The sequence below is a fragment of the Lonchura striata genome, chromosome 1, assembly GCF_046129695.1.
Source record: "Lonchura striata isolate bLonStr1 chromosome 1, bLonStr1.mat, whole genome shotgun sequence".
In the NCBI taxonomy this organism is placed as follows: Eukaryota; Metazoa; Chordata; class Aves; order Passeriformes; family Estrildidae; genus Lonchura; species Lonchura striata.
In genome coordinates this window covers 36367825-36823362 of record NC_134603.1, presented here as the reverse complement: position 1 = coordinate 36823362, position 455538 = coordinate 36367825, and the positions used below count along the sequence as shown (strand labels likewise).

The 455538-nt window shown below is 37.4% G+C and overlaps 3 protein-coding genes across 5 annotated transcripts; 1 reads left to right on the top strand and 2 right to left on the bottom strand.

Annotated features, from left to right (window-relative positions):
* Positions 1-58188: 58188 nt before the first annotated feature.
* NKAIN3 (sodium/potassium transporting ATPase interacting 3) lies at positions 58189-392629 on the top strand. Of its 3 annotated transcripts, XM_021555630.3 has the most exons (7): positions 58189-58479; positions 215880-216017; positions 224704-224784; positions 302198-302395; positions 365268-365328; positions 387935-388018; positions 391621-392629. In XM_021555630.3, the coding sequence occupies exons 1-7, from the start codon at positions 58426-58428 to the stop codon at positions 391632-391634; spliced, it is 630 nt and encodes a 209-aa protein (XP_021411305.1). In that variant the 5' UTR covers positions 58189-58425; the 3' UTR covers positions 391635-392629. The 3 variants fall into 3 exon arrangements, with proteins under 3 accessions (XP_021411305.1, XP_021411307.1, XP_021411306.1); XM_021555632.2 differs by lacking the exon at positions 387935-388018 and having other exon boundaries at positions 58192-58479; positions 365268-365367; XM_021555631.2 differs by lacking the exon at positions 387935-388018 and having other exon boundaries at positions 58194-58479.
* An 18100-nt stretch (positions 392630-410729) lies between these two features.
* On the bottom strand, positions 410730-425495 carry GGH (gamma-glutamyl hydrolase). The gene is made up of 9 exons (XM_021555629.3): positions 425296-425495; positions 424125-424239; positions 422719-422769; positions 419482-419566; positions 417058-417196; positions 416144-416250; positions 415946-416036; positions 414590-414727; positions 410730-412490 (listed from the first exon to the last, which is right to left on the bottom strand). The coding sequence occupies exons 1-9, from the start codon at positions 425423-425425 to the stop codon at positions 412369-412371; spliced, it is 978 nt and encodes a 325-aa protein (XP_021411304.1). The 5' UTR covers positions 425426-425495; the 3' UTR covers positions 410730-412368.
* A 136-nt stretch (positions 425496-425631) lies between these two features.
* TTPA (alpha tocopherol transfer protein) lies at positions 425632-441967 on the bottom strand. The gene is made up of 5 exons (XM_021555627.2): positions 441741-441967; positions 434342-434495; positions 432965-433158; positions 429778-429888; positions 425632-428127 (listed from the first exon to the last, which is right to left on the bottom strand). The coding sequence occupies exons 1-5, from the start codon at positions 441933-441935 to the stop codon at positions 427948-427950; spliced, it is 834 nt and encodes a 277-aa protein (XP_021411302.2). The 5' UTR covers positions 441936-441967; the 3' UTR covers positions 425632-427947.
* Positions 441968-455538: the final 13571 nt, after the last annotated feature.

Here is a 455538-nt window from a genome sequence, read left to right as displayed (position 1 = left end):
GGCAGAAAGTGATGCACAGGAAGTTCCACCTGAACTTCTTTGTTGTGTGGGTGACAAGCGCTGGAGCAGATGACCCAGAGAGGCTGTGGGGCTCTGTCGCTGGAGCTGCTCCAGAACAGTCCGGACACAATCCCCGCCGTGTTCTCTGGGCTGACCCTGCTTGACAGGAGGTTGGACCAGATAACCCCTCTGGTCCCTTCCAGCCCGACCCATTCTGTGACAGATTCCACGGGACGGCGTGTCAAACCTTCAGAGAGCGCCTTTGCAACCAACAGAGTGAAAGGATATGAAGTTCGTCGCGTCAGACTGATGACTTCCCCATCAAGGCGTTTTGAGGCTTTAAAAATACTTTTAATTTACTCTGATAAAACAAACCTGGGGTTTTGCAGGAGTTCTGGATGCCTCTTGGTAGTGATATTCAGTTTGAGATTGGGTTAAATACCAGTTTGGCATGACACTAAAAGTCTAAAAAAAAAAAAAAAAAAAGCCAAATCCAGCTTTGAGTCCTGACCATAAATACAGTGTTTTGAGTCAAAACAAACAATTCTGCAAAATCGAGAGCTTTGCAAGTGGACATGTGGAGAAGGAAACCTTTCTCAAATCAAAGATTAGCACTGTGTTTTGAATGGTAATGCCACGAAGCTAACCAAAAACAGTAATTTCCTGGAGAGCATTAATCAGTATTTTTAAATGGGATTTACAGTTAAATGCTGAGTCAAGTAACAGGATATCAGTACAGACAGTAGAAGTAAAAGCAACTAGTCTGGGGAACATCAAAAATAGTGATGCCTACTTCTTGGTATATCTCCTGTGAGTTAATTTGTTTCTAGTGTAGTGAATATCTGAGCTTTTCACTTGGTTATGGCACTCTACCAGAGTCTTATTTTCACATGATATGTTAGTAATTAATATATTTTGAGATGCTTCCCTTTTGTTTGGTAAGACTAAAACTGCTGGACAAGTTTAAAAGCTGCTAGGGAGGAGTAGGTGTACTCATGACTATGTAGAATTTATCACAGAAAAGCTAACAGGATGAATTATTAGCATTTCAGCAAATTGGAAAGTACAATGCAAGGAATAAATTGTCCTAAGAAAAGCACAAAAAAAGTTGTAATCTGGTCCTGAGATTACTGAAAATACAGTATGTGACTGTACATATAAAAAATGTACAGTATAAAATACAGGATGTGTGACTATATTCTTGGAAGTAGCACTTACTGTCAATTGAGACAACAGCTGTATGTGGTTAATGTGGGACACAGTTTCCTGAAGATACACTACGGGAAATGGCACTCTGGTAAAAATAGAGATGCTGAGAACATTGATGCTACTGGACAGTCAGGGACATCTAGAAGGATACTGTTATTGGTTTACTGTTGATGCCTTGTGAAGTCTGACCTAGAACACAGACTAGACAGAGCTAAAGAATAAAGTAGGTATTTATGAAGAGGCCTCAAACAGATCCACCAGCAGAACCCAAAATGGCCACAAAACTGGGCAGCAGGTTGTGGGGGTCTCACACTTTTATAAGTTCTGGTCCATTAGCATATTGGAGCTAATTGTCAAATTACAGCTTTAGCCCAGGAAGTCCCATCCTTGTTTTCTCTCTTCAGTCCACTGTTGTTTATGCTCTTGAGCCTGAGGTCTGGATTGGCTGTCCTTGGGTCCCCAGCTAGAGAAGATATTGTTTTGTCTTCCTGTTCTGTGGAGAGAGCTTACTATCCCCTAATATGAAGCCTAGACTTACACACTAAAGCAGAATAGAATCTGAAAAATATAAAAGCTAATACCTGAGGCATCACTGTGAATGAATCATTTGGCTTTAAATGGAATGTGAAATTCCTTACTTCTGTTTACTTAGGCACACACCTGCCAGCACTTTGTAATTGGTGTATTTTAGTACCTGCTTGTACACTCTTCTGCCCAAGAAGTCTCCCTTGCAAGATTAAAATATACTCCCAGAGGTACAAATACTCATACAATATTGTATGTTTATACTAATCACCATCCGTTTGCATGATCTTGTCATTTGGAAGTTTCTGTTGATCTCTTACAGCATCAGAACTTTCCTCCCAGTCACAGGCATCTGTAAACTGAAGAGGAATGTTAGATAAGAGGGACGGTTGTCTTCTACTGATCAGAGAACATTTTTCTTTTATTTCTGCCTGATATCTCTGATCATACATTTAAATCTGATCATGACATGGTTTTGGATGAAGCAGACATTCAGCTTAATTTGCAAAAAGCAGCAGGCCGGATTTTCCTACTGGGATCACCTGAGCACAATGTACAGGCTATGGGATCTGTTTTGTGCTATTGAAGAAGCTTAGGACAGCTTGATATCAGTTCTTTTAGAGAAAGGAACACCTAATTTGAATTACATTTGCCAGGGTGACTGTTGCTACGAATGGTATGACAGTGCCTTCTGATCTGAAATGTAATGTAAATTGAAACGAATATTTAGATTGTCATTTCTGGGAAAGATGACAAAGAGAAAAGCTGACAGTATGGTTAGGTGTAAGTGCATGTGAATGGCTCACTTTTTAACCATATTAGTTAACTAGTTGTTTTAGAGCTACATGTTTGGTACATTGTAAGGGTGTGCAGGAAACCACAAAGGGATAAAGATCAGCTTTGTAGGAGGAAAAGAAGCAGGGCAGAAAAAGAATGTAACAACTGGTTGGTAAGGCAACCAGAAATTAAAGCCATATAAACAGAAGTTATAAATAAAGGCAAGGGCTATAAAACAGACCACAAAGTGATCAGTTGGAGCTTTTCTGCTTGTATCAGGCTTTTAAAAAAAGAAAATAAAAAATCCTTTCTATTGTCAAGAATCATATTTACCCTCACTCCAAACTGTCCTAATTGACTCCTTGTTGAGACTACAGGTAAACTAAATTTAAAGTATATGGCATATCATAAATCATTGTATTAAAAGAATGCCACCAATTAATGAGTCCTGCTTGGAAAAAAATGCATGTTTTTACTGTGCATGTTGTTTCCATAAATACCTTTGCATTAGTGCAGTCACAGCTAGTTTGCTGTCCTGATTCATTCAAGCACAGTGACTCCACTGTTTGACAGAAAGAAACATATCCAAGGTGATAAGCAGAAGCAGCAATGAAATAATTACAGAAGAGAATTCAGTGTCCAACCTTCTAATTTCTAAAAGAACTGCAAATATATGATCTGCATATAACAGTTAAATGGGATTCTGAGTGAAAGTATTATTCCAAAAGAATGAGTGACATCTCCTTAAAGGAACCATTAAATTAGGCCGATACTTTTCACTTCCTGTATCATAGCTGAATAAGACATTTTAAATTCCCCTTCACCTGTGCCAAAATCAGAGCTATAGTTTTCTCAGTTTATTTCCATTCACAGTTTTTCTCTGAATTTGTCATGAAGACATCTGTTATACTGCTAATATGTTGTGACATTTCTTGTATTAAAAAGTATAATAATTGAAGGCTTAAAGGGTTTATCCTCATTCTGTTGGTGTCCCTGTTATTCATGTTGATCATTGTGACATAGAGCTTTTCATTTAGTTATATATTTCTCATTAATAAATGAGTTTCAATTGATTATTAAGCAAAAATCCATTCTCCAACAAGAGAGGAAAAAAAATTTTATGTCTTAATACACTTAATTGAAAAGACATAGAGAATTCTCAGGATGGCAATAAAAATATCATGTTAAAAACTCCAAGAAAATGTAAGATTTTTGATTGAAAACTTAGGCATTTAGGATTTTAAAATTTTTGTTGCTTAGATAATATTTTTTTTTGTGCATGGTGAGTGAACTATGCACCTTGCTAGCTAGTTTGAAAAGATGCTTCCCCAAGAAGACTGTGTTTGAAAAGGTGCCTTTGGTAAATATAGGGCAAAGAGGGTAATGAACAGGTTTTACTGTTTGTTTTCTGGATTATCAAGTTGACACTTGAACTTCTGATCATTTTTCTGGTTACAGGCAGTTCAGAGAATCAGCCTCCAGACATTTGCATTTATCAGCCAGATTTCATTAATCACTTGTGGAGAAACAGATCAGATGTTTTTGGAAGAGGAGGAGAGAAGAGAAAGTGAAGAGTGTCTCACTTATCCAAACATAAACAACTGCATTGTCTGTGTTGGTGTTCCACTTTTAACTAGTTGAATCTGCAGTAAAGTAAGGTGTAGTTGAGATGTTTATTATTAATGAGGAAATTTCTCTTTTATTTATTTTTTAATTTATTTGTTCTAACAGTGCTTCTGTGGCATCGAATACTTGTTATTATAATTGTGTATTCTTATATAATCTTAGAACAATTTCTAAATAGTTGGTGTTACTGATAAATAGAAGGCAGCCATTTGTTTGAGAGGCATTCAGAAGGATGTAATTATCCAGAATATCCAGACACAAAGAGCTTGACCTAGGTGCAGCTGGTTCAGGCATAGCTAAAGCTGAAGTAAAGCTTGGTTTTAAATTGCAGAGGTAAAAAGTAGGTCAAAAACTTGTTCTCGTTGCTCTCAGCTGATTTGATCAACCTCACTGAGGAGTAACTCAAATAGCATATGGCCTTTGGATCAGTGGTGTGGCCTAGTAGTCTGGGATTTCTTACAGCATTGCTTGGATTCTGGAGGTCTTAGTGCAGATTTTGCCAGGTCTGATTCAGGTAAATTGATCCCTGTGAGTGTAATCAAAGCTGAGAATGCAGCAAACTTCTCAGAGCAAGATTTTTCATCTGGTGATTAGATTTTGCATAAACTGTGAAGATATTTAGAATTTAAGTGATGCCTTTTGTCATGTTCCTATGCACCAACACAGTAAAGTGTGGATTTGTTTCCTACAGCATGAGATGCCCAGAATAAAAGAGAAAAAATTTATTTGTATACCTGTAACAGTTATAATGTGTATTCTTAGAAGACCATGAGAAATAAGCCTTGAAAGGTAATTAAATTGGAAGTCATACCTTCCAGGAGAGCTCAAATAGTACTACACTACAGATAAAGACTACAACAAACCAGGATCAGTATTACTTCAATTATCTTAGATACAAATTCCTCGTTAGAGTGGCAACAAGAGAATGAGGCTTAGTCAGCCATTTCCAGCATGTGCCATCATACATGCCACTGAAATTAGCAGGAAAAATAAGAAGGAGAAGGTTCTTTGCTGCCAATGTGCTGCCTGCTCTTTTCAACATATCTGAATTGTTTAGCAAAAGCAGGAAAGAATCAAAAAGCCTGTAGCCTACAATTGCATTTGGTAAAACCACTGGAGCAAAAGTAGTGATATTTAAAGATTCTATTTCTGCTATTCTGAATAGCAGAAATTTCTAGTCAGAAGCTCCTGAGTTTTGTTTAAAAAAAAAAAAACAAAAACAAAAAACAACAAACTATTTGCCATAAATTAGAATACTTAAGCTTGAAGAATAGATGAATAGAAATAGAATGGATTTTATACATTGTCCTGATGGGTAGATTTCCTGTGGGTGACTTGGCAGCTTTCCAAAATCAACCTGGAAAATTCTTATGAAATCAGTCATCACCAATAGCTACTTACCCCAGATGCCATGTCTGAACTAGTCTTGTTTGTTCACACTGTCTAATAAAGTATTTTTGTGAATTTTCCACATTATCTACAAATTGTCCAAAGAGCAGCAGGATATACTGTGCCTAAATTCCTGGAGATTTGCTTCCTTTATCTCCCTAAACTCTCTCCCTCTGCTTGAGTAGCTTCTCATCTTCCACTGTGAATTGTGGTCATCCCTGAGGATTCAGATGGTGTGTACTGTCTGGTTAGTGCATAGCTGAATGGCTGCCATGCTCTGGCCAGCACATACTTGCTGATTAGTCATTCTGTCGGCAAATTAAAGAACTGAGTCCTCTCTAGTGAACTTTGTATCTTCAGTTATAAATAAATAACACTCAAGTGTATTTAACGTATGAGATTCTGTGGCCTTGAGAGGCTTTTACATAGTCTGTCATTCCAGAAAAAAGAACGGAGAGACTTCACTTAGCTATATTTAGAAGAATTTAAAAACTGAAAGCACGTGCAAAAAATAGGTAAACAATAGCTAGTGTTGGTTTTTTTATTTGTTTTTTTTATTGTATTTTTAAAATAACTGTAATTGATAGAGCTTACCCTGTAGGAAGCTTTTGCAGTCTGGGCCTCTTGCTTAGGGATCCCCCCAGCTAGTGTCAGTCTGGCTGTAGTAAAGGGACAAGGCAGCAAATAAGATGATAGTGTTCACTTCAGAATTACACATTTCAGTAAACTAGAACTGATCAAATGCTAGAACTCTGTCATGTTCTTTCTTTACAAGTAATTCTGAGGGGAATAACCTGTAGCATGAGACCTCACACCTGAGAGTTATTCCCAGCCTCTGGAAACTATTTCTGCCTAGGGTAAGCACACCCACGTGCCCAAAACCCACAAGAAATGGGAGTTATTAGTCTAGAGACAAATCTTAGTTACTAGTTAGTTCTAGCATTTCTAAACCCTCACCTGGTCCTTCATTTTACAAGGTGAAAGAATAAAGTTTAAGGTTGCTGTTTTCATGAAGCAAACTATTTCTATTTCTCTCTAAGGCTATTTCACTTTTCAGTGAAGAAATGTAACTTAATCATAGAATCTTGGCACATTCAAGATCCTGCATTCATTAGGCAAGTGACTTTTAGTAATAAAATGTTCTGTGTTTTATTTATTAATCTTTGGAGCTTGATGATGTGAGTAGGATGTGGACAGATCTGAGAGGAGTTGGTCTAAAATTCACTGTATTTCTTGATCTGAGAGGAGTTGGTCTAAAATTCACTGTATTTCTTAACTCTCTTGAGATAATGAAATTTCTTCATGAAATTTCTTCATATTTTTATCTGGTTTACTGCATATTGTAAATAATGTGAATACTTCTTTTTTTTTTTTTTTAATTGTGCATTTTTAAAGCATTCTGCAGTAAGCATTTTCTGCCAGCTGTAATGCCTCCATTAGATCTGCTTCGTTGTCCACAGGTATGTCTTTCCCTCCTACTGGGGCAGAACTCTTTCAAGAGTGATTCATTTTGCCATTTGTTTACATAGCTCCTGGGGGGGGGGGGGGGGGAAGGTATTTGTTTTTTGTTATTTTTTTTTCCTTGTGTCTTTCACTGTAATAGTTTCAGAAATTTCTATTAAAAATTACTAGACTAGTAAGGTTTATTCATGATTTCACTTAATGACAAGTAAAAGCCAATTTTTTACTAAACTTTTCAAACTGAAAGAGCAATTACTTCATTTATTTGAAGTAGTTAGGCATGCTAACTCTTGTTTAGGTGTAGCCTAACTTAAGAAAATATTTGGCAGTACTGAACATTTAGGGCAGCAGTATATGTACTTGTTGTGCTATTGAACTTCTCCTCCTCCAGTGAGAGGATGGGGATATGTATTTAGTAATCAAAAGAATAAAGTCTGTGACTTCTTTTGTTTGACATGACACAGCCAAATTGGAAGAAATGTATTTGATTAAATACAGGTAATTAATATTTACTGCGATAAAATATGTAAAGAATAAAAAGTGTGTGTGTGTGTCTCTGTGTGTGTGTGTATGAAGCAGTCTGAACCAGGCAAGAACAAAGATGAAATCCAAGGTGGGGAGTGGGAGTCAGTGGTGCTAGTTTTAAATGGATTTAAACAGGAAGTCAGAATACTAATTTGTTAAGAGCCTGTTTACATAAAGTCTCTTTGATGCATTGAATTCCCAGCTGCCAGTTCCATCTGTCCGGCATAAGCTAGTGTTTTCCTCTGGGGAGCAGGTAATAGTAATTCACCTTACAATTTGGGTATCTTGTAGGTGTGGTGGTCATGATCGTGTATCCTGTACGTTATGGGGAGAGACTACTTTTCCATGGAAGTGCAGTCATTCCAATGGAAAGTTTTCTGGTTTGTGGCTATGGAAGATCAGTTACACTGAAGGGTTATCATTCATTCTTAATAATTCAGATGACTGTGAACTTTGAAACTGCTCCTATTTTTATCTGATTAATCAAGCTAGTTGAATTTAAGGCTAAGTCCAGGAAAGCTAACATTCAAAATAGCAACTTTAAAAAAAGCTAAAAGGATCTTCAAGCAGAATCCTTTAACATTACACATGCAAAAGTTCCTGCATTTTTGAGGGCCTTCACCTTTCATTCCCTTGCTTTGTGTGGAATGGAGGCAGGGTGCCAAGTTCTGTATATTAGTCACAAATAGCAGACTGGCATTCAGAGCATGAGTGGGTCCCAGCTCCACAAGCTGACAGATGCCTGTCAACATTTGTCTGACATCTGATTTTCCATATCAGGATTAAAATTACTGTTTCTCAGCAGTTAAGATGCTGACTTCATTTGCCCATATGATGCATTTTATAATAAGCACTGGTAAACTTCCTTCTATGTTCTTCTTTCTTCTTCATATACCATCTTAAAACTCTTGGGCACAAAAAAGTAGTAGCCTGTGGCGAGGACTGGTGCACTGTAATCAATAGGATGGTACAATTTCCTAGTACTCCTTGGCTTTCCATTTGTGGTCCTCTATGCTGACTTTCAGGATGTGTTCCTTTGCTGGAAGGAGGAGCCTGTAATTTATTGTGATAGTCAAGTTCTTCTGATCTTAGTTGCAACAGCGGTGTGAGTGAGAAAAAGCTGAATGGAGCAATGCCAGCAAGAGAATCTGCCCTTTGTTGCTTTTTTGTTTCCCATGTGAAATTCATAAGCACAGCTCCTATAGTGGCTCCAGGATAGTATTGAATGGCACGTAGAGCTGGATCATACCAAATGTAATTCTCTTGGTTTCAGTACACTTTACTGATTTACCACTGTAAATTCTCTGGCCATAGGCTTGTAGCCCTCAAATTATATTATCTGGTTGGAAGGTACTTGCCTGTGGAATCTAAGGTCAAAGTACCACTAAATCTTTATCTCGGTTAAAGACTTCAAATTCTGATGCTCTTTTCTCAGACTTCCTGCTATCTATTTTTCTAATGCAAATTCAAATTTATTTTTTAGTGGTAAAATTTCCACTGACTTCCATTTACAAAGTCATTATTTATCTTTCTGAATTTATCAGGCTACTACATTCTTTGTAGTAAGGTGTTTTACAAACTGTGCCATCATCCATTGTCAGTTGGAGGAAGTTGACGTTGTGAAGGTCCAATTACACTGCACTGTGAGACTTCACTGCAGATGTAAAGGAAGATAGTAATATGAACCTACAACACCTATCACAACACATTAACTGAAGTAATGAAGTGTTGAGCCTAATGTTGTAAAGAAGATATCTTATTTCTTCTGTTTGCTTTACTCATGACTGGCTACTAAAATGGCATTATGTTAATTTAGAAAAACAGCCTGTGAACCTTTTGCATGCTGGTACATTTGGAACAATTGTTTTAGTAATGAAAAGCTATTTGGACTTTGGGATGGAGCTGAGAAGGGTGGGGATGCAGGAAAAGGGACAAGTGAGAAGTGGCAAGTACAGTTAAAGAATTTTATGTGCTCAGGTGGGTAAACACAACCCACACAAAATTTTATTTGCTTAAACCCAAATGTACTTTATTAAATTTATTAAACTGTCTTTAATTACATTTTTATAAAATCTAACTTTATGTCTTAATATGGACATCGAGTGGACATTACCAGAAGAATACAAGGTAGCAGAGAGTTCCTGTCACTGAGAGCTTGCTCTACATGGGGAGGTCATGTTATAAGAACTAAGAAACGGAGTAGAACATACCTGACATTAATATAATGCTGGCAAACATGGCATGTTTGCCATGATCTTGGGGAAGAGATGGTTGCTGTTTGAATGGGAAAAATACTGAGACATTAAGGGGAGTGTGGAAGCCAAAGAAATGACATCTGAGAAGTTCATGTGCAGTGCAGCTGAGGAGAAAGGTTGACTGATGGCACTGTGCTTAGTTAATCCAATCAAAATTATTAATAAGCAGCTATTTACTCTAAGGATTTGGACTTTGATGATCCTTGTGGGTCCCTCCCAGTTCAGGATATTTTATGATTCTATGAATTAATATTCCATTAGACAAATAGACCCATGAGTGGCCATCAGTGGGGTGGCTGGAGGATATTGCTATAACAAAAAGGCAAGACAGGTAGTCCCTGCCTACTCCAGAAGTCCATGGTGGTTTTCAGCATAATTTCATATCACAAATGAGAGCAGCCTACTGGTGACTGGTAATCCCCACAGCAGAGCTGAGTGTGTATATTGAATTGTGTAGCTCCTCCGCTTGTAGTACCCAAATATAGACCAGCTAAGTCTGTTTCTCTTCTACATAGTGGGCTGCCACTTCCATTTGCATTAATGAAAAAGAAGAGATTAGAGCTGCCCTACTGTAATGCAGTGACACAGGGATCAAGTGAAAAAAAAACCTCTTTTGTATACTTGGAGTGTCATTCTTAAGGTGGTTCTGCCCACTTTTATCTTTGTTTTATCCTGGGATCCTGTAGAGAAAGAGGTGTACCTCAAGACATAATGAGTAAAGAGAATGTCTTTGCTGTCACCTTCACATCTTCTTTCAATGCGGCCCACTCTAGGCTCCCTTTCTATTCCAAACGCAGGAAATAATTCCAAAGGCTGGATATTTATATCACCTTTTTGTTTGTAAAGGATATAACAACTCAGGTTCAAATCCTTATGTATGAGTTTGTATGTGGTGGTTTTGTGTGTGAGCTTAAATATGTGTGTACATATCTGTTTATTAAAGCCTTACTATAAACAGGCTATTGGTAAAATTTTTCTCATAGCACTTCACAAATTTTAAAAATAATGCTAAAGAGTTTATTTTGACCTACATATGCCAAGGTGTGTCTTGGAATGTTTTTCATCCCATGCTAGCCTATACTGTCAAAGGAGGAACTTGTCTTAAATCATAATTAGAATAAGAAGAGAAAGTGGCAGGTGAAGTATTTCTTACTTTTTCACCCTTTCCTTTCTAATATCTGCAAAATATCTCTGCTTCCTGGACTGGCTGCAGAGCAGACCCTTTGGCTCACCCCTGTGACTGTGAGTAGTTGGATTTTCATTGGGGGTTGCCAGTGGCAATATGGAGGCTCTGCTCTGGGGAGCAGGAGGATCTATTTACTTTATGTTGTTACTGAATTACGTGATTTGGTCTGAGGAGTGTTTATTATCTTGTTTCTGTATTACTGAAGCCTTTAAAATATTATCAGTGATGCCTACAGCATTGAAGGGTAGTTTTAAATGATGTTATCTAGTAAGTATAATTAATTAAATAGTGTAAGAATACATATTGCAAGTTAAAATCAAGGAAGTTTTCCTTAATTTTTATAAATCTGAATAACTTTATGATGCTGAGTTTATATCTTTGCTTGTAAAGCTATGCATTTTTATTTTGTATAACATTCTCATTTGCAGTGCCTAGTGGACCATGAAAATAAATTGGAAGTAAAATATTTAATGTAAATGAAATTACCTTGGAAGTCATCTGCATATTGAAATATATCATATGATAGGACTTTGTTCTTTTTCACCAAAGAATCCTATAACACTAAAAAGATAAGAGAACAAGATTTAGTGTACATAATCAGTTTTGTTGTGCACCTAGTCTAGAAAAAGTAATAAGCTTCTACTCAAGGAAAAAGTTAAAAAACAAGTATCAAGATCTATGCTACAGTGAGCCAGCTACTCAGGACTGCACATGTGAGGAACATTCTTTTCTAATCTTTGTAGGTGATCAGGTTATACCCTGGCATGAGATGCTGGAGTGCTCATATAACCTTCAGCTGGCTCAGCAAGTGACTATTCTTGAGTTGCTGACAAATCATCCAGCCCCTTAAAAAATCTTGCAATCTGTATGTGCTGTGTTCATGTCATAGGGATTGTAATGGTACTAATATAAATCTGTTTTATATTCAATGGCATGTCCTTTAGTTAGAAAGGTAATTAATTACTTATAATTTCACAAAACAGAAATCTGTTTTTATTAAGAATGTCACAATTCTCTGGAAATACAACTTTTCTTTCTCTGGAGAGAAAAGATATTCTTCTATTCATGATTTGTCACTCTAGGACAATCTTGATATTCCACTGTCTTTATTTTTGGTCTTTGCTTCTGTCAAGCATTTACTTATTTTAAACTAACATAACCAAAAGAACACTAAGTGTTTTCAAGACATTTGTAAATCAATATGTTAAATTCTTCTGGGCATTAGAAGCATCAGAGCTGGGGAGGAAGATTAACTGTTTGGCACCAAAGGCAAAGGGGAACAACCTACCATGTCTAACATAATTTACATAAATCATTCTGTTATTTATCATAGTTCCACACAATACTGTTCTCTTCCTGCTTTAGATCTTCTTACTAAGTTAATATTTTGTATTAATGATTGTACAAATATGAATTTTGTAATTTGTTTCAGGGTTAAGAGCCATCCTGACATAATAGGCAGGGAATTGTGAATTGGGAATGGTGTTTATGTTTGTCACTATAACCTCCAAAGCTCCCTTCTGGCCAAAGTTTTTCTGTTATTTTGAGGGAAGCATCAGTAGTTCTGTCCAAGAAACTAGAAAAGGCTTTCTGAATAACAAGAGCAAGTCTAGCATTCTTGTTCCAGATCCTTCATTTTGAGGACATGGGAAAAGATGTGGTTTATGAGAGGCTATAGGCTTGGAGTGGCATGGGGCCAGGCTGAAATAGTGGCAGTTACTGCAGCAGAGAAGGGACTTTCCTTGGCTGGCTCAGGAAGAAGAGTTGTAGTTGCCCAATGGTAGTGCCCAGCTGATTTACAGGAAGAGTCCTCTCAACTGTAGCTGTGCTGCAGTTCAGAGAGTTTATGCTATCTCTTACCCAAACAGGCAGCACAAACATGATCATCACAAACCTGGCAGCAATGGCAGAGTTCGTGTCACAGAAATTAATCATGCCAAAGCCCTCTGAAGTAGAACTGTGTGATACATGTGTTGCTTGACTGAAACAGATGTGAAAAAAGAGCGGATTTGAGCTAATGACTCCATGGACCCCTGGGCACAATTTTTTTGTTGCTAAATTGTATCTCGGTAAACCTGATAGTGTTGGGAATAATGGTATGAACATACTTCTGTTACATGGTAGATTTTGCTCCTTTTATAGACTGTATTGCTCATAAATGTGCACATTTATTAGAAATACAATTGTGTGTCTTCTTTCCTCACTCCTCTTTTTCATATGTACTATCAGATCTCAGTTTTTCAGGGGTTGGATAGGCAGAAACCTAGTAAATGTGATTAATGAACAAGCAAATCCAGCAAACTGCAATGCAAGATACGACTGAAAAAAGGAGAAAGCATTATTGGCCATGGAAACCAGGGAACTCAGGCTGAGCCAAACTGGTAGGTGTGGATACTGAAGGTGTGGTTTTACTGCTTTCAGAACATGGTTGGCCTGCCTGAGGCAGTTCAGATGACTCTGCCTCCAATACTCTGCCCTCAATTCTATTATGTGGTTGAGCCACCTCCTAGATAACATAGATAATGTCACCAGAGATGTTCTGAACAGTCGGCTATCAACCAAATATGTGGCTCCCTGTTCACAAAGCCTCACTGGATCTGAGAATAGAGAGAAGATGAACAGGAGCATGGTTTAGCTTCTCAAATCCAGAAGCATAGGCCTGATCACCAGCTGGCCTGTGTGTGCCTAGAGGTACAAAGCAGATTTGACACAGTAGTGTTACAGACAAGATTCAATCCTAATAGGATTGGAATAGTATAGACCTTCTTAAGTGTTATTTAACCATAGCACCTGTATTAAAGCATAGCTCCAAGAAGACATTTGCAGTGGCATGAAGATTTGGGGCCACTCAGAACTCTGTAAGCAATACTTAGAAGGCTGTCATAAATGAGAACCATCTCTAGCTCACTGTTGGTACAGCTGAGCACCAAAGGGTGAATTCTGCTTTTGTGCCAAAATAAAGCAGATACAGTCAGCTCACTGAAGGGAATGTGAAAGATCTATAAAAGACTGCACATAGGATCTGCACAATAATACCTGCACATATCTCTGTTGACTCACCCTTTGTATTTAAAATGTCTCATCTCTTGTGAGACACTACACTTCAGTTTAGGTCTTTTTTGAGAGACTATTTTGACTAGCCATACTGCCCCAAAAAAAAAAAAGAAAAAGACTAATTGTAGTCACATGTTTTGTATTAGTTGAAAGGTTTTAAGTGGGTCTGTTGTATGCACAAGGATAAAAGGCCAGGGTTTTTTTCTGAGGTATAGCTGCGTATGTGATGTTTAGATTCTAGAGTCAATTTACATTGCCTCAGACTATGGCTGAGGTCAGAGAAGAATCTTCTTGCTGAGAAGTGGCACAAAGTGAAGAGATGCAGTTTGACCTAGTAGGTTCACAAATACAGTTCAGCATTTCACAGACTTAGCAGCTCAGTTTTGAAGGCACTGTGCCGATAAATGAGCTTAACACAGTTCCTGAACTAATGAGTTCTGACTCTTGCTACTGCATGGTAACTGGGGCACAGAGCTGCACTAATGCAGATTTGTTTCTCTGTGGCCTGGAGCTGGCTCATTGTTCTTAGATTCCTGTGAAAATTCTGGGCCCTCACCATGCTCAGCACAGTCAGAGCCTGTTGAGGTCTGTCTGCACCCATCAGTGCAGAGTGATGTGGGAGGTTGTTTCCAGTGTCCTAAGACTCAGATGAGTCTTATTTTTCTGCTCTTCAGAAGTCCTCTAGTTCCAAACTACTTTTCGGACACTAAGCGGAGTGGTTTTTAGGCTTCTGATTCCCCATCATTTGCTGAAGAATCGAATTACTTTATTCTAGATAAATGTGAATTCAAAACACCATAATGGGTTCTGAGACAGTGAGAAAAACTGCTATAAACAGCTGGCAATAATTTGGGGATTTATTTGGGTTTTGGGTGGGGGTTTTTTTCATGGCTTTTTTGTGTTTGTTTGTTTGTTTGGGTGGGTTTGTTTTTGGTGTTGCTTTTTTTTTTTTTTTTTTAATTGGTCTTTCAATTCTATTATCAGATGTATGAATGTGCCATTTTGGCTAGGTGTCATTTTCCAGTTCATTGCTTTGGAATGTCATGTGAGAAATGTAGAAATGTGCAATCGCATTTCAAGCCACTTTAATGGGTAATTGGATAAATGCAATTAAATGACAGAAATTAATTTTTTTAAATCAATGTTTATGTAATTCATCTGTCAAGAAATTATGCTATAACATTAAGAGAGACAAATAAAATAATATTAATAAATTATCACATACTGAACACTTGTGTTCGATATGCTCTTTCTTTCTCTATGCAATTAAATGAGAGAAATTAATTTTTTTAAATCAATGTTTATGTAATTCATCTGTCAAGAAATTATGCTATAACATTAAGAGAGACAAATAAAATAATGATATTAATAAATTATCACATACTGAACACTTGTGTTCGATATGCTCTTTCCTCTTTTCAGTTATGTCTGTTAGTAAGGCTTTTGCAAGAAAAAAAGTCATGATGGGGCAAGTGAAAGTTTAACAGAGATTTCCAGTTTGCTTCAGTCCAAATTTAGACAGTGGCCTTTGTGCTAGAAGTCTCCAGGCTGTATCCTGTCTGAGACTCAGAACTCAGATGCGGATGCCCAAGTCCTGATGTACACAACGTTCCCCACAGCAGAGTGTCCCAAAGACTTCTGTGTTTGCTAAAGATGTTATGCTGATACATTCATTTTTCTGCTTAAGAATGACTTCTATGGTTCTCTTAAGAAACTCCCTTAGGACTACATTCGGTTTAGAAAAAGGAGGAGGTTTGAATTAATTTTACATGATATTGGTGATCTGGGCTGCTTACAGTCAAAGATCAGAAAAAGGTTTGTCAGAATGCAGAAGGTTTTATCTGGGGTGGAGATCACCATGGACTGACAATGGAGATGCTCTGGTAGAGGAAAGTATTTGTCAATCTGTATGATTACTTTTGGCTCTCAAAGTGAAAGAATGCCTTACATTTTGTATCTGAAGAATGTTCTGACACTGCTGTCAATTAAACATTAACTCATCTCTTTACCAGGTTTATTTCTGTTTTGTATAATGACAGTGCCTTTTTGTGATTTTACTAGAGACTACTAAATAGGATTGTAAACGGAAAAGCCAATTTTCATACCTTGGAAATACAAATCTATTTCTATCTTTTACAGGCTGAGAGCAGAGAGGGTTTTGCAACCCTAGCTTCTCTAGGGACTTATATACTATCCCACTATATAGGAGGGCATTGACAGTGCTCAGGTTGTACCCCATAACTCTGTCGTGGGGTAAAATTATTCTTTATATGATTTCTGGTTGCAATTCCCAAAACCAGTATCATGAGTTACAGCAGAAGTAAGCTACAAAGGCTTTAACAGACAATGGGTTTAACAGACAGTGGGTATTCTTCATGGGGCAGACACTGAAATCCCTAAATTGTGTTTGCATTCACAGGTACATTCTATGCTCTCCTTATATAGTATAAGAAAGTGTTTAATTTGTCACCTGGATTTTCTTTTTCCTTCAAGGAAGTTTAACATCTCATCTACTCTCAAGTATCTTACTGAGACCTGAGACACTACCCAGGGAGTAAGTCTTTTGCCTCTATGGCAACAAATAAGTTCTATTTATTCTAGCTGAGCATGTGGTTACTTTTTAGGACACCTAGATAGTGTTGCTTACTCTTTTGTAAGAGTATGATTGAAATTTTATTTATTTTGGAAAAAGAAAAGTATCTTGCTCAAGACTAATAATCAAGAGCTTTCTTGATATATTAATATGAATGCATTTAGAATTCATTAGCATAAAATATTTACCTTTACTGGTGATAAAAATGCTTTGGAGAAATACATAAAAACTTTATAGGACTATTAAACAGTCTCTAAATACAAAAGGAGAATTAACTTTTGTTTTTTTCATGGTCTATTTAGAAAATTGGGAAAACACTAATGCAGGTTTCATATTTCTCATATATAACACAGCTGTTATTTGTAGTATGGGCAGAATTATTTTGTTGTCATTTTCAAAAGTATTTTAGAAGTTATCCTCTTTGTACCCTAATTATAAGATATTTTTCACATAGCCAACACTTCTTTTGTGTTAATTTTTCAGCTTTTGCTGAAGTTTTTGAGATTACAACCATGCTGGTTTTCTGCTGTGACTATGTGTTTTATCTCAAAGGAATTAAAAAATATAATTCAAGTTTTAAGGGTTGTACATTTGTAATTATTATTCCATAAACACGCTCATTTGTTTTCTAGCCAAACTAATCCAGGGCAGGGGTTAGAAAACTTACTGAAGCTTTTCTGTAGGAATTTCTACCCGACAGCAATACTCAATTTGAGGCTGAGGAAAAGTGGAATTCTCTCCTTGCCAGTTTAAGCTCCTGCTAAGTGCAGCAAGGCTGCAGACTTGGTGGCTCCTGAAGCTCCTCCTACTGTGACTCAGATCCTGCCCAGATTCAGTGGATATGTAAGAGCCTACCACCACCCTGGGGTGAAGCAAACACTTGGGTGAAGTGTTGGTGAAGCCTTGCTGTTGAAGCACAGAGGCCATAACACAATTGGCATAGCAGTACTGTACTGCTGCAGTAGTGCAGTGCAATACTGCAGCATTAATTGGAAAGCATTAATTTCAGTGATTGTTCTGAAAAAAAATCTCTGTCCACACCTTTCTATGCTTCCTTAACAGGCAGCACCAAGGGAAAAGAGTGCTCTGAGCTCCTACTGAGTGATTCAGCACTTTTCAGTGCTGTCTGGGTGCTGTGTACACAGAGAGCTCATTAATATGTGTATTTTTGGAGTGTTGTTTGTCCTTTTCCCAGTGGTACAAGTAATGTGCTGCTGTTTCCATGAGTTTTACCAATTCCCAATCTGTGCATAAGTTTAAAAGTGCCTACAGCCTCCTCAGCAGAGGGAAATTATTATGTGGTGACATAGAGAATTTAGAACTCAATAGCACTTCTGGAATAATGCCCTGTTATGACTGCTTACTCCAGAATACAATGGCATGCAGAGCCCCAATGAGGATGTTGCAAAATGGCTTTTAATGCAGCATCTGCTTTTGGTCAAGCTTGTTTGCAGGGCCAAAGGGACTGTGGCTGCAGCCCTCTGGGAGAGAGTGCAACTTTACCCTCATTTCACAATATTTTCTGTGGGAGTTTATAGCACACAACTGACCCTGTCATTCATTTGTGCTGCTATTCCCCTGTCTTTTCTTAAAAAAAGCTTCTTGTTCTAGTAATTATCACCAGACTATTTTAAGTAATATAATGTCCTCCTTTGATTTTTTGATGGCAGTTGAAGCTGTTAAAAATTCCAATTTTTTAGAATTATGACTTTATCTTAAATCCTGTAAATGTTATTATTGTCAGCAATTTAGAAAATACCTTGTAGCAATTTTCAGGCATATTGTATTCTTCCTGGGAGATGAATTGCTCAGTCAGAAGAAATAGAAATTCTGTTTTGGACTAATAACACTACAGCTAGTGTAATGCTACTGGAACTCTAGATAAAAACCTGTGGGAGTCATAGAGAAATTCCCACAATTAGACAATATTGTCAGTCCCTGGATATTTGAAGTTGTTTGGGATGTGGAAACATTTCTACATTATTTTTACCCTTATATGGAGGCTTTTTTAGTATCATGTAAAGATAGTTGTATAGTGCAAAAATATGATAACTTTGATAGACTGTTTGAAGATGGAAGTACTGTAATTACTATAATTGTAAGAGCTGTTAACCTACGCATTCTTACCAGACTGTCAAATTATATAATATCAACTAAGTTGTGAACTAGGATGAGGAAAAACAGTTGACAGGCATTCATATAAATACTAAAATAAAAACACATTAACCATCTGAACTCTATAAAATACTTTCAAAGTTTTACATCATTTTAAATATCATGTGTTTGACACAGTACACAGTATTCCTCAGGAGTAAATCTCCTGACCAGTCAAGCACATACCAAGAGGAATATGTGTGAGACTATTTCAATGGTGTGCTATTTTTACAGTATACAATAAACTGCTTCTCAAAATACTCAGATTTCACTGTATTCACATGGGGTTTGCAAACCTGGTTTAAGAAGCATTCTGGACTTTGAGTATCATGTACCATGTTTGCAGATTTCTTTTAATCTGCTAGTATCTTGGATGTTTTACTAACTTATCATGGTTAAAAATATAATTTCCTCGTTGTATAACATATCTCTCTGGAAAGCAGCTTTTTAGGAAGCATAGTTCAGGAATCCAACCCACTAAGTCTTGTGAGCATTCCTGTTTACTCTGAGTGTATTAGGGAGTACATTTCTTCTCCGTAAAGGACTAAGAATTTCAGACAGTTTCCTTACTGCTCATTAGAGGTCAGTAGTGAAGCACGATGGAAAGAAGAGTTCAGCAAGCATTTAGAGAACTCATTCGGTCTCTTCAGGATTTCAGACAGGAAAAAGAATCTGGTTTCCAGATGTAGAATTCAATGATAGTCTCTTAAAAGACATTTTGTGTTAAAATGAATGAGGATGTAGTTTATGAACACTGGATAAAACACAAAAGTAATTAGGTCCTTGGTAAATTTTGTGTTCTAGTAGAGTATCCAGGAACTGAATGTATGCTAGATGATTTTGTAGGCAAACCCAACAGATTTAAATTACAAACTAAATATGTAATAATTATCTCAGAATGCCTCCCAAAAGAGATACATTACATGAGAGAAAGCCACATTGCTGCCTTAAGGACAGTGACTGTCATCTTCATTTCTGACTAATCAGTGTTATTAGAATATGGTGAGTACCATCTAGTCTCAGGTTTTATGACCTTTTTGATGTGGATGTCAAATAACAAATACATGCAATGTAACTCTCACTTGGTCACTGATGTCCTGAAGGGACATCTGATCTTGCAGTTTCAAAATGTATCATTAAGACCCATCTCCCCTCTCCTCTAAGGCCCATTATGGCTCCAACCCAAGTGTTACCACTGTGAAGACTCGATTGCCTCTTTTGATTGAAAAGTTGATTGCCTCAACTTTTTTGTCAGCACCTTAAAATAGTAGACCCCAAGGGACTAACAGTTCATACAGGTAAAAAGGGTAAAGCAGTTTAACAGTTTAAAACCAATGCTTTTAAACATTCTTGAGTAATTTACATAGTCTGAAAAAAAAATCCTCTACAGTCATCTTATTTCAGAGTGAAGAACCACTGTGATTTTAATTATGGTCTTAGAGACAGAATTATTAGTGTACTAAATCAAGTAAATTGCATCTCATGCAAAGGTAGGTTATTTTCTGGGTTTAATAATGCAAAATCAATAGATGCATTTACTGCATTCTGGTGCATTACTGCTTTTCTGCTCCATTAGGTGTGACCTGTATAGCCAGCTAGACTTAAATTGATTTGAATTGACATTTTGATTCCCCTAGTCCAGGGCTGCTTTGAGGAAGAGAACAGCAGGTATAGCAGAGGAGGTGTTTTGTTCTGCTCATTAGTCTCCTCATATGTTTATTTTACTTATTATTTTTTTTCTTCTTGTGAAGACTTAGAGAAAAGAATGAAAAGACACAAAGGTAGTTTAACATCATTCCACTATCTTTATCATATCATGCTTATATTGCACATGCAAAAGAAGTAACTACAGAGTAGTGTAGGGATTCCCCATATTGCTTTAATGTAGCAAAGGAGAATGGTCCTAGCACTTGGCCATTGCAGCATGGAGCTGCATTTCTTTAAATTGTAGATGATGCATGTTCTCTATTTACTCTTTCCTAGATTGAAGCATGGGGAAAAATATTTTCTATGCTAGATTTCAACTTCCAGAGTATTATAACACATTTTGATCTTTTATCTTTATTTCTCTTTCAGTGAAACAGCAAGGAAGACCTGCTGTACTGACAAAGAATTATAACTTCCAGGTACTGCTAAAGTCACACTAAAAACTGCTCTCATTTCCCAGGCAGCCTGTGCTTGGTTCAGTGCAATTGTACTGGTCTTCTCTCCAGGAAATGTTCCAGAGCAATGGTCTAACACAGCAAGTGTGCTGTGGACCTAACTCATCCTTACCTTCTAATTTGCTGGCACTTTGATCTATGTAATTTGGTGTTATAGGTGCTAAAGTGTTGAAAATCCTGATCTGAGAACACTCTGCCCTAACAAAAGTTATTTTTTTCCCATATGATTTCACAATGTAAGAGCCATCCCAGAGGCAAAACAAATCTCATGCAGAAAAGGATCAGAAGGAAACTAGAAAGGCTATTTCTTTGGGTATCTTCCTATTTACATGACTATGGTACTGTTTATAGCAAGTTAAGATGCCTAAATAAAAGACCATTGAATATGTTTTCTATTTTACTTTTTATATTATTTTTTTTTTCCTGTGTCACTTGTGGGAAAACTGGCAAATGCAACACTTCATGTTTTGTAATAAATTATAGCTTTACCACATATTGTTTCTGTTTCTAGATATATTTCTGAAAACCTGCACAGGTCTATCCTAACTCTGTTGTCACTTTTTCATCTGTGTTCAGGAAGGGAGATAGCATGTAATAGTAATTAATAATTCTGGATAGGCAATAACATGGTCATTGCAAGCACTCTTTTCTTTCAAAACCACTCTAATCATGAACATAGCATTTCCCTTATGTATATAATCAGACTACACTCAGACTTAACAGTAGTTGCATTTTGGAAAATGAGGCACTTTTCCCAAAGTACACTGGAATTTGCTCCACTAACTATTCCAGTAATTAAAAATAAAAATCAGTTATTTTATATCAAAATATACCAACTTCACACCAGTACATGACATTCTTCCATACTGTAGCCCTGCAACATTTTGTTCTGACATCTGTTATGTTGTCTATGAAGCAAAGTATTTATCTTGGTAATCTGTACCATCAGCATATTGCACCATAGGAATTACCAAATTATTGTACCTTAAACTTAGACAAAATTTCATGGTTCCCTAAATCTCTGAGAAGAAGCTCTACCCTTGAAGTATTTACTCAAGCATTTGAGGACAAAGACTTTTTGAAAATGAAACTTTGAGGTATTGAGAACACACACACTGGAAAGAAATATAGGGCAGTGAGAAGTAATAGCCAAATTATTAGGCAAATTTTTAGGTCTAGTAATAGGCAAATTAGATAATTTTGTTCAAAATACTTTGTTAAAAATAATCAAGGGTGCATTAGAAACACAATATAATGACTTGGAAATTTAATTGCCTTGCCGGTTTTATTTGTAACTTTTACGTAGCTGAGTAACAGCCAAGGGGTTTGAGACATAGTTGTTTTGTGTAAAAAGTCCATAATACAACTCTTTTGTTACAATAGCCTTTTTTACTGAATGAGGATTGCGATATCAGCCATGGTTTCAGGTAACTACAATGCTGAATCTAAGTCCTGAGAAGTTGCTAAGTGATCATTTGAATTTCAAGTAGCCAAGGAGATGCTAAGTGTCCTTTAATGCCTTACAGAAATAGTAATAACCCCCCACCCCACAGTTTCAGAACTGCTCATAATTTTAATTTGTTATTTCAGTTAAAAGAGATTAATTGGAGAAAGACCAGAAACCTTATTCTCAGTCATCTGACTAGTTTCTGCACAGCCAAAGCAGCTGGAGCACTATTACCACGTAACTCATCCTGAGGGGCCATTACCATTAGTCACATTAATGTCTGATCGCACCATTAGCTTAGGTGAACTCTCAATCAACAGCCATTTAATTTTTCTTTCATGAATAATTGTTTCTGTGAAGGACAGGTGGCTGGCTCTAGCCTTGACAGGAATCAGTGGGGGATGCGCCTTCCCCATTTAAGTTTCTGGTACAGGATTAAAGACATTTTGCATATTCTGGTCTGTGGTAAAGAGAGATTGTACAAAAGTGAGCAAAAATTAAATAATATCTCAACAACCTCAAATAACCAATAGTAAGTCATTGTGGGCTAAACTCTGGATCATGTAGAGAGTCTTCTTTTATGGCTGCTGTGTGACCTTCTCTGGAAACTCAAAAGGTACATCTTCGCCTCTAAGAAAGAGGCTGTAAAAAAGATGTAAAGGACAAAGTACTGTGCAGAATTCATTGACAGGCCATGCTGCAAAAGTCAGATGGCATTTTGGTGAGCAGAGCAAAGGCTACTGCCTATATAGTAATGCACATGCATCAGAAATTTTGTCCTGGGAGTAATTCTGAAGCAGAACAGTTATGACTGAATTCTTCCCCAGATCAAAAATTGACATCTACATCTGTATCTTTAAAAGTATCTTGGATTACACAAAGTGTAAACCAGCAAGTCCTATAGGCTGTTTCTGATTTGTCCTGGATGACTGTAATTGTTGGATGATTTGTTGATGGATTCTGCACTTGGGATGGGGTAACCCTGATTGTGTGAATAGTGTGGGGAACAAGAACTTGGAGAAAAATGCTGTGGAAAGGACCTGGGGTCCTGGTTGATGGCAAACTGAATGTGATTCAGCAGTGCCCTGGCAGCCAGGAGGGCCAAGTGTGTCCTGGGGTGCATCAGGCACAGCATCACAGCCAGGCAAGGGAGGGGATTGTCCTGCTCTGCTCTGCACTGGGGTAGCCTTGCCTCAAGTGCTGTGTGCAGTTTTGAGCACCAGAATATAAAAAAGACATTAGGCTATTAGAGTTTCCAAAGGAGGGCCGTGAGGATGCTGATGAGTCTGAAGGGCAAACCTAATGAAGAGTGGCTGAGGTCATGTGTTCTGTACATCCTGGAGAAGAGAAGACTGAGGGGAGACCTCATTGTGATCTTCAACATCCTCAAGAGGGAAGCAGAGGTGAAGGTGTTGATCTCTTCACTCTTGTGACCAGTGATAGAACTGGAGAAAATGGCAAGAAGCTGGGTCAGGGAAGGTTTAGATTAGATATCAGGAAAAGATTTTTCACCCAGAGGTGGCTGAACACTGGGACAAGCTGCTCAGGGAAGTGGTCACAGCACCAAGCCTGACAGAGTTCAAGAAGTATTTGGACAACACTCTCAGGCACATGGTTTGACTCTTAGGGTGTCCTGAACAGGTCCAGGAATTGGTCTTGATGACCCTGATGGCTTTCTTCCAACTCAACATATTCTATGATGCTATGATTTCATAGTTTCAACAGTGCAAAAAGGAAAGAGCATTTGACTCACCAAGCAGGGATAGGCTAAAACCATATTGCTACTGAACTATGATAAACAGCCTAGATGCACTAGAGCATCCAGCAACAAGGCTCCGTATCTGAAATGCAACAGTTGGAAGTACTTTCAAGTCTTCCTCTTGAACTATTGCTTAATTATATGTAGGGTGGTGGTAGGCTGTATAACTCCATGGGTCTGAGAAAGTGAAAAATCCAAGAATGCTAATATTCTTGTCCATTTCCATTTAAGCTGACCCTTCTAGTCTCAAGGATTCACAGAGTTTCTAGAAAAGAGTTTTTATGGCATTGAAAAACAAGGAAGTAGTGCTCACAGAGGAGTGTTTCACAAATACAAAATTCCTCCCTTCAAAAGGAAAGCGTGTAGGATTGTGAATGGTTACAGTGTCCCAGGATCATAAGTAGGAAGTACGATCATATCACAGCAATATTAAAGTAACTAATACTATCAAGTCAACAAGGTCTTTTTATTAGGATATTAGTCACCCTTATGCCAAATTTCCAGCAGTGTTACAGACAAAGCTGTAGTTCTTAGATCTGCTTTGTAATTTTCTGCTCCTGTGCTTTAAAGTTTTCTGAAATAAATCTCTGTATTTTGAAAAGTCAAATTTGAGCCAATTTAAAATACCAGTAGAAGTGGATAACTCTTTTCATTTGAGCATAAATTAACTGAAAAATGCTGTTTCAGAAGGGACAAAATTGTTCATGATCAATGTAAAATTTGGGGAAGAGGAATATTTGGAAAAATGATGAAAATATTTGAAGAAATTTAAAAGTTTAATTTTGAAAAGTACAGAAGTTTTATACTGTTTCTCAAAACTGTATTTTTGAATAAATTTTTTTCTTAAGTTCCATATGAAAAAGTAAAATATATATTCCATTCTTTCTGGCAATATTTATGCCAGGAAAAATGTCAGGAATATTTATTTATGTTTATATGAGCTGAACACTTTACCCACCCTGTGGATTCTAAAGAACACTTAATTAGATTTAAACACACTCTTAGAGCTTGTCATACATTTTAGGGACATGATGGAGCATCTCTAATCAGTTAGAACTAGAACACTGATTTTAATGAGTGATTCTAAAAAAATTAAGAAAATATTTCAGCCTTCATTCAACTGAAATAGGAGCTTCAATGTGTGTCATACATACTAAGCATGGTAAGTGGTTACTCACTATTAATGCATGTATAATTTATAGAAAACATATTCCTTCACATCTGTCATTCCTGTGACTGAAGCCTTTCCTTTGGAAATTTCTTCTTTTCACTAGAAAGAAGACGTCTCAAAAGAAATGTTGTGTATTGAAGTACTATCTGTCTGCTGAAAAGTAGATTTTGAAATTAAATTTGAGCTGTTTCTTTGGGCTCTACGTTTGCATCCAAACATTTAAAATCTACATAGGCTGTACTTTCTATTAGAAGATACCTATGGAAATATTTAAAAGAGAGAAATATTTCAAGTCAGAATTAATTTACCTTTCACAACTTATACAGAAAATACAAACCCTTTTGTGATCTTATTTTTCTGCTCTCTGCTTTCATTACTAGTCATAGAAATATTTCAAATGCATGAAGATAACAGATGACTGATTGCTCAATGATGCAGCAGAATAAATCTGTTGTAACCATAATTAAAGAGTAAATGTATTCCACACTAACTGTGCAGTGGGCATTATATATGTTACACAGAAGAAGCAGACACCTTATTGACTACCCATGGCCCTGTAATAAATTGAGATAATTAATTTCTGCTGAACATATTGCATACAGATGTAAGTTTAAGCTTACCAAAAAATAATGTTAGAGTTCTGTCTTTTTTGAAGTCATGTCCAATTAAACTAGCTGAGAAAAATAAAATAAAATAAAATAAAATAAAATAAAATAAAATAAAATAAATCAATTTTCTCAACTGAATGTCTGTATTTCTCTTACAGCTATATAAGAGGTTTTGGTTGGCATCAAGGATTCATGAAATAAGATCTATGGGGAGCAACCAGTGAAAATAGATCTCTTTATGCCCTGCTTTATATGTTTCCTAACCTCTTTAACACTTAAGTGATGAGTACATTGAAGGAGACAGAAGTTCTCATACCCCGATTTGTCATAGTGATGGAAAGCTCTGTCAGTACCGGGGGGATCAGCAATATGTGTGAGGATACCCAATACCCCTCCCAGCACTTGGTGGGCCTTCCAGCCCTGGGAAAAAGAAGTCTGCAATATCCTATATCCATGGCTTGCCTAACCCATGTGATTCTTGCAGAAGGAAAGCACAATTTCATGCAAAGGTATGCTGAAAAGACAGATCCTGTGTCTCTTTTGTTGTTTTGGTGGACAAAATGGTAGCAGTGGGTGGTGTGGATATTTTTCATCCTGACTTTGCTTTGCTTTTTGTATCTGTGGAAAACCAGATCCATGAGGAGGATCTTGTATCACACGTGAAAAAAGGACCTTGGTGAGACAGGAACAGTGGCCATGTAGTCTCTGTCTACCTTAGTACAAGAGAAATTAACTCCATGCAATTCAGGATATGAGATTTTATTTTAGTCTCATCATTTTTAATATTGTCATCATAAAATATTTTGCAGATAGATTTTATGTCCACAGGTTCCTTTGCACAAATATATTTAATAACAGCCTTGGTTTCCATGTCTAGAACAGCTGCCTTGAACTTATTCCTTCTTGTCTTTTAAAATCACAATCCCTACAGGAATTTAGTGAGCTAACCTGGAAATAATGGCCTGACATTGAGGCAGTTAAAATAAATTATCCACTTTCATATAAATTTATTTATTTATTTATTTATTTATTTATTTCATGTCTGTAACTTACAAATTTGACATGTTTTACTTCTTTCCTTTTACAGAATGCTTATAGAAATATTGTAGGTGTTGCTGCTTTTGCTGCATTGCAATTACATTTGTTCATTGAATGAAACTGTCAGATCAATATAATCATGACAATGAGCTTCTGTACAGGTGCCTTTATCAACAGAACTTTTTGGAATGGGTATAAGTCTGCTGTTGTAAGAGCTTTCTGTGAAGTTGTTCAGAAATTGAGCTGATATGTGTAAGTACTCTGGGACTTGCCGTTGCAGTCATCTTTTGTGGAAAAGTGTATTCTATAGAAATTAAAACTTTGTTTAGGAAAATGTCTGTTTTGGGAGGAACTTTCGGGTTTGAAAGAGAGCTGCCATTAATTCAGTGATTTGTTTTTGGTTTTAACACATTGCTAAGTCATTGACATTGCTCTGAATGCTTCCTCTCTGAGTACTTCAGAGGCATTTCCAGAAGATGGCAGTGAATGTCATTGTGCCTGCTCAAAACATAATTCCTCTTTGCTAAGTCAAAAAATTCAGCCATCTATCTGTCTTCAGAGTCCTGACTGCCAGATTAGCCTTCAGCTAGCAAAAACTTGGTACCAAATCTGTGTTTCCCTTTGTCTTTAGCCTGCATTTACAAAAATATTGGTCAAAATATACCATCAGTTATGAAGTTCACTTTCCAACAGTGTTATCCTCTGGGTTTAAACACATGTCAGCCTAAAAGTGCCAGATCTTAATCAATTCTAATTACTATTTAGAATTAATCACTGCCCTGAATTGCTGAGTTGAAAATTATGTGGAGACATTTTCCCTCACCTTTCTTGAGGTGCTTTTAACTAATTATTGTATTATCTTTATTTTCTTTATGAATTTGTTTCATGAGGACCTAAAAACAAACAAACTCAACAACAGCTCAAGTCAATTGCTCAAGTTAAGCTCTGAAGTCTGCTTCCCCATAGTTTCCTTTTGCCCTTTTAAGTCAGGTTTACATTCCACAATGGTTTACATCTCACAACGACTTCTCCTTTATGAAATACTTCCATAAAACTGGAATTTGGTAATTGCTGTGGGAAAAGCAGAGTCCAGAGAACAAAATAGACTGAGTTGACCAAAAAAGTAATAAGTCAGAGTTGGGTTTGAGTACAGAGCATGACCAGTATGTATTTTAATGGATTTATTTATCAAAAAAACCCTTTTAGCCTCAGAAATTTCTGTGGTTTAGACGTTAGTTCACATTTATGATATTTTGTTGTAATTTTTGTTGCTTGAGTTTTCAGTTCTGTTGACTTAGCTATTTTCTTGTTCTGTTGCATCTGAGTCTATGAGGTGTTTGTTCCTGACACTAGGTGTCACACTAAGAATGTTTCTGTTTCTGGAGAGAAACTAAGTCCAAGTAAAGGAGAATATATACTTCCCAGAATGTCTGCTCAGTCCGAGCGCTTGAGATCACTAGGAGGTTTTGCACTGATACTGGTGCAGCAGAGTTTGTGACATTGACGCTTATCTTGATTCATTCCTAATAGAACTGCAAGACTTGGACACAAACTGCCAATCTGGCAGTCACTTGGATGTAGTGTCCCCATTCAGTGTCCAAGAACCAGCTAAGTGAAATGTCATTTGCCTTCAAGTGTTACAGTCTTTTCCAAGACTTGGATATAAAGTTAATTTGATTTTCCAATACAGTATTCTAGCATAAATATAAGTTCTCAAAACAAAATTAAGTGGGAGGGAGGGTGACCATATTTGCATGCCCTAAGACCCAAAGTCAATGAACTGGTTCCTGGGCTGTGGCTGGAGAATATGCATTATTCCATACTTCATGCTGAGCCCTCAATTCACATGTGAACCTACAGTGACTCTTTCCTTTGCAATGAGTTTAGTGGGAACACTTCTATGGCCGATGTACACGTTAGGAGGGTAGTGAGAGAGGTGGAAGAAGTATCCTTGTGGTAGCAGAAAGGATCATTGTGCAATAATAGTGCAAAGTTTAGCAAGTCAAAGTTTCCAAATATTTTGCCAGGAGCTTTCCTGCATAAGCTATTGATATATGGCCCAGTCTGAAGCTTGTGGAAGTACAGAAGCTTGTGCATCAGTAGTGGTGCACTTTGGATTAGGCCCTTAGCGCAAATATGAAAAGATGGGTCCACACCTGAAGTGTTTGCAATTATGAACAAAGAGTGTAGGTGGAGAGACAGATGCAACAGAGGACTTTAAAACTCTGTATTCATTTTGCTTTTGTGCTTTTGTACAAAAGGACTTTTCTCATTTGAGTGAGCAATTTGTTCACCAGGTGTCTCATGCCAGCTCATACTGATAGATGCAAGAATTTTGTTTTGGAAGGTTCTGAAAGCTTTTAGAGATAAAGCCCTTAGAGATAAAGCCCTTGCTGTTCCAGCCTTATGTTCTGAGAAAGGGGTTTAAATCCTAAATACTTGCAATTCTTCTGCAGCACAGAATGGAGCCAAGTTGAAAGCACTATAAAACTTGTTTACAAGGACTCAGAGAGTGAAAAATTGTTTCATTTAGAATGTTGCAGGGGAAGTAGTGTCCGACTGCTCAAGAACCTGATTTTTTGCTGCCTCACAGCAGGAGTAATGCATGGACCTTGGAAAGCCCTTAAATCATCTATGCATATGTAGGCCAGATAACAAGAGGGGTACAGTGGACAAAATAATTTTCATTCTATTCACCTGCTTCTTCACAAGTTTTCAATAGCACAAAGGAAGGTCTGCTCTAGTTTCTTGCCCATCACTGTTTTGATGGGAAAAGCAATGGCGCTACACACAGAGCTGGTTCCCATATTTCTCTTTCTAAAGGAAGAGATGTTGCAAAGGATACAGACCTCATAGGCCTGTTAATATTGTGAGGTGCTGAAACCTGTCTCCTTTGTCTTGTACCTCTCCAATACAAAGAAAAAACTAAAAGAGCTGTTGACAGTGAAAATTTTTCAATGTCAGGTTAAAAAGATTTGACATTCTTGGTGCTTGTTTCACCCTACTGTTGTTTAGCATGAATTTGGAGCAAAGCCTTCCCAGAAACGTAGTTTCAGTTCTCATGTTCTGGTATTGCTGTTATGCCCATTAGGCAAAACTCTAGTTTTATGTATAATAAAAAGATAATGTTGTGCAGAAATGATCAAACTGGACCATGGACAGGTTCTGGGCCTGTCTCATGTATCAGTATGTATTAGCTATTCTGTCAGTTTCTTACACCAGCTCACACCTAGACAGAACACTGGTTTACAGTATTCTGCATCCCAAACATTGGAAGATAATACCTAAGGGTGAGAGTCACTGTCTTGCAAATAAGAAAGCAAAAAAAAAAAACTTTCACTGTCCAGTTTTGTCCTTCTCTATGCAAGACACATAATGAATATATGCAGCAGGCTTATCTTCATGCTTGCAGATAATGTAAACTGTAGCATGTTCAACATATTCTGCTTCAGATCATGTAGGAGATATGCAGGAAGCTGCACAAAACATAGAAGCAGGCAGAAGAGAGAAAAGAGGAGGTGGTCCGATGAGAGCCTGAGAGCAGCATTAGTACAGCTTTTACTGGCTGTAAAAAGCTTCTCACTGCCTGTTGGCTGGGGATGAAGATTGCTTTTTCAACCCCCTGGCGCAGAACCATCCTGTAAGATGAAACAGAAAAATCATGTGGGGTTTTTTTCTCCTCAGCAAACTACATTACCCTTGCTAGGTGAAGACAGCAATTCTGCAGGCCATCAGTCTCAGACTAGGGTTCAGCTGGAGGAAATTGTGACAAAATTGCCAGGGCAGAATATGAAGTGGGACATCTGATGCCTGCTAGTTTTCTAACATTATACTGTTTTCTAGACTCAATGAAAAACAAAAAAAAATAAATGTATACAATAGAATTGTGCGTTTAAGTTCTAGCTCTGTACCTTCAATAACTGGACAGACCATAATGTACTTTAAGATATGTCAAATGTGTTCTTATCTCAAAGAATCATAGAATCATCAAGGTTAGAAGAGACCTTCAAGATGATCTAGTCCAACCATCAGTGTGGTGGTGGTGGTGGTGATGACTCCACCACCTCCCTGAGGAAGTTATTCCAATGCCTAACCATTCTTAAAGTGAAGGGTTTTTTCTAATATCTAATCTGAACTTCTCCTGCTGCAATTTAAGACCATTCCCTCTTGTCCTTTCACTTGAGGTTTGGCAGAAGAGACCAACCCCCACCTGACTACAGCCTCCTTTCAGGGAATGGAGAGAGTAGTGAAGTCTTCCTAAGCCTCCTCGTCTCCAAGTTAAACACCCCCAGCTCCCTCATCTGCTTCTCATAAGACTTGTTCTCCAGACCCTTCACCAGATCCACTCCCCTTCTCTGGACACGCTCCAGCCCCTCAATGTTCTTGTAGTGAGGGACTTAAAGCTGAACACAGGATTTGTAGCATAGCCTCACCAGTGCTGATTATAGGGGAACAATCACTGCCCTGGTCCTGCTGGCCACACTATTCTTTATATAGGCCAAGATGCCATTCCAAGATCCCATTCTTGGCCACCTGGTTCATATCCAGTCAAAGGTCAACAAAAGCCCCCAAGTTCCTCTCCACTGAGCTCTCAAATTACTCTTCCCCAAGCCTGTAGAGCTGCTTGGAATTGCTGTGACCCAGGAGCAGGATCTGGACATTCACCTTGTTGAACACCATGTAGTTTACCTCAATTTATTCATTCAGCCTGTCCAGATATCTCTGCAGAGCCTTTCTACCCTCCAGCAGAACCATACTCCCACTCAGCTTGGCATCATCTGTGAACTTACTGAGGGTACACCGCATCTCCTTGTCCAGATAATTGATCAAGATGTTAAACCGGACCATGCCCAATACTGAGCTCTGAAGAACATCATTGCTGACCAGGTACCAAACTCTAATATGCCTGTTGTGCCTACTATGACTTTACTGACCATCAAAATTATTTATATTGTCCCAGGTTTATAATCTTCTGAAATCCACTGAAGTTCTACTATGGGGAGAATCACAATTACACACTTGCCTTTGGAAAAAGAAGAACCTCCTTAAAGAAAACAATTTTTTGCATGTGTCCAAGATCTCGAGATCTTCCTGCCTTGTTCAATCTGTTTCTTTTATATGTATGAGCACCATCTACCCCCAGGCAGCTGCATAAAATTCATCACAGACTAGTTTCTTTTTGATGATTTGGTTTCCTTTTAATAGCTGTCTAGAGGCAAATGCTTCTCAAACCATTGAGTCTGAACAAAAACTCTACAACATTTGGAGCAATTTGGATACAAAATGTTTGGCTTGGATCCATTTCTGTATTTCACTCTAGAGCCCTTCTTCTTCACTACTAGCACACTACATATAATATTTTGTTGTGCTGCTTATGGTACCTACTCTCACCTGTACAAAAGCACTAAAATATTGAATGATACTCAGAGCACCATTGCTGCCCCCAGTGAAAAATGGAGAGACAAACTAAGCCAATCAGCTTGTTTCTGCTGATCCATTCTGACCACTTTTAGACTGTTTTCTGAGGCATTAAATTCTCCTGACATCAAACATGCAGGAAAATTAAATGCTATCTATGGCGCAGTGTCTGGGACCAAATCTGATTTCTGAAAACAATTTTTGCCAACAATTTAAATCATCAGTGCATCACATGAGAGTTAACAAGGTATTGCTCTCATGTGGTTCTCAGCAAAGTTGACTCAACTCTTGTTTCTCTTTGTGTTAATCTACCAATACAACTGTGTTGGTAGATTAAGTGTCAGTGACACAGATAAGCCTGTTGCATGTGTTCATTATGTGTCTTGCATGGAGAAAGACACTGCAGGTCCTTGTTGCATGTTTCAGTTTGCTCATTTTGGAGCTCAACATATGCATTGTGAAAACATTTAAACTCATGAATTAGAGTGTCTCCAAAGAACACTCGGGGCCAAGGCAAATCTACTTACATGGCTCTCATATAGGAGATTGAGTCAATCAAGGTTCTGTCTTCTATCACACTCCCAGGGTATTTCCATGATAAGAAGAAAGGAGAATAATCTGATAATAAAAGCAATCCTATCATGTCTGCTTCCTTGAATGGCTGCATAGGACATATCTGTAAGTATTTTCTATCATAATGCTGTATTATTTCACTACAGGCTGAGCTGCACTAGTAAGTGCAGGATTGTTAGGCAAAGTTAGCACGTGTGAATTGTTCTACCTGTCTCATATCTTATAAAATGTTTGTAAAGTCCTGAAGAGCATGTGGTGGCTTTGCATGCTGGCACCTTATTCCACTATGCGGAGGATTCCAAAAGAACATCTGTGTATACAGGACGCTGGATATCACTGTGGGATTGTAACTTACAGCTTTACAATAGAAATGAAAGTTAGAGAAAGGAGAGCTAAGGGAATCTTCTCATAACCTATGAAATTTTAATTCACTGCCAGCTTTGAAGCTGTTGTCTCCCTAATATATTTGGGTGAAACTTCCCTCAGTGAAGAACATAGCAAGCAGTATGCAAAAGACAAAGCACGGTATTCTGAATACATGACAATTAGATAGCTAGCAGTTTTGCAACCTTGTTTTAAAATAAATGTTCAGATTAATTTGGGCCTCAGTTTTCATTCAAATTAATTTGTGACTTCAATTTTGTAAGGATGAAAAGTGGGACAAACCATCCTAATGTAAACATCTATTTCAGAAGATCAGTTAATTCCATCTGCACATATATTGCAATGCCTTGAGTTTAAAACAACAAAAATTATCTCATACAGCTGGTTATTTAATCCTTCCTAAATATTTTTCTGGGTTTTTTTAGCTCTATAGCTCTGTTTCTTACTATAACTCATCTCTTTCAGCAAGATTACCCTTGTGCTCTTTATAGTACCATTAATTTCCCCAACTGATATTTCCTCCTGCTATCAGCCCTTCAGAGAACACTTTTTACTTCTTATTTAGCTGTAAAGTCAAAGCTTCAGTTTGATCAACCAGTTTTGTGGTCCCTGACCTACTGACTTTTGTATTTCAAGCAGCAGCATCTTAGAAATGCATTTGTTTTGATCACCTGAGATATGTTCAGAACTATGTATGCTCAGTCTTTAGAAACACTTTGATGTGTGGGTGAATACTTCCCCTTCTGGCTTGAAACATTTCCAGGCTGCCAATTTTTAAAATACTCAACAAACCAGTTGGAAGAAACAGATGATCTTTTTTTGTCATTAATTTTCTCATGTGATTTGGCAGAGTCGCCATGAATGAAAAGAAAGTGTAGAAACAGGAGGACAGATTGCATTAATTTTATAATTTGAGGACTGTAGCTTAAGAAGACATAAGCCTTTTTTCTTGGCTTTTTTACTATTTCTTTTAGCTTACTCAAGTGTGCCTGGAACAAGGTGCCCATTTTGGTGTCTTTTGCAGTCTTTTTTAATTAGGCACAGAAGTGCCCATAAAAACCTTGTAGAAAGCCCAGAGCAGCACTTTTATGTAGCCCTACTGCTGAATGGCAAACTGCCACCTCCTGCCCCTCACTCATCCTCTCTGACTGATCATTTTGGCACTGCCTTACTTCTAGATAAGACTTATTTATTTAAAAGATAACATTCTCACTTTTGGATTTAATTTTTCTCTGTTTATAATTTTTCCACAGATGCTTCCATTAACTTTGCTTAGGATGTATACTGATCATGTCTGTACCTGTTACTTATTGGTTGTTTCCTTACTGGCACTCTATATTGTGCATAATTGTTCTCTTGCTTTGACCTTGAAGTCTGGCATTTTAGAGACTTCCAGATGCAATTTCTCCACCTAATCATAGGAATCTGTGGATGACTCCTCCAAATTTTTTGTCCAGTTCCTGCTGTGACAAGACTTTCACAAACCAATTCTACAGCATAGGTAACATAAACACTGGCATTTCAAAGAAATACATGACTTAGTATTATGTGCTGTTGGAATATTGTAATAATTATGTTTCTGAAATAAAGGAGGAGAAAGGTTTGGGAGGTAGCAACACTATAATGTTTATTTAAAACCTAAGATTTTGAATAGTTGCGCCTGCATTGCCCTGTAAGCACATCCACTTTGTCGCCATAAGGCCACCTTTTCTGACCTTTCCACATCTGGAATGCTGTACTGGGATACTGTTGTAAGGTTTTGGTAGTGGTGGGGCTTTAGGAGCAGTTTCTGTGAGAAACTTCCAGAAGATTTCCCCACATCTGACACAGCTAATTCCAGAAGGCTCCAAGACAGACCTCCCACTAAGTAAGGGGAACCCCTCAGCAATTGTGAGAACAGCTCTGGGGTAACATATTTAAGAAAAGAAACTACTGCACAGAAGCAATTGCAGCCAGAGAGAGGAGAGAGAATACATGAGAGAAACAACTCTGCAGACCTGACCTTGCAGGGTCAGTGAGAAAGGAGGAGGTGCTCCAGGCACCGCAGCAGAGATTCACCTGCAGTCCATGGTGCAGCCAGTGGTGAGGCAGCTGTGCCCCTGTAGCCCATGGAGGTCCATGGAGGAGCAGATAGACACCTGCACCTGTGGAGGAGCCACGCACTGGAGCAGGTGGGTGCCCAAAGGAGCTGTGACCACATGGGAAGCCCTTGCTGGAGCAGGCTCCTGGAAAAACCTGTGGAAATAGGAGCTCAGGCTAGTGCGGGTTTGCTGGCAGGACTTGTGACCCCTTGGGGAACACACCCTGGAGTAGTGTGGGTTCCTAAAGGACTGCACCTGTAGAAAGGGTCTATGGTGGAGCAGTTCTGGAAGAGCTGTAGCCTGTGGGAAGGACTCACATTGGAGAGATTTGTGGAGGACTGTGTCCTGTGAGAGGGACACCACACAGGAGCAAGGAAAGGAGTCCTGCACCTGAGGAGGAGTAGCCAGAACCTCCTTGGAAGGAAGCAGGGCAAAGACAGTGCCAGTGCATCTCTTCTTCCATTATATGAGTTAGAGTACATAGCTTCTTTCCATGTTAGATTGACTGAACAGCAACACAGAAACAGTGTGCCAGGAAGCAGAATTTTTCTTTGTCCCTTAGAACAATCCTACCTTAAACTCTTGCTAAAAAGCAAGATTCATTTCATTCATGAACCTGCACCAAATCAGTGCTTTTTCAGAAGTTTGGCTTTCTAAAACAATGTAAGCCTTTGTTCTCATCTGCACTTTCAAAGTCATTCAACAATACTTCATTTTTGAGCCCGAGCATACTTATGTATGAGTTTAGTTATTGGAAGACATAAAGATTGAAATTCAGTATTTATTTGGCAAATGGGGGAAATATGAACTTGTATTCTTACAGTGGATGAAATGTTCTACAGTTGGAGGGACCATCTCTAGTCTTGATAGAGCATTTTATTCACAGTGTCTTTGCAAGTACCTGCCAACAGTTTGGCACAATGCAATTTTCTGCTTTTCCACTGCTTAGTCAGGTGTAATCTGTGTCTGGTACAGAAGCAATGGATGTTGTCACAGGTGAAGCAAAACTGAATGCATGTCCAGCTCTTAGGCAGTTGCCTGTAGGTATGTTTACATGCAATTCACCAATGTCAGCTTAACCTGTTTTTATTTTGAATGATCCTGGATGCTTAAGTTTCCAATGAAAATAATTTTTCCTACTTAGATTGACATTTTGGATCTAGTGCAATTAGAGAATAATTATGACTGATTTTTGTTTTCATACCTTTGAATACCTAAATATGCTCCATTGATTCTTCAATTAGTTTGTTGATTTAAAGCTATAATTTTGCTCTAACACAGAATTGTGTCAGGAGCAACTTCAGAAGTTTTAATTCTGTTAGCAACTGGTGAATTTGTTGTGGATGTGGTCTCCCGGGCTTTGAAATGAATCATGGGGATTTTCTTATTCAGAGGTATATCTTTACTTCATGTATTTGTCTTTCACAAACTAATCTTTTTGAGACCCTGGAAATTGTTGGTATCTATGATATCCTAAAACAAGAATGTTGAATGTACATAATGTTCTGAAGTCTCTTCTCTGGGTTTGGGTAGGTGTTTTGCACCTTCTCTACACCTTTAGTGATTTTACACATCTTTGTCATAGTCCTCTCAGTTATCATCTTTCCAGTTTAAGGCATTTAGTTTGGCTTAATTCCTCCTTGCCTGACAGCCATCTTTATGGTGCCACCATATTATGCATCACTACATCTTTTTGGTTTCTTTCCTATTTATCACCAAATTATTGGTAATTTTTGCTTATCTTTGTTTTTACTATTGTGAGGTACTGAGTTGACATTTTTATATAGCTGTTTACTATAATCTTGAGATTCTGTTTCGGAGTGGTATTAGCCAGATGAGGGGTTCACATTCACTTTATAAAGTTAGAATTGTAATTTTTTTCATGACATTTCTTCACATTTGTCTTTATTGAATTTCATTTGGTATTTTATTGCACAGTATTGTGAAGTACTGCTGCAACTCTTCTTAATCAGTCTTCATTTTTACTTCTGTGAGTGATTTAAACTGTCACTTTGATATTCATGATAATTTATGAATATGAAAAAATGGAGTCCTATACAGAGACTCCATTGGTGACTCCTTTCTTTGTGAAATTTAACCATTTGTTGTTCCCATTAGTCAGCCAGTTTATTCCAAAGCAGCTTTTTTTTTTTTTTTTTTTCCTTTAGGAGGTCCTCAAGAGGTCTTCGTGATGCTTTTTCTAGAGATTTAAGCAGTTATATTCAAAAGATTCACATACCTCTCCTTGAGTCCTTCACAGAACTGGCACAGATATGTGAAATATTACTTTGTATCAGGTCTTCTTAAATGTTTTGTAGTATTGACTCCCAACCATATGCAGTAAACCAGGTCCCAAGCACTCCAAAGAAAATAAAGTAATCATAATATCATGGTACTATATAATTAATGAAATGTTTTTAAACTTAACAGAAGGCAATAAATTGTGATATTAAATTTTTTACATGTTTTAAAATTTTAACAAACCCTGACATGGTAGGTGCTAAATATTATTCAAAAAGCAGAGTTTAAGTTGTGACTTGTGAGGCTGTCACATTTGCAAGTCTCAGTAGAAGTTGGTGCCATAGGGATGTTAACTGGGGCATCTCATCGCCAGTGTAAGAGTTCTTTAATACAAATAAGACAAGCAGATGAAATGTTTTATGATTAGCTTCTCTTTTTGCCCATGTCCATCCCCTTAGATTCTTCTACTTTCTATTTTAGCCTCTGTATGTTAAACACTTAACTTACAAACTCTAATACAAGCATTCAGAAATGCATCTAAAAGGTGTCCAAAGTCAATCTGTGTTACTGCACCTCCTTTATCAGTCTTTGTGTATTTTTTCTGCTTGTTGTTTGGCCTAGAAGCAATCTGCTCTGTGCTTTTGCAGTGTGTGGCATAATGGGGTCATGGCCTTTGAGCCGAGTTTCTAGATACCACTGAAAGTTTAGCAGGGTTTCTCCAGATGTCCACTGATTCTGTTCACTGCTGCAGTGTTTTGTGCAGTTTAGTGTTATTACTCTGATGTTTCCTGGAGACTTCCTGAAAGCAATTTCTGAGGCAATTTTAAGTGAGATGTTGCATCCTACAATGTTTATTTCAGCTGTTACATAGCAAAGTTCCTTTAGCCATGGTCCTTGAGTTTTGTCCATCCATTATGTCAATCTGGCCAAAAATGTTTTCAGCTCACACTACAATTTGAGACAGGACTGTGGTTCATCTGCTGTCATGTTTTAGTGTGGAACTCTGCCTGGATATTGAAAAAAGTCCTGCATGCCAAAGAGGAGTGTGAAATACTAACCTAAATTTTTGCTGTGGCCTTAATTCATGTGCTCCATTATTTCTTCATCTCCTATTATCCCTACAAACAATCTGGTCAGCCTCCTCTTTCTTGTGTGTTTGAACAAGACTTATTTTTATTTTCAAAGCTTTTTGAGAAATGTTTGTGATATTTTTATTGGCCTGCCTTAAGGAATTTTTACATTTAATTTGTCAGATTTTTTTATTTTCTATTTTCCTTGTTTGGAAATAGTGTCAGCTCTTTTCAAGAAAGACATCTCAATCTAATAGATTTCCTTGTTTAATCTTACTAACTTTTCCTGGGCATTTGAGGGGAAAGAAAAGGAGGAAGGAAGGTTTTAGCTGAAGGGGTTTTATACTTCATACTTACTGCTTTAAGAGTGCAGAATTGATTTTGTGGCATCATTTTGGTGGCATCATTAAGCAATATTTAGAATGCATATTATTATCAAAGAGGGAAAAAAAAATATTGGACTTTCTCAGCATGTGCTAGGGTTTTAGCTCTCATCTCCACTAGTGGATATTATGTAAATAATGCCATTTAAAGTTTCCACTTCAGGATTCAATTGATCAGGAGACAGCCTAAAAATTTCCCAGGACTTCTGGGAGTGAAAGTCCTTTTTGGAAGCCAGTGCAATATCTTGCTTTCTCTATGGTGGTTGTGTCCTGTAGTGTTGTGACAATTTTCCAAGCTGTGCCAGATGTCTGAGCTGCTTCTTCAGTTTCCCAGTCAAGCCAGGATCCATGATGCTAATGTGCAGTTATTTATGTGCCTACCTCACACCTGAAAGCTGGCCAAATGAGATGAAAGCCAATTCATCTTTCTAGACACTGCTCAAAATGTGTATCTGCTTTGCAGGAAGCAGCTTGGCAACAAGCTTGTGCTATTTTACCTGAGGTGCAAAGGCACTGGCAGAGGGATTTACTTTTACTGTGTGTGTGTACAGCAGCTAACATAGTAGGTTCCTGATTTATGGCCGATACTGTTAGGCACTGTTGTAGGCTGAATAACGGGATAAATAATTTACTGTAGCAGAAACTATGGCAGGGGGCATTGACAACTGCTTGTATAATTTCCCACACTTGTAACTATGTATAACTACAAAGAACAGTAAGAGTGAAGCCTTGTTTACAAGCTAAGGATAATAAGTGCGAGTACTCTATAGCCTCTCACCCTGACTGTTTTGCCACTGGCTGTAACATTTCTCTCCCTCTCCCATCTCTCTTCACTCACCTTTCAATTCACCTTGAAAGGCCCCAAGGATTATATATGGAAAATGCTAACAGCTCTCTAAACTGGCAGTGGTAATACTAATAGATGAGCACTGTTACAGCTGCTGCCACTGGCAACAAAAATCCATGTTCTGATCTACTAAGTCTTCTGCATTCCCATAACACTACTGTGCACTAAAGTATAGCCTGATTTGATTTTTCTTCTCTGAACCTGCTTATTTTTCTGATAAATAGCAGGGGATAGGAGTGAGAAATGGTCCTCCTTACTGCTGGAGAAGAGAGTCCCCCATCAACACAATTTTTTGCTAGTTAAATGCTGGAACATTTACCTAAATGGAAGGAATGAGCCCATATGTACTGAAATTCTACCATCAAACATGAACAATAACTATCATACATTTACTGCAGCTTGTCATGATTTTCATTGCTCCCATAATCTATAGAAGGGTTTTGTTACCTGCCCATGAGAAAACGGCAAGTCATTACTCAAGATGCTGCATGTGCTAAAGGGAAAGGAAATTGAATAAGTAAATAACTGTCTTTTAAGGAAGTTGCTGAAAACAGAAAACAAAAGAATTTAGAATATTGTATGGGAAATAATATTCCTGAAACTAAAAATAGTTTTCAAGGGGAGAAGGTAAGAAAATAATTATGCAAAGATTGAATTAGTTAATCTGCATATAAATGACATAGACATGATTTTTTCAGAGATCATTCAGAAGTGTTTTGAGTTTTTTAAATTTATGTGACCATAGACTTCTTCTTTTTTCCCTTCCCTTCCCTTCCCTTCCCTTCCCTTCCCTTCCCTTCCCTTCCCTTCCCTTCCCTTCCCTTCCCTTCCCTTCCCTTCCCTTCCCTTCCCTTCCCTTCCCTTCCCTTCCCTTCCCTTCCCTTCCCTTCCCTTCCCTTCCCTTCCCTTCCCTTCCCTTCCCTTCCCTTCCCTTCCCTTCCCTTCCCTTCCCATCTTGAGGAAATTTTTCAATTTAATCTTATTTTTCAATCAGGAAATATTTTTTAGTTCTCAGTTGTATTCTCACACTGACTCGGTTTCTGTCAGAATGTGCCTTGGCAAATTTGAACAGCTGTGAGTGTAAAAATTCCCCCTTGTTTGTCCATACAAGTCTTGACAACTTTTAATTAAATGTGTTTGTATATCAACTTTCATAATGGACCTCTTTACATGATTGGGGCCCCTTGGTACTCCTGTAATAAACTCTGGAATATTTGAAATGGTTTAATGATTTCAGAAAATACAGTGTAACAATTGGTAGAGCGCACCATAGCCTGTTCCTTGCCATACTCCTGCTTTGCGTGTCTAGACTTGAAAATGTAGGCTGTATTTCTGTCTCCTAACAAGTTCTGGAAGCACTATAAAGAGGGGCAACTGTAGAACTAAACATACTTACTTCTGTTTAGGAGGAGGCAGTATGATGAAGCTCACTGAAATATGTCAAGCAGCCAGTTCTTGCAGGTAAATCCAAAGCTACATGGGATGTAAAAAATTCTAATTTCAAGACTCCATTTTCTTAGCTATAAAATCTCATACTCTCATTGTTACTCATCATTACTCAAGATTGTCTTTAAAATAGGACAAATATTGTACCAAATTACAACAGTCCAAAATGATGGACACTTAGGAGACTTGAGAGTGTATGAGTGCTAAGGGGTAAAGATAGAAATATGTAAAAACATATAATTTAAATTAATTTAATAATTTAAACCAGAACCATATTATCAGAACTTATTTAGTTTAAAGCCTTTGATTGCTGCTTCTTTTCTTTTTTTGTGTTACCATTCACTACTTTATTATGCCTCTAGATTATGTTTCTGAATATGATTTTTTTTGTCTTAAGGAGAGAAAACATATGGAGTACCTACAGACCTAATGAATTGCCCTTTGCAATCAAATTATGTATGTGGGCTTTTCTGAATATCCCCCTATCTCATATGATACTCTTCTCTATTCAAAGTAGTTTTAAGAGACATAAACCACCTATTAGTTTTGGGGTATTTTTTAATTTCAAAATGCACTTTGAGAAAATGCTTGTACTTGTGTTACAACCGTAATGTAGCCATTGTCTGGTTGTAGCTAGACAATGTTCAAATCAAAAGCTTGGTGTAATTTATCATCCTTGCATTGAAACAAGTTAATAAACCAGTTGAATCATTACAAGTCCTCTCCCAGACCCCCCCCCGCCTTCTCTATATGCATTCTCTTATATATTGTTTCGTTTTAAAATCAGTCTACTAGTTCTTGTTGCAGCATTATCTTTTGCCTTTTTTACATATAATTCTTTCTTCTGTTTCTTCCATAAATTATTTCTGCATTGCTCTTCTTGACTGTCATCTTCCTTCATTTATCTGCACCAGGTCTCCTCCATGTCTTGGAGGACTTACACATCTTAGATTTTGAGCCATTTAAGGATAGAAACATCTCATGCAGTTTCAAGTCAGTGAAGGTCCCTCTCACAAAATCATATATAAACAAATTTACTGACTGTTTAATAAATGTACAAACACAGTAAAGAGATAAAGCTGATGACCAATACATCTTTTCTATCTCTAACTTTTATTAATGAACCATAAAAAATGCACTACTCATTAAGTATTAATGCTTAATTATGCTAGTGCCATTAAATAGAAAATGTATATGCTCCATCTGGATTATTACAGAATACAAGAGAAAGGCTAAATAAGTTCTACATTTAATTTACTCATTTCTTTAGCACAATAAAGTAAATTAAAATCAATGATTGATTGTCTTTGGAACATTATAATCAGAGCTGAATACATAAACAATGCACCAAATGAATGCTTTTTAATCACATTCTTTCTTATGTGTGTCTGTCAGTATATCATGAGTCAATAGATGCCATTTATTTTATTCCAAAGAGAAAAAGGAATGCCTATATTCAGTTTGATTGTTTTTCCTATTTTGATTTTCTTATAATCTTTTTTAATTTAAAAAAATCTATAAAGATTTAAAAATGTTTAGAAACTCTGGCATTATGTACAACTTTTAGCAATGTATAAGTAGGCTTAGTGCAGTGCAGGACATCTATTTTTATACAATAAAAGGAGTTTAAACAGTCTGAGGGAGTTGGAAAGTCTCTTTCTCAATACTCAAGGGTGTAAAACTTGTTAGTCCTTCTATGTGATGCTCGGGTATGTTTGGTTTGGGTTTTTTTTCAACTGAAATAGGAATTTCTTTTGACTTCTATTTTGAAATAGGCCTTGTTCTCTTTCTAATGCAATACATTAGTCCCTTTCCATTCACTGTGTCATGTGTTTTATGCTGTCTTTCAGTGAACTGTACTCTTGCATAGTTTTACATGCCTGTACCAAACTGCTGGTAAAGCAAAGCTGGGGTGTATGTGTGGATTACTGGTGTGAAAAGCTAATTCCACATGTGGGTTTTAGGAAATGTGATATATTGATTATTGCATTTTATACATTAATTCAAATAAAAAATATATGTGCATTTTCAAAAGTGAACAGAAGAGGCATGATTTATTGCCCTGAAATAAACTGATTTGGAAATAGAGAAGTAAATTTCACAGAAGCAAACTTGGTTGTGTGTAGTTTAACTTATTGATTTAGGAGGAGTACTTTTAATCAAGGAGATATTTATACAGGTCAGAGGTTTGAGGTTTTCTTCTCAGCCAACTAGTACTGAAGTTTGATAGTAGGGGAATGGAGGGTTTTGCCCTGTCAGACAGAAACTTGAAAGAACTAGAAGCTAAATGTATTTCAGAGCAAAGTAATCCTATGGAAAAAAAAATCAGAAAGAGAATACAGAAGTGGGAATGAAGACACTATGAAATGAAAGGTAAATTGAATTTACATTTGATGGTGAGTTTGGGCCTGTATGTAATGAACTGTTGTTTTTTTTTTCCAGCAGTATGAAGTACTTGCTCTGATGTGATTCCTGAGGTTGAGCTGGGCCCACAGCTGACATTGGTGAAGCTGGAGGACCTGTCTGACTATTTTCAGTTGGAATACATTGTGGCAAATGAATACATTGGGGAATAGGTCATATGTAGGGAAAGGAGAGGCAGGAAAGGGGACAGAGTCAGTCACTTAGACTAGTAAAAATTTAGCTAATAGCCAGTGCTTTAGCTAAGTTTCAACTAACTGTTGTATCTTTGAGATATGCTTGTTTTGCAGACATTCAATATCCTATATTGCAGCTTGTTTCAGAATAATGAACCATTTTCCACCATCCTGTCATGTAATGTGCTTCATCTCTGCACTCCCTGCAAACTAGTGCAAAGTCAAGTTACCAGCCTCCTAATAAGAAGGGTAAGGATTTAGAGGCTACAGCTCAACTAGGGCCCCCTTGTGCCACTGCAATCATTAAAATTCAGTGCAAGTGTGAGCAGCCTAAAACACTCCCTTTTGCTCTGCAGTCAGGTTTAGCTTTCTCAGGCTTGTAGCATGAAGAGAGTTGCTCCTCCTTTCCTCTTAACTGTTCATCACACAGCTGACAATACATTTCCCATTTCTGAGTGTGCTGCCTCCTAGTCCTGTGCACATAAAGTTGTGTTCCTGGGATTTCATACCTCCGTAATTATGCACTTAAAATGTATTGTTTCCAGATGGTAATGCAACCAGTTATTTCAAACAATGAAAAATCCAGTGATTTAATTGTTTGTAACAGATGAGTAGAAAAGCTGAAGGGATAGCAAAGTGTAAAAAGAATGCTATATGAGACCATTGGTAGATTTTAAATACAAAGACTTTTGCTAGAAATGTGGGTCCATTGCCATAAAAAAATCCTCTCATGCAATACAGACTTGAGGTAATCAAGAGATAGAAGTTTGTAATAATTTTGTAATATACAGATATGATTAAAATATGCACAAACAAAGGAAACTGCACATTTTTCTTCTTGAGTGCAAGATACAGTTCTAGGGATGGAATGGGGAATGAGCAGAAATTTTTCGGTTTCATTGTTTCCCACAGCATGCAGATTGCAGAAAGAGCACCTTGAACTATGTATTTCATGAACCCAGAATCACCATCAGTATGATGGGATACACAGGGAACATGTCTTCATCAGTTCTTGTCAGTAAATTCTTTTAGCCAGATGTGACAATCCAACAACATGATTTTACAAGTGTAAGGAATGCTGCTCAGGTCCATGGATTGATAACATGCTGCGTCCCTATGATCTACAGTTGCCTCAGAAAAATGTCTTCTTAATATCACACAATGGTAATTAAGACAATAAGGTCATCCTGCATTATGAATTCTTACTTTTCCCTGGTGCTGGTCACTTGCAGAAGCAGTGAGAACAGTTCCCAGTCTCAGGCCTTCTCCCTGTTTTCCACCTTCTTGGAACCACAGTGATGTGAGCAGACTACAGGTCAGTGTGCCCTCCCAGAAGTTCTTTGTTGAATCCTGTAGCAGTCCTGTGCCACCACAGCAGAATTTCTCTCAGCATGGTGGGCTACTCGCCAGACACTGGCTCAAGGTGAGCACAAATCTCATCCCACCACTAATCACACTGGGAACCATTAAACATGGGATTCCTGAACTCTTGAGTGAAAAAGCATCAGTTGCATAATGGAGGTGGCTTTTTGGTCATATGAAAGATACTTCATGTTCATGGAAAATGATGAGGTAATTACATGCTTTAAGAACCTCCTTAACAAGCTATGTGGCTTGCCCAGAGAGCCCTAGGAAGTGAACTTTCTATGCACTGTTACATGATTAGATAGCTATTAAGTGCTTTGTGTATTCCAAGTCACAAGTAATTTCTCATTTCCATCAAATATATGTTTTAAGCTATTAGTTAGCAAGTGTTCCAATATGCATAAACAATAAAGAGAATATTTTTCTCTTACTGGAAGGTATTTACTTTTCCTAGTTTTCTTTGTTAGAGGGCATATTTTTGGAATAAGTAAAGTTGTGCAAGGACCCCACACCTTGCTCAGAGCAGAAGGAGCCTGAAGGTGTAAACATTCACTCCTATGCCATTCTTACAGCAAATTTAGATGAGATATATAGGCTCAGGACTGTACCAACAATTAAAGGTTCCTGGGACAGATAAGAGAGTTTCAGATCATGGATGATCTGCCTACACTCCCTTTTCAGGCAGAGAAGTAACCAGCTGCCAGGAGAGCAATGGTATAAGAAATTCTGTGCCAGTAGCCTGCATTAATTTGCTACCTTGGCTTTAGAGCTGCTTTGTGTCGGCAGCACAGTGCTAACCAGCTGTAGCACAAATCTGAATTTGGTCTCCACATCACACTTCACAAAAGCTACATGACTGATTGCTCCACTGTTGGCTTTTAAACTATTTACTACTTGAGCCCTAATTACCAGTGAACACCCTGGCCACTGTAACAGTGTGGGGTTTGATTGTCTCGTTCAAACCTCCCACCCAGCATAACTTGCTCTTCTTTGGTTCTGTTAGCATAAGCAGAAATAACCTGACAGAGTTAGGATGGGATGCTTCAACATTGCAATTCTGCAAACAGTATAGCACTGGTGCCACAGAGAACAGCCCTGCCCTTGCTCAATTCCCAAATGCTTGCTCTTGTCCTTTTGTTGCTCCCTGCCTGCTGCCAGTATAAGTATTTGCATTGTCAAGCAATGAGCGAAATGGGAGAATGGGTCCACTTCAAAGTTTGTTTGAAAGAAAAAATAGTCATGATTACTTTTAATCCAGATTAATTCAAACTCTTTTGCTGCTCAGTAATGAGAATGCCTTTGTCAGCCTTAAGCATATGGCAACTGAGAGGGCAACAGTTTGTATTTAGAGGCAGATGAAGGGCAGGGCTGCTGTTCTTGGCTTACACTTCTCAGAAATATGGTATAAATGTTCTCAAATGCCCTTAAAATGACACTATTATTCTGTTCTTATTACTCTACTTCTCTCAGTCCTCACTTGAGGTATTTTTAAAAGCATTCATTAAGCTGTTTTTATTGGCCCTTGTTATCTGAAGTTTAATTTGGAGTACAAAATGCTTTTCTTTCTGGTTTGATGTTCAATAACGGAAACATTTTTATTGACAATACATAAGATAGAAAATGTACTTTGCATGGAACTTTCTTTTCAGAGGAACAAACTTAGTGTAAGTTCCTGAATGGACAAATATGAACAGACCATCTCTTGCATGTTCAGAGATATTGGTTTCCTGGTAAGTACCTACTTAACCAAAAAGCAAGGATCATTCCTTTATTTTTACCTTCCAGAGATGTACCTAGTCTAAAAGAGCATGGCATTACTGGAATCAGGAAGAATGCAGATGTGTGGACATAAAAAAGGTTGCACAGTTCTACCACTCAGATTTTAGATACTACCCTTCAAATCCTGTTCCAAAAGAAAGATTAATGAGCATAGTCCCTCACCTAGAGGAGGAGAATCTACTGAATAAAAAAATGCCATCTTTAAGCAGCTGCCTCACTGTTACCACTTTCTTAATAATTCTTTTTCTGCCTGAAAGGAGCTGATCAAAGCTGATAACATCTGTACATGGCAGCAAAACACTTCATTTTAATTTAGAGATTTCTCTTAGATGTCAATATTTAATATTTGGACTACAAGAGTACCCTCACAGCTGGATTCCAATGGAGCTGCATGTGTTGAGTCCCTGTGTGTCTCCAGCCTGGCTCACATTACCCTTGTGTTCCTCAAGGCTACCAGAACCCTTCACAAGTTTGAAGAATGAACCTTGGGTAGGTCAAATTCATATCCAGAAGTTCACTGCAGTTGTATTATGCTATTGTTAAGTTCCATGTTCTTGCTGGAAATATGACATTTTCTATTGAACATTGACATTTGAAAATTTAAAGCTAACAGAGTACATTTCCTCTGAAATATTTGACTCAGTGAACAAACGACAGACACATATTTTAGATTTCATCAGCATTTGCAGAAACATAATGCAAATCCTTATTTGCACCTAAGTTTTAACACCTTTTTACTTACTTAGGTAAGTGGATAAACCAAAGAAGCATGAGCTGTTTAGAGTAACACCACAAAAACTTCTCTGAAGTTTAGTTTTTTATGTTTACCATAGAAACATTCTTTGAGATGTTAATTAAGAGCCAGAGAGATTAGTTTGTGGAACAAAGTCTCTACCTAGAAGTGTTGTATGTGTGTATCACAACATAGCAGAAAATTTTTGAAAGGATAGATAGCAGACTCTGATACTAGACATGCAAATATGGCCCTCAATCCAGATTACCATTTTTAAAATATGATATGAAAATCCACTGCAAAAGGCAGTCTCAGACAGAAACACTGAAACATTCTAACCTCTATAGCAATCACTGCATCTGTATACAGCTTTGTTAACTACAGCATTAAAAATGAACTGGGGCTCCAGTTAACAGTCACAGTTGTAAATTTGTTGTGGTGCATTAGAGAATCTGGCCCAGTGTGTACCACAGTTGTTTAATTCATCTAAAGTTGGCAGGGTTTCTTTTTACTTAAATATATTCACATCCATGCAAGCTGTCAAACTGGAATTACTCTTAAGGGCTTAAGCTGAGCTGCAGCTGCAGTGACAATGGGGGCAGGGAAAGGGGGGCTTGCACCACTCCCTCTCCTGAAGAAGAGGTTGCACTGTTGGCTGACCATGTCTTCCCTGAGTGTTAATTGAAGATCTGCTTGATTTGTTTGGACTTCACATTCCATGTAGTATTAAATGACTTAAGGATGTCCCTTTCAGTTAGCAATGGATAAAAAATCAGGTATGGAAGAGAATATCCTTGCAGCTTTAAATGAGTAGCTGATCATATATCATCACAGCCCTATTCTCTCTTCTGTTAGAACAAACGCTCCTCATTAGAACTGGGAAAAGTATTTGCAGCAAAGCATTTATTCAGAGAATGTAACCTTGTATTTTTTTCTTTTTCCTATTGAAATTTATCCACAAACAGTCTGATTTTTATGTGCTGCCCTATTATTCAGAGTTATTCATTGAGTTCTTTATGCAGCTGTATTAGAGTTTACACGCTGCTCCTGAACTTCTCACTCTGGCCATTTTTCTCAAGTATGAGCCAGCCATAATTTGCTTTGTTCAGGGGATGATTCAAGTAAATATCTAAATGTTGCCTTCATTTACTTTTGAGCAACCTGGAGGACTGCTTAACTTAGGGCAGGATCTGTTGCCTAGGGGCATCCATGTGTCCAGAGTCCTGACAAACTATCCTGGCTCACATGATGGCTCTCTATCTCTGACACATTTCTTTCCCTTTGCTACTCATGCTGTCTTTGTCTTAGAATTTTTGACAGCTTTCTATAATTCAAGGGGACTTCCTGGTATTCTATATGGTCCTGATATTGCAAATATCTATGTGTCCTACACTTCCCTTCATTAATTTGTCAACTCAGTCTAAAAACTTATTGACTTAATTTGTTTCTCCAAATAGTTTTGGAAAAGTTGTTCTAGAATCTCATTCCTTTGTTGGCTGGAGTCCTTCTAATTCCAAGCATAGAGTCATTGTCATAATACTGCCTCCCATATTCTTCTTTGAATCCTGGGACTATGGGTTTCTTTTCCTTAAAAGACCTTTAAAAGCAAGTGCAGAGCTTGATGAAGTCATAAGAAGTTCCAACAATATATTTGGCTTTAAGCATAGGACCGTAACTTTAACAAAAGTCAAATGAATGCAAAACTATAAGACTACATTATGTGTGTTAAAATAATTAACTGGTACCCAGCTTCTCAGACAGTACTGGTCATCCAAGCTAAAAATTCATCAGCATCACCTTCTTGATCAGTGTATAGATACATGATTACATCTAACAGTAAGAGTGTGTGCTATCAAATTCTGGAACTGCTTCAGCTCCCATTTAGCCAATGTGCCATTGTTATCCTCACACAGTTTACAGCTTTGCTTTGTCATGGAGAAGTCTCAGTTTATTTTTCTTTATGCAAACTAAGTTTCCTGTATAATCACTTGACTTCTGGAGGTAGCCTTATACAACTAACAAATATTAATAAAGATGGCAAAATCATCATCTTAAGTGGTAGCATGTACTGCCAGTATGTATGCACATTGAACAGCATGCTTATGTACTGGCAATTCAAAGTCTACAACAGAACTAGTAGGTTACAGAAATATATCTGCAATGTATAGAAATTTGAAAGATAAAATCAAGAAGGAGCACATTTACCTCATTGTTCCTCATAGATCATTATCATACTAATCCATCATTATGAACTCTCTGTGAAGAATTGTTAAAATCTCTAAAAGTAATTTCACAGGCTGGTCTCAGACAAACAGTGAGTCTGAAGAAAAGGTTTGCTTTGAAAGGTAGGTGGATACTTTTGTTGTAGGTTTAAGGTTATTACGAGCATCACATTTCAATGCAATATAGAGAACCAAGTTTAGGAGGCTAAATTCTGCACATTGGAAGCAGTAGAAATCTTGGTAGGATAAAGTCTCTTTAGTTGTTTAACAGACTAGAGTGGAGAGTACCTCTCAGCTTCTCCCTTTCCTCCAGCTACTAGAGGAGGATCAAGCTTTACTCACCCCATAGGTAATCCACTAAGTATAACAAAGGAGACTCTGTCTGTAAATTCTGTGTAAGTACATGTATGACAGGGAATACTGTCATTTTATTATTAATTCAGATATTCAGGGGCTAAATTGTGAACTCAGCTATGGAAATTGAAAACTGAAAATGTATTTATTTCAGAGCTACACATAATTATATACTTCTAGTTTGCCCTGTCTATTTTAAATTACTTTATGCAAATCTAATTTTCAAGGATTATGTACAGAGAAAAATTAGATGAGCCCTTAAAAAGCTAATATAATTGTGGTATTATTGTGTGTGTGCATAGTGTGTACATAAGATCTAGATGTTAATCAGGCTGATTTAACAAACAAAATTTGTTCTGATGAAAAACTGAAAGGAGAAACAATTATATCCTAGAAAGTTATTATTTGTACTGTGAGCTCACTGAAAGGAAAAAAAATAACATATCAGAAAAGACTTCTAGAAAAAAAACACCAATTAAGTCATATACACAGGAATTCATTGTTACCAGTACCTAGTCTGATGGCTTTCCACAAAAAGATGAGTTGTTTACCCTGAGTATTGATTGTATAATGGTAAGGCAGCTTTATGCAGCCATATCTTCCACTTGGGTCTATCACTGCATTTCACTTGGCAGTAATGTAGTCAGAGAAATTTACATCAGATGTGTATGTAGTTCCTTTTTTTGAGGAATACAGCTGGCTCCAGAGGGTTAAAAATTCTGTCAGTGTTACACCCCAGTCATTCAAACCTAGGGCTAAACCAAGGTTATTTTGCTTTGGGTAGATGCAAAGGAGAAAATTCCAACCCAATATTCTTGAGGTAAAAATACATAAAAGCTTATTGGCAAACTATAGACAGTTAAAAAACATGGGCAAGAGAGTAAGTACTACAATAACATCACTTTCCACAGCATAGACTTATCCCATTGAACACAGAAAACCTAATAATCCATTTGATGTTACATTCTGTGAGATGAAAGTGAGATGAAGAAGAAATGGAGAAAACTGGAAAAGATATAGAAGAAGCAGGCATATAGCTACGAATGCCTTGCTTCCAGTGATGTGAAACTCCAAGATGAAGGTAGGGTTAAAGGACAATGTGCTTGCCTTGTAGTGACCCTTCTTAAACCTTCTTGGCCCATCTTGGGCCTTCCTCCCAGGAGGGACTTCAGTCTCTTGGCCACTCATGGACTGGGTTAGGCAAAACTGGGGCTGCCTCCAGTGTGCCATGATTGACACTGTGTGGGTGGGGGAGATGGGGGGCAGGGCAGCACCTCACCAGAGCAAGGTCTGACCCACCCCCTACCATGCATGCCAAGCATCCTAAGATGTTGTGAAACAGATTACCTTTTCCAGTCTCTTTTCCATTGACAGTCAGTCAATGTACAATTTCCTTGAACCAAAATTCCCCGAGTGTATCTCCTCAGTTGGACGCTGTTCAGAGGCTTGATTCAAATAACAGCCTTGCACTTCATGTAAAAAGAAAACTTCAGGCAAAATATTCCTGCTTCATAATCACAACAAAAGAAGGGTTTTTTAACTACAAATATAATAACCGTAATTCAGGTAAATTTTGTTATTTAGAATGTAGTGGGCAAGTCAGCTTTGCCTTTCTTATTGAAAGCTGACATTTAATGCCTGAAAATAGATGGGAAATGAGTGTGAATTACTCAGAGAAAAATGCTGCTGACAACAGAAACTTCAGAACAATTGCATGGAACAACCTCTCAGCCTACCTTCCCAGCCCTATTCAGGCCTTAGCAATGTGTTCATTGCGTCCCAAACCCCCACTGACTTTCATGGGAGTTCTGAACAGACCCAGAACAGGAAGTACTGCCCATATTTCCCACTGTGGCAAAACCTCCGCTGTGACTTGTAATGGTTTATCACTGATCCCCAGATCCAAAATCTCATTCACCAGGTCACAAAAGCTGAGCAGAGCCTGAGTGCAGCAAATGTCACAAGTATTTCAGATTAGCCTACTAATCTAAGATACTTGGTTGTGAATAACACAGCTGGTATCTTTATGGTGCCATCTTTTCAAGTCTAATGCAAAATCCTCAGTAAGCAAAGAAAAACAATCCATTCTATACTCCATTTCAGATTCTATAAATTCAGCTTTGTATTTTGAAGGACTTTTCTATATAAATATGTATGTCAGTTTTCTTGTCAAGTTTTTCCATATCAAAACTGAAGCTTGTACCAATGTTTATGTACAAGGAATGGTTCAAAATTAATACTGATCTGGAGTATCAGGATCCTGAAGTCCAAATCCTGGCCCTGCATAAGACACCCCAAGAGTCACACCTGAGTAATTGTCCAAACAGTTCTTGAACTCTGTAAGGCTTGGTGCTGTGACTACTTCTCTGAGGAGCCTGTTCCACTACTCATCCTCCGTGTGCAAAATCTTTTTACACAGATATCCACCCTAAACCTCCCCTGACTCAGCTTCATGACATTTTCTCAAGTCCTGTCACTGAGAGTGAATAGATCTGAACATTTATATCTTTATATTTATATATAAGATTAATATTTAGATCTGTATCATTTACCATCTTTTTGGTTCCTGCAATTAATATGGGAGACAGTTGCAAAGAACTTGTGCTTTATTCCAGTTCTGCTGTTCCTGGCTATGGAGACATGCATTATGCATTGTACCAAAACTGAAAAAGAATTTTAAAAAGATAAGAAGAGCTAAAGACAGAAAAAATCAAACCAAAGCTGAGCTGGAGTCTACTGTTGACAAACCAGAATGAGTTATAGGGACTTAAACTCATTTTTAAAACTGCTTTCATGCTCTCATGGCCCCAGAGGTACCACCAACCCTGCCTGTTCCTGCCCACCCCCTGGGCTCCCCCAGCCCTCCCCAGGACCCCATCTCAGCCCTAAAAGGGCCATCAGTCCCTGTCCTGTAGATCAGCAGGCTGATCTACAGCTCTCCACAGATTTCCCTTGTGCCTTTCCCCAGGCACAAGCCCAGCCTGGGCTGACGTTTTGTATCTCTGACACTGCCCAGTCCCCATTCCTTTCCCCATGGACCTGCCTAGCCACTGAGAGGCTGTGCCCCACCATGGTTCACCACACTGAGCCTGATCATTTAAAACACTTTAAAATTAAAAAAAAAAAAAAGTAATTCACAATGAACACATATTTTCATCCCATAATGTACTTGCATTTTAATGAAGAATGCAGTTTCCTAGCAGCAGGTGTTAACATTGAAATGAGAAATTAGATCATTATATTGTGTATCTGCTTTCAGAAGGATAAATTGAAAATAGGATTTACTAAAAACACTGATAATATCTTGAAACCCTCATTTGTCTTTAAAGGTATATTACATTTCATGGGGTTTCTAGTTTGCTTGAGGTGTTTCAAGACTGCTTGTGGAATACAGAGTGGAATGTTTATCTAAGCTGTAATAACTGTAAGTCTGCCTGAAGTGTGACTTGTTGATAGCTTTATGGAGGTGTGTTTGGATCCCTCTATCCTCCTTCATTCTGAGAAATCTTGAAAAGTAATTATAAAGCTTCTGATTCTCAATCTTTCTGAAGTAAATGCCAAAATTAAAGGTGAAATCTGAGGCCACAAGAATCTGCTCTTAAGTTCTGATTCTGCAGACCCTAAATGTATTTACCTAATCTCTGCACAGCATAAAGGGCTATGCTTGGTGTTAAAAATTAAGCAAATCTTTCAAGGATTAAGATTATCCTTTGACACTGTTGCTTATTTTCATAACTAATTTCCTCTAATTTATATCCATAATGAAGAATGGAAAAGTCAGACTTTGAAGGAAGTGTTTCTGTGTAATAGTAATAATCTGTGATTACTACTTTAGTCTAATGGGCATAGTTAACAAAATGCACTTCCTTAAGGCCAGGTCCATGACAGGATAATTTGGTGCAGGCTGAGGAAATCTTCAGGAGAGACAGACAAGTAAATGCTTATTAGACAGATAGTATATGCCATTGAAGAGCTGCAAGGACAGTCAAATATTATTAATTTCACTTTGTCCGCTTGATATGAGATCTTTTACTGATGGTTTGAGTACTTCAACCTGAAAATTTTTTTATCTTTGATTCTGAAGATTATAACCTAACAAGGCATAGACCTATAGGAATGAGAAGTCTCTAAGACATACTTGTAATCTGTCTTATTGCTAAGTGTGATGCTGTATTCCTTTAAATTGGTTTTCTGCTTTGAATGCAATCAGACAAGAAGCACAAGTTTTGATGTCCTACGATTAAAACTTTAGCATAGGAAATCATACACTTATGTGAGGGTATGGCCATATGTACATACAGACATATCATAAAGCTCTTTAAGGACATGCTTTCTTTTCAAGAGCACTGAATTTGCATCCATACAGCACATCTTGTTGGGCATTCAGAGAGTTCACAGGGCTCTTTAGAACTCAAACTATTTTTTCACCTACTTGGCATGCATGGTGCTGAATTAGGGCTGTCTTCATTATACAGCTAGAAATTACTTTCTACGGCTACTTGACTATCAGCTTCTATACCAAATTCATGGGTAGAAAAAAATCTGTAAAATGCAGTCCTTCCTATTTGCTTTGCATATGATTTTATTCTTATATTGCATTCTCTGATATGTTCTAGAAATTCTATGCCTTCTTATAACTATACTTCATTTTTAGCCTCCTTCTGATCCAGGTTCTTATGTACTTCTGTCCAGTGCTTCCAGCTGCAGTGCAAGGTTATTCTATTATTTTACTTCCTTGTGCTCCTGTGGATGTCATGTTCTACAGCATTCTGTTTTGTAATATTTTCCATTGTGAAACCTTATACTCAGGGATAATTCTTATTACAACTATCCTTTTTTTTGGGGGGGAGGAATCAATTTTGACTAGCTAGAGGACATAAATGGTGAAATGCTTCAGGAACATGGGAATACAAAGAGAAAAATATTAGAGATTCATAAACCTCTAAGAAACTTACTCTCATTTGTCATGGTTTAACCTCAGCTGAAAACGCAGCCTCATGCAGGTACTCACTCTTCCCCCGCCCTCCCCTGATGTGACAGGGGAGAAATTCAGAGAGTAAAAGTGAGAAAACTCATGGGTTGAAATAGGGAAAGCAAATGGGTTTAATAGGGAAAGCAAAAGTCATGCATACAAGCAAAGCAAGACAAGGAGTTCATTGACTATATCCCATGAGCCATCCCCAGGAAAGCCGAGCCTTGTCATGTGTAACAGTGACTTGGGATAAAGAAAAATTATATCACCCCAAATGTCCTCCTCTTCCTTTTCCCCCTAGCACTATATGCTGAGCATGATGCCATATGGTATGGAACATCACTGTGGTCAGCTGGGGTCAGCTGTCCCAGCTGTGTCCCCTCCCAATGCCTTGTGCACCACCAGCCCCCTTGGTGGTGATGAGGAGTGAGAACAAAAAGGCCCTGAGGGTCTGTGAGCCCTGCTCTGAGGCGACTAAAACATCCCTGAATTATCAACCCTGTATCAGTGCAAATTCAGAACACAGTCACATAGTAGCTACTGTGAAGAAAATCAGCTCTACTGTAGCCAAAATGATCACATTCTCCACTCCTTATTCCATAGGATTTAGCTGCTTCTCAGAAGAGCACTGTTTTTGGGGAGAAATAGAGGAAAGTTATGGACCTCATGCCATTGATGTAAAAGCAGAGCCTGAATATGGTGAGTACAAGTAAAATCTTTTCAGCACTAGCTCTTGGCATTTCATTGATCTAGTTCCTTACCCATCCTGCCATTCTTATTATTAATCTCTGCATTATTTGATTTTACTAAAAAGATTTTGTAGCCTACTAAATACTTCAGTGAAGGCCAGAAAGATGATGCTTCCTCTAAGTCTTCTCTTTAAAAAAAACAATTATCCATAAAATTTACCAGCTCACAGAGCCTGGCACGTTGTATTTTTGGCAACTATCACATTTTCAGTTTACTTTCATATCTTCACCTATTCATCCTTCAAAATATATATGTTCTTAGAGCATGTAACTTTAGTAAACTTTAGCCCCAGGTAGAATTTTGTCTTAAAAGCCATACATAGAAATATACATCTCAGGCAGTTTTATTAAAGTTTTGTACACTGTGCAATGTGGGTTAAATTTTGTATACCGTGCAATGTAGATTATATTTTATGCTCCTCAAATACATACATAGTCAAATACACATCCTGGATGAACAAAATCTGCTTCTTACTTGTCTTCTTTTTGCTCCTTCAGTTTGGTATTTAAAACTGTCTTAATGTTTTCCTACTTTAAACGGTGAAAGAAAAGGATACAAAAAGCAGCTTTCCAAATATATTCTGACACAATACTGTTTTACAGTAGTCTTGTAATTATTTGAATATTGTCACTACTATTTAATATACAAATAAAGAGCTGTATGTATTTGGGGGATACAATACTGTGTTTTTCACAGACACATTAATCAGATAACTCACTAAGATGCCTTGTAGAAGATAGAGTTTTGCTTTTGGGTTTGTGTTTTGTCTTTTTTTTCTCCCCCAAGGCAAGCTTCAGTGTTTTGTGGCAGAAGTCTCTGTATTGTGGAACAGCAGCTGGTAACAGGCTGTAGGAAAGTACTGTCTTTTAAGTGGAACATGCTTTCATGCTTGTAAAAGAATAATCTAATTTATCTATACTTTGTTGGAGAGGGGAAAAAGGAAGATAGCCAACACTTCATCCACACATCATCCCCACGCCATACTTTTAAGAGACGGTGAGTGTATTTGGCTTTATTATCCCGCCCCAGAAGATTACTTGTCTGTGATCAAACTACATATATACCATGTAGGGACCGCAGTATCTCCACCGATCCTGCTTCCTCCAATTGCCCCTGGAGAGGCCCCTGGAGAGCACTGTTTGTTCATCCATCTCTTTGTACGCTATGGACTTGGCAGTGCTGGATTAACGCTTGGACTTGACGATCGTAGATCTTTTCCAACCTAAACCACTCTACGATTTACCATTGCCAGGAGCGGTGACTGCCGGAGCCGAGTCCCTCTCCCCGGAGCCCGTTCCCAGTTCACACCCGTGGGGGACAGCAGGAGCTGGCACAATGGCGCTGCCAGGAAGGGAAACCCCTTCCCCCAGCGCCGCTGGTGCGCGGACAAGGAGGGGGTGGCAGAGCCCGAGCGGCAGCCTCAAGCACCGAGACACTCTCCGCCCGGGCTGGGGTGGCGGGCCGGGAACGGGCTCACGGGGCCCCGCTGGCAGAGGGCACCCGGCCGCTGCCAGCGGGACTCCCTGCGGATCGGTGTCCTGGCTGCTTGCCCTGCCCCCGCAGCCCGCTCCGACCCAGCACAGCGCGGGCGGCGAACAATGCCCGCGCCCGCCCCCGGGCTGCCCCGGCCGGCTGCCGCGGGCCCGCCCCGCCGCTCGGCGGCCGCCGCTCCCCGCCCCTCCCGCCTCGGCCGCCCGCGTCCCTTGAACTTTCCCCGGGCTCTCGCAACAAGCGGCCCACGCCGGGCTGCCGCGGCCGCCGCTGTTCGCACAGCCCCCTGCCCCTTCCGCCAAGTTCTCCTCAAGCACAGCCTGCCCTCGAAGCCTCCAAAATCCCTGCGAACTGCCCGCCCGGGATGCCCGGCACGGCGCCTGAGAAAAGCCCGCCGCCGCCCCCGCTCCCCTCCCGTTCACACCTCGCACAGCTCCCGCCCACCCGCGCCCCCCGCCTCCCCACCCGCGTTCCCTCTGCCCACCCCGCCCTGGTCCGCGAACGCCCACCCCCGGCCGCTGCCCCTTCCCCAGAGCCAGACCCGGGCAGAGCCCTCCGCTGCCGCCGGCTCCCCGCCCCGGGGCCGCGCCGATCTCCCCGCGCTACTTCCCGCCGCCCAAGCGGAGCCCCTCCACAAAGGAGCGAGGCAGCAGGAGGCGGGGGATACACGCACGCCCGGCCGCTCCGTCCGGATGCGGTGAGCCCCCCGCTCGCCTCCGGGGCCGCGCCAGTGCGGGAGGGAAGAAGCGGAGGAGCGGCGGCGTCTCTCCGGCTGCCACCATGGGCTGCTGCACGGGGCGCTGCACGCTGATCTTCCTCTGCTCGCTGCAGCTGGTGAGTGCCGGGGCGCGCTTCGGCTGTGCTGGGGGTGGGCAGGGACGGCCGCTGCCTCCCCGGCCCGGGCCCGGCCGCCGGGGGCGCGGAGCGGCGCTGGCCCGGCCGCGGAGCTGTCCGCGCCCGCCGCCCCGACGGCGCGCCCGCCCCGCGGCCCCGCGCCCCGACCCGCGGGCCGGCCAGCGAGGCGGGTGCCGCGGCGCCCCGGCCCGGGCGGCTGCCAGCGCTCCCTGCCTGCGGGGAGCGGCTCCCTCGCCCTGGTGGCGCTCGGAGAAGGTGTCGCTCCCCGCTGGTTCCGGGCAGGGGCTCTCCCCGTCTGCTCACAGTAGAGGCCGAGGGCAAGAATTAGGTGACGGTGCCCCGGTCAGTGCCCGCGGGGCGGCGGCGGGGCCGGACGCTGCTGGGCGCTGTCCCCGCGTTGGGAAGATGCGGGGACCGGGATTGTCGCATCTTTCTTTTTCTATTTTTCTTAAACCTGTGTAAAAGCGGCGTGTGCCGGTCCTCTCCCTTGACTTTTTTGGGGGCTCTTTTGCTCGGCTTAAGTATTCCTCAGCGTGCAATTGAAACAACAGAGCGGTGCCCCTTCTTCTCTTTGTTCAGTGGACTTAGCATATTTATCTTAGAGAAAAGAGTTGTGAGATAAATCACCGCCAAACAACAATAATCCTTCATCTAGCTCATTAGCAGGATGATAAAATAATGCTCTTCCCTTAACGGTAGTCCCTGGTCCCAAGAGTATTTTAAAAGATTTTTCTCTTTTCTAGTGACTCAGTGTCATCATTTTGCCACATGATCTCTCTTAAAATGAGTGGAGTTCCTCGTGTGTGTGTCTGTAAAGAAGAAAAGTGGGATGCTTTTAGTGTGAGGGGGTTGTTTGTTTATATTTGTAATCCTTTGCGATCTTTCTATTTTTCTCTTACAGCACTTTGAAATCGCTTCTGTTTCAGAGGTAATACTCCAGAAGTAATTGTACATATTGCATTTGTTTGAAAATCCCCTTTCATTTTCAAGGCTTTGTGCCAGGTTCTTAGCCTGTGTAAACTGGTGTGTTTCCATTGTTTCCAGTGTGAGCCTGGACCTTATTCACATGTGAATAGAGCGGTGGACTTAGTGCGGTATAAGTAACTCAGCGTCAGAACCTTGCCCAGAAACAGGCGAGGCATATGATTTGCACATAGTGTAACGAAAGTATTTTGTATACATTGCTTTTATTTTTTGTTTTGTGTCAGTTTTGTGCTAACCACTGCAGCAGAACTGCTCCTGATTTACATCAGGAGCATGTGGGAGGGGAAACAAATCCTATTTCTTCAAATATATCTCTTTGCCAGTTATGAGGGTTATAATAACTGTATTTACTATTCTGTGGGATTACTGGGAGTCTATAAAAATTGAAGTAAAGTGTGAATGGCCACCATCATCTGTAGAGAAATGCATAAAAAGTATTTCAGGAAAAGAGTCATGTTTTATAAAAGACCATCAGAGGATATAACAACTCTCAAAAATTACTTCAATGCATAGTTTTTTCTGCTGTTCTTACATGTTTTACAGTGATGTTCCACTGTCTTATCTATGTCTTTCAGGTGCTGATAAATGTCTGTATGGCAAAATGCTGTAATTTAAATTTATTTTCCTTTAAAAGTAGAAGTCTTTCTTTATATTCAAGAAGTAACCTAGTAGATATTATGTCCTGGTTCCAACCAAGATAGGATTATTTTTTTTTTTTTGCAGTAGCCTGGAGGACATAGCTAGGACCTGGAGGTTATCCTGTACTACCTCACATTGTTGCCAGGGGTGGAGGAAAAGGACTCTCTTCCAGGGAAAATGAGCTCCTTCCATTTGGGGTAGTGTGGCACCAGTCCCAAACTGCAGAGAGAGGTGGGGTGGCCCTGGTTCCAAGCCAGGGGGAGCTTGGATGCATGGCTGTGGGTCTTGTGGGGCTGGATCAAGCATTTTGCATGTGAATCACTCTCTCTTCAGCACGCTTTTAATATCAATATTGTTGATGTTACTGTTCCTTTTCTTATCTCATTGCTGTTTCCAGTAAATTGTTCTTATCTCAACCCATGATCTTTGCTTTTTGTGCCTCTAATTCTCCTCTCCAAGCACCTGTAGGGGGAAGGGAGAGGGGGTGAGGGAGGACAGAGTGGCAGCATGATCTGGGGAGTCTCAGTGGGAGAACTGAGCTGGGGAGTATCATTCCTGAGCCATGACACATGAACTTAAAGCTCAGATGCTGTCCATGATCTCAGTGGTGGTATTGTTCAGTTTATGTACATAGAAGTTAACACCACATCGAGTTTAATATTTTTATTATATCTTAGAGGTGATGAATATAAAACATATGCAGCAAAACAGCATCCCTGGACATTACTCTCATTGAGATTTATTTTACTTTGCATCCACTTATGGAGGGGCGATTGTAGGCAACATTTAGATTAAATCTTGCAAAGTCCAAGCACTTGTAGTGCTAACTTGTAGAATTTCAGAAATACTGATGATTTATATGACTTGAGGAAAAATTTTAAAAAGGAAACATATGGCCACATAATTTTAAAAAAGAAGTTGTTTACATTAGCTGTGTTCTGGTCATGTCTGAGAAGGCAACAGCTCAGGCTTAGCTTTAGGATTAACCTTTAGATATTACCTGAGAAAGAAGTATCTATTTAAATACAGCTGGCAACACCTTTCATAGCATGTGTGTACTATGTAGATCCTCTTCTGTATAAGATGGAAAGTAAAAAAGCCAGATCCCTGGAGACATGTTCATAAACAAGATTAGCTTCTTGTTCTAAAGAAGAGTGCACTGTTCAATGTCCTTAAGGCACAGTTTCTTCATTCTTTAAAACTTTAGTCTTTAACTTTTGCCTTCTTTATCCCAGCAACATATAAACAGTCGAGGCAAAAGTGAAGAGGAAAACCTATTGCATTACTGTGAATAAAACACCATTTCTCGAATGTTAACCCATTATGTGTGTTAACTGCAAGAAGATTTGCTTGTAATTTTCAGTGCTGTTTGTCAGGGGATTTTTGACATAAAATGGCAATAATAGCGATTTTCAATTATGCGTTAATCCACAAAAGTGGAGGTTTTTGGCTGACGCCTTTTACTTTTTTATAATGAACACATTTAAATGTTTCATTCAGTAATCCTAAGAACAGTCTGTAAATAGTCTTCTATCCTTTAATAATAACTATTTGAAAAAGGGAATCCATATAATTATGTGTAATATAGAAAATAATAATGGAAAAAATCATCGAGATAGAAATGTAGATGGCACAAGTTCAGGAAAAGCTATTAGTCACTTTCAGTGTTTTATTGTACCCCTTCAGGTGGATTCTGCTTCTGAAAACCAAGGAAATTTTGTGTAAGGAGGGCTGTATCTTGCCCCACTGCCCCTCCTTAACCTTTCACTGTTTTGCTCTTCCTGACTGAGGCACTGTCATATGCCATTAACAAAGATGTCTGAGCAAAGAACAATGAAGTCTATGTGTATCTTTTTGTGCATAAATATGTAATTAAGATTATTAGGAGCTATGTATACATTGGGAAAATATATCATAAGAATATATGAAACCCTTTTTATGAATCCCTTGGATTACAGCCATAATTCTTACTGATGCCACTAGAAATCTTGAGACATTGGCTTTGTCTGTACTAGAAAATTAAACCAGCTGGCAGAGATTGTGCCTGTGCTATTGCAGACACCAGGCGATAAAACACTGAAAGATGAAAATGTTTGGCTAATAAAACAAATTCCAAAAATATGAAATTCTGGAAGGGGTAAATCGACAATCAATTGTGGCAAGATTTAGCTGTGTGAATCCAATTGGTGTTAATAAATGTCACATAGTGAAAACCTTCATGCTGGTTTGAAAATGTGTTTCTGAGAAACTACCTTTACAGGATAATGTTGTTTCAACACTTACAATAAATGGAAGTTTTTGGAACGTAGAAGTATATAGATAAACAAACACAAAGAACTCTAAATACAGGGATGGTGAATGGGATTTTTAAAGTGGTAAAGGGATGGTTGATGGAAAGTGTGACTAAGTCCCTTCATGACTTTTGACAGTCTCGTTTCATGTGTTTATGCTTGGGCTCCTCTGCATTGTGTTCAGTCTGTAGGTCCTGATTTAGAACTGTATGGTTTATCCAGTTATAGCTAGTGTAAAATAGGCTGTTCCCTACTTAACCTGTTATTTTCCAAAGAATGAAAGTGTCAGCAGGCACACTGAAAAGTTATTCCTGTGGAAACACAACTTCTATGTATTAATGTTTTGACTAGTGTTTGTTTGGGAAGTGCAGTTGGTCATTTTAACAGCCTAATCCCTTTCAATATTTGGTAGATTTATATTTATGATTGCCATTAACATGAATTATATTGATGTATGTAAATCCTTACATTTGGAGATGAGACTGTATCCATTAGAATGAACAATACTGTTTCATCATTTGTTACTGAACATCTTAGAATTTCAGCAGTTATGTGGGGAAGTGATATATATATATATCATGGATAGATTTTCATCTCATTTTTAAATACTTTATAGAGCTGGATACTCTATAACTTTGACTCTTGATGCTTGTATGTTAGAACTGACAGATACCAGTTATTCAGTTAACAGCTCAGGGATTCAAGGGAATTGATAAATTTGAGAAAGTAAAATCTTTGAACCAATAAATTGCTTCACTTTTTGTGTTGATAAAAGGATCACCAGCCCATTGATCTGGAGATGAAGCATCTGTCCACTGATAAAAAAAGAGGAAGTTGAGGGAGTGCCTATTGTACTAGCAAGGATGGAGAAAGCTTGTGGTTTTAGCCCTGAACAATATCCTGGTTGCAGGATGTTGCACTTTCTGTTATAACAGATGAGGTGAGAATGGTGTTTTCCTCTGATAACTCATATGACATTTCCAAAACATGTAACCATTGCTGGTGGCTATACCTAAGATGCTGATACACTTGTAATGTGGGTGCATAGGTGCATTTAACTTTAACATTGGAACTAATATGCTGCATCCAGTAGAACTACTTTAGTTAAATATTTACAATCCAAAAAATATATATGGTATTATATATGTTTTAGGCTCTCTCTCATCAGGAGCAAGAGAGTAAAAACTAACACTGTTTTCTACGTTGTGGTTTTGTTTTATTTTCAAAATTGCTGGAAATTATCTGTTACTAAAACACACACTCTGAGCTCAACACTTTAGGATTTGACCTCTCCATGCACCAGAAATTCAGCTTCAGAAGTGAAATCCCCTCCTGTCAAAGCTTCAAGTAAGACTTCCTCTGTGCAGTGTTCCAAAGTTAGAAACTCAAAACTTGAGGAAACATGAACTTTCAGAGCCTTCTGAAATTTCTGAACTGGTTAAATTTGTGAAAAGAATCATGGAGCTCTTGCTTAGTTTTAGACTCCATCCACCACAGCAGGCTATTTTTCTACAATTCCTGGCTGCTCTATGGCTGAGGGATGGTAAATTGTAATATAAATATTTAATGAATATATTTATAGTGATGAAGTTAAAGAATTAAGATTTCAATGAGAATAATGACAATTAATACGCTGAAAATTGTGAATTATATGCTGTTCTTCTTGTCTATAAGACCAGAAAGTTTTGTACATAGTTATTTTAAGAACATTCAGTTATGCTGCTGATCTGCTTCTATTTCAGGATCTCCTACATTCTACCTAGACCTCATTCTTGGGACTAAGAAACAAATATTGTGGTTTGGAAAGTCATTGGAATTCAGGATAATATTGTTGGATCTAAATGGAATTTGGGTAGGACTTGCAGAACTTGAATACTTCGTAGGTTTATTTTTTGAGATCATATGGGATTGATTGCACTTGCAGTTGTTTAGATGGTATTTAAATATTGCCAATTTTTTGAGGTTTAGATCTGAAATAAAAACTTGTAGGACTAGTTAATCTTAGCTCATTTTTTCAATCTGTATCTTATTTGGAACTTATAGGTACAAAGAGGCCTTTTTAGTTTTAGGACCAATTTGCTAAATTGTCAAATAAGTAATAAAATCACAATACCTTAATTTTTCAGGTAAAATGTTGCATTTTGGCTCCTCTTTGATATGAATTTAATTGAATAGATGACCAAAGAAAAAAAAGTCAAACTAGTCATACCAATCATTGGCCCTGATATTGTACAAGAAAAGTGAATGGAAGTTTTGCACTTCACTTTGTTAGAACTGGAGTAAATGAATGTTTTTCATACTTGCTAAGATGATCACTTATTGGATGTTCTTGGTGAAGCCGAGAGGCAAAGGATTCAGGATGCAACGGGGGAAATTCTGCTTGAATACTAGAAAAAAGTCATAGTGGATTTATTGGATCATATTTTTGAAAGAAGTTTTGGAAATTTCACCCTTGAATAAATTCAAATTGAGCTAATCCCAGCTCTCAAAAACCTGATCTAACTGAAATTTATCTGATGTCAAGATTGGCCCTGCTATGAATAAAGGTTTTACCAGATGACCTCTAAAGACTTCTTGTAACTTAGGTTATCCTGTGATTATATGATCTTACCAGAGCATAAGGAATAATGGTCTTCAATTCTTTGTGAGAGAGTTTAAAATACACAGTAATTTGAGGTATTTTGAAGTAATTACTTTTGTAATTTGTTGTGTTTTTAATGCAATGTAAATAGGCTTGATATGGCAATAACAATTCTAGTATTCTGTTGTATCTCTTGATGTCAAACTTTGTTTAAATAAAACAAAAAGTACCTCTGATTGCCTTGAGATTTATTATTTCATAAGTAACAATGCTGTGATATGAAGTAGTATATCAGATCTTTTGAACTCCTTAATATTGAAGCAAAATAAATTTAATTCAGTCAGTCTTGTAATTAATTGCTAAGCAGTCATTTTGGGGCAAAAAGCCTGTTACTTCTGTCTGTAAAGGGAAATGATCTGCACATTTTTGGTTCTAGATGATTAATGTAAAGGAGCAGAAATAAGTGACTGTGTAGTTCAGGAAACTGATAACATGATACTGAGTTTTTCACCTCTAGGTCACATTTTGAAATTCACTGCAGGTTAGATGAGGGCAAATGTCATTATGAAATGTTTATATTAAATTATACTGGTCTTGCTATAGCCTCAGTATAAAAATGTCATCTTAATATAGAGATTGGTCCTAATTTCCACCTTTTACATTGTACAAGAAGGGTGAAGGTTGTTGGGCATGGTAATGTGAATGACAGTTTTGCCAAAGTTTCCTTCAAATCAGCTTATGAGGGGTGCTAGCATGGTAGTGCAATGGAATTTGCCATACTACCTTAGTTCATACTAGATATGATATCTTTGTAAGCTTTATAACTGATATCTAATTAAAATGAAAAATAATGTTAATTGCATTGTTTTTGCGTCAATTTAATATTTTTTTTATTGGTCAGAAAGCACTTACTGCTTTTTATTTAGTACAATTTGTCTTGAAAACAAAATTTGGGCAGTAGCAAATGGAAAGTGTCTCACTTCAAATCTTGAAGCAGCTCAGTTTTGTCCAAGATGAAATAGTTTTCTTCTCATCTCTCATGAGCAATTAGGCATACCTTCCTGAAGGGTATGCCAGCAGGTTTTGGATCAGACACTCCTATGCTGAGTGAGACTTGCAATTCCATGACACAGCTATGCCAGCAGCATTATGGCAGGTTTTACTGAGCCATGGGTTATCTTTTTTTTTTCTTTGTTTCTGTGTGTGACCAGGGAAATCTTTGTAGTCTTTCTATGGATCTGTGCCTTTGGTAGGTTGCCAAAGGACAGTGGTAGGTGGCATTATCACTGTATTCTGATCTCAGGAACAGACAGAGTGCTTAAGACCCTGGTAATGAAATGGTAGTAAAATATTTTATTTTAGACCTTTTACTTTTTACTATACTTCCTTACCATGTCTTTCTTCAAACACAGCCCTATCTTGCATGTAATCTCAACTTAGATGGATTTTTTAATGCTGTGGTGATTTGGGACTTGTTCTTACAAGTTGCTGAATGCCCTACATCTCTCATTAAAGTTGTTGAAAGTCATTATTTTACATATAGGCTCTTCATAATGGTAGGTTCAAGCAAAGGCGGCAGTGAATCCCTTCCACCTGGTGAATGCCAGTAGTACAGTAAAAGGAAAAGGAAAAAGGAAACTTTTCTACTTAATAGAACAGTCAGTTTTATCCAGAAAATATCCCTTACAGAGATGAATGCTGCAAAGAAATAAAATTGAAAACTTTATGAAATGCAGAAGGAAGATAATTATTTATGTTGAGAGTTAATCTTGAATAATCACATTTGGTTCTTCCACAGGTCTCTTTTTTTTAAGATTTTTTTTTTTTCAGCTTTATCAGTACAGACATTTTGGCTGAGAGTGAGTATAAATACATATAAAGGGTATATGCTTTTCAATGAGCCCAGTGAAATTATCTGAGAAGGGTTTTGACACATGCCAAAGAAACTACAGATATAGCAAAGTAGAATAATACTTAGGAGATGAAGCATGAGCAGGAGGATTCTTGAATGCTTTTATAGTTAAGGAGATTGTGGGAGCATGGGATGAAAAGTATAGAAAGGTGTATTTAGATGAGTGTAAAAAAAGTGGAATGAGGAAGCCCTTTTCATCGGTAAGATAAAAGTTTTCTCTGTGTGTGGGAGGAATTCCTGCCTAAGGTTTCACTGAAAATAAGATCTTAAGGAGGAGATTTTTATTTATCTGTTCCAACATACTGCTGCTGCTGTGCCAGTTTCTCACTATTCTGTTGTGAAGTTACTGTGTTAGTGTCAAACCCTTTGAATAAAAAATGTCAGGGGAGCAAAATCTTATGATGATGATGATGTTTTCCAGGGAGATTGGAATGACTGTCATGTTTCTCATCCAGCTCTAGTTTTTGCCTTTGTTTGAGCCTTGACTACTCTGTGTTGTCCTGGGAATGTTGCAACTTCACTGCCCTGTTGGCAGTTCCTGGAATCTCCTGTGAGCAAAGGGCTCCTGGAACTTAGGTGTGTGCAAGTGAAGCTCAGCTCAAGCCACAGTAGAAATGAGTAGACATGTAAATCTGTATCAGCCTAGAAAATAAACCAAATAAAACCAAAATCCCTCCAAAAACCTCCCAATTAAGTGCAGCTTCTCAGATGGACTGGAAAAAGCTCATATCTAAATGCATTTTGGAAGCAGAATTCTGTTAAAATGCAGTGCATAGAAAAACATTCCTCTGGAAGTTTAGTCTCCACCATCAACAAATAAAAAGCCAAAGAATTCTAAAGCTGGAAACTGTAGTGCATTATAGTACAAGAATAAGATCACAACAATATATAATTTGCCTTAGATGGTCTTCCCATGGAGATCCCTATAGCTGCTGAAGATGCTTTAATCAGTCTATAGTCAGTGAGCTACGGTCAGCGAGTTTACTGCCATTTATAAAATATCTCTTTTAGTGTCCCCACCAACATGGGCATTCAGGAAGCCTAAAAATTGCCCGAATTTGGGAGACATTTTTCTCAACTATCTCTGTTTCCAGGACTTATGTCAGTTAGTTACAGATTTGTGCTCAGCCTCATTCTTTTTCTGATAACCATTTCTGTTCACATCAACAAAAAAATCTTGTCCCCAATGCCTAGCTGTGAAATTATGCACTATTTCCATTTTCACATTCATCGCTTTTTTTTTTTTTTTCTGGAGCCAAATTATTTGCTCCCAATTCTCCTCCCAGTTATTTCAGAACAGCATCCAAATTCTGATCTTCATCTGTTTATCATAGTAAGATTCAGACCCTGTTTCCCAAAGCAGTCAAGACTTAAAATTCTCTTGTGACTGTAAATGTGCCCCGTACAGTGTTCTTATCTGTGTTTTGCAGCTATACAACATAAGTTTTCTTTAGTTGTATAGTTGCCACAGTTATTTGTGTTTCTTCACATGTTGGTTGCACAGCATTATGAAAAGGTCTGGTTAGTTCAGAAAAGAAGTGAATATGAACCAAAATGTGGTGATAACAGATAGATGAACTAGTAGTGCCATCAACTGTAATGCAGTTATTAGAGCACTTGGAATGGGTGTGTTAGGAGGGACTTAAAAAAATGCTTCCAAGCCTGCATTTACAGTGAAAAATTAGACATAAGAATGACAGTATCCTATATCCAAACTTCATTCAACTGTTAGAAGAGAGTTATATATATAATAATAATATCTAATGAAATATATTAGGTTCCATGAATGGCTTTAAGTTATATATTACTAATATATAATTTAGTCATAGTGGTTTGATGAAAACCAAAGCTGACTGAGTTGTGCCAGAAGTAACCACAAGGTGCCAAAGTTTATTTAAATTGGATTAAATTATGAAGCCCTTCCTTTCTCTCATTTCTCTCATAATTTTTTTTTGTGAGTTAGCCATCATGAAGATGTGTGTTTACATTTTAATTGTAACCAGTTACATTTGTTGATCTGTACAACTGTAATCAATTGAATGCACTGATGACTCTTTCAAAGAGTAGCCTGTGCAGCTGAGATGTGGTGTGCTGCCTTGCACAGCGGTAATGCAGGGTGTGAAACAACCTCACCAGGATGATACTGACACCCCATCACATCATTTCATTGCAATTTTGTATCCATGAAAGGTTCCAGGTTTCAGTGTTTTAGTCAGTATGTGATACTTACTTGCACTGAAAGGTGATGAACTCTTTGTGCAATGCCTTGTGGCCAAAAGAGTACCCAGGTTCGCCCAAGATCTCACAGAACTGAGATTCTGGTGTATTCATTGGAGTTGTATTAATTTAATGATCTATTTTTTAGCTTTATTATGTATTTGGTTCTCTTGGCCTATCTGACCCATGAAATTCTTGGCTGTGTGAAATTCTTAGGTTTTGATGAGATTTCTAGGCTGGACTGTAGTTGGTACACATGCCACTCATGCTGGAGGGCTCCAGTACTGCTGGGGTTTCACTGTGTGCATTCATCTCTTGAGAAGCTGAAGTAAATACTGCCCCAAGTTCAGGGCTGGGTTTGCCCTTTAAGAGATCATTTGAAGCACGCTCCAGCTGAGGTTGGTTCTGGAATAGGATGTGTGTCTGCCTCGAGTACTTACAAACAAAAACAAATCATGGAGTCAGAAAAAGAGTCATGCAAATGTTTTTCTTTATGCTCTACAAAAAGTCGCTGGAGTTGTAGTTCAGGCTGATTTTATGCTTGGTGGTTCTTCATGTTTCTACACACTGTTATGATTTTTTTTTTTCTTTTTTTATATTGGCCACATGTGACTATGAGCATATTAACACTTTGATATGCAAGTTTGCTGTATTTGAGTGGGCTCATAATTTGAAGAACGCTTCTCTTTTTATTTGTACTCTTTGCACTGTGGTTTAGAAGTGCTAAAATATATTGCAAAGACAAAATCTCTTTCTGTTTCAGGAGGAACATAGTGAGCATGGATTCTCTTCTGGAAAGATTATTTTCAGAAGGTGACAGATTTGAGTTGATCCCTACACAATTAGCTCTCCTGCAGAATGAGACTTCCAAATACCTCCGTCTGCATTGATGGGATGCTTCTTTGTGGATTCCCCCTTGTGTTGTCACCTCTGGCCACAGGCACTTGGGGAAGAAAAGAGTCAGTCTCTTAATGACATTCTGGATAACAGGAAAATAAACAAGTATCCTCAGAATACTGGAACTGGCCATCTGTATACAGGGAAGGGACAGTTTTAAGACTTCTGCTGATAGAAGCACTGTTCAACTTGTACTGAAAGGACTGTGAGTTCATGGTTTTCTTATTATGGTACTTTGTCAACTCACTTACTCAATCCAGTTTTTGATGACTGGAATTGGTTAAAAAATTACAGGATAGTCACTGCAATAGAAAGAAGAAATCCAAATCTCCTGGGTGGCAAACCTTAATTGTTGCATTTTCTCTGAATGACAAATGCACATCTAATCCCAACTGTCTAGGCCGAAGAGTAATTTCCAAGGCAGCTACATTCAATTCTCTTCCCCTAAAAGTGAAGCAATAAATTATTCTAGTGTTTAAGGGGTAATCTCTGTGACTTTAAAGAACATAAAGTATCAGAGGTACACCAGTCTGACTGTGCTAAATGCTGAGCACCTCCTCTATCTGAGTGAGTAACCTCATCTCCCACAGAGAGCAGCAGGAGCTACAGGTGCTGGCATCCTCACTCAGTGGCATCACTGCTCAGAGGGATTGAGCTGTAACTGAGGCAGCTGTGCTGCTGGCTGGGCTTGGTGAGTGCAAGCACTATTAGAAGGTGCCATTAGATGAAGTCACTGAACCATTAGGAAGCCTGAAAAAATGAGTACCCTCTTCTAACCTGAAAAGTGTTGTGGTTGAGAATATACCCACTGGACATCCTCAAGGGAGGATTTCTTTCACACATAGTGACTCTATCAGGGTTACCAGCTGGCATTTCACCAGCATGAGACTTAGTCGTGTAACATTGCATGGATCCCTACATCGTGCTGAGTAGTGCTGGTCATCTATTATTAATATGCTCACATTTTTTGCTAGACTAAAAGTATATTATTTTCTTATTAAATCTTCCATTACTTTAAGATGCTTTTAAGGTCTGTTCTGCTCTCATTCTATTAGTTGTGAACAAAAGCTTTTCAAATGTCAGAAGTTAATATATGCTGATATCTGAATAAGCAAGAAAATACATCTGATTTGGAGGCCATTTTCTTCATATAATGATGTCTTTAAGCCTCATACACTGTTTTTGTAAAATATTTCCCTTTTTGCAATGTGAGTGCCTATTCATACACAATTCCAATTTTGCATTAGAAATATTGGCTGCATGACAGTGTGAGACTTTCTCTTATAATGGTTATTATACTTGTCATGCATAAAGAATTCAAAGATCTCTTAAGTTAGAGAAGTAGTATTGTGTTTGCTTACACAAGTTGATGGAGGCAGTGACATGTTTATTCTGCTTGGAGATGGCCAAAGGGAAGCCAGTGTGCACCTAGGAACTGTGAAGTTAGTTAGCAGAGAGAGTTAGAGAATTCTCATGGCAGAGAAGTGCACTAACAAAGTCTCAGTGCTGCATTAATAACCTGCTGCTAATGGCCAGGGTCATCTGGAATGGTTTTGCCTTTGTTCCCCCATGACTGAGGCTCAGCACAGGAGCAAATTCTCAGAACTGTGGTGGGAATTGCATCATACTTTCTAGAGTTCCCCTGCAAATCTTGCTATTTTGATTTCTGGAGTTCTGTTTCCTAAAACTGTACACAAGACCTAGTGTAGAATAAAATTTCCCCTAATTATTTAGCTGATGTAGGTGTAATTTTAAGTGCATCATTTTTATTCTGTTAATTTCCAGTTAATTTTTACTTTACCAGTAATAATCCTAATACAGACATTTAATCTTACCAATAACTCCTCCTGCTTAGGTAATCTATTTCTGTCTTTTTTTCATGTTATTTTTAATCTTTAGGGAGCTTTGAACTATTTCTCAGGGCTATGCTTGCAAGTGAGTTTGTAGCATTTTACTGCCATTGAAGCTAGTAGACCTTGCTTGAGGCCATAGAGAAGTTGGGAAAAAGCCAGAGAAAAAACTCAGACTCATGTCTTAAGCACAAGATAACCATTCATCATTTATAAGCTTCTCTTGTTGGATGCTTTCAAATTCTCAGAAAAGATTGCCTGGAAATTGAAGTGTTCATGCTTTTTCATAGCACAAATACAGATTTTTCCTTGGAAATTTTGTTCGTGTCATACTAGTGTGTTTACCAGCAGCAAGGTTTATGGTGATACTACAAATGAGGTCAGTATCCCTTGCTTTTTCTATTATTAGATCACTCAAAACTCAGTGTCTGTGGCTCTCTAGCCTCTGTAAATCTATTAACATCAGTGGAAATTTGGTCATTTTTACTTGTTGAATATGAGTTTTGAAAGATAACAGCTGAATATTTGATCTTAAGTGTTCTTCGCATATTTGAAAGAATTGCTTTGTTATTAAATGTATATTTAAAAATATTTCTTACCTCTATGTTTCAATAAAATGCCTTGTAGAGTTTGTGATTATAATGGTGTCAGTAGTAGTTTCTCATGGCATCACCATGTCTTTAGGGGGTTTGTGTCTCTGTCCGCACTGTCTTCATTCATCTTTGTCCTATTTTGGAAAGTGTAAAAGTTCTCACAGTTTTTAGCAGAAGGCTTTTGTTACAGGGAAGACTCAGTCTGTAACTTCTGACCTTTCCAGAATATATTTTTATATCTCCTTGGAAGTAGCATGGAGGGGTGATGATAAGGAAGTTGAAAAATGGCCAGCATACACACAAGTATGGTCAGGAAATAATATTACCTTCTTTAATATTGAATGAAATAAAACCACAAAAATGATGGGATGCAAAGCCTATTGGAAATCAGACAAGTATGTTCACACTGATTTCAGGTTTTATGTTCAGCCCAGCCATGCACAGTTTTCTTTATTTTTTTTTTTTGTGTTTTCCTCTAGGTTTTTTTTTTTTTTTTTTTTTTTTTTTTTTTTTTTTTGAGATGCTTAACTGTGGTTTATTAGATTTGCTGCAAGAGGCAAAATTTAGGCTACCCTGCTGTGGTTTATTGAAAATCTCAATCATAACATTGCATTAACAGAATTCTTCACATTTAGCACTTTTATTTGACAGGGTAGAAACTTCATTGTGGATGAAATTGTTGTCTAAAGACCTTTTCAGAGGTATGAGGAGAGACACTAGTGCTGTTGTTCACCTTTCAGAAGAAAGGAAGAGTTGTGAGCAAAAGCTGTAACTCAGGGCTGGAACCAATACATTCCACACCATCATGCTAAAATAATGGTAGAAAGTAAGAAAACATAATAAATTGTCACCTTTCTGATAATGGAAGACAAGATTCTTGAAATGCATATAATTTGAATTCTTCTCTCAAGGAGTGTTAAGAAGTGGGGCAGTGGGAATATCACAAAATCACATAATTTTTTGAGTTGGAGGGGACCTCTGGAGAGCATCTCGTCCAACCACCTGCCAAGGCAGGGCCACCTAGGACAGATTACACAGGAACACATTCGGGTGGGTTTTCAATCCCTCCAGAGGGGGAGACTGTGACCTCCCTGGGCAGCCTGTATCAGCAAGAAAGGCAAACCCTTGTTTTAAAGATGTTTTCAGATATAGGTGCACTTTTTCATTTATGCAGGTGAAGAAAGCTTTGGCTTAGTTTTATTCCCTTTGAAAAAAAAAGAAATATTCTCACTGAATTTTGTGGCAAAAGGGTTATGATTCTGGTTTGAATGGTGCATATTTTACCCCATTCTCTCTCACTGAGGAATTATTTTCACATGCAAAGTATATCTACTATGTGGGTTAAACACTTCTCCATCTTTACTTTTCTATGAAAACAACAAATTTCCCAGGGATTAGGGGTCCTTTTACAGGGATGTTTGATTAAGAATGTATTGTTTATACAGTTGATTCTGTCTGGAGGCAGACGATCTCTGGTGGCTGCTTTTGACCCTGATTTCAGAAATAGCTGAAAGGAAAAGTGCACAGGCTGAATTAAAACCTACAAAGGACTTGCAATAGAAGTCAGATCTAAAGATCATGTAACAAAAACTTTGTAGTGTTACATAATGCTTAGTTTTGTTTTTTCTAATTTGTGGGTTGTAGTCTTAGCACTATTGGCATAGCTTCATTACAGGAGCCTTTTGGTTTAGATGTGACATATGTCAACAGGGTTGTCTTTCTTTCTGTAGGCTGTTATGACACCTCTTTAAATGTATAAACTAGGCTAAGACAGCTCGCATCTATCCAGTGATGTAGCCATGTCCCTATCAGGGGCTTTGCCATCCTAGAGCAGATAGCTGTGGTGTTAAAGTTTTCATATGAGCTAAGAGAAGTACAGGGTAATTATAGCACAATTTTATGATATAAAGTGGATAGTACTTGCTTATGCAAAAGTGAGAATAATTTCAACTGCTATTAATTCTAACAACTGAATGGGAAAACTACCTGTGCTACTATTACATGCAGAGTTTTGAGGCAGCTCTTTTGCCTTTAAAAATAGTGAATTAACTGGTATGTTTTGAAGAATGAAAATCTCATTAATGGCAAGCAGAAAATTGTGTACAACATTTGAACACTAATTATCAGAAAGACCTTTTGACAGTTATGAATTAGGCCAAGTGTGTTTGTTTTATGCATGTGTTTTGTTACTTTAAAAAGTAGTTGTCAAGGGTTCTAATAATGACAGAAAATACACAGTTGAAAGGATGGGAAGGAGAGAAATGGCAGGAGGAAAGGAATATGTGTCTGTTTTTGCACGTGAGGATCTTGTTTCTGTTGCTGTATCATTCCAGCCTTACTCTTATCAAGTATCAGCTGACCTCTGATAAACATATTGATCCCCAGGATACTCCTTGTTGCTCAGATTCTAAATAAAACCAGTAAGCCTGCTTACTTCTCATCTTCTTCATAAGCCCAAACTTCTCTGCTTCTTTGTTGTTGATCTGGAGCTCTTGCAGTTTCTCACAAACTTGACAAAATGCCCATGTCCCCTGAATAACAGCTGGTGACTTAGAAATGCAATTTTTCCATCTTGGAATAGTTTCCTTCCCTATACATGTTCTTTGGTAGCTATTTATTGGATGTACAAGGGTTACTGTGCCTTAGACTGCCCAAAGCCATTTACTGAGTGGATATTTTTCATCTTGGATCATATTTAAACACATTTAATATTGGATCATTCCAGTCAACATGAACCTGTGAAAGGCAGATGCTGCTGACCAACTTGATCTTCTGCTATGATAAGGTGACTCACCTAGGGGAAAGGCTGTAGATGATTTTTACCTGGAGTTTATTAAAGCTTTTGACACCATTTCCCACACATTCTTCTAGAGAGATTGACTGCTTGTGCCTTGGACGCGTGCACTTTTTGCTGGGTAAAAACTTTTGTCTGGATGGCTACGTTTGGGGAGTGGTGGTGAATGGACTTAAATCCACCTGGCAGCTGGACACAAGTGGTGTTGTCCAGGGCTCAGTTTTGGTGCCTGACTTGCTAAATATCTTTATCAACTGGGTGAGGCAATCAAGGGCCCCTTCAGTTTGCAGATGACACCAAGTTTGGCAGGAGTGTTGATCTGCTAGAGAGCAAGAAGGCTCTGCAGAGGGATCTGGATGGGCTGGATTGATGGGCCAAGGCAAATTTTAAGAGACTCAACAGGGCAGCAAGGCTCAGTCCTGCCCTTGGGTAGCAACAATCCCATATAGCACTACAGACTGGGGACAGAGTGGCTGGAAAGCTGCTCTGAAGAAAAGCACCTGGAGCTGCTGGTCAACAGCCAGTGGAACATGAGCCAGGGTGTGCCCAGGTGGCCAACAAGCCTATGGCATCCTGGCTTGTATCAGAAACTGTGTGTCCAGCAGGACCAGGGCAGTGATTGTCCCCCTGTACTCAGCACTGTGAGGCCAAATCTCAAATCCTGTGTTCAATTTTGGGCCCCTCACTACAAGAACATTGAGGGGCTGGAGTGTGTCCAGAGAAGGGCAAACAGAGCTGGTGAAGGTTCTGGTGCACAGAGTTCTATGAGGAGCAGCTGAGGGAGCTGAGGCTGTTTAGCCTGGAGAAAAGGAGGCCCAGGGGCAACCTTATTGCTCTCTTATGACTACTCAAAAGAAGGTTGTAGTGAGGTGGGAATCAGTCTCTTCTCCTAACAAGTGATATTTGGAAAAATGTCTTCCCTGAGTGGGGGTTGTCAGGCATTGGAACAGACTGTCCAGGGAAGTGGTTGAGTCACCATACACAAAGGTATTTAAAAGGCATAGAGATGTGGGACTTAGGGACAGGGTTTAGTGGTGGCATTGGCAGTTTTAGGTTGGTGGCTGGACTTGATGATCTTAAAGAACTTTTCCAACATAAACTATTTTATGATTCTGTAAGAACTCAAGTTAGAGGAACCAACAAAACTGAATCAAGCCTGAGGCCTTGGGAAGTGCCAGTCAGTGTACCTTTCTTAATAAAAAACAACTAGTTGTTGAAACCTATCTTTCTGTTGTTTAAGTTTTCTTAAAATAGAAAATATGTTCCAGTGCCATGTGCAGATGTGGATTTACCTGGGAATGATGGGATAAGTATCCCCTTCTCTGATGAAAAGCTTTTGGATGCATGGCATGGAGATGCTGCTCATTAACACCACTGCTAGATCCAGTCCTAGTGCATTTTAATTCTCATTTGCTTCAGTGTAAGACAATTATTTCTAGCTATTTTCCCTTTTAATGTGTATAATTGGTATGTATGGCAGGATTTTGGTAGCAGGGAGGCCACAAGAATGGCTTCAGTGAGAAGCTGCCAGAAGCTTCCCCTATGCCTTACAGAGCCAATTCCAGCTGGCCCCAAGATGGATCTGCCACTGGCCAAGTCAGCAGCAGTTGTAATGCCTCTGTAGTAACACAGTTAAGAAGGGGGAAAACTTATTGGGCAGAAGTAATTGCATCCAGGAGGATATGTGAGAGAAAAAGTTCTGCTTCTCTTTTTCCTACGTGATTTGACTTGTAGTAAATTGAATTAATTTCACCAAGTCAAGTCTGTTTTGCCCAAGACTGTAATTGGTGAGTGACCAATGAAATGGTTAAAGTGAATATTGCTAGTGGAAAAACCCACACGTGTGGAGAAAAAGAGTGGTTTGAGTGGCAGTTTAGACGTTGATTATCTTGAGAATTGTGTATTCTTGTTCTTTGTTCTCACCTTTGACTGCTGAATATTTTTGAAACCATACAATTTATAATTAATGTCTTCTTTTGGTGGCTTCCGAATATCTACTAGTAAATCCTCATAGAACTATGTTCAAAAGGAATTTTCAGGAGAGACATCTTCCTCTTGGCTGGAATTTAGCTGGGAATATTGCTGATAATATACTATATTGTCATCAGGGGCAAGCATGCCAAGACTTACAGATCTGCTGTAAATTCCTAGAGGAAAATCTTGGCACTTAGCATTTTCATAGGTATTTTTTCCACTAATGCCTCGTCCTAAATTTTGAGAAATGGAGTCACACAGTTTATTCTGTTTGAAAATCATATATCCAAAGCTTGGAAATATGCTGGATGATCTAGGATTTTTTTTTCTGCGTGTTGATCAAAACATTTTGATATTGCCTTCTACTTGGTGTTCTTTGAATGCTCAAGGCTTACTGGAGTTTCAAAATATGTAAGGGTGTATTTTCAATTATCATAATTATTTCCTTGTTTTCAGGGTGTGTTCTGTTCTTTAGAAAGAAGTGAAAAGGAACAGCATCTTGTTAATGACTTTCAGGTCAGCCTGTCAGCCAGCATCATGTCACTGCCAGTGGGTTTGCAAAACAAACAGTGATGCTGTTTCAAGGACTGTCACAAGCACCAGGTTAAATATACTTGGAACTATGGGTTTTTTGGGATCCAAGGTTCATACATGATTCTGTTGCTTTCCTGGCTGTGGAAAAAACAACCATGAGGTGGTCAAAGAAATAAATGACTGCATGTGCTCTTTATCATCCCAGTAATTTAGCTCGTTCTGTTCAATCAGTGGATTTCAAAGAGAGCAGTTTCAGATAACTGACAATTTACTACTTCAGTCTTAGTCTCTTAGTTTGAACAACATCTGGCACCAAGAGAAGGGAACACTGAGGCACATCCATACCAAATTCATTATGTTTTCTACCTCCTGTAGATTAGTCTATGAACTATATAAGAATCTAAGGTATGCAAAAGAATGGTAGGTTCTAAATCAGGAAAGGTATGGTGTAAAGATCAAAACTTATTGATTGATTTGTGGCATGCAATCATTAATACATTGGTTTAAAAAGAGACTACACTATTTGTTACCTATTCCTAGCTAGAAAATAAAATGTGTTCTCTGGGAGAGACCTCAGTATTGGCACTGAGTATAAATATAGTAAAAACAAATTCATTGTTCAGCCAGATGTTTTACAGCTAGAAAAGCAGCAGGATTTTTGGGAACTACTGATAACAGATCTCTCAATATTTGTCTTTTTAATCTTCTTTTTAATGTAAGCTAAAACTACTGATGCTGTTGCAATACAGAGTGAAATATTACATATTCCTCTTCTACATAATGGTGTAATCTTACTTGAAAAAATGAGAACTAGTAAAGAAACAAAAGAAAATGTTGAGGTTTTCTCACAGGCAAAACCCCCTTCAGCAGGAAATTTTTCTCAGAACATTATTCAGAAATGCTACTGTGGTACCTCTTTGAGAGCTGACACCTGTTGATGTACTTTCAGTCTTCTCTGTGGATGTCTAGATTAAGGTCACATACTTTTCTTTGTTACCACATGATATGAATCTCTAGTCTTAATGCATAAGACAGATACAGTACAGGTGAAGAGCACCTAGGAGAAGGAAGACAAAGCTGCACAAAAATTTCCAAGAAGCATTAAACAATACTGTCAAATTAATTTGGTTTGAATTTTATGCAGAATATTTGTCAGAACTCAAGGGAAGGGGAATATCCCAGGAAACAACTATTTTAAACTGAGAAGTAGAATTTTCACATAATGTGAAAATTTTAATTTATTCAAAAGTCTGTCTGTGATACAACTATTATTACAGACAAACTTGAGCCATCCCTGTACAAAATACGAGCACATATACATGTGGAACAGGAGAATAGAAGTATTTTAGAAGAATGTCACTAAAACTAAATAAATTAGTGTGTACTGTGCATGCATGTGTGTTTGTGTGCAAACACAGTTTTTGTTACTTCCCGCTACCTACCTCCATGTGTATTTGACTCTCAGGAAGAAATTAATCCTTGAGAAGTTGTCCAGTCAATCCAGAAAAGCAGTGGCATGAGGAATTTGAGGATCTGGACTCGTAGAACACCCACCTATTTTGTTGTTAAATGATTCTAACAGTTAATGGATTTTCATAGAATAGTTTTATTACTGTTGAATCAATGTTTTTGGATAAAAAGTCTTCCTCTGAAAAAAATGTGAGTTTCAGCTGTCACTGGATAGGTTACTTTTAATTATGAGTAGATTCAGAATATGATGTAGGTATATGGGCAAAAGGTTCCCATACTAAAGAACAAACTAGTGTTTTCTTTTGTTTTGTTTAGATTGACAGGCACAAAATTCAAGAGATTCATATAGCTGACATTAAATGTATTCAAGAGTATATTTAAGACTGGGTCCTAGCCTATCAATAATTGTGGTTTACCAATTTTATTTTATTTTTTTTTAAAGTATAAACTCCTATTTTAACTGAAAGGGATTGATAAGTAAATTTTGGATGTGTCATAAAGGGCAAATAGAAAAACCACTTCATACTTAATGTATCAATCGTATCATAAATTGTCTGGAGACTAGTGACTGCAGAAAAATTACAGTAGGCACCAGAATATCTGGCAACTGCATTTTCATATTTATAGATGGAAATAAAAAATAAGTAATTGTGTGTTGTTGATATATGCTTACATAGTCTTCCTCTTCTTTCTGCAAAGGAATTAATCTGTAAGTGTATGAAAAAGCACACTTTCTTTATGTTTGAGCCCATAAACAATTTTTCATGCACCTCTTATTTCTTACTGTTTTTCTTAGAACTTTCAGTATTTCTTTTTAAGAGGTTTCATAGATTATTGTCTCCTATGTGTGGTTCTTATTCTTTCTGTCTCCTATTAAATGTAATGTGAAGGTCAGACTCTCAGGCTCTAGCAACAGCAATGGGATGTATTTGAGTCAGTGTTGGATGTAGTTTCTTTTTGATGTGAATGTGATTTGCTGGGTTTCATACATCCTATAAAATAACTCCTGACAGCTACATGCTTAAACAGATAGCTTGTCTTCCTTCCATAAACCTTTGACTTGACTGTTCTCTCTACTGCTTTTCACTAAATAGAAAATTTGTGCTAACTCTTGCCCAATAGATGTTCAGAAAGCATGTTTAAATGTGGCAGAAACCCATGAAAATATTTTCAGGGATCGGTTGGCTGCAGGTGCTGTCTGTGCTGATATAGAAATGATTTATCTGAAGTTTTGTGCCTTCTGGGGTCAGGACCAATAATTATTTAATCATTGGGGAGATACCTGTACCTACTAGTAAGGTACAGATTTGAGATATGTGATAACAGTAGCTTCCCTCTTCTCATAAAAATCTATCCTGACCAAAACTTCCTGGGCCTTTTTTCCCCTCACCTTGCCAGGTACTCCAGTGTTTCCCTTTTTAAATTTTTTTTTTAAATCAAAGGACTGTATCTTTTCTCTGAAGAGGCTTGAAAATGTAGAGTATTACCACAATTTTCATGTTTTAAAATAACACTAAGTACCCTGTAAAAAGAGAAAACCATTTCCCTAGTTTTGCTTGTTTGTGTACTTATGTGTAAGGATTATGTGTATAAAATTAAGAAAAAAAATAATCCTAATTATTTTAAAAACCATTTTCTTTTGCCTTTTGAACCACCAGCTGTGCAATTGCTAACATGGTTCTAACAGAGCAAAAGTGTTCATGTTGTAAATAATGACGAGGTTTATTAACAACAGAAATGTCACAACAGAGTTAACTTTAGCTATACATTGTATTTTAGTGAAGTTTCCAGAGCAGCCAGGTGTGAGAGAAAAGTAATATTAGAAGACCATAAACTTGGAACTATGAATAAGGTCAAAACAAAAGCTGGAAATAGTATGCTGAGTACATTTATGAAGCTGAAACTACTCATAAAATTGCAGACAAATTGTGTTCTCCTTGCTCTATGTGGAGCAGATTCCCAGCATGAATTATCATTTGTGGAAATTGTGAAAGGATAAGGTGTACAAATGCACCATATATCCTTTTTAGTGAGACAAAATTAGAATGATCTATGTGTGGATTGGTCAAACATAAGGACAGCATAGAGACAAAATACATGGGTTAGCACTGGAGACCCGATTTCTTTGTAACTAGCTGTCTTTAAAGCACCTTACAAAACCTGAGGGCTTATACACTGCTCTTCTGGTTTGGTTAAGGACATGCATACTATTTCTCAAACTGTTTTCTCAGTGCTGTTGTTCAGGAACTATTCTTCAGGAAACATTTCAGATAGTATAAAATGCCAAGGCAGGTTTAGTCATGACTACTCTGTTAGTATAAATAGTGCTTCTTTTGTACCTTCTTGAAGACAAGCACACAAGTCACTTGAGTTGAAGAATGGAGAAAGAAGCATATTGTACTTTGATAATCAGCTTCAAAGTAATAAAGCCAGAAGGATTCAGAAATACAATAATTAAATCTAATTGAAGAGATTCTCTGCAATAGATAAAGAGTGAAACACATGAGAAGAGCTGAAGGCTGTAATCTCATCTTGTAATATTTTTCAGCGTGTGAATTCAGTCGTTGCTGGTGTTACATCTGATCTATAGCTGTGGCAAGGAAGCAGTGCTGCATCTGTGCATGGACATCCAAACATGGCTAAAATTTGCTCACTCGCTAAAGAATTCAAATGTGTAGTCTTTATCTCTTTGTACTAATTACATTAATATGCACTTAATATTTGCATATTAATTATTTCATTCCTGTTCCACAAGTTGCAATCAAGTTGTTTGAAACTATTTCTTGGCAACTGAAAGTTGTGCATACAGTACCAGTAGTGCTAAGAAGGAATTCACGTTCTTGCTTTTGCTGTCAGTTTTTTTGAAAATATTTAAAACACTTTAAATCAAAAGCTGATTTTAATGTTTTTTAATTGAAGTCAAGATAGCAGAGCTAGCAGCTGGCAATCATTTTGATATTGTACTGTATTCTCTTTGAGAAAAAACACTGCATCTAATGAAAATGTCCTGATGTATTATGAATTACTTCATAAAGACATATTTTCATGAATAGTAGCAATGTAGTTGTATTTCTTACCAAAATTGATTTTAGTCAAGTGAATAAGATAAATATGCTCTTTTCGCTTTAGTTCCTTATTCTTTTCTGCCAAATATACACACTGATTAACTTTATGGTTCATACCATTATTTGCTGTCATGTAGGTATTGGCTAGCATGTGCATAATTTTGTGTTCATTTTTTCTTGTTAGTTTGTAGTATATAATGTATAATCACATGGTTACTCTCTGTATGACATGCTTTGCTGACTTGCTGTAGTTTTCACATCCCATGTGTGGGTGGGATATACTTCCTTAGGGGGGGTTAAATTTTGGCATTGGGTACTTGAAGATTTGATGCAGTGGATAGAAGTGTTCATACAACCAGTGTGAATATGGACCTCTTATTCTGCACAGATTTCTGCCTGGAGGAGTGTCTCCACAATTAATCACATCCTGTTGTAGTAATAGCAAACTGGTCTCTTGAGCTGATCACTTCCCTATAACCTAGTAAGGCAGATGGATTTGGATATGGGGATGCAAAGTGAGCATAGGGCATATACATCCTTCACATTGGTCTGCTGGAAAACTTTTGGAAAGACTTTATGCTGAGCGGGTTGTAGACTGGCAGGGCAATGTTTTGACTCTGGAATGTATTGCTAAACTCACAGGCTGCTGAAGTTAGAAATGTTTTGGGGTGAACATCCAATCACTGACTAAATACAAATTCTCATTCAAGAGGATGTGAAAAATACATAAAAGAAGATGCATAATAGGAACATCTTTATGGATGAGAACTGTTATTTTTTTAGGCTGGTGTATGTTTACATGCCCTGAATCTTCTGTAGTTCTCCAGTTGCAGCTTTTTATTGCTTAGCAGCTTAGTGTGACTTTGGCAGAAAGAAGTTGATGATGCATGAGAGAGAGTGGTATCCACTAGGGTGTTTTTTCTTCTTCATTTCAATGCACTGCATATGGGTTTCTTCAGTATCCCATTTTATGTATTTTTACTATCAGTGCAAAGAGGTGGAACAAATGTGGGCAAGAACAGATTTCATTTACTATTCCACTGCCATTATCCTGTTAGTACTTTATTACTTACTGAAAATCTATCTTGGAGTAATGGTGTGGTGCTGCTTACGAGCAAAGATGTGATTAATGGCAAGGTTTTGATCTTTTTTCTTTTGTAATGGGGAAATGCTGACTTAGAGTAGAAGTTATGTAATTTACCTTACTCACTGAGAGTTTAATGTAAGCAGCATGGAAGATGCCTGCTGTTTGCAGTAGAGCTAATAACATTACTCATTAGATATATTTTCTCCCAGTTGGTTGAGGCAAATTCTGCACATACAGATTCGAGTTTCTACACATGTATACATTAGTCAGAGTAAGTGGTAAATCAATTTACGTGGATGTATTTCAGGCTCATGTCTGTTTGGAAACCACTCCTGGTGATTGTTCTAGGTGTCAGAACTACATATCAGTTGCTTAGATCACATGGGATTATCTTTGTGTCCTATCAATGATGACCAAACCTTACTGTGCCTGCAGGAGTGACAAAGCAATGTAACAGAGAACTACAGTGACCTTTCCTTTTCTCATTAACCACTCTTTGACCTTACTGATTTTCTCAGACAGAGAATGACCCTGGCTAGGACAGCACTGCCAGAAGCTCTTTTGGGAGAATCTTACTGCACCTCCTGAAGTGGTCACTTTTCACTGAAGCATTCACTGTGCTGGGGGGATACCAAGAATTGCATAGATACATTATCCTGTCAGCTATGAATGAGTCTGTTAAGACTGAAAAGAGTTCTGGATGTCCTTTCAGGTCTGCTTATATATTTCAGTAATTGCCAAAATACAGCAATCAGTGCCCGAACTCCAGGTGGTCTGATAAGCTCTGAAATATGGTTTTATGTTATTCTCTGTCCCCAGCAAACAGTGAAACAGATACCCCTCCTTCCCTGTCCTCTTCAAATCCTTTTTCTCTTCTCAATTCATACACTCACTTTGGAGTCAGACTAGCTGACAACTTAGTGTTTATGGTAATGGGTTTGACTTTTGGAACACTGAAGGAGGAATTGAACTTGTCTTCCATTACCTAGGCAAGTGCTCTTACTGCTCTGGAGAGGAAGTACTCCACAGGATGCTTTAAAAAAACCTAGTGCTGGATGGTGCTCTAAAAATGTGATGCTAAATAGTGTGAAAACTCTGAAGTATCCAAATTAGGCTATTTCAGAGCCCCTTGGTTTATGGATTCAAATTGATTTAGGCATGATCTAGATATTAAACACTTCCTCCCTCTTAAAAAAAAAAAAATGGCATAAAGCAGAAAATTACATTTTGAAGTGCCAAGGAAGACCTAAGGACATAACTGTGTCTGCAACTGAAGTTGGGAATAGTCATTAATTATTCCCAACAATGCAGAGTTTATCAGGTTCAGAGTTTGACACAGGTTCACAGCACTTTTAGTCTATAATCTTAGAACTGCTGATCTAGTACGTTTCCTATTTTTAAGATGTTTCCTTTGAACACAGTGGATCTTCAGGGGATCATAGGTCTGATATTAGAATTAGCAGTTCATAAAACTAGTTTAGTGAAATCAGTTTTACCCTTGAATATTTCCTCAGAGCTCATGGGACAAAATCAATAGAAATCAATAGAAATGACGTAGCAGCAATGAAAAGGCAGTGCAAACTTGACTGAAATGAAATCTAGTTCAGAATCTGAGAGGACTGTGGGTGGTTTTGCTTCTCTGATTTACCTTGGGATTCTCTCACAAGAAATAAAGACTATGATACGAGAAGATTTGAAGAGAAAATTTTACAGATATGAGGGAGAACTTCTTTCCTGTGTATGTGAACAAGCACTGGCACAGATCACCTATGGAACTTGTGGAGTCTTCCTCACTAGAGATATTCAAGACCCTTCTGGACACAATCCTGTGACATGTACTCTGGGATGACTCCACTTGAGCAGGATGGTTGGACCAGATGACACACTGTGGTTCTTTCCAGCCTGACCCATTCTGTGATTCTGTGATTCTCCATTACTCTGAACTTCTGTCCTGTATTATCTTTGTGCTTTCCTCCCGTGATTCTCCTGGGGTGCTCTTTCATAACACCCCAAATCATCACATCATTCCATCAAAAGCCCACCTTTCATAACACCCCAAATCATCACATCATTCCATCAAAAGCCCACCTTGCCTTAAGAAAATCCAACAAAAACTATAATTTTCTTCCGGTCCACCAGGGTGTAGTGTATATACCCATAAGGTATATAAAGGTGTATCCTTTCCTTTCTTAGCCGTACTTCTACAACACACTCACTGCCTAGTTCTTAATCCTTCAAACACCACATAAACTGCTTTTCTGAAGTTTGTGGTATACTTATGTATGTAATTATATGCTTTATATACAAAAGTAAATTCCATGTCAAGTCACTTGCTTACCAGTGTGAATACAGAGAGCAGAATCCACAATTATTTGCTCCTTTCCAGCTGTGTTTCCTCTTCTAAGCTTAGAAAAATTATGGGTTGCAGAAAATAAGGCCTAAAAATCAAAGCAGATTTACATCCAAGAAGAATTAAATAGTCCAAGAGCTGCAGCACAAAATTTCTTAACATATCACTCATAAGAGCCATGTGGTCCACACATGGGGTCAGGTAAGAATGTGCATCAGGGTATAAGCTGGCTTTTTTTTTCTTGATTGTTACAGAATTTAGTATGTTTACATGTGGATATCCATGTATTTCAGAGCATTTAAGAAAATTTGAAAGAAATTAAGAAATATTTTTTCATGCTTTTTAAATAGTTAGTGGGGGGCCTTGAGCTATCCCAAGTGTGCGTTATTGTCTGGCTTCATGCCTGTGGTTTATCAGAAGTACGCTGCTGATGTTTTTCAAGACAAAGGTTTATTGATTATTATGGTGCTCTCAGGGAATCATTACTGTCTTTCTAGCACAGGTAGCTGTAACCTTTTGAGAACTGACTTCTGTTTAGATAAATTGTCATCTGTTTGATCTCTGAGGAGCCATGAGAGGATTATAGGTGACAGGGGACATCACACTTTTTTGATTAACAAATTTTCATTGAGTTGAAATGCATGTTTCTGTGCTTTTTAATATTCAACATAGACTTAAAAATGCAAAAACAGAGAAGAAGGAAATCTGGAGAAGCTATTAATGACCCCCAAAGAAAATATAAAACCAGAATGTAGGAAGAAGAAACAGTCTGCTGTTAGAAAGTTCTAACAAAGAGAGTACAGTTAAACATGCCCTGTAAATTGTAACTATTTATTTTTTCACTGAGAGATATAGAAGTCAGCAAAACAAGAATCCAAAACATTCACAGTGGCTGCTGAAATATGTTCAAGTGTACTCAAACAATTTAGAAGTCAATTTCTTAATGACATGGATTACAGAAATGATGCTGTTTAGATTTTAGGATAAATTTTAAATCTTTACAGAAGTTTCTAAATATTAGCAAATTAATTTTTGCAGTATGAATCAGATAATTTTCTTTTTAAGCACAGATTGCTATGCATAGATTTGGTCAAATTCACAGGATAGTTTAACATGAAATAAGAAAAAATATAGAAAAAAAAAATGAAGCAGGTCATGTAGCACATGATATATGTGTTTTAAATACTGTACCTCAGTGTTAGTGGCCCATGCATAATGGTAAATTATATAGGAGGGCACCCTTTGAAAAGAATTTTCATGTATGAAAGCTCCATATCTGGCCAAGGAAACTTTTTTATTCAAGTTTTCTTTAGGTTTATATAGTATCCTAATTATTAAGACGGACTACATGAGACATTATTAATTAATATCCTCTGTGAATGGTGTCTAAAGCCACTTAATCCAGCTCTGTGCCCTTAAAATGCCTTTGCTTTTGTTAATACAGATAAAAATTGCTGAACAAGAAACTTATTGGGTTTTTTTTTATTCAATAAAACATTGGAAAAAATAGTTTTTATATTGATCTGCAATAATAATGCATGTATGTATTTATGGGAACCATCCGCAGAAGAAAGCTAAAGAAAGGTTTTTGCCTATTTATCATCACAATTTGTTTCTGAAGTATAAAAGGAATAATTCTTATTTATCATTAGAAAAAGGGTTTGGGGAGAAGTTAATTTTTTAAGGATGGAATTTTTATTACAGATTTGAATTTGTAGAAGTTTGAGAATAATTTTGTGTTAAATTGAGTTAGAGAATACATTGCATAAGGTTTTAGTATTATTTATCTCTACATTCTCTAAAAGTAGCAAAATCAATTAACAGCAGGTGCTTTTTTGGTTTTCCAAAGATAAAACATTTTTGAGTGTTTGTAAACACAGTGGGTATAAAGACTTTAATTTTAAACCCAGGAAATATATAACAAGTTCTTCTGCAGTATGGGGAATACTGTCTCCTTTGAAAGTCCACCATTATCAGAGGTGAAGTTTCTTCTTGAAATATACAGTACGGAGCTCTTTACTGTAATTACCTTGCAAACATGAAAGGTGAGAATATTAACACATTTGCAGCTTTGGGGCACAGATTAAGAGGTTTTTTCCCTATCTTTATGTCTTTTGATCTTTGGATTTGAAATGCATAAAGAATAAATTTAAGTGGTACTGTTAGAGCAAACCCTGTCGCAAGATGTGTTTATCCCTTTGGGAGAAAACAATTAGGTTAAAAAGAGTCCTATTGATTTCCTTAGTTTGCAAAAAATTTACTTGTTCCTGTTACAAGCATAAATTGATTATTTGGAATATGTAAGAAGTCCATAAAGAAAATAGTTTGACTTTTCAAGTTTTCATTCTTTCAGTTTTGAAGCTATTAAATAAGCTCTTTGCATTTTTCTTGCTTTTTAGAAAGTCAGCAGGCATTTTATGTCCTGAAGATTGTCTACGAATAGAAATTTAATCTTAAATTGTCACTAAATAATATGTGTTGGGTTTAAAATGCATGAAGAGAATTGGAAGAATACTTTCTATATATCAGATGTCCATGTAATTGTTAGAAAAGACAGCAGTTTAATTTCCTGAAATACAAAGAAACTATACCTTTATTCTCCATTGCACACACTGGTTGAAAGAAATCAGAAGTTGAAGCTATATTAGGTGTGTAAAAACATAAACATAACAATTATATATTGTTTCAAGTGTATGGAATGCATATTTATATATTTGTCTAAGCACTCCAATTAATAGTTTTAGCTGAGCTGGGGCAGAGGCAAAACCAATGTTACTGAATGGGCATGATTTGTATAATAGGGAGGATATTTTTCAGGGTTATAACTGGCCATCTATTTTTTGCCATACTTATAAAACAAAATCATTCTAACCAGGAAAAGTGTCTTTGGTGTTCACATTGGTCCTGCTGCCATTTTCCAAGCATTGAAAAATAATATGGACAATGTCTTCTGAAAAGAGGTTCATGGGGCGGTGGGCAGAGAGAAGAACCTTCCAAAGTTTAACAAGGGCAAATGCAAGGTCCTGTACTTGGGGAGGAACAACTGCATGCACCAGCACAGGCTGGGCACTGACCTGCTGGAAAGCAGCTCTGCAGAGGAGGACCTGGGGGTCCTGGTGGACAACATCTGTCCATGAGCCAGCAGTGCCCTGGTGGCCAAGAAGACCAGAGGTGTCCTGGGCTGCATTAGGAAGGACATTGCCAGCAGGCTGAAAATGATCCTGCCCCTCTCCTCAGCCCTGGTGACGCCACATCTGGAATGCTGTGTTAGTTCTGGGTTCCTCAGGGCAAAAGAGACATGGAACTCCTGGTGCAGGTCCAGCAGAGATCTACTGAGATGGCCAAAGGTGTGTAAAATTTCTCTTATGAAGAAAAACTGATGGTGCTGTGCCTGTTCAGCCTCAAGAAGAGGTGACTGCAAGGTTGCCTCATTCATGTGTATAAATATCTAACAGGAAGGTGTCAAGAGGACAGACCTGGCTCTTCTTGGTGGTGCCAACCAACAGGACAAGAGGCAACAGGCAGAAGCTGATATGCATGAATTGCCATCTAAACATAAAGAAGAGCTTGTTTACTGTTGTATACTTATATACTGTCTTCAGTATACAAGAGTAGGCATTTCATGTCTAGGTAAAGTTAGACACTAACTGTTTGGAGCTTTGAAGCTGAGAACCGAGATTGTTTCCTAAATGATCTATATGGACAATTATCTTTCACATGTGAAAATGTTGGCAATCGCTGCAGTAAGTGGCTGCTCGGAAGCCCTGTTGTACAAGCGCTGTCAACTACTTTGGAACATTTTAAATTTCTTTCTTTAGACCCAGCAAAGAACTGTAGAAGAAAAATACAATCACATTTTGGTTCCTAGCAGCCGTCTCCCTTAATTGACTGGGTATTTCTGCCAAGCAGAGGTTTTTAGTGTGATAGAGCAATGAGACTGAGGAAGCTGTCAGACTGTTGTTTCACAGCAAATGGATTCATGATGGATTAGCCATGTGCCTCCTACCAGAGGCGACAGGCCCAGATGACATGAAGTTCTCTGCCACCATGCAAACAGACCAGCATCTTAGGGAGATTGATTGGGATGCCATCAATGTACAGTGCTCTTCAAGGCATGAATTCAGAACTGGAATGCCATTTCCAATGTATTTCCACACAAATGAACTTTATCATTACTCCTCGCAAATAAAGTTACCAGAATCTCAGAACTTTGTTTCCTCTGTAGACAGATACTGATATTCCTCTGAACTTGCTTACTTCTGGCAAATTCTACTATCTCAATGATATCACTGTCTTTTGATACATGTGCATTTTTATTCAGCAAAGCTGTTTGGTAATGCTAATTTGTGGTTCATTAACTGTGGACTTTTTTTTCTGTAGTGATAGTGAGAAGAACAATAACCTCACATCATTTTACAGGAGCCCAATACCATGTAATGAAGTGATTTAATTGCAAATCTCGTGTTTTTTTCATATTATTTTGTCATTGTTTGTATTTAAATATGTATAAGTGGTACAATAGATTATAAATGTTATATATTACAAATCAAGTAACAAGCCCACATCATCTCAATATGGGATGATATTCAATGAAGATTAATACATAATTATTACTTTGGGTTTGATGTTACTGTGGTGTATATATAGAAATGCTTTCCTATTCTGTCTCTTTTGTTTTTTGTGGCCTCCTTATCAATGTCTCACAGTGAAGTTTTTCAGTCTCTTGAGCTTCACCCTTTCCTATCACCCATTCCATTTTTATATGGAAGGGGAAGGAGCTTCCTCTCTAAGACAACCTTCCATTAACTCATTTATCCTCCTAAAAAGAAAATATTTTTACTACTTCCAAAATTAGGCTGTCTAGATACAATTCTCCATAAGTTTCACTGCTGAAATTAGAGAGTCTACTTTTAGGGCAGAAGTTATTTTATTAGTCATGGCGCTATGCTAGCCCCTTTCAAGAAGAAGCCTACTCACAGCTGTCAGGTTTTTTGGTATGATATGAAGATCTTCCTTTATGTGAATCCCCAACAATCAAACCCTCCAGGTTTTCAAACATGGTGGTTAAATTTAGCTAATGAAAGTCTGAAGGAAAAGCATTTATGAAGAGTTTCAAGCCAGCGCTAGCCACCCTATGGGAGGAACTAAATGGACTGGTTACAGTCTTGGAAAGAAGAACTCATATCACTTGTGTGAAACACTGCATTCTATCTCGGTGGGGAGAAAAGCCTTGCAGTGCTACCTGTAATACCTTGTCTTCTGTTATACAAAGGAATTAGTTAGACTTTCATCATGGTCCAAATTTAGTGTCCTTCAAAAAACCAACTTCTTTGCAGGATGCTGAAAGATTTGGACTTCATCCTTATCCTGCACATTAAGTATATATGTATGTGAAAATAACTTTTTATTTTCCACTTGTCATATGTTATTCATATATTTCTACAAGATATTTAAATTGACAGGGTTTTTTTTTAGGATTTTTGCCTTCGTCTGGGCTTATTAAAATACCTTGTACTGATTTTGCACTGTTTTTTGTTCAATAGCATTAAAATCAGTTAGGAGGAAATAGTTCCTAGTAATACTTTTTGTCTAATTTGCTTGATTTAAGATAGAAAGAGTTACTGTGTTGCATCTGAAGACCTTTTGATACAGCCATATGATAACATAATTCCTCCTTTGGATGAGGTGCTGCTGGAAGTATTTGTCAGTAGGCTGGTAGAAGGGAGAGGCTAGCAGTCATCTGCAGCACATTTGCAGACAACAAATAATTTGGGCATTTTAATTCAGGCTTGAGAAAGAGTGAATGGAATTCAGTGTCATGAAAGCCTCAGCGATTTGTTATAAATACATGTAAAACAATGTGCACTGGAAGGGATAATTTGAGATGCCTTGGATATAAATTCTTGCTGTCCACACTATTGAGTAGTTCTAACAACCTGGCTTGTTCTTTTTTATTTATTTATTTTTTAGTCTCAGGGAGGCTCTATGATTTTATGTGTCTTTGCAACTAGAAGAGTTGTGGTACTTAGCAGTAATTTTATGGGTTCCAGTACCCTGGTGGTTTCTTACTAATGAGGGGCTTCTCTAGGGCCAGCTTCTTTCTAAGGAGAAACTTTATCCAGCAGTTTTTACCTGCTGCATGAAAACTTCTTGTTTATATCCAGCAGATAAAAATTAGATAAATTATATTATATAGTCACATTCATACAAAGTATCACAGGGTATCTTGTGAGGTCCAGCTTGAGCCATGGCCCTTTGGGAAACATTTTGGAATCCATGATCTTTGCACAGGACACTGGGTGTGCAGTCGATAATGATAGCCAAAGGTGAAAGCATGCTGAGGCTGCTACCAGAGAGTTTGGAGAAATTGTCAACAGGACTCGTTATGTTTAACTCCAGTAGCTCAGTAAGTTACTGCTTTACTGAAATAAATGGGACAGCTGCTGTTCAACACAGTTCTGCCGAATTAGCAGGGAAAATGTAATAGTGAGCTACTACACAAAAGAAGCAAAGGGCCACAGAGAGCATCAGTGAAAGAAGGCTGGAAGCAATGTTTACCCAGGGAGATTTAATCGATATTCAGGTGGTTGGAAACAGGGATGGCCAGTGTTAATTAGTCCTTGGAGATATGAGAAACATGTGGCAAGCTACTTACTGTTTGTTTTGGATAAACAGAAAATGCAGAATGCCTGGCACTACACTTGAGGCTGCAATTAAGGGTTACCATTTTTCATGCTGGTGTTTGCTTTGTCAATAATTGGCACAGCCATGTGTTTTGATCTAAGCAATTTTTGTTTACCTGTTATTAAAGGTTCTGTTTTTCAGTCTAGACAATAATACATCAAAACCACGGAGAAAGTACAAAAAAGACATGAACCTGTCAGAGTGGGTCCAGAGGAGAGTCACAAAAATGGTCCAAGAGATGGAGGCCCTTTCCTATGAGAGAAAAATGAGAGAGCTGAGGAAGTCCAGGCTGGAGAAGGGGAGGCTCCAGGGAGATATGTGGCTTTTCAGTACTTAAAGGAAGCCTTGTAAGGAAGTAGTGAACAGATTTCTTAGAAGGGCCTATTGTGGTAGGGTAAGGGTTATGATTTTAACAAAAATAGGGTAAATTCAGACTAGTTATAAGGAAGAAATTTTTTACAATGAGAGTGGTGAAACACTGACACAGGTTGCCAAGAGAGATTGTAGGTGAGCCATCCCTGGAAAAATCCAAGGCCAGGTTGTATGAGGCTCTGAGCAGCCTGACTTAGTTGATGTTCCTGCTCATTGGAGGAGGGTTGGACTACATGCTACATGGCCTTTAAAGGCCCTTCCAACCTAAACCATTCTATGGTAAAGAAAGTCAGTCAGTTTATCTTTGTCAATCAATTTTTTACAACTGCAATGCAGTTCAGGGCTGATGATCTGATGTTCTCCTTAGTTAAAATCCAGTGTACAAAGTGGAATTTTAAAGCCACACACTAATTTTTTTTTTCTTTCTCCCTCTCACTCATCTGCCATCAAGAAATCCCAGTAATTATTATAAAACTAAGATTATAGTGATGGCTTTCTATTTGATTTACATGTCCAAAACTAACCAGTTGTACTGTGCCTTCCTAACCCTCTCCTATCCAAAATATAATTTTGCTGGATAGGTGTTTTTTTGGTGTTTTTTTGGTGTGGTTTTTTTTTTTTTTTTGTTTTGTTTTGTTTTGTTTTGTTTTTGTTTTGTTTTGTTTTCTTGGAAGATATGTTTACTCAGAACTGAGCTCACACTTGCTATCTGACATAGCCACCAATTTGGTATCATGTCAGCTTAAAGCAGCTTTCCTTACAGTAGCCTACTTTGTTACCTCAGTCTGCTCTAGCAAGGGATAAGCTATAAGTTCATTATTCCTCTGTGAGTTTATTAATGAGAAGATGATAATTGATGAAATGTGGAATAATCTGTTACAGATTTTCTATAGGTTTTATTTTAGAAATCCCTGTATTCTTTTCTCATGAGGCAATATTTAAACTTCAGTTCTACAATTGTATCTTTAATTCTGTATCATTATAATGCATATAGTAACTAAAGTCTGGTCTTGTGTGAGCTAAATGATATTAATGTTAACAGAAGCACAGCTAGATAAACCACAAGTGTGCTCATGTGTGCTGTCTGAGTTAAATGAAGTGGAAATTTACTACTGTGCGAGCTGTGCAGTGTGAGATACCATACGGTCTGATTTGCTTGCAACCAATCTTCAGGCATGTCCACTGGGGGCAAAGAAATCTAGACATCTTTTGTTTGTCCATTGCAACTTTTCATTTGTGACTCTTTCTAGTATGTCCTGAAGGAATCAGTACCTAGTTGGTACAGAAAGGTAGGAAGCACATTACATCCTCTGTGCCAAAATTGTATGGGTGTTGTCCTATACATGAATCAGGTAACCTAAGGAGGGATGGCAGCACTCTGAGGCACAGTTCCTGGTAAGGCACTATCACTATTTCCTGTTTCTTCATGAGACTACTCAAGTTTAATGTGGTGTTATATGTTTGGGGATCCTGAGGCATTTTCTGGTATAATATTTCGCCTGAAAAAGTAGGTTTGCCAGATGCACCTCCACAAGCACACTGTTCACAGAAAGAGTCTGGCTTAGACAAAATTCCTATGGTGGAGTTAAAAAAAAAGTAGTGAAAATTACCTTTTTAATACTTCGAAAATATTTCAAATGAAGAAGTAACAGAACAGTGTTCATGAGCCTCAGTCTGAGCAGCCTGTTCGTTGTCTTGTGCTGTCTCCTGAGAAGCCAGAGGTTCTCTCTGTGTGTTGTCTTGAATGAACACAAACACATGGATCACATGTATGTCGTTGCAGAAACTCTTCCTTCTAGGCTTTCATTGAGTAATTAGAGTAGACAACAAAGGTGTATGTAAGAATACAGAATACCTTTTACACTTTCTCCAACTGAAAGTCTTTTATTAATGATTTAGTCTTCCAATGTTGTCTTAAAATCTTTGTGTCCAGTTTTCCTTTGGGAGAAAGTCCTTTCTGTCCATTCATCCATTCAGTTCATCAGATCTGAGAAGTGTTTTCATCAGCTAGTCAACCTTGTAATAAGCCATTCTTTGTCTAAATTACCTACAAATCACTGAAGAACATTAGGAAGTTTTCTGTCTCTCTTGCATGTCTAGAAGGCTCAGAAGTCACTCACAGCAGGTGTAAACACTTCAAATCCACTCCTGATTCCAGTATTGGCAAAGATTGTGTGAAAAAAAAACCAAAATGAAATGTTGTTTTCTGAAGTACAGCCAGTCATTCTAAAACCACAACATGCAGTGGCTCCACATTAGGGTATTGCTGTTTTTACCTTTATATTCCTATCAGGTGAAGTCTGTATAGTCTGTGGAGAAGACATGACAGTCTGCAAGGGCAGGAAAGACATAGGATTTTGTTTGGTGGTGGGATCAGAGGAGAGATTGTTTGAATGTTTAACAAGCATCTTGGTTGTACAGTGCTATGGTTCTTTTTGCAATTTGCTGCTTATCCTGTGACTATTTTGTTGGTACACTGTCACTGTGGCATATTGTTTTTTAAATTGACAGTAACCGTGATTTGGTACTCCAGCACTGGTATTTCCCTGAAATGTATGTAACATTGTGAGTTAAATAAGGAAGTCAGTTCTTTTCCTCCAAGATTACATAAAATCTGATGTAATTCTTTTAATTTTGGTTGAAATTCTTTTTCCACCCCTACAAATGTACCTATTAGCACATAGTTAAGACAACAGTCACATTTTTGATAGAACCTTTGCTTCTAAAAGAGAGAAAAAATGCTGTAGACTGAGATGCTTTTAAAAAAATTATTTCAAGTTTTCTTATGCATTCTTTTCAAAAAGAATAGGAGATTATAGAAATTAGGAAAAACAAAAACATAATTCTAATGAAGATACAGGTGTCAACTGACAAACTGTACTATCATTCTTTTACAGTTTATGCTTAGCTCATTCTATATTTATTTCCTTTGCCTGCCTAAGTGTGATGTTTTGGAACTCATCATTGTCTGTTTGGCTGGCTATCCCTGAAGAGGTTTTGATTGTGCTTTTGCTTTCTGTATCACAGTTTCAGTTCCAGTCATGTGGCCCACAGCATGTGCCAGGAGAATGACACAAGCACTCATGGCATGACCGAAGCATTTCACTGCTGTACAGAAGACAGTTACCTCCAAGGGCTTGAAATCTCCCAGTGTTTATGCACATATGCCAGCAGAATCTGGGGACAAGGTTTTTGTAATTTGCTCCTTGACAGGAGTCTTCTATGATTTTCTGGTCCAGGGGTGGTTCCATTCAACAAGGAAGCACAGAGGAGTTGACTTTACTTCTTGGGGTTTTTTCAATTTAGTGGAGCTTTTCATTTGTGCATGGACAAGGTCAGAGATTATGGCAGTATTTATGGACTTGATTCACAGGGATGGCATACACAGAGTCTGTTAGAACAGAAACCTATAAAGTAAAAGAGGGTGATAGATATGTCAAGCTGCTTTTGTTCTTCCAATGTGTTTATTATGTGTCTTGCTTGTAATAGTCTTACTTTAGTTTCCGCTCTGGTGCCATGTAGTACTTCAGTTTTAAAGAGTACATTGCAACCTGTCAATCTTACACTGCATTTTACTTTCTCAGAGAACTCTTTGAATTTGAAATAAGGTTATTTACATACGACTGCTATAAAATCTTTGCTACAGTCGTATCTCTGCTTGTTTTCTTCTTGTGGATGCTCACCAGGCATCCACAAGTGTATATGTGGATGTGTGTGGGGCTGCATCTCAAGATGACTGAAGCTGAGGAATATTCAGAACCTGTCCTTACGTCTGTAGAATACTGCACTTCCCCGTGGGGTGCTGCAGTTTCTCTTTGTGGAGGGTATGAATACCCTTCCAGAGTTCTGTCTTTGTGGATGTACTGCATTGCTATTTCATCCTGAAGGGTCTTCTGGCAGTCTAGGCTGTGTGCACTCTATCATGCACACAGCACAAGAGACACTAAAAAATCATAGGTGTCTACCACAAAATCTTCCTCATTTGGCTTCCTGACAGCATGTTTGTGGCTGTCAGTGTCCTCAGCAGACCATGCTCCCCTACCCAGCTCATGGTCAAAGTCAGATCCTGCTGTTCTGTAGCAGTCTGACATTTTCTTCTTGATTTTTTCCTTCCTTCAACCTTCAGTGAGTTAGAGTCACTAGAAAAGCAATTGATAGCCCTAGGCTGGTGGTCTTGGTTGTGCTGCCACCATTGTGCTTGGTACAAGGACATGCTCAGTCAGTTGCTGATGGGTCTTTCAGGGACAGAGGAAGGGAAGGACACAGAAAGCGAGGAAAGCCTCGCAGCAAAGTTATAAACTAGCAATCAGGATTTGAACTAGATTAATTTCTATGTGGTCATAGTTTTGATGCATATTAAGGATGCCACAGGCTAAAACTTGGTAATAAAAGTGAATTAGCATTTGTTGGGAAAATGTATTCAAATAGATTTTTTCCAGTTGTTGATTTAACTTTTCCTTTGAAAGCAGCTGTAATCTTTGATGACTAATTCTGTGACTATTAAAATGAAGTGTGTAGAAGTGCTGAATAATCTCTGTCTCAGCACAATAAAGCTGGCCATATCATGCTTACCAATGTGAGTAGATCTTTTCCCTTCTAATTTGCTAAGGTTATCACAAGAGTCTTGAAATATAGCCTATTTGTGCGGGTCTAATTTCGAGCTTACTCAACCCCTACATCATGTTTTTTTAAATATGGTTTGTACAAAAGAATAAATTAGGTGTTTGGAAGGAAGTCACTATATTTCAAAATACCCAAGTGGGCTTTTTGCAGGGAACTTGCAATTAAATTGCAGATAACATTGCTGCAAAACTGGCTCTTTTTCAGGATTTGCAGTTTAATGTGTTCAGCAGGGATGAGTCTCTAACTGAGTAAAACCAAATGGATGGCTTTTGCTTTCATGTGTTACTAATTCTCTCTACTCTGCTTGGGAACTAAACTAATGCCATGCTGTTTCACATATTCCATAGACACTGTAAAAACAGGCAGTTTGAAACCTACATTATTTTCACTGACTTGTAGCTGTGTTCAAGACTTTAGTACTTCTTTTTACACCTTCCTTTTCTCACCAGTTATGTATACATGTATATATATAGATATTGTACATTATCTTAGTAAAGTTGTAGGAACGAGTATTATGTCATTGCTGATTGTTTCAGTAATAACTTCAGTGCAGGAGCCCCTGTTATTTTAGGTGCTTCTTCTTTAAAATAAATAACTTTATGGCATATAAACTTAACAACTATTTACAAAAAAGAAAAAAATACTGTAAAATGTGTTGATAGTGTAATTTTAATTGGGTTCTGATTGGAATATTTGGTAGAGTGAAAAATCCATAAACTTTATGTCCAGTTTTCAAACCTGAATTCTACTTTGGGCTATGTAGCTATAATCTACCTGTGTACATTATGCTGCTTCAGGCTTGGATATTCACTAGACAGAACAAACAAAAATTAGCACCAAATCATGTAATATAGGCTGTGAATTTAGGTGAGATGTTACTCTTCTAAATTTTGGAAATAATTCTACAGTTAAAGCCCCAGCGATTCTGCATAGGAAATGTTTATTTGTTTGTTTTTTAAAGGTCTAAGTATTGTGTGGTAGAGGAGGTTGCAGCTTTTTTTGAGTGTGGAATTGTTGGCTTAGAGCAGGGATACTGCTCTAGTGCCTTGAAGGGTGGTTTTGGAGCCAATTTTAGTATCCATGTTGATGACCTTGAATAAGAAGTAGCACTTGTGAAATGTGGTGATTGATGAAGCCCGGAGGCATTGTCAAATCAAAGGCAGGGTGGCTGAAAGAAGAGAAATGGACGGAAAGTCAACAGTGCAAAGTGCAAGACCTTGTATTTAGGGACTGGTATTGGGATTTACTGCTCTTAACATAGAGCCACTTAGTTGCAAATAGCTGAGGAAGAAAAAGCCATTATTTTATAATTTGCTAAAAGATGTCTATAAGCCATTAGGGAAAAAGTGCACTAGCAACAGGCTGGACATCATGACCCATAAAGTTCCTTTCATTGTCCCTGTTCAATTGCTGGCTTGACAAAAGTGCATTAGTGTTTGCAAAGAAAAGGTGAATACAGCAACATTTGTTCAATAACTGATGTCTCAGCAATGTATATGTACTTTTACAAGCAGTATTTTGAATAAACCAACATAAAGTACTTGATGAAATATTGACACTTACAGTTCATTTTTTATTTCTTCTTGCTTAATTCAGTAATTCTGAATAAAGAGTTTTGTCAGCTGATGACATTCAAATGAGTAATTTTTTTCTCCTTCATGTACTTGCATGCTACAAATTGTGCATGCAGCTTTATGCCTGACTTGGAGAAGACTGCAACTGGTAATTGAGAGACACTAAGCTTCAGGGAAAGTTACACAAAACAGGAAAAAAGAAAACCCTCTGACTTTGTAATAATAGATGGAATATGATAGTCTACCCTATTGCCTGGAGCTTAGTGTTTGTCTTTTTGTATTGATGGAAATGCTTTAATTTTACATTCTGTCTCAGTTACAACAGTGGATTCAATGCTGCAATTTTGAGGAAGAGAATATTCTAATTAAATGATTTTTTAAGGGAATGTTTAATGATATACATGTTTGCATGATTATTTGCATCTCTTAACTTACTATGGAGCTCCAGAATACAAAAACAAGATAAATTATATTATATAGTGGCATTCATACAAAGTATCACAAAATGTCTCAGAAGGAAGTTATTTTTAAACAAAAGGGACAAAACGGCTTTAAGGTGTGATTTAAGGCAATAAATTGCTTTTGTGTCTGAGAAGGGGGAAGAGAATTGAATTACAGACAAAGAAGGAGGAGAAAACAAAAGCATGACCTTCCCATTTGGGAAAGTATGAGTGACACCAAAAGGGGTGAGTGTGGCACCATGAGAAGAGGGAGTTGGTGAGTGTGAGGTCAAAGTATTCAGAGGAGAAGGTCAGCTAGAAGTTCAACATTACAGGAATATGGTTTTGAAAATAATATAACCTTTTCCCTTTAGATTCAGTGATAGTCTAAAAATGGGAGATAAGTAATTTTGTCTCACAGAGTAAGGTATGTATTTGGCTAAGACATTTCTGGTGTTTTTAGAACTGGGGGTTGAGAGGTGGGAAGAAAATGAAAAAAGAGATGGTAGCAAGCTGGGATGTGTTGAAGAAGATCTATCTCACCTTTGGCTATTGTATGTACTTTTCTTTTTTACCCTACTTGTTGGTTAGCCCAACATGAAGTTTGCAAACATCTCATACATAGAATGGAAGGCACACTTAAGCACAGTTACAGAGGAAACAGTTTAGTGAGACAAGGAAAAGGGGTGATCAAGTGCTGGTCTTGGCACCTTGGTTACACTTGGCTGGGCCCTTTTATCTCCTCTTCTCTCAATTTTTCCCTGCTTATTCCTTTCCCCCACACACTTGTCTCCTTCCCAAATAATAATAAAAAAAACCCAAAACACCTTTCCCTAATTATTTTCCCCTGCTGGTCTCAGTTTTATCACATCCATAACCAAATTTGATGTTACCAACAGTGTTACCTAGGTCTTCTCAGCCTTAAATGGTATCACTATGGCCACATCAGTGCCCTTGGCCTTGTATGACTCTTCACTTCAGAGGTGCTGTTATTTCAAAGTGAGGTGCTTCTTATCAAAGTTTGGCCATTTCCCACATAGCTTCTCCTTAGCTAAGCATGCAATTCAACTATCCTTCCTTGCACCATCTGTAACTTCTGTCATCTTCTCACTCTGTTATGCCTGTGTTACCATAAGACCTTCTATGGAAAGTGGATTTACTGCAGGTTCAGGTGGGACACAGTTTGGGAGCCTTCTTTTATCATGCACCTAGTGAAGATGAATAAACACCCCCACACAGTTCCAAAGGCATTGCAACTTTAAGCTGCTGGCATTTCTTTTTGAATTTTGTGTGTACCTGGGAATAACTCACACAGAGATATCTGTTGATAGAGATGTATTTTCTCTTTCACTGACAATTTGCAGTTAGATTCTTTTTAAGAACTTGGTGATTGGTATAATTTTGTCTTTAATATATACTGGATAAATCTTTTTTTCTTAAGCAGCTACAAAGCAGTATTTTTTAATGTAATGTAGTAAAGCAATGATACTTTTGACAAGTTTTCTTTTCAGTATATTGTGTTCTACTTTGAAGATGAAGTATTTTTGTCATTATCAAAGGGTTATTTTGTCATTATGCACTTTAAATGATGCTGTTGTAGATCACTTTAAATAGTGAGCAGCATATTCTCTAGTATCTGTGAAATTATTTATGCAATAGTCATCTTTGTATTGACAGTTTTAAGCAGTTTGCAACACTCTTGAAACTGTTGGTATTTAATAAAGTAGAAACTTCTACTTCTATCTTCATAATAGATTTTCTTCACACACTTTTGGCATGAAACACCTAGCACATCAGCATATTCTTTTTTTGCTGTCCTGTGGTGTAATTTGTAACTTGCCTAGAAAACATACACTGTTTTCCTTTTAATGGACTTTAAATAGCAACCAAGCATATGCAGATCAAGAAACTCTGACCTTGGTCCATCACGCTGAATAAAAATACAAGTTCTGCTTCACTACTCAGAGAAGTTTAAACAACTTTTACTGTTTTAAGAGCATCCCTTGACTTAACTTCACTACATTTCTGAGCATTGCCTGTTCCATCTGAAAGTACTGAGGAACTTTTTGCATGACTAAAGGCTGCAACTGATGATAAAATGTCTACTGAATGTATTTATTTTGAAACTTAGAGCAGAAACATAAAGAAGTATCCTGAGGTCTTCCAATGTCTGTACAGTTTGCTGATGAGAACTTTTCTTTGTAAAATGGGTCATTAGTAAACTTTTGATTTTTGAACAAAAAATTTTACATTGTGTGAGTGATATAGTAAAACACTCTGACAAGTCACTTTATTGAAGTCAAATTGGAGATTTATAAATGAATAATCCTCATTTAACATGGAACTTTACTTTTCTTGTGAAAATTTAAGAAAAAAAATCTGTTGTTCAGCTGTTTTGTTATTGAAACAGAAATGACACTTAGCTAGCATTGTGGTGGGTTTATTCAGTATTGTAAAACAAGAGTTTCTAGATGCTTAGGAAAGTGAGTGCCCAAGGACTTGTATATCAGAAATTTAATGAGAATGATTATTAATTTTTAACAGCTCAAGGGTGAAAAATTAGATCTCACCAGTGGGAATCTCGTAGATACAAAAAGCTGTATTCACTAAAACAGGAAATGTCTTCCACTTATATTCCTTCAAATAAAAAATTGAAGAACAACAGTTGCTGATAGACTTTCTACAGGGATGTGTGAACTCCAATCTTTCTGTCCAGAATTCTCTATCAAAAGCTTTGGTCACTGTGGACATATTTGGCTGTTTTGAGAAAGTACAAAATAAATACATTCAGACCTGTTAAAAACCTAGGTTTCTAGGTCTTAGTATTTTAAGGTAGAGAAGTGCACCTGGAACCCAAATTTTATATGCTGTATCTGAAGGAAAAAATAAGCTGTGTCTGTTTTGTGTGATTTATGTAAAAAGACTTGCGAGGCATTGTTAGACTTCAGTAGTACAAAAATGTGCATTTCCTAAGACAAATGTAAAAGTCTGGCAGAATTTAACAATGATGAGCTATGAAACTTTGTGAATATTCCCTTTATGCTAAATTAGCCTCTTTCTTATATAATTCCACTTTATTTTATTGCCATTCCTTGTTGTCTCTTGGTGCATGTTCTCACACGCATTTCTAGCACGACCCTCGTGGGTTCTGTAGCATCCTGTGCTTTAGCTGACATTTCCAAGCAGAAAGAGACTTGCTTTATCAGATGATGATTGACTTTTCTGATGTAAATTTTCATCTTTCTGTTAGAAGAGAAGTTTCTGTTAATGGAGAAGTGGAGCAATGTGTTAAATTGTGGGGATGATGCTTCAAGAGTGGGTTAATGGATCACTGTAGATAGTTAAAGAAGGAATATTCCAGTCAGATAGGAGAGATTGAGAAAATTGCAATCACACAACTGAATTAATTTAGATGAATTCTGATAGCTGCTGCTGTGCTGCTTTCTGTAATTTTGCTTAAACCAGAAGATAAATTTTAACAAGGCTCCTGGAAGCAATGTAGCAGAACCAGGATTCAAACCTGGTGTCACAGAACTAGCCAGACCACACATGGAAGAAATGAGAATCAAGTTTGGCTCTATTACTGGGCCACTGGATTTACCTGGTTATGCTTTGAAAATCATTAGGTATTGCATGTGCTGATTTTTACAAGAAGGGGAAGACAGATATCATACATGCCCGCCAGGGGAAATGAGAAGCTGCACCTACTGACACACTTATGTTGGAGCATAGGAGTGAAGCCATCCATCCATATGTGCCTGCTGTTTCCATGCTGTTCCCATGTTTGACTTTCTCTTCCTGTGTTGTAAAGTATAGAGAAACACTCATAAAAATCCCTCAGTGCAAGTAGTGACTGTGTGAATGTCAGAGAGGGGACACTTCATTTACCTCTGCCTCAACAAAAGAAAAATCCAGGGAAACACAACTTCTCAGTTACTTGTCTTTCCCTTATTTTTTTCCAAACTTGCACATGTTCCCTTTCACTGGTTTAAAAAAGCAGTGAAAGGTTGCCTATATTGCAGTTTTAGTAACCCTGAATAGTAAATTCAGATCAAAATCCTCAAAGCAGTTTATAAAATTGCTGCAACAGACCTCCCACTGTATCCTGCTGGGGCTCCTGAGAAAAATAATTAATCTCAAGCCTACTTATTTCAACATTGTTCACATACTGAACAAATATGTGGGGAAAAAAGACTTTCCTGAAATAATTACCTAGTTCACAGATTATAGTTTTGACTCAGAAAAGGACTTAGCCATAACAGAGATGCCAGGCCATTTTTGTTACCATATTCCTTGTGTAGCTTTCCCAAAATGAAGAGTTAATCTCAAAAGGTAATGTCCATGAGAAGCTGTATTATTACTACTGGCATTATTTTAATTTTTGTAGTGATATTTAGCTGTGAAAATCTGGATTACACTTTGCTCAGTGCAAAATAATGGAGAGATTGACTCTCTCTTTACAGAGCATACATCATAAGTCCAGCAAAATAATGAACATCTGTCCTATTTTGAAAAAAAATGAAAAAGAAAAAAAATTAAAAGTTTTAGAATCATGGAATGGCCTGGGCTGGAAGGGACCTTAAAGATCATCTAGTTCTGATCCTCCTGCTGTGGGTAGGGCCACCTTCCACAAGACCAGATTGTTCAAATCCCCATCCCTCCTGGCCTTGAACATTTCCACAACTTCTGGCAGCTTGTTCCAGTGCTTCATCACTGGATAAAGAATTTCTTCCTGGTATCTAAACTCACCCTCTTTCAGTCTGAGGCCATTTCCCCTTGTCCTATCATTACATACTCTTGTAAAATGTCCCTCTCCACCCATTTAGGTACTGAAAGTCTGCAATAAGGTTTCCCTGAAAACCTCTCCTCTCCAGGCTGAACAACGTCCAACTCTCTCAGCCTGGCTTCAGAGCAGACTTCCAACCCTTTGATCATCTTTGTGGCTCTCCTCTGGACTTGCTCCATCACGTCCATGTTCTTATTTTAGGAGCCCCAGGGCTGGATTGAACATTCCAGGTGGGGTCTCTTGAGAGTGGAGAGGGAGAATCCCTCCCCTGACCTGCTGGCCAGGGTGCAGCTGCCTTCTGGACCACAAGTACCAGGTCATGTTTAGATTCTCATCTACTGACACCCCAAGTCCTTTTCCTCAGGGCTGTTCTCAATCCATTCTCTGCCCAGCCTGTATCTGTGCTTGTGGTGCTTTATTTAGGTTGTTTTTCCCTAATTCTGAAATACACAAATTTTCCATAGGTTTTTTTTTTCACTTTTTTTTTTAGCATAATTCAGTTCTCTCTAGCAAATTTACAGCGGAATTGTGTGATTTGTGAAGGGATGAACTTCCTTGTCTTAGTGATTCCTTCAGTGATAATGGAGAAGACAGCATGATCAGAAATAGTAGCATTTCTGTTGTAGCTGGGCAATCTGTGGTCCAGATCATGGCCAGGCCTGTCCGTCTGCAGGGAGGGAAGCAGAGCAGTCTCAGCAGCATGGTTGCATTCCTAGTCTGCACCAGCGAACAAGATCTGCAAAAAAGTGGGAAACAGGCAAATTCTTGGCTTTATGACTGCCACTATAGAAAAAAACAAAGCCCTTGCATAATGATTTTCAGAATAAATAATTTTTGTCCCATTTTGGGAGACATAATAGCAACATCTGGCATCAGCTGCAGAATGAAGGGGCTGCTGCGTGATCCAGTATTCCCCTCCAATCTAAACCTAAGGACTTGGTTCATGGGAACCATTGTTCACTTGAAGTTTCAGTTTCTTATAATTGTCCACTCTCTTCTTGTTGTACTATGTTTCAGAAATAAAATGGAAATAAATGGGCAGGTTTCTCAATATGCCCATGTGCCTGTTTGGTGCCTGCCTTACGAGGTGTGTGATTTGATTTTTGAGTAAGAGCATCTGTCTCACAGAGCAGTGTCTCTGCAGTGAGGAGCTCTGTGCTCTCTGCCATGTTCTGATTAAGGCAGTTGGATTTTTTGGTGACTTTTAATAAATTTCTTTGAGGTTTGATTTTTTCCTCATCTTAAGAGCAGCAGGTAAGTCTAACTTGGCCGGGGAATCTTGTAAGGAGGCTTAAAATCATAGACTAGGCAGTGGTGCAGCAGAGCAGGTTTAAAACCACTGCAGTGCAGTTTAAAACCATGGTGCAGTGTCTGTTCCCTCAGCAGCAGGGGCCATGCAGTGAGCAGTGGGGTGTGTGGCAGTGCCCTGCTGCTGCAGGCTGCACAGGATCCAGCCACAGGCACCTCTGGCTAAAAGTGTGCTAGACAGTATTTGTGTGCTAGGCACTGACAGGCACCATGGCTGAGGGTAACTCTTCTTTTAGCTGTTTTGAAAACAAATTGGACTATACAACAAAAATCATTTACTTTGGAAATATTTATTTGTAGGTAAGTGAGCTGTGAAAACATAAATCTCTTGATAAACTCTCCCTGCTGTATCAACATTGATGGTACACAAGGCACTTTCTTGCTGTGCTCCTTTCTTTTAGCGAAACCGGAAAATCTCAGGAAATACTTTGTTTCTCTTTAAAGCACTTAATGATCTTGTTACAAGTTTATATCTGACAGGAACAACTTTGTGTTTGCAAATATTTCCTTCTTCTTGCTAAGTAAGTTGTAGTTATAACTCATTTGAAACTGACAAGAGACTTGCTGCAGCAGCATACTATAAATTAACTATTAATTCAGAAGATCATTTTTTGAATGCTGAAATTTCAGAACAATTAACTTAATCATGATTTTTATATTGGTTCCATCCTTAATACATAAACTGCTCATTACATCTTTATGTTGTCTATTGATCCATCTTTTATACCAGTTTATTCCATTCTCCTGCTTACCAATTGCACCCATGAGCCTGAATTTATTGGAACAGTTAAATGTCATTTAATGCACTGTAGCTGGGAAACAGATCCAGTAGACAAACCTATTATTATACTAATGGAGTTTTTTCAATTACATTTCACTAAGCTCAGTGTTATCTTCCATGTTATTCTCAAAACCAGTGACAGGTGGGATAATTTAATATCTCTGAGCTGTGTATAGTTTTAGTCTGTTTGCTTAATGAACCCATGGTTTCAGGCATTGTTTTCCATTATTTCTAAAGAAGCTTAAATGTTTAAAACTGTTATAAGCAAAACAAGAAAGCATCAAAATTCTTCTGGACTATAGAGGCAGTTTTTCTTTCAGAAATTTTAGGAAGCAGCAGTGTACTGCCCCAAATTCTGAAAAATAAGCAGAATAAAATAATTTGAAAAAGTCTTTCTAGAAACATAAACTAGTACTAATATAAATAAGGACAACTCACCTAATTTCTGTGGAATTATGCAATTAAAAACCAAATTGTCCATAGATTGAAAGTTACACTATTTTTGAGAAGAAGGAAAAAGCTCATGCCAGAGTGACCTGCTCTGTCTTTGCTGAGAAGCAGCAAATGCCTACTAAATGGAAACATTGAATCTCTGATACTCCTGACTGAAATCACTGATAATTACTTTGATTAGGATTTTACATAAGTTAAAAAGTGCATAAGCAAACCCCAGTCCACCATTTTTTTTTCAATTCAGGGAATTCCTCTTTTGAAATTCATCTGGCAGTCTCATTGGAGAACACTTTACATCCTGGATGGTGCAAGATGCAATTCATGCCTTGCCACCATTCTTTTGTACATAAACAAATGCAGAATGACCAATCTTATTTTATCCAGTTAATAAGCAAGCAGAAGATGCCAGTCAACAGAAAATTAGGAGAACCAGTTTTTCTGCAGATGAGTAATGTTTCTCATGTTTGCTGGGCAAATGAGCAATGAAACAGTTATGTTTGGCTTTTTAGTTATAGGAAGAGATGATGGCTCACCATATTCTTTGTACTAACAAGAAGACAAATTTGCCTGTGAATAAAGGAGTTTTACCTGTAAACATAGTAAATATTGTATTAACAGTATTAGCTTCGTTCTCGCTTTTCTAAGGGAAGCAGTCATACAATCAAGCTCTGTTGCTGAGAGATATTATATATTATTACATATAATATTACATATTATGCAGTTAATAAAATCCATTGCAGAGGTGACAAAACGTCCCCCGAGAGCTGAGCTATCCATGCAATCCTTGTGCTTTTCCTTTGTAACAAAGCTTTTCAATCTTTTGCACTCTGCATTCATGGAAGGGGATTGAATCCCCCTCCCTTGCATAGCATCAGTCTCTTGGCTCCTCACTTATGCTGGAGTAGGGAGGCTGCTGAACAAAGGAATTCCATGAGCTTTTCATTTTCATGATCCAGTGGCACAGTTATTCAGCTACTCTTTCCTTGATGAACTGGGTTTATCAACGAAAGAGGGGTTATCTCATCAGCCAAAGCCTACATGGCACTGTCTGCTTACATCCTTTGTCAAAGAGCCTGAAAAGAATCTATTACCAGAGTCAAGAGTTGTCTTGGATTGCCAGTGAGTCCTTCAGCAGTGTGTTTGGAGAGAGTGAGGCTGGAGAGTCACCTTCCTTCTGTCCCCTGGGCTTTATTCACAAGGAACATTCTGCAGTGATGTCAAGAGAAACCACAAGCTGTATTAGAAAACAGAGCGGAGACCTCACTTAGAATTCATCAGTGAGCTGAGTGAAACAGCAGACCTTGATTTGCACCTTTCTGAAGATCAAATAAACTTAACCCATGGATCATGTGCTGCTGTGAAATAGGATACACCTGTCCAAGAGTATTTAATCTTTTCAAAAATCTCTGTAAGCTTTACTTCTGCAATTGTTTCCTTTCCTGTCACATACTTTTTACTGAAATGACGCAGCTACTCTCCCAGTAATAACTCTTCTGAAGGCATTTCACAAGCTCTTTAATATCTGTGGTCTTAGTATGAATTGTCTTAGACCTTTTAAGGAATTTATTCCTATGGGACACAGAAGTGGCCAAAGGAGATTTACAATCATTCTTTGCATAGCATAGATAAAGCCAGTCTTTGGGTAAGCTAGCTCAAATTAGCATTATTGTGAATTTGGTGGATATTAGTAATGTTATTGCCTTTCCCACAATCACCTGTACTAATTTAGATGTATAAACCTACTTTTTCTCCCATAAAGGAGAGATAATTACCATCTATGTGGATATGTTTTAGGTCTGCACTCCAGATTTACTTACTATTGCTTTTATTTGAGATATCAAAAAACAGCATTACAAGAACATATATCTTTCCTGTGGCCTGTCACAAGCAGTCTTGCTTAATTTTAGGAATACTCAGATGTGGTTCTCTGATTAATTGATTAATCCTTTTTTTTTTTTTTTTCTTTTTTTTTTTTTTTTCTTTTTGTAAGTAAGAAAATCCCTCTTGAACTTACACAAAATTTCATGAAGTCCTGTAATGGAGGTCATCCAAAATCATAAGATAGAGTGGAGACATTAAATAGTTGTCAGTCAAATGGAAAAACAGGTTTAAAAAGGAGGATCCTCTTAGTGTTTTTTTGTTTTGTTTTTCACTCTAAATTGTTGTAAATCTTGGTATCTGGTAAATTTTTTCCAACTTAAATTTCTGTGCTGTTAGTGCCATTGGAAACTATTGGTGACTCAAGAAAATCAAAATGGCTTTTCTGTGACATTTAAAATGACTTTTTAAAAAAAGGAGGTTACTGGCTGTCTAGGAATCACTATAAACCTGTTAGATGAATTATAAAATAGATTTCAGTACCAGGAACTTAACAGGAGTTTGACCCAAATAATTTCAGTGCAACCGTGGCGATGGAAATCAAAAATATATTTACCCAGGAGAGAACCGAATTATGAATGGTTTTGTGTAGAGTTTTTGTTTTTAATAAATGGTTCTCAAGCAGTAAATTTATGTAACTGTAAAAGTACAGACTTCTGCCTTTGATGACAGTACATTTCTTCCACTTGCTGTACAGCACCTGGTGTGATTTCCCTTTCCAGTTTTTAAGAAAAAACTTTCACCAGCTTTGTTATCCACAGTCACTGATTTTTGTTGGTTAAGATGCCTTGCAGGAGGATATGCTTGATACATCTGGGGACTGAGCTATTCTCACAACCCTAGATTTAAAATGCCTCCCTGGGCTGAGGGAGAGCAAGATATAAGATACCTCCTGGCTGTTGGGTGAGTGAATTGTGAGTATGGTAATTTCCCATTGTAATTTGATTCATTGTCTGACTATCAGGGCTATTCCAAGGACTTTTTAGGTAATTCTTGTATATTCCCTGATTGGCATATCTGATAAATTCAGTAATTAAACTGTATGGTGCTATCTGTTCAATCACTTAGCTTTATTTGTCCCATTTTCTTATCTGTGTCTCCCTCAAAGCTGAGTGTGGATGAGAGAACTGCTGAGTGTTCAATAAGGTGACATTTATGTGTCTATCTATGAAGTTTACTAAATTTCCATCCTTTCATTGCCACGCTTACTCGCTCACCTCAGTCACAAACCAGTCCATTGCATTTGAGAAAAAGCAAATGCAATTCACACTCCGAAATGAGGCTCTTTCTACTATAAATATATCCCTTTCTTCAGTTTACATTGTTTTCTTCTCCCCTCTCATGTTGAAATTATATTTAGATGTTACATTTGAGAAAGCTAGTGATTTTGTCAAGTCTTTCTAGCTTTTTTCCAAGTCACTTTCAAACATAGATGGGCCAGTCAGTTTAGGATAGACACAATTTACTTGAATTACAAATATAAGAAAAGTCATGTGACTCATTTTTCATCTTTATTCTGCAGTGCTACTTCCCAAAGCCAAGGGCAGCCTGGAGTGTGTTCTAAAATAACAGATGTCTTCATGTAAGCTCCTCTTCCTCTAGTTGGTTCACTAGAGATGGCGTTCTGTTCCAACTTTATGGCCAGTAAAAAAATCCTAATTTATGAAAAAAAGGAATGGTTTCTTTTTTTTTTTTTTTTTTTTTTGTTTTGTTACTCATTCACATCTGAAAGTGGTATAGGAATATTTTTATAAAGACCTGCCTGCCTTAGGAATAGATACTTAACTGCAAGGCAGGCTAAGTTGCCAAGTAACTGGAAAAATAACTGGAAGTTTCAGGGCAGTTGAATGTGAATTGCTTATTTATATAGTCTTCTTTTATTTGCATTGTAATTTTACACTTCTTGAAACAAATGTTCAAATTTGGAAGAAATTGTTCTGTAAGTTAGATGTAGATACAAACCCACTTCAAAACTGTCTTGCTTTTGAACCAGGCTTGCTTCACTGATTTTATCTCTTCTTTATGGTAACTATTTTTTGCAATTCTAGCTTTGCAAGACCCATGTGCATGACATCATGTTGTACCAATTGCCAAACAGCCATTGTTTGAACTTGTCTTGTGCTGAAGTCCTGTTGTCTTTTATTCCAGCTGCAGAGTCAGTGGGATGCTGAAATGCGTGAACAGCTGTGGCAGCAGCTCCCTGGCCACAGAGAGCAGGCACAGACTTTCCCAGGGAAGGCTCTGAGAAGATCAGAGAAAAGAATGAGAAACAATTTTTATCTCCACTTGTTGCATCTGCTGCTGTGCATATATGGAATGTGTCATGGAGATTTGACACTGGATGGTGTTTGGATTGATTGATTAGGTCAAATCTGTATTGGGTCAAAGCTGTATTGGACTGGCTGAAGGGTTACTGAGTTTCTTAAGAAGTATAGTATAGTATAACATGATGTAATAAAACAATTGATCAGCCTTCTACAATCATAGAGTCAATGCTAATTATTACCCAGATGAGGGGCTGTGGTGACAAACAGCCATCGTTTTGGCATAGCTCTGCTATACAAGAAAGTGAAGGAATTGGATGAGAAAATGCTGGGAACAGCAGTGGAACCACCCTCATGGGCTGCAGTGTCCCCTCTGTGGCCCCTAAGTGAGAGCCTTGTGAAGAACCAAAAGCCACCAGGCTCTGTCACCGTGGAGTTGTGTCATTTGTGTTAAAGTCCATCAGGGATAGAGTGGTCAGTGCATGAACCATACTGCTCAATAGCAGTTTAAAAATTATGGTGACACTGACTTCTGATGGGTAAAGGCATAACATGGGTAAAGGTTGTGTGAATCTGAGGAAAATTTCAAAGGCTGAGAGAAGATACATGAAAAACTACCTCAATAATAATAGAAGCTCCATAATTTGCGGTGGCTGTGCAGAGGTTTGCTGTCAGCACCTCCCCCAAAACAGGTTATATTTACTTGGGAAAATTCGAGATTTGTGTAGGTGCAAAAGAAGAGAAATGCTTGAGACAACTGTAGCAAAACTGTGTGGATGCACAATGTATAGTATAGTCCTTCCCAATTAGTCTAAGTGGAAGATTGCAGTGCAAAATAACTTTCAAACTTAGATAAACTGCAGCAATACTCTGATTTTAATATCATGCTGAACTTTCTGAAGTTCATAAAATAAAATAAAACAGTATATAATTAGTTTAAACTAATTAATATACTGTTTTATTTTAAATATGCCAAAGGCCTCAAGTTAGTAGTTTGATAATTAGTCTGTGTTTTGTATTTAGATACAAATTGCAGATAGTTAGAAATGCTGAGATGCCATGCGGGTTAAATGGGCATCATTATTTGAGCTGTTTAAAGCATTTTAGTGGTAGCTGCTAAAGTGCAAAATAAGTTGGACATAGAGGTTCTTTTCCATGATATATTAAATATGTAGGCATAAATAGAGTTACATTTTTCTACTCCAGTTAAAAGAGACTGAAACTCTTAATAAGTTGCTACAACAAGTAGTCGACTACTGCTGATAGTAGCATCTCCTCATGATGAGGTGTGTTAGGCTTTTCAGGAATGAGCTGTCATTTTCTACTTTGCACTGGAGTGAAAAAGAAAAGCAGTTTTTAACAATGCTACATCATGTCAAATTGCTTTCCAGAAATCCCAGTTTCTTAATTTTTCTAAGTTTAAACTGAACTGCTTTTATGTTTTGCTGCCTTTCTGTTCCATCTTCCTCTGCTGCCAAAAGGTATTCAGCTCTGCCTGAGGTTTGTGTCATGAAGCACTTTAACACAGTCAGATGTCAAATATAGGCTATGGGATGGACAGGCTCTGCAGTAATGGTAGCAAAAAAGTTACAGAAATTTTAAAATGTAGCAACAAAAATTTCAAGAAAATTTCTGTGCTGTCTTTTTCAGACAGGTTTTTGAAATTTGGGACACTCATGCCCTGGAAACGAAACATTTTCAGTATCTCAAGTAAAAGAAACCTTTATAAATGAAAGCAGTAAGTATAACCTGATGTTTTGGAGAATGTTGAGAAAGGATTTTTCTGCCAGCATCTCCCAGCATCTCTGACTACTCTACCTAACAGCAGTTTCTAGCAAATTTTCCTTAGTATTACCTTGTCTCTGGTACTTAGAGCATACACATTTTTCTGAAAGGGCTATGTTGCAAGTCACCATGGGGAGGGGAAAGGATAACAAATTCTCATTTGTTGTGGCTAATGATACTTTTGCCATTTTTGAGGAACAATGAAAACTGTAGCATGCTGAGGAAAGGGAGACCTCCAGCCCTTGGGATATCATGATACAGACAAAAAGAAAAATTATTTCCAGTATCAAATTGCACAATATTTAAAAGCAGATGCCCTTTGGGTAGGTTTTTAATTTAAATTGCTGCATGGGAGCCTTTCCTTGCTAGGGAAATAGATCATGTGTAGATTCCTCCAAGGACCTTTTTGGCTCATGTAATGATGAGAAACTCTTACTGGCTAGAGAAAAATATGAGACAAAGGGAATTAAAAAGTTCTGGTCCATTTTGAGTACCTTTTACACTTGTAGAGAGCACTTAACAGAAGTGTTATTAGTAAAAGACTTCTGTAATTTGTATATTCAGGTCAAGTTTATGGATTGTGCTATCACTGAATGGGTCAGGTTGGAAAGGACCAGAGTGGGTCATCTGCTGCAAGCCTCCCTACTCAAGCAGGGATATCCCAGAGCATATGGCACAGGATTGCATCAAGGCAGTTCTTGAATATCTCCAGGAAGGGAGATTCCACAACCACTCTGGCCAGTGCTTGGTCATTTGCAAGCTAGAGAAATTCTTCCTCATGTTCAGGTGGAGCTTCCTGTGAATCTATTTCTGCCAATTGCCTCCTCTATTGGTTGGCACCACAAAAAGAACCTGGCTCCAACCTCTTGAAACCCACTTTTAGATATTTATTCACATTAATGAAGTCCCCTCTCAGTCATCTCTTCTCAAAGCTGAACAGGCCACAATTCCCTCAGTCTTTCCTCATAAGAGAGATGCTCCAGTCCCTTAATCATCTTTATTCCCCTTATTACCTGCTCCAGGAGCTCCATGTTTCTCTTGTGCTGAGGAGCTCAGAACTGACACAGCACTCCAGATGTGGCCTCACCAGGGCTGAGGAGAGGGGCAGGATCATTCTCAACCTGCTGGCAATGTCCTTCCTGATGCAGCCCAGGACACCTTTGCCCTTCTTGGCCACCAGGGCACTGCTGGCTCATGGACAGATGTTGTCCACCAGGACCCCCAGGTCCTTCTCTGCAGAGCTGCTGCAGAGAGGGACCTGGTGACAGGTTTGTACTGGTTGACATCCCACTTGAAAGATACTGAGAAGAGGAACTGTTAACTTTTTTAACAAGTTTTGTTTTACTGCGAGTACAATACAATCCCTTTTTTTATCCTTGAGAACTTCCAAAGGAAACAAGTTGTTGCCCTCATTTTCTGTGCATAGGAGAGGGTCCCATTCAGGAATTTAAATTAAAAACCTACCCAAAGGGCACCTGCTTCTGAATATTGTAAATTTATACTTGAAACAGTCAGCAGATTTAGAAAAAACATAATATAATTTAGCTTATTTTTATCTCTATCTTATTTTATTTCAGTCCTTCCACAGTATTTTATATCCTCAGTGAAATACACAATTCTCTCAAAGTCTAGTATCATGAAGTGTGTAACTGTATTGCTACAGCAACAAAAATCAGATCTGGTGATGAGAAAATTTTAACTCTTGTTTCTAATTCAAGAACAGAAAACTGACCTATGCAGTTCATTGGACCTTCTGGAGGAGAGTAGTGAGTGACAGGAAAGTTTCCAAATGGTACCTCTGAGAATACTGAGAGCCACCAAGAAGAATATAAACAGCTGGGAGTTTCATTTGTGCCATTCAATTTCCAGTTATTAATATAGTTTAGTGTACAAAAGTGGGACAAATATTCTTATTATGGTTTTTATAGGGGAATATTATCTGTAAAGGCCTGAGCTGATTTTTTTTTTCTAATGGATATAAAAAATTTCCAAACCTAAGATCTCACAGAAGACATGGAGTATTTGTGATGTGGGTCCTTTTTATGCTTTTTTTATGCTTAACTTACAGTTTAATGAACTATAATGGAGCCAGGCATGGAGTAGGGTCCCTACAGAAACAGAAGGAATGTGTCAGAGAAAGAATGCCCTCTGCTTTGGTGCCTCATGGATTTTGTGGATGAGCTGGGGCCATGGAGGGAGCCCCTGTGCTGCATGGGCATGCAGCTCTAACAGTTTTTTCCCACCGTTTCTGGTTTTTTACAAGTCATACACACAAACTAAAGATTCTTCCCCTGTCTGAATAGAAAGAAACACATTCATTGAATCTGCCATTGCTGGTATATTCAGTCATGTGTTTAATCAGTTCTTACTTCTATCTTGCTGTATTTCAGCCCAACTGAAGCAGCAGAAAGCATTCATCATGTACATAAAAATGTGGACTTGATGCCTGATGGATTGGTCTCTCACCATTCTTCTCAAAGGGACAGTTTATTATGTTGCCTTTTGCATTCTGTTCTGCACATACATCCCTCCTCTATTTCTCTCTCCTGTATACATGGGCTTCTTAGCTAATACCAGATGACAAGTGTATATACTGGATATGTAAAGGAGTTTATTTCTATGTATAATGCATTTTTGCCCATCAAGTGAGGGCATTGAAACAAATTAGAACATTGCTTGATGTGGTGTAAAATTATTGCCATATGAGCAGTCAATTAACAAGATAAAATTTGCAATAATGCCTTAAAGGTGAAATGTGAGTGCTTTTAATAAAAAAGAAAATGTGAAAAAAAAATCCCTCCTGGTCCTCAAATCATTATCAAAGTATACAGGCAAACAACCATGACAAGTACATTTTATTATATGTGCCTTAAAGATCTCTTCATTACTGCTTTCTAAAAGCTTGAGTGCCCATCCTCATTAAAGCTGAAGTTTATGCAGCGGAGGGGATTCCAGAAGGGTAGACCCAGAGGAGTACTCCATCACTAGGTGCAAAATTTACCTCTTGCCTTTGGGTACTCAAAACTACATCCTTTTTCTTACCTTGTGCTAGGGACAAAGACATTTCTGGCTCCAGAATGAGACTGCGGGCTCCAAATTCAGAGATGCAGGCAACACAGGTGGCAAGGTGCCAGTCCTCCCAGTAACCACGGCAGTCTGCCTCTTCCCTTCAGTGTTTGTCAGGGAAGTGCAGATGCTCATCATCACTTACTGCTGAGTGTCTCTAAGGTGACAAAGGTCTGGCATGGTCTAGCAAGCCTGAAGTCATGCTTCTAGCAATGCCTTCCTTATGGGTGTGTTGGCATTTTCATATTAAATACAAGTCATACCAAAGTTCCAAAAAATTGTTGCCTGGGATCTTGAATTTAATGTAATCTGAGCAATCTGGCAGGTTGTGTTTAAAAATATGTAACATACGAACCACACTGATATGATTTTAACTATCTTTTGGATATGTATAAAGTCTGTTTTCAGAAATATCAGGTTGGCCTAATGCCTTCTAGAATGGGACTTTAAAGTTTACTATCTTATATTCTTAACTCTTTGTTTGAGCACTGTTTCCTTTGAAAGAAAGAGGCAGTGTTTTGCTTGGGGACATTTACAAAGATGGTCCAAGGGGCAGGCTCAGAGCCTGAGCGTGGCGTGTGCTCATCCCTCACGACAGCGGTACAGCTGAGACTCTGTCTGATTTAGGACAGTATTTACCAAAAGTCCACCAAGGAAAAAGACAAGAGAGAGGATTCATTACTTTGATTTTGGCTCCTGTGGTATTGAATACGATCTCAGGTGAAACTGCACCTGAGTCAGCTGTGTATTTTTCAATCTGAGTTGTCCTCTTGTTTTCCCAAGTACTCAGAATTTTAAATGGTGTGATGTCCTAGCCACAAAATATCCTGCGTACAGAAGACAGGGGATTTCCATGATTCAATTCCATTTTTAAGACCAGTATTTTTTTCTAAATCAAAGCACATTTCTTAAAATGTAATTTAGAATCTGTAAAGAAAAGGGATTTGTTCTGTGGTGGTTTGTTCATGTATATGTACAAAGACCTTTGTTCCTTGTATATGTTCCTCATACCAGTGTGCATGCAAGTTTTTAAAATTCTGCATTGGTGCTGTTTGAATGCAGGCTTTTGGTGTTCAGTGAAAATTTTGTTCTTTATGTATAAATTCAAGTCCTAAGGGCAGTCTGCCTGATTAAGAATGCACTTAACTAAAAAAGTAGCTTCTTTCCATTGTACAGAATAATTTTAACAAATATTTACTGTGTAATGGATGCACAGAAAAATTAATTGGTCAAAATTTTGCTAATATCTTGTCCCTTCAGCATTAATGCTTAATGCAACCACAACTCCAGTTTATGGTGGAAGTTGTAAAGAAAGATAAAAAACCAGTCTGTGATTGAGGAAAGTTAAAGCCTAAAGGATTCATGTAGAAATTATGAAGCATAGAGCTCAACAAATTGAAAGCAAATCAACAGTAAACTTTGATTTGTATTTTACTGGACTTAAAATTTAGAGGCACTTACTGACACTGGTTTCTGTCCAAGCTCCATGACAAGAGAAAAATCAGTTATAGTAGTAGCAAATGTGTGTTTAAAGGGATAAGTGTAAAGAGTCTGTAACAAAATGGATAGATTTGTTTTGATACTGATAATAATTTTTAGAATATATATTATGTTGCCTTTCCTTTGTAAATGAGATTGCAAATTAAAAATGTATTACTTTGGTTGACAAGCAAAGTGCTTCCTGAGCACAAGACTTGAAGCCAGTAATGTATGGTTACTATACCTCTTCGACCTGTACAGGAAATGTGCCTGACTGAGAAAGATTTTGATTAGCTGTGAGTATTTATTTATTTAAAATTTGGTATTTTTTAACATATCCCCACTGTGGCAGCATGAGGCTGCAGAGTTGTGCACTCATATAAACCTATTTGCAGGGGTTACTGTCTGTGGTTTGTGGAATGCACAGTTTGGTGTAGCATGCTTGTCTCTGCAGAAGTCTTTGTCTGACGGATTTGATTGAATGAGTTGTCATATCAGGAAATTCAGTAAGTCAATTTGTTATACTGATATTCCTGTAAAATACATGAGTACTGAGCCAAGAGCTGCTGTCTTCCAAGAGGTGTTTCAATAGTCCTGTCTGACAAATCAGATTGAATTGTGTTCAGTTAAGTGCTGTTACTTGAATTTCCTTCCACTCCAGCTTTAGCAAGACGATGAAGGCCGAGTTGTACAAAATCCTGTCACAAACCTCATGGCTTAAGTATGAGGAAATGGAAAAGAAAGAGACAGAGAAAGAGAGAGATTTACTTGACAGCTATCCTTTATGCAACCTTTAGTCTTGTCTCTCTGTGGAGACTGTACATGGCTGAAGTTTGAAGAAAACTGCTCCACAAACAGTAGGAATAATTAAAATGTCACCTGTACAAAATTATGAATAGCAACAGCAGTGCCTATTGAAATCTATTTAATTAGTGCCAGGCAGCTGGCTATATATGTTTTTTTCTGCTGTAAACATCACAATATCTGGACTGTTAGTAGAAGCAGCAGGTAGCTGTACCATGTTGTAGGCACACAGTTTGTGGTAATTGAAAGTGAAGCTGTGGCTGAGCCTCATTGCCAGTGGGCTACAGCTGCGCAGAACAGGTTAATGGTATTGAAGGTGATAAGACCTGGAGTGCCAAGGTATGCTGACCAATCACAAAAGGGTAGAGAGGACACACAGGTGTAATGCAGGTGGGATGAAGAGTATAAAAGGTTGTACTGTAGCCCAATAAAGAGCTGCAGATGCTTGAAGGCCTCTTTGGTGTTGGTTGTTCCTCTGCTGTTGTCCCAACAGGAGCGTGTTAGCTTAAGTGAAGTGATTGAATCATATTTGGTAAAGATATTCTGAAATGGGCTTTATATATTGTTGCGTTATCAGTACATACTGTGAGGCACTGGTGTGCAGAAGAGTACTGGGTTCATTGCATCTCAATCAGAATCTAATGAATAATATGTGTCCTGAGGAGGTCATTGTTTTAAGGCTTGCTGACTTGTGAGTCTTGGCCCAGAAGTGGGAAGAGAAACAATTTACAAATCATCTGAACAGTATGAAACTGCTTTTTATGTCTACAGTCAACCCTTGTGATCCTTACTTGTTCTTTGACATTAGCATCTGAAATGCAGTTTTGCAAAGAAGCTATAGCCTTTTGTAACACAGAGGTAACTTTTTGTGTTCTTCGTTGAATGAAATTTCTTCAGAAATGAAGTACAGTACACAGAAGTACTTCAAGTTATTCAGTGTTTTATATAATATTATAGGTAATTTTGATGATAGGTTTTTAAGATCAACAGGTACTTGAATAGAAGAATTTATTTCTGGCTTCTGCTATTAATCACTTTATTTAAAATTATTTACTAAAACTATTAGTTATGACTAGGAGAAGTTCTACTCATGATGTATGAAATCTTTGTTGCCTTAGTCATTGTTTAGGACAGGGTCACTCTCTGCTTGGAATAATTCACCCTCTTTTTGGGTCTAATCCAAAAGACTTTAATACAGTTAACATGCAGCTTTTCTTTATTTTTTGTTACATTAGGCAAATAATTAAATCTGATTAGGATTTTCACAATATGGATACTTTGGAATGAGAAGAAGACTGTGTTGCTGAGATTGTTTTCTTCCAGCAAACACAAGCTGCAGTTTATCTTGTGAGAAGCTAATTTGACAGTACACATGGAATGAATTCAGTAATGAGGTGGTCTCTTGGGATGAAGGAGGTGCTGACAAAACCTTGGCAAGAATTAATCAGAGTAGAAAGTTGTGCTATAGTCTTCATCTTGGACAAGTACCCTGAACACAGAACTATTTATTTTACTTACCAAAGGATGAAAAAGTTGTTTGGTAGAATAAATCTTCCTTCCCCCCAACAACTTCATGTATGTTTTTGAAAAGTCTTTTTCCTTTCCTTAAATAGATGCAATTTTTGTCAGATTTTCATGGGCTAGGGCTTTGCATTTGACACTATCTTTTTACCAGTTCCCACACAAATGTGTGCATTTTAGGACTATTATTACTGTATTTAGAACTGTGTTCTTACCATTGTGGTCTTAATCCTTTATACAGTGGTTGTATGCCACTATATAAAACCATTGTCTAAAAAAAAGATGTACATTTAATTAGTAGTAATGCTGGTAGAGTTTAGCTCATCAGTCAGGCCTTCCTCTCATTTTTATTTTTGAATGGCTTTCAGAAGAATGATGTTTTCTTAAGTAAGAAAGTTGATTTGTCTTAAGTATGTTGAAAGTATCTTATCTGAATGAGAGAAAAATATTCTCAGAGGCTGTTGATAAAATGTCAACAGCTAGCTAATGTAAGTGGAGAAAATCCTCTTTTAAATGGAGCTAAACCAGTTTATGCTAGCAGAATTTCTGATGTAACCTAATTTTTTCTGTTCATACATTTCTCCTTGTCATAGAAAGAGGTGGAATAACCAAGCCTGAATATTTGATGTCATGTAAATGGACCTGCAAGAGTTTTCTGAGTGTTTATGTAATTTTGCTGCACTCTCTGCTTTTCAGTGCAGGAAGATCACTTTTGCAAGGTAAAATACTGTTTTGACCTTGTATACCGATCTAACTTCTGTCCTCTCTGGTGAGATTTCCAGCAGGGCTGCCAGGTGTGAATTAGATTTTCTTTCATTATCAAGAATAAAGTAAGCATTGTTACATCAGTAACAGATCATCAGACAGCATCCATGTAGAAGGTATGCTGGGCTTTTACTGTCTTCTGCCACTGCGCTCTAATGACCCAAAAGCAAAATGCATTGTTTTGCTATAAAGCCATTCAGTGTCTTCCCTTTGCTTTTCAGCTCAGGTGGATGAAATCACAAGGCACACCTAGAGCTCATCACTGTTGTGCAGGTGGTTGCCCACAGGCAGCTGTTGTTCTCTGTACATCTGTGGTGGGACAGCTTTACCCCTGCAGCCCAGGGGTGCTGTGTGACAGTGACGCCTGTCGGTCTCGCGTGCTGCTCCATGGGCAGTGAGGCTGGCAGGGGAATTGCCCTGGTCCCTCAGCCTATCTACCCAGACACCCAAAACAAAAAAAGAGGCTTCCTAAAGAATTCTCCCTAGGAAAAGTTAAAAATAAAATTATGTTTGAATGGTTGTTGGGGATAGGAATGCAGCAAGGTTGGGGAACAGCAAAGTCCCAGGTGCCTCCCCAGTGAGTCTGACTGTGCCTAAGCTGGATGGGCAGTGGAACTTTTGATTAAGTCTTTCCTGTGGAATTGTTTTCTAATTAAGCTTAGCCTGAGTACAGCTGATACCTCATTTTCAATTCTGGTAGCACGGCCTCTAGAGGAGATGAGAAGAAAATGTGACTTGTGCCTTGGGTTTTCATTGGCACCCCTCACCTGTAGAAACACAGTATATTGCACTCCTCCAGCCTCTGAGCCGAGTATAAATCTTTACTATTCCCCTTCTCTTTTTTCATAATATCTTTCTGATTTCTGCTGTGGATAAATAGGTGATGCTGTCAGGTTCACTGAAGTACTGTGAATGAAGGTGCTTTGTTGGTGCCTCTTCCATTACCTTGAATAGGTTTTGGCATGAAAGTGCTAGTTCACCTGTACTTATTTATACTTTCTTCTTTCATTTGGCTGGGTCTGCTTATGACTTCTCTAATCTATCTTCTGTCACTCTTCCCAGTTACTTCAGTATTTTCCTGAATTTCTATTCCTTCTCTCTTTCCTCATTCAGAATATATTTTAATGGAACTGTGACCAAGAAAGAATTTTAGAAAGAACAAATAGAGGCATTTGCCCTTTTTACATTGTCCTTTTACACAAATTTTGTCCTTTTTAGCTTTTTTTGTCTTTTCAGGATTAAAATTAATGGGTTTTCACTCTCACTTTCCTTTTACTCACAGGAGTTATTTGAAAACAGAATTTAGAAAAATAGATATTTCTAATTCTTGCAAGAGGTAGATAGTTGCCTGTCTTATTCTGCATAAGATAGTTTTGGCCTGGGAAATCCTGAGTTAGGGCTGAAGCTGTTCTGCTATCTATAGCACATAATAGCAGGTGATAATAGATGCTTCTATTATTCCTGCATCTCCCCTAGAAGTTGTTCAGAAATGTTTGCAGAAATGTCAAAATGTTTTACTCCTGGTTCTTAGGGTTTGAAAAACAAATATATTTTACTTGCTTTTAGCCTTTCTGAAATGGAGCATATGCTTTTTCTTAGTCTGCTCAGTTACTTGGCTTGTTTTGAAGAGACTTTTATGTGGCTTACATATTGAATATTTTCTCTTATTGTTGGCATCACCTCTGAAGTTTTGTTTCCATTGTAGATGGCCTTTCATTTTATGTCCTGTTGCTCTCTGCTCTGAAATACTGGGAGCAGTCCTCTCTGCTCCTAGAAGATGTTCAGAGATTTTTTTTTTTATTCCCCTTATTGAGCCATTAAATAACACTTTCTCTCCAGTCCATGCAGTTTAGCTGATCAATGGTGTAGCACAATAGCTATAACGTGTGCGTTTCTAAGAAAACCACATGCTGAAATGGTTTGGCCAGCCGGCTCTCCAGATTTTTACCTATAACCTCTTCTCAAATAATCCACAAACCACTGACACAGTATCCATGGGAGAAAATCCAATTGACTCAATTTCTTCTGCATCATTAGCAGACTAAGCACGCACAATATTTATTTAGATTGAACAGCATGTTTTCTAACAAAACCAAACAGTGATGTCCTCTACAGAGCAATGACAACAGTCCTTCAGAACCTACAGATTCCCCTATTGCATGCAGGGTGGAATTCTAATCTGTACTCAAATCAGCCACTATGCTCTCATCCTCAGTATCATGAAGGGTTTGCTTACTAAGTATATTTTCAGTGCAGTGTTAATATATGTATTGTCAACATAGCCCTGAATGCTAAAGCCTTTTAAATTTTGAAAATACAGTCTTTGTTTAGCAGTGTATTTGTTACCATATTTTGAAGATGTGGTGCTGTAAAATGAACAATTTTAAGGCAAGTATGATCCCTGCAAATCACCTTCAATACAGTTTTATATGCAAGGTGAGAGCTTTCCAAAAGGCTGAATCAAATTAATTAGCTCTAGCTATGTAGCACTGCTCCTGCCTCACTGAACTGAGAGCTGAACTGAAAGGCATGTCAGATTCCACAGTGCTGTTACATTATTCTGCGCTTCTGGAGAAGTCTCTAGGGTCAAACCCCAAGAGTATCTCTGCTGCCAAAGGAAAAAATGGACAGAACTTTCTGCTTTCTAAAAGTTCCTAATGTAATTTTGCACTTTGACCCATAAAATGAGGATTATTGGCAAGATATAAAGGATTATAGGCTTGGATATATTATGTTGCAGATTTGACATTGTTAAATGTTAAATAACTACCCTTAGGCAGCTAATAACCAAAGCACCATTTGGGCCAGACTCTTGCTAAGATTCTTCCAAAAGCTGCTTCTGTCAGATTAAATGAATAGCCCCTGCCTACCCACTGCTGCTTGATTGGTGCTGGCTGCCTTCAGAGCTGGCCTAGCACTGACTGGATAGGAAGAAATCTCATCTGCAAATACTGCACATGCAGTTGGTACACCTGCCAGTACCAAATTGCATATTAAAATGCCTTCTCAGCCAGTATGAATATTAGTGACCTGTGAAAAGAAAATGTTGTGAGATGTAAGTCACTTGAGGTGCAAACAACCATGCAAGAAGGAACAAGAGAGTGATGCAAAATTCCGAGATGAAGAATTACTTATGATCTTTTGAGAGAGATGTACGTATTTCTCACTGTGCTGTGCATGTGTATAGAGACAAATACCTGAATCCTAATGCATTCAGTGTTTGTGTGCTGTGGTTGATTTTAGCCATCACACAAGTCCTAAAGGACGAATACAATTTTTTTTGACATTTACTTCTGTACTTGGATATGGAAGAGAATTAATTTTTATAGGCATTTTTCATTTTCTGCACTTTTTGTGCGGTTATAATCCAGAAAGTAATAAAGAAAAAATATAATAGAATTATGTACCAGTCTTGTTCATGAAGGTGCTATGTAGATCTGAGGGAAACTGTTTCAGCAGTGAATATGTGGCTGAAAGTTTTTCAATGGCAAAAAAGTACATTTGAGACTTTTGTGACTTTTTTAAAAAATATTGTCTAGAAGAGTCTAATACCCTAAATATTTAAAATTGCTTCATGAAGTACAAAAGTCAAGAAACACAGAGAGCTGCACTATAAAGCAGAGAATGTCTCATGAACATAGGAGTAAAACCACAAAAATGATATAGGGACATTTGCTTTGGCTAGAGCAATTTTTGTAGGGCAGATAGAGAGAAGCTTTTACCAAAGCCTGCAGTGACAATGATTTTACACTGAAAAAGGGCAGGTTTAGATTAGACACAGGAAGAAATTTGTCACAATAAGGGTGGGCAGGCACTGTAATGGTCTACCCAAGTGGCTCCTTCACCCCGGATGAAGGCCAGACTAGAAGGGGCTTTGAGCAGCCTGCTGTAGTAAAAGACATCCTCGTCCATGACAGATGGGTTGGAATAGACGATCTTCAAGGTCCCTTCCAACCAAAGTGATTTTGTGGTTCTCATGTTCTGTGTACACCAGTTGTTGCTTTCATCAGGGGTGCTGAAGGAAAGGAGAGACATAGAAGAAAGGTCATAGTGCTGGGCCATTGTATTGAAAAGCTCCCTCACAGCACCTTAATACTGAAGGACAGTAATAATCAAAATATGAAGCTATGAATCACAGCCATATGTCAGAAGATCTTACTAAAGATTTTCCTCCCTCTTTACCTGAATAAAACTGGAATTACTGGACTACTCGGACAGAAACTGAGCACTTTATTATTTTTTTTCAGTCAAAAAGAAAGAAGAGTTAATGACCGACTAAAATTGATGGCAGTTCTGAAAATTTGTTCCAGTGGCACTTAGTTTTGAATAAAAGCTAGCAATCAGTTAATATATTCCCCCCTCCTTTTTAAAAGCATCTTATCATAATAAAGGCCAGGCTAATAAAACAGAAGAGATTAATGCCATCTCTACAGTCAGTGAGCCCTCCCAGATTTTTCTGGAACAGGGAATTAGCAGCCCTGTCAACAGATAGATAATTGCTGTATTGCTTTCAGAGTCAGTTAAATAATACAGAGCCTCCTTACTGGCAGACACCTTAAACTCCATTTGCCAGGAGATATGTAAAATGTCTTCAAAAGACAAGTCTAAAATTCATAGTGCAAACACTACTTGTACACATAAAATTTCCCTGTGCTTTTCTCCCAGTTGCAGTGTCCTGTGTTGCAGTTGGTAATTGCCTCTCTCTTTTCTCCCTGTCCCACAGGGACAAGCAAGCTTTTCATCTGTCTCCTTGCCCTGCTTCACAGATGCTAGCCATAGTCTTCTTGCAATCAGTTATCTAAATGATTAACATAATTAAGTTAAACTCAGTAAAATTGTTCCTAAATTGTATTTAGCGTGAAGGTTGTTTTGGCTTGAAAGTGGAGCTGGTATTTCCAAACCTCTCTTGGTCTTTTTTTTTTTTTTTTTTTTAATTTAGGTATAATTATATCAGTTGCTTTCCTTTGATTTCATGTTTTCTTTCTAGATTATAGCTTTAGATCACTGTAACTCATTTTGTAGACCCTTGAGATCAGAGGCAGTGACTTATTTAAAAGCACAAAGTCCTTTTTCTCTGAGCAGTGCATGGAGTTATTGATGAGATAGTTAAGTTTCTAAAAACTGACCAGCAGTATAGAACTCAGCCAATGCAAGCAAGCACTGCTGTCTTTAGAAATAGCAAACATTTTTTGTGAACATGTTTTTGTATTTCTTTATGGCTAGAGAACAGGTCTTTTTAAGTCTGTGGTTGAATAAAATTATTGCTTCTCCTAGCTGAAGTGGCTGCTTAAATAAAGAAGCTGAACAGCATGAATTTGTGAAGTGACATTGGTAAACAACCCACCGCTTTTTGCTCCTTCTGTTGACACAGGTTTAGATTAGCCTAGTTGTCCCTATTTCTCATATTCACTTGTCTTTCAGATATGTTTCTGCTACAGAAGTACCACAGTGCTTCAGTAAATCATAGTAATGCTGTATTAGAAACTAAACAGAGCTGTACTGAGCCCTGACCTGACATTGTGCTGATTTAAATAGAAATAGCATCAAACTCTTGTGATTGTACTACTGTAACATAAACTGACTTGGCTACAAGTTGTGCAAAACCATCTATAGAACTAATTTTTTTACTATTGTAGCTATTTTATATGTGTAAGCTGTGTAGATAGACGGCTCTTTGGAGTCGATGGAGTAAAGTGTTTTTAATTGCAAAATTAATTACAAGAGCAGAGTGTTGCATTTAATTTCATCATGTAAGATTGCTGAGAATGAGCAACCACATGGAAGAATATGGAATAGGAGTGAAAAAGAGGGACAGGAGAAAAAAATATAGCGGCAATTTGGACTTGCTTCCTACTATTTAGTCACTTCTTCCAAACAGGGCTGTGCTGGTGTTTTTTGTTGTTGTTGTTTTTTTTTTTTTTTTTTTTTTTTGTTCTGTTTGGGGTTTTTTTGATGACATGTGAATGACACTGCTAATTATCTTGGCTGCCTGCTCAGCTGGGCTGAGCTTGTCTCCCCAAGCGCCACTGTTTGGTGTTACTGTGCAGAAGTTGCATTCAATTATTTGCAATAATTTGAGGTACAGCACATCTTCTATGTGATTTTCATACCACAGGTGTTGAAGTGGTTCCTTTTGTTTAGCAAGACAAAACTGAATTCTAATGAAAAAGTTAATGTATTGGAAAAGGACTCCAAATGGAGTAAAACTATATTTTGCTAACTAATTAAATGTATTTTTCCTCCTTTAACATAAAAATATAATCTTTCATAGAGGCTGGTATTGCTTTTCTTTCAAGGCCTTTGGGGGATCTATTTGCACTCACTCTCTATCTTATTTTCTCTCCATTCAAGAGTTTGTACAAGTGCAGACCAGTGTTCTCTGTCACAGGAATTCCTGTTCTTCTCTTTTTGTTGTCTGATTTCTTTGTGTTGTGGACTCTTTCCTTTGCAATGTGTAGTACTTTTGTACTATAAATCTTCTTTGTTTCCTTGAACCATTGGAACATATTATCTAAGTTAAATCAGTCAGCAGTAAAACATTTGAGTTTTACCTCATTCTAAGTTCTTGTGTTGGAGGAATTCTGCAGAGTTCAACATTTTTGTTACATCTGTAATAACTTACCATGAGTTCTGATTTCACCTTATAGCTATTTACTTGGAGAAATAAGAGCACTGGGTAAGAGGTCCATTGAGAGACTTGGAAATGCCTCTAAGATATGAGATCTTCTATATCACCTGTTATACAGATGGGTGGTTTTTGGCAGTGTTATTGCTGAGGCAGAAAGGCTTTCAGGTAGCTCTGATTTTAAAATAATTCCTAACTCTACTATTTCCTTTAAGATTACCAAAACATCTAACCTTTATTCCATTCCATTTTTGGGGTATTCAAGTTTAGAGAGCCTGACCGGGGGAAAAAATTAAAAAAGACTATGTGGGAATTTCCCCTCTCTTTTGTGACTATAACAGAGTAATTAATGTAGCTGTGCATCACTTGCTGTTTTAATTAGTGTCCTGTTACCATACATGTAATGAGTGTAGGTGGAAAGAATTCGAGCCTTGCTATTATCATGTACATTAGGCTGAACACTTCTCTGAAGTCAGCTTGAGTTTTGAGCCTTTTGAGTTTTAAAAAAAAAAGAACACCTACTTGGGGCAATGGTCAATTAAAGTGGAGTATTTTTAACAAGATGAAGCACCATCTTTAGTGCCACTTTGAGCTTTTTATAACAGCAGTATCAATCTGTTAAAGACCACCCTCTGATCAGCTGTGCAGTATCAGGCATGACTGCCAAATTATTAGCACCAGCCTGATCAGAGAAACACTGTTTGTGTGTGAGAGTAGTAATTTGTGTTGGAAGTAAAAATAAGGAAGCTGTCATGAGACTAGCAGGGTTTAATTTGTTGACCAGTAGAATCAAAGGGTTTGTTTCATTGGGGCCTAAAAACCATTCTTCCTTTAAGAAAAGGTGACCAGTGCAAAGGTATTTATAATTTTAAAATTGATTTTAGCTGTGCTACCATATTGAAAGTCTCAGTAAAAATTTAGACTGTATCCTTCTTAATCATCCAGATTGTGCTAGACCCTGGATAAGGAATACCAACAGGCTTTGAATCCTAGTCGCTTATTTTTAATGTAGGTGCATTTTTGCCCTGACCAGAGACATTGAAGCGATACATGGAATAAATAAATAGACTCCACACCCTGGGGTAGTTCTGAAGTGGGTATGTATTGTCAGCGCCTGACACAAGTGAGATCACTCTCCAAGACTTGTGTACTGAGCCTTAGTCTGACCCAAACCTTTATTCCCAAAGGTGTTCCATATTCAATACATTACACAACTTTTCTGTGCATATCCAACCCCTGTCCCGCCCATCCTCGCCTTTCATGCTGAATAGATCCACGCCCTTCTAGGCATGCGTGGTTTGCCATGGTGGTCTTGCAGGGGTCTCTGAGACTGAAGATCATGGTCTTCCTCATGGCTGAACTTTCAAACTCTTCTCTGCGCATGCGCTTTCGGTCTTTTGGTGCTTATCTGAGTACCGTCTGTCAGTCTTGATAAACCTGGAGACAGAGGAGCCTCTTTATCCATGTTCTTTGTATTTTTGGTCTTTTTTTTTTTTTTTTTTTTTTTTGCATTGTTCTTTATGCAAGAAGCTTCAGTAATTTGCATTTTCTTATGCCCTTTTGTACCTTGGCAGAGGTTTCTTAAGTAAAAGGTTAAAATTCAACACATAACTCTACAAGCTAGTATATAAATGCTTAATTCATTTTGTTAACTTAAGTGAATTCCAAAAATCTGTTTCAACATCAGATTTAATTTCTTCTTGTGGGTTTTGAACTGGATTGAGGTCAAAAACTGAGGAAAAGGAGGAGGTACAGGCAGAACAAAATAGGCAGGGATGTCTCAAAGAAGTGGATGGATTTCAGTAGCAGCAGTTGTGTCTGTAGGATCTGTGTGGGGAAGATGGCAGCTGTATATGCAACAGGTGTATCAAAAACTCAAGAGATTAATGTTACATGAGCACTAGGTAGCAGTTAGTATCCATGTGGTAGTCCTGTTCTTTTCTATGGCTTTGGCATTTCCTTCTGGTATTCTGCCATCCCTCAAAAGCTTCTGGATAGCTTTTAGTCACACAGGCTTGCTCAGCATTGGAGAGCCCTTGCAGCTAGTTGGGAAAAAACAGATTAAGTATGAAATACAGGACTCTAATTCTTCTTTAACTCTATTTGGAGCTATTTGCATGTGAGTAAAAATATCCAGTGTTTGGCACTCTGTCTGAGCAATGTCTTGAACATTTAAAGAATAATCATACACACTTCAATACTGGGAAATAAAAATAGAAGTGCCATGCCCAGGCAGATCATTTAAAGAAATGAAAAAGTCACAGATAGAATTGCTGCCCCTTGCTTTCCCTTCTCTCTTAGAACACTACCTGTAGTTTCCAGAGAAAAGAAAAGCCACCAAAGAAAAGCTGAGCAGGATTGTCAGTCCTGGCAGAAGTCAGTGGAGAGAGCCGAGAAAGAAAAAAGGACCACCTCTTACTTAAGCGCAAGGGCTGATACTGTGAAATAATATTTATATGCTGAAATCTGTGGGTTGCTTCAGGTCTAGTGACATGGGACAGGTATCAATTAGAGAAAATTTCTATAACATATTTAAGAGAGAATGCTTTGCTGCTCTCATCTTTTTTCTTTCACAAAGTTCTCCATTAATTTTAATTAAGCTTGTCTTGGACTCATGACCATAATCAATGTGATTTTTTTTCCTCCCCCAATCTAACAGCTAGCTTTGCTCATCAAGGAATTTTTCCCAGGTGTAACATGCTCTCGTTAAGAAGTTTCATTTTAAGCTATTCAACTACCAGTTCCTAGAATGACTTAAAAATGCCTTCAGAATACGGAGCTAGGGCATGAATGAATGAGTACAATTTTTCTAAATTAGCAAGTACATATTCTCAATTTGCTGTGAATGCTTTATACTTCCACAAAAAGCAGATACTTTAAATAGTAGGTTCCTCATGGAAAATGCTCAAGTAAAGCTTGTTTTGTATGCCATCTTATTAAGATAAAGGGAAAAAGGGGCATTTGCTAAATGCTTACTTGTAAATTTGAATAATCATTGTAATTTTTGTTATAACAATGTGAGAAATCTACTTATTGTTTCTGGAATCACCATTAAGGGCTTTAATCTTGCATAGTAGTTAGAATAATCCTGCCAAAGAACCATTCTGGGTTGTTAGTTAAACCAAATTGCAGATGCTTGAATGCTGAAAAAAAGTTTATTTTCTAATGGATTTTTCAGTTTCCTTTGTAAGGGATTTTTGTTTCCTTGTGGATGTTTTTGCTGGGACTCAGAATCTGATCTCTATTTTTATAGAGTTTCATCCTTCCTACAGCAGGAAGTAGCATCTAATTCCACTGACTTTCAATAGTTTGCTTTGCTGCTTGGTGAATTTCAGGCAGTGACCCGTAGTATGGGCTCATGTCCTTCATGTCTGATTAAATTTAGCTAGGAGACAGAGGATCCAGTAGCTGTGCAGATAGTCAACAACTGTGTAATGGAGGGCAGCATGCTAATAAAGCCCTTTTGCAAGTAATATTCAGTTCTTTTGAATATGTGGTTAATAAGTTCCTTGTGGAAATTCTCAAGTGGACTTATCTACCTTTGAGTGCCCTACAAATATTAACTGATTTCTCCTGACAAACCTTTTGTAGGAGTTACTTTCCAATTTTTTTTCCTACACCACAGATATTTCTTTCTGTTGGAAATTTCTTGTTATTTAAATAAAATACAACCTGTGAGTTTTTCCTCTGCACACCAAACATAGAGTTAAGTCATGACCTTGAAAAATTGACATTGTTACTTCCAAGAATAGCCTTTAAGTGTTTATAAAGTTCTGAGTGTTGTTTGTATCATTCTTTTGTAACATACAGTGATTTGAAGCTTCTTATCTTCGCAGACTGAAAATTTGAATATTTTTTGATATGTATAGTTTAATAGCACTGTGAAGTAAAGAAGTACAGTTATATTTCACAGACTGTTAAGTATCAGACTCTTAGCTAATGGATTTACATTGCTCTGGGATCTGAGCTGGCATCTCTGCTTTGTAGTCCACTTCTGTATCCACTGTGCTATACCCTAAATTTCATACAGTCTTACTCTTAACACCTAGCTGAAGTACTTCAGGAAGAAAAGTCTAATCTTACTCTTCAGTCAATGGGTAATTAGAGATCTAGATCTGTTACACTGCAATTAGAGATCCAGTTGTTCTAGATATAGTACAATTTATTGCATTTAATGTGTGAGCTGGCTAAATGCAAATTAAAATTAGTATTATGTACTTCCTTCTTACCATTGATTGCAGAGGGAGACTTGGTTTCCTTTTGATTTAGCTATGCTTAACACCTGAATTGCATCAGCAAGTAATCCACAAACCAGCTTGCTTGTGAGGAGCGGAGACTGACAGCCAGCCATGGGCTAGAGCTATTAGTATGAGACCTTTGCCCTTGTCTTTTAATACAGCTTTTGTTTAGTGTAAGTACAAGGAGTCTCTATATGAACATTTCAAAATAGATCTGCCTAAATAAACAAGGAAGAAAGTAAATCCCTGTGACCCTGATGTAGCTCTGCAGGCCCCAGAGGTTCTTTGAGTAAAACTGTTGCCTACCAGTGTTTTTTTTTTTTTTACTTTCATTTTAGTAATTAATCTTCAGTACTGCTAACTATTGAACATATTTAATGTGTACATTAAGTCACTCAGGGCTGCTCAGTGGCTGAGACAGTCCAAGTCCTCTGCCAGTGTTTGAATGCCCACATCAGCTTGGCTAAAAGCAGTCTTCATCCAGTTTCTGTGAAATTCAGAGTCTGGTTCTTACATGTGGAAATAGGTCAGTGATGCTGCATGCTTCAACTTCCACCCCTGTTCTGTCCTGTGTCCACTCTGTGCCTGTGAGGAGCTCTTTGGTGTTCAAGATAACCAGTCAAGGAACTTCTACAGCCTGAATGTTACCTAACTATAGTGTTCTGCAAATCAGAAAATACCTAACTTTTACCTTTTTATAATGAGAATGATATCTCAGTTAAATTTCTCTATGGTCCTACTGATATGGAGGTTTTTTTAATTGTTTGGGGTCCTCAGGGCTGCCTCATGGAGTATTCAGCATTGAGGGACTGCTGCTGTGAGATCAGAGAGCTGAGGCTGGCAAAGCTGGGTATTCATGCCTTGGATGGATCTTGGCTTCTGGCTCTTAGCAAAATTCCCGTTGAATCAAAGCTTCACAGCAGGGAGGCTGCAGGCACAAAGACGCTCCACTCAAATTGACAATTTTATGATTTGCAGATTAGCTACCATGAATTTAGGAGCATGGAAAACTGTGGAGCTTTCAAAGAGGCTTGGCCATCTTAACAAAGAGGAAGGAAGGGCTTGATCAACTAGCTAAGTTAAAATTTCTGGGTTTGTAGTTTTCATGACAAGAACCTGAGGATCTGGTTCTGAGCAGCTTTACTGTAATTACCTGTTTATCACCTTAACTTTAAAGTGGCAAGAAATGGCCTTTTTTACACTGATTTTGATGCTAAAGTTCAGTTCACTTAATTTTATTCTTTGGCTCTTGTTAGTGCAGTAATAGTTTTGCTTCTGTATCTTTCTGCTATGAGTTTTATAATTTCTCTCTGACTTCCAGCTAAGGGCTAATGTGCAGAGGAATCATAGCTGTTCAGGTGGAATAAAAATACGTATGATCTATCTGAATGCAGAAAGTATTAATTAAGAATATGCATTATAAATACACTTTTTTTTCTAGAAGCCCATGAAATTGCTTGGCTGAAGTAAATTATTTTTTTCTTTGCAGTGGGAGTTATGAAGCAGTGTACATTTTAGCACTCAATCTACTGTAGGATTAATTATAGTCCTAAACTTATCAGACTTTCAGGAAACCTAACCTGATCCCTGAAAAGAATGAATGGCTCCAAAGAGAGTGTAATTTGAGTATGTTGGTAAGAGATTAAAAAAGAAGAGCTTAGTTTCTCAGTATCTCACAGGATTAGGCTCTTTATTCTTATTAAGGATATGCATCTTGAACAGTGAAAGTGAATTCAGATCTGGCATGGATGGGAACAGGTAATATATTCAGAAATTGAAAGGCATGAAGCTTAGTTTAAAAATAATTTAGATAAAGTTTTATTAATAGAAAAAGTGTTGAAACATAACATTTGCAGAAACATTTTAGTATATTAAGTTAAAAAGGTTATGCTGTTTATTGAACCTCTTGATTATGCAATGAAAATCTCCAGTTTATAATATTAATTGAACCATTAAATTGAGTCCAACAAGTGATTAAAATGAATAGGTCAGCATGAAACTAGGGAGGATACTGAGGGAAGAGCCCAGGGTGACTTGTTGTCAAAATGCCATATCTATTTGTCAAGGTGAATGGTGTAGCCCAATTTTTTCAATAATAGTCTTCCTATTTGGGCTTTATTATGACTCATGCGTGCTTGTAATCTTTAAAGTATTATTTAGAAATAAATGGGAAACACGCATCTATCCTTTGTAATGATATGCCATAAAATATTTTGTAGTTAGCTGCCAAAAATTTCATTTCTTTTTCCTTGGTCACGTTTCTTGGAGTAACAGGAAAGGGGTAATAAGTTATGTTTGTATTGAAGACCTACACAGAGGTTTGCCAGCTTAAGAGCTGTAGAAGAGGTTGTAGAGCCAAAGCAGACATACAGAAGAGGAAGAGGAAACAGCTGAATGTGTGCTGCACTCAGTATAGATGAACAAGATGGAACAGTGTGATTGCAGTTCCAAATTCTATCTGAATAGACTGAGCTTTGGCAAATGAGAAATATGTAACATCAGGCAGGAGGGTGTGGTGGGTTGTGTCTTTTCTCATTTATATAGCTTGTTTCTGAGAAGAGTAGTGGAGTTCCTGAGTATGAAGAGTTTTTAAACCATTTGTTTCAGAATAAATGGCAGATATGTCTGTTGGCTTGCACCACATGGAACACCCGCAGCACAGCAGGGAGCAGGCTGGGCTCCCAGTGAAGTGATTGTACTTTGCTGCATGTTCTGATGAGTGCTTTGGAGTCCTAGCTCCCTTGCCTTTCTCATTTATTACCGTAGACAGCTTTCCTATTTCTATTATATCTTGGTGCGGCTAAGCCTTACATACGTGATGTCAGTAACTCCTTTGCATTCCAGGGACTTCTATTAAACTTTTGGTGTGACTAATACATATATTTTGAATTAAATGAAAGAGCACTGGAGAGACACTGAATGTTTTTATATCATGTTCTAAGTCGGCAATCTGAAACGGCAATACATTGCAAGCAGCCTGACATAGTTTAATCCGTTAGTAACAAAAAAAAGCACACAGCTCCATATCTGGCTTTAACTGAATTCAAATGGCAAGACTGGATTCTTATCACAGTTAAGCAAGTATGAGTCTGAAATAACTTTTCTGACAGTGTTATTGTGGAATTACACCAGCGTAATGGAGAACTGAATATGGATTTTGAATTTAAATCCTTTCACCTCTCACTTAAATTTAAAAGTAATTTACCTGAGCCTTTTGCTATACCAGTTCTTAAGTCTGGACAGCTCATGCTAAGTGCATGATCCTTCTGAGTGACAGCAGGAATACTATCAGGAAATTAGGCAAGGATGTTTAGAGATGTGGTTAGTACTAACTTAACTCATGTTGAGACCTTCTCTCAATGCACCTGCACTACACCTTAACTGTTTCTGAGTCACCACAATATTCCTTCCAAATGCAGTGAACTTCTTTTGTTTCAAATAATGAATATTGCATTCCACAGGAAACCACAGACTGTTGGTGTTAACGGGGAGGATGGTGGTGGATTGATTATTGGTTTGACCTAATTAACTCCATGATGATTAAACAACAGTCAGTGGCAGAAATAGCTCACAAGTCTGTCTTTATTAAAGAAAGTAATTGGATTCAGATCCTGTGAAATTGTTCATCTTACCATTCAGATTCATTTTAGGACCCACTGTGGCCTTACACAGTCTGTGATTCTGTCATTCTGTAACCTGAGCTGCCACATTGCACTGCTGGTGGGGGGTGGGTAGGCATCTTTTGAGGCACAAGTCCTGAAGTTTTCCCGTTGACCTAAGGGATTTCTATAGCTGCAGAACTGGTGTTCTGGCATACGACTGGGAGGGTGTGATGTTCTGAGGTGCAGAGCTGTGCGGAGCTGCACCTGGCCTTACCTGTTGCATAGCATGGTGTGCTGTCTTGGTGAGGGACCATTGCAAATCCCTGCAGCTGTGCAGGAGAAAGACCAAATTTGTTTCAGGAAATTTACCACTTTCATTGATTGGAGTATTTCACTACTGAGGAAACAGGAAGGCCTAAGTGTGGCTCTGGAGCTGCCTTAGCTCAGGTAAGAGCTAAGATTATAGACATAGCAATAAACCTTGTGCTAAGGTTATAGACATAGCAATAAACCTGCTTTTGTTAAAACAAGTGACATAAACATGAGTAATGAAGAATGTGGCCCTTCATGAATATTTCATCTTCGTTATCCAGGTGCTTCATGCATATATATATATATTTTATGTGCATATGATCCTTATTTCCAGGATGCTTATACTAATGCTCGTTAACAACGGTTAAGGAGCTCGGGAGAGGCTTGTCCACAGCTTACCTGCAACCTGGCTGAATGGGTGTGCCTCTTATTTTCAGGCATGTCTTCACTTACTTCCAATATCTGTTTTATTCCTTACCTTTGTAAATTCTGTCCTCAAAAATCACCTAGGAAGGTACAGCAATATCACTTTATCAGTTTAGCTCAGCTGAGATTCAGGATACTGTACATAGACACAAAAATCTAGCAGAGTTTATCCTTTCAGATATGAATTAGCCCCCAAACAGACTTAATGAAGTAAGGATTCATTAGGCAGAGGTATGGTAATTAGGAAGGGAATTATCTGTGCCTTGCAAAAGAAGTTTCCAAGCTTTCTCATTTTCTTTTTAAAGGCTCAGTATTGGTAAAGAAATAACTTCTCACTGGGAACATTATGCATCTCTGAAAAATAATAAAAATGTTGATTATATTGCTATATAATCTGTGCTTTATTAAGGGTAAAAGTAATACTGTGTAATTGTGTAATTAATTTTTAATAGGAACCACAAAATTGTTTATGCAAGTGACTGCTTTGCAAGACCAGAGAGTTAAAGACAGAGGAGTGTGGAGGATTTTAGGTATGTGGAGCATTGGGAGTTCCACATGAAGTCATGGTGAGCTCTAAGTGTTCAGCACGTGTGAAACTCAAATTTGACCAACTAGTCAGCCAACCCAAGAGCAGAATTCAATCTCTTCACCCTCTTGTCTATGCACAGTCCCTTAGGCCATATGTATGTTCCAATACATATTAAATTACTAAAATAATAATTACAAATCCATATGGTAATTGGTTTTAGTTCTCTTTGATGTGGGTTCTGCAGAATTATGGGTAGGTGCCAAGTGTCTTGGGAGGTCATGGATGGACTCATGGGGCTGTCACCATGGCAACACTGATGGATGCAGAATTTCCAAGCAATGGATTTACAAAGGAGAGGGAAAAGAGGACTCTTGTGCATTATTCAGTCTGTCAATACCTGTTCAAACACAGAGAATACCGATTGAATGCTTCTTAATACAATTATTATTGTATTGTCTCAACATAATAATGATGCAGTAAAAACTACTGATTAGCAGCTGAAATTTAGAAACAAACACTCTGCCATGTCTCAATTTTCTTAGCACTTGCTATTCTGTCTGTCCTGTGACTGCTGCAGTGTGTGCAGCTAGAGAAAGTAGAAAGAGAAGGCACTGGATAAGTGCTATGTTTGTGATTCCATTTGTATTTTGATAGTGAGCAAGTGGTTAAGTCTTCAAGTGATCACTTTTTTCCTACTGGAACGATCAACTATGTTTAGAGGTGAGCAGGAACTCCTTGATGAAGTCTTGTCTTCAAAGGCACCAGCTTATTGAAGCTTAAATACTTACATGCATTTACAAACTTTCAGTAAAATGCAAGTATCAACTTTCTAGTTTTCTAATTTCCAGGTAGCTCTCCTAGATGCATTGTCTCTAACTTTAAGCTTCTGTTCTGCTTCCTGAGCTGGGAAGGTGGGAATCTGGGAGAGCTTGAGCTCCAAAGAGGGCTTTTATAGATTCAGCTCTGGCTCTGGAGCAGGAGGCTCCAAATCCCACCCTCAACCCCTGCAACAGGTGTCTCAGGGATTCCAGGTTACTGATGGGGTGCTACTTTGGAGCTGGTGGACATCAGAAGTATCAGTAATCCTGCCTGGGGTCATAGACCTGCCATGTTCCTACACTGTTGGTCAAGGGTGTTTCAAAATCTGTCAGTCTTCACTCTCAGTTAATGGCTGTGTTTGAATAGAATAGATTTTTTTCCTTCTCTGAGGAGTTTCAAAAAGTTTAATTTCTGTTATGTGTCAGAATACATTTTGTCATGGTTCTGCATGCAGATCTCAATCTTCTCCTAAGCCAGATTTCTTTGTTCTGACTTCTGCACTATCTGCTCTGAGGGAAAGGCAGAGAGGAGGAGGAAGTGAGCAGAGCTATATCTTCATCTTTGTAAGTGGGAACTCCCATGTCATGGTGAAAGGAATCTCTTGAAGAAATAAAACAAGGAAGTGGGCACGTAGGGTGTAAGAGCCCATCTTCTACCTGGATTTGGAGTTTCCCTGTGCTGAAGTAAAAACACAAGCCCCAGACACAAAATTTAAGGAAAAACTTATTGCAGAACATGTGTTGACAATTTCCTTATTTTATTTATTCACACAATGCTGCACTTGTCACTCTGCAATGCATAGCTCTTGTTACTGTAAATCTAAATGGTGACTGTAATGTTTTCTTTGTTGTTTTGCTTCTATTGCTTTAGATTTCACTCTTTGTAGTGAGCTCTATATCTCTAGAGACCAGCCAAGAATTGTTTATCTGAAATTCCCTATTATGAAGATAATGTGCAGTTTTAAAGTGCACTGTATTTAGAGACATTTGGACCAGTGATTATCTACACATTAAAGGCATAAAATAAGAAAATGAAGAGATAAACACTGCAGGAGGTATATAAATGGACACTTAAAGGCTTTAAAATGGCCCTTTTTGCTTTCATATTCATATGTCTTAGCACTTTTATAACTTACAGCTGGCAAAATGGTTGTCATGGAGTGTTTTGCCAAGAGTTAAATCCATCTAACCCTCTGATGAGGCCTCCTAAACTAATAAACATTAAGTCCTCTAGAAAGCATATTTGGCAGGGCACGTACTTTATTGTTTGTTTTTACTTCTGTCACTTTATTTGTCTCTTTGTTTGTCATGTAGTCTTTGAAATCTGTTATAAAGCTAATGGCAGAGGAATTTTTGCATCAGTAAAACCATGGGAGTATCAAATATGCCCTAATGCTCTAATCCTGAGCATAATGTGTACCCTAATGTGGATTGGGGTGTGTTGGAGATAATGTCACTGCTAGTTTCATCTGCTTTTTAGGAAAACAAACTCTTGGCCTTTGAAATGATTGCTATAGAGACTTGGATTTTAGAAAGAATCCCAAATGAGTCTGTGGAATCATAAATAAGACAAGAAGGGATTGAAAGGCTCCATCCACTCAGTCTGTTGGGTATGATACAAGACCAAGTCTGCTTACTCTCTTCTTGATAGATATTTGCTTAGTATGCCCTGGAAACATCAAAAGGGGGTAATTCTACAAAGCTTTCATAAAGTCTGCATGATTGTTTGACTGTGCCTGTCACTGGAAAGTTATATTTTCCCCTCAAGTCTTTTCTGCTTGGCTCCTGATGCTGTTTAAGACATCATTTCTCTTTCCATAGTCAGTGCGAGTAGAGAGATTGAAACATCACCTTTCTTTTTATGACTGCCCTTCATATATTTGAAGAATCTGAGCTGAGTCCTGATTTTCCTCATTTTTTTGGATCAAGTTTTCTAGATTTTATCATTCGTGCTGTTACTTCTTAATACCTTTTGGTAAGTCCACATCTTTCCTGAACTACCATGCTCAAAACTGTGTAGCACTCTAGAACAGTTTTTACCCATGCACAGGTAAGCAGGAATATTGATTAATTTTGTGAGTCTCACAGATGCTAGTCCTCATTTATCCATTCCAGGTAAGGTGAAATGTTGGCAGCAGGAGAAGGGAAAGAAGAGCTCTTAAAGGCCAAATGTCTTTCACCTTTCTCAAACAAGTGGGCCATCAAACAGCATCAGGCTAATCGCATGAGTAAGACATGCAGGATTCTGACTTCAATAAATGCTATCATTTTATGTCATCTCAACATTTTAAAATACATTGAGAGAGTTTTAATGCATTTTCCTATCTGATTTTAATTTAATATAGCTTCACATCTGGCTAGGTAGAGATAAGTATGCTGGTTATTTCAAAGTTTACAGAGCTGCTAGCTCAGTATTTTGCAGCCAGGGTTTCATAGTAGCCATCATAACACCAGAGTTCTAACAAAGTGGAATATCCAGCTGCAACCCATGGAGAATCACATTAGTATTTCTGCTTTGCTAATTCTGACAATGATAACATACTTCAGTTTGATAAGAATATCATTACCATGGCACAGGCCTGTGTCCTAGTTTCACATTGCTTTAATATTAATGGCAACATGCCTGAGACCAGATCACATCTAAATGCCACTAGAATTGGTAGGTGGAGCAAGATGGGAATAAATTAATCACATACAAACAAGTTCATTAATGATTTTATGTAAGACTTTTAACTTTTAGGAATGGTACTTGTATACCTGACAGAAATACTAAATGTGTCTGGCAGGATATTGCTGATTTTTTTGCTAATCTACAGGAATAAAAGGTGTCTATTTAACCTTTTTTATATAAAGACATAATTTAAATCCAACCTCAGACTGTAAGTATCAAAGATATTTTAAATAAAACAGGAGTGGTTTTTTTTTAGTAATGCAGGGAAAGGTCACCTATAAATATTTCATTAGCAAATTCATTAATTTCAATTACACATAAATTGTGTCTAATCCAATCACTCTTCATCTCAACTACAATTAAAATATATAATGTGCTGAATCTACTCCGGAATATGCAAAGCCAATAATTAATAAAGTATAATTTGAAATTAATTTTACAGTGTTGCTGTTTATATGAAATACATTGAAATTAATGAGGACAGGTCAATCAATTCCTATTCAGTCTTGCTAGTCTTGTAAAGATATGATTGGCTGTAATATTATATTTGGTCTGGGTTTTTTTTTTCCAAATTTCCTTTGATGTAATCCTACGCATTATGCAAAGAGAAAAGCAAAGTGATGATACAAAGATATTCTGTGCTAGAAAATCTAACAGAAGATGAAATACTGAAGACCTGTGAATGAAAGACATGACAGGCTTCTTTCTTGTGCACCTCCCAGCCCCCTCTGTTTTTTGTCTGAATGAGTTATTAGTCTCTCTCTGAGTTCCCTGCATATGACTGACACACTGCATGTAAGATATCAGGAATGTGAATCAAAATGTAGAATTAGCCTATTTAAATTATGCATCTGTGTTCAGGTTTGGGGCTTTTTTGTATGTTCAGATTTCGTGTTTAGATTTTCTCAGTCTGACTCTCATGTGTAGCTGTCACTGAACTGTCACCATTGCCTGGATAAGTGTTTTAATTCACTCTGTGTCCAAGAAAGTGGAAATGTCAAATACTACTGTTTTGGGAAGGCCAGCTCTGGACTGCAGGTACATCCCCAAAGTTCTCGGGTTAAGAACTTGGGAAGACTGTTCTAGAAGCCATCTGAACTATTTTGAACAAGAAAGAGGCTTGTTAAAATTCTTAAATTTTAACATGAAGCCTCTTTAAAATGAAGCCTTCATTGTCTTTCCAGCAATCAGCTCTGACGGAAGTATTTAACTTTGCCAGCAGCATGGTCTGTAAAGACCTGTTGGACAGGATTTTGATTCCTGAGCTTTGAGTTGCAAATATCTGCCAGTATTCAGTGACTTCTCTTGCTAAATTCAGAAATATCTGTAGTTAAATGAAAGCAGTTCAGGGGTCTCCTCTAGCTTCATATGTATTGCTTAGTTATGCACATATAACTGAATAGTCTCAAATGTGCGTGCTGATTATGGCAATAATTTTTCATTAGAATGTTGATATTTCAGTATTTATGAATTAAGAAAAGAGCCAAGAGTGATGCAAAGAAGAAATAAAAATAATAGTTGCCAGTTAAGCCACATAAATAATTTAAGAAGTATGTACTAGTATTGCACAAATCTTGATTCAGCCAGCAAAGTGTAAAAAATAAACACGTAATATTCCATGAGAAATAAATCAGATTTTAAAAAATCAGGTTTAATGTTTTAGAATGAGATTAGTGCAAGGAAGAAGACTTTTAAATATGATTATAAGCTGTCTCTTATGGGTTATTTACTTGATTTGGGATGTTGAGAAGAATGTGATACTAATCTTTAATGTAGTTTAAATGTTGTAGAGGAAGTTCAAATAGTTGGGACTCTTAAGAGAGTAGAAAAAGATGCTTTATTGAGTGTGTAAGTTAAAACTCATGTTTGGCATAGGTTAAAACCTCTGCAATTATTTTTATTAAATACTTGCACAAAAGGAAGTTGAGCTGAAAGACTGAAAAGTGTGATGAGGTCTCAATTACATGTCTTAGGTCTGGGAGACTGATACCTGCACAGTGTATTTGTTTACAAACAGAAACCAACATAGTTTTTCCTTAGTCTAGGGTCTTGTTATAACTGGAACTATTTCAGTTTGAAATGTGAACTCTTTCACTTAGAAACACAGATTTAAGATTAAGCCCAAAAGAATACTCTATTGAATCTCAATTCACATTGATGAATATAATAAGAAATTTCTGTTCCCTTCGTTGTGTTGATGATCTTGTTTCTTGTGTAGTTGAAGATTCCAGCTCTAGAAAAGTAAAAACTCAACCCTACCAAAATGCCAAAATGTGGGTGAATATTTGTTGGTAACTTTACCATGGTTCATGAACTGACTGAATCTCACTTGAAAGGCCTGGAAGTATGATCAGGCTGGACTGTCTCTAATTACAGAACTAAAGTGGATGCAGCTTATCTGTGGTTGTACATATAGAATTTCTTCTGAGTGCAGCATTTTCCTGTACAGTTTAATAATAGACAATTACTCTCCTGAAAGCACTTACAGTTAAAAAAGTGCCAGAAATATTCTTTGAGCTGATTTTTTATAAGCTGAGATATCACATCCAGCTGAGTAAATTTCTGTCTCCAAGTCATCCTCAAAATCCAACATATTTAGTTTTTAATCTAAGTACATCTTCAACTGAACATAGAAATTTCTGAGATTTTGGTCTTGCTAAAATATTAGCATAGTAAATAGATTTGCTTCTTTTTTCCTCAGCTAGAGGGCCTGATGGGAAGCATGAAGGTGAGAATGGTGAGCCCAGGAATAAGCAAAGACTGTGAGAAGTTGCAGGCAATATCCATCTGAGAGATCCACACATTTTTAAGGTGGTATTCTGTTTTTAAGAGTGCTTAAAGTTATGTAGTGGAAAAATGAGTTAACTGAGTAAGTTAATGACTTCAAAATTAGTTTTACTTTTTACATGTGTAAGAGACAATATCTAGAGCAAAACAAATTTATCTAGTCAGGGATGTTCATTTAATTATCTGTTGACTTCAGCTGGCACAGTGCTTGTCTGCAGATTAGAGTACTCTTGGTGAAAGTCTGTAGGGAGTGAAAGGGGGGTTCACTGTGCTGCTTGTAAATTTAACAGATTTTTCTGTTCTGGGTAATATTTTGTGTCAAGTTATGTCCTCCAGTATGCTTCTGACAGCAGGAGCCAGTGAAGAATCTCTAGAAAGTGTGGTGAAGAGCAGTGTACATTGAGGAACTGCATTATTTTGAGAGGGGCTGTTGTGAGTTATCTGTAAGGAAGAATCTGTCTGTACAAGTCACGCTAGGCTGCTCAGTGATGAGATATTCTATCAGGCTGAGGAGGCTTCAGTTACATTTCAGATGAGTAACCAGTGCAGGTTCTAGGGTCTTGTTTAGACTGATGAAAGCCCTTCTGAAAATGTTTTTTTTTTGAAGGGATACAGCAGGAAGACTGAGGAATGCACTTCTGTTTAAGCTGCATAACTGTGCAGGTGTTGTATCATTGGATCTGAAATAAATCAGTGATACATACCCAGGGGGAGAGAGATTTGGAGTTGTAGACCCAGAATGGGTATACTAAGGCGGAAAGCAGAAATAGCCTGTGGAGAGGGATGATGCATTTTGTGGCTTTGATCAGCACAATTTTTTTGGTCCACACTACAAAATTTTTGCCAGTGTAAGAAGCTGCAGGGTTAGATCATTATTTGTGCAGTGTAATGGCTGATATTCTGTGCTGTTTTTTTTCATTCTACAGGTAGTAAAATGCATCTCCCTATTCAAAATCTCAGTTAGGCATGAGCATACTTTGTTTCCACTGTTCTTCTGTGTTAATGGAAAAATTTTGTTCTGTGTTTTCTCAGTGGAGAAATTAAACATTTGTCTTTGAAGTTCAACTGAGTGGTCAGCATTCTGCGCAACTTTTGCTGATCACCACCATCTGAGCTCTCTTCAGTAGCCAACATAGCCAATGTTTGTTACATATTTCCTCAGTGGATCCTTTATCCTCAGCTAATGAAGCATGGGGTCAGCAGTATATCTCAGTCATTTCACTGTCTGGTGATTGAAGCTTGCTAGTTTTGTTTTTTAACTAGGTTCCTTAAAAGGAGTGTTGTGTGCGTCAGACAAGTTGATATCAAAGCAGTAACCCCCATTCTAGGAAGAGAAAGTAGCAAGATCTGTGAATTTTTGTAGCTATTCAGAAAACTCATGCCCAAATTCCAAATCACATTCCCAGTCTAGGTCAATTTTGTCTCCTCAGCCTTCTCTTGTATGAGCACAGATGCTGTCATTAAGCACAAGTGTCATCTTGCAGCGTTACAAGTTGTTAAACTTGAAGAGAGAAGACCTTGCACCTGATTTGCACTTTCACAGAAACCAGTAACAAACAACAAGAAAAGAGCTTGATTAGCTCACAGTAACATATTCTGCCGAGGAGATGTGTGTGGTGATCTTTCCTAGTTGGCAATTGCTGAGCATTGAGGGTGGCAAGTCCATCTGTGTCTCACTGCTGTGGTCCAGACAAGAGAGGAAAAAATGTGAGCAACACGAATCATGTGAAGAGTCATCCATGTTGCAGTGGCAAATCCTGGTTTCTAGGAAAGGTGAAAAACGTTATTTGCTACTATAGGGAACATTAGTTTCAGGAAAAAAAACAGGATCGGGTATCTGACAAGGTAACCAAAGGAGACTGTGTAGTGTCTGCTCTTTCAGTTTCATTCAGAGGAGTCTGAGCAAAGAAATTCTAAAACTTGTTTTTCCCTGCTTCCTAAAAATAATTTAGGATCTCATTATAACTTTTCAGAGATCTGTATTTTTTTCTTCTTATGAAGAAAACAGTACTGTGAAAAAAAACAGTACTATTGCTTTATGCAAAACCAATGCTCCACAAGTTATTTTACATTTTTGAATGTTCAAAAATTATGAATAAAGTCACTGTTGTCTATGTTGAAGTTGTTCTAGAAGAAAAACAGAAATTCTCATGTTGCTGGTGTTGAAAATATACTTCTAAAACTCTGTTAGTATTTTATAAATAACTCTGTAAATACTGCTGCCTGAAAATAAATATCTTTCTGGTTTTTAAATATAACTGTAAGTACATTGGACAGTGTTTGTTAGAGAACATCAGATATTGTATCATTCTCTGCTCTTATGAGGAAGAAGCTGAATGCAGATTCAGTGAGAGTGTGTCTTGTCTGTACTACTTTGAGGAAGGGATTCAGACCTCATATTCTCAGCTGACCACACTAAATCATTATTTTTTCTATAGGATTTGATAAACGGAAGATAAGATTAAAAACAGCTTTCAGCTGCAGTGAAAGCAGCAGTCCTTTCATTACACTTTTATCAGCCCTGGAACTTGTGTTTGAGAGAGATTAAGCAAAGTAAATTCATAGGAATTTTTATATGATATAAAGTAAGCAACAATAGAAAAAAATCAATGCAAGAAAATCAAATTAATTTCTTTTTCTAGACTGACAATAATTAGTAATTAATATAAATTTATTTATATAAAATAAATTTATCTCTACCAGAGAGTCAGTTTGATATTAGATGATGATACAAACATGTTCTGACCAGTTAGAAAAAATCATCATCAGCAGCAATGGTAGTCTCCATAGTGACAGAAAAGCCAACAGCAGAGCTGTTATGTAAAAGGGAAAATAATACTTTTTGTTGCCTTTAAAAGAAAGGACTTTCTCTCTGACAGTTTGATCAGCTTTGGACCTCTATTTGCCTTTGAACTAAGAATGCAGTACATTTGTACTCTTTCTTTTTTTTTTTTTTTTTTTTTTTTTCTGTCTTACATCCCCTCCTTCTCCACATTTCTTCATCAAGACCCTGTCTGGCAGACTGTTAAATGTACTTATGAACCACAGTTCACTATTAGGTTTCAGATAATCTATTAAACATCTTGAAACAGCTTCTAGTTTGGTGACAAGGTTTTCTCTTTAGGCTGTAATCATACATTTGTGGAAAAAGTCAAATATCTCAGCCTCAGGGCTTACAAACTAGGGAACCTGAAAATAACTATTTAAATCCATCCAGAATCATGCTAAATATTTGAAATTATTCATGCTGTAACTGAAATCAGTATGCTTTATGCCTTTTCAAGAGTGTTTTGCTAGAAGCAAGTAAATGAAGTGAAAAACCTGTGTGCATGGGTTTGGACTCTTGGCAGTAGTGAACTAACTGCCCATGACTTAAGATGTAGCATTTCCAATGCACAAAGTAATTCTGAGATTATTATTTCATTGCAAAGTATATGACTGGGTGGTGCCATGTGGTGCTGATAGGACTGTTTAATGCCACAATGTCGTCCTGTTCCCACATACTTGCACAAATTATGTTTGTGCAGGGCATTATTTCTGGTTGATGGATTCATAGCTTCTGCAGTATGACACCAGTGCAATCCTGGAAATCAGAATTATTTTCTTTATCAGATAATAAAGGACAGGCCTACCTCTAAATAGAGGCAAATTAGGCACAGTGCTTATGGTGGAACAAAGCAGACAGACCACTTTATCTAATCAGGAACCCTGAAAAGTCAGGTTGTCAGCTAGTGTTAGCATTACCTTCAATTGATGAGTGAATGAGGTGTTGCCTAGTGCTAAAGGAGGGACAGAGATCCTCAGAGGTTACTTCAGCTATATTCCAGCAAAGCCTGCTGCTTCTTCCTCTTCTCTGTTTCCAACAGCTGTTTACATAAAAGCAATAGCCCAGTCCTCACCCGGGTCATAAGGATTCTTCCTTCCTGGCAGGCTTATGTTATCTATCCCAAAACCTTAATCTGGCTCTTAGCAAAAAGAACACGGCACTCTTGTGTCTCTCTCTTACTGTGACAAGTGTCACTGTTTGTCATATTAATAGCAAAGACAAATCATTATAGACACAAAATAATTTTATCTTTGTTGCTCTAACCTAGCTGGAAATACTGGTTGGATTAGGAAGACCAGGTTTTGAGGTACTGACCTCAAATACTTCAGGCAAAAACTATTACAAATGCAGTTTTCAAAACTTCAGTTACTAGCCCTTTACCTTCCACACCTGTGTTTGGAAGAGGTTCAAGGCAGGAATTTATATGGATGCAGAGACATACAACAGCATAACAAACTAGCACAACTCTTTCCTAACCATTTCTAAGTTCATACTTAGATATTTTCATCCACATTTTTACAGAAGATTGATTAATTTTCTAACATTTTTTCTATACAGATATCTGTTCTCTCCAACCCACTATTGTGGCTGAGGTCTTGCATCAGTGCACCACTAATCCTAAGCTCGTTATTACCTGAAACTTTGGGTCTTACTCTAGCTAAGGTTCTCTAGTACTGAGCAACTTGGATGTTTCTCTCTCTTACTCATATGCTGGCATGGGATCATTCTCAATCTGTCAGAACAGGCTGAGGCCTGAACACTGCCTTGCAAGCCACTCAGGTAAATGTTTATTAATTGAGTTACCCACTTGTGGAATCTGTTCTGTTTGGAATCTGCATGTTCTGTTTGTGGTCCAGCTATGAGATACCTCTGCCTAGCCATTCCCAAGGGATATTTGTGTTTCTAGAGTAGAGCTAGGAGTCAGCTGGTTGCCTTGGGAGAAGAATATTGTGATATTGTAATTATCATGTGTATGAATCATGGTTAGTCCTCATGGAAGTGTGACTACAAAAAGGAATTCCTAAGGGAAAATGGGTATGTTCTTATAAATCCATTTGGAGATGGTCCTCAGTCAATGAAAGGGATTTATAAGAAGATCATAATAGCTGAGAATTGTATCCAACTGTCCAAGCATCCCAACAGCTTTTTGACTAGATGGAACACAAAGGAAAGCTCTGGAACTGAAAAATAGGTGGCTTTAAAAAGAACTCTTTTATATCTTTGTAAACAGAAAACTTTTTAAAATTCTGTTTCAGATCTGAAATAGATAATTACACCATAATTTGTAAATAAATTATTGATAAGATACTGTTATTATTTGGTTTTTACTTTTATAAATTTTAAAGGGTGATTGGATTGCATGGAGACTGCAATATGAAGTCTTGTATCCTGCTATAATTGTGCTAGTAATCTGTTGTATCACACAAGCTCAGAAATATTGAGTATTAGTGTTCTCTGAAGGTGTGTGGGCTGTTTCAACATCTGGTAGAACAGATTTCTTTTTTTGGGAGAGAGAAGGGCAAGCATTAGCCAGAGAAGATCTGAGAAGAATGTAGGAAAATGCTTGGGATCTCCTACATATCACCCATTAGGTGATGTATTACAAATATGGTGTGGATAACTGTAGTTTATCATCAGCAAAATTAGTGAGTCCTATCTAGGTGACTGCTAGACTATTCCATCTACTCAGAGGTGTCGGCTATGGGAAGTACAGTGAAACAAGTCAAACAAAACCACCACAACTGTCTGGAGCTTGATAATAATGAATAATGAAAGTAGTATTTGTCAATGGACAAATAAGGACTTTAAGGTGTACTTACTGCTTTCACAAAATTAAGTGGATGTGCAAACTTTAATGTATCAGGTTTACTCTTAAGAACAGAGCACAACAGAAATGGGTGCAAGGACGAATGGACAATGTCTGTCTTGCCATGTATCTCTTTGAAGGTACTAGCAACACACTTATACTGATAATGACTTTGTGTGGAAAAGCTGTGACTTCAGATGCCATATCAACCTCTCTCTCAAAGAATGGATAATGAAAGTAATTTTTTTAAATTATAAGTATGCAGTTATAATTTTTGATGCACCTACACTTTAAAAAAAAAAAGGTATTTTTTTTTCACATTTTAAAGTGCCTAAAGTTAAAATTTGATGTATTTATCATGTAGTCACTTACAGACTACTATAAATATTTGGTCACTTTTAAATTTTAAGGACACTGACATAAAAGGAACAAGCAAATGGTGTAGAAAAGTAAAACAAAAAAAAGCAAAACTATGTGAGATTGGTACAGACTAATGTTCTCAAACATCATTATAGTTAAATAAATATTTCAGTAATATTTTCTGTCATCTTTTTGCTGTGTCACGCATACAAGACAAGCTTCTTGCAAATTCTGGTCAGCTTCAGAGCTCTGTTATGAGTCCTTGAGTTTGCCATTGCTGACATGTAAGACGCAAGAGTGCAACAGCTTAATGTGCAAGTATAGTCTCCATTCAGACAGAGTAAAATTTTTTGGAAGGTATCTAATGGATGTCTGTGATCATCCTCTTCATAGTCTTGTACTTGAAATCACTATTTTCTTGTGTTTTGTTGTTTTTTCTATTTTTTTTACAGCTGTAATATTTTTTTTTGTATTCAGATAACTTGACACGAGAATCTAATTTATTTTCTGCAAATATTTTTGCTGATTGTTGTGAAGACTGACAGTAGCAGTGCCTTGAGCTCTAATTATCTTGTTCTAGACATTCAAAAATATTTGAAACAACTTTTATGAAAAGGAGTGAATTAATGTTTTCTGCAACATATAAACTTTTGGATTATTGTAGACAAGTAATTTGCTTAGATAATGCAAAGAACACCAATACTTTTGTTTAGCTCTACCCACAAATAGAAGCAAATGAATGTGATGCTCAAGAAAGTACAAATGGTTCCATAATGACAAACACCATGTGATGATAGAGTTATTTCAACTCTTTGACTGTGTCATGACTTGATAGATTATTCATCAAAATTGGCACTTGGAATAGAGCACTATTTGGAGAAAAAAATTAATTATTCTTGAATGACCACAATATTGTTCTTATGATAAATTAGAGATGCAGTAGGTTCAGAAACTCATAAAAAATCAGCATTTATGGTCTGTAGAGGATTTATACATTCTCAGAGTGTACTTCACCTCTGAGAACAAAGTCCAGCTGAGAACTTTAATCTAGTTTAATTTTCAAGTTTGACTTTTCTTCCCAGAAGATGTTGTCTCTGTTCAAGTCTCTACTCAAGCCAGCATAACTTGAAGAATGTTCAAAGCTTATGCCTGACCAATATTACTTTCCTATATCTCTGCAAATATTTCTAATGAACTGCTTCTATGTCAAAAGGAGATGATGCCATGCCTTTTAATTTGGTGACCCAGAAAACTCTGTGATGTTGATGTGACCCAAGGGCTCGTGCATTAAAATTAATCTGTGACAGACTCTGCATATTAACATGATACTTGATACCTTGTCATAATAGTTTCAGACTTCATACTTTTCATGCTGTCTCTGATCCCTTCTGGAGAGCAGAGTTCATGGCTGGGAATGGCATCCTTAAAGGAAATGTAAGTATGCAGTGTGAGTGCTGCAAACCAGGACAAAATTGCTTTAATTTCTGTAAAAGTGCATACTTCTGGTTGCTGAAATTACAGAATGGATATTTGTAAATTTTAATAAATGTCAGGTATAGATGACTGACCTGTTCCTGCTGTTTAAGATGTTTAATCAGACACAGATAAGCAGGATGGTTGTTGCTTGCAAGTTTTCCTTAAACAAGTGTTTATGGTGTTGTTCTAAAGAGAGACTTTCAAGTTTTGTGCTCTTGAATTGACCTCCAATTCAATTTGCAGTTGATGTCTTTGTTTTCCTACCCCTGCCCACCTTGACATCCTCATATGATTAGGGTTGGAAGGTGCCTTTCTTTCTGCTTTTGTACTGTGGACCTAAAAGATGCATGAGGTAACAAATGTGAACAGAGTCTACCCATTTCTAGTAGGAGCAGCACAGAACTGTCCTCCTAATTTGGCAGTGATAAGGCATAGAATTAACTCCCCAGAATGAACAACATCTTAGTTTGATGACAGCTCACTGAACTGAATAGGCTCATAGTATGTCGGAGCAGCAGCAGCTAGTAAGTATGCAGGGAAAGGGCTGAGTGAGCCTTAAATACCTGCACCCTCACAGCCTAAAGCCAGTCCTGTGTGCTCAGCCCATATTCACACTCAGGCTGTGGCATTAGCTGGGAGTCAGCAGCTCTCAGCAGGTGTGTTAAATATCAGCTTGCTAATTCAAGTGGCGGGAAGATTGATGGTGGTATCTTTACAGGAAGGTTGAAATGGTAGTGGAGAACCCCTTGATACTGATGTTTTGGGGTTCCAAATGTTGCATAACTATGTGCTGGCCTGCTTTCTGCATTGATTTTTTCTGCACAGCCAAGAAGTAGTCTGGCATGCTGTGTACACATAGACTGAAGAGGATGAGCTGTTGCAACAAGTTCCACATGCAGTGCTCAAGCTTCTTTACCTTGGGAAGGCAACATGGATCTTGTCCTCTACGCTTTACTAATGCCTTAGTCTTTGGAAACTCGTGATCTTGTAGGATTTGTGGTGAACATTTAAAAATACAAAGCTAAGTGGCATTCTGTTGGGCTGTTGTGTGATATGTTCTTCAGTATGAAATTGGAGTTTAGACATTACATAAAGATTGCACTGCAAAAGACAATCCCAACGTTCCTTGTTATTTCTGGTGGGTATTTAAAAATACATAAGAAAACCATTATGTTAACACTTAACAGCAGATTGGAGATTTTATTTTGGGATTGTTAGCTTTGTTTTATCAGCAATTCTCTTTTATACTTGGAAAATATCTTATGAAAGATTTTAAGGACTTCTGTTTATTTTTACCATTGCAGAGGATGTCTGGGGGAGTGTTTTCAAGAAGAAAATTTACAGCTTTGAATGTTCAAGTCAAAATACAGCTGAGTCACCATATTTTTACTTGATCATCACATATAAATTCTCCTGATTTTGAGATACAAAAAAATATTTTAAACAAACCCCCAAAATGGTGGTGTCGTAACTATATTTGATTTTTGGAAGGGGCTGATCACTCAAAGTGGTAGAAACAGCAATCTGATTCCTATTGTGCTCCAGAATCCATATGTACAGGTGTAGTAGGTGAGATACAGTCATCATTATTCGCACCTCAGAGGTAAATTCAGCGTGCAGCTGGGTGGTGCACATGGAGAGAGTGAAATTTGGCAAGCACACTATCTCATAATCCACAAGCTCTAATTTTGTTTCTTAGCATTCTGTGAAATTGTGAGGGCTGTAACTCAGGTGCCTTAATGGTATCTATTGATTATGATCTTTGTGCAGTAGCAATCTACGTTCACTTATATGGGACTATCACTCATTTCCTTTTTATGCAAGTGAAATACATTTTAATAATTTAATATTTGATGTCACTGTTTCCATGATCTATTATTGTTGTGAACTGTGACTCTATGATGCACAAAGATGACATTGGCTCTTAAATGGAAAATCAGCTTATTTTTGGAATGGACACCCTTATAACTTTGAGAATGAAGTGAACAAATCAAGCACTGGAAAGCTGAGATGGCAACATCAAACAGTAGAATGAACTGAGCAATCATTCTAGGAACAGCAAAAGAACAGATAAGAGTGAAGTTTATCTTTGCCCCAGGGAAGCACTGTGAAACAAGATGCAGGATTGCCTTTTTTCATTAGTTTAAAAACAAAAGAAACCCAAAACAAAACACCTCCAATAACAGGAAAGAAAAAAAAACACCTTATCAGTAGTAGGAAAGAAAATCTGGGCTGCTTTTTAGATTCAATTCCCTGAGATCAGAAAAATATATAATGTATATTAAAGCTAGCACTTAGTGGATTTTTTTTTCAGTGAATAGTCTTTATTTACTTTTGTTAAAATGATGAGATTATAACACTGAACTTTTGTTAATAGATTTTTTTTTAGCTATTTGCTATATCTCCACAGTTGTATGTCAGAAGAAACTTTAGGGATGAAAGATTATAGTACTTGATGAGTCCGTTAGGTGGACGGATGTATTTTATGTCCAAATCACTGAGAATCTGGAAAATCATGTAAGTAATGTTTTAATGCAGAAAAATTGTCAAGGATGAGTTTTGACAAAATTTTTCTAAAACCTAGAATTCAGACTTAAATCACTGGTTTGAATTTTCTTGGGTCCAAACTGAAAAAACAGTCTAGACAAACCTCTAAAAGGAAAGCCATGTTCAGTCACATAATGGTGGTGCTTCTTCACTGCACTTCTGTCTTGCTGCCTGGTGACACATCTGTCTGAGCCCTGGTGTAGGCTGCAAGCTACAGCAGGTATCTCTGTAGTAGACCATGTCTAAACATCATAATTAAATCAGCACTGCACAGCCAGCAGGCTCTGAAAGTGCTTCTCTGGCTATGTTTCAACAGCCATAATTCAGGAGAGTGGTTTTCTCTAAGTTAGTTATATTTGATCTAATTTACTTTTATTAATTATTATACAATTAACGCATGAAGCGCATGAAGAAATGCAACATTCTCCCAGTTGAAAGGCGTGACCATTTCTTGCCCAAATCAATGAAAGGTTACTACCTGCTTTGATTAAATTTATTTAGAATTCAAAGGCAGTGTTTCTGGGATTATTGGAATGAATTGATGCTGAGAAGGAGAACTGGCAGGCTTCTCAGGCCTTCAGGAGTGAGAGGATGGGAGTGCCAAGAGCGTGGGTGAGACTGGGCTCTTGGGCGCCGGGTTTCGTAAGGTCTGTCATCCTTATCAGTGAGTGTCTTCATACTGATCCCACTGCTAGTATTGTTTCCTTCCTTGAGTTTTGAAACATGCCCAGACTGATATTAGATAACTTCACCTTCTGTCTTCATACAGAATAACAACCTTTGTTGTGACTGCATAGAATTAGTTACAAGAAAAGCACATGTAACTCCTTAGAATTATTCCCAAGATTCTCCTGATTTTGTGCTTCTCCTTTTGTCTGTAATTTTCACCTTTGGTGCTGGTGTCTTCTCTCACTTTATGTCCTAATTTATACCATTCCAGCAGAATGAAATGGAGCTTAGCTTTCATCGGTGCCTGCAGATGCTTTTTCACATCCTACCTTTCCAGTGAGAGCTGAAGATGGTAACTATATCCAGAGCATTATCCATGAGTGTTTTTATAAATAGAAACAGTGAAATCCATTCAATGAGTTTTCAAATCCCACACTCAATCATTGTTCATAAATTTTTGAATGGATGAAGAGTCATTTGAATTTATTAAAATATTAATGAACGTTGACTAAGTTAACATGAAAGTATGGGGAACATTTCATAAATGAAGAAGCGCTCATTTATTTGTGAATACTATTTTTCCTGTCCAGTAATGTGTCCCTGCTAGAACATGTAAGAACTGCAATTTGTCATCATGTCAGGAGATGAAGTACTGTTATTTTAATGAGCAACATGAAAGCACAAATAGCAAATGAGAATAACATTGTGAGGAGTAAGATCTAAATTTAATAATATTACATAAGCATTTGTTATATTCTCCCATAAATGGTGCACTAAGCTATTTTATTTTAGGAAAAAATTAGAAACAATTGGTAAAATTGTATATATGTGTTTATATCTATTCTTTGGAAAAAAGAAAAAACAGAAGAATGTAGTCAATAAATTTTATTTTTAAAAATCTTCTTTACTATTCATAAATTTGAAAAAGATTGTCAAAAACCAAAAAACTCCAAAGAAACAGAAAAAAGGAAAAAAAGAGCATTACCAGGACTATGGGGTTAAATGGATAAAATGAAGAAAAATTTTAGGGAGATACTGTTAAAAAAATCCTGCGCTTATAGGAGGTATTTTGTTCATACTAAAAGTTTGGGCTAGTAACAAGCTGCCATATAAAGAAAGTGTTACTCAATACTTTCTGACATGTTTAGAATATTCCTGAGTCTCTAATTGTTCTTCTCTTGTTGCAGTGAAAGATTCATTTGATATGGTTGCCTCCAGATTTTAGACTCACTTGTGAATACTGTTAACAAAAATTTTCACTGACATTTATGTTCCTCTCTTCATATGAACTTTTGCCAGCTTCATATGGTAAACAATAGCTTATTTTAGCAAAATCTTCTAGTAAAAATCTTCTTATATTTTTTGCCTCTGAGCTCAGTGTTGAGCTAGATCTCTAGAGGGTAGAAAAACAGGGAGCAGTGTGGAAGCTCCTTTTCTAAAAGATGTGTAAAATCTTAAGCATTTACAAGACTATGCTTTCCTTAATTTGGGAAAACTTAATTATCCTTTTATTTATCCTCTTTGCTGGTCAGCAATGGGGCTCAGAAGAGTAAAAGTTCGAAATTTTACATTTCTCTAACTCTTTCTAGACTGATTAAAAGTACTTAATATTATTCAGCTAATTAGTAAAGCCTCAATAAAAGCAAACACCATCTCCTGACTCCCCTTAAAACCAAGCAGCCAGGCAAAGCTAAGCATTATATTTTTCTGCATTTGGAAGAAAACCTAATGCCTCATGACCTCATCTTCACTTCAAATTCCCTTCTTGCTCGCATGGACAGTCGATGACACTTGTGAATGCTTCTAAAAATTAGACCGTGTGTTAGCACTAAAATTGGAGTTGGATGAAAAGATGCTTTTAATGCATTAAGTATTCTCCAAAAATTGTCAAGTTTTTTTTTGTTTTTCTTTTTTCTTTTATTTTTTTTCTTGAGTGTTCTTTCTGCCTTGCATACCTCTTGTGCAAGGGAGAAGAGGCATGTCCTTTCCCCTTGGAACTAGCAGTGTCGCTGCAAAATCACATACTGGAAATCCAGGGCTCAAATAATTCCTACCCACTTACCCACTGAACTAGGAGCAAGGGTGAATAATCCTTAGTCTCTACTATTTATAGCCATCTATTTGTGTATCAATAATTAAATACTGACTAAAACTAGAACCCAGGACAGAGAATTCCAGCATCCCAGACAGTAGGAGACCTCACTTTTTCACTGTCTTTAGCTGAAACATTTTCATTTTACTATTACAGCCTACTAGACAGCCACCATGTTCCAGAGGGTATCACAATTAATAGATATGTGGGCACACCAGACTCATATTCCCACCCCAGTGAAGCTTATTAGTTATACAAGGTGGAACAGGTCACCTCACCCACAATGACCACAAACTTGACTGTAATGAAATGCATGCCCATGGGCCTTGAAGACTAATTGAACAGTTTGTAGACTGTGGTGCACAAATTTTCATGTTCAGGGGGAGTCTTAATTTTTATCATAATGGCTGTGCAGGGTAATTTGTCTCTAACCCTGCTGTGGAAACAGCTGAAAAAAACCTCAACAAAATGGAATTCATATTTTTGCAGAGTTTAATTTTCATTGCATTGGCTTCTTTCTGGAACAAATTCTTGAAAATGTTTCTGAAAGCAAGCCCTGGATACTTCCTGGTGTGAGTCCTGCATGAACTGAAGTCACCCTGGAGGGTAGGCTGAGTTTTGCACCAGTCTCCCAGGGCAAAGGAGGAGAGGGAGTCACATCTCTGTCAATTTTGTGGTTAGCATAGTAATAATAGATGCATTTTTGACTAAGGAACACTCAGTGAAGATTTGGCAGATGGTGAAAAGTGACATTAAGTAAGATTGTTTTGTGCTCAACTTGTGCTTCCCCATAGGTTTTGGGAAGCCTCCATCTGCTACTTCCCACATCAGGGATGGATTTTTACCTCCTTGGGGTAGTGTAGGCTGTGCATTACACCAAAGAACTAAGCAAACCCCAATGGTGGATTTTACATGCATCTGCAAAATAAATAATTCAGCTCCAACAGCAAAAAGTATCTTCTGCTGGGACTATTTGCTGGTGATATGAGAAATCTCATTACTGCAATGCCATGGGAGCTGTTCTGTTCTGCCTCTGCATCTTTCTCTCTCTCCTCTCTCTGGAGGGGCAGAACTTGTCTCAGGTTTGTAAAGTGATTTGGTGATTTGCTGATGTTTGTACAATGGGCCAGGGACAAAACACTAGAAATAAAAAGTAGGTTTCTCTGTTCCCAAGGTATTGCTTTACAGTACATCTTTCTCCCCATCACTTCTCTCCTTTTCCCTCCATTAGTTACTCCTTCCCTCATGCAGTTTAGCTCAGCTGACCTTTTTTCTCTTCTGTTTCTTGGGAATATAGTATCTGTTAAAACTGAAACAGAAGCACAGAAATATCTGAACTCCTTCTATTTTGACATCATGTCTCTGATCATAGAATTTTAAAAAGTGAATAGACTGTTCTTTTCTGTGCAAAATAGACCATTCTTTTTCTTCTTTCAAGTATGACTTGCATTGTAAGCTTAGGATGACTTACTCAGTGGAGTGGTCTCTGATTCTCTATTTGCAATTTATAATTTCTCTGCTTCCTTCAGGTTTTGCTTTAGATTTTTCTTTAAGCCCTAACTTTTTTTGTTCCTTCTCCAGGTTTCACTGTCACATAAAAATAATGACAAGAATATTCATCCCTCTGTACCTTAGTTGCTGTTGTGGCTTTCAGGTGGGTTTGGTGAGGAAATTAACACAATCTTTACTTGTTTAACGCATTTGTAGCTGATCAATATGGTCAGAAAAGACAAGCCTATGCTTTACAGATATGCTTGTCAGTAGATGTGCTCATGACTAAAACCCAACTTCCCTCTAAAACTGACTTTTAATGAGGTCAGAGGCCAAATTTTCTTCCAATTTCTTATGCGTTTTTTTTCTCCCAAAACTGTCTCTCAGAACAGGCCCAGGATTTCACAGTGCTGGGAGGCTAACAGGCAGAGCTTGCTTGTACCATTGTACCCCCCTGCAATGGTATCACGTGGGAATTTTCACCTAAAATTTAACTTCAGAATTTGAAAAATATTTTGAAATTCTCTTAGCCTGTTCACTCTTTTCCAGCTAAACATGACTTCGCTGTCTCGCTCCGACCTGACTTTAAGATGCTTTGTTCATAGGAAATAGTTATGATATGTCAAATACATTATTGAATATCTGAGCTGAAATATTCTGTGTTGTTGGTCTTTACCATGGAATTTGTTTGTATCAGTCAGCATGATAAGCAAGGATAAAAAGTAGAACAGAGCTTTATTAATTGAAAACCTATTTCTTCTAGGATTTGTTATTTTATAGCTGTTATTTCTTATGTACAAAGACAGATACTGTGGAGACAATACAGTCACGATGTCTAACATCATATTATTCTGGGATGAGGTTCTTCTTGCCAACAATGTACAGCTTCCATTTAAATGTCAGGAATTGCCAAATAGTGGAAAGTAGACTTAGAGAAGAATTAGAGAAGTGGGAAAGCGTGTTTTAGATTTTTTTTATGCAAGATATCACATTATCTTTATAATCAAAACTGTGAAGCAGTGCTCATTTGTTATGTGAAGACAGGTTTATTTTTGTTCTATCACTTTGAATGATAGATGTAAATTGGATGCAGTCTGATATCTTGATTTTTCTTTTTACATTAAAAGCAAAATTAAAATTTTAATATAATTTGCATGATGATTAATAAAGTGACATGGGAAGCAGAGACCAAAGAACTGTCATATGAAAGGAAATTTTATTTAGTCAGGTTATGATCTAATTTTGCATCTAATCAATAATGACATAATCCCTGAGGACAGGCAAAAAGCTAAAGTATAAAAGAAATTTCTTACACACAAAGATCTCTTTTCATCGGGAGACAATTGGTATAACGCCCAGCTGTATGTCCATATGATCAAAACCTACCAGTCATGATTTGGTCAAGCATGTGTTCAAAATCATGCGAGGTTAATTTTGACATTGTAACTGTTTTGACATAAATGGATAAACGCGAACAAAGCCACTGGTGCCAGATCCTGGACCACTCTGGGAGAGGCTGGAGGTCACAGCTGCATTGTCTGGGCCTGTTCTGCCTGCAGATGATATTTGGGTGAAAGCATATCCATGTGAGCAATGAGGAGGTGCCCAGACAGAGTGTAACAGCTACTTAAACTGTTGAAAATACTCTCTGACCTCGCAATCCACTCGCTATGTTGAGTGGGTAGGGAAAATGGTGAATTTCAGGTTTTTGTCCCATTGGAAATCCAAGCTTCCTGTAGCAAGATGTATTTATTCTCTCCCCTTGGCCCTGGTCTCTCCTACCTTTTCCCCTTCACCTTCAAGAGAACAAATTTTACAATCATCTGGCTAAAAGTGGAGGAGAGGGCAGTTACCTGTGGGATAACCTCAGCTGTATGCAAGGTCCAGGACCAGCATTCTGCTTGCCCTGGCTGTGTCCTGCCATGGTGGAGACTCAGTTTCTGCTCTGTGCAGCCGGGTGCCTGACTTTGCTTTTTATTCTGTAAACAATTTTGACACTGGTCTTGTCTTCTATTGAGTTTATATGTGAATTTTCTGTATGAGCTTGTGGATATTGGGCAATATATCCTGTCCTTAGCATTAGCCTCTGGCTGCCATGTAAGGAGTTGATTATCATGGTGATTGAGTTTTTCTTAATTGTCACTGTATATGTTAGCAGACAAATGAAATCTGTAACCTGTGGTAATCAAAATGAAGACACAGGAAGGCAGGATGTACTGCAAAGATTGACGAAGAATGTCTTGAAATTTAGTATCTGCTATTCGTTTGCCTCTTTGGGGCATTGTGGAAAAACTATTCTTCAGGCGAGATGGACTACGAAAAGACCAGTAAATCAGTATGATATGTAGGATGCAATGAACAAGAGGAACTGACAAAGCAGGAGAAAAACTTGTTGAGGCTTATTTCATTGGCAGGGTTTATTAGTGAAAGGGAGGTAGAGGATGAAATATGATGGACTCTGATATTCATCCTGTTATTTAGTGTGTGCATTGCGCTGCTGTTTTCCTTTTCCCCACATGATGCATAATTCAAATATTTTTTTCCTTGCTGATAGGAATTCAGATTTATAGCAGTTTTAATTTCTGATCTACTCCTGGTACGTGCTATGTTTATGTATTATGTCTATGTATTATGCCTATTATAAAAAGCCCTTTCTCTCAAAGCCTGCATATATGTTGTATATAACATGTATACCAAACATCTCTTGATACAATTACAAAATAGGGTTTCCAGCCCCTGACTAAACATATCTGGTGCATTCTGACACTTAATGCATGAAAGTTCAGCATTTAGACTCACTGCAGTGTATGACCTTGAAAGCTTTAAATGACCAAGGCAGTATTTACTGGAAGGTCATCTAGTAACAGGTGGAAATTGCCTGAATGACCTTTTCCAGCATTTTAGTTGACTAGCTCTATTTAACATTGTGAGCATGAGTAAAACAATATTCTATTATTGATATGCAGATTACCAAACATTAGTGTAAAGTTTTATTTCCTCTTCTTCCTGAAGTTCTTAGGGTCTCATTTCCCTTATTTCTTAGGGCAGTGGGGAGTATCTCCTATGGCGTAATTGAAGGGGCCATTTGAATAGCATCCTTGTTCTTAAAGCTGAGATGTAAGTTTGAGTGTGTTGTGGGAACTAGGGAAATTATTGAAAGGCCATTGGATGGGTGCATGTTATTCCAGTACATGTGTTGCAGCCCTCCCTGAAATACTATTTCAGGGATGGATAGAAAAACAGTAATTTTTCATGATCTCATGAGATAATGATTAGAATTTGTTCGGTACTTGGTTTAGAAGGAGAAAATGGACTTTTTAACATAACCATTGTAAATTAAATGAAATATGTTTGAGGTTCAAAAACTCAAATATATTATTACTCTGACAGACTCAGGAATCCTAATGGAATTCAAGACATCTATATGCAATTTCAGGAATTTAAAATATTGAATGTGAAACTACAAAGACATAAAGGAATAATTTGTATAAGCTGTCAGTCAGAGAAGAAATACATGTTGTACAGTTTTTTCCATTTGTCATAACTGAAGGAAAAGAGATGTCAAGGTGCAGTTTTGGAAAAGTGGTTTGTTTCAAAGGACAGAATAAATGACTTATGATCACGTGGTTGGTGATGATAAAAACCAGCGTGAGGTACTTAAAACAGGTAGATAAAGTGGATGGGTGTAAAGACTTTGTTTTTCTCTGATATCCTGCAGTAGGCTGAAACTCTTTGAGTATGAGAATGCTACCATTCTGATAGACATTCTGTTTGTCCAGACATTTTTTATGTCTGGATTTCAACATCATAATCTCTATTACAGTCACTGTGAGACCAGAGGTCATCAATAAATGCAAATTATTAGTACTGTGAGAGACATATATACACACTACTTATGCAGTCTATTTAGAGCCAAACACTTTGTTATAGAGACTTTGTTCTTTTCCTTTCTCAGGCATGTTATAAAGAAGATTATTATGAACAGAAATCATGTTTTGTTTCTTCCATCTAAGGTTTGACTTAATGGGTTTGAAGTTTTTCAGAAGTCCAGCTGATTGAAGGAAAGGCGAACCTCTGTTCATTTAATCTACAATTAAAACTTTCCTAAGACTGTTTCTGTCCTCCTCTGCTCCTAAGTTGCTTTAGGCAACTTTCTGTGTTCTGATTTCTTTACATTTTGGACTGGAAGCATTAACAAATAAGAAAGGCATAAAATATCTAAAACTTATAAGGCACTGCTCTAACTCTAAAATGCTCTATTCCATAGGTCTGACATTACACTGTGTTTAACTATAGTCAGAATAGCTGTTTTGTTATTGTTCAGTGAGGTCCCTCACAGAAGTAAAAATAACTTTGGAATATACTCTACCATCCCAGTCTTCCATTCTCACCTGCTTTTGGATAATGCATGTTGGATTCCAAAAAAACAGAGTAAGATTTACTGCATTCTATAATGAGTGACTGAAAATGGTTGAACTGGAAGAACACCTTGGAAAAGCTCTAAATCCCTCTACTCATTTGGCTCTTGCTGTTTCTGTATCTCGCTGAGCTGAGGGGAAATATTCTTATTTAACTGAAGAGGAGAGTAAGTCAACCTAAGGTTATAAGACTTCCATTTGGGCCTGAAGGAAATTCATTAAATGTCCACAGCATGTGGTCCTCTCATGCTAGGACTGCCACCTGTCATCAGCTTAGCCTGAAAGCTTTGACTAGCAGAAATGTGTGGGAGGGTATGTATATAAGCTGGAGAATAAAAAGAGTATTACTGTCCCAAGGGAAGAAGTGGAGGATATCTGAATAAAAATGTCTTTTAAGTTTCTCCCAGTAAGTGTCCAGTTAAAGAATATTTAGAATTTTGTAGCTTTTTGTTTTCCTTATCTGCAATCTCTTCCTGTGCTGGCTCTTTGGGCTAAGTTGCCTGGAGTTCAGAAGACAGAAAAAAGTAGTAGCTTAAACTGTGTAAGAGCTTAATAATGAAAAATGAAGCAGAATTAAACAGGGTTGTAGTAAGCCCCACCAACCTGGAGAAGTCCCCTATTAATAAAACAGAAAACCACAGGGTTCAATAAATGAATCAGAATATGTGTCCTGTGCTGTTACTATTAACACTCTGCTTGAAGGATGGGATTTTGTAATAGAAAGTATTGTTAATAAAGAAGGCTCTTTGCAGCCATTGGGATTTTTATACCTTAATAACCATGGTGCCAGTTGGCCTGGGATTTCCTAGGTAATATTCTGCATTTCTAATGAAGTAGCATGTTGAAGCTACTGTAGGGATGTGCACATTCAGGTTTTTGATGCAGTTGTTTTTTCAATTACCCTTTCTAATGTAAAAGGTCAAAGGATAAATATTTGACTTGACTGACTCTCCTGTGAGCCCACAGTAGAAGTTCCAGTGTGTTTCTTTCTGAAAATTGATTTAGGGAAGCTCTTAGCTCAGCTGTAGCTGCCAGATTGCACACATGGAGGTGTAACACGGGAGAGGATGTTGAGACTGTCTCGGCACAGGGGCTTGCAGGAGTGAGATCCTTTTTACCCATTTCACTGAAGGCTCAACTGCTAGGCAAGACTCTCAGCTGGTGTGAATCCATATTGTTCTAGTCACAGTGTGAATGTTCAATGACAGGTGCCAGGAGAGGTTCTTACACCTTTACCATCCATGAGGATGCAGCTGAGAGCTGAAGGACCTGCAGCCTGCTGCTGGCCCATCCAAGCCATTGCTGCTGAGAGCTGATGGCACTGAAATGGTTCTCAAAGATGTCTCAGCACCTCAGCTGTGGCATTCCTCCTCTGTGCTGCCAGGTAATGTGCCTCCTGTCAGCCCCCCAAAATAACTTGCTTTGTCACTCTTCAAGATGCAAACTGATGTGGTTCTGCTCCCTTTGCATAGGTCCTGACTAGGGATATTGGAAATTTCCACAGAAACTCTGTTGCAGTCATGGGTTGCTGACCTGCTGAAATTGATGTTGGACTGCATGAGTTGTACCACTATCAGCAGACTTGCCTACCAACAGTAGTAGAATTTGATTTGCAATTAAGATAAAATATGTATAATCTTGTAAAAATTCATATTGAGCCCTGTGTGATGGGTGGCTGTTTTTAGCATCTTGACCATTTCTACTGTTAGGGAACCTCCTGTCTTCTGATTTCATCACTACCTGAGGAGATAAGAACTGATCATATGTGAGAACTGAAAAAAAGGCAGATGTGGTCCATCCTTTTGTTGCTTAAAAAGGCTATTCTCAGAATTTCTAGTTCACTGGAAAATTGTTTGCAAGGAAAAAAAGTTCAAGTTAGATTAAAAACAAATTCTGAACATACATCATATGTGTTTGTGAAAAAGCAATAATGCTTTTTTAGCCAGCTTTTTTTCTGAGTAGATACTACTTATTCATTATATAATCACTTGAATCTCATACTTTTTGTACATTGAAGTAAAAGCCAAAACCTTGGTTGAGTTAATTGGCTTCAGTGACATTACTGAAGGTGCAAATCAAAGCATATTGTGTTTACTTGAGAACTTCTATTTAAATCATTCATTCACTCTCCTGAATAGTGCAGTTCAAGCAGAAAAAGAGGAGAAAAATGCTGTTTTCTACTGCATTGGGTTGTTGGTTTTTTCGGTTTTTTTTGGTTTTTTTTTTCTGAGAGCAAGTATGAACTGGCTGTTAATCTCTGACACAGAAATGTCTGAATATTTAAACAGAAGAAAAGACTGTTTAGCTTCTTCTCTGATTAAGTTCTTTTTTGCTGTAATATTTCTGTCCTGTTTGGTTGTAAATTTTCTTGCAAAGAAATTTGCTTTTGAGCTACTTTCATATGGCATACAAAAATGAACACGACAGTTTATTAACTTTACAACATTTCTTGGCCTGGTTTCAGACATGAAGAGGCATTTTTTGATCACTGGCTTTAGACTTACCTAAATACGAAGTACAATATGCCGTCATATTTCAACGTCATATAGTCAATAGCCCCCTATGTGATAATTAGTTTGGAATAGATTCTACCATATTTGTCAATTTGAGTTGTATGTTAGTAAAAAGAAGCCCAGTTTGGAGGAATATCTTATCCTATTAAAATGACTAAGATATTATTTCAGAAAACAATCTTAGCTCAACACAAAATAATGGTGAAGTGAGTCATTTGGACAGAATCAGAGTCTTTTTACACAAACAGCTTATTAGAAAGACTTGTTTGCCAGCACACCATGACTTAGAGTTATTTCTCCTGAAAAGTATCTAAAGAAAGTTTACCTTTAATTGAAATACTTTTCATCCTTCAATATCTGTGACAATGTGATTATTATCTTATTCAGATCTGTACTTAACAGATCTGGTTTTAGCTACAGATAAAGCAATATATATGTATATATATATTTATATGTATAAAGGTGAACTGCAAGACTTCTTCCATCCAACAAAATAAAATATTTTTGTAGGTGTGTTCTTTATAAAAATTACATTCTCCTCACTAAGAAGTCTCTGGTCTCACTGTAGCTGTATTTCATACAATGGTTGCAGGAAGAATTTGTCACCAATTCTCCTTTTCACCAAGAAATCACAGTTTACATAAGGCAAAGAAATATTTAAAACCTAGCACACTACCTTCTCTTTGTTTTGTTAATAGAATAAAAATTTTCCCTTTGCTCATGTACATAGCATGTACTAGTGCCTTGTTATTTCTGTGTGTTAGACAAATGCCCAGAAAACACCTGAGTAACTGAAGTGTTTTCACTATTGATCATATAGTGATTTTCTGTCCCTTTTGTTTGGTTTATATCTCTAGGAGAAGTTTAGCAATAAACCACATCTATTTAACTCCATTTGTGGCTAGGGCACTTGTGAAAAAGTTTCAGCGATTGTATCTGGATCTGTCTATGCACTTAAATTTGATTGTTTTAATTAAAATTTTATTTTCCTGTCCATTAAAAGTTGACAATATAAAGTCACATTTTCTTTTTTTGCTCTTCATTGGTGTCATTTTTGTGTCATTTACTGATTTCAAATTTCAGGCAGGAAAAAGGCTAAACAGAAATATGAGGATACTAATATAAAAGAGTTGGAGGACATAGTGTTTGTAGAGTGTGCCAATGTACAGAGATGTAGTTACCTGCTGTTCTTGGGTTTCTGATAACATCTTTGTATGATTTTTGACCATCCACAATCACCTTGTCAAAGTGCCTAAAAGTGCGTTTCACACAGAACCTTGATCTGAGACAACTACTGACATATCAGTGACTGTTTTTTCCTTTCATGCACTTTTGTCCAAATGTTCTTTAAAATTTGATGCAGATTCAAATTTACTCTGTGAATCACTCTTCATCCAGTTTTTAGTGAACTGGATTTCTTGGGAGAATTACATCAATCATCAACTGACTGCTTGAATGCCAGTGTAGAAGAAAGGCAAGTGTTGATGTAAGAGCTTTATCACTTTTTTTTCGTCTTGTTATTATGACTTAATTTCAACTTGTTTAGAGGGAATCTGGACATATTAATAGTAACATTACATTTTTAGTACTTAAAAAAGTTTCTTGAAAAAGGCTTGAAAATACTAAAGAAAATATTGGGAAATATATTTGTGGGCACATTTGACCATGTATCTATGCAATTTCCCACTTTCTTAATTGTGTTCTGAAAATAAATGCTTTGATGCAATAGGTGAAATGTTCCCTTCTTTACATTACTTTAATTGCAAGAAGAAAAAATAGTTCTTTCTCTTTGTATCTTACTTTCAGGTTTGTGTGTGGTTTTTCTTCTTTTCTTGTTAATTCTTTTTTATTTCACAGAATGCCCAGCAAGTCTTTAGTCCAATCATACAGAAGAGTTCTTTGCTCTGTAAGTGGTAGTTTTTATTGCTCCCTTAGTAAGAAAGTATAATTGCAGAGAAGGATGATGAGAGAAGAGGGTGCTACAAAATATCAAAAGAAGTTTCAAAAGGCTTTGAAGCAGAATGAAGGTGTTTCATGGTTGTAGGCTAAATCTGCATATAAGAAATTGTGTGAGAACTCTTCCTAGTGGTTGTGTGATAAGTAGTCAGAATGAGAAATGGTTTAACAGTCTACTTATAATAACAAGTCTGTTTGTGGTGCCTGATGTTTTCTGGGTATTGTACTTTATTGTGGGTCAGTGCTTTGTTGCTGAAGGATGCCTATTCTACTTTTGTGGAATTTTTCATGGAAAAGCTTGTAGCAAGGATGGTAGACAAATACATAATAGCAGAGAGAGAAATGCAGATGAAAACATTGCTCCCAAGCATTTTCCTAATAATTTAACATGAATCAAGTGTATATTAAAGAACTAAGGGTTTCTCTGGAACTGGAATGTAATTATCAGTACGATAATTACAAGTCATGAAATGGTGGTGGAATATTGCAGCAGTGGATGAAGAGAAGGGTAAGCTGCAGAGAAGAGTCAGAAGGAAAGCTGGTGTAATGAAAAAAAAAATGTTTCTTAGAGACAGATATGGGAACAGTAAGTGTGATGTGGATGAGAGGAAAAGGTAAAGGATATTCAGAAAGTGGAATTGCATGTTGGTTATGAATATAAACAAGAAATTCAGAGAGAACTCCTAAATTACATCTAAATCATAGAATCATACATTTGAGGTTGGAGGGGATGTCTGCAGATCATTTCATCCACCACCCAATGCATGCTGTACTTGAAGCAGGATCAGCTAGAGCAGATTTCTTGGAACACTGCCCAGCCAGTTTTCTAATAGCTTCAAAGTTGGGAACTCCACAACTTCTCCAGACATCCTATTCCAGTGCTTGACCGTCCTCATACTACAAAGGTGTTCAGGGTTCAGATAAAATTCCTTGTTTTAAAAATTTGATCCCACTGCATATTGTCCTCCCACTAGGAAGGCCACTGAGAAGAGTTTGGCTCTGTCTCCTTTGGTGACTTCCTTATTTGCTGTCAGAGAAGGAAAATGAGAAGGGAACTTAGAGGGGCAGTTCTTGAACTGAACACTTAATTAAACACTGCTGAAGCCATCAGCAAAGTATTGCCTACTGAATTCAGAGTAACCAGTCTTTGTGTAGTCTTTATAGGGTCACATTAAACACACCAGACCCCTTCATTAACGTCTCTTCAAAATGCAAACATTTTAGACAACTCTAGAATTTGGCTAGCATCCAAAGTTAAAAAAAATAAACAATGTTCTTTGTGATGTTCTTTGTTGTTTCTCTTCAAAACAGCTAATTTATATTTTGATTTTCTTTTGTAAAAAACACAAAATCAATTTATGATGTAATTCTGTTAGAATAACTTGACTACAATGAAGTAATAAGAGGTGCATTTGACTGATAATATTTATATACTCTCACAAGGGCCTCATGTTTTCCAAGCTGTGTAATTGGAAACCAAGCAATTACTACAATAGGTCAACAACTGTCTATTCTATGAAGTGCACATCTCCTCATTAGGGAAATTATGGGAGGTTTTCCGTGCTGCCGTGTAGTGCTTTGTGAGATTAAGCAAGGTCACATCATGTGAAAATATGGAAAAGCTTGTGTGGCTTTTCTTATCTCTACAGTATTTTCATTAGAATTTTAGCACTTTAAATGTGGTTTGGTTTGGTTTTCTTTCTTGCTAATTCTATTTTCAAATTGTTTGAGAGGCTCTCTTGCAAATTTGGTTCCTACAGAAGTAAATTATATGGCTGACATAGAAAAAGAAAAATTTTACAAGAAAATTATTTTCAATCTCCTCTAACTGCATATTTTTAGTCCTTCATAGATTTGTAATCTTATCCCACTCTAGCCTAAATGAAAAGAATAAATAAGATAGACTTCCGGGCCTAAAAGATTTTTCTGCTTTCAGTCTGGCTTACTCAAAAGTTGAATAAGTTAACTCATGAGAAAAATTCAGTATGTATTAGGAGACTGCTACTAGGGTTGGATATATCCATACATTTTCATTCTGAGGGAATGTCCTCATGGACAGATGTCTTTCATGCTTTTTTAGACAGTTTTTAAAATCCAAGAAGGAAGTAATGATGAAATCTGGTAGTGTGAATAAGGAAATGGTAAGAAAACAGGGACATAGTAGAATGGCTCATAATATTTATCATATTTCTACAAAAAAAAAAAAAAAGCCAAACATTTAAGAAGTAAAAGAAAGATAATGACCTAAATTACTCCTGTGTGCCATTATTAAATTGTTGCTTCCAGCCTCCTGTTTCTGAATGGGGAAAGCAAAACAGCAGATGGAAATCAATGCTTGAAACTAGAACAAGAAAATCTGTCGTAAGCGCAGGCCAGGTTATAAGAAAGACAAATGTTAAAAAAAAAAAATATTACCAAAGTACTTAGCTTAATAAAAAAAATATTAAAAAAAAATCTTCACTGCTTTTATTGTCCTGACTTCCCAGCAGAGTCTGTATTTTATTCTGAAGAAACATGATTGCTTCATTTTTAATGGAGAGGTTGAACTGTTCTTGGGAAGGTCTTAAGTAAGTTGAAATGGCGTTAGCTATGATGCTTGAAGATCTCAAATTATATATTTTGGTCATGCATGATGTAAATAGCTTTTTTTTTTTTTTTTTTGCTTGTAACACAAACAGTTGTAGCTTAGAGATCAAAGGATGGCTAATGAATAAAAAGCTGTAAAGAGCATGCTATCTGTGGGAAGAGTACAGGGAAGTGTTTAGTGACAAAATCAGTTATTATGTAATAGTATGTGATGAAATTATTAGTAAGTTTGTTCTGTAGTAATACACACAAACCAGAAAAATATTTTCAACACCATCCACCCCCCAAATAGAGACTTATGTTCCTATTGGTTATGTGATGCCTAGCCCAACATACAGAATGTTTCCAAGTTTATTCTTACCAAATCACTTATCCTCTAGAGAAGCTAACTGGTTCAAAGCTGATGCTCTTTTCCCCTGGAGACACATACCAGCCAGACTAGGGAACAGGAGATTTGTGATGAGTGAGTAGTTCCCCAAAAGATAAGGAGCTACTTTGACCTTATTGCAAGGAGTTGTGATCAAGGACAATTGAGCAAAAAATCAATTGACTCTAATGTTAATTTATATGATTTTTGTATCACAATGAAATGTAAAGATTGTTGTTTTACTGCTGCTTAATCAACATATTGTGCTTACATTCCCAACATAGAATTTAAATAATTTTGATACTTTATGTAGGAACAGGACCACAAAGTGTTTGCCCAACTAGCATATACTGTTATCAAGCCCATCTGTTTCTGGCAAGAGCAAGTACACAAAAATCCTTCTTATCTAATTTAATATACAGATGAATTTGCACTTGCCTTTCTTAACCTCTAACCATTTTTAAGTGAACAGCTAGGAAAAAAAAATTCCTTGCATAAAAATGCTTAAGTCTTGTTTAATTGAACCATAGAAGATGCTGTTCCTTTAGGCTGGAGTTAGGCTGGTCCCCCAGATCTAACATCCCCACTGGCCGTTTCCTGAGTGTCTTCAGGTGAAAACTGATCTTTACTTGCTAGCCTGTGAGTCCTCAGTTGGTCACTCTACCAAATATTGATTGAGGAAATAACATAGACAAAGATTTTGTTGGGATTCTTTATGTTATAACTCTTTTCATTTGTCTTTCACAGTTTTGACTGCAGACGTAGGGAGGAGAGGTCCAGAAGTCATCAAGTTATGCAGAGCTTCCTAAGTATCTTCTTAAGACTACTTGATGTCTAGGGAGGGTCTGAGGTTTCATAGCACACGTTGGTGGAGATGATGGTGCCCAGATCTGACTGATCTTATGCCTAAGCTTATTTGACGCTTCTCTGGTAGGGAACTATTCTTTCCTTCAAATCCATTAGGTGTTTTATCCAACTGTTTTTGCTTCTACAAGATACTTGACTTGAAGCAAGAACGATAATGGGAGCTCACAAACTGCAGGCAGGAATTGTGGGCTGCCCTGGATAAAGAGTAATTGGAGTCAATAATGTGACAGTGACAGCTGAGGCAGAATGTCAAGCAAAATCCAATTCCCATAGGCCCAGTGCTTCCAAGCAATGTCATTTGTAGCTCATTATCTGTATTCAACTTTGCAAGCTTCTTGTGCAACTTACTCTTCTTGTATTTTTTATTCTACTGAGGAAGAGAGAATATTTTCCCACTAGTAAATGTTGGTATTTAAAAGACACAGTGAAAGCTTTATTAAAATTAAATAAGCAAAAAAAAGTGAATGTAGAACAATACTGGTTGTTACAAAATAAAAATCTACATGACAGGTGATTACTATTGCCAAGTTTCCAGAGCAAAAGCAGGAGTTACTTCTAAGGTGTGGCAACAAACACTCAAATTCTGATGGATTCTGGGATTTTCTATTCTAAAAAGGTCTTTCCTACTTGTGCCAGATGAATCTTGCATTAACATTCTACATTTTGCATACAAAGAACCTTGTGTTTTACTTAATCAGGGAATTGATTCAAAACTTGTTCTTTACACATGGCTGATTACCTCAATAGATTGTAAGGTATTAAATGTGTGAAATAGTCTATAAAACAGCTCCAGCCAATTAATCCTAATTTCACATCTCCAAAGAGGAATTTCTGAAAGTACCTGCAAGTACTTTGTTAGCGACCTTTCTGATATGTGCATCCTACCTGTCAATACCATTTATTACTCCTGCTATTTAATTGCTCTTTTATTCAAATTAAATACCTTCCAGCCATTTAAAAAGCTGAATTATGTTGCTGCTTCTTGCAATTGTCACACTAGTTAATTAGCTCTTGGCATGCCTGAGTGTCTGAAGAAATTGGTAAAATGATTTGTAATTGTTCACTGAAGTACAAAGAAGCACTTTAATAAAGCCACATAAATGCAGGAGAATAGATGTGTTTTTCAACCTAATTTAGGTGAAACTTTTTATTTTATCAGCAAGAATTAGTAAAGCTCATTCATTTTATATGCAAGCTTTGTGCTCAAATAAAATTTGTGCTGCCAAATAAAATTTTAAAGAGCTTCTCCTGTCCAACCTCAGACATTAATTCTTAATATTAGCTTATATTGTAACCAAGATATTTGGAGGTATCTGAATATTACAGCAACTCAAGGTGGATGAAGCCCCAAGCTCCCAGCTCTGTGTCACAGCACACTTAAGGTAGCTTTAGTACTTTTCACTGGCACAAAGCAGCAATGAAGTCAACCCAAGTAACCAGAAGAGAATTTCCCTGTAGCCTTTCTTCTGATAGTTGTGAGACTTGAGAAATACAAAGGTATTAGACAACATTTTTTCTTTCATCAGTCTTGTTCCTTGGACTTGTGAGTGCGAAGGGGAGACCCAACAAGCTTTCAGTGAATCCCCCTGAGTGATTTTGTCCTGTGTGTTTCACAGGGGGTGACAAGGCTTTAAACATTGTCATGTTTGCAGTGGCTGTGTCTAACTGTAAACCAATACAGAAGCAAAGTCAACTTAGTCAAAGAAGAGGATTATGCTGGTCTAGATGTGGGGTAGTTTAATGTGATTTTTCTCCTTTACAGGAAATCCCAAGGCACCTCAGTTTGGAAAGGTAGTTTACTCTACCTGCTTGTTATCTCATTTTTCCTTCCCCATGTAGGATGCGTGGTGTGCACAAGGAGAAGCATAGTGTATGTACACAGAGAGGGAAATAGATCCTGGGTAGCAGGAATTTCAAAAGTGCTGTTGTCTCATAGCTTGCCTTTTAGTAAATGTTCAGTCTCCCAAGGAGTCATGTAGCTACTAATGAGGATGCCAAGTGCCTTGTTACTGCAGAATTTAATGTACTGCAACAGTGGTGTCAGATAATTAGCTTGACAGACCAATAGATTTTCCAATAAAACTGTAAGCCTTTTTTATTGTTATTATTTAGAACAGTCATTGTAGCTTTTTGATGAAATTAAAATCAATCCAGAAATAAAGACTCAGTCTGTGGGCATTCTTGTAATTTTGGTCACTTTATCTAAGAATTATCTCTGGATAAGTTCCCCTGATTGCTTCCATGGTCATTGCAATTCAGGCTTCTTTGAGAAAAAATGGTACATAATTTTATCAAGAAAGGCAATATAGTGTGAAAAAATAATTTTCACAAACAGGAGTAATTTCAAATAACTTTGCAGTATTTACAGATTAAGTTTTTCAACTAACTATTGTCTTTCTCAACATGCTAATTTTAGTCACTCCTACTCAAATTATGGCTCTTTTCTGAACAAAATTACTGTATAAAATATAGCAAGCATGCTTTTTATTCACAACCTCTGCATCAAAACATAATTAAAATATTTGTTGTAGTTTTTGAGGATACTTGCTGCTGAAGCTGGACAGGAGTGCCACAGTTGAGACCGTCTGGAGTACCTCTCAAAACTCAGCTCATCCTGATCTCATTGGAGATGAGTCAGTTACAATAAAACCTCCATAAATTGATAAATGGCCACAAATTATGTTTATTCCCTGTTACCTCATTAGCTGTTAGACTTTACCTGTGTGGCATAGGAAGAATGTTTTGCACTAGGAGAAGCATGAATTGTTTTCCAGGAGGCGTGTTTGTACTGCTGAGGTCAGGCTCCATGGCCACGCTGGATGGATGTGCAGGATAGGTGTGGGTGCAGGTCAGCTGTGGGTCTGGTGCCTTAGCAGGCAGTTGTGTGTGACAGTGAGCTGGGGAGATTAAACCAGTTCACATTGTTAGCTCTGCACAAAATAATTGTCAATTACCTAGAATTTTAACTGGGTATTTGTTAAACAAAATAAATTCCATGAACTTTTAAACCAGCTAGATTTAAGATACAAATTGAGCATGGCAAGGGACTGTGAAAGGAAACATGGACAAATCACTGTGTGGTCAGTGAAAATGCAAATGTTTCTTCAGGTTCCCTCTTGTAGCTGCTGAAGGGAGTGGGGGCATCATGGTGAGATGTCCCATTATAATGTCTGGCTTAAAAAAACCCCAAAAAACAACAGTTTTATTTTCATTACATGTCCCAAGGCAATTAATACATCTGCTTTTCTTCCTAGTAACAATTCTAGTGCGAATTGCATTTCAAAAGCATGCCTGTGCCTTTGTGGTGACCTGCAGAGTGGAATGGCAAGGTGGATGATTGTCCTGAGGGTACATGAGCCTCCTTCCATGGACAGGCTTTCTCTGCAGATGGTGGGGGCTTTGCCTTACAAGATAAAGTAGAAAGTCTCAAACTTAATCCTTTCCTTACTCTGTCTCGTCTTTTTTGCTTTCTCCATGATTACATGTTATGTGCCTTTTTTCTCCCATGCAGTCTAACAGGATCACAGACACTTTAAAATGGAATGCAGCACTGCTAAGGGAGACAAAGGAGAACACTCTGATGGAAGGATGAAATGACATGTGCTTAGGCTACCAGTGCAGAGACAGCTTTGATTGAAGTGAAGCATGGGAAAGGCATAAGAGCAATCACAGGGAGCTATTACAGATCTCTGAGGGCAGAATAAAAAGGCAGACTAGGAAATATTTATGCAGATAGAGGCAGAGGCTTTTGGAAAGGCTAAGGACACTAAGCACAGAGGACATATGCAACTCTCATTTGAGTCAAAATTGTAGTGTTCCCTGTAGGATTTTAGTGGGAACAATTTCAGAAAGGATTTTTGTGAGCCGTGTGAAATCTTTAAAATGTTTCTGATAGACATGAGTTAGATGATGTATTATCACTGCATTAATGGATTCAGAAATTTGTTAGCAAGGGTGATGCGCAAGACAAAACCCAGTGCAAACAGTTTCTCACCTGGGTGTAAGTGGAGCAGTGCTGGGGTATAACCATGGCAGCTGCTTTTGCTGGATACAGCTGCTTGTTCATCAGGCTGCCCCATCTGCAGATCCTCAGGTATTGCAGGACCTTTCACAGGCTGGGAAACTTGGAGTCCAAAGCCTCCTCCTTTAGGTCAGCCCACAGCACCACTAAGGCAGCTGAACTCTTGTGGAACTCCATCTGCACAATTTGCTTCTGCTCAGAATTTGCCACTTTTACTAAATGTCTGGTGAGCAGCTTCTGAAGCAGTTAATGTGCTTCACACAGAAGGGATGGTGTGACTGCAGTGAGTCCATGAAGAAGAGAAATAAATCTAAAAAGTCTGAGGCATCGGTCTGTTCAGAAAGAATGTGAAAGAAATAAAAGGTGGAAGGGAAATCAGGCTTGCTGAAGCTTCTGCATATGTTTTCAATAATACAGAATAAACTGTTGTATTTGGCAGGGAGCCATGGAAATCAGAGGGTATAATCTTATAACTAGAAAATTAGGATCTATAAAATGCTCTAAGTATACAAGAGGGAATAAACATATGTACTAAATTACTTTTCAAACGAGGAGAGCTACCAAGACAGCTCTTAGGCAAAGGGTGAGAATGAGAAGAAAAAGGTAAACTAAATTAATCTTTGTATTTCCTGCAGAATTTTTGAAACCAGGCTCTTCTGGGTATTTAGGAAATTTTGGGGAAAAAAAATACAAACCAACATTTATCAGTTCCTGTTGAACCTATGCAAAGGGCTTTGAGTTTAAAGGAGAGACAGATAAAGTGTTTATTTACCATCTCACTGTATTTAACTGAGGTGAGACACAATGTGAGTTCAGAAGGTGTAGTTATGTGGCTGTCTTTTCTGGCAGAGGGTGTTGGGACCAAGGGAATTATCCTTTCTTGTAAAGTGTGGATAACGGGGAGAAAATGAGTTTGGAATGCATACTGTAGTCTGATGAATGAAAGCTAAGGGAAGTTTTTGTGATGCCAATATTTCTGAGTCTTGTGCTTCAGGTACTTCTCTGATTGACTCCTTTTGCAGTGGCTCATGGCAGATTGCAGAAGAAAAGCTAAGTCAGACTTAAGTGTGTCATGGGGTTAATTCCACCTAAGTCTCTGATTATGATATAAACAATGTGTAAAATAGAAAATAGCTACTTTAAGAATGTGTGTTAATTCAAGTACTAGATGAAATAGCCTGGAGTACAGACATTGTGTTTCTGCCTTTTCTCTTTCACACAGACTCCTCAGTTTACTGTTTCTGTCTGTGTGATGGTAATCAAATAGATGAAAATCAGCTATTTTGGATGAGAAATTCATCAGAGGAATGTTATTGACCACAATTTGACTAAAGAAATATGAGCTTCTCAGAACAAAATGGAACATAATTTTGAAATTATAATTGCCAGAATTATCTAAGACAATTGCAATATAGAATCACCTTTACGTCTTTCTAGTGCTTCTTTCTAAGCAAAGTGTGTTAGCTTTTATATTAAGCCTTCTTAGATTTGGAATAAAATGGTAAAGATACTTTATGCAAATTTTTCTAAAATGAAGTTTTTCCATCTCATCTTAGTAAATAAAGGCAGAGAAAGGTTTGCACTACCTACTTCTTTAATTTTACAGTTCCTGGTCTAGTGGCTTGTCTCAGTTCCCCAGTTCAAGCAGCAATTCCCCTTTTTGTGGTGCATGTGAGAGTTGAAGCAATGTTTTAAGCTTGGAAATACTTGTTAAGTGCATTGTGCTGACCTCTGTGTATATCTTGGTGAATAAAATTCCTTGTGAGTTGCAGTTTGTGTGATCAAGTCTTATATATAAATAAAGGCAAAGAAGAAAATTTGAGTCCATTTGTACTCTACATGTGGTTAAGCATCTGAATAAATATTATCTATATCAGGTTTAGATTCTCCAAATATGTTGGACATCTTTCTATCACATGTTTATAGTTAAATAGATATATTTACACCCCACTGTAATTTTTAAGTAGAGGCTAAGTTCTGTAAAAGCATATGATAACTATTATCACAAATATAAATACTGATCTTGGTGGAAAACAAGTCATGCTTCTTAAATATTGTCTAATACTGGGAATTCCAAAAGCATCTTTTGATGATGAACTCAATAATGATGCTGCTGTTAAGCTGTCTTAAGGTTGCAACTTGAAATCTTGTCCTCTGGTTTTGATGGCTGGTTCTGTGCTACACCCATTAGCTTCCCCCAATCATTTTATAGTCTTTCATCGCCTACTTCAAATTATATATGGAGTAGGAGGGAGAAAGGAAGTCAGTGAATCAGTCAGAGAGGGTTGGTGTCCAGCAGAAAAGAACTTTTCTGTGGGTGTTTTAAGAAGTTAAAAATTACTCACTAGCCAGAAAAGCAGGCTTCTTTTTTGACTAATAGCCCATGACCCACCTTCATCATTTCTCACCAGCTTTGTGGCAGTCATGTGAAAGTGAGAAGTTTGGGAATGCTGTTGTTAATTCAGACTGCAAACTCACAAAGGACTATTTGCCCAGGTGTCATGATCTGGGACCACAATCTGGTCTTTTGTATTTCATGCTAGAAATTTAGATTATAAGATCAAGAACTGATTTTATTTAAATTGAAGACAAAGTTTGAACTACACTAAAGATCTGAATTTGGAACATAAGGTGATTATAGAACTTTTCTGAGGTGTTTGCTACAACAACTATATTAATAATCACAATATTATAGCAGGGAATCATATTTTTGTTTAAATGTGTGGATCACTAGAGTGTTAGTCTGCATAAATACAAATAGTCCATAGTATTTTAACAATAATATTTCTTTAAATCTGTGTAAAAATATCCTAAGAAAACTTATGGCAATTCTTGGGGTTTTTTCCCCATGTTTTTAAATTATTTTAAAATAAAAAATAATAAATCTTGTTATTTATATTATTTTTATATTTTTTTACTGGACTAAAAAGAAAATCTATCAAAGTACCAAATTTAGCAGAACATATTTTGCATTTGCACATGCATCTTCTTGCTTTAAAATGTTTTTCTATGCAACTTCTATCAAGTTCAAAATGTGTGTTATGTGACCTCTCTGACCAATTACAATATAACTCAACAATGAATAATAATTAGGAGGTATTAACATGTGCCTTTTTTTATCCCTTTTGACATTTAAAAATGGCATAAATATTGAATACATTTAAAAGACTGGAAGTCTCCTGGTACAGGTACCTTACACAATAGACAGATTAAACTTCTATATTAGTATAATCACTAGGAATTATTTGTCTCATTCTTCTCATTGTACAGTGTTGCTGATAGAATTTTCTGTTGCATAAAACATGCTCCCACTCTCTTTATATATTATAGCAGTTAGCTTAGATCTCTTGAGAGAAATAAAAATAGATATTTATATTGTGACTTTTGAACAAGCACAGAGAAGCTCCATAAACCAGATATGTTCCCTTTGATGAATTGTAATTTAAGTAGAAGTACAATGCTGGTTTAGCTTAGCTCAGTTCAAAGCTTGTACTTTTATATGCCAGGAGCAACAATGGGGGAATTCTGCTTGAAAGATTTAGGTATAAAAAACTACAATTAAAAAATAATTGAGGCCTTTCTAAACAGATAGGGACTATTTTATTGACATAACAGTGGAAAGTAGGGCAAAACAGGAACTTAATTAATAACACAGAAAATTAATGAAATTTTGCAGTGAAGAAGAGACAGAACATTTTGTTGGATTCTACTACTTCAGCTAAATCTCAGACCTCCCCATATAGTCAGAAATATAATCTCTGCTGTATGCTACAAGATTTTCAGCAAAGGATGGCCAAAGAAATGAGAATACAGAGTAGAGGTAGAACATAGCACCAACAGAAGAAGTTAAAATAAATGTTTATAGTCCCAAGACACTATCTTGAGGCTTTTGGCCTGTTGTGTTCTCTGATGTTCATCACAGCTCAGCTTCAGAAGGAGTCAAACACATCCATTCTGAGTGAATTCATGAATTACAGCTCAGCTGATAAAGAGAAAAATCAGACTTTGTAAGGTGGTTTGCAGAACAAAATCTAATATTCTTCACTGCAGTTTTAAACCAGTGCCTAGTCCAAGAAATAATTCTTAGGTATTCTACAGTGATAAAATTAAGCTGTAGTTCAAGCAGAAAATACCAGCTCGTCTTGATTGCAGGAAGCGATCACAAAGGCATGGAATCAGCCTAATCAGCACCTACAGCCTCTGAAATATTTTTTCCCCTGGACATTTATTTAACCCTCACTCCTAGGCAGGAAGTGCTCAGAGATCACAGGGCTGCAGCAGTGGTACATGCTGTTTTGTGCACAGCATCTGGCTCCCAGAGTAACCTGGCAGCTGCTTCCCTCCTTCTCCACATCACCCTCCCTGTGGCTTCCCTCTTTATTCCTGCCCGTGTCTGGCAGCCAGCACAGCTGCTCACGCTGTGCACATCTGGCGTGGAGCAGATCCCCTCCCCTCATCAGGCTGGCACAGCTGCTGCTTCTAAATGAGACCTGGCCAGGCAACTGCTCCTAATGATTCCCCCGACAGCTTTTTTCCACTTACTGCTCCAGCTTTCCTGTTCACCACCTGCTTGATTTCCCTTCCCCAAACACCCTGGTTGCTCAAACCCTCAAACGTATTGAACCCTCTGCTCCCAGCAGCCTGCACACTAAAGTCAGTGCTAATTGCTAATGCTGTTCTCCCTGGGCTGATTTCCCCCATCTCCAGCTCCACAGTTACTGTCAGTCTTGGATTTAAAATAGCAAACCAATGAATGGGAGAATAGTTCTCCCTGTTCTACTGTGTTTTGATACAGATCGCATGTCTGTGGGTTAATACTAGAAACAGGATAAAGCAGCACCTAGGCTCTGAGTTACAAGCTGACGTTTGGAAACTGGGGCCTGAGCTCATTTTTGTGCCACTATCTCTAATGATGTGAAAAAGATACTTCTAGTAGTTGTATCCTTGTGTTGTGATGGGGACTGTCCATTAGGTGCAGTCTTATAGTTCACTTCTGTAGTCACAATTTGGGCTGTGAAATTATGATACAGCGAAACTCAGTCAAACAACCACCTCACCACTATGGAAGACTTGAGACTGCTGTAGACTTTGGTTTGGAAATCATCTCTGTTTACTGTTTTGCCACAGACCATGGCTAGTGAGTAATCTTATGATAATGGCATTCCATTTTGGTAGGAGCTACTTTCTTTCTGTTTTCCATTTTGGGAAAAAAAAGCCATACTACATTCTAAAAGTTTTTTTTTTCTTCTTTTTTTCTCTCAAAAGCAGAGAAACCAAAGACCCCATAAATACTTGGAGCCTGGAAAATTCAGCAAGGATGTGGGGATCTGATGTTCAGTACTAGGAACTAGAACTAGGGAAAAAATATCAGTATCTAGTATTCTCTATAAAACCCACCACTCTAGACTAAAAGCTTAGGACACTATGTCCTACCTTTTCCACTTTAAAAAAAAAAAAAAATTATTGTGCCCTACCACAGATGTATTTCTTCTGTGTTAGGACAGTTCCTGTGGATGCAGAGCAGCAAGATCTAATTCTTGACTTTTAATCAGGTCAAATCCAACTATATGTTCAGCTCTCATATTCCATGCTAATTCCCAGGCTGCTAGATGACCACTAGCACAGCATTTGCCATCGCTGTGTTTTTCCAAAATATCAGTCCTTCCAGTAACGACATAAAACATTCTGGGGGAAAACAAATTTGGATAACTGTTTCCCTCCTAACACTGCTGCCTGTGTACCTGCTATCTGTGCCTTTCAGGTGTGCATTCCAAGCCCTGATCAACAGCCTGACATATGTATTGGTGAACTGAAAGGATTACAACTCATTTATATATCAAGAATATAACATAGTGTAGCTTTAGCCTTTTAAAGCCATCTGAGACAGTGTAGCACAAACACACCAGCACTGTTGAAGGGTTCAGTCCCTGTTTCAGAAAACATTACAAAGGATATGGCAGGGGCACAGACATTCTGTCAGAAGACAGTAGAATGAATAGGGAGTACTCCGGGGAAAAACATTGAGAGCAGGAGGACTAGGATGATTTTCTTCAAAGCAGTCTTTGTTGATGGCATCAAACTTGACTCAAATGAGTAGACCTAATTCTAACATCTTCCTCTTTTCAATTCCACTGACTTCCTGACATTTTTTGTTAAATTAGTTTCTTAGCAGGGAATGTTTCAATTTTCTTTCCCTCATTCCCACCAGTCTAATGATTCTTCACCATCTTAATAAGTACAATGAATGTGCTCCATTAATGGACAGGAGCATTAGAGAATAATGTCATTTCTGAAAACTCTTAATACATTTCACAATTAAGAAGGCATAGATTCAGGGTGTTTTTCAAGTAGGAAAACCCAAGCCATTTCCCATGCTACACTTACTGCCCTATGAAAAGTGGATATTCTGGTTAGGAAGTTTTTTTTTAAATTTTTCATATATTTCTTCATTTGAATGCATCATCTTTACATTGTCTCAGAAACTGGCTGAAATTACTCATCTGCAAATAGCGAGGAGCTATTTGTATCAGGATTTTATACCAAATTTTGAATTCCAGCTAAACGGAGACAGAGAAAATATGTGAATACAAGTGATTGTATTTTTTACATGTTTGAAAATTATATCTAGTACTATCAAGTCTTTAAAGCAATAATTATTTTGTCTCATCAATTTATGATGTAGTCTTTTTTCTGTAGTTCCCCCTACATTTTGGTTGGCTTACAGTGCTCAGAACTGTTTAAGGTATGAAACTTAAACCATCCATTTAGCCAAACATTACCCTTTTGACAGTGAAGGGCATGTTTATCCAGACAAATGCAGACAGTCCTGGCATAGTGAACGTAGTGAACATGAATGATATGTACTGTTAAATTCATGTAGACATATCAGCATGTGATTTTGCATTGCTGTAGGACTGGTCTTTCAAGACCTTGTTCTCAGGTAGCTCAACTGAAATAATGAAGGGAGGTCTTAGCAGGTAACTGTGAAGACACATTTGAATTGTTTTGCTGAAATGGCAACACATAATAGTCCCACTGAAGCCAACCTGTACAGACTTATGTGCATAAAATATGGATTTTCATGTGTGTGGTGTAAAACTATGATTTTGAGGTTTCTTTTTGAGGATCTAATTCATTCTCATGGGACGGAGCCCTTACTGATTAACCATGTATTGTGCTTCTTTCTTTTTCACTGAAAGCAAATTTTGTGTCAATATTAGCATTAGGACTTCTGGAGGGAATATCCTGATTGTCTCCTCTAACTGCACTTGCTTTCTGTCATGGATTAGATGAACTAGGTTTCCTTCAAATGAAAATAAACCAGGAACATTAATTCCATGATACCAGAGTATCAAGCCCCCACATGCTACATGGAACTGTTTGCAGTGTTGTTTCTATTGCACACACAAGCCTATTTGTTACATTAATGAGTGCAGATGGTCAAGGTAATACATTATTTTGTCTAAGTATCCTTCTTTACAAGGAACAGAAATAATTATTCCCAATCTCAGTCAATACTTCTGTGTGTGATTTTTTTTTGAGTATTTGATATAATGAAGTAGCTTTGCCTTGTTTTACTTGTGTCCCTGTCAGCTGCAGCATATTTATTCCTGGAAAATATTGCATGGGCTAGGAACTTAGCAGTTACCTAAGGGGTACCTTCAACTTTGCTAAGGTTGTCATCATTTATTCCCTTCAAAGCTGTGGATCATTTTATACATGAGCTGTAATCACAGCAGCTAAAACTCTTTTTTTATAAAATTTTCTATAATGTCATTCTTGCTAATTCTATATGTTCTGTAGAGTCCTGGGCTAATTCAGAGCATTTGTTCTCCAAGGTGTGGTGTGATGACAGGATTCTCTGTGAAGGACTGTCTTTCCCTCTCCCAATGGCAAGTACTACAGAACAGGTTAACAGTTCAATTAATCTCTCATTATTTCTTGTCATGGTTGAGGCATCTTGAGAGGACTGATAGTATCAGGAAGATAGATAACTTATGATTTAAGTGATGAGAAAGACCAACATTTACTAATGTGGGACATCACTCACAGCAACAGCCCATTTCACTCTGTGAACAGTTAATATAAAACTCAGCCACCTGGAATACTCTGGCCAACCTCCTTTTAAACCTGCTAGCACAACAAGGCCTGTGCTGGTACTTTCCCCCATTCCCTTTCCATACCTTTTAGGTTGAGGATATGGAGTGAGTCAGAGTACATTGTATATGCCTGTACTTCATTTATTCAGTGATTATGTAAAGTGAGAAGGTAACAAGACAGTCCTGTTATTCTTTGTCATGGTTAGTAGGGATTAAATTTGTTATTAAGAATTCTAAAGAGTTAAATTACTGACTGATTACACATGAAATACTGGAGCTTTCTTGCCAATTCATCTGAGTATGGGTGACTCTCAGAAGATTTATAAGTTCTAAAAAATAGTTTTATGAAAGGAATAGAAAATACATTGTCTAAGTAGATATATGGGTTAGTTAATATAGTTCAGGAAGAAAACTGGTGTTTCCTAAGGGAATATATTTGCAAAGTAATTGGTTGATTGAATAAAGTACAGGCTTCTGCTGAGGCCTGTACTACTTTTTTTTTTTTTTTTTTCATCCTTTTTTTCTTAATGGCCCTTTTAAGTTTTATTATTCTGCCCACGACTGACTTGGGGAATGGGGTCCTTCTGAGTGCCTAGGCATATCTAATCATTATTGCCATTAATCTGGCAGTGTTACTGTTGGGTACTTAGGAAAGTGTTACTCCCCATGTAATGTGTCCAGAGTTGAGATGAAAAGTGGTAGAATTATATGATCAAGGTTATGGAAGGACATAGTACCTACAGCTCAGGATCAACAAGAGGTTTCTATGAATTCAAGTGTAACACGTCATTGATAGGACCAATACTTTTTTCCTCTTAGCTGATATCTGTATTTTCTGGATTCCTGCTGTTTCCCTCTCTGTCTCCTGTAATGTCATTTCTGTTCCAATGGCCTCCTTTTAAACTCCCATCATTGGATTTCCCCCTGATTTCACCTATTGAGAGGGAGAGGAAAAAAAAGAAAACTGTATCTTTACTCTTCGAATTTGCTATACTCTATCCCAGTCATACTTGTTCCTAATATTTTGGAATATTTTTTTGTACAGGTATAATTTCAGAAAAAAAACTGGAACATGAAATGTGAATTCATGTGAATACATGCAAAGGTCCTTTAACAGATGTGAAATCCTCTTCCAGAGGCACAGTTTATTCAGCAGCACACTGTGTGACACTGCATACTGGTAATACAGATCAAGAGAAACGATGTTGTGCTATCAACAGAGTTTAGTATTTCAGTGATTTATTATCTCTACTTTTCTTTTGATAGAAAGGTGCTTTCTATCAAAACATAAGAGCAGAAGTGTTCAAAATCCTACTCTATGATGCCTATTACATTCAATGACAAAACTACTTAAAGGATGAAGCAGAAAACTTCTCAAGATATCATTGGTAAGGTGAATTGTGATAGATTGCAAGTATGTAAATAACATGCTCCCATAAACTATCAAGAAATGCTCAACCTTTGTTGAAAAACTGCCAAAGTACAAGTTTGTTGTGATTTGAGCACTTATTGTGTGAGAGTGAGACCTCTTATGTCTCTCTAAAGCGTAAGTTATGTAGGTTACATGAGGATCCTGTGAAATACCTCAGATCCTGCTAAGTGGTTTTATACCCATTATATATTCAGACTGCCTCTAAATGAAAACATGCTGATTCTCTGGATGCTGTAAATAAATATTTTGTTCTGTAAACTCTGACATTAATTCAATTTCCCCCTCTTCACCTAGCTAGATTTTTGCTCTTTAGAGTGCAGTATGCTGATGATTTTGTGATTTGGTTGCCTACTCACCATACAGAAGAGAAGGAACACTTTGCTTTCTTTGAGTTTGCCCTACTTGACTATCACAGCAAAGTATTAGCTTTGCAGTGATATTTTTGGATTCACTTTTTTCTGACTGAATCTAACCTCTGTTTGTTTCAAAGGTTAATACAGCAAATCCCATCATACTGAAACGCTTTCTGCTTTCAGAAAGCTTTTCAGAAATTGTCTTGTAGTGTGTTTCTATGTGTCTCCTGCAAGGTGTAGACCCTTGTCTGGGGTGTCTGAGTTTTTGCAATAAACATTAATATCAGATATGTGATCTTGAAAATTTGTCTAGGTTGTGTGATGTCCAACTGATAATGTGGTAAAATTTGATGTGATAAAATTTATTTGAGGGAGCCTGTAGAAAAGACAGACTCATACAGAAAGGAGAAGGTGAGAGAGAGTGGAAAAGCAAATTTGGAGAGATACTGGCTAGAGAGATACTGTTAGTGACAGGGTAATTTTTTGGCTTTGTTGTTAAATGTTGTAAATATTGCAATAAAGATTCTTTTAATATGTGACCCAGTTTTTCATAGACAGGTCTGATATTCTTGATTTTGAGGATTGGTAGTGTTAAGTGTGTGACTATAGACAGGCACTACAGTAAAGTAACTGCTTGTTCAATTTCCATGAATTACTTCATGTGAATACAGATTATGAACAAAGTTGGATTACTTGGAGTATAATTTAAGAAAGCTCACAGCAGGATCATGTATGCTTTGACCCCTATTCTCTCTAAGCATTTTTTAAAAGTAACTTTACTTTTTTTTTTTAATTCAATTTTTTTGTAAAGAATCTTTTATCCTCTCACTTTTCAGCCCTGCCATCATTAGGAATTCACAGAGGGCACTCCCTTGATGAACAATGATTTTTCCTTCTTTTTCAAGTGAAACTTCCAGTTTTGAAAACACTCTGTTTAGAGTTTTCCACTGGTCTTGAAAGAAAGAACTGTCATCTTTTAAATCTGCCTTTAAACATCCATTCTTCCCAGAAAGAAAGATCCTGCTTGTTTGCTGATTTTGCTATCATATTGTATTCATGTAATATTGTAATATTATATTAATAATTTGATTTCCACATAAAATTTTGACTGAGTCCCTGTGAATCTCTTAGGTGGGACTCAGCCATCAACCTTCTCTGATACTGTCTCAAGGGCAAAGAAAATGTGGAAAAAGGACTGTTCCTTTCTGCTAACTTAAATTGCACTAAGTAGGACTACTTTTTTTTGCTTTAAATATCAGGCTTAGCTGCATGTGGGAAAGGTAAGGGCAAAGGTCTGAAGAGGAAAGGAGAATAATTAGTAGAAGAAAGGAAGGAGAAGACATGGGAAGATATATTCAAGAAAAGGGGGTCATTTAAAGGGTCACATTTGCAGAAAGCAGGACAGTGATACCTGAGCAAAAATGTATTCTCCAAGCCAAACACATTTGGATGCCTAACACACAGTCTGCTGTTACATCTGCCCTCATGTGGCTTAGGTATTTTGAGGCTGATGTTTAAGGATGCCAGGCCTTGGTACCCCACAATGGTCAGTGGAAGGAGGTGGTCCCAACACTTTGCATTAGGCAACACTCCAAAAAGTTTGTGTGTATACATCTTGTGAACAGGTAATTACATACCATTGTGGTCGGTTCTGGTTAAAGTTGTAATTGTATTTTTCCCTATACTTTACACTGCTATGATAATTAGCAACATTTTTCCCATGGAGGTGGTACTATTAAAAAAAACCCCAAAACTCCAGTATTCACAATCATTAGGTTTCTCACTGCTGGTTATCTTTGTAGATACTCAGGAACTGTTTTGGGTGTTTTAGTGAAATACTATTATACCATTTGTTACTCTAAACAAACACATCTGTGTCCAAGACCACCATGTCACAGGGCTGTTGCTTTACTGGGTTGATATATATACCAGAATATCAAGAGAATATCAAGGATATTAATCTTCATAGGGTGCATGTTCTTAACAAAGGCATGTTTTCCCCTTTAATTCCAACTTTGGAATCATGCAACCTTTTTTTTTTACCCCAGAATAGACTGTTTGCCTAGCACAAACACACACACACACACACACACACACACACACACACACACACACACACACATATATAGAAAATAGCTCCTTCTTGAACAGCCTAATGTATTTTTTACTATTTTGAAAGCTCAGGGTATGGTCACCAAGTTTTAGAGTATTTAAAATACTGAATATCTCTAATAGAATGATACTCTGATATAAGCAAACTTACATTTATCAAGGCTGAGATATGTGTGTGTGTGTGTGTGTGTGTGTGTGTGTAATGCATTGTAATGAATTGACTATAGGATTGCCTTAGACTATTTGCCATACTGCTGTGTAACACTTTGTGGAATAAGCATAATTTTGTCTTTAGAGGATTTTATGGAAAACATCAAATGGGCTGAGCATTACAATTTTGCAGTGTAAAGTCCTGAATGTGAAGTTACAGTTCTGTCAGCCATAAACCTTCCATTTACTGGTAAATATGCATTCAAGAAACAAAAAATATTTCCAAAGAATATTTAGAATATGCTAAATTACTTTATAAATAGTTAAACATTATTCCTTTATTCCTATTTGTTGCTGTTGCCACATTGTGTCAGTATGCACATAAACACATTTTTCTCTAGTAAACTCTCATAGATAATTATTCAGGACCTATTTTGATTATAATATACAGTATGGATCACTTAATAGTAGCAATGTTGAATATAATTCAAGCATCTTAGTATTTTTTCAGATTCTACAACTTCCTTTCAGTAAAACTCAGCATGTTGAAAGTGAAATTTTAGTCCATTCATTGACCTGTGCTGTTGACTTTCTGCTAGTGAAATTCAACCTAAGAGACATTGAAGTCAACAAATATCTTTGTCTTCTCTATTCTTTGCATATAACAGTCACTTTTCCCTATTATTGACATTAAATACAGATCTTTAAATGCTCTTATTAGTTCACATTATAAACTTTCACCTTATTATACCAAATCATTGCTTCATTGGCACTAATTTGAGAGGTTAAGTGTTTTTTGGCTTCTTTTGCTCAACACTCTTAGGTCTATAGGTAGGAGAAAGGTGCCTCTTTCCATGGGGATACTGTAATGTCACATTCACATTATACATTAGAACAACTGAGACATTCCATAACACATAAAACATGAAAAACCACCCATCTCTATTCAAAGACAATTCCAGAGACTGGAACCCATCTCTTAAGCAGCCTGAGCCTGCCAATGCTTTTACTCACAAACCTGGCCATGTCCCTTGTTTTTGCCTCCTTCTCTCAGCACCTGTGTTCAGTGCTGGTTGTCTCAGTGCACAGATTGCATGTTTGGCATTGATCAAGAAACAAACTCAACTTCATAAGCATGACCTCCTTCAAGGTCAGCCAGATGAGCTGTCTTGCCTTTCTCTTCCCAGCTGCTGAAATGCAGAGTTGCGTCTTTCTCCAGGCTTTCCAAGGAGAAATATGGCAGGAGGAGCCAGGTTTTCTTCAGATTTGTCTTCCAGTCAATTGACTTTGGTGTAGGCTTTGCCATAAACTCTGTCCTTTGTTTTTCAAAATGGGACTTTTTGTAGACTTTTCCTGCTAAGTTGTCTCTTTTACCTTATTTTCCTGAAATATCTTTGAGATATTTGAATTTTCGAGACCTCTGCTCCTGTCTCATATTTCAACAAGCATTTGAAATAGACCACACAAGGAAATGGGGAGGAGAGACAGGGAATGGACACAAAAACATGCTTGTGAATGAGGTGATTACACACGTATCCTTAGCAAATAATATTAAAAATTTGATGCTAAAGTATAAAATGTACAGTTTATTCAAAGTGCTATAGGTGTGCTCTTATCACAGTGCTGCTTTGTGCTACCTTCTAGTGTATAGGCCTAGTTATTTTTTTAAGATGTAAAAGTACTCTAAAATAGCTTTTTTAGCTGTGAGTGATCAATATGTGTATATGTATATTTTTATATATGTGTCTAGGACATAGCTTGTAAGTTGTTTGCATGCAGGAGAGGCAGTCCTGGCAAAACAAAGCAAGTTGTGTGAATAGGAAGAATGGCTGATGGTCTGCTCCAGCAGAATGATTCAATGATTCCTAATAATTTTCTTCTTTTGTGTGTGCATTGGATGTTTATGCCACTAGAATAGTAATAGAAATTCTTAACTCAGAGAACCTTATTCAAGTGTTTAAGCTCATTTCAGAAATAATTTTCTTGTCAGACTCATCACTGTAAACCTCTCTGATATGTCTGTACTGCCATATGTTGAATTATATAAAGCATGTTCCATTCATGGTGAAAATAACCTAAATGGAGAGGCTCTAGCAATAAGCCTCACTTAGGACGCTAAAGCACAACTTAAGTGCCGTGCACATACTCTGACAATTTGTCTGCATGGAAACACATTTCGGCTGCAATTGAAATAGTAATAAGGAACTCTGCTGCAGCTTCTTAGGCAAGCAGCTGGGATATATGCCTACTTTCTCTCTGGTCCCATCTGATTATACTGGCATTTTGACATTTGTCATTTTTCAGCACGTATCTTTGAAGAGCAAAAGCATTGTTTAAAGCCTGCGCCATCATGGCTGTGAAAAATACTTGTTTCACACAACACATACAATATATTGTGATGGTGCTTTCATCAGGTTAGCATTTTTTTCTAACCAAGGTATGAAAGAATATGTGTCAATGCAAGAAAAATGAAAGGAGCAGAGGAAGAAAAAGTTTGCACAATTTTACAGTCAGCCAGAATTATAGATTTTGCAATATTCTTTAATAATTTTTTGTGATGCTAATGATTCATTATCTATTTTTCAATTGCTATTAAAAAAGCTGAATGTAAGTAAAAATTGATCCAGATAGAGAATCTGTCTCTTTCAGCCTGAAAAAATAAAAAAGTGTATTAGTTTTTTATTTTGAATGGAATCATTTAAGACACATATTTTTGTGGCTTGTCAGTAGAATTAGTCAAATTACAGTGCTGCAGCAGAATTTAGCTAAAATGCTAGTTGTCAAATGCTTTTATATTAGTGCTTTGATGCATATACATGGAAAATGAAATTTGAATTAAACTGTTAATGTTACGGGAAAAGATAGTTCATTACAAAGTTTGTTACAGTAGTAAGAGTCCTTTCAAAAAAAACCTCAACAGCATAAAGGCAATGCCTCCTTGTATCAAATTATTATTAAAAGGAAAAATGAAATGTTTAACAGCACTGTCTAAAACACTGTGCTAAAAATGGTGTTTCCAGTGGTCAGTGAGTTACAGGTGTGTACAGATGCACTGTAGAGGATAATCACAGTAGAATGAACTTCATTCTTCTGAATAAGGTTGGCACAAAGCTTGTATGTCTCTTCAGTTCTTACTCAAGCCTTATTTGAAGGGTTAAATTGAAATTTAATGATGCAGAAACTGCTCCCTCTGTCTCTTTGTGGAGGAACCGAGCTCAATTCCCTCAAGGATATCTCAGAACTGCCATGGCTGATTTTTGAACTGGGGGATGGGGGGGGCACAGGCCACAAATAAAGCACAGTCAAATAGGCCATAAATGGGATATATAAAAGATTTGTTAAATAGACTCCAACAAACCCACCCCCAAAACATTCATGATTTGAAAATAGCTGAAATCAAACATTTATTTATTGAGCATGGTGAAGAGCACAGTTATAGAAACTTCTGATGATTTTCTAAATTCTTGTTCAAGGCAGAATAAAAAAGCTGCTAAATTTGTTTTGGTGACATTAGTGAGAGAAACAGCCTCAAGTCATAATCTTTTTATTACAAGTGGGAAATATAATCTAAATCAAAGGAATCTATTCACTTTCTGTCTAGAGTATGTTTTCTAGTGAGCAAGAACTCAAGCTTCAGAGTTGCCTGTAGAAATTTACAGTTAAAGTGCTAAGGTACCTATGGGGTGCATGAATGCACCCCCAGATATTAAAGTATTATGGACCATCTCTGAAACATCGACCCTGTATGTTTATGATTATTTTAGACTCTTCTGCTATCTAGCTGTGGGGAGCAGGGTCATGACAAGCACTTTGAACTTCTGTGTAATTGTTTGTCTGTGCATACTGTGCTGCTATTCAAGAGTTTGAGGGACAGAGTTTACAAGAAAATTTTAACGTTTTTCTCTTGCCATGGTTCATGGTCTAACATACAGAAAACGTAAAATGTTTTAAGATCATAGAGTAGTGGTTCTTTTCAGATTACTTCAGTAAATAACTATTGCTCAATGGCTTTTATGGGAGATACCCCAATCAATCCTGTGTTTGTATAATAGACAGTGCTCTGGTGTATGAATGATATGCTTTGAGGAGCTGTTGTTGATCTTAGATTGAAACAAACATTTTGAACATTCCCTTGCTTTAAACATTTATTATTTACAATGTGGGTATTTGAGGACATTATTCAGATAGAACTTCCTTGATTTAACATTCAAGACAGCCCAGAAGATAACAACCTTGAGAAACTGGAAGGAGATGGAATTGGGTTTTAATCTTAATGAGCTGCAATGGTGAGTCTCTCAGCAAAGCTTGTGCTGATGATCTGTGCTGTCAAAATTATTTCCAAATAATACCCATAGAATTTAAAGAAAATCAGATATGCTGATAATAAAATAATCACAAAATGAAAAAAATACCTGGTTTCAAGACAGGCCTGGTTCATGCAAGATTCATCATGAGCCTCAGAAGAGGGCAATTTTCTGGCAGACTAGGAACCTGCGTAGGCAGCCGAATTTCACTAGATAGGTTAAACTGTAAACAATCTTAATTAAGTAAGCAACCTTACTAATGAAGTTTTGTATGTTTCAAATAATGAGACAGTGAGGTCTTTTCTCAGGTTGTCTCCTGACAGAAGGAAATAATTGCAAAAATATAATTATGTCTTAATAGATGAGGAATATAGTTTTAACTATGAGGAACAAGAGAAACAATGATGAAGAGAAAGAGACTTTCTGAGTCTTCTTTTCCCCTCTAACCATTCCCTCCTGCACATACTTCCATTTAGAGTATCTACTGTGCTAAATTTAACTAAAAGAGCAGATTATTTTAGTAGGGCTTTTTTTTTTTGGAGTGGAGACTAATCATATATGTATAAGATACAATTATTTGAGGGATGAGGGGGGCAGCAGGAGACAATATGTAAGGAAATTCTCACTCACTGTATAATGTCATACATAAAATTGCTTTAATGAAGTTGTGATATTTACACCAGGCATGGACCTGTCTCCTGGGATTTAATTCTTCTCTCATTTACATTGTTTTAAGCATGCTTAACTGCTTAACATTTCAAGGGGTTACTACAGATTTGCACAGTGATGGGCTAAAATCAGAGTGACCTTTTCCTTGCTTTTGTAGCAAGATGTTGATTCTGATTAACCATAGGATAGGGGCAACTTGCTCTTTGGCTGTTGCAGGGTTAGAAATATAATGCTCTGTCTTTAAAGCAAGACACGAGCACTGTGTCAAAGGAGCATCACACCTGGGCTCCCTTTGAATGCCTTGTAAGGCTGGCCCTGCATACATCTCAAATTTAGCTTGTTCTCTTCATTCCAGTTTTGCTTACAGCTGTTTCTGTCTAAAATTATATAGTTTGCTAAGCTGTACCCTTATATCACAGTATGGATTCTTCAATTTTCTTCTTCTTTTAATATAAATATATGAAATGTATAAATATTAAATAATTTTTATAAAATGCATTTTTCTATAACTAAATTAATTTACATGCCATTATGTTTGTGCAAATTTTGGGCTTTCCACATTTTGTATATCAGACTACTGAAACAGACCTGCTTTTTAAACACAGAAAATAGTCTGATAATTGTTACATTATGCTTTTCTTTTATGAAAAGTTGCAAATAAGAAAATGAGAATTTAAAGGGCAATGTCACAGGATAGGTTAAAAAAAAAGTGTCCTTGTCTAAATTATTTTCAAATGAAAATACACATTAGGTATATAAAAGGAGTCTTCACATTAGCTTCATGTGCGCTCTTTGCTACAACCTTTACCTTTTGATCTACTTACATATAGACAGATATCTATGTATGTACAAACTCTCCAACCTGCAACTTTTCACATACCTCACACATTTCAAGAAGTCATATTAACACATTCCAACTACAGATTTTGGTTGAGCCAGCTATTATTTAGCATTTGCCATTAACATTTGGATTTTTGAAGGCTGGTTAAAACTTTTTTGAAAACAAAATGAAAAATAATTGAATGTGACTTTTTGGAGGGACTTCCACTGAAGACTATGAGGTTTTCATTGGCAATATGAGATAACTGCCGCCTATTTACATCTCTGCCTGCTTGCTCACCCAGACTCCTTTCTGTGTGTTAGTTCAGGAGGCATCTGGAACCCAGAGAAATTTCCATCCTGTCAGGAATAAGGGAATATTAGGGTATATCAAAATGGAAAAATATTTCAAATACTAGAAATTGTTATTCAGAAATGCAATTAGATTTTCTATTTTGCTTCATTCTCATCAGTATGTATGGAAGATAAAGACTTGGTCTGTATCTTCCCTTCCTAGTGTCCCTTAACAGTCAGCATGCACATCTCCTTTTGTCTCCCATCAGTGCTCCAGGAACAGCACCTCTCCTTCTGTCAATGTTTTTGTTTGAAGGAGATGATCTTCCATTTTCACCAGTAAAGCTGCAGAGTATCTCTGAAAGCAAGCAAGGAGGTGATGAGACAAGAAAGCTTGTTCAGTTTCAGACCTGACCGCTCAAGCACGACAATATTACCTTGGATAAACAGTGTTTTTTAAGCACAAGCTTGAGCAAACAGTGGTATGTAAATTGCATCAGCCTACAAACAGCTCTGGGAGGCATTGTGTTTTGTACCACAATTCAGAATAATTGCCTACTGGCTTCCTTTTGCTCTTGGGGGATAATAATCAGCTGCTTACCTCTGTCTGTAGTAAAACTACTAAACATCAGCACAGAAAGCCTAACACAAATGTACACTTGCTCCTCTGCTTCATTTAGCTGCTAAAGCTTTCGTATCACTCACTCCTTATTTGATGCAGAGCATGCAAGTCTTAGCCTGCTTTCTATGTATTTGGAATCTTTATCTCTCATAACCATATAAAGTTGTAATTTTTCTCTTCTTTCACACATATGAAGTTTGTGCAAAACTGCAGCCCATAATGGTCTGTTTGCCCTCCCCCATTTGTAGAGAGGAGATAATAAAACTCACTCATAGTCCTAAAACATTAGAGAAACACTGATTTTCAATTCTGTGTAATATATAACATGTATGTACACCATGTTTATGTTATAATAATGTTATATGTTGTTATGTTGTTATGTTATAATAATGTTATGTTACACCATGATGGTGTAAAGCATCCTCTCCTATATATGAGAATCAATCTCAAACAAATAACACTCAGTGATATGTTCAGGTGGAAGGCATAGAACTCCATACTGTGGGAAGTTAAGATGCTAAGAACTTCATGTAGTTAATAGCTTGTGTCACTCTGTGCCATAAGATTGGATATATTATCCCTGAATCATTATAGTTGTATTTAACCCCTTTGTAATTTCACATAGAAATATACTTACTGGGTTAGTCTAATTTCTTACAAGTACATGACCCAGTAGGAGTCATTTAAGAACTGGGCTGAAAGAGAAAACACAATTAGCCTTCAACTTAAGTGGTTCTTTTGGTTTAACCTCCAAAACTTCTGGTTAACCCCTGCAGTCCAAAGTAAGTGCACCAGTGTAAAGCTCCTTGGAACAGAAGCCATTTGCGTGGCTGGGCAAAATAGATCTTGAGGGGTTTTATGTTGTTTTGCTTTCCTTTTAAAAGTTTTCAACATAACAACTGTGATGTTTATAGTGTTTTATTCTGAAGAGCATCTTCTCATTCTAGAGGAAATTGAGACTGCTCCACACCTGCTCCCAAGCACATCCTGACATTTTGAAAATGAATACATACAGGACACACAACATGCTCAGGTTGAATAGCTGTTCCAGTATATAGTTAAATTAAAATATATTGATTGTACATCAGGATTAAAACAGACTTAAAATTCTCTGAAATTAGAGCCCAGAAAATACTAATCCTTTACCCTGTCAACTCCTTCTTCATTGATGGCATTGAAGGGAACAGATGAATATGCTCATATTAATTTCTTCAATCAGCACCAGATTTGTAATTCTGCAAGTTGACAAATAGGAGTAAAGTTGTAATGGATGGTGGTATGCTAAGCAGTATGCCATAAATTCTTATAAGTGTTTTTAATATTAAAATGTATTGATAAAATGTTCTTGTCTGGGGATTATAGACATGTCAAAGTTAGTATGCGCAGTCGTGGAGGGGGCAAAATGATTTTTAGCAACCCACAACATTTTGGAAGTGTCATCTGCTACAAAATGTTGGTCCAGTCACCAGAAGGATTTTGGACAGTAACTATTTTTCCTTTTCTTCATCATCACACCATATGCTTATTTTAATATTTGAGAAATAATGCCAAGAGCAGTAGTGTTGTTTTATTCCCATGGGGTGGGGAGTGGACTTGGCACATCTTGTTTGATATTGCCATGTCAACATGACTTTATCCTGAGGTCTCATCACACCTGAGCAATTCTTCTAATGTGACAGTATTTTCTTATTTTCACCATAGGGCATTAGGAAAGAGAAGTGTCATCTGTTTGTCTTTAACCCCAGTTACCTAATTTGAAATCCAGGGGTGCAACTAATTACAAGTAGTGCCTGCTAGCATAAACTTTCTTGTCGCTGATGGAGTTTAAATCTTTAAACAAACACAAGTGTTCTATTAACTTAAATATGTTCTGTTTTAACCTTTAAATATTCTATTTCCTTATAGAAAATGAGCTGAGACTGTATACCTATTTCCATAGGTTTGGTCTTTAGCTGTTTTATCTTGGTTTCATCACCAGCTTTGATTTCTCTTATATCATTGTGACAGGACCAATTTATTTACATATGGTGTTTTTACAGATACTAAGCCAAATGCAAGGTCCTAATTTTTTCATAATTCATATCAGGTGAAGATTAATTCATTTGAAATGCAGGCCTTTGACTGCAATGTGTTTCCTTAAACTCATTTATTGTCCTCTTTCTAAACTGTGATTCAGGCACTTGCTTAGTAAATATTGTTTGACACTTTACTGCATTTCCATAGCAGCAAAAAAGCAGAGCAGTAAAATATAAAAATATAGGCTCCAAAACGTATAGTTTTATTTATCATAGTGTTAAATATGATTTTTTTAACAGCAGCTATTTATTATTCACCCTGTCTGCCCTTTTCTGCACACACTTACTCATAGCAGCAGAGATTTTGTAGTAGTTTAGTTCCCTCAGGCTGTGTCAAGAGGTCCACAATAAAATATAAGACCAGAATTAGTGCTAGCATAAAGCTGTGGCAACTGAAATCTTGCTTCATCATTGATTAGTGATTGGTATCCTGCTGTAGCCATTTCACTAATATGGAAATAAAGGAAATTGGCTGAAAAGGGAAAAGGAAGCAATAACTTCCTTTATATAAGAGAGGTTTTTCTCTAGTACATCTCCTTAGTTTGCTTACAAAGAAATTCAGCAGGATCATAATGAGGAAGGATCAAAGCACAGTATCTTTGTAATGTACAATCTAGTAGATTGCCTGAGAAGTTATTTTACATAATTATAGGGCAGAATAGATTTTAACAATTCTAAAAGTATTTGCCATTTCTGTATAAAGTTCTAGAGATCTAAGTTTATGATATGGTATGATGACCAAGACCCTATATGTAGAAATAACTGAAAGTTTCAGATTTACTTCCTTCGTTTAATAAATATACAACATATAAAACCCAAATGGCTACATAATGGTCACATTATACAACTTACTGGGCTTTTGTCTAAACCACAGAATGTACATCTTAACCCTTGGGAAAAAAAAGTCTTCCTTTTCTTTTCCCTTAAAACTCAAGAAATGAAGGTCAAGAAATAACCCACTTCACTTAGCTTTATGTTAACAAAAAAATTATTAAATTTATTGTATCCAATGGTAGCATTTGAACATACATAGAAAGGAAAATGAAAATATATCAGAAAGAGATCGATGCATATTCCAGCATGTTGTAGAAAAATACGTATCTGTGTCAGAAGATTGCTGAAATCATCAAAAGAGGGCACCGAAGAAAACTGTGGCAATGGAGATAGAGCACGGAAATAAGTATTAATTTTGAAGCAAAAAGGATCTTAACAGGGATGGAGATCTCTAGAGCAATGATAGAATAGTCAAATTGCTTAAAAATGTATAAATGACAGAAGTGATATCTTAGTATTTCTTCTCCATTTTTGAGAAAAAATTAAAGCAGTAAATGATAGGGGTGTTTGAAAAGATAATGGTGGTAAAATCTTTTTCAATCTTGTGGTAATTTAAGAGAATGCCTAGTACTAAATAGTAAAATGATAGACATTTTGAAAAGAGCATTTGTCTTTCATTTAGAGGTTTTGAAAGAGTTCAGTAGTTGAAGAATTCTCTCAGGATCTGATCTTAATTTTCACCATATTTTGGAACACCAAAGAAGTTCTGGAAGAGAGATAATGTTAGATAATATAGTTTAGAAGGAGTCTTAAGGAAATTATTTATGTTATTTATATTCAGTGCTTAACAATGTTCTTAATTGAGCACCTTACAAAGTTTCAATCAAGAAATAAAAGTGTTACAGAAATTATATGGCATTCCTTAAATGCACTCATAATACATTATCTCTACTTCTCCAAATGTAACCACTTCCTCAGGGATTTCTGTTTAAGAATATTGTGTTTAAAGGCTAAATTCCTACTGGTTGTATAAGTGTTTTGAGTACTTTGATGCCGAAGATTTCAAGGATGGCCAACAGAATAATAATATTTATAACATTATGTAATACAATAATTTATGAGATTTACAGGAATGAAAAGGTAGGGAAGTAGCACATAACAAAGATAAACATTGAAATTCTAGTGTTCTTGTTTTTAAAAAGCCTTGAACCTCCAAAGTATTTAGAATTCTGTAACTATTATATTCATGAGTGCTTGGTTATTTTTTGAGTATTTTTTAAAAACTAGCATGATTTGATGACCTGATACCTTCACAAATCTACTAAAAAAAAAAGAACTTTATTGCAGTGGCTTTTAAAATGGGTATATCATGTCTTGGGACAAGAACTCTAACTTACTATGTCTGACATGCTTTCGTCCACGAAGGACTTAATCTTGTAGTATGAGGCTAATTACAGTACTTTTGTTCAGTCAAAGAAAGCATCTTTGAGAAAAAGTTTATGTGGCAGTTTTGAGTAATTGCTTTATGTCAAGTTGTCGTTGTATCTGAAGAAGCAGATATTCCAAGTCTAGTAAATATTTCATCACATCAAAGTGATATTTAAATTCTTAAGAAAGAACTTTAATGTTAAATTCTTGGAAAAGAACTTCAACATTAAGTTCTTTGAAAATAACTACTTCTAATATATTAATGCTGTACCCTAATTTAATCACTGAAAAGTCATTTTTTACTTCAGAATACATATAATACATAAACTTTGTTGCTTTCAAAAGAACAATTTATTTCAGATACAGGAGTTTAATTCTTAATCAGGCAGTGTTAGACTTCACCAAATATGAACCAATTTAACAATATTTCTGAAAGCAAGTTAATATGAAATGTAAAAAGAGGAAAACATATTGAACAAGTAAACTCAGAAAATACCTAAGGAGTTGTGTTTGATGCAGGAATTCAGTCTTTACAATAACTATGTTATGAAATTACTTGGAGGTGCAGGTGTAGATATGGTGAGAAAAGGTTCCCTGAATAGCTGGTCCCCATCTCCTGCCCACACCTTTTCCATATTCTGGCATTGTGGTTGTCTCCGGGATTTGGATTCTGTGGGACACCGACTGACTTAAGTGAATTTGTCCTAGTGCTTGATGGCGATGAGCCACAAGGCGGTTCTTTCCCCTGGAATAAGGCCCTCACAGCAGGTGAATGGATCCAGTGTTGGTGCAGGGACCATGTTGATTATTCTGGGTGGTTCTGCAGTTGTCCTTGATTGGGGCAAATTTGGGAGAAAAACTCCAAAAGGGTTCCTCTAGAAAGCTGATTCAAGTGGCCCCTACCCCAGCTGGTTCAGGAAAAGATTTCCTTGGAGAAAATTGGAAAAGAACCCCATTTATTTAACAGGCAAAGTATTCACCAGCACAAAAAATGAACAATATTAAACAACAAAACCTCTAACTGCTCTGAAGAGATGACAAAGTCAGAAAGGCCCCTTTGTGGGCTGTAACTCGTCTCACTCAGTCTCTGTTAGTCCCTCCGGTGCTGGAAATGCTCTGTCCCCGGTCCCAGTGAGCCACAGGTGTGAGGTCCCAGTGTTCTTCTGGGTTTTCAGTCCAGAGCAGGTTTAAACAGGTCCAAGAAAAAAAAAAAAAACACAATCCAGGTTTCTTCTTCTCTGCCTCAGCTGGCTAAAAACTAATTAAAAAGCAAAGGAGAGCTCTCTCTCGCTGTCCACTGCAGACAACACAGTGCAGGAGGAGGATGTGGAGGAGCAAGTGCAGTTTCTGAAAACAAACTGTGTGTTTCTTCTCTTCCCCACACTTTGCTCTCAGAACCAGTCCTAAAGGTGCAGAACTTATTTCTGGGCTAGACGAATGGAGGTGCAAGCACCATAAAGTCACCCCAGGGCATGAGTGCATCCTCTACTGAACCTAGTAGTTTTTTTGAGGGTAGAGCTTTTGGGTTAAATAGCATTATGATTATGCTATTATAATTTTAATACTTACAACATTTTCAGGATTTATTTTATTCAGAAAATGTAACTGTTTTCTCTCTAGATAAATTGCATGTGTGATTGGGCCAGATTTCAGAATGAATTCTATATAATTGCTTGTTTATTCAAAGAGTTAGGGACACAATTAATCACACACACACACACACACATATGTATACATGCATACACATATATGCATATGTTAGCACATATATGCAATCTATATAGATATGAACTAACTCCCTGCATATTTGGGTATTTGCATGAACATACATGCCTTGGCTTTGTGTCTGATATTAGCTTTCTTAAATTATACACAGCTTTATGGGGAGAAGATCAGGAGCTTTTTGTGTCTCCTTTGTTTTAAATATGGCTCTTCCTTAATAATTAAAAGAGAGTTTGTATATTTTGGGGCATATTGAAAGGAATGCTAAGAAATAGAAATCAACTCTGTTCTGCATCCAGCTCTTCCAAAGACTTGATTAAATTACTTCAATGGAACATTTTGTTATAAATTATATTGGTTTTTTTTAATTGGCTTCTTAGAAATTTAGGATGAGAAATGCAAAATGGTAACTTCTAATGCCATGGAAAAAAGGGAATGAACGCTGAAGGTGGATGAAAGCGTAATGCAACAATGTAATATAGTTACATAAACTTTGCAAACAGTAAAAAAAAAAAAAAAATCAGTCATGATTTCGCATTCCAGTAGACAGACTCAGCATTTTTCACAGATTTATGATTGAAATCTTGGCCTTATGGTGTAATCCTGTGTTCCTGTAATGAGAATGAATCCTCACTTTAAAAAAATGGAAGATCATTATTCCCAAAGAAATGCTTGCAATAAGACAGGAACAGAGTATGTGAAGAGAAAAAGAAGAGAGATAATGATTCCTTGTGTGTTCCCACAGCCACGAAGCATCTCCAGGCTTTCAATATCAAGTGACAGCTTTAATTTACAGTTGAGCTTGGAGACATTTTTATAGCTCTGCATCCAGTTCTTTTATGTGGGCAGTACAAAGTGCTTATCAGAACAAGCACATTTTTTGAACCAGAAGGCACTGTGTATACTGTGTATCAGGAGTAGGGTCCTGAATTTAGGATTAGAGAAAATATACCATGAGTTGGATCATTAGAGAATCAAAATGGAGATAAGATTAATGGTGTACCTGAGAGCATACGTGCCTTGTACATTATCCCTGTCCTATAATTCTTATTTTTATTTTGCTTTTTAAGACATGGATTTGCTTTGACTCTGGAGAAAAATAGAAGATGGGTATCTTACCTGGTTAAACAGGTGTTCATTGCAGAATAGGCAATACTGCTAACAGTTATCTTACTGTGCATTGTGTGTATTATGTAAAGAATTTTAAAAGCCTAGTAAAAGTTTGTGCAAGTGTAAATGGAACTGAAACACAGGAAACATCCACACTCTCAAAGACAGAAGGGAATAGCAGGCTACCCTGTGATTTCTGTGGTGTACCTGTGATGCAAAACCACAACTCTTTTAGGCGGTTTTCTTCTTTTCCAAGACAGAAACTTGAAATAACAAGTGCAAACTGTGTTGCAGCATCTTAGAGTTATGTTTTTACAGCATTAAAGAGGTTGATACATATTTATTGTCAACCAGTGGTAAGGGAAAAAGGGAGGTTGAGTGTGAGAATAGTATATAGAAGTCCTTGAAAATCAAAATCTTCCTAGGGCCAGTTGTGTGCAAGATATTTTCAAGAGTGGATCTAGAAATCAACTATCATGAGCAAGTAAACCATGAGAAAGTTGAATTACATTTGAGAAAGTGAATTTGGATTTTGTCCCTGCCCTTTTTTGTGTAGAGGAAATTACCTAATTGCATGATTCCACATCTTCATCTGAATATAAACAGTTTTTCAATTGGAGCAGCAGTTTTCTCACTTTTGTGGAAGAATACTTCATAATGAAGGAAATCTGATGAGGCTACAGTGGAGAATGAAAGCAGTGATGATAGCCTCTCACAGTATTTTGTAAGTAGTTCTAAAACAGAGATAAAGGACAATACTAATCTCATTGAGTTTCAATATCCTTGGAAGTAGTAAGATGGCAATAAATTACTCCCAAGAATTCAAGAACATTCAAGAACAGGAGTGTGGTCACACTGAATCAGGGCAAATATTTAGGTAATCCTAATAAACTTTCTTGTCTGTAACAGTGCCCAGATTTTTAGGGAAAGCATGCAAGAAACATACAGGGACTTCAGGGGGGATTTTGTCAGTCAGACTGTCAGTGTTAATATATTGCCCATTTACAATCAAAAAGGGTTATTGTTTAATTAATTTTACCAAAGAATTGCAGTAATAAAAATTTTATCCCTTCTCAGCATACTATGCAGCTGACTCTTGAGCACGAAACATCATCTTGTTCCCCACTTTTCTCTTGTAGGGGATAAAGGATGGACAGATGGCAGAGGACACAAAAAACAATATAAACTACATCTTTCCTGGCTCCTGTGGTTCAGTTTGTTTCTTCAGTGAAAGTAGAGGCATGTCATTAAAATTCACCATTGCTGTTTCTCTCCAAAGTAACCCTAGAGCAGAACACCTAGACATCAACTCTTAATAAGGCCAGGAATAAAAAATCCGTAAGTTTAAGTTTCATGGTCAAAGTGGCTGTGTTGTAGTATATTTCTGAACAAATAATCTGTCACCTTGTTGAGCCTTAGGTATCAAAACATAACTTATACCATATATTTGCTGTCCATTTTGTTTGACAAATATAAATTTGCCAACACCTTAAGGTGTGTATGGTTTGCCCCAAACTCTAGGAATACATTAGAAAGACTTAGTACACAAGATGATGGGATATACCCCAGGTGATACAAAAATGTAGCAGTCATTATGATTAAGAGTTTACAAAAGAGTTTGTTGGAGATGCACAAGAGACAATCTGGTCCTAAAGAACTGGAAGGGAGACCTGTGGATTTGGTGGGCAGCATGTCCCTAGGGAGGTGTATGAATGTGCAAAGGCACCATTATAGCGACAAAGTGAAAGGTATGGCAGCTCAAACAGAAGGGGGAATAAACATATTTGCTGCCTCTCCAATTCTGAAGGTACAAAGGAAAGGGGACATATGGGAGACTTGCCTCCCATGGAGAAATATGGAGGATTTTATTTGTATCAGCTTCCTCCATGTAACTCCCATCTGCTGAATCACTGGCTTAAAGAGGTTTCTTTTCTGACAGTGGATATTCCTGAGCTCCTGCAAGATAATAACGCATGTTTATAATTTCTTGCCATGGCATCAGATAAGGCAGGCTCACCTTGTCTTTATGCCTATTCCAGCAATGATAAGGAAAGAGATTAAAGCACACCTTCCCTGGAGTCTGAAAACTTCCTGTCACAGACTGATTGCTTAGCCTTGCTGAAAACAGGTGTCTCTCTCCAGGGAGGTATAGCTGGAATGAATAAGTCTACAGTGACTGAAATCTACTGGATGTATAATTCTGTGACAGCCTAATGTGGTTACTGGTATTCACGAAGACACCTAGCATTTTCTCTTCACGGTTTTCCCTTTCTGAACTTGCACAGTAAAATTAAATGAGGCAGAAGGTCTGAAGCAGGATTTTTTTCCTGGGTTTAAAGGCTTCCCTTCACATTTTGTACTAATCCATCTATTTGGGGTAGATAAAATTTGAGTAAGGGAGGAAGGCAAGTAACATTTTTATCCACTCAGTCTTTTAAAGATTCTTTTCACTAACATTTAAGAATTACTTTCACAGCAGTAAGACCTTCTTCAAATATTATACTAAAGATGAAACATACCAATTTGATAGTCATAGTTTTGGTCATAATAATTTCTCACTTTTTGTAGTATTTGTGCTCAAATGAGATTTTGGAGTATTCTGAATAATTTCCTTTTTTTTTTTGTTTTCCTGATTGAAATTAAGTCATATTACTGAAATTTCAAGATCACAACTCTACTTCTCTGGGGAAATGGTGGACAAAAATCTCATAAAGGCCCCTTTTTGAGATCATATAAATAGTACAACTTCTTCTAAATTTTGAAGTAGATAGAACTTAGTAAAGTCATATTTGGTAAAGATATGTTTTCCAACCTTGTGCATATTGGGCAGGTGAGAATATATTCTGGCACTGCAAAGTACATGCGTGTAATTTGTATCTTTGGCAGAAAAGCAGGCAAAGGAAATGTCCTCAGGCATGCTTAATGGCCTGCTCACAGAGGAGACAAATGGTATTCCAGTGTTCCAACTGCTTTTGCTGTCAGTAATATGAACTTCAATACTTCCATAGTAAGTATTTCTAGATGATGTCTTCCAAAAGTCTCACAGTGGCCTGTAGTCCCAATAGTTGGGGTAGGAAATGTTGAAGATTTCTGCCCACAACTGTTTTTCCCAGGTATAATTTTTTTCAGCCATGGAGCCAGCAAGACCATCTTCCTTATACAGCCGCTTGAGATACGTTAATTTTTTGATCCATATATGATATTTATTCACTTATCAATTGATTTCTTGGTCTTACAATTTTCTTCACTGCAAGAGCATCTAATCAGATTCTGATTCATCTGACATTAATTTTGCTTAAGTTAAACTCATGATTCAATAGAGAGAATTGGATAGTGCGGTGAAGTTCCAGACACATTATAAAGATCTTCCTTTATTTCATAGAGATGAGAGTGAATTTTGAGAGTTCTGCCATTTAGCACACTTACTATTCAATCATTGATGTCATTCAGTAGCTCGTGTGTTCCTAAAGGACATTAACAGTGTTATTTGGGTTACTGATGAGACTAAGGGTTCCAGGTTCTGAGTTTTGCCAGGGCCTTTGCTCTAAACTTGTTTTAGCTTCTTACTTGGTACTGTCTCCTTTTGTTCTCCTTATGAAAACTAACTTGCTCAAGTTTACAAATTTGATGCTGATTTTGTCATACCAGATGTACCACAACAATGAAACCAGCATGTTTTGAAGACAGAAACATGCCTTGGAGTTTCTTGTATTTTCTAAAAGTTTCCCCTTTTCCACAGAGACTGTCATAGCACATCTGATGAATTCACTAGAAATCATATACTGAAAGGCTCTGAAAAAGGAAGCACTTTTACTGTGAGAGGGTGACCGAGCACTGGCACAGGTGTCCCAGAGAGGAGTCCCTATCCTGAGAGATCTTCAACAGCTATCTAGACATGGTCCTGGGGAAATGACCCTAGGTGGCCTGGGTTGAGCAAGGGGCTTGGACCAGGTGACCTCCAGAGGTCCCCTCCAACCTTTTCCATTCTGTGAACCATTTTTGCCATATTAGTGCTCAAGTAGGACCTATGCATTAACTTAAACTTTGGTCTCCTGTAAAACTGTCCAATCTCTTGATGTTTCTTGGGCAAGTTCACACAGTTCTGGATGATAGCCAAGAGGTATTTGCACAGCATCAACCTATACAATCCGAGTAGTCTGGAGGAAACATGATTGTGCTACAGCTCAGAAAAGCACAGCACACAGAGGTGTGAAACTAATTAAGGCTGTTTTGGTCTTGCCTCAGTTGTGTAGGAACATTAGGTACATATCATTAGCACAAACTGACAAACATTTGAGGAATTTTGCAGATCCTGGAGATCAGTATTCTGAAAACCAAGGAAGACATCTTCTACCTTGGGAATCTATTATTACTATATGACTTAAGATCAGTCTCTGTCTTCACTTTTGCCTGTGTAATCTTGCTGTAACCTCTAGGTAATTAGGAATAATTACCTCCAGCCTTTGAAGAGCATTGGTGTCTTTTGTGACACTCTGGTAGCCCCCCTTCTTTCCTCAGCTTGTTTGTTCTGCTCCAGGCCTTTTGAGAGACAATTGACAAGTACAGGTATGTTTTGGCAGTGCCTAGGAATGGACACAAAAGAGCTGCTGGAGAAGGTTTGACTGATGGGATAAATAGAAAGACCACTGCTGAGATAAGTGAAGAGCACCACTGAACATCACTAGACATCATCTTTTTGTAGTGCATACTGAAATACCAGCAGTGGGGCTAGTGGATAGTGGCAGGAATCAGGAAGGTATAGGGAGATAATTACTGCATCTGTGGTTTGCAAGGACAAGGCTAGATAAACTTTTTTGAAACACTGCAGTCCAACTGCTATGAAGAAAAAGCAAAAGTTGGATGATTAAAATAGACCTAAGTCACTGAGAGATTAATTACATCCTGTTAAAATCAGAGAAAAAGTTTAGATTAAACAATTTGAACACTTTATGAAAGAGATTAAATATATAACATATACAGAACTTCTACACTTCTAACATTTACCTTTGAGTTTTAAAATGACCCTGAAAGGTATCATCCCTACGTCTAAATACTTGTTTTAAATTCAGAACATAATTCATCCTTCTCTCTTATAAATGATAAATTGGCACTTTGTAACATGCCAAAGTCAAGATCATCTTATTTGATCCCAAATGAAAATATGCATTTCCATTGGAAAAGGAACATGAGGGAGTTTGTCTGCACATCGAGAAGAGTGCTGGCTGCACATGTTCAGCGAAGATGAATTCAAAGTGAAACGGACGCTGCTTGAACAATGACGTTTTGGAATGGCATTTTGAAAGGGTTAGAGGAACCAAGAAAATTTATGGAGAAATTAAACTCCTTGAAAGGAGTTGAGTGGATTTAATTTTGGTATCAAAAAATCTAGCTTAAATGACCTGAAAGACATCTTTTATTTCCCTGTAGCTCTATAAGAATATATTTCCAGAACGAGTGTTTCTGTTGACAACTTTCTAGTAAACCATACATATAGTTATATACATACCTTGAGAACTTTATTTTCCATTCTGTGTGAGTAAGCTGCAAAACCACAGAAAATAATGTGAATTTGGAGTTTTATTTCAAAATAGAATGGCGAGATCTTACACTACTTGTAAAAGAGTGAGATTTAAAGCAAGATAGGGCTATGTTGTCACCCACCTCTAACTACAGTATTCTTCTTTCACGTTTGAGAATCATCTCATACTTCCCATTCTTTTTAACTAAAACATACTTACATGTCTTAATGAGAAAAAAATGACCATATAGCCCTCTATTGTAAGTTATTAATACAATAATCTTCATTGATTAATTACTTAAGGTAACATGAGGTCAAAATATTTGTCATGCTATTATTCAGTCTTATTCCAACCCTTCTTCCTGGCCAAATAAGCCAGGAGGTGGAGGGATGTTTTTGCTATGCTGTAAACAAAGAAGGCTATTTCTGTATTTTACATGACAACATGAAATGATCCAGTATCAGAGAGTCTTGTTGTCAGTGCAATGGCAACATCAATCCAGTCTCATCACATGCAATGACAGAGTCAAAGGATCCATGAGTGTTGCTACTATGCCTGAAATTGGCATGTGAGAGCAAGTGAATGACCTGCAGTGCTGGGACCTATTCAGACTTCTGAGCTGGTGCTAAACTGCCTTTTTTTTTTCCTTGTGTATCTATTGAACATAAGCAGTCTCTCGTTCTTCTATTTTTGCTTGGCTGGCATTTGAGAGATGCATTGGAGAGATGTTTTCTGGGGGAAAATATTGGAAATATTATCCAGGCAGACATCTGAACTCCTGCCTGCTGTGGAAATAAGGCTCTGTGCTGTGGCTCAAATTAGGGGTAACAGCCAACACATGATTTTTATTACTTGGCTCCCTTGGCTTTATTTTGCCTGAAGAGAGTTGGTGATTAAAGATACACTGCCTTTTTGGAACCACAAATTCAATATAAGATGCACCATCCTGTGGGAAATCATGTTTCTGAAGATCTGGCATGAATCAGTTTGTGCCATTTGATATTTCATGCCAAAGGCTCATATAGAATAATTTTAGTTTGTTAAATTTGGATTTGTAATTGTACAACTTGTCCAGGTCCATGTCAGCTCTGAACGTGTATCTTTCTTAGTCATGGAAAGAGAGTTCCAGCTGGTTTAATTTCTGTCTTCCTTTGGAGTCTGCATTAAAACACAGGTTTGGAGGGCTTTGAAGAGTCATAAAAGAGTTATTTCTTATTTCAAGAGTGGAGAGTTGCTCTTTGGCAAGAAGGAGCATGACATTCATTTACTAGAGGTTCTAAATACTCTTTTTACTTGTTTACCTTACAGAGATTTCAATTCTTCTTTCACCTCACATTCTGGGTACCCATCTCAGCATCTCTTCCCTCACAGTCAGACTCTTCATGCTCTGGATGGGTTGGGTACAGATCCTGCTTTTCCCAGCTTTTTATTTTTCACTCATTTTTCTCGCTTTTCTTTTTTTTTTTTTTAAACTGGATCCCATAGTCATCAGGATCTAGGAGGAACTTAGGGCTGTCAGCTTCATTGTTATCAAGTTACTTCCTTATCTGTTACCTCCTTACCTTGCCTGCTACGCCTTGAGAATTCAAATAAATAGTAAACCTGTTCAATTCTCACTTTTGTTATTTTGTCAGTAAGTACTTCACTGTGTCTTAAACCAGTGCATTGAGGAAGCCTGTAAAGTTGCAGAGATTAACTGAATATGTTCAAAGGTAGAAATAAATAAAAAACTCCATTACAATTACAATAATTTAGTATTTGAAGATGTGAAGGGATATAATGGTGTGGCAAATGAAAACTTTCTTTTGGACAAAATTCACCACATATGCAGCTTGATATAATTATAAAGAAGTCAATTGTAATTTGCTTTTCCATTCTCTCTAGTATCTTTTGACATGGACTTTTTCATTCATTTAAAGATTTTTAACCTATAACCAAGTCTTACACTGTCTTTTGCTGTATGTGGGCTGGCATTTAAATGAAACAACCAAGGGAGTCTTAAATGCCATTATAAGCACGTTCATTCCAGTTGTTTGAAGGATTTTATAGGTCAGGCAGCCAAGGGGCTTGACTTTAGTGTTTTGGGATCAGTTACAGCTTCATTGGAGGGTTGAAATTCAATCTTAAATCACTGTCCTGTAACGAGTTGGTGCTATGGGGTTTTATTACAATAGCTGGCTTCTTCCCTATCGTGGCTACCCACAGACTGTAACTGCATTTTTATGGGGTCTGTTTGGTACAGATGTAGCCATCAGCCTCAGACATATCACCCTGGCACCCGTAGTGTGCTGGGAACTGGAACTATCTGATGCCACCTTTTATATCACTGCAGTCAAGCAACCCTGCAGAATAAATATTAAACTCTTCTTCTCATGCTGATGAGATTCTTAAATAATTTGCTATTGCTTTTCTGAGCCAGATCCTGCAGCCTTGATGCAGTCATGGCTTCTTTTGATTTCATGTGAGCTTTTTTAGAGACAAAACTAGAGGTCTGGGCTCAGTTTGATAAAATATCATATCAATATCATAATATATTATGATATTGAAATATAATATAACAATATAATATCAAATCCATCACTCAAAATTTTCCTGTACATCACCAGTGTAGTTTCAAGACTTTTGTAGTACACTTAATTAGAAAAACAGTTTTTTATTAAGAATTACTTTTGTTTTGTGTCTGTCTGATAATGTTAGGTGATGATAATGTAATGATGAATGATAATGTGTCTATCTGATATTAAATATATGTATATATTTGTTAAAATGTGGAAAAAAGAATCTTTTCAGCACCCTCTAATTACATTTATAGATTTTAACGATCTGGCATTTACCAGCTCATTTTTTATACTAGGGTCCAAATTACCTGATGAGATCAACTTCTTTGCCATTCATATAGTGGGCTCTTTTGGTTCTGAGTTGTTAAAGTGTATTAGCTTTCAAAAATCATTGAACATATACTGCTTGTTCCTTATGTGTCTTTTTCTTAAGCATTTATCAAAGAACAACTGGTACAGTATTGAGGAGTGAATTTTTTTTTCTCCTCAGAAATTTTTGTTTTGTTAAAATACCATGTCTTCAGTAATATTATATGCTGTCACTACCATCACCCTCCACTGAACTCATTCACCAAAGCAGTTACCAGAATGGTGGGAAAACCTTTACTTAATTCTGAGTGTTTTCCATATGAGTTGAACAGCTGAATAAGAATAGCATTTGTTGTTGAAAAGCAGCACAGGCTGTCTTAACAAAGACAACGTATTTCTTATTGAACCTGCATTTATTTTCTTTGATTTTATGCTTTGGCCTTCACTAATCTTGGCTATTGCTCTTTTATCAAGTTCCTTCAGCACATATATTTCTTTTGCTTTACATTTTACTTAAAATTACTCAAGTGACAACCAATTACCTATATGTCTGACCAAGACTGCAAAGGCACTTTTGATCATCAGGTTTTTTCTTCTCCAACAATTATTTGTCAGAAAGCCAAGTTTCTCTTTTTCTCCATTAAACTGAACTCACTATAAATATTTGTGATTTACTCAGACTCTTTCCTGACATTCAATAACCTCCATGACACATAGTCTTATAAATGTATTTAGTGAGCTGTTATAAGGGATTACCACCTTAAAATCACCCCAAAACTAGTATTTCACCTGGACAAGTGAATGCAGCTCATTAAAAAAATCTAATAAGAGTTTTCTCTGTGGTCAGATGATTCCTTTAACTGTCACCAAAGCTATGAAGTAGTGATCTAAGTCAAAGTTAAACATTTAATTGTGACACTGACTGCATTCATTTTGGTAATGAAGCCTCTAGTGAAAGATGGTAACTTACAGATAAGGAGGCTGTAATATTTAGCTGAGGAATAGTAACTTGCTAAATAGCATTCTTCACCTAAGAGTGATCATCTGACCCCTCCCTTCCTCTTCAGGTTGAAATGCTCTCCCCTGCATTAAAAACCTGGCATTTCTCTGGTGTTAAATCTTATCTTCCTTTTTACTGAAGTCAGTCTGTCAGTAAAATTCTGATATCACAGCAGGAGTATAAAAAGTTGTTTATGCATTACCATTGGTCTTTGATGAAACTTATTTATTTACTTATTTATTTTAACATTCTTCTTTCATCACCTGTTAATTTCCTCTTAGAAATCCTGGGGTTTACCATGTGGTAAGTCAATCCAATGCTGAGGTTTTATCCAGAGTAGCTTGGCAGCTTTTTGATGTCTTTTCCCCTTAAATTAGAAAGTGCATATTTTCCAAATGTGAACTTTGAGCATTCACCCCAAGGTTTTACAAAAAAAATGTTTTCTCAGTGGAACATCTGTCAAGGAAAAAGAAATACATACCTAAGAGCCCTGGAATATGAGACAGACTTTAGGTCAAATGTGCCTAGTGCTAAGAGTGACCTTGATCCAAGGTCTTGTTTATTCCAGCCAAATGCAAAGGATGCAAGCAAGGTGGTGTAGGAGACTCCCACTGTTCCTGTCCTGCCTCACCATTGCCCTCTCCTTTGTGTTGGTGTGTAGATTTTTGGGAGTGTCCACCAATCTGGCACAAAATAACAAAGAGAGAAGGGAAGGAAAGAATGAAGGAGGGAGATGAGAGGAGGGGATGTGTTGGCATGGGATGGGAGAATAAGTTGGTGAGGAAAAAGTGATTGCACTGCTGAGATATCTTGGGGTTTCAGAACAGAGGGCACTTAAAGCTGCAGGAGGAGTTCCCTTGGAGGAGGCTGGGGAACCACTTCAGTTTTTATGAGCTGCACCTGCCAAACTGCACTAAACTGAAAATTCAGCACAGCACAATGGTAATGGTAAAAAGGCCAACAATCCTCAGAGATTCATCATGTCCAGGAAACCCTTCCTGAAGCCACAGGTTAAGTTTATGATCATTAGATGAAGATGAGAATTTTGGAGAAAACATCTTTATCCTTAGAAGCAGCAGTTAGTACAGATGATGCACTGTGTCCTGGAACTTCTCCTGTGATAAGTATAATTAAGATCAGCCAACTCTGAGTTTTACATGCATAATTCAAATGTTACAGATAATTCCTGGCCTGAATTTAGAAAATGAATGCTATGAACAGTAACTTTTTTATTGACCATTTTTTCTATACTATTTAAATTTTTGAAAGCCATTTGTAACAGTAACAGTGTCCATTTGTGAAGTCATATTTTGTCTCCTTTTTTTTACCTCTAGCTTGTATAATTGTTTTATTTTCAAAAAGGATTTCAAAGCGATATAGTTTTACACCTCTTCAGTTATTAAATATTTCTTTGATCTTTGTTAGATTTCTCAAATACAAGATTGTTAGATAGTACTGATATTTTTCTGGTTGCTATAATTTCTAGGGATTGTTTTACATGACAGATTGAAGCAATTTTTTAACATCAAATGAAGAGTAGATTATGCCTGCCAGTTTCTTAAATTTAGTAATTTATAGGGTATAAAATTTGCAGCTGCATCATTAACATTTTATTTTTACATTTAGCAATTTTACAGTCTTCTGTTTATGTCATGACACTTTTGGGTCTTTTCTTGTATGAAATGATCTTCATCTCGATAAAGTGACTTCTGTTATGGATTTGGTTCTATTTATTAATCTCAAACTAAGATGTCATTTATAAAACTTTTCCATTAAACTGTAAAACTGACTGTTTTCCTTGATGTTTTTGACAGAAGAGAAAATTGAGTTTTAACATGAATCTGGAAAGTTTACTTTATAACTCTGCTGTGGTGTCTCATCACTCAGACAGCTTCTGATATGTATTTTGAAGTATAATAGGACCTGAGAATTTAGAGGAGGGGTTTAATTCACAGGGCACCTTGTTGAATCCTTCTCTCAAAAATGTTTTTTGCTTTCTCTTGATGAGGAACATCTTGGTGGTTTCTTTCTGCAAATCCTATGAAGCATGGTCTTTTATTTTGGTACTCCTTTGCCTTAAACTGCTTGTGAAACATTAGTGCTACAGTTGCAGCTATTTTTTCTGTTCAGGAGGTTTCAATTGTCTTGTACATCTGGTTGACCCCTCTAGATGAAGAAGCTCAGAATTCAAACAGATTAGTTCACCTAAAGTTTTTGCTGCTCTCAATAAAAAAGGTCTTGAGCACAGCTGGAAGAGAAACTTCACCCTGAGTAACTTTACTGCAGCCCCATCTTACAGCTTAGTACCTTCTCCTTGTGCTCTGCAGGAAGTGGGAAATGGGAAATGTTTGGAAGACTTAGTGAAACAGAGTTAAAAACCCAAGACTTCATTAAGTGAAGTGCTACAGTCCCACTAGAGCATTTTACTGCTAGTCCTGGTCTCCTGAGTCATGCACTTTGTATTACAAAACTGTCAGTGATGATGATGACTAAATAACAAAGCACTCCCTTGACAGCTGTAATAAGAAATATGCACCCTTTTGCAAGTGTTGTTATGATAAGAAAATGTTATTTCCCATCAACTTTGATAGACTATTTAGTTCTCATGAAAATATTTCACTCAGCTGGACATAGCTTTCATTACATATATACACCTAATATCTAAGTTGCCAAAACAAGCCCTCCTCTTATATTTGCAAGAAAGGTTTGGGTTTTCATTCCACTTCTATGTTACTCATTTTAAAAAATTATCAAACAACAATTTATTATGGACAGTCACAAACTTGGCTCTCTTAGTTGTCACAAGCAGTGGAGGTGCAGCCTCTCCCAACTTGGAAGGGAATTTATATGACAGTAAGCCCTCAGAGGACCTCAGTCACATTTAGCATGTCCCAGCTGCAGCCTCAAGCTCCTCTACCCTAGTAAATTGATTATCTGTCTACTAACACTGGAAGAAGTGGAGTCAGCTAATTTTGGAAACCTCTCCCTTCCCTTTAGGTTTCAGTTTTTTAGGCTATTTTCAGAAGAATCTAAAAATGATGATGAAATTAGAAATTCATGTGGGAAAATATCTTGTTGAGAAAAAGAAAATTCTTGAGAAAAACAGCCTCTTTATAATCAAAATGTTTCTGGTGTAACATTTTGAAGTACTCACATGCAACTTACTCCAAGTGAAACCATCTTTCATAGAATCTAGGCTAGTTTGGTAGCCACCGATGGACAAAAAGAATTTGGATTTGGGCAAGCATCAATAGTATAGGCTCTTCATATCTGTGCAAAACCAGCATCTAATTGTTCACAGATGCCTGTTTCCTCCCCTTTAGTCTGATGATTTCTGTCAAATCACCTGAATCACAGCCTGTGTTAGGGATTGCTTTTTCATTTGCACAGCTAAAAACTTTGTGGCCTTCACTGCTTCTCGGAAGGTAAACTAGACATAAGAACAGCAGCAGTCAGATGTTTCCTCTATTCAGTCCATATTGCTCATGGTATAAAGAAAACAGATCTTAATATGTTTTCTCAGCCATGATAATGAATTATTAGGTTTTTAACTTCTGCCTGTTTTGCCTGCAAGGTATTATAATTTAGAAGAGAGTAGCAATTTGAGGAGGAAAGATGTGCCTCTACCTCTTTCTTTTCTTTAGATTCCCCTTGGCCCTGCACCACCCATGCTAATGCATTCTGTGGGCTTTGGCAATGAGAGAAATTACTCTGTGTTGGTGACAAGAGTAGGATAAATGAGACTTACCTGTGCAGGAAAGTCTCTCTGCATAGCCTGATGGTGAAAGCACTTCTTAGTGGAGAAGGAGTGGTACTGTATGCTTGGCATCCTGCTTCCAGGGCTCCTTCAGTGGCTTCATGCTGTCAGTATATATAAAATAAAGAGCGAGCCCTGCAGGCAAGAAACATGAGCAACTCTCCCAGTTTTGTGCAAGTGCCATAGGCAATACTCTGTACTCTCATGTTTCTGCTTGTGCTCTCTTTTTGACTCGTGAAATACAAATTTGTATTTTTTGCCTGTGACACAGCTTCAAAGAGAAGCTCTTTCCCTTGGTATCCTAATGGATAGGAAGTGGGAGGAGAAGAATGAATAACTCATATTCTGGTTTGAAAGCAAAACCAGTGAGAGACTCCAAGTCAGAAATACAATTGATTAGGAAAAGGAAAAAAAAAAAAAAAACCAACAAAAAAACCAAACAAAAAAACCCCACCAAAACCAAAATTCATGCAATATTTCAAAAGAAAAAAAAAAACCCACTGACAAAGTCAGACTACAACTGACATCATTTTGGTCAAGGTGATGGTAGCAGTCCAAATTGGAATGGCTGCAGTCCTCCTGGAGTGGCAGATGTGGTTCTGTTGGAGCAGTGATCCTGTAGAAGGGTGTAGGCTTCCTCTGAAGGTCCAATCAAAAGACCCAGCTGTTCCTCTTGGGAATCCAGTGGAAAGGCTAAATCTAGTGTCCCAAAAACTCAGATTATATCCAGTTAGGACTGCCTTGCTCCTCCTTCTGGGCAGAGCATCTCACAATGGGATGCTGTAACTTTTACCAGTCATGCAGTGACATTCAATAGGCCATTAACAGCTGATGTCTCCTGGGGGAGGTGGGTGGGAGGATTGGTTTGTGGAAGAGATAAAGAAAACTGCCCAATTAACAGAAGATAACTGCCACACCTCCAACTCAGTATGCAGCAGGAGAGGAAATTGAACTTTATTCTTCTGTGGAGTGTGCCTTAACCACAGTAATCCATGAATCCATGGAAAGACAAATAATTTTTTTTTAATATGTAACAGTCTATGGTGAATATATATACATGTGCACCCTTATCTTTGGGAATATATTTGTGACCACTGAGGTGTTTCGTGGGAGCCCAAACCTGCCTAATGGATGTGCTCAGAACTTGCTTGGCAGGTATCAGGGAGATGCACATGAAGGCAAACTTTTTATGTGATCCGGTTTAGGCATGAGCTGAACACTCAGCCTTTTAGCATGAGTCTGGTGGCAAAGTGCAGTGGTTGTGTTCATTTATGTTCCAGTATTGCATTTTTCAGGCATTTAAAGTGATTGATCTCAAAATTTATCCCAAGGGTCAATTTAAGAAGGAAGGGACAGATACTGAACAGCTTCATTCATATCTGTGCTGCAGGCTTCTGTCTTTCAGCTAGCTCTACATATTTCAAAGCTACATAAAATGCATAATGGCATCCATGATCCATCAGTGTGAATTTCTCCCATACCCACTCTGGGCAAGCTCTCTGCTCCTGACACCAGCACATTCTCATGCCTGGGGAAGTAGCCAGGCAGTGACACTGTGTATGTTAGTGAATCATTAGAGTTTTTTGTCACATTAACCCAGGTTATTGTAACCAGTGTTCTTCCCAAAGAGAGGGAAACCCATGGCCAAGGCCCCTTTTGAGTAGGTAAGTATGTCGTTTGCACACAGCTGCCCTGTTTCAGAGCCAAGGACACTTTAATGGACACAATGCTAACTAAGCCAGCTGTCTTCAGTGCTGGGAGTGTGATAGGACACACTCAGTTTATTGGTACAGGTGAAGACCAAAGCTGCAGGAGGGTTTCAATGAATGTCAGGGCAGAGGTGGCACTAAGCAAATCCTTGTCTGATTTGACAGCTCCAACTTCTACTTGCTTGCTAATGTCAGGGCTCCAGGAAGAAGACACATTGTCTCTGAAAACTGGTGGTCTCTGAATTGTTTTAGCTATTTTGCTGATCCAGAAGATTTCCACTTGTAATGGGAATGAAAAAGTCTCTGGCTCTGGTCATGGATGTCATTAATACCTTTCTACATGATACAGGACTCTTAGTATGTTGTCGCTAGAGCATAAACTGCAAGTTCTGCCTGTGCCAAAGAGTTCTCTTCACTGTCCTGCATAAGGGATTTGGGGTATCCTTGTATTGTACTGTGTGATTTTTCATATATACATGCTGGGTCAGATGTTTAGCTGAAAAATGTCAGTGTAACTTCACTAATTGTAAAGGAGCTGCATCAAGTTGACGATTCAACTTTTATAAATTTCATTGTTTAGATTTATCATATTTATTAAGCTTGGCAAGAGAATATGGTTTTCATGTCTGCTGTAAGGGAGGGTTTTTGTACAGAAAAAAATGCACTCTGCTCTCAGTGACACCTAGCCTCATCTTGCAGGTGAAGATTGAATCTGGCCATAATGTGTGAAATTAAATAGTTTATGTGAAATACCCACATATGATAATACTTTGGTTGATATTCATAAAGCCACACTTGCTCCATCTGTCTCAGCTATAAATATTATAAGTGTATATTTCAGTAAATTTTAGGGTTTGTAACAATGTAGTAAAATCAAGAAGATGTTAATAAATTCTAGCAAGCACAGAAATTCAGTTGTTTCTCAGTAGATTTCTATTTAGCTGCTCAAGATTATCTTGCTGCAGCTGCAAAAAATATTGAACTAAGTTTAAACTCCAATAAAAATGCTGCTAAGAAAGTTGATTTTCTACTTTTAGAACAGTGGATTGGATTGTCAAAAATTAGTAGCAAATGTGTTAGCAGAAGAATTTTATGTCTCGCTTTTTGTTTTTCTTTTTTGTCTAATGTTCAGAAATGCAGAATTACCTAAGAACCACATGCTGATGCAAAGATGAAGGCTGATGTTTCTTAGTTTCCTCCTTTTTCATACACAACTAAATCCAGACCCAAAATGCCCTGATACAGCAGAAGAACTTTTAGCTGCCACCATTTCTTTCTGATTCATAGTTGCCCAAAAGTTTTGTAGCAGCTTTTGAAGAGCACAGATGGATCATTTGGCTGTTGGTTTTGAAGCAGTTTGCTCTGAGGTCTTCCAGCATTTTCTGCTGCCTTTCAGCCCTGAGCCTACGTCTGTGCCTCAGGTAGTGAGGAGCTCCCAGCAGTCTCCCCTAATTCCTGCATTAAGGAACCCCTGGGATTACAGTGGCCACATGGGGGACTTGTCTGGGCCTTTTGGACTTTTAGGAACAGATTAAGGAACTTGCAGTAGAGTTTAGTTGAGAGTAAATCTTAGTAAACAAAGAATTGGGAAAGGCAGGGAGTGTGATGGTGTTTCAGAAGCAAGGTTTGCATAGCTTTGCTCACTTGCTGGTGAAGCCTGGTGCAAATAATAAAATATTGAGTGTTCTGTCCAACACATAATTAAAAAGTGGATGTTCTGTTTATGTGTTTTCTTACAGCTGGCAGCATTAGAGAGACAAATCTTTGACTTCCTCGGTTTCCAGTGGGCTCCTATCCTTGGCAATTTCCTACAAATAATAGTTGTCATTTTGGGTTTGTTTGGAACCATCCAGTTTAGGCCTCGATATATAGTTGTGGTAAGTCTCATTTATTATATTTCTTTTTGGTTTTTTTGCCATAAAACCTGTCATATTACAGAACCAAATTTTCTTGGTTTCAAAACACCAGATGGTATTTCTGTAGAAACTGTAGAGGTCTCCATGTCTTTTTACAAATTTAGGACTACTAAGTGAGCTTTTGTTTTGAGATTTTGGACATTATCAAAAGCAGTTAACCTGGAGAAAGTGCTGCAAAAACTATGACTATGTTACAAGTAAACTAGACTATATGTAAATAAATAAAGTACGAACTGTTGTTTTTGTAACAGACAAGCAGAATTGATGGTGTTTAAAAAAATATTTGCAATGGCCAAGTTATATTTAACTACATCTTTCTCTTAAGCAGAGAGGAAAAATAATTATAGAAATTTCTCTAGTTCTGTGACCCATGGGTTCCAAAGAAGTCTCCTTCTCACTTACATGTAATTTTGTCAAGACCTGTACTTATGGCTTTCACCCTAAGTTATTGTAAATGCTTTTAACTTGAAGCTTCTTGGTTGTTTTTTTCCTATGTTCTCCATATAGCCAGGAATAGAAAGAAATTTCAAAGCTGTGAAGTAAACTGCCAACACAAAAATCTCTGTTCCTCCCCCATGTTCATTTTTGAATGTAAGAATATTATGTCTTTACCTAGTAATGGCTGTATTTGGAACATTTTGCTTGTGTTGTCAGTAATGGATTTTAAGAGGCTAAAGTGATCTTTTTCCTCACAAAGGAATGAAATAAATGTCTTCTGGGCAAAACTCATTAAAAAGTACTTTAAAAGCTTCATCTTTTCTAGTCTAGCCTGGAATCCTGTACTTCTTTGTCATGTCTTAAAAGAAAATATGAACAAAAAATGCATCCAAGATTTATACTCATGTTAGCTAAGCTTACAAGCAGACTATAATGAATTGAAATGGATTGACATAAAAAACAGGGCTTTTATCTATTATCTGTGGTCGAAGAACTGGGAATCCATGAATTGATGACTCACCTTTCTGCTTCATGATCTCCATTTTATGCATAAGAAGTGAGTGTAGGCATCTGTAAAATTATGTGGGAAATTCATGTCTCAAGTGCAATACTACAAAATTTCTTGCCCCTCAGGTTCAGCAGTGCTGTTCAATGATGCAAGCTCTGTTTTAATTTTCAAATGAAATGCAACAGATGTTGACTGTTTCTATATTTTTTTCAATATAATTGAAGATTTTAGGCTATACAAAGTGGTTTTAAAGTAGAGGTAGAAAAGTCATAATTAAACAAAAGAAACACCTCCCCAGTATCTTCCTGTTCCCACTGTTCTCTGACTGAACACTTCTCCAGACCCTCTCCCCCACTTCTGGTAGAAATTAAGTGGACCTGTCAGTAAGTCAGTTCCATTCTAAGCTGTCAGAAAACCAACCTAGCAAAAAGTGGAGATTTTTCTGTAAACTGGTTTCCTGAATCCAGTCTGTGAGGTTCCAATGTTTGCCAAGGTTGGCACAAGGCAGGGATTGGGACTACATGTTTATGAACAGCAGTGTGGAGGTGGAGGGGAAAGGAGGAGTTGCAAGACTTCTCCTGTTGCTAACTCCAAACTTGTCAGTTCAGCCTCATGCCTAGCCTTGCCCTCAGGTTGAATTCAGCAAATGCCTCAAGCCAGCATAAGAAAAACTCCCTTTGCTGAGCTGCTGCCTTCAGTCCCTGTGCTGTTCCTCTGATTGCACCAGCACAGGTAACAGTTCAACCACTTGGTAAACTGTCAAACCAGATCCAGGTTAAAAGCAACTATTTTCTTTACTGGTGTTAATTTAAGTGTAGGTCAGCTCTTTGATGTGCTTTGCTTGTTCCAGGAGATGGGGGAGGGGAAATGGGTAGAATTAGCCAGAGGAAGGAGAAAAGTGCATGGAGTTACACCAGTTTGAAGTTCTTGTTGAGCATAGCCTAAGGACCTTCCAGTCTATATCAGCACAAGCTCCCCAGAAGCTGGGCTTCCTAGGGCTGGGCCAGCCACGGTTTAGCTGTGTCCACTGTCCCCAGAAGGAGTCAGTGATACTGGCAGTAAAGACCCCTACCAGTGCCAGCTGCATACTGCAGTATTCACTGAGCAAAAGTCCACCTGTAAAATTTTACTGTTGACTTTAAAATCCGTTTAATGCAAATCTTCAATAGTGTTCTGAATTTCAGTATTAAACACAATGCAGAAAGATTCTTACCAAGTTTCTGAGTGGTGAATTAGGCTTCAAATTTACGGAGAGGCTTCATGGCCTTCCATGTTCTTAGGTCCACTTTCAGCCACATCTAAGCCCCTGGATTCATTAGTGGTTGGTATCCCAAGAATTTGGTACTGTGTCTATGGCTGAAGTATCATGCTTTTATGTACTCTAGTTGATGAAGCTTCTGGTTTAGATTAAGTTTAATCAAGTTTAACTGGAAAAGTAACTAATTGCTTCAAGAAAATTATGCTTATTATCCACTTTCTTTTCCAGAAGATGTCCCTGGAAATCAGCTTAACTAATGCAGATTATCCCATCACAATATGAAAAAGCTGAAGTAAAGAGAGAATCTTGTCAGATACAATGGTTTACTTCTGTAAACTGTCTCCACACAATTAATTGCACACAAATTATCCTCATGATAATCTGTCATACACTGGTGGTGATCTTGACTTCAGCTGATCAGCTCTAGAGCCATTGTTTAACCTCAAGACAATGTCTTTAATCTATCTTCTGTGCGATGAATTCTGTGCCTGAAGGTTTCCCTGACAAGTAAAGTTACACAAAAGCTTTCACTTTGTCATAAGAATGTTGTGTATGTCATGTTCAGTCTCCTCAAATTTTAAAATATGTAAAGAATAGGAAACTAAGTGAATAAATGTAATACATGTCGGGCCATAACTTGAAGTACATCTATACTGCAGTCAAATATGAAACTGCTTCTGCAGGCACAATTGAGCAGGTTTTTGTTGCAGGTACATAGAGCCAAGGAGTTCGGTGAGGGCTGCAGTAGAAACTGATAAAACAATAGCAGTTGCATGCTTCTGACTCTTCCACTACCATTGAACCTAGGTTAGCCAGTTTAGCACTAGGATTTAGTGACCACATAAACTGCACCATAGGCATAGTCATTGTAGATTAGAAGTCTGAATAAAGAAATTAGTGTGAGTGATATAAAATTTATCATGAGAGCTTTCTACCAAAAATAAGTCTCACTGTCTAAGAGCTGACATGCTGTGGCTGATACATGAGGCATCTCTGTTGAATAGAATTCTCATTCCAAGTAGTTAAAGATAGTGGTTAATGTTCACTGTCTACAGTCCCTCAGATACAGGACTATATGGATGGTGACTGAAATAAATTAGGAATTTCACTTGTTCATACTTAAAATTCCAAGTCCTCAGAGCTTAGGAAACAGGGAGAGAGGGAGTGACAACATTGACTCCAAGTGTACTAATTAGTTTAAATCCAATAATTATTTCTAATACGTTTTGTATTAATTAGTACTTTAGATAAATGTTGTGAACAATTTGTCCTGTCACTAAGCGGATGTGCTATTTTCAGTATTTGAATATTTTGTGACTGAATTAAATATGTGTGAAGTTCCCAGGGGGCATAAAAGTGCAGAGCTGATTTCTAATTTTCCCATATTAGTTCATTTGAAACTTACCCAAACATTTGCAAAGAAGAAAGAAACAGATGAATTTCAGTTCTAACTATGCTGTTGCACTCTTGTCATGAAGCTCCAGAGCTCTGCTATGATCCATTTCCTTGTTCATGCTTTTCCTTTCTTAGCAGATCTTGCTTTCACCAGCAAGGTTTTCAAGCTGTTAAAATTGATTCATGATGATGACAGGATGCTTGTTAAAGCTGGGGATCTTCTCCCTCTGCTACTTCTGATATGGGACTTCAAAAGGCTTCTGAATGATGAGTCATATAGCTAAAATTGCAAAACCCAGGCTCAAAGCTGAAAAAAACGTGTTAATAAATAGCGAGGGATGAAAAGAATACATTTAAATAGGGAGAATCTATGGTGGAAATCTCTGCTTTACTTGCCTTAACGTATTCCATTAAATAATATGATACATAAGCAATGAATGAAAAGCCAAGAAAGACTTTCTTAAAAAACCCCCAAACAAATAAAAAAACAGAACAGCAGAAGAAAGGCGGCATAGGATACTTTATTCAGTATTCAAGCAAATGTTATACAGTCAGTGAAAACATATATGAAATATTTAGGCTTCCAAAATTACTCACTGACTATCCTTTCTGGTAAGTCCTGTGCTGTTCCTGCTCCATTGTGCTGATTTATGTCACTTCCCTTGCCACCTTTCATAAATATGGCTAATAAGGCTCTGCAAGTACTGATGCCAGGTATTATAGGGGGATGGTTTGACAACTCAGTAGTTGCTGCTTTCCCTTGAAGTATCCCCAACCCAACATTCATTCCCTCTCATGCCATGACTGACACTGTCAGAGTAGTTGCTGCACTTCAGATTTAAATATACTCTTGAGATAGTTTATTCATTAAAGCTAAACTTATCCCACATTCCTTGTAATATTCAAACCTAGAAAATTCCCTTTTTTATTTTACCTTAACCAGTTGTTCTTGTGACATTGTGTCCATCCAGTGCAAATGTTTTAACTCTAGAAATGTTTGCATTTCAGTGATATATGAAATATATCTCTGCATTGGTTTCAATGTGATTGTAGAGTCAAGAGGTATAGAAATCTCACTGTTGCAGAGAGGCTGATATTATGAAAGGGGATATTTATTAGATGTTTAAACTATAAGGTTTAGTGAGTACTCCCTCCACATTATCAGTAACACTTCAAATACTTCCTCACTCCACATCATATACAATCATTTGTGTAAAAGACCAAGAGTAAGAAAAGATATAGTCCATCATGGAGAGAAATAAGCAAAGAATATGACCTAGTCCTAGGTCCTTCTTCTAGAAGGGATCTGTTACAAACAAGTCCAGGTGATTTTTAAGTGGTGCATCATTTGAGTTATAAAATAAAAATACCAACTCTTCTCATTGATTCAACCTGTGTGGAAAATTCCTTTTTCACGCCAGATATAGTGAGGGTTGTGACACTGAGTATGAGGCCAGCTGAGCTGGGGTGCTCAGAATGTGGGTGGCCAAAGAAGTGGGCAGGAATTGCTGGGTGTGGGGAAGGAAGAGTGAGCAGACCCAGCAGGATGGACAGAATAATGTCCAGGACATGGAGTGGTAAAGGTTAAATAGCAGGTCAGATCATGAAGCGGGTTAGATGCCTGGGAGGAAGGTGAAACCTGAGGGTCTGTGTGAACCAGATGTCTCAGACCTTAACCATTCCTACACTGAGAGAAAATTGCCAGCATGCATGATATGTCCCTTCACACAGAGGATGGCAATTTGGACTGTTTCTCTGCTAGCAAAAATAAGAAATCTGCATCATGGATCTAAAAGTTGCACCTTTCTTAATCACTCAAGCAGGTGTTGCTGTGATGCTGCATAATGGAATATTGCTTGGTGGAGTTTTTTTTAACCTAAAAGGTATATACATATAAATTTATTCAATGCATATAATGTCAGAAAGCATTACAATTTTTTTTTTTTTTTCAGGAAGACACACTCAAAATGATAGAAAAGTTGCTTTTAAAGCCCTTCTGTTCAGTCTTACTATGATTCTTTCATATATTTGCAGATTTAAACTAGATAGGTACCTACTAATTCTTACATTTTTGCCTCAGTTTCAGTGAAAAGGATAGACATTTTGGGATTTTCTGGTGATCATAGATGTAGAATAAAAAACAGATTTTCAGAAAACAGAAGACAATGGGAAAAGTGAGGCACATGCTACGAAGAAAAAAAGGATTGCTTTTGCCGTGAAGGCTGTGCTTGGTAGCTGAATTTTATCTCTGCTCTCAACCACTGAAACCCCTTTTGACACAAAGTGAGTCAGTTTAACAAAACCTGTCACATGCTTTGATTTCCCCTTGCATTCTGGATTCTTGTCTTGAGACCTTGTGGTCTGATTTGCACAAATGCTGCACGTTCAGTCACAGGGAGCTGTACACTGAGTTTATAAACTGAGTGTATAACCTCAAGCATTCTGAAAAATGAACACTTAAGGACGTCAAGTTGGATGGTTATAATGTAGGAATACTTCTAAATGTAATCTCTGAATGTATCAGAACCTTGTTTGCATTCTGAGAGCTGTATCATTCCCTTATAACATAAAATAAATTAGTTAATGTTTGTGCAGCTCTCACACGTTACAGAGAGGAGCATCTTAGTAAACCTCATGAGGAAATTAATATTCTGTCCTCAGAGCAGGGTCTGAGCTACAAGGAGAAAAGAAGTATTGAGCTAGCTGCTCATAAAATGTGTTAGGGGAGGTAAGATATTTTAAAATAAAAATATATCTCTGATGATTTTGCTAATGTTTGGATTGTATTGTACAGCCACAAAATAGAAAAATGAAGTTGGCATGCACAGCCCAAATTCTGACATATCCTAATTTTTCTTTCTTGCTTTTCTGTCTTATAACCTTTCCTTAAGTACCTATAAAACTATGCAAGGAACGAATTTGCTTCTTGAATATCCAAGAAGACAACAACTTTCCTACTTAAAAAATTATATAGTATTAATTACTGAATATAATGTAATTGTTGTGTTTACAAAACAAATAGAGCTCAAATTTATATCTCTGACAGATCAGAGCTCAGTGAGAGTGTAGGAAAAGCCTTTCCATATACAGCAGCTGGGTTTCAATGTTCACACCTGGATTGCACCTGCACATTCCGTTTCCCTTTCAGCTTCTCTTTCTTTTCACTTCTTTTTATCCTCAGGGTGGATCAGAAACCAAACTGGTCCTAAATGTGTGAAACAACATAGCCTGGCCTGGGAAAGAAGGCTCTGACAGTTTTTGCTTGCATAGGTGCCCATTGGACAGAATGAGGCCATTAACAGATTTGGCTTGGCCTGGAAGATCAAATAGAATTCCTTTTGTTGTGGTGACAGATTTAGTTCATGGAGAAATAAAAAATTCTTTCTTGAAAAGGAGAATACTTCCAAATTGTCTAAATTCTGCTTTTTACGTGCAATTTGGATTGTATGAGTTGTTCATTAATTTTTAACTCTCTGCACATAATGTTCTGAATATAAATGTTAGAAAATCAGTAGTTGATGATGGCATCAAGTAACTACAAAGTCAGCAAATACAGTAAAATGTGATATGCTCTAGCTTGGTCATACGAACAGTACAGACCTCATATTGCTCATAGACCACAACAGCTTTGTCTATTTTATAATAATCCAGCTTTCAGTTGTCACACTGCCCTTTGTATGACAGAGGAAATGGCTCAGGAGTGTTACTCTTGCTTTGGCTCTTAGTGACCTACTTCTTGGGCCATTGCCCAACTCCCTACATACCTCAGAAGAAATTGTCTTAAAGAAGTCAACCTTTTTGATGCGCAGAAATGTCCCTGTGCAGGGGGAGTAATCAAGGTGGGGAAAAAATTCCATCCTCTATACCTGAACTTTTCATTATACATGACAAGGAGAGGAACAAAGAGGGGAACAAAACCCAAAACTGCCCAAGAAAGCCAAACTGATGGCACCTGTGCAATGCATTGTAGTTCAGTATGTGGAGCTTTAATGATTATATTGAAGCAAAACAATAGGAACTAACCCTCATCTGGCCACAGCTAAGTAGACTTGCAGAAGCTCTTAGCAGCAGTTCCCCACTGTGAAGGCTCCAAGTGTGTAAATGTGAAGTGGCAGTGCTGCTGCTCACTGCCCTTGTTCTGGTGGATGTAGCTCCAGCATGGCTGCGTGGGCACTTGGCCCATCAGGATGAGATGCTCCTGAGGTGGAGTGCCTGGAGAGTTCCTTGGGAATAGGGTACAGCTGTATGTCAGTAAATAGTGCATCCATAAAGAAATGATGCAGTCTGTTGTGCTGACAGTTAAAATGCAAAAAAAGATTCGGAGTACTCAAATTAATGTCCCATTCATGCTGTGGGTGCTGTATGAGTTCAGTATGATGCTGGAGAACCCAGAAGAGTTATGGATATGTTCAACTGTTACGCATGCTTTTTAGGATCAGGTTCATGGTAAAAGGCTTGGAGAAGTAGTGAGCTAATTTTAATGTAATAAAGTTCGTTTTACTGTGAAAGACTCTCAAGAGATCAGATTTACACTTTGCATATTTGTTTAAAAAGAAAAATAGCTAGATTGCCAAATCAATAGAACTTCTGTTTTGTTTGGTGGTGGAGTTTTTTCTTGCACCTTTCTTCATAATATTTAAAGGTTATTTCAATAATATTTTTTTAAGGTATTTTTCTTATATGAAATTTTCTTTAAGAAAGGTAAATTATGATTTAAAAATGACTCAGAGCTGTCCCAAAACCAGTGTTTCAGTCAGCATTTTGGACTTAATTGATTTCAGTAGGATAGGGTAAAACTGTAAAGAATAATTCTGTTTTATTGGTATTTATTTAGTACAGCAATGAATATTGAATTTGTAATTTCCTGTGGTTCTTAGGGGACTTCTGCAGGGGGAGCTCCTTTTTTGAACTCTCTATTCTCAGCTGTTCCCAGAAGAACAATGCTTATTGATAACAGTTTTTTATTATTGATCTGCTCAGTATGAAGTAATTTCATCTTAACGTTTTATTTTTCTCTCTTTTTTGCTCTCATCCGGCTTTGTGTTCAGTACACGGTGTGGACTGCCCTGTGGGTCACCTGGAATGTTTTCATTATCTGCTTCTATTTGGAAGTAGGCGGGCTTTCTAAGGTAGGTCACTTACCCTTCTTCAGATTTATGGGAGGGTATCTCAACAGCAGGACTCTCAGATTTCAGAAGACTTCAACCACAGAGGAGAAATGTGATTGTTTGAACATACAGTTTGATCTTTGGAGTTTCCTCCAACAAGAACTGTAATGTTTGAACTTGTCCCTGCTAGTAAATAGCCACAGGTTTGAAGTACATAAATGCAATGGATCTGAATTACATTGCCTTCTGGAGAACCAATCCAAGGTGAGAGGTGGGAAGGTATTCAGTTGTAAATTTGCGGTCCTTTTTGATTGTTGAAAAGCAGGCAGTGTCGTTTGTCAAGTGTGTGTAAAAAGTGTGAATTTCCCAGACTGCTTTGAAAAAAAATTACTAAGAAGGTTAATGTGATAACTTGCTGAGCAAATTGATCTCGCAGTGAGAATGTTAATTCGTTATAAAAAAGAACAAATGGCAAAGGGTGACTTTTCTCACATCTGAATAAAACTTTCCTTTATATGATACTCAGTGTTTTAGGTCACCAATTCTTTATTCAGTCTTCTGTTTAGAGCAGAAATATTTGCTGGAATTATCCAGAGATGTGTGCTTGTTAAGGTAGCACTTATGTTAGCATAGGTTATGTTCAGCATTGTATCTGCAGGGAGTTTCACACAACACCTGCTGGTTTTTATGCTCCAGTTGGACACAGATGATACAGACCTTGATTTACCACATTTACCACATTTAAATGGTTCTAGGCACAATATGCCCATGGCACATGTTGATCCTGGCATTCTTACTAGACTAAATGTCATTGTAACTGGTTATAGATTTAATGATTTGAACTGCATGACTGTTAATTCATTCAATGATTTTAGAGAATGAAGTCCTGTGCCATGTGCTCTGGGAAGACCCTGCTGGAGCAGGGAGGTTGGACCAGGGACCCTGTGGTCCCTTCCAACCTGACCCATTCTGTGATTCTGTGAATTGTTTACTCCATGCAGTTCAGAGCAGAATGTTTATGAGTTACGTACTTTCTAGGATTAAAGCTCCTAGATTTTGGTTGACAACAAACAGAAAACTGATGAAACCAATTTAATAAGAAACAAGATTTAATTTACTCAGTAGAAATGCTGTTTACATTTAAGCTTTCAGTGATAGGTTCCTTTGGTGATACAATTTTGTCATGAAAAGCTGCAACAGTTTATTTTTCCTTCAATTATGTAGCTCATGAAAAGTTACTGGCTTGATAAAGAAATTAGGACACTTCACAGAGGATCAAAATAAATTATCCTGATCCTAATGGTATGTTCTAACTTAAAAATCTATTAGATAACAGAAGAGCAACAGATAGAAATGATAAATAGCCAAATAATTGTTCAGTCTTATGATTCATAGAGGTGGTATACTTTTATTTAGTTGTGTCATGTCTATTTTTGTAGTGACTATTATATTTTATGCGTAAGTAATATATTTATCTATGGGCCTAGGAAGTGAAGCAAAGCTTTTAGTCTGATCCTTGAATTTGTTTGCAAATTCAGATGCAGATTCTGATCATATGCTCATTTAAGTTTATAAATCAGCAAGTATGAACTGAAGTCCTTCCTTCATCTTCCAGTTTCACTTCCGTGTTTCACTTTTTGCTCTTTATACTTAACATGACAAATCACACTGCAGAGAAATAGTAGCAAAAATAGTACTTGGCAATTGACAAAATTCCCTTTTATTAGTGCATACTTCAGTTAATCTCAACATTTTTGTGGAACTTTTGTCTTGTGGTTTATAATTACATTTGAAAAGTGTTTCTCAACAAGGTGATAGACACAAAATTATTTCTGTGGAAGTTAACTGCTCTTGTATAAACTATGCCAAGGGTATGAGTATCGAGACCAACTTAGTAATGATACAATTAAGAAAATTTTTCAGTACATCATGGTATTTTGGGCCTATTTATTTGTCTTTCTGAAAATTTTGATAGATATAATGAGACCATCAAGAGACTAAGGTATTTTTGCCCCATATACACAAAATACTGGGTATTTATTATTTGGCTAATATGTCACACCAAATTTAATTGGGACCCATATTTTATCCAGGATTCTAGTTAAAAATTCATAATTTCTTCCTTTAGTATGTTCCTGTGGTGTCAGACATGATAGAAAACTGTTGTTATCAGAGTAGATTAGTGTGGCTGGGATATCAAACACTGTAATATGGTTTCCAAGTATGGCTCTTTATTCAGCATTGAAATCTTGGCAGGCAATAGTCACTTTTTTTTCTTCCTATTGTTCTCTTTTTTCATTTAAATAAGAAAAAGAAACTGTATCTCTGAAATGAATACAGATTGATTACAATTTTAAATTTCTGTTGACATTCTATCAGGGAAAATTTTAACGCCATCTGGCAGGTGACTTATTTCTGTTGGCTTGTTTGTTTTTAAGCACTACCATGTTTGCATTCACTCTGACCAGAATGAGTTAGCTCTTGGTTGACATCCCATGAGTTTATTAAGACTTCTGAAAATCTAACTTCGTACAATAATAAATGGTAATTTTAATTCAATATCTGCCCATGGAGTATGCATGCAATAGGGACAGACTTTTCAAATGTCCTAGTAGAAACCTACCACTGCTGAAATTTTGCTCAGATCTTATTTCTGAAGTGGGGAGGAGGATCTCCTTTAAATAGTTACTGTTTGACTTCTGCCAGGAAGTTCCACTGCAGGAAATTTGAATGAGAATTAGAAAGACATAGGTAATGTAAGTCTGTTTACTGTGAAAGTTTGAAATATTTTCCCTTCAATTACATTAAATTATAATTTTCTTGATAAACTGAGCACCCTCCAATAGCTACACTATGGTGATTAAGGCAGTCTCCTGGGAAAAGGATGATATAGATTCAAGTCATCTTGGGTGTGAAAGGGAAATAAACACAGCTTTCCCACAGTTTCTGATGTCAGTAGAAATCTAATGAGCAACTGTTTCCTCTTTAACTGCCTGATAAACAACATAGAGGTCAAGATCCTTCTTCACTCATGTTACAGATGTGCAAATAAAATTGTAATGCTTTTTTCAGGGCTAAAGAAATTGTATTTGATCAGAAATAAAATAAAAATACCTATATACACGTCTTTTATTTGTATTAATTTTTTCCTGATTTTCACAGCAATGAAACTACCCATAAGAAATAAATTAATTTTGCCTGTCTTTTTACATTTACTTCTTATCTCAAATTGGAGACATAATATTTAGTGTTAACCATTCCATATGAGAGAAACAAAGCTGTTATTATAACATGACCTTTTAATTCTTTGCTGCAGGATGACAGCTTGCTACAGCCATACATAAGCTCATTAATTGTTTTGATCTCATTCTGTCTTGAAATGAAATTAAGTTTTAATTGACACATTCCAGAGTATAGGCATTAAAACATGTAGACAAAAACACAAACTGTTTTCCTGAAGTTTTGTATGTGCTTAAATATGGACTGCATAATTTCTAATGTGTGTAAGCCAGCCCTCCATCTGCAGCAATGCATGGTGCAATGTACTCCTGTACAAGGGAGTCTTCACCTGTTTAGAGTGTACAGTCAATAATTCTGTTGTTGTATCCCTCAAGTATTTCAGATCCAGTATGAAAATAGCTGTATTAATTTGTATTTATAATTTGCTATTCCAATTTTGGCTTTGGATAGACCATTTTTCTACTGCTTTTGTATATGTGAGTTACTGGCATTTCTCTGCATGTGTTAAAACCTTTATTTGGTAAATGTATAGCAGCACTGTGGTATTATGTACCTGTTGTACCTTTCCTGTTGTTTCGTATGCCTTACCTAAGCAGCTGGGGAACATTGATGAGCTCTTTTTTTTTTTGTAGGATACTTCTGCTCGCCCTGCATGTCTTTTCCATGGCATGCTTCTTTGTTGTGAACTATGCCTCATTCCGGATTTATGTTTTGCTCCCAAAATTAAGCTCTGTGTCAACTGACTCTTCTTATGTTTTTGGCCAAGGATTTGCCTGACACACTCTCATATATTCAGTAGGAAACTACTTCTAAACAGCTTATGTTTATTACCTTGTTCTTAGTTTTACACATTGAATGAATGTGAGCTTTCTGATGTGCTTGTGGCACCAATTTAATCAGCCTTTCTTCTGAAGCCAAAGGAAGTTTTGCTTATGTCCTTTAATTAAATTTTTTTTCATGTGTTTTTTCCTAGTAATATTTACTTTGGTCAATGAGCAGTCAAAGTTTTTAGGGCTCCCATCCAACTTTATTAAGCTGGAGACAGAAGTATAGGCCAAATTATTATATGGATCTGTAGTTGGAGGACAGAATTATCTGACAAAATTAATGATTTCTTCCATCTGAGGAAAAAATGGACTAATAATTTACCTATTAAAATGCTGAGAGACTGGAAACCTAGTGCTCTTTTCAAAAAAAAATTTTGTATGTCAGAATGAGAGTTAATTATGTGAACTTTACACTGGCTGCTTGTGAAATCAAATTTATTTCATCTGGTGCATGTCAGTCAATCCTTAATTGTTCTGCAATTATATCTAATAATCTCAAATGGAGTAAGTTAAACTCAGAACCAATGCTAATTTGTATTAATAGAGATGTTATGGTGTATGCTTGGGCTTGTGTCTTTTTTTTTTTTAATGAGAGATGAGAGCATTGGTTGAATTTACCAATAGCAATCATTAACAATATGGAAGAAAAAATTATTCTCTTTCTAACTTGTGCTGATATAAGTGACAAAACAGACAGCATTATTTTGCTTTAATTATTATCATAATTAGCTCCATAGAATTACCCACTCCAAAAAGCTCAGGGACAAAGTTGGCAGCATCCATAAAACCAATATTGAAAATCAATAGATGAAGGAAAAAGGACTTCCTTAGTCTAAGCAGAGAATAGATCATTGAGCCTCTACTCATATGTAAGTGACTTTTATGTGGAGGAAGGGTTTTTTGTATCTATTGGGAAGAAGAGCAAGAAATAATTTGCTGAGCATGTGGCAAAAAAGATTTGGTTGGAGGTCAGGAGAAGCATTTTAATAATAAGGACACTGAAGAGGATCTAAAGCTGTTATGAAGCCTTAGTAATGGACAACTCTTCTACTGCACTATTTTTGATCTATAGAAACAAACCTCTGTCAAGATATAAACTCAAGTGAGTGTCCATGGATGGTTTAAATTCAAAAAGTTAGTATAATTTGAAGACTCAAAACCTCATCTTCAGAGTCCTGAACATTTTATCATGACTGTCATTCCAGTTGGGGAGCTCAAAGTGTCTCTGGCTTTTCTCCCCAGAGGATGTGTAGGGACACAGAAGATAGGGGACACTAGAGAAGTCTCCTGGGAGGCTGACAGAGGGTTTTGGGTGTGCACAGGTGGGCTTATACTGTTCAGATGTGTGATAACAAGAGGGAGAAAACACTGTCATTGCTGCTCATTCTTGGCAGAGATTAGATCTCTGTTACAGACAAAACTCATGTGCTGTCTGTTCGATTGATGGATTTTCAGCTGAACAAAAATGACTGCCTTCACTGAGAGCAAAGCAAGAGTGATAACAGTGCATTTTTTCGCTGCTGTACATAGTGTATACATTCATGTACAGCTCAGCTGAGAATATCTTCCCTCTTATTCATCATCACATCCTTTTGATCACCATCTCTCTTGGGAGACTACACACCCTTAACTTCTAATTCTCCCCACTGCTGTGTGTTCATTTGCTCCAGGTGATGCCATCAGCTGCTACCAGCTGAGATGTGCAGTGATGGATCATGCACTGGATGTGGTTGTAGGCCTGCAATTTCTAGATGTTACAAATTACTAATTTTATAGCAGTAGTTAAATACAATCTCTTCTGAACATATGCACTAGTAGAATTCAACTTGCAGAAATTAAACCTGGTGAAAAGGTTGGGTTTGTTTCTTTGAGGTTTAGACCCTCTCACCTTCTCCTCCTTCCTACCTTATTTTCCCAAAGTGTTTAAACATTTTGGTTTTTTGTAAGTAATGCTCTGAAACATTTTCTGACATTAAAAAAGGAGGAAAAATAATCAAATAGTACTTTAGTAAATAGAGTTAAGATAATATAAAGCAAGACCAGACCAAATAAGAGTTTTAATGTTCGCATCATATAATCCATTTAACTCCCTTGGCCTTCACCCTTTCTTTGAACCAGCTCCCAGAAGTAATTTTTTGTTTTGTTTTGGTTTTTTTTAAGGTTCTATAAACAGTTTCTTCCTTTTACTTTTTCTTGTGCCCTTTCCTACAGTAGAGGCTTCACTGAAATGTGTTTGCTAAAATATGAACTTCTAATATGACCTCCTTATTCAAGTTGCTCCTCCCATCCTACTGCTCTCTCACTATAAAAAGAAATTATCACCAGGTTCAATTGTATTTAATACTTTTCCATAATGTTCTGCTCAAACAGCAACCTTTTGAATTTTTAATTACTTTGGCAATAAACCTGGAAACTAATTTACTGTGAAGTTATGCAGTGTAATATTGAACAGAAACAACATTTCAGCACTTCAGAATAATGGCTCTGGCCTTGGCTGGTGTTAGGTACTGTTAATCACAGATTAACTTCTTGTTGGGGTGCCTTCAATGGTATTAGCAAACAGTATTTTTAATGTTGTGTTAGGCTGACATCAGTATGTGCAGGAGCAGAAAATCTGTGTGGTAGTTTATTATAGAATACAATGACTGTTTCCATGAAAAATCAAAGAATTAGCTATGAACTGTGAATTCATAATGACGAAGATATGGAAAATAGAATTTTCTTTTTAATTGCAATTTAAATTTCTCAGACAAAAAAGGTGACTTACAAAAGATGACTTAATATGTGCTGTCTTAAAAAAAAATTAAAAAGGAAAAGAAGGAAATTGAAGAGCAAAAAGGTGTGAATCTATTGTAGCTGAGGAGACTTTGTTGCTGGTTAGCCACAAACAAGAGACTTTGATGTTCCAGATTTCATGTTCCAAAACTAATTTGCTGGTCACTCTGTTTTATTCTACTATGTAAAGGTGTTGCATTGTGTAAGGTCTAATGAAAAATCTTCTTGAAAAGAGAATTAACATGCACTAGCTTCATGGCACTATTTAAGCATAAGGTCATTCTGGGAAAAAATTTACATGGAATAAATGGGACACAGATAAATGCCAGTGAAACTGCAAAATGGGTCATTCGATGTTAATTAGTTTGTTTAGGTGATACAATCACATTGCTGAACAACTTAATCAGGTATACATTCCAGATGGTGCAAAAATTCAATTTTATATCCTTTCAGGTGACATTTACAGTGGTTAAATTTATTATATGCAAGCATCATTAAAATGGGTATTTCAACAAAACTGGCTTTCTTTTATAGCCCCTAATGAATGCAAAATTCTAATGTTGATATCTGGAGTGGAGGATACCATCTTCTTCATTGGCTTGAATCACTGAGGTTATATCTCTGTGGAGGTTTTTTTTAATAATGCATTTAATACCATTAATAGTAAATTACAAACATCACAGTCATATTTGTTTGAGTTTATTGGTTTAATTTCTAGGATCTGTTTAAAGGAAAAAACCTAAAATGTCAGCTTATGGCAAGGAGATAAGTAACTCAAGTAGCTTGGTATATTTCTCCACTGAGATCTTTGGATATGAAAATGTGTTCCTGTGATTCAGGAATCCATGCTGCAATGGCTAAAGGTGCAGGAAGGGTAAATCCTGCATACCTAGGGTTTGTGTCTTAAGCCCAGGGCAAAATGCCTGAAAAACTTGTGGGTATTTACATGAAGAACCAAAACCATACAGAAAAAGGAATGAGAGAATACAAGAGTAAGAAGGACCATCTAGACATCTATTCTAATCTTGTATTTCTGAAATAAGTAAAATTGTTCATGGAGTGAGGGAAGGAAATTTCCCTGAGCTGTGGTTTGGTTGTAAACAACTATGACACACTCATCTGTAGGTAAAGTGAACCTAGATTTCATTACTCCGGGGATTTTTATATCTACTTATTGACATTTTGATATGTTTTGTAGTATTTATTATGCTCTTTTTGTAGAAATAGAAAGGCTGTTGCTGGGATTTCATTTTCTTGTTTGCAAATGTGATGCCCTTCTGGTAAAACTGCAGTGAAAGATATTTTGATTATTTATTGAATCATATTCTTGTTTAGACATTAGATCAACCATATCTGCTGGCTATCCAGCCACTTCTAACTATGTGTAGAGATTTTTGACCCATATGTAAAGCAGTCTACTTATTTTAGTGCTACTGCCAGATCTATTTGTTACCTACTAAGGTCAAATTTATGTTTTTTTGATAAAAATTTCTATAAGGTGTTTTTACTGCTATAGTGTATCCTTTGGGATTTTAGTTCCAACAATTGCCAAGCAAGGACTTCTTCCTAATTATGGAGTGTTGTATTGTGTTTTATATTATTATATTGTATTATATTTTTATTTTTCACATTAGCACAGCAGCAATGGGGAAATCTGTAATTTCATTAGTCTTCTGATGAAGATTCAATTATTTAATTGATGTCTAGTTTGAAAGGAGTTTAACTGTTTTGAAGGGAGTTTCACAGTGATTCATAGGTTGTTTGTTTGGGTTTTTTTCATTCATTAGAAGACATTGCTTGTTAAGAAGAAAATGTAATTTTAAGTTTGTTTGGTAATAATTTGCACATGAGGCAGTCCTAGACTTTGATGAATGTACAGGGCATTTGTTGTTGATGATAGAATCTGAAAAAGTTATTCTCGTAAATTGTGGTGCTGAATCTCATAGGATTTTTAAGTATGCTGCATGTTTCTTATGGGACTTCATAACTATAAAACCTTAAATCATTGAGATTGGAAAATACTTCCAAAGTCATCAGGTTCAATCATTAACCTAACTGCCAGGTCCACCACTAAACCATGTCCCCAAGAACCACATGGACACATTACTTGAACATTTCTTAGAAGAGTGATTCTGCCACTTCCCTGGGCAGCCTGTCCCAATATTTGACAACTCTATGAGTGAAGAAATTTTTTCTGATATCACATCTAAATCTCACCTGGCATAACTCGAGGCCATTTCCTTTTGCCACTTGTTAACTGGGAGAAGAGACTGATCCCCACTTGACGGCACTCTGCTTTCAGGTAGTTGTAGTGCATGATAAGATCTCCCCCAAACTTCTTTTTTTCCAGCTCCTCATTAGACTTGTGCTCCAGATCTTTCATTGGCTTTGTTGCCCTTTTGTGGACTCACTCCAGCACCTCGATGTCCTTGAGTTGAGCAGCACAGAATTTAACCCAGCACTCAAGGTTTGGCCTCACCAGTGCTGAGTAGAGGGGGACAATCACTGTGCTGGTCCTGCTCACCAAACCATTTGTGATCCAAGCCAGGGTGCTCATTGGACTTGTTGGCCACCTGGGCCACCTTGGCACACCCTGGCTCCTGTTCAGTCAGCTGTTGACCAGCACTCCCAGGCCCTTTTCCACTGGCCAGATTTCCAGCCACTCTGCCCAGACTGTAGAGCTGCCTGGAGTTGTTGTCACCCAAGGGCAGGACTCTGTACTTGGCCTTATCAAGCCTCATAAAAATGGCCTAGGCCCATCAATCCAGCCTGTCCAGACCCCTCTATAGCTATTACTTGGATAGATGTGTTAACATGGGCTTATTTTTGAACTAGAAAAGAAATATAAGAAGCAGGTTATTGTTTATCATCTCTAGATGTCATCCAGGTGGCTTCTTACATCCTTTGGGATACATAAACTCTAATTTAGAGGAAAAGGAAAGGAAAAACCTTGGCTTACTTTTCATAGATCTACATTTGACAACCAAGGAGATTTTTCCGAACTACATAGATCCTCTATATCCCCGCAGAGCTTTCCTTATTCTCCATTCTTTTCTAGTGTCTTGTCATTAGATGTACATAATCCTGAACTTTCTTTGTTAACATCTTCTTTAAATTACTTTCCATGAGTCTGGTGTAGTAATTTTGCCTTTGATTTTTACAAACCTTATAACTGTGGTGTTCCTACCTGAAACTGACTTTCTGCAGATATTTCAGAAGAAAAAGTGGAAGCAAAAAATTTGCACTTCAGCTCCTATTTAGTGGTTCTTTCTTGGTGGACAATATGGCAGTGTCCCTGCCTTTACTCCCCATATTAATTTCTTTTCAAGGCTTCAACAAACAAAATGCTTTAGTTAATAGCATAACCTTGGTAAGCCTTAAATGTATTTCCAACATGTCTGTTTTGGCAATCTTTTCTTCTTTCATAGAATGCTTAATGTTTGTGTTGTGTTAAATTGTCTTAATTAGAAGATTTTTGATTCTGTAAGGTCATAGGAAGAATTCTCATGATCTTTGTGGTTTGAATCCTGCAGCAAGTTTACCTCCTAAATCTGGTTTTCATCTAATAATTTATTTAACCTCTATAAGGTGAACGGGCTTTGAGAACTACTTTTCAATTGCATAAGGGAATTGGAGGGATTGTTCCTTCTCTAGGTTATTATATATACTCTCTTTCTTTTTCAGCTGTCCTTCAGGGAAACTCCTTGCTTATGTTGTGATGTGACTGAATTTATTATTCATGAGTATCAGAATTCCTTTGAGCAGACTTCTTCAGTTTGGATTAATGGGGAAAGGGTGAGAGAATCCTATTGGGGATTAAGCTGCTCTCCTGCCCTTTGCTTTGCTAGGAGGTTTATTGTCTGAGTGGCTTTAGTACAGCAGGAATAATGCTGGGCTTCTTGACCTATTCAGTCAAATGGGGAAGGCAGGAATGTTGGAAGAGAAGTCACAGGAATGGCCACAGTGCCTGACTAACACTGTCTTCCAAGAGTAAATGCTGCTTGAATAATATTATTGTCTCTGGGTCATAGCAGCATTGCATTCTGTACTTAGATTCCCTTTCTGCTTATACCTTTAGAGAGCATGTAAAAGTTCTTTAAAATGTTGTTTTGAAAGATGTATTCGATTCCAGGGGGAGAATATGTTCTACCCATCTGCAGAGGATTGCTACTTCTGTGTTATTGTGTTGCTGTTCCACATGTTTAGAAGCTGGTTTTTTTGTTTGTTTTTGTTTTGTTTTGTTTTTTAGTGCTTTCTTGGTAAATCAAGAGCTCATGTTTGATTTGGAAGTTTTGGCTGAAGATTTTTGTTGTTTATCTAAAAAAGTTTGAAGGCTTGGATAGATTTTATGCTGAGACAGTTCCAACATTCTGAACTGCCTACTGAAGTCTGTCTGGTTCTACTTCAAGGGGCATAGGTGTTATTCCTCAACCCTTGATTACTTATTTGTAGATATAACACAGTTGATTCACTTTATTTTTGCTTTCTTTGAATTATCAATGATATCAGGATTTCTTTCAGCTTTCTTTTCATTCAGTTTAGTAATTTTCTTCAGTTTGATCAGATATGGCCAAACTACTGGCCAGCTTGCCAGGACATTTTTTTCCTTTTGATCTATGTAATCTTGACTAAATTGATGTTTCTTTATCTGTTACCAGGGCATTCACAAGTGCTCTTATTTTTTCCATTTCAAAGGTGGGCCATTGAATAAAAGACTACAGTCAGTGAAGAAAAAGCTATGTACATGTCCAGCTGTGAATGAACTGATTTTCACTAAATCTTCATCTCAAGCACACTTGTACATTGTTAACTTCAGAGTAGTTCATGCTGTGTTGGGACCATTTTCATGCGCTTCACATCTACCCTGATTTGCAACTTTTGTTTGCTTTAGAGTACCTTCTGTCCCTATGTCTTGTTTTTCCATGAGGTAGCTATTTTTATTCTTAAATGTTCTAGGCATGTGGATATTGTGTACTCTGAAAATATTAGCACAATCAGTGTAAACAGTTAATTTGGAAAAACAAAAAATTGTTAATAATTCCTTTTTAGTTAGTATTTCTTGATATTTTTATCTATTTTAGATTTAGATTGCATATATTTTATTCTTATGAATCAACTGAATACCTGATTAGGTAAAAGTATAGTTTATATAATAGGTGCAATTGCCTTTAAAAATGAAAATAATTTTGTGGCTTCCTTTTCTTTGAAAACTTCTTACTTTACTCTGATACAATATGCTAATCTTTGTGCAAATGTCTCCATCCTAAAATATGCTTGGGACACAAATTTACCTTGTTATAATGCACGAAATAACCAAATGGTTTTGAAAGGTATTTAGAGGGTTTTAAAATGTTCCTAGATTTTTGTATCCTAGGATATTAATTTCTGGATGTCTAAGTAAGATCACTTTTTATATCTGTAGCTAGGCAGCTTGTTAAACATCCCAGGATCATATTAACCTTTATCCAAATATTTTGTTTTCTAGAATGCAGTTTACAGATCTGTGTCATGACTTGTATTTCCCATTTCCAGGCTCTATAATTTTGCTTGTGCTTGCCTATAGTTTAATGGATTTTGTTTCACTGATCCCAGCTTACCAAGTAGTCCAGATGGCACTGTACAGCTGCCTGCCTTTTCATTATTTTCCCTCCTCTCTCTCTTTGTGTCATCTGCAAATATATCCACTGCAAGCAGGGATTTTTTATGTACTTCTAGATCACTGATGAAAATGTGGAATAACATCAGAACATGCATCAATCCCAAGGGAGTCCTGCTAGGAACACTCTTATTCAGCTGTGATTTTCCATTGAAAACTATATTAATTAGCTAGTTTTAAATCTATTTAAATCTCAGTCCATTAAATTTTATTTTCAATAAGAATGTTTTGTGAATGCCTTATAGATCTCTAAGTATATCACCTTCTTACAGCTACTATTAACTCAGCATTTAACCTCTGGAAGCAAAGAAATGCAGTTTGTTTAACAGGTCCTAATGTCTTAAGAAATATTATTGACTGACATCAATTATACTGCTTTTGCTGGATCTCCAGCATGTTTTTAAGCCATTTTTCTAGTTTGCTTTGGGACAAAAGCTTGATTAATGACCCTTGAACCATTGCATGTGTATTTTCTGTAACTTTTATAGGCTTTAAAGTTTTTCAGTCTTATGCAGTTCCAGAGATTTATTAAAAAATTACTTATTTGCATTCATGGATCTTGATACCCAGTGCTTTTATGTGGTTGCTAGCTGTCTAGGCCTAAAGATTGCCTGTGAGTTATAAATTCATAGACCTCTTACTAGTGGTTTAGAAAATGTTTGTTTCTCATCTTGTAATTCTTTATGGGAAAAAAAAAACAACAAAAGAATGTATTAAATGGTCTACTTCTTTTGCTTCTTTAAAAAGAATCACAGTAAACATTATTTAGAAGGTCGATATTTCCTCTTGCTTGTAATAAGCTTAATGAACAACTTTTTGCTGCCTTTGACCTTGCTACCATAGATCCCACCTGACTTACTTTTCTTCACCATTAAATATTCTCTACTATATATCTTCTAATTTATATTGACTGAAATAATTTTGCCACTTTTATTCTTGTTTCTTGAGGAACGGGATGACACAATCTGTGCATTTTTTTGGGTTTTGTCTGACACTGAAAGCTTTTGTACCTATTGACAGGAATATTCAAAGGATGAATGTTTCATTATTAAATTTTTGTATATATGTGCTGTTAGAAATGATAAAAGATATCCAGAAGAGGGTGGGCAAAAGGACTTTTCTCATGCTGCCAAGGAAAACATTGCTGCAATATCTCATTAGATGCTCTAGATTGCTGTCTTTAGTTTAAACCATAGGGAAAACCACAGCATCCTAGTTCTGAACATGGAACAGTCTTTAACGTACAGACCCCTGAATGTGCCACTCATCTGAAGTCTCCACAGCCATCCTCCCTGTATTGTCCCTGAACAAATTCTCTTTGAAGAATGTATTGTCCCTCATTGAAAAGTCTTTTCTGTGTTCTTAATTTGCACAGACTTTGCTTCAGAAAGGCAAGGAGAGCATCACCCCTCCAATGAGGTGCTATAGCCTAAAGCACATGGGTAGTGTGTGCAAATTGTCCTGACACATCGTGCATCCCTACTGCTTAGGTTTCTGTGTGGGGGCTTTTTCTGCTGCTTCAGTAGCAAGATTAATTTAAAATGCATGAGTGGTCTCATTAAACTCAATGAAATTACTCACATGCTTACCATGCATTTAAGTGGTTTGCAGGATCAGCATTAAAATAAGGGGCAATCCATAGACCTCTCCACTTCTCTTATATAAAGTTTGAGACAGGAAGAGGGCTTTAATAGAAAAGCTGAAAAAAACCCTAGGAATTTATCAGGTACCAAAATCTTGTCTTATGCAATGAAGTTGAAATTCTCAGGTTTGACATACAGTGTGTTAAATAAGTGCTTTGTATTGGTCTATCTATATAATTCTTTGTATTATGCACAGAAAATGCTACATCAGTTGCGTATTATGCACATTACAATATTGCCTAATAGTATCTCTTAACAGCCTTTTCAAGTAATCTAGGTTGCATTTGCTTGTATTGATCTTGTATATATTATGGTGGCACCTCTTCTCTAATTCTGTTGTGCTTTTGCTTTATAACTTCTCCCAGTATATAATAGGAGGTGAGAGAAATTCAATGAATTTGAGTCAAAAAAAGTCAGGGAAGGGTATGTAGATGTATGAAATTTGTCTTATATGTTTCTCTTTTTTTAAGCAAACATCTGCCTTAGTTTATTATTTTGGTGCATTTCTGAAACATTCAGTATTTTAAAAGACAAATCATCCTTATAAGGGAAAATAAAAAATCGCTACATGTTAGAGCCACTCTTAGAACCCAAGAAAGATTTAAAGATGAAGAAATTTGTATTCTATTATGATTAGTATTACATTTGTGTGAAAAAGACTGCACAATATGTTGCTTTTTATGTTCTGCAGCTTAGTCATTACAGTTTGTCCTGCTACATCCTATCACCAAGGTTTTGAATAGCTTAATAAATAATCTTTTTTATATAGATTGCCTTTTAATTTAATACTTACATTTTGAGTCCCTTGATTAGCATGGGAATATAAATGTGTTTCTGTGTTTAAATGTTTTGCCAACAGTGAAATAAGTTAGTGCATCAAAAAAGTATGATCTAATATTTCATGGGGTTGTGTTCTTTCTAGCAGAATATATTATATTCTATATATTTTTTTATCCCTTGCTTTCCAGACAGCCATTTCTTAGGTGCTTGTCTCATGGAAGACAATCTTGGCTTCACTGTGTTTTTAAGAGGGACATGGGTACTGTAGTTTTCTGGATCACCCTATTGCAGACACCAGTGACTCTGAGGTACCTGATGTACTATACAAACATAGTCTAAACAATTGTATATGTTGGGGGTTTGGAAAAAGCATTCCCCACTTACCCTTGATGAGTAAGATCAGATATATCACAGATCTTTGGTACCAGGACAGACTTTCTGTTTTACACTTGAGAAGAAAAGTCAAACATTAGATTTATGTTTATCTAGCAAAAAGGCACACTACAAGTTCCTGAAATCAATGACTCTCAGAATTGCTCAAACATTGAATGATATGCATGAATAATTTAAGAATGTTTTGTTAAATGTGCAAGAGTCAAGTTATCCTTGCAGTGAGACTCATTGCAAATCGCCAGCAATTTACTGCATTTCTGAAAATCACAGGCAGCAATTTACAGAAAAGATTGGGCCTGCTACTATACATGTGACATTTTCTTGATTTAAACTGTCATTCTGAAAAGTGTTTACTGACAGTCAGAGTTTGGAATGAGGTTATAAAGTTTACTGAGGAATTCCTTACCACTTGAGGTTGAACTATATTTCTGCTTGGGTAGAGAAGAGCATGTAGACCTCCTACTGCAACTGAAGTATCAATGCATGCAAATTAGCACTTCCAAGAGAAATTATACATGATCTTTTGAGACATTCATGTGCTGTAATGGTATGTGGTGCTGTGCTGACATTTTACATCTCATAAAAAGGAATGTATTTCCAACACATCTGACTATAAGCGCTACATACACATGCACTGTAGTGATATGCAGTAGCTTCATCATTTTTGGTCTCTAAGCAATGGTTATCAAAATAGTTTCTGAAGATGATCTACTGCCTTCCAGAATATCATGTTGGAATAGAGGGGTGAATATTCATCTTTATTATTTTTTTTTAATTATTAACTGAACTAGGAGTTGTTCCACTGCCTTAGTTCCTGTTACATTTCCATGGCATGTAGACATGCAGTATATGGCATAAGGAATATTTTCCATCACTGTCTTCACTGCCTTCTCTTTGACATTCTGAGAGCAGTTTCAGTATAAGTATACAAAGATATAAGACACTCACTGTGGTTCTCTAGTAACCTTCAGAAATGAACATACACTCAAACATGCACTAATCTAGATACCCTTATGTTCCTCAGAACTTAATTTTAACATAAAATAACTTCTGCTCAGGTTCCCTGTCTTTTAAACAGTTTCAAAGTATAGTCACTCAGCCACATCTGGCCAGTTTGCAGGTAATTCTGGATAAGTCCTTGGTATGAAGAAGTCATTTTAGTTGAACAAAAGCTGGTCAGCCTAAAATTACATTGCCTGGAACATTGTAGATATCATGTCCAAGTGAGTAAACCCAGAAATTAACAATATTGACAAGACACTCTTTCCTTTGCCATTTCTCTGGGGATACATCAGACTGTTTTTTTCTAGGAGATGGACACAAAGAAGAATGTCTTATAGTGCTGCTTACTTTGAAACTTATTTGACCAATATGATTCAGACATTAAAGCAGAAAGTGATCATAAACACTGGAGAACATTTGAGGAAATGCACTGTAACTTGAAAGTTCAACATTTTCAGAAGAATCTCTTGTGAAAAGGGTCTCAGATAGTACCATATAAAAAAGAGACAAAGGAAAACATGCAGACCACTGGGATCGGAATTACATGTGCAAGTGCTTTGGAGATCTAGAGACAGCTCTGTTCACCTGTATGAGTCAGGAATACCCAGGACCTGATGAGCACTTGTGTTATAGGCAGGTGGTTAAAAGAGACAATGGAAATGTGTGGCAAACCTAAGAGAGATAAGAATTAAAAAAAAAAAAAAATGGGCTTCTCTGTAAACCAAACAAGCTAGAGTTGTTGCAGTCAGGTGACAGTTTGGTCTTCTGGAAACAGGGACCAAGATTGGTCATTGCCAAATCAGGCATTGCCATTCCTGTTACTGCAGCCAAACTGGCAAAAGGTTTCAGCCATTGGGCATTTTGGGAACACATCTGATGGTGGATTTGAGTTTGTTTGTATGGAATTAATGGATGCTGGTGTTATTCTCCAGCAGTGAATTCAGTGTTTCCTATGCACTCTATTGGTATTAGTGCCCATTTGTATTAGCGTTCATTAATAGAGCCAGGCTGGGATTCCATTGCCTTCTTCAGTTGTATTGTGTGGCATTGTCTTTGGAATTCTGCTTTTGTGAAGAATTTAGCGAGGGAGGAAAAAAGCAAGTGATGAGGCAAAAAAGGCAAGCATCAAGGGAGAAATCAGTTCTCTTTCCTCTTAAACAGCTTTGTAGGAAGAACACACTAAACCAATAAGGTTGAAACAGAGAGTAGTTGGTACTGGGATATTTCATTAAAAGTAAGTTCTTTAGAATATTCATGAAAAAATAGAGGGAGAAATAGAATGAATTGAGTTATCCTTCTGTAAGTAAAAGTCTAACTTCAGAGAGAGCCTGGATTATTCATCATGCCAGACTAGACAGGGTGTTGAAAAATGTTAATATGGGGGAATCTAATTGTCTCTAGCTGATATTTTAGTCACTTTCTCTGTAGTAAAAAGTCTCTAGTTCCTGATTTTTTGCAAATGCAAAATCTTAACAGCACGCTTTCTTGCTATGACATTTTACTGATGCATCTTTGATTCATAATTCAGTTCTAGTACCCCAGATATGCACACGCCTACATGCAGAAATGCACCTCTTCCCTCTTGCTGTATTAAAAGCTTTATTTTTGTTTCTGTGAGGTAGGTGTACAGTCCACTTAGTTCTGTTTTCTTTGGTGGAACATTAGTCTGGTCTGTCTGGATGAGACCTTGTAACGACACAAAGCTACCACACTGCTAATGGTGATACAGAGTTCTGCTGTTGCTCTCCTGCCTCACACATAAGTACAGAAATTTACCTCACTGGGTGCCAGTATGAGTTATGCAGCCTCCTGCGGAATTCAGTGACGCTCCTTTGTGGATAAGCAAGGCACAAGCAAAGTCTACCTGAATCTGTCCTAGAATAATTTTTTTTTATTCCTTGCATTTCAAATCAGCCTACTCCAAATTAGTACCTCCTTTCATCTCTGGTTTGCCTGAATGGCAAACTTCACTCAGTTTTTTCCTCAAATAGGAAAGCTGTGGCAGTTATTTAATAAATTACTATTTTTCTTTACATTTTTAGCTTCCATGAGCAAAACCAGGAAATGTTAGAACTTTCTATCAAAGGAATTAACACTTGAAGTGGTCAGTGAATACAGATTAATGGTATTCCAGTATTCTGGTATTACCTGAGTTATTTCATTAGTCAGATCAATATTACACAAACTAGTTCAAAGTGGCCTCTGAAATCTTCCATCAGCATTAGGTTTTTTTCACAAATATTAAAAGACAGCTTTAAATTGTATCTGCTACAGTAAGTATTTTACCAGCCAGACTTCAAGTATGGAGCATATCTGGGCAACATATTATTTGCAAAGTCATAAGGTCTGACGTGATGACAGAATCATTACTTTGAGTTATGGGGAAGAAACACAGTTTCTTTACTCATCTTAAAAAAAAAAAATCCAAACCTACTTTTCTCATTGATAAGCACTGAATTCAAATCTCTAGCTCTTTTGAACTGCTTTAAACCAGCTCTATTTCCAGTGTTAAATCTAAACAAGGGAGATAGCCAAATTAATTTTTGTAAACACATTTTTTTATTAATATTAAATACTTTATTCACTTGTGTGAGCTCATTTGCTCTATCTTTCTGATGTTCTACAAATGCAAGTCTCTCCAAATAACCATCCCTGAGCTGTTTGTTTTTGGTCTCCCTCTCATCTTTTGCAATGCCTTATTCAGTTCTTGGTCACCTGTCATGAACAAACACAAGGTATTTAAACAGATACTTGTGAGTACCAAATAACACCACAAAAAAAAAGCAGTAAGTTAAATTGCTACCATAATGCCCTTTCTCAAGTATAAATATTTGACTTAAAATATTTTGACTTAAAAATCAACTTGATTGAAACCTGTTTATTTAGAAGAACTTGGTTTTAAAAAGTTAACTGTAGCACTGTGACTAAATGCATCCTAAAAATGCAGTTGGGGATTCTTTTATGTTTCTCAATATATACATGCACCACATCTGACTTTGATCTGAGCAAGGTGCAACTTTTAGTGTGAATTTAGCATTCTTTTAAAATATGCTGGAATCCTCAGCTTCAAAATGTGCTGTAATAAAAAGCAATCCTGCAGAGAAGCTATTTTTCTTTTAGTTTCATTACTATTTGAAATGAAAACATGTAAAAACAACATAATAAAAAAAATAATAAATCATGAGTGAATATTTATTAATTGCTGACTTGTTTGAAGATCCCTGGATTTTTGTATGTAATTAAGAAATAGAGCAGCATCTTGTGGTATTCTCTATCAATGTTTTAAAATGTGATGCTTTAAATGTTCTGTGACACGTAATTTATAACTTGTTACTGTCAGTTTCTGATTCTTTACTTTGTTTTAGCTTTGGTTTTTTAGTGGATGTAAGGAGGATCTTATTTTATCTCCTACCATGAAAAAGAGCATAAATGGAACCAAGAAACTTTGTGGAAATCTCAGCATTGTACGGACTGCTTTCTTCTATCTGTGGATTTTTGTTTGAGTATGTCAGGCAATATCTTCCCCTAGAATCTTTGAGTGCTCTCAACCCTGGCATTTTATCATCAGTTTTTGTATTGGAAAATGTAAGCTGCTTTGACATCTTGCGATCAAATATTTTTTAGGGGCATGAGTCATCTGGGGTCAATTCACTTGGGAAAATACTTTTTGATTAATAAAGAAGGTAAAAAACTGCTGAAAAATATGAAAAAGCATATTCCTAATTTCAGTATGAAAATAACCAAATGTACCGTGAATTTTTAGGACATGCTTTAATGAACAAATTAAATAATTTTGTCATGTGTTGCCTTTGAGCATATTGTGTGAACTTAGGAGTTCTGCATGAAGGAGAGTTGTGAAAAAAAAAAGCAGGATGTGGTGGTGGTTATGAACTCCACATGAAGGTGCACAAATAGAGTGGTTTGAATTTAGTTTGTTATTCTCTTTATCTAGACTTCCATTGCTTATTCTACCCAAGCAGTTATCTTTGTACACAATACAAGCATGTGTCTGAAGATAAGGGAGAGCACTATAAATTCATCAGATTACTATATTTTTTGAAAGTGTCATATAGGACTTCTATGTGAAGTACATTACATTGCAAATTAAAACAATATTGGAATTTTCTACCTGAGTAGCAGGCTTATATTACATTCTGGAGAAGAGAAAACAATCAAGAAGATGCATAAGTGCAATCCCTGAGTAAACATGTTTAAGTTGGTGCAGGTTTGTGAGGGGTTAAGGGACCAGGAACACAAGTTTTAAGGATACTGTTGTCTAGAGACCATTCTTGGTCACGAGGTGGTTCCTGATCATGAGCTATCCCAAATCACATCTTCAAAATATTTTTCCAGAGTCAGTTTTTTTTTTTTTGGCTTAGAATTCTTTAATTACATGCAGGTATGATAAATTAGTTGGGAGGGGTTAATGTTTATTTTTATATAAAAAATTTTAATGCTTACTTTTAGAATAGAATGGAATGGAATCTTTTGTTTGAAAGGACCCACAATTACCACCCAGTCCAACTCCCTGACCAATTCAGGGCAGGTCAAAAGTTAAAGCTTGTTGCCAATGACATTTTTCAAAAGCTTCTTAAACACTGACAAGCTGGGGGCATCAACCACCTCTCTAGGGAGCCTGTTCCAGTGTTTGACCACTCTCTCAGTGAAGAAATGCTTCCTCATATCAGGTCCAAACCCCCAGTGGCACAGCTCTGAAGCATTGATAAAATAAAAAAAATAAAAAAAAAAAAAATAAAGGAGGGAAAAACCAACAACAAATTTAAGAAGCAAACAAAATACTTGACAAATAAGAAAACAAAAAAAAAAAGCCTTGATAGTTTCTGTGTAATTAGATTCACTTGATGGAACTCCCTTCACAGACACATCTACATATATGAAACATAGAGGAAAAGTTTATCTGAAATTTGATCTTATATTTACTCTATCAAAAGTAGTCTTTTTGGATATGACTAACTGAGAGTAAGATGTTTCTGGATTGTTCATAATTTTCATTCAGAAAAATCTATTGGTTCTCCAATTATTTTTTTGCAAGTCTTATTAAGGCAGATGTTTTTGTTGTTTTTCTGGAATTTTTCATTCTTTTTTCTGGTGATTTGGAGTTGAAGAAAGTTCAGTCAGTTTTAGAAGACTTGGGGCTTTTGTATTTTATCCAGTTATTTTATATCAGAAAATGTTTGATATAACATGTAAAGTCTCTTCTGGGGCATACTAAGCAGCAGCCTTGTTACTGTTACAGCTGAAAGAGAGTGAAGAATATAATTTTAATTTTACTAGAGTGTCACCATTCCCAGCCATCAAGCTACTGAAACACCTTTTGTATACTGAAATTGTGGATATATCAAAATGTGGTCCTAGAAAGGCTGAAATTTACATTTTTTGGGGGGTCAATGCTTAAAATAATGAAAGGTGCAAGTTAGTAATTTGAGAACCACAAGATGCATTTACCTGAAAGGTCAGGTAAATGGAGGAGCTGGTGCAGAAAGCTGTGAGGCTGGGCATTAATTCCACCCAGTTTCTTGGTATTGATTACACAGATTGCAAGTGCTTATTTGTAGGCCAGAAGGCAGATACAGCTCTTTGCAGACCATTTGTCTCCTTTTGTTTCTTAATTAATATCACAGATTTGAAAACCTGTGGTAATGAAATTGGCCTGTTAATTAGGCCAGTCTTTAGCAGTAAGGTTTTGATGGCTTAGTGTTTTTCCAGCACAGTTAACAGCAGCCTTGTTAAAATTCATGTTCGTTTTTCTTTTGCAAAAATGCCTATCATGGAAATACAATGACATGAGGAATAAACATATTCTGTGCTTGGTAATAATTTTAATGTTAGATTTTAGGAAAAAAAAAATGCTGATTATAAAATTCACTTTTTCTCTGGATGTCTTTAACCTGCTGCTTTATACAATTGCATTAATATCTTACATGGGAAAATATATTTGTATTTTCTTTATTTTGAACATTACGCAATATTTTGACTGTTACTGTATTGTGATATTTTGATGCAATTTTCCTTGGTACAGTTATTCTTTTCTGATGATTGTGCAGGTTTTTTTCCAGAACAGTGGAAGAGATGCCTTATTATTTTTATGAATCTAAAAAAATTAAGGCATAGCTAAGAAATGAGAGAAGGAGCAGGGATGCAAATGGAAGATACACTTAGACTTCTTGTTAAGTGTTTTGTGAGGAAGAAGTTCTCTTTGATGTACATTAATTTTCTTCTTTGACTTTTGGCTTGAATTAGAAGACAACTCTTTAATTTTTTTTCCAATTTTCTGGTTGGTTGTGACTTCAGGATAAAAAATAAATAATATCATTTTGCTTTGTGTTAAATTCTGAAGAAGTTAGCAGTAGAAATCAATGGTGAAATCCCATCTGTGTTGACATTTCATTCTGTGTGCTGTGTACAGCCCTTGCAGTTCACACTCAGTGATGTAACCTTTCATTACCCTCTCATATTTGCATCCTTTAGGTCACTTAAATTAGTATTGCTTCATTTTTGCAGATTTTTATTGGAGTGAATGATATTTACATCAAACAGAGGAAAATATTAAGTCAGAAAATAGGAGTGGATTTATTAGAAGGATGTTATCCCTCTAGAGTGTTAAGTCAGAAAACATTTTTACATCATGAGATATTACATGTTTTCAATCTCCCCCAGGAGAGCTGAATGCAGTCGAGTGCAGTAGGTATGACTGGTCACATACACAGATAAAAAAAGCATTTTTGAAATTACTCTTTTTTTCCCCCTCTGTGTGCTACTGAGATACTGTGATCTTCCTTTAGGAAACATACATGATACTATGTTATTTTAAAGCATCTGGAAGGGGTAGAAAATATTGTTGGAATTCAAACATAAACTACTCAGAATAAAGGAATTTGTTAAAAGATGCTTTTGTAAAACATAACTTTTCACAGCCTATGATCTTAGGTATATGCAAAGATAAATATTTTGTCTATCAACTCAAGTGAGGAAATAAGCTACTTATTCTTTCCTTGAACAGCTAAAGAATAGGTTTCCATACTTGGCTCACATTTTCTGAAAAACATTGTGATTAAGAAGAAAGATTGAATATATAATCTCCCTCAAACCTCAGTTTTAAATTGTTTTAAAGTTGCTATAGCAGAAATTGCACACTAGGTTTAACTATAATGATTTCTAAGTTTCTACTGTACATTTTACATTGCTTTTTCCACATTCAAACCTTTCTACCTTTGTAAATCTTAGATTTCAATAAAATCTCATATTTGTCTGTCAAAGTAACTTTGCTAATTTAAAGTTTTTTCTCAGTGGCATTGTTTTTCCATTTTTAATGAATCTTTACAGATGTCATACATAATTTCTGTATTTGCTTTATTATTTTTCCTCAGGATTTGCAGAGGAATTTTTCCTGTTTTTCAGAGATACTATAGTGCAATGAGGCTTTTGGATTACAAATCCATTAGCTGTGACCCAGGCAATATGAGACACATCCAGCTGGTATTTCCTAGGCCAGCCAGATGAAGTAAATATCTCAGAAAATAATCCAGGAACAAGTAGCATCCAATGGGACATCCTGTTAAGAGTATTTCCATTTTGTGAGCTAACCAGTAAAAGGGGGCTGGATTAAAGAAAGGGAACATAAAAGACACTTAGTCACCAAATGCAGTCGTGGTCCTGTCATATAATCTCCTTCATAAATTAAACAATTTGTTATGTATCCGGTGTGATACATAACAAATCCACAATACTGTGGATTGTGTGATCCACTCTTACGTTATTTTGCCATATCATAAAATACACAAATGTTATGATCCACATACCACATAATCATTTGCAGTTGTGAATTTTGGATTTGGTGGATAACATGATGGACTTCTCTTGATCCTAAGTATTTTTTATAATCATATGAAACCCCTTTTGTCATCTTGTCTCTTTTTTTAACTCCTTCTCTCACTTCAGCATTGTAAGAGAGAGCATTGCTCAGAGACTCTCATTCCAGGCATCTGCTCTATAATTTCAGCATACCATCCCACTTTGCACAACAGAAAAGTCAGAGTTGTTTTGAACTTTGTGCAGACTGAGATTTTCGTTTCCAGAGAAGAACCAATAGAACACCTTAAAAAAAAAAAAAAAAAAAAAAACAAATTAAAACCAAGCCAAACAAAAAACAAATGCAAAAAAAAAACCCCAAAAAACCCCAGCAACAACAACAAACAAACAAAACTTTTTTTTTTTTTTTTAAACCCAACCAAAAAACCCCCCAAAGAGCTGAATCCATTTCAGATAAGCAATTGGTCACAACTATGTAAAAAGTGCTTGCAATAGTTGTGTGCCATTTGTTCCTAAATTGAACTTCACTGAGGGTCTGCATATAGATCTGAGAAGGTTACAGCTGAGCCTGGGTAATTATATTGTTTTATAGGACTATACAAGTGTTACATTGCTGTAAAGGAAAACACCTTTTTTTTTTTTCTGAATTCAGAGATAGCTGTAACCAAACCTCCAAGAGAAATTGACTTTTTTCAGTACTTTCAATACTGAGTTAGAGCTGTTAATTACAAGCTATAGCTTTGCAGGAAGTGCTCCAATTACATAACTTTAATTCTTTCTCCTGATTCTTAGCCTTCTTTCACAACAGAGATATAGAAAATTATAGTTCATCACTTTTGAGATGAGAAATGAAAAACAAAGAGGAATTGGCAGGTTAAGACATGGCATAAGTGATCTTTTGATGCGTGTTGGGGAAATATTAAAAGCACTGTTCTCTATCCTAGGGTCACACGCAGTTGCTGCATACAAGACTTTTCAGCTTTGCTCGTGGGCATAGGAAATTAAAAACATAAAAATAAACCCTGGACTTTCAAAGGAAGTGAAGGATGTTGTTGCCTACTTCTCACTGTGTCAGTACTGTTGCCTGTGGACAAATATGGCTGGGACCACAGTTTTCAGATATAGCTCAAAGTAATAGTGTTCCATCTGGTACATTCTGGGTTACAGCTCTATCTCTGACCTCATCGAGGGAAGGGTAAATGTGGAATATAAAAATAGTTTTTCCTATTGTATTGTCATTTTTTTCAACATTTATGCTACAAAATTACTGTTTCACCCTGAATTGAGGCAATATTTACAGAAATTCAGTGCTGCAGTAAGGTATCTCATATAATGTTATAAAAAATGAAGTTTTTATTATGATGGGCAGAGTTTTGTATGGCTTTGAGAAGCATCCCTGCAAATACTGAGAATACCTTTAGGGGTAATTCATGATTTTCAAGACAAGTAAGAATTTCCCAATGAAACAGCACCTTTGCTTGAAATCTGATCATTTTGACCCAGATGTGTTCTACAGCATCTCACAGGACTAAAAGTACAGCCTTGTGTCTGAGTCTCCTTTCTGATATGGAGATCTGAGGTGAGCACATCCCTTATTGAACCATGCTCTCCATTCTTGCTGAACCTCTGTGACACTGTGGTCTGTAGTCAGCTGAAGGAGGCAGAATCAAAGTACAGTTGCCATTAATATCAAGATGATATTTCAAAATCCTTTCTTTTCCACTCCAAATTGTTTTCAGAAAGCTGGTAGTTATGTGTGTGAGACTTTATTTCTGTATATCAAGGCTAAGATGTTACTAAACAGGTATTTTTCACTCTCCAGGAGTAAACAGAGTACCCCTATAAAAACAATTTTAACAGGGATGTTTAAACAATGTGTTTGAACAATTCTTGTTTAAGTTTTGTCACCTTCTTTGGTTTTTATTTATCCAAACTACTAGATAAAGCTAAAGTAGTAAACAATCTATTTATTTCAGTTGTATTTACATCATCCATATCCATATGGGACAGCTTACAGCTAACAGCTTACAGAAGTGTGACTAGGTACAGAAAGTCATTATTTCCTGGAACAGAGCCCAGCCATTAGGGAGTCATTTTTAACACTGGCCAAAAACTAATGAACTGCATTTTTAAATGTACTTTTTCAAATGCAGTAACTGGCACAATTCCCAATGCAGACATTAGGGGAAAAAAAATTAAAATATATGTACAGCACATCATCCATATAGGCACACATATTCTCACTATATTAATACAGCATTAATGTATTAAAACTATTTAGTAAATTTGATGAAAGAATAAGATGTAGTAAAGATTTTAATAACATTTTCTGGTTTGTAGTGCTGATTTATAGGAAGCAGAAGCAGCCCTAGGGTACTGCTCCCATCAGGTGAAGACTGGGGTGCCTTAAATAGGTGACACGTGTATTGTGCTTCCTCTCATGCCAGCTAGATAAGCTTGCTTTAGCATCAAGAATGAACTGTTTTGTTCTCTGGAATGATATAGATAGCTACTATAGCAAATTTTAAAATTTTGTGTTGTTTTTTTTTTTTTTTTCAACAAAAGGTTTGTCTCCTGAATGAAGCAGCAAAATTGACTGACCCCAACTCCCCCAAAATTTCAGGAGTTTGGTTTATTTTGGAGATTTCTTCATCATTCCAGATTCTTGAATTAAGTGCAAGTGATATGCAAATATGTCTGCTTTTTTTTTTCAGTCATCAATGACCAGAGCAAGTAACCACAACATGGGACAAAGGGGCTCATGGTATAATTTGCTAGTGCACAGGTGGCACTGCCTCAGTCACAAGGGCTGTCTGCAGCAAGACAGAACATAAGAACAGATAATTAAAAGTATTCCATATTTTTATTCCATAAAAATGCTATATAAAAACTTTCAAGGGGGGCTGGTCTCCTCCTAGGGGCAGATACAAACCCAGATTTTGGAAGAAAAAAAGTTTCTGCTGCCTTGGACTTCTTGCTTTAGTGTGCTTTGAAAAAGATATATTGGATGTCAAGCATCCTAGACACTGAGCATCCATTTAGTGGGCTGAGAATAGTGGATTATGCTCTGGCATACCTGCACTGTGTGTCAGAGTAAGACACTCTTGTGTATCACTCACTCAGTAAGATCTGTCTCCCAGGGATCCAAGTGCAAGGGCACTATCTTTCAGCTCTTACAAATGGGAGAGAGGGAAGAAGATTGCAGGGGATCACATCTTTCATTCGTGTTATAGATTAAGTGCCACCAGTCAAATGCCTTGCAGACTCCTTTGTCAAGCTGGGTTCAACAGCCAGTTTCTTATTTGCTGGCTCTTATATATTATTTCAGCTCTAAACAGATATATAAGGATGCTGATTTCATTTAGTACCTCATTTGTAACAGGGGAGAAAGCCAAAAGAAAAGGCAGGAAGATTTTCTGCATCACTCCTGGATGGATACTCTGGGTAATGCATTAAAAGCACAGAAAGTAGACAGTGTATGAGACAACAGAAAGAAAATTTTTCAAGTTGGTGAGACGTGGTTTTGCCTTTTCAATGAACATGTATGACTAGACCGCTTCTGCCTCCTTATGAAGGCAAAATTATCTTTCATACTTTGACAGCTGCTGGGAAAAGTCTTTTTCCCTTTCTAAAAGAGGAGTGCTGCAATATCACTGTTCTAACTGGGTGAGTCAATTGTCCTTTTTGCTTCAAAACCTGGTCATCATGCAACTACATGAAAGGTTCATATGTACTCCTGTCACACTTGGTAGTAAAACAGAGGTACCATGTGGCTGGGTTTTTTTTCTGTACTGTCTTTCAAACAACCATCAAACTAGGTAGTAAATCCTGTGTTAAAAATTGAGGCACAATTAATAATAAATGCTATCAGAGAAAGAGGGAGTTAAGGGAGAGAGAACAGAGGAATTTTTAAGCTGGTCTAGAAAATAACTTAATCACACAGTGAAACATTTCTCCAATACACCTTTATTTTGACTTTGCTGCAAGCAAGAAGGAATGGCCTGCAAGGTTGCAAGGCTGAGACCACCCTGGAAAAAGCTTTATAGTGCCATAGGATTTACATTTTAATGACAGTAGCTACTATTTTGTATTAGCTTCCAGAACAAAAGAAGGGGGGTATTTATGCCAAGGAATATTTCTTCTAGCTGAGTATCTGAGGATTTTTTTACAGTATTAAGAACATTATTAAGTGTATAAGATTGAATCATTAATTCTTATGCTCATACAGGTTTCAAATCTAACTTTCACTTATAGGCTGCCCTGGAAAATCCCTGAAGGACACTGAGATTTTAATTTATATTAGTTACTCTATCTTTACACTCACTGTGCAAATCCTGAGTCCCTAAAATTTATTAATTAATTCAGTTCACTGACTACATAGTGATACCCACACCAAGAGTTAAACAAAATTAGGTAGTGAGCAGCAGACTGACTTAAATTGTAGCAAATTCCAAGAAAAGGCATGTATTCCAAGAAGTCCTTCAGCTTCTGATAAATAGATTCATTAACTCTCTCAATAAATATTTCTGTGTGTTTAACAATTTCATCCTGTGATTTTTAAGTAGCACAAAGTCTCATTCCAATTTCCCTGAATGTCATTTCGTCATCAAACTACTTAGCACAAACCAGCACAGAAGGAAATGTGCTATTAGGCATTATTGGATTACTGATGAGTTTTTATTGTTGGGATTAGCCCTTTTCCACTAAATCTTATAGCTGCAAAGATGAATGCAGACTGTATTCTACAACACAAAGCTTACTCAGCAACTCTTAAAAAAATCTGACTTCCTGGGGATGGAATAAGGTTTATGCAATAGAAGTTGAAGCTATTATGAGCATTAAAAATTTAATGCCTACAGAACAGTTTCTGCAAATGTCTTGGTTTCTGGCACCTTTTTTTACTGCAAGTTACCAAATCAAACACTGTAGAAACCTAAGTCTGTGCAATGATGGTTTTCTTCATTCAAGGGAAGTTGAGTTTGAAGAAGAGGAACTGACATAGCTGAAAGCTCTCTGAATATTATCTTTTAATATTCCCTTCCACTCCTCCATCTCTTTTAGATCTTAGACATGGAAGGCTTCTCTCAAATGTAATGTTCACTCTTATGTTAGAGGTTAAGATTTTCTGTTAAATGATCTATACAGGGTTCCACTTCAAAGTTCTACAGATAGAAGACTATGAGAATCTTTTAAACTTTTGACATATTTTTTCAAGATCCAAGAGTATAAAACCCTGAGCAACTTGGTCTGATCTCGTGGCTGACCCTGCTAGAAACAGGAGGTTGGATTAGAGAACTCCTAATGCTCTTTTCTACCTGAAGTATCCTATGATCCAATAACTAATTTAGTATCATAATTTTGCTTTCTTGCAGTCTGGTTATTAAACTTTGTAAAGTGTGCTTCTACGGGTTTTCATGTTGTCCTTGACTCTTCAGAAATTCAGAGTAAAGGGACACTATTAATTGCCACATTTAAGGAAATGCCTTCTGTAAATACTTTTGGTACCAGCTGGACTTCCTGGAGAAACCATTGTGCAAAATTTGTCATGGAAGAACAGGTCCATCTGTGATTTTAAGCATTATCTTCAGATGCTCCCAGGAGGAAAAAAAGAAGGAAAAAAAAGCTAGCTGAAGCATGCAAAATGTCTCTTACAGCAATCTGAAATTATAGGAGAATCATGTCCCAGTGGTATAGGCCCATCTATGTGAAGCTTTTTCTCATTTCTTCTGATTAAAGCTTCAAATCAATTTCTTGGTTTGTGGGTTGGTTTGTCTCCCAGCAACTGAGTGAAATCTTTTCTTCAGCCTCTCATTAGGCGAGTCTGCACAAAATTGCAAGAGGCCAGCTGCTACAAGATCAGCTGTGACTGAACAGGAAGAAATTATATAGGATGATGTGGAATGATGTCTATGGCCTGAAGCCATCAGCTATTACCCAATACTACTTGTGCCCAGCCACTGCAGTGGTTCTATTAAGAAGAAAAAATATGATTGGCTTAGGTGTGATAGCTGACCTTCTTCTCACAACCCAGTTTGCCATTTTAGCAAGGCCACTCTCACAGCTGGATACCACGAGCTGCTTTTAAGTCAGAGCATGGCAGTCTGCTTTTGTGTTCCCCTCAAAATAGTGTAAAGCACTTAGTCATATGCCTCACTCCATACAACTACAATTTGTCATTTGGAAAAATAAAAAATAAGCCTCTTCAACCACATCTTATTACTGAGTTTGGCTGTGGACATCAAGGGACTCCGTGGTGACCAAGGCAGTGCTGCCCAACTCCTGTAAGCTGCTGGAGCTGCTGTCCTCCTTCCTTCTGGTGTTACCACCTTTGGCACTGGCCAGAGCAGTTGGTGTGCCTGTGTTTGTGCCACCAGAGATAGAATTGTCACTTTGCTCTGTTTTTCACCTGGCTCTGTGAGCTTTGTGGTCCACACTGCAGGTCTAGGGATGATTCTGGATACAGGTGAGCACAGAGCTTTACCTGCCCCTGGCATTTCTCCTCGTCAGAGTTGTGCTTGTTCTTTCATATCTCAGCCACTCCAGAATGGATAGGCTCGTGCAGGGAAATATTTGTCTCTGTGGCAACCCCATCTTCCCATCTCACCCTGAACTTTTCCTATTGCTGGATAACCCATTAGTAACATCCAAATAGATGAATAGCCTCTCCTAATCATTTTGTTGCTGGCACAGCACAAGACAGTTCCTGATACAAACATTGTAATAATCATTAGTTGCACGTTCCTCATTTTTCTCATTTACTGATTAGACAGAGTGGCATAAGTTCTGCACAAACAAAGTGTATGTTTTTGTGATGGTTTTAAAAGCAAAAACCAGTACTGGTCTTAATCTTTTCATGCTTGATCTGCTTTTGCTTCTGTAAAATGGAGTTTATGATACCCTTTCATATCCCAAGGAAGTTGTGGAGGCAAATTTAAGGCATACCTCCTTGATCAACATCCAGTATAAGTAAGTAGATTGTTTGCAGTAAATATTATGTGCTAAATAACAGGTATGAAAGGAAGGAGTGAATAATTATGCAAATACTTATTATCAAGTACATAATTTTTTTGGGGGGGTAAAAAAGACGTGTGCGTAGAATTGAAGTTTGTATCAAACTGCAGATGCACAAAGAGACCAAGTAAAGGCTTATTGAACAAATTTAATTCTTGAACTTAATAAGTTTTTATGCTTGATTTTGCAAAATTGAGGTGCTTTAGGCTTCTATGGAGGAATTTGGTAGAAATACTAACCATAAATTAGGTTGCTTACTGATGAATATCAGAAAGGAACTACTGTTTTTAAAAATAGCACCAGTAAATAATACACTTTGTTATTTTTGGGGTGTATGAAGTGTTAATAAGATTTGTAGGAGCAATTGTTATTCTAAAAAAAGCACAGCAATTTATTGTTGCTAATTACTCTCTTGGCACTGCATATATTTCAGATTAATTGGAATGTCTGTACTCAGTAATGAGGTCCCATGTAGTTTACAGTGACTGACAACATCTTCCTTTATCTGGAAAATTACCCCACTGAAAAATTTGTAAACAGGGCAGTAGCTCTTGGCAATCAAATTTTCAAAGTCTTAATTGATACAGTATCTACTGAGTTATGGTAAAAAGATCAACCAGTTCCAGCAGTTAATGACAATAAAAAAAAGTCCAAAGGAATTGTCATGAAGGTATAACTTGCACTTAGAGAAACAGATTTTTGACTCCTATGTAATCCAATTTAGTATTCAGACAAAGACTAATTTCTCAGGATCATACAACACCATGAATTAAAACAGCAGAATTTCTCTGAGATTTATATTTATCACTATTTTGCTAGTGTACATCCACCAAAGGGTGGATGCTGGAAAAGCAATCCTTTCATCTCCATCTTAAAAAAAATGTGAATAAACAATAGTAGGTGTCAATGACAGAGAGGATTGTGTTGTACTGTGCAACTAGAATTTTTCTGAAATGCTTTTTTTCTGTGTACATGTATATGCATATTTGTACATGTGATTATTTCTTTGGTGATTTCTTGCCTATTTCTGCAATTCACTTAAAAACAGGAACATTGTGTAATTCTTTCTTTGATGCATTTATCGGATGGGACTGATAAATAATCATTACTACAGTCTTTTTTGTCAAAAAAAAAAAGGGGAAATGACTGCTAGTGGTAGAATTCATTATTATTTGAACTAGAAATCTGGTCTTCCCAGCCACAGCCTCTTTTCTGGTGTTAGACACAGAAAAAAATCCAACCACCAAAAAAAATACCAACCCAGACCCTGTAACCTTGTCACTTCAACATTGCAAAATTGAAGCCACATTTGTAACTCTGTCCAAAAAAAAAAAAAAAAAAAAAGCTTTTTGTGAGCTCATAATCTTCTTACAGAAATCATAAGTTAACAAGGAAGTATTTTGCAAAAGGTATATGGATGCAACTTTTCATGCAGTGTTTGGAAAATTCAGACATCAACCGTTTATTTTGGTTTCCTTCCATTTCCATATTATGCAGTCAGTCTGTCCAATCAGTCAGAATTGTCTTGAGCACAGAATTGTCTTGAGCATTTCTTAGATAAACTCTTGAACTAAACCAACAAAGTTGTAACATTAATGACCAACAGATATAGTATTTTATTATCTGCATATTTTTATTGTTTCAGTGTTCAATTTTATAATTTCTCATTGGCTCACCTCTCTGCTTAACTGCTGATTAGAACTGCTAGGACCGAAGTTACTGCAAAATTAGATATGCTATGAGCAGTACTTGCTAGGAGCACTGTGTATCCAAGCATTATTGTTGATGCTTGAATTTAATTTGGAATTGCATTTTAAATGGAAAAAGCATGGATATTTACACTGGTGTTTAATGGGACTGAATTAGTCTCAGAGCACAATTCTATTCTATTGATTTTTTTCAGGGGATGGGGAAGAGACAACTCTTCTGGTGATTAGTTACGCATCTCCACAGCATTTCAAAGCTAAACTGTGTCTAAGGCAATGATGGTGGTACACATTAGTTACGAGAGGTTCTGCCCAAAAGAGATAACAGCATGCAGTCTCCTTTCAGCTGCCCAATACCCCAGTGTGAGTCAGGACTGTGGATGAAACACTGCTTCTCATTTCCAGGACACCTCTGGGGAAATTCGCACTTCAGGGGTTGATACAAGAGCAGTCCCTCCTTTCCCCAAAGCCTGGCTTTGTCCAAAGGGCACAAAAAAAGCCAAAACTCCCCATGTGCTTATAGCCCTGTGCATCTGGGCAAGGGCTAGGGAAAGTCTGTCTCTTGATTAACAACACTGTTCCTTATGCACCAAATGCTTCTTTTCTCCTTGCTAGCAGCACGCTGACCTTGTTCAGAGAGCTCAGGAAGAGTGAAACCAGAGGTGCTGGTGACTGTGCACAGTGGCTAAGTGTGCCCAGTGCTTTTGCTTGCTGGCACTTCCCCTTGCAGGCAGCCAGAGGAACCAGGGAAAGGGATGGTGTCCAACTAGGTCAGTCTTGTCACCCATTTTGTCACTGTGTAATCTTTGTTACCCAAATCAGTACATATCTGTAGGCAATAGCTTTTATCTGAGTCATTTGTGAGATAATTCTTGAGCGGCTGTGCAATGTGAAATTACTATATGGGCATCCTTTAATTGAAATGCTGCTGTCATTCTGTATTGTGAAATACCCAAGGATTTTTAAAGACCAATTATTTATTTAGATTTCTTTTGATATCTTTCAAAATAATTGAGTCAATTACTATCTCAGAATGATTGGTAAGGTCAAGTACTGCTAACCTAGACAATCAAAAGTAATGAATAAAGCCCATAAAAATAATGAGATTTCTAAATATGATATTAATTCTATTAATTTACTTCTATATTTCTCATATCTCTATATATCCTCAATAATAATGTCTATAATAACAAGGAATAAATCCTTGCATTTTGAGCAAGGTGCAGTTCTTAAGCATTCTTCTGCTGAAATGGTAGCACAGCATTTTAATAGAATAAATATAATAGTATATATATTATACATTAATAATACAATAAATGTTTCAACTACTGATAAAGTAGTGGTATAACTATGGGTAAGAGGTTACACAGGGGGACTAAATAAAGCACACTTACTGAAAAGAAAATAGAGTTTCAAGAAGAAGGTACCTTATGACTCCTGAATCACAATGAACATGTGAGATGAGTCAGGGAATGTCTCATTTTGCCTCAACAGTAGAGTTCTGTCCACATGGGACGCTGACAGAAACAAGTATCAAGGAATTGCATGGATCAGCCATTGTACACTTTTGCTCTGCAGACAGCTCCAAGGCTCCAATGGTCTGTTATGCAGCACTGAAATAAAAGGTTTACAAACATTCCAGTTATCCTCAGGGTCTAGGTGAAGCCATTCATGTCCAGAAGCCTTCCCTGAAAGTGCCAGAGTCTAGTAGGAGAGCTGACTGCTGAGCACTTCCAGCACAGAAGGTGTTCCCAGATGAGCAGATGAACAGTGCCAACAGGTCTACTGAAGCTGCAATAAGGAAAGTTTCTGGCTGGTAGTAATGAAATAATGGGATCATTAACTTAGGTGTGCATGCTTCTACTGAGGCATTAGAGACACCATTGGCAAGCTGCACTTCATCCTTAAATTTTAAAATTTCTTGTCAATGGCTTAATTTGAGTATTACCTCAAAGAAACTACCAGCTTTAAACTCAGATGAAATTTAAAGCAAGAGTAGCAAAATCTCTTAAGGGGAGCTAATAATGCAGCACAGTCTTTGTCCTTCATCCTCTGAGGTTTATAAAGATTACCTCCTAGTGACTTTCTAGTAATAGGATTTTTTAAAAAATGGTTTTCACACAAGAAATATCTGATTTGCAGGTCCAAGCCTGTGTCAATCATTCATGGTTTATTAATCCTTAATTGTTATTGCTTTCTTCCCAGTGCCCAATCTCTTGATTAAAATTTTGTCTACTTCTTTACTTGCAGTTGAATTGGTACATTGTATTTTTGAACATTCAAAATTATCAAAACTAGAGAAATTGAGGGTATGAATTAATTTTGCAAAATACTGAAAGCTATGACCAGTTTGGACTCTTGAATGATCTTAATATCTTATTAGTTTCTTTAAGAGTTTTCATCTGACTATTTTCCCTCAGTGGGCTGTCAACTACATTAGTACCCATCACCCAAACAAATCAAGTAGAGATAGGTCACTGCAAAATAATGAGATTATCTTTTCATTTTGCTCAAGTACTCCTACTCTTCCCAGGTTATTTTAGTATTTCCTACAATTAAAAACTTCTTTTTAAACATAGTGATTTTGAAAGCTGAAAAGTAAAATTATTAATGTTATTTTAAAAATATAGAGAAAAAATGGGGCATTTATGTAAAATGACGATGCTTTATCTGTTATTGCCTCCTTGGGGGTTCCCAGTCTATGGAAGATAAATTGAATCATTGGAACTTGACAGCTGATGGCATTGGAGAAGAAGGTAATGCCACCCTTTTAGACATTTCTTTTGAGAACTTCAAAGTGAGGAAATGAGTGAAAGAAGTGTTCATTACTGTTATGATCTTAAAGGGAAAGAATTACTGGGTTTATAGGCCATAGGGGGAGATAAAGCTGTGTTTGTGTAATACATTGTACTTCTAGTAATATGTGGTTGTTCAGATGCTTGTTGTCTTGATGTTACCTTATGTTTCTTTAGCCTTGCAAGAGTATTCTCTTTGAAAGAGCATTCTGTAAGATTAATTGACTGGGTGCTGTAAATCTTTTTGACCAGTGCAAGACAGCACATCCCAGAATTGCATTTATGAGAAACAGTGGATGCCTTAATAATGTGAAGATTTTTAGTCCCATAATAGATACTGTATTGCTGTTCTTTGAACATCTTGTTCATGGAAAAACAAAAGGATTCTTATTGCTTTGCTTTGACTTAAACCAAATAAAAGAAACAAAGCAGGAATCCTCAAATGACCATTTTCTTCTTAAAGCAATCATCCAAGAAAAGACTCATTGTATGCTTTGTTTCTTCCAACATTTGAAATAAAATAAGTAGCTTGGCAACAATCGTGCTTGTGACACTCCTAAAAAAGATTTCACAGCAAATGCAGGTCTTGTGCTTATATGAATAGCACCTTATGCAGAGAATCACAGAATGGTTTGCACTTGAAGGGACAAGGGACCTTAAGCATCATCTAGTTCCAAACCCTCCTGCCACAGGGAGGGATGTCATTCATGAGATCTGGCTGCTCAGGACCCCATCCAGCCTGGCCTTGAACACTTCCAGGAATGTGGCTTCCACAGCTTCTCTGGGCAACCTGTTGCAGTTCCTCACCACTCTCATTGTAAAAATCTTCCTTATAGAAAATTTTCCTTCCTAATCCAAATCTACCCTCTTTCAATTTAAAACCACTACCCCCTGTCCTAACACAATGAGCACTGCTAAAATGTCTCTCCCCATCTTTCTTACAAGTCCCTTTAAAGTGCTGAAAGGTTGCAATAAAATCTCCCCTTAGCCTTCCGTATAGACCATCTTTCAGCCAAACACTTAAATGCCTGTCTGATTTCTGAGTTATTGTTAAATCCAAGACATTCTTGAATTCCTTGATGCATTATCTCAGCAGTGAAATGTGCCAAATACAGAGCAAGCAATAAGATAGAGTGTTTTGCTTGAGCAGCATATATGTTGAAGCAGTGGTCCCTAATCTTTGCTGGCAAATAACCAGTAAGACCAGTGATGCATTGCAGTAAGAATCATCTCTTGCTCTTCCTGTGGGATTCAGTTTTCTTTGTTTTAATCTCCTTGCTCATGAAGTACACCAGAGGGATTCCTGGGCTATATGCTTTTTAGCTGAGGACCTATGAGCAAATGGCTTATATTGTTATACTATAAAGATTATACTTGTCACTGATGCCACAAGCAAATATTTCCACCGTAGATCAGGACACTTCTCTCTCTGAGGATGCCTACCACTGCTTTTCTGTGTCTACATTTTCAAGTAAACATGCCTTCTGAGCATTGCCAGTTGAGCCATACCTCATGCTGATGCAAGTTGTTGGCAGCAGTCTTTTTCTTTTCTGAGATGAGCTCCTACTCCTCCTGTCATTTACAATTTTATATATGAGAGCACAGACAGTGTAGCCTCAAGGTCATTGAATTCTATCAAGTACATTGTTTGACTGTGTGTGCTCTGGCAGAATTGGTAATTATCACATGCTATTGTTCCACCATAGTAAGGGGCCACAGAGTCATGAAGTACAGCTGAGCACAGCCAGTTTACATTAAAACTAGGTTTGAGCAATTAAAATTAGCCCACTCTTTCTTCCCTAGTTGAAAACATGCTGTAGGAGTGCTACTGAAGTGTATTAAACCAATGCATTAAAATAACTCTAAGTGTCTCCATTCTAGAATAATTTTACTGTTCACAGACACCATGTAATTTTTATGTAAACTACCTATTACAAGACAAGCTATTCATCAGCATAGATGTGGTGCATTAGCTACATTCCCTGACAAGAACAAGAATACTTTTTTTTTCAACTTTAAAGCTGAAAAGTAAGTTATAAATCCTATGTCTGTTGCTAATTTATTATGTTTTCTGAGAAGAATCTAGGATTCTATGAATCTTTTTAACCCGGAATAAGTAACTGTTGCATTAAAATATTATGGTTAGGGCAAATGTAGTAGCAAGTGATAGGAATTCAGATATGCACTAGAATATTCTAAAGGAATGCCAGAAGTCCATAAATTATGTAACAAACAAGAAGCTGATAACAATTGGTAAAACCTTTAAAGACAGAAAGAAGACAGTGAGTTTAGTTCTATGTTTTAATTCTCAAGCCTGGCTTGGCCTTTTAGACACACCATATAAACCTTTATGCACAGCATTTTGCATGTAACTATTTACTTTTCTGGCAAATACTGCTATCTTGTAAATGCTCCAGCAGTTTTTTTACACCATCCCCATGGCATCTGGGTTATGTGTGTGATAGGCACTGTATTTGGGCTTGTGTATACATATATGTGTGTATAGATTGATAGATACCCATTTGATCTATCTGTATATAGATATATATGTACATTTACCTGTATAGAGATGTATAGAAATGTATTGTAAAATCTGTGACCATTAAAAAAAATTTAAAAGAGGATACTATCTCCCTTAACGCATTGTATTATATGTGAGATACCTCACATTATCCAGAGAACCTATTGTATTGCCTTTGTACCTATAACCTCCATGAGTGTTTTTTTGCTGAATTGGAGGTGATAATCAGTGGAAGAAAGGATGGCAGTCTTGCTTGTGGTAATATGAAAAAAATGTTTTAAATTGTTTATCCAAGTAACATATTTTTTTCAATATTTCTCCAGCTATTCTTAATTTGAATCTGCTGCAGAACTGAAGATCAAAAAATTGAAATAATTTGAAAAATATCATAATCAGATGTTATTTAGTAGCAGAAAATAAATCTGCGGGGTAACAATTGTACATGAATGTAGAGCAGTGACATTTCTCCTTGGTAGCACATGGAGCATATCTTGTAATGGTTTAAACAATACCACTAATAGAAAAGCAACTTGATGTTGAAAAAACATCATGACCAAGTATTTTAGGAACAATAACAAACAAAATACATTATAGTAATGTGTTGATGAAAACAGAAATAAAATTAAGAATACATAATTCTCATAATTCCTTTCTCAGAATAAAGCAGTTTAATTGGGTTTTAATATAAGAACTACTAGTATAAATATAACTAAAATAATTAAATTCAATATAGTTAATCCTGGAGATAAGGCATAGTCTCTGAAGACCTCACTTCTGAATACATAATACATTAGCTTGTCTTATGTTTTTCTCCAGCATGGGGGAGACCTAGGAAGTGAATTTTTAATGGAGTTGTGTTGCTATAGTGAAGCAGTGGAAGGGTGCTCAGGGAAGTGTGCAACTCTGGCACAGAGCAGGGATCACTAAGCAGTGGCTCCAGCTGGAAGAGTTTTGGTGTAAAGGCGGCTTTAGGGTTCAAGGTGGGATGCTGCTGACCCCCATTTCTCAGGGCTCCTACACCACCACAGCAAATGAAGACACTTCAAATGTACATTCCCTGTGCTCTGAGACTTCTGGAAAGTCAGGGGCTCAATTGCTGGCTGACATAGTAGGTTCCAGAGACTTCTGTTTGGATGGATTTCTTAGGTGGATATGGCTGCTGAAAGGCACTGGAGAAAGGACAAGCAGTTGGAGTTGAATGTGCATAGCTGCTCTCATTCCTTGTTTAAACCAAAAATGGCTTTATCTTTGGGGATTTCTACATTGGAAATGTTGTGGCTATCAATAGCCTGACTTTTCCTTTTTCATCCTCTTCTCTCTTGTGTTGATGGTAGTGTAAATCCACAGCAGTAACTCAGTCTCTGACAAGGCTGAGGGTGGTGGTGCTGTTCTGAGTCACCAGATTAGGTACTAGAAGGCTTGGGACACTTTGGAAGAGAGGACTTCAAGGTCTGGTCACCCCACAGGCCCAATACACCCAGTTTATCTGAGGGTTGCTCTTCCAGAGATCCAGCAAAGTGCTCCTGTCCCTGGATACTGTTGAAAAGCTAAAGAACTTGCACACACACCTGGCAGTCCCAAAACAGACCCCAGCACGACAAGGGAGATGCAGGCAGTGACCACAGCAGAAGTATATGAAAGGGAAAGATGTTCCTTCTCTATATTGTTTTGTGTGTTCTTCCTTCTGTGTTTTTTTTTTAATGGATTGTCATATCCTCTCTCCCATACTTCAAGTTATTATTGATGAAGAAAGCAAGCAATCCTTTTGGATGCTCACCAATGTTTGTAATCACTTAATGCCAGAATTTTAATGTGTCAAGTTGGTAGAATATATACATTCAAATATTGGATTCTGTGTGTGTTTCTGCAACATGTTTTTTTCTCTGTGTGTGTGCATGTGTATGTGTTTGTTCATCACTTATGGAAGAATATTTAAAATAAAGATTTCTGTGTCTCAGCTACGCATATACAATTGGCTGTACAAGACCTTACTTTTAAAATAACAGTCTTTGCTCTCCGTGGAAAGAAGAGACCTCTATTAGAAGAGCCTCATCTTAGTTCCTTCTTATTGTCTTAATAGAACCTTTGAATTGTGGTCAGAAAAAGCTCACAGCAAATACAGTATTCAATCAGATGTATATTTTTAAATTAATCTACATTTGAATACCTTCCCTGATTTCCCACCAGCACCTGAAAAGGAAAAAAAATAAGGGTGGGGAGAGGGCGGGGGGAAAGGACAAATGTTTGAAAAGAAAAGGAATACATTTGCAAGTTTAATTTCCCTAGGGAGAAGTGAGCTTTTCAGAGCAACTTTGATATGTTTCTTTCTTCTTTGTGTAACCTGTAGTTTAATTTTGGTTCTCATTTTTGCAGTGATATTTGCATGATAAAAGAGGTTCCACTTTTCTTTCAAAGATTGTTCCAGAAAGTCAAAATTATTCATAGGCAAAAACCATTAATAAAATGAAAATTTAAAAAGTGTTTCCTTTTTCAGTAATTTGTATATGCAATCCACCATGATTGCCAGTGCTTTCACTGATCTGTTCAGACATCTATGTCTGATCATCCCTGGAAATGTTCAAGGCCAGCTTGGATGGGGCCCTGAGCAACCTGGTCTGGTGGGGGACCTCCCTGCCCCTGGCAGGTGGGATGGAAATGGATGATTTTTAAAGTCCCTTCCAACCTTGCAAGATATATTGTTGCACTGCTGTTTTTGAAGTGATTCTGTGAGTCTTCATTTTTAGTAGAATGAGGCATCCCAAAGATGAAAATTTTGATCTTCAGTGATCTTCAATCAGCATATTTCCTCAGACCCAAGCAGATGTTTGGTGTATTCAGCATCCCTTATAAACTATTCCTTCATGCCATCCATCCTGCAACTGAAATTTGATTGTGAAACTGGGACTGAAAGGAAATAGAAAATTCTTGGAGCAGAGCAGAAAATTTCTGTGATCTGTATTTATTAGAGCCAGAGGCCTGTGGTTAATTTTCTGCTCAGGCATGTTTTACACAGGGATTTCCTAACTTGCTCTTGACCACTGAGAAAACAAAAGCAGCACATCCTAGTAACTTTTATACATCTCTATATCTATGCACTTATACCTGATATGAGATGTTTTCTTATCACACAGGATCTGTGTTTTGCTTCCCTGTGGTTCACCTGTCATGTAGAGATATGTGGAGCTTAGTCTGGTAACATATTTTTGTCTTTTAATGTGATGCCTGCCTCTGCCCCTCCTGCTGGGTTTCTCAGCCCAATCAAACCTAACAGGAGGATTGTAAAGCAACACAGAAAGCTGCAAAACAAAAACCCTGTTTATGTTATACCTCAGGAAGCAGGATCACAAAGAAATTTCTACCTGTCTAGAGCTAGAAATCTAACATTTACTAACTAAAACTTCTTTCTATGCCATATATTGCAGGACATTACATTACAGAACAGATCTGTGCATCTGTTCAGGTGCACAGATATGTATGTACATACATATGTGTCTTCTGCCACCAATTATCACCTGCACACCCTTGCTGTGTTTGGAGGAGCTCCAGCTTGCAAGTGACCTTTTCAAGGGGATGGCATATATGAGGCTATTCACAAGCCCAGCTTCATCTGAACTGCTGGCCCATTGTGTCCTTTGCCTGTCAGCATTCAGTCTTATCCAGCTTTATTCAGCATTGCTCAGCCCCATACTGGGTCCTAGCTGCAAGTTTCTATCCTAATTATCAACTAAAAGATTGTGTCAACCTCTATCATATGCTGATTAGCATCCTCACCTACAGTAATACAAATTTTATAAAGGATAATTCTTTGTGTGTTAAGTGTTATTGTGTTGCAAGGAGTTTGAATCCTACCTGTTTACTTATGTGGTATGAAAAACACACAGTAAATGTGTGAGAGAGAGACAGGGAGAGAAAAATGTATTTAGTGGAAAATGTGAAAGTAATTCCTGCAAATGGGGAGCCATCTGGTATCCTTTCTTGGTCAAGCTCATATTCAAGTTCTTCAAGTTCCGGTCCTTCACTTTAGAATTTTTTTATTTTTCTCTTTGCCAATACTAATCAAGTTTGACTGTCATTTGGAAGGATTTTTTTTCCTATTCTCTATTTAATTGTATTACATGGAATACTTTCCCCCAAGTTCTGTGTGTGGACATTCATGAGCACTGTCTGTTTGAGATTCAAAAGCAGCTCCCAAATATCCTGGGATTTCAACCACACAGGTGAAGATCTTGTCCTTAGTGGGGAGTGCTGCAATGAAATCACATTCTTCAAAGAACATTGTTTCCTCTGGAAATCCTTTGCTTCAGTGTTTTGCTGAAAAGCAGAAAAAATTAGTGAGGTTTCTTGGTCATTAAGAAAAAATAAAAAAAGGTGGCTTGTTTTTATATAGAGGATTCCTTAAGTTTTAAATTTTAGAAAGCATCCTGTATTATCTCAGACACCTGTGTGCAAAAGCAGGTGCACCTGTTCTTGCAGGAGAAGGTTTGATGTAGACAAAATATTGCCTATAGGGATTTGGTCTGGGTGATATAAATCTTGTGAAAGTTGCTCCCAAACACCCTTACAGCCTCTTCAAAAAAATGAAAATATACTTGGTGTTTGTCAGCAGCTAAGATTGAGGAGAGCTCTTGGACACTGCATGAATGTACACCTCACTGCTCTGGGCACCAGCTTCCCCCTTAGGATCAAGTCCTAAACACAACTCTGAGAGAGAAAGGGTAGCCTGCACTCCTGAGTGCCAGGCCAGCTCAAGGGTAAAGGAGAGAATTCACACTGTACAAGAACTGCAACACTGCTGGAGGCCAAAGATGTCCATAGACCCTGGAAACACTGGCCCCACCTGCTGCTGCTCCTCAAAAAGGTCAGGGTCAGAGCTGCAGACCATGTCCTTGGTGGCCCAGATTGTACCAAATGCTACTGGTGTGCTGTTTGAAAGCAGATCCTTCCTATTCTCTGGCCTTCTTCTGGCTGTGGGGGATGGTGTTGTTCAGTTGTGTTGTTCACTGGTGTTGTGCAGTTTTTATTTTCCTGATGACTGTCAAGCCATTAAGGATGATGTCTACACTTTCATGCTCCTATCGTGTGCTAAAGCAGATAACCTTGGGCCAAGGACCTTGCTTCTTTGTCAGTAGAGTCTGTTCTTCCCCAGCACTGATCTCAAAATCCTGTACCACTGTAAGTTTCACACACATCCTAGGAGACACTAGGTCCATGCAAAAATTTTATCTGTTGGAAATATACAACATTTTTAAAGAATCCTATGTACTCCTGAAAGAAGTGTGTTGTTCCATTAAATATTTTTCACATTTAATAGCTTTTCCTATTTTATTAATGCTTCTCCCCATCTGATATGTAGGCCAAATGTTTCTTCTTTGTTCAGGAGCTTGAGCAATAAAACTTTTATTACTCACATACTTTTTAACTTTCTGTTTATGGGATACTTTCTGATTAGTTTTTTCATTATGTCCTTATTACTTATAATGGTAGAATGTCGGGATTTTCTGTATAGTTGGTTATCCCACATTTAAGTCCAAAATTTACTGCCATCACTAAGAGTTATAAAATAGAATGAGCAAGATGGAGAAAAAACAAATCTTATAGAGAAATCTTAGCATGTAATTTTAAATTACCATTTTTCTTGCTGCATTTTTAAAAATCTCCTCATTGATATGTGTACATACAGCCGCAAACCCAAGGCCAAGGCTTACTAATAGGATCACAAGAAACATTTCCTCTTATTAAAAACAATTTGATATTCTGGTGTGATCTTCAGTGATTCTAAATTATCCTTCAGCCTAAGCCCTCCTCTTCATTCTCTACCGTAATAAAAACAATAAATACATGTCTTCCACAGCTTTTTAAATATTTTAATCCCCAATACCTTACCTAATAAATGCAATGGAAGTCAAATCAGCTGCAGTCATTCCTGATTTCTTTTTACTTTTCCAGTTTATATTTTGAAACAATTGTCTATTTTACATTTTGTTGATTATAAACAAGAAAGCTCATCTCTATGTGTAGATACAAATATGATTTGATTTAATTTAGTGTCAATATTAATAGGAAAATAGCTTGTAATTTTCCTATATAAGACATTATGTAATGATTTTTCTCTCACCTACTCTCCTCTTAAACAATACCTTTCTTTTATAAAAATAAAATACTTTTCCACCAGATAGGAAAACTGTATGTTATTGATTAAAAAACAAATACCAAAGAAAGAAAGGTACTATGTTTATATGAATAATAAAACCATCTGGTGTCAGAACACATTAACAGAAATGCTGTTGCAGGGCTAAAAGTGTGATGTTTCAATATGTAACACTGAAGTTGGAGTAGGATTCAATTTTCATAGGTGGTAGTTTATTTCCTGATAATGGGCCTGTTGCAATTTCACACACATTCGCTTGATGTTCAGTCACTAACTGGTCTTACAGGGAAAAAATGAGCTTGGATAGTGCTTTTGTTTTCACAAAACTGCTGGTTCAGTAAGAAAGAAAAGCAAAGTAGTCCTCACTCTGAACCAACAAATTTTGGGAGTTTCCAGTGCATCATGTCACTGTGAAGAGGAGGTAAATAAAGAAAAATGTAGTTTTAGATGGAAGTCCAGGCCCAGGTGGTGTAGAGGCACAACTCTAGTGAACTAAAAAGTGACATAGTGACATCTTCAATATTTTAAATATTTTGGCTTTAGGCTATTTGTTTGGTAGTTTCTATTTATTTATTTATTTACAAATGAATCCATCCTACTTCACAAGCAAACAGACAAAAGCATTCAAAGGAAATACAGTTTTTTCTGCTACAATTAATTTTGACAAAGAACTTGTATTTGGCCATAATAAATGTGCTGAAACACTCGAAACAAAGTACATTGCTTGGCTTTGAAATAACTACAGGCTAACTGGTGACACTGAGGAACTCTTCACATGATGCATCCATTCCCTGCTGATTGTGAGCAAAGGAACATGCTGAGAATGAGATTTTCTTTCATTTTGTTCACTTAGCAGGTGGATGATTGGGTTAATTTGATTTAATGGTGCATTGCAGCACTGATATTCTTCCTTGCAGTCAAGAGCAGCTTCCCTTTATGACGGGAATATCTTTGTATGGTCTGCTGGACAAAATAGGGAGCAGTGCCTTCCCAAAGCCATCACACACAATTTTCTCAATCCTTAGGGCTTTTGGAGCAAAATTCAACAGTACATTTGAGTTAGATCATGTAGGGGTAGAATGTTTCTGGCTGAATAAGTGAAAGTTTTTATGCTTAGATGCATTTGAGCAAAAGCCTCTGTGCCTTCACCGAGAGATCACATTGTGTGCAAAAGCTCCTCTCTGTCCATGGGTGTGATCAGAAAATGGCAGTTCAAGGCAGCAAGGGCCTAATGTATCAGTTAGTTAACATTTGGCTAAGGCTTTTTAAATGACCAAAAATAACAGTTATGTAACAACATAGTAATGTGTTAATTGGTTCCAAGGTGTTGATCATTCTCATCCAGTTTGGAAAAACAACTGAATAGCCCCACTAAAACTGATTACATTTCAGCACTTTTTCTGCTGTTCAGAGTTATTGTAAATAAAAGTTGTATTTCAATTTGTTTTTATAAAACTACTTGTGAGCATCATTTCCAGACCTGATGTCTGAACCTAATTTGATTTCTAGAAAGTTCTAGTTAAATGGTTCAGAAACAAATACCTGTGAGTAAACACATTGTAAAATAATTTATTGCAATAAAATGTTAAGTTCCTTTAAATAAAAAAGCCATTAGGGAAATTCATGGCTGTTCTGCTTGACTTCTAGTATTGATTTTGAGATTTTTTTTGAAAAAAGATCATGAAATTTAAAGCACTATGGAGAACATTGAAGTAATTGTCAGAAAGAAGACTGTGTTTAGTAGAATTGTGTTAATTATTTTCAAAGATTTTTTTTGTTGTTGTTGTTCATTTGTACTATTAAGGATTTACAAGACCCTACTTGTGATTTTGGGACATATTCTATGATTCTGGGCGTGAATGAGAGGGGGAAGAGGTGGGAAGACACAACCGCATCATTTCTCCTGCACAAGGTGCAGCCAGTGGCCCTCTAATGTCTGGTCCTTTTCATTCCTGCATCAGTTCTGCCTTTGCTGTGACTACTCCATCTCAGGTTTGAAAAGCCTGCTTTGTATCTCTGAAACCAATCTGGGCTGCCCTTATGAGAATGACATGATTTTTTTCATATTGCTTCTCTCTGTGATTATTCCAGTCCAATGTGGCAAATTGTTTCTGCATGTCCCTAACTTTTCAGAATAAACAGTCCTGGAATGGACTCATGGTCTTTAGATTCTATACATGAACAAGCCCAAGGATTGTCTGTTATAAAAGGAATAATTCAGCACTGCCTTTCCAAAACTCTCAATTTGACCCAACTGAACTTTAAACTATAAAAACATTCACTGGACAACAGAGTAGATAGATAGGAAGGTAGTTCTCATTCTGCATGTGTCTGTATCAAACCCCAAAGTTACAAACCCTGTAAACAGCGTATCTAGAAGAAAAAGGTGAAAACTCTGAGTAATTGATAGGATTAAGCTGACAATCAGCAACTTTAGGAAAGGCTTCAACCCTGTCCCACCTGTATGGAGAAAATAGTGCTTGCAAAACATCTTTCAAGAAACAAAAAGGAAAACAAGGCAAGGTGTTTTTCCCCTAAATATTAGTGACATAAAATTTTGATATTTAATTTATTATTTGTTTGTTTATACATGTGTTTGCTCACTAAGTCAGGCAGTCATTGAATTGGTCATTGTAATCTTTTGTCAGTAAAGCAGCAATTATTTCTGATTGTAGTGCAATACAAATAGATTGTGTTGAGAACCTTCATATCCTTGAACTGAACCAGTTTGGTGCTGAGTCTCTGGGCACAGATCCTGAACTCCTTTTTCTAGGAGTTAGCTAGTCAGCTTTAAAACAGCTAACCTTTGCACAGAAAATATTGCTGTAATGGCAGTGTTCAGATACACTGACACTGTCTGAGCCCCAGTTTTCAGACTGATCATTGTATTGCTCCATCTTAATGAACAGTTATAGTACACTAAATGTGCTGATTATACATATGTTAATGCATATTTATAATATATTTATTTTATACTATATATATTACATTACATTTATAACATACATACTTTTTCTTGCTTTGCTTTTAAATAAATCCCTTCAAAGCATGCAGAACTAGTTTATTCAATTACCTTTCAGTATCACATACTGATTCATACTCAAAGGCTGTGGGTGACCTCAGATCACAGCTTTTAGAGTTGCTTTCCTATGCTTTGAAATAAACCTCCAGGTCTTTCAGAGGGGCTGTGAAATTCATTTATATAAAAATTCTGAATGTTTCCTATAGAATGTATCCTTCACAGGACAAAATGTAAATGTTCCACTCTGTATTTCTGAGACTTAAAAGATTTAAGAGTGTTATATTCTCTAGCTCTCTCTGGCATTAATTTAATCAACATTTTAAGGCTTCCTTTAAGTGACAGTTGTTTGTTAGGTTTTTTCCTAGCTCATCTTCTGAAAAAAAACCCAAAAAGTGTTATGCATACGACTATTAGACCAGAGACCAAAATCTGCCTTCTTGTATTCATTTAGTTTGCTGTCAGTCCTTCTTAATCCTATTTTCTGTACTGTAATCTGTGTTCAGAGGACAAAGTGTGCCCTGCAACACAATGTTCACACTAATGTCTTGCTGTAGAAATAAATATTGCAAGAATGGCAAATAATTAACTTGAGGCAGACAGAGAAAGAGAAACATTACCAAGAATTGCTGGAATGTCCAGAGAGTTTATATTGTGCTTTCACTGTCTTCTTTCCTATGACTTCCTAGAACAATTATAATAATAATTTCAAAATATGCATTCATTTGGTTGTAACAGTTGTATGGAAAGAGATGAACCATGATAGATGGAGCTATCTTAAGTCCTGCTGAGCTGGATATTTAACTATTGGGCCAGTGGATTATATTTGCTAGCAGCTGTACTGTGGTAAGTTGGAGCTGCCTTCATCTTCCCTTTTCAAGCTGATAAAGCAGTGTATAGGGGCAAAATCTATACAGATTTTGAAGTAATTTAAGATAAACTTTTCACTTATGCATAGGTTAAGCATATCAGAAAGGTGATTTCACAAAGATCCTGTCCTCAGAGATTTTCAGTTAAAAAACTAATAGTGCCCTTCTAAACTAACTCAGATCAAAAAATGAATCCATGACAGTATCACATATTATTAGGTGAAACACAGAGACCAAGTCTTAGGCCTCTGAGTATTTTAATGAAATGAAGAAAGCAGTGCCATGAAAGGACAAAACAATAATATTTTCTGGTTTATGGATCCTCTCCTAGTTCTTCCTTGTAAAACATATTACCTTGACATTTCAAAATAAAGCACTGGATGCTTTCCTTTTAGATACCTTGTTTCAGTCTCTTCTTGTTTCTGGGAAAGCTGAAGTTGCATAGTCCATAAATTTTCTGAGTGATATATTTTAATTTTATTTGAAGTGTCTTCCTTCCATAGTGGAAAGTGATAAGATTTCTGTATATTTGCTTCTTTTTTTTGCTTTTTTTTTATTTATTAAAAATATATAGATCAATAAAATCATTATTTGTAATGTAGAATTGAATAATTGTAAATAAAAATATTAAGGTGGTTTCTTTCAGTGCTTTGAAAATCTTTGTGACCTGGGACATGTGTAATGTGTAGACCTTAAAAATTATGTTAGGTCTCAATTAGCCTCATTTTATTCATGGTGAGAGTTGAAGTTACTGTCCTGTAGTTGGGCTGTGGGAGAAAGGTACCCAGGAATGCCTCTGATTTTCAGAGCACCTTCAGCTTGTATGTATTCCAGGGAGCTTCCTGTGCACCTTCTCTAGATCCTAGATTCTGGGTTCTGATCCTAATTAATACTATTTAAAGGGCCACACAAAAGTGGTGCTGGTGCCAGTGGTGGGGCTGGGTTTGTGCTGATATCTCCTCTCCCCTTGCCCCTGACACCAGCATTTTCCACTCCTTTTTCCCTGATCAGTGCACAAACCCTATAGCTTTCATTTTGTTTGGCCTAAACATGCCAGCCTGCTGATCTCCTCTCAGTCTGCTCTTCCAGTCCTCCCTGAGCAGTCCCATAAATCTTTGCCTATGCTCCAATTTTTGAGCTCGAGTGGTCTCAGCTGAGCATTTGTGACCTGACCAGTGTCTGCATCACAGCCTCTCTATTTCTTTGGAAATTCCCTCCAATGGATCATAGCTGCCTTTTCCTTTCTACACTAGTAGTTCTGAATCACTCCAAAATTTGCTACCATGTCTGGTCCTGCTTCAACTCAGCCATTTTCAAGTCATTTTATAGCATGGAAAATTTGTCATTTAAAGTGAAAGACTTTAGGAGGATTGGATTTAATCTGTTACTAAAAATTAAGTTCATTTACACCACTTATTATTGTGATTCTAGTTTTTTTAAAGATATTTCTGCTTCTGGTGTGTCCAGAGAATACATTTTTACTAGGTCATAGCTACTTTTTTGCCAGAACAGGTATTAATAGGTGACACTACTCATTATAATCTTTGGTACCCCTGCTAAACTTTTATATTCTGTTATTTTGTAGTAACAGAATAAAACTGTCCATGGAAACAGGCTGATACAGTGTCTTTGTACTTCATGTGGACAGAAACAGATATGAATTCTTGCAACTTCCTGGGTCTGACCTATACCTGATAAGGAGGAAGGGGATGAAGTTTCTTGACATCCTGTTTCAGTGTTGTGTGCCATAGGACTACTCACTCCAGCAATACCAAACCCCTCTTCTGACTGTCACCATTATATGTTCTTAATCAATAACAACTTAGAGGACTTTGCTAAATCAAATATCTTCCTGGAAAACAGCTTAGCGTGATAAGGATGTTTTCTGTCAAGTCTAGGTCAGGCTTGTATGGCATATACTGTTCAAAGTGAAGATCTTTCTGTCTGAAATTTGAAATGTATAGGTATTTCAGCTAAAATAATAGACAAGCAAACAAAAATCTTTAGTCTCTAAGTTACCTACATGTGAGGAACCATTGACTGCTTTATGCATATGATCACACAAATGTGTTGTATATAAAAGTGACCAGAGCATCTGTAATTTATGACAGCCTAAAAGCAGAGCTTTAAACCATTAAATAACCCGTGGGCAACACAGCGTAAATTGGAAAAAGTAGTACAAGACTAGTCCTTGACTTCAAAATATACAATAAAGATATTATTTTGTCTGAAAGTGTGGTTTATTAGTTTTGAAACTCTCAATTTAAGAGAGAATCTTATTTCCCTTGGATCCAATTCATCTCTGTTCTCTGTATAAGAAACAAGAACCAGGTCTCTGAAACAACTGCTGTTGTGGCAGCCACAAATTACACTGTGGTGCTGCTAATTCCTTGTGGAGCACAATGCATTTACAACCTTCTTTTTTTATTGATTCTTTCTGTTAGTCTGCACTCAGCTCTACAATAGAGATACAGAATTTCCAATGTAATTTCTAGCAAAATGATGATTATTATTGCGTAGCTGTTATCATTATGATTATTATTACTATGTTGCCGTTGAAGATGCAGTATTGCCAGAAGAAATTGAAATAATTGTGGTTTTCATCTATGTGGTAATAATCTGTTTTCTATAGTTACTGTTTTGTGAGGTTTAAAGCAGCTATCTGTGGCCAAGAAAATTCCAGTATTTTTTCTGCCTTTATCCTGAGTGTTTTTTGTTTACACACACTTTAAACTTTTACCTTATGTGCCACTCTACTATCATTGGTTCTTTGGAAGCAATGTGGTTCTTGGCCAGAGTTACATAATAAAATAGAAAAAAAGACATTTCAGATTACAGTGGAAGAGTCCAAGTAATCAAATGACTTCCCTGTTCAAGCTGTCAGATATGAGCCAAGTATTTAGACCAAAAAATCCCCCTCTACATGTATTTATATTTATGCAGATGAAATAAGTTTCTTCCTCCCTACATGCTAGCTGTATTTCTACATGCAAGTGCTTTTCTTTTTTCCCTTTTTACATAAATTTCAAGAGTATTGAGTCATGAAAATTACATAAGAAGCGAAGTCTAATAACAAAAGCTTAAGTCCTCAGTCCATTTTAGTATTTGGTAATGTATTCTTTACGGAGTGCTTTGACCTGATTTTTTTTTTTCTTTGTTAAATTAGCTATCTTAAGAACCAGGGTTTTCTTAGCTTTACTTTTAAGAATCTGCAACTCTACAAAAGGTATTTCACTGCTTCATTTCTCTTTCACTCCTGTTTCTCACCCAGTAGTTTGTAAACCCTTTCAAGTTCTGCAAAGTACTATCACCTTCCCACAGGTTGGATAAATACACAGGGAGGGAAATACTCTTTTTAAAGGACTGACATTTTACTTAGAATTTACATTATATAGTCAATTCATTACAAATATCTAGGCTGTGGTTTCTGATCTTTTATATCGCCTCCTCACTTTCTATACTGCATGACAGAGATCCCCTAAATATTTTTTTTCCACATTTATCTATCTATGGTCTACTATTGTCTATTTTTGAATGAGAGACTAGTCTTTTACTCTAGAATCCTTCCTCTTCAAGGAGGCTTATTTTTGACAGAGACGTCCGCTCAATTTCTTTCACGTCTCTTTGTGTTCTTCTACTGCACTTTTTTTCTTCCCCTCTCTTTCTCCTTATCTGTTTTTCACTCTATGCTAGCAGAGGAAGGATGTCACTTGTCAGTCCCACTCCACCATGTAGGAGCCATATCCTCTCCCTGATGATGCATTCCTTTGGCACCTCTGTCTTTTCCTTCTTCCTTCAGTGTTGCATTTCTTCTGGACCAAGACTAACAGTCCCAATCTCCCTCTTAGGACCTTTTGTTCCCTTCTCACCTTCTCTCCATTATATAGTATACTTGTAAACTATTCCCAGCTCTCCAGCTGCACATAAATCAGTTTCCTACGCTGCAATTTGAAACATCTTTTAGCTTGACATCTTACCTGAACTTTATTGCTGGTAACAAACTCTCTCTTCTGGATCGTTAGTGAACACATGAAATGTTACAGAGACAAATTACATTACATGCACTCGGTGAGAAAGGTACTTTGGGAGGGTTTTACATTTTATTACATGCTTCTCTGCTGCTGAAGATCTGGAAGAAAGAAAATTAAATACAATTTAACAACATGGCAGTAAGTTAAAGAAGGCAGCATTAAAAGTTTAAATTTGGATGTGTCTGCTAACTATTCTATTTCTGTCTTGCTTTCCAAAGCTATCATAAAATGTCCTCTGTGTAAATATTTTCTGAGTATGGACAAATAAAGGTGTGTATAAAACACAATGGAAGAGTCTTCAGCACAGTGAGTTAATGAAGAGACACAACAGAAGTTAATGTGCTCGCAAATTAATTTTGAGTACCTTTTTACTAAATGGCTTATCTCAGCAATGGAATTTTGTGAAGAGGTGAGCAAGTATCTGAGAACATGAAAAAGTCATTCTGTCCTTGGCAGGATGAACAGTTATGAAGGTCAGTATAGCTTCAAGATGGACTTTTTTAAACGAGTATGGGAAATAAGGAAGTTTTTCATTATTGGACTTGCTTTCCCAGAATTACCTGTAGTGATGTCTTTCCCCTGCTCATCTCTCTCTGTTTCCCTTTCCAATTTTGTTTCCTCCTTTGTCATTTTTTGTACACTTCTTTGCTACTGCTACTGTCTCTGCTTGCTAATGACCTTTTTTTGAGCTCTAGCCCTATTTCTGTTGCATCCCATCATCCTTCCACTACCTTAATTCATCTTTCTTTGCCCCAGTATTATTTCTTATTTATTTCTCTCCTCTTCTAGTTTGATTCTGTTACTTAGAGGAGTCAGAACACAAGTGAGTGCAATAGAAATGACGTTGCTGTTCTTTCTCTTCTCATCAATTATTTTTCCTTTCACCTCACTTTTCTACTTGACTGTACTTTAAAACAACTTTATATTTTCCAACTGAAGCTATTAAAAATATGGTTTTGCACACTTAGCTTCAAAACTTAGCGATGTCTGTATGTTATTCCATCTCTTATGGTGCACACAGAGAAAACTGTAGGATCCACAGTCATCTGAATGAGATTGTGAAACAATTTCATATCAGGGCTACCTCACCAGTAAACATGAGTGGCTACAAGAGGGAAGTAAAAAAAATAATCTTTCTGATGTGGCAAGCAAAGGGCGGTATTTCAGGAGGGTCAGAGCCTTCAGGACCATTTGGCAGGTATAAATACATAGAAGAGATAAAGCACAGATGCCCCAAATCTCCCCCAGCTGAGGTCTACTCTGTGAGCCTGCCAGGAACCCAGCTGGAAGATCCTAATGTATGCAATAAAATAAAATAGATTGCACTTGGCTTTATAATTCCTCATCTCTGTTTCAGAGATGGGAGGCATGACAGGGCCATGATCCTTCTTTTGCCAGTATGAATCCAGAGTGAAACAGTTTTCCCCGAAGAAATGTTAGAAAGGGAAAATGTACAAACTATATTGGAAAAAATGTTGTCTGTGTCATTTAGTACACAATGAAAGATGCACTCATAACCAGGAAACCCACAGAACTCCCCAAGTGTTCTAGAGGAACTGAACATATTTATATCTCCTAATTCTGATTTGTGAAGTCCTCCATGAATGCAGAAGATGAAAGAATCTGGATACAAGGCAATTTCTTGAAGTAGATTTATATATTCAACCTCATCAGTGCCATGATTAACTCAGAGCAACTAAGCTATGTTTTTATCAGTTTTTATCAGTTTTGGTATTTTGTACTGCAGGTCGTACATTTTATACAAAGTTCTGGGAAGGGTGTTGTGGATAGATACAGGAATCAGTTGAAAGATAACCATGTGGTTATCTTTCTGAACTGAAAAATCTAGTGTGCAGTTGCCCATAGCTCATAAAGTTAAGTTGAAAAATTGGAAAATTCTTTGTTATTTAAATTTTGGCTTCTTCTCTTAGTTAGGAGACATTAGAGTCATGAGAGGGAATCCGAACAACTTCGAGCCACACCTTCTTCAACTGTCAGCCAAACTTTTCGGTGTTCCAGAACATTTTCAGTGTTCCAGAATAACGCCTAATAACAAGGGGTTGTTTAGTCATGAAATGGAGGATTAAGATTTGGGTAGCTAGAAATTAAGAACCAGCTTGAGGTACACAAAAAGAACTTTGCATTACCCTCCCTATATGGCTCTCTGTGAAACCTTTAGTATATTTCTCCCTCACAATGTTCTTTGGTGCTTGCAATGGTATTAAATGTCAAAGCCTGGGCAATGACATTGACTCCGCTGTCCCTCATTGAATTAAATCCTATTTCATATTAGAAACAGCACTATGGGAGTGCATCTTTCTGGGAGAAGAAATTATTTACTCTTTGGCCTTTCATCTGGCATAGATACTGAGGTGGCATCCTAATTGTGCAGCCTCACTGCCTGTCAGCTCTTATTTTTCTATACAATAATGTAACATTGTCCTAATTATACAATAAAAACTGATGACACAGTACCCTTAGTGGTACATAATTATCCCTCCTTTTCATTTTTCTATTTTTTAAAAGTCACCATTTTAATGAGAAATAAAGTCTGCAAGTTGTGTGATAATTAATCACTGAAAAACTGGATTATTTCATATATGCCTGACAAATGTTCTTCAGAAATAGTTAATTTCTCTAGGATGTACAAAACACTTCTTATAGAATTATAGAAGTTATTTTTCATGCTTATGCACACATTGAAAAAATACATAGGAAAAATTCTCCCAAGTGATGTAAATTAAAGCCATGATTTCTCTGAAATTTAGCAAAGAAGTTACTTATTGCAATAGCCATTTAGAAAGTGATTTACATAAATGTCATCTCTGATGTTGCTGATTATATAAGGATGCTACTGGTAACTTGAAAATATACCTGATTACTTGGGGATGGCATTTTTCATCACTTTGTGTTTGTGGATCTGAGAACACAAGTCTGCTGGCAACTCTTCACAGCCAATGTACTCATTCAGTCATTTGTCATCTAAAAGGAGTTGCACTTTATTTATTTACATGGAGATAAAGGACTTTTCAGTTGGTGTTTGATGTCAGAGCTGCTTTGCCTTTATTTCAAAGATTCCTGCTGGTACAGCAAAAGTTTTTTGTTAAAAGCAGGTATGTATTTTGCAGTTGATGCAGTGATCATCTTGTTTGCATCCACACAGAGTGTTATTTATGGGGTTTGTACAAAGTCTGATGACAGGCAACAGAGGGCAGGTTTTCCAGAGATTCCTTTTAAATGTAACTGTAAGGTCAAATTCTCATCCTGACTATAATTATAGGAAAGTTCCAGTACATCTGGAAAAGAGAGGAACTCCTCTTTTGGTTTTGCTTCACTACTGACCATCAAGAAAGAGGACATGTATAAGTCCTCAATGTGTATCTTTCCTATTTTATTCATTAAATTATTGGAGGATTTCGTTTTCATAGGGGTGCTATATAAGTTTGGGCCTCTTTACCAAGAGGTGCATGGTGATCACAAGTCAGCAAACTCGAGACTGTGGTACTCATCAGACTGGAGCGTATGAGATGTCTCCTGAAATTAACCAAGAACTCTTTGTTGTTGTTGTTTTATTCGGAAAATTGTTAAGATTTTGATCTTTTTTAATAAATCATAGGAGAAAGAAACCACATTTATTTCTGGTTTTGGTGTCAGCCTGGACTCCAATGAGAAATACACTACTGCACTGACAATATACACCACTTAAGCAATTTCATAGCTATGCATTTCAATTTCATACCCATGGGCTGGATTCAATAGACTAAACATAACCTTACATCATATCTTTCTTTCCACATATACATGAGAACTTTTCTCTGAACTGTTCTAGAAACTTGTATCTTTGCAAGAATAATTCAATTATCTTGGTGTAATTATTTTCTTAACATTTATTCTCCCAAGTCAAATTTTTCATGAGGACAAATACTGCTGGTATCATTATTATCTTAGGAAAATGTGACTTTTTGCAAGAGAGCAGAAATTCTGCCAGATTCATGTTTGTATTTATCCCTATGTGCATAAATAAGACTGGATGCTGTTCAGAGAAAACATGAATTTTTATTTGATTTGGTTTCACAGATATGTCTGACTATGTCTGAATGCACTAGAACTAATTTTTGACTATTGGACAACCTAACTTTGTTGACCCAGTTTGCTTTTAACTTATATAGGTGAAAAGAACTGCATCTCATTGGAAAAATTAATATTGTTTTCCTTTTTCATACAGCAAATTTCACTTTGGGAGTTTTTAGCTATAAATGATGAAAAGTTAGCAAAGTAAAATAGTGAATTATTGAATAATTTATTTCCATGCTGTTCTTAAAGAACTATTTGAGGGTTTTTTCATGTATTCCTCTTAGGTAGTACATTATTTGAAGTCCAGTTCTCTGGACTTGAGCAAACTGTCATTGATATTGCTTAACATTATCCAGAGCCCCCTGTTCACTGAGAAAATTGCTGACTCTCGGGCATGGGGTATTATTTGGGATTGTATTTTCACATATTACACAATTCTGTAGCTGGCATTAATTAAGTGCAGAATTCAGGCACTCTACTTGCAAGAGTAACTGCAACTATCAAAACAGGCACACTCACAAAATATTGGCTTCTGGAAGTTTTCAATATTTTTTTTTCATTTTTATGGAGATTAATGGTGTGATTTCTGTGCCTGGAAGCTGTACAAGAAGGAAATGTAGAAGCAACTTCCTTAAAGCATTAGAAGTGCTTTCTGGAGAAAATTGGAAAGCAGTATCTTTCCAAATTTGGTTTAAAACCTACATGAACTAGGTCTGCATAATGCTATACAGAAGAGAAGGTTAGGGATAAATCTAGTTTATTATAAGGCAAGGAGCAGAAAGGATTATGCACCCCTGAGGAAAGGTTCTTTTCAGTTTGATAAATGCAGCATAAGTTATTTGCTACAAAATGCCAAGCTATTCTGGAAGTACACTGATCATGTCTACTTTGGGATTGCAGGCTGCTTTCACATTTTGTAGTTTGGAAGAAATCAAATAATTATGAAATGGCTATTCTGTAGATACTGATAAATTGTGAGTATGCAAAAATCCTTTTTTTCCCCTAACACATGGTACAAATATAAATGTATATAAACCATTCCTTTCAGAAGCTCTTTCTGGGGAGATTTTAGAACCCTGAGATTTTGGGTTCTAAAATGTCTGATACACCAGGAGAAGTAAGGTATATATGGAAAGCAACAGGGATCAGGTTAGGTAAGAAAGGAATGGCAGTCCAATGCAACAGTATGAAAGAACTGGAGATTTGGTGTTGGACCAGCTCTAGACTAGAAATTGGGCATGTTTTGGTTGCTTCCACAGATGGATGGCCATCCTCTGATATCACATAATTTAAGATCTTTGCCCTTTCTGTGTGAAGGTGGATTCTCTTACAGATTATATGATATTTCCATGGGGTTTTTTTTCAGCATTTTATTCTCCTGGGAACAAATCAACCCAATCTTCAATGGTTACTATTGAAAGCAATGTGGATGGAGGGCTTGCAGCCTTGTTGGGTTGCCCAGCATGCTACTCTTCCTGTGCTCCCAGAGACCCTTTGACTTTCTTCTTAGGACCCCATTATACTCTTGTAAAGTCTCCAAGTGCAGTTTATTCACTTGAACATATTGTCCTGCTTTGGAGTACCTGGTACTTAAAATGTTTGTGTCTGTCCAGCTCCTCCAATGTGCCCTCAGAATAGCCTTTTCAGTTGCTTAATAATTTTCTTTCTCTTCCTCTTTATCCTCTATTTGTCAACATTTTTCAAAATCCAAAAATCTCATAAGAGCATTATTTATAGGCTGGAAATTGGATTCATTTTTCACCACTAAAATAAAAAAGATGGAAATGTCAACTTGGAATGAATTGGTTTATTAAAGGAAAATATTATTAATAAATGCTAATATAATTTATTGGTATGATTACTGCATTTAAAGAAAGCCAAGCTGTTGCCTGCTTCTTAAATTACTACATTTCAACTTTTCAACATGTTATTTTAAAATATGAAGTAGTCACCTTATTAAAAACCATCTTCCAGGACTTGAAAGCAACTTATACATATAAATGGATTTAGCCTCATCAGTGCTTCTAAATGATGAAAAAAAATGACATTTATTAAGTAAATGCATATAGTGCAGATCCTGTCTGCTGGATTTAAAGTCTTGATTTACATTTCAAAACACTTTGGAGGATTAATCACCTCAAACTAGTCTAGGCTGATTATGTGGGCTCCTTCTACCCTCAGCAGGAAGAAGGAGAGACATCCTCCAGAGTCCTGTCACACTACTTTTAAATACCTATTTGTAGGAACAGCCCTAGAGCCCTTTATAGGTACATCTCACTTTCCAGGAGGGATAGACAATTGGGTGAAATGAGGTATTAACTTTTTGACAGTACAGACCTACTGAAGATAGGCGAGATTGATCTCTGCTCCTGAGAGCCTATTCATTAGTTTCCTTTCAACAGCCTGCAAGAGAACTCCTACTCTGTGCCATTGAAATACTTTAGATAAGTGGTGAATGGGCTGCATGGTTCTACAAATTGGATTCACCTAATATGTAGTAAGAATTAGTAGAATTAAGCATAAGTTTAAACCAACGAACTGATAAGGAAAGACAAAATTCTCTTTTTGTCTCTCTTGCCTCCGAGATGCTTAAGATTCTTTGTCACTCTCCTTGCTATTAATTGACTCAGAAATTGTTATCCTCCATAAAAATCTTCCTCCACTTTTTTATTTGAGTGTAACAAGATTATTATCAAGGAAAAATATTGAAAGTTGGATCATCCTTCCATTTAAATACTAATTCAAACCTTTAAAAATGGATATTTGTTTGATATAGAGTAGTTGGAAAGCCAGAAATCAGATGGGACTGCTCTCCAGTAGCAATAGTAATTATTACTTGCATGCTGTTACAAAATTTGGTATCCTGGAGTCTACCTTCTAATTGGAGAAGGCTCAATTATGATATGAGATGATCATTTCTGTGACAAGTCATATCAGGAACAGTGCACACCTTACCCCCAGGTCACCAATTCAAATTGTTTTTTTCTGTCCTACCCAGTTTCATTGTTTGCACCTTCCTCTGAACTAAGTGCAACTTCTTTAACAAACAGTAACTCTTTTCATTCTTTCCACTTCCACAGTTCAAACTTCAGCAGTTAATAATCTCCTAGTCCTCAGTCTATACGATCAGCAGTCAGTTTTCCTTCAGCTGAGTAAAGAGATGTTGAACTTTTTTTCTTTCTTTGTCTTTGAACTAATGGTAGTTTTCTTTCCTTGGTTTTTTGTCTTTGTTTTTGCTATTTCTCTTTTGCCTGTCAAGAACTGGGTTTTTGTGCTTTTACAGTAACATAGACATTCAAGTGTCTTCTGTAAAACTTTAAGGAAATCAAAGTGAAACCTACATGGATGACTTATGGGCCATTTAGAGCACAGAACCAGCACATGGAAAGGTCTTAAACATATTAAAGAATAATTAACAAAAGATCTCAAACATAATTAAAGAATAATCCCATACTGTATGAACATGCTAAAGCTTTACTAGAGACCAAAGATAAATGAACGAAGAGACTGTGCTTGTCCTTGGGATCTCTTGAATAACCTTTTCAGCACATCTGAGCCCGTGACTGTCTCAAGATGTGCCCTGGTCTTTGGGGAACACACAAATCAGTGCCTTAATGGGAGTGCAGAACAAAGCAAATCCCATTGCCAATACAGAAATTATTTTCTACATAGAATGAATAGCTATGAGACAAAGCTGTCCGTGGCAGCATTTAGTGTTAGTCTGGGTTTTTTTAAGAAATTCTTTTAAGGTTATGAAGTGGGCTTTCACTGAACGGATTACTTTGGGAAGAGTCAGGGAAAGAGAAAGGACTGGAAGGTCTGTCCATGGAGACAGTGTCCCCTTTAGCCATATACAGAAAAGAGAGGCCACTCTCACACTGTGTTACACATATAGAAATAGACTTCTGCAAAACATAAAAATTCCTTCTGCAATAAAAAAGGATTTCCTTAAACATTCTGTGGGTTGTGAAAGAAACAATTTTGCCTGTTTTTTCTTTCTTACTAAGATTTTCTTTATCTCACTCTCCTCTGAAGGAAAAGGCAGAGCTGATTTTAGAGGGAAAAATTGACTGCAAGTGTCTTAGGAAACTCTAACTTTTTCACTTTTTTCAAACTTATGGAATTTAATTTAAGAACCTGTCAAAATAAAGCTAGTCAGCCTGTATAGATTGTATCTTTTTGTTCTTTGGCATTTTCATAGAAAAATACACCCTTGAATATTTGGTTCTTGTTTTGTCAGAAATGAGAGAAAACCTTAATATATGCTGTGATTCCTATTTGTTATCTGGAATAAATACAAATAATTAAATGAGGTCATGAAACTATTTACTTCAGCATTAATCTTTTGAACATTACATGGCTATAAATGCTGAGCAATAGTAATGGAGATATTCTAAAAATTAAATTCTATGGGAGAGAAAAGACCCCATATAGAGTTCTGTGTCCATCTCTAGGACCCCCAACATAACAAGGACTATGTAATAATCTATAATAATGTATAACCTGTTTGACTGAGTCCAGAGGAGGCCATGAAAATGCTCAGAGGTCTGAAGAACCTTGCCTGTGGAAGCATCCTGAAATACTTGAGGTTGTTCAGTCTGGATAAGGGAAGGTTCCAGGGATATCTTACACCAGCATTCCAGGACATAGAGGGGACTGCAAGAGAGCTGAGGAAGTACTTTTCACAAGTGCATAGAGCGACAGGACAAGGGGGAATGGCTTTAAACTGGAAGAGGGAAAATTTAGATACGATATTAGAAATAAATTCTTTACCAAGAGGATGGTGAGACTGAGCAACAGGTTTCCCAGGGAAGTTTTGGTTACCCCAGTCCTCGTAGTGTTCAAGGCCAGGTTGGATGGAGTTTAAGCAACCAGGTCTAATGAAAGGTGTCCTTACCATGACAGGAAGGGTGGAACCAGATGATTTTTTAAGGTTCCTTTCCACCTAAGAAACCAGATGATTTTTTTAAGGTTTTTTTCCATTTTATGATTCTATAAAATTGAATCTGATATTTTTAATACAGAAAAATTATCCAAAACATCAATATCAGAGGCAGTACTTTTTGTGTCTTGACCTTAATTATCACCTCCCTATTACAACTAAGCACAGAAACATAGGAAACATCTGAAAATATCTCAGAACTGAGATAACAAAAGAAAATATCTTGACTATTTTGGAGCTCTGTCTGTCATAGGGCTCTGTTTCTACTCTGCTCTTGGTATTGCAACTGGAATATTGGAAACTGGAAAGGGACCTACCTATGGCTTTTATAAAATATGTTGTTCTTGTTCTCACTGGCTAGCTGGATTTTTTTTTTTTTTTTTTTTTTAAGGATAAGTAGCAGGCACAATATTTGAAATGGAGAGAAGAAAAGCAGCCTACCCACTTGAGTGTAAGTGTAGCTTTTCTCACTGCATCTCCAGTGAGACCCACTTTCTGAAATATTGTGCCAGGACAGATGTAGGATCTGGGAAAATTTCCAGAGAAATCATTGTAAAATGAGATTCTCAGCATTAGCTGCTGTGTTTACCCTTTTTCCTCTCTTGAACTACCACTGGCAAGAGTGAAAACACTGGCTGATGGACTGAGAGCATAAACAACTCACAAAAGACCTCTGAGGCAAACATAGTCTTCCAGCACACTTTTACCCTTCCTTGGAAATCCATAGCCATTTTTAAAGAATAAGAAAACTCTTCCACTGCTATTGCACAAATTTGGGCAAACAGGCCACATGCTAGAAAACTGAAAATTTAGGCTTTTGCTGTAATGTCTGAGAGGTAATGCAGTGGGAGCAATTACGTGATTGCTGATGGTACTCATGGTATTTCCCTGCCTGGCTAATAGTGCTAATTTATTTTACATATTGTGCTTCTGGGAAAAAAAAATAATTTCTAAATTGAAGAGGGAGGTGTTAATGATGGTATTGCCTCCAGCTTTTTACTTGTGACATCTTACTGATGTTCCTGTCAGTACAGATGGTGTCTGTCAGGTGCCACCTATCTCACCTATTTGCAATATTAAGAGTGTAAAGAAAAACACAGAAAAGTGCATTATGTACAGGAGATTCCATGACAAATGATTACTTTGGCTGGTGAAATAGGGAGCTACAAAAAGATTGAACTGAACTAGTCTGACATGAAGATCTGGCAAAAGAGTAAGGCTTAATTAGAGCTACTTTCCCCTTTATTAGACAGCCAAAATGCACATAAAAACTGAACCTAAGCAATGGATAATATGCGGAGCTATGAAGACTTTGGTCAACATTCACATGATTTCAGACTTAGTAATTTATACAATTTACAAAACGAAATACTGAAATAGGAGACATGTTTGTGATATTTACAGTTTCCAAATTCCAAGTATTTTTTCTCAAAAAAAAAAAAAAAAAGTTAAAATATTCTGAATCCACTATAGTATTCTGAAAGCTGAAAGCAGAAAGATAGGACAACAGACTTCTCTGAACATGGCAGGGATTAAATATTTACAAGATCATATTGGGATCACTGTATCTTTCAGTTCAGTCACCTGTAATTATTAGTGGCAACAGACAATATTGTAAAATATGATGGCAGTAGTTATCTGACTGGAAGTCTAATGTGCAACATTAAACCTAATTCCCAGGAGATTTTTAAACTTTTAATAATCACTCTATGGCTATAAATGGCAATGACATTTATACCTAGAATATTGCAGCTGCAGAAACTAATTACCCAATTGATGCTGTCAGTATGCACAGCTGTTGGTATTCCTTATTCTTTTACTACTGGCTTTCCCAAACAAAATCCCATGCCTTATTTCTGTTCTTCCCTGACTGCTACATTCCCAACACCAAAATTGTTAGTGTGCAAAATGTTCTTTCCCTCATTCACTTCAGTGCAGGTGCATCCATGCCTTTAATTGCCCACTTTCTCTAGCAGAGAATCAGATTTAGTGGGAGAGGAAAGGAAATATCCTAGAGAGACAGTCTTTTTTTCCTGGAGATACTGTTCCATACTGCCACAGTCTCATGTCATGTTCTGTAGCAGTAATTTCCATGACTTTATAGTTTGTTTGGACTATGATAGGAAAGAAATTCTCTGATTGATTTAAAGAAGAATATTTTTTAACTACTGTGATTTTTAGGTAAGGGTTGTTTTCAATTATTCTTTACTTCTTTAGGTTTTAAAAAAACACAGAAAAAAAAGTGCTTCTAGTTTTTTGGTGCTTGGCAAAATTTAAGGGAGCAAAGATTGTTATAAAATAACCGTTCCAGAATGGCATCTGAGTTGGGAATGAGAAGGATCTGGAAGACAAGGACAAAGTTTCAATAGAGGACATGGAAAATTTAGACAGAGGTGGAAGCAAAAGTAATGCATTTGAAGGTAAACTTCAGCCCCAATGGAATTAACAGAGAAACATATGTTGGTTTCAGTAGACCAGCATTTCACTGGATGCGATTATTAATTTTTGCAGCTGTTCTCTGCACAAATCAAAATATGCAAAATAAACTGTATTATGAAAATAGAACAATAAAGAATGAATTGGTCATGTTTGCTGAATTAACAACTAGAACATGATATAAATCTAAAAAATATAATGACACAGAAGACCCAAATGGTTTCTTTAGGATAATACTTGTGGCTTGATGTAAAGTCATGGTGGGCAATCAAAAGAAATCATACTGAAAGTGAGTATTACAAGAGTTAAGCTGGAAACTCTCTTCTGATGACTTCCCTACTTCAAAAAGGTGTGCTTGCTGTTAAGTGGACTCAACAAGTCCTAAGCACCTCTGATTTCTTGCCTATATTCCCTCTTTTCTCATTCATCAGTTCCCCATGATCATGACAGTCCAGAAACCTGGTGGATTATTTTTAAGACTCTATAAAGACTTTGCTTTAAACTTCCCCAACCTACAGCTTCTTCATTTTCCTCATACCATGATTTTTTTTTTCACTTTCTCATTTAAATTGAAGTCATATACTCTTCAGAATAGTAAGTATTGTTTACAGGTTTGGGAGTGAGTTTCCTAGCTTCCTCTACTCTCTTCATTAGATCACTTGTTTGTAACTGATTGTCTATTCAGAGCCTTTCTTCTTTTTTTTTTTTTTTTTTTTCAACTATGTTTTCTTCAAAACTCTAGACTGGACTTCTGTTTCTTTTTCCATGTGTCTTAAAATATCAAAAAGGGAAATAGGAACTACCAATCCCTTTTGGTTGGGAATACATACAAAGAAGCTGAGACCTGAGAAGCTCCTTTGTAACTTTTCAATACAGCTTATCTAATAATTTTTGGGATTCTTTTTCAGCCCAGTCTTCAGACATTCTCTGTACCCATAAAACTCAATGGCAACATGCTCTTTGACTGCTTATCCTTATTGCAACAAACAAGGCCTGCCAGGAAGGTGTACTTCTCATGAACTTGGATCAACCACGAGCAGTTTTTAGGATTTGGAACCTCTCATCTGATACATCTGTATGTTTTGTTTCAGCTTTGCTTGGTATTACAGAATCTTCTACATCCAGCAGCCCTAGACATCCTGCCTGAATGCAGTATTCAGGAAAGCGTCAGCCTGTGCCTCTCCATGCCATTTGAGCAAGCTTTTTTTAAATTTTATTTTTATTTTTAATGGGTACGTAATGTGTATTGATAATTTGATAACAATTCACAATTCCTGGTGGCCATTCTCACAAAAAAAATAATAATTTAATTGCTTGAAAACATTCAATTTTAACATTGTTGAAACCCCAAAAATATGTAGTGTAAGTGGCTGTAGGAGCAGCAGAAGTAATTGTGCCTCATTTTATACTTGTGCATTGACATCAATCTCTCTTATGATTTCACAGTTATCAGAAAAAGACAAAGTTTCCCTAGGGTTCTTACTCTTTTCCTGGGTTCTTATGTTAATGAAATCTTGAGATTAAGTTAATATATATGAAATGTTTGCATAGCTGCTAAAATGCCCCAAAGGACAGAGAGGAAGAAACTGGTGTGTATTGAGATGCTGTGAATGTTCTTTCTTTAGGAAACCAAATGAAAACCAGATAGGGTGAGACTAAAAAGCATACCTGATTTTTTATACACCTGTGAATGTTGGCCATTCAAGACAAATAGGTCTAATACTTCCCACTAGGAATGTATTTCCGGAAACTTGACACACATCACTATCAGAATTTAGTATATTACTGGTGAAGCTGTTAGGTACAGATAAAATAGGCTTTCTAATTTCCTTAAAAAGTATCTGTAAGTACCATGTGCAGAAGAATTCTTCAGTCGTGCCTTCAGTGAATGGCCAGTTCTAATCTAGCCTGCAAATGAAATTTACTCTTATAGCTTACAGGCAGTAAGGGCTTGGGCTAAACAGCAATGCTACTACAAGAGTTAGGGGTTAAATTTATTTTAAATCAGCTATTAAAATGGTATGGTCACAACTGGTCATTATTATGCCTCTGAATTACAAAGCCTCCTCATCTTGTTATGGTTTATTCTCCATACTGTAGCACAATAAGAAAGGTGGTTAAAATGTCTTTATAACATTATTAATTGTTTCTGTGGTGGTGGAAGTCATGACAACTTAATCATAATAATTTAGCTGGAAAAGTACCTCTCTGTGATGAGGCTTTGGCTGCCACAGTGTGTGATTTACTTCTGTATGATTTCCTGATACTGTATTAATAGGAAATTTTTGTTCGGTAAGGATTTTGTAATATTTTTCATTCATGAGTTAGTCAAATACAGACATGGAGAGCTCTTAGAGATTAAAGATTGTCCAAAGAAGCATCTGTGACAGCATTTAAAGTGAGTGTAAGTAAACCTCTTTGTTTAGAGATGTTTCCTCCTTTTTGCTTTACTATGAGAACCTTGAAGAATTTATTTGACACATTCCTATATAAAGTTTGTCAGGTTTTATGGCTTTTATTTCTTGGAAAACAAATTGTTTGCTTTCTGAGAAATAAGGTGTTTTGTAGAAAGCGGGCCTATTCAGAGAAAAACTTTGAGACATATGGTCTTTTAATTACTGGGTTTTAGTACTTTTACTTTGGAAAAACATTTTCAGCTGAAAAATTGCTTCATTTCGAATGCATTTAAAATTCAACAGAACAATGTGAATATTCAAGGATTTTTTTTGGGTGGATTGGGGTGTTTTTTGATTTCAATATTTTACATTTTTATTTTCAGGTCATAAATCTTTACTGTATAGTATTCACTTTTCTTGTTGGAAAGGGAAAAACATCATAAACAACACTGTTTAAAAGGATTGCCAAGTTCCAATGTGTGGCTGTGTTTACCTTGTTTTCCAACTTGCAAAGCTAAGTACTGTCTCCCCACAACATTCTGCCAGCTGTGCAAACACCTGCCTGGTTACAGTGTATGAATGATTTAATGCTCTCTGTGTGTTTGCATGAGTAGTTGTATTTTTAAAAAAGGACATTTCAAGTAGGCAAAATCTATTTTGATGCCAAGGAGGAAAGTTCAATGGAGGGCAGTGAAGGTGTATCTGTTTCCTAGGTTGTGCCTTTGTAGCTGTGCTGTCATCTCCAATCCCTCTGGTTTTGTGGTGCGTGTGCTTCCCTGTCCCACATTTATGTTTAAAGGGATCCAATCCAAAGCTGTCAGAAGTCCTGAGGCTCTGCATTCCCAGTGGCTGATTGAACATATCACTGCTGTGCAATTCACTTTTAAAGCCAAGTGTGTGGGTGTCAAGACATGCAATATTTTAGATGTGAAGATATGAGTGATACCCAGAAGTATCAGGAGGGCTGGCATTTGGTGAGATTTTTCCATTGTGTTTCCTGATCCCTTTGTTGGACAATATCCAAATGCAAGACACTGAGGCATAATTTCTGGGCAGGGCTGATTTCTGTTCTTTCCTACAGACACCTTCACCTGAGCTGGCAGTGCTTTGATGCCCACAGCCTGTGCCCAGCCAGCAGACAATTAGAGCTGAGCCATCCTCTCTCATCCTCACAGCCCTCAGCAGAGCTTTAAGAAGCAAAACTCTCACACAGTCTGTGGCTCTGAGAAGAGGTAATTAGTGAAGGAGCAGCAATGGGAAAGTCTGCAAGGGCCAGGGAGCAATCAAGGCAGGAAACTTTCTCCCATCCTTCTTAATATCTCCACATCATTAGATTTCTCTTCTTTCTCCTAACTGATACTAACTAGATACTAATCAGCTTACAGAAAAAATGCCTGATATTGACAATATTTTGATTCTTTTTTTTCCTCAGGCAAACTGAAAATTCTTTATATATATATATATGTGTGTGTGTGTATGTATGTATATGTATATATGTTTGAGGAAAGTCTTTATATAGTAATTTTGTTTTCAGTAAATATGTAAATTGGTGTTAATATTATTTGTCCTTTTGCTGTTGTGTCCTCCTGCTGTCATTCACAAGTCTATCAGTCTATCTAAAAATTGTTCATCTTTCTTCTCTTTGTTAATATTATTTCAAAATTGATAGTGAAATCAATCAATAATTTCAAATATTAATATGGTCTTATATCTTTGTTCTGGTCTCATTTTGTTCTTCTTTATTAGAGAAGAATATACTAAAACTTGCATGATGTTTGCAGACAAGTCTGTGACGTTAAGGAGAGAATGGGTCATTAGGTTTCCCTGTGACTTTATGCATCTGTTAAAGTGACCAGATTTTTAGAACATCTGTTAAAGGATCATTAAGTAATCCACCTAGACTTGTTATAAACAGAAACTTTTATAGTTGCCTCTTGAATTAAAAATATTTCTGGGGATCATAGTCAACTGCTTTGATTAAAGTAGCTTCTGTGAGAAATTTCTTCATTACGAAAAAAAGGAAAAATTAGAAATTAGGCTTAGCACCTCACTGTTTTACTTTGACATGGAAAACTTGAAATTGTCCAAAAGTTACTGGGCACTGTCAAATACTTTTGATTAATCTTGTCAAAAGAATTTGAGAAATTTGATTATGATGATTATAGACTTACCCATAGAAAGGTGATGCCAGAGCAAAAAGGATCCTTGTTTCTGAAACAGTCCTCTTAAAACATGAAAATTCCTGAGAGAACAGGTAAAATCTCTTTTGTGTGAAAGTCTGTGAGACTTACTGTGGTTTGGAGGTGGATTAAGATGCAAATTAAATTAACTTGATTAAGATCAGGGGACAATGAAGTGCTGAAGTAGATTGGTAATGCTGCCTTCTTTGACTACAGTTGGCATTTGTTCATGGGAAAGCATTGTTTAGTCATTAATTTGTACAGCTAAATATGAATATACAAATACATGCATACTGAATATACATAAATAAAATAGACTATGCATATTTTTAGATATTTACATAAATGTATAAAATGTTTCAAGGAACCTAAAATATGGACTAATGCCTGTCGTAAATGTAAAATGAAAAATTAAATTAATTGTATTAACTGAGTTCTCCTGCTGCAGATTCTCTTTTCTGTAGTCATAGGTACTTCACTTCTGCTGGGAAAGGGAGGATTTCAAATTTCATCATCTGACCTAAAATTTTCTCTAGGAACTGTCTTTGCTGTTTAAAAAAAATGTTAGCAAATTCTTTTTGGAGACTGTCATTGCTTCAGCAAAATGCAAATGAAGCCTGTGATTAAAGGATTGCTGTGCTAAAGCCAAGGTCACTGTCAAACAGCACCACAAAAATTGAGGGACTGGCAAAAATATGATGACTTTTTATCACAGAGAAGAAATACAGAAACAAAAATGTTGCGAGAAAAAGTATTTTTCTGAGAGCATCTTGTGCTTCTTTGAAATGAATGCAAGTAAGAAAACAGACCCCTCAGAAGCTCAATAACTTCTGCTGCTTATTGCTTCTTGTTTCTTTTTGCATTCTGAGTCTTCAGAAGAGCTTCTGGTAGTGAGTACTCTCACTTCTTGGCAGTCTGTTGTGGCAGACAGCCTTATGCAATCAGCTGTATGGAGTTCATTCAAAAGATGGAGTGAATTAGCACATCTTTCTCATTGCCTTTTGTACACACTCTAAAAAAAAATTTGGATCTTTTTACAAAATTACCATGAATCATGGAGTTTGATTTATATATTAATATTCCTTAATGCCTCTTTTAAGCTATTAGGGTACACTTGGGTCATTACCTTTGTTTAAACATTGAAAAACAGTTGACTTTTCCCGATATCCTGATGTATCCATGATTGCCCAGGATGCGGGACTATGGTAGGTGATGTCCTAGCTAGCTGTAATCTGAATTTGTGAACTTCTAGACTCCAGGACCCAGCTTAAAGGAAACAGCAAACAGTGCAAATTACAGCACAGAGTGGAAGTGCCTAGCAGCAGAGCTCATGAGTTTTGAAGTTTTCCTATTCAGCTCACTTTTTCACAACAAGACAAACTTCTTATTGTAATTTCATGTCCCTGGGAACGAAGGCTTTAGCAAAAATGCTGAACATAACCAGAATTGTCATAAAACAAGAGCTGGCAATATCATGAGCAATTGCATTGCTTTGAGCAAGAACACAACAGCAGTTGCTTAAACTGGCCTATTAATCTTTAAAAGTGTTCCTGGGTGCAGGTAGGAGCTTTCTGGTTAGTCTTAAAACAGGGAGTTATTTTTCTTGTCAGAAACTTTAATATTCAAGGGAGTTTTTAAGAGTCTTTTTATGGTGCATTTTAGTGTCATCAGAGTCTGGGACAAACCTTTAAATTTAGGACCCAGGCTCTCATGTGTTTCTTTCCAGCATAGAATTTTTCTCTTTGCACAGCAAGAGATGTTATTGTATTCTTATAGTCAAGATGGACAGACAAATATAGAACCCAAAAGAAAAGAAGGCAAATATTAAAATTAACTGTAATGTGGCTACAACATTATATTCTTAATCATGCCTTTATCCCCATGCTTTGTCTTTGTTCACAACCACTGTGAACAAAATAATGTTATTTGGATAATAACAAAGTTAAATCCTGTTTTGACTAGAGGCTACATTGCATCTGTTCCTCATATAGGATTATGTGGGGTTTTGGCACAAACTGTCCTCTATTTCCATGCATTTTATAGTGACATTAAAACTAAAAGTCCATGCAGAGTTTGTAATATTTGGGTGTCCAAATATTACAAACTCTGACATAGTGCTATAAAGGATTAGTACTTTTAGCATGACCAACCCAGGACAGACCTCTCCATTTTAAGTGTAGAAAAATCCAGCTCCCACCAACACTGCAAGAGTCTTCTCCATTTCTTTAAGTAGTGTATTTGTTGAATGTTTAGAGCCTGTAAACATGGCGAAGTACTCAGGCACATGAGTCTGATCCTGTCTGCTTTAATGAGAAATATTAAATAAGAAAAATTAATAAGAATAATTTAATAAAAAATATTGTAAATATTATGAAATAGTATAGGAAAGAGTTTGCTATAAAGGTTGTGGCAGCTTATTTTTGAGGCATCAAGTTTTAATTTTGTGATATTTCAAATGTATGAATGACTCCATAGGGATCTCAGCAATTTTGCTCAAAAACAGCAGCAACAACAAAAAAGTTTAAATGTTCTTGCTGAGCTTTGAAATTGTTTTATGTTATAAACTAATTTTTCAAATGCTTATAGTTTATAAACCTTTTGGACAGAATTTTTATGGCACATAATTGTAATGTTTTCCCATTTCTGTACGCTAAGATGTTTCAACCTTTTTTAACCTTTCCCATCTCTCTGGCTTAAGGTGTTTTCCTACATCATTGGTATAGGTGGTTGTACATGGCTTGCCAAAGATGTTTCTAATTCTTCACTGTGTTACATTTCAGTCCTTCCTTGCTTCTTCATTTCAGCCCAAATCAGGTATGGCTTGAGTGAGGGACACACTAATCTGCACAAACCCTTGGCTTTATACAAACCTTGTCATATTCTCAGCCTTCAAAACTCAAGGCAGTACTCAGAGTTTGGCATCACTCCAAGTCTGTGTTCTGTCATAGCTCTGGGTCATCAGAGGTAATAGGTGAGAGCAATTTTCAAACTAAGTGCTCAGCTTAATCACATTTCCACTGGAGCACTACAGCTTTTCTGAGCAGCTGTGACTTCTTTGTGTTCATGTTGAATTTCCTATGACAAGTGGTAGGTAAGACTCATATTGATCCAACTGCCCCATCTCAGCTGCTTTTTCCTTGTGTGCTGAAGCTTTCTCCTGCCATACTCTGTTACCTCTCTGGGCTGTTTCTCAGACAGACTGCCACAAAAGGGAGGTTGAACAAGGAAATGACATGGAGCTGGTATTTGAACAGAGATCTGATTATTGCCAAAGATCAGAGCTCATCTTCAGGGGCAACAAGTTTCAAAAAGAGCCCCTTGCTAGTTCTCATAATTTCTTCTTGCAACTGATACTAAGACTGCATGAAGAAGACAGCAGTATGCTTCTCTTGTTGACTTCTTGCCTTCTGACTTCCTAAAGACATTCCACTGCATTCCACTTTTCTAGTAAGTTTGGTAAATCTAATTTTAAAACTGTTTGCTTTGCGAAAGAGTATACAGATCCCTGAGCATGTAGCAAATAAAACCATGAAAGGAAACCATTTTTATAGCATAGGTAGATCATCTGCCTAATTTCCAAATAAATTTCCAAAATTATTGTGTTCACTTAAAAAAATAAAATAAAATCTGGCAACACTCTCCATAGCCGAATGAATAATAGTAAAAGAAGGAGAAGCCAGTACTTGGTAACCTTAACTCATACATTTTTTTTGGGGAGGTTGTAGATGTGGAGGGTAGCCTGTCAGCAAATGAATAAAAACTATTGTAGTGTAGATAGATTTGAAAAAAAATAATTATGCTTAATATAGAAATCTTTCCCTTTAGTCATGGTCTGATGCCATGATTACAGTCTGTGAACTTCTAATCTCTGTCAGTGGAAACTATGAGCCTCTAATCACACCACCAAAAATTACTTTGCCTCTGTACCTCGTTTAACCATTCTCAGCCCATGATGCTGGGGTTACCTCATTGTCTATGTCCGAAGATTTTCATCCTGTGAACTTTCTCTTTTAGTGGTAATTAATTTAGGTGTATCACATGATTGCTCTGGTTTAGTGTGCTCTGCTAAGCACAGAAATGAATTTGCTATGTCTTGTCTGACATCCAGTTCAGATGGATGAATAGTCCCAGTAGAGTCAACCCTTAAGCTTCAATTTAAGAATGCTCTTCATGTCATTTATTCTCCAGAGTGCACAGGATAAGGTGAAGCTGCTGATTGTGTTATATCTTGAGCAGCTTGGAATCAGCATGGTTCATTGTCCCATTAGCAGTTGAGAGGGTTACCACAATTATTAAGTGGGCTACCTTCAACCTCTAGCTCATGGAATAGGTAAAAGTCATCAGTGTAACACTGAGGTAAGAATTTAAATTAAAAAACAATGGGAAAAGATAGTAGTCAATATTCAAAAATTGTTATCCCAATAAAGACAATGTGAGAGCTGGTAATGCAAAATTCCCCATTTGGAAATGGGAAATGGCCTCAGTCTTCTTCAGTATTGTCTGCCCAGGCCTTCAGAACTGTTTGTTCAGCAGTACACTCCTCCTTCAGTGAGAGGAGATTAAATGTAACTGGTCACACACAGAGTAAGCTGGAAGCAGAACCTGATGTTTCAAGCAAAAGCAGGGTGGAAAAGTAAGGTGATGCTGCCAGAGGGAGTCTTTGTCTAATAGCTGATGGTCATATTTCCAAGTACTTGCACAATTAGAGTGGATTTCATTAATGCTGAGACACATCATTTATATCTAATGAGAATTAATGTCTCCTTGAGATTAGATAATAAGGAATGTGTGTGTCCCTTGTCCCTGCCAACAACCCTTCATCTTAATTACAAATATAATTTGGTCTAGGGAATTTCAAAGAAATGTACTATTCCTTTTCTAGCATTATGCATATAAACTTTTATTACCTGTTGAACAGGTGTTTGAAAATCTTTTCTCCTCACTGCTTAAACAAAATATGTGTAGCAAGTCAGAATAGAGCATCCTTGTTACACTTAGGAAATGGAATGGAAATATTTAATGTCTCAGCCTAATGTCTATTCATAATAAACAATATAGTATGTATCAATAAAATAAGAAGTGTTGGGAAGGGCTAGGTACCATACAAGCAACATACAGTCAAAATCTCTAACATTATGTTTTGCCAGGCTTTTCTGCTCCTTCACTTGTCTATAAAATTTCAAGTGCTGACTGCTGTTTTCTGAAGAAAAAAGGGGATTTTCCTCCATTCTGCTCAAAGCACTGTTTTGTTATACTTTTCCTAAGAGTGTATTTTTAAATACTAATAAAGGAATGAAAGAAATAGAAAATAACATGTCATAAAGCAGAAGAATACAATGATAGAACAAACAGCTGTGTTGGTAATCATGTTGAGTATAATATTTGTTTGTTATGCAAGGCAATCTTGGTGCATTGGGTTTTCTCCTTGGAGTTTCAGTGCATTCTTTTTGTATTCCTTAAAAGTAGCGAATTTAGGTAGTCCAAATTTCTTATTAATTTTTTTGTGTTGTTGTTATAGACATTGTGTGTAAACTTTACACAAATAAATGAAAGGAACATCATCTGTAGTTTTAAAATAAACCATCTTATACTATGATTTGTTAATTTTTACCTAGATTCACCACCTAAAAATTGAATCCAAAAAAATCACAGAATTATTTGGATTAGAAGGCACCTTCAAATATCGTCTAGACCAGCCTCCCTGCTATTGGCAGGGACATCTTTCACTAGATCAGGTTTCCCAAAGCCCTGCCCAATAGAAAATGTCTGCTTGAAACCAAATGTAGAATTTAAGCAGACATAAAAAAATTAAACATTATCCCCAAGCACTAAGAAACAGCATTACTCAGATTCACAGGGATTACATCTCACCTTAAAAGGATGTATCTGCCATAGCAATGATTTCCAATAATAATCAAAATTAATCCTTGGTCTGACAGCCGACACAAATCCCATATATAGTTTAAAGGCTTAAAATGCTGTAGACAGGTAAGTGGGACTCTACATCAGTAAAGTATGATTATGGGACTGATCCTATACCCAGGAACAGACTTCTTACCACAGACTGGAGTATTGCCTTAATGCTGACTAAAGATGGGAGGAGTAGGAGATGGAACTTCTCTTCCCTGTGTCACTTCCCCAAGCCTCACAATCTTACTGGAAGACCTGTAGTCTGTGTTCTGCCCCTCTCTGTTCTTGGTGTCTATCTGAGTGGTTATTAGCTGAAGAAGTATATTTTATGTGCTGATGTATGGTATTAAATTCAAGATGTATGCTCAGAAGAGAGCAATTTTTCATCTATGATTGAAATTTCAACTTTTGAATGAATCCCAGCTGGGTTAGTTAGAAGGACAACTTGGTTTCTCTTGTACAGAGCCTGAAATGTGAGTCTCTTGCTTTGAAGCAGCAGCATTTTTTCCTAAGAAAGAAGCATTTGAATTGTCACTGATGATTAAACATTTTATACAATTTTTTTTAATATGAAAAATTAGAACATAATAAATGATTTATTGAAAAACTTTAGGCATCTGCTTGTACTTTCTGAAAATTCTTAACTTTCATTTAACGTAGAACTGAAAATAAGCTACTTGGGCAGCAGCTTTTCCAGCATGCTCAGAGTTTCCAAGATGTGAATTTACTAATACCAAAACACTCTCAGGAGTTCACTGATGTTTTAAACCTGTTCATCCCAGCAAAGAGTCTTTGAATTTTCTATGGTTCTGTAAATTACTATAAAGATACAAGTTAATAATTTTTTTAATGCTTGTTGCATTTGACTCACTTTATGGATTAAGAATCTTAAAGTAGTCAGAGAGAAGTGTTTCAGCTGCTAAAAAAAATAAAAATTGATTTTTCCTGTTGTCAGGCTTTCTTTTATTGATTAACAGCTTAACATTTATCAGCTCAAAAGGCTTATGGCTGCCATTTTGGCAAGTGATATCTCAGAGGTCAAGCAAATGCACCAAGTGGTTTGTTTGCATTTTTAAAACTGATCCTTGTTGGGCCATCATTATCTGCTTTTACCTGCTTTGAGAGCTCAAGATGTAATACACAAATTGAAAAGGAATTATGAAAATTTCCTCCTCTACTTTATTCAGAATGTCTGAATTTCTTTTTTTTTTAAAGGTAGCAAGTGCTGTGTAACTCTTTGGGGGGTTTTTTGGGGTTTGGTGTTTTTTTTCCTTCTTACCTGAATCATCAGGAGCCTTGAACATGAATAAGACCATCAAGTTGGCAATTTTGTTTAATCACGTCAAGAGCAATACATAACAGTATTCCAGAAATGAAAGTTTTTATTTATAAGGGGGTAAATTGTACTATTCATATGCCAAAATCTTACATTTTACATGTGTTGGCAAAATTGTTCTATTTCCCTATGAGATTTTGTCATTGGCTGTGAACCAGCCAAGTATGAATATCCAACAGACTATAACTGTAAAAAAAATAAAGACTAAAACCAATAAAGGATAAATAAACCTTCAAGAGCAAAGAAATCTGGACACCAACACCATGGACTTCACAACTTTTTCCCACTGTTGTGATAACAAAGTGTTACCTCACATTATTTGATCCACACTAACCCACCAATCCATATTCCTTCTCAGCAAAGGGCTTCTGAGCTAGGTTAGACTGAATATGTGTGTGCTGCTTGACAACTGGCATTTCTGTGAGTTGACAATTTTTAAAAGCACTTGATAACACTGTGCAATCTCTGGCATTGTTGTACAAGGTATGCCCTGGATGTTTCCTGTGATTCTATATTTATGATTATATTTTCATTAAACTGAGTTGTCTGTCAGCTTCTTATTTCACAAGCTGTTTTCATGTTGCAGCTGAAAGTTTTCTAAACCAGTATCAAGGATTGACATGCAAAGTCAAAAGATGAATGCCTCATCAACTCAAAATAATGCATTTGGAAATCTAGCAACTCTGTATTTAAAGGGTAGAGAAGTGGTGGAGAAAAAACATGCAGATCACAAAGGCAGATTTCTTACTGATAACTAGGATATAGTTAGGATGGCAGGATTTAATTCCCATGTTAATTTTCAGGTGTAGCCAGAATAAAGGCAATCAATGAAGAGAAATAGCAACCACTTCTGCAACTGGAATTTGGGCTGAATTTCCCTTTGGTCAGGTTGGAAGTATATGGGCACAGACAGAGCATATTTGTGGAATGCAAAGGGTGAATTGGTGTCACGGCAGTGCTCACAAACTGTCACGTGTGGAAGCCAGGGGTATTTTGTGGGCATATGGCTGAGAATTTTGCAGACATTTTTTACTTGGAGTTCAGAATGCAAAGCATGGGAATATAAATCTGAATTAATTGTTTCAAGTATCAGTATAACTCAACTCTCATTTATTTCCAGTGAGGAGGCTGGGGTGTTTTTTGCATTTAAATGGCATTCATTCGACTTCAATATATTTTTTTTTTTAATACATGACCTGAAGAACCAAATATTTTGTTAATTCAAATGAATTTTCTTGTTTGTACTTAATAGGTAAGCTCTTAGAAAATCTTTAGTACATTAGTAGGTTTACCACTTCCATTGCTCCAAGTGGAAGTGGTATGATGCTTACTAAAATGCACAGACATTATATATCCTGTGTGGGTTAGACTGCAACCAGTACTCATCTGGGTAGGTTTAATGTCTGATCTGGAAGGTGATTTGAGTGAAGAGAACTTACTGCTTTTATTTTAAACCCAGATCTGTTCACAAATGTATGTTCCTCCACTAAGCTGCAAATCTTGTAATCTGGGTGAGGGGCAGAGGGAAGAAAAGAGAGCAGGGTTCTTGGCTGGGGACGTTTGAATCTGATGATGGAAATCATCAAATATTATGTAAATTTGATTTAGTTAAGTGACATTCTAATCAAATAACATTAAAATTGCTTTTCAGACTGTATGTCCAAGGGAACATGTATTTATACAGTACCTGGTATGATGGTTCTTATGCCAGGCAGAAGTTCCTGTGCACAACTACAGAATAATCAATGCATGTTTGCCATTTCCTCTCTCCACTTTAACATTCTACTTTCATTAGAAACTACTGGGTTTAGGATTAAGGATAATTATCTCATTGCCTTTATCTTTTATTTCCCTTTTCTTTATCTTAAAAACAGAAAGTCAAATATGCTCACACCTTTCCCCTCCCTCTTCTAGGAAACGGATCTCATGACCTTTAACATCTCAATGCACCGCTCGTGGTGGCGGGAGCACGGGCCTGGCTGCATACGAAGGGTGGTGCGTCCTTCTTCCCCTGGCATCCTAGAGGATTACTCCTACGTCTCTGTGACAGGCTGCATCATTGATTTCCAGTACCTAGAAGTCATTCACAGCGCTATCCAAATACTCCTCTCCGTAAGCTCACGGTTCTTCTCGTACTGGGATTCCATTGGTCCTTTCACACACACCCTGCTGTTGTTGCATGTCCTGAAAAGGGGATGTAGCTGATGAAAAGTGGTTGATGGATGGCTGCAAAGACTTTTAATTGTGTTACACAATTAGATTATTAATAATATTTAATTCATAATTAATTATTATTAATAATATTAAATTATATTATTTAAATGTGCACTGTTCTTTTCTTTCCTTATATTTCTTCAAGCTCTGTACAGGCATAGTACCCATTCGGGCCATAGCTGGGATAGGTGGAAATTAACTTGAGTCCTTGGCTCTCATTCATTTAGATGTCGCACAAATCAAAACAGATTTGTCCAAAATTAATTTACCTAAACCCTTCTGAAGTTCACAATCAATGACACCATTTTTTAGCCCTGATTGTAAATATATTTTACATGATACATAGCTAAGTTTCTTCCTATACTCAGCTATGGATTAATACTTGAGAAAGGTCAGAAAAATATTAGGAATTAAAGTATGTGTTCATATTTAGCCATGTTATTTTTTCTCTCCTTGAACTCTGCATTATCAGAACACTTTATCTCCATTGTCCACATTTGTTACAACACCAATCAAAAATGCAATTACAAGAAGTTGTTGCAATAGCCTGCAGTGCAGGGAAGTGCTGGGATTCAATGAGTTGCTTTGGGAGAGACAACCCAGTCTTGGCCACAGTTTTTCCTCTTGGCTGCTTCAGCTTGTGATTAACAGGTTGTTTGGCATGAGCTGTGTGTGATCTCCTAGAAGTGATAGCTCTTTCTCTTCATAGCTGTGTGTAGTGCACTGCAACTGGCTGACTCTACATGGTTGCACACAGGATTGACCACCCACCCCAGATATTTTGAGAACATAAATGCTCGTGACTTGTGGCCCTAACTATGGCCACCAGGTCCTGTTAGACAGTGGGAGAAGAGCTGCAGTCTGCAGTCCACACGTGCTAGTGAGGTGAGCTACCTGGTCTGAGCAGCCAGAAGGGATGCACATTTCTGGTCTGTTCAGTATTTCAAGCTGTTTCAATATAAATCTGGTTTATACTACCACTTGCAAAGTAAACAGCATCTGTGAAATAAATCTCACTCCTTCATTTAAAATGATTTTTAAATTTAAATTTTTACTTTTCAGCATAAGGGCATTTCTCTTTCAAAAGAGAAGAAATCAGTATATGTGGTTATATCTATCATTCTGTCCAGCTGTCTGAAAGCTCAAGATAATTCCTCTCCACTACTAAATGCCTTTTGTAAGATGCCGTGTTTCTTCCTTGCCACTAGTTTTAGTCAAACTTGGATAAACTTATACATCTGTAATTAGTGAACTTCCACTTGATGATCCAGGTTGGAATTAGTGCACTTGGTGTGCATTCCAGTGACATCACTTGCACCTACACAAGATATGTGTCTTATCCTGGTCTATCAGCTCCTCAGGCATCAGGAACATCACAAGACCTACACAATCCTTCTCCTGACCATCCTTCAGTTGGGCAGCAAAGACTTTGTGTCGGGATCTTTTTCAGTGAAGACAAAATTACTTCTCTTGCGGCCCTGTTTATGCAACATTAATTATAATTAATGAAAATGAAAATCGGCCTTCCAAAACAATTCTGCATACTCAGGCTTAACTGCATGCACCTTCCTTGTATTTGTGGGGCCCTGATACTCAAAGCTGGTTGCTTCTCCCTTGAGTTCATCTGCAGCAGATTTCCCTCTCAATGCAGTGTCATCCACTCTGCATCAGCGAGCCTGTACAAAGGAAAACAAAGTGTGGTAGTTTAAAAGGGGAAAACCATAAATATTTCAAACACTGCTTCACTTCTATAAGAAAAAATACGTATGTTAAAATTTCTTCTAGTATTTTTTGTGATTATCAACAAATTTAGAATTGTATCGAAATACAGCTGGTTGTTGATCACAGTAAATGTTTTCTTTGGCACTTATTTGTGCAGTACAGTTCTGTCTAATGGCATGAACACAAATATTATTAGACTAGCACAATTAATTGATACAAACTAAAAAATATTAAAATTTAAAAATATAGCAATTCTGTAATAATTATAAATCATAAGATGTAACTTACCTTCCCTTTCTAAAGAAGTGATTGCTATGATGAATTAAATAATAACTCAAAATTTTAATTAAATTGAAAATTTAAAATGTTCCAGGAACTTATAAGTCATGACTGTGAATTAGTTTCCCATTTCAGATACTGCTTTGATTAATATAAACAATGATAAAATTAAAATACTGTATGGAAAGTAAGGTTTTCCTCCAGTTTTACTATCTTGCTATGCCATCTGTGACATATTATAATTAACATCTCATGAATCTGTACTTCAGTTTCCATTCTGAGTTGTAATTTATGCCTGTTTCATGTACTGTCACACAAGACCGAAGTCACTACCTGGATTACCAAATAATTTGCAGTTTCCTTCCATTTTCTGAATACTACTGGCTTGAGGAAGTTCCCATCTCTTTTGGATGCATAACTGCTTTCCTAATTAGGGTACCAATTTCTGTTGTTAGTTAAAAGGTCATTTAGGTTGTCTTTTCAAAGGACTGGGGAACTGTGGATCATAAGATCATTCTTTTTACCTTTTCCTATTAGCTAGTCCCAAAAGTAGACTATTTCTTTTTGGACCTTACAACCTACTTAATTTTCATAACATTTTTGTGTAGCAATAGTAGTGTAACAAACCATTTTACACTGTAACAAAAAACTTTATTGGCATAACAAATCATTTTATCATGCTAAGCTTTGTCCAAGTGACTGGGAATGCAAAACACTTGCATTTGGTAGGGAGTTAGAACCTCTGAAAGAAGAAACACCTCTGAGGGGTAAGTATTGGATACCTGTCAAGATATATGTAACTCAGTAGCAGCATTTTTGAAAGGTAACTTTTTATTTTTTATTTTTTTTTAACTGGTATAAAGATTTTTATATGCAGAGAATGCTGCAGCTGTGACTACATTAAACCCTGCTTCAGGAAATAGGCTTAACAGCCATTTATTTAATTTTAACACAGTAAATTTATTTTTATATCTGCTTTATAGTTGTTTCTAAATATATATTTTTATTGGTCAAACAGTAAATTTGCATCTCATCCTGATTCTGGATGCCTATTTAAGTGATTGGTAGTTGAAGATGTTAAACATTTCTTTAAATTCGGGGAGAGTCAAGAGAAATATGAGAGAATAGGATGCAATTAATAGTAAAGAATAATTATAGTTAAATTTTGTGTTTAAAATCTATATTTATTTGAGGTAGAGAATAATATTTATATTATTTTGATGAATAAATTCTTCTGCAAAACACCTTTAAAATGCAAGGCAGATAATCATTACAGAAACCTCAACTTTCAGGGAAAAATACAGTCAGAATGGTGACAGCTTAGCATCTTTGAGAAAGACATTTCATAAAATTTTTGCTGTTATTTTAAAATAGATAATACACACCGACATTATTAAATGCCAGGTACACACTGACTTCAATAGCCTGAACATTAAAAATTTCTCCAAGTTATTGTAGAGAGATATGTATTAGACCCAGAGGCTAATATGACACTAGCACAGTGCAGCACAAACCCAAGCCAGGGTTCACTGTGCTAACTCTGGAATTAGCAGCCACATAACTTCATCAGTGCTGAAGAAACAAAATTAATACATTTTGGTAGAGCAATGGGCTGACACAACTAGATGTTTCTGGACCAGGAGACATTACTTTATTTCAATGCTGTGTTGCACGAGGTAGAGTTATCTTTCCTCCCATTCTCATCGAGGTATAGAAGGATAACCTAAAATCCAGACCACTGAAAGAAGGGTGGCAGCAAAGATAGTGAAAACCCTAAGCCTAAAAACACACAAGCTCTTTGGCATGTTGATGCACATTCAGGATATTTTGAAGGAAGCTTCTGGTTTACTTCGTGGAGGTTCATCTGTTGCCTCTCATAAGTGTCAATTATTGTAACCCTCAGGCTGCCTGCTGGACCTACAGAGGAAGAACAGCCACAAAAACACCCTCTAAACCCTTTCTTGCAGAGTCATGTATAAGTTCAGACAAAGATGTGATATAGGGAGATTAACAATATTGAAATTTTTCCATAATGAAGTAAAAAGCAGTGAGCATATCTGCCTAAGATAAAGTTATCAGTGGTGTACAGCTTATCACATGCACTGCCAAGCACAAAACATACATTAAGATAGAAAAATACATTACTTTCTACAGAATCAAATGAAGTCATAATATCAGAAATATAAGAAAAAGCATTCCTGGTAGCCAAATTGGGAGCTGGATACTGTGGTCACTGTGAGCAGAGTCACCATCTGCTAAAGTATATGTCCCAAAAAGATGTTTTCCCAGTGCTTCTTTCAACTCAGGAATTTATAAATGTCATATGCTTTCCCTAAGAGACAGCAGGCTTCTAAAGCAGCTTCCAGCAGAGTGTCTGAATGCTCAGTAATTTGTCTACTGCTAGTAGAAAAATTGAAACCTCTGTATCACAAAGTCACACAGAAGGGTTGAGGTGGGAAGGGACCTCTGCAGGTCATCTGATCCAACCCCCCTCACACTTAGCTGGTGCACCAGAGCAGCCTTCCCAGTACTGTGTCCAAACAGCTCTTGAATATCTCCAAGGAGAGACTCCACAATCTCCCTGAGAAACCTGTGCCTTGGCTTGATAACCCTCACACTGAAAAAGTTTTTTCTGGTGTTCAGAGGGAACCTCCTATGTTCCAGTTTGTACCCATTGTCCTGGTCCTGGCACGGGGCACCACTGAGAAGAGCCTTGCTACATCCTCATTACCCCCTCCATACAAGACCTGGCTGCAGGTGAGGCCTCAACAGTGCTGAGCAGAGGGGCATGATCTCCTCCCTTCATCTGCTTGCAGTACTTTGCCCAATACAGCCCAAGCTTTTTTTATATTTTCCATAAAAATGGTCCCTACCTGCCCAATTAATTATGACATTTGGTAGACCTAAGTGCTTTTTTTTCATAGTCAGAAAAAAATATAATTTAATTTAAAACTATATTTAGCACAACAGACATTAAAATGGAGGTTATGAGTCTTTTGTAAATAATTAATCAAGGGAAACACTGTGACTACTGAGCTATAGAGAGTATGATCATGGTCAGTGCTGGAGTGGCTTAATGTATTTCAGGTCATTGACCAAGATTTTACACTGACCCATAAATTTGAATGCTTTTTGGGTTGATTTGGATGGCTCTTCCTCTATCCCTGATGTTTAAATGACCTTCTCTGTGCTGTTGGGAAAGCTCCAGGAATTGCTCCAAAAGAGGTTGCAAAGCAGCTTTTGCCCCTGCCTTCAATTAGCCAGAGGTGCAGTTTGCTTTATATTTATTTAAATGTAATGAAAGGTTTAATGATATTAATATATAATGTGGCTCCTCTGGGGCATTGCAGCAGCCCCTTTTTTCCCATTAGTTTTAGCCCTGCTATTTTTATAATTGGACAGAAAAAGCATATCATGTATGTTGTTCTCCAAAGAAATCCCTATAGGGGCTGATACCAGTGCTCAGGCAGGTTTCTTGCTCTCATTCCATTTCTCTGAGTGACATGTGATTGATTCAGAAAGCCAGTCAACATCCACATGTGATAAAAAAACATGACGTAATTTGGACTTAAGGGCTACAGGAATTACATGAGTAAAATATAGTTGTCCTGAAGGTATTCCAATTTTATTTAATTTTAGTTTGCACCCTTTCCATATTTTTCATTTCAAAGTTTGTCTTCTTTTTCATAATAAACAATTGCAAAGTGATATGGAAATTAACTTTTTTCATTGTTCTGCTAAGCTGAACTTCAGCATTTCTTCAGAAAAGGGTATGAAAGATAAGCCTGTTCTTCCTCACAGCTATCTTCATAATCATCATCTTCACAACAACAAAAATCCCCAAAATAGCCAGGAACACTTCTCTCTTGGACATGTGACTAGACAGTTTTGGTAAACTGATGGCTTCTCACAGATTTTTTAGTAAGTTTAGTGAGATCACCAAATTATTTGAAAATCAGAAGAATTTTGTGAACCTGAGCAATATTAAAGAGGAGTTGTCCATCTCTGAAACAGACTGCAAAGAGGCTACAGTGCAAATTTGACTTTACCTTCACTGCTTTGTTGTAATTGTATCATTGTGTTTGTATCATAATCTATGCCTTGTGCTATTCCTCCAGCTTGTGATATTGGCTCAGGGTTTCATACAGCCCATGTCACCTTTGCCATTAACAAGCCTTCAGTGTTATAAAAGCACAACCAAGAGAAAGAAAAATAGCGAGAGACTGTATCTGCACTAACATTCTAGAAAGACCATATCTTTTCATGCTAAATTTAGTTAAAAATCATTATTCATGTTAGTGTGTAGATAGTGAAATACACAAGGATATTTGTCTGATTACCAGTCTGGGTCAATAAAGCAGCTATGTGAGAGAGGATCAAGATAAATCTGGGTTTTTTCATCTCAGTTGTCAATCCAAGAACGTCTGCTTTTTCAAGTGGCTCATTTAAAAGGAACAGAAAACTGTGATATTATAGCTACTTGCATTTTCATTCATTAACTATTATGATAAGGATTTGTCAAAAAGACTTGGCCAACTTCTGCACCAGAGCTGGCTGAGACTGAGGGTTCAAGCATTAGCAATATAGAAGTGCCCTAACCTTGACAGTTAATCTACATGAGAACTTAATTGTTCTATATATTTTCTAGTAGTAGATATAGAGTTTTTTGCCATTTTACACAACATTGAAAATTACTGTGACAATTTGTGAATTGTCAAAAATGTTACTGAAATTCTGTGCAAGAATTCTGAAATATTTTTATTTACACTAAAGTATTTATAGTAAAAAATAAAATTTGATTGTTTCTTTTAATTTTACAGAGCTCATTAATATTTCGGTGCAAATTATGCAGAAAAACTGGAAGTAAATGGGAGATTTGGAAAATAGTTGGTTTCCCTCCTTCAACCTGTGCCCATAAGTGCCACGCCCATGGCAGAAACACTGCAATAGACTAAATTTCTGCAATTTAGTTACTGCATTTCTCAGACAAATACTTTCATTTTGATTCATTTCCTTCATTGGACTTCATTTCTGAAGTTAACCTGAACTAACACTGAGCAGGGAACTGCAGCTGCCCAGTGCACACTAAACATGGTGACCACAGATTCCAGTAAAAGTGAGTATCTCTGCAAATAAGCAGGAGAGGTGCTGAAGGAGGTAAAACAGCTTAAAGTGCCTCAGCAAACTTGTTTGCCTACATGCTATTTTTAGAGCTGAGCAGAGTGCTTAATGTTGCACTAGGCATTTGGAAATCATAAGAGAATAAAGTGAAAAGTGTAACAGATATTGCCAACATAAAAATTTTTTTAGAGAACACATAAATCAAAAAATTTTCATTAAGAAAAGTAAAAGCAGTATTTACTTTGAATTTTAGGGATATTTTCTTGACTATATCATTGGAAGTATTTAACTCTTTGATGAGCTACTGGAACACAAAATATCCCAGAAATTCAGAAAGCCAGAGAACATTGTTTCCTAAGATTTTTGTCTTCATGCCGCTGAGGCCACTCACAAGCTTCAGTAGCCTCTGGGAATCAGTGCATGATAGTTTACTTCTAAGGTGGAATAAAATTTGTATTTTTCTGCCAAGCTGCAATTCAGTGCAAAGAGCTTTCTTGCATCAGGTTTGCTCCAGCTGTGAAGTTGATAAACCAAGCAAGGAAATTATCTCCTTCTCTAGGCTAGGAGTTCACATGGTGATTGACAGCTCTGGATAGGCTTGACTTTGCTGGGGTTTTTTTTGTTTGGTTTGGTTGGGTTGGGTTTTTTTTTAAATTATTTCCAAAGAACATAGTTCCCTAACTGAATTTTACATTCAGATATGTTTTGAAGTAGTTATTTGACTATTTTGCTGATTCCTTAGCCTGCACATGTAGTGTAAATGATACAGACAAACTGGAGGTGAGTGTCCCACTGCAGTCTCATTGAGCCTAACAGCAATAAATGTGTGCTCAGCAGCATGATCCTTTCTGCATATTGTAGTTGATACCCATGTGCCCAGACTTTGCTATGTGGGGGAAAAACATCCACTGATTAAAACTCATCTCTGTGTGAGCTTCCACTGACAGGACATTTTTCTTTTAATCATGTGCTAAATCCACAGCCTAGCTCGTCCACTGAAATTTGTTGCCTGAATGTGACTGGACTGCAGAAAGAATTCTTTTCTCTCAAATGCAGTCCCCAGTGATTTGCAACGCTCTCTGTTTTTTCCTAGGGAAATAGGACATGGCAGGGGAAGGATTTCCCTAAACAAGCATTGAAGCAACCCATACACCTCAAGATTTGAGGAAATTATTTGATTTTCACTGAGGAGGGAAGTCAGGTTGCATATGCACTCATGGAACTACTTTCTTTCTGTGCTGATTTTGCATTGGAGCTACCCACAGAAGTGATTTTTTTTTTTTTTCTGAGACGAGCTGCTGAGAGGTTCTTCACCATACGAAGCATGGTCTCCTCCCTGTCATCCCACTTCCTTCTGCTGCCCTAGAGTATCCAGCAGGGTGTGATAACATTTAGCCAGCATTGAACCCACCACATTAATTGGTGCATTGGCTGGGAAATTCAAATTGGCAAACCAAAACCACTAGACACTCAGAGCTATGCACAGAAAGACATATGAGGTTTTCTAGGAAAACAGATTTTGATACAGGAAGATTGCAGTGCATAGTAAGTTTTAAAAGCCCTGTGCTCTGCAAATGTTGCCTTCATGCTTTTTTAGCTGTGTCTTCTTGCCCAAATTCTGCAATAAAGCTTCTCATCTTGTGACCATCCTTTGTTTGCTATCTAGTATTATGGAAACTGTTAAAAATGTAATTGTTTCTTTTATATTCTTCAAAGCAGAGCAGAGAATCCCACCAGAAGTGTGAGGTCAAGCTCAGGATGTGTTTTCCCATGTTGGTGACGCGTTTGACTACAGGGCATGGTGGACTTTTTAAGGGAATGTTCCATCCTTTGCCATAAATACTTATCTCCTCTCAGCTCTCCTATGGAAGCTGCTGGGCATGGAAAGAGCCCAGTTCATACAAAATCATTGGACACATTGTGCAAAGAAAGACACTAAGCTGCAGTAGTGATGCAGGCATTGTTCTTCTTCTGCTTCTAAGCCTACCTAAAGGAGATGGCTGCCACAACACTCCTCATTCACAGGTTAGGTGTGTGAATAGCTCCATGGGGGAGGAAGGAAAGCAGGGAGGGATTAGAGACAAGGTACCAGGGAGCAGATTTTGGTGCCACCACAATATACCAAGAGAGACCAATAAGAAGTTTGTACAGGAGTGTAGTCAAGATGCATGTTGATAAAAAACAAAAAAATTATGCTTTAAAATATTACAGTAGTAAGTTACATAGAGTTACCTAGTGAATTTGCATTTTTTAAAGTTCAAATTTTTCAGTGGTTTCTAACTTGCCTAATTTAGACACTTTTAATACACTTTTATAGAACAAAAGAAGTGAGACTTGGACTTGTCATTGAAAGAAAAGCAACAAACACCGATGAGAAGGACAGGTTGTGTGAGGGTATGTCCAGAAATAAGTAACTATAAGGATTTTTGTGTTCTCTGAATGTTCAGAATAGGTAGACACTGAGTGAAATGGATGCTTGAGGCATTTCTTTGTTGTGTCTTGTTTATGAGTTAAATAAGTATGATTTTTAGAGGTCTCAAAAGGGAGACTGATGAAAATTACTGTCAGTTTGTAAGTTTTTATGTGATGTCAGTAAATGCTCTGAAAGGACAAATTCATCTTAAAGGAGAAGCCTGAGAAGCAAATTTTATTTTCACCCATGTAGAAGGCTTAAGTTGAAACAATTGTCCCCAGGGAAGGAAAAGAATGATGAATAATGATGTTGTTCCATAATGCTGCTGTTTGTTTGAAAATTATAGTTGAATAATTCAGGTGTGGCAAAAGACATCTGCTGGATCTGTCTGAAGCTACACTATAAGTAAAGATTTTTCAATAAATAATTCCTAGTGATGTGAAACTTTCCAGCTTAACTTTCCATTACCTCCTATGTAAATTAATGCTATGTAGATTAATTGATAATCATTGTGAATGACAGTAAAAGTGATAGGTAATTAAACAGCCTCTTAAAAGAACATGATCATTTCCATTTTTACTTATGATTTATTTAATTTATTTTTATCTTGTTACTTAACTTATAATGTACCTGATATCATCACACAAATACATACATAATATAAAAAATATTATATTTTAATAGTAAATTAAAAAATAAAGATCAACACAGAAAACTAAAGTTACATCACGATTAATTATACCAGACACCAGCTTGAGTGTTTATTCAAGTAATATGCTGGTTCCCAGAAAGAGTTTTCAAGAGTGAAGTCCTGTGGGTGTTTGAAATATCCTAGTCATTGTCCAGAGGTTTTCCTTAAAAATTTCATCTTCTTGGTATGTCTTACCACTAATGGCCAGGGATTGCCAAATTCTCCACCCTGGATATTGATTTTTACCTCGGCAATCAGGAGTGAACTGGAAAGACCCCAGTGTTTCATTACTACTTCTCCCTTTCCTCTTCCTGGGACCATGATTCTACCATAACCTCACATAAAGATGCTCTCCCCAAACCAGCACAAAGAGCACCTGAGTCTAGAACACAACTGGACTGCAAGCTTTGCACTTCCTTCTCCACTTTATTTTCTTATTTTTTCTACAACTTTTGCAGTGAGATCTGACTTAACTATGAAGAGAGACATCTTTTCCTTCCCTCACATGACTCTGCCCTTGCTCTAGGCCACAGAAATAAATTTGCTACATGTTTTGTTATGGATACAAATGACTAAGACTGGGAGTGAGTTATGGAAATCCATGCTATGCTGGGATTGCTCACTACCGATCTCACACATAAGAGGCTCTGCTAGAAGTTGCAGCTACAATTTTTTGGCCCTGGTGTTGATTTCTCTCTTATTTTGCATGTGATTATCTTGTTTTGCCTGAAAAGGGTCTTAGGCCTAATCAACAAAAGCAGCTACCCTAGACCGCCTAACTTACTTTAGAAAACAACTTTAATGCCATTCCTTAAACTTTCAAATAGAGAAGAGGATTACTTCTTAAGAAAGCACACAAGTTTACTAAGGTAATTTGCTTCAGCTTCCCCAATAAACATACTTCAAAATTCCTTTTCCCACCCAAAATGCAGGACAGCATCTGGGACTATGCATGTGAGATCATGTCCTATGGTCCCTACACAGGGTCATTGGTTCTTAGGTTCTTGGAGACATAGAATGGTCTGGGTTGGAAGGGACTTTAAAGGGCACCTAGTTCTCACTTACCTTCCACGGGCAGGGGCACCTACCAAGTTCAGCACATATTTGATGATTCCCCTTTATTGTGAAAGGCAGTGAGTTTGCTGCCTATGTTAGCAGAAAATGAACCATCAATGTGATTCTTGACCAAAACCTAACTATAAAAGAAAAGAAAATTATCTGTGTTCCATTTGTTATTTTTGGAGCATGCTCATTTGTGGGCTCAGACTGGGGCCTCATTTAAACACACCTCAGTCTTCAAAAATCAGTCTTGTTATTGTGCTGTCTTGTTGTCCACTAGTAATGTGGACCATATCAGCCTCATGCTGCCACGCTTTAACAAGTGGTACAATTTATCAACAGTCTGGGAGAGGTCCTTACAAGCAGAAAACTTAATAGATATAATTTTAAAAATAGTGACTATCTTGAGGAATATTCCTATTATATGGGGGATTTTTGCCTTAGCTCTTTTATTTGCTTGTGCAAATCCTACATAGTTATGTAAAGATGGTACTTTAATCAGGGCTTGTTATAACAAAGTTTGTCTGCTTTTTTTTAATCATGGAATTTTTTCTAATACAAGCTAGAGTATTAATATACAATTATATTGATATGGTACAATGTGTAATTATATTAATATTACCATATGATATATAATTAACAGTAGTACTACTAAAACTCTTCCTCATAATCTTATCTAATTACAATATGTTTGAAGTCATTAGATACCAAGGAAAAAAGCACAAAAGACTTCAGATTATTTTTAATCTGCACATCTTTCCACTGACAGCTAAAATGGATTATGAACATTTTAGAAAGAGCAGTTTGCCATTCCCTTCCAATGCTCTGCTTTCTGTATTCATCATACTTATATTAGCAGGACATCCTCATGCTTGCAACACACTTGCTGTGCATTGCAGAATTTCAGTAGCCTGGACTGATGATCCCAACAGGGCCAGAAGATGAGTTTGAGCATCATCCGCTGTTTTTCCCATGGTGTGTGCATATTGCTATCATGTTTTTCATAGGGTCATAGTGTCCAGCTGTGCACAGTGATAGACAATATCAAAAGCTTTACTGAAATCTGAAAAAAAAACCATGTTGACCACAATAGTGGACACAACACAGGTCAGGGATTATGTCCAGGAGCCTGGGCACAGGTGCCCATCCTGTTTTGTCTGTGCTGGGAGAGAGACAAGGAAAACAGGTCCTGAGGTGTGAGCCATGGCAGACACACCACTTACCCTGGGGTGGCTGGGATTGTGCTTTGGCCTGTTTCATTTACTCCTGCCATGTTGTCCATGGAAGCGAGAGTGCTGTGGAGTTTCTTTGCTTAGTTTTTTCTGTGATTCAGCATCAAAAATGGGACATTTCTATGGTGTTCGTGCAGTCACAAAAGCTGTTTATGGTTTGGGACTGTGTTGGTCTTTTTGATTCCTCTTCCCCTGTTTTCCACACTGCCTGTCTGATTTTCATTGTCCAGTACAAAGAGACTGCATTGACCAGTTGTGAGATTACGCACAGCCCCACATTAATGAGAATTCATACTTCACCACCGGAAATATACTCAATTTCATAGGAACACGACTGCCTGGTACCATGCTCGCAATTTCATAAAAACTCTTCAGCTCCTTTATCAAACATGGGGGGATGTCCAATTTACTCTTGTAATAGAGTGCCTGAAAGAGTTAGGTGTTTGCTTTTGATTTTAAGCCTTTAAGAAGTTATTTTTACTGTAATGATTTGTGGTTTTTGTCCACAGACAATGGATATGGGACTCCACAGGAGGTCTGTAAGCAAAAAGGATAAATAAGGTTGTAATCTCCTAGGTGGTTGTTTCTTCATGATCTGACATTTGCAGATTCTTATACCTCTAGGCTAAGAATATTTTATAGTTACTGGTGTTTTCTCCTTTGGTCTTTTAGTTTCAATCTAGAGGTGCTGCTTGAAAATAGCTGATGTGGGATTTTTCTTTATCATAGGGGAGTAATGCATTTTTATTAAAATATTGTAAACTAACACCACTAAAACACACCACCTTTTTCACCAGAAATAATTACAATGTAATAAATGGAAATAGAGTTGTAAAGCTGATACGAGTGGGGGGAAAAAAAAAATGTCCCTAGGTGCTCCTTGATAAAGAATTTATGTAGCAAACAATAAATAAGGAGAAGATTGTGTAGAGTTTGCAGTTTCCAGGATTCTCACATGTTTCCTAGCAATTTTGTTGAACCTACAGCACTTATTGCAATAGTCAGTGTGTTTCTAGACACTCATTTCTTTGTAGGATTTTACATAGGGAGTGAAAAGATTATTCACTCTGGTAAAAAGGAGGGAATCCACACATTAGCTGTGTAGGGTGCCAGATTTCATGAAGGACCAAAGGAGTATCGTCATGATATATTTCCTATTGCATATTTAACTGCATATCAAGTAATATGAGGAAATAATGTTATCCAGAAAAAAGGCTTTATTCACTTAAAGCTCTCCTAACTTGAATATATTTTGCTGTTTGAAATGCTTAGAATAGAAATGACATTGAAAAGTTCTTGATATTTAAACCCTTCCAAACCAGCTCTTTTGCTTTCATATTAATATTTTTGACCTCTTTCTTGGGGTTGAAAGACTTTCAGCAGTAGAGCTCTAATTTTTGGAGTCTCTTTTAGAGCCTGAACCAAGGTTCAAAGACTTCAGGGAGGGAATGAAGAAAACTGCCAGATGAAGAGTCACCGGACTTCTCTGCTCCCTGTCATCTGGAAATGTTTTTTCTTTGAATGAAGGCATTTTACAATTGCAGCTATTTCTTTCCTCCCTTGAGCAAGTCACGTCAGGCACCACATCGTCCCACAAAGCCTGCAGACAGGTGATAGGAAACCTGGGGACAGACTGACTACTCTCAGCCTCATTTTTCAGTCTCAGGGATCAGAACGGGCAAAAATGTCCTGCAACTTGGAGTCTGAGCTTGCTTTTGTTGACACCTGCATTGCAGGCTGATTGACAATGACTGTCTCGTGCATCAGAAACAATTTCATTCCTCTGGCTGCTCCTGCTTCAACACCAGCACCTGCTCCACAGATTAGGAATCCCCTGATCTACAGAGGAAGAATTTTTGAACATGGTGGAGATTGATGACTTCAATTCAGTGAGAAATTGAAGCACTTTATCGTGAAAAGTAAGGGTAAGAGACACAGTAAATAGAAATATCCTCAAATGAGTTGGAATCTTTGTAACTTAGCCTGGTTTAGATGAGCTGAAGTGATGAGGAAGGTTGCAGAGAAATTTTGCAGAGAAGAAAGTATGAGCTTTGATTTGGCTTTTACTTTAGCAAAATTAAATATGCAAACAAAGCAAATGGGATGTGGGATTATCTTTAGAGCTTTGAAGTGGCAGTTGGAGTGTGTCCATTCTTATGATCCAGCATATTCAAAACAATAAAGATAAAAGTAATGCTTTACATGGAACATCATCTGTGCCTTTAGCATATGCAAAAACTTGCCTTGAAAAGTTTTGCATATTTCCATGGTGAATTAACTTTTTTTTTTTTTTTTTTGTCAGATTGCCTTTCATTTGAGGAAACAGAGACTCTTGAAAATGAAAGTACATCTGCACAGTACAGGCTCCCTTTCCCACTGCTTTCATCTCTTATTTTTCAGTTTCTAATTTGTGGCTGAAATCAGCATTTCAGTCCACAGCTCAGTTTATGATTTTCTGATAAAAGAGAACTTTCAACAGCAAATAAACTGAATACTAGGGAACAAACATGAAAAAATACAAAAAGACAAGACACATTTAGGGCTGATCTTGACTGCTTACATCTGTCAGAAATAGCAGACTTTGCCAATTGCCCCAGTTATGAATATGTTGAATTGAAACTCAAACCTACATCTGAGCCATATTAATTCTGAACATAACATAGAATAATGAAAAGCAAATGCAGCATTCCTTTCTGGAAACTGCGAAGTTATTTTTGTGGATTTGGTCTATTTGGTGATAAAATTCTCTATCAGGAGCAAAAAATGTAGGAGGTACACTTATAATATATTAATTTGCCCTTACAGAAAACATTTGTTTGAATATAAACTGTGCAGTATATAGTTTTGTCCTTGAAAAATACATGCACCTATATGATGACAGGTCCCTGGGTATTTGGAGTCTTACATTGCCAAGTTCAAATTCTAGGGGCTTCAAGGAGCTCAAGTATAAATATGAAAATTAAAAAAGTATTTTGTAATTGTGTTCCATCAGACAGACAATATAAACACAGGAGCTGGACTGGTTTACATCAGAATGCATTTGGTTATTCACTACACAATGGACTGGATAATCCTTTAAATATTTATGAGTAAACCACAGAGGGTTTACTCTTTCTTCCAGCATGTGGAGATTTTATAATGTGCACCATGTTAGTTTAAACCCTAAAGTTTTGCTTGCTACTTAATATTTCTAACAGCATGACTCTGCGTCACATATGCCTATTCTCTGGATAGTTACACACAATATTTTGGGGTGTAATTCAGGAAGAACTAGGCTATGACCACCTAATTCTCAAAGCCAATACATGCAGCATATATTTGAGAGGATGTAAGGTAGGAACTGCTTTGCATTTCAGCCTGAGGCAGCAACAGCTGAGCTCTGTGGATTAGTAGTTTTTAAATGAGCAGTTCACACTGAACAATAATCCTAGTGAAAGGTAAACAAGACAAATAAATAAAACTACAAAAGAAAATCAAGTTAGACTTTATTGGTTGGATTTTTATAGGTGCAATAGCTTTAAGAATGTCAGCTGGCAACTTTGTGAGCCTTATGGTCTGCAAGGCTGCCCTGTTCATGAAGTGGATCTTTCATTTCATTTCTGGTATTATCACATGGATTATGCTCAAGTCAAATTTATTAGTAATATCTTGCAACTGAGACTAATTTCAATGGTTCCCTCACTAACCTTACTATGATTCACCTTTATTCATCAAATAGACTAATTTACTCTCTTTGCAGAACAAGGCATGTGGTCACTTCCCACTTTTCTCTTACCTGTCAACTTTAGGATTTTTTTTCATTTATCAGTTGCTCTGAACTGAGGGCTAAGTCATTAACGTTCATGTTTTGACATTTCTCTCTTCTGCTCATCAATCATGTCATTCTGACGAGTGGACATAGGCACATTTTGTTAATACACATTTTGTGTATTAACCTTGATACAGCTCCTTCAATAATACCCTTAGTATTGATACCATGCATGTGTGTTAGTGTTTCATTTCTGATGAGAGTTGGCTTTTACAAGATACCTCTCAACCACACCAGCTTGTTCTGCTGGGGTTCACATCAAGGAGACATCTCCACATACATGATCTGGATTCCTTCTGCATGAATCTGAACTGGAAGAGGAACTCCTGAAGGACACATGAAGCATGAGAGCCTGAAACAGACATTCAGCTGATGGATCAGAGCAGAGCCAGTCTATAAATTAAAGGCAAACCAAATCAGAAGAACCTGGTATGTGTGGAGCTAGGGTATGAGATTCTCAGGTCCAACTGTTTGGCTGTACAGTTCTGTGCCTGTTGGTCTGCACCACTGGCTAGTGTAGGCACATCCCTGGTCATTGTCATTAAGGCTGCCTAGCTTTACAAAGTAGCTTCCACTCTCACATAATTCTACCAAATTTGAGACATTCTGCCTAAAATTTTCCCTAGTATGATAATGCCTGAAGCTTAATTAGCTCAGCTATCCAAACTTTTCTGAGACTGAGACTGAGATAAAATATTCCACTGTACCAATTAGAAAAAACAAGGAGGTTTTGTTGTAGAGCAGGAGTTTGAAGTCTGCAGGAGAGAAGAAATGAGGAGAAGTCCAGTATTTTTGATCTCTTGACTACACAGAAATTTAGTGGAATCCTGTTTCAGTAACTGCTCTTAAACAAGCCACGTTCATTCTCTGATTATCATTTGATCATTATTATTATTAAATTGGAGTAGATATTAGGAAAAAAATCTTAATGGTCAAGTACAGGAAGAAGGTGCCCAGAAAAGAGTTGGGAAAAAACATATAGCTGTGGTGCTTCAGGAGATGGTTTAGTCATGGGCCTGGCAGTGCCAAGGCAATGGTTGACCTTGATGATCTTAGAAACCTTTTCCAATCTTAATGATTCTATAATTATGTGTTAATTCAGAGCAGGCTTCATCCCTTAAGGTTGTCTTGCACTGACACCAGAGGTGCGTTGCAAATGCCCAGCAAATTGTTCACGTAGAGCAGCACCTCTAGGAGTGATCAAAAGGCATTGCCTCATGTTTTTGCTGATGACAGTGAGGAAGCAAGGTAAGCAAGGACTCAGAGAGAAGGTAGAAATGTGAAAAATGCATGAAGATGCTTCTAACATCAGGTGTGCTCTTTACAGAAGACATGTAAGCAGACTCTAAGAGTACATTCACAAAGTATATGAAAGTACAGATGCTCTATTTCTTGTACATATTTTGATCCATCCTTCAGAGTTAGTGTTAAGCACCTTTCCATATCAGTACCTGAACTGTCATGCATTCCTAACCTAGCCTGACATTTCTAGGTTAAGTGTTAGCTCCAGTTAGTGTGCCTGAACTCAAGTGAAAGAGCATTACTAATTAAGTACCAATTTTGAAATACCCCAATTCTCTTCACTGTTCTTCTATGCATTTATGTAGACAGTAATTGACACTGGGCTGTCTCATACCTGTTCATATTTAGGACTAATTGCTGTTTATTCTTAAGGAAAAAAAAGGATGCAAAGACTAAGAAGAATTGCTACTTGCTGCTCTGGTGACATGTACTCTACAATCTAGGACAAATTAGACTATCATTCTTTTTTTTCCTTTGTAGTGTCTTTGGTAAATTTTCTCTCATCTTTTTGATTTTGTAAAAACTTCTTAAGAACTTCAGAATGTGATGAGCACCTCCCAGACTGAACTCTTTGATATAAATGTGTTGGATGAGTGATTCTGTTTGTACTTGTCCAGGCAAGCACAATGCTGGTGCTTAGCAAAAAGAAACAGCCTCATCTGCCAGTGAATGAAATAAGACAGCCCTGGAAGAAGGGTTCTCCATACACGCCGACCAGGCTCCTTGTATGCACCAAATGATACTGTGAGGTTTTTTCCCACTCTTAGCTGTTTTCATTTCTACAGTGAGCAATTGCTTGGGCACTGTGTTTAGGCTTTCTCCAGTGAGAAATTTCAGGAAATTAGTCTGTTTAAGAGAGAGTGGGTCATTGCTTTCAGCACTCTGTTTGCCTGATGATGGGCCTGATGATGGGCTACTGTCATGAAGGCACAAAATATGGTTGGTAATAATCAGAGACTTACCAGATTTTGTGGACAATTTAGTGACAAAAACCCCTCATGGTTTAGATACTGAAATGAATCTATCTTGGAAGATATAATCCTGAATAAATAAGAATACTTACATTTGTCATTTCCTAATTACATCCTAATGCCTAATTGGCATTTTGGTTTCCTCTGAACATTCATTCACTCAAGTTTTAGTAGTGTATTTTCTGTGAGTTATGATTTACAGTGAGACCCATGGTATGAAGCAGACAGAACAGTGATGCCTGTCACACAGGCATGTACTGTTGCTTTTTAACTACCAGGCAAAGATTTAAATGAGTAAGCAGCCTTCAAAGAAAGCATCAATCTCAGTAAGCAGTAAAAAACCTGCTGTCATTAACACAGTTTCAGCTGAGCAGACATGCTCAAAGCAATGCTGAAGATTTGGAACTGGGCAAGTACAAATCATCAAAGGAATGAACAGACACCGTAGAAATTCCTCATGGCTTTTTGTTAGGAAGTACATCACAAAGACAGAGGACAACAGTATTCCGCTAAAGAGAATTTTCTGGTTCTTTTCCACCATTAATATCCATGATGATGTACTCACAGCCTGTGTCTGTTACATTTAGAAGGCCTAACTACTATCCATAAGTAATTACAAATTGTTTTTTCTCACATTCATTTACAAATCTTATGTGAATAGCCTGTGATCTTTGTGCTTTTATTACAAAAAGTTGTTCAGGAAATCTTCCGCATAAATAAATTTTAGACATGACTTTTTGATTGTATGAATTATAATTATTAGCTGGAAATGGGTTATTCAGCCGTATGCTTTAAGCCCAGTTTTCTAGTTATATGAAAAAAAGACTGTAATAGAGAAGAAGTGTATTAAGATATAATGCCCAAAACCCTTGATTCTCTCAGGGAATCAAGAGGAAAATTTCTTGTGGGAATAATGATGTGTCAGAACTTCAGCTTTCCTGATGATGAGCTAGGATTTATTTTCATTGACATGCTTTTCTTTCATAAATAATTTCTGGAGCTGGCAACAATATGTCATCTCCATGAACATTGTCACATTTGCTTTGAAAACTCCAGGTTTGCTCTTCTTGTTAGCAAGCCTTGGTGGCTCCCAGCCCAGAAGGGAGTTGCAGTGTCCATGCCTTCTCATGGCTTCCCCACAATACCTGGCTTGCTAACTTGGCTGTGTTGGAGGCCCAAAGATAAGAGGAGACTAAATTTGATCACCACAGTGTGATATTGACATGGTTGCACGAAGGGTTAAAAGAGATGGGTGGTGAGCACGATGGTATCAGCACCATTCTATTTGTCTTCCTGTCCTTCTGAGCTCTCAGACTCCTTATTCCCACCCTGCTACCACCTACTGCTCAAAATGGGATAGGTATGGGAAAATATACAAATGCCTAGAATTTCCCTAAGCAGACAACACAGCCATGGCACAGCATTTGTCTTCTCAACCACTACATAGGATTTTTTTGTTTGGTCCTTCTTTTTCTCTGTGCTGAGAGCTAGGGGACTTCATGGGCTTCCCAGGTTAATATCTAAGGAAAAATAGAATATTTATGGCACCAGGCAGAAAAGAAAAACTAGCAAAGAAAAAAGTTGTCTTGTGGTTGCATACAGGGACTCTCCTTTGACCAGAGATGAAGTACTAAAAGGAAAATTGTCCAACTTTTATTTGTAATTGTTTGTAGTCTGAAGTGTCCCACGTGTTGCTTTGCTGTTATGAGAATGAACACCATGGTGTTCTGTATTGTCTCTGTATGGAGCCCAACCTGCCAGGCCCAGCCATGCAGCTCTCCTCATCCTGCTGCCATTTTTTTGCACCTTCCTCTTCCTCTTATATTAGCTCTGGAGTTAAAAACAACAACCACCTCTGCCCTGTTTTCTTGTTGCCTTTCTGCAAAGAGCTCTTTGGTTCCTTTTTTGAAAGGCAGCTCCGAAGAAACAACTTGAGAAATGCACAAGGAATTATTTGCTTTGCTTACACCCTTTTTACGACTTCTATCAACCAACCCTTCAGTAGGTCATGGAGAGATATAAGCAGTAATTAACACCTATAGCCTGGGAGGAATTCCTTCATTCTTTCCTCCTTTTATCATACACTATATACACATTTTGCTCTTAGCTTCCTAACACACTTCATGCATTTCACAAAAAAGACATGTGTGAAAACACTGCTCAAGCTCCCAGAATTCTAGAAAGCCTTTGGAATACGTATTTATGAAATAGCCAAGAGAAAGCAATGAATGGACATTGACTTATTATCTTCTTCGTATCATTTTTCTGTGAAAAAGTAGTCTGTGGAGTTAATTTACAGCAGATATAGCTGCTGTGGAAAACAGGTAAATAAACAACTGATCCTGACATATGGGAAACAAAAATCTGCTCTCAGTTTATCCTTTTCTAGTCTGCAGTGTTTATAAATATGGTTCAGCACTACATACGTTTGCTGAGGAAAAAATTACTGCTGCTAGCAAAGCTTCCTTTGGTAATTTAATATTTGTTTATTTAGCTTATAATATTTGTTTAATAAGACATTACTGAATAAGTGAAAAATGTTCTGTGGTATTTCAAAGAGCTCACTGGGTCTTGCTTTCGCACTGAGGCAAGATCAAGTAATGTTTGCCATCTTTTATAGTTGTTCATGCAATCTGTTCTGAAAAGTCAGGCTATGCCAGCATTTCCAGTCCTCCTAGTTAAAAATTCTTATAGATAGAAAGTTTTCCAACCTAAATGTATTTTCCTAAAATTGAAGAACATTTTCCTCCCACTTTTTTCATTTAATGGACCACAGATTTTTTTTCTATTTCTCTCTGATTTTTTTCCACATATTTAAAACTGCTATCATATGTACAATAGCCTTTCTTCTCCAGATTACTTGTACTCATTCTTGCCTTTGAGACTTTCAGTCACAATTGCCAAGTCTGTGATCATTGCCATTGCACTCTGGGTCTTCTACAGTGTTTTCTGAGATATGCTGCCCAGCAGGAAACATGGTAACTAAGGTAGTCTTCAACCACTGATGTCCTACTTGTGTTGAATTCCAAAATACATAATTTAAAAATTTCACCCAGTATATGGTGGGTTGAGTTCAGCTTCATTTATATAATGGATAAAGTGACCTTCCTTCTTCATAGGTTGCTTCTGTTCTTATGGTACAACTGCAGAGTGTCCCTGAGTCTGGGACTCTTCTGTCTTGCCAGTCTAATCTTTGGTCATATCTCTCTGCTGGCACACGTGAGGCTTTAGCCCAGGCACCTACAAAGGTTGTACAAAACACAGGAAGCCAGTATCAAACCAAAGGTTGTAGCTGGTAAGAACAAAGTTCCAGACACATGATTCCTTCTTCATGTCTAGTAGGTGATTTGATAAGCAGTCTTATCTTGTTATCTCATGTTATTATTTTACTACTGAGGAAATTGCTAAAAGTCACTTTCTCCCTTTAGAGACTCCTTAATATAAAAGGAGCATTGGGTAGTAATCCTAGGAAATGTCATTTCCCCCTATTATACATAGTAGCGAGAGGCAAAATTATTTTACTTTTGCTGTAATTGAAACATGCAAGAGGTATAGATTCCCTCTTAAGGAGGTCAGTGTGGGAATACAAATAGTTGTGAGCCAGTAAGAGATATGTAAATACTATCACCTTAGTCATGCCTTAGTAAATATTTGTGTGAAATGTGTTATGCACCACCTAATGTATCCTGAAATTACCCTGTGGATTAGAAGCAGGAATATTCCCTCTTCAGGTAGACCATGACTACTGGTTTAGGGCAACTTTTGGAGAAAAGCCTCACATGGAGTCCCTCTAGAAATCAAATTCAAGTGGTCCCTCCCCCAGCTGGTTTGAGAAAAATATTTCCTTGGAGAAAAGTAGAAAAAACTGTTTATTTAACAAGCAAAGTATTCACAAACAGAAAAAAATTGAATAATACTAAGCAATAAAACATCTTGCTGTTCTGAAGAGATGGCAAATTCAGAAAGTTGTGCAGTGTAGTTCAGCTCACTCAGTCTCCATCAGTCCCTCCTGCTCTGGAAAATGCCGTGTCCCAGGCCCCAGTGGGCCACGGGTGAGAGTTCCCAGTGTTCTTCTGGGTTTTCAGTCCTGAGTTTGAACAGTTCCAAGAAAAAGAAAAACCACAGTCGAGGGAACTTCACTCCATCAGCTAGCTAAAAACTAACTAAAACAGCAAAAAAGCTTTTTAGTTAAAAAAGTTAAAAGCTCTCTCCTGCTGTCCATCTGTGCTGCAGACAACACAGTCTAGGAGGCGGAATGTGGAGGAGTGAGTCCAGTTTCTGAAAACAAACCCCACGCTTCTTTTTCTTTCCCTTTCGCTCCAGAACCAGTCTTAAAGGTGCAGAACTAAAGGTGCAGAATATCCAGCATAAACAGAACAGACAACTGGGAATACAAGTATCATAAAGTCACCCTAAGACACCATGGTTCGCCTCCTACCCCACACCCTCACTCTTTGAGGCCATGCTTTTCTGGCTGAGCAGCATCCGAGTGCAGAGGGAGCCCAGTAACATCCCTGAAGGAGTTGTACAGCAAATAAATCACGCAGATGTGCACAGAGACAATGAGATGTCTCCCATAGGCATCTCTTATGAGCTTTTATTCTTTGGTGAGGCACCGCCAGGGTCATCCCTTCCCAGTGCTGTGTTGTGCAGCCAGTACTGTGTTAATAAGTGGCTTAGTCCTGTGACCTCTCTGTGGAGTTGACATAACCTTTCACACAGTATGTCAACATGCTCACAGTGTTAGTCACAGATCAATGTCCTCCCTGGCTCCCTGCTGAGCCACAGGTGGTTGCAAGAAAGGTAGAAACTAAAAGAAAAGCCAAGTAACAGTAGGGTTAATAGTGAACAAAGACTAGGATGTGAGTCAGAGGCATAGGATTCACAGATGTGTTTCATGCAAGCTGTCAGTCTGATTTGAAGTAATTGAGGTTCCCTTTGAAGACAAGTGCTTGAGAGAAATGGAATGAAAAAAACCCCGAGCAGCTTTGAGACTGCTGAAAACTTGCAGCAGGCTCCAGTAGCCTTGCAAAGCAACAACAGAGAGAGCTGTGAGCAAGTTAAGGTAATCAAGTCAAGCTGGCTGTTTCTGATATGAGAGTCAAGCGTACTGCCAGGGCTGCAGCACAAAGCTGTGCTGATCTTACTGCCTGGAGGACTGGTCGAATTCCTGAGGGGGCTCTTTGAGCCAAGGAGCACTTGCCTTCCCTTGTTTGCCTTCAGTCCTATGTCCCATTGATGGAGCTGTTACTGAAAGGGAGGAGGAAGCATGGGCACAGCTGGCAGGGCCTTTAATTCTCCATATTGGGATGAGGCATGGCAGCGACACTAAGTGTGTATGGTGGCAGGCAATTAAAATCAGCTTGATTCAGAAAACGTGAACGAGCTTCCCAACCTCTGCTTTTGCAATCAAGCTTGCTCACCATTATAACACCGTGCTAATGAGTGCTTCACAGCACTGAGCATGGAACACCTGTATAATTTAATAGGCATCATAAAAACATCTAATTGAGCACCCACATGCTTCAAATGAACCTGTAGACCAGTGTCAGAGAAAGACCTGCAGGTGGAAATGAGGCCGGGAAGTGATCCCAGTTTGAACTTGTCTCATTATATTGGTACTATCTGGAAGTGTGATTCAAATGCATGCAGGCACTTTTTTTACATTTATGGTCTTTTCTGCCTTATTACCTTTTCATAAAAAGCTTTTACAAGCAGAAAAAGTGAGAGGGACGTTGCACTTTGCCGACCTGTGTCTTAGCTGGTTATGTTCTAATTACTCACAGGATTATACAACCTTCATATATTGCAAGCTGATATATGTCTCCAGGAAAGAAGAACCAATGTAAATAAATTAAGAGTTCCATAAGACACTAATTTTGTTGCAAAATTACATTAATAAATACTGTCCACCTCAGAACAGCAAACTTCTGCAAGAATAATTTTGCAGGTATTATAATGTGCCACCCTTTCTCAGGGGTTGTTTCAATTGTTAAACCAGTTGTCTTTGTGGACCAACTGCATTCTGCTCCCAAAATGTTAGAAGAAAAAATTTATGTTAACCTAAACGGTTTATATAAATAAGAACATATGTTCTCAAAAATTCTAGTATTTCCTTCTGGGTTTTGTTTTTGTGGTTGAATTATACAGATATGAGCCCTTAGAAGAACAATGCATTAAAAATATTATTATAATAATAAAAGTACAGAAATATTATATATAGTATAGATATATTCAGAAATATATACATTTGTACAATTATTTCAGAATTTTAGGCTTGTGGAACAATATTTAAAAGTAGGAAGATCATTTTCTTAAAATCATTTCAAACTGTGCTTTGCTACAACAGTAATCAATCACACTCTAAATATTTGTACTGCTACAGGGAATAATGTGGCTCTCTTGGCCAACTTGTCCTCTATTTTATGGCTAAAATACCAAGAACTTTAGAATTATTATGACCTGTAGTTTGTTTGTTGAGTAGAATTAAATTTTTAGTTAAGTAGAATTAAATTTTTAATTTTTTATGCAATCATATTTTCCAAATAATCTTTACACATCTTAATTTATTAATATGCTATTTAAATGATAAATAGTTTAAAGGTTATTTGGTTTCCTTTTCAAAGGTCAGTTTGGTAAATTGCTTTCAAGGGAAAAATTATATGCTGAAAATACAATTTTCTGTTTAAGATAAGTTAGCAGACTTTTATGTGCATATTTTTGTTCAAATAATCACCAGATGTATTTAAAAAGACCTATGTTTTCCATATTGTATGAAGGTACACTGTATAACAGGACCAGCTAGCAGCATCTGCTGCTAAATTTGAAAATTTCATAAACTTGTGATATACCTGCTTAAAACAAAAATGTTCTTTACTTTGATCGGTTTGATAAAAAACACCCATTAATTTCACAACATTTTTTTCAAAAAGGTAAATTTTGAGGCCCAGCCTCTGACCTTAACCTCAAGAGGTGTTTGACCATGCATTCCAAGTGGGTTTGAATGGCATCCTGGTTCAGCTGTGCACCTGCCCCTGTATCCCAGAGCTGGCACAAGACTTGACCTGACTGCTTGGCATCTGCTCCCACCAGTCCTCCCCATCCCCTGACTTGCTGTCACGTGTGTTACTGTGCTCTCTTTCCATTCTAGCCATCCTTTCCCAAGGGCAGCCACCATTCCCTGATCAGTGCAGCTCCCTTCAGAAGGTAAAGGCCTGAAAGGATGAAGTTCTAACTGCAGAAAACAGGCAAGAACCAAAAGTTCCTCCTTGCACAAGTTCTTAAGAGAAACTCAGTGAGTGTATAGGTCAGTCCAGGCAACACTTTGTGGATAAATTTAAGGGGTAACTGCCCAAACCAAACTGACAGAGGAATTGTCTGCGGGAATTTTTTGTGAAGAGACTGATAAAACACCCCTGAATCACAGAAATAAAGATACCCCTAAGTGTTGAGCATCTCTGCACCCTCAAAAACTCTACTCTTGCTTCCATTAAACATCTTTTCTGTGAGATCATTCAAGTTTGTCTCACAAGCCTTCTTTTTCCAAGTTGAATATCTTTGTTGGAGTCACAACAATCAAAGTAAGTATCAAATTCAACATGTGATAGCCTTGAAAATCTATCAGTGTTTGATTTAGAAAAACCTTTGAAGTGACCCTTGCTTCTGGCTTTTAAAGGGGTAGATCTCTGATCAGCTAATTAACTTGCCTTAAAAGTCAATAACACTAACAAAATCTCCTGAAGGAATCTAGGATGACAATTAAATATTGCTCTTTTCATCAGCAATCCACACTTATTTCTGCAAGATAGCAAGCAGTTTGTTTTCATATATTTATCCAAGTCACAGATATTTATAGATGTTACCTGCATTTCAGAACACACACAATTTTTGCCATTAAAATTAAATTCTGTATAAGCTCAATATTAATCACACTTTTCCTTGGGCAGCTTTTCTAACTGGGCTCACTTTGTCTAGTTGATGTTTTCTTTGATATGAAAAAAAAACAAAATAAAGACCTAGGGCACCTGAAAATATCTCCTGAGTTACTTTAATGAACCCAAGACACTGCTCTATGGCCTAATATTTGGTTAAAACCATCTGACATTTTTTTCTGGTCATGGCTATAAATTGTAGTAAATCTCTCAGCTTAAGGAAAGAAAAATGCTTGGGGAAACCAGAGAACCCAGTGTCTTTCTGTCCTTGAGAAAGAGTCATCAGAAACTAGGACTGTCAGGAAATACTAGGCAACCCTCATTTCTCTTCATGACCTCACTGATTTTCACATTGAAAATGGTGAATGAAAGCAATTTTTCACTGTGTCCTGCCCTGAGTAGAGGCTAGGTCGGCTCTGACCTCCTGCTCTCTTTCTGTCACTGCTCTTACAAGAGAAGGTAAAAATTAACAGTAAATTTAAATTACAGTTTAAAAAAACCCAACCCAGTTCTTCTATTCAACATCAATAGAGGGCAAAAGAAGTCTGCTTCAAAGCAAATCCATTTTTAAATTATGGTTATAATATTTCCCATTGTTTAATGTATGGGTAAAAAATCTGGTTCTCATTCCATCTCACCATCACAAATACTTTGAGATTCTTTCATCTTTTAAAAGTGTTTTTACTTACATATGTGCATATGTATACATATGTGTGTATAAAATATTCTGATATCCTCTGATATCCTCTCCAATTAACACACTGGAGCCAGGAAAAGATGCTACAGCTGTAAGAATTATAAATCATGAGCACTTGCTCAGAATATACTGAAGTACAGAAAGCCTAAAGAAATTCTATTAACTCTATCATAATATATTTGAACAAAATTATAATTTTTCCTTCAATTTTGCTCCTCCTGAAATAATTTTTTCTTGTTTCAGCACTACATCTAAACAATGCATTATCACCAGCAGCTCAAAATGAAAATTAAAGTAAACTAAAGTGGGTTTATCTGACAAATTTAAATATGTGTTAAGTTTGGCTCTTGCTTATTAAGTAGCTTTATTTTAAAGGTGTCAAGGAGAAATTATTGTTGTTATGCCAAATGAAGATATATTAAGTCATAAATATAGGAACAGAGACATAAATTTAGGAATTAAGTGTTATATTCCTTTTTCTTGAGTCTTGTTTGGACTTTTCTTATTAATTTCATCTTTCTGCGTATAAAAACTCCATTTTTTACCTGCATATATTTCTTTATTCTCCTCAAACATTCTCTCTGTTGGCAGTTTCTAATACTGAGATGGAATATGGTTTTCAGTGTTCTAGGCATGGTTTTCAGTGCTCTGTAGAATGTGGCTCTTGGTGTTGTTGCCTACACTATGGGTATCCAGCACAAAATCTTCCTGGCTTTCTTAGTTTCCCAGTACAGAGTCACAACCAGTTTACAACCTGTATATCCCTTTAATATCTCCTAGGATTATTGTTTTCCAACTATTTCCATCAGAAAAAGTTATGGTTTAGGTTGTTATTTTTAGAATGTGCTGGCCTACTTTTTTTTTTTTTTTTTGAAGCTCAGGCTCCTAATTTTGCTCATATTACCCCTCTGTTCCTTGCTATTCTCTTTTCTGTGCTCATAGCTTTTCCTCATTTAACATGATGTGGATAATTTGGGAAACTATGTATCCATTATCTACACCACCACCAAATCTGAAAAAATGAAAAAACATTGACTGCTGTGTGGACTCAGTGGTTGCTAATCTAGAGAGTCCGCTCAGCCTTACTCCCAATTTACTGCCTGGTTTTGGACCAAAAGAGTAAAGCTAAAATTATGACTCCAGAGCAATAAATTTCTTTTTATAAATAGATATAGTGTTTGAAGGTTGAGTAATTTAATTTCTCAGCATGTAAAAATATTTTTTTTAACCTTCTAGAGTTTAGTGGGGTGAAGCAAGGTCAGTTTACTCATGGTTCAACTAATTTATGGAATTGTGTGATACAAATGGATTCATTCTGCTGCTAGTTGGGAAGAGTGAATTAAATAATTGGCTAATGCACATATACATTTATTTTAATAATCCATTTGTTACATGCATTCACCTTGCAGTATGTATTTTAATTCACAATATCAGGCACATTTTGAATAGAAGTTTTTCATTTAGACAATATCTATTAATAATATTGTGGTGCACAGAGAGTTACAAATAATCTTATAGGCAGTGGTAATATGTTGTTCCAATATTAATGAAAATATATTAATTTAATTCCTAACCTTGCTCAGTTAATCTTAAATGGCATAATACTTCCCGTCTCACAAGGATAAATCCTGCACAGATACTGCCCATAAATGGAGATAAGTATATGCCATTTGTTTAACTGCATAACTGAAAGTTCCCTCTGGACCAGAGAGAATAAAGGTCTAATTTTCTGCCACTAAAAGTGATTTTCTCTTCACAGACAGCTGAAGGATCTACTGTTTTCTATTCATTGCTGCTACTGCCAGGCTTTGTTAATATCTATTTTCTGAGAAGTGCCAGCTAAGAGCCAAAGGCTTAGACTGTGTTAGAGAGGCTATAAGGAATATTGCTTTGTTAGAAAGGCTATGAGGAACATTGCTTAAGGAATTAACATGCATTTTTAATGAGTGTGCACTCTTGTGTACGTCCTGTGACAGATTACTCATTCTAGTTTTAGGAAGCACGCTTTGCCCTTCCAGATACTGCCCTCCACTTTTGTTCCTATAAATAGGTGTAAATTCATTTCTGAAAGAAGAGGTCCAAGATGACTAAGAAAAGAGGATGATTTGTTGTTCTGATAAAACACAAAGAAAAAATAAAGCTGTAGCCATAACACAGTTTTAGATAATAGTGGAGAACAGAAGAATTTAGAACAGTTATAAGGGGAGAAGTAAGAAGATTAGTTTGTGTGCAAGAATACTGATATGAACATAAAAGGAAGGAAAGGGAAGCTAATCAAAACCAACTTTAATATTTTATATCAAAGTAGCTGAGATAATATAGTTAAAAAAAAAAAAAAAAGGAATATAAAAGTACTTTCTGTAGAAGAGGTGAAGTATTGCTTTTGGAAGTGTCAACATTCCTGAAAACAGGGAGGGGGAGAGAGAGAGAGAGACATAAAGTGACATGGTCAGGCAGTCACACCATGGATTAAGAGATGTGTTTGAGAGCTGTGAGGGTGGGTAGCATACAAGGGACTATAGGAGCTGATGGGGATTAAAAACAAAAGGAGAAATTTTGGGGCAAGGAGAGACCATGAGAACTTCAAGTAGAGAAGGCAAGGAGGTAACAGGATAGGTAACACTGAGACCCTGAATTTGGCACAAAGATGCAGCTGATATCATGATCACATGATCTGAGACGTAAGAAGTTCTAAAGTATGGAGCAGAGAGCATGGAGCTAACACGTATTTTTTTTAGAAAGTAAAATATTTAACCTTATGAGAGGAAAAGGAGCTAATATGGGATGAGGAAAAGAACATGTATCCTATCTCTGTCCTTCAGTCTCAGTGGAATCATCCATTTTATCAGCAAGCTATAGAAAAAAAAGTAGTAGGATTGCAACAGTAGGATATGCAGTCTCTTTGACTAGGACAGGGCTGAAAAATGGTACAAAGCAGTAGCCTGTGATGTTTAGAGCTCCCACTAAGGAGAGGAAGTGAAATGCTCATTTTATTGTAGCCTGTGGTGTCTATGCTATTTCTCTTGACAGACCCTCTTTGATTTTCTTGAATTTTGGTTGAGTCAGAAGCTGGATGTTTTTGGTTCTCCACAATGTACGTGGGAAGAGTCATGACAGGTTTTATTTTCTACTTCTTTGCCCTGAAATATTGGTGCAGTACTGCATTTGAGTTTAAAGATTGTTTTCAGAGTGAGGAGGTCTCTTGGCTCTAAAGAGTAACGTTTTATCTCCTCTTTAGCAATACATCACTGTGGCAACTTTTATTCAGACGTTTAGACAGAAAGTACATCCTAGAGCTCCCTCAAGAGTTGAGTAATCCAGGACTGCAGAGAAAGAAACAAAGAAGGTGTGCTTTTTTATAATCTCTGGGGATATGTTAGGCATACTGAAACTCAGACTTCATTGCAATAATTCTTATCAATCTGACTGTGAAACAATGGAAGGTGTGAGATGAGATTGAGGAGCTAAAGACTCAGTCCTAGAAATCTTCGCTCATGTAAATAATTGTTCATTTTGTTCATAGACTTGAATTACGTGGTTCTAGTTGCCAGAGAATTGTTAATGGGAATTAAAAACAAAATGAGGGTCAGAAACAAAAAATTTAAAATTTTTTCTGGGCAACTACATTTCCTGGTATATATAGGGAGATTAGACCAGCTCGTAGACCTGAAGCTGATTCATAATAAGTGCTGTTATTTTTTTATCCTTAATATGCTTTCATTTTCATGTGAATTTTTAAATGGAAAGCCCACAATAAATGAGTTCCTTAGGAATATCAAGGACATACTGGATGCAAAACCACTGAATACAGAGTTATAATAGCCTCATTAGAAATGGTCAGTTAGAATTCAGGAGTATTTCATTTAACCAGGCTCAATGTTAATAGCAGTCTACATCCCATGCTGTAAATTATTAGCAACTTCAGAAGCCCCTGATAAAAATTGACAGGCTAAACTTTTGCGAAAAGCCTTAGATCTGGATCCAGAGATAGTCGTAGGATAGCTGCAAAATGAATTAAATCACCATAAAAAGAGAATGAGGATGCAGAAAAATGGAAATCACTTTGTCTTTTCAGCAGGTCATTTTGAATCCCTTTCTTTTCTCTCATTACTTTGATAGTGGCTATGAAAAAACCTGGCCCATTTTTATTACATACATATTTAAAGGATGTGATTGTGAAAGATCAGTCTGTACTTTTGTCTGTGAGGTTTCATGCACATATTTAATTGTGGAAATTTTTTTCCTAATTGAAAAGTGATGTGTTCAGAATCCAAACAGGATTGATTTTCTTTTCAACACAGGGTTTACTTATCCAATTCAAATGTGGTCTATCAATATAAATGTATTTTAGCACAACGAAAGCAAAAAGCAGAGACATGAAGAACACATAAATGCATATATTAGGAGAGCCAGGAGCTGACAGAAAAATCCTCTAACATTAATTGTGTTTGAGTGTTACTTTTATTCTGCTCTAAGTATATTATTCTGTTCATGCTAGATAGTAACTTGAGAAGAAATATGTTCATAAAGTAAACTTGAAGGAAAACAGATCTGGAACAGGTGCCTGAGAATTGCAAGGCCATCATCACATTGAGAGCTGCGACTATAGTAAATGGTCCAACAGTCACAGCTGAAGAAATAAAAACACTGAAGCTGTTCAAACAAGAATTAAACTATATTGTGAGGGAGTGAAGGATGTTGAAGCCTACTGCTAGCAGGTGAAGCAAGTATTGCAAGTACTAATTGTTTCTGTTCAGCCCTTCTCCTTTCAGATATGAAGATAATGACTCTCTAAGCTGTTTGATTAGAAAAAAAAGGGGAATGGGTAGTTTGAATGAAAACTTAGAAATACTCAATGTGCTCCCTAGCAGCCTATACTTTCTGCATACCATAGTAATGGATGTAATATCCTATGCCTCTGACTGATTTCAAGAAACTTCATCTCAGCTTTCCAGTGTGGGAGGGTACTAGAGCCTCCCTGACACATGTGTTAGACATCTGCAAAATAAACACAGGAAATTACAGGGTAAGGTGGTGACGGCTTGTGACACTTCAGTAATGCACACTGGAAATACAGCTCTTCTAATGCTCCCCTACACCTGGTCAGACCTTTGCTCTCCAGAGATCTCCCAGAAGAATTGCAGTGTGTTCCTGCTTGCACCACTGCTAATGGTTTGATTTCAAAGCAATCAATCACTTAATTACTAGTAAGAATTAAAAGTCAGGAATGACAGTTTTGTGCAGCGTAGTTCACTCACACAAGCCAAGAGCACATGGCAGCAACCATATGTGTGCGTAGTTCATTAAGCATCAAGGCTTTATGAAACCCTAGGGAAATATTTTTCCTTTAAATTGGTGATTAAAAATAAGTGAATTTAACAAAATAAGAATAGATATTGTACAAGGGTTTCACTTTTTGTGAAATTATGTGGCAGAAATGAATCTATTTTTATGATATTTATGCACTATGGCTAATGCCCAAAATTTGTCTTTTCAGAAATCAGGTGCTTTTGAGGATACAAGACACTCCAAATCAAGGTGTATATACGTATCAAAAATGGCATTTTTAAAACAAAATCCTTGCATATTCTCAGTGTTTTATTTTTCTCATATAATGTTTTCACTATCTCATTTTTTTAGATAACTATGAAGAAGCACATTTTATGTTATCAAATGTCAGTCTCTCATTACGTGCTGGTGTCCATCTTTTCTCTTATGAAAAATACATAACTCTATGACTCTTTGTGCACTCTTTTATTTATGGTGCAGGGAAGCTCATACTCCCCGGGCCATGACACTTTCCTCTTTGATTCTCCATTGGACATTATTCTGGAGCACCACAGTGAGATCTTCCTTATGTTGTGGCTTTTTTTGTTTTTTGGTTTGGTTTGGTTTGATTGGTTTGGTTTGGTTTGGTTTGGTTTGGTTTGGTTTGGTTTGGTTTGGTTTGGTTTGATTTTTTTAAGCAATGAACCTGAAGGAGAGAAGTTAAAGGGAAGGAAAGAGACATTCTCTTGTTCTTTTCTAACATCTCCTTTTTTCATTTTTCTTTGGCCAGCTTTCACTGCTAAAAGTCTATGAAGTGACTCCTCACCTTTTTTCCAAGAGCACTGGCTGTTCAAGAATAGAGTACTCTGTACCCTTATGGTCTGCTCTGTCTTATATTGTACTTGAGCTTCTGACACTATTTCTAAATGTTCTTATGATACAATTCTGCTTCAAAACATTTTCCCAGAGAGTTTTTATTTCTCTCCTGCATACTTCCCTGATTTTTACTTGACTGTATAAAGAAGGGTGGGCATCCAATTAAAAGATACTGCATGTCTATCAGAAGGGACTGAATATTGCCTCTGGCTACCAGGGTATCAAAGAAACATCTCTCTGGGATTTTTTTGGTCTCAGTCCAAGTTGCTGGTTTCCTAAACCACTGCAATAACTCAGTAAGTGAGATAGTTAATGAAAATGGTAATTATCCTTTACTATGTTTTTCAGGAGTATATGGCAAAACAATTCCTACTCTAAAGCATCAGTTTTACATTAATATGAGGGATTTTTTTGTGTGCCAGACAATACACTTTATGCCCTTGGCAAAGATATTGTCTTTTTCACCAAGAGAACTGCACATAATCCTACATCTCAGAAAAAACAAAATCCTGTGTAAAAAGGAGAATATGGCTTAATTCTTACTTCACAGATACATTTATGTATTTCTCGTGCTGTTCACTGAGTGACCATTGATTTGTGCTAAGGAAGATTAAAACCAACTCCTATCTATATCAAATGCTGGCTTGATGTATATTTTTATTATTTCTGCAGAAATGAAATCCCAAAGAATTAAATTACTGTTTTGGTTTCATCTGGGATAGAGGCAATTTTCTTCGTAGTAGCCAGTAAAGTGTGTTTTGGGTGCAGCATGAGAACAGCGTTCATAACTCTGTTAAGCTGTTTTAATTGCTTATTGCTAAGCAGTGTTTACCCTACATCAAGGGCTTCTGAGGTTCCCATCCTCTGCCACTGAGCAGATGCACAAGAATCTGGGAGGGATCACAGCTGGGACAGCTGACCTGAACTGGCCAAAGGGATATTCCATACCTTAGAACGTCATACTCAGCATACAAACTTGGGAAGTTGGCCAGGAGCCACCAATCCCTGCTCAGGAACGGGTTGGGCATCAGTCAACAGGTGGTGAGCATCTGTGTTGGGCGTTACTTCTTTCTCTTGAGTTTTATTGCCCCCTCTCTCTCCTTTTCATTACTAGTAATAACTTTATTACTATGATTAGTATTATTAGTATTACATTAGTGATATTAGTAAATGACTACTGTTATTAATTTTATTGCTGTCATTAGTATTATTAGTAGTATTATATTTTACTTCAGTTATTAACATCTTCTTACCTCAACTAATGAGGCTTACTTTTTTTTCCCATTCTCCTCCCCACCAGGGAAGAGGAAGGAGTGAGCAAGCAGCTGCATGGTACTTAGTTGCTGGCAATCCACATCAATAACTTAGATATAAAGCTTGTTTTGGATTTCATAGTCTAGCTGTTTAAGAATCTCATCTGGAATATGCTACTGAAATTTGATTTTATAGATAACTCTTATCACTGTCAATAAAGACTATTTTGTTATATTTGTTGTGGGCAAAAGTGTAATAGATATATTTACTAGTTCAAAGACTATCCATACATTTACAAGCTTGTAAAGAATAAATCTAATTTTTTATGGAACTTGAGAAATTTGGAGCTTTCTTTCATTTGCTGCTAACAACAGAAAAATATGTAAATGAGTGAAGGAATAAAGCAGGGTCGATTTGCAAAGACGAGATATAAAGAAGCTGATATAAAAGGTCTTTTATCTAGTGTAATGCAGCGCTTCTGAAACAAATTGAGCCTTTTAGTCACCATATGGCACTTTTAGAGCTCTGTTATTGTCCTTATATCCTAGACCTGTGTTCTAACCAACCAAATTTCCCCTCACACAGTGCCTTATTTATTTCTTTATGTGCCATTCACATTTTGCATTTGACCGCTGGTTCTGATTGGAAGGAAGAAAATGAATCTTCCCATAAGAACAAATGGGGAATGTTAGTGAAGACAAGAGCTGTAAAACTAAGCAGCTGTCTCCTGCTTTTCTTTATTGACAAAAAAAAAAAATCCAAACTGCTTTTATCCTGTAGGTAAAACTAAGAGCAAACTGTGCTCCCTTGCAGACAGGCAAAATATCCATTCTATGCATACATCTCGTGAGATATTAAATTGTTATAGTTGAATCATCATCTCTGGAGGCATCTTCAACATGTGTAGATGTGGCACTCAGAGACAAGGCTTAGTGGTGAACTCGGCCATGCTGGTTTAATGGTGGGACTCAATGATTTTAGGGGTCTTTCCCAACTTAGGCAATATTATGATTCTAGAGGTCTAAGCATAAATCTACTGGATTAAAAATAATCACTGTAAGTATCATAAGTACATTATAAAACATATATTTAGAGAGTTAAAAAGAGAGAGGAAAAATAGAGCCTATATAAAGACATGACTTATGAAGGCATTTTCATTTTATGAATAACTGTTGGAAAATTTACACAATAATTTATTTCCAGGGAAAGTTTCACACTCATTCAAAGTCATGATGAAAGAGCATCAGACAAAAATGTGATTTTAATCCATATTTTCGTGGAGAAAAAAAGAGTGGGAGAAAAGCATGAAGGTTGAAGACTCTTTGAGGTCATAGGTCTCTCATTGGAAAGGAAAGCTCTGATAACTTAAAAGAGATAATCTACCTTTTACATAAGGACTTCCAGAATCTCGGTGTTCTTTATGAGAGTTATCAATTCAAAGTAAAGATATTTAGATTAATCCTGCAGCTTAACCTGTCAACAGAGTAATAATGGATATGAAAAGAAGTGGAGGAGGAAATGGTGCTATTTTTTTTGAATGATAAATATGCTATGGATTTGATCAAAAAAGAAAAATAAATCTTAGTCAAGCATCAAAATCCATCCAAATCTTCAATTTAGTTAATGTTGCCATAAAAAATAGGGTCATGACTAACAAACAAGGAATGAATATCCAAGATGAGTGCTCTGCATGGCTGATCACTGCTTGTGCAGTGCAGACAGAGACCCTCAGCCTTCACACACCAGGAGAGTTTTCCAAGTGGGAGCAGTCCCTCCAGGCATGGCAATATCAATCTGCTTTCAGAATGGGAAAGCCAATTTTGGAGAGTTCTGACCCAGCACACTTCCACTCTGTGATTTTTTGATAGAAATTCTTGTGCTGACATACCTTAAATATTATTCTTCACTGTTTATTAAAGATTTTTTTCACCTGTTTCAAAAGCTCAGAATCTCAAAAGGTTGGATATAAGGAAAAATTTCTTCATGAAAAAGGGTTGTTAAGCATTGGAACAGGTTGCTCAGGGAAGTGCTTGAGTCACCATTCCTGGAGGTATTTAAAAGATGCAGATGTGCTGATTAGGACATGGTTTAGTGGTGGACTTGAAAATGGTAAGTGAATGGTTGAACTTGACCTCGATCTTAAAGGTCTTTACCAACTTAAACTCTACTGTGGCTGAACATTTCTGCCATCAGTCTTTCAGCCTGTGTGCACAAAGGTGAGAGAAGAGGAGCAGATCCATGCCACAGGCAAACAGGAGACAACAAGGAGGATTTGAGGATTCAGGGTGAGGAGTTCACTTTGTTGGTGATGGAAGTGGCTGGGTAATTTCAGCCTCCATTGCTAAATATTCTACATGCTGAAAAGCAAAATGTTTTGCTTTTTTCTGTATAAATGAAGACAACCAAAGTCTTTAAATCACTCCTCTTGTTTCCTTGTCAGATGAAAGAAACAGAAGCAGTTAACAAGAAAAGGCAAATTCGCTGCTTCTGAAGATGGGAAATTAATTTTAATAATCACTTTTGTTAGCATAACAAGAAGAAAGAATCTGAGAGAAGTTAAGAGTGTGGATGAAAGCCTGGCTCTGGTGCAATTGATCTCAAAACTCCCACAGAAGTTTAAATAAGAAATTAATTTTTTTGTACAGATTTACCACATATATGAAATACATTCTGCAATACTATTTCAAAATCAAAAATGCTTCAAGTTTAAGTGAGAAGTGTAATTTAGATTAAGTACTAACACCTAATGAAAAGGAAATAGCACATCAGTCTCCAATAAATTTTCAGGGACCATTTCCTTTCAACAGCAATAATAACCATAATAATGATAAAGGGAGAGAAACTCTTCACTCGGTACATCTGTCTGCTGCCAGGAGTGTTGCAATCAGTACAGAACACTGTATTCTGCTCACTTTCATATTAATTCTTCCTCCTCACAGAGTGTCTTGTGTTATTGCCATCCCCAAAGTGTTCTTTCCCTTTTGTGCCTGTTCTTTGGCTGTTAGTCCTCCTTTCATGGCCAACTTCAATGAGGCCACACAAAATCTGAAAGGCAGCTTTGGCACCATATCAACTATAGAGGCTTTTCAGCAGAGTAGGCAATGTCTATTGCAAGGACATAAGATTTTACAGAATACATATAAATCCTTTAAAATATATAATTATTTACTTATTTGACCACTGTGTCTAAAGTATTTAATAGTATCTGTCAAAAACTCTGGACAAAGATGAGTTTCCAATCTAAATCAGCTTTGAAATACAAAACAAACAAACAAATAAAGAATTAAACAAAACAGAAAATGCAAAATAATTTGGGAAAGTGCCCTGAGACCCTCTCAGTGTTTGACCTACTGGATTCCTAGACATGAAGCTTAAAGACTTTGTTCTGGATTTCCATGTGAAATACCATATTGTTTAGCTCCATTGCAGTGAAGCTGTGAGGACTGAAAATATGGAGCTATTTTCCTTTTATTAAAGGAAAATAGCTCCAGTCTTTAAAGACTGAGACTAATTCCTCCACACAAACACACTATTTAGTGATATGCTTAAAACCCACTGCTAGTTCTGTAAACACTATATGAGATAATCCTTAGGGAAAACAAAACATAATGGATAAAAAAAAAAAAAAAAAAAAAAAAAAGCACAATAGAAGGTTCATTGGAATCCTGGGAATTTTGAATTTTGGAGACCCTAGATTGGCCTAGTATTGTGTTTTGAAGTTTCAGCACTATTTGCAAGGGCTGTTTAAAAGTTGATATTTTTGCATTCTTCTCTATTATGTTGTGAATCATCCTCAGATCATATTTCCTTGAGTAAGGAGGGTGGAAACCAGGGAGATAATAGAAGAACATAGGGTCTGAAAGGCAGAAGAATTCCTGCAGCATGGCTGGCTAAATGGTCAATGAAAAAGCAGGTTGGGGAGGCTTTTTCTGTTACTGTGAATTATGACTGAGTTTCTAAATGCAGAGGGAGCCAATAGTGCATCTGCACGTTGGCATTTGTGAAGTAATTTGTTCTACAAATGCAGTATTGATTTCTTAGAAGAACACAGCATATACCTTTAGAAAATTTTCCCCCATATGATGAGATTTTGGCTTTTTGATTTTCCTTTCCTTGAAAATGGGTCCACAACTTGAAACAGGCTCCCTAGTTATTACAATATAGTTCTGTTCTTTTCTTACCCTTTAATTTGACCTTTTTAGATGCGGTTTAATAATTTTCTGTCCCATAATGTTAATTAGGAATCGAACATTTCCACCTGTTAATGCAGTAAAGTGCAGTTGTTCTTTTGACAGAGCATAGTAATAATGTCACTAATTGAGACCATAATTGTCATGACACAGGATCCCTCATTTTGCTCTGAATGAGTTTTACCTATGGGAGTTTTACCAGGCTGTGACCTGACATGGGACTTATAAAGTCTCATAATGTGAGAACATGTTATAATCACCCTATGAAGCTAGAAATAGGCACAGCAGAAATAATTACCAGCAGGCAGGAGAGCTTGTGTGGGGCTTCAGCATCTGTATGCAGTTACTGGGGACTTTGTTTCATTAATCTGGCCAATATTACCTGTGGGGTGCATCCTTATGCACTGGCATGCCTGTGAGAAGTACGGTGTTACAGTGGCTCGGATTCCTGCACAGAAGGATTTTCCCCTAGGGAGCTGGGATAGGTGGGTGGTGTGGAGCCACCACAAATCAGCCTCTGGGAAGCCACAGAAATGCTGTTATAAACATTTGGGTACAAGTGGTTCTTATACAAGGTTTTCAGAGGATTATGAATTGTTGTTCTCAGAAGAATTGCACTTCCAGGGACTAACTGAAAGATACAGATATTTTCGATGCCTCAGGTCATGATGGGATGACACAACCTTAAGAGAGAACTGAACTCTTTCACTTGGTTTTGCTGATGCACAGTGGGATAATTTAGCAGATCTGGGCAAAGAACCCAAATTTCTTTGATCTCAGAACAGCTTCTTATTCTCTGTATTTCAAGACCACTCAGAAACTCAGAAACACTCAATTCAAGTGTCTTTATTAGTCAAGGCATTAGATTGTCATCTGCTTCACTTTGGAAAAATTCAGTGTGAAGTAGTATCAAAAGTATTTTAAAGTAAACAAAAGCAGGTGAAGATGGTTTAGAGACCTGATTTTCACCTGGAAGGTTTCTTTACCCTGTTTATGTTAACTAACATGGGATTTGGGATGTTGGCTAGTATGTGACATGGAATCAGGCTCACGTTTCTCTTATTCTACTATGCTTTAATTAAACTCCTGTATCTAACTTTTTTTAATATAACTTTAAGACCTCATGTCTCTTCGGGCTGTTATCACAAGAGCTCTAAACTATGTTCATGAGTTATCATTATTTGACTTGATACTGTTTAACACACTGGGCAATTTTTAACAGCTGAGACGAGGTCTAAGTGGTTTGCTGATGGAAATGCATAAGCTGGTCCTTACTATTGTTCTGTGTGACACTCAGCAGGGGGAGGGAATAACTGGGCAGCTGTGCTTCCATATGCTTCTTTACACAGCGGGTGCTGAGATAGTGGAACAGGTTGCCCAAAGGGAACCGTGGATGCCCCATCCCTGGAACTGTTCAAGGCCAGGTTGGATGGGGCTTTGAGCAACCTGGTCTAGTGGAAGATCAGGGGATGATGATCTTTAAGGTCCCTTCCATCCCAAAGTATTCTATGGCTCTATAACCATTCTGATTCTATAACTATTAAACTAATACTTCAGTATGTATCTATGTATGAGGGTTAATTAGCAATGTGCTTTTAGAATTAAGCATGATTTTTGCATTTCTCTGAAAGGGAGTGGCAGAGTATCTGCTCTGGACTTATTCTAGTTTGAACAGCTTCTGCCCATAGCAAAACAGGGACAGACATTTGCTATATTCTGTCAGTAGCCAAATGTTAGAGATAGTGATTACTGTCATCTTTGCCTAAAGGTAAGGGCTGCTCAAAGTATTAAAATAAGCATTTGCTAATCCTTTATATATATGTCTTTCTTTTCAAGATTTGAAGTCTCAGCCAGGTAGGGAAAATCAAAAGCATAGCTTCCTGTCTCAGTGACACATTATGCTTGGCTACAGTGGCTTTGCTTTTATGTGCTGTTACTTTTTGCTTGAATTTAGCGCACTCAGGCATTCTCTTGATGCTCATAATGGCTGCTGCCTATTATTCAGATATCTTCATCAATCTCTTCATGATTGTTCCCAAGGATTTTTTCTCCCCAAGACTCCAGGCTCCTCAAAGCCCATTGGTTTGTTCAAAGTCTGATTAAACTTTTGGTTTATCTGACAGGCCCATCTGCAGGGATTCCAGATTAACCATCTGGAATCATTTGATCTTAAACTGTATTAGAATAACATTTCAATAAACCCATGTTTGAATGCTACCATGTTTATCCAGTAAATACTATCTCAGTAGTGGCTTCTATTCACTGAAGAAATTAATTCTATTTCAGCTGCCTCACCTGCAATACCTAGTCAGGTTTTTTTGTGTACTTTTTTTTAAATTTAGCTTAGATACTCACTCTGCCCAATAGGGTGCTGTATTTTTATTAAACACTTGCTTATAATATATTTTAAAGATAAGAGCTCAAACAGGTTACGGTCAGGCACTTTAAGCCATCTTTAGGAAGATGTAAACCATTTTTAGGAATAGAAAAGCTTTTCCCATATTGTGTGAAAACAATTTCTATGGTCACCAATTCTTCTGTTCATAAATGAGCCACTAGAACAGTGCAGCTGGATTCACCTGAGATTTGTTGTCCACCCCCAAGGTCCCCAACAGCCCCAGGTGTGCCTCTCCTAAGAGTTGCCAAGCTGATCTAGAGTGAGGCATCTTTTCAACATAGAGAAATTGCTTTCCATAAGTGCTTTTCTTTGAATTTAGCTGAGCTTTGACTGCTGGGTGATCTAGATAAATAAATCCTAAACTCTGGGCTCTCTCTTTTCCTGAGCTCAACTTGCTGCTCTGACTACAAGTTATCTTTGTGAGAGCTGAGGACAGAAAATTTTTAAGCACTGTGATGGAGTATGTCCTTGAGCTCTGCAGACACTAGCCATAATATCCAAAGCATGCCATCTATATGCAAAATAAATAAATAACTTTCCAGTAGATCCTCCTTTGAAGGGTAAAATAAGCAAGGCAATAGCATTAGAAAGCACAGTTAGTCTGAAATCCTTGCTAAGCTGCAGATTATCCACAGCTATTTCCATAGCCCTTTGTGGAGTCATCTGGCCTCCTGCAAGTAAGGAATGAGAAAATATAATGAAGGATTTTGCTCTGGTTTAGGCAGGCTTTTTTCCCACACAACCTCTGGTTCATTTTAGTATCTCTTCTTTCCCATGGCATTTAATATTTTAATATTTCTTCTTTCCAAATCTCTCTTTTCTGTCAATTTTCATCACCCACATAAAAAACACTTTAGGAAATAAGGTGAGCTAAGCTGTTAATGCCTATTGGGTATTAGTTGTGTTAAAATAACTGGGTAGAAGATCAAACTGCAGCCACTTACCTAAGAGAAAGTTATATTTTTATATGCACTGCACTTATTAATAAAGAATAAATAATAATTCTTTATTCTTGCTAGTCCAACCCTCTAAAAAATAAGGATATTTTGAATAGATGGAACTTGATCTGTAAAGCACTCAATTAAAGCACAAAGGATTCATTATGCTAATAAGATGCTGTTAAAAATATGGTAAATGCATGTTTGAAGAGTTGCCTACCTAACTGCCCATGTGAAAATATCTTTTATATCTGTTTCTGTTTGTAGCTTAGCACCTAAAATGATTTTCAGACACATTAAATCTCTCTTTGAATTAAATGTGTCCCACAGGTAGGAATTCAGCTTCAGTAGGAATTAGTTTTTACATTCTGTAATATGATTGGTTTTCTGTGCAACTCATCTAAGTTTCAGAAGAAGTAAACATATATAGTGAGTATTTGGGAGATATATAATGCTACAACTAACAGTAAAAGAAAGTAGAAATATCAGTCAAAATATCTAATTTCCCAGGGTTTTGTACAGACAAATAAAAGAAAATTCTTACCATCTGGATTTTTCCCCTTCTGTAATGCAGATAGGACTCAGCATGAGTTACAAAACAGATGCAAGAGGCATGTAGTGAAAAGGGAAAATAAGAAAATGAACAAAGCATACTATGGGAATGGCATTCATTGTTGTTTACCACAAAAATGACAATTTCACTTTCTGACAAAAAGATAAAACAGTGGTTATTTTGCGGTGTAACCTCTTGATCCGTGTAGAAATCTGAGATGGATACAGCTTTCAGAAACTTCTGTGTTGAAATGTTGCAATTATAAAATATTATCATTCTGTGTAATACTATTTCTTCAGCTTGGCTTGTGCATTTGTTTCAGTAGTTTTTCATTCTCCCCAGTTGGGAAAATATCTTGTGGCTTCCAAATGAAAATATTTGGTGTCATTGTCCTATCCCACCAAGATTTCAGTTGGCTATTTTAAATGCCTTATATATCTGTTTATGATAAAGGGGTGTGAAGTTAGACCTACAAGATATCAACCACCTGGAGTGGCAGCTGGAGGCTTGGCAGAGCACTTTATGATTCCTAAATTTATAGTAGATGCATATGCAAGGTATTTATTTGCCTTCTGGGCGGGTGTGGACTTTTGGACATCTATCTATCTGATGTCAAAGGTGTTTCTGAGAAAGAATTACAGAGTTATTCTCATGTACAGCCCAGCATCCAGCAGTAATTTACTCTTTTTTTCCTTTTAATGTTGGAGACATTTACTGTTTCATGGTGGTATTTTATTTAGCCTGTTGGGAAGGTAATATCCCATCTGAGTAGTATCTCTTCACCATCAGAGAATAATACACCCACACACAACTTGTTTCTGTTTTCAGCCTTGGACAGATTTCCTGTGTGTCATATTTTTTTCATAATAATAGAATCTTTCCCACATAGTAGCCAGCACAAAACCTGAAGCAATCAGATTCTGCTTTGCATCTCATCTGCTCTTGTTACAGCTGTCAGACAAGGTTATACCCTGTCCAGATTCATAATGACTTTAATTATGTTTTTCATATATTGGTCTGAAAAAAGACAGTTCAACTGTCTTAACATTCTCCCTTACAATGGGTACTCAACAAGAAGTATGAATCATTATTGACACACTCAAAATAATCTGTCATGCTGCTTTAAAATATTAATGAGAAAAGCCTTGAGTCTTTTGATATTAGTAATTGTTTCATGTTGTAATTGAATTTGAAAAGCTCTGTTAAGATTTTTATCCTCTGACAGTAACTTATTATTTCTAGAATAAAATTGTTTGATAAGTGGTTTAGGTGGCAGCATTCTGAAGAAGTCCTTTGCGCTTCATTTCTCTGTGAACAATGAAAATTAACAATGGACTGTAAATGCAGGCTCCCAGGTCCAGAAGTTTTAAAGGAGTGTGTAATTTAATATCATAAGATTTCCAAAGAGGTCATGTTTTCTAGATGCTTGATCATCCTTATAATTCTCATGTGAAATCTCTCAGATTGGTTCTCCTCTGTAATAAAGGGAAATCTACAAAATATACACAACCTGTCATCTGATGCCACACTGCTGCTGTGTTCCAGGGCACTCTGATTCATCTTGAAATTCAGTTTTGCATCCCAGCATGATGTCTAGGTTCTTCCTCCATCTGTATGATATTATGCAGTCACAGCCTGGATGTGGTTCATTATGTTGTGGAACTGCTATATAGCCTGTTGTTCACCTATTTGGTCTTCAGGTAGTTGGTTATTCCTCATTCCTACTCAAGTACAGCAATTTGCACTTGGACAATACTTTTCTGCAAACCAATTGTCCATGTGCCAATATTATTTTAATTCTCTTCTTATCCACCATGGGGTTTGCAACCACTGCCAGCTTACTCCATTTGGAATTGTGAAAGGCATAGTATATCTGCAGATAGCCCAGTGACTGCTGAAACTGCTGGGGACCACTGGGCCCAGGAGGAATTCCATGGAACCCCATCAACAACTGTTTCTTAATTTGATGGAGGACAATGAGTAGCTATTTCTGAGTGCAATTTTCAAGCCAGTTGTTCAGTCTATACAACAGTACTGTGGTCTAGGCATTATTTGCTTATAAGAATGTCAAATAGCATCAAAATGCTTACTAAAATCAAGATTTGTCACATCTCCTTCCCTAACTACAAAGCCCATTATCTTTCCTAAGAAGGAGCAGACTTGCTATAACATGATTCTTAGCACCTTGTCTTCCTACTAATATTTTATTTACAAACTAATAATTTGATTCTTTTTTTAAAGAAATTTATATTAAATGAAGTTAGGGATAGAATTCTGTGTGTTGTCTTTCTCTTCTTTTTTCCTGTCTTCGTGTAAAGAGATGGGTACAATATTTGATTTTTTGATGTCTGCCCTCCCCTGTTTTTATTAAATTGTTACAAATATCTTCTAACACGCTTGAGACTGCATTAGCCAGACTTCTACATGCTTTGAGGTAAATTTACCAGGACTAGTATATCTGAATGTTTTCAGCTTTCTATTTTAGGCAGATGATCAATAACATACTCTTCCTTATTCTCACCTGAGTCTTTTATGAGTGTCAGTTGCATTACTTCAATCACAGGTAACCTTTATACTGAAGAAGGGAATAAAGAGAAAATACACTGAGTTTTTTGCCACCTTAAGGTCTGTAGTCCCCTGAAGGCAATGCCATGGAACATGGCCAAGCCTTACATCCACCTCTCAGAACCATGCCTTCAGTCCTGGAGGAGATGTTTCCATCTGGAATATAATTATTGCTGCCACATGAACCTGCAGCCTCAGGCAGGGTTGTATCACTGGGGACTTTGACAGTTCATTACTTGAGTTTGCCCTTTATTAGTTTATGCCACTGAGTATTTTTTTTTATTATGCTTTATTCTCTTTCTCGTTGTATCTTGTCTTGACCTTTCTGAGCTCACACTGAGCTATACATGTCTAGTGTTATTTTATATTTTCTCTGCTAATCTGTATGCAGGTCACCCAGAAGACTGTTATTGAGCCAAATCCATCATTTTCTATGTTTCTGCTTGGAAAAGTTTGTACTTGTTCAGTGTGTGTTCTTCCAGTCAGTCTGATCACTTTCCTGAACTTCACTTTTTCATAGACCTGATAGACCTGGAAGCTTTGTTCTATCTCAGGTCACTGCAATGTGATTCCTGGGTGATTGATGTCCTTATCCCATGTTTCTCCTTCCAGAATTCTCATCTCCAGTAGTTCAGGGCTGCTGTAGTGTAAGTTGTTTTCCCATTCAGTGTTATCTCTTGTAGATATTATTTGGTTTATGTATTACAACCTCAAAAAGAAATATCATCCCTCTCTCAGGACTTTCTTCATGAAAGTAAGATCATACAAATTTTAAAGTTTTTGTAGTAGCACTTCTTACCTCTAAAGAAATGTAAGAAATACTTCATTTAGTTCTTCACAGTGGTGCAGATTTTTAGAGAAGACATACATAAGACAAAATTACTGTGCTCTAAAACAAGCAACAATAACCATCTAAGAATATTAAAATTTGCAAAAACCTCCAGCTATTAGGTTTGTACTGGGTTCCTGAAATTGCCAAGTTTAATAATTATAAAAAGCTATATAAGAATTTGATAAATTGAAGGGTATATTTTATCCTTTCATCCAGGTCATTGATAAATAAATTGAATTAGTAGACCACCTACAGATCCCTGGGGAATGCACTGACTACAGGGCTCCAAATGGATTCTACTCTGCTGATCACAACCCTCTGAACTCAGTTCTTGACCCACCACTGTGTCCCTTATCTGACCCACATTTCCTGAGCTTACCTATGAGGATGCTGTGGGAGACAGTTGCTATGTATTGCAACATATTTAGTAAATTGACAATGGATTAAAAATCTGAAAAATACAAAGAGCTCATAGGTTAGTACTGGCCAGACTGAAATCAGTTTTAGAGATGGTACTGAAAATGGGTCCCACAGTGAGCTGAGTAGTATTTTAGAAATGTAACAACTAATGTAACATCACACTCTTTTCATTTGAGAGGTTCTTTTTTTTTTTCCTTGCACTTGTTTTCATTCTGAAGTATTAATTTTTTTTATTTCTGCAAAGACTGCCTGATTAATGTGGCTTTTTGACTTTTTAAAGACTGCAGAATGAAATCTATAAATTATTTTGACATTTTGTAATAGCAAATTTAGTCTTAATTAAACAAAAAAGTTTTCCTGGCCCAGCTCCAACCACAACCTATTTTTTTCACAATGAATGAGGTTGCAAGGAAATTTTAGATTATGAACTGCGAGGAGTAATTCTTGAAATCTAATGTAATAGCTGATCATCACTCATAACTATTCTCAATATTTGATGTGGAAGCACCAACATCATGTCTTCCTCTTCATCTGGAATAGGCAGCATACCTAACTAAACCATTCCATATGAATTTCAAAACCAGATTGCAAGGGACTTCAGCTTATTCATTTTAATTCAACAATGTGTACATAAAATCTATAGTTAATATTTTAATCTTTTTCCCATTGTGTGCATTAGATTTCCATGCTTCTAATTTTCCAACTATAAAATTACAGCAAATTTAGCAAATGTAAATAGCAATAAATTGACATGTTCAATACAGCAAAGATGAGGGCTTAATGTCTCCTTGGTATATTGGCTGGGACTTCCCTGTCAGTCAATCTGAAGTCTGGTTTCTCACAGCCTTTGATGAACATTTTTCCTGGAAAGGAACAGCTTTTGATCCATCCATAGGACTGATCTTTCCAGCATGTTTGGCGCTTTGGGTTCCATAGTTTATTTCTGATTTCTGTGGAAAATATCCTTCCTTCATTTTGTGATGAAAGGCAACACCTTAGTCTGTGATCTAATAATTTGGTTTGATTTCCCATTGTCCTTATATAATGAAAAGTGGGATTAATTATTTTGTATCATTTCCAAGCCATTCATGATTTTATTTTTTCTGTGATTCTGTCATTAATTGTCTCCTTTCCAAAGGTGAATTTGTCTAATCTCTCCCTTTTCTAAACTCACCCATATCTTTGATTATCTTTGATGCTTTTCTCTGTAATTGTTCTGATTCAACTACTTTCTTTCTGAAATGAGGAGAAAGAACTGTGTGTAGCATTGAGGATGCAGGACGCAAGGGATTTGTATGGTGGCATAATGATGTATTCTACTTTCTTTCCTACTGCCTTTCTACTATTTGATTCTCCTTTCTGACTTTCACTGAGCACTGAGCTAAGGTTTATAATGAACTATTCACAAGTTTCCTGAGAGCTAATATCAAATAATATTACTGTATATGTGTAGTTACAGTTGATTTTCCTTATGTGCATTACTTTGCATTTATTGACATAGCATTTCAGCTCTCATTTTATCACCCAGTCACTCAATGCCTTAGATCCATCTACAACATTTTGCAGTGGGCTTCTGTTTTGTTTTGCTGCATCAAGTAAATAAATCATATATGGCTTTTATACCCTTATACTTTTGGGGGGGCTGGTTGGAAGCAGGCTTAGGAAGAGTCAGCGGTGTTCCCTGGCAGCCAAGAAGCAAACTCCACCCTTGGGTGCATCAAATGCAGCATCACCAGCCAAAAGAGGTGATTTGCACTGTGTTTTGCATCAATGTGGCCCCACCTGGAGTGCTGTGGGCACTTCTGGGCCCCACAGTTTAAGAAGGATGTGAAGGTCCTTAGATGCACCTGGAGGAGGGCAGCAAAGCTGGTGAAAGTGTTGGAAGACATCCTGTCTAAGCAGCTTAAGACATTCAGCTTGTTTGGAGAGAAGGAGGCTGAGGGGTGGCCTCATTACTCTCTCCAGTTTTCTGAGAAAGGCAAGTGTACAAGCAGGTGCTGATCTTTTCTTCAGTTTTGATATCCTGTGATATGTGGGAATAGTTCAAAGATGCACTGGGGAAGGTTTAGACTTGACATTATGAAGCATTTCTTGACTATGAAATAAATGTAACACTGGAGCAGGCTCCCCAGAGAGGTGGTCAATGCTCCCAGTCTGTCAGTGTATAGGAGGCATTTGGACAATGCCCCTAACAACAAGCTTTATCCTTTGGTCAGAGGTGAAATGGTCAGGCACTTGGACTAGGTTGTAGGTCCCTTCCATCTGAAATAGCCCAGACTTATTCTGTTCTTTTCTATGAGGTTAAGAGACAAACAGTTTTTATTCCATGACAGCATGTAATTACTGAGAAGCTGTGGTTAGGGATCTGGTCAAAGAAATTTCTGGAGGTGTAAGTGTTCTGTATCAATTGAATTATTCCCCCAAAGGGCTTTAATATGGGACTTGGCTTTCCCTTTACATTATTTTTCCTTCTAGACCATTCTGTCATGTTTGTCCCCATGTCCTCATATTGAATAGTTACAGTTTGTGACAGTTTGCTTATTACAGAAGCCAGACTGCTTCTTTTTTACTTTCCTTTTGGTCTAAACTGGCTTTTGTAAAAGCTAACATTTCAAAGAACTGTGAGAGTGGCCATTAAAATAGACCTATCTGTGTTTCCTTTAAATGAGCCAGCTCTACTTCTGCTCACACTATGAGGGAAAGAGTGACATAAAGTTTAACCTCCCAGGTATTTATTCAGCTAGTCCGAGATGCACAGCACGGTTTAGTAGGCTTAAACTTATTTGTACCTGAAAGGAAGAAAAGAGAATTCAAACACCCTGTCCAAGAGCACAGGAGCCCTAGAAACACATACCAGAAGTCCAAAGGTTCCTGGGGGAAAGGTCCAAAGGGGGAACCTTCAGCTTCCCCCGTGTATAATAAGGTCTCTTCCAAGGACTAAGGACCAGCTCTTGAGGCTCATGTAAAGGGGAAGATTTCTTGGCAAAGATGCATCCCAGTTCTGGATGCAAGGAGAAGGAGAAGTAGGTTAATATTTTCTCTGCCTGACATAATCTCCTTCAGGCTGGGTGATTCAGAGTCTCGCTTCATGCCAGAACATGACCCAAATAAGCACCATCACCTCTGTCCTAGATTAAATCAGAGCTTGTTTCCCAGAAAGAAACTACCTGTGGTAACCAGAAGCTCAGCCTAGATGAGCCAGAGTCAGGGAGTCCAAAGAGGCTTCCATGTGAAACCTGTCTCCAGTCAGGATAAACTCTCAGTGCAGAAAATGAGCAATTACTTTTGCCAGGTGCAGGCTCTCTTGCTGCACTTGCACTTCTTTGCAGGAGCAGCCTCATGGCAGGAGTTAGGGTCAAATCCACCTCCCAAATGCTAAAACATCCTGACACTTGGCTCTGGGACAACACAAGAAAATGCCTCCCATACACCCCAAATGTGGGGAATGTGGAGACATACTCACCAACCATGAAGCGATGCTTGTGATGGTTTTGTACTGTAAGTGGGAGAAAAGTCCTTTCTAGAATGGCTCCAATGTAGCTTGTGTATTTGCATTCTGCCTGATTACAGGCTGAGCTTAGATACATTGGAAAGGCAGTGCTGCTTTAGGATGCACCCTGGGTTCAGGCTGCAGGACCAGGCTCAGATGAAGACAAAGGGAGCAGTGGGGTGCAGTGTAAGTGGAAGCTGCTGGTAAGAAACAGGAGTGAGCAGGACATGAAGCCACAATACATATAAACGGACAAAGGGATCATCTACTGCAATCAAATAAACTGTGCCAGGGACATGTGATATAAGAGATCACACTGGGTCAGACATGACAGGAGAAGAGGCTTTGGAAATTCATTAGACACTGATAGAAAGCAAAGCTTCACTGCAATTCTTGATAGCTTTTCTGCCCAGTGGGAATCCAGCACAAAAGCCTTTTAGCCCACAGTTTAACTGGGAATACCTGAGCAAACTGATAACATTGCAGCTTTTATGGTATTCTTGTTTCTCACATATCACAGCAGACCACTCCATGAAGGATTATAAGGACGTGTGTGTGTGTTTATTTACATCCCTCTGCACATTCATGTAGTAGCTTGAACAGATTAAACAGTGTTATCCTTAGTGAGAACTACAGGGGGAAGGATCAAACAAGGACGTGGCTTTCCCCTTCCACCATCTTTCATCCTACACCATTCTGTCATGTTTGTCCCCATGTCCTCATATTGAATAATTACAGTTTGTGCTGAGTGAAGAGGCTGCTATATTTGTGCCAAACACATAAATTCTGCCATGTTCCTAATTATAGTATTGTTCCTTCCAAAGACAGAGATGCCCAGTTCAGCTGTGGCTCAAAACTGAATAATTTGTTCTGTGGTTTAAATATGGTATATTCATGCACAAGCAAAAAACACGTGGGGTATATCATCTACTAAATATGCTGTTAGATGAAAATTGATTAGGAAAAACAAAGGGATGATCAAGAAAGATCATTGTATCTCTACCTCTTCTACCTGTCATCTGCTATTATTCATCACCCCAGTATTTCAACAAACACACCCAAAAAGGAAAAAAAACATCAAAATCTAGTGGACATAAAGGGTTTTTTTTGGTGTAATTTTCCTTGCAAATATTAAACAAAATAATAATAGAAAAAGAACACTGAACTATGTAATGTCCAAAAATATTTTGGAATTGATACCCACAGAGTGAAATACTGTATGCTACTTTTCTGCCCTGCCCTGCAAACCAGATTATAAGAGAAGTTTTCAGACAACCTGTGCCATTCGTGCTGCTTCATATGAATTTCTACAGTATTGTGAATTTTAACCAGCTCTTGGTTATTATTCACAGCTTTTATTTCTATGTGATTTGATTAATAGCTGTTCTAAGGTACTGCATGTCATTCAGGCTTTGGAGATTACTTCTGAGGTGCATTTCTGTGTCAGCCACTCCTGCAAGTCCTCTCAGAAGGTTCCACTTGGGTCAATAAAATGAGCAGACTGGTAAGGGTAGAGGTGAAATTCTTACTTTCACTGGACCATACAGCATTTCCACATCATATCAGATGATGTGATGGGTTTGGGTCTATCTTTTTGGGTCTATCTTTTTGGGCTGTTTTTTGTTTTTCTGTCATGCTCTGAGGTATTATAGAATGGTTTGGATCAGAAGGGACTGGACCCTAAAGGTCATCAGATTCAACATCCCTTGCCGTGGGCATGGACACCTCCTGCTAGACCAGGCTGCTTAAAGCCCCATCCAGCCTGGCCTTGAACACTTCTATCCACAACTTCTCCTCTGGGCAACCTGTCCCCCTGCCTCAACACTCTCACACTGTCACTTGTAAGAAGTCCCTTCCTCGTAGCCATCTTCAGGCACTGGAAGTGCTCTGATGTCTCCCCAGAGCCTCCTCTTTTCCAGGCTGAATAGCCCCAGCTGTTTCAGCCTATCTTCATGGAAGAGGCTCTGATCATCTTCATTACCTCATCTGGCTTCACTCCAGCAGGTCCATGTCCTTCATATATTGGGGGTCCCAGAGCTGGACACAGCACCCCAGGTGGGGTCTTGCAAGAACAGAGGAAAAGAATCACCTCCCTGGACTTACTGCTGTGGAGTAACTATTGTTACTGAAAGCTTTGCAATTTTTTTCATATGATTTTTAAGTCATCTTTATGGGTTAACAGGAGCAAGAATAATATTATGTTCAGTTTTAGTTATTATTACATAGGCATTTAAGATATATCTACAAAGGTGCTTAGCTAATAGTGGGGATCAGACTGCTATAATTCACTGAAATCTTGAACTAGACATTTTTGTTTTCATGTCACAGTTTGTTTGTCTTTAAATGGGTACTGCCTTATGGTAATATAATTGTTTCATGCATGTGTTATTTACTTTGTACATGAAGGGAAAGAAATTATTCTGTAGAAAAGAAGATTTCAATGCATTATTAGAATTAAAATACATTTTCTGTGTCTGTTGTAAGAAGTAAGTGAAAATAATACTCTCATAATGTGCCTTCAGATCTAATAAGGAAGAAAAAATATCTTTTGGCATTCTATCAACAAAGAACATCTTTCATAATTGCAGTATAAGCAGTGAAAGAATTTTAAAAGGAGTATTAGCATAAAAAATGGCCAAGATTTGCAATATTCTGCTGTTCTGAAAGCAGTATGCACCTGCATGCATAATCAGTTTCCCTAGGATTCAAAAACCTTCCTAAATCACACACCAAAGAGATTTACACATGCCAAAGAGATTTACACTGGCTTTAGTCATTGGCAGACATTAGGTATGTGCAGCTCAGGTGGAGATAAAGTCATTACTGATGAGTTCTTTAGGAAATACATTGGGTTACAAGATACCATCAAACTTGAATTTCTTTGTTATATCAAAAGATGTGAAATATAGTGTGATCTACAAGTAGCTCTGAAATTATCCTTAACACTGATAAGTAAAGGTGAAAGCAAATAAAAGCAGGTATTTAGAAAATATAAAAACAAGTAACACAGTCAATTTGGCAGAAATGAAGGAAGGTCATATTTTTGCCTGCTTATTGTAAAATTAGATGTAAAGGCTTTTCTCAGTTCCTGTTATTCAGTTGACAAACTAATTGGTTATTAAATGAAATATGAGAACTTTGACCCTGTTCTTAGGATGACTTTTATTTTCTTTGCACGCTGGGGAAAAGCTAGATCTAAAGTCTCACTTGTTTATCCAGTTCCTTTCTGGGGATTTTGTTAAGTCTGCTCAGATGTAGATCTCCTTTTCTTCCTTGTTACCACCCTCATCCCCTTCTCTTTCCATTGTTTCACTCTTAAACTTTCAATATTTAATATTGGCTTTATTTTACACTTTTGACTTTCACTATAACCAGTTGTGTTGCAGTGAGCTCATGGGCACCCTATTCCCCCTTCCTCGGGACCCTGTGACTCTGATCAGGATAACCCCAGACCCCTCCTTCCTGCCCCAACGGGGTTGGTGGAGAGCCAGGGAAGCCCACCCTGTCCAAAGTCTATATAGACCCCTGACATTTCCTGTTCGTCCTCTTTTGCCCTACAATCCCCTAGGACATCACAGAATAAAGAGAGCTGAACCAACATATATTGGGGTAAGAGCCTCTTTTGGAAATCTTTGCCTTCTCCTCATATTCCTCCCCTCAAAGCCTCGGATCTCTGGGCTAGCCTGATAATTCAGGGGGCTGTGAGGGGGGGAACGTCACAGTTGTATCATTAACAATCAATTAATATATTTCAAGATAAAACACTGTTCTGACCAGTCATGTTTAAGTACTATGTTCAGTGTTTTTACATAATGAGACTTCCTTTTCATTCCAACTAGGAAATTTAGATATCTATCACACAATAGACAAACAAATAGATAAGAATTAAGGCTTGGGGTTTATTTCTAATCTCTTCTCTGAGTAAAGAACAAAGGTTGCCAGATCACTTCTGTTACCATAACTCATCTTGAGCACCAGGACCCCAGCCTAGTCTGTGAGGGTTGTTCTAACATTATCATAGTGTTAACAGAGTACCTGGGTGAAATTCTGTGACCTATGTAATTATACACAGAATTGGATTACACAGTTTGCTCAAAGTCCTCCATCTTTCAGGTCTCAGAATACAAAATATTATTTATAAGGACTTGCAGCAAAAAAAAAAATGGAGGGAGAATAACACATAGCCAAGCTGAAGAGCAAGAGGGGAGAGAGAACGCACTGTTTCCCTTCCTGCTCTCAGCCCTCACAAAGCTGGAATACCTCTTGGTAACATAACACATCAGTCCTCCCTCTTAACTGGTAAAGTCATTTTGGGCAGCTGCATAACAGGGTAGTTATTCATTTATGCTGCTGGAGAAATAAATACCCAGACCAAGTGCAAAGTTTCTGATCTTGGCCTGGTAAAATTAGATTGTCAATACAATTTTTAATTTAAAGCCCAAGAGACACAGTGGGAACAAGGACTTAAGAACAGACACAGGGTACAAATACAAGGTAGAACTTCAAAAATACAAATACAAATACAAATACAAATACAAATACAAATACAAATACAAATACAAATACAAATACAAGGTAGATCTTCAAAAAGCATAGTAGCTAACAGGTGTAATTAATGTCTTCCAGCCTGCTTCTGGGCTCCCAGTTCTAGCTAGATGGTGTTCAAGAGGAGTTGTCTTCTGCACTATTAGCCAATAACAACTTCTGTGTCTTTTAAGAACAGATATTTTAGTATATGCTCAATTGTTTCTCCATGGTAAATATGTAGCAAAAGTCCCCACTAGCTCCTGTCACCCATTTTTAGCATCCTTAGCACATTTTAAGAGCTATCAGGGTTGTAGTCTCTAGGATATTTCCACCACAGACCGGCACTTTGCAGTGCTGATTAAATTAGTAAAGAGTACCTCTACAGCCTGAATTTTATTCAACTCAAATAAAATAGATTTTAGGAAGATGAAGGAGAGAAAAAAAAAAAAAAAAAAAAAAAAAAAAACAGACAGAGTACTTGAGCTATTGCTGCTACCTTTTCCTGCTCTGGACAATTTGCCAGTTGTTTGTGCACTTTTATGGTTTTAGATTTCTAAGTACTTTCAATCTGAGCCTCCCCCTGCTACCAGTATAAAATATTACACATTTCATCATATAATTCTGGAAAATGCCGACATATATTTGAGACTCTCTGTTCTTTAATTTAAAAATTGCATTCAGTTTTGAAATTATCTATAATGATACAGTTTTACTACATTTCTAGTAAAATGCTTATAATCAAGCAGATAGAGTGCATAATTGTATAGAGTCATATAATTGGATAACTATATATACTATAGCAGTAAATGATTGTTATTATGCTCCATCTATATACTGTTGTTACTCTGGATCTTTTTCCTTTGTCACTGTCTTGAAATATGTAGTGATATTATTTCTTTTCACATTTCTATCGTGCTGAATCATGAATACACACAGATACTGGGATAATATCCTGTTTCCCTTCTGTATTTCTCATTCTGATTTAGCACTTTTCTAGTCTTTAATGGAGGAAAAGGGCTTTACAGTTCTCTCTGCAGACTAATAAATGTGTTAGTGGCAAGTAGGTAGCTAAGAAGATTAACTACTCATGTTTCAGCTTCTCCTCAGTAGTTGTTAACTCTTCTGAAAATGCTAATCAGGAGACATTAATAGGTAGGATGCTTTGTAACTTAATGTATTTTTACCTTTTTGCTCACTAAATTCATTCTTTCTACACAATTTCCAATTTATAAGTTAAATTTAAGACATCTTGTCAATCTTTGTATCCTACAAATTCTGAATGCATAAAGATTCAATTCTAAAAGTTTCTTCTTCTCTCATGCTCGCTCAGTCTTTGTGGGAAACTGGGAAATAGAGAAATTCCTTGCAGAATAAAAGGAATTGTGTTTGCCAAGTTACACTTTTGAAGAACCCCAAGACATAAACAAGAAATAATGATTTTCAGTTCTCATCAGCAAAAAAGAAGTCAAGAAAAAGCCATATTCAGTGTGATGACAAGCTGGGTAGACTAGATGTGTACAAGGGTGGATGTAAAGTGCAGTTTCCATTTTCTCCAGATGGGAGAAATCTTCCAAATCTAGTTTACCCACAATGTCACACACATCCTCTTGGAGCCAGGCGTGCTGTAATTTTATTTTGTTTATGTGGATGGTTTGATTTGTTGCAATGAGATCTCTACACAACTCTGTAATTGCCTAACAGTGGTAAATGACCTGTTGTACACCTGACCTTGAATAGTAACCCTGATAGCCCAGGGCACTGCTTCAGGTAATCTTAAATACTTAGGGAAGAATCACATAACTACTTTGACCAGTGCAACTGCAGTATGTGAAGCTGATAGGAAAGTAATCTCATACTGCGAGAATGTATTTAAAGGCCACAGCTGATGATGATAGACCAAAGCAGGAAGATTTAAATCAAAATTATCCAAATCATCAATTTTAATAAAAAGTATTTCAGTCTTCAGAAAATGGCCTTGATTTAAATAATCACTCTAGTTTTATTTTGCATTTGTCCTTGCTTTCCTAAGGAAAAGTTAATCCACATTAAGTAGCAAATATTAAAATACATTAATTAGCAAGTAAACATACATTTTTGCAATCAGTTTGATTCTTATTTTTAATAGGATATGTTCTACTAATATCCATTTATTAAAGCAATTATATGTCACAGTATATATTTGCTCAAATGATTAGTTTTTAAATTTCTTCTATGTTTTAATAGTTTCTCTCAGTTTAATGATGGACAATTATATAATCTAATTTCGATTCTATTAAACTAGGCATTTACAGTTCATGCAGATGTCCATAGCTTAAGCCTGGAGATTTTAGTTAGACTAAAGCATTAAAGTCTTCTTGAGAACCTACTCCTTGCATGGGAGAAAATTAACAGAGACTACTACTATTTTATTTCTACTTAAGGATATCAGCAGAAAATAAATTATGCATCAAAAACCTTGATAATAGCATAATATCAATGTACCCATATTCCACTAATAAGAAATCCCTTTGTGGGCTGAAGTCTCTGCCAATTTATAGCCTAAGTGACAACTGTTTCTCCCATCCTGAGCCTATCCTTCACTATGACTTTGAGAATTCAGTGACACTTCTCAGCTAGTCATTGAAGCAATAAGGTTTTTGGTAGGAAAATTCTGATGGGTCTAAATAGAGTGTGGTCATGTCCAAAGAACTATTGCTCAATGTTCAATACAAGTGGTATCACTCAGGGGCCCACAGTGGGACCAGTGTTTTTTCATTACTCCATCACTGATGTAGCAGCATTGTGTACACCCTCAGCAGGTTTGCTGATGGCACCTTGCTGAGTGGTGCTGTTGGTGGCTTTGAGGGAAGAGATGCCATCCAGAGGGACCGTGGCAGGCTCAAGGAGTGGGCCTGTGTGAACCACATGAACTTCAAAAAGGCCACGGGAATGATCTTGTACCTGGATCAAGACAATCAATGATATCAGTACAGACTAAGCAATAAAGGGCTTGAAAGGAGCCCTGCTGAGAAGAACTTGGGGATCATGGCAAATGTCCAACTTAACAGCAGTCAGCAAAGGGCACTAGCTGTAGTCCAGAAAGCCAATTGTACTGCATCATAAGAAGTGTAGGCAGCAGGTCAAGGGAGGTGATTCTACCCTTCTATTCTGCTTTCATGATACTCCACTTGGAGGGCTGTGCGAATATTTGGAGAGTTGAGAGAGTTGGGGCTATTTAAACTTTATTTTGGCCTTTTCATTTATAGAGGGGGCTTATAAGAACGATGGTTATATAATTTTTACCGTGGTCTCTGGTGAGAGGGCAAAGGGTAAGAGTTGTAAATTGAAAGATTGAACATAAAGAAGCCATTTTTTACAATGAGGGTGGTGAGGCACTTGAACAGGTTGCCAAGAGCAACTGTGTATGCCCCATACCTGAAAGTGTTCAAGGACAGGCTGGATAAAATTTGAGCAACCTGACCTAGTAAAAGATATTCCTGCCCACAGCAGGAAGGTTGGACCAGAAAAGGTTTAAAGTCCCTTCCAACCAAAACCATTCTGTGTTTCCCTGAAATGTTTTATGTATTGTTTATTCTGTCTAGAGAAAGGTGTGTACCCTAACCACTGTGTAGATGGAAGAAGGCTGGGGACAGCAGCCTCTACTCACAATTTCCCACCTGATTTTCTGAAGAATAGCACTGACAGGTGTCTCCTGAGACACTTAACTAGCCTGGGCTCTCCAGGTAAGACAGGCAGTCTAGTACACTGCAGGGATCCCAGAAGGTTTCCGTGCCTTGAACTCAATGTTGTCAAGAAAAGGCCTCCTGGCCATCTGTATTTCTCTCTGGATCAAGCCAGACAGAAATTTATATATTTATACTATTTTTTTATATAGTGTATTTATATAAAATTATATGAATACTATGTAAATATACTAATACATACTAAATTTATATATTTATGCTATACTATATATATCTTTATCCTATTTATACTTTTAGGTGCTAGTGATCTTTGATGCTTTGGGCATCCTGTTCCAACCACTTAATTGGTCCCTTTGAATGATTACTGAAACTCAAGATAACCAAATTAAGAATCTTCCAGCTCATGTGCATCATAATTGCTTTAGTTATCAGGGAACACACGTTTAAGTCTATCACTTGGTGCCAGGCCAATAGCCACCAAGACTGGCAATTAGCCTGATGGCTAGATGGGTTAACATGAGCATAACACTATTAATTAAACAGCAGCTGTGTTAATCAAGATACCAAAAGTAATTTGTTGGAATAAATATTTTATTAGCATGTCCATCAATAACGCAAAATAAGAGGTTTTAATTGATTCATTTACAAAAATATTCACACAGTGGTGACTGCAACTGTTTAAGGACCTGGAAACAAGTCTCATCTGTCAAAGGGTATATTCCCACTTTATCAGTTCTTGTTAATGGTTCTGTACATATCACTTACCCAACTGTAACTACTTGTTTGTTGGTTACAAGCCAAGCATTGCTGACCCCTCGAGCAGCAATACCTGACAATTGATGGTAAAGGGCTCTTTTTTCTCCTTGTTGCTTTATTCTTTCAGAAAAATGCATGCTGACTTTCAACTACAGAAAGATATTGTTGGATTATGGAGGGCTGTGGTTAGTCACCTCATCTTTTTTTTCCCCTTGAAAAGATCACAGAATTGAAAGGGGGTGTATATATGCTTTTTATTACTCCTGGTATTAATAACTAAACAGATGGGGGAAATGGTGTGTTTTAAACAAATATGCATCATAAATACAACAGCTAGCAGTGATTTCTAATGCTGAAGAATATAAAGAAATATATTTCTGAGAAGTAGAGAAAGGCTGCTGATTTTGCAAGAAGGTCACAGATTAGGCAAAGTGTGTTTCAAACTTTGAAGAGAGTAGGAAAAGATTAAGGAGGAAGTCTACTGAAAGAGCAAGATGTAAGCTCTTAGGATTGTTAAAACTCAGGCTTGTCATGACCCACATGCTTTGGAAGATTTTTTTGAGTGCTTTTCCCTATTGCTTTCTCTGTGTCAGATCATTTATTACCTGTTAGAGTGGAAGTCTTGCTGTGTTTTATCCAGTTGTCCAACACCTTAGACATTTGCAAAATCTGCAGGAAGCACTTACAGAGATACGTTTTATATAATATGCATGGATATAGAGTACACATGCACATATAAAAAAGGAATTGAATTTATAAAAATAAAATTAATTTAATACAGAATACCACTAATAAGAAAAAATATATACATGATGGGGAAGGAGTACATAATTCTAATATTTGATCTTCCTTCACAAACACTTAACCCACAGCCTGTACTACAATTCATTTCTATCATGTGCATTATTTATTCAGCAGTTTTAATCTTCAAAATATTTTTGTCATGTTTAGGAAAAAGAAACAAACCCAAGTGACTTATACAGTCAAATTGCACAACACAAATGGTGATTTGGAAACATTGTAAATAAGCAGCTGTTTATTTGCTGCCATTTACAATTTACAGCTGTTATGTTCCTGTTATGAAAAATCACCTGTGTTCTGGTTTTTCCATGGTACTAATGCAATATTTTTTTAAATTATATGTAACTGTCAGGTGTCACAAGCACTGCATCTCAGATATTGAGTCAAGAGGTTGAGCTAGGAGTGCAACTAAGATAGTGAAAACTATATATATTTTAATTAAGAGCTTAAGTGAATGAAGGATGTAGTTAGCGAAGATCATATACTGTGATTAGAGCTTAACAAGGAAACTAATTGATACCAGGTGGGGATAACTGAAACAAGGTTAGGAATGACAGGTGATATATGAAGTATTGTAAGAGTGCAGGAAAAACTGGCTTCTAAGAATGAGAGGAGGTTTGGACTGTGACCAGCAGGCCAAGCAGCCCTGCCAGCTTGACAAGGGTGAAGAGTTTACCATGGGGAAGATGTCTTATTTCCTCTTCAGAAGCCCACCAACCCAATTGAAGAGGACAATTGCACAGCCATAATGGACATCCAAATAATTATAATATGAGGCAAGAGCTAATGTTTATGTAATAGACATTGTAAAAACTGTCCTGGAAACCATTTGAATATGTAAAAGACTTTTGGATAAATAGAGAGCAGGAGTTTGTGACTTTTTTTACACGTGTCTTTGGGAGGTTACTCCCCATGTGTCCTGCACTGTAATAAATATGCCCTCTTGTCAACTTCCATTAGTTGAAGAATCATCTGTCTGTGCTTCAGTATGATTTGTCTTTTGATCTCTTGGAAGCCTTTATATTGTATTTATATTGTTTTAGTTGGCATGTCTGAAAGGTGCTCTAAACTGTGTTTTTAAGGAAAAAATATGCTTAATCCATCAAGGAATCTGTAAGCCACTGCTGGCCCTGGATATGCTGGTAGCAGAACTGTCAGATCCCATTGTCATTAATAGCAGGAGCTGGAGTGCTCCTAACCACCCACACAATTCTCAGCAGGTCAAGTGAGCTCTGCTGTGTCAGTGGGTCCCATCCTGCTGCAGCCTCCATGGCACCAGGCTCATGGGGATGGATCCATCCTGGCCACCTCCAGTGAGTGCCTCTTCCAGAGCTGGGTTGCATTTAGATGGCTTAGAGCATCAGTGCCACAGAGCAATGGTCACCTGAGAGAGGCTGTGACAATAGCACGCAGCAAATTGGACACCACAAAGCAGTCAGGGAAGCTGTAGTCTGCTCAGAATGAGAGAAGAGTTGGATTAAAGTCACTTTGTAAAAACAGTAGTGAGGTGAATGCCCTGGACAGGAAGCTCTGACAGATCAGTGCCACAGTACTGTGACAGCCCTCATTCACAAGTAGCATACTGTAGCTTAATTCTCCATGGGAAGATTAATCCCTTGGAGAAGGATTAAGCAGCAGTGAACTAGGGCCACTTTATTTCTGAATGGGAAAGGCCACACAGGGATTTGATGTACTTTATCTTATGTGCATTGATTTCAGAGCTTTAGTTAATTCATCTTAACTTCTCTGAATTCCCTTGTGTGGACAAGCTTTTTGTCTGCAGAGAGGCTTTTGGAACTGCTTGTAATGCTCCTCGTGCAGCCCAACCAGAAAGCAGGTTAGAATGATTTCTCTGCTTCTGAAAGAGCTTATACCTGTCTAGATACTATTAAATTACCTCTTTCTCAGATGGTTGATCTGTGACATCCTTAGAATAACTATTTTAATTAGATTTTTTGAATGAACCAGAGAAAAAGGCGTGTTCTTAACACTAATCTCTAGGCTATTCTTGAAATCTCTCATGAAGTGTCATTTCAAGATTTTGAGATAGCATGAATTGGGTACAGCTGCACAAACAATATTTTCTCAAGATTGGACATGTCTGGCCATGCAGTATAATTGGTTTCCTTGCCCAGTGGGATTTTCTTCATCTTTGGTCTTGGTCATAAGAAAATATTTTGTCTATATGGATAAGGAATGAGTGGAGTTTCTATTTCTTGATCGTAAAGATCTTAATCCCTTCCCCTTGATGGAACAAGTGACACAGATCTGGGTTAAGGAGAATGTTTTCATGTGTGCTGCTGTTAAAATAATGGCATGGTTTGACTGTTGTCGTTCTTTGGGGAAATGATACTGTTCATATCCTGCATCGCTAACATGAATTACATAAAATAAGGTGTTTCCTGATGTCAATGAATCATAACCCAGTTTTACTGTTCAGTTACATCATGACAATTCACATATCAATTTTAAATTTTGCCTAACAGTTTTTCACTGGGATGCTTTATGTAGCACCAAAAGACATCTCTTGTAGACTCCATAGAAGTATTACTATTACTTAATTCTGTAGCAGTAAATAAATATTTTGGCATTTTAGTAAGCATATGAGGTGAATAGGGGCCACATTCATGTGGGAAAACTATGTGAGAACAGAGGTATTGAAGAACAAAGAAATGTAAATAATAGCTGAACATCAGGGTACAGATGTTTTCCACCAGTATTACTCAATAGCAGTATTCATCAATACTGATCCCAGTGAGACTAGGAAAATAGGAAAATATTTTAAACTATAAAATGTGTATTTATATATAAGTTATGCAACATGAGCAAAAAAGAGAAAATTAATTTAGCTGTTTGACTGAAATTTGTAAATTCAGGAAATAGAAGTAAATATCTAAAATTTAGCTGTGACACCTGTATATATCATTGTAGTAACAGCTTTGTAAGTGTTCAATGTGTTCTAATGATGTTTTTTTCCCCTTTTTTTCACACAGCTGATTGGATTTGTGTATGCCTGTTACGTAATCAGTATTTTCATGGAGGAGGAGGACAGCTGTAAGTACTGATACACACCTCACCATCTCTGGAGCCAAGGTACCTGGGCTGAGACTTAGTCTTGCATTAAACTACCAAGGCAAAGAACAAATTTTGAAAAATGGCCAAATCTGGCATTCATGTATACAATATACATATGTCTTTATGCTTAAAGACATACTTCTTTAGGTACTAATAACTTATCAAGCTGGGATTGCAATTTCTGAACTTCTTAAATATTTGTGAATCTTTTACATGAGCCAGTCACAGTGATAAAAATTATGTGATCCATGTTGCATACATATAGATATAGATATATCTATATATATATGTATGTCTTTATGTATGTACATTTACATTTGAATCAAAGTTCCTGAAGCCTCTTAATCTGTTTTTTCAAATGACATCTTTATCAGCAGTAAAATTAAAGGAGGGGACAGACCGAGCCATTTACAGTGTGCAGTATCACTCTGCTCAATAATTAGATAAACCTGATCTATGCTTAGAGACACCTAGACTATGTATTTAAAATGTTGATCCCATATGCTTGACTTGCTTTTGTCAATCAAACCCTTATATACATACTCATGTTGTTCCAAAAATTTGAAAATGTGCACACCTTAGGAAAGTATTTCTCAAAAAGTCATTAAGACACCATTGGAAAACCCTGAATATGCTGAACATTTTGGTAGGATGCTGTGTGAACAGTGGTTGTGAGAATTGTCTGAGTATGTCACCATACCCACATGACTGGAATAGCCACTGGTAAAAGCAGTAGAGAGAATGGAAAAGTCTTGGATGAGCAGAGGAGCAAATAGAAGAACAAATTTTAAAAAGGGACATGGTGTGATTATTTTAATTACTTCCTCTCATTCATAAGGAGGTAAACAGTAAAATAGCTCTCTCTAGGGGAAAAAAGAACTAATGTCAATAGCATTTTTTGATTACAGCATAAATAACATACAACTAAATATTTATTTATAAATCTTTGCACAGTTTGTTCTGTTTCTTCACAGAATAGGTTTAGTGGGTGAATATCATAGGAAAAATTAATTTAGTTTATAGGAGAGTATTTAGTATATAGGAAAGTATATAAGAAAATATAATACCTGGAAAATCTTATTGAAAACATAGTTCAAGTAATTAATTTCTGTGATGGAAAAGAAGATTTTTTTTCATTGAAAACAGTGTGAAGGACTAGAAAGACAATATTTTTCCATTGCTACAAATAGCACAATGTTCAGTTCTCCATCATAATGCAACAGACATTAGTATCAAATCTATTTTAACACTTTCATTTAAAGGTTTTTATTAGGAAGAAAATATATCAAAGAGATTCTCAGGTAAAATTGAGTGGTAAGGAGCCATAAGCATGTTGTGCACATAGTGTACTGTGGAAAACTAAAAGGAGCCTGGATAAAGATGGATGTTCTAAAGGAGAGATATGAACACTTGGAGAAGTAACATAAATAAAATGTACGGCTCGAGAAGAAAAGTCCAGAAAATGCTTCCTGGGAAAGCTGGAAACTGCCAGTTAGGCAGGAACTGGCATCAGCAGATGGCACAGCAGCACAATGGCTGCGTGGTTTGGGATGTATAGACACAGCCTTTGCTCTGTGGAATCCAGACACTGCTCCTTCCCATATGGCTGCGATCAGTCAGGGCAGTAGCCAGGGGTTCACAGGGATAGCTGGAAACTTTGTTTATGAGACAGTTACTAACTAAATGCCTGGAACCAGGAGGCTACATCAGGTGTCAGGGGATGTCTGTAGGCTGATGAGGAAAACACAAACTACAGTGCCTTTGAAGGATAATTGTGTGTGCACACGCACACCCATATGCAAGCACAGATGCACCTGTACCTGGGAAAACAGACTCTTCCTTTTTACACAACTGTTGGGTTTGTTTAGCCCTTTATAGTGTGCTTCACACACCCTGTTTTAGGCATGTATGGAAGACAAAACTCCCGGGAAACTTTCCATGTTCATGGAAACTGCAGTCCTGTGCTACAGACCATATGTGGCTTACACACTGAACGCCTCACGAGAGGGTTTTTTCCAAGTTAAGGGCTCTGTTCACTTTGAAAATATGTCTATTTCAGAAGAGATGGGGGCTGCTTTATTTTCCTTTGATGGTGAGACCACCTAATTGTCTTTTGAGGGTTTTGAGCCATACAATAAAAATGGAAATTCAAATCACTGAGAATGGAGAACAGGTAACATATTTATCAACCAATAAAACACATCAAGTGCTAAGGTGATCCAGTATGCAGAACTAACCCAGTTCCTATTCTTCTCAACTGACTCAGGGGTCTGCATTTAATTTCTGCTTGTCTTTCATCACTTCCACTGACAATTTATTCTGTTACAAGTGAAAATCACCTCATTTGTCTTGGAAAATATGGTGCAATGTCCTTTGTTAGGAATGGACAAATTTCCCATTTCACTTGTATCTTTACATTTGATCTTCTATACTCTTGTGTGAATAGGTTTTTTTTGGTTGGCAGAGAATGACCTGGGGTAGAGGCCAGACCAATGCACAAAGAACAGAAATAGAGGAGCAAAGAAGTGGAATAGATGCAGCTAGGAGATTTTACAACCATTGAAAAGAAGTAATTTCTGACTTGGTGCTTTTTTATTGCTTTCTAAGATTCTGAATTGGATCAAAAGCGAATAAATAGCCCTTTAATATCTCACTTTGTGTCTGAGCACCTATATGTATTAGAGCCCTCTATGCTTGTAGATAAATACATTATAGACAAATGTTAGCCCCTTCATAGGAATCCCACAGATTTGTTTTGAATAAAGGAATGTATGTTTAAGGCAAAATAAGAAAATTGTTTGGATTTGATAATTAGTTGAGAAGAACAGGACTTATTGTGGAGAAATTCATGTTGCTAGCTTGCAGCATAATGAACAGAATCTAGATGTAAACACAGTGGTGCTTCAAAACAGATTGAAAGTAGACAGTGTTTACATTAGGATAAAAGTCCGAAAACCTTCAACTAAGACCAATTTTATGCATTTAAATATGATGCAGGGGATCTTTTTCTTAGATAGATGCAGCTATTCCATCATATTTTAGGCAATAGTTTGCACAGAATAAATCCTCAGCCATCTGATTGTCAAAGCCTCCCTAATTAAATATACTCTGCAATATTTAATGCATTGAGTTAACCCCAGTTCTTGGTCTAAAACCCATCAAGCAGACTTAAAAATTAATAATAGCTGCCTGTTTAGCCTCTATTCAGTGCTTAAATGGATTTGGAGCCTGACATTTCAGCTGATGGACACTTTTCTGAACAGTAATAATGCTTGAGGAAACATTTATTTCCAGCTATTGCTCATCCTACCTACATTTCATACTGTAGTTAACTTTTACTTAGAAAGAAGATGGTAGCAGGTCAAAAGGAATGAAAAAAAAAAAAGAGACATGTAAAAGGCATACTATGGTAGTGGGGTTATTACCTTCCATCATTCATCCTAATGAAAAAGTCTATTTATATCTCTTCCCTTCATTTTTTCATTTCTTTCTTTGTAGATCTATCAATCTCTATAAGCCCTTTTGAAGGAGTAGAATATGTGAAATCTGTAATCATAAAAGCCTGTCACTATCCTGTTTGTGAATCATTTTCTCCTAAAAATGAACTCAGAAACTGATTTCCACCTTGACAGAGTTACTGTTTTAATTCAGTGGAGTCTGGAAACTAGGCAAAATACATTGCTAAAATCATGATTAAACTTGTTTCTGGACTTCTTTGAGTTGTTAGCACTACTACTAAATACTAGTTCATAAATGTGGCACTGACACATGTCAGAAGTGATAGTTTTGGATTTGGGGAGTGGAAACTGATTTGTAAACAAATTGCATAAAGAAATAGCAGTGAAATCAGAGGGGAAGGTTTGCCACAAAAACTACAGCTGTGATTTCAGCATTTTTGTATAAATCAGGCTGAAATGCCAAAAGGCCAATCCAATTAAACTTAAACCTCTTTTGTGCATGGGCAAAAATAAAGGAAAAGGCTTCCATTCACCATGAAGATTTATCCTCTGAATGAAAATACAAGAACAAAATTAATAAACAAATAAAAGATTATTTTTGTCTGTCCTCTATGCTAGTCATGTTCACAGCCCAGCTGTACTTTCAGAACAGAGGGGAAGATGAATTTTTTTTACAAATTACAAGTTTTCCCATATTGTGGTACCAATATGACCCTCCATATGCTATTATTAGAAAGATATTAAGTAAAGCAAGATACATTATTACTTCCTCTGAAAAACTACTGCATTGCCTTATCTGACATATGGCATTACATTCACAAACACCATTGAGCATCTGTTGTCAGTAATCAAACAAGAGAAAAAGAATTTTATATCTCATTTAATTTAATATTTATAGTTACACGGTAGGTCCAGCAATCATAAATTTCCTATAAATATGCTAATTTTTGCAAAGTGAATGAATAACTAGCTAGCAATAGCTAATATTAAAAATATCTGATTACCTTTGTATATAATTATCCAAATTTCCTTAACTAAGGAATTTTTGGGAACCCACTACTATCTTTACATTAATTGCAATTGTACATGCAGTCGAGTCCATTTACATTCTAAGAAAATAATTTCTGTGATAAAATGTTTAATATCAAGGACCACCAAGAACGAGAATTCTGTACTACTCTTCTGTTGAGCAATACAAAAATCAAACATCCCCAGTCAACACCTGTCCTAAATTATCTTCTTGAAAATGAGGACTTAATGAAATTTGTCAAACAGCAGCACAGGTAATCTCTGGGCTTTAGCACTCACCACTCCCACCTTTAAACCATAATTACTTGAAACAAAATGTGTTGTTCCTGGCCAGTGGATGAGTATGCTTGACACAGACATTTAAATTATAATATGTTTTAATGTTTGGCAGAGAAACAGCACTATGAGCTGCTACATTGACAGCATTCTCCTGACTTTAGCATTTCTGGAAAATGGAAGTGATTACCAGTATTTTTGGAAGACTTGAAAGCAGTTTACATCCTTCTGTTCATATGGACAAGAAACCCAAAACCCCAGAATTTTGATTCACCTGTTTTCGAAAAAGACTAAAACCAACTATTTTTGCCAGGTATACATATTGCTAGGTATAGAATAATAGTGGGTTCTTAACCAGAGGTATTCTGTAGTTGAAGTGAACGGTTTTCTAAAAACAAAAAGTGGCCTCCTGCAAAGGTGAAGTGTCCAACACACCTGTCCTCAAAGGTGGTCTGTGACATCTGGAAAGTCAGGGAGCCCAGACGATGCCACGGGTGGTTCCTTGGAGTGAGGTGCTGCCCACATTTCAGGGTGGCTCATTCCTGCAAACAGCCTCTGGCATCATCTTGCAGATGCCTACCATGAACTGAAGGAGAGGCTGTGGTGTGGCCAGAAATGTCACCAGGCATATCCAGGGGGATATGTGCTCTGTTCAGCTGTGGCCCAGGACAACCCCACCAGACATTTAATGGAGACAAATGTCAAGTTGCAGTTTCTGTAGACTCTAGAGGTCTGTCCAGCTGGAGCTTGTTGATTAGATGAAGACTCATCTTTTTACTACCCTACTTATACGTGACTCCACTTTCTCTTGTAGTGGGAATACAAAGGATAAAACTATTCTAACAAGATTTTATGGTTTAACAACATCATATGGTCCTACAGTCCTACTGGTGTCCTCTTTATTTATCATTAGCCTTAGTGTGTGAATTAGCTGAAAATGCATGCTCATTCCTACACTAAATTAACCCAAGGAATTCTGAAACATTTAATAAAGGAAGAAATACTACAGGGATGTTACACTATCTAAATTACCTCTACATACTATTTCAATTTTTTTTTCTCTTTTCTTTTTTTTTTTTTTTACATTCAGTTATCATACATTGCCTGAGAAAGCATTTATTCTAGTTCCTATGGAAACATATTCATAGATATATTGCACACAGCCAAGGGTAAAATCTTTGAGGTGGTGTAAAATAAAAGCAATTAAACAATATAAACACAAATACTAGGGGAAAAAAATTTGATTCTACATAGGCTATTGGCAAAAAACTACAGCAAAGACATCCTTTTCTTTCTGCTTAAAAACCATGAGTGAATAATCTGTTACAGGAAAGCAAATCTAAAAAAAAAGCATATACTCATACAACTGTCTGCTTTTACATTCCCCTAGCAAAATGAACAACATGGTCTTCATTTCCAGTTTTATTCTCCATTGTCTGTTGCAGCACACTGTTCCAAAAGATTGTCTTTAAATAATAGATGGTGCAAAATGTGCAGAAAAGGAAGTCTTAACTGTGGAGTATTTCTAGCAGCAGCAGAGTTACCTGCTTGAAAGTACTATACATACCATAAGTTTCATGTGGGATGCAACATGTAAGGTTTGTCCAAATAAGGTGCAGACAAAGTGTGAGGAAATTACATCATTTAAATGAAGTGTAACCAATTTTTCATTGGTTGGACATAGTTTATTCTAAGGTGTGAATCAAATAACTTGAGGAAATCCCCCTTGAGTTTCTAAACCACTTCAGTAAAATATTGTAATCTTCAGTATAGAATTAATTTCTTAATGTTGAATTGCTTGAATAGGTATGGAGATAATAGTCAAGACACCATTTCCATGCAAGCCAGAAGCTCATTGATTTTTCATTAAGGAAGGGGATAAATCACTCAAATAGTAAGAGTACCTCCAGCACATTCCCACAATTCCTCCCTTAAGCACAAGTCAGAAATTTCTTCCTGAAATTCAGTAGAAAAGAATCACCTCAATCACTTTAGCAAACATTATATTATTGGATATTGTCCAGAATATTGTAAGGTCACAGCAGTTGTGATTAAGTCACAGTTCAGTTTTGAAATGTTTTGTGGGTGAGGAAATCCCAAGTGCCCAGAGCCAGCTTGTCGTGGTTTGACACGGAAAAATAATTTTTCCCGGAAGGAAGAGGTCAATTTAGATATTGACCAATTGAAAGTAGACACGCCTCTGAGAACACAGAGGGGTTGAAAGCAGAATTCCCAGGGGAACTCGCTCTCTTTGGTTCCGGTCAGCGTGCAGTGCAGACCTTCCCCTGCCCAGCCACAAGCTGGGTGGGGGAGGGGAAGCCCCCATGGCCTGATGGAGGTAACTCCGAAGGGTGGAGGGACTGGAACCGGGCTGGCCCCTGCAGATGGAAGGGTGGAAGAAATCTGGGATGTCTCCATTTCCCCCCCCAGAGTTCCTCTCCCGAGAGGGAGAGAGAAAGCCGCAAGGAAGGAGGAGCGGGGGGAGCTGCAAGGTGCCCAGTTGTGTGGGAGTTGCTGGATGTCCGGGCATCGAGCCATCCTGGGAGTTCGGACTTTTAACCCTTTCTTGAGAAATGAAAGCTTTGTGAATTTTCCTTTCCCCTCCTCGGTTTGAAAGAGAGGAAGAGGGACACCTTGGACCCTGGGATGGGATGTTGGAAGGAAGAATTCTGGATGGGAGGGGGACAAGGAGTGGCTTTTGGCTGGACTTTTCCGTGTTAGCCACAACCTGAACCAAATCTTCTCCGTCAAGAGGGACTGTGTTTTGGGAGGATGCCAGTGAGTCGAGAGACCTGCTTCAGCTGAGAAAAAGACAAAAGTGGAGTGAACAGAGAAAAGGTTAGGGGGTTTGTGGTGGCGCCCCCTTGCCCTGGAAAGGAAAAGAGAAGAGAAGAGAAGAAAAGAAGATCTCTGTTCTTGAGCCCTCGGCCCCAGGGGAAAATGGGGGGGACTGTGGTCCCAAACAATGAAAAACTGAACTGTTGTTTTCTCCCCTCTTGGCAGGGCATCCTTGAAAGGAAAAATCCTAAAAGCAGTAACCATCCATGCATTAGTGGTGAGAGCACTGTGCATGGAAAGGAGAAGGGTCACCATGGCAAACTTTTTCTCCGGGCGATGCCATGTGTGACATGGAAACACAGGATGTGGAGCTGTGTTTTCTTGGGGGGTCTGTGGCACAGGAGAGACTCTGTTCCCTCGATGAACTGAGTATCGTTTGTTTAGAGGGTAGAAACCTAATTGGGGTCCAGATTGTGTCTCACTGTAGTTTGTTAGAGTTGAATGGTGGGGGGGGGAGGAATGTTTTGCAAGGTTTTCATTTAGATCTTTGTATGTTTTCTTTTCCCTTCTTTAATTTTCTCTTTTCTTTTATAGTAGTAGTTTAATAAAGTTTTTTTTTCCTGTTATCAAGCTTGGGCCTGCTTTGCTCTATTCTAAATTCCACTTCACAACATTCCAGGTAGAAATCACATTTTCATGAGGGCACTGGCCTTGTGCCAGTGTCAAACCATGACATTTGGTTCCCTGACCGGGAAAAAATAAAATAAGATCAGATAAGATAAAATAAGATGGTGATAAGGTGAATGCTGTGAAATGGGATCAGGAGGAATAAGAGCAAAGCATGTGTTGGGTTTTGAAATGAATTGGGGTGGAGATTTAGTGTAAGTTGCTGTTTTATGTAGAATGTGTTGAATGTAATTTTGATAATGATTTTTTTTTTTTGTAGTCTGTGTTCTCAGAGGCGAAGGGTGGAATGTCGTGGTTTGACACGGAAAAATAATTTTTCCCGGAAGGAAGAGGTCAATTTAGATATTGACCAATTGAAAGTAGACACGCCTCTGAGAACACAGAGGGGTTGAAAGCAGAATTCCCAGGGGAACTCGCTCTCTTTGGTTCCGGTCAGCGTGCAGTGCAGACCTTCCCCTGCCCAGCCACAAGCTGGGTGGGGGAGGGGAAGCCCCCATGGCCTGATGGAGGTAACTCCGAAGGGTGGAGGGACTGGAACCGGGCTGGCCCCTGCAGATGGAAGGGTGGAAGAAATCTGGGATGTCTCCATTTCCCCCCCCAGAGTTCCTCTCCCGAGAGGGAGAGAGAAAGCCGCAAGGAAGGAGGAGCGGGGGGAGCTGCAAGGTGCCCAGTTGTGTGGGAGTTGCTGGATGTCCGGGCATCGAGCCATCCTGGGAGTTCGGACTTTTAACCCTTTCTTGAGAAATGAAAGCTTTGTGAATTTTCCTTTCCCCTCCTCGGTTTGAAAGAGAGGAAGAGGGACACCTTGGACCCTGGGATGGGATGTTGGAAGGAAGAATTCTGGATGGGAGGGGGACAAGGAGTGGCTTTTGGCTGGACTTTTCCGTGTTAGCCACAACCTGAACCAAATCTTCTCCGTCAAGAGGGACTGTGTTTTGGGAGGATGCCAGTGAGTCGAGAGACCTGCTTCAGCTGAGAAAAAGACAAAAGTGGAGTGAACAGAGAAAAGGTTAGGGGGTTTGTGGTGGCGCCCCCTTGCCCTGGAAAGGAAAAGAGAAGAGAAGAGAAGAAAAGAAGATCTCTGTTCTTGAGCCCTCGGCCCCAGGGGAAAATGGGGGGGACTGTGGTCCCAAACAATGAAAAACTGAACTGTTGTTTTCTCCCCTCTTGGCAGGGCATCCTTGAAAGGAAAAATCCTAAAAGCAGTAACCATCCATGCATTAGTGGTGAGAGCACTGTGCATGGAAAGGAGAAGGGTCACCATGGCAAACTTTTTCTCCGGGCGATGCCATGTGTGACATGGAAACACAGGATGTGGAGCTGTGTTTTCTTGGGGGGTCTGTGGCACAGGAGAGACTCTGTTCCCTCGATGAACTGAGTATCGTTTGTTTAGAGGGTAGAAACCTAATTGGAGTCCAGATTGTGTCTCACTGTAGTTTGTTAGAGTTGAATGGTGGGGGGGGGAGGAATGTTTTGCAAGGTTTTCATTTAGATCTTTGTATGTTTTCTTTTCCCTTCTTTAATTTTCTCTTTTCTTTTATAGTAGTAGTTTAATAAAGTTTTTTTTTCCTGTTATCAAGCTTGGGCCTGCTTTGCTCTATTCTAAATTCCACTTCACAACATTCCAGGTAGAAATCACATTTTCATGAGGGCACTGGCCTTGTGCCAGTGTCAAACCATGACAAGCTGTATCTGGCACTACAGACAGCTCAGTAGGTGAGGCGTATTCTCTCCTCTGCTTCGTACATTGAAGTGATACTTGGTAATTTTGATCAAGTTAGAGTTGTCTAATAATTTTTTTTTTTGTAAAAAGTTGAGGAAGAGTTCAGGAGAGTAAAATTTAATATTTTTTAAAGATCTCTCTTTTACCAATAAATTGTGTGAGCATTCAGGTGACAAAAAGTGCAGAGCTGCAATCACTAGCTTCTATCCACAGTTCTGGGTTCTGACTGTAGAAATATGCACATATGTTACATGTAATCATTTAAATGAGACTTCAGGAGCACAGGTAAAATATTTAGAAATATCTGTAAGGAAAGCAAAATAGATTTTATGTACTATTTCAGAAAGTACTAACACAGTTTTCTGAAGAGAGATATGCGTCAGAATGGTGTTATACCATCATGAGACAATTTACCTGTTTTGATAAGTATGTACATACGTATATATGTGGGTAGGTGGGTATGTATATCCATATGGATGGGTGTGTAGTTGAATATATACATATTTTGGTTCAAACACAGGTATATACAGACTCCCCTTAATGATGAATTGATTTCAGGACTGATAGATAGCTTTTAAAGGCTAGTTCATTACTACCTGATCAATTTATGTTTTGCAAATACAATTAATGTTAAGCATTACCACCATTTATTCAGAACATTAAGACTAGATATATGGAAGAATTTTTTACAATGAGGATGTCAAAACACTGGAATAGGTTGTGCAGAGAAGTGCCAGGTGCCTCAGCACTAGAAACAAAACTGAAGGTCAACAGTCTGATTTAGATGAAGATGTTCCTGCCCAGTGCTGGGGGATTGGACTAGATTGTCTTTAAAGATTTCTTCTAAACCAAATTATGCTGTGATTCAGTGATTCTATGAATATTACATTCCATATCACATACACACACACACACACACACATATATATATGTGTGTGTGTGTGTGTGTGTATACATACATACATACATACATATATATATATATATATATCTACACACACACACGCACATTTGTGCAACTGTGTACAAATTCAACCAAGGCAAATGCCAGGTCCTGCACCTGGAGAAGAGAAACCCTCTGCACCAGCACAGATTGGGCACTGACCTGCTGGAAAGCAGCTCTGCAGAGAAAGACTTGGGAGTCCTGGTGGACAACATCTGTCCATGAGCCAGCAGTGCCCTGGTGGCCAAGAAGGCCAAAGGTGTCCTGGGCTGCATCAGGAAGGACATTGCCAGCAGGTTGAGAGAGGTGATCAGGCCTTTTCAGTCTGGAGAAGAGATGAATGAGAGGAGAACTTATCAATGCAGACAGATATTTTAAGGGTGGGTGTCAAGAGGTTGGGGGCAGACTCCTCTTGGTGGTTCCCAGTACACCAAGTACAAAATCAAACACAGGCAGCTCATACCTGAGTATGAGGAAAAAAAGTCTTTACTTTAAGGGAGGCAGGGCACTGGAACAGGCTGCCCAGAGAGGCTGTGGAGTCTCTTTCTGTACCTATTCACAAATAGCAACCTGCTGTAGGTGAACCTGCTTCAGCAGGGAGTTTGGACTTCACAATCCTCAGTTGGACTTCCAACCCCAAGAAGTCTGTGATTTTGTGATAGAAGAGAATTATCTTTAAGTAGGAATATACTTATAACCATGCAGTTTTCTTTAAACTGGAGATCTTAGCTTCCCTTAAATTTTTTTGTTTACTACTTTAGTAAATAATATCCTTATTAAAATGGAATGATAATTCTGATTTTAGGGGTTAGATCATTTAATGAGAGTTCCTCAATAGTTCTTAAATCCATGCATTGCTTCCTTACTCCCAAATACTCAGTATGCCTTTTTTTTAACTGTCTCATTTGATTCTAGTTTCTACTAACCTAACTTAATATTGATTTTGTTTTAGTCTCCACCTTCCACCTCCTTGGCCTTTCTGTTGAAATTAAATCTGTCTTTAAATGGATGCTATCCCAACCCCCAGTTGCCAGCACCTTAGCCTTTTCACTTAAATTGCATCCATTGTTAAATCAATCTTACTCCAGCATCCAGCGTTGCTCTCTTGAGCTTTCAACATCACATACAGGCCTAAGTGGTGCCCCTTCCTGTCTGTACCTTTCATCCAGCTGCTCTATTAAAATGAAACCTCTTTACAAATCCATTTTCCTCTTCCAATAGCAATCCTCTTACTTCTTCATTTCTCAATGGCAGCAACCTTATGTCTGTTTTAGTTTGTGGAGCCTAAAAAGAAACTTTTCAGACTCCCACACATCTGCGAAAATGCCATTTCTCCCAAAATCTTAACTGTCATGCAGATAGGTTATCCTAATTTTTGGGTCTCACCTTAAGTAACATGCAGTTTATTGTTGCTGCTGCCTGAGTGGTAATTTCCCAGTCAGCAAATCATGTCTAAGAGCTCTGCCTGGTAATAAAATGAAAACTGCTGCCGTTGGCGTGGGAAGCAGAAGCCTGGAGCAAATGATGTGCCCCCATAGTGAAAAGGTGTGCTGAGCCACGGGGGGCACAGGATTAGTCAGGCTCTACACTGGGCTGTAAACTGTCTTCATTATATGCTGATAGGGAATCTGGGATTTCAGAGAGCAATGAACAGTTAACACTTGAGACAACCATACCCACAGCTTCCCTGATATGATGTGTAACTCAAGCCTGTCTGACAGACCTGACAGACTTGCAGATGAATTAGCAGTTTAAGTGGTCAAAGTTCTCAGTGCCTTTTCCTTTATGCCATGCCTGGCCTGCAAGAGAGATGGTGAGGTTTCATCTCAGAAGAAATAAAAGTCCTACATTCTTCTTTGCAGAGAATAGCCTCAAAAATTAAAACAGATCCATGCAGAGCTGATCCACCTCACAGAGAGACTGCCACTGACTTTTCCTGAATATAACATTTGTTCACAATTCTAATAGCACTAAGCTTTGAAATACAGCAGTAGAAAAGACAAAGCTGCTAAATTCTTGTTTTAAGGGAGTATCCATGACAAAAATTATACAATATGAGTCCTTTTTTATCTAATGGGTTCCAATGTATGTAATCATACATTATAGCCTTAGAGGATATTCAAAGTACCTAGAAAAGTGGGTACTATAAATTAAAAAAGAGATGAATAACCAGCAGTCAGTGAAGTCAGTGAAGTACATTGAACCAAGCCATGAATTTCAGGTCATAGTCAGGTAAATTTTGAAGATAATTTTATTTTGTAATGTATACTTTCTCAAAATGTGGAAAAATAGAAAAAAAGTTGAATAAGATTTAACTATCCACCACTTTATACATATTTGAAAATCTCAGGTCTGAATCTCATAAATCTAAAGGCAGGCAGCATCATCCACCAAGAAAAATTGATGGTTTTGTTTGGAAGAGAAAGGGATAAACAATGATTACTGACAACATCAAAGCAAGAGATCCTTGAAAATAAAGACCCTTGAAAATAAAGTATTGCTAGAAGTTCTTAGATGAACCACCATCACAGAGCAAGAAAAAGGAGAAATTATTAGTTCAGTCAGAGCATGATGCTAATTAATACCAAAGTTGTAGGTTTGATCCCTGTGTGGGCCATTCACTTAAGAGCTGGACCCAATGATTCTGGTGGGTGCTTTCCAGAATGATCTGTGGTTAAAATACTGAAAATAATTTAGGTAATGGTTGGTAGACATTATTTTGTGAAATTCTTACCTCTTCTTTAGTTCTCTTTACTGTGTTTCTGATATCATCACAACTTCAACCTTTCATAAAGAAACCTTTTTAAATTCCTCCTATTTTAAACTTTGATTTGTTGTCTATATGTTGTGCTTTTTAGATTTTATTGTTGTGCTATTTCAACAGCCTTAATGGTTTCAGTACATAAGATAAGCAAGATTTATAGCAAGAGGTGTTGTCTTAAAAAATCAAGAAATATAGCTTTTATAGTTTTCCAGCTGGGCCAGTTGGTCAAATAAAATATATTGCTTGCTCCTAGAAAAGCTGTTTTTCAAAAAGGCTACATTATATTAATTGCATTCAGTCTGTGTTGCTGATGTGCTTTATTAACTCTGTATCATAACAAGTTTTTCTCTTACTCTGTGATTTGGGTCATAGCTGGACTCACTTCAAACTTCATTTGAAATTCTTTTGCCTTGAATCAGTAAATACACATTTGGTTTTGCTGGCAGAAATTTAATTTCAGTTCATCTGTGTTTTTCTCAGTATCACAGACTAGATACAGCAAAATTAAGTGATACTGTGTGACTCTCACGATTTATATGATGGCTCTTATTCCTTGGCATTGATTTCTACTCATTCTCTTTTCCTCCTTAATCACAAAAATCTTTTGTCTTGAATGACTGAAGTTTTAGAGTTACAAGATTTTCTGAAACGTGTGTTTTTATTTCATCTTTCTTCTGGGAGAGTTTTTTGTAATGACTGAGGGCAGTATTGCATTATCTTTCTTTTTCATTAGCAGATTGATTCGCTGGTGGCTTCAATGTGAGTGTTAATCCTGTTACAGACTCCAGACATTCATCTTTCTCCTAATATGAAATGATGCCACTTTCTAACAATGAGAAAGCCATTTTCCTATCCATCATGTTTGCTAACACGTGATATTTCTTTTTTCACCCCATCATATATGAGAAGACCACTAGTTATTGTAAGCTCCCATTTTATAATACTCTACCTTCTCTGCTCTATTTTCAAAGCTGAAAAGTCATTTTATATTTTGGGGTGTTAAAGAGCTAATTTGAGTTGGTGATAAAGATGGTAATCTCTATCCAAAAGCAATATTAAGAGATGAGAAAGTTGACTTGAAGGTGAAGATAGACCAGGGGAAAAAAAGGAATAAAAATATGAGGAGCAATAGATTTCCTCATTTGCAGAGAAAAACTCACAGAGAAAAATGGGTACTCATGGATGCACTTGGATGTGATTAAGTAGTAAACTCAGCAGATATATCCAGAATGGCTCTAAAATGCTTGATGGTCATACATTCTGGGGTGGAATGAGGAACTTAGTGCATTAACTGGGGCTGAAAAGAAGCCACACATATTTAAAATGTAAAAACAGAAAGTTACTGTATCATGCAGAACAGAAAGGAGAGAACTGTAGCATTTCCTTCATTGTTTTCTATGTCTCTGTAGTTGGAGAACCATTTGAGTCTCAGCCAAGTCTCTGGTTTCTTGATTTGCAGGTATTCTGCTTGGCCTCCCAAGTTCTTTCCACTGTCTCTTAAGCCTGCCAGGTTTGCTGCTCCCCACTGCAGACTCTGCTTGAGCAGGCTGGCAGCTCCTTCCCTCTCTGGCTTGCACCCTGTGCTGTGCCATGAACACAGACACACTCCTTGGTTCACTTCACTTTTTATGAGACAACGATACAAACACATGGAGCAAATATCATGTCACAGAGGATGATAGTAGCAAATTTCAGAAGCAGCCTTTCATCCCTAGGAAGGTGGGAAGCTGGGAAAATCCAGAATCACCCAGTGATAAGAAGAATCCTTCCAGTCCTGTAACCTAATTTTTAAAAATGAAATTAATGTTCTGCGAATGTGTGATGTGAACTTTCTTCAATACAAAGAAATCCTTTCCTCCAAATGTCATGTGTTCTAATATGTCATGTATTTGATCTTGCAAACACTTTTCTCTAGGATTTTTTTATTTAATTATTCATTGGGGTTGAACAGGTTCAGCATTAATTTTAAAAATAGGGAACATTAATCTCATATCAGTGGCTTGTAGTTAAGCAGCTGTGGTATTCTTGGGTGTATAGTAATGAAGCAGGTATAAATATTTAAGTGTTGCCTCAAAGATAAATAATTAGATCATACTGACAAATAACAGAAGCCAAAAGAAATTCTGTGGATACAAATAAAATCAGGCCAGGAACAGAGCCCTGTGGGACTCCAATGATAGGGAAAAAAAAAAACTAACATCTTGAAAGAACAAAACAACTAACCTGCAACCTTGCAATGAACTCTAAGTGGAATAGATCAATTCCAATCGGTCTGAGATCTGCACTGAACATGTTTGAAAGAATGCTGTAGTTTATGGCTTCAAACTCAGCAGTAATATAAAGACACACTAATACATAGCAAGTATTCCTGAATCAGAATACCAAAAAAAGATCAAAGCATAACTTCAAAAAGCAGATTCAGAGTTGTGTCTCTTTTGAAGTCAACTTGGACACATTTATTGTGAAGATCACATGTCTGGAGGTGTGCCTGAAGCTGTAACAGCCTTCTGTACAATAGTCTTGGGACTATTTGAGTTGCTATTTTATTGGATAGATTGGATGGATTACTGGATAGAACTCAATGACATTTTTCTCTCCCAATATTGTGTGAATGTAATTGATAAATGTAGTTTCTGGGCATTTAATGCCTTTTATGCATGGCTTATTTTTCCTTTGCAGGGCTAATTTCTACATAGGCAGTATAGTAACTTAAAGAGGGAATCACAGAACATTCTGCACCAAAAGGGAAAAGTTCAAAAAGGGTGCCAGAAAGGGAAAATAATTAATTAGTGAAGACTAATTTTTACCAATTTTGCGTCTCTAATTTTCTCACTGTATTAAAAATTATCTAGGAAGTTTAAATTAGAATTGTTTACAATTTAGTTTGGTCATTTCAGGAAGAAAGCTACCCTTCACTGTGTTTGAAATCTCAGACTAGAACTAGCAATTGCACCTTTAAGTACAAGCCTCAGATAAAAAAAAAAAAAGCTTTAACTATTTGAAATGCTTTTAAATATGACTTCCATATATTAATATTCTAACTAGAATGCTAAAATTTTTATTAAAATTAGGAACAGAAAAATACAGAAACCTATGAAGGAAGAAAATGTATCAACAGACAGACTAAGTTTGAATTGCATTGCTGAGAGATAACATAAGTCACAGCCATCTATGCTGAGATGTACAGGATGGTTGTTGCCCAAGCTGATAAATATTTAGAGTACAGTATAACACTTTAAAGTAGAATGGAAAATTACTTCTCATCAACTCCATGGCAGATAGCACCATGTCAGGAAAAATAAATGTTTTCTAAAGCCTAACGGAAGCAATTTATACATACCTGCAGTGTAAAGTATATATTTTTCTTTATACTAAAATAGTGATAATGAACTTGTAGTAAATTACTTGATAGTAAATATTTTCCTACATGCCTTATGTGTGATAACCATACTTTTCTAGGAACTTTTACCATGTAGTGGCCAGGAGTCCTTAATGACTTGAAAGCAATCAAAAAATACTTATTTTTAAAAATAGGGAACATTCATTACTTTTAGGGGGGGATAAAACAGCAAAATACTATAATCAGACAGCCGCCACTTAGTTTTAGTAGTGGGATGGTATGCCTGTAAATAGCTTTCAAAGGCATGGCACAGAGAAGAGTTTTGAAAGATACTTTCAGATTTGAAATTACTGGGGAGGTCTGGGTTAAGAAGCTTTGAACAATTTTCATTTCCTAACATCTTGGATCTTCATACTTCCTTTGTCTTACTGGACCGTCATATTCCTTGGAGAATAAATTATATTGATATCTTGGGTGTCACATCACTGGTAAAATGATAACAGAGTTTCAGTAGCAAAGATCATATATAAAATTTCCATGCCAGTGCCCTTTCTAAGGCACCTTCTGAGAGGATCCTTCTTTTAGTGCAGCCCTGTAGAGAAGTGTGGTACTTCCATGTTACAAGGTAAAGCTGTTTTTAAAATTATGATCTATCCCACTGGTGAAGACTAAGAAGAAAATCTGGTGCAAATATCTTAATAATTACTGTGGGACATTGAAATATCCCCCCTTCTAGCTTCCAGTAATAAAAACTTAAATAAAAGGTTGTCTCTTAGTAATTTTCTACCACTTTATCCTGTTTTAACCTGATTACCATCTGCCAGTACTTTATGGAGACAGAGCAGCAATCAGAGTGCCACAAATGATTACTGATGTCTCTTCTTCTCACTTGCTTAATTGTCCTGCACATATTTTCTCTCCTTTAGTCCTCTGCATAAGTGAAAAGCTATTCCTGTGATCCTGCAATGGAATGTGTGATGCTTCTGCTACATAGCTTGAAACTTAGGTGCTCAGGCTTAGTATGAAGAGGGGAAAATGGGAGTATTGGCTCCAGAGAGATAACTGGGTCAGTCCAGCTTGTGCACTGAAGGGTGTAAGGGCAGGTCTTCTCTTGAGGAGGGAAGGCAACGGGAAGAAGTTTTACCAGGAAAGAACATGCTTATCTGGAAAGTTTATATAAGCTACAAGTACAAATTTTGGAAAGTCCAAAGTTCAGACTTCATGCATGTAGCACTGACTTATCATCAATCCCCAGTTTTGCTTCCCATTCCTAGTTGATTTTTATTTCTTTTTCTGTGTGTTGCACCCTCTTCAGTTTCATGCCTTTTCTTAATGAATGTAATTGCATTGATATATTGCAATTCAATAAAAAATCTCAGTACAAGGAAAATACTTTAGTGCAAAATAGTATTTGGAACCCCATAGGTTAAGAAAATCTTCTGTAGGTAAAAATACAAGTTTAAACACCTGTTAGTCTGCCTCTCTTTTGGAAAAGGGAGGTGCCAACCATTCGAGGCATCAGCTTTGGGTCTTACTCCCATTTATAAAATAGGGAAGCAAGCACAAATAGAACATAAGGTATTCCAGGCTAAGAAACTGCAGCATTTCCTAAGAACTATGCTATGCCATGTTGCTGCTCGGTTCATACTCTGCACCTCCATACATGCTTAGAATTTTCCAAGTTTGAAGGAAGAAATTAGTAATATTCCAATGAGCTGACAAGATCTGGCAGCTGTTTGCACAGGACCTGCCAGCAGATCAATGGGATATTGCCAGAGAAGCTGAAATCCAGATGAGAGGGTGGAAAAGGAGATTGTTTTTTTCTGAGCTCTGATTCTTTAACGCTAAGTTCAAAGGAAAGCAAATTTTAACTTGCATATGGGTGAATGCACTGGATAAATAGTAGTAAGGCAACCCAAAATGTCATCTGTCTAGAAAAGAATAACCCTCAAAATCACTGATGACAGTGGATACACTTTCTTCAGCCAGCAGCATACTGCACTTCTCTCAGTCGGGCAGATGATGACAGCCGCTGCTCTGATATGGCCCGTGAATGAATGAGCATCATTTTAATGGACTGCCTGCGGTGGACAGCCAGCACAGATTTGCACTTCCAAGCACAGCAGGTAGTGAACTCTAAAGGAACATTTCACACTGGCCATTAAGCATCCAGCATGACCACAAAACTGAGGTGGCACAAGGAGAGAGCAATTCCCTGGGAATAGGGATCATGTTTTGCAGCCAGCTGCAGATAAAATAACCAGCTTCTGCTGTAACCTGCTATTATCTGTGGGATGCTAAAAAATCCTCTCCCTAGGATTTTAAGTTTCTCTCTGTGTGACTGTAGTTAATGACTGGACTACATGGGGTGTTTGTTATTTAGTGACTGAATATCCCTACTGCTGACAAGTTGTACTTGGTTTGGTTTGAGTTGTTTTTTTTTTTGGGGGGGGGGGGATTTGGTTGTTTTTTTGTTTTGTTTTGTTTTTTTAATTTAAAGCATAGTACTATAGAACTGTACAGAACACGCTTTTTAAATTGAACTTTCTTCCAGGTTTATGCAACTTTCTGAAGCTATTTAATGTAGTCCTGTGACTCCATGGCAAAAAATTATCCATAATCCATTAACCAGGCAGAAATAAACAAAACCAATTATTTTATATCATCCCTAAACCACTATTTTCCTCTTGGAAAACCTACATAAATGTTGCTGTTATTTACAGCTGACCAATTAAATAGAGGTTTGTATGCATCCAAAAGTTCATTCAGTGTAAAGTTTTAAGATATTTGATGCCTGCTTAGACTGAAATGAACATAATAATGTCTTTGCCTCCAATGAAAATAAAAACTCAATTTTCTATGTTTAATGGCCACATGTGGTCTTAGTCCTGGAAGACTGTTAATTATAAGGGACAAAAATACCAGATAAAATCAAAATTAATTTTTAAAACTAGAAGTAACTTATAATTCAAATAATTGATGACAAGTCTTCAAATTAAAGAGCTAGAAGCCGTAAAATAGAGTGCAGAATGAAAAATGGCACATTCCATTGCCTTGTGTGATAGAACAGCCTCTTTCCTTGAGAATGAACTTCAAACAAATTTTAAGGTGAACTTCAGTTTTAATACTGCAAAAGAGAAAGCCTTGGCTAAACAGGCTTGAGCAGCTCATCTCAACACTTGCTGGATCGTGCTATTAAATATATTCTCCTTGTTGGAACAAAGAAATGTCTGTATTGTCAATCATTAACACACCTCAACTTAATTTCTTACTCAAAAAGATTTGTTAGTAGAAAGGCAAGTTACTTTAAATTCTCTCCCTGCTTACAATTGCAGATAATGCTTGTGACTGCTGAGAGGAATGATGTGAGCTTCTGAAGTGGTGAATTGCCTTAAAAACATTATTTTAGCTCCTTGTGTTAAAATGTGTTCAATACAAAAAATTTTTTAAAATGACAAAAACTTCCAGACAATTGTAAATCACATTACACTAAAAGGCATCACCAGAAAAAAAAAAAAAAAAAAAAGCCCTAACAACCTAACAAAAAAAAAAAAACACTGTGGACACAATTTCTTCTAAAATATTATTTAGTAAATATATACTGTATTAGATATCTAACATTTAGCTCTGAGGTTCCCAGCAAATGAAGGAGATAGATCTGTTAAAACACATCCAGAGGAGGGACACCAAGCAGATTAGAGGGATGGAGCACCTCTCTTATAAGGAAAGGCTTATAGGAGAGAATTGGGATTTTTCAGCCTGGAGAAGAGAAGGCTTCAGGGTCACCTAATTGTGGCCTTCCAGTACCTGGAGGGAGCCTACAAGAAAGATGTAAAGAGACTTTTTATAAGAGCATGTAGTGACAGGATGAGGAGGAATGGCTTCAAACTGAAAGAGAGTAGGTTTAGATTAGATTTTAGGAAGAAATTCTTTATTGTGAAACTGAGGCACAAAAGCAGATTGCCCAGAGAAGTTGGATGCCCCATCTCTGGAAGTGTTCAAGGTCAGGTTGGATAAGCAGCCTGCCCTAGTGGAAGGTGTTCCTGTCTGTGGCAGAGGGGTTGGGACTAAATGACTTTTAAAAACTTTTCCAACCCAAACCATTCTGTGATTCTGAGATTTAACAATCAACTTTTACAACAGTTCATCTGCAACTATTTCCTCTGTTAGAATTTGAGCCCACTAGTGCTGAAGTAAATTTTGATGCATGTTATGGTGTATAGTGACAACATTCTGAAGGAGAGCTGCAGATAGGCTGGGGCAGGCACCCAGGCTCGGCAAGCTCTTCAGCACATTATGTCCTGCTCAGGAAGTTTTACGAGCACAGTCTTGGTGAAGAGGTGATGTGGTATGTTTGAAGTACATCAAGGTCAGTTTTCAGCCATTTCTGGACTCAGGAGGAGAAGCAAACTGAAATCAGGAGCATTTCCACAGATTTCAGTGGGTATTTCATTAGTCTGTCAGTCTCTAAGCCTCATTTCCTCATCGTCTCACCCTGGACAGGCACTCTTTTTTGGTCTACATAGTGCACACATTGACTGGGAAAGAACTGCTTTTTCATTCATTGTTCATCCAGCAAGTAGCATAATGAGTACCAAAATTCTGCTTAGGATTTTTGTCTATGTGCCTATATATAAACAAGTGGAGAGGTTGCTTTCCATGCAACCAAAGAATTCTACTGTACTGTGGATTTGTCAGCTGTGGACATGTCTGCAAAAGGTCCTTTGAAATCAACACAATAATCTTTTCCACTAACCTGCTTTTAAGATACCTAGGATAGCATGAAATTGTGGCCTCTTGGAGCTGCTTAAAATCTAACCAAAATAACAAAATACAAGACTCAGATTGAAATGTCTTTTAAAAAAAATCATTATTACCATAGAAGGATCTAAAAACTTCTCAAGAGCACATTATTTCTGACATAGAAAGTGGAAGGATTCTGAAAAGGTGTCCTGACCCCACAAGTTCGTCCAGAGAAGATGCTGCTGCATTTTCATATTTAGTGATCACTTGTTTATTCTTAACTAAACTCTTATGTCTTTGATTTTTGTTGATGCTTTTCTACAAGTCCATTGAACCTGTAGAGTTTAGATGAAATTAGGTTCACACGCTAAACTGTTTCCATTGCCTAAATTTCTAAACACTTATAAAGGAGTTTAAGGGGAAATATTCAATTATGTATATATATATATATATATACACACACAGACACACATATATATATATACATATATATACTGCGATTGCTCTAATGAGAATCAGCTATTTTACCCCATAGTGGTTTCACTTTACATGCTCTGCACATCCATGAATGCTCCTTTTGCACACACATGAGTGTGTATGTCTGCTCATCCAACTGCTGCCTGTCTTTCCAGGCATGGGGCTAAGTAGCCCCCAAGGAAGACAGAGCATGGAACCTTCTATAAGCAGTTTCCACAGCATCTTTATCTGCTTGGTTTATTTCTTGTATGCAAACCTGTGCATGAATTTTTTTTTTTTCTTTTTAAACATAATCTGCCCACGTTTCTTTTTGAGTTGACATATTTTCATTTCCATTTGTTCATTTCTGGAACTGTTGTATTTTCAGTTGATTTCATAGGTGGACTTGACACATACTCCTACCGACAGCCCCCCCAGGAACATGTTGAGTTAAAGCCTGTAAAGCCTGTAGGTAAGGTTCTGGTCCCATGGACCACATTAATCCTTCTAACTGAACTGAACTGAAAGCTAACCTTCTCCTAAAATAATTTGGGCATCAGAATACTGATAATTTAATGACATTTTAATTAGAACTTAATTAAAAATTAATCCACATAACAAATTTGAGTAAGGACACTTTGTCATTGGTGGCATATCTGCTAAAGCAAGGATTAGGAGATATCATCATGTCTGCCACATCGTGCCTCATCTTAACACAGGGAGAGGCTCTCACTGAAGGATGGAATTGCCTCCTTGCTGCATTTTTAGCAAGAAAAGAGCTGGTTTAGAGATTCTGCAGCTGCAGGAACCTTAATGAGATTAACCCATTTATAGAAAAGCAGTAGTTATTACTTGTCTAGCTACTGAAAGAAAAAGTTTTGCTGAAAAACTGCTTGTCATCTTAAAATCTATCTGTAGATTTTCACTGAAAGTTAATTATCTCTTTGTCATCACTTATTTTTTGCACCAAAAAAATCATTTTCATAGACTCTTTGTGCTTTGCTACCTAATGAATAAGGTTGAATGCGTATCTATTCTTTTTATCTGGAAAAAAATTGGATATGGAAATATGGGATGACATTACTAGTCATTTTGGCAGAAGCTCATATAACTTCAAGTAGATGGCTTTTCAAATTATTATTGGTAAACCAGAAGTTGTTAATTTGGATATTCTTTATGGCTGGAACTTGTTGTGATGTTGCTCTCTGTCTTTAAATTTACCTTTGGGGGAACTTGTTGTGATGTTGCTCTCTGTCTTTAAATTTACCTTTGGGCCTTTCATGCCTCTTAAATGCAGCATGAAATGCACACACAGCTAATTGACTGAAACTGATTTAATGACTCTATTTTACTTATCAGTTAACACAATTAGAATGGGATAAAGGTTTTTTCCTGGTGTATGCATGTGTGCACGTGCCAGGAGTTTTAATTTTAAATGGACAATTGTTAAAAATTTTTTGGAGTTGGAACTTGACACCTGAACTTCGTGATTTTATTAATTTTTGCAGGTTTTTATAATATATTTTAGTCATGATGCAGCATTCAATTTGTAAAAAATAAACAGAAACAAAATTTTGCTAAAAAGTTTTCTAAATATAGAATATGAAGGCCCAAAATTATGGTGTATACTAGAACAGGAGCAAATAACACATTAAGACAATTAAACAAAGTTATGAACCTTCTGATTTTTGACTAAGTACATGCTCTACATTGAAGTCTACATTTCTTTAGTAATATTTCATTAAGTCTCTATTTTGCTGCATTTTCTGTGATAAAGATGACTGCAAAATGGGGTTTTAACCTTCCGAATAAACTGCCAGACTAAAAAGTTAAATTGATATCCATGAGCAAGAAGGCCACACCTGCAACATTTACACCTCTCCACAAAAGATTTTAATCTCTAAACCTGCATTCAGATTAGCTTTAAACATCAAGTGCATAAATGTTTAGTACTTTCTTAGCAAACTACTATAATTAGAGAAGATAATAAAAGACATATTCACTAAATATTTACAAATACATTCCTGCAAAATGTATTCATTTGTTTTGCAGTAGAAAAGTCACAGCATCTGCTAATTTGTTCTTGATAGGAGATTTTTGATAAGTAGCTCAAGGGATTTGGGGGTTGTTGGCGATCTTACAATACTGGAGAATAAAAGTTATCTTCCCGCCTCCTATAAATGTGTATCCTTGTACTGCTGGGGGCCCTCTCTGGCCTCTTTATTGCTTCAAGTAGTATAAAATTGGGACAGAAATTATATTTGGTTTTCTTCTTTATTGATGTTTCAATTGTATGTACTGAAAGATATAGAGGACCTTTATCTAAGCTGGGAGGGAAATAATGTCAGTGATCAAACTCTGAATTAAAAGCCAAATTGCTGGAAATAATTTGGTCAGTGGATTGTGCCAGAACTTTGCAGATGCTTATCTCTCTGCAGCACATTAGCCTTCTTGACTTCTTTTGATAAGTTAATTGCTATATGTATCAGTTATATACAGTCTGAAAATTTTTAGTATCTCTAAAAAGTGACTTCTGGTGTCTAGGCTGTGCAAAACTCCATTTCTGAGAGAATTCTCTTAGAACTGAACATGAATAATGCTTGCAAAAATTCATTAAAAGCCTTTATAAATGTTATTTTATAGATGAAAGCTTGGCTATATATGCCTTTTTCTCATCCCTTTTATTTCCCTTATTTCACTCAAAAATTAACTAAACATAGCCCACTGAAAATACAAGGCTCTATGGTCTCATCCAAGCTATGAAGACAGTCTGCTTGTATCAAGTGCTCACATTCAGTATAATGTCTGCTTAGTGCTCCCGTAATTATTAATGATTAGCAAGACTAAGATTAGTTTTCCTTCTCACCTCTGAGAAGAAGTTAAATTTGAACTTGTTCCCATGGGGAACAATTTTTAATCCAAATACTAATGATCATGGCTTGCCTGTTTGTTCTTTGTTCTGCCTGTAACTCCATTAGGCTATGGGACAAGGAGAAGCAGGATCTTTGCCCTCAGCCATGCAGCTTCAATTAAGATGTGTGTAAGGCAGGAGACAACAGGGGGAGTAGGAAAAAAATCATTGTGTTCCCTTTGTGCCTAAAGCATATGGTCTATAAAGAAGACTGTTGTGCCTGTTTGAATCACAGAATCAACAGCCAGGTCGCTCAGTAATATTTAGAAACACTTCATGTACTGATCTGTGGAAAAGAGAGGAGCATTGTGGCTAGCAGGAAAAAATAAGAAGCTACATTTTGGGTTGCATTAGAGGTTATTATTTTTAATAATAATTATATAATAATACATGTTAATAAAATAATATAATTGTGCTGCAATGAGAACAATGTACTAATATGATAATGAAAATTTTAATTATAATTGTAATAGTAGTAATAATAATAAAATTAAATAAAACTACTACAGCTTTGAGCAACTCTATCTGGACAGACACTGAATCCCTAATTCCAATTTGGCATGTCCCTAGCCTTTTTAAGAACAATACTAATTTGTGCTTGTGGAATTGATCCACTATATGAGAAACGGTGCCAGTGGAGAGGTCACTACTCTGTGATAAATCTGGGTGATCCTGTCCTGTTTGTATCTTCTCCTGAGACTTTACCCACCTTTAAATTGCTCTGAAAGACCAACACAAATTTTCCAAGATTACACAAGTGAAAATGGTTACAGGGAGTCATGTGAGAATACATAGATTCAGCAGATGTGTCACTGTGGTGAGGACTATAAACAGCTCAAATGTCTCATGCTGTTGAAATATATTATTCTAAAATAAATCTATTATTGTATGAGCTTCAGGTATGCTTTACCAGTTATGGGACTTCTCCCAAATGTTTTCTGCTTTTGTGGTATGCATAGTACAAAGCTACTTCTTTGTACCAGCCATTTATTCTTGACCATATAGGTGAGTCTCACAGCTGATGAAATTATTGACCTTGTAAGATTTATCCACTTGTTCAATAGTTACTAACCTCTCAGCTTGTATGAATTTACAGCTTATAAACTAGAAGATAAACAAAATAGATTTTCATTTGTCAGTAATTCTTATATCCTGCTTTTTAGGTCGAAGTAAGTAATAAACATGGACTCAAGACTTCTGCTGCTGTAGCTGAAGAAACAGATTTTAGAAAAAAAGACCAACCTTGTGGCTCATCATTCTGGAAGAAACTCACCACACCTGTTCCTCACGGCATGTGGATTGTTCTTCCCCCAGGCTCAGTGTCATTATCAGCGTTGTTATTTCATAGATCCTTGTAGATGATCTTGAATTTTTAAATAATTTACTTATATGGACAGTTGTAAATTGTAAATTTTTTTCTTTTTTAATTTCAGTATTTTTACAATGTTTAGTGTTGAGGCATGAAAAGAAAACAACTTGTGAAAACTAGGAGGAGGGTGCATCTTTCTCAAAAGTTCAGTATTTTTTGACTGAGAGGATCATACTGTGCCTGGTCAAGATTGTGTCAGTAAACAGTAATTTTGACTCCAAAATACACAGCAGGAGTCAAACCCTAATAGTGATCAAGAGATCATTTCGATGCTGTCTTTAGAATTCACAGTGTCCACTCCTTGCATTGTTTGAACTGCTGTTTGCAGTAGGAATTGATGTATGACTCTTCTTACCCAGATGTTCAAGCACTAATGTACTCACCTAATTATTACAATTGACATATGACTCCTCCTTTCCTTATCTCTTGTGCCCCAAGTCCATCTTGAGTAGCTGTCTCTAGTTGGAAGAGAAGTAGGACAAGTGCCCAATGGATGTCCATCTCTAGGAACCCTTACACCCAGGGCTGTTTAGATGTCTGTGATTTGCACATTTTTAAACTCCTTTCCTCCCTTCTCCCAGGAAGAAGCCAAGCATAAATGTACAGTACAAGGCACCAACTGAAGCCTTAGAAGCCTCTGGGGACTAATTTTCTCTTAATTTAAAAGTAAACAAGCAAAACTGAAAAAATGCGTGTAAAATTTTGTAAAGTTATTTGTAAATACTTCTAGACAAATATGTATGTAACTGTGGTACTTTGTTTTCTATTCTGTCACCACTAGCATAAAGTGATACACAAAGCTATTTTCTCTGGAGAGCTGGCAGTCTTTTTAACAGAACACTTTGTTTCTTTCATCTTAATTACAATATAAAGTGCTGAGTAGATTTGTTTGCCCCAGAGAGACTCATCTCTCTGCAGAGCCTATGTGCCTCAACATTGAGCAGAAACATCATGTGGATTTCGAGTCTGTTTGTGGTTTTGCACTTGTATCACTTAAACGTTTCACTGGGGAGACAGCCAGGAAGGCTGTTCCTTCTGGCACGTGTTTCTCTACCTCTGCACCAGAGACTGAACAGATCAAACAAATTCCTCCATAGAAGCCCTAAGAAATCCTCAGCTGGTCTAAACAATATTCAGGTCCTAAATTTACAGTCTTCTCAAGTCTGAGCAGATGAGAGCTAGAAGAGAGCTTGTCTTGATTCTTTCCTTCCTAAAATCTGTGTAATTTACCAAAATAACCTATTGGGGATGCTAATAAATACAGTGGAAGTAGAGTCTAATATTTTCAGATGACAAGTCTAGTGGTACGTCCAGCTGCTTTCCAGCTGGTTTACTTAAAGACCTCACCAACTTTGGAAAAAACACAACCTGAACTCCAGTTAATCTTCCCTGAAACTGAGTATGACATAAGTATTAAGACAAAGTCAACAAGAAATGGCAACTAAAACAAAACCTCTTCTTTAGTTTCTGTGGCTGGATATACCTCAAATAAAAGACTTAACTGAACCCACTGCTGCCCTCAGGACCAGGTGGATAGAACAGGAATGAGTGCTACACCCCCATTGATGGCACAAGCTCAACACACAGTTCTGGCAGGGGTTTGGAAGTGTATGTTTGATTTTCTGCCAAGGCATGTCTGTTGCACCATGTTCTACAGATTTATCTGAATGTGTCTAAAGCATGTCTTTCTGTAGGTGCTTCAGAACTGTGTACATGTCACAGAAATTCTGAGTTCTCTTCCATTTGAAATATCTATCACTTTTTAACTGTGGAACACAAGCCAGTATATCCCAAATACACTTAAAATCTCAGAATCATTGCCAATACAGTGAGTGTGCCATCTGTCTCACTTAACAGAACAATCCTGATTGAGAAGAATTTGTCTTCATTAGGACCAGCCAAAATGCAGACTGAAATGCCAAAGGAAACTGTCATTCTTTTCTAAACTGAGACACCCAAAATAGTATCAATCAACCTGTACATGTTGGGATAAAAAAATCTTGAGAATAATAAGTACATTTAACTGTTAATTGCTATGTTCCGTAATATAGTAGGACATATTGGTGAACATTTTTGTAGGAAGCCTTGAGTAGTTCCTCTTTTTTTGCAGAACATACTTTCAGTAAGGTATTAGGTGAGTCCCAGATCAGGCAGCTATGTAGGAAATAAATGTTGACTCTAAATAAACTTGGATAGTTTTCTTAAGCTTAACCGAACCATGCAATTTCAGGAAATGACTAGGTTTGTACTGCAAAACGGAATTTGCTGACAATCTGAAAAACCTCAGAGATTATCAGTTGCTACAAACTGTTACACTTTAGGGCAGCTGAAAATCTGTCCTTCAAACTTTTAGACTTTTTTTCCTTTTCACAAGTTTCTGTTTAATTCCAGTTTTTTGGAGAATCAGATTTGCCACAGTACTTTAGCTGACAGTAAAAGTGGGGATGAGACTGCAGAAATATGGCACTACATGTTCACTAAGGACTAAGCCAGGAAACCGAACCAGTGTCTTAAAAGAGTGGCTGATGTCTTGAGGATCTGAAAACAAAAACTGTAGCAAGAAATTAACAGATTTTTGCCTGGTGCAGTGACAGACATACCATGATTATATATTACAATTTGTTGAATTATTGATTTGACTCTTTCATATCTATAGAGATTTTTTTACATAAAATTTGAAGTTTTTTGAAATTCAATTTTGATCTGAATGAATTCTCTAAAAGGAAAGACTTTACCACTTGGATTGGCTGAAGGGTGTTTTTTTAGTTTTAAGATATGATATTATAGATTATTTATATTATTATAATATATGAAATTACCTGTTATAGATAATTTTCAATAGAGCTCTATCAGTTAAATCCATGGGAATTGATACCTGGTTTTATCCAACAACTGCTTTCAGTAGTGCAGGTGACATTGTCCAGAGAAGAGCAACAAAGCTGGTGAAGGGTCTGGAGCACAAGTCTTTGAGGAGCATCTGAGAGAGCTGGGGTTTTTTGTGTTGAAGAAAAAGAGTCTCAGGGGTGACCTTATGACTCTCTACAACTCTCTGAAAAGAATTTGTAGCCAAATGGGGTTCAGCATCTTCTTCCAGGCAGCTAGTGATAGGATGAGAGGATATAGTCTTAAACTGCACCAGCAAAGGTTTAGGTTGGACATCAAGAACAATTTCTTTACAGAAAGGGGGATAACGTTGGAGTGGGCTGCCCAGGGAGGTGGTGGAATGACCATCCCTGGAAGTGTTTGAGGAAGGGCTGAATGTGGCACTCAGTGCCCTGCTCTAGTTCACATGGTGGTGTTTGGTCACAGGTTGGACTCAATGATCTCAGAGGTCTGTTCCAACCTATTCTGTCATTCTCTGTTTAAGACAATGGTGTTTACTGTATATTATTAATTGGAATTTGAAGCTAGGGTATCTGGTTGCTCGTTAGCACAAGACAATACTAATTTTTCTTATTTAAAACCTGAGAACATATACTTGGGTCACTAAAAAGCCTGTAGTTCTGCACCCAAAAAAATGGCAGATTTTAGCCCAATCAACTTCAAGTATAGGCTTTCTTTGTTCACAGATGCCTGTAAGACTATCCTCCATGTTTGAAACTTGAGTTTCACCTCTTTATCCAGTTGTCCACAGCTCAGGGGTTGCAACACCACTGTCACCTCCAAGCACTATGTTGGCAGATGCAACATTTTTCTCAATGCCGACTGCAACGTGCTTCTCTGCACCCAGCTGCCTGCCCGTCTTTCATGTGACGATTAGCAGGTTGAAAAGGCCAACCCAGCAATCTATCAAGATCCTTTAACAAACTTGGACACTGGAAAACAAAAATTGAAGTCCCAAATTAATTGGCTTGCCTCCTTCCAGTATCAGTCTCATCTGGTTTAATTATAACAAATTACAACCTGGCAGCTTTTAGACAAAAAATTTCAGGGTGGGAAAATGTTCCTTCTATGTTAAATCTTCAACATCAGCAGGAGGTTTTTCGCAAATCAGTTCATCTCTTGCCTGCTTTTCTGGGCATTTTGACAGAAACCTTCTTAGTGCCCAACACAGTGATGGGTTATGTTGTTGCATGCCACAATAGCACTTTTACATCAGCGTGGTTGGGTTGCATCCTGAGGTCATGCCAGATGGGTTAGGGTTGCATAAGGTGGAGGGTGCCCTCACCAATGCAGCCCTAAAGAAGTGGTCTATCTCCTAATTCTGCCCAGGGAGCTGACTATCCCTGCAACCATAACTGGGGATCAGCCTAAAAGGTTCATTAGTTTGCAGAAGCTTCTTGAGCAAACTAATATATGTGTTATAGATAGTCAGAGAATTCAGATCTGTGAAAATGGCCCCATAAAGAAGACATTTTATATCAAGACTACTACTGCCATGTTTGCCCCTTAGAGCTATGTCTGCATTGCATGCTGGCAGTGTGCTCCCAGCGTGTCAGCTCTGATCACTCAGCATTACCAGCAGCACTCTGCTTCACTGTAAGGGGACACAAGGCTGTTCAGGACCATAAATAATTATTCAACAGCTAAGGACACAGGTCTAGCCTGTACTGCTTGCTGTTTGACTACTATGTATAAGTTGTGCTGTTTTCCCGAGACTGACAAACCATCTTTATTTGTCTGCTGATAAATGATGGTTTCTTGACATAATTTCCACTTTCTTCTCAGAAGTCATAGTTTGAATGATTATCTTTGATTTTAAACAAATTAAAGATCTGTATTTAATTCCTGCTTCCTCATGAGTACCTGCTCATCAGTCACACAACACAGTCCTGGATGTGAAAGCTCTGTGGAATAGCTGCCCTTGCATGGTCCGCTGCCTCTCAAAGCCAGCAACAGACTCTGAAGACAGTCTCACTAAGCAGCAGCCATGCATAAATAATCCCAGGAATGCAAGAAACATTCTCCTTATTTTGCTTATTCCTCTAGGACCCAATATCACTCCTTCAAGGTTTCTGTCCCAGTTTCTTATTTATTTCACACCCTCACACCCAAATCCAACCATGCATTCAAAGCACTCCTGTAAGTCAGTCCCAAGCAGTCTTGTTGAAGCTTGAATTTTAAGTTAGCTGCATGTGAATCATGAGTAATCTAATTTCTCACTTTCCACAACATTGCATACCTGCCCAATTAGGAGAGCATCATATACAAGGAGGAGTTACAGCATCCCCTAGCACATGATGTATTTGGAATGAGAACTGTCCTACACATGAGCAAAGAAATCAGCTTCCTGTGTTGGCCCATACTATTCATGAAATGTCACTGGTATGTTCTCATACTGCTTTAATTGCACAGCCAGAACCCGAGTGGCAAGCAGGTAGAGTCCCAAGTGCTGGGGCAAATGCAAGCCAACAGCTTGATTAAACAACCTTGATCTCATGTTTATAATCCACCCTGCAATTTCTGGGTTTTCTCTTGGCAAGTAAAGCTGCCTGGCTTATAAACTGCAGGCAGACCTTCAGGTGTGTGATAATGAGTAACCTATGCCACTCTTACACACACACACACACACACACACACACATATATATATCTATAATAATAGTCATGGTTTGGTTTCTAAACACTTTATAATTCAAATAAATCTGTTTTCTCTGGAATTTTAGAGGAGGGTATGTCTGGGCTGCTTCAGGAAGTTTTCCTCCAAGCATTTGGAGTTTTGGAGAAACCTCTCCTCTCTCTGGAGGAGACCCAAGTTGTGACTGTCACAGCAGGTCTCACTGCTGGGCTCTGCACCCTTCAGCAGCCTCCTGGGGAATAGCCCTGGGAAACCTCATGGGACCCCTCTCCTGCTGTGCTTTGGGGCTGCATTTACCAGCCTTTAACCCTTCCTCCTGGGCTGTGGTGCTCACCTATGCTGTGCTGTGGTGGCATGGCCAGTGTGTGCCTGGCCAGTGACCTCCCCTGACCCCAGAAAATACAAAAAGCTGATCTCAATAAATGGGTCCAATGATGTGCTTTTGATGATGAAATATTAAATTCATGCACTCTGATAAAGATCTTATCTGAATTAGGACTTCACCTAAGGTAAGCTGTGTGCTTGGGGAAATACTGAACAGGTGTATATCTAACAGATGTAGAATATGTATCTGATTTAAAAGGCACTTCTCTTAATCTGCCTAGCTAGTAAAAAACTAGGCTTGTGGCTAGTTTAGTCTCATCAAACCTATTTCACAACACAGTAATCTGAAAGGAAAAATCAAGCCTGGATAGGCAAGCACTGAAAAAGAGATTCAGGAAAAGAAAGAAATCAGACTTAGAAAAGGCAGCACACTAAAACCAGGACTTTGTAGTTGAAAGCAAACAAAACAAAACAAAACAAAAGGCAAAGAACAGTGATCTTTATTTTTAACATCACCCTGTAGCAGAATGTTCAAAATTATTATTTTTTAGAATGAAAAGCACCACAAAATACAAGCAAACAAATATGTATCTCTGTCATTGATTTTCTAATAGAGTAGGGTTTATAAAAGCTCAACTAATTTTACAGCTTGTTTTTCCTCATTAAAACCAAATATGCCCAGAAATGTGACTTACAAAGGAATACTAAAAGAAAGGTTTGGCTGCTGTTTTGCTGTGCACGTTGTGCCACCTTATGGTTACTGGCAGAAATACCAGCACACTCACTGCTGTTTCAGAAATAACAGCAGAGGGAAAAGGTAGCACATCTGAGTTATTGGCATATATTACTGAAATGTCAGAAGTCCCACTGGGATCATTCATTGCAGAGTGCTAAATCAAATCTTTGAATTATATATAAAGACAAAGCGCTGTAAAACATATCTCCTTTTAACAGTTGAATTTGCTGCTTTACTGCAAATATATTGCTAACATAACATATAATTCAATATTGACCTGGTACTAGCCCATAAATGCTTCCTCCTGTGGAGTATCTGTGTTTAGCTTGTTTCAGAAGGTTGCCATTATTTGGAAGAACACATTGTTATCCACTCCAGGAAGTATCTCTTTGCCTCTTTAACAACAAGACATAATGTTAGTTACAACTGGATAACTAAAATGAAATTACAGTCCTGGATGTATATAGCATATATTTAGTTACTGGATTTAGGTTTTACCATGACATAAAAGTGCTAAGATATAAAAATCATCCAGAACCTCAGAAGAATATGATTTCACTTGAGTCAAGAGTTCACATGCAAAGAAATACCAGGTTATATTTTTCCATTAGAATAAATTATACACAGTAGAAATGAAGCTGAATTGATGTGACCTGGAGTGCAGTCAGTTAGGTGATGGCCAGACTCTTAGTTACACTAAAGTTACTTTGGAGAAAATGTTTGTTAAATTCAATGAGTTAGGCTCAGATAGGTCATGCATTAATAGAAATAATCTTACTAAAGCTTGGGCATTTCATTATACAAAATATTGAAGTTTAGCAGTCCAGTGGCCTAAAATAAGCAAAGAAGCACAAGGAAAGGAGCTGTGTCTCTCTCGAGGTTTGTGACAATCAAGCTCTTAATTTGGGCAACTCAGTCCAACCCAAAATCAGAGGAATGTGAAACAAATGTACTTCCCAATCCTTTGATTTTACTTCCCTGATCTTTCAATGAAGCATACTTGGCTGCAGAAAATTCAGAGTATGGTCAGCTTCTGAGAATTTGAGGAAATGGAGATGAAGTAAAAACAGATTTAAAGAAAAATTTATTAATTAGGCACAGACACATAGCATCATGAGAAGTGGAAGTGAGGCATGAAAAAGTTAGGTCTTCAGAATTTTTTCTGTGACTAGGTTAACTCACAAACAACATGACCTATCCTGGACACATGAAAAATGGCTGCATAATTTAAAACTCCCATTCAAGAGAGAACCACAGTCATTCACCCTGAGAGGTGATAGAGAAACCTTACCTGGATTATCTGTCAGCAAGATATTTATAGGTTAAATTTTTGCAAAAGTTAATGTGAAAGTCTAGCACTGTTCACATTTTTAATATTCAGATTCTCTTATTAATGTAATTGAAAAAAGGTCTGTGCCCTGTTTTTTGATGCAGACTCAGAGATAATAAAATACTTTTGATTTATATCTCTAGAAAGGCTATGGATAGATTCTATCCCTCTTGTCCAGGGAATGCACTTCTTGGAGCAGTAATCTGCAGCACAAAACTACTGATACATTTAGGAATTTTCCTCATTTCTCTGTCTGGCCAGAAAGTCATTTAAGCACAACTTACTATGCAAATAAATTAAAATGCCAGCCTCATCAGAAAAAAATACTAGTTATTTCCAGCTCACTAGCAATTGATAGTTACAGCGAAACAAAATACTTTAATTTAATAAAATTTTTGTAGTAATAGTAATGTTATTGTTAAAAAATGTTGTAATCTTTAAAACATACAATGCAAAAGTATCTAATCACCCTGAAACATCTTTCTAGAGGTTGCTTAAGCAAGGAGATCATGCACAAAGCAAATACGACATTGGAGTCAGAATTTTTGGAGAGTAAAGAAAGCCATAAATTATCCCTTTTTCTTGAGCTGATTTGGCCAGCCATTAATAATATATTGCACTACTAACTTCCTGCCTTTTGAAATTCATTCTGTTCATCCAGTGTAACTATTATGACTCTTGATCTGCTCTGTGTGACATATAATTTTGCATAACATTAGGCAGCATGCTGGAAGTGGAGACTCCTTAATAAATACAATTTCTGCTTCCAAATTACATACAGATTACTTCCTGGAGCTGACTCGAATATACACTCCAAAAGTGGTCTTCTGAAAGTGCTCCCATCCCCTATAATGACACTTAAAATGACTGATGAAAACTTGCTTGGGCCATTGCATCAGTAATTAATGGTATCTAGATCTGTCTTTGTCCTTCTGGAGAAGAATGAAGATTCAATTTCCTCAGTAGATGTGGCTATTTATTTTAACACAGCTATTACTCTGTGTTACCTGTTAGTCCAAGCCTAACTGGAAAACCAAGAAGAAAATACAGGCCTTTTCTCTTTGTGCTATGAAAATACAAGGTGTTCTGCTAGCCTAGATCTGCCAGAGGCACTTTAAGGGAACCGCAGACAGTCTGGGACTTCTCCGAAATAACGCCACTGCTGCTGAGTGAGACCTCAACCTCATGGCCCTCATTGTACTGTGGCTGTGACACCGTGGGACATGCCCTGTCATATTTAATTACTTGGTATCACACTCTGTGGAAAGAGAAAAAGAAATGGGATGTTGCTCAAATTTGGCTTATTTCATTTAGCAGAGTTGCTGACTACCAAGCATGGAAGCCATACTTATAATTCCCAGGTCACCTTCTCGATCCAATTTCCATTGACTCCAGAGTGTCATGTTGCTGCAAAGACAAAGGACCAAGGCTGTGCTTCAATCCAAAAGCAAACTTATGCTGTCATCAAATTCCTCCATTTTTCCCCTTTTCCCCCAAATCTAGTCTGGAGAGGGGAGCCAGGGCTGCCCATAGCTGTGCTTGGCAAAGATGGGGGCACAGCAGCTGTTCAGGCTCTGCATCACCCAGAGCAGTGACACAGGACAGGGCTTCAGGCAGCAGCCCTCACCCAGCACGACTGTGGCATTGCCACTCTCCTCAGAATGGTTTTCAGTCAGGCTGGCTCAGAGTCCTGGCAAGGCTGGCACAGGCCACGGACAAGAATTTTGAAAAACACATCAGAGAAGAAGACATAAGAAAGGGAATATTCCATATTCAGAGAGAAGAAGCAATTGAGGAAAAAAAATATTCCAGTCACAGAAAGATTAATTCCATGGGCTCTGAGAGGAGAAAAAACAAGAGAACAGAAAGAGATATGCAGGAAACCAACAGAGAGGGTGGGATCCTCTACTACATTTATGTTTCTGATGCCTGTTTCTGGACATATTATGGGTGTGTGCAGGTTGACAGTGAGCTGCCCACTTATATAAAAAAGTGTTTGTATTTTTTTAAGTATGCTGATTATAGGAAAAAGTTTGTGCCGTTTTCACACACCTTTTCTTAAGGTGTTCTTCAGAAACAAACTAAAGGGTTTAAGATATTTGGTGCTATACGTGAACACATATAGATGTAGGGCATGGGGTTTTCTTTTTCATTTTCAGCTGTATAAACTAATTAAGCATAAAAGAGTTCAGGAACTAAAATAATTTGTCATTTACAGTACTGGGTTGTACTTGGGTCTCTTTTTCCCTCAGGGGAAAGGTAAGAGATGTTATAAAAAATCCAAACAAAAATAAAAGAAAAAACACCAAAATAAACAAACACAATGCTGAAATTCCAAACAAACAAAATCCACTATAAGCCACAAAACCACCCACGGAATAAGTTAATAGATTCAAGTAGAAACATACTATAGTTAAGAGTGCTTTCAAACTCTTAAAGAAGATTGAAAACACTATAAGGAAATCTGACACAGTCCTCAGGCTCCCCGACTTTGCATCCACTTCAGTGCTTAGTCAAAAAGTGAGCACTAGTACTCCATGTGCCTGCTGCAGTTACACCTCAAGACATCCTACTGCCCTCCCCAAAACTCAGTGCCATGTAAGTTTGCTGTTATTATTTTTGCAACATCAAACAAAACCCAGAAGAATTTATTCAATGTTTTTACAAAGCAGATGGAAAGACTTTGCCAAAAACCATGCTGCAATAAAGAGATGTAGGGGGAAAATACAGTGTAAAGAGTATAATATAGTGAAACTGAATTTAAATTATGGAGATCCTTTGTGTAGGGCTACTTCATGATCATTTCCTCCTGCCCAGAAATTGCAGCTGCTTGACACCACTTGGGTTCATTATTAATGTTGGAGTATTAGCTTTGATCCAGCCACAAACAAACAACTCTTGATTTGTTCAGTATGAATCTACAGGCTATTGGTACAGTAAAATTAAATCTGGTGCTACAATGCACCTGTACCTTAGACACAGCATGATTAATGCTATTTGGGTAACCATGAACAGCTATAGGAAATTGTCTTTGAAACCAGCCCTAGTGACAGTAATAAAAACCAAGACCTGGACCCAGCAAGACACATGGATAATCTCCATAGCTATTCTTTACATCTGTCAGCTCCTGTAACTCTCATCTGCCTCTTCAGATGGTCTAGCTCACTCTGCCCCACCTATCTGCATCAGGTCCTGGCTGATCCTGGAAGGTGAGTGGGAAGCCCTGGTGCAGCTGTAGGTAAAGACAAGCCCATGTCATACAGGGTTTGATGTGAAAATTAATTTCATACTTCACAAATGAGAAGTTACATGCTCCAGTCTCACCTTTTTCTTTACTGAATTAAAATCTTTGCTGTGTGGCAACAATGACTTCCCCTCCATGGGCTAAGGGGGTTGACTGATGGAGGGGGGAAGCTGAGACGTGCACAGGTAGAGGCTCAATGCCTCAGAGAGAGACATTTCTATGATGTGATGGGCCTGGTATGATGGAATTACATCTCACTCATCAGAGTGGTACCTCCTCACCACCACTTTTTCCCTCAGGGGGCTCGGAGAGGACCCCAGCATTGGTGCTACACAGCAGGATCACTGCTGCAGAGTTAAGGAATTCTCCTGGAACTTTACTGGTGGAAGAAGATTCTACCACTGAAGGGCAAATGATAGATAATTATTCCATACCCATCCTCATCCACAATGCTGGGATTTACATCTCTCAGACACTGGCAGGCAGGCAGATGACTGAAAGTCACAAGTACATGTTCAAATCAAGAACAAGTGTCAACTGGAAATCCATTGCCTGAAGTAACACAGTGTTCACCAGATGGAACTGCCATGTTCAGCCTCCATCCAGGAACTAAGGGCCATTTTCTTTCAGGGTGCTGACATATTCCTTCTCATTTCCATGTTTGCTGCATTACTGCAGCTGTCCCAGCAAAGCTCAGCATGCTCATTACTGTAGAAATCATCAGCAGCTTTCAGCAGGCAGAAGGCAAACAGAGTCAGGAGAGGGTGGCAGCTCACTGCCAGCTGTGTGGCAGGTCTGGATGAAGATGACCCAGGCTGGGCTTCCTCCCACACCTTTCTGCAAGCATGCTTGTGCCCAGGAAGGGTTGTAGGCTTTCCTTGCCCTTGCAAGAGGGGAAGGGGCAGTGCTAAAGCATGGTTCAGTTGACTGTAGTTGTGATAGAGGGTGTTGCAGCTGGGAGCCAACTGGGATGCTCACCCAAGCGAGTCCCTCCCTGGGCTGTCTGACACCAACACCAGCAGACAGAGCATCCTCCTCCATCCGAAACTCCTCACAGGCTGTCATGCTCACCTGCCCACCCTGGCACTGTTAGACCATGATGTTCACCACACCACAAACAGGGTTCCAGGCTGCTCTGTAGTCCTGTAGCTGAACTGAGCCAGGGCCCCATCTCCAGGTGGAAGCTTCCACATTGAGCTGAGGAAATAACTGGGATAAGTAGCCCAAACATGTTGAGAATGACCCACTGCTGTCACTTGGCCAGTATCACTCATCACACCAAAGCAGTCTGCAGCTCAGCTGTAATGATCAGAATAAAGCTGTTGGGGACAAAAGAGGAAAGATTGGGCCATAATCAGAAATGTCTAGAAAGCATCAGCTTTTTCTACTGGAAATTTTCATTCTCAAATTTCCATAGTTAATGGCATCAAATGAAAATGCTTTGCAGATGCATAATATACCAAGGCTCAGAGAATCTGAGAACAGCAGATGGCTTATACACATCTGAGGAGCTTTTTAATAATAAACAAATAAATAAAGATTGGAGAGGAGTGTCAGTCATGCATCTTGTTAGATGTTTAATCACGCAGCTGAGACATCCCAATTTTTAATTGCCTTTATTTTTTTAGAGCAACAGTCTAGTTTCAAATTGCATAAATGAAGCTCTTTAATTTTTCTTTTCTGGTTTGAAGTCTTGGTATCTAGATGATAATTTATCAGGAAGTTCTGCAGGACACAGAGAACAAGATAAATAACAAAAATTCTGCTACACATGAAAGTATGAGATCATGTTTCATTTTAATTACTTCTCATACAATTAATCATCCATCTCCATTATATTCTTCAACATTATGGCCCTGAGTGTAAAAAAACTTTCACTGAAGTAATGGCAAGCTTAGCAGGAGATAAACTGTGCTAAAGAAATAAAAATGATGTGTGGTAGTGATTTAGGGGCTGCAGCAAAGTTCATAAGAAAAACTTCAGTCTAGACCTTCATTTACCATATGGGGTCAATCTGTCTTGTAACTGAAAACTGAGCAGGACAACCAAGCTCTGTTCTGAAGACAGTTTTGGTTTGGGTTTTTTTGTTTGTTTATTTTTTTAACAGGATTTTTTTTCTTCCCACAGTAAATGGCACTGTATAAACATGCTCCCACTCTTCAACCTGGGGACAACAGATCCCAGCAAACATCTGCTTCATGTCATCCAGAAACCAAATAGGTTGGCAATTCAAAATATACACAGGCTTTGTTAGCAATGACACAGCATGGATGAGCATTCAGTTTCAGATAGTGCCCAGGAGGTCTATCATGGGCATCCAGAAATTATATCCTCCTTGGATATTATTTCTACATAGAAGTAATTTCATTGTGTTACATACACATTCATTTTCTCTTGTAAAGAATGAATTCTAAAAGAGCATCATTTTTCACCTAATAACCTGTCTAAATGTCACTTTAAGTCCTTCTGAACAGCAAAAATACATGGCATGGTTTGTGCATCTGTCTGCACTCACTGGTGTGGCAGTGCAGGATATGAGCCTCAGGCTTGCCCTTCTCTTGGGAAATCAAAACTCTCCTAATTTGTCTAAATGTGAGTGAGACATGGCAGAAATGTTGTGTTTTGTGAAACCCTCACTTGTCAAACATCACCTGGCACATGACTTTATTCCTGTCCCATGCAGTTCTGTGGCCTGACTGCCACAGACAGCCAAGCCTCAGAGGGAGACTGAGTTTAGCACCAAAGGCCTAGAGCAACCATCACTATCCATGCTGAGCATTTGCAGGAATGGCTGCCAAAAGGATGGTATATTATACAGTACCCTGGACTCTGCAGTCAAAATTATGAAGTTAGAAATTTGGCAAAATAGAAGATGCCCAGCAAGCCCTGCTGTTCAAAAGGTGTTATTGACTGGACTGGTATTCCCCATGCTGATGTTATGCAATTCAGCTTCTCCTAAAATAAAATTAATGTATAAAGATACATGCTTCATCTGTATGATAACTTTTCCCCATTCACTTTTAAGCAGAACTTAAAAGCTACAGTATATTCTCAAGTTTCACTTTTTGTTAAAAGAGTTGGAGGTTAATTCAGAGGAAGTGATTTCATGTGCCTGACTCCCTGAGTGTGGAAAACAAAGAGAAAACAGCTGACAGATTCTGAACAGATTTCTTAGGGATACCTTGCAAATGCAACTAAGGGAGGGCAAGGGTCTTGACAGTTAAGAATAAAAGGAAATTAAAGACATTTATGATGAAGCACCATCTTGGGTTGTGATGGCTTGAGCTTCAGCTTCAGCTGACACAGACTGGCCAGGGAGCTACTGGGCCTGCTCCAACATCTAGTGTGTTCATGGAGCCAGTTCCCTCATTTGCAAGCATCTGAAGCAGAATAGTCAGTAATTTGGGAAGACTATGGTAGCTGTTCTGGAAGAAGTAATAATTGCTGCCTCAAAGTTCTGGTACAGTAATTAAACTCCCTAAGGAGCCACAAGGTAGCACAGTCTGCAAAAACCTAAGTGGGAAAACTGCAGGGATGGGAACAAACTCATCCTGAGTTTGACAAGAAACCTAAGTAAAGTTTCAGAGACTAGGGATGAATGGTGAACTAGCTTCTATTCCTAACAAAAGGAAAACTTTGTTGTGTTCAGCTTAGTGACAAAATGAACCTAGAAAACTGTTTCATTTTTAAGTCCAGAAACAAAAGAATTACTGGTACTTTTTGTTGAAGTGGTAGAATGAGATGCTCGTTGCAAAGTTTAATGAGAAACAATCAGTACTAATACCTCAAATTACAGCAAAGGAGATAACAGGTCCCTCATGTTTCTCTCTTTTCCTCAGGAAGCCCAAGACATGTTTAGATCTGCTTTTAGATCCTGCAAATATCCTCCACTAGTGGTACAACAGTTTAAATGCCAGCAATGAATTTACAAGTCTACAAGGATGGAAAGGATTAATTTCATCCAAGGTGAGAATGTGTTTGGCCTAAAACTTTGGAGTACTTCCATTCTGACATAGCTCTTTTGGAAAAATCTCAAATTGTCTGTAGCCTCTTCACTTTACTTTGTGACTCCTCTATAATGCCAACTTCATTATTATTAATTAAATCTAATACTACATTAAAATTAGTGATTAATACAATAATAATGCAGTAATTAATCACAATAGTATGTTCCATTGTCTTTTAAAAAAGCAGGTCGTTAGGTGTTGTTGCAAGAGGTACAAGACCTGCTGCAAAAATCCTGGTCAAGTACAGTGATATGAAGTACAAACTTCCACTTCTGCAGTTGAATTAAGGTTATTTTATATATATATATATATATACATAAAATAATTACATATATATATATATATATAGTTTATATTGGTGCCTCAAGAAGTCACAGGGAGAAACTAATTTCCTAATGTGCTTCTACTTAGAAAATTGCTATTTTAGTCTTTCAGATCTTGCTGATCTATTCTTCGGGAAAATGGCAAGAAACTACACACATATAACCTCAGCTCTTAAACCTACATACACAAAATGAAAGAGATCATCAAAGGCAGCTTGGGAGCTACACAGTCACAAGCTGCTGTGATTTAACCCCAAAGACCCACACAGCCACTCACTCCTCCCACAGAGGGGTAGGGGAAAAAAACAGAGGAGTAAAACTGAGAAAATTCGTAGGTTGAGATAAAGACAGTTTAAAAGGGAAAGCAAAATCTGCACATGTTAGCAAAACAACACAAGGAATTCATTCACCCTTTTCCAGGAGCAGGCAGGGGTCCAGCCATCTCCAGAAAAGCCAGGTTCCATCATGTCTAACAGTCACCTGGAAAGGCAAACACCATCACTCCAAACATCATCTCCTTCCTTCCTTCCTTCTTCCCTCACATCTATATGCTGAGCATGATGTCATATGGTATGGAATATCCCTGTGGTCATTTGGGATCAGCTGTCCTGGCTGTGTACCCTCCTGAGTCCTTGTCACTCTAGCCCTCAGGCTTACCTTGCACCAGGTGGGGTGAGAAACTGAAAAGGCCTTGAGGTTTTGTGAGCACTCCTCTGCTGTAACAAAACCATCCTTGAATTATCAACCCTGTATTCAGCACAAATCCAAAACATGGTCCCATCCAAACTATGTGAAGAGAATTAATTCTGCCCCAAAATCTAGCCCACAGTATTCAACCCAATTGTTTTGATGCTCAGGAGCAGCAACTGCTAGGATTTACCTTTTTTAACCTTTCCGGTTTTTGCTTTTTTGCTTTTCATTTACAGAAAGCTAAGTTGCAAGGGATGTTTGTTCACTACATCTCTGAAAATCAGATAATTGGAGGGTTTTTGCTTATGTCTGGAGTGAATGCTTTGTTTGAGTGCTCCTCCAAATAGTGATAGCTATTTTTAAATGGTCTAGGTTTTTTTTTTGGAGGAAATTGTCTTGGAAATTTTTTTTGGTTATATAAGAACTAAAAGAGGAAGCTGGCTCTTAAATCATACTGCTTACTTTATGAAACAGATACAATAAGGAAGTGATGAAAGCTGGAACAGTATCCTTATCAACAGGTGGCCCAGGGCAGGATAAACTTTACTATTTGCCCTATAAATAAGCAGTGACTTAGAGAAGAGGCCTGCCCTAGGGAAAGACACAAGGCTAACAAGGAAAGGCAATCAATCACTTCACAGTATCTGACAATCTGTCTTTCACATAAGTACTCAAACCATAATAATTTGAAAAGGCACTTAGAAACCTTAGTAGCCTTGGACTCTAGCCAATTCCCAAAGCTTTTCTGGTAACACCATCACCAGATACATGAATGGGAACTCCACAGTAAGAAAAAAACCCAAAAGAACCCATACAAGCCCAGATAAAATATTATTTACTGTGATAAAAGTGACTGAAACCTTGTGTACACCTTCCCACCTCAAACACAAACATTCTTGATTGAGCCCTGGCACGCAGACTTCAGCTACCTGATTACACTCATGCTTCTCCTCTTTCAGGGCTCCTGGCTCATAAAGGCAGTGCAGGATTAACACATAAATGGGAAATTTTTCCTTATAATTCTTCCTTGTTCAAACTGTCCCCATATTTTCCTCACTGTTCCAAGGAAAGAACCATCACATTCCTAACAGGTCATTGATTCCTACAGAAATCTCCCCAGTACAGTCCAGTTCTCAATACTCTTTTGCTGTGCTGTGTGGATGCTAAGCAGCATCCACAGCAATGAATATGGTGGCGCTGATGGGGAAAAGGTTAAAAGTTAACCTAAAAATACAGTATTCAACATAGAAGTGGTTGGACAGTAATCTCTGCTTGGGACTCACTACCTTGCCAGGGAATTTTGCATAGGCTTGTCAACCCAAAAGTGGCAGGGATTTGGGCGAGTTGTGATTTGTTTTTCCCTTCCTTTTACTCTTCCATACTTACAGCACTTACTTAACATGTTTCTTCCATTTAATTTCTTCCTTACCTGAAGGAATTCAAACTGGTCTTTCCTGCCTCCCAGCCAAAGGTTTTCTGAGATCAAGTTCTTATTTCTTCCCATCTAAACTCTCTGTCCTGTTCTGCATGAGCTAGTTTCATATTTATAGAAAATGGAACCAAGACAGATTCTATAGCTAAAGGGGAGGAACAACCACCTGGAAAGACAGATGTAATTCCAGTCACCCCCAGGTAATGCTTGAATGTTTTAAATATTCACTGGAAACAAGAGTTAATCCCAGCTGAATTAATTCAATCTCGTGCAATCCTGCCAATATGCCCAGTTCTGTTAGTACGATTCCAGTTCTATTGCCTCCTCTCTTTTACCCCCACATCTCAAACACCCCACTATATACCATAGTACAGTAAATATCTGACTCAACTTTAAAGACACAACCACACCCAATTACAAAATACTGGAAAATACTGGTTCTTGGAGGCCATCTAGTGGGAAGAGCAGAATACTCCAAGGAGGAAATTCAAACTTTTGTTTTTTAGAGTTTATTTAATATGGTCTGCAAGATACATATTAGGGTTACCTTGCTGATCAGTGGATTTTCTTCCCACACAGTAACAAGCAAGTTGGTTAGGCTCATACACTAGGCTCAATAAGCTGTGAGTATAGCCACAGGCTCTCTTCTCTCCCCAACATTTCTAAAAACTGTTTTAGTTGGGAGTTCTGTCTGCGCAATGAAAAACCACATTGTACAACAGAGAGCAGAGGGAAGAGTTTCCATAAAACAGTTTTAAAGTTGCTGTTAGGTGACTGCTAGAAAATTTTGGGTTTCTGCAATTTGTTTCTGTCTGGAGAAGATGATGGAAGGTATTGGGTATTATAAGGAATAGACATACATTTCTTTGCTTACAGCTTTCAGAGCCCTGAGAATGCCATTAGTGCTTCAGCCCCTTTCCACTTTCGTGGGGGTTTGGCTGCCTGTGTTGAGCAAGCTCTGACACTGCCCCTGGGGTGAGCCTGCTCTGTGAGACTGGGCTGTGGAAAGGCTCTGTGAGAATGATCTGTGAGCAGCCTTCTTGAAAGGTCCTGCCTCTCTCTCAGCAGCCACATTAAAGTGCATTTAAGCTCAAGCCCTGGGCAACAGTACTTGTGCTCTGGGCACGTCTGTGCCAGGCCATGGATGTCACTCATCCTGACCCTGACTTGCTGGCATGACCACAGAAAGTGGATACAGGTTGTAACCTCCTGATTTATGACTATCACAGATGGAAATAAGAAAACAATGACTATTGTCAGTGCTTCATCGGTGGTACCTAAAAGATGATAAAAATATAAATCTGCTTGAAAGAAAGTTTATTCCAAGTACCATGGAAAAATCATGCATGTCATCAAATAAGACTTTACAAGAGGAAGGGTATAAAGGAAAAACACATATAAAATCATAATATATAAACTTCTCTCATCATATTACACATAATACTCTTTATAGTTACACATTTAGTAACTAATTAGTACCATTACAGACATTTCCCTTGCAAGAAACCATTTACTAAGTTGGCTGATATGACAAATGTGAAAATATCTCATGTTTAAGCTTGTAATTACCTGGAAGTGTTTTTCTGCTAGTCACAGTTAATGCTTCCTCATAGGTTTAACTGACACATTTCACATTCTCTTATGCAGTTGTTTCATGACAAGTTAGAGAGTGTTTTACTTGGAAAACCTGAGAAACTTACCAGACTTATTCAGATATGGTACCTGAGAGTATGAAGTTCTAAAAAACAGAGTTCAAGTTTATAAACCTGAATTCTTAATAAACTCCAAATCCTTGTTAATGTTAACAAGAGTTTGGAAGCTATGTTGGAGAGGAGAATTGCATTTGATGGTCTAATCTTAGTTCCTTTTTGGACAACACACAAAACCACTGAACAAAACTTTCACCAGGTCTGGAGCAAAGCAGAGAAAAAACAGTGTCGGTGTATTGCATGCAACTGCTATTATCACATTGTGTCACCTTTAACAGGTTTCTCACATACATTCATCTGCTGTTTAAATTCTAGCTGCACAGAACTATTAAGACAGAAAGAAACTACCTTGTTTTCTAATATAGTGGCAAATTACCTCTTGACTTAAAGTGAAAATTCTATCCAGTTATGGTAAAAGTCAGACACTTTAGAGAAAAAATTAAGTTTACATTCTTTTAAATACAAAGGAATGAGTGTCTGCATCTCATATCTGACTGCTGACTCCAGTTACTCCAAGACAAACTCTTGGAGAATGTATAAAACTGAATTGAAAAGAACTGAAAGTGGAATCAGCACAGAACTACATCTTCCAAACTTACTTATTTTATGTGATATTTGTGTATGAAGGCCTCACAAGGTATAAGGACTCCAAATAATGCTCAACGTACAAGAGAAACAGTTTCACAAATGGGACATAACGTGCTTCTTAGGCAAAAATCTGTTTGCTATCATGCCTTACTATTTTGGTCAGTTTTTGAAATGACAAAGGAGTCCCTGTCAGGAACTCGGCTGCATACACATATCTATGACAAATTAAAGTCTCATTTGCTAAATCATTTGAAAAGGACAGGATTTTACTACACAATGTATCTAAGAGTCTAGTGCTATCACAGTCCAGAACATTTTACAAAGGTAAGTCCCATATTTTAAAATATATGAAAGCTTTTCCTTGTACCAAAGTGATTACTTTAAAGTTTATAAGCATAGTCAAGTCCTCTTTCCTGGAAGAAAAATACATTTTTCTGTAGCTTGCCTTAAAGTGTGATCCAAGATGATTATGTTATTGAATGTAAATTTATATATTAATGTTTCAATAGTGCAGAAGATGCACAGAATAAATCATTGTAAAGGAAAACTGTTCTAGCTTTCTGTCACTATATCAGTTTAATTACATAATGCTGGCAAATAATTCCATTTATAAATAACAACACTGCACCTTTGACAAGATACTCAATCAAAAAAATAGGTTTGCTGAAATGCAGAAAATGTTCCTGTATAAACGGGATTGTAATTATAGATCAATTCTTTTGTTTCTTCTTCTTCACTGGAGAAATGGTGCATGCTCTTCCTGGCTGTAAAACATTGTAAAAGTACATATCATTTTAATGTTATCCTCCTCAACAATATTTATATTGGTAAAGTAAGTTATTTTGTGTAGCACACCAACAAATGGAATTACAGTAGCTTGTATGTGAAGAACTGTGAAGACACATCTTCAGAAAACTGGTTACAGCATATTTTATAACTGGAGAGGAAGAATTTAAAACCAAGACTGTATAAAATAGTTATGCATGAGATACTAGCAGTATCTACCAGAAATACCAGCACTTTTAAAGATAAAATAAATGCATCAGAGTAGCAGCCTGCTGAAAGCTGCATGGACTGTGCTGATGAAGAAAATAAAATTGAATCCTCCCCTGGTTTATCAAGTTGGCAACTCTGCAGAAGTCAAAATTAATGATGGATGGATACAAAGATGGTATTTCAGTAGAATGGTTTAGTTACTAAGTGATCGTACATTTTTACCAGCTGAAAACAGTTTACATTTTTCATCTTGTGGTTTATTTTCAAACTTAGGGAAGATATTCTGCCTTACATTAGCTAAAAATGTCAGTTACTCATTGCAAAGTTATGACATGAAGTACTCAGCAGGAGCAGCTCATGCTTCAGTGCCTCTCCAAAACACTGGGGAGGCCATGAAGAGTAACAGGATTTGGTAGAAGGGATGGGGTAGACAAATTTGGCTGAAGAAAGTTTGCTCTACCAGAATTGTAGGTCAGTAGATCCAAAAGCTGTGTCACACTGCACAAACTCCTTGGATGTGTACACAGTGTAACAGAACTCACACACAGTGTGTCTCAACTGGATCTACAAGCAGAGCTGGCACTTGTTTTGCCCCACTTAACTTGGATAATGACCTCAGCAAGCTTACTTCTATTGGGAATACAGTCTGTAAAAAGATACTAGACAAAATACCAAACAAAACCAGAGAACACATTGCATTCCAGTATTAGACTACAAAATTAAAACCAGACTTATACTGTACTTGATCCTTTATACTTTTCCCCCCTTGTTTTTATCACAGTCTGCCATCTCATAAAATGGTCTGGGTTGGAAGGGACCTTAAAGATCACTTTGTTCCAATCCCCCTGCCATGGGCAGGGACATATTCCACTAGACCAGGCTGCTCAGAGGCCCAGTTCTCCCTGGCCCCAAGTTCCCTATGAAAGTGGTTTTGCTACATTTTCACAAAGAGGAGTAAGACTACTTTATGCAAAAAAGCACCTTGAATTTGTATGAAATGCAAATTTTATTCCTATGCTCTCACTGATCAGGTCAGCACAAATTACATTTCTTTACATCACTATCTAGTTTCTTCATTAAGTTGACTAATTTGATTTGAGACCAAATCTAGAGACCAAACTCAACCAGCTTAATTATTATGTTCTTCATAGTCCCCATCAGAGGTAAGACAATTTCATAAAATAGTCCAGCAAAATTATTTAGTAGGGATAAATTAAGGAATAAAGTTTGATTCCTTCAAATACTCCTCTATTTATATCCTGCTTATTTATAACAAAAAGAGGGGAAGTGTCATAAACTATCAAAATGTTATGCATTAGTTACTTCCAGATTCTTAGATTATAAACAAAAAAAATAGCATCTCTGTAAAATTCAAAAACTCCTTGTGCTGTCTATAGTATACAACTGTAGGGCACATATTGTACCCCTCTGACACATCCATACTGACCAAGCCTATTTATAGTCCTGGTGTATGCATTTTGCAAGCAAAACTGAGAACACGCTGAATGACTATAAGCCAGTTTGGAACTGAAGAAGCCCCTGGAGTTACGAATGGGTTATTTTTTTTATTGTCTTTGTGCAAGAGAGGCCAAAATGTTACAGGGATATTTTGAAATGGTAGAAAGTCACAGAACAATGTTTTAGAGACAGCCTAGTAAACAGAGTTTGTAGAATGCTTGGCCTTTTCATGTTACTTTCACTAAGTCATTCTCTTTCTAGCATCCTTTGGTGTTTTATAAGCCTATAAAGCTTGCAGGTACTACGAGGTACTGAACTTTGACAGCTGAAAAAGAAGTCTGTCATCTTCAAAGTTTTTCAGTACTGCTTCACTCTAACCCACACCATTTATATATAATATACTTTTTACCTTCATTAACGAAGAAATCAGCCATATAATACGCTGCTCTTACAGCAGATGGCGAATGTGGAATGCCTGGAGAATTCTTCCACTCAAAAGGGTTTTTCTCTGGATGCCATTGCATACCATAAATTGGATATTTGTATGCTACAACAAAACACAAAGCATATAAAGGTGTATGCCTTAAGAATCATGTAATTAATCTTACTGCAATGTAAACTCAGAGAATAAGCTACAAATATACCTTGATTATTAACAGTTTCACAAAAGCTTAAACATCAAGTTGAAACATTGTTAAAGTCACAGTAGAACTGAGGAAAACAAATGCACACTGTAAAAGAAGGGTCTCATTCCACGCAAGAAACTATTCTTACATAATTTTCATTTCAATATGAATGTATATACACACTAAAAAATATAATGTTTGAAGTATATCAGTCTCAAAGCTTCCCATCTGCTTGCCAGCATCACTCAGCATGCACAGCTGTACAGGATGCCAGCTCCATGGGAAAGATCCAAGTCTTAATATCTCCTTAAAGGCCCAGCCAATCCAGGGCAGCTCCCATCTGCTCTGGCCCGGGCTGGTACACTTTGGGGGAGTCAGTCCTTAGTCCTTCCAGGAAATAGCGGCACAGCAGCTGATGACTGCTCTGTGATAAACCGCTGGAAGGCATGGGTGATGCCTGTCATTAGCCTAATCAGGTTTGCTGATCAAAGAGCTATTCTTCTCTTTTGGAGGCCAGCCAGGATGCCACACAGAAGAATCCCACTGGTGGCAGCTGGGTCCTATGGCAGGGCTGCTAGCGGTGCACTCATGAGGATCAAACACTCCCTGAAGAGCTAACTTGTTCCCTGAGCTGAGCAAGCCCAGTGTGACACAGGCAAAACAAGTCATGCAAAAGGCTTTTGGAGGAGGACAATTCCCAGCATTGCTGCTAATGTAATGAGGGATATTGCTGTTCCCTCTGCAGCCTGGATTGCCCTTCCCCTACAGCAAACAGAGAGCACCAGGGAAATGCCAGCCTAAGCAGGCAGCTGGCAGAGGCACACTGCACTGAGCAGGGATTCAACTGCTGCAGCACGAGCTGAGCAGCTCACACCACAGCGCTCAAATATGCCAGTGCTAATGTGTAACAGCATATCTTGAAGGAGAACAGCAGGTGGAAGGAATAATAAGGCTCACAGTACTCAAAAGATAAAATATCCCCGCAAACAGAAATGCTCCTCGTGGCCAGAGCGCTGACAGGGCTGATGCTCACCCTGCTATTTTAACAACTTGCAATACTAACTCACATCCATGCCACAGCACCCCTGAAGAACAAGGCTGTTACAGTCACAGTTTCCAAAGGAAATGAATTTCTTTACCTTCCATGGTAGAGATAAACTCCACTTCATCATCAGTGTTAGTGGTCAGAACTTTATAGAAATTACGAAGCTTTTCATTATTGGTGAAATTCTGTGATAAGGAGAGGGGGAAGAAGGAAAAGGTATTATTTGCTTATTTCTTTCTAGGTATAATGGAAAAAAAAGTGTTTATATGCAGGAAATGAAAAAATCAAATACCTCCATGGAGAGGCTCCATACATGAAAGTTTGATGTCAATGGCTCAGTAGCAAGTGCATATAATACATCATCAGGGAAATTCCTGAACATTTTACTGTCTTTTGCAGCTATTACAAAGAAAAAAATTGTATTTTCCATTACCAAAACTGGTCTCAGATGGACTTACGCTGACAGAAGACAATTAATAAAATGCTGTATTAAACATTTTTGGCAGTAAATCTTTATTATTTTAGAAAATCCTGCAAGAAATAATAAAATAACTACAACAGATTTCCAATATGCTGCTACCGGTCTCGACACAGAGAGGATCTGACTTAGGTAACAAAGTTCTCAGCAAAATAAGCACCATTCTTTGATACTCATATCAGCAGCCTTTCCACTCACAATGAGCACAAGTGACAGAATTTGTGAATGCTACATGTTTTTTGATTACCCACAAAGGGTAAAGTATCAACAGAGGCCATCAGTGCTGCCAAGTGCCACAGCTCTATCTCAAGAGATCTCTGTGATTCCAACACTGTTCAAATGGGACAGTAATGCTACTATTCATCATGAGGAAAGACGTGATTTGAAAAATTTAAAATCACCTGCTCTCCAAGCTTAATAGGTTTTGAACCTGTGAATTTTGTCAACTTGGTAACAAAAAGCAGACATTATTTTGTAGGTCTGACTTTTCAAATGACTCAGAGCCACAACTTTGTTTTTTGCTGACTGCTGTTGGTTTCAAATGGCTTGTGCTCACAAGTGACAGCTGCACTGACTTTACAAAAACAGTCAATGCAACTTAATAACAAAGAATTTAACAGAAGATAATCAGCAGGAACCTCACAAACATTCACCCCATAATATTTATCAAGAACAAAACACAACACCTCTTAGCAAAACTCATACATGAGATGTAATGAATTTTTCACCTGAGGTAAAGTTCAGAGGGAGTGAAAAACCATTTGTCTTGGTATGAACAAGTAAAATTTCACCACTTGTGAGATATGTAAGCTCTTCGTGTCCAAGACATGTTCCCCATATTGGAAAATAATCTCCTTTATCATTAGCCTACAAAACAAAAGCAACGATATAAGGAAACAACAATGAAAATCTACAGAAAAGACACTGACAAGAACTTCCTACTCCTTTTACTTGCTTTTGTGTAGGTGAAAATATATGAAGGCTAACGGATATATATGAGTTTTGAAGCAGCAAACTGAGCCTAATGTAGATACTGATTTCACTGTTCTGTTCTACAAGTAATTTTGAGAGCAGCCTAAACAGAAACCACAAAATGGCAACATTTCTCTGAAAAAAGCAATTATTAGAAGAGACACAGAAGAGTCCATCACCATTTTGTGGGAAAGCATGCTTGTTAGAATTCAAACTTTTCTAAGAAGAATGCTATGATCACACAGCAAGGGGCCTTTGCAATATCTGTGCCCACCCAATTTTCAAAAAATGTGAATCCTACTACTAGCATAGCTGTGGTCTTACATGACATACCTATGTGATTGTTTAGCTATCAGGTTTAGATCTGTGTACCAAAAAGACAAGGTATATTTAAGCAACATTAAGAAGTGGCAATCATTTTCAAAAGAATAAAAATTGCCAGATCAGTGTAAAAACAATATGAAAAAAAGAAAAAAGGAGAAAAAGAAAGCAAAAAACCAAGAACACAACTAGTTTCTTGTGACTTAACTAAGCATGGTGCATACATGCAGTGGGAATCTGCATTTTTAAATGGTTTACACTTGATAGTATGTTAGAGACTGGATGCTTCAGACCTCCTATTTTTATGAAATCTGACTAGTTTTTCTTGTTTCTAAACATTTTTAAGTTATGCATACGACAACATGCACACCACCCATGAAGAGCTGCTGCTCAAAGCCACTTTTGAGAAGCTAAAATGGCAGGCTCAGAATAATAATGCTCCCCTACTGCATTACTGACAGTATGCAATAAAATCTCACAGACCTACTTCTTCTCACAGCAAAACAAGGAAGATGTACGGAAAGAAGGCTGATAGGGCTGCAGAGTCTTCATGACCACTCTTAATGTATAATGAGACACAGAACTGACATGAAAGACAGACAGTGGAGTTGCAAGTGAGGATTAAAACTACTGAAGGCAAAAGATAAACTACAGTTTAAAACCAATTACAACAGAAACATAAAGATTTAGTGCTCCTCCTCCCTTCTTTAAAATAAACTAGAGCCTGAAGGCGAAGTATGTATTAAGCAGCACTCAACATTTTAAAAACTAATTTAAGAGCTGGAAAATGGTATTTCATTTAGATTTTTGCCTAACTAGTAAAATTCTATTAACTTGAACGGGCATTAGCAATTCATGTTCTCTATTCATATTAAAGCAGTGCCAGATCAAAGTAATTTCTCATTGTGAACATTTGCAAATGAAAAGGACCCCTGTTTTAGAAAAAGATAAAATTCAGTCATTCCATACGTGTAAAGATACTCTTGACTATTGTAGCTTTCCTTACATAAGTAAAACTAGAAATATTTTATAGTAATTAAGATTTGAAAGATGAATATCAAAACACAAAATTATCACAAGCAGCAAGAGAAAAAGCCCTCCTTTGTTAGAAAGGGTTACCCAGGATGAACTGAATATTACTTTCTGCCTTTCAGTCACTGGTAGTACACGTATCAGCTAATAAACCTGTCTCTCTGACCATAAAGTGACATAGGCAATTCATCATTGTGAAATGTCAACATAATTTCATAATTGTACAGCAAACCACAAGAAACCCTTGCCCTAGTGTTGCATACCAAGGCATAGGCTGCATTTCATACAGTGAGCAGTTCCAGAACGACAAATAAAATCATCTCACATAAAAGTAAGATAGTCTTTGTAAGACTCACTCTGAATAAAGACAGATAAAAGAATAAAAACATTTGTTACACAGGGACTGAAGAGTAAAAGGAGCTCAATTACAGAATTGCAGCAGCTGACTGGTCCTGTGAATGCCACTGCCTGCACTTTCCTTGCCTGCTGTTGGAATGTCAGCAACAAAGGTGGAAGAGCAATTCCTGTTCACAAAATGTTCAAAAAATGTTCACAGAGAGCCATAATGCCTCAGGTACAATGAACAATACCGTTCTCACCTGAAGAACTTTGGAGTTTAAGACTATAACACAACATATAACAGGAGTGGGTGTCACAAGTCTGCATCTTAAGCTATTAATGCAGAAGTTTTATGCAGAAGCAAGAAATAAGCTACCTCTTTTCAGGCCTACAGTTAACCCACTGAATGACAGTGCAAAACTATGAAAAAATATGAACCTGCCATTTTGATCTCAGAACAGCGATAACAAGAACCTCCAAGTAATTACCTCCAAGGCCTTGTGGTAAAATATCTTAGCAACCCTTGAATACTCTGAAGTCCTAAGATCCACACCACCTCCTGGAAGAAGTATCCTGAAAGGCAATATCCAACAATAGGATTAGCAACAGTGATCAACCCAAAACTTGGACAATGTACACAGAGAAATGGCTGATAGCAGTTTTAAGGGTATGATTTAGGTCTAGGTTTCAGAAATCTACAGACAGGCATCTATGCTCCCATTATGGACAGCAGGAATCTAGTCAGGAGAATCACTGGAGATTCAAATAGGTTTTCTAGAGTAGGCACCTGAGTGGTGGGTAGCTTAAACAGCCCTGTCAGCTCCACTAGCTAGCATTCCATTAATTATTTGAGTTTGGACAGCTAGTGAACAGGCAGACAGCAGAAAGTTGGTTTCAATCTTTAACTTAATCATAGTGTCTTTAACTTAATCACAGTGTTCAGTCTTTAACTTAATCATAGTGTTCTTAGTGTTCCTCTACTGAAGAACAGTAAGTGATCTAAATGTTCTCTATCACAAAGTATAGATCAAGCCTAATGTAACATAAGGAAGAAGAAAGTAAACGGAAAATACATAAAACACACCTATTTCAGCTGCTATACAAAAGGTTTGCAAGCCATGACTGTCATTTCCTATCCTGACTCTCAGCTGGCTCTCATTATCACTTTAAAATTCAAGCCCAAATCTCAATTAATTAAGTCCAGTTTCAGAAAAATAGAATTGTGGCCCTAGCATAGTACCTTCTTATTGAAGACAACAAAGATCAAAAAGTTCCTATCAAAAAGGAAGAAAAGTATATTTGACCATAACCTTTGGTCACACAGGATCCCACAGAGCTAAGGAAGACAATCTCAGGGACAATTTCATAAAAATACTGCACAAGCTTTTTCCACCACAAAATATAATCATCAGGAATGGCAATTCCCTGTGTGGCTCCCCAAACCCAAAAAAACACCACAGAAGAAAAAGTTTCAGCACAGTCTTGCAGAGAATTCACACAGACACAAGATGACATGGAAAATAATCAAGTACCATCAGAAACAGTAACATGAATGAAGCCTCTTCTGGCTGTAATTGGAACAGTGCCTGCAGAACCAACAAAACTGGATGTGTAAGCATTCCTTAATCCACTGCTGCAGAACCTCACTGGATTTACTCAAGTTGCATCCATTAGTTGTCAATTTTTTACTGAAACAGGTGTAGGATTTTCCCTACATGTCTATGCTCTGAAAATGGCAATCTGAATCAGTGAGATACTAACAAGCAGTTAGAAACAAATAGCATCTCAAATGATTCCAAGCATTTGCAAAGCAAATATGCATTTTAACCCTTGTGACCCGGTTTTTTTTCAAGTGAATAATGCACAGGTTCATGTAAAAGCCATCAAGTATTTGGTGGAAAAGTAGTATTCACAAAAATACAAAAAAACTTTACTTCCCAGTGTCAACACTGAAAATTAATACAGATGAAGGTATTTTTAAAACAGATCAGATTATAGGTTTCTTCAGAAATCTAATTAGAGAAATAAGGTGATTTTTACCTGGAAGTGTTAGGAAATTCACTCCACCTGTTCAAACCAAAACCTGGACTATATTGATTAAAACTGATTATCATTTTTGCTAATGAAAAAAGGAAATATCCCATTAAGTAGCAATGATAATGGCTTGACATTGTCATAAGCAGATTGAAATGCAACTACATGTATTCCAGTATCACTGCCTGGTTAGAGCTGATGATTTCCACTGGGCATTTCAATGGCTATCTCAGGAGTATATTCATAAGATTATGTCTTTAATATAATAAATTTCATTATTTTAAGAAGGTAGCATTTAATAGTAAATAATTTCTAACTTCAAAGAACAATGTGAAAGATCAATGTATCTCCTTCTTATTCTGAACTTCCACAGAATATAAGTCATTCCCTCCAGAGCTCCTTTTTGTTATTTACACCCAGTTTTAACATGGAAGCCAACAGGTGACAGTGGAGGGCCACAGAAGGAAATATAGACCATCCTCACTCACCTACAAAACACAAACTCAACTGACTTCTGACTGCAAAGACAGAAGGATAAAGAAAGTGGATGTACTTTCCAAACACTTTCTTCTGAATTGATATAGGTGGTGAGGTAGAAACAATAAGAGACCTCATTGGTGGAAAACCCTTTTGGCAACCAAAGTGAAGTTGGTAGCCATGAGCAAGGGAGGAAATTATTCATCTTGTCCCCAACAGCCCACAGCAGAGAAATGCATCACTGTCTTACACCCACTTAGAGCACAAGACTGCAAAGACCCAAGTCTTAGTGTCCAGGGCGTGTTGATATAGGAGGGCAATGCACTTCCCAGCCAGCCAAAGGTATAAATCTGCAAGGTCTACACATGCTGATTAACATCCTAGTTATATGCATAAGCTTAACAAATGTATTCACTGTTTAAGATACTCATCTCATGACTACAAGTAGCCCAATCACATGCTCTGGCCTCGCACACCATCACAGCTGTGAAGTGCAGTATCAGCTGATTTTATTCTTCTAAAGTGCACTTGTAGCACAAGGCTAAAAAAACATAAAAGGTTCTGACTTTGTTTAGTCCACAATAAAATCTGTTAGGCAAGATCACATTATCCCACATTTGAAAAGGAAAAAGAGAGTTGGCCAATTGCCACAGATCCCCTGAAAACCAGGAAGTTTTTCTAACAAAGATCCAAGACACAGAATCACAACGGGCAAGACAGACCATTCAAGCAGCAAAAGAGAGAACACACATGGAAAAGAGAGAAGCAGAGACTGGAAATGAGAAACTTTTATAATAGAGGAGATATGAAAAGGACTTAAAGAGGGAAGAAAGGGTAGAAACGGATGAAATACTAAGCAAGTGCTATTAACCATCAAAAAGAAGGTGACAGGTCAAAAAAAAATTAACGAAGAGCAAGTTGAGTATCTCACTTGCAAAACTTCTCATAACTATAATGTCACTTTTCCCTGTCTGAAGACATGCCAAGATGAGCCTTGGCACTGTTGCAGATTATCTGACATGTTCCTCAAGGAAAAGGAAGCACACCAATACCAGATGAAATAATGCATTCTGTGTGTTAGAATATATTTTTATGTCTGCAGTGCCCAGCCCAACCTCTCAGGAGAGCAGGAAGGCAATGTTCTTGAGAACACAGCAGAGCTCAAAAACAGAACCATCATGCCTTTCAACAGAAAGTCAGTGCTCAAGACTTACCCATTAATAGAGTGGAAAATTTTATCATATTCTTCATCTGTAAGATTTAATCTGAAACATCAAAAAATAATTATAGAATGCATACGATGTACATATATTTGACCACAAAAACATAATCTCTATTGAACAGAAATGTCTGACACAGAAAATATGCAGAAGGCATGCTTTAAACAGAGTAAAATGGACACAAATCAAAAGAAACATTTCACTTCAAACAACTCAGTCCACAAGACTGAAAATAGGGCCCTGTCACATAGAGATTCTAATGAAGTATTTTGAGACCCTTATGCAAGACACTTGAGAAATGTATTATTTACATGAATGGCATGGTTATTATTTCCTGCAGACCGGCAACTCCGGTTTCCAACTGATTCCCAAGAAGGGCAGAGCTGCAAACAGTGGGTCACGCCCATGCACCCCCAGCCTCCTTGCCAGCGTGGCAGCAGAAAAAGCAGAAAAGGCCTTGGCTCTGTGTAAGCCCTTCTCAGTGGTAACAAAAACAACTCTTTATTATCAACCCTGTGTTCAGCACAAATCAAAAACACACCCCCACACCAGCTACTTTGAAGAAAATTAACTCTACCCCAGCCAAAACCAGCACAGATGGCCACACTTCTGCAGAGGTGTGATAAGTTGGGTGTAAGTGAAAGTGTTCAGCTTTGCCGCAAGTAACTTAATTGCCAGAATTAGAAGCATCTATTCATCGGTGAAGCCTCTAGTCAGCAAACATTCTGAATGCTCCAGCACTACATGAGGAATGCTGGCTTCTAATTCAGGCACTTAAGTGGTGCTCTTATTGGACTGTGTATATACATGCTATTCTGTTTTTCTGCAGCTGTATTAGTATTGTTTTTAAGTATGGAAATTTATAATTTCATCATCTGGTTTCAGTCCATTTCATATCTTATAGCTAAGTGTTGGTATGAAGTACTGTCAGCTGTTACTTACTCCGCAACTTTTCACCAAACAACCAAAATAAAAGAAAGTGACCCATAGTTTGAACAGAACTGGAGTTTGTTTTCTGAAAGGAGTAGTGATAGCCTTAAAGATATCTATATCTATGTATCTATGTATATCTAGGTATTTATGTGTGTTTGTGTGGCACTACACTGTAGCTAACTTCAAAAACCATACATGCAAACCACAGAAGGCAATTTTACTGGTACAAAAAAAATTAGAATTTTTCAAAGAAAGACTAGCAATGTAAATAGAAGTATTAAAAAGTACATGTTCCACTCTGCTTTTATTGCAGTTTCTGGAACTCTCTGAGAATTGGGGCATCTTCAAATCATTTTTGAGGAGCAACAAACACTCAGAAAAGCAGCTGAGCTACTCTGTATGCCTCTAAAATCATACATTCTTTACATAATACAATTATTATCCACTCCTAAGGATAAAAAAAGTACCTTATAGGCACAGCTCGAGCACCAGCAGATTCCACAAACTTCACATATGAAGCCGCAATATAAGATCTTCCAAATTGCTGGTATTCATCAAAGTGACATTCCTGTGACAATATCCCTGAAGGGCCCAAGGAAGAAAATTAGCACCATACAAATGGCAAATGCTACACACTGAAAGAAGAGTCACAAAATCGCTGAATCAATCACCTTGGAAAAGACCACTGAGATCATCAAATCCAACCTACAAATGAATGTCAACTAGACCATGAAACAAGTGTCATGTCCAGTTTTTCCTTAAACGCCTCCAAGGACGGTAACTCCATCACCTACCTGGGCAGTCCATTACAGTATCTAATCACCACTTCTGTGAGGGAATTCTTCCTAATGTCTAATCTACACCCTCCATAGGTAGCTTAAAACTGTCCTCTTGTCCTATTGCTAGCTGCCGAGAAGAGACCGACCCCCACCTGGCTCCAGCCTCCTTTCAGGCGCTGGTAAAGACCGACAAGGTCACACCGGAGCCTTCTATTCTCTTGTCCAAACCACCCCAGCTTCCCAGCCGCTCCCCGTGCTCCTATTAATTAATTAAGCTCCCATTTCCTACATGCCAGCTAGCAGCGGTACATTTACTGCCCAGAGGAACTGCAGGCACCGAGACCACGGGGCATCATCAATTACGGCGCCCCGTCACGAGGTACCACATAAACACACATTACCTGACTAAGACGCGGCTTCCCCGCTATGACTGCTCCGCACTGTAACTTCTCTCAGGCAAGCCTGACTTTTAGAGAAAGCACGCACAGCGTTCGGCTGCTTACACCAGCTCCAGCTAAACCTCGGCTCCGGGAGACGCTTCCCCTGTGGCCAAGGCGGGGCGCGGCCCCTCGCCCTTAGCGATGACGGGTCTGTCACCGTGCCCCGCCGGGAGCTATGGCCAAGGCGGGGCGCGGCCCCTCGCCCTTACCGATGATGGGTCTGTCACCGTGCCCCGCCGGGAGCTATGGCCAAGGCGGGGCGCGGCCCCTCGCCCTTACCGATGATGGGTCTGTCACCGTGCCCCGCCGGCAGCTATGGCCAAGGCGGGGCGCGGCCCCTCGCCCTTACCGATGATGGGTCTGTCACCGTGCCCCGCCGGGAGCTATGGCCAAGGCGGGGCGCGGCCCCTCGCCCTTACCGATGACGGGTCTGTCGTTGCGCCCCGCCGCGAGGTCGCGCCGCGCCACGGAGGCGGCGGAGCCGCAGCGCAGCAGCAGCAGGAGGAGCGCGGCGGCCACGACGCCACCGAGCCCCGCCGGGCGCCCCATGGCCACCGCCGGGCACGACCAAGGCTGCGGGCACGGCTCCCGGCTCGGCTCGGCTGGCCTCCGGGCACGGCTGGCGGCTGGGCAGGGCCGGGGCCCGCCCCGCGCACGCAGCCCCGGCCCGCCCGCAGCGCGGCCCGCTGGGAAATGTAGTCCCGGCCCGCCGCCACCGCCTGCCCGGCCATCGTGCCCGTGACAGACGAGGCTGGTTCAACCAGAAAGCGTTTATTAATTAAAACATATGTTAATACATTTTAAAAAGAGGGGAAAATTAAAAATTGTGCATTATATCGTGCTTACAGTCAGTAGTAAGTTGTATTTGTACCTTTTAACAGGAACTTTATTCTTTTTAGAGGCACTCCCGATGTTTATAAAGAATAATGCACTTAGGGATCTTTGTTTTGTTGGCTGCTGCTGAAAGCTGCAACGCCACCGCACATCATACCAATATCTTCACTATTCATTATGTAACTGTTCCAATTATATTGTGTTCTTATTATTAGCGGCAATGGCAATTAAGAGCCCCACCTCCTATATAATATGTAAACATTAAAAAATAACAGTCCAGGAAAAAATAACTGCACTCAGTGCTCTAACTGCTGAGTTATGCAAACATGCTACGACTTAATAACAGGATCAGGGTATTTTTGAAGACATTTAGGACTTTATATTCATAGAGCTGGTGAAGTCAAAATAAAGATTAAAAAGCCCCAGCTAAATATGCATATACATATGCAATGAAATGAGGTTTCTGCTACATAAACCAGTAGCAATCAAAGATTGGTTTCATAGGAAAAGTTTAAATTTTCTTGTTCACTGAAACGTGGTTCATTCCTTTGTGCAGTTTACATTCACAGATTAAAATTGAAGGACTGTAATATTAAGACAATAGCTTCGGTTCTCCACCTGGTAAATTACTTGGAACGTGAGTTACACACTTGAACAATTGCCAGATACCTGACTACTTAGTCTAATTTCTTATAAAGAAGAATTTGCAGTTCATCGAACCCCTCTATTTAAGGAGCTTTTGTATCACAAAACAGTGTATCACAAAATAGTACCACAAAATCTGAGAAAAAGAAATAGAAATGAAATACATTTTCATATAATCATATATCTGAATAAGGTTTATTTAAATTTAGGCCCCATATCAAAAATATTTTGAAAGAGAAAAAATTAAAAAGGCACTTCAGGAAATTTGGAAGAAAAAAAAAAGCGGTTGTTGTTTTGAAAGAATTTCTGGCATTGATCTTTCCACAGCAGAAGAAACTACAACCAATAACTACTCCAGGGGGTCATTCATAGGTGCTCCTCTTGCTAATAAGGAATAGTTTCCAATGGCTCTTGCAATGATGCATTACTAATCATAATCTAAAGTAAGGCAGTTCTAATATAATAGGACAGTTTCATTTCTGTTCCCTATGTCTATATACCTTTTCAATGTCCTAAAAATTACAAAAGAGCTGAAGTTATAATTTCTAGCTACCTGAGATAAAAGCATTTTTAATATATATTTTTGTAGGAAAATTTATATGTAATGCTTAAATACATATTGCTTGTGCAAAAACAAAACAGAGTTAAGATCAGTTACTGTGCTGAAAATAAAATGATGATAGCAATAATCTCCTATGTCGAGGTCCAATGTGACCTCAGAGCACCCTTAAAACATGCGACAGCTATTTCTAAAGTACAGGTCCACAAAGGATAACATACTTTTACCCCCAGAAACAAAGAGATAATAAAAACAACTGAAAACTTTTGACCTCTTTAGTCCTCTACACTAGGGATTAAAGGATCATAATCTGAGTTACTTATAGTTGATATAGACAGTATTACTTTGAAGAAAAAAAATAAGAATTTTCAAGATTGTTATGACTCTTTTTACCAGTTCCTCCCCCTGATTCACACTGTTCTTTGAAGAATGCATATGTAGTGTTTTTCTATAAAACTTGAAGATTACTATGTTAATTAGGATAAAAAGGGAAGCTGCACAAGCAGAAAAACAAGTAACACAAATGTCTCACTATTGCTGACTAATTTTCAATTTGATACAAGCTAACAAAGCAGCATTTTTCCCTGAGAACCAATCCAAAATGCAGCCTCTTCACCCCTTGTAAATTAGCCCTGTAGTCTTATTTCTGCAACAAACTACCCTATTCACAGTCTATTCTTTGTTTTATATTGTCTTGACAAGCCAAGATACAAGAGCTAAGTGTAAGGTTCTGGACTGCATTATTACAGATGAGTTGTCTGTAAAGACCTAACAGCAGCAGTATCAATCTGATATCCAATGCACTCTTCAGCTATCTAGCATACAAGTTACTCAATTAGAAACAGTGCAACAAACATGCAAAATTCATTAATCTCTTCAAACTGATAGACTCCAGTTAGTATAACAGTGCAGCCAATAGAACATTCAGTGAGTGCCCTGCAAAGACATACTGATTTCATTCACAATGGAAATTTTCATATTAAACTTATTTCCAATTTCAGTGCTCAAGCATTGATAAAATACTGTATTAAGGTTATTCCTCGGCAGCCAGAGAAATGCTCTGAAGATAATCTGAAGATGCCATTATGAAGTCAGTCCATTCCTTGGCCAGCTCTTCAATGGAGACTTCCTCCCCCCCATATTCCTGTGGGAGAATGCTGACGGGGAAGTGTTCGGTCAGACTCTGCAAGTAGTTATTTCCATGCATGTACACCTAAACCAAAATATTAAAAGCATTTACTTGGGTATGAATGCTAGACAATTGAGTGAGAACAGGCAGCAAAGCATCTCAGTGCAAGAGCTAAATGCACCAGCTTGGTTTAACTAAGTGTATTTGTCCATAATGAATTCCTTAAAAGGAGGAACTACCCTTGTGAGTTTCCCCTAGGTACTCAAACTCTGTCCTCTGAATCTGAAGGCTGGTGAAGGATGGACTACAACCTGAGAACTGCATTTTATGTAGCTGTGAGCACAGGAGCCAAAACTAACTACACACTTGTTCCAGACTGGTTTAGCAGACAGGTTTAGCTGATGAGAGTACACACTACATCCAAACTGCTAAACTGAGCTAAATCATGAGAATACTGGTGATTTGTTTTGCCATGATATCTTGTACTTGCCCTTCAGCCATTTCCAAGAAAAGAGCCCTGTCTGGCTCATGGCCATTACTATCTGGTTCTGCCACATGACTTTTAAAACAAGATGATGTAGTATGTATGTAGGTTCAGATAGGTGACAAGGCACATAGTCAACAGAATCTATATATCAGTCCTTATCTTTCAGTTCCAACTGGAATTGGATTCCGGACTACTTCTCCACTTTTACCCATGCAATGCTGTAGTTTTGGTTCTTCTCATCTGGCTCATGGCCTTTACTATCTTGTCCTGCCACATATATTTAAAAACAAGGTTATGTAGCATGGATGTAAGTTCAGACAGATGACAAGGAAGATACTCAACAGAATCTATATATTAGTCCTTATCTTTCAGTTCCAACTGGAATTGGATTCTGAACTACTTCTCCACTTTAATCCTTGCAATACTGTAGGTTTGTTTCTTCTCCTCTTGCTTTATTGTAGCTATTTTGAAGCCTTGTTCATTACTTCCAGTCTGATACTTTTCTAGGATTTACTGTCCTGACATGCAGTGGCTATTGCAAATGCCCAAAATCCATGTGTTGAGAAAAGGAGGCTTCAGAATGGGAACATCAATAGACAGGGCTGCTTATTTTGTACCTTACTCCTGCTGTTACCATTTCACTTTTGTGCCAGATGAAAACTCCAATATTTTTCCTATGCTGCAATAAACCATATTCCTTGGCATGTTTTGTATCCAAATACAAATCTATTTGCAGATCTATAACTGCAAAACTATTTAAAGCAACTAAGGAGCTATTTGGAAAAAAAAAATTAAAAATTAAATCTGACCAATTTTGGATGCATAAATGCCTCTGGAGTTCTGTCAGAGCTAAACAGTTGTCTTCTACTAATTCTGCACATCTTGGACCATAAACGATTGCTCAGTGATCATTTTTCTCCATCATTTATAGACAGAGTACTGGGAAATCCAGGGCCTATTTCTTTCTATTTCTGCAGAAGAATTATTAATTTACCTCAAACAAATTATTTGACCTCTTTGTGTTGCTGTTTTTTCTCTTCAGAGTAGTGATAACAGCGCTACTTGCAACTCTCATGTTAATAATAACTGCAAATGCTTTACTGTTAGATTCTGGAGGTCTGTATGGCACTAACAAACAAAACTGATTTATGTTCTTCAGTACTCAAGAGTAACAGAGCCTAAGGAAAGTGCTGCAGATTGTCATATAAGGGTTTTGTGGCAGAAAAAAAATATTTGTGTGCACTCACCCGTTGCTTTATTTTTTCAGTGAGAAAAGGCTTAATTAGAGCGAAGACTGGGTGGAAGAATAAAGGCTCATTAATAAAGTGGATACCTCGAACTTTCAGTGGAAAGGAATCCTGTCAGCATACATGGAAAACAGAATAAGAAAAAGAAAACATTATAGAAACACCTCTATTACTAAGCACAGGCCAGTAAAAACTGTCTAGTCCATAGGTTAAAGTATTTCTTCTGACCATGCCAATTCCTGCATTTTCTAGCAGTGTAAATTAAGAACAACATTTAGAAAAATCCTATCTTGTTCCCCCCATTAGAGGGAAAAATCTCACCATTTTTTCACCTCAGTAGGAGGTGAGATTGAATACCAAATTGCACATAAATATTGTACACAGACTTTGTGCTCAGCCTTTCTTCTAAAGTATATAATTTTCCACAAGATTCTGCTACTAATTTACAAAATGCTATCTAGCTATGTGTTTTTATTGACAATTTACAGCCTAAAGTATAATAAAAAATATATATAAACTATTGAAAATACTAACTTTAAGTTAAATAAGTTATATTTATAATTTACAGATAAGCCTTGAAATTACTAGGAATTTGGCCAAGAGAGAAGTTCAGCTTTACAAGAAGATTACTGTTGTAATGAATTTTTTAAAATATCTGCTATACAGTCTTTATAATATAAAACAGCTTGGATTCTACTTGCATTCATTTAAAAGTTCCAGATCTTTGAAATTTAAGAGAAAATATGGCAGTGCTCAAAACAAGCTTTGTGCAATGAGGAAAGTACAGCTTCCCTTCATATCCCATCTGATACTACCTCTGACATGTTTTCTGCTTATAAAAATGGTACTTCTTACAAACATATCTCCTCACTAGTTCAATAGTTCTAAGGAAGAAAAATCCAAAGCTAATATATTTCTTTAGTGCCAGTCCTTCTAGATTTTAATGTATGATAAAGACCTTAAAATTATCAGCTTGTATGTTCACTTAATGTTATTATGGATTATCATATACTTAAACTCTACTACCATGATTTTCACAAAACATTTTTTCCCTGGGATAGCAGATTTTTCAAGATATTGTCTGTGCTATGCTTTCCATTCCTTAGAACATACTTTCTTTCTATTAACTTCTGTTTCTTGATACCGGATAATAATTTGTAAGACACATTTCTTGAGTAAAATACAGGGTTAAAACTAAGGTTTCCTAACTTTTATTTTTAAGTATATTCTGGAGTGTATTAAGCATGTCCTGGGGTGCATCAGGCACGGCATTTCCAGCCGTGCGAAGGAGGGCATTGTCCTGCTCTGCTCTGCACTGGGGCGGCCTTGCCTTGAATACTGTGTGCAGTTTTGGGCACTATAATATAAAACAGGTATTAAGCTATTAGTAAGCTTCAAATGAGGGCCAGGAAGATGGCGAAGAGTCTGGGGGGGAAGTCGTGTGAGGAGTGGCTGAGGTCACTTAATCTGTTCAGCCTTGAGAAGAGGAGACTGAGGGGAGATCTCATTGCACTCAGCAATTTCCTTGTGAGGGGAAGAGGTGGGGAAGATTTCTTCACTCTCCTAACCAGAGACAGGACCTAAGGGAATGGCCTGAAGTGGTGTCAGAGGAGGCTTATATTGGATATGAGGAAAAAGTTCTTAACCTGGAGGGTGGTTGAGCACTGGAACAGGCTCCCCAGAGAAGTGGTCACAGCTCCAATTCTGACAAGAGTTCAAGAAGTGTTTGGACAATGCTCTCAGTCACATGGTGTGTCTTTTGGGGCGTCCTGTGTAGGGCCAGGTGTTGGTGTTGATGATTCTGATGAGCCTCTTCCAACTTAACATATTCTATGACTATATGATATTGAACAACACTAATATAATCTCTCGATAAAATTTACAAACCCAGTTAAAAGTGAGGAAAGTAATGGGGGGATAAAAATTCTTTTTCTTCTTAAAACACTGGAAACACACAATTTTTAATTGTCCTTTTCCATACCTAGAATAAACATTTAGAAGCTTGAAAAACATTGAAAAAATCAGAAATAGGTCAAGATGGAAACATCATAGTCAAAGAATTTCCTGCTTTGAAATAATGCATTGAAACCTTTAGATGTACTTGCAAATCCTATTCTGCTTCCTTTCTGCTCTATTTCAAGCAATATGTTTACTACCTCAGAAATCAATTGGAACACTCTCACTAGTCCTGTTTTCACGAGATCTGGCCCCAGACTACATAACACCAGGAGTTCTTATTCTAGATGTGCAAAGTTGGGAATACCTAATGGTTTCAATAAAGTTTTACGGTAGATATCAGAAAGGAAGAACATCTCAAATTCTGATGATATTAATTCAATGACTAAGCTTTGATTGAATCTCAGATTTGAACTTTACTAAATCAGAGCAAGAGATTATCTCCCTGGTTCATTTCCACATCACAGGCTAAGAGTTTTATTATTACTGACTTTCAACACAACTTCTGAAGGAAAATAAGATTATAGGTCTACACTGTAGTTTGCCTATCAATTCTCTGTCCCCTTTTTTCTTTAATTTTTTTTTCCCTCTCAAATCCAGTGGCAAAGCTCAACTGAATTTGGCAGAAAGGAATAAGCCTTAAAGACAGTAAAGTTCTGAGAAATTCTGTGAAAAAGCAGGAGGTGAGTTAACAGTGATTTGCACAAAACAATGCTCATGTTGTGGGGAAGAAAGCAAGCAGAACAATAATGTTATACATTCTTTTGTTAGCAGATGGAAGATCACATAAGCATCATCCATACTGGTAACAACCTAGAGGTGTCTTGCTCTTAATTGCTCACAATGCATGCTATTTTTAATATGCTCTGAGACAGGAATAAATGCTTTAAATATTGAGATAATGCACAAAAGAATGGAAGAGATTAAACAGGATAACAAACAGAGGTCCTCTCAAATATGGGCTTCAACTGCTTCTCCAGACATCAAATTCTTGTCTTGCAACAGATTGGTGAAGTTCTTATAAAATAGCATAAGTTAGAGAGCACTTACTGGTATAGAATAATAAAATTTAGGTAAAATCAAGCCCAACTTGTAATTGGTTTAGGATTTTGTTCTTCTCAGTCACATAGTCTGAAAATGCCTACAGAAGGAAAATTTACTATAGCTTGGAAGAGAAGAAAAATTGGAAGTCATAACAATGAAGCTGCATAAAGCATAATGTCATACTTACTGTGAGAACAGCAGCGATTTTCTTGGCCACTGCTGGACTGATTTGAAAAGCATGAGAAAATCTCCACCCTTGAAGGTCAAAGATGGCCTTGACTCCATTTCGCTGAGTCTCGGTCTCCTTCACAATAAGTTCAGACGTGATGAGACTTACACGAAACACATCATATGCTGTAAATAAACTGGGATCCCATTGTCCTGAGAAGATAGATTATTCTGCATCACCATGAGAAAACCCATACACCTGCACTTTTTCTTCCTACAGCTTCTAATGTGCTTCTCAGGAGCAAGAATTAATCAGCAAGAACAAAGTTCCTGAAATAAACCGTTTTGCCTGTGCATAAGTTAGTTTTTGTACTTGCTCCCTCATTCATCTTTGATACTCTTTTAGTATATGGTACCACATAATGTAGCATGTTCTACCCAGTACTAGGTACGATTCAGTAACAATCATGCTAGCAGAAATTGCACATCATCAATCCAATCAATTAACATAATTGTTTTTCAGCACCAGAATTCTGGCACGATTCAGTGAATCTCACTTTTTTTTTTTTTTTTTCCTGTGGCCTGATTGAAAAATTGCATGAGAGAGCCTTAACCCTACATGAAAGCTTTAGAAGGCATAACTGCCTACTAGACTGGATGATAATAAGACAATTCTTTGAAAGTTGGCAAATATAAAGCCTCTATCCAAAACAAGCATAGAGATATGGTGTTCATTTAAGTATGTATTTTTTGAAAATATTTTTGGGAGGTGCATCAAGCATTTTCCAAGTGTTGTTAGCTAGGGCTCTTTGGCTACAAGTAAACAGCAAAACCCTAGTGAACTGCTCATCCAAGCTTAAATACATGACAAAGGGTACACCTTTGTTTGCGTTCTCCTTGCTCTGCACTGCATCTGCATCATTACCACAGTCTTAGCCCATGGCTTTGACATTTACATGAAGTCAAATGGTTTTTGGGACACTCAGAGCCAAAAAAAACCATAATCTTACAAATTTTAACCTTCAAGATTCTTTTGATGCAACAAGAATTTCACTAAAAAGAAAATCAGGTTCTTTGTAAGGGATTGTACAGGCTTAGCCATACCAATATATAAGTAAAATTATTTAATTGTTACAGCTCAGTAAATTCACCTTTATATTACTGTAAATGCATTTATAGAAAGGAACATAAATATATTACCTTTCAAGTTAAGATATTCTGATATGATTAGTTTTATCAACTCCTGCCGTTGTAACTCTAAAATATTTTTGGTTTGCTGCTGAAATGGTGATAATTAAAAAACAAACAAATCACAAAACAAAGCAAACAAACAAAACCCAAAAACTTCAGTGTCAGAATCAGGTGTGAAATTGTTCCAAGCAATTTTGTCACTCACCAATTCTGTATATTAGAACTTTGCTTCCATGTGGGTCTCTTGACCTTAGGACTCCATGATAGCCAGCTTGCAAAAGACCAAGAACAGAAGATGGTTGTAAATCTGCACTTATTTCTGGGCATTCAATTCTCCATTTCTGATAATTCTTCAATAACTGGAAAAAAAGTTAATGTGGATGTCAGGTAAGCATCTGCTATTATAGGAAGAACACAAGTAAAAATATGCTTTCCAAATGTGGTCACAGTCAGGTTTAATTAATTAAATTAGCAATTTAACTGTATATTTTAATCAAATTACTCCTAGAAACATAAGGTTACTATGCTGGATCAAATAAGTGAATAAATTGCCATGATGAATTTAGAACCCAGTCAAATCATTAATGGACTGCAGTTGTCATTTTGTGTCAGAAAATTTGATGTACAATAAGCTTGTAGTTTCTGTGTAAAATGCATCTAAACCTCATTTTTTTCTGCTCAGGTTACCTTTCAGATTGTCCATTTTGCTACTGCATCAGACTCATTCAGGATTTTTTTAAATTTAGACATGCAAAATTTTATGGAGGAACATTCTCCTTCACTCACTCACTTCCTTCCTCCCTATTTTTTACACAGTCATCAATAATTCCAGTTTACTATTTGAAACAGGCACACTCATCAGCATACCCAGCACCTTTTTGGGGTCCTCTACCCCTCTGAAATGAGAGAATATAACACAGCAGTGCATCCATTATACATTTGACAATTTCCCTCCCATTGAGTGGAAATAATGAGAACCTGTTTGGCTAGAGATCCTGTCTGTTGTCAGGGACTTGGTCAGCCTGGTTCCCAAGGCTGGGAGGCAGCACCATAACCAGAATTTCTAAGGCACAGGAGGAGCTGTGTGTAGAAAGGCTGTGGACTAATGCTGAGGAAGAGGCAATTAAAGGTGGTCCTTTGTGAGGTACCATCTGTGTCGAGGAATTACAGGCAGCACTGTTAAAGGTCATCTTAGAAACGGATTGTGAAAAATTAAATTGATGATGCAGTAATTCTAACTTCCAAGTCTAATTACTGTTTCTCTTTTAATATTAACTAAGTGGTTGTGGGGAAAATGAACAATGCCCTTCAACTAAAATTTATTCAGGACATTGTGCATAAGTAGGAAGTTATGCAAGACTGTCTTCTAAAATGCTTCCTCTCTGCTCATCAACTAAAATTTGCCTGTGCTGCATCACCCCTACTAACTTCTCCATCGCTAAGTCTGGAAAGTAGAGAAATAGCTGTTACAAGTAATTCACATTTTGTATTAATTTCTTCAATGGCTATGACTTAGAGGTCTAACCCAAGACCTTCAAAGTAGCTAAGAGAAACAGAATTTTTCAATACCTTGTTTCACAACAAACCAAAACATAGCTTTAAATCTTAAAGGTTGCATGTGCAGCCTAGCTTTTAAAATTGTTTCTATATTTCATCAAGAAGGGAAACCCAATCTGATCCTCACCACAGTTTTACAAATTCTGTTCACTGTACTGAAATCGTCAATAAAAAGTATTTCCTATAATTTGTATTTACAGAATTTTTTTTCCTTTATCAATTACTCCATGTTTCACAACAAAAATACTAAAATTAAAAGAGCTGTCAGGTTCAACTAATAGAATATAACCTTAAAAAATGACAAATTTCTTCTATCTATGTAAGTATATTTTTCTTCAGTATTTTTATCGGAAGACTGATCAGAAGTAAATGATCAGTAAAACTGAATTCATCCCAACAGACTCTTAGAGGGAGACCTGAAACTCACCATCCTGTAGCTCACAGCATGTTCATGTCACATAATTTGTCTTCTCTCTATACTCTTCCCTTTATTTTCAAGCTTCTTGTATCATTTTACATAAAATATACTTTTTCTTCAGCTTAATGTTTTTCTGCTCACTTTAAGGTCTTGAATGATTTTGAAAGTCTCTCAAATGAATTGCCATGAGGAAATTATTTATAAAACATTATTGTTTATCAGCAAAATTTACATAAAAATATATGGTACATTGGTAAGAAATTAGCTATATTTTTAAAGAAAATACAGCTTATAAATATGTACTTAGATCCAAAAAACAATTAAAAAATTATATCCCATCCTAGACTCCTACTTGATTTGGCAGTGAAAAAAAAAAAAAATTAATCAAAGCCTCATCCTAAACCATCACCACAGAAAGAAACATTTAACTATTAGGAGAATTTTATTAGAAGTCTCTTGGCTGCATTCAATCACTTTTAGCCTAGGTTAAATTTAAAACTAACAAACAAACAAGGCAAAGGAAAGAGGAAGGAAGTAGGGAAAGTAAGCTAATTTATGGAACAGAACTTCACTATAATTGCAAAGATAGGCCTGTTGAGGTACTCTGATTATCTCACTCTGTCACTACTTGACTGTCTACAAAGGGCACTGTTTGAGCAATCCCAACTGCTTTGTGCCAGACAGAAATGTCAACATGCTTTATCCTTGGTCTTTCCAAAACAGACTGAAATAGGAGAAAAATACAAAACCACTCTGAAAACAACTATACAAACATCTGTCGCTTTGTAATTTGTCACTTCTAAAATCTGTGGTACCACAACATCATGAAGATATATATTTTAAACACCTCTCTGAAGAACTCCCTGCCAAAACTAAGATGAGAATAAAAATGACACATTAATTCAATACCCTAAATAATCCTGTCTAGTCAATACAGTTAGTTTCTCATTTTCATGATATTTACATTTTCCAAGTTTGAAACAAGGATTTAAGTTCTTGGACTTTGGAAGAAAGAGAGTGTTGTTTTCAGCTTGTGATGCACTCAGGATCCTTACAGAAGGCATAGTTAACCTATGTGCACACCCATTAGGGAGCAAATATATGGTTGGGATACTTCTGACACTTTCCATGACACAAGAAAGTAGTGCATCTTTCAGACACGTAACTTGGCTAAGTCTAAAACATACTCCCCTTGGCAAGAAAATCATGAAGTGCTGAAGAGTTCTCAGATTTTGCAAACCAAATCTAATTACCTAAAATTATTTAGATCTGAAGTAAAGGTCAGCATTAGAGAATCTTCCACAAAATCTACAGCTAGTTTTGGCAGATATTCTGTAAATTTTTATTTACATAAGCAACTCCTTTCTTACAGCTGGACATAGTCAAGTTTCACATGGCCACTTAAAAGAATAATCCTTAAACATGTAAAGGATTTCAAACACTAGCAGTGGTTTAGAGATTTTCTAGTTTTACACTGTTTAAGCATAGAAATTCATGTGAATTTTTTAAAGTATGATTCTTTTTTAGAAGGGAAAAATATAAATGTGGTGTATAACAATCAGTTTGGATATAGATGAAGCAACCTAATCTCAGGAAAACCAGACAGATTCATTACCCAGTATAAAAAATGGCTCATGCACTTAACGACACAAGAAAAATATCTCAATGTATAATTATCTGTGTTTACAAACAGAATAACCTACTTAGCATCTGCTCAGCATCTGAAAATAGATGCAAGATAACTTGATAAAGGGGGGGAAAGCTGGATTAAAAACTCCGGTGTCTGTCATTCAGCATTAATTAAGAGTTTTTTTCCCCCCAATGTCTGTTGGAGATAGATCCAGATTTCTGAACAAGATTACAAAGTTACCAATTAAACTAAGATTCATGTCCCACAAACCAAAGTGAACTTTGTACTTTACTTAGAAACAAAAGAACTAGAAAACACTGTGCTTGTTAGAGAAGCTAATGCATCTGTATATGTAAATGAATTATATTTTTCTTGATTAATTACTATTTATTTATATTAACATGGATGATAGGCAGAATCAGGCCTCTATTGTGTCATAAGCTGTACAATCTATTGGCATTCTTTGCAGGAGAAATCACAGCTAAAATTTCAGAATATAAACCTTTGCACATACGTATTTTATACTTCTTTTTATATATGTGTGTATATATGTGTTCCCAGAATTTAAACATACAGTATACACAGAAAAAGAATTTAAGATATTTTATAGAGACACAGAACTTTCCTAATTCCTCATGCATTACCTCCTTGTCACTGGAAAAAGCCTGGCACATGCTGGCTTAGCACAAAGGGAAGCCTGGCTGACTTACTTGTATTTCCTCAAGAGTCAGCTCAGAGAGCTAATAAGGGCTCTTCCATCCTTTTCAAGGAATTCCTTGGGATTGATGGAAGAAAAGCAGCCAAGTAACTGATTTCAACTGAGCATTTATGTTTGAATGCTGTGCAGATCCTCAGAGACCAAGCCTGAGACTCATCAGTGTGTTTGACACTACAGAAAACAACACTTCTTGTACAGCATAGTCATTCTAAGTGACTTCCTTGCAACAGAATGCCCCAGGAAATCCTCATTCCTCCATAAATCGAATGCAAAACCAGTCTGGCTATATACTTTGGTATCAACCAGAACTCTTAAAAGGATCCTAGATATTTAGAGAGTTTTCAGTGCCACAAAAATTATGCTTACATATGTATGTTATGAAAATCCTTTGCATAGCGTTTCAATGCCAAACATTTTTCTTCTGTTCCCCAGAGTATAATCCATTTCAGGTACAAAAAGACAGCATTCCAAGGTCAGTGACAGTCAGTCCTATACAAGAATTATAGGATGTAATGCATAATAAAGCCAGAAGTAACATTTATGTCCAAAAAGAGTTGCTAATTATCCAGATGTCTCATAGTGAATCCGAGTGACAGTGGTTTTGGTGATAACAGCAAAGTCAAATATACACACATAGCTGGCACATTCAAAAGGGGGCAGACACTGATCTCTGTGGTGACTAGTGACAAAACATGAGGGACTGGCTTGAAGTTATGTCAAGGGGAGTTTAGGCTGAGTATTAGAAAAAGGTTCTTCACCCAGAGCATGGCTGGGCACTGGAACAGGCTCCCCAGGGAAGTGGTCACAGCATCAGCCTGACAGAGTTTAAGAGGCATTTGGACAACACTCTTTGGCACATGGTGTGATTCTTAGGGCATCTGTACAGGGCCAGGAGCTGGACTGCAATGGGACCCTATGGGTCCCTTCCAACTCAATATATTCTGTGAGAAAGTCTGTTACCGAGCTTGACTGAATAATCACTGTCTTCAAGAAATTAAGACAGTTTTATCTCTTCTTTGAGTCCTTCAATTCCAGATACCTGTTGCAGTGCTAGATTTTCTTCTAGCATGAGAGATATCAATATATCATTAGTTAAAAGCAAGTCTGGAATTGCCATTGGAAAAATGGAAAAATATTGCTGTTATGACTCACCATAAAGGATTTAGAAATGGAATGTTTTGACACAATCTACCTGATTACTCTTTTCTGAAGCATTTCCAAATGTTGATCAGATAAATCTGTGTCAATTATTAACCAGAAATGAATCAATAAAAAGGTCTGGTCAGGTGCCAGATTCTTGATTCATAGTTAAGGCTAAATATAAGCCCATACTTATACTGGACAACCTTTGCTTATATGCATTGACAGGGCCATTAACTTTGATTATCCCTTAGCTGCACTACAAATACTATGCAGTAGTACATGGAAGCCCAGTGGGCAAATAGAATCTTAATGGCCTGAACTCCAGAAGAAGAGACAACATCAAATCAGGACAAGATGGAAGAGCCACTTTCTGGACTGATGGCAGGACAGCTCTGTCTAGGATGAAATACTAACATAACTTCTGCATGGAGTCACACTTGGGTTAGATCAACATACAACTTAGGACCACAAGAGATTTTTGCATAATAATTCTTTTTGGCCTTGATACACCAATTGCAATAAATACATTCCTGTGGGGGAAAAAAAAGGAAAGAAAAAAAAATAAGTGCTTCTGTTATTCTTCTCACACTGTAAGAGAAGTATTCTAGAAAATGGTGTCAGCTGGTATGTAGAAGATTAAATGCAAGTGGGTACAGCACTTAGAGAAATGAAATTCTAGACAGAAACATTAAACACAGGTTGGTTTTGAACATTTGAATCTCTTAATTCAAATGAAGGTTTGAAATTCAGAAACTTAACAGCCTGTGGAGACACAGAAAATCTAAAGAGGTTTTAAAAAGACAACTTTTTCAAATAAGGTCCCCAGTGTCTAGGGCTGATTCTCAAGAGAAGGGAAGCATAGGAAATTTGCTACTTCATAGACTCCTATCTCTATACCTAGTCTAGATTCCATGCACCCAAAGATTAGCCCTACCTACCTAACACACCTCACAATCCCATCAAAGTGCAAAACCATGTGGGCCAAATTCAGAAGTGCCACCTCCCTGTCTATAGGATCACCAGTAACAACCAATTGCAATGCAATTAGGAGTCTATATGTCCTCATTAGGCCCTTTAAGCATTTCAGAACCAAGGAACACAGGAAAATAAAATGGCTTTTGTTTGGAAAGAAAAAAAAGGCATGGTCCTACAATGGTTAGTTGCACAGCTTTGATAATCTCATTAACAATCTCAAGTAAAAGTAATATACATAAAACCCAAAGACATCTGCCATGACTCGTTGGTTCTTCTGTTGAGGAGGAAAGGTTTAAAGCTATGATGCAAATGTCATGACTCAAATGAATAGAACAAAAATACAATTTTTAAAGCTATTTGTGATTAAGGGCCTAATTCAATTTCTCAATTTCTTTTTTTAGCTACCTTGATCCTGCCATACATGCATATGCACACAATCATCTCTTATGGTGAGTAAATGTTGACAATCCACAGTCCAGAGAAGTCAGAAACTAATAGGTGAAGAAAGTAATAGGTGAAGTCTGTTGGGCAATACTGTGTCAACAACATAAAATTCCAAGGAAACACAGCTTTCAGTTGGCACATGTGAATCAATGCTTTTGCCCTGGGAGGATTTGGAAATACTTTCTATTCCAAAGGTTTAACGGCTGTCAAACTTTCATTAAAAAAACAAACTGATAAAAATCTGTGCCTTTGGATATTAAAAATATGTGTGTCCTGAGCCAAAAAGGCATACAAATAGCCGGGAAAGTACCACGACTTATCAAAGCCTGCAAGGAGTGCTGTAAAAGACTAAACTCCAAGCAAGAAGAAGTTTTTACTCATAATTATAAGACCGTAGTGAAACTACTACGGCTCCTAGTAACCTGAGCCTGATAAACCTGACAAGGGTGTCCTTTGAAGGATACTATTTCGTAATCGGAGCTGTGACCTTACCGCGCTTACAGTATAGGCGAGTGACTGTAGGGCGCTTAGCACAGCTTTTATGTTACCACATCGACACCGCGCCGAGCCAGCCGCGACACCCGCGAATCCGCGCTCGGCCTCGCCCGACCCGGGCAGCGCCGGGCGCGGACCCACCCCGCGGACCCACCCACAGCCCGAGCCCACAGCCCGGCTGCTCCCCGGGCTCCGGGACCTGCCGCCGCCGCCCCGCTCCTCACCCTCCAGGCCAGCTCCAGGTGGAAGTCCCGGGCGCGCAGGAACCGCACCAGGAAGGCATCGGAGAGGGGCTGCGGCCAGCGCTGGCCGGGCTCTGCCTCCGCCCGCCGCCGCAGCTCGGACACGGCGCCGCGCACCCGCGGAGAGTGGTCGGGCAGGTCCTGGAGCTGCCCCGCGCCCGGCGGAGCCTGCGACATCCCCGCGGCACGGCCGAGTGCGGCACGGCCGAGCGCGGCACGGCCGAGCGCGGCCCCGCCGCCGGCCCCGTCCCATTGAGAGGGAGCCCGGCCGGGCTGCCCCCGCCCCCGCGGGGCTTAACCCCTGAGCGCCCTGCCGCGTCCGCTGCCCCGCCTCTCTTCGGCTTGGCTTCTCCACTTTTACGGACCTGACTGGGGTTTAGAATTTTGCGCTTTAAGCCCATCTCCTGTTTTCCTTTTCCAGCCCCAAAAGTGAGCTGTACCTGCTCCCTCTGGATGGCGAGGGGCGGCCGCCCCGGGTACCCCCGAGCTGTACCCCCCACGCCGCTGGTACCCGCGGCGCCCACCGCAGGAGGGTCGTCCCGGACCCCTGGGACGTGCTAAGGGTGGTGGCCGCCCCTTTTGGCGAAAATAATCCATCTTTAGATACTAAACCGCAAAACGCTGCAGCTTCATTTCAGCTGGAAAAAGAAGCGCAAAGAGGGGATCCCTGCTGGAGCAAAACTGTCTTGGAGCGCCTCATCCTTAACGTGGTTGTGCCGTAATGAAAATATATTCACTCTGCCGGGAGAAAGGCAGGGGTGATGAAGTTGAATTCAACCTTAGTCCAACTTTTCTGCCCAACAGTGAGTTTAATTATGAAAGGTAGAGTTCATTGCTGTTATTAGTATTTTTAGTATAACCTTTTCCTTGTATTAGGTTTCCTTTGAGATCTCTGTGGCCTACTTAGGCTAAAAGACTTATTCCATTTAATATAAAATTAATAAGGCATGCTTAGGCCTAGTAAAAGGTTTATAAAACTTTGTTCCATATTACTTTCCCCTTTTCTGGCTTTCTACAGTTAATACTTTTTGATCAGCATTTTGGTAATATCTAACCATGTCTTGCACTTTTATACATAATGTCTATAGGTATCCCTCTCACCTTTCCAAATGTGAAAAAATATCTGCCTAGCTAAAAGCAGATAGGTAAAGAGTAGGAGGAAGGGTTTTTTGAAAAAAAAAAAAAATTAAAAAGTAAAAAACTTAAGGGATTGAATAGGGAATATAAGCTTGCAGGGAAAAACTATTGAAAGAGAGCATAAAAACTGAGAAACGAGTGTGCAGTCAAGAGTACTTAGTTGTGGACATCTGAGCAAAGAGGTGTGAGGAAGTGTGGACTTACCCTGTGATTTTAAACACCACTTCATAATTTTTGAGCACCTCCTTTTGCCATCTCAGAATTCTCCCAGCTTAGTGCTTCATCTGTGAAAACAAAAAGGGCAAGAGAATACAGATACTTTTCATTAGACTGATCAGCTGAGCAACTCGTAGCTTCTAACTAGCTTTTCTACAAAATTCATATGGTGATTCATATTGTGATGTGGTTGCTTTATATATGAACAAAGTTAGTTATACAAGCAGTTTCAGTCATTTCCCTCAGGACGGAGCTTAAAAATATCTGTAAATTTGAGGTTTTTGTTAAAAATCCTGCAAAGGAGGCTATATTTGTAAGACTAATGAGAACTCTTTTCTCTGACAAATGAAGAGGTGATATCATCAAAGCTGCCTTCAGAGGCACCAGCATGTTGCATACTTGACCCTTCACCAGAGCAATTAGGATCTGTTGCAAGATGAAGCTTGTAAGTAATGTTTTTGTTTTGTTTACATCTGGAAAGGAGCTCAAGTGTCTGAAAGCTCTGTCTAAATAAATTATGCCTGTTTGAAAACTTTACTTTGTGTCCTTGGACCAGGATGATTACTCTTGCAAAAAAAAAGACTTGAAAATGTGACAGCAGCTCTTTTGGCATATTCCTGTGACAAACAGATTATTAACATATAGGTGGAATTTGCAGTCCTTCAAGAGAATACTTACATCTGAGTAAAACCTAGGCAATACTTCAACAGGTCTTTGACAAATGTTCAAGAAGTGTGGAGGCAACTATCTTAGATTGACTGTAACATACACGTGCATTTGTGCTTCTTTCTTTTACAACATTCTATAAAAACTGTAAAAGGTTTTTGAGTTTCACACCTGCAGAAGTAGTGGCATGTTTTTTCTGTGAATGATATGGATAAATAGAAAGCCCTTGTCTTTCATGCACATACACTTAAGTTAACATTAATATACAAGTTTCATTAGGGTCAAGATTAAGTGTTTAACTTGCATAAATGGTGAACACTTAATTTCAGACACTGATGTTTGCAGGAGGATAACATCTCTATAAATTAAGCTCTAGTTAACTTACTTAAATTTGTGCAGAGAACAAGGAACATCATGGAATGTTTAATTTTCAGGTCTTTGATTTTTTTACTAAGAATTCACATATTTGAAACATGTAAATGCAGACTTGTGAGTCAGGAAATCAAGATAAATATTTCAGGAGTTGACTTTTGGTGCCAAACAGCTTGCTCTTTCCTCTTGCCTATCTAGTCAAAGAAGTGCACACCAGCTGAAACAAAGTAACCCTACACTCCTAATAGAATACAAGTATTAATTATTCAAGATTATCACATATTCCAGGGTGAGAAGGCATTTGGTATGAATTACAATAATATTTATTAACTAGAGAGACATGACATTCCATGCACATGAAAAAAAAAAATTATCTATCACTCTGGTATTTTTTATGTACAGGTAAAAAAAAATCCAAAATCTCTCCAAACCAAAGTCCTTGTACAAGCAAACTCCTGTACAAGTGCAAACTTCCAGTGAAATCAAGAGCAGACAGTCATATCACTTCAAGCTTGTCATAGGAATGTGTTCATGTAAAGTACTTTGGAACTGGAATATTATTGTTAAATCTTTCAAGCTAAGCAAAATTGAATTGAGAGCTCAAGACTATCTGAAGGGTGACCACTTTGTACAGCAAAAAGGAGTGTAAATCATTGTCAGCCTTCTCTGAATCGATTCTGTAAGCGTACTTCAGCACAGTAGTGCTGAAGATGTCAGCCTTTCACTGAAACACGAAAGTGTAGTATGTCTGCTTACAGTGTATACTTTCTGAATTTCTGTCTGAATTTCTCCATGGCCCATCCTTCTGCTGTCTGTCTACTCAGTGGTGCTGATAGCATTGTTTGAAACTATGTCAACCCTTTTTCTATTGTACTGGACCAAGAACTTATACCGTGTAACAAGGTTGGTTGGTGACTCAGTGACTTAGTAACAGCCTTTGAAAGTCTTACTCTGTAGTGTAATTCTGCAGTCTCACCAGACAGTTGATGGTAGGTACATGGCAGAGAACTTGTCTTTCATTTTATACCACAGCAGACTATTTGCAAAACCATCTTGGTGTAAAAATAATTTTTTAAAAATGTGTAATATAAGCACAGCCCAAGCTTCTAATTAAATTAAACCTCTTTGCTCTGTAAGACATTGCAATCCTCAGTGGGTGATGAGATAATGAAAAACATTCAAGGCCAGGAACTGGCAGGGTCACTCAAGGACTGAGTTACAAAGTCTTTGATCCTGTTGTCTTGCTGTAGCAAGAATATGAATCATCTGCACCAAACTGCATGCAGAAGTGATGCTTATTCACTGCCAGGTTTATGGACATCCCCTCAAAGTCTGAGCATGTTCTGCAAGTAATAAGGGCTCGGTAGACCCAGCCCTGTCACATGGCTGTGAGAATATGCATCACAATATATATAAGGGGAGCAAAGACTTGTGTAGGTTCCTTAACTCTCATCTCTTCCTCCTACTCTGCTATCATAATTTTCCTTTCATATACTGAATTAAAAATGGGTCTATGCTGCCTTCAGTTTGTATTGTTTTAACACATAGAAAACTTTGAGTCATTGACAACTTAATTTCAACTTTTAATTTAACACCAGCTTTTCTGTTTCCATCTGAAGGCAAAACATCTCCACTGAATTTTCTAATGTACTTTTATTAACATGTAAAAGCACTGTCCGTTGCCTTGATGGCATAAAGCTTCACAGGCTTGGGCATCAATATTTTATTTACAGAAGAGCCCAAGTGTGAGAAGTCATGTTAGAAACCTAGCCTGTGGATAGATTTCCGTTCTTCTTAAAATGGTAACCATCCTCTTTGCTGATCACCAGGGATCACGATGAGGTAAATCTGGGGGATTAGAAATATTATCCAGCATGAAATAAAAATGGATTATAATATGTCTGTGGCTGATGGCATGCCATAGAGTCAGTCTAGACTGGAAAGCTTTCTGCAGGGTAGGCACCAACGTCACCTCTTCAGTATGGCTGCTGTCACTGGGACATGTCAAAATTTCTTCCCTTTGCAAGACAGCAAAATTGTGGAGGTCCAGAGAACAACTATTTTTAATAAGTCTGTTGATACAATTTCAGAGGAAATGTGTTGTTTTCAAGAGTGTTTTTCCAGAAGCTGTGTTGAGAAGCGACTGTCTATTGTTGGCTCTTGCAAGTTAGCAAGTGACAGGTTTTAGATTATGAAATCAATGTAGTCTAGCTTCCGGTGGACCAGTGTTTCAAGTTTCTTCACCATCCTTGGCAGATGGTGCAGGCCTGCTGCCTTCTCTGTGTGGGTTGCTCCTGGAGTGGAGGAGATCCTCTGCCTGACAGGGACAGTGGTCCCTGTGCTGGCTGTGACCAACACACAGGCTGACCCGTGAGCCTGTGTGGACAGGAGAGAGGTGAGGGCAGTGGAACTCGTGCTGCAGATCACCTTTCTCCAAGCATTATACTTTGTAAGGACTTAATATCTTTGGGCCCTCGCCTTTCTGTTTGCAGTCAACATTAACTCTTGGGTTCAAACATTATGAGAGAGAGAGAGAGAGAGACAGGTCGTAGTCTGACTGACACACATAGAGAGGGACAGGCAATGTGATCTCATTTATTTTCTTGAGAATAAATATAATCATACACAAAATCATAGATTGTATGTTGGAGGGTGGGATTTTCTAAAGCTGCTAGACCCAGAGTGGTAACTTTATTTATGCATGTTATCTTAACTCAGATAAAAGGAGAATTAGGAACCTAAGTAACAGTTAAAGTCTAATCTAAATTACTTTAATAGGATTTTCTGTATCAATTGATTAGCCTTAACTCCACTTGCTGTATTTAAAATGGTAGATGATAGGAGTTTTGGCACTGATTTTGAAGAGTCTACCATTTAATAAAACTTATATAAAAGAAATTAAAAGGCCCGAAAATCTTGAAAAGTGTACAGTCACAACATTAGGTGTCCTAATTCATATCCTGGTAAAAATGTCACTGGGGAAAAAAAGCTTTTGATTGCTGGCAAACAGTCAACACTGAAGCAATGTTGCTACAAGTTTTTGCAGTGATAAAAATAAATAAAATAAGTATCGGGTAAGAGATCCCTCATTTTCTACAGCCAGTTAAAACATACAGTATGTCAGAGAAATGTTGCAAAGGCACAATCAAGGCAAGCCTTCATTAGGTTTTCATTACTTTTACATGCAGGGTGTGCAGCAAAGAGCCATATGTCATGGTAGATAAGGTGCACTGACACGGTCAGGACCTGTCAGCAAATTCTGGCTGATAACTATTTGCAGCAAGGATTGCACATGAAAGTAGGCAGAGTGACGAGAATTAGAGATGTAATACCTGTCTGCTGGGCATTGTAACATTAAGACTGGTATGCCTCTGTATCAAAATTAATTTCTCCTAGTCAAATGGAGAGCAGATTTAATCATTGGGACCAATATTTCACTCTCAGGATTTTATTTCACAGGAGAGACAGAGAGAAAGAGAAAGACTAATTAGCTTTAAAATGCTATTTCTTTAAACTGTGAACAAGGACTTTTCTGTATGTTTTTCAAAAAAAAAGTTAATTATAGTGAATGCAAATAAATCTGTCCAGAGTACAAACATCCATTTCCTGCATTCCAAGATTTAAAAATTTGCTTTCATTTTGTATTGTAAACCCCAAAACCTATGAGAGCATTCTTTGTCAAAATATTTTTGTTTGAATTTAAAATGTCAGATGGATATTTAGATACTGTACTTGCACTGACTAGATCATCAGCATTGGACATTTCAGGACAAAAAATCAAACCAAACTGGCAGATCTCTCTACATGCAGATTGGTAATTCTCTGTGAAAGCTTTGAGTTTAAATGAGGAACATTTTCTTCAAAGAAATTACTCTAAGTAGCTTTATTGCAAAACCTAGATGAATTACTTGATTTTCAAAAGTGTTTTAATTTGCACATAGTATCAAAGGAGGATATAGGGCTTCTCAAAATTACATCTATCAAGAAGCTTATCTCTAGGAACTTATAAAGAAGTTGAGCAGTCTAATCAGTGCAAATAGTTTGACCCATGTAAATTTTAAGCATTAGAGTATTATTTGCCCATCTCCCTGACAGTAAAACCAAAGCTAATAAATAACCACATTGCATCATATTATCTTTCTACTTTCAGGGAAATCCTATTTACTTAGACCCTTGCCTGCCAACTGAAACAATATTTGAGTCCTTCAGTGAGATATAAACTTCAATCCATGTGGGCAATCACTGGGTATTAACTGAGTCAGAGTTAATAAATGAATTCGGTATTTTTATTTTTGATTTTTTTTCCACTTTCTTCAGTAAATTTAACTAGAAAAGAATGCTTTCTATATTGCTGATTGTTGCCCTGGTTTTTAAAAGTGTTTTATTTTATGGTTATTTTGAAAGTTTTATGGTTCTTTTAAAAGTTTTATATGCCTTCTAATATTTACATATTTCTACTAGAGTTCTCACACACTGTTCATGTAAATTATGATTGTTTTGCATTCTTTGTAGGAAGAGAGAATTCATGGACTGTTAGTTTGACCAATGTGGTTGAAGAGGTGGCAATTTCATCCTCCAATCCACTGTCACTTTTAGAATTCTATATATTGTGAGGTCAGAAAAAAAACTGGCTCTTTTTCTCTTTTGAACGTACCAAGCTTCTGTGTACTCATTTCGTGTCCGATAGTGACAGCTGATAATATTCCTATTCATAATCTCAATGCAGCACCATTGAAGGAAGCATGCATGAGCCATTTCTACCTTCAGTCAGTGTGAGCCATCTTCTGTCTTTCTATCTTCTGTCAATGTTCTCCTTTCTTTCAGTGCATGAAGGTAGCCAGATGACAGACCTGTCCCTAGGCAATGAAATAAGTCTTCCCTGTGATGTCTTGTCAGCTGCCCAGGCAAAGGAGCCTGGTATCGTATCAGTGAAATTCAGTAAAAGGCATGAGCACGGAAGGACTTAAAAGGTCCTTCCTTTTAAGATGTGGTTAACCTAAAAAGATACTTGTGATTCCAAAAAAAGCATGCAAAAAGATGAATAATATGCATTGACAGTACTACTACTATGGTTGATGTTGCTCTGTTCTCATAGGTTCTGTGCAGATGCAGAATGAGTTTGTCTCTGGCCTCGGGTAGTCTATATCTACATAAGAAAGACACAAAAAGACAGAATTAGAGGACAAGAAAACAGTGGAACTATACTGGTCAAAAGAAGTCCAAATTGTTGAATGTCTGCTAGAGAAGCCTAGAAATGGCCTAGACAAGAGCTTTGAGGAGAGACTGCAAGCAGCAGACTCCTTTTGAAGAGCTTTTCCCAATGGTGAGGCAGCAGCTGTCCTGCCCCAATTTCTAACTCGCTGGTAAAGAAAAGCTGGTGCCAGAGGTTAAATGGACACAGTAAACAGTACTTTGACTTGAGGATAAGCATCTTAGGTTAGATGTCACAGATAAATTGGAGTATACAGAAAAACACAGAGAGCTAACTCTTTCAGATGTGCACAGTATACCAGCCACATGGGTGGGTGTGAGCAGGGCAAGACTGAATTTGACAAAACCAGAATAAGGTCTCAATAAATGAGACAACCACAATGTGAATGAGAAAATGATAAATTCAATTTACGAGTAGAAAAAGAGAATAAGAAAATTCAATCCTGGACACATTTTTATTTTTTTTAATTCACAGAGCGAGTTATTAAAAAAAAAAAAAAGAAAAAGAAAAGGTATGATCTAGCAATGAAGACATGGAAAAGCTTGATGTTCAGGTATAGCCAAAATGACAGGCAGAAAAATGACATCTGCCACAGCAGCAAGGGTTATGCTGTGAGGATGAGGCTGTTGGCTAATCATCCATCAGAGGAAGCCTGGAAGCCATACAAATATATTAGTTGCCAGATAAATGTTTTGGAAGTGAGAAGTGGATGTGATAACCCTAAAAAAGCATGAACAATTGCACAGAAATAAATGGTATTTGATATATATCTGATGGCAATACAAGCACAAAACAGATCACATACTGTAATCTATCTCAGAACTGTTATTAGTCATCTCTGTCCTGTAGCAAAGCAGTAAGGTATCTCATCTTTGATTTCTAACAGTTATTTCCATCTCATATTAAACTATTTTTAGACTGAATGGGTAAAAAGTTTTGCTTCCAAACAAAAGTAATATGGTCTTAATGCATATATCTAGTATGGCCTGTTACTCACCTCCTTTTATCTGGAGAAACAGCCATTCACTCCAGCTTTTTATTTGCTTGTTTGTTTTTCTTAAATATTCAATGTTTAATTCATCACAAACACCTTGATTATTCATCCTCTTTAATCATCTTCATTCTTTGAGAGAGCCTGGTGAAAAAGTACAAAAACTATGCTTTCTTTACCTGCTATTTCTCTGGCTTTTAAAAAGCTAAGAAACTTATTTTCTCCCGTTTGCAAAGGCTGTGTAGCCTGGTTTTTGATCAAGGCATATTTCTGCAGTCCTGTCTTCAGACTGACTTCTTTGTAAACTTAGCATTTTCTGTCTTACAGATCACCCCAGAAAATGTTTCTGAGACACCAACACCACACAGTTATGTAGATTTATACTGAAAATGTAAATCATCAGAGCATGCTCCTCCTTCATCTTAATTTGAAGATGGTCCATCCTGAGACTGGCACAGGGAGTAACTCCCTCCCTACTTCAAAGACTTGCAGAGCCAAGGGCTTCCTTCTTGGCTCTCTGCTGAGATGACAAACTACTGTTCTGGCCCTGACTATGCAGCAGACTCATGTTGCCATGAACAAAGATTTTATCAGCCCCCTCAGAAGAAAATGAAACAGAAGTGATAAAGTAAGAATTAAGTTGTTAAAATTCACCACAAACTTAGTGAATAAATAAGCTAAATAAAGAATAAAATCTACAACCTGATCTACCCAAATGTAGGTAAGGACTACATTTAAGGACTTCTGGTTTAAAAGAAAGACTTTAATTTTTGGAAATTTGGCAAATTGAGAAAAGGAGGCACTCAAGTACAAAATTAAAACTGGTATTAAACTTTAGCATCAACAACAACCTGAAAAAAGAAAATGGTGTCTTTATAAAACTTGTATAGCCATTTCAGATCTACAATAACAAAGAAAAGGAGGAGGAAGCTTTTGAACAATCAACTTTATATTAATTAAGGGCTGCACTAACATTTTCTAGTTTACATATTTCAGATTATGGATATCATCCTTATTCCAAGATGCAATGCAGATAATTAAGCCTATTTTTTCATGTCCTGTAAATTATCTGTCCACAAAATTCTGGGTTTATAATTAATTTCTTCTCTTTAGCTTTCCACTGACCCAGATCCTTAATCCTTTTCTATAAGATCAATATCCTTAGGCTGTTTCTTCATAGACTACAATTTAAACATGAAAAATACTTTACATGATGCGGACATGTAAAGGTGAAAGCTTAGCTTCCCATGTATAGCATCCTAGTTTGTACACCTTACTCTGCTTCCCACCCTTGTAGTGAAAAGGGCCTTTGCCTTTGGCCATGAGCAAATCAGACTGCTACACCTAAATGATAGATGAAATCTCACTGCAGTGCACTTAGCAGTAATCAGGTCTGAATTCTCTGGGTTTGCATGTGCACCCTTTGGAGATCTTAATAACAAACTTTCTAGAATCTCTTCAAATTGGCAATTCACACATGCTTTCCCTTCACACAGTAATTTTAAACAATTTTTCTATGAATAACAGAAGCCTGACTAACTCTAATTTTATTCTGTGTCTCTTAAACTATTCCAACTGTGGTTAATTTGATTTTCCTAATCATCAATAGCTCCTGGTGCAGAACCTCCAATTCCTCAGTCTCATCCTGAATTTCCCACTTGGCTCTCCCCACTTCAGTTCTTCAGCTCCCTTACCCCAGACCTGAAGCCCTCCTAGACCTGCCTCATCAATCAGATACCTCTCATGATCTCTCCTTCCTCAGCTTACTCCTTGAGCAAGATTTGAACAGGTGGTGTGAGTGTGTCCTCAGCCGCCTGCCTGAGGTGCACAGGCAAGGAAAAAGGATAGGCACAAGTTCAGTGTTTCCTCCCTCTCCTCCATCTACCCTCCCCTTACAATGTGAATTAAAGGAATTTGTTCTCTTGGTCTGAAAGAAACAGAGAAATGCCTTTTGAAAGGCACTTCCCTCAAAACCACATGCTGAGGGGGGCCTGGATTACCAGAATTTCACCTTCAAAGCAGAAGAGGAAACTGGAGTGGCCTGAAGGCTACAGGTGTCACAGCTCCTCCTGGAAGCTGCAGGGACTTCAGCAGTTTGACAGGGAAGCAGTGTTAGGAACAAATAATTTTGCCAGAAGCTTTTATTATCAGACTGCAAGGTAAGAGAATTATTGGGCAACTGACTGGTGCACAGCTGACCAAGAAGTCTGGGGAAGCTGTACTTTTTTTACAGCTCCAAAGAAAGAAGCTGATTTACATTAGGATAAGTGATTGCACAGCACATGGTTAAAGAATAACTTGAGAAAACAAGTCTTGATCTCCACAAGGAAAATGGAATTGTGTCCATAATTCATACCTACATAACTGGCTATAGGGGCCTTCCTGCTCCTTCCCCTGGCTGTGTGCTGTCACATCATAACAGTCTTCCTGTGCTCCTTGCTGGAAGTTAAACTTCTCTGATTGATAAAGCACTCAGGCAATGCCAAGAATTGTCTTTATTTAATGTATTTAAAGAACTACTTATCCAAATCACTTTGAGTCTGGACATAAACTTTTTATTCAAATGCCAAAAATACTAATGGAAAACAATCTATTCTGAGGGTACCAAAGGTGAAGAACCACTGAAATTTATCATGGAGAGCAGTACATCTCCATAATGGTGAACATCTAGTTTTACTTCTGATACAGAAAACTCAACTCTGGAAAAGGAGGAGCCCAAGAATTTGGACAGCAATTGTATTCTTGTTGCCAAGAATATTCCTGTGGTAGTGTTGACTAAGGAATTGTAATTTAATATTTCTTAGTCACAATGATTTCCAGTTGCCCCTGTATTTCAAGCACCACCTAGTGGATTTATTTAAAAGGTACCAAAACAAAAGCAAGGAGCAAAATATTTTTTCTTTCAACGTATGAATGGCAGCTGTCAGCCTCCCCGCTTTAAAACTTTTTTGTTGTTTGATTGCTTGTTCATAGCAAGTCACAACAGCTTTGAAAAACACTAAGTTGATACAGGTGAACAAGTATGCACAAAATTTACTCTTACTGAGCCTCAGTGTAGGATATTCTCTTCCCAATTCATTATATCCAGAACATTAAGATGGATATGTCCTTTAATTTTCAGAATTTCCTGACTAAAGAAAAATAAACTTCTTCTTCCTCTAAACAGAAACAAGTGAGAGAGACTGAGTAGTCATTATTTTAATACTGGAAAATAACTAACCAAAGAAAGAAGGTACTTCTAATCTTGTTCACCAGGCAGTCAAATGTGGCCATATAATTATATAAGCATGTAATTTTAAAAATGTAGTATATTAAGCTTAGAGACACTTGATAGGTGTCCTATCTGAGCAATTCCCTACAACAAATATAACATTAATCAATACACTGTTTGTTAAAATTTTTGTTCTTCTTGCTGATTTAATTTAATTATAGAGGGATGGTTACTTATTTAAAATCCTGTATTTGCTCTGAGCAGCACATCTTAAGGTATATAATTAATGTGTTACATATTACCTATGAAGAGTATTTTTTGGCAAGACCTCAGAATTATTATTGCAAGAAACTGAGATTTGATTGAAAATAATAAATACTGAGTGATGGGCAATCAGCCTAGAGTAACTAAGTTTACCTTAACACAAGACTGGGACCAAACCTTGAGTGCCTTATCTAATTAGGGGGCTTAATTCCAGACCTTGCAGTAAACATCAGATAATAGAAATGGCCATGACTAGGCAACTAAAATAGAAAGAATACTGTGAAGTGTCACAATAAGAGAAAGCCTGTCATGCCAGAATCAGCATGAGTGTTTATAAGATGCAGGTACTGATCCGAAAGATCAAAACAGCTGAAAAGAGAAATCAGTGAAGTAACTGAAAGAAAAAAACACTCCTTAGAAAAAAATAATCCTGAGATCTCTTCCCTGTAAACACTTTTGAATGGACTAGAATTAATGGTGTTGATCTAGCACCTGATCAGATGTTTGGTTACATAAGTTAATGAAAAGCTTTAAACATATGGACAGCCTCTATGTCTGGAATGAAATATGGCAAGGATTGTATATCCCTCTTTGATGAGGCAGTTAAAATAAAAATGGTTCACAATAGCCAATGGCTTATGGGTTCCATCATCTAATTAGCTATTTCATCTGTATTTTATATTTATTCATTCAATTAATCTATATTTAGAAAAAAAAAGGTCTTAGTTATAACTTTTGTATATTGAAAGTATTTTTATGCATTTTACACTGAACTCAGAGTCTCGATTCAAGTTGATATTTTACAGGAAAGCACCACAAGAAATAAATCCATTCTTGTAACACAGAGCTACAGAGATAAAGAACAGACACTTGTCAATAATGAGGAAATGTAGTTACTATTGGTTGACTGAATTCATATGATGAATGTACTATCTACCAAACAACACCATTTTATCTTTATTTTGAAATGACATAAATTGATTTGGTTTGTATATGGTACATTACAAGATATCTCTGCTTTAAAGCAGAATTTAACTTGCACTTTTTCTACATATACTAATGGGGGAATCCCACTTTGGTGCCTATTTGTTCATGGCATTGTTTTGTAAATATCCAGATATTTAAATAGAAATAAAACATATTAATTTTGTGCCTAAATAATGTACTATAAATACCGTAATCCTGGGGATGCTGAGTGGCTGTGCTGACAAAGTAGGTGGAGGGCTTACATATTTCAAAGAAAACAAAACTTCCTTTCCCAGATTTGTATTATTTTAGAGTGGTGCAAATAGAAAATATCAATTGTTCTGATTCATACATCTCCTTCTAAGAACATTAATAGAGAACTCATCTTGCATAGACATCCCTTTATAGACAGCAGGCTCTAGACACAGGGTTTGGAGAGAGGGTTTGCTTTAATTCTCTCCAGATCTGTCAAAGCAAGAGAGTTTGGAGCTAGTGCTGGAGATAACTTTCAGTCCCTCTTCTGCTTAGCAGCTGACATCTACAGCACTGTGCTGTACGACTCTTAACTCTGACCGCTCTGCAAACTACACAGCAAAAGGCATCTAGGAAAAAAATGCAAGCATTACTGAGAGAAAGATTTTAGTAAGTTCTGTAAGGTTATAAAATTGATGAAAATTTACCAAGTTTAGCAATCAGATTAATGAAATGGGATGTGTTATGGCTGCTGGGAGTAGAGCCAAACCAC

What these genes read in the sequence shown, in the direction of transcription:
- TTPA (XM_021555627.2), bottom strand. Translation starts at nt 441,935, where the DNA reads ATGTCGCAGGCTCCGCCGGGCGCGGGGCAGCTCCAGGACCTGCCCGAC. An exon ending in ACCTGGAGCTGGCCTGGAGG is followed by an intron (nt 434,496 to 441,740) that starts GTGAGGAGCGGG and finishes CTTTTTTTCCAG; the next exon opens with TTATTGAAGAATTATCAGAA. An exon ending in CTGAAAAAATAAAGCAACGG is followed by an intron (nt 428,128 to 429,777) that starts GTGAGTGCACAC and finishes ATTTTGGTTTAG; the next exon opens with GTGTACATGCATGGAAATAA.
- GGH (XM_021555629.3), bottom strand. Translation starts at nt 425,425, where the DNA reads ATGGGGCGCCCGGCGGGGCTCGGTGGCGTCGTGGCCGCCGCGCTCCTC. An exon ending in CAACGACAGACCCGTCATCG is followed by an intron (nt 424,240 to 425,295) that starts GTAAGGGCGAGG and finishes TGGGCCCTTCAG; the next exon opens with GGATATTGTCACAGGAATGT. An exon ending in TGATTTCTTCGTTAATGAAG is followed by an intron (nt 412,491 to 414,589) that starts GTAAAAAGTATA and finishes AATGTTTTACAG; the next exon opens with CCAGGAAGAGCATGCACCAT.
- NKAIN3 (XM_021555630.3), top strand. Translation starts at nt 58,426, where the DNA reads ATGGGCTGCTGCACGGGGCGCTGCACGCTGATCTTCCTCTGCTCGCTG. An exon ending in TCCTCTGCTCGCTGCAGCTG is followed by an intron (nt 58,480 to 215,879) that starts GTGAGTGCCGGG and finishes GTTTTCTTACAG; the next exon opens with CTGGCAGCATTAGAGAGACA. An exon ending in AAGTAGGCGGGCTTTCTAAG is followed by an intron (nt 224,785 to 302,197) that starts GTAGGTCACTTA and finishes TCCCTCTTCTAG; the next exon opens with GAAACGGATCTCATGACCTT.